Consider the following 576,716-nt stretch of genomic DNA (forward strand, 5'->3'; position numbering starts at 1 on the left):
TGAATAAATGGGTTATGTAATGAGGGAAACTCAGTATTACATTAACACCTCATAAGAAGTTCAGAACCAGAGATGATACTGTTTCTTAGCTCATTTATACTAGATGCCTAAAAGAGTGAAGACATATATTGCTGAGACCACTCTTGCTTTTGGAACCTGACAAGATGAAATAGAAGCCTGAAAATCTGAGTGGCCTCCCCCTGGGAGGTATTTTCGTACAATATGATGGTGGACTGGACAGTTACTAATGACTGAATGAGATTCTAAGACTGTACCAGTATCTTGTTTTTTATGATCGTTTGCTGTAAGGGATCCATGTTCAAAGACCCGGGGGGTTGACAGTGATTCATAAGAAATATACCTGTTTGGTCACTCAGATATTCAGAGAAATATATATTTCTCATGTGTATTTGGTCTTGCTCCATGTTTTCTGGCTCATAGTTTTAAAACCCTTGGAATTTCCCAAGTGATGAGAGCAATAAAGTTGTCTTGTGTTATGTTAATGAGGTGACTTCAGGAACTCACCCAAGGATGGGGGCTGTTTGCCAGGAGGATGGACCATGGGATTAGAGTGTTGGAACTTTCAGTCCCACCCTCAGACCTCCAGGGAGGGGAGAGGGGCTGGAGATGGAGTTCATTCACCAACCGTCAGTGGTTTAATCAGTCAGGCCTATGTAATGAAGCTTCCCTGAAAACCCAAAAGAATGGGTTCAGAGAGCTTCCAAGTTGGTGAACGTGTGGAGGTGCTGGGAGAGTGATGAGCCTGGTGAGGGGACGAAAGCTCTGATCTTGGGTGGCCTCAGCCTGCAGCGGCTTGAAGCAGGATCTCCGTCCCCAACTAGAGATTGACGTCAGGCCGCGGCAGTGAGAGTGCTAAATCCTAGCCACTAGACCACGAGGGCCAGTGACAAGGCTCTGGCTTGTCCGCTTTGTAAAAATAAATTTCAACAAAGAGATGGAAAGTAGTGATACAAGTAAAGTGTTTATTACGAGGAAAAAGGGACGTGTGAATAGGCACACATGGGCAGGCTCCGAGAGAGAGTTGTGCTCACTTATATGGGGCACTTCTCCCGGGTTTCCTTTGGCCAATCATCTTGCTTTGCTTGGCTCTGAGTCCATATTTGGTATAACTCAGGGTCCTCCCCTGTGTGCACGAGAGTCTCTTAGCCAAGATGGATTGTAGCACAGAGACCTGTGGGAAGGTTGACGCCACCTATTATGGGGTGGTGCCTCCTCCCTTTTTGGTTCCCGAGGAGCCTTTCTTAGCATGTGTAGTTGGGAAGGTCTCCTTGACCTCAAGAATGAGAAAGGCGTGGTCTCTTTATCTTTTATCTGGGCAGAGCTCCAGCTCCTCCTGCTATTATCTTATCTTAGAGTGTCTGCCCACAGGGGACAGACTCCAGCTACTCAGCCTGGGGCCCATCTATCTCCTGCCTCAGCTCCATGTCCTTTCCCCATACCTTGCCCTATGCATCTCTTCCATCTGACTGTTCTTGAGTTCCATCCTTTTATAATAAATCGGTAATCTAGTAAGTAAATGTTTCTCTGAGTTCTGTGAGGTGCTCTAGCAAATTGAACCTGAGGAGGCGGTCATGGGAACCCCTGATTTATAGCCAGTCTGGTGACAGCCTGGACTTGCAACTGGCATCTGAAGTTGTGGGGAGGGCAGTCTTTTAGGACTGAACCCTTAACCTGTGGAACCTGATGCTCTCTCCAGGAAGAGAGTGTCCAAATTGAGTAGAATTCTTGAACACCCAGCTGGTATCCGGAGAATTGCTTGTTGGTGGTGTGGTGAAACCTCACCTCTCTCTCCCACCCTGCCCAGTGGAATTGGGTACAGGAATACAAATTATTACCCTTATGGTGGGGGACTCCCCTTCAATGCTCTAGCATTCCCTATCACCATATCCTACTTTATTTTCTCCACAGCAACTTTCACCAACAAGCATATTATATTTCCTTCCTTTTTTAAAAAAAAATTTTATTGGAGTATAGTTGATTTACAATGTTGTTTTCCTTATTTCTTTATTGTCTTTCCCCTCATTAAAATGTATGATCAGTAAGGGCAAGGTTTGGGTTTTTTCTTTCTCACTTCCCACCATTCACAGCCTAGAATGGTGCCTGGCATATAGTAGATTAACAGCTGTTACTGAATGAATGGATAGAGAGATACACACCATATGCCATTGCCTGTGTTCAGCAAGTACCACTTCTCAATCTGCTTGAGGGATGGTTTCAGACACCTCACTAACCAAGTGGTCTTCTCAGACTCATAGTGCTTCACCATATTAGCGAAGCAATCGGGGAACCTTAGAACTGAATGTTTTCACATGGCATCTAGCGTTCTCATTACACCCACCTTTGGATTGACCATTTATGTTAAATTCCCAGTATTTTTACCTCTGGATGGAAAATAGAAGTTTCTTATGTGCTTGTTGTTCTTGGTCTTCTTAGCCAAGTTCTAATAGAGTGTTTCAGAAGATATATAGTGATAATCCAATTGGAGAAACATTTGTTCCATTTTTGTTGCCCAGAGGCCTCTAATGCATATGTTTGGAGATTTTTTTTCCCTACCTACTTTATTAGCTTTGAAAATCAAGGCTGGATATCTAATCAGAAAGACAATTAGCAGTTCTCTGTGCTTCCAAGTTGGTGTTTTGTGTTTTTCTAAGTCCAGATGAGCTGCAAACGTCTTGCTCATTAGCTGGTAAGCACCGACCACTACAGACGGGCTTCTTTCTCCAGCTGCTCTCCCTAATGTTGCAGAAACCTTCCTTGTCAGTTCATTAAATTTAACTCCAGGCAATTACTAAAAGGCAAGATAATTCTTTTTTGTTGTTTCTTTGGCACTTCCAAATTTCAGTCTCACATTAGCAGCAACGAGCCAGAGGGGTTTTTAAAAGGTTTTTTTTTTTGGTAGTTATTTCAGAAGATAGGAACTTAAAAAAAAGATCTATTCCAAATGACAAATATTTAGCATTATTTTCCGTTTTATTTATATTGAACTGTAATCAACTGTAATCATTTTCTAATTTGGCTTTATAAGTACATGATCAGCAGGAAATATTTCTGAGTTTCATTTTGTACCAAAAATCTGGACTCTCAGTTTCCAATCAGTTGTTTGTAAGACTGAAAATAAATGGCTTGAAGGCCATTTTTAGAGCCTAATTAAGAAATAGTTTGTGAATATGTGTGTGCTCTGATTTTTCACTAATTTTTGCCAGTCCCCAGTTCTGAAAAGTTAAAGACAGAAATAAGAGGATCTTATAGATAGGATCTTGGATAGTATTCTGTGTTACGGATGCACCATTATTTATTAAACTTTCCATTATTGATAGCCATTTATGTTGCATCCAGATGTTTGTAATTAACAAATGTGATAATGTCTATACTATACCATTGTTCACAGGCTTTATATCAATTACCTATCTACATACCTATCATCTTTGTCAACAGATGCATGAGCGTGTACCCTGTACCGAGCTGTGTGTGTGTGTGTGTGTGTGTGTGTGTGTGTGTGTGTGTGTGTGTGCACACCCATACCACCCATGTTATCTATTATCTATCTTTCCCTCTTACTCTATCTATTTATCACATCTCTCTCTAGACTTTAGGATCAGTTCCTGGAAATGGAATTGGTAGGTCAAAGGATATGTTTATTTTTAATTAAAAAACAGTGTTCCATTGCCCTTTGTTGACTTGAATTAATATTTTTCCCACTAGTATAAACAAAAATCTTTTTCTTTGCCTCATACTTCATAAGATCATATACTGTCAAACTTTATTTTCTTCATCTATAGGGTCATTGTTTTAACTGGCGCTTCTTCAACTATGAATGTTCATGAGAATCTTTTTCATAAGTTTAAAAGTCACTTACATGTTCTTCTCTGTTCTTCTGACCCTGTTCTTATATCCTACCAGAAAGTAAAACGGAACTTTCAATAAAAGTTTCTGGTCCCCCCTTAGTTTTTTCTTTTTTTTTGAAAAACAAACTTTGTATAATATGCAGGATCTGATAACTGCCAGTGGAAGGTACTGCTCTTAAAAGTTATGGACTGTGTCTATGCATGGTGTTGTAGTCTAAGTAACATATGTACCAATTTACTGCTACATCTGCCTTGGTTTAAATATTTTTGGCTAGGAATTGTTAACTTTTGAAAGCCAATAGGATGCCTATTCTGAAGAGAATTGTATCAAAGTCCTGTTTATTTATTTTTTTAAATTTATTTTTGGCTGCGTTGAGTCTTCGTTGCTGCTTGCGGGCTTTCTCTAGTTGCAGTGAGTGGGACTGCTCTTCCTTGTGGGCTTCTCATTGCGGTGGCTTCTCCTGTTGCTGAGCATAGGCTCTAGGCGCGCAGGCTTTAGCAGTTGTGGCTTGCGGGCTCTAGAGCGCAGGCTCAGTAGTTGTGGCACAGGGTCTCAGTTGCTCCGCAGCACGTGGGATCTTCCCAGACCAGGGCTCAAACGCGTGTCCCCTGCATTAGCACGCAGATTCCTAACCACTGCGCCACCAGGGAAGTCCCATCTTTAGTTTTTATTGCTGAACAAATGTTGCCATAATCTTCTTGGAACATGCATTATACCATGATTACTACTAGACATGGCTTCAGTCCATTTTCTGCTTCATTAATGGAGACATTTTAATTTGATTTAGCTGTGGATTCTTACTTATAGACATTAAAATGAGCATGAGCATACAAAAATTAATTTTCTTGAGATTTTTAAAGATCTTCTAAACAAATATCAGATCAAAATCCTGTCCATTATGACTCCTTCTACAGTTAGGATACTTGCTTCTTGATTTATTTTTATAAATTATTTTTCCCATAAATAGCAAGGTAGTATCATCAGAAGACTTGTAGCCCTTGGGAAAATATAGTAAAAAGTGATAAACACACACACACACACACAAACCTCAGATGAATACTATAAATGAGGGAAACTTTTATAAAGATAAATTGTGAAAGGGTGCAGTTATACATCAGCTGTCAGACTAGCAGCTGGAGGGTCACTGGGGATGTGGTTTGACAGGGTTTTCATCACTAAGAAAGACGAGGACACAGGCCTCTGACTCCCCTTAAGATGTTCACTCTCTCCTCCATTACTACTTTCTAGACTCACCGACTGACTCTGATTTTGAAATTCTTTTCACTCTTCCAGGAAATCAAGGCATGGTATTCTAGAAGGAATGGTTTTTAAATGGTCCATTAATGTATTTAACATGATTGCTGAATGTCCCCCTCTATTGTTCCAAAATGAATAATGGGGAATTGGGGAAACACTTTGAATTGTAATTTTATTCTGTGCTTTCTGTTTTATTTTTGCTTTAAAGCAAGCAAATATTATAGCACTTGACTATTATTGATACCATAAAGTAAATTAATATGGTTTAAGACTTCACAGGATAGTCAGGCTGCTTTTATATCTTGGAACAAGGTTTTTTCTAAGAAATTTGCAATTGCCTTTTTCTTTTTTTTTTTAACATCTTTGTTGGAGTATAATTGCTTTACAGTGGTGTGTTAGTTTCTGCTTTATAACAAAGTGAATCAGCTATACATATACATATATCCCCATATCTCTTCCCTCTTGCATCTCCTCCCTCCCACCCTCCCTGTCCCACCCCTCTAGGTGGTCACAAAGCACCGAGCTGATCCCCCTGTGCTATGCGGCTGCTTCCCACTAGCTATCTATTTTACGTTTGGTAGTGTATATATGTCCATGCCGCTCTCTCACTTTGTCCCAGCTTACCCTTCCCCCTCCCCGTGTCCTCAAGTCCATTCTCTAGTAGGTCTGCATCTTTATTCCCGTCTTGCCCCTAGGTTCTTCATGACCATTATTTTTGGTTTAGATTCCACATATATGTGTTAGCATACGGTATTTGTCTTTCTCTTTCTGACTTACTTCACTCTGTATGACAGACTCTAGGTCCATCCACCTCACTACAAATAACTCAATTGCGTTTCTTTTTGTGGCTGAGTAATATTCTATTGTATATATGTGCCACATCTTCTTTATCCATTCATCTGTCGATGGACACTTAGGTTGCTTCCATGTCCTGGCTATTGTAAATAGTGCTGCAGTGAACATTTTGGTACATGGTAGTTCTATTTTTAGTTTTTTAAGGAACCTCCATGCTGTTCTCCACAGTGGCTGTATCAATTTACATTCCCACCAACAGTGCAAGAGGATTCCCTTTTTTCCACACCCTCTCCAGCATTTATTGTTTGTAGATTTTTTGATGATGGCCGTTCTGACTGGTGTGAGATGATATCTCATTGTAGTTTTGATTTGCATTTCTCTAATGATTAATGATGTTGACCATTGTTTCATGTGTTTGTTAGCAATCTGCATATCTTCTTTGGAGAAATGTCTATTTAGGTCTTCTGCCCATTTTTGGATTGGGTTTTTTTTTGATATTGAGCTGCTTGTAAATTTTGGAGATTAATCCTCTGTCAGTCGCTTCATTTGCAAGTATTTTCTCCTATTCTGAGGGTTGTCTTTTCGTCTTGTTGATGGTTTCCTTTGCTGTGCAAAAGCTTTGAAGTTTCATTAGGTCCCATTTGTTTATTTTTGTTTTTATTTCCATTTTTCTAGGAGGTGGGTCAAAAAGGATCTTGCTGTGATTTATGTCATGGAGTGTTCTGCCTATGTTTTCCTCTAAGAGTTTGATAGTGTCTGGCCTTACATTAGGTCTTTAATCTTTTTTTTTTTTCTTTTTGTGGTACGCGGGCCTCTCACTGCTGTGGCTCTCCCATTGCGGAGCACAGGCTCTGGATGCGCAGGCCCAGTGGCCGTGGCTCACGGGCCCAGCCACTCCGTGGCATGTGGGATCCTCCTGGACCGGGGCACGAACCCGTGTCCCCTGCATCGGCAGGCGGACTCTCAACCACTGTGCCACCAGGGAAGCCCCTTTAATCCATTTTGAGTTTATTTTTGTGTATGGTGTTAGGGAGTGTTCTAATTTCATTCTTTTACATGTAGCTGTCCAGTTTTCCCAGCACCGCTTATTGAAGAGGCTGTCTTTTCTCCACTGTACATTCCTGCCTCCTTTATCAAAGAAAATGTGACCGTATGTGTGTGGGTTTATCTCTGGGCTTTCTGTCCTGTTCCATTGATCTATATTTCTGTTTTTGTGTCAGTACCATACTGTCTTGATTACTGTAGCTTTGTAGTATAGTCTGAAGTCAGGGAGCCTGATTCCTCCAGCTCCATTTTTTTTTTAACATCTTTATTGGGGTATAACTGCTTTACGATGGTGTGTTAATTTCTGCTTTATAACAAAGTGAATCAGTTATACATACACATATGTTCCCATATCTCTTCCCTCTTGCGTCTCCCTCCCTCCCACCCTCCCTATCCCACCCCTCCAGGCGGTCACAAAGCACCGAGCTGATATCCCTGTGCTATGTGGCTGCTTCCCACTAGCTATCTACCTTACGTTTGTTAGTGTATATATGTCCATGCCTCTCTCTCACTTTGTCACACCAGCTCCGTTTTTCTTTCTCAAGATTGCTTTGGCTCTTCGGGGTCTTTTGTGTTTCCATACAAATTGTGAAAATTTTTGTTCTAGTTCTGTGAAAAATGCCATTGGTAGTTTGATAGGGATTGCATTGAATCTGTAGATTGCTTTGGGTAGTATAGTCATTTTCACAATGTTGATTCTTCCAATCCAGGAACATGGTATATCTCTCCATCTATTTGTATCATCTTTAATTTCTTTCATTAGTGTCTTATAATTTTCTGCATACAGGTCTTTTGTCTCCTTAGGTAGGTTTATTCCTCGATATTTTATTCTTTTTGTTGCAATTGCCTTTTTCTTAATCAGCCTCCCTCCTTTATTTCTGGGTATTCCCTGCTCCCTCATGTCTCCCACTGGAGTTTCCCATGCAATGAAATTAAAATTAAGAGAAAGCCATGACAGAATTCTCTTTTATAGACTCCATTCTCAAGACAGTTTTTCAAATCCCATGGCCCACATCTTCCTGGCATGTCCTCAGCTGTCATTCTTCCATGATGCCAGGCTCAGCCATTACTGAGTTTATTTCTTCGAATGCTCTGTTACTATTCTTCCCATGTCACAACATTGTGCTTTCTGAGGAATTTAGGTGAACATACTTGTGGCAAGTGAAATGAATATAAAATGATTCATGATGGAGTACTGACAACTTTAAGCTGTGGATGAATTAGTTGGTCACTTAACCCTAGTGGTCTCTTTATAATTGATCTCCTAATTAACCTTAACTACTCTTTGTCCATAAACCTCACAGTTCACTAATTCTTTTGTTCATGTATTCATCCAACAAGAATTTATTTTTCTTACTATGTGTTGGGCTTCATTCCAGGCAAGGAACAAAACAGATAAAGACCTGGCCTCTCGTGTGTGTGTGTGTGTGTGTGTGTGTGTGTGTGTGTGAGAGAGAGACAGTAAAAACACAACCACCATCCAAAAAGATACATAATAAAAGGTGCCATAAAGAAAACTAAAGAAGAGCAGGAGGATAGAAAAGTGACAGAGGGAGTCAATGCCTGAGGCCTGGCAACTTCTCAGATGAGGTGGCATTTGAGCAGAGACCTGCATGAAGTAAGGGAGCTGCCAGGCCTGTATCAACAGGAAGAGTGGTCCAGGTAGAGATAATAGTAAGAGCAGTGCTCTAAGGAAAGTGTGTGGTTTTAATAGAAGATTGGGTTCCAACTTGATCACCTCCGTGTGACATTGGCCTCAAGGGTTAGCATGAGAGGGGAGGTGAGCATGCTCAGAAATAGCAGAGAGCTGGGGGCAGTGAAGTGGCAGGGGCCCTTGTAATAGCATCTCTGCCTGGGATGGAAAACTAGATTGTGGATAAATAAAATTCAGAAATTTTTCTTTACCAAAAAATTTAAATTTAATTGATGGCCTAAAATTAACCACTTTGTTATCACCAAAATTGCCATTTGAAAATGATATGTAATAGAGGACCAAATCCAATAGCCAACACATACAGGAAAAGATAAAAGTTGCTCAAATTTGCTAGTCAGCAAGGAAATGAAAACAATGAGAGGGACTGATGTTTTGTTTTAGCCTGGACTGAGTGTTTTTCATAACTCAAATTGTGACCAAAGAGCTATGGGATTTGCAATAGGGTTGCCAAGGGGAGGACAAAGGACATTTTAGCGTGTTTGAAACAGTAATAGGAAAAGAAATGAAGCTGTTTTCTTATTGTATCTACCACATTTAGCCCGTTTGTCTCTCTCTCTTCTCCTTTTCTACCCCTGTCCCCATCATATTCAGATTATACGATCAAGGAGAAAAATATGGCCGGATACATATCAGACTGTTGACTTGAGTTACCTTGGCAGGGAGATGCTATGGAGGAATGTGGAAAGGGGGAGGGGGAGTGATCTGAAGAAAAAAAAGAAAAAAAGACTGCAACATCAGAAAGTCTGACTGCATGTAAGCATTTTTGTATGTACATACTGTTTTCAGAGTGATTGACACCGACAAGACCTGTAAATTGTAGTGTGTGTTGGCTTTTCTTTGGAGTATGTTCAGAGTTTAATGAAGGGAATCACTAGGGACTCAGACCAGCAAAATGTAGACCAGTTGTGTTCATATTTGTATTTGCAGGACATAAATTAGAGATGCAAAATAAAAAATGAAGTTAGTAATTGACTATGAATGTCCAGATACATATAAAGAAATATGTGGGTTATTTAAAAAATTTTCATCTAGATTGAGCTGTAATGAACAATACAGAAAATAAGGAGACTGCAGATCACAGGTTTTTCAACAAGCGTTTGAGGCCAGCTGTATATTTTGAGCGGTTCATATACTGTGTTTAACAGGTTCCTTGCTCATTAGTTATACTTTAGCAAACAGCGATTTCAGAAAATGTTTTAGTTGCAAGCTACCCTAGAAGTAATTTAATTTGTGCATCTCTTCCTGAATTTGTTAATGTGTGAATCTTAATTTTGGGAATGAAGGGGATCTTAATTTGTTAATGTGTGAGCTTCTGCCTTGTTTTTTAGGATTTGTCTTTTACTGGTAGACATAGGGAAAATGGACAGGGAGAGGCTCGCCTTCTGACTGAGGGGGAAAGAAGAGCTGCACCGTATTCTAGAGTATCTTATGATCCTCTGCTATTTAGTCTTTTTTAATTTACTGGAAACCAAGAGTTCCTTTGTCCAGGATGATTAATCTGTGGCCGCTGCAGACTTTTATAGTAAAGGTTTGCATCTCTCAAACTTTCTAAATTGGAATTGCTAAAAAAAAAAAAAAGACCCAGGAAAGTGCAGTACAGTAGTAAAAAGATTTGGTTTTCCACTGAAAAAAAAATTTACCCCACAATTTGAGCAGCAAATGGTGCAAATTAAAACACAGATACACATGAGTAGAATGAAAATGATTTCCGTGTTTATGTTTATCACCAACATAGTTATTTACAAATAACCCATATGAAAATGTAAAAAAGCATATTACATCTTCACATGCCATCTATATTAACTGAATAAAGCTTAGTGACATTATTTGCAAATCTGTAGTTAATTGTACATAGACATTTTGTGCGTTAAAAAAGAAATGTACATAATTTAAAATAAATTACATTACACAGTTTACAAAGTAATATTAACAAAAACTTCTTAGACAGCTGCCTCCTTACTTAAAATATTAATACTCAGGTAATTAAATTAACCAAAAAACATATTTAGGGGATTATAATTTATAGAAAGACATTGCAAATTTAATAAAGTTATATTTTACAATGACAGATACTGATCGCTTCAAATCTTTGTACTAGAAATAGGCAGGAAAAAGTATCAGGAAGGAAATCTTAATGTTTCCTTTGAAAAAATAAACATAAATAGAGTCCTGAAAAATAGTTGGGAAAAGCTCACTGAGGGTTCAAGGTAGGTAATCTAGAAACTATTGTTTAAAAAAAAAATCTACAAAACACAAGACTGACACCCAGTGATAGTTTAAATAGACTAGAGGTTTTTGATCACTGGAAACATGACTCTCACAAGCTAAATGTCTTCATATAACTGCCATTTTAAGATCTGCCTTGGTAGAAGCACGAAAACATAAAACTACAAAATTAACTCTATCCATTTAGCATTTGTTTCACTCATTTCATAATGTAGACATAACCATTTCTCAGTTTCCCTGCTAGATACAGAATTATATCACACTGGAAAACATCCTTTTTATAAAGAGTCATGTCTGCTGGGACCACACTCCAGTTTCAGACACCTGAAATCCTGCTCTGCACTCTCAGCCACCTGAGGGCAGGACCAGAAGGGACAGGCAGAAGTTTCAGTTCTCACATCTTAATTAGACCCAGGAAAGATCACTGCCTGACGTGATTCCTCACAGATTTGTTCATGGACTGCTCTCCTTTCAATACCCTCAAGCTTAGAGTGGAAATAGAACAAGAAACATATTTGAATTTGGTAATATTTTTACAATTAGTGAGACCCTGGATCATTTGGGAAGCCTGATTCTTGAAAATCTGTTCAGACCTTGATTCAGCCTAAGAATAGGCTCTTCTTTCTGTAAGTTTTGAAAGGTGCAGGCCTCCCTCGCTGTCTTGTAGACTAGCACGTGAACAAAGGCACGAGGGGAAGATTGGTGGAGGGGGATAGTACTGGGTAGGACTAAATCTAAGGTAGGAATTGACATTTTTACAGAAAACGTCTTTTTTTTTTTTTTTTGGCATGTCCTCCACAGCTTTTCTTTTTTACTCATGTCTTTGACCAGTACATTCTGTTTACATCAACCTGTTCACACTCTAAATGACACTTTGACTCCAATAGGAAAGACATATAGGTATTCACCGCTTTTTTTTCTTATTAAAAATGTAGGCATGTTTAGCAGAAGGTGGTTCTGAGGGAAGCAGACAAGATTAGTTGTAGATAAGAGAGCAGAGTAGACAGAGACCAGGCACTGAACATCATCATAAAGGAGAAGGATATGCAGGGAGTTAGAGGAGGTTAAAATAAAAATTGAGAGGTGTTACTTGCCACTATGACCACTGCCACCTGCCTGAGGGTAGAGGAGCCATATAGCCAAAGCCTGCCAGCATGGCCCGAGACATGGACATTACATAAGGAAAAATACTAACCGTGTTGAACACTACATCAGGAGTGAAGGGTGATGTGTGTGTCATTTTCACTCATTAAGCATTTTTCCTTGTTTTGAATGTCTTAGATATATATGTAAACAAAAGCCATTACTAATATTTTACAGTGCCTAGCAGAGTGTCTTACATGTGATAATTCAATAAATATTTGTCTTGTTATAGGTACTTGTGCTTTGTTATAATTAAAAACATGCTTTTATGCACTCCTTTTTAAATTAGCTTTAAGCTACACCAGAGTCCTCAAAAAGGCTTTGAAATAAGGATTGTGGTCAATTTCCTAGATTAGATATTGATGAATGAGCAAACCACCCTCTTTCAAGAGAGATCAGTTATGCCACTTCTGTGTCATTTAAGTGGAAACAGTCCAACAAAATAGCATAATACTGTGTCAATATTTTTCATTTCTTTTTTTAAAACCAAGCAAACCTTCATACTTACAGAACAGTAATTCTTAATCTTTGTGGGCTCACAGACCATTTTGGTAAGTCAAAAGTGTCAATAGACAAGTTACTACTATATTGCCCTCCTGAATTCTTCAAATGAACAGGAGGAATAAGGTTTTGATGAAATTCCAGTAAAGTACTTAACTCATTATTGACTCATGCCAGGAACAAAAATAAGGCCATTTTCATGTTATAAACATAAATATAGTAACCTTCATTTGTCCAAAATAGTCAGCTATCTACATTCTCCTCTTTGTACCTTTCTAACAAGAGGCCATCCAGTATTTATTTATCCTAATGAGGAACTTCCAGTATGCTCCCTAGTGTTAGATCACATTGAACCTAGCGTCCTTCATATCTGTAAAAGGTAATCAGTTTATGAATAAAATCATCTTGTGTTTTCATGACATTTTATGATGTTGATCTATTCATTTAATTTTAACAGTATAGGTAGGATGATACTGATCTACTTTCTGAATTAATGACTTTTAAATGATCGTAAGTATAGCATTAGTAGCAACAATATTTTATTCTAGTCAACAATTTCAAGGGTATTGGGTATGGCATGCATTTCATAAGCCTGTCAGCGAAACTCTTCAAGTAACTGCAACGGACTGTTTCTCAACCATTTTGGACAAATGGAGTTCATTTTATTCAAAGAGATCAACTTGAGGATTATCTGGAAGACCCCTGAGTACATATATTGACAATCACAGTTTTAGGGTGACAATATTATTTTTGTCTTCCTCTTTAATAAGACAGATGAAATGGAATTGTTTTTATGCTTTTCCTTGTTCAAATCCTTGGTTTAAGGTACAATTCTCATTTTCCTGACATCATGTTTGCTTAGAAATGATTTACATGTTGCTTAATACAGTGAATGTTGAATAAGGAATTAGTGCTTACCACATTTAATGCTTATCGAAATATGTAGAAATCTGTTTATTTGAGGGACGACATTCCAATCTGTCTTTTGTAATCTTTGCAAATACTCTAGCAAACAGTAGGGGCAGTTCAAACTCTAGTATGAAGGTAAGATACCTTCTAGTCCAAACCACTTGTATAGCAACACAGCTATGTTTAAGACAGAATAGCTTGTGATGCTATTTTTTAAAGACCTGAAAACGTAACGTCCTTCCGTCTCCCAAAGGTTGTCACAATAAATGTTGCCTGAAAAATGGTATCGCTTTTTAATGGCACCTTTTGAATTTTCCTTTCATACGAAAGAAACCAGCCGAGTTAGATATCATTTTACTGTGCCATTCCCAGGGCTACATCTGTGAAAAATATAGCTACTTCCAATACAGTGATAAGTTGAATGACCGTTTTTCATTTCTGAAATTAAACACTGATCGCAGTCTGAGGGTAAATGAGTGAAAGCTCAGGATGACACAATGGAGAGTGAGTTAGCACTGAAAAAGCTTCTAGACCAGGGACCAGCCAAACCACAACAAATGTGGTCTGCTCACTTCTTTTAAAGGAAGTTTTATTGGAAAACATCCATGCTCATTCTTTTATGTACTGTACTGTGTATTGTCTATGGCTGCGTTCTCACAACGGCAGAATGGAGAAGTTGCAACATAGACCTGGCTGAAAATCTTTACCATCTGACCTTTTACAGAAAAAGTGTGCCACCCTTGGTCTAGATATTTAATGAAGCCCTGGACAAAATATTTATTCTCTTTTAAAACTTCTAGTTTTTGATATCATACATTAAAAAGACTCGCTTCAAATTTTACTGGTGAGAAAGACAAAACAATGGATTTTGAAATACATTCCATCTGAAACTAGGAAAACAAATCAGGGAGAAAGAAAAAATCAACACACAATTTTGATTTCTTTTAGTTACAAAAATCACAAACACATTTTTTTCCATCTGCTCAAAATTAAAAAGACAACCAGCTCCTTTTTTTCTTTTCTTTTCTTTTTTTAACAAAGATAACAAGTATAAAAATGTAGTCATAAACAGCCTTCAAAGTACAATTAAAAACCAACTAGAGGGATCCATCTTTTGGAGGGTTAGTGAGTTCGGGATTTAAACACTTAAATTACCGCCATGTTGTTGATTTCACAATGGCTGCAGTGATGAGGAAGTGTGCAGCAGATGTAATAGCTAATTCCATTCTGTCGCCATCCCAACTGAACTTTACTCTCTTTAGGACACAAGAACTTGTAAATGTCTCCTTGACACTCTGAGCACAGATGTCTTCATTCCATATGAAAAGAGGCAGTTTCTATGGCAGTACTGGTTAAGTGCCTATCATGCTGCACTAATATAGTGCAAAAATGTGCCTTCCATATAGCAAAAAAGATGCAGGCAACCAGTTTGAAAATTAGAGAAAGTAGAAACATACTGTATTAACACAAGCAAATTAGTTTTCCAGACAATAACCACTATAAAATACTGAACTTGAGGACTCTTCTAAGGTACTAGTACCTGTCCAGCATTTGTAGTTTGGAGAGAGACAAGAATTAAGTCTTATAAAAGGGTCTTTGCCTCTGAAATGCAGGTCAATGAAACTATCATCAATCACCAGGATGCTGAATTTATTCAGTGGGTTTTCTGCTCAGTTTAGAGTTTATTCACTGCTAAAATTGCTTATTAACAAGTACATAATCTGACATAATGTGTATCATCAATTGAGTATACATGTTGTTATGTTTGACTATAGTAGTGTAGAGATCTTGGTATAAACTCTTCATGCGAAAATGTTACTATGGTTAACTGCAGACAGAGGCTTGCATCAGGCATCCTAACTGGCCAATCCCACCACCGTATTTTAGAGATGAAAGTGAATTATCAGTTGGTAGATTTCAGAAAGATCACATGAAACTCTCAGAGTGCAGCATGTATTCAACTAAATCTCCTAGAATTCTCAAGGCTGATGGTTTCTATGTAAGTGGTACTGTCTTGATATCTCCAGTGGCACTGTGATTTTCACTCTTAATGATGATCTTTTAAGAAGTTACAATGTATTTTAATCCATACAGTTTGAATAGCTTTGTGGCCTCTGGATATCTACAGCAAAGGTAGAAAGCTGAGACTGGTTGTTGCAGGATAAGTTATGGTTTACATGTCTGCATCTCCATCGTAGGCTAAGGTTAAAGGTTTCAGTCGGTTGTTTTGCCTTCTTTGGGGTTTCTTTGGCTTTTTGCTGTAAAGAAAAAAAAAATCATTAAAATTGGGAGAAAGAAAATATTCAATTGCAATTTTTATTGTTTTAAATGAAAAAACTGGAAACACTGGTAAACCTTAATTGCCTACACTGCCTAAATTCAGCCTTAAAATTTGATTTTCTGGTTTTTTAATTTCTCTGTTTTATGCTCTGAATAAACTTGAAACAGAACCTTTCAAATATTTTATTATCCTGTAAAAGATGAATTGTTTAAATGGAATTCCTCTAGTACTAACAATGGAAATAATGTTACAGTATAATCATTTATATTTGTCCATAAACTTTTATAAATAACACAATTTATAATTAATAAATGTTTTAAGAGATAGTTGAATTGGGTATTACCATCATATCTTCCTCAGTAGTAATTCAATATAAAAATCTACAGTTCATCATAAGTATACAAAGTAATGTTTGCTTATAGAACCAAGGAGAACACACTTGAGAAGATGACCTGGGGCAGCTCTGGCTCATCTTCAGAAATTAAATGGATCACATTTGGTAGTTTTTAGATTATCTAAGACTAAAGCCATGCTTATTCAGAAATTCAGATGAACACTAATGTGGAATACTTATTTGAGACATTAGATTGCTGTTCTTGGTTATGGCCAGTTGAAAGTGTTTGCTCTGAAATAGAGATCCCCTTAGATTTTGAAATATTTAAACACTCACCAAGCTAGATATATCATGGAGACAATGAAGATGAGTAACACAAATGCCCCAGCTGCTACACCATAAACCCAGGTCTTTAGTCTCCCATCTAAGAAGAATGGATATTAGTCATTAATTTACATTAGTCTGGTATATATATGACAGTCTTTAACCACAACCAGTGACCAGTCACATATGACCAAGTCCTTTCAAAACTCAAAATGAATTATTGCTTAGGCATAATTAATGATTAATGCAAAGCTGCTATAGTGAGTTAGATGGTCCTTCATTAAAGATAAATTATCAATGAAAATTGAATTGAAAAGCAATGAAGTTTGAATTCAAGTTCAGATTTCGAGGTTACAGGTCTACATTTCTGCTGCTTCTTATCTGAATTTTCTTTTAAACCCAATGTATGTGTAATGCTAATATAAACATTTTCTTCTGATTTTCATTCTGTCTTTAGAATGGCAATTGTGAGAAAAGAAGAAAAAATAATGCAATTTCAAGAAAGTCCTACAACTTTGAGTTGATGCTGACAGGTATCTCAATGTAAACTTTGTCATTTACATATTTTTTCCAGATGAATTGATAGTAAATATATTTAACATTTTTGGAATTAATAATCCTTTATCTAGTTTATACTTAGAGTGTGCTTTAAAACTGATTTGACAATATCCTTTGTAAAAACAGCCAAGTTTGATTAACATATAAAAGGATCTCTAAATAAATTTTTTTCTACCTTTTCTATTGTATGGAAGCAGGACAGGAATTTTTCTTTTCTTCCAGTTTTATGATAGGAACTTTTAAAATTTGGTTTTCTGGTCTCATTCACTTTGAACTTCTCAGTTTTACATTCTGAATAAACTTCAAACGAGTGATACTATTAATGACTTTGCCTAACCTAACTTGATCCTCACACCAACATATATTTTCTGTTGCACACATACAGCTAAACATATGATTTTAGAATTAAAATTATAGATTGGGCAAACTGACTCCACAGAGACTCTGGTTTATGCAATATTTGGAAGGCATCAAAAGCAAATTAGTACTATGAATTTTTTTTTTTTTTTTTTTTGCCTAGAGCTGGATCTATTAGGGGTTCACTTGCTGGAAATAAACTAAGTTTATATTCTAAATACCCTTTTTTTTTTTCTCAATTCTAAAGATTTATAAAATTTGAGTCTGGGTTCAAAATCGAAAGAGCTCTATTGGGTTTATTTGCCCTGAGAGAAATTCAACAAATATTTTTGGGTTTTTCATAAACCAAGAGCAAGGTCTAACTGTATGTTCTTAAAACATGTACCTTTTTAATATATTAAAATGTTCACTTTAGGAAAACTATGTATTAAATGAAAAATGACAATAATAATATTCTCTCTTTAAAAATCAGTTTTGATGTGCGGAGATCTGCTTGGATTTTTGGTCAGGGTCAAGACTGCAAATGGCCATTTGCTGGTCCGCTGTCCTGGACACTGAGAGGAAGAGTTTCCCATGCTTACAGAAACAGGTCAGCTTCATATTTAACCACATCATCACAGGGATGATGTGGTTAAATATGAATCACCCAAATATTGAACATACTTAAAAAAAAAATTCTCAGTAGTGATTCACCAGTAAGGGAAAGTGTTTTGACTAAATGCATTAAAAATGTGCTGGCTATGCAAATCGCTTCCTTCCTTTCTCATGTTTCTAACGGAGTCAGGGAGTAGTTTATGCCTGGCTTTGCCTGGAGATTTCCTTTGGTCATGAACTAGTCATCCCTCTAGGGTGTGAGAAAAAGTGTCATGATCTTAGTTACCACATAGCTCTTGCAGCACATTTTTAAGCACCAGCTTAGTTCTAGGGCTAAGCGTATGGTTGAATCAACTGCAGAGAGAAAATGTACAGAGTAAGGATAGCATCTGATGAGGCTTCAAGCTTTTGTCCGTATGGGCTTCAAGTCCATTACTAGATACATTACGAGCTGTCTGTTCAATATGACAGGTGTCTGGTCAGTCTCCAAGTTTAGACTGTCCCATCTAGACAGGAAGGCTCCATCCTTGCCCCCGTTTATCTGGTGCTAGTATAGATTCTGAGTATTTGAGTGTGCCAACTCTAAGGACTGGTAGAAATTGGTCTGGCTGCCAAGTATCTCCTGCATTGCTGATCTTCCTGTTTAAGGTTCAAATATTTAACACTCTGTGGCGAAATGGAAAATTCTTTAATGTCTTTATAGTTTTATTTGTTCGAGTTCTGAATGACAACACTTTTCTCCTAATATTTTCATTGTTAGATTTCTTGGTTCAATGTGAAAATAATTACACTTCTAAATTTAGGACTGAAATTAAATAATATCAATCCTAAAATTTTTCTCAGAAGTACTCATTTTTCTGAATTTTCAGCATGAGTGCTTTTTTCATAATAGTAGAAAATTATAATAATATATGGCAGTATCAACATAAATGACTATACATAAAATAATTAACTCATATGAAAATGCTTGCTCATTTTTTTAATCCTTTGGCATTGGTTAAATATATAGCTAAAGAATTCTACATCAACACTGTCTAGTCACTTCACCTGGCCCAAACGGCTGTAGAAACCAGGTCCTTCCCCGTCCTGCTGGGTTACTGGAGGGTTGGGTTGGATGTACTGCCCGACTGGTTTTCACATCTCCTCTTTTGTCCTCCACAGTGGGTATCACCACCACGGGGATAAGTGTGCACTGCTCAAGTGTACCATTGGAAGACATGACTTCAGTGTACCCTTCTTCACAACTGCACATCCTCGTCTGCAGGAGAACAAGACTTACACTGTACATGCAAGGTGATCTTTATAAGCATAACAGACCTGACTTGAAGAGCAGGCTTTAAAGAAATATTGTTCTGGGAATCTACTTCATGTAATTTCTGTCATAACTACGTAAAAAAGAACACACTTTTTGTCCCTTTACAGATTTATTCTAACAGTAGAGGCAAGTGCATTCAGAATTGTTTATAGTGATAAAAGGAGAGGTCCCAAAATAGAATTTTTATGCCTCAAGACATGCTTTTTTTGGGTTGGGGAATGGATTGTACCAGAGGCAGTGGGGTGACAAATGATGAAGCTGGCTTGCCTACTCTAATGAATTCACACATACCTCGCTACAGTACGAGTGGGGTTGACTACACGGTGGATTACAAGACCTGTCAGCATCAGGCTGGCGCACCACCAAGCAGCCCCCTGCAGAACAGAAAATCATATTTTGACAAGTAGCATCTCTTGCAATGATTAAAAATACATCATTGTTGTAGACTTGTCTTTGAATCCTGAACCACCTTGGGAATCCCACAGACTTTTCTGAGGGCAGCTGACTGAAATATTTGGTTGACCTTGACCACTGTATTTAGGATCTCGAGGCTCTTCTTATTCAGAGGAGACAGCATAGTACCTGCCACTCAGCAGGTGCTCGATAAGCACCTGTTAAATGGATGATTTTATAGTTGCCACTCTGAAAACACTAATTGCCTGCAAGCTATTTATCATAGTTTCTGAGACCAAGTCCAGCACTAAAAAGCAGATTTAATATTCTTTTAAAATTCTTTCTTGGTTATTCAAATAAATAGTTTTCATGTTAAGATGTCCCTTTAATTCATGTGACTATCTTGTATATGTATTTTTTTTTTCTTTTTTTTTTTTTTTTTTGCGGTACGCGGGCCTCTCACTGTTGTGGCCTCTCCCGCTGCGGAGCACAGGGTCCGGACGCCCAGGCCCAGCGGCCATGGCTCATGGGCCCAGCCGCTCCGCGGCATGTGGGATCCTCCCGGACTGGGGCACAAACCCACGTTCCCTGCACCGGCAGGCGGGCTCTCAACCACTGCGCCATTAGGGAAGCCCTGTATATGTATTTTTTATAATACATATTTCTTTTTGAGAAAATCACTAATTCAGGATATTTTTGGGGTATAAGAAAACAAAGGCAGCTATAAGTGTATGTCTGCACTATTGTTTTAACTTGACATTGCAGCTCTCTGTTTAGTCCTCTTCTTTCTTCCTTCAAGTACAGTACCAGGTGTGCTGAAGTTGTTATAATGAAGTTTCAAGACAAGAACAGATGTCATAAAGAAACAGTATTGGTGGCATGGAAAGAACTGATAGTTTCACACCATACTTGTTCAACTTAGAATTTTAGCAAAGCAAGATTTTTCCTTTATTTGTGGAATTGATGATCCTCTTGGAATCTAATCAAAGGTACCTATTAATTCCCTGCCTTATCTCTCTATATTATAAACAAAATATTCACAGAAAAATTGTTATGGAAAAGCAGTTAGTCATTGCAAGGCAGTTGCAGTTACATGGCCATATTGAAGTTATCATCATTAAACATATGAAGACAAAGTAAAGCAGCATCTTGAGTTTCTTATAAGGACAACTATTCATAAAATTAAAGCAATCAATCAAGCCAGATAATATACTTTACATGCTTGTCTATTTCTCATAAAGAATCTCATCTCTCCTAAAAGATGGAAGAAGAATGCATACAGAGTTTATCACAAATCAATCATTTACACATTTTTTGGGGGGGGTATAAAACAGCATTAGAAGGGGATAAATACATGGGATACTTATATAGAAAAGAAGTTGAAAATATGATTTCTACAGGTAAGTCTTTTAAAATTTGACTTACCTTTGCATTGGGGAATAGCCCCAATTTCAGTGTGAAAAGAGCTTTTAACATGTAGAAGAAAAGGCAGACAACTATTATTTGCATCCATATTTGGGAAAAAAAAAACCACTGAAAACTGATAGGATCCTCTGGGGAAGCTGTAAAATACCCTCTGAAGAGTTTAAAGAAGAATGTAGACATTCATTTTCAACAGCTGAGTTGAGTGGACACCTCTATAATGCCTTTGGGTTCAGAAAGCCTATGCTTCTCTTCCCAGAACTCTGTCTCCCCCTGTTGCCTCGGAGAGTGGTGTGCTTGGAACAGATTTTTCTTCCAGAAAATAACAGTGTGAGAGAGCAAAGTGTTTCTTGGTAGGTGTCTTTTCTTTGTTATAGATGTATCCACTTGCTATTATCAAGTGTTTCTTAACACAGATTTCTCATGTCTAAAATCTTACCTTCACAAGAATACAATCTGACATCCTGCTCTAGCTTTCATAAGGAAGAAATTAGGTTTCAATAAATCCAGGTAATTTAAAATTCAATATAAAAGTTTATGCTTTCCAAAAAGCATATCGACCCCTGCTTCTATCATCTTACTGTAGATATTACAGTTAAATTTATAAATGGACATTACTCAGAGGCAACAAAATGCACATTACTTTTTCTCCCTGCCAGAGGGTCAAAACAATGGCAGCAAGTCAGCAGGTCCCCCTGAACAGTTAACTGTCAATACTCAGGCTGCTGCTATGCTATGGAGATTCCTAGATTAGATCTCTACAAATACATTGTTTAAGAAGAGACATTAGATCTTTGGGTACATGGGCCTGAGGCTGAGGTTCTGTTCTGACCCTGGTTTCTTTGTAGAAAATTTGCAGGGTGGTTCACTCCATCTCTGGAGCCAGTTTTCTTCCCTCTTCAAAGGGTCTTTGGGATCCCTTGCATTTACTGGACTCAGATAAGGAAACTTCAGTAACTGTAGATTAGAGTAGATCTTGGGGGGTATATTTGGGTCAAAGGAGATTCAAAAGAAGTTTTCATTTGGATTTCTTCTTTCAATGTACAATGATTTTTGACTTGGGACAGAGTAGGTAGATTGGCTACTCATACGCTCTGGGCTTGAGTTTTACCAATAGGTCTTCTATATTAATTAATAAAAAACTATAAATCATAGATTCCTGAATTTAAGCAAAATATTTGGATTTGTGTCATCATATTCTCTTGGCAATATTTTTGGACTGCATGTATATTGCCTTTAAGGCACAGAAACAGAGTCAACAAAATATTGACTTTCTTAGCATGTAAGAAGTAAGTTATTAATATATAAGATTTCTAGGAAAAACAATCTGAGAATTATTTACTTATAATCATTTATTAGAATTAGACAGTATTTTAAGTAAATTATAGCAGCAATGTCTAAAATGGCTGGGTGAGGGAGAATTTAATTGAAACATTAAACAGTAAAATAATTTGTCATTGGTCATGCGGTGCACAGCTCAGGTGTCGTGAACCCAACCACGTGTGGAATACTCAAAGAATATCTTTGTTTTCTTAATTATTTTCTTTAACCAATTACATGTGTGTTACAGTAAGACTTTCAAAGAACAAAGAAATGGGAGGTTTACCTGTTACATTTATACCATCTGATCTCTGACACCAGACTGTTCGGGAAGAGCCCTTCCAAGCACTAGCCATCCATTTATACTCGTAACACTGTCCATCTGCAGGAACACAATAAACATTAGCAGAGGCATTCTATAGGCCAGTGGAACAATCATGGAGGTAGGGTATTAATAAAATATTTATAAACAATTGGAAAGGAATGAGAAGTCCATCCTGAATGATTCAAATGTCAAGTTATTATCCAGAAGTTGCCATATAAATGTTACAAAATTCCAGATACATACCTAAATTCCAACTAATTTTCTATGTCTGCTGTCATACTATCTAATGTGAACCTGGATTTTCAATTTAATTTTATGTTTATTTGAAGTATTATAAAATATCCAACATACAGACAAGGACAGAGAATAATTTAAAAAATATTCAATTACCCATCATTCAATTTTAACTAATATTACCATTTAGTCATATTTGCTTTATTTTTGGTTGTTGATGAGTAAAAAAAGTAACAAATAAACTTGAAGTTCTATTATATTGCTTCCTGATCTGATCTCCCTCTTTGTTTCTCCAGCAATACCCAGTCTTCTGAAGTAGATACGTGCATTTCTGTGACATGTTTTTAATTCTTTTAATATAAATAGAATGTAAGTATAAATATATACAACCTATAAATTATTTATAGAATTATTTTTAGGTTTTTTTCTTTTGGTCTGTGTTGGGTCTTCGTTGCTGCACGTGGGCTTTCTCTAGTTGTGGTAAACAGGGACTACTCTTCATTACAGTGCGCAGGCTTCTCGTTGCAGAGCACAGGCTCTAGGCATGTGGGCTTCAGTAGTTGCAGAGCGTGGGCTCAGTAGTTGTGGCGCACGGGCTTAGCTGCTCTGCAGCATGTGGGATCTTCCCGAACCCCAGGGGTCGAACCCATATCCCCCGCATTGACAGGCGGATTCTTAACCACCGTGCCACCAGGGAAGTCCTGTAGGCAGTCTTAAAATTTAAAAAGTATCATACTGACACATACATCTTTTTGAAACTTAATAGTCAATGTTATATGTAACATAAAATGTTATAAATGAAATATTTCTATGTGATTTTTTTAATGCAGACATAGTCAATTTATTTTAACTGCTACATAGAATTCCATGGTACTATCTACTACAATTTATTTAGCTATTTCCTCTATGGGTGGACTTTTAGGTTGTTTTCAACTTATGCTATTATAACAGTGCCTCAGTGGTCAGTCTTGTGCAAGTCTCCTGGTGCTTCTTCAAGGTAAATATTTAGAAGGGAAATTTCTGGGTATCATTGTAGGGATAGCTGAAACTTTACTAAATACAGCTTATTCTTTTCTTTAAAAGGTGACAGTTTATATACCCACCAGCACTGAATAAGAGTTACTATTACTCTAAACCCTCACAAACATTTATAAATTCCAGATTTAAATTTCTTGTCAGTCTTGTGGGTGTGGAAAGCGATCCATTTTTAACTTGTAGTTGATTACCAAAGCTATTAAACAGTGAGAAACATGTTTTGGGGCATTTAGATTTCCTCTTGTGAATTGCTTATGTATATCTTTTGGCTCCCCCCACCCCTTTTTTTCTACTGAAATCTATGCCTTTTCATATTGGGTTGTGGAAATTTTTTATTCTAGAATAACAATTCTCAAATTATGGTCCAGGGACCAGGGAAGACTTTGACATTCTTTCAGAGTACGTGTGTGATGATTTTCCCCTTTAACTACACACCTGGGTAAGTAAGGCTGGATTTTCTTCATATACATAAACTAAACTAAGATGGCAATAGACTGAATGCAGAAGCACAGAAAAGAAGCCAGCTGTCTTCTGTTAAGCCAGATGTTAAGCCAGAGATTTGAAAAAGTGTAAAACGAGACAATGACTGTCATTAAAGTTATTTTCTTTTTGTTTTGGAAAATAGTTATTTTTCAGGAAATATTTATGGTAACAAATTGATTTATGATTGTTTTAAATAAATTATCAAATATTTTAAAACATCAGGTGTCATTTTTTAATATGAAAAATTTTGATATATATAACTCACAGAGAAAAGCAGTTTGGGGTACTCAGCAATTTTACAAGTATGAAATTGTCTTGGAATGCTGAAAAGATTTAGGATAGTTGTTCTAGACACTAATTCCTTAAAATTGACTTCACAAATATCTTTTCTAAGTCTGTGGCTTGTCCGGTAACTTTGTTTATGATCTATTTTACAGTGTAGAAGATTCAAATTTTGATTTAAAAGAATTTTTGTTTTCCATTTTTGTTTGTGATTTTGGTGTTATATTGGGGAGATTTTCGTCATCTTTTTTTTCTACCCAACTTTGTTTTATTTCTTAAGATTTCACAATAAATGGGAGTTGTCTGTTTCTTTAAATTTTAATGAAACTCATAATTAAAGCCATTTAGGTTTTAGTGGGTGTGCATGTGTGAGAATATTTGATAGACCTGTGTTTTTAATAGTTGCAGAATCTATGGTTTAGCTTCTCTATTACTCTTGATAACATTCTAAATTGTTGTCAAGTTTTTACATTTATTAGCAAAATTTTTTCATAGAATTATATTTTTAAACACTATCTTACTATTAGTAGTAATTTTGTCCTTGTTTTTTCTTCATTGATTTTGCATGAGGTGGTCTATTTTGTTAGTTTGGTCAAAAAAACAAGCTATTGGCTTTGTTGATTATCTTGTTTATTTGTTTTCTGTCTCATTGAATTTGTATTTATCAGGACTGTATACACTCTATTAGGACTGTATACACTCTATTTCCCTTTTTTTTTTAAAATTGGGTTGAAAGTCTAGCTCTTTTTATTTATTTGTTTATTTTAATTTAATTTAATTTTATTTTTTTGCGGTACGCGGGCCTCTCAGTGTTGTGGCCTCTCCTGTTGCGGAGCACAGGCTTGGGACGCGCAGGCTCAGTGGCCATGGCTCACAGGCCCAGCCGCTCCGCGGCATGTGGGATCTTCCCGGACCGGGGCACGAACCCGTGTCCCCTGCATCAGCAGGCAGACACTCAACCACTGCGCCACCAGGGAAGCCTGAAAGTCTAGCTCTTATTGAAACTTTTCTCCCTCCTATATAAGAATGTAAAGCTTCAAATTACCTTCCAAGTACTTCTGTGCTGCATCCTGCATAACATTTGATATGTAATGCTCTAGAAATGTAGCTTTCGGTTTTCACTTCTGTGTGGGCATGGGGAGAATTTCTTGGCAATTTTTACTGATACCTAATTTTACTTCATTGTCATTTCAGGGTAAACAATTCTTTTTCTTTTCTTGGGAATTATTTCATTTGTTGTAACCTCTGACCTTTCTCTCCTTTACCTACCCAGGAATATGAAATGTTTTATCTGGTTGGTAAATTTGGGAAGACTTTAACTAAGAAGGTAGATAATTCTATAATTTTTGGGTTAAGGCATCTAGCTCAATTGGCTTTCATTCTAAGCACTGTTCTCCATCATTCTAAGCTTTCTTCAACTTTTCAGCAACATAGATGTTATTTTGGCTCCTATTTGCTAATATATGTCATACTCAGTTGCTTCAGAACACAAGCAGGAATGAGAGGGTTGTTTGTTGAGCAAGACATTCTCCACTAGATAACAATTCTTTTTTTTTCATTTAGATTTCTTCCATGTTCCCAAACTAGAACATTTTAATGCTCTGTGGTTCTTGTGAATGTCATCTATTGCTTATATTGGGTGCATGGCTCTCTATGTGTATGTACACATATACACACAGACATATAAAGATGTATTTTTATATATGCTGTATGTCAAATTTAGACTAATCCTTACCACTCCTTAGATTTATCAATTTCTGAGAATATAGTAAAATATCTCATTTTGCTGTTGCTTTGTAATTTTTTTCTCTTTTGATTTAAATAAATTGAGGATATTCTTAACATTCACACATCATCAGGGTTGCTACAGGTGTACAAATAACTTGCTCCTAATCATCTCAGCCTTCTTTAGCTCATAAAACTTGGAAATATTTTTATAATATTTCATTTATGAAGGGTGGCAAGACTTTTGGTCTCTAAATATTTAGAATTCAGAATCATACCCTGAATTCTCAACTTTAAGTGATATCTTAGCAAATTTGCTTATTCAACAGAAAATTTTACATCTTATACTTTTGCTTATCAACACAAAACTAAAATAAATAGATTTTATGAATGGTAGCACTCACCATCACATGATTTATGAATGGTAGCACTCACCATCACATGATTTTGTTTCTAACATCTGCTCTGGGCACAGATGTTGATTCTCTAGCTCTTGTATAATCACTGCTCTGGAACGGACCTGTATTCCACCAAAACCCAGGTCCTCACCATTCACACAGGTCAGCTGACACATGCTCCAGGAAGACCACTCCTTCAAATAACAGTCACCTGCAAAACACAAGTTTGTAGTTTATACCCATACCCATAAAGAATAGCCAGCCAGATTATCATTTTATGTTTAACCTGACTGAGCAGTGTTTTTAGGTATGCCAGTCATTCATGATATTTGTAAGATTTGTATAAGTATTTAATATTTGCAAGTTTGTATGTGGTTTTGTAAGTTTGTATTAATAGTGTTATTTTCTGAGTGGATGTTACTGAGTATAGCATATGTGCTGCTTAATTATCAAAGGTAAACTATGGTTTGAAGGAACTTGTCCATCATGATTTCCCTTAAGTGACAATACTTGATTAAAACCTGCTACTGTCAGTCTTGTCATTATCATCATAAAAGGGTTTATTAAGCACTTGGTACTATTAAAAGAAAATCGAAATATACACAGGACTTGTCTTCTAGGTGTTCAAAATTTCAAAGAGCTTGAAGTCCAAGGCTGAGAAAGCTGGTATTTATGCTTGGTTTCCGTTTCTTACCAAAGTTGTGGAGGTGAGACAGCTAACCAAGCAGCTGCAGTAGTGGCAATAATGCACACAATTTCCTCTCATCTACATCTTCAGTCAACTTCCTCCCTTTTTTTCAATTATGTATTGAAGAGTAATATACATGCAAAATGATGACACATTATAAATGCACAGATAGCTGAATGTTCACAGTCTGATTAAATACCCATGTAACCAACCTCCAAATCAAGCAACAGAGCATTCTCAGAATCTCAGAAACCCGCCTCATGCTATACATGGAATAGAACCGTATGTACCTTTTTAATGTCTGGTTTCTTTCACTCATTTATGTCTTGAGAACTATCACATATTTATGTTGCTCTAACTTGCTCATTTTTACTGCTGTGCTTTATTTATAAACATACCACTATTTACATTTCGGTTCTACTATGGACGGGCATGTGGAGAGTTGTAAATTTTTCCTATTATGAATACTGCTGCTGTGAACATTTCAGTATGAGTCTTTTGGTGAACTTATATATGCATTTATTTTGGGTATATAACTAGAAAATAGTTACAGTTATATAGGAATTGTTGGGCCGTAGTATATCACGTGTTCATCTTCAACCATTTTCAGAACAGGGAAGATTTAATGAAATACACCTTTCTCCTATACTCATTCATTCTTCAGGACTGACTGCTTGGTGATACTGTTCAGAGGATGCAGTACATTTTGATAAACACAAATCCATAAGGGATTCTTATCACTTTAATTATTCCAGCCATATCACATGAATAATTTATATTGCCTTATATTATACTGAAGATATCTAATGTTAGCACAAAGTTACCTGGAGATCTGATTAATGAAAAAACTTCTTGTGCCAGGATTAAGAAATCCTGGAAAGACATGAATTACTGACTAACAGATACATGTATAATACTCAAGTGGAGTGATCTTTGTACACCTTTACTATAGCGTGTCATTATTATTCTGTCTAATGTCATCCTAAAATGAAGAAAATTCTAGTAAATTTTGGAAGTGCTAAGGAAAAAAGAAACTAAGAAGAATTTTTAAGTAGTTAAAGAAAATTTTATAAATATTTATATCCCCTAGGAAATGCTACTTTAGGCTTACTCAGCTTTTAATTATGCAAGAGAAACTATTAAAAATAAGATAGATAGAGAAACTCCTGTCAATATGAATGTAGTGTAACGTCACCTCAGTGACTGCAAACTACATGGAAGTAAAATATACCTTTTTACTAATAGGCTTTATCTCCGTGCTTGTATCACTTGACATAGTGTATTTTGACACAAAACTCAATAAATCTTTTAATGGTAGTCTGTGGATTATATAATTATCACTCCAGAATAATCCATGTCAAGCTTCAAAGATTTAATAACAGCAAAAAGTGTGAGGCACTGACTTGTACTAAATATATTTTTATATTTTGACCATATAAAACATTGTAATAATAGAACTACACTCTGCCTACCAAAGATATTAAGTGTCTGAAATGCATTTCCTACTTCAGTATTCTACTCTTTAAAGCTTATAAGCTCACACGCTACTAGCTTTCAAAAGCCATCATTGGAGAAAACTAGCAAGAGAGGAATGAAAATGAATAGATTGTAATTTACAAGAGAAGACCAGCCTCCTCCTGGATTTGTAATTGCTTTAATTAAAATGGTGAATTGCCTGTTCTATGCTACTATGGGATCTTGCAGTTTTTCTTCACATCGTTTAACACAGATTTCTTTTTTTTAATTTTATTTTATATTGGAGTATAGTTGATAAACACTGATGTGTTAGTTATAGGAATACAGCAAAGTGATTCAGCTGTACCCATACAAGTATCCATTCTTTTGCAAATTTTCTCATTTAGGTTATTACAGAATATTGAGCCAAGTTCCCTATGCTATACAGTAGGTCCTTGTTGGTTATCTACAGCAGTGTGTACATGTCAATCCCAAACTCCCAATCTGTCCCTCCCTGCCTTTCTCCCTGGTAACCATAAGTTTGTTCTCTAAGTCTGTGTTTCTGTCTTGTAAATAAGTTCATTATTATTTTTTTAGATTCTGCATATAAGTGATATCATATGATATTTCTCTTTCTCTGTCTGACTGACTTCACTTAGTATGATAATCTCTAGGTCCATCCATGTTGCTGCAAATGGCATTATTTCATTCTTTTTAATGGCTGAGTAATATTCCATTGTATATATGTACCACATTTTCTTTATCTGTTCTTCTGTCAATGGACATTTAGTTTGCTTCCATGTCTTGGCTGTTGTCAACAGCACTGCAGTGAACATCAGGTGCATGTATCCTTTTGAACCACAGTTTACTCTGGATATACACCCAAGAGTGGGATTGCTGGGTCATATGGTAGCTCTATTCTTAGTTTTTTAAGGAACCTCCATACTGTTCTCCATAGTGGTTGTATCAATTTACAATCCAACCAACAGGAAGGTAGGAGGGTTCCCTTTTCTCCACACCCTCTCCAGCATTTATTGTTTGTAGATTTTTTGATGATGGCCATTCTGACTGGTGTGAGGTGACATCTCACTTTAGTTTTGATTTGCATTTCTGTAATACTTAACAATGTTCAGCATCTTTTCATGTGCCTTCTGCCCATCTGTAGGTCTTCTTTGGAGAAATGTCTATTTAGGTCTTCCACTCATTTTTTGATTCTGTTGCGTGTTTTTTTGATTTTGAGCTCCACGAGCTGTTTTTAAGTTTTGGAGATTAATCCCTTGTCAGTCACATTGTTTGCAAATATTTTCTCCCATTCTGTGGGTTGTCTTTTCCTTTTTTTTGATGGGTTCCTTTGCTGTGCAAAAGCCTCTAAGTTTAATTAGGTCCCATTTGTTTATTTTTGTTTTTATTTCCATTACTCTAGGAGATAGATAGAAAGAGATTTTGCTGTGATTCATGTTAGAGTGTTCTGCTTATGTTTTCCTCTAAGTTTTTAGTATTCTTACATTTAATTTTCTTAATTTTATTACAGAATTAAGAAAATTCTTAATTTTCTTTTTTTCCAATATCTTTGTCTTGTTTTGGTAACAGGCTGATGGTGGCCTTGTAGAATGAGCTTGGGAGTGTTCCTTCCCCTACAAGATTTTGGAAGAGTTTCAGAAGTGTAGGTTTAACTCTTCTCTAAATGTTTGATAGAATTGGCCTGTGAAATCATCTGGTCCTGGATTTTTGTTTGTTGGAAGTTTTTTCATCACAGTTTCAATTTCAGTGCTTGTGACTGGTCTGTTCATATTTTCTGTTTCTTCCTGGTTCCGTCTTGGGAGATTGTACCTTTCTAAGAATTTGTCCATTTCTTCCAGGTTGTCCATTTTATTGACATAGAGTTGCTTGTAGTAGTCTCTTATGATCCTGTATATTTCTTTTCCCTTTTTTTCTTGATGACTCTGGCTAACGGTTTATCAATTTTGTTTATCTTCTCAAAGAACTGGCTTTTAGTTTTATTGATCTTTGCTATTGTTTTCTTTGTTTCTATTTCATTTATTTCTGCTCTGATCTTTGTGATTTCTTTTCTTCTACTAACTTTGGGTTTGTTCTTCTTTCTCTAGTTGCTTTAGGTATAAGGTTAGGTTGTTCATTTGAGATTTTTCTAGTTTCCTGAGGTAAGACTGTATTGCTATAAACTTTCCTCTTAGAACTGCTTTTGCTGTGTCCCATAGGTTTTGGATCATTGTGTTTTTATTGTTATTTGTCTCTAGGTATTTTTTGATTTCTTCTTTGATTTCTTCAGTAATTCATTGGTTATTTAGTAACATACTGTTTAGCCTCCACATGTTTCTGTTTTTTTACAGTTTTTTTACTGTAATTGATTTCTAATCTCATAGCGTGTGGTTGGAAAAATTTCAATTTTCTTAAATTTACTAAGGCTTGATTTGTGACCCAAGATGTGGTCTATCCTGGAGAATGTTTCATGTTCACTTTAGAAGGAAGTGTATTCTGCTGCTTTCGGATGGAATATCCTATAAATACCAATTAAGTCTATCTGGTCTAATGTGTCATTTAAGGCTTGTGTTTCCTTATTAATTTTCTGTCTGGATGATCTGTCCATTGGAGTAACTGGGGTGTTAAAGTCCTCCACTATTATTTTGTTACTGTTGGTTTCCCCTTTTATGGCTGTTAGCATTTGCCTTATGTATTGAGGTGCTCCTATGTTGGGTGCATAAATATTTACAATTGTTATATCTTCTTCTTGGATCGATCCCTTGATCATTATGTAGTGTCCTTCTTTGTCTCTTTTAATAGTCTTTATTTTAAAGTCTATTTTGTCTGATATGAGTATTGTTACTCCAGCTTTCTTTTGATTTCCATTTGCATGGAATATCTTTTTCCATCCCTTCACTTTCAGTCTGTATCTGTCCCTCGGTCTGAAGTGGTTTGGATTAAATGCTGTGACCAAAAGACATAGACGGACCGAATGGATATAAAAACAAGACCCAAATATATGCTGTCTGTAGAGACCCAGCCATAAAAAGAACAAAATAATGCGATTTGCAGTGACATGGACAGACCTAGAGATTCGTCATACTGAGTGAAGTAAGTCAGAGAAAGACGAATATATGATATTGCTTATATGTGGAATCTAAAAAAATGGTACAAATGAACCTATTTACAAAACAGAAATAGAGTCACAGATACACACTACTATATATAAAATAGATAAGTAATACGAACTTACTGTGTAGCACAGTAACTCTACTCAGTGCTCTGTACTGACCTATATGGGAATAGAATCTAAAAGAGAGTGGATATATGTATATGTTTAACTGACTCAGTTTGCTGTACAGCAGAAACTAGCAAAACATTGTAAATCAACTATACTCTAATAAAAATTAAAAAAAAAAAAAAAGAGGAAAAAAAGCCAGTATGGCACTGGCACAAAAACAAAACTATTGATCAATGGAATAGGATAGAAACCCCAGAAATAAACCAACGCACCTATGGTCAACTAAGGTATGACAAAGGAGTCAAGGATATACAATGGAGAAAAGACAGTCTCTTCAATAAGTGGTGCTGGGTAAACCAGACAGCTATGTGTAAATGAATAAAATTAGAACATTCTCAAATACCATACACAAAAATAAACTCAAAATGGATTAAATGTAAGACTAGACACTATAAAACGCTTAGAGGAAAACATAGGCAGAACACTCTATGACATAAATCACAGCAAGATCCTTTCTGACCCACCTCCTAGAGTAATGGAAATAAAAACAAAAATAAACAAATGGGACCTAATGAAACTCCAAAGGTTTTGCACAGCAAAGGAAGCCATCAACAAAACGAAAAGACAACCCACAGAATGGGAGAAAATATTTGCAAACAATGCAACTGACAAGGTCATCTCCAAAATATACAAACAGCTCATGCAGCTCAATATCAAACAAACAAACGAACACCCACCCGCAAAACAACAACAACAGAATTAAAGAATGGGCAGAAGATTTAAATAAGACATTTCTCCAAAGAAGACATAAAGGTGACCAAGAAGCACATGAAAAGATGCTCCACATTGCTAATTATTAGAGAAATGAACTTCAAAACCATTCCTGGGCATATATCCAGAGAAAACCATAATCCGTAAAGATACATGCACCCAAATGTTCATTGCAGCACAAATATCATATGATATCACTTACATGTGGAATCTAAAAAAATGATACAAATGAAGTTATCTACAAAACAGACTCACAGACGTCAAGAACAAATTTATGGTTATCAAAGGAAAAAGATGAGGGGGAGGGATAAATTAGAAGTTTGGGATTAACATATTCATAGTACCATATATAAAATAGATAACAAAGACCTACTGTACAGCACACGGAACTCTACTTATATTTTGTAATAATCTATATGGGAAAAGAATCTGAAAAAGACCATACACACACACACACACACACACACACACACACACACACACACACACACACACACACACACACACACACACACACACACACATCTGAATCACTATGCCGTACACCTGAAACTAACACAATATTGCCAATCAACTACACTCCAATATAAAATGAAAATTTAAAAAGATAGGCAATTCACTTCCAATCTTGTTCTTGTCTAGCCCACCAATACACTGTTGCCCCTATATCTTTCTTAAGGCCACAGGGTCATGCTTGACACTGAGGTTATTTTGACCTTCTATCTACCCTAAAGTCCTCTGCATCAAGCCCAAATTCCTAATCATTAACTTATCACTTCCTGCTGTTTATTTCTAAACTACTTGATATACGTTTGCTTTCTACATTTTCCTGCTTGTACCTCTGTGTCCAACACTGAATCAGAATTTCTTTCATTCAAAATTTTCTTCCATAATACTATTTTTTCTCACTCTTGAATGGTAATTTATCTAGGGGTAGAATTTTAGCTATTATATCTAATAGCTAATATATTTTACCTAATATATCTAGGGGTAGAATTTTCATACTCTCCCTGTCAAGCATGAGCCTAAGGCCTTAATTTTCATTCTTTGCAGAAGTTAAAACTCAAGGGGGGTGAGTGTCAACAGAGGCCACGTAGGAGAACTGGACTTCACCCCCACCTGGCAGTAAGGAGCAGTGCCCCCCTAGCTGTTGGCACAGATATTACTGAATGAGAAGACTGTTGACATCTCTTAACTTAAACTTATACATGCAACCCCTTCTCCACCCTGGTCCTGGTAAGGAATGGCCAAAGTACGAATTCTGTCTTGCTGTTGTTACCTGGGCAAGGCTGGGTGCAGGTTTCCTCAAGAACCACTTTTTTATTACCATCTATAGTGGGTTCGATATCAGTACAGAATTCTTCATCCACTACCTTGCTGAAATCATCAGCTGACCCATCACTCACTACACAAGAAATATTCCTTGTTCTGGTCCCTTCGCCACACTGGGCATCCTGAAATGGAGGAAGAAATAATTAGGAAAAAAAAATAATTCATTGGTTAGCTTATCGCTTACAGTCATCTCTGCACCATTGATTTTGATTTATGAGCAGTTAAAGGAGCATTTGAAACCCTAGGGAAGAAGTCCTATAGGGCAGTAGCTATAAAGCATAGCATGAACAATTTATTTGTTTTCTAGCCAAAGACAGGCAAATAAATTTTCATTAAAATGAATCAGTCTCCAAATGATTTTAAAATACAGGACAGGGAGTGCTTGTTATCGAAACTAATTAAACAGTTATGAAATGGCAAGGTACCTAAAATCTTTAACAGGAAACATGCTATCTGTAAGCTCTGCAAATATTTCTGAAACCAAGTCTCTCCAGATAATGAATACACACTTCCGTACAACTTTTTGAGATTGGTTACCTGCACTTGGCATGCAGACCACTGGCTGTATTGCCACCGATAACAGGGCTTCACTGGGCAAGGCTTAGACTGTTCCATCAGCGCAGGGCATGGTCTTCCATCACCCTGAAAGGGCTGGGTTACTGTTCTTCTTCGGATCATTTTTCCTTTAAGAGATACAAAGTGGTGCAACCTCAGTGATACACTACAATTGTGCAAGCATATATCTTTTTTTTTTTTTTTTTTTTTTTTTTTTTGTGGTATGTGGGCCTCTCACTGCTGTGGCCTCTCCCGCTGCGGAGCACAGGCTCCAGACGTGCAGGCTCAGCGGCCATGGCTCACGGGCCCAGCCGCTCCACAGCATGCGGGATCCTCCCGGACCGGAGCACGAACCCGCATCCCCTGCATCGGCAGGCGGACTCCCAACCACCGCGCCACCAGGGAAGCCCAAGCACATATCTTACTGGGAGAAGGCGTCAAAGACATTTCTTCCGAAATGAGAGGAACAAGTAAGGCTTAGATGTTTTGGAAAGAAAGATACCCTGATTCAACCTTTCTGCAGATTATTTGATATGACTTAAAGCAAGAGGGACATTTTATTTCATATTCCTTGACCATCAGTCTAATGCCAAATAAAGCACAAACAAACCTGTGAGGCCACATGTTTGAGAACACTCTGACCAAGGAGACCAGTCAGAAAGCTGACAGTTCACAGGACATTCCACCATGCAGGACGTGTTCATCTGCCAGTTCTTCTCCAGGCCGAGCTGAAAGGATAGAGGTAGATCTATTTGTACTGACAGGAAGGCATGACCACAGTGCAGTGTTGAAGGAAGGAAGAAGGAAAGGCAAGATTGGAGCGGGGATGAGAGAAGAGGAGAGGAGAGGGAGAATAAGCAATATGCATAATGAAATAAAAAGATGTCTGCAGGACAAAGACCCAAACTGTTAAAAATATAAAGTGGTTCAATCCAGGAGAGTGGGAGCAAAAGGAACAGGATGAATAGAGGAGCCCATTTACTCAATATACTTATATATTGTTGAATTTTTTATATAAAAAGTGAAAAAAGGAAGATTTAATCTCCAAATTAGTTGAATTTCCCTAAAGGAGGAATAAATAGGTGGAAGCACAAATATTTTCTATTAGTTAAAAAGCAAGAATATCATCACTATACAGATATATAATTGTATTTGGGGGATATTATTTATTTTTACATGTGCATGTCAAACTGAAAAAAGAGCAATTGCCACTCAAAACCAAAAATATAATGTACTAAAATAATATAAAATAGTTTTAAAGTAAGCTACCTCTGTCAAAAGGAGGGGTGGGTCACTAGAATTTTTATTATGAATATTTTATATACATTTATTATTTTTTAAAAAAGATCTTCTCTTCCAGAACTGATCTCAGCAGCTAACTGTGGTGTAATTGTTATTTTGGCATTAGTCTCTCATCAGATAATAATGTTGTGCATTTTACTGCATTAAGTAGCATTACTTATTTAAGTATTCTACGCTTAAAATGAAGGATGAGATTTCAAACTCATCCACTGTATATTCAAACATTTAAAAAGTCAAAGGTACAAAGTGGCATTGAAATAGAAAAAATAAGACTTCTTAGGAAAGTGCAATTTTTTAAATTAGTCATCCTTGGGGATTTTCAAGACCTTTTTTATTTCTGCATGAAAGTAAGTTTGTAGTGTCTAATTTACAGAGCAGAAAATGGCAAAAGAAGGTTTTTCTGAAATGTTATGTTGCGGTTCAAGTAGAACTCTTGGCTCTAAGTTATGCACTGAGAGAGGATCAGATCGACGATTTATGTACCAGATCCCTCTGTAAACACTCTCACTATATTCTCCATCAGTAATACTTGACAAAGCTGAGTATTTGGTATGAAAACTTCTACCGTATCACTTAAATTAAAATTAAATTAAATCACTTATAATCACTGGAGATTAGAAGTTTTAAGGTGATACGATAAAAATGATGTGTTAAATTTAAGGTACCTAATAGTTTCATGGAGAAAGGTTTTGAATCACAGAATTCAACTACTACTGGCTTATTTATTTTGCTAGAGGGTTAAAAAGGATGTCTGTTTACAGATACTTTGGGTACCCAGTAGTAAGACATTTCAATTCTGTACTACTTTTTCTCTTAAATTTGTTGTAGCTTCTTTTTCTCTTCTCTCTGTATCTATCTATCTATCTATCTATCTATCTATCTATCTATCTATCTATCTATCTATCCTATCATCTATCTAATCTATCATTTATCTAAACATATATTCAGGGATAAAAGAATAGGAAAGGAGAAACCAGTTATTAGGTATCTAGTGAATTAATGTCTGAAAAACATCAAAGACAAAAGTGCTATATAAATGCTGGATGGATTTAACCCTAATTTTCCTCTTCGTTGGACAGTAATGCCATCTTTCTTTTGGGCTGTTAGAGAAACAGCAAGAGTTAGCTACTGCTGTTACACTCAATTCAGGGTTTGCACATGTATTAGTAGGTAGGCAATCTACTGTTAAAAAAGATAGCCAGCTTTTCTCAGGGCTGTTATTTAAGTCTACTGCTTTTTAGGGTGGATAAAATGGGATATGAGTTGTTTAATCCAATTCCTGTAGAGAGTAGCACTGCTCTCCCTGAATACAGGGTTTACTAAAATGTTATGATTTGAATCCCTGTCATCACAGTATTCAAACATTATAATATTTGTACATAAAAGTAAATTTATCTAGGCTCCTGGATACTTAAAATTATTTCTCAGGTTTTTACCCACATTTCACTTAAGAAATAAAAGGCCCTATTTATATCTTTGTCCTGTAGTCATAAGATATTTAAAAACTGGTCTTGTATGATTTGGGTTTAGCTTTCTAAAAGCTCTCAGAGCTATTAATAGTTATCTCATTCTGACCCAGGAGGACACTTACATGTGCATTTGCAAAAAAAGAGACATATTAACCAAGTAGAGGTAGACCACAGAAAGCTCTCCAGCCTGTATATAACTATAATAACATTCATTAATAATAATGTTATTTTTATAATGGTCACATCACTTCGATGTTATTAGTTTCAAAGCCAGACTGATTCAGGTATAAAAGTTCTGATGAAATCTAAAGCAGTAATTGACTAAGTTATGTTATAAGATGACAGAGCAATTTATTAACTCAACAATTTGTTTTCAGCACACTTGGGAGCTCTGTTCCCATGGACAGAGATACAGATAGTTAAATTAGGTCCACAAGATAATATCAAAGATATCAAATGGATTAAAATACTTCCATCTTGAGTTTTCCCTTAGGAGTTTGAATAATTTACCACGAGCTTATAATAACCCCTAGAATGTGTAGACAGACGTCATGGTCCCAAGTCTACTGAACCCTAATGAGGTTATAAGTTCCTCCTGGGTGTTACAGGTCTGTGGAGGCTGTTGCTTATCTTGGTTCATGTTTAACCCAGTGGCCTCAGATGCAGGAGGAGTCAAAATCTGTCAGGAATGTGAGTGCCCTTTTGGTCTGGAAACCAGACAAAATAATCAAAACCCAAAGTGTAGCTTCATGAATACTACCGAAGGACAACAACTATGTTTTCTCGCGTTTCCTAAGGTCATATTAGAAATGATAACATTACTTTTGTAAATTGGAGAATTAACAGTTACAATTCTCTGTACCTAAAAGACACTAATGGCAGACTCTATTCCTTTGTTTGAACTTCAAGCTCTCTCTTATCCAGACCTGAGTCTTAGACTCTCACAGCTGGGTATTAGATCCTAATATCAAAATCTGCTACCGAACCACATGTGATCGTTTTGCAACAGAGAGAATAAATGATGGCTCTTGGCAGGTGTCCCAGGCAACACAAAATTCGTATGAAATTACAAAAGATGATGAGTAGTCTGATTAAGATTTATTGCCTTTATTCACCTTGATTACTTATTGTTCCCCGAGCATTTCTTTCAGAATAGGCTAATTAGCATACCTTTGGGCTCCAAGCAGAACAAAATACAGGAAATTATGTGTAGAAATCAGTAGTGTTGGACAGTGTCTCTTTTCAAGAGAGTGTTCAGCAGCCTCTGAATAGTGCCGAAAACATCTGCTGGCAACGAGCTGCATAAAGCGCTGGTCAGGTCACTTGGCTCAGCATGAATTGAAATTATTAGGGAAGAATTTACTCGCAAAGACATAACAAAGCATCCCCTCACCTCTTCACAATATTTCAGGTTAACCGACTTGCCATCACTTCGAACACAATCCCGCATCCTCGTTTTCATGCCACTTCCACAAACTGCCTTCTCACTCAGCTGACACGTACTCCAGTCTGGAAGGAAGGGAGCATATCAGAACAGAAGGCTATGCATGAACCGGATTGCAAATGAAACTCGGATGACCTGAATCCCATATTTAATTCACAACTGCTTCCTAAGCCCCGCAATCAGTCATCCCACACGCAGAGCGTATGGGCCCCGGCTTTGAACATATCTGGAGTCAAATGGAAATGCTGGCGTTGCACATCGCTACAGGGACTATTCCTCAGGCAGATGTCTCCCTGACAATCTTGCTAGCTAGCTGTTTGGTGATACTGTAGAAATGGCTGTGGCCTGCCGATCAAATGTCATTTAAAAACTTTTCTCCTAACGAAAGTAGAAATTTACATTTCAACATTTTTGTTTAAGCAAAATAATCATAATTTTAATGGCTCGTACTTTAGGTAGTTATATCCAAATAAAACTGTCTTTCACTTACTGTCCGTACTGTACAATACTGTAAAATGTACGCTTATTTATTTCAAAATCACTTTGGCCATATTTATTTAATTCCCTTTATTATATGTCTTTTGCAAAATAATTCTTTCTTTCCAGGGTAATGTAGCATGCCCCAGAGAACTGTGATTTCATTGTGTCATGAAAGGAAACTGAAGAGAAAAACCGAAAGAAGCAAAAAGTCAATCTGACTGCTGTGTATCACTGTACAGTCTCTGGGGTTTATTTTGGTGTGAAAATTACTTGGGAAAAATTCCAGAGTAAGCTTCAGTGTTGCCCTAAGTCATACAAACCATGAAAGTCTTCTCTCCTAGAGTATATGCCTTGATGGTGTGAGATGAGGGTTTGGGAAAGAAATGGAATTTAGAATAAGCCTTTTTTCTAAAAAAACACTCATCTATCTTTTTTCACCTATACCTTTGATAATATTTATATCTCTGAAATGTTTATATTCTCTTCACGCACTTCTTGGCAAACTTAAGATTGCTGATGTCTTTACAGCAGACTAATCATGCCTGTGAACTGCCCCCACGGAAAGAACTGTTGTCCCAGTATTCACAGTGATTAAACACATTCTGAAGAAGAAAGACATCTTTCAATAAACTGATACCCATGGGAAGATATACCTTTTATGTGCACCTTCTGAAAGTGGGAGGGTGGCTTAAATAGGAACCCTTAGACTATTCTCCGTCTGCCTTAAGACCTAATGTTTGTGTGATCATTTCATTCTCTATTTTGATGTTTATGAAAAATAAGGCAGAAAAGTATTTCTTTCAGTTAATACGGAATTATTTCTGGGAGAGGAAGCAGCATGTCCAAAAGGCATGCAGATGGAGTTGAACAACACTTCCGGAAATGCTGCTGAGCTGACAGACGTGGGATTTGGCCTTTAACTCTATAAGGAGATGACTATTCACATACCTGTTACATTATAATCATAGTGGAAGCAGTTTTTGTTCAGGTTACAGGGTTCCTTCTCAACAGCATCAGGGCAGGCTCTTCCTTCATCAGCGGGTTGTCTGATGGGATCAGCTGACCTTTGCCGGAAACTGCTTTGATTGCAAGGCTGACAGAGAATAATATAACTCCTCAGAAAGGTGAATACTCAGCCACACAAGAGCTAATGTATTAGGGAGAGCACTGGAGCAAGAGCTAGAACCTTTGGGACACTGGCTAACTTAAACAATCTCATAACACCTCGGTTTCTTCATTTATAAAATCAAGGTGTTGGATGAGTTTCTGATGTTCCAGCTAGCTCTAAGATGCTGGGAACAGGGAATGTTGTCTGCCATTCCAGTACACAAAGAATGTTGCCTGCTGTCTCAGTTTTGCAATGATCAAGGCACCAGCCACTGCAGCTGCTGCAGGTGATGTGCCCTGAGCAAAACAGGATGGAGGAAAAGAGGTAGCATTCTGTGCTTTGGATACTGACCCAAGATAGTTAAGATACATGTCTAAGGAATGATTTCAATGAGCCCAGATTCTTGCATCTTCCTATACACAGGAAAGCACTAAAGTCATTAACTAGAGATGTCTGTTTTAGTGATTAGCAGTAATCTTTTGATGTCTGACTGTACGTTCTTTCCCAGGAAAAAACTCCTGTTTATCCTGGCTCCTCCTTTACCTTTTCAGAGCAGTTCCTCAGAGCTATCTAAAAGGTTGTCTCCCAGGCTATAATCCTCAGTAAGATCCCCGAATAAAGCTTAACTCGCAACTTTTAAGCTGTGTGTGTTTCTTCAGTCGACAATACTTAAGAGATGTGTCTAACCTGAAAAGATATCTGCACCCCCTTGTTTATTGCAGCACTATTTACAATAGCCAGGATATGGAAAAAACCGAAGTGTCCATCAATGGATGAATGGCTAAATAAGTTGTAGTATAATTATACAGTGGAATATTATTCAGCCATAAAAAATGAGGATTTCTACAATTTGTGACAACATGGATAGACCCTGAAGGCATTACGCTAAGTGAAATGTCAGACAGAGATAAACAAATACTGTATGATCTCACTTATATGTGCAATCTAAAAAACAAAAGAAAAAACAAAACTCTTAGAAAAAGAGATCAGACTTACAGTTACCAGAAGTGGGGGGAGGAGAGAAGGGAGAATTGGAGGAAAGTGGTCAAAAGGTACACATTTCCAGTTATAAGATAATAAGTAGTAGGAATGTAATGTACAACATGATGAGTGTAGCTAACATTGCTGTATGCTATACAGGAAAGTTGTTAAGAGACTAAATCTTAACAGTTCTCATCACAAGCAGAAAATTCTTTTCCTTTATTCTTTTCTTCTTTCTTTTCATCATACCTGTTTGAGAAGATGGATGCTACTGAACCTACTGTGGTAATCATTTCACAATATATATAGATCAAACCATCATGCTATATGCCTTAAACATACAATGATGTCTGTCAATTATTTCTCAGTAAAACTGGGAGAAGAAGAGCCTATGTGTCGAATATTAATAGATACATCACATCATCCACACAAACACATACATATGGTCATATTAATTACTGTAGAATACTAATAACTAATACTAATAATACTAATACTAATAACTACTAATAACTAATACAGAAATTATAATCTATCTATTTATCTAATATAGTTGACAGGACCTGAAAAATGGTTTTAAGGCTGACCTTTAAATAACTAGTCATAGACAACCTTTATTTTCCTAATGTGCACACATATATGCACACAAACACAACTTAGCACGAATTAAAAAGACTGGTTGCCATTCTCCTACTGGTACAGTCTTGTTTTGAAAACATTTGGTTACTAAGATCAGAAACAGTAACTTCAAATCTGATCCTATGGAATTAAATAGAATTGGAAATCATTTGCATATGCTTGTGAAACAGCTGATTCTTTTTTTTTTTTTTTTTTTCCGGTTCGCGGGCCCCTCACTGTTGTGGCCTCTCCCATTGCAGAGCACAGGCTCCGGACGTGCAGGCTCAGCGGCCATGGCTCACCGGCCCAGCCGCTCCACGGCATGTGGGATCCTCCCGGACCGGGGCACGAACCCTTGTTCCCTGCATCGGCAGGTGGACTCTCAACCACAGCGCCACCAGGGAAGCCCGAAACAGATGATGCTTAATTGCGATTTAACCTGTATCCAAGTCAACTGCCAGCCCTGTTTTGCTCCTGCTATATCAGTTGGCTGCTAATCAGCATCTTTAATAATGTTAACACTGAAATAGAAAATTAATTTCTCCTTGAAAACATGTATCTGTCCCATATTATATTTCAGCAAATTAATTCCACATTAGATGTATCTTTTCCATGATTTGATGCCATTCTGAAGTGTGCAGCTTTACAAAGGTACACAAGGGTAAGCCAAATTTCCCACATCATCAGCCAGTTCTGTTTCAAGTGACTCTCCTCCCAGGGTCCCATGGAAGAGGCCCTACGGGCTGCTGAAATCTAGAAGCTTTGTGTGACTGGAAACTCTCAGCTGGCTTTCCAGGCCCAAAGAGACTCAAGAGTCAGTGTGTGGAAACAGATTCACTGATGCACAGCTTTCTTCTTTCTACTCCCTTTCTTACCAGGATCTTCTGCGTTTTAGTGTCAGTACTCCTGCTGCCATACCCCTACCGTGTGAAAGATTATTCCTACAATTTTAAATGGATTGGGCAAAAAGCAAGGGATGATAATAACCTGACACCATTAAAATATTTTTACTAGATTTTCATTCTTTTTCCCTTTACCTGGAGGGAATCATTATCACCACTGCAGTTTTTAACATGCTGTGAATTCATAAGCAAATGTAAAGGCATTTTGGGACTTCCCTGGTGGTGCAGTGGTTAAGAATCCGCCTGCCAATGTAGGGGACACGGGTTCAATCCCTGGTCTGGGAAGATCCCACATGCCGCGGAGCGTCTAAGCCCTTATGCCACAACTATTGAGCCTGCGCTCCAGATCCCACGAGCCACAACTATTGAAGCCTGTGCTGGGTTTAGGAGGATGGTGGAGGAGCATAAAGCTTGCAAGAGGTTGAGCTGTTTCAGTGTGAGTCCAAACATTGCTGATTTTAAATGGCACAGTCATAAGAATGAAGTAGCCAAAAATACGCCTTGCTTTGGTAACTAATTTAGTAACTAATTTAGTAACCAAGCTATTATTTTCTTAATAATATTTTTAAAGCTTTAGTGGTAAGGAATTAAGCAAATTCTACATTAATAAATGGTTAATTGTCTCACCAAAGTGCATCGGGTCCACGGACCCCATTCAGTTATCACACAATCCTCGGGACATGGTAATTTGCACTCTCTAGAGCCCAGAGGCATCTCTTCTGGGTCACAGAGGTAATCCTCTACATGGTCAGAAGGGCCATCCGCCGTGTTCTGCATGCATCTAGAAGAAAACATACCTATCAGTGAAGGAACTAGGACAACTGAACAATGGCCAACCCGTAAGGTACAAGGTTTTTCATAAGACATCACCATGGAGATGGGGGATGGGAAGCTTTGCATTTAATGAATAAAATTCTCCAAACATAAAGACGTAAAAGGATCTCTGCCTCCCATACCTAGTTGTATAGCTAATGATTTAAAAATCTATGCTTGCATGTATCATAATCTTTTAAAGTTATAGCCACTGTGTATACACTCTGTGTGCATAAACTATGTGTCTTCCTCTTAAAGGAGAGGGTCATTTACACCCATATATGATGCAGAAACTAATGAGTTCACCGAAGATATTCATAGATGGGTTACAATTTTGGAATATAATGCATGTTTTTCTTCTGAGGAAAATGGTGAATTCCATGGAGAAGGCAGATTCATATATGATGGAAGACAAGGCACACTGAAATCTCCTAGGGAGAGATTTCAGTAAGTGGTTTTGAGAAAGTAACTGATGGCATTTATCAAGTTGTTTTGTCATTTCAAAAGTAATTTTCGCTTCCCATCTGCTGATAACCTTAAAAGAAAGGCAGAAGTGAAGAGACAATCATAAGAATAATAGCACAAATTCTCTAAACGTGGTTGTTGGGATCTTCCTATATCTTGACCCTTTTTATTCTTAGTTTTCCTTTTAACAGAACAAATTCAAACATTTTATTACATTTCATTCTATTGTAAGCAGTCATAAAGGGCTCCTTAGTCATCTCTTGGGAATCTAATTAATGTGGCTAGTACCAGACTTAACTTTTACTGTAGTTAATAATCTCTCAAGGCACTTTTCGAATAGAAGAGAAAAACTTTATCCCTCATTTGTAACTCAGAGAAGGTCAACCAAATTAATAGGTTTGGGAAGAGAACTGCACTGCAGGAGATGAAAAGGAAGGCTTGAGCTCTTAAGCCTCTCAAACCCACTGCAATGTTTTAAACTGTTGGTTGCATTACATTACCAATTATATCTGGAATGTCAACTTTTCTCAGGGATTTACAATCCGTAGGGACATTGCATCTTCACAAATTTCTGCAGAATCACGTTTCTATACAGCGCTGCTAATTTTAAGAGAAATGTGGTTTTCCTGTGGAACGCATTCAAAGACTGGAAAACTAAGCTGTTGGTTATGTCTTAACTGGGTTTGTAAGCTGGAAAAATATCCACACAAATACCCACCTCTGCATTTTTTTTGATACTGAATAAATATATAAAAGGTAATCACAAAAATATGCAAATGTAGACAGACATTTATATAGTTTCATTGTTGAAGGAAAAAAATAAATTATAAATTTCTCTGGGAGAATTTTAGTTTCCCAGGAAAAAAGTTCTAGCTTCAGTGGCATTTTAAAAATGTTCTGTTGACAGCAGCTATGAGAGGACGGAGCAGACGGGACAGTTCAATCTCCAAAGTTGGATTTGCTAAGAAAAGATTACATTAATGTGAGGCCCTGACATGATGTACAAGGATTAACTTGCAAAATTACCTACTGATTCAAAGTTAAGGACAGATGTTCAATACTCTATTAAGTAGTTATGTGCATAAAACTTTGTTTTCAAAGGTATTTCTTTTCCTTCGATTTTTACTATACAGGTAATAGATTCATTTTAGGAAAATCACAAGAAATAATACAAATTCACTACATTCTATCAGAGATTACCACTCTTAACAGACTACTATATTTAAACATATATTTTCATTTCATTAAACAGGAGCAAACTTCACCTACTATCTGTACCATTTAGGAAAAACAACAATACATTATAAAAATCTTTTTGTGTTATTAACTGTGTTTCTAAGACATAATTTTTAATGATTACATTTGAATTCCATCTTTTGAATGTGCCACAATTGCTAAAAACCCTTCTTGTTGACATTCAGATTATGTTTTATTTATTTGAGTTAGTATTAATGATACTTTTATCACGGCAGAATAGAATAAATATTTGGATCAAGTCTTGAGTCCAAAGGGAAGCACTTTAAGTTCATTTGCTTTCTTCAAATTCCTGGCCTTTTCTCCTTTCCATAGGAGAAGGGATTATGCTGTGAAAATACTGAACTATTTGAGAAAACAACCACCAAGTTGGAGGCCAAGGGTGGGCCCAGATGCCCACCACAGTTGTAGCAATAAGGGGGTGCATTGCCTGCAGAAAATTCAAAAGCAACAATAGAAATAACCAAATCTGTTTGGTTTTTATTATCATCATGTGCTGGCAATTCTACAAAAATGTTAGTGAAAAAATATTCCTTCCCAGCAGGGCAAACCACTACTATTACTCAGTCTTTGATGTCACACCATCCTAAAAGAGAAAGAATGAGATATTTTGAAACCTGCCCTCTTATAGACTCTTCTGTCCTGAAATGTCACCCAATGCTTGCATCTAACAGGACATTTGACCTTAATTAGCAGAGGGTAAGGTTTGGGAGGTATACTACTGAATAAAGAAAGAAACATTATTACACAATCAGAAATTCCAATCAATACTGATCTTCTATTTTCTCTGTTTGCATTAAAAATGTTTACTGGAAAAATAAGTTGCCTAGAAGAGTTACTGTGTTTAAGATGTGTTTGGAAATGTTGAGAATACCTATTCACAAAGCAAAAAGCAGCAACATATACACAGCCGAAGGGAAAGCCGAAAGAAGTTCATTATTATAATTTTTTTAATAACAAAAAACACAACCTGATCAAATTTTTAATATAAGAAAAATATTTTTATATTTGAAAGAGAAATTTTAAATTTGGCAGAAGATTGGTAGAAAACAGAATCTCTGTCTTTTTCTTCCCTGTTTCCCTATTAACTCATTACCTCCACCCCACCTCATCCACCTTTAAAAGTTACTCCGTAAAATAACTTGAGAGTTCAGATGGGCTTTTGAAAAAAGAGATAGAGACTATTTTTACTGGAAGAAATGTTTTACATAGTGTGCCAAGGTTTTATGATATAAACGTTAACTTGTTCTACTTTCCTACTGAAACAGATTAAGAAATAGGAATCTTAAATTCATGAAAAATTATGAGTGAGAATGGGATTCTTCACAACAGTTGTTGTCAGGTTTTGGATGTTTTTATGTTTTTCTTTACTGTGTGTCACTCAGCAGAGCTAGAAGAAACTGGTTGTAGTTAAAGAGTGACAAGAGACTTGAGTTTGAATGCAACTGTCACTTTACTAGGTGTGTGCTCTCAGCACACTACTTAGTAAGTACTTCTGAATCTACTCTGTAAAGTGGAGATAATAAAGCCTCATATACTTGTTTCCCAGGTTTGAGACCCTTAAGGATCATATGTAGATGGTGTAGGGATAAGTTAATGAGTTAATTTAATTGTATTACAATTATTACAATAATTTAATTGTATTAGGTTTTAGGGAAGTTCTGTGAATATGACAGGGTCTCAGTTTGGAGAAACAGGATTTAATAAAGGGGACAGACATGTAGATGGATCTTTCAAAACAGTGAGGGGTATGTGGGGTATTATAGAACAAGGCTGCTCAGTAGAGCTTTCTATGACAATGTAAATACTGTGCTGTCTCACAGAATTGCCACTAGCCACCTCTGGCTCTCGAGCACTTAGAATGTGTCTAGTGTGACTGAGGAAATGCATTTTATTTAATTTTAATAGATTTAAAGTGAAATAGTCACACGTGGCTAGTGGCTGCCCTACCGGACAGTGTGGTTCAGAAAACAAATGAGAGGCACTAGCCAGCAGGGAGGTTTAGGGAAGGCTTCCTAGAGCAGATGAGAGTATTCAAAAGATAGCCAGTTCGATACAAAGGATAAAGAGTTTACAAAAGATTATCACTAAGATACAGTTAGAAATATATTTGACCTTTAAGGAAGAAGTTACTGGGGTTGGAAAATCTGCACTCATTCACCTCACATTCAATATGCAGCCCTTTCCCTGCAAGAGTACCTTGAAGCAAAGCTTCCTAAAATCAGAAGGCAGAGGATGATACACTGCTGCTGGAAGCAGATCCCTTTAGAGCTTTCTACGAACACAGACTCCATAAAAATAAAATTGAAGACAATTTCATTCAGGAGATTGGGAGGAGGGCAAGCTCATGTTGGCACATGAGAAATCGGGAGGTGGCTGTGCCTTTGCTTCTCTGTGTAACTAGGCTTGGCCTTACCTCACTTTTCGGGTTTGCACGCCCTCTCCACAGTTGTCCCGCATGTTCACAAAGGTCACCTTGCAGATGCTCCATGGCTCTGTAACCCATACGTACTGGCTGCAGTCACTGTGGCAAGGGACGACCTCATACACCTGAAACACACACGGTTCTCAATGACCTCACCTCATGGAACCCCATGAGGTAAGTAGAAACACTTCATATCACAGTTATCATGATATTCTTGTTTAGCTACTCTGAAGCCTTTCCTTTACTGTTCATTATTCTAAAACAGGAATATAGAGGATCTCTTGAGAGTTCTAGCAGTGAAGGGTACGGCTGTGTTGTATTGTGCTGCTCCTCTATCACATTGCAGCTGGAGATTGGACCTCATGGACCACATCAGACACATTCCATACTTTCCTAGACTGACCCTTACCACATAGCATTGTAATTTCCTGGGCCATATGTCCTGTTCACAGTTTCATTTGTCTTCAGTACTTAGCCCAGGATGCTTGCTCATATATCAGGCATTCTATAGAGATTTGTTGAGTAAGATGAATAAATGAATAAAAGAATTAATGAATTAAGTAAGCATATAAAAGTAGCTGTTTTCAAATAAGTTTAATTTGGCCTGTTTTCCAAATAAGTATGTATACCAATAAGAATTTTGTGTGTGTGTTCCATATATGAAACTAAATTAGAAGATAAATAATATGAAATAAAGCTATCTTAAAACTAACTAAACCTTGGAAGCAAGGTCTGAAATTGGTCTCATATTACACAGGTACAAAGCGGTGAGGGCCACATAAAACAAAGCAAATTGTCTCTGCTCTGGTGCCCAGAAAGGCTTGCAGCCCCAGGTCTGGGGTGGTGTGCTTGGCTGTTTCAGGATTTTTAGCACAATGAACCAATTATGCTCTTTTCTCAATGAGAAAGAAGAATGACTAAATAAATGAAAAAAAGGACCATAATCCACTGCAACAGAGCTGACTCAACCATTAAAGAAAAATGTCTCTCTTAAAATCCTTTCAAAGTCTATGATAACTCTTATTTCCTATTTTACATACACACACACACAAACTACATGAATATTTCATATAACTATTTAATTCCAGAAAATATAAATAGTCCTCTGGAGCCATTCTTTCGTGCAAATTTTAGTTTTACTAAACATCCAAGTAAAGTGAATAAAGTGGACCTATTCCACATAGGAATAAAAAGTGTGTACTGTTGGAGTGAGAATCTGTAATTACTGTCATAAGTTATCACCTTCACGTTGGGTGCTGTATTAAAATAGGACTAAATACTATTTTAGTATTTAGTAAAATATTACCCTACAAGTTGTGGAGAAGGGAACAACTGAAGGGAAAATGCCACCTTTCCTAATCCTTTGATGGCTTTCATTTTAATCTACACTGGAGTGAATACAAATCAGTTCAGAGCCACCTCCTGCTACCGCTTTGAGCCCACCTGCACCTCTGCCTCTCCGAGAAGCATGCGACCATTAACAGGAGGGGTCATTGCCTTTTCAAGGGTGGTGAATTATGCTTGCTCTCCACTATCCCTGTACCTTAGGCCCTGATAGTGAAATGAGAAAACACATGTAATATGCTAGGAAAACAAAGGGAATAGCTGCAGAAGAAAAATTTTATGGAAAACATGTTTTCCCCTATAAAAGATAAGAGAAATAGCAGGAAAAGAAATACATTCTCTGATGTCAGGAGTAAAATGAAAACAAACAGCACTCTATTATGAACGATGAGGTTTAAAAGTTCTTACCTGGGCCTGGAGTAGTGTTCACCAGGAATGAAGAAAAGAGAGAGAAACAAAGATAAATTAAACAAAGATAAGTATATTTGATGAGAAGAACTCATGTTCTAAGTTTCAAATATTACCCATATATAAAAGGTGGGGTTTTTTTTGGTAAATGATTAGAACATCTTTCTTAGACCTTAAAAGAGAAAATCCAATTCCTTATTACTGTTTAAAATTAAGATACACAAATGAGTACTGCAAACAGCAAGTTAAGGAAAGGATTTGATGGGCAGGATGAAGAAATCAAACTGAGTAGACATCAAAATACGTATCATGGGGAATCAATATATGACTGCAAATATCTTGTGGTTCAAATTGTGAGTGGACTATCTATAGATTGACTGACTGACTGATATATTGATTTTAACGCAAAGTACGACTTAATTACTGAGGAACGTATAACTGCAGTAAAAATCTATATGATTTACAGTTTTCAACACTTACACAAACCTTTGCATATTCTTTACTTTCCTAACATTTTACTAACAAATAAATCCCTAGAAGTTTCTATTTTTTAATGTAGAACATTTGTGCTCAAAGTCAAAGATTCAGGAATCTATTATTTCTTGTTTTAGCTTTGATTTTTCCATTGTTGATGTCTCAATATACCACCAGTAGGCTGATAACAAATACTCAGATGTCCTTATCATACTCTGCATTAGATTATATCAGAGTGACAGAGAAACGGCTTAGGTTGAAGAGTTTTTAAGCAAGGACAACTTGGTACAACCAATTTGAACTTCTTCAAATTCACTATTTAAAAAATGCTAAGGCAAACATAGCTCATTTTAATTTTAAAATCTGGCTGTTCACGTACACACTAAAGGTATGAAAATGTGTAGAATTTATTTGAATCATGGATAAAAATTTATTAAAATTTAAATTTACTATTGGAAATTCAAGATTTCAAAACTTGCAGAATAATATTCTTTTGTATTATAAACATTACATTTCCATTATTCTGTTTAATCGGGGTCATGCATTTTCTTCTTTGGAAATATTCATTAGGACAGAGAAACTCGATTACCAGTAGATGGCAGCAGTGCAGTATATTATTCACCTTCAGTTGTATTTAAGGGCAAGTTCAGCAATTTTTCTTTGGGGGGAAAAATCAACATTCTTTTGGCGTCCTTTCTATGCAATTTAATTCTCCACTTTCTTGGCCCTTAATCGATTTATTCAAAAGTTATTTTTATTTTCTCTATAATTTACTTTTATTGTGATGAACAAATTTAGATTAATTTGGGAAGGCAAACGTATGGGTAAGCAGTGTGTTTGGGGATTAGAAAATCTATGTGTGTATGAGACATACCTACATATTTCAGGTTAGTTCATACATATGAATTGGTTCATTTGTGACTTAAATTTAAACATACATCTTAATACCTACACATATTGTGTGAAATTCACTCTTTGTTAATTCACATGTAGGCCAAACATGGCAATAACTGTCTGATGAATCTTATATTACATTAAACTAGTCACAATTCTCCCCATTGGACATTTTATTTCCAATGGAACATGAGTAACAGCTATGAACTGCCGCTAACAAGGTGTGTATCCGAAGTCAAAGATCCACATAAGACTGAAAAGGCCAATCACCAAACTGATAGATTAACATACGGTTACTTTGATGCCATTTTTATATTTCTTTTTTCTTTTTTTAAAATGTATTTATTTTATTTATATATGTTTATTTTTGGTTGCGTTGGGTCTTTGTTGCTGTGCGTGGGCTTTCTCTAGCCGCAGTGAGCGGGGGCTACTCTTCGTTGCGGCGCAAGGGCTTCTCATTGCGGTGACTTCTCTTGTTGCAGAGCGTGGAATCTAGGTGCACTGGCTTCAGTAGTTGTGGCATGCGGGCTCAGTAGTTGTGGCTTGCGGACTCTAGAGCATAGGCTCAGTAGTTGTGGCGCATGGGCTTAGTTGCTCCACGGCATGTGGGATCTTCCTGGACCAAGGCTCGAACCCGTGTCCCCTGCATTGGCAGGCGGATTCTTAAGCACTGCGCCACCAGGAAGTCCAGTATATTTCTTTTTTCTTACCATATTTCATATTGATCAAACTTTAGTAAATGTACAGAATATATTTCCCAATTTTAGACCCAAACCCATACACTTTCTTTGATTTTAATTTATGTACTTGGTAACTGAGATGTCTTTTCTGAGAGTCTAGCGGATCTATCAGAAAAAGACAATCTTGCTCTCAGTGCACAAATTATTGTATAATAACAGATTAAATATCTTAACAGTATTTCAAAAGTAGATTTCATTTTTATTTCCATTGAATTATATTAATATGCATATACATATAATACAATGCACTAAATAAATCTCTTGAGAATACAGAGATCATCTATCTGATTTGGGATTTTAATAATTTACTCAGGCATTCTAAAGATAAAGTGGGTCAAATTTCTTATTCAGGGTCTATTATTTATTCTTCTCTATTTTGGATTAAAAAAAGATTATCGTGCACCTAGAAAATATTTTACAATATTCCCAATGGTAGAAAATACCTGGTTGACATGGTCCAGTTTCGGGCATGGTCTTCCTCCATTATAGGGTTTTTCACGCAGCCATTTAGACCGAACCTTCACGCCACTCCCACAGGACTTGCTGCAGCGTGACCAATTGGACCACTCACTGAGCTTGCAGTCTGAGGGGCAGGGGATGATGCAGGCCTCTTCAATGTAACCTGAGTGGAGGAAAATGAGACAAGAGCCATCTCGTCCACATGTCACTTGCCTATTACTACCCACCATTCTAGCTCATTTAGAAGGTCCAAGTTTGACTTGACAGCAACATGCAAATGCAGAGATGTCTCTGTCGTTAGGGACTCAAATTAAATTCTGCAGGAAAATAACACATACATACAGTCACTCTGTTAAAATAACAGCTGAGCAGCTGTCATATGATCTGCTTAGGATTCATGCTCACCATATTTCAACATTTCTGACTTCCTGACAGCTCGTGTTTAATTGACAATAACCTGTCTGCTGCCATATCATTCTCATGTGGCCAGACTGATACATTAAAAAAATTTTAACAGTTTTCTGTAAAATCCTATCTGTTAATGTCACACAAGTTCAAGTGGCTGAGTCCATGCAACATTCTTCCTCAAGAAGAAAGCCAGACCCTCTCAACCAATATTCAGAAGGAACCATTTAACTTAGCACCTTATGGTTCCCCTTCATTGAAAATCAAGTCTGAGGAAGAAAAATGAAGGATGTTAAATAAACAATGCCTCATATTTTTATAGTGCTGTCAATTTCAAAGCACCTTCATACCTTGTATTCATTTGATTCTCTTGCAGATATTATAAACGTATTGGGCATGTACTGATGCTCTACTGGACAGATAAGAAAACAAATACAGAGAGATAACTGACAAGTGCAAGGTCACACAGTAAGAGATAGGGATAGGATTTCTGAGGTCTAGTCTAGTACTCATTCCATCAAATCTCACAATTAACTTAAGAGTCTACAGATTTAGAGAAATGGGAGCATTTTCCTTGACATTTCCTTGACATTGGCATTCCTTGACATTCCTTGACATTGGCATTTCACAGTATCAGTTTATCACTATTGTTCTCAAGGTAAGTAAGTGGAAAGAGCAAAATTCCTCTGGTCAAGAGTCGAATGTTGTCGTCTGTCATACTATGGGGAGTGGTTGTTCTTGAAACAAGAAAACACTCTGCTCTTACCATTTTACATCAACATCGAAGATTCGATTTTGAAAATCATTATAATGTAAACAACTTATACTAGGAACTCTAGGTAGATTTTTTAAAATTTTATTGAGACACAATTTATACACTATAAAAATCAGCTCACGTTCTGGTCTTTAATAGAGTCTGAGTTATGCAACCATGACCACCATCTAGTTTCAGAACATTTTCATTACCACAGAAAGAAACCCTATACCTATTAGCAGTCATTTCCCATTTTCCCCTCCCTGGCAACCACTAATCTACTTTATATCTCTAAGAATTCACCTATTGTTAACAATTTATAAAATGAAATCAAATATTATGTTTTATGATTGGCTTCTTTCATTTAATGTAATGTTTTCTGGATTTTTCTATGGTATAGCATGTGTTAGTACTTCATTCCTTTTTATTGACCAAATAGCATTCCATTGTATAGATATATCATATTTTTTTATCCTTTCATCAGCTGATGGACATTTTAGTTGTTTCCACATTTTGTATATTATGAATAATGCTGTGAATATTTGTGTACAAGTCTCTGTATGGACAAGCTTTCAATTCTCTTGGGTATATATCTTGGAGTGTATTTAACTTTTGGTAGAAGTACCAAACCGTTTTCCAAAGTGACTGTGCCGTTTTACGATTACACTAGCAAGGTATGAGTGTTCCAATTCCTACGCTTGTCAAAACTTATTATGTCTTTTTTATTTTAGTGTCCTTTGAAGAAAAAAAGTTTCAAATGTTAATGAATTCCAATTTATCTATTTTTACTTCGGTTGCTTGTGCTTTGATGTCCTATCTAGGAAACCATTATCTAATCCAAGGACATAAAGATTTACACCCATTTTTTTCTTCTAAGAGTTTTATAGTTTTAGTTCTTATATTTAAGTATATGCTTCATTCTGAGTTATTTTTGTATATGTTAAAACATAGGCAGTCCAATTTCATTCCTTTGTATGTGATTCCCAAGTTACCCCAGGCCCATTTGTGGAAAATACTATTTTTTCTACAGTGAATTGTTTTTGTACCCTTGTTGATAATCAGTTGACTATAAATGTAAGGGTTTATATCTGGTTTCTAACTATCACTCCACTGATCTCTATACCAGCACCACACTGTCTTGATTACTGTCACTTTGTAGTACGTTTTGAAATCAGGAAGTCTGAGTCCTCCTTTGTTCTTTTTCTTCCAAGAAAGTTTTGGGTCCCTTACATTTCCACATATATCTTTGAATCAGCTTGTCAATTTTTGCCCCAAATGGCAGATTTTGATAGGAATTGTGTTGAACAGTTTGATCAATTTGGGAGTATTGCTATCTTAACAATCCAGGTACATGGAATTTCTTTCCATTTATTTAGGTATTCTTTAATTTCTTTCAGTGATGTTTTGTAGTGTTTAGTGTATGTCTTGCACTTCTTTTCTTAAACTTATTCCTAAGTATTTTATTCTTTTTATTCTAGACAGATTTAAAAGAGAGCCAACAAATACTGATTTCTTTTATTACAGTGAAATAAGACCACCTAAAAACCAGTATGACAGATCTAATCTATAAGCTTGTGCCCAAAGTGTCCTGACTTGATACAGTGTTAAAAAGCTAGCCAACTTACTACATAGTATATCCTAGCCTTGCTTTATAAATTACCTGGAACACATGTTAAAAGTACAGGTTTCTGGCAACCCCAGACATTACAATACAGTTCCTTTGGGATAGTGCCTGATTTTTGGAAATTAATATATTTTCTTGTGTTTATTCATCACTCCCTCTCTTTTTAATTGAAAATTTTCTTATTAAGTTAATTGTAGACACATATATTTGTAAGACATAATATAGAAGAGGTCCCCTGCATACTTTCCCCAGTTTCCTACAATGGTAACTAAAGTATAATTTCAACCCAGATACTGAGATTGATACAATCCATTGAGTTTATTCAAGTTTCACCAGTTTTACTTGTACTTATTCGTGTGTGTGTGTGTGTGTGTGTGTGTGTGTGTGTGTGTGTGTACAGGACTGAAATTAAGGAACTCTGTTGTAAGACACAGGAAGAATCAGCAAAATCTGGGTGAGAAGTAGTTTTGTGGTATATTTCTCTCTATATTATCTTCTATATTTTTGTCAAATATACACATCATCTGTTTTAAACTTATTGTAGTCTTGATACACAAAAGTGTATCTTTCAAAAGTATAAAGTTCACTGAACACATGCATGAAACCCACACTACTCCAGAACCCTCTTTTGTGTTGCCTTCCAATCACTACCTCTTCTCACATGGGCAACTACTACCCTGATTTCTTACAATCTAGAACTGTTTTACTTTAAAAAAATTTATGTAAATGGAATCATACAGCACATACCCATGTGTGCTAGCCTTCTTTCACCCTACGTTGTGATGTGAGATTCATCCATAATGTTGCATGCTGTTGAAGATTATTCATTCTAATTAATGTATAGTACTCTACTGTGTGACTATATTATGGTTTTTTAATTCATTCTATTGTTTGTGAGCATTTGGGTATTTTTCAATGGCAAGCTATTATCAACTGTACTGCTATGAACATTCTAGAACATGTCTCTTGGTGAACATACATATGCATTTCTGTTAGGCATATTCCTAGGAGTGAATTTGATGCCTCAGGGGATACGCATATTATATCAGCAAATTGTAAGTATAAAAGAAAACTTTTTAAAAGATGGGATCATGAATTTGGTATGAAGAGCAGGATGCAATGAAAGAATGCTCAAAAGTGGGAATTAGTCTCAGAGAATCTTCAAGGGGGCAGATGTGTCAGCCGGGGCTTTGCCAGCTGTGAGATACTGAAGACAGAAAGAAGATGTTAATGTTGAGTTTTGAATGTACTTCTGATATTGAAGAAGACTTTTGGAGTATTGATAATAATCAGAGGGAAGTCCAACAGAGAACTGAAAAAGTACTTTACAATAGTGTTTACCAAAATTTTGAAAAGCATAACTGTTCTTCAAACAGATTACCATGACCTACTTAAAGCTCAAACTTTGACTTTAAGTATGGTTTGAGGTGGGAAAACAAGCCCAGCTCACTATCTTGAGTTAAAATATGGAGAAAAACATTCTCCTTTTCAATCAACACAGCCAGTAAATAAATCTATAAAGTGTCCGATACTTAAAAATGTAAGTCCTGATAGGGCCAGTAATAATTTGTGTTTCATAGGAATAGTTTAAGAAATAGAATCAAACTGTACAAATGTGTAAAGTCACTTCCCAATGAATGCCATCTGTAACCAGATTATTTAATGTTTGTAAAAGACAATGAATTAAGAAGAAATCCCAACTATTTCCATATATTATCAATAGCTTAGTTAAAGGACACTAGTATTTCGAAGGTAATAAATTATTGAAATATTTCTAGAATTGCATTTTCCACCTTGCTAAAGATCAAAATGACTGCAAAAGTAAACCTCTAACCTTTTTGTTATTCAGTAATTATAGTTGAAAATAGAATCACATGAGTTTTCATGTCACTACTTCAGAGTAACAGATAAATGGAAATTCTTTCTTTCCATTTTATCTGTTGAAGTATTATGGCATTGGTGAAATATGTCATGTCTGACTTTAGTCTGATTCACACTGTATTTTCAAGTAAGCAGATATAAAATTTTTATGTTGGATCTTCCAATAGAGTATTCCAGAGGACGTCTCTCAAATAAAACTAAATCTATTAAATTGTTGAAAGATACAAATTAGGCACTGAGATAAAGACAAAACTGCAAAAGAGTATAATGCTTAGCATTCCATTTTAATCTTCTAGTGTGTAACAACATTCAATAATTGCCTGTCATGTTTATCTAGTACAATTAAAACCCTTAATGCTACTAGTGAACTGCTAGATAAGCATTCCCCTGTCTGCTCTGCTAAGATCATTTGTGAGGGCAATTAACGCCAAACAATCATGGGGGATAGAAGACAGAAGCATTTGAAGCGTTTTAAGGCTAAATAAACTGCTGGCATCATGTAGCAATTTATGGCTCCTGAGGAATGCTGGAATAAAATAAACGACTTCACAATTAGGGTGTTAAAACTTTAGTAGCAGGCTTCCCTGGTGGCGCAGTGGTTGAGAGTCCGCCTGCCGATGCAGGGGATACGGGTTCGTGCCCCGGTCCGGGAGGATCCCACATGCCGCGGAGCGGCTGGGCCCGTGAGCCATGGCCGCTGAGCCTGCGCGTCCGGAGCCTGTGCTCCGCAACAGGAGAGGCCACAACAGTGAGAGGACCGCGTACCGCAAAAAAAAAAAAAAAAAAAAAAAAACCTTTAGTAGCTCAATACTGAACCTGACACATGGAAAAATCAAACTCGTGGCTTCTGATTGTATTTTTTGTATCTATATCTATTCTGATGGCTGCTTTCAGGTTGAAATGAATACAGAACACTAGCAGGCTTTATGTGGCAACCAGAGGACTTACTGCCTTTGACATATATCCAGTCAGCTCATTCATTTGAATTATAAATGTGCAGATAAAGTAGCTTTCAGCAACCCTCACGATTACTATATTGTGCTGTAGAAAGGTGCACTGTTGATAGATTAAAGAATTCATTTTGAAAGCACGTGGAAAATATTGGTTGGTTCTGATTTACAGCTGTGTGAATGAGCAACGCTGGTACTCTATCTGAAACATCTAGATTAATCTCAAGAGAGACCTGAAAAATCTCTCCTACTTAAATGTGTGTTATATGCACATGACTGCAATCGTGAATGGGAACACTTAGCTAGAACTTTATCTACTGTGGTCCCTGTGGATTTGAAAATACTGAAAAATATCATTTAAAAATATTTTCAAAATGAACAGAATATTCTTTTGTATATATATTAAGAACTGATAACTTGAAAAGCTGCTGAAACTAAACTACTCTGTATATATCCAAACTCCTATAATCGACTGTTCTACCCCGATTCTTATATTCAATGTATGAAAAGTTATGAATCAACACTGGGCAATCAAAATTTTCATAGTGAAGTGTTCAGGTAAATTTATGTAACCGCAATGAAATGCTATTTCATTTATATTTATTTGTTTTATATATATATGAAGGCATATCTCTTCATATCTGCGAAATACAGATTTTCTCAGAACATTTCAACATTGTTTTTTTTTAATAATTTTATTTATTTTTTTTACTTTTGGCTGCATTGGGTCTTCATTGCTGCATGCAGGCTTTCTCCAGTTGTGGTGAGCGGGGGCTGTTCTTCAATGTCGTGCATGGGCTTCTCATTGTGGTGGCTTCTCCCACTGCAGAGCACAGGCTCTAGGTGCACAGGCTTCAGTAGTTGTGGCATGAGAGATCGGTAGTTGTGGCTCACAGGCTCTAGAGCGTAGGCTCAGTAGCTGTGGCGCATGGGCTTAGTTGCTCCGTCGCATGTGTGATCTTCTCGGACCAGGGCTCGAACCTGTGTCCCCTGCATTGTCAGGTGGATTCTTAACCACTGCGCCACCAGGGAAGCCCTCAACGTTAGTTTTAATTGCTGTGGGATTTTGTAGCTGTTGCTATTCCAATACTGGGAGATTACCCAATGACTAGGCACCTTCAGATTCAGGTAGCATACCTATGTACGAGTTCACCATCAAGGCCATTTCTTATAGCAAACTCTAAAACTCTCTGCTGTATAACAAAGACTTTGGCTGGTCTGTTTCCCTGATTCCTGGGAGGCAGCCTCGAAGCCCTGAAATTTCCTGAGTGAGAGGAGTATCTTTGTTATTCTTGTTGGGCCTCTTGGACTACATGTGAAATTATGATAAGAAGATGTCTAAGGAAGGGGTATGATTATACCACCAAACCAAAGACCAACCATGTGTTTAAAAGGTTGGGACTTTAAGCCACTTGATATCCTCCCGAACTCTGGGGAGAGGGGATTGAGTTCAACTGTGTGGTCAGTGATTCAACTGATGCCTACATAATATGACCCCCCAGAAAGCTCTGGATACAAAAGCTCAGCCTGGTAAAGCACAACCATGGGCCAAGAGGGTGATGCCTCCTAGCTCCATGGGGAGACAACATGGACGCCTTGTGTTTGGGACCTTCCCAGCCCTCGTCTATGTGTCTCTTCTATCAGCTGGTTCTGATTTTTATCCTTTTGCTATAATAAAACTGCAATTGTAATGGTGCTTTCCTGAGTTCTCTGAATCGTCCCAGTGAATTGTTGAACCTGAGGGGGTAGTGGGAATCCCCAAATCTGTAGCCAGCTGGTCAGAAGTGAGGTTGACGTGGGGACCCTGAAAGTGCACAGCTAGTGTCTGAAGTGAGAGCAGTCTTGTAGAGGACTGAGCCCCCTAACCTGTGAAGTTTGGCCCAAATCCAGGTGGTTAGTGTCAGAATTGCATTCTACTTTCAGATGTATATTTTATTAAAAAAGGAAGTAAACTTATTTATGAAAGAGCCCGTATCTATAGTTTACTTATTCAACCAAATTAAAACTTTGGGAATAATTACATACATTAAGGCATTTATGGACGTTTCACCCCAAATTTAACATTTATAACTTTAACTAATATTAAAATATTAACTAATATTAAAAATCAGAAAAACGTTCTAAGAACCCACTTTGGAAGTAGGGCTTTGTCAGCAATATAAACATCATATTTGATGGAGTGTTCAGATTATGGAATAACGGGAAATAAATTAACTTTGAAATTTAGTAGAGTGATTTTTTTTTTAACTTGATCCAATGCAGGGCACTGTTCTTTCAGTCAACAAGAATCATATACTGACACTGAAGTATTTCCAAAGGATAATCTTTAAACACTAGTTTGCTGGATTCTAGTAAGTGTTAAACATAATTTTTATAAAAAGCATTCTGTGGTCAAATAAGTTGGAAAATTGTTGCGTTAAGCAGGTCTCTTCACCCCGAGCTTTCCTTCTTCTTTTTTTTTTTTTTTTTTCTGATATGAACTGTGAATCTCTAGGAGACTGACTCAGACACTGCAGTCTATGCTTATTAACTTTTTCCTATAGCATCTCACTGGACCAGTGAGAAAAAGATCAACAGATCATCATGATATGTTGTAATTATAATGCATTAAAACTGGATTCATGTTTTGAGCTGTACAGAGTTTTAATGTTTAATCGGGCCTTTTATGTCCATTTCCAGATATGGAAAAAAATGCAAAAGTCAACAAAACCCCCAAACTTAAGAAAGTTTCTTTTTAAATTATTTTATACTTTAAAGTTTTAAAGCATTAAAGGTCAAACCTATGGCAAACGGAGAGGAAACTTATGCAGATAAACTTCCTGACACTTTTTTAATGACTATTTTAAAAGACCATTTTGTTTTCTGTAAATTAACTAAAATCTCCTGTAAGGGCTAAATTGGCCTTCAATGCGACTACGAAAAAATGGGATAAACATGAAGAGTAACTACAAGTACAGATCTTCCTTTCAAATTTAACTTTAAAATGTCCACAGATGTGTTGGTGTGCTCTCAGGTTACTTTTGTTTGTTTGTTTCCTAAATTTTATTTAAGAATTCATACAAAATACTCCAGATAACTGAGTTTAAATCCTCATCGTCCTCCTCTTCTTCATCTTGATTAATCTGGAAGTAACGTAATTCGTAACTTTCTTTGCTGTTAGCAACTACGCGTAACCAATCACGGAGATTCTTCTTCAAATATTTTTTGGTGAGATATTTCAAATACCTTTTGGAAAAAGGCACCTCGGAAGTTACAGTGATCTTGCTTTTGCTTCTTTCGATTGTTACAATACCTCCTCCGAGATTCCCAGCTTTTCCATTCACTTTGATTCTTTCCTGAAGAAACTGCTCAAAATTGGCCGCATCCATGATTCCATCTTCTACAGGATGGGTACAGTCAAGAGTAAGCTTCAGGACCTGCTTCTTTTTTTTGCCCCCCTTCACCACAAGCTTTTTCACTGGCGCCATCGCCGCAGCGGAGGCAGAAAAGGGTCAGGTTACTTTTTGAGCCCATTGATATGGCTTATGTCTAATATATAGTGCCTTCTTCATGCATTTACCAAAGAAAATTCCTTATGCATAAGCTTTACTCACTACATGACCATTCTGATGATGCTTTGAAGTAGAAAAAGACCTATGTTTTAAGACCTATGTTTTAAGAATGAGACTAAACTCAACTAATGGGACAGAGAGCTTTACAATTATTTTGGATTGCAGGACATTAATGTAACAGGAATCTATATGAGGGTCAGTATCTTTATGAATTATGAAACCTTGTAACACAGGTAATGAACAACTCTGTGATTATATCAATAACATTATCATAGATATCAGCAAGATTACCACTCTTAGCCATTTCACTAAAATTATTGTTATCCTTCCTTTAAGGCATTAAGGGGAAAACGGGGTCAGAGACCAACAGAAAGGATGTGGAGTAAAACATAATAGCAGAACTTGTTGATAAAGGCAAAGATAAACAAATTTTTTTGTTGCTGTTGCAAATAATGAATTGTTCTTGGCAGTTAAATTTATTTTAAGCAGTGAAACACTTTCTTCCTAAAAAGCTGGAAACCCAGTAGGTGTATGGGATATTCTGGAGGCTATGTTTGACAGCCTGGCCTGAGGGGCTCCATGGAGCCCAGTTTGAAAACCTTGTAAGTAAGTAACAGATGAGTTGAGGTCTCGGTGACATGGAGCCCACAGAATCAAATGATAACACCAGATGTTTTTCCATCACACACGACACGATGGTAGCTGCAGGAAAATTTCCAAGGAAAGTCTCCCTCATCACCTCTATAGTCCCCCTTCAGGGATCCTGTCAGAAAATAATGCTGGTATCCACACCTTATTTAAATTCGACCCTAGACACCTGCTTTCTTTTTGTACCCACATATCCACAATAGCCCCTTCTTTATTTCCCTGGTTCTTTAAACTTGCAACTGCTACTTCAGGAAAAGTCTGTTCCTCACTCCCTGTCTTTTACATTTGAAAGGAAAAAGATCTCAATTGTGAATGATGACTGCAAAAGCAACACTAGCTTCATCTGTACTATCAAATGAAAGATTTAAATTCTGAAATGAATTAGACATTAAAAAAAAATACCACCAACTGAAAAAGCTTTTCAGAGAAATCAGAACTCCATTTCAGCTTATTTACAAAACTCTATTGCCTTTTCTCCCTGGTTTAATCAAACATGCTCTTCCTCAAATACAAGCATCCACTACGATAGGGCACAATTTCTCACTCAATTTTGTTTCTAATTAACCTCTAATATTAAACTTATATCATCTTCTATAAAATCCCATTACAAAAAGGAATACATTCCAGGTATATTATGGTTGAGTGGTCATGTAGGTTATCCTCAGAATCTACTCTCCTCATATTCATAATTATTTTTATCAGATGTACCCTGAGTTCCACAATGTCTTAAAAGTACATGCTCTTGAACTAAAATCTACTTGTAGACTGAATACTCTCTGAATTTTAAAAAATTCAGTTGGGCACTTGTACCACAAATACACCCAGGATGTATTCCTTTTCTAAGTTTTGTTGATGGTCTTTTTTTGTTCCTGTAAATTCTAATAGAAAAAAAACCCCACACCTGTGGCATGTATACTAGAATTTATGACTGAATATCTGGTATATCTGGTATTTACAGTTCCTTACAACATCAAGGGATATCATTTAAACATGATACCTGCTTTAAAATCATCCACATCATAACTTCGGGAGGCTGGTGAAATAGGATGTAGATCGCTTAGGCTATTAGGCAGTAATGTTAAATGCTGCCATATAAGGGTCAGCTATAGTTATAATATGAAAATATTTTATTAAAAAGCTTTTGTTTCACTTGTAAAATTTGTAGAGCTTTCTTTTTATTGTAATACTTAGTGCTGTAGTGCAAACTACCTATGAAACAACCTGTAAGAAAGACTCTGAGTGCCAGCAAGGGTTTTACAAAATATCAAGTTTTAACGGGCATACTTTGAATCCTACAGATGCTTAGAAAACCAACTGATAAAGCCATTCATTAATGTTCAGAAGGTTCTCTGTAATATCATTCATAAACATACTAGGCAAAGAGAGAAAGCTTGGAAGAATTAATATAAATCATTATATTTAAAACTTAATGTCAAAGGGAAATTAATCTTACACTAATAAGGCATTAGACAAACTATGCTGAACAATTCAATAGTGACTACAGTTAAAAGACAAACTAAAATAATTAAAAGGGTGTAATGTGACCTACAATAAGTAGTACAGCTGCTTAAATGCCGGCATGATGGTCAAATGGCAGTACAAAGTACTGAGAATTTTAGAGTCGTTGGATCATGAATACTGAGTGCACAAAGTCAAATGCACACAACACTTCAATATAATATTGTATTCTGCTTATGAACAGAGCAGTAAATAAACCCAGAGCTCTCTCTTATTTCTCTATCTGAACCAAAAAACTTTCCTCAGGGCAATCATTAACTTGCCAATATCCTTTCCACAGAAGATCCTATAGACTCATTCTGTTTTCAAAATCATACCTACACAGGCATTCACTTTATAAAGACACATCTTTGCAAATTTCAAAAGTTCCCTAATGTTCTCTTGCCCACAACGGGTAAGCAAGTGAACTATCTCCTGTGAGATATTTTGCCTAAGACAGCATCACATTGTGATCCTCTAGGAAATGATCTTCACAGGTCTTTCACACCAAGGTTAATAAAGCTTATGATCCCTACCAAACCCTGTGAGTGTCTGCATGACCCAGAGAAGTAGTCTTAAACTTTAAATGTGTTATAGAACCCCCTGGGGATCTTGTCAGAATGCAGAAGGTCTGCAGTGTAGGTTGAATTTTGCATTTCCAATGGTTTTTCTGTGATGCCTATGCTGCTCTTCTGTAGATGGCTTTCTGAGTAAGAAGGGTTTAAATCCTAGCTGGCAAATGACAGCACAGGCTGACAGCCTGTTTTTGTAAATAAAGTTTTACTGGAACATAATTGTGTAATTCACTCATATATTGTCTATGGCTGCTTTCATTCTATAACTGCAGAATTGGGTAGTTGTTACAGAGACTTTTTAGCCTGCAGAGCCTGAAATATTTGCTATCTGGCCCTTTAGGAAAACATTTGGTAACAAGTCATCTAACCAAATAGCTGATTCTTGAGTTTCCTCATGGATTCTCCAAATTGGTATTTGATAGGTATCAAAGCAACATATTACTTTTAGGCGATAGGAGACCTATGTATATTAAACAGCAGGGGCTCAGGAAGAACAGTCATATCAGATAGGCCTTTCTGCTTACTTGATATTAACAGATGATAAAATATCACAAATAAAATTAAGTTCAATTTTAGAATATCTATTGATAGTACATTATGGCTTAAACTCCCTATAAGGAAGAGCAAAGACAAATTTGCTGAGAGTAAAGACTGAAGAGAAGTGTCTGGAAGGAATTATGTAACTCAAAGAGCTCAAGACTTCAGCATCTGACATTTTTACACTTTATCCAATTTGCCTTCAAAGTGTGCCTTTGAGATAAATCTAATAGAAATGTTATTCCTTATTTTCTCAAGGAAAGATGAGTGGACACAAAGAGAATTAAATGAACATTCCATACTCCCAATTAAAGTTGTAAACACAGGCTGGGAAAAAGCAAGTTGTCACAATTACTAATATAAACCAAGAGATTAAGCTGTTGTCCAAATCTGGTGTTGTACAAAGCAGGCAATTCTGAACAATAAGCTTTAAACTGGAATAAAGAGACTTACCAATATCGATATTACTGGACTAATTCAGTGGAATGGGTGTGTGACTATTATTTCTTCTACCTACCAATTAGTAGGAGGAGAGAAGCATAAATATTTGATGAATATCATATAGAAAGTTTGTGGCATGTATATAGTTTATTCCAAAGATCTTAGTTGTTCTCAATGATCTGTTTGATTATATTCCAGAACTGTGACACAGAGGGAAGGACACCGTCTGGAAAAAAGGAAGTGTCCAAGCCTGATTGTGGATAAAATACAGCTACAAAAATTCTCTCCACCTCTTCACTCATTCATTCATTCTACAAATATTTACCGAGCACCTACTACTGTTCTAGGTGCCTGGGATACATGAGTGAATAAAGTAGTCCAAGATACCCTCATCAATCTACATTTTTGTACAGGATAAAACATAAATAATAAATACAATAAATGAGTAAATTATGTGGTATGTTATAGAGTGATACATGCTTTTGAAATACAAAAAGTAGAGCAGAATAAGGGCTTTTGGGAGATCTGGGTAGGATTGAGGGGCAGCATAATAAAATTCTGTCACTTATGTTTAAATGAAAGTCTTGTATATGTGCACCTTGCATAAGCTAGGTTACCTCTAACATTCTTTAAAATATCAAGATTAAATGATATAATAAAAAAAAGTTCCAGAAATTCTACCTCTTGTTCTGTGAAATTTTAGAAGTGATTAACTTGAGAAGTACCTAGTACTATGTGCCAAGGCAATCAATTTCTAGTGAACCAATTAATTAAGATCTCAGAGTATTCTAGCAGTAAGTAGAAAATGTGTAATTTGGTTTTTTAATGATTTATAATCTGTTGCTAATAGTGACACCATTCAAGATTTCATACCAAAAGTAAATATACATAATTTGTATTTTGATATCAGGATAAATGCCAAAAATGTAGTTATATATCAACATTTATGCAGGAACTATATTTAATACCATATATCAGGATGGATGAACACTTATGTGGCTCCCAAGGTATACTTTAAGATCTGATTTTTGTTGTATCGATATATTGCTTTTCAGTACAGAGTCTATTCTTATGAGAAATTCCAGACATAATAGAATTGTGCCTCGAGTTTCAGACATTAAAAAAAAAAAAAGTGACCACATGGGAAATGACCTAAAATAATATACTTAAGCTGATGAAAGTCAAACTGTTTTATCAGTATAATAACTGATAATATGATCCACAGATGGATAACATAGATTAAGTAGAAATGCCATAAGGCCACTATTGAATAGGGTAGGGGATTAGTGTCTTTGTACTGCATGCATGTGGGGATCAATTTTATGTTTAAACTGAAAGCCGTAAGAGACTTTCTTGAAAGCCACTTTAAACCCCATTCCCACCATTCATCTGGAAGCTGCTTTGGCTGAGCAAGGCAGTGCTCATAGAAACTGCAAGTTAGCGCATGCCTAGGATAGAGCATCAAAGTGACAGCACTCCACTATCACTATCGGCATTGACAGAACAGCAGCAGTAATTCCAAACAAATCAGGCAAGAGACACTCAATTTCCTCAGACTTTGAGTAAAAATGTTAGTAGACGCTAAAATATCCCATTAGACATCCATCTTAGATCAGATTTAAGGAGAAAGGAGTGATGTTGGATAGACACAAAGAACTAAACTGAAACAGTTCACTTAAACATCTTAGATCCTTTCACAAGCTCCATGAAGTTCAGTGCTGCCAGGGACCCATCTTTTTCTCTACATGTGCTTTTCTTCTAGAATACACTACTGAATTCTTCATGCTTTGAATTGACAGTGCTAAGGCAGAAAGTCTACTGCCTTTGGCCAATTTCAGTTTTTCTGTGCTTTTATTTTCTTCAAGGGATCAAACATTTTCGTGAGAGTCACAGGATATTTTTAAAGTTCTTTTTTTTTCCTAAAAATAAGATTGACTCTTAAGTGTCTTACTGAAGCTCTCATGCGTCTAATTAACAGGTCAAGGTAAAAGCGGCAATATATGAGTCATTTTGAAAGCTCAAAGGTTATGTTAAAAACAAATGATTATCTTGGCGATTCACTAAGCATAACAATTTAAAATGTGAGCAAACACTTACATGCTACATTTCAGGAGAAACATTTTTAAAGTGATCTTCACTTTTACATTTTAATGACTAACTATGACCTTCTACGTTATTGTATCAGCTCAGAATGCGAAGTGCATTTACATTTTTCCTGGTATCTAATTAATAGCACCTATGTTATTTGATATAGAGAATAAAAAACTCAATTACTCTTACAGAAGTTTTTCAAGGCTTACTAAACTCTTTTTAGTTATTGTTCTAAATGCATGGAATAATCTTAAACATAGCAATGCATGCATGCTAAATACTTATATCTAGAGCTTCAACATAATGGACTCTTATAATGAGGGCTTATATCACTAGACTTTGATAAAACAGTAATTATGAGATAAGGTAAAAAATAAAAGTCAGGGTTTCTGAAAACTGTTTTGGGGACAGATTTAAGAGATTCCATAAATGTGTCACCATGATACCCCCTAATGGCTTATATATGTGAGATGGTCCTCTTAGTTCATCTTGTTTTCTGAACCATATAGTAAAACTGGAGGAGCACTGTTCCAACAGCAGAAGTTACTTCAGCAAGGTTGGAGGGTAACTACCATATCCCTCTCTCCCAGTAATTTAACTTGTCTTTGTTAGGTCACCTCCATGAAGAGAGGAGAATCACTGTCCAGTGTTTGCAAATATGTGACATCCATGATTCAGGCTGACCCACTGTAAACTGATCTCATTCCATAATAAAAGGACAGATACATTAACATAAAAGAATGAAGAAATATTGCTTAAGGCTGACTATATTATGATGTAGAACGAAAGAGTTCACTGCATACTCTGGTCAAAACCACTCTTTATAAACTTCGGGCAATTCAATTATTGTCACAGTATTTTAGCTTCTTTTTGATTTTTTGTTTGTTTGGAAATCAAAAGTTTCCAAAGTGTATGTACCTTTTTCTATTTCTGTTTGTTTGGGCCAATCTCAGCTTAATGAGGAATAAATGAGATGTTTGAGTTTTCACCAACTGCAGCTTTCAGTCTTTCTCCTCTGCCACTTGATATCTTAGGCACGTCACAAATCTTGCCAGTTCGGTTATTAAAAGTCTGTCTAGTTTAACCCTTTATTCTCAAATTAAATTCAATCTTCTCTTCTCCTCCCTCCTTTTCTGTACACGGACTTGTGGGGATTGCTGAGCCTATTCAGTAGACTCTGGATCTGCCCCAAGGGAGGTTTCTGGCACCATTTTTGCCTACATGTAAGGCTTCCTTATCACCAACGTTGGGACTTAGTTGCCAACTTCTAGACAACAAGACAAGTGCCACCGAATGTCCTGTTACATATAAATGATATAGCAATACATACGTAGCGGTGCCCCTAAGGTTCAATTTAGAACACACTCCTGTAAACTTTCATTTCTCTCCATTCTGATACACTTGCATTTCACCTCCGCCCCCAAAGACAGCAAATGTATAACAGTGAAGAAAAGTTGGATTACCATGGCTGTTACATCTGGATGTCTCCACGAGCCTGCCATTTTGATCGTAGCATGCCATTGCTTGGTAACGATATCCTTGACCACATTCCTTGATGTCTCCTTGTACCTTCATTCCCAGCAACACTTCCACTTTCCCCTCTGGCAAAATGCAGTCTGACCAGTTCCCCACAGGCTGTGCATTATACTTGTCACAGGGACAATACTGCGTCTCAATCAGGGGGTACAAATGAGAATTTTTACATTTTTCCTTCTTTTTACTTTTTCCTGTGGAGAAAATTAAGTTGGAAAATATCATCATTAATATCAAGCATCCCTAAGTTTTCTCCTTTCCTAAACATCCTTTATTTTTAACTGTATTCAACAGTAGCCTATAAATAAATGCTATCTTCCCCCTCTGTAGTGCTTTCTATGTAGGCTTTTGTTAGCTCTGGGTGCTCTGCATAGTGAAATTTCTCTTATTTTCTCACTTAAAAATAGCCCATTTTGAATAAGACACTAACTGTTGTGCTGAATTTTACACTCCTCAAAATGATTAAAATCCTCTCAAATGATCATGTGCTTTCACTGACTGGGGAGTTTGAGGTAACTGCACAATTCTCTCCTTCATAACATGTGCAAAAATATGAAATGGAGAGAGAGAGTCACTGCACTGACCTGTACAGTTAAGTAACTCTTTTTTAAGTCCGAATAGATGGTTTAGTTATACAGGATTACGATTCAGAAAGTGAGGTTTTTGCATTTACTTTTCTGATTGTGATTTTGCATCTTTCAGTATTTCTGAAAAATAATCACTTTGACATACTTGGTGATTAATGTAGGAAATAATAATAATCAAAATTAAGATATTTAATATCACAATAAAAATATTAGAAATGGTTTGTGAATAAATCGAAATAAATTCCCTTTTAAAATAAAAAGACCTTGAGTATAACAGTGATATGTGCCTGAAAAATATCATTATTTTAATTAGATCATAATTTATATTATGTCATATATGTTATATACTTTTAATTATACTGCATGTAACTAATTACATATGTTTTACATATATTTATCTCTAACTTTCATAAGCTGCCTTATATAATTTTCAACAGTTTTCATTATGACAGCTGGATCATTTTACAACTTTAAATTCTGAATACTCTACTAGCACCAATATTTTTAGGTTTCTTTTGCCACTGACAATATTTTTGAGTGCATCAGAGTTTAGTTCAATATGATGGATCCTGTTCCTGCTCGTTATATTACAGCTTTCTGTCATTGTGACTACCTTTTAAAACGTGTTTTCAGGTACAGAATTAATGTCATATTTCTCGTCTAGGATATGAGGGATAATCTGAGGCTGACAGTGAGAATGGCTTAAGAAAGTGAAGTGGCAACCTTTCCCCATGTTCCTAAAAAACTTTTCTCCAAGTACTTCACTGTCTGTAGGTAATCCACCAAAGGTACATGTTTAAACCAAAAATTTATCTACCGCGTATTGTATAGGGAGACAGAGTTCAGTTTTCAAGGCTGCTTTTTCTTTCTACTAAAGGTACATAATGCATCTGTCACTGCCAACTTACATCAAAATACGGCTCTGAATCCATTGCCGTATTATGTGTTAGTATAACAATAATAATGCATATCTGTGCATTTTCCAAATACGTTGTCAGAACTATCTTGGCCTGACTTTTTACTGTGTTTTTCTGCCTTGACAAGTGTTGGCTTTGGCATCCCAATTATTCTTACCAACAATGGTGCGCTTTCTGGTCCTAACTGCACCACAGTCTCCACTGCAAGAAGAAAACTTGGACCAGCTGGTAAACTGACAGTCATCTTGGCAAGGAATCTGGCAGGCTTGGGTGAGGGCTGGCACGGGGCCTGCATACCGGAGACACTCATGGATACCAGCCTGTCCACCATCTTGCTTTCGACAAGTAATGGCTAAAGGAAAAGCGAAAAGCTGTTTATCATGAATCTGAATGTCTGTAACTACTCTGTAATTTAGGAATTAACCTAACATTTCTTACTCAGTCAAAGGAGTCCTCTTTTAATCCTTTATTTGCAGCAGAAATCTGGTAGGAGTGTTTTTAGTAATCACAGTAGTCATTAAATTGATCCTATAGGATTTTTAAAATAACAGATAACCCTCAGACACACACACACACACACACACACACACACACACACACAAACACACAGAAGTTTTTATTAGATGCTATTAAGGATTTCAAGTCACATGTGGAATATACTTAGAAATGAGTTAAGAGACAAATATATAATACATGGGTTCTGATAATAGCTTATGTTGAACTAAACATATTCATGGTGGTGCTGGGAGACACCCCATGCCATTAATAGTTGTTTTCATACCGTTGTCCACTCTGGGATTTCTATACAGAAGGGTCTTAATGGCAGCAAATGGGTTGGAGGGTTTGGGTGGAGAGAGAACACTTACGAAACTTGTGAAGCTCCATTTGCATAGAAAGCATGTTTTTGTTTTTTAAATTACGCTCAAAGTTTGTTGTGATGGCTTTGAAGTGGTTCGTAGTTAATGGGAGGAGGCGGTGTCAAAGTTCCCCACTTCCCTGTACAAATTCTTCACACGCACAAAGAACAACCACGAATTTAAAATGAAGACAAAAACTTTTAGCAATCTTAATCTATCACATCATAATTGACATTTCCAACAATTACATACGGCCTCTCCAAAAATAGTCAAATAATTTTGGTTTATATATATTATTTTCCCCAAGACATTGTTCTACTGAAGTTTTTAAACCAAGTCATAGTTTTATTATGTATTGAACATAAATGTAGAATTGCTTAAAGGTAACAGGTCTTAATGAAAAAGAGCAAGTGATGTTTAAGTTCTGTTTCTCCCTCAGCCATTTCCCACTGTTGGTTTTAGAAATACTTCATTTTTTTATTGAGGAAGCAGATGAAACATTTAGACCTTGGTCCTGAAGTTAAGTCTTCATTGAACTAGCTTAAATGGCCCAGTCAGACTGACTCACATGGGCACTTTCAGGTTTGTGGTCTAGGCTGACACTGCAGCTGGTCTCTGCCCTGCTCAGAATTCTATCATCATGAAACTAAGATGAAGGAGCCTGGCATTTTGATCCTAAACTACAGTTAGTGCACACAGGGCCCCAGGTTGGACAAGACTCTCTGGATCTGTACACTAAAACTTAACACCTAGTAGTATAGGACTGTGTGATGGGGTGTGTACAAAGATTTAACAATTTTAGCAAAGGAAGCCTTTCTCTGTGTGGGTGAACACAACTTGTCGCAACTGCTGTAGGAAAAGTTACATAATTGTGCAAATGTAGGTGAAAACTCACCTATTTCTTAGCTACAGATATCTCTTCATTTAATACGCACAACATTGGAAGAGCCAATTTGTATGACTAGACAGCGGTCCCTGAATTTTACAGATATGAAAACCTGGTTGAGTGGACTGTGGGAGCCTTTAGGAAGCTTATGTGACAGGAAAAATTATTAAGTGCTCCAAAGAGACTCTCACCACTTGGGAGAGGAGTTGTCAGGTGCACTGTGGTTATCAGACCAGTGTAAGGTGCAGATGATAATCACCTGGATAGCTTTTGGAAAAATGTCTATGCCCTTGCTAGACTCCAACCTTCTGATTTAACTGGTTGAGGACAGGGTCCCAGGCATTAACATCTTTTTAAAGTTCCCTGATGATTCAAACACGCAGCAGTAGGTAGTGTATTTCCACTGGCAACTGAAACACCTGGAATGCTGTTAAAGTTGAAGATTCTTAGATTCATTCCAGAGCTCCTGAATGAGATCTCTGTGTGTGAGGTCAAGGAAAATGCATTTATTTTCAAGTTGCTCAGATGATCCTTATGCGCATTCAAGCTTAAGGCTTATGAGCCTGAGTATTCGAGTCACTAGGATATGTTTACCTGAGACTTGTTACTAAAACTGAAGGTCCTTTGGTACCCCAATCTCCCTGGCACTGTGCCAAGCTTTGGGAAACAAAGGCTGAGCGTGTAGGAATGAACTAAGGGGAGCTTAAACTTGGAGTACAAGGAGTGGACCAAAAACAGCATCCATGTAGCTTGGAAGAATGTTATCTGTGGATTGGTATAGGAGGAATCCATAAAATGTAGTATATTAATAAGCTGACGTGATTCTGCAATTCTCTCTACACTTGCTTAAACAGTTTATACATAGTAAGCTCTGAGAGTTTGTGGGCAAAGTTGCCCAAGGATGTTCAAGAGGAAGGATGGGTAAAGAGGAAAATATGAGGCTTTTACTGATCAGAATATGTAGGAACCTCAAGAATGATTAATTTGGAAAATAAGAAATTTGACCATCAGAACTCTAAGCTATGAAGAGGGTCACACTGTTTATAACTGAAAGAAAACTACAAAATTAAATTTATGTTCTTTGAAATAAGCCTACTTTTATCTAAGCATTCCAATTTGGTTCTCTGAAATAGAGACTTGACTATAAATCTTTTAAACTAATGAAATTGCCTTAAGTTCTCCATTAAGGTTTTCTCTCTAAGGTTCTCTTTTATAAATTTCATTTCATAATTGCTCCAACCATCGTCACATTAAGGGACACCAAAAAACCAAAATAAAATAAAGTAAAACCACTATCAATACAATTCCAGAAACTAATTTCTTCTGTGCAAATCTATACCATTTACATAAATCTAAAGCCTATATACCTGCAGTATGTAAAAATCTCAAAAAGTATCTCAAGTAGGTGAAAAGAAACGATGTGTAAAATTCCCAAATCTGTACTCAGAAACCCACTCAGCACGTCACTCCCCTTATCTGAGCATTTAGACAGAGTACCTGGAGTGAATTACTCATGCAGTGTGATCCAAACAAGTAGCAATGGTACCATTTGTACAATATATTGAAGTTTATCACACATCTCAACTTGTTTCTATTCTGACTTGGAGGAAATACAACAATTCAAACACAGGAATGTAATCTGAAATGAACTTCCTGCTATTAGGGTGAAGAAAACATAAATGTTTGGAAAGGAAACCATCTGGTCTCTCAACTTTATAAATCTTAAAAATAATTTTTAAGACACTGAAATCAGGGTGGTTTTAACTGTAGAAAAGATGCGTCATCCTAAGCATGGTTTCCTTGCACACCAGAAAGCTACACATACCCAGACAATTGTAGTTGTATTTACAGGTGCAGGATGCATATCTTGTGTATAATGATTATGCAACTTTTTTTTGGGCTGAGGCCTTGTTAGGAAGAAGGGCCCAAACCCATGTTGCCCTATGGATGAATTACCATGAAAGCTTCTTAGTGAGGTCGGCATATATCAAAATAATTATTTTAAATTAAAATTCCATCTTTGATACTATGCTGATTATATCCATCTGTTTTATTTAAATTTTATTTTATTTATATGAAGCACAGAAGTTAAGGGTCACGGACAGGCTACTTCCAGCAGGCTGAAAACCTAGGAGACATTCATATGACTACTTTGTGGCTTACTTACAAATTAAGCTAGGCAAGCTCAGCCCATCAATACTGAGGGAATGTTGGAAAGATGAGCAAGAAAGGCAGTTTCTTCAACAAATAAATGCTCTGAAAAAGGGAGCTCAAATTGTTAGATTAAAAGTGACTGAAGAAATATTCTAGCCAAATGCAATGTGGAGACGTTTATGAACCCTGATTTGAACAAACTGATTGTAAACAGGCATTTTTGAGACAACGAGGGAAAATTAAACGTGGTATGAATATTAGACATGGTATGAATTATTCAATTTTGTTTAGTGTTATAATAGTACTCTTGCTATGTTTAAAAATATTAGGTATTTATGGATGATGTATACCTTACCTGGGAGTTGCTTTACAGTACTCCAGCAAAATCTCTTTAAGGGTATGAGGAGTGGCAGATGACCAAGAGTGACAATATGTTAAAATCTGTTGAAGCTGTGTGAGTGATGACTACACGACTAGTATTCATTACCACAGTCTCTCTACTTTTGTGTATCTTTGAAACTTCCCATGAATTTAAATAAAAATGATTAATAAGTAGAATAAGTAGAGTCAATTCCAGAATGTTTTCATGTAAGTTGAATTTTGAGCTATGTTTTAAAGAGACTAATAAAGGTTCCTGAAATGAAAGGGAATAGATAACATTGGTTTGAGCTAAAAGAACATGGATATTTGCGTTATGCATATATGAGTATGTAAATGGAAGGCTACCAATGCAGCTCTGAAGTAAATCTAATAGAATTCAGAATGGTCTTGTCGTCTTCATTTTCTTGAAGAGGAATGAAACACCCTTATTATTCAGGATGCACAAAAAGAAGGAGTTCTACTGGTCTGTGGACTGTCCTTCGGCATGCAAGACCATGTTGTCCTTTCGTTTGAATAATCAGAGTGAAATAAATGACGAGATCTAAAATGTGCACACAGAAGTTCATTACAGGAAACAGAATAAGATCAATGCCCGAGTGCAGTGAAAACTGTTGGATTATTTGTAACAAAGAGTTCAAGGAGCTCTGAGACCTTATTTATTAAACTGAGCCATATTAACACGGTTTATCCCACAGCAACAGCATCTGGGTAGCACTGCAGACTGAGTATGTTCACCAGACCTGAGTAATTAGAGGAGTGATTTTTTTCCTATGGTGTTACCAAAAAAAAATGACAATAGTGAGAATGAATCATGTGGAAATAAAAAAGAAAAAGCTTAATGTGAGTGGGAGCTAGTTACCAAGAGACCTAATTGTGCTTAGAAATAAGACCAAACCTATAAATAATGCAAGAGGGCTCCAGTTGTTTACTAGGTGGATTTAATGATCCTGGTCTTTCTCTGTGTGGAAGAGATTTTCACTGACAAGTTTGCCAAATTACACTTCCTAATTACAATTTGTGAATGTAACTCTGGCAGAAGGGAAGGAAATGTACTTTTCTTTCTTATTGATCCTAAATAGTTACCAATGATCTCTAGTCTTATTGATGCTTATAATATATGCAAAAGTCCTTCTCTGGGGACTTACTAGGAAATAATAATCAGCTCCCCATGGAGTAGCTTAGACCAAGGTCAGCTAGATCCTTGATTGCGATCTGGAAAGGGTTAACTGCATCACAACGAACCAACTAACTGGGCATTGAGGAACCATCACAAAGACAGACATCCCGGTGTCAAGCTTATTTTATCAGCTATTTAAAAACTAGCAAATGCTAATCATCATTTTAGGACAGGACTCTCACAGAGAGATAAAACAAAACCAAAATCCCCAAATCAACTAGAATGCTAATAGTCACAGAAAATTAGAGGAAGCCATTTAAAAGTAGAAATAATTCTAGAAGATTTAAATAATAGCTTATATAAATGAAGAGTACAAAAATATTACACGGTAATTAATAAGTATATTAGCCCAAAGAAAAGTTTAAAAATCACGTCTGTGCAAAATTTCTTTAAAGCAAGCTCTTTGACTCTTTTTTACCTAGTTCTTTTTCTACTTCCATTATTTTCGTTCCTATTATATAACAATCTCTGAAAATTAACAGATTAATGTGAGTTACTGAGATAAACTGGCCCAGATATTCTGGGCCTAACTTCAAAAATGCCTCTAAGGTATAATCTTTTAAAAAGAACAAAGTGGACCAGAATTTAAGCAAAAGAGTGATGTGAAAGGTGTCAATATAGTTTAAGCTACTTAATTTAAGCATAAGATTTAAGCATATTTGCTCACAAAAAATAACGGCATAAATTGTAGTTAAATACTTATATTTCACATTCTACAAATTCACGTGGATTTAATTTTGGTGGAGGGAAAATTAGAACTTTCTTTTTTATTCCTAGACTTTCCTTGAATAACCTTTTTAACGAATAAGTGATGTCAGGTGAGGACTCCCAGGACCAGGAGGGTCCCTGCCATGTGCGGCATATAATTAAATTTTTTTTCTTTTTTCTGTGGTCTGGATTTGAGAATACATCTGAATCATGCTGGCTTCCACATAAAGAGATTGATGTCAAATCTTAGTGACAGGTTAACATTACAGTGGACATTCCTTGGCAGGCAAGGATACAGAGCGGGTGGGGGATTACGATAGGTAGGGTTGGCCCTGGGGATTATTAACTCTAGCTCCATCTAATTTATAGAAAGTACACTTGGCAGGAAATAGCATTAAGATCAACACAGAGATTGAGCAAGAGTAAATTTGAAATTATTTTTATAACATCCCAGCATCTAATCGATGATATTTTTTCATCATATTCCTGGTATAAATATGTCACAAAGTAATAAACAGTGGAATTAGTTTTATTTATATTTATATATATACACACACACACACACACACACACACACACACACACACACACATATACACATTTTAAGTAGTAGTGACATTGTCCTTTAGGGCAGTCATAGAGAAAAAATAAGTAAATTGCCCAAAATTGTCATTAATATGGGTCACCTCTTTTATTTTGAATGCAAATGTAATGATAACTCTAGCTATGGCTAGTATGGCTATGTCTCAGTCACTGACCAATCAATAACTTAGCCCCCTAAATGCCATCTGAATTGTAGAAGTGTGAGCAGAGAGAAGAGACAGCAGAGGTTACCGTTCCATTAAAAGTTTATACACAAGTGACTTGAATAGCATGAAGCAAATAGAATCTGTTTATACACTTAAAAATTAAATAGATTGCGGACATAACTTCACGGTATTTTCATTTCTTTTATTGACAATATTATAGGAAAGATGCCTATTTCAAAAGCCCTCTAAAATTTCCCTGTGAGATTCAAGAATGATTTAAGTTTTAAAATTGCAAAATCCTGTTAATTCCATCTTTAAAATACCTTTCTCCTCTCTCTTTTTCATTCTTATACCATTAGATAAAATTTCCTGGAATACACCATCCTTGATATTCAAAGCCTTGCTAAAATTCTTTACTACTTCTAACTTCCTATTGTGTTCTAATGTAAAGCATTTCCACAGAAAGCACTTTCACATAGTTTTGAAATACACAGAATGTAGACTTGGTCAAGACTGCATTTACTTGACTGTAGTAGACTCTTCCTATCTTCTTATGCCTGGGTCATTCTAACTCAGTTGTGGGTAAGGCTGATTCTCAATGATTTGCTTTACACCGAGTGCCAGTGCTGAGATGGTAAGCAGTTACCATTAGTGACTCATTAAAGAGACTCTGGGAACATAACTGCCTCCCAGCTCCTTTGAAATGCATCAGGGATAGTTCCTACACTTGGAGCAATCATGCTATTATTAGTACTAAGAGTAAAAATGAAAGTCTGTCTATAATGACCACTTTTTAACAGGTGGCTAAAAGTAGGTGCAGGTGACTCAAAAGGGAACAACAAGGATGGCTTGCTAGAAGCTGGTAGGTAAGTTTAGAGTTATATTTTTTTCTACTAACAGGGAAGGTTCAAGTCATTTTAGAGAAAACGAATCATAAAAGGTGACCTTGTAAGTGTTCTGCTGAGTGAGGCATAGTATATGAGACATACATTATTTCTTTTCTATGCATACTTAGTAAATTAACTCCTTTTTTGGTTCATATGATATTTTTATTTAACTGAAGAGATCTAAATTATCATTTCAAAATGTAGTCCACATCAGAATGAAAGCCAAGATAAATCCTGTTCTTTCTGAGCCTTGAAATGCAGTGTTTTACAATTACAGCCCATCTCAATTCAAAAGCTAAATTTGATCTGTTTCAAGATTTCATAAGATTTCCAGTTATGAGAAGATTCATACAGAGTATTTCCTAACCTTCTTTAAAACAACAACTCCCTGTGCTATACAAGCTGAAAATACTGGAGTTAAAAATCATATGATCGGGCTTCCCTGGTGGTGCAGTGGTTGAGAATCTGCCTGCCAATGCAGGGGACACGGGTTCGAGGCCTGGTCTGGGAAGATCCCATATGCCGCAGAGCAACTAGTCCCGTGAGCCACAACTACTGAGCCTGCGCGTCTGGAGCCTGTGCTCCACAACAAGAGAGGCCGCGATAGTGAGAGGCCCGCGCACCGTGATGAAGAGTGGCCCCCACTTGCCGCAACTAGAGAAAGCCCTCGCACAGAAGCGAAGACCCCAAACGAAGACCCTAGTCTAAATAAATAAATAAATTAAAAAAAAATCATATGATCATCTTTGACTTACTTAGGTCTACCTCTGCTGCTATTGTCTGCTACTGAGTCCTAAAGTTATTTTCCTCTATTGTATGTGGAAAATCCATTTATTTTTACCCATTCCGACTACAGTGGTTCCAATCTGAGCCCTTATTACTTCAACCTTGCATTGCTACAGCAGCGTCCCGGCTGGCATCCAGACCCATGTGTCTTATCTTTCTAACTTATTCTGTACACGCTGACAGATAAAACACTGCTTTCATCAGGTCCTTGCTCCTACCACTTATTGAACAAGGTCTAAAATACCGATCCTGACATTTATAGTCCTCTACAAAATTACCCCAGGCTCCAGCTCACATCTTCAGAGGTTCAATCTACCCACTTTTCTGTGAACACAGGTAATGTTTTTGTTTTTCTTACCTCAAATGCTTAACTTACAAAATTGCTCTCATTTTGTATTCTTTTCTCTTTTCTACTTATTCTAACATTACGGTACAAGTCAAGTCCCAGCTCATCCTTTAGATCTTTCTTAAGCTCTTTAGCTTCAAATGACTGCTTTTGCAAGGGACTGGTTTCAATTTTTAACTCATACTTGTTGGCTGATGTTACCAGTGATCTCATTTCCCTAAACAAATTAAATTCCCTAGGTTGAACATCTTCATCCCTTCCTGACACTCATGGCTCTTTCTACACAGTCTTCTGAATGCAGTCATAGTTCTGTGAGTGCCTGAAATCAGAAAGTCTGAAGCATTAGAGAGGAAGGGGGTAGCTCCTCCACAGTATTTGCTGACTGATATTAATCCTTACTACACAATAATTTTAGTTATTAAAAAATCGCACAAGTCGGCATTTTTAAAGTCTCTGACTGGATAAGGGCAAAGATGGGACTAGCAGGAGTCTGACAGGTCAATTATGCAGAGTTCTGAAAACAGCCATGACCATCAAAACAAAGAATCTTTTGCCTTTTTGCCATTAGTAAAGATATCTCTACTCTCTTAATTCTCTCCTTTTCATGTTTCCATAGAAATATAGGCTCTAAGAAAAAAATATTTATCAAGGCAACAAAGAAAAAGATTATCTTCATATAGAAGTTAATTAAAGGAGTTCTTCTGAGTATATTTATGCATATATTATTTGTTATAATGCAACTTTCTCTTCCCAGATATCCCATAAGATTGCTGATAGAAAAAGTAGTCTGACAAAAATGGCAAGATGAGGAAGCATTACTTAGGTACAGGCAGAGGAAGAGGCACCAGTAATAGGAAACCAAGAATGGGAACCATCAAAAAGGCAGGAGAAAGTGGCACTGAGTGAGCCGAAGATCCCTGTCACAGTGGAGGTGGGTAGATATTACAAAGTAGTCACCTAGGATGAGGAATAAGCAGAGCTTTTCAGATTTGGAAATGAAAAGATCACTGGTAATCACAGAAAGAAACGTTTTTATATAGATTGTGTCAAAAAACAAAAGACCCGTGTTAATATTGTTGCTTTTATGCCTACAGTGATCTATGCACACATTCACTGAGGCCATGATCTAACAGGAAGGGGAAAGGAATTAACATTTAATGAAGATTTAATACGTGCAAAGCGCTGAGAGGATCTCAATTAAATGTTCTCAGCCTCAGAGGGAGGAAATAAATAAACCAAGGTTGTGCAGTTAAGTAACAGAGTTTGAAACTAAAGCTGTTTTCACACTTGCACAGCTTCCACCACATCTTAGATTTCCTCCAATGGTATATTCTACAAAAATGTGGTTTTCATCTTTTTACCTAACTTCATGTCACACTTTGCTCCCTGGATATCATCTGTGCATAGACAGTAGAATATGAAAATTGGAATAATCCTGAAAGATCATTTGGTCCAGCCCTCTTTTCTTTTTTTCCCCATCTAAATAAACTGATACCCAAAAAGGTAAAGGGATGAATAAAACTCACATTGTATTAGTGAAAGAACTGGGACTAAAACTTATGTTTTTTGATTCCCAAACTCACGCCTGTTTTCATCATAAACTCTATGTAGGGTCCAAACTGTATGCAAATGTATGCTTGATTCAAGGAGGAATTAGCAAGGCATGACAAGAAAGTCTGATATCCCTCAATTTCTCCATGAATGGTTTCAGATGGGGAGAATGACTTTCAATTCTAAATACCTAAGTCTCTATAACTGTAAAGGGAGAGTTATTTTTTAGCAGATGCTGATGGTGGAGGATACATAATGAAAAATAAGCATATAAAATAAAATCCTAAAAATCACTAGATAGTTAATATTAATTGTAAACTAAATGTTGTTTCAAATGAAGATTCCTAAAATGACTATCATAATGGAAGATTTTTTACAAAAAAGAAGCTATTCTTCGCAAATTTTAAAAAAGCAATCTTTTCACTATAAAGAAAAGGGGTCCCGGATCAAATCAGCAAAAACTGGAATCTAATTCTGTGTGTTCAGAGTTCTACAACATCATCCAATACATAACTACAAATGAGGGTGCAAAGCATGTTTTTATGAATTAAAAAAGGTGGTTGTGTATTCAATTACATATTCAGCTACATTTTAGATATGTAGCAAGAATTACATTCTAAAACTCAACGTGAGTAAAAAGAATCATGTACTCTTTACAGATTGAATTTGCTACATGTATAAATAACATGTTCCAAAGCTTGGAATGTAAGTATTATCCATAATATCTAGTAAATAATCATGGCAAGTTGGAAACATTTCCATCACTCATTTCTGCAAGAAACCATGTTATCTAGTAGCGTCGACAGATTGCAATCCACATATGGCCGGTTTAGAGTACATAAATCTGCCATTTAAAAATCAGTACTAAATATGAACAGAATTGGGGGTCGCCATGACAATGACAAGGATGTCGTTACTGAGAATTTCTGGGGAAGTTAACCAATTATATTACATTTCATGCATGCATGTATATAATGCATATGGGCAATGATGTAAGGATCTTATTGATTGTTAAGGTGACAAGCAAAGTGTTGTGGAATCCCATGAGCCAAAAGCTAATTACAAGAACAACAACAACAAAAGCTGCAGTGTACAATCTATGTCATAACGCTTTCAAGAGCTTGGTCTGATCATCTTCTAGATATGAATGAGGGGAAAGTTTAACCAGAGGAGTTAGGAACTAATGTCAAAGAACTAAGGACACAATTTAAAAAGTCAGGTTTCCGTGTTCTGGTGTAAGGTAGAATGGGTGGTAGCAGATTCTTAACTGCTTTGCTCTGTTTGCCTAGCATAGCATCAAAACGACAAGCTCTTCAAGCTAGTGGCTAAGTTACTGCTGTTGGAGAAATGCAAAGCAAATCAACGTGGAATGGGGCCTCCCACCTCTTGCCTGCCGTCCGGGCCCACAGCCCTCCTGCGCTCCAGGGCTGTCCTGTTGCACGCTCCAAGGGACTAACTGGCACCTGCGCCATTTGTGAGTCTTCCACCTACAGGGAAAGAACAGAAGCCTCATAGAGAAGAAGCAAACATACTAGTAAATCACAGAGACACAATGCCAAGGAAGCATGACTTTGACCACTGCAAACAGGAATTTATTTGACAGTGCTGATGAACTTAGTTGCAGGGCAGGAATAAAGATGTAGACATAGAGAATGGACTTGAGGACATGGCGTGGGAGGGAGAAGCTGGGGTGAAGTGAGAGGAGCATCGACATATATATACTACCGAATATAAAATAGTTAGCTACTGGGAAGCAGCAGCGTAGCACAGGGAGATCAGCTGGGTGCTTTGTGACCACCTAGAGGGGTAGGATAGGGAGGATGGAAGGGAGACTCAAGAGGGAGGGGATATGGGGACATATGTATGCATACGGCTGATTCACTTTGGTATACAACAGAAACTAACACAGTATTGTGAAGCAATTATACTCCAATAAAGATCTATTTTAAAAAGTCCTATCTAAATTTAATTTAGATCTTCATCAAGGAATTATAAAAAGCAGCACTAAATATAAAAGTACTTCCTATTGCAGTGGAGACAAGAGTCCATCACTGTCAAGTTCTAAAGGAACGGACTCTACTGATAGCATTTAGCCTTTTTATTTATTTTTATTTCTTTTTTTTTAAGGCTGCACTGTGAGGCACGCGGGATCTTAGCTCCCCAACCAGGGATTGAACCCGTGCCCCCTGCAGTGGAAGCGCAGTCTTAACCACTGGACCGCCAGGGAAGTCCCACATTTAGCCTTTTTAATGATTAGGACTGCCAGCAGATGTATCCAGATAGTACCAGAAGTGATGTGTTCCACTTTAGAAAGGTATATTTATTTTACATTCAAGTTATAAAATTGCATTCAACGCATGAGCCTTTTGTATATATAGTGGTCTTTTGATTAGCATTGTAGGGGTAACTCAGAAGCTGCAATTTATAATACACTTCACAAAAACAAATCCCCCAAGTAAATAAGTTTGGGCTAACAGTTAATGTTCATCATGAAAGCATGCAATTATACTGTTTGTCATCTCAGAATTAAACACAGATAAATTAAGATGACAAATTTGCCATCAATTTCATCTTAAGTTATTATTTTGGGGTCACACATTCCATCAATTGATGCCATAATGTTTCATTTGTTGTCAGGACTGCAATTATTCACCACATCAAGTTTCAATTAGGTACTTTTTTTAACAGTTATGGAAAATTTTTTTTCTAATAATCAAGATGATGACATATAGCTTCAATAACCTTAATTTTCCTTGAGGTGGCCACAAATGTTCAACAAAACAGACATCTTACTAACATCACTGAGACAAAGATGTCATTTCATGACCCAGTATGCCAGCATTTATGAGGAACAGGTGCTCTTTGGAGCCGGGGGAGGAAGGCTTAGGCTATTCCTGTAAGCGAAAAAGAACTGCTTCCAAAAGCATATGTTTCATAATTATTAATCACTTTTCTGCATTTTCTATAAATTATATCAACATAAGAAACTCTTCAAGCTCCTAAAGCTTATAATACAGCTTGGAAGTTTACGCAAGTATTTGTGTCCCTGGAGATGATTTCAGTAGCAAAGCAGCTCTTTAAAACAGGCAGGAGATGGGACCCACAGTCATAAACATCCTCAACTCCCCTGAGTCTGCGGGCAGTGTTGGCTTCCTTTTCTCATTGTCAGAAAAACCATGAACCTGAAGTATTTTGCTTAGTGCATCGCTCAGAAGGCTTTTCCTTCACTCCATTACCTGTAGCTTTGGCACACCTGAGGGGCCTCGCAGGCCTTCTCTTCATAGAGAGGATCCGTGCAGTCCTTGCCTCCGTTGGCTGGCAGCTGAATGATGACCCGGTGCCGAGTCTGCTTCCGGATTCCGGAGTCCCCTGGAATGAGGCAGCTTTTTAACCTCTGTTCTCTGCACTGATGAAAGAATCTCCAAATACCAGCCTGTGTGAAGAAATTACATTGCTTCCAGCTCCACGTGCTTTGACATCCCTGACTGAGAGGCCTCGTCTAGTCATTTCCTAAATTCTCCCGAAGACGCTTATATTGAAAGCCAATCAATGTATATTTAAAAATGTGAAGAATGGAGAAAATAGTTCCATAGTCAGCTAGTCTTCCTAATGCTCACTTACAACGTAATTGCTCTTTTGTATGCTTCTTCCCCCTTGAGAAATATGACGGATCTAATGAATCTGTTTTTCTCTGCCTTAAGTTTATTTTCATGCCGTTTCATATAGCCCTGTTTACCACATGGGACTCATACACATCTAATGAATCTTTCTTAGGAGAATATATTCAATGTTTTAATGTGAAATTCTATTTCTTTGTTATTCACTTAATTTGAAATGTATAACTCGTAAATTATTCTAGTCATTTATTATTCATGTTAAACACTTTAAGATCTTTAATTCAGGTCACATCCTACACATCCGAGCTGTAAGTAGTGAAATGAAAGTCGTTTCCTAGAGGCAGAATTTTTAGAGAAGCATTCAAAATAGCGATAATTACTATAAGTAAGTTACTCCAAATTATGTTACAAAAACAATGGAAATAATTAAGATTTACCTTCGATGAAGATATCAAATTGACAGTATTGCTGATATAAAGATGCTCAGAATTTTTTAGTATGAGAAACAGATGATATACAAGACTTGACAACTTTAATAAAATACATACTTGACAACTTACAATATATACACTTTGAAGATGAATAGCCATATGTCATGAATTGGCTTACAAAAGAATTCCCTAAAGAATTACTTTACTAGAGTTCCCCTGATGCATTTACATGTTTTCTCAAGATCATTAAATATTTGATATGTAGACTACAGAAACAGAGAAATTTAGAAGGGTTAGCAGCCCCTAACAGTGAAAGTTTAATCAGAACTGAAATGAAATATCCTTAAAGTCATTGTGTTCGTAGAAAAATATGATTTGACAAATAGAAGTTTCCAGTAATGGAACATCCTCTGACATGAAGTCAGGGTATCCCTCAACACAGTCTGGCCACTGACTCCTAGCAGCGTGACTTGAAGATTCCTGTATTAAATGGGAGAATGGATCAGATTAGTGATTCCTAAATGTCTGACTACATAGGAGAATTTCTTTGAAAAAATAAAAACCAAAAACCAAAAGCAGATTTCTCGGCATGTACCCAGAACTACTAAATAAGGATCTCTTGGGAGCTGGATGTGGGAATCTGTGGATGTGGGAATCTGATTTTTACAAAGCTTGCCAGGAAACGGTGATAAACAGCTAGGTTGAGATCTACTGGAATGACTGACCATGGATGTCCCAATTTAAGATTCTAGAATTTGCATGTAACTTTTTAGGATTATTCCTATAGTGCGGGAAACCTGTACTGTTAATGACTGCATTAACTATTTTAGTGAATAGCTGGAATACTACAGGTAATGAAGTATGGAACTAGGGGGTGGAGGTAGTGGGTAGCAGAGAGCTGAAGTATTTGGAAATATTGTCCTAGACTTTTAAAAACTGTAGCAGTAATAGTTTGAATGCCAGCTGCAGCTTTTACATATTAAGAATAATTTATCTAAGAAAGATCGAAGAAGTGACAATAGGACTTTTAATAAAATTGGTAATGCTATCTCCATCCATTATATTGTTCAATGACCCTTATTTTAAGGCCCACGTGATCAATTCCTCTAATAATTTAGAGCTAGGAAAAATCTTGTTTCCCTTGACAATCCGTTAAGAATGCACTGTGCTTCTGTTTTTTGCTTTGTTCACCAGAATCTCAGAGCTAATTTTCTTCTCAACTGCAGGAGCTTACCTTAACTTTGATTTTATATTACCATTTTTCTCTTCTTCTCCCCTCCCTCTACCCTATTTACTGACTCCATGCTTTTTTTTACATTATTATCTATTATTTTTCCTTTTGTTTTATATTTATGCTCTTTCATCTTTTTAAAAGACTATACAAACTAAATGAGCATTCTTATCATTTGTTTAGCACTGGGGGAAGACGGGAGGCGTGTGTTTGTTTTTTTAACAGGGAAAAGAGGGAAAGACCAAAGAGGAGCAGGTCTTTGTTTCCCAGGTGGTCGAAGTTCTTAAGAGTCAATAACTCTCCAACCCTTTTTAACCTGCAGATAAAAAATAGACATAGAATTGAGGCCAAGGGATCCACAGACTAGAGGGGACAATGAGAGGAGCATCAGTGGCACCATATAGACTGAAGCTCCTGGTCATTAACTACCTAAATATCACCTGGTATATACCCAGGGCTGTTCAGAAGCAGCAAGCAAATGTTAGTGTTTCAATTCTACTTTGTTTATTGACTTGAAAGCAAAAAAGTCACCTAATATAAAACTCTGAAACATTCTAGTGCCTTCTCATCACAATCTCCACAAGTTTGTACTTGATATATAACACCATGATAACTCTTTTCACTTCCATAATAGATTCCACAATGGGAATCCATTTATTCTTATAAAAAGTTCAAATACCTTAACCTTGCACAGCCCACAGGAGAGAGACTGTGACCTGATTAAAGTGGAACATTCCAAAGCCATAACACCTAGAGAGGAAGTTTAATGGGGTTACACAGGAAGTGTCATGACATCCATGCTTCTACCCACTGGGAGGTTCGTTTCTTCTCAGATCGCAGTTAGCAAATTACGTGTACACTCAAAGAAACAGCACTTTAGAGCTCTACCAGTTACAGAGCCCTCAAATCAGTGTGTAGACAAAGGGAAAGCTACAGTACATGTTAAAAAATAAATTAATAAAAGTGGAAGGCTCCTAACTAATAACTTGAGTTGGCAAGTGTGGAATTTTACAATCTTCAGAGTTTCCCGCCTATATTTACACCCAATTTATTGTATGAGGTGGGGATACGTACATAATTTCCATTTATCTTTGTGTTTTAGCACCTAGAACAGTGGTCACACAGCATAAAGTCTTAATAAATGTTTGCTGAATGAGCAAACACATTTATTTCACTTCTTCTCAACTGGATTATAAATTAGCATTTTCTTTTCCTTTATATCCATTTCCTTAGAGTATTATGCACATGGGTACTAAGTCTGTTCTTTAGTATTAATAAAAAATAAGGTATCATTTTGTTCATTGGAAATAATAAGCATGGGAAAAATAAAGGAATAATCCTATAGTGTTTATACTTGAAAATACCTACCTAGGATAGGTAGAGAAAAAAGGGATTATATATTCAGAAAACATTTATGTGGTAATGGGCCATAGAGACTCAGAGGATATGTAGTCTCTCACTCAGCTACAGCACTTTTCAGATATCTTAAGACATTCAAGATAAATTTCACTGGAGAAGTTCCTTGATGGAAGGATTTAAAGGACAGGCAAAACTAAGATGGGTTAAGCTGGAAGCGAGGCGGATGGCAGGCTGCAGCAGCACAGTGAGGAAATTGAAAGGGAAACGTTTCATGCAAGAAGTCAAATGTAAAGGCAGTTATTGGACCTTTGAGGGGTAATTCTAGCATAGTGCTGTTTGAGGGCATCAAGGTAGAAAAGATGCCTCTGCAATATCCCTGCTAGCCCTCAAGTCAATACATTTAGCAAGAAAAAAAGGAGCAAACACAATTTGAACAGCCAAGTGTATTATTTGATCAAAAGTATTGATTTTTTAAAGATTAGAGTTACAAATAATTTATATGCATAAATATTTTCCATCTTTAATAAAGCCCTTTGTAAAGATTTATGAAAATTTGGAAACATTAACAAGTACACTGGTTTGAGGATTAAATTACTTTCTGTTCAATACTGATGTTTACCAGCATTGATTTTTCAAGGCACATCATGAGAGAGGGCTGAATAATATTTCAAATTACTCTGCTTGTTCTTCCTGGAATCCTAAGCTACTCTGTCCCATTTTCTGCAATACTATACTGTAATTTTACCTATTTCAAGTGACTTAAAAAGGAGGGTAGCTCTACATTTTCGTAAGTTCAAACTCTTACCAAATGTAGATTTTACCTACAGAATTAAGTTTAAAAGAGCCACCTCATTCCTGAATTAATTTTCATTTGCTATCATCTATCCTTGAACATTCAAAATTTTAAGCATTTTTTAATTGCACACAGAAGTCAGTGTAATTTCAATGAAGCTTGCCTTATTTCCATTTCATACCAAATAATGAAAAGCTAACTACACGTCATTGCTTTATTTTCCCTACGACAAAAGGCTAATCTTCTATAACACCACTGTATCCTTATTCTCAGTTACAGCAGTCTACAGGTGAAACAGAAAAGGTTTCTTCCAGCACACAAAGCATCTTGACACTGTGTCCAACAGCAAGCCCCTCTGCCAACCCCCTAGTCTTTCTTTTTTTCCTCAATACGCAACTATAGTTATTCTTTTTAAGTCTGAGTGCCTAGGTTTAAGATTTCTGAAAGCCTTTTGTTCTAGGAGACTCAACACAGAGCTGCCAAATACAACAGGTAGGGCTGATCTGCTGGTGGTGAGATGTGACCTGAGCTTGGCCAAACACAGCTCCTCATCTCAGAACCTCTTGCTCATAGGACAGCAGATTCCTGAGCTGGCATTCTTGCACTCCTTGGCCACTACCACCCAGGAGCTTCAGAGAAGACTAGCATTCTAGTGGCAGCACGCATTTTAATTCACAGCAGTTACCTACCTTTCACCAAGAGACTATCCCAACTGAACCCATTACATCTAACATGCCTGTCGCACCACAAGAAACTAGCACCCTCAATCCCCCCTGCATGTCTTCCATCATACCTGGACCACAGCATACAAGCTGTGCATAACCTTATTCAATTTCTCTTTCTTTTCTATCTTCTAATCTTTCCACCACTGTACCTAAAGGAACACACTGTCTCTCATCTCCAATCTCTTCTTAGAAAGTTTCCTTCACATTCTTTGCCAGTGGAGGCTGGCTCTACCTAGCCATTTCCCAGTCTTTTCTCCTCTCTTTACCTTTAAAAATATCTAACTCCTCTGAAGCTCCTGTCATCAATTTTACCATCAGCTCTCTACTTTGTAGCACTCATCCACCAACATTTCATTATTGAATGACCATAGAACATCCCGCACTGTAATCCTTTCTCTTCCTACCCCTGCAACCCCTTTGGTGGTTTGGGCATCCACATGGTTATTCCATCCAAGGCACTGGACTCTGAATTACTGTACCTCCGATGACCTTTTCCTGCATCTTGTATCAATTACTAGCTCTTCTGTTCATGCCCCTGATGATATCATCATCAATACCTACACATTCTCATCTTCGAACATATTAATTGCTGGTCACTCCTCCTAACCTTCTAGTTCACCTACTTTACTAAAAGTGAAAGCTCATCTTACTAAAAATTATTCAAACTCAATCAAGAGTGCCAATCCACTTTCCCAATCACTTTTTCACTATATCATCCCTTTTATGACCTTCACTTCCATCCCAACCCACCTTAGATTCCATACTTCGTTATTACATAAGCACTCTACTGAAAACACCCTTGACTCTCTGTTTTTCTCTCCCAGCCCTGACCTTAACCAATGCTAATTATTTTCCTACAGCTTTCCTTCACTCAGGCAGCTAAACATGGCTGAAGAAACACTGGCAACTGTGTTGAGCAATTCCTTTTTAAAATGCATGACTAAATGGGTACTCCATGTTGCCTATTACAAATTCTCTTACATATTACTAACTTGCCCACTTTTGTACTCTCCAAAATGATGTCACATCTTCTTCTCTCTCACCCACCCTGCATTGTTCACCTGATCCTTCACATGCATCGAGACATTAGAACAATCATTAAATGCCTTTTCTGTCTCATACCACCAGAAAGTAAGCTTCCTAAACGCAGGAAAATTGTTTTCCTTGTTACTGCTATATCCTTTACATTTAAAATTGTGCCTGGTAAATCGCAGTTACTTGAAAAATCTGTGTAGAATGAAAAAAGTGAATGTTTACTTAAAAAACTATGTATGATGTTTAATGACATAGTGAAGCATGTAAAAACAATTAAAAGCTTTTTAGAAGTTCTTCTCTGCGGGGCCATCAATGTGCTAGTTAAGTACAGTAATCAATAAACTAGAAATGCAATAAGTATTTATGCATATTACAGATGAGTATTAATTTAATAAACACATGTACAGTATTCAAAATCTATTTGTTCCCTCATCTATCTGCTAAAATTTTTTCTTTTTTTTTTTTTTTGGCGGTACGTGGGCCTCTCACTGTTGTGGCCTCTCCCATTGCGGAGCACAGGCTCTGGACGCACAGGCTCAGTGGCCATGGCTCATGGGCCCAGCCGCTCCATGGCATGTGGGATCTTCCCGGACCGGGGCACGAACCCGTGTCCCCTGCATCGGCAGGCAGACTCCCAACCACTGCGCCACCAGGGAAGCCCTGCTAAAAAATTTTTTAAGTGCCTTGTATAAGTTATCACAGTTTGTCACATAAAATTTTCTGTATTTTATAAATAAATGGTCAGAGAAGAGTAAATCAGTCTCTTAGAACTGTAAAAATCATCAGCAGAGATCAAATTAAAAATCATGTTATTTGATGAAATTTCACCCCTATTCATTAACTCATGATCCTCCTTCCCCTTATTTATCTTTCTTCTAGCATTCATCATTGTCTGATTTATGCCCTGGCTTATAGTATCATTGAATCTAGAACTCTTCAAACCTGATATTTTTCATGCCATGCACAGCAACCCAATGGAATGACTTGCTCAAGATCCTACTGTAAGTGAAATCACTGAGACCAGACCCTGGGGTCCCTCATCTGCACCATGGATTCCCCTGCCTCAAGACTTTGACCACTGTGGCTGTCAGTGCTCACTGGCCATTTGGAGAGTGGATCACTGTGGGGGCCCAGATCCCTATATTAGCCCCTAGCAAGTAATTGATGTCCTTTGAGAGAATCAGGAGAAGAAAGCTAAGGAGAGATTGGTTCAAGATGGTGAAGTAGAAGGATGTGCTCTCACTCCCTCTTGCGAGAACATCAGAAACACAGCTAACTGCTGAACAATCATCAAAAGGAAGACACTGGAACTCACCAAAAACAGACACCCCACATCCAAAGACAAAGGAGAAGTCACAATGAGATAGCAGGAGCGGTGCAATCACAATAAAATCAAATCCCATAACTGCTGGGTGGATGGGTCACAAACTGGAGAACACTTATACCACAGAACTCTACGCACTGGAGTGAAGGTTCTGAGCCCCACGGCAGGCTTCCCAACCTGGGGGTCCAGCAACGGGAGGAAGAATTCCTAGAGAATCAGAGTTTGAAGGCTAGCGGGATTTGATTGCAGTACTTCTACAGGACTGGGGGAAACAGAGACTCCACTCTTGGAGGGCACACACAAAGTAGTGTGCCCTTCGGGACCCAGGAGAAGGAGCAGTGATCCCATAGGAGACTGAACCAGACCTACCTGCTACTGTTGGAGGGTCTCCTGTACGGGTTGGGGGTGGCTGTGTCTAACCATGAGGACAAGGACACTGGCAGCAGAAGTTCTGGGAAGTACTCCTCGGCTTGAGCCCTCCCAGAGTCCGCCATTAGCCCCACCAGAGAGCCTGGGTAGGCGCCAGTGTTGGGTCACCTCAGGGCAAACAACCAACAGGGAGGGATCCCAGCACCACCCATCAGCAGACAAGTGGATTAAAGTTTTACTGAGCTCTGCCCACCAGAGCAACAGCCAGCTCTATCCACCACCAGTCCCTCCCATCAGGAAACTTGCACAAGCCTCTTAGATAGCCTCATCCACCAGAGGGCAGAGAGCAGAAGCAAAAAGAACTACAGTCCTGCAGCCTATGGAACAAAAACCACATTCACAGAAAGACAGACAAGATGAAAAGGCAGAGGACTATGTACCAGATGAAGGAACAAGATAAAACCCCAGAAAAACAACTAAATGAAGTGGAAATATGCAACCTTCCAGAAAAAGATTTCAGAATAATGATAGTGAAGAATGATCCAGGACCTCGGAAAAAGAGGCAAAGATCGAGAAGATGCAAGAAATGCTTAACAAAGACCTAGAAGAATTAAAGAACAAACAAACAGAAATGAACAATACAATAACTGATATGAAAACTACACTAGGAGGAATCAATAGCAGAATAACTGAGGCAGAAGAATGGATAAGTGACCGGGAAGACAGAATGGTGGAACTCACTGCTGCAGAACAGACTGAAGAAATAAGAATGAAAAGAAATGAAGACAGCCTAAGAGACCTCTGGAACAACACTAAACGTAACAACATCCACATTATAGGGGTCCCAGAAGGAGAAGGGAGAGAGAAAGGTCTCGAGAAAATATGTGAAGAGATTATACTCGAAAACTTCCCTAACATGGGAAAGGAAATAGTCACCCAAGTCCAGGAAGTGCAGAGAGTCCCATACAGGATAAACCCAAGGAGAAACATGCTGAGACACAAAGTAATCAAATTGGCAAAAATTAAAGACAAAGAGAAATTACTGAAAGCAGCAAGGGAAAAATGACAGATAACATACAAGGGAACTCCCATAAGGTTAACAGCTGATTTCTCAGTAGAAACTCTACAAGCCAGAAAGGAGTGGCATGACATATTTAAAGTTATGAAAGGAAAGAACCTACAACTAAGATTACTCTACCTGGCAAGAATCTCATTCAGATTTGATGGAGAAATCAAAAACTTTACAGACAAGAAAAAGCTAAGAGAATTCACCACCACCAAACCAGCTCTACAACAAATGCTAAAGGAACTTCTCTAAGTGGGAAACACAAGAGAAGAAAAGGACCTACAAAAACAAACCCAAAACAATTAAGAAAATGGTAATAGGAACATACATATCAATAATTACCTTAAACGTGAATGGATTAAGTGCTCCAACCAAAACACACAGGCTTGCTGAATAGATACAAAAACAAGACCCATATATATGCTGTCTATAAGAGACTCACTTCAGACCTAGGGACACATACAAAGTGAAAGTGAGGGGATGGAAAAAGATATTCCATGCAAATGGATATCAAAAGAAAGCTGGTGTAGTAATACTCATATCAGATAAAACAGACCTTAAGTAAAGAATGTTACAAGAGACAAGGAAGGACACTGCATAATGATCAAGGGATTAACCCAAGAAGATATAGCAATTATAAATATATATGCTCCCAACACAGAGCACCTCAATACATAAGGCAACTGCTAACAGCTATAAAATTGACAGTAACACAATAATAGTGGGGGACTTGAACACCTCACTTGCACCAATGGACAGATCATCCAAAAAGAAAATTAATTAAAAAATACAAGCTTTAAATGACACAATAGACCAGATAGATTTAATTGATATCTATAGGTCATTCCAACCAAAAACAGCAGATTACATTTTCTTCTCAAGTGCACATGGAACATTCTCCAGGATAGATCACATCTTGGGTCACAAATCAAACCTCAGTAAATTTAAGAAAATTGAAATCATATCAAGCACCTTTTCTGACCACAATGCTATGAGATTAGAAATCAATTACAGGGAAAAAAACATAAAAAACACAAACACATGGAGGCTAAACAATACATTACTAAATAACCAAGAGATCACTGAAGAAATCAAAGAGGAAATCAAAAAATACGTAGAGACAAATGACAATGAAAACATGATGATCCCAAACCTATGGGATGCAGCAAAAGCAGTTCTAAGAGAATTTTATAGCAATACAAGCCTACCTCAAGAAAAAAAAATATGTCAAATAAACAATCTAACCTTACACCTAAAGGAACTAGAGAAAGAAGAGCAAACAAAACCCAAAGTTAGTAGAAGGAAAGAAATCATAAAGGTCAAAGTAGAAATAAATGAAATAGAAAAAAAGAAAACAATAGCAAAGATCAATAAAACTAAAAGCTGATTCTTGGAGAAGATAAACGAAATTGATAAACCATTAGCCAGACTCACCAAGAAAAAGGGGGAGAGAACTCAAAACAAAAAAAATTAGGAATGAAAAAGAAGTTACAACGACACCGCAGAAGTATAAAGCATCCTAAGAGACTACAACAAGCAACTCTATGCCAATAAAATGGACAACCTGGAAAAAATGGACAAATTCTTAGAAAGGTATATCCTTCCAAGACTGAACCAGGAAGAAACAGAAAATATAAATGGAGCAATCGCAAGTAATGAAGTTTTAACTGTGATTAAAAATCTTCCAACAAACAAAAGTTCAGGACCAGATGGCTTCACAGGTGAATTCTATCAAACATTTAGAGAAGAACTAACACCCATCCTTCTCAAACTCTTCCAAAAAACTGCAGAGGAAGGAACACTCCCAAACTCATTCTATGAGGCCACCATCACCCTGATACAAAAAACAGACAAAGATACTACAAAAAAAGAAAATTACAGACCAATATCACTGATGAATATAGATGCAAATATCCTCAACAAAATACTAGCAAACAGAATCCAACAGCACATTAAAAGGATCATACACCATGATCAAGTGGGATTTATCCCAGGGACGCAAGGATTCTTCAATATATGCAAATCAATCAATGTGACACACCATATTAACAAATGGAAGAATAAAAACCATATGACCATCTTAGTAGATGCAGAAAAAGCTTTTGACAAAATTCAACACCCATTTATGATAAAAACTCTCCAGAAAGTGGGCATAGAGGGAACCTACCTCAATATAATAAGGGCCATATACAACAAACCCACAGCAAACATCATTCTCAATGGTGAAAAACTGAAAGCATTTCCTCTAAGATCAGGAAAAAGACAAGGATATCCACTCTCACCACTATTATTCAACATAGTTTTGGAAGTCCTAGCCAAGACAATCAGAGAAGAAAAAGAAATAAAAGGAATACAAATTGGAAAAGAAGTAAAACTGTTACTGTTTGCAGATGACATGATAATATACATAGAGAATCCTAAAGATGCCACCAATAAACTACTAGAGCTAATCAATGAATTTGGTAAAGTTGCAGGGTACAAAATTAATGCACAGAAATCTCTTGCATTCCTATACACTAATGATGAAAAATGTGAAAGAGAAATTAAGGAAACACTCCCATTTATCACTGCAACAAAAAGAATAAAATACCTAGGAATAAACCTACCTAGGGAGACAAAAGACCTGTATGCAGAAAACTATAAGACACTGATGGAAGAAATTAAAGATGATACAGATGGAGACATATACTATATTCTTGGATTGGAAGAATCAATATTGTGAAAATGAGTATACTACCAAAAGCAATCTACAGATTCAATGCTATCCCTATCAAATTACCAATGGCATTTTTTACATAACTAGAACAAAAAATCTTAAAATTTGTATGGAGACACAAAAGACCCCAAACAGCCAAGCAGTCTTGAGGGAAAAAAACAGAGCTGGAGGAATCAGACTGCCTGACCTCAGACTATACTACAAAACTACAGTAATCAATAGAGTATGGTACTGGCACAAAAACCAGAGATATAGATCAATGGAACACGATAGAAAGTCCAGAGATAAACCCCTGCACCTGTGGTCAACTAATCTATGACAAAAGAGGCAAGTATATGCAATGGAGAAAAGACAGCCTCTTTAATAAGTGGTGCTCGGAAAACTGGACAGCTACATGTAAAAGAATGAAATTAGAACACTCCCTAACACCACACAGAAAAATAAACTCAAACTGGATTAGAGACCTAAATGTAAGACTGGACACTATAAAACTCTTAGAGGAAAACATAGGAATAACACTCTGTGACATAAATCACAGCGAGATCTTTTTTGATCCACCTCCTAGAGTAATGGAAATAAATAACAAAAATAAACAAATGGGACCTACTGAAACTTAAAAGCTTTTGCAAAGCACAGGAAACTACAAACAAGACAAAAAGACAACCCTCAGAATGGGAAAAAATATTTGTAAATGAATCAACAGATAAAGGATTAATCTCCGAAATATATAAACAGCTCATGCAGCTCATTATTAAAAAAACAAACAACCCAATCCAAAAATGGGCAGAAGACCTAAATAGACATTTCTCCAAAGATGTACAGATGGCCAAGAAGCTCATGAAAAGCTGTTCAACATCACTAATATTAGAGAAATGCAAATCAAAACTACAAGGAGGTATCACCTCACACCAATTAGAATAGGCATCATCAGAAAACCTACAAATAACAAATGCTGGAGCGGGTGTGGAGAAAAGGGAACCCTCTTGCTCTCTTGGTGGAAATATAAATTGGTACAGCCACTATGGAGAACAGTATGGAGGTTCCTTAAAACACTAAAAATAGAATTACCATATGACCCAGCAATGCCACTACTGGGCATATACCCAGAGGAAACCATAATTCAAAAAGACACATGCAGCCCAATGTTCATTGCAGCACTATTTACAATAGCCAGGTCATGGAAGCAACCTAAATGCCCAGTGACAGACGAATGAATAAAGAAGTTGTGGTACGTATATACAGTGGAATATTACTTGGCCATAAAAAGGAACGAAATTGGGTCATTTGTAGAGACGTGGATGAATCTAGAGACTGTCATACAGAGTGAAGTAAGTCAGAAAGAGAAAAACAAATATCATATATTAACACATATATGTGGAACCTAGAAAAATGGTACAGATGAACCAGTTTGCAGGGCAGAAACTGAGACACAGATGTAGAGAACAAATGTACGGACACCAAGTGGGGAAAGCGGTGGTGGTGGTGGTGGTGGTGGTGGTGTGATGAATTGGGGGATTGGGGTTGACATATATACACTAATATTTATAAAATGCATAACTAATAAGAAACTGTTGTATAAAAAAGTAGAACAAAATTAAAATAAGATTAATTTTCAATGATAGGTTTTTTTAAATGAGTAAGTTATATCTATTATTCTTCCCTTTCCAGACATATATAATACATAATAAGATAAATTCTTAGACTACTAAATTGGTTCTTAATTCCTGGGCATATTCCAATATCTCAAATTAGTTTCAAATTAGTTTGGGATATTCCAAAATATCTTATTTCTAATGAAATGAGACAATTTTACCTGATTTCTCATTTTGAGGAGCGTCTATCCTAGAATCAATTTAATGAAACCTTTTCTAGTTTATTATTTTATTTTATTTTATTTTCTTGAAATGCTTTAGACCAAAAGAACAGTTATTTTGAAATATTTTACTCAAAATAAGGAAATGCCCAATATAAAGAAAAGGCAATTTTTTTCTACTTTCAAAAATTTTACTTACAAATGTTAAATTTGTGTGAGATTATTAATCATGTCATTATAAATGTAACTGCCTATGTTTTGGAATTATTAGTAAATGGGCTGTCTCATACCAATAGAAAACATCAAGTATAAAACATCCAGCATAAAATTTTCAAGCACGTAAGTTCCATGTAATAAATAAGCTTTTTCATTGTAGCAATGAATAGACAACAATTATCACAGAAATACTACCCTATGAGAAATACTAACCTACAGTCCTACTGCTGATTATGACCAAACTAAAGGATATCATATGTTATTTAGTTTTTAAGAAAGTAAGGGGATAAAAGAAGAAAATCTGGATAAAATTGTCAATGACATTGCTTTATCAATAAGATTAATGCCATTAACATTTTTAAAGAGTTAATGCTAACTCTTTTTGTCCCAAAAGCTTTTAAAATGCCTTAAAAGACTTTTCAAATCAACATTTTCTATTCTTGCGCACTATGTGGTTTAATTTATTTGCTATTTCAAGGGTATTTAAAACAGAAAAAGCATGAAAAGAAACTCACGTTTCAACTATATAAAATAATCACACTGTAAAAACTATCCATTATTAAGTTTATAATCTTATGTAATATCCTCAGGATTTAAAAAAATTCTGGTGATTTAAAACAGTGGTTAAACTAGAAGTTGATTCTTTTTTTTAAATTTTTATTTATTTATTTATATTTTGGGGGGCTGCGTTGGGTTTTCGTTGCTGCGCACTGGCTTTCTCTAGTTGCGGTGAGCGGGCGCTGCTCTTTGTTGCCATGCACAGGCTTCTCATTGTGGTGGCTTCTCCTGTTGCGGAGCACGGGCTTCAGTAGTTGTGGCACTCGGGCTCAGTAGTTGTGGCTCATGGGCTCTAGAGCACAGGCTCAGTAGTTTTGGCACACGGGCTTAGTTGCTCCGCGGCATGTGGGATTTTCTTGGACCAGGGATCAAACCCGTGTCCCCTGCATTGGCAGGCGGATTCTTAACCACTGCGCCACCAGGGAAGCCCTAGAAGTTGATTCTTAAATTGAGTCTCTCTAGTGAGAGTCAAGAAGCATAAGTAAAAGCAAATAAGGAACTGAAGGAAAACTGTCTCTATTTGTCGTGAGAGTAAAATAAAAAATAGGAGACAGTGTCATTTGTGACACTGAGAGACAATGTGATCACTTACTGCATAAGTCACCTGGAGAATGCTCACATCTTTCTCAGCAGCAATGAGAAAGGACCCTATCCTGGAGGGTAAAGAATTAACAAAGTATCTGCCATGATATTAAAGGGTCTTTGTCTGTGAGTAATGAAAGCAAAAACAAACCAAACTGGGAACAAATCCTCGTCTTGTAAATGCCTCATGTCATGTTAAGCGTTGGCAGAGGTACAATTTGATCATTTTTCTCTTTCCTTTATTCCCATCCTTTGGGTCATATAATTGAAACTGTACTGAATCTGGTCCCATGGCTATTTCTTGCCACTAAGTAGGTTGAGAGCCATGAGTACTGAGAAGATCACTCTATATTCTTTTTGAAATACATAAGGCCACTATACATTCTTCTAGAATCAATGTTAAAGGAAACATTATTAATAAAGTTTAGAATCCTTTCACCTTGATCTATAGTATAAAGTTATTTAAGTCAGTTTTGGCATAAAACTTATTTGTTTGGTACACTAAAAGCTGTATTATTTTCTAGAAGGAAGCCAAAATTTTATGGCATTTATGCCAAACCAGGATTACACAGCCAGCCCCATGTAAGAATAAAAACATTGCTCAACCAAAGGAACTTGGAGGTCCCAGTGAGAGGGTTCCTAGGTGAACCTCCTTCAAAACTCTGCAGATAATACCTTCTTTACATGAGGAAGGGCATGATGTCCAGTCACTGTATGGCGTCACGATACAGTCCTTCCTACAAGGAAGCAGGCAGGGCTTCACTGTTTCAGGTCGAAGGCTTTCAGGACACCTGGGAAAAGCAAAGGGAAACTACTAGACCTCTACAGTAATCCAGAAAACCAGGTAATTTAGTATCTTTAGAATTTTTATTGCTGAAATTGCTAAACAGGCATCAATCTGTATTATTTAACTTAACCTCTAGGATCCTTTCTGCTTTTGACAAGGGCTATAAAACCAAAATAATTATTCCAAACTGAAACTCCATAAAGTTTCTCAAGGCAGGAAGTGTAAATTTAATTATAGTAATTGTGCTATGTAGAAGAAAATATAATAATTCTATTTTATCCATTTATAACAATCTCTCCATTAATAAATCTGTATTTTGCAACATGCTTTATAAGAAATTTATGGAAGTTCAAATTACCAATTTAAGGACCCAAAGCTACATCTTTGTATAACTAAATAGGCTTATTGCCAATTATAATCTTCCAGGTTATTCTGTACTTTATTTTTACAAAATATGTTTAGCACAAAATAAATTTATAATGGAGTATATTCTATACATAGTATATGCTCAAAAACCAATATTGTATTTACAGCTAAGTATTTCATAACAAATAAGTAAAAAAATAATAAAAGTGTATAGCTCATTAAGATAAACAATTTTTGCTTTATTCCTGGTTTCATTCACTGTCTCTACTCTTATCTTTTCTTCCATTTTATTCCTAGTTTTAAATTATTGGGTTTTAAATATTTTTATAAATTACAATATTTTTAGAACAAAAAGAGTGAATATAAATAAAACAAAAATAGCCAATAAGTAATTTAAAGAAAAATAAAACACTATGTTCTTGACATAAATTAGAGTAAAATTAATTATTATTTTATAAAAATACACCAAAAATATATTATTAGGAAAACAAGAGAAAAATAATGACAAAACACTGAAATGTCTTACACTATATAAGGTTTTCACTTCCTAAAAGATAATTTTAGGAAGCTGATATATGAGTTTTAAATATACTGTTTTGTTTATTGTATACTTATTACATGGTTTTCAAACTTTCCAATTCTTCTCTGCATCTTCACAATCTGATTCTACTATCATTAGTGGTCAAATGTTGGTCAGGAACACTAGAAGAAGATGTATATTATGACAACAAAATATAATAACATAATTCATGTAACTAAAAGTACTTAATGTTCTGATTCCTAAGAAATTCTCTTTTGAGGTCATATCAATCTCTGACAAGTGAGCTAAGAGGCAGTGAAGAAATAAACCAAACAATCAGTATAACTGTTGCTGGAATAATTTGGCAAATTAGTGAAAAATGGGATTTAAAAATACTCCCCATAGAAGAAGCCAAATTTTTTGTTAAGTCAAGATAAACTCTTTCAACAAGTAAGTTAATCAGGTTTTCAGAACTGAACTATGAGTGAAAAAACCAACATCATTCATTTCCTTCTCATAATTTCTTTACAGTGCTTTGCTGACACTTCATTTTTAATATATCTATAATTTTTTTATCTACATATCCTATCTCATCCAGAAGTATTATGTTCTATTCAGCTATACAGATACATGCCTTTCTCTCTCATTCTGTAACACTAGGGCTTATTTGAAAGTGGATTTTAAAAAAATATATTGGATTCAACATTTCAAAAAGAAATTATCTCCCTGGTTTATGTTGAGTATAGGCTTGGATTTTCCTAATTGCTATGCCTACTCAAGGTCATGGACGGCAAAGAAATTTAGATGAGAATCATAGAAGGCAACGTTTTTTTACAATTGAGTTTATAAATCACTAGAATTATAACTTCACCTACATGCTTAACCAGGAAATATTATATGGCAAAACCCACATATAATCCTGTTAATTCTTTTGAAACTATGGAATTATTGATTAGTAATTATTATTGGAAGCACTCCTCCTCAATGAGGCAGTTTTATAACTTTAACAGTGGGAGAGCATTACTCAATTACATGCTCTTCAAATTTTAGCCCTCAATAAATCAACGGAATTTACGTTATCATTGACAACCTCCAAAATTCTGTTTTATATGGTTTAGAAATTTCCTTAGCAAGATACTTGGTTAACTGTGGAGAAAAAAATTACTAAAAACAAAGCCATTTAATGAACACACAAAGATAAATTATACAGCCTAGATTACATCCAGTAAAATGAATTCAGACTTCCTTTGGTGAGGCAATTGGTTCAGTCAACATGCTTCTTTTCTCCTTTGTACTGTTTGTATTTAGTGTCTGTGGTTTAAATCAAGGAATTGATTTCCCCCCAAATCTTATTCAAGGTCAAATTAAACAGATGTGATAGGAGTTGAAGTTTGTTACTCGGAGGATAGATAAGATCAATAACATTGATTTTACCATTGCACAGTAATCTGTTTTATTAAGAAGAGTTTAAAACAAGGTTTCTATTTGCATTTTTGTTTCAAATGCCTAGTACTGAAAAGCAGTTATTGAATTTAACCTAGTATTTAGGCATAAGGGTAGTAACATTTTCTTTTGAATTCACAGTATTTGCTTAATTTTTTAGAACTTTAAGGGCAAAGTAAACCCATTTGATTTAAGAAATCTATACTTGTATCCAGGTCATTGAATAAAGGCTGCAAGGGTAAAGCACATTTTTAATGGATTATTGTGGTGGTCTGACATGGGGCTTCAGGATACCCTTTCTACTCAATGATTTAATAACATTAATCCACCAGGCTTTTCCACACATAGGCTTGTGCATATGTACATCCACTGCTCAGAAATATATTTTGTAGTTTGCATAAGTGAGGAAAATACCAACAGCAACATCTAAAAAGTGATTAACTGCAAAATAGGAACAGAGTGAGCTTACCCATAGAAGCTCAGCACAACAACCCTCCAATCTGTACCATGACAAGTTAGTCAGGTTATAACCCTCTACACTGAATATTTCTACCTCTCTGCTTGTCCCAGAAAGACCCACAATTCTCCAGTACTTGGGACTTCCGCTTCTGTTGTTACTGCTATTGAATTTTAATACACTGCACATTAATATCCTTTGTTAGATTCATTACAACTTTAGCATTATTTCTATTAAAATATTGGTTTGGGGCTACCTATTAAGCATGTGGAATTGTTTTTCAGTGTGTTCAAGTCTTTTAGCATGTATTTTCTAATATATTTCTTAATTTCAAAGTACATAAACAAATAAAGTATGGGACAAAATACTGCTAATGTCCAGAACCCTGGCCATTAGTAAAAAAACAACTCATAATGGGATTCTTATTTATCCCCTGGAGTTTGTCATATGTCAGTTACATTATTATCCTTTCCCTGAAACACTAAGAACTATCTCAAATTTTTAAGAGAAAATACAATTTCTAAGGTTTATTGAGTGCTTACATTACTACAATTTCTTTTCATTAAATCCTTTCAAAAATTTTTGAAAACTGAAGCCAGAATCTGTTAAGTAGTATGCTTAAGATCACACATGATACCTAAGCACTTAGCCAAGTATTTGGAAATTATGAGGCCATTTTTATATCAATGCAAACTGATGGGTTTTACTTTCCATGTTTCACATGGCTAAGATGATTTGAATTTTAAAAGATTTATGCTGTCTAAATCTCAAAAGGTAAAGAGTTCCTTTTTCCTCTTGGCATATATATATATATAGATATATATATATTTTTTTTTTTTTTTTAAATAAGTTTATTTATTTATTTATTTTTGGCTGTGTTGGGTCTTCCTTGCTGCATGCGGGCTTTCTCTAGTTGCGGAGAGTGGGGACTACTCTTCGCTGGGGTGCGTGGGCTTCTCACTGCGGTGGCTTCTCTTGTTGCAGAGCACGGGCTCTAGGCTTGTGGGCTTTAGTAGCTGCAGCATGCGGGCTCAGTAGTTTTGGCTCGCGGGCTCTAGAGCGCAGGCTCAGTAGTTGCGGCGCACAGACTTAGTTGCTCCGCGGCATGTGGGATCTTCCTGGGCCAGGGCTCGAACCCGTGTCCCCGGCAGTAGCAGGAGGATACTTAACCACTGTACCACCAGGGAAGTCCTTGGCATATATTTTTATAACTGATTAACTTTGTCTAAGAAAGAATTAGCCCAGTTATGCTATGACATGTTTTTGTTTATATTTCTCACAAGGCACATACAATATGCCAATTCTCTAGTTCTTTGCCCTCCCCTCTAGCAAATCGTTTGCCTTGTTGTTACGCTACTGGTAACTACAGTAAGAAACTGATGGTTTTTCTGCTTATTATAACACTCATCCTATCCTAAGGCTCTCTCTTGGGAATAAATGGCTTATTCATTTAACCATTAAAAGATGTAATAATTTGGCCTCAGTATTTTTGATATAGTACTTTCTAGGGGAAATGAAAGGCAGAGCATAGAAGGCTACTGCCCAATTAAACTAGATCGGCAGCCTCCATAGCCTACGGATATAAAGGAGGTCATGGATGACCTCCACTGCTAGGACTTCATATACTGTCATTATTGATCAGCCAGACCAAAAGCAAGCAGTTCTTTCATTGCTTCACTAGCTCAATAAAAGCAGAAACTGCTACTGTAACACTGAAAGTAGATACCACATAGAAAGATTTCTAGAGAATTTATGGATCCCAGGTACAAGACTCTCAAGCTGTTACAACTTTATCAGTGGCTGCATTCAAAACCAAGAAGTCTTACTCTTGAGGCCAGGTATGTATGATAAGAATCAAATGCTTCCTTTCATGAAGCAAGTAAAGCCTAAGCCAATCCCTGCATGGCTGGCCACAGAATTTACTGTTGTCATTCTAAAGCCCTTACTTTTTGGGTCCCACTTGGCCAACATTGACCCGCACACAGATGACTTTTCTTGTCTGCATGCCAACAGAGCAAGAGGCCTCCCCGTTCCAAGTTGTAGTTGTGTTGAAGGATGAAACTGAGGTGTCCTCGATGCACTGGCCCCAGGGACCAGTTTGCCAGTGGTACACAGTACAGGGATGCTCGTTACAGCTGCGCACCTCTTGCAAAGCACTGCTATTTGGACACTGAGCTCCACCTATAAAAATGGACAACATTAGCAGATTAGATATGGTGGCAACAGGAACCTTACCATTCTCTGTTCCTTGTAATTAACAATAACAATGATACCTGCCACTTAGCACATGTGACCAGCGTACTGCTAGGAAGGCAAATTGCATAGTAAACTTGGCATGGTCTGGCTTAAAATTTAAACTATGTGGTATATATGATATTTGGTTTGGGGCACTCAGGAGGACCTCAAAGAGAGAGGCCATTATTCACTAGAGAAGATAAAACTGAGGAACAAATAAAGCCTATGTAATTGCTAACCAGGGGAAACATGGGCATTGAGACTCTGTGGATGGAGAAAACCCAGTGTGTTTTCAAATGCTATCCCTCAAAATGAAAGCCTTAATTACAGGTTTCAAAGTGCTGATTATTTCAATGAATTAGGATTTAGGGTGATTAGAAACAGGGGTTTTAAAATCAACTGATGCTTTCTGACTTTCCATAGCATTATTGGAGAAGCCATGTAGTAATGATAATATCGTATTTCTTCAAATCTAAGATGTGACTGACTGTGGGATAGACCATCATTTTATGTGTCCCAAAGAAAGAGAAATGGCTGCAAATTAAACGACAATACTTTTTATCAGCTCTAATTTTTACTGTATGCTTATTGAAATTGCTTTGTATGACCTACTGACATAATTTAAAAAAATATAACCCTTTTACATACTTTAAAAGGGACAGTATTCCTAAAACTTCTTTACATTCAGAATCCAAATATTTCAAGTAGCTTTTAGACTCACACTCATCAAAGTTTGTGTTCTCCTACACTATCATCTCTGTGGCATCAAACGTGTTCATGATGCAGGATTTCTTCAAGAGTGTTCCCCTGTTGTCTCCAGCGTTTTCTTCCAGGATACTGGTACCTATTTCTAAGTTCTGATGCTGTTGCACTTTTTTTTTAATTTTTTTTTTTTTTTTTTTGCGGTACGTGGGCCTCTCACTGTTGTGGCCTCTCCCGTTGCGGAGCACAGGCTCCGGACGCGCAGGCTCAGCGGCCATGGCTCACGGGCCCAGCCGCTCCGCGGCATGTGGGATCTTCCCGGACCAGGGCACGAGCCTGTGTCCCCTGCATCGGCAGGCGGACTCTCAACCACTGCGCCACCAGGGAAGCCCTTGCTGTTGCATTTTTAATCATACCAGAAGATGTCTATGAATGAGAGGTTTAAGCAAGCAACTGAGGAATGGTTTACTTTCCTTCCTCAAATGGCCCTTAGCTGTTTTTGTTTCTTTGTTTTTGGCAGAAATATCATGAGGTTGCTATTGCTCCCAGGAATAACAATGAAATTCACATGTACTAGCAATGAAAACTGTGTTATAACTGCTGCTTGGCCACAGTGATTTTAAAATGCATCCATTGTGGATAAAGAAGATGTGGTACATATATATATACAATGGAATATTACTCAGTCATAAAAAGAACAAAATAATGCCATTTGCGGCAACATGGATGGACATAAAGATTATCATACGTGTGAAGTAAGTCAGACATAGAAAGACAAATATCATATGATATTGCTTACATGTGGAATCTAAAAAAAAAGCATACAAATGAACTTATTTACAAAACAGAAATAGAGTTATGGATGTAGGAAATAAACATGGTTAGCAGGGGGTAAGGGGGGGAGGGATAAATTGGGAGATTGGGATTGACATATACACACTATATATAAAATACATAATAAGAACCTATTGTATAGCACAGGGAACTCTACTCAATACTCTTTAATGGCCTATATGGGAAAAGCATATATAAAAAAATAAGAATGTATATATGTATATGTATAACTGATTCACTTTGCTGTGCACCTGAAACCCAACACTGTAAATCAACTATACTCCAATAAAAATTAAAAAAAAATACCTCCATTGTAAGATGTAGCAATTACAGAGATGATGAAGGGTAAAACAGATGTGTCCTTTAATCAACAGAATATGGTGTGGAGTTGTCAATATGGAACTTTTTTATGTGCTAGCCCCATTATAAGTACTTTGTAGATGGGACCTCATTTAATATCCACAGCTGCTGTACAAGGTAAAAACTATAAAGTGGATGAGTCCATACAGATTAAATGATGCGGCCACAGTAACAGGAATTTAGGAAGTTTCTTAACACTATGCTATTTATAATGTCAACTATGAAAATACAAAGCTTTATATTGTTAAAAGCAGAGTATTGGAGGAATTTATTGCTTTATTAACAATTTGATCTAGTCAAATTTATGTAGTCTCTGGATTTCATCTTAAGAACAGAAAATAACTGGTTGTTCATGTGGAATGGCAGAAACCTTGGGTGTTCATCACACATATTTGTAATAGTAAATGGAGGAAATATTGAACATAATAAGAGGTGGGTTTTAGATATTAGGAAAGCAAGTCTAAAGAAGTTAAAAAAAATAAGAAAAAGTGATTCAATAGCTAGTGACCCTATTATGGAAGATGGCCTCTAAAGCTTGAGATTTGGGTAAAAGTCATAAAAAAAAACACCCTGAGCTGATCTTTAGGTGTCATTTCATTTGTGAGTAAGGACATCCCGCTATTCAGCACATATAAATCAGTAGGCAGTTTACGTGAGAATTTAACTGCAATTTCTAATCACTTATGCAGTGTTGAACATGGGATCAACATGCGAATAACCTGCATTAAACAGCATTTCATTGCTGTCCCCTGCTTCATGAAGGAGAAAACATCTGTCACAGTTCATATCCTATCTTCCATCACTGGAAGCAATAAGTTTAGGATTTGAATAGGAACGACTCCTAAACCTGCTAATTGGATTGGGGAGAAATAAATGAGCACTCTTATTACCCATTGCCCTGAGGCTCTAGATTTGTTCAGCCTTATTTCTCAGGAAAACACAGGCTAATTGCAGACATTTTACATAACCATTTTAACCATACCTTCATATTAATGGTGAAATTATCCTTCTTCAACAAAATAATGTGTGTCTTTACTTAGCCCATTTTCACTTTGAGTACACGTATGCTATTTAAATTGTGATTTTAAAATTCTGAATTGTTTTTGACATTGGAATTCACTGCTTGGCTTTGAAAAAAATAAGAACTTCTACAACATCAGCATAAGGTGTCCAGGAGCTACAAGATAACTGTTTAAGTTTACAGACATAAAGACTATCTATTTTCTTGCCCCAATCCACGTTAAAGCCACATCAGCAGTTTGGGGCTGATGTTAAGATACTTGCACAGATAAGCCCCAATGTGGTCTTAATTATAATAACAATGTGGCAATTTGGAAAGCATGGCTTGGAGTAATCAGTCACTGCAGCACGGTCATGTTGTTTGGGGAATAATTTCATGGTTGAAAAATTGATAGATACAATACTGAATTTACTTATTATTTATAGGAAGATCTAATTCCAGACATCTGGGAATATTCCCATTTCTGTAGTACTGGGGAGATTATAAAATGTCACCTGTGACAGAATTAGTGATAAGCATATTTTTAAAAAAATCCTCTTATACATAAAAACATACGCTTCATACTAATGTGACTATTTAGATTTTCTATCATTCCAGCAAAAAGAAAGACTTTATAATACTTTGATGAAATCCTGCTATATAAATAAACTTTCATGTCCATAGAAAAATACCAACTATTATGTGAAACTTCTCTCTTAGGAATTAAAAAGTGACTTTTCCTCCCCACATCAAGATCATAAAAAGCTTGATTAGGAAACATTTAACAGAACTATGGTGTTACTGGGTCTGGCATTGAAGTCCTTACAATTTAGACGGCCAATTGAAAAAAAATAACCTTTTCAAAACATTAATTAGAAACCTATGTACTGACTGCAATATGCAATGGTTACCTGCGCTTCAAGGGATAACTAGAGGGGCTGGAAATAATTCTTGCTACTCTCAAGGATCTTATAATGCAGTGGAGAAAAGTAATAGGGGGATAAGTTGAGCAAAAAAATGAGTATAATTCTAGGTAGAATAAAATAATTATGTTAAAAGAGGTATTTTGTATAATTGGGATTCAAAAGTGTAAGATTACATTAGTTTGAGGGGTAGTAAAAATGACTCAGGTTATTGAGATAAGGCATTGATATGAGTTTTGAAGGAGTAGTAGTTTAATAAGCAGAGTTCTGGGAAGGGAGAGAAGGAAGGGAGGATTTTATTTAAGCAGAAGAAAAAATAAATAAAAGCAAAGGTGCTCAGGCAGGCATGACCCTGGGAATTAGTAACATTGATGCAGTCAATTGGAGTAGACAGTCCACACAGGGAAGTAACTGGCAATAAAGAAGTGGACGGGGCTCAGGCTAAGAAGAGGCAGTTACAGTGTACTATGAATTACAGTTTTAAGATACTTGTAACTTTGCCTGCTACTGCAGCCCTAATTACTTTGATAGCAGAACACTGTGGATGAAAAGAACATTGGCAATGGCATGATTTCAGGGAATTTAATTGGAAGAGTGTTAGCCATAGAGAACCTCAAGAGACTCTGCTGCAGCCCCTACCCCTTCCACTTGTTTCCCCTTGTAGTAAAAGGTAGAAGACATCCCAGGGTGGAGTCTGCATAAATCCTGCCTGGTGGTCCTGTAGGAACAGACTGAAGCAGAACTCCTTTTTCAAAGTCAGTAGTAGGAAGATGAGGAAGTGGCAGTATTTGCTTAGAAGTCAGAGTTATGTGTGTATAGACACATAAAATAGATCCTGGGTTCTTCAAATTCCTCTAGGAAATATAAATACTCCCTGATTCTTAGAATTAATATCATTTAACTATAAAAACTAAGCAAGATAAAATAGAAATATTCCTCTCCCCAATGTTTTATACTGCAAAATATAATTTTTGAAGATACTAATTATTTGAGAAAAATTTTGGTCTAATTTTATTCAATTGTCTCCATTCTCTGCATGTACAAAGCAGGTGTAAAGACACACTAACATTTTGCTGAAGTTATAATATCAGTTCATTTTGAACTTTACAAAAATAAATATTCTCTCATTTCTTGCTTTGTAAGGGTAATTGAATCTATAATGAGAACTAACAGAAGTTACTGCTATACTCAGTGGGAAACATTTTGAAAATCATTTTTCCTTTTTAAACCAAGTGTGTTAAGAATCTGTAACACAAGTTAAAAAATGGAGAAGGCCATAAACCTAACATCAGTTTAAAATTTTTCATTAAAATTCAACTTACTACTATTTATATTAAAAACATGCCAGACTTAAATGTTAAAAGACGGCATCCTTTTAGAACTCCTGAAATAATTCTGAAGTAGCTCTTGGAATCCATCCTGTAGTTTTACAAAATACAGGGAAGATTTTTACCTCAAAGTATCAAACAAATCAAAAAGCAAATTACTAATCTTATTTAACTAAAAGTCAATGCTTCGGAAGTAAGATACAAACACATACACACACAATTTTATTTTTTAAGTTGAAAAGAAATATTTTTACTTTCTCCAGTATATTATCTATCTCCAGTTGCTATCATTTGTGATTTGGTTTCCAAATGACAATATTTCAATAAGAGGCATTTTATGACATTTTTGTGTACTGCCGGTACACAAAATAATAGGTTACATAATGTTACTCAAGATGCTATGAAAAGCAATTGTATTCAACTTGTTTTCATTCTATTATTTTTTGTTTAACTTTGAACCAACCTCAATACTATAGGAAAATTAAAAGTATTATCAATAGTTTCTTCCCTTGGATCACTTGGAAGAAGTTATTGAAATGATACCCTATTACCCTAAAAACTTCAATGTGTATTTCCTGCAGTCAAGGGCATTTTCCTACACATAAGCACATTCAATATTTAAGATCAGGAAATTAACACTGATACATTATTTCCATCTAATCCTCAGACCCATTCAAGCTTGCCAACTATCCCAAAATATTCTTTATAGCAAAAGGACCTAGTTCAGAATCAAGTGTTGCATTTAGATGTTACGACTTGTTAAGTCTCCTTTGATCTTCCTCAGTCTTTCCTTAATTTTCATAATTTAGACACTTCTGAAGTTTAAGGGCCAGTTATTTTGTACAATGTCTTTCAGCTAGGGTTTGTCAGATCTTTCCTCATGATTAGATTCTACAATATGTATCTGTGACAGAGATGTTACAGATGTGATGTCATGTTCTCATTGCACCACACCAGGAACACAGGCTTTGCATGTTCCCCATTACTGATGATGTAAACTTTGATCACTGGATTAAGGTGGTGTCTGTCAAACTTCTTCATTTAGGAGGATACTTAAGATTGTAAATATAATGTTCTTCATCAGACTTTCAATTAATACATTTATTTATATCAAATATGGTTTCATGGTTTCCTCTCTTATTTAAAGAGTTATAACCAGCTGTTACCATTATTTTGGCATTCACATTGTTCCTGTATGTGGCCAGTGGGAGACCCTTCAAGCTAGCTTCTGTGACCTTTTGACATTTTCTCCTCTTCCTTCCTTTCTGGCACAAGATCCTCCAGGCGCATCTTGTACTTTTCCTATCTCAGCCTTAGAATCAGCTATTTCTCCAAAAAGCCCTGGTTCCTTTCATTGGAGAACGGCATTACACACCAAGACCTGAGTGCTGAATGCACATATTCTATTGTGGTCCTGCTGCTCTCATGTCATTTCAGTGGACAGAGCTAATACATGTATACATCCATAATATGAATATATATCATACTTACGTTTGTATTTTATTTCTATGCCTAGATTTATAAATTGGACACCATGAATTCACACTGATAACTTCAAGTTCCAATATAATACAATAGGGTTTATCCTAGTTTTCTTTTTTTTTTTTTGGTACGCGGGCCTCTCACCGCCGTGGCCTCTCCCGTTGCGGAGCACAGGCTCCGGACACGCGCAGGCTCAGCGGCCATGGCTCACGGGCCCAGCCGCTCCGCGGCATGTGGGATCTTCCCAGACCGGGGCACGAACCCATGACCCCTGCATCGGCAGGCGGACTCTCAACCACTGCACCACCAGGGGAGCCCTAGTTCTCTTTCTTAACATACTTATAACTCCCTTCTCTAGCAATAAGAAACCCAACTCCTATTATGTTTAATACATGTACCTATTTGGTCACTGCCCCACCCCAGATTATTCCAATCTCTCACTGCCATCTTCATTGCTGTACCCATAGGATATCTTCATCACTGTGCCCATATTCTGACACCCTGCATTCGGCCACCCCACATTACTGAAACCCTCCTCATCCCTGCTTGGCTCCAACACCCCACACTGGGCTGGCCGCTTCAACGCTGGGATTCTCTCTTCACCCTGCTCGTGCTCTGGCATCCCGTCTTGGGTAGCTGCTTTCACCCTCTTATATAATCCATGGTCCTCCCCACCCCGACCCCTTTAGACTTCTCAGTGTCTCTGACACTTCATGCCAGGCCATCCTTTTCCTACGGGGGATGCTCATCTCACTCAGCCTGGGCTCTGACAACCCACCCTGGGCCACTGCAGACCCCCCACCTGCTGGCACAGATGCTCAACTGCTTGGTTCCACTTAATGATTTTGCATATACAATTGTTCAGGAAGAGAGATACAGAGCCTAGAAAGGAAGGGAAGGAAAGCAAAAAGAAAGTATAACATGAGGAAAAGGAAGTGCTATTCTACTATTCTATCATTCTTTTAATAGGAACAAAGAAATAATAAGTCATAACATTTTAACAGTGGAGAGCTTATCTACTGCACTGGGGCCACATGGAATAATCCTCTATCTCACTCACACACACACACACACATATATATGGAAATAGATATACATATAGACATAGAGGTAGACACACACATGCATACAGACATACAAAAAAAAAGACAGGTAAACCAGGGGTAAGACCAGTAGCCAGCACTCCTCTCTTTCTAGCACACAGTAGGACTATATTTCCCCTGCCCCGCTTAAAATTAGGTTCAACTTCAAGTCATGATTATATGATTTGCTTTGATAGTGAAATGTCAGTGGAAATGACACAAATCACTTCTGGATGAAAGAATTTAATTGCTGATGCTTTTAAATCAGCAGAGAGACTCCCCAGCTATCTTCTTCCTCCGGCATGAGGATTGTGAGGTAGGCCTTCATATGCAGGTGCAATGCTGAGACATTTCATGTAGGACAGACTGCCTTGGAGAGTCACCTGTCACTGCAGCAAAATTCCCAAGAGGGAAAAATAATTGTTTTTTTTTAAAGTTACTGAACTTATGGCCTGTTACTGCAGTACAACTTAATGTTTCCTTATTAATACAAAGACGTTATATTACTGAGATAAATAAAAGTACAAATGTATAGGTTGCAGCATTTATTTTGTAAATCCAGATAAATACATTTTTCCTGTAAGTTATTTCATGAGAAAGTTGTATAATTTCATGTCTTACGTTTACTCAATATATAATTTTATTAAGGTGATCTTTTCCCTTAAGGTTATCACATTAATTTTCTGATCCACAGATAATTAAGAACATTTATGACATGTACAAAATACTAATTCTTGGGGAATAATAGAAATACCTGCTTTTGTGTAGAATTATAAAGGGTTAGCTAATTGGCAGGGAAACATATTTTAAAACTTCCTGCAAATGCAGTTCCTAAATCATTTAAAAAATAGCTCAGAATTAAAAAAGGCTTAGTTTGAAGAAAAGAAAATGTGTTTCAGTGTCCAGCAAATAATAGGTATTATATCGTTTTTGAAAGATAAATTCTTCATTAAATATTTCACATAATTATACCAGTTTTTGTAGCTGTTATTAACAGAGACAAATAGCAGCAGATTCCTCATTGCCAGAGTTTCCTCTACAGTTTCCATTTAAAAGTGTGTTTTGAATTCATGCCTTTATGATTAACTATATACACATCTGTAATTTTCCAGCACGGGCTGCTTATGATGCAGCTATTAGCCTTCATTAAAAATTATCGAAGTCCCACACTTTCAAACTAAGTGGATGATACATACCAAACAACAATCATAAATTTTTGCCTTTAAAGCATTCTATGACCTTTCAGTGTGAAGCATCATGTCTATAAAAATAATGATCTGGTGAGTTCTGCAAACATGGCAAAATCTCAGCCATGTGACTCATAGGGCGAAAAGTCACTTATTACTAGTCACACAGCAAGTGTCTGCAGAGTATAATGGATTTATAGGAAGCAGGGTGACCACAGATCTAATTTTAATGAAGCCCAAGACATGATCTGAGCTGATAGAGTGTGAAGTCTGAATATAATCTATACAAGGTTAGAGTTATTGTTTGACAACATAAGGAATATAATTTTGTCTCTAAAAGGTTCTATTTTTCTATTAGGTTCCACAGATACATTTTTCTCTTGGTAGCAAATGATTAAAATTATATTGAGGTGACAAGAAAAAGTTTTTGGACACTTTAAAGAAAATTCTAAATTTTCTCATAGGTTGACTATTTTAAATATGTTAAATTTTCTCCTATGTCTTAAGTCCAAGGTAGTTGTATTTTTGCATAGAATCACATACACAGATAGCAAGTTTGATTAAGTAAGAATACTAGCAGATTTCTATCACTAAAATGCTTCATAAGCAGAAAAATGAAATAGGCAATATGAAAACTCCTCCAAAATTGATTACTTGGAGGTATACATAAAGAAACATGTGCTTACTACAAATAGAAATCATTATTTACCAGTGTTAAATGTGAATGGAGAAGTGTCATTCAGCCTGATAACATTTAAATAACGTACGCCTATATTCTTGAGACAGAACATGCCTTAATGTGACAGAACTTGACTTATTTCTACGTTTTCCTTACTCCTGTGTTATTTTCCAGAATGACAAGATTAAATATGACATTATATCACCCAGTCACACAGAGGCCAAATTAGCATCTGGATACAAGCTTGAAAGACAATTACCAAGAGCCTTGTATTACTCGACAATAAAGCTTGAACAACTGAACTATGAATATATGAAAAACCTGTGCTTTATTCACCCAATAGGGTGAAATGATTTAGGAGCAAAGTATTTTAAAAATGAACACAGTCTACATTCTGGATCTCAGAGCCTATGCTCAGGAACCTGAATGCTAGAAAATCCATGCAATTTTTAGTCAAGCAACAGTCATGCTGGTGATTATTTAAAATAAAGCTTACTATTTATGAGAAGGTAGAATACGATTTCATGGGGAAAATTGACTACTGAAATAGAGAAAAAACAATGAAACCTGACATTTGCAATGTGGAGAGTCATTTTCAAATTTTTTTCACAGGTTTAACACTTTCAAGTAGAAAGAACTTGAATTATTAGGAGGGAGAAAAGGCAAAGTGAGTTCACTTTCCAAAGTCTTTTTTATTAAAGATCTATCTTGAAGGTTAATTTGGGGGAACAGGAGCAAGCTGCCCAATATGTCAACAGATATTAAATCTCCTTGGATTGCTGGATTTCTGGAAGTTGATTTTTGTAGAACATCCATCGTATCCAGGCTACACAAAGAAAATGCACACCAACTTCTGGAAGAAACCTAAGTCCCTTCTGAACCTGGTGACCTTACCTTCCTCTCCTGCATAGGCCAGGATGGACCGTGCTCGTATCTGTTTCCCTTCTGTGGTTTTCCCCGAGCAGGTGTGGGAGCAGGACGACCATGCAGACCACGTGCTGAGCACACAGTCCTTGGGGCACGGGGCATCGCAGGCAACAGGGATGGGGAAGATGGCGTCTCTGCACAGCTGTCTGTCAACTTCTTCTCCTGGGAAAGACATCATCACCAATAGTCTATCATTTTTAAATAATGTAAAATGAGCAACTGAAACCAGGTGGGCACCAACATAAACAAGGTTACTTCCCTCTTGTTCTTGGTTAAAAGCAAAACCAAAAGAGTCACGGCATACTATAGCCAGATGTTAAAAAATTACCAGGAATGAATAGATAGACACATAGATAAGACAGATAGATCGACCAATTGATTCCTAAATGAGGCTTCTTTATTATCAGTGTTTGGGTGTGTAGATCAAGCTCATTGTTACAAGTATTTTATGCTGTGATACCTGCCCAGGAAGTGATTTTTATACTTATATTATTAATCTTTGCAATAAAGAGCATCAAAGAAATATGTCCATCCCCCTTTATTTCATTATTGCAGATGAGCCATCATTCACAAATAATGAGTCCATCCATAGCATGTACCATTGGTTTTCCTGAACCAACTCATATTCTCTTATTTGCAAACTCTCTTGTGTCTCCCAGAGAATTTATTTTTGTACAGTTGGCAACCTTTTTCTTTCATTAAAAAACTAGTCCGGGGCTTCCCTGGTGGTGCAGTGGTTGAGAGTCCGCCTGCCGATGCAGGGGACACGGGTTCGTGCCCCGGTCCGGGAAGATCCCACATGCCATGGAGCAGCTGTGCCCGTGAGCCATGGCCGCTGAGCCTGGGCGTCCGGAGCCTGTGCTCCACAACGGGAGAGGCCACAACAGTGAGAGGCCCGTGTACCACAAAACAAAAAAAACAAAAAAAACCAAAAAAAAACTAGTCCGTTAGTTGGAAATAGCCAGGAAACATAAATAATAGGATGGTAGTATAAAACCACTGGCTACAGTGATCCCATTGGGAAAGGGGCAAAAAACAACAAGGTAAGCTAATGGCAGAAGTAAGACTGTGTCACTCCAGTGCTTAAAACTCTTCAGTACTTTCCTACTGCTCTTAAGATGAAGGCCAGATTTCTCAAAAGTTTATGAGACCTCAAATGATGTGGCTCTTGTTTTCTTTTCTAGCTTCCTCTCAGTCCACTCTTTCTGTTACTCACAGAGATCTAGAGACCGGCACTCATCTAGCGTTTGAGTAAATGAAAGGATATATACAAAAGGTCAGTGAGAAGGAAAATATTGTTGCTGTTAATAAATGCCAAAGAAAACTAGAAGAATTACAAATAAATGACCACAATACAGTATGAAAACGTCTGAACTCTGTGGCTTAGCTGTTAAGTACAGGTGCTAATGAGGTCAATGGAACAGAGTAAAACAATATACAAACAGGCAAAATTAATCTGCTGTTTTGCCACAGAATATATCCATAATTCAGAACGGGTGTGTCAGAAATGTGTGACTTGAGGCATTAGGCATTCAGATGAGAAAGGGTGACGAATCATGCCCTTCTTCATTGCTATAAGCCAACAACTCAAAGCTGTTTGTCACTGATGGAGGGTTAGGAGCATCTTTTGAATGGACAGTCCTTTATTCATGTATTTGAAAAACAAAGACAGAAAATCAGAAGTCAATTGGAAATGCTCTAACATTAATCGCTACTAGTTTGTAGGGCCTTAAATCATTAGGCAAAATCAGAAGTCAATTGGAATGCGTGTTAGTAGCCACTAGTTTGCAAGCCTTTAAATTGTTAGGCTTGCTCACTAGTAAGTAAGACTCACTAAAATGACTGTTGGGTCATCATTATATTATTCATTCTTCTTTAGTTACTCGGATCTGTAAGAAGATCTCCTTTAATTCTGCTTTTACTGGCTTTAGAGTTTGGCTTACATCCCAATAAATGGTATGATATAGATTGTATGGTAGATACAATATAAAAATCATTATACTCCAAAACATGTAATATTCTACAATTTACATAATGACTCTTGTGTGTACTAGACTTTTTTCTTAGTGCAAAGAGGGGCTTGCATATGTCTTATTTCCTTTGTTGCTATCTTTTATTGTTCTATCTACTCTCGTTCACTTTCATTTCCAATATTCTGTGAAAAGTAAGGCAAGTTTGGGGCGTATAGTCAACCAGGAATTATAGTTTTCTGTTTTCTATAATAGTTACTTAATCATTTCTATTCAGAAAAATTTAACTCATCCTGCAACATTAGAGGAGAGTGTGCTACCTGTGTGCAATTACATTAATTTGCATGACATAAATAATACATTCCTGTTTCTTGTAGTGTAAACCTAAGGGATGTACAATTTTAACCTTTCTTGCTTTTTGAGTTGGTCTTTTTTTTTTCCCCCAACCTGTGTCTCATACCTTATGTTAGATCTTTTTCACTTACCTTTTTCTGCTTAATCAGGTGTACTTTCCTGTAAGCTAATTCCTTCTAGAGTCCACCCTAACCCTCTGTGGAGCTGTTAAGAACCACTTTGGATCCAACCTCCAAGGTTTCAGCATTTGACTTCACTTTCCTCCCTGGCAGTCCCCCCTCTACACACATCCCCCCCCCCACGGTCCCACAACTTGGTCAGGTGTGACCTTGCCCCTGTTTGCCACTCTAATCGCTCCTGATTGCCCATCAGGGTCTTGTATCCAAATAATGGCATTATGCCCTAGACACAGTGACTTTTTTTCCTTTCCTCCTACAGACCAATCTCACTGTTGCCTTTGCATTCTCTCTTCCTTTTTCATGAAACTTTCATATCTTCACACAGCAGACTGCTTCTCAACATTCAGGTTTCAGTTCAATTGTCTCCTTGCTAGAGGAGCCTTAACTGACCATACACAATCTCACAGTAAATTCATTTTATTTTCGTGATAGTTTTAACCACCACTAGAAACTATTTTAATTAATTGTTTACATGTTTATTATCTGATCCTACTACTAGAGTACAAGCTCAATAAGGGCATGTTTCTTATCTGTCTTGTTCATTATTTTATACTTAGAACCTAAAACACTGCCTGGCACCTAGTAGACACTAGATAATCTACTATGTGAATAAATGAATTAAGTTTAAGCTGTTGTTCTAGGAAACAGAATGTTGGACTAGACAAATATGGATTTAAGTACAGTATTTCTTAAAATACCATGCATTCAAGTGGTCTAGGACTTTGCTAAAGTGTATTCAGTGGACAGGCAGCACATGCATCATCTGGAGTTTGCTAGAAATACAGTCTCTCAGATCCCACCCATAAATCATAACTTGTATTTTAAAAAGATCCCTGGGTGATCTGTATACAGGTAAAATTTGAAAAGCATTGCTCTAAGATTTTTTTGCCTTTATTCTCTTGTGGTTTGATTAGAACTGAATTGCCTCTTGAAAGGGCAGCTATATAAAACGAATTCATCTGGATTTCCTACCTAACATCATTCACTTCTCTGTGGGACTTCCCTTTATACTTCTCTTTATACCTGGGTGAAAACATTCATTCAATGAATAGTTACTGATTGCTCATCTTTGGTCAGGCACCATGCTATGAATATTGTATACATCATCTCAGCTAATTGTGCCAACAGCCTTCTTTTTTTTGAGGTATAATTGACATATAACATTAGTTTTAGGTGTACAACATAATGATTCAATATTTGTAAATGATCACCACAGTAAGTCTAATTAACATTTGTCCCTGTACATAGTTACCATTTTTCCTTGTGATGAAGATTTTTAAGATGTATTCTCTTATCAACTTTTAAATATGCAATATAGTATTATTAACTATAGTCACCATGCTATACATTATATCTTCATGACTTATTTATTTTACAACTGAAAGTTTATATCTTTCACAGCATATTTCTGACATGGATATTAATATGTATTTTTCACTTTAAAGGAAATTCAAGCTCAATAAGTTTAATTTTACTGTCTCAGATTAGCAGAAGTTTGACTAAAGAAGCAGAGATTTGTACTGAGTTCTAACCAACTCTCCAGTCTACCTTTTTAACTGTTATGGTGGTAGGGAGAACTTGAGATGCCAAAGGAGATAAGAATGGATGAGGCTTTGTCTGCAAAGAAGTCAAGGAACCAGCAGATTTTTTTCTTTAATCTTTCTGAGGTTAATTTCTTGCTATTCTGAATGTGATGCCAACACTTAGAATCCTTCTCATGCTTGACTTTGTGTATTAAATATACTATATTTTTTGGCATGCATTTCCAACATGAAAAGTTTCGAAGGACTGCTTTGCTTTTACGTAACATGCTCACCCCTGACCCCACATCAAGCTCTAGGCATTTTAACCAAATCTTAAAAAAATGCATATTTTACATGAAATATATAACACAGAAGTAAATGAATCACTGTCCACATATTACAATTTACATCTTACTTTGAAGCCTTAACTGAAGCATATCTTATTCAAACTTGTTTGTGAAACACTTTAACAAGAGGTTGAGAAATAAAATGAAAATGCTTGGGTTTATTTATTTTTATGAACTCAAAAACATTTAAATATTTAAGTTGGTGACACCCATTCAACATTTTTCTCCATAAATATAATCTTAAGAATGTTTTTAATAATTTATCATTTTAATCAACTTAAACATGTATTTTGGCACTTTAACTCCCAAATTTCCCCTTTTTGAATCTATTTTTAGGGATACCACCAAACTCTCATGAACTCTTCTAAAATATCTCCTCTCATTCTTTTGCGTTTCCTACTATAGGATAAGAGAATTAAACATCAGCTTGAAGTAATTACACCAACAATTCGTGAAGATTTCCAGAGAAGTAAAACAAAATGAGAACTGGGGTCAGAGGATAGACATTTTCTTTTCTTGGTAAAAGTATATACTGAAAGTTTATTGCATTCATTGTGGTGAAGCTTAAATGTAATATAAAAGATAAACCTTGGTTTATGAAGGTTTTTATAGTTTGAGTTAAGAATATTGATACATTAAAAATATAATGAACTGTATTTTAACGTAAGGTATATGTACCTTTAGTCCTACTCCATAAATGTCCCTGGCATCATCCTGATTTTTTTAAATCATAGAAATGTGGAGACTGCTATGGTTGACTTTTAAAAAAAATTTATTTTATATTGGAGTATAGTTGATTAACAATGTTGTGTTAGTTTCAGCTGTACAGCAAGGTGATTCAGTTATACTATGGTTAATTTTTAACAGTCTCAGTAGCACTATATGCAATGTACCTCCAGAAGCCATTGCAAAATCAAAACTCATCAGTGTAATGAAATTGAGAGGAGGGTAAGCAGAAAGGAGAAATCAAAGTAGAGAGAAACCAGATAAAGAGTCAAGATTTTTTTTAAAAAAGCATACTATTTAGAAAGTCTCTAGTATTCTAACCTTGGGATCAGATTCCTCTTGCCAGACCTGTACAAACTCTACAGTAACCCTAAGAATTATTATTAAGTTGACAATGTCTTTTGTATTCTTCAGAAATTGTCTTAAAAATTCATATTGACTTTTGATAGTGAAAGTCATTATTCATATACTTACTTATATACTGATAACCAATATAAATTCAATAAACAATTGAGATGGGAAAAGAATGGAGGTTCATATTTGCCTAGATCTCCTAGAAAACATTTTCATATAACCACCTTATCTGAACTTTAAAACAACTGTAAGACATGTAAGTCCAGAATCACTCTCAGCTTATTGAAGTAAAAGACTCATGAATTGAATCTTATAACTCTTTCCTCATTCCCTATCTTGAAGAGAAGCTACACATCTCTTCAACTTAAATGGGAAGTTTCCAAATCATTTTTAATGCCTGCACTCCCTCTCCAATCACATCCAGGTAGTGAGTCTGATTTATTCAACGTACTAAGTACTGCCTCACCCCATGTTCTCTTCCACACCATTTCACACTTTCCTCTGGGCTCCTGCTGTGTCCCATTTCTCCTGCAGCCAATCACCCATCCTGAACACAAGGGTGTATTTTTAAAATGCAAATATGAGCATCACAGTCTCCCTGATACCTATCAGCTGAAGGCCAAATTCTTACTAGAGCAGAGAACATTCTCATCCTCCACCATTGCCTCATGTTTTCCCTAAATTCTATCCACTGAAAGTCATTTGCTTTTCCATGAACTGACATGCTGCTTTCTCACTCCTCTATCATTTCCTGTACACTGTTCTCCATGCCTCATTGCCCCATCATCTTGCTAAGTCATCCTTTAGGACTGGATTTCCTTCCTCTGTGAACCTTATCTTTCTCAAACCGCCCAGATGGGGCTGTGCTCTACCCTCTGTGTTCCACAGTGTTGTAGACATAACACTCTTTAAGACTTTTTATCTACCTCCATTAGCCTATGAGAACCTTCTGACCAGAGATATTGTCTTATTCAACATCTTTATATCTGGAGTCCTTGGTTCAGTTATTGTTAAAACTTAAGAGTTTTGCAGTAAATATTTGCTGGATGAGGGGGAAAAAATGAATTGGAAATCCAGAACATATGTTGCTTTCCTGAAAAAGCCACTGTTTATATTGCGTTGGGTTGGCCAAAAAGTTCATTCGGGTTTTCTGTACAATGTTATGGAAACCCGAAGGAACTTTTTGGCCAGCCCAATATATTTCCAATTGATGGTTTACGAGAACCTGACCAAGATGGCCTTACCATTACCCACAGTTTGACTAAACTATAGACAGGTTTCTTCCTGATTCTAGGTCCCTGACCTCCCTTTATTAGAAAATTTATTTTAGAAAAATGCAACTGTAAATTTTCTTTCTGATCCTTTGAAATTTGTGTAAATCTTCTACTAGCCTCTTGCCAGTTTTACAAACCAGGAAATATCTTTCTCAAGAGTTGGGAACCATCTCTATCATGGACGCATCAAAGAAGACAATGTCCTAATCTCCCAGTATGGTAGGTACCTATTTTCTTCACTGGGCACCAATTAGCCTAATCACAGAGAAAACATTTGCAAACTCAGGAGTAACTCAGTATGCTCAACACATCCCACTGATCAATCTCTTCTCTTACATCTTCCAGTGTTTTTCCACTAGCTCACCTCAGGGCTTAAAAAATATCTTTCGTTTCTGCAGAGTTGATTTTAGTTTCTCTCCAGTGTAACAGTCTAAAGTCCTCCTTACTTGTGTAATTTCAGTGCAGTTTTTATTTTGACCAACCAATTTATATCCAATTTATAATATGAATGTTATCTTTAGCTTCACTTTCTCTTTCTTTATATATAGAGAGGAAGAGAATACATAAAAAAATTAAAGATATTATTTATCTCTATAGAAAATATAAATATTTTTTATCTATTGACTTTTAAATATCTTTAAACAATTTAGGGCCTTCATATTATAATTTTTTTTCAGAATTTTCCTACTTTCTCATCATCTTCAAACTATTTCCATCCTCAGTAAGTTTATCTCTTATGTCCCTACTCTGTTCTTTTCCTTGCCACCTTTCTTTGTTTTGTTATCTCAAGTCTCTGTCTGTGTTTTCATTCTCCACAATCTTGGCAAAATTGAAACAGGTGACCCTGAGATTAAAAACTTACCTTCCTTCCTTGTCAGCAGCCACTTTCCAACTCCAGGCCCTAATGTAGTCAATAATACAAGCTTTAACCAGAAAACTACTAGAGCTTATCAATGAATTTGGTAAAGTAGCAGGACACAAAATTAATACACAGAAATCTCTAGCATTTCTATACACTAACAATGAAAGATCAGAAAGAGAAATTAAGGAAACAATCCCATTTACTTCAAATCAAAAAGAATAAAATACTCAGGAATAAACCTACCTAAGGAGGCAAAAAACATGTACTCTGAAAACTATAAGATGCTGATGAAAGAAATTGAAGATGACACAGATGGAAAGATATACCATGCTCTTGGATTGGAAGCATCAATACTGTCAAAATGACTATACTACCCAAAGCAATCTACAGATTCAATGCAATCCCTATCAAATTACCAATTTGAACCCATTTTCACAGGACTAGAACAAAAAATGTTTAAGTTTGTATGGAAACACAAAAGACCCCAAATAGCCAAAGCAATCCTAAGAAAGAAAAACGGAACTGAAGAAATCAGGCTCCCTGACTTCAGACTATACTACAAAGCTACAGTCATCAAAATAGTATGGTCCTGGCACAAAGACAAAGATATAGATCAATGGAACAGGACAGAAAGCCCAGAAATAAACCCATGCACCTATGGTCAATTAATCTATGACAAAGAAAGCAAGAATATACAATGGAGAAAACACAGTCTCATCAATAAGTGGTGCTGGGAAAAGTGGACTGCTACATGTAAAAGAATGAAACTAAAACACTCTCTAACACCATACACAAAAAATAAACTCAAAATGGATTAAAGACTTAAATGTAAGACTGGATACTATAAAACTCTTAGAGGAAAACAGATAGAACACTCTCTGACATAAACTGCAGCAAGATCTTTTTGGATCCACCTCCTAGAGTAATGAAAATAAAACAAAAATAAACAAATGGGACCTACTGAAACGTAAAAGCTTTGCACAGCAAAGGAAACCATAAACAAAATGAAAAGACAACCCACAGAAAGGGAGAAAATATTTGCAAATGATGTAACTGACAGAGGACTGATTTCCAAAATATACAAACAGCTCATGCAGCTCAATATCAAAAAAACAAACAACCCAATCAAAAATGGGCAGAAGATTTAAATAGACATTTCTCCAAAGAAGACATACAGATGTCCAAAAAGAACATGAAAAGAGACTCAATATTGCTAATTATTAGAGAAATGCAAATCAAACCTACAATGAGGTATCACCTCACACCAGTTAGAATGAACATTATCAAAAAGTCTACAAACAATAAATGGTGGAAAGGATGTGGAGAAAAGGGAATCTTCTACACTGTTGGTGGGAATATAAACTGATACAACCACTATAAAGAACAGTATGAAGTTCCTTAAAAATTAAAAATAGAACTACCATATGATCCAGCAATCCCACTCCTGGGCATATATTCAGAACCCATATTTCAAAAACCCATAATTTGGAAAGATACATGTACCCCAGTATTCACTGCAGCACTGTTTACAATAGCCAAGACATGGAAGCAACCTAAGTGTCCTTCAACAGAGGAAACGATAAAGAAGATGTGGCACATATATACAATGGAATATTACTCAGCAATAAAAAAGAATGAAATAATGACATTTGCAGCAACATGGATGGACCTAGAGATTACCATACTAAATGAAGCAAGCCAGACAGACAAAGACACATATCACATCACTTACACGTGGAATCTTAAAAATTGACACAAATGAACTTATTTACAAAATAGAAACAGAGTCACAGACTTCAAAAACAATGGTTACCAAAGGGAAAAGGTGGGGGGGAGGGATAAAATAGGAGTTTGGGATTAACATATATACACTAGTATATATAAAACAGATAATTAACGAAGACCTACTGTATAGCACAGGGAACTCTACTCAATATTCTGTAATAACCTATATGGGAAAATATTCTGAAAAAGAATGGATACATGTGTATGTATAACTGAATCAATTTGCTGTACACCTGAAACTAACACCACTGTGTAAATCAACTATACTCCAATATAAAATAAAATTAAATTTAAAAAGTAATACAAGCTTTAACTTCATTTTTGAGATGAAACCCATTCTAACAAAGCCTAGTAAATACAATGACTTGTTATAAAGAAATGATGAAAATTTTGTGCTAAATCCTTCAATTAAGGCACTTATGGTATAAATTGCCCACTTAGTGAACAGAGCATTAGGTGAACAACTTGTTATTACTACATTAATGATTTCCTCTCCTAATAACTCTAGTTAAGGATTTCACTTGTGGTTAGGCAGAAAAAAAGGGTAAACTGTAAAGGCTGACATCAGCCCCATGACTTCTGCCTCTGTTTAACATCAACTATCATGGCACATTGTTATTTTAATTAATTAATTTAATTTATTTATGGCTGCGTTAGGTCTTTGTTGCTGCACTCAGGGTTTCTCTAGTTGCAGCGAGTGGGGGCTACACTTTTTTTTTTTTTTTTTTTTTTTTGCCGTACGTGGGCCTCTCACTGTTGTGGCCTCTCCCGTTGCGGAGCACAGGCTCTGGACACGCAGGCTCAGCGGCCATGGCTCATGGGCCTAGCTGCTCCGCGGTGTGTGGGATCCTCCCGGACCGGGGCACGAACCCGTGTCCCCTGCATCGGCAGGCGGACTGTCAACCACTGCGCCACCAGGGAAGCCCGGGGGGGCTACTCTTCATTGCAGAGCGCGGGCTTCTTATTGTGGTGGCTTCTCTTGTTGCGGATGAACAAGTGGTGGCTTCTCTTGTTCTCTTGTGCACGGGCTTCAGTAGTTGTGGCTCACGGGCTGTAGAGCACAGGCTCAGTAGTTGTGGCGCACGGGCTTAGTTGCTCTACGGCATGTGGGATCTTCCGAGGCCAGGGCTCGAACCCGTGTCCCCTGCATTGGCAGGGGGATTCTTAACCACTGTACCACCAGGGAAGTCCATGGCACATTTTTAAATGCATATCCTCTATGTGTACAATATGATAGTGGTAAAACTGAAAGTACATGTGTTTTGCAATAAAGGTGTGAGATGTGTTTTCTTAACTGAAATTAATATTTCATTTTTATGCCTTTTCTTATTATCATTTTGTTCATCTGCCTGAACCCAAGATTACCCTGCTTTGTTTAATTTCAACGACTAAACGGTGAATGACTCATCTTTATAAAAGCACTCTGGAAACTCTAGAAAAATCAAACAATAATTTTACCTCTGGCATTATTTAAGATTAAACAAAGCTTTATTCATTCTTAGTTCCACAGATTTTTTTATTTCATATTTTCATTCTTGATTAGTTCTTTCTTCTGACTTCATTCTTCTTAATTGTTTTTGAGTTTGAAATTATCTACACTGTTAATTTCATCTCTTCCAAATGTACTGTTTTAGTTAACTAGAAGTTAAACTGTACTGGTTCAAATACTGGCTCTACCACTTACCAACTATGTGTTCTTGAGCAAATTATTTAGCCGCTGTGAGATTCAGTTTCCTAACCTGCAAAATGGAAGCTAAATAATAGTAATATTTATTTATGGTACTGTTGTGCATATTAAATAAGAAAAATGATTTAATGAGGTCCCTAGCTCAATGTCTGGCACATAGTTTAAAAAGGTTACATATTATAACGGTGCCATGCCTACTTTAATCTCCTTCTGTCAGTGGAGGAGTTGAACATCTCTCCCATACCACTGTGGAAGGATCTGCTCCATTCTAAACACCACTGTGTTTCAATCAAGTTGAGTTAATGTGATTAATAATTTTTTCCTTAGTTCTGCTTATAAGAGGGCTTGTAGAAAGATATTAGCAAATACCATTGCACTAAACTCACAGCATAACCTTCATATTTAGTAATTTTGGGTTTTTCTTTCTGTTAAAGTGTGGGAAATCCTTGGAAAAGCCAATTTATGTAATTATGACTATCAAATTTTACAGTTCATATTCTGCAAATTATTTAGAGTTGTGTTGTAAATATATTTTGGGTCTCAATCTAAAAGTTAAATTTAAGAGTTATACTAGAGAATATTTAGCTCACAGTAATAAGCAGAAGTACCGAGATACGTGGCATCCTATAATGTTCCTTTACTGCTCTATGCAGTAAATAATTGCCACCGACCTTTTTCTTTTTTACCATCTTGAAATTCTTAATAATTCTGTCATTGAACTTGTGATTTGCAAGTTATGTCTGATGTAACAGAAGAGCCTGTATGTGAGCAGATTGGATATGCACAATCTGTGTGCCCTCCTAGTCTTGCTTTTCCATTTGCATAGTGTGGTAATGCCCCATGACAATAGAATTCTGGCAGACCCATGAAGCTTGAGAATTCAGTGAGACTCACAGTGAGTACTATCATGTTACACTTATGACTAGGTAAGCAGAGTCCTTGAAGGGCCACACTTTCCAACTTAACCAGAACTTGCTCAGAAAGAATTGAACTCACAAAGAAGGCAGTTACATTCCAAGAAACACAAATGACCCGGGAATCCTATCAGATCCTTTCTTACTCCTGCTACTTGCCTGTATTAGCCGACCACTAATGCTGAAAATGACTTAGAAAGAAAGAGCAACCTATGTTCCTTTTTCTTCAGTCTTTCCTTACTCATCAGTAACTTGAAGATAGAGTATTGGTAGAATGTGTGCATATAAAGTGAAAAAAAAAAGTTAAATTAGTTTTATGGAGCATTTCTGCAATGTTGGTAAGAATAAAATATATATGCATGTATGAGTTATAAAATGTCAATTATGTCATTTTGATGATTCTGCATATGAGTAAATGCCCTTATATTCACTTTTATTTATTTTTAAATTTTGTTTTATTTTTTTACACAGCAGATTCTTATTAGTTATCCATTTTATACACATTAGTGTATACATGTCAATCTCAATCGCCCAATTCATCACACCACCACCCCCACCTGCCACCGCTTACTGCCTTGGTGTCCATACGTTTGTTCTTTACATCTGTGTCTCAATTTCTGCCCTGTAAACCAGTTCATCTGTATCATTTTTCTAGGTTCCACATATATTCGTTAATATATGATATCTGTTTTTCTCTTTCTGCCTTATTTCACTCTGTATGACAGTCTCTAGATTCATCCATGTCTCTACAAATGACCCAATTTCGTTCCTTTTTTTATGATTGAGTAATATTCCATTGTATATATGTACCACATCTTCTTTATCCATTCATCTGTCGATGGGCATTTAGTTTGCTTCCGTGACCTGGCTATTGTAAATAGTGCTGCAGTGAACATTGGGGTGCATGTGTATATTTGGATTATGGTTTTCACAGGGTATATATCCAGTAGTGGGATTGCTGGATCATATGGTAGTTCTATTTTTACTTTTTTGAGGAACCTCCATACTGTTCTCCATAGTGGCTGTATCAACTTACATTGCCACCAACAGTGCAAGAGGGTTCTCTTTTCTCCACACCCTCTCCAGCATTTATTGTTTGCAGATTTTCTGATAATGCCCATTCTAACTGGTGTGAAGTGATACCTCATTGTAGTTATGATTTGCACTTCCCTAATAATTAGTGATGTTGAGCACCTTTTCATGTGCTCCTTGGCCATCTGTACGTCCTCCCTGGAGAAATGTCTATTTAGGTCTTTGGCCCATTTTTGGATTGGGTTGTTTGTTTTTTTTAATATTGAGCTGCATGAGCTGTTTATATATTTTGGAGATTAATAATTTGTCCATTGATTCATTTGCAAATATTTTCTCCCATTCTGAGGGTTGTCTTTTTGTCTTGTTTGTAGTTTCCTTTGCTTTGCAAAAGCTTTTAAGTTTCATTAGGTCCCATTTGTTTCTTTTTGTTTTTATTTCCATTTCTCTAGGAGGTGGATCAAAAAGGATCCTACTATGATTTATGTCAAAGAGTGTTCTTCCTATGTTTTCCTCTAAGAGTTTTATAGTGTCCAGTCTTACATCTAGGCCTCTAATCCATTTTGAGTTTATTTTTGTGTATGGTGTTAGGGAGTGTTCTAAATTCATTCCTTTACATGTAGCTGTCCAGTTTTCCAGCACCACTTATTGAAGGGACTGTTTTCTCTCCATTGTATATCCTTGTCTCCTTTGTCATAGATTAGTTGACCACAGGTGCATGGGTTTATCTCTGAGCTTTCTATCTTGTTCCATTGATCTATATTTCTGTTTTTGTGCCAGTACCATACTGTCTTGATTACTGTAGCTTTGTAGTATAGTCTGAAGTCAGGAGGTCTGATTCCTCCAGCTCCGCTTTCTTCCCTCAAGACTGCTTTGGCTATTCAGGGTCTTTTGTGTCTCCATACAAATTTTAAGATTTTTTGTTCTAGTTCTGCAAAAAATGCCATTGGTAATTTGATAGGGATAGCATTGAATCTGTAGATTGCTTTGGGTAGTATACTCATTTTCACAATATTGATTCTTCCAATCCAAGAACATGGTATATCTCTCCATCTGTTTGTGTCATCTTTGATTTCTTTCATCAGTGTCTTATAGTTTTCTGCATACAGGTCTTTTGTCTCCCTAGGTAGGTTTATTCCTAGGTATTTTATTCTTTTTGTTGCAATGGTAAATGGGAGTATTTCCTTAATTTCTCTTTCAGATTTTTCATCATTAGTGTATAGGAATCCAAGAGATTTCTGTGCATTAATTTTGTACCCTGCAACTTTACCAAATTCATTGATTAGCTCTAGTAGTTTTCTGGTGGCATCTTTAGCATTCTCTACGTATAGTATCATGTCATCTGCAAACAGTGACAGTTTACTTCTTCTTTTCCAATTTGTATTCCTTTTATTTCTTTTTCTACTCTAATTGCCATGGCTAGGACTTCCAAAACTATGTTGAATAGTAGTGGCAAGAGTGGACATCCTTGTCTTGTTCCTGATCTTAGAGGAAACACTCTCAGTTTTTCACCATTGAGAATGATGTTTGCTGTGGGTTAGTCATATATGGCCTTTATTATATTGAGGTAGGTTCCCTCTCTGCCCACTTTCTGGAGAGTTTTTTATCATAAATCGGTGTTGAATTTTGTCAAAAGCTTTACCTGCATCTACTGAGATGATCTTATCGTTCTATTCTTCAATTTGTTAATATGGTGTATCACATTTATTGATTTGTGTATACTGAAGAATTCTTGCATCCCTGGGATAAATCCCACTTGATCATGGTGTATGATCCTTTTCATGTGTTGTTGGATTCTGTGTGCTAGCATTTTGTTGAGGATTTTTGCATTTATGGTCATCAGTGATACTGGCCTGTAGTTTTCTTTCTTTGTAGTATCTTTGTCTGATTTTGATATCAGGGTGATGGTGGCCTCATAGAATGAGTTTGGGAGTGTTCCTTCCTCTGCAATTTTTGGGAAGAGTTTGAGTAGCTCTTCTCTAAATTTTGATAGAATTCACCTGTGAAGCCATCTGGTCCTGGACTTTTTTTTGTTGGAAGATTTTAAATCACAGTTTCAATTTCATTACTTGTGATTAGTCTGTTCATATGTTCTATTTCTTCCTGGTTCAGTCTTGGAAGGTTATACCTTTCTAAGAATATGTCCATTTCTTCCAGGTTGCCCATTTTATTGGCATAGAGTTGCTTGTAGTAGTCTCTCAGGATGCTTTGTATTTCTGTGGTGTCTGTTGTAACGTCTCCTTTTTCATTTCTAATTTTATTGATTTGAATCCTCTCCCTGTTTTTCTTGATGAGTCTGGCTAATGGTTTATCAATTTTGTTTCTCTTCTTAAAGAACCAGCTTTTAGTTTTATTAATCTTTGCTATTGTTTTCTCTGTTTCTATTTCATTTACTTCTCCTCTGATCTTTATGATTGCTTTCCTTCTGGCAATATAGGGGTTTTGTTTGTTCTTCTTTCTCTAGTTTCTTTAGGTGTAAGGTTAGATTGTTTGAGATTTTTCTTGTTTCTTGAGGTAGGCTTGTATAGCTATAAATTTCCCTCTTACAACTGCTTTTGCTGCATCCCATAGGTTTTGGATTGTCGTGTTTTCATTGTCATTTGTCTCTACGTATTTTTTGATTTCCTCTTTGGTTTCTTCAGTGATCTCTTGGTTATTTAGTAACATATTGTTTAGCCTCCATGTGTTTGTGTTTTTTACGTTTTTTTCCTGTAAGTGATTTCTAATCTCATAGCATTGTGGTCAGGAAAGATGCTTGATATGATTTCAATTTTCTTAAATTTACTGAGGCTTGATCTGTGACCTAAGATATGATCTATCCTGGAGAATGTTCCATGTGCACTTGAGAAGAATGTGTGATCTGCTGTTTTTGGATGGAATGTCCTATAAATATCAATGAAATCTATCTGGTCTACTGTGTCATTTAAAGTTTGTGTTTCCTTATTAATTTTCTGTTTGGATGATCTGTCCATTGGTGTGAGGTGTTAATGTCCCCCACTATTACTGTCGATGTCCTCTTTTATAGCTGTTAGCAGTTGCCTTATATATTGAGGTGCTCCTATGTTGGGTGCATATAAAATTATAATTGTTTTATCTTCTTGGATTGATCCCTTGATCATTATGTAGTGTCCTTCCTTGTCTCTTGTAACATTCTTTATTTTAAAGTCTACTTTATCTGATATTGCTACTCCAGCTTTCTTCTGATTTCCATTTGCATGGAATATCTTTTTTCATCCCCTCACTTTCAGTCTGTGTGTGTCCCTAGGTCTCAAGTGGGTCTCTAGTAGACAGCGTAAAAATGTGTCTTGTTTTTGTATCCATTCAGCAAGCCTGTGTCTTTTGGTTGGAGCACTTAATCCATTCACGTTTAAGGTAATTATCGATATGTATGTTCCTATTAGCATTTTCTTGATTGTTTTGGGTTTGTTTTTGTAGGTCCTTTTCTTCTCTTGTGATTCCCTCTTAGAGAAGTTCCTTTAGCATTTATTGTAGAGCTGGTTTGGTGGTGCTGAATTCTCTTAGCTTTTGTTTGTCTGTAAAGCTTTTGATTTCTCCATTGAATCTGAATGAGATCCTTGCTGGGTAGAGTAATCTTGGTTGTAGGTTCTTACCTTTCATCACTTTAAGTATATCATGCCACTCCCTTCTGGCTTGTAGAGTTTCTGCTGAGGAATCAGCTGTTAACCTTATGGGAGTTCCCTTGTATGTTATTTGTCTTTTTTCCCTTGCTGCTTTCAGTAATTTTTCTTTGTCTTTAATTTTTGCCAATTTGATTACTATGTGTCTCGGTGTGTTTCTCCTTGGGTTTATCCTGTATGGGACTCTCTGCACTTCCTGGACTTGGGTGGCTATTTCCTTTCCCATGTTAGGGAAGTTTTCGAGTATAATCTCTTCAAATATTTTCTCAGGGCCTTTCTCTCTCTCCTCTCCTTCTGGGACCCCTATAATGTGGATGCTGTTGCGTTTAATGTTGTCCCAGAGGTCTCTTAGGCTGTCTTCATTTCTTTTCATTCTTTTTTCTTTATTCTGTTCTGGGGCAGTGAATTCCACCGTTCTGTCTTCTAGGTCACTTATACATTTTTCTGCCTCAATTATTCTGGTATTGATCCCTTCTAGTGTATTGTTCATTTCCGTTACTGTATTGCTCATCTCTGTTTGTTCTATAATTCTTCTAGATCTTTGTTAAACATTTCTTGTATCTTCTCGATCTTTGAATCCATTCTTTTCTCGAGGTCCCGGATCATCTTCACTATCATTATTCTGAATTGTTTTTCTGGAAGGTTTTCCATCTCCATTTCAATTAGTTGTTTTTTCTGGGGTTTTATCTTGTTCCTTCATCTGGTACATAGCCCTCTGCCTTTTCATCTTGTCTACCTTTCTGTGAATGTGGTTTTTGTTCCTAATTGACACCAACTTTTAAAAACTATAAGTTAAATAGCGGTACACAACTACTTTCAGTCATCAAGTCTCTCAGGCATCTTCTGGATAAGAAGAAAAACAGGTTCTTTTGGAAGTGTTGTGATGCAGTTACACTGAACTGTAGTACAGTACTAAATGAGAGAAATTATGTTACAAAATGAAAAAAAGTTATATCTCAGGAACATTTTGAAGTTATCAATACAATCAACAAAATAGTCGTATTTATTTTAATCTACTGGTTTAATTATTTTAACATTAAAAGCTTATGTTTCAAGTATTCATCTGTGATGAAATACAACTCTTGTGTTGATCTCTCCAGCCTCACTCTCTATCCCATTAAGGCATCTTACAGGCTGTATCCCAGTCAGCTCCTCTTGCAACCTTGTAAGGATCTTTGTGGATGAGGGCCCTGGGAGTGGTTTTTCCTTTTGTTTTATTCATTTTTTTCCCTTCTTTCAGGTCTTGGTTACCTCACATTCTTTCTCTGAGCAAGTCTCACATTTCCAATCTGTCCTGCAAATTACCAATCAAATAGTCTGCCAGCCACACTGCTGTGACTGCATTACACCCTCTAAGGACTCCCTGTAGTTCTCCAGATCAAGCATTCATATATGTCTGTTGTGTTTTAAGACATGCAACCATCTGTCCCCACTAGACATACCTTGTCTAGCAAATCCATTTCCCCTGCTCTGGGTATAGTTGCAACAAGATTAGGCTCAGGGGACCACATTGCTTGGAAAAGGATGACTCCAAGCCTTTATCAACCATTTAGGATTAGGTTAAAAACCAACATCAATTTGTAAATCTTCTTGTTTAAAGCAATTTTTACCATCTCTCTTTCTGCACTCCTGCATTTTGGGATCTCTTTCATATTCAGAAAAATAGAAAGAAAGTATAGTTATTCTACAGATAGCTATTACAAGATCACAATGTAGAAACGAGTCTATGGAGTAATGGGAAAATTACAAAAAAAATTTTAAGTAGACCTATATTTGACTTTGGAATCTTGCCAGGATTAAGAAGACCAAATGACTTAGAGATATTATATTTATCACATAAAACATTCATTAATAAACAGTGTAAAATTTGGCTCACCGATAGAGACTGTGCATTGATAGGTGATTAGAGATAACACATTTTTTTAAGGGAGACATTTTGAAGGCAGTGGAATTTGAACAGAGTTTTGAGGGAATGAAAGTTAAGTGATTGGAAATGAGGAAGAGAGAACAGTAAAATAAAGGAGACTTTCTACATGGAAGGCTCTGAAGCAGAAACTAATCCAAATAATTAATCATCACCATTAATCTTTTCCAAGATCTTCCATTTTGTCCTCTGATGACCCTCATGTAGAAACACAGAAAGTTTGGACCATGAAGACCGTACGCTGAGAGCTAAGTTGCAGTCTGTCCCTTTAATTTGCATCACTGTAGTGCAATGTCTGCTAGCAAATCACAGGAAAAGAATCCTAGGGAAAATAAAGTTTCACTGATGGGAGAAATGTTATTCTATTAATTGGTCCAAAAGTTGTTCACTTCCATACTGAAAATCACAAATGTGTTAGGAAATACCAGCCCATTTCATCAAGAGTTAACATTTATAAAAAGTTGTTCAGGACCATCTCAGACTTAATAACAATTGCAAGAGTTTGTAATTAAAAAAAAAAAAGGATAGCTACAGCTGATAGAGAAAGAGCATCATACGCTCAGCAACTGAAATAGAAAGTCTCTGTTAAGATCAAACAAAGCCAAACCATGATTAATGAATATTTCCAGAAAGAAAACCTGAGAGTTCTATAAAACATTAATATCTGCACTGATAAAGAAGGAGTTGATTAGACGGAGATGGGCCAAAATGGAACTCATGAACCAGTCAACATAAGTGAAAATTAAAGGTCAGTGAGAACAAAGATCTGGGAAAAGATAGAAAAATTACCCTAGTTCACTGTTTTCCAAACCTGGCAGAAGGTGGGGAGTGGTGGTGGTTCTAAATAGTCCTACCTTCAGGTCCCATTAGAAGATTACTCAATTGGATCTACAAAGCAAGATCTTAGAAATATTTATTTTAAAAAGATCCCTGACACCTCCATCACATCACATCATTACCATTTCTGTTTTGTGGTGAGAACATTCAGGATCTACTCTCTTAGCAATTTTCACATATATAGCACAGTGTTGTTATCTATAATCACAATGTTGTGTATCAGATCCACAGAACTTATGCAGCTTCTAACTGGAAGTTTGTGCTTTTTGTCCAACACCTCCTCATTACACCCCCACTACCAGTCCCTGGAAATCACAGCTTTTTCAGATTCCACATATAAGTGAGATCACATATAGTATGTGTATTTCTCTGACAGTTCACTTAGCATGATGCTAACACTAAGATGGTAATCATACTGCAATATATGTGTATCAAATAAACACCTTGTACACCTCAAAGTTATACAATGTTATGTGTCAATTACATTTCAATACAGCTGGGGGAAAAAAAGATCCCTAAATGATTCTGATGCATCAGTGTTTGGGAGCTATTCTGTCTACTCATTTCTGAGGGAGGAAGGAAGGAAGGAAGGATTGACAGTTCAAGTAAATTCTCAGTCATATTTGGGACTAGAAATTATATACACTTATTTAATTAAAAGTAAATAACATTGTCCCACTGCATCATCTTAATTTACCTCAAATAACTCTTTTGTTGTTGTTCATCTCAAGCCCAGAGTTGAAGCAATAATTTAGGTATTTTAAGGAGACATAAGTAAATCAGAGTGGGCTCTTTTTTACTTCATCTTCTATAAAGAGACTAAGTAATGAAGTTTTATAGTAGTCATTTCCTAATAAAGACATTTGGGGGTAATAACATTTTGTTTAAATAGCCCACCTAGCATGAGTGCTAGGTGGGCTATTTAATCATAAATCAATAAAATACAATTGCTGCTCTGAAGGAACATACACATTTATATCAATACATACATAATATAATTTGACACCAACTCTAAAAGCAAGTATAGGTATACATTAGTGGGAACTTTGCTCTTACAGGAAAGAGTAAATATTTTATAAAACTGAAATGTAACAGATTAGGCTAAAGATATTATACAATTTTCTCAGGTAAATATGGTGCTAATATTCAGTTGGTGTGTGCTGGCTTATACAGAAAAAAGCACACTGATTTTTAAAAACAGACCAATAGATTAAGGCATCTTTTCAGATTGGTCAGTGTTTGTGTCTTGATCAGTGAATATTTTGTTAAATATTACAAACAACACCCTGAGTGTAATCAACAATTTATTTATAAGTCCTGTTCTCTTAATTCCCAGAGTTCCCATTATAATTTCAAAGGAAAACAAAGTAAAACAAAAAAAATCACGCAGTTGAGCTCAAGAATCTTACATGTCTCTCCGATCTAAATCTACCTACCACAGCAATTCAAGGTAAGTGATCTCTCATGTTTCTTTTCTGCTTAAAAACCTATAATAGCTTCACACTGATTATTATATCCTGAATGAAGGGAAAGGAAATAACACTTTTGAGTACCTACTATGTGCCCAGCAAATGATCATCATGGCAATTCAATAGGTAAATATTTTTCTTAGTCACGTTTTACAACATTTGAAATAGAGAATCAAACAGTTTTTTTTTTTTCCTTTGCTCCAAGTCATCAGCTACTTAGTGCAGAGGCAGGATTTCAAGCCCACATTCCTAGACTCCAAAGCTCATGTTCTCTCTATCGTAACATGCTAAATTCCAGGCATAAGCATTTTGTAGACACTTGATTAAAAACTGGTAATAAATATGAGTTTATACTTTACCCAAATCTATATACTAGTGCATTTTTCAAAATACACTTTTCTTTTTCTTTCAGAGTATAATCTACCCTTAAATTAGACCAATTCTATGTAGCATATTACAACCTGGAAATAATCAACAGTATAACTTTGAGAAATGGAATCACAGTAAAGTCACAACTTTTAATAAACGGATGCTTAATATCTTTGGAGATTTATTCTTCTATTCAGTGTAATTGTTTCTGACATTTCAGTAATGCTTTTATAAGCAACTTGACCTTTGATGCATTTCTTTTTTCAAGCTTGGAGCTTGACAAAATGCCAGAAATAGAGCATTCAGGAGGAGAGTTATAAAAGCAAAACAAAGCAAAACAACTAAAATAACTGGGTTACAAAGCAATGCTTTTTCAGGTAAAATTTTATCTGATTTATAATCTCATCTTTTGATTTATTTTTAATACGCTGCATGTAAATATATGCTATTTTACATTGTACTTTCATAATCTGAAGTTCAGAACATATGCAGTAACTAGGTAAGTAAGCTTTAGGGAGCATTGGCCCTACATGCTTATGAGGATAAATGTTCAAAGTAATAACTGAGTAAACAAATAAAGAAAGAAGAGACATAAACAACAGTTACACTTGAACTCTTTTACAGAAAATCAGCCTGAATACTAAGGAAACCATGATCACATTCACTTGCAAACTGGCAGCGCTTTTATTCCCCAATTCTTTAAGTAGCTGCTGAACAGTATCAATGAAGATAAAATATAATCAACGTTAACTACTTTCTATTGTAAAACTGTATCTTCTAGCATTGTGTGCCAAGACAATGTTCTCCAGAAGGCATTAAAAAAATCAAAACCACTACTGAACTAGAGAAATCTTAAAAAGTGCTTGGCTTATGTGTACATCTGAAAGATGGAATAGAGGCTGCCTATTTGATCAAACAAGGAGAGAAGATGCAGGCAGAATGAGTTCCATAGCTAATGTGCTAAGACTTTTGAAATCTTTACCCTGAGGGTAGGAACAGTGAGCTACTCTGCTTGGGTTTGGATGGACTTACAAAGCCGGGGTGGGGGGGAATGGATGAGATGAAATACACAGAATCAAAATAAGAGGGGATTTGGGGAGTTAAGATTTTTAGACAAGTTAAGTTACTGGAAAGTCAATGCTAAGAATAACAGTAGATACCCAAATAGGAAAATCTTGTTAGTAATATTCTAAGATCATAAATTTTTCAAGTGATAAATTTTATAATGAGTCAGAAGTATAAGTAAATACTATGATCATATGTGAACACTATGCTTCTATTTCCACTCTAAAGGACATGAACATAAAATCACAATCTGGAACTGATAACTGTTGACATTTATGAGTATTGCTATGTGTTAGACACGAAGTGATTTACAGGTTTTAGCTAATGTAATTCTCCAACAATCTTATGAGGTACACATGGTTATTATACCCATATTATAGGCATGCAAGTTGAATAATATGCGATTAATCTCTTATGATTCTCCAGTAAGACTGTTGTGCACACAGAATCAGAAAAGTGTGGAAAGAAAAGATACGGGAGTGATTCAGCTTAAGGATTGGGGGCCCACAGAAAATGAAAGACTTGCCCAAGGTCACCACCACAGGTTAATGATATAGCTGGGTTTCTACTATTCATTCAATGATCATATGAAGCTAGGATTTAGGGATGAAACATCTGTTATTTTCTTACGTATGAGGCCATTACAGAGATTACAGATACTATTTCACAACACTTTGCTCAATTACCTGATGCACCAACAAACACAAATTACACTTCTCCCAAGGGTCAGACACCTGTGCTATATAAATTGCTTACAATAATCTTCAAAAGCAGAAAATATCTTGCTTTTACATGTGAGGAAACTGTATGAATCGAATGCAAAAGCAGTAAATCTCACTCAAGGATGCATGGGATTGAAAACATACAATGCGATTTTCTTGAAACAAAACAAAAGAAACAATGAAGAAATTCAGCCAACCAAGAGTAGAACCAAAGTCCACAACTTAGGAGTAGGAAAGACAAGAGGTTATAGGCCTGATAACAAAAACTGAATGTATGTCAGCAAAGGAACTGAGGCTAAATAATTGTGAGAATTCATTACAGAAGACCACATAGATGCCATGAATCCAGAAATCAAGCTATCCAACATAAATCAATAGGTAATTTTAATGGACATATATCTGCTGACATAAGCAAGATGTTTTGGTACATCTTCCAATAAATGGTACTGACAGAAATTCACCCCATTCCATTTCTTCAGGACACTATAGAAATGAAGTAGTTCCTGAGAAAGCAATTCAAACAAAGCCAATCCCCAATCCAGCATTGTTTCAAAAATAGCATGGAAATCACTGATTATCCTGTTGGCAAACACATGTTACAGTATAATGCACTGTTGATAATCTTTATTACTTAATATCACCTTCCACTCAGAAAAAAGTTACCTTAAGGATAACTGTTCAGGTACATTATTATCTTCATTGTACGTATGAGGCAGAGACTGCAGAGACGCAGGTATGTTTTGGAACTCCTGACTGTCAAACCGTGGCCATCACATTCTCTTTCGATTCAGTGTGCACTTAAATGGATTTGATAGGGTATCAATGCTTAGGAAGAGTTTTCAACTTATTAAGTATCAGAGGATGACAAAATTCAATTCTGCTTTAGTAGAACTGAGTATCCTCAATATCAGATTAAAATACTTTGATAAAAGGAAATAATAATCAAAATTTTGTAGTGCATTTCATCGGTTGTCCTAATTCTTCTCTCTAAAATGTCTTACAAATAAATGGTCACTAATTCCAAACATTCCTTTCCAATATTTGATGTGAGAGTCTAATTCCTTTTGCCTTTTCAACTTCAAGTAGAAATGATTAAGAGTTAATATTTAAAAGAACTCAGCTATAACCTATGCTTCAAAAAATATTACATTGTAAAAGAACTATTTTTTATTTGATAAAGTTGACATGTTACAACTTGTAAATTTAGGGTGTACAGTATGTTACTTTGATACAGTTATATATTGTAATATGATTGCCACTGAAGCAACATTATCACATTACATCATAATAGTACAGTACTATTCGCTATATTCATCATACTGTGCATTAGATCTCCATGGCTTATTTAGTACTCATTACAAGTTTGTACCCTTAAATGCTATCAATCATATCCTGCCTCACTCCCTGGTAACCACCACCCCATTCTGTTTTTTTTTTTTTTTTTAAACAAGTCTGACCTTCTTTTAGATTCTTCATATAAGTGACATCACACAGTACCTGTCTCTCTCTGTCTGACCCATCCTACCTAGCACAATGTGCTCAAGGTCCAATGTAAATGGCAGAATATCTTCTCTTTTCATGACAGAATAACACTTCATTATGTATATATACCATGTCCTTTTTTTATCCATTCATCTGTGGGAATCTTTTTTCTTTTTCTCCTTTTTCTTTTTTTAATTCAAACGATTAGAGTAGAAGACTTAAAAGATAGAAGGCCAAGTATTGGGTGGGCCAAAAAGTGCCTTCGGGTTTTAAGTAAAAATAAAAGACACATTTTTCATTTTCACCAAGAACTTTATTGAACAACATATTCACCTTTCTGTTCCACTACCTTCTGCCATTTTTCAGGCAACTTTGTAATTCCATTTTCCCAAAACTTTTAATCTTTTTGAGCAAAGAACTGTTCCAGGTATCTTTTACAGTCTTCCAGGGTATTGAAATTTTTTCCATTAAGAGAATTTTGTAAAGACCTAAATGAATGGAAATCCGAAGGTGTAACGTCTGGTGAATATGGTGGATGATCAGAACTTCCCAGCCAAGCTGTAACAGGTTTTGCCTGAACATCAAAGAAACATGCGGTCTTGTGTTATCTGGATGGAAGATTATGCATTTTCTTTTGACTAATTCTGGATGCTTTTCATCAAGTGCTGCTTTCAGTTGGTCTAACTGGGAGCAGTACTGTTGGAATTAATCCTTTGGTTTTCTAGAAGGAACTCAAAATAGAGGACTCCCTTCCAATCCCACCAGATACACAACATCACCTTCTTAGATTGAAGACTGGCCTTTGGTGTGGCTGGTGGTGGTGCATTTCGCTTGCCCCAGGATCTCTTCCATTCCACATTATTGTACAGTATCCACTTTTCATCACCCGTCACAATATGTGTTAAAAACGGGACATTTTCATTACGTTTAAGTAGAGAATTGCATGCAGAAATATGGTCAAGAAGGTTTTTTTCGCTTAACTTAACCCAAACATCAAAGCAATGAACATAACCAAGCTGGTGCAAATGATTTTCAACGCTTGATTTGGGTATTTTGAGTATGCCGGCTATCTCCAGCGTGGTATAACGTTGATTGTTCTCACTTAGTGCCTCGATTTGATGGCTAACAACTTCAACTGGTCTACCCAAACTTGGAGCATCGTGCAGCGAGAAATCTCCAGCACGAAACTTGGCAAACCACTTTTTTTTTTTTTTTTTTGCGGTACGCGGGCCTCTCACTGCTGTGGCCTCTCCCGTTGTGGGGCACAGGCTCCGGACGCGCAGGCTCAGCGGCCATGGCTCACGGGCCCAGCCGCTCCGCGGCATGTGGGATCTTCCCGGACCAGGGCACAAACCTGTGTCCCCTGCATCGGCAGGCGGACTCTCAACCACTGCGCTACCAGGGAAGCCCGGCAAACCACTTTTGACACGTTCGATCAGTCACAGCACCTTCTCCATACACTGCGCAAATCTTTTCTTTTTGCATTTCAGTTGCGTTTTTACCTTTCTTGAAATAATAAAGCATAATATGCCAAAAATGTTGCTTTTTTTCTTCCATCTTCAATATTAAAATGGCTACACAAAAATTGATCAGTTTTGTTAAGTCTTTTTTTAAATGCACGCTGATATGGCAGCTGTCACATACAACCTAACAAAATTGTTTCAAATGAAGTTAAAGACAACTATGTGCTACTAGAGTCATCTTACGGAAAAAACTGAACAAATCTTCTGGCCAACCCAATAGTTTTTATAGTAGAATTGGAAATAAAAGTGCTGCCACAGATAGAAACGTCAAAATTAAAAGTAGGTACTTCGAACATACATTTAAGGCAAAAAATTAAATACACGAGTGAATTTACGTAATAAAAACGCTTAGATGGATTCAGGGAGAGAACTTTCCATTAGAGTGAAAAATAGCAATTCATATAGCATTGGCATGGTTAGTGAATAAGGTTATGGGAAATTGTACATGGATAAAGTAAAGGAAGGATTCAGAATAATGAGGAAATGAAGCATACTAGCGGAATGTCATTTGGGCAGTTATTGCATTACTGGGTCATGCATTATGGCTTGAGATTTACATATCTGTGGGGCTCATTACCTAGTTTCTTCTCCTGCTGGTAGTGACTTGGCATGATAAGAATCTGGAATTAAGGGATGGAGAATCTAAGAGTGCTTTACAAAGCGTACCTGTTTTTAAAAGTACTTCTGGAACAAACGAAAGTTTTATGAGAACAATACAGGGATAAAGAGATCCTGGAGCAGCAGCAGGACTCCTAAGGCAGGACTAAAGCACAGGTGCCAGCATGTACAGATAATTTCACCAAGGGACACTGCAAAATACACGTTTTAATGTTTTTAAGTTTTTCTGTCAATTAAATATTTTCTTAGCAAAGAAAACGCATTTCGCTACTAAATATAAGGACTGTCCTTGACGTATATGGCTCTTATTGTACTTGGTTCATTTGTATCCTGATCATTCTCTTACTGATTCGACCACTTTCTAGGTTCCAGCTTCCACTCTTGCTCTTCTCCACTCAGCAGCCAGACAGTCCTTTTAAAAACAATTCTGATCACATCATTCCTCTCCCGAAATCTTCCAGTAGCTTCCCATTAATGTGGAATTATCTCCCAAGTCCTAAAAGGCCCTCTATGATTTGGTCCTTGGTCACATCTACGCTTTTCCAGACACACTGGCCTCTGTGACACTCTGGGAACACTTGAAGCATTCTCCTGTCTGGACTCTTCCTTCTGGCTGTAGTACTTTTCTCTCTGATATTCACTTTATTGGTCCCTCACATCCCGTCTCTGACTTTCTTTTCCTAAGAGAGGCATTGCCCGACCATTCTGTCTAAGATACTCTTCTCCCCACTCATAGCTCTCCATCACAACACCTTTCTTTGTTTCCAGGTATTTTTTCCAATTGTTATTGTAAAATATATACATTAATGTATATATAATATATACATGAATGATGCCTTGTATCTCTCTGTGAGTTTGTTCCGTCTCCTCTCCCTAGAATACAAGTTCTACAAAGTCAGGGATATTGTCTGTTGTTCGTCTCTCACTGCTGTATCCCTATAATGGTTAAAAAAGTACCTGGCACATAATACAAACCTATTAAACATTTTCTGAGTAAATAAATGAATGACACCTAGCGACTTTAGGCAGTCATAATAAGGAATACTTATAACTCAACTGAAAGACAACCCAATTAAAAATAGTCAAAGGATTGAATAAACATTTCTCCAAAGAAGATACACCAATAACCAGCAAGCACATGAAAAGATGCTCAACAGCATTAATCATTAGGAAAATGAAAATAAAATCACAATGAGATACCATTTCACTCTCACTAAAATGGTTATAATAAAAAGAAAAGAAGAACCGGCGTTGTTGAGGACATGGAAAAACTGAAACCGTTACATGTTGCTGGTGGGAATGCAAAATTGTGTAGCCACAGTGGAAAGGTTTGGCAGTTCCTCAAAACATTAAACCAGAACTATCATATGACCCAGCAATTCTAGTCCTTGGCATATACTCAAGAAAACTGAAAAGATATGCCCACACAAACACTTTCTCACAAATGTTCATAGCAGCACTATTCACAACAGTCCCATGGAAACATCCCAAATGTCCATCAACAGGTGAATGGAAAAACAAAATGAGGGCTACGGAACATTACTCAGACATTAAAAAAGAAGGAAGTACTGATACACACCACAATGTGGATAAACCTTGAAAACATCATGCTAAGTGAAAGAAGCCAGGTACAAAAGGTCATATATCATGTGATTCCATTTACAGAAATATCCAGAACAGACAAATCCATAGAGACATAAAGTAGACTGGTGGTTGCCATATATTGGGGGATAAGAAAACAGGGAGTGACTGCTTAGTGGGTACTGGGTATTCTTTTGGGGTGATGAAAAATGTTTTAGAACTAAATAGCAGTGGTGGTTGCACAACACTGTGAAAATACTAAATGCCAGTGAATTGTACGCTTTAAAACACAGTTACTTTCACGTTATATGAATGTCACCTCAATTAAAAAAAGAGAACAAAAAACTGTGATGTGTTTATAACAGTCTATAAAGGCCCTCAGGATCTGGTCCCAGCTACATTCTACTACCCACCTCATCTATCTCTCCTACACACACACACACACACACACACACACACACACACAGTCACACTCAGCTCACACTCCTGGCCTCATGCTCAGCCTCAAACCAGCCAGGTGTGCTCCACCTCAGTCTTTACACTTGTTCTTCCCCTCATCTGGGCACAGATTTCCCACACCTGCCTAAGAGCTTATTCCCTCTTTCCTTTCCGGTTCTGCTTAAACGTTGCACCCCAGAGAGGTCTTCCTTGACCACCTAAAATAAACTAATATACTCTCCAATATCTCTCACCCTGTGTATTTTTCTCCACAGTACTTATCATCATCTGACTCACGATATTTTACTTATTTACTTTTTAATTGTCTGTTCCCTCCCTAGAATGTGAGGTCCATGAAGACAGGTACATTATTTTAATCCTGTTATAACCATTACATGTAAACAGGGCCTGGCACAAAGTAGGCAATCAGTTAATATTTACTAAGTAACTTAAAATCATTTATATGAAGTTCCAGAATAAGTAAACATAAAATGCTTAGGGACACCTTCATATGTTGAAAAACCATGTAATATGCAAAAACAAAACGATGAACAAAAAATTCACTTAGAAAATCACCCTGGAGAAGGGGTGAATAGGAACCAGAGGGATGAGGTCATGAGGGTCCAGGGAGCTCCAATTCTATTAGTAAAGTTCTATTTATTTAATTGGATAATATTTTAATGGATGTTTATCTTTATGCTTTATGACGTGTAATATTGTAAGATCTTTTGTATGCATCAAATATTTCACAACATTTTAAATAGGTTAGCAGTATAATTATTTGGTAACATTTAAAAAATACTAAACATATTTAAACAAATTACTTGCTTCTTTTTTTTCAAGAATATTATTTTACTCTTTAGAAGAACATAGGGACGTTTGGCTAAAACTGCATGGAGGCTCCAAAACTAAGAATGATCAACACTGGGTGGGAACTCAGCCTCAGAAACAGTGACTTCTGTTACTCCATCCCTAACTCATCGGGAAGGAGGTTTTCATCCAGTCCTGAACAGATCACCAGCTGCTTTGTATTTATACTCATTTAAAACTGTTTTCTTTTTGCTTTGAATGGTAAAATAAGTGATAAATGAATTCACAAAAACAGTAGCTACAGAGAAAAAACGTTTACATATAATCAGGAATCACATTAGAAAGCCCTGCTGACATATTTAAGATCATTTATAAATCAAAATGGAATAACTATGGCTCAAGAGCCGGGTGGCCATTGTGCATGTGGTTTCAGACACATTCCTGCATCACTGAGAACTTTTCTCTAAACTGTATCAAACACAAGGACAGCACCAGCAGTTTTCAAAATACTATCTGTAAGCAGCTACTAGCTGCAACCTTGTAATTTCAAAGTCTGCCTCCCCACCCCCTTTGCAACTAGGTAATCAGTTCGAACCCCAACCAATCCTTGCTTACCAAGCACCCTTACTTCTTGCCATCTCCAATCCTGAATCTTGACAATTTATATAACCTTAGGGTTTTTTGCCTTTATAAGCTTCCCCCATTTTGTAGTCCGGCAGAACACAATTCAAGTGCTTCTTGGATCTGTGTCTCCTGGGCTGCAGTCTTAATAAATCCTCCCAAAACACATTTCTGTTTCCTCAACCAGGTTCTTGGAATTCTTGATTAACATTACATTAGAAAATATTAAAATACATGTCTTCAACTGAAAATGGAAAAAAATTGCTATGATTCTGGTTTCTGTTCTAACAATGAAATTTATTTATTGGACTCTGTATTGGCCCTATTGCCCTCAGAACAATACAATCAGTTGCTGGGTATGTAATATTTTAACTTAATACTCACAACTCCAACAAGATTGGCATCAAACAATCATAGGAGATGATGATGGAAAATTGATCCTATTTTTCTATTTGTTGATATACTGGGTTGGCCAGAAAGTTCGTTCAGGTTCTTCCATAAGATCTTATGGAAAAACCCGAATGAACTTTCTGGCCAACCCAATATCTCTGGCTGCCCTCTAACAGTTGTCAACTTGACTTCAACCCATGCACTTCTACCTTTTAGCTGAGAGAAGAGAATTCCTCTCTGATCCTGTAAATATTCAAGACAGGCAATTTAATAATCCAGAGTGCCTTAAATCAGCACAAGTATCAATAATCAAATATAATGTATTTACTTAATATGGAAATTTCACTTACCATCTACTGATCACGAAAACAACTTAATGTCATTGTATTTAGCTGGATTCACTGCCAGATACTGAGTTATCATCATAGAGAATTAAAGCTTCAGAGATTTTGTCCATTTTTTTTAAGAGATGAATAAACTGAGCTGGTGATAGTAGAAAAGATTTGTCCAATGTTTTACAATTAGTGACAGAACTAGGATTAGAATTCATGTCTCTTTATTCATATTTCAGTAGTCTTTCCAGTATACCTCTGGTGATATTTGCATACATAATATCTTGGTTGTACTCTCCAGGTATATAATCTCAAAAGTTGCTGAGAAGAGCAGAGTACTGCTCTGGCTAAATGAGTTGGGATTTCGTAACTGTGACTGGCCAAACCACAGTAAGAGCCTGTCAAAATATTTCAAGTAGCGGGCTTCCCTGGTGGCGCAGTGGTTGAGAGTCCGCCTGCCGATGCAGGGGACGCGGGTTTGTGCCCCGGTCCGGGAGGATCCCACATGCCGCGGAGAGGCTGGGCCCGTGAGCTCCGTGGCATCCGGAGCCTGTGCTCCACAACGGGAGAGGCCACAACAGTGAGAGGCCCGCGTACCGCAAAAAAAAAAAAAAAAATTTCAAGTAGCAGTATCAATCACAATTTAGAATGTACTGTGACTAAGTAGTGAATGAACGTTGTTTATATAAAGATAAGAACTTCTGACTGTGGTCATCCAATTCCCCTTCCTATTAATTAGAGAGTTCTAAGAGCTACTATTTGTATGCAGTTTTATTTTAAGCTGTATTCTAGCTATAAGGAGGTATAATACCTAACTAGTAATTTAATGAACTTACTGAAAATAAATTCTACCCAAAAGATTACATGCATACATGGAATACACTCATAAAATCAGAGACTTTAATACATAGATCCATTTTTTGAAACAGGAAAGGCAGAACGGAAGATAAGTAGGGTTGTTGATTAAGCCTAGCTAATGTCTTTGTACCCTAGGAATGACTCTGAGAACTGATTCATGACTCCAGGTGACCTACTACAGATTTGTTAGCTCTTCCAGAGTAGAAATTATGAAACTGCACGTCATTGATGCAATATAGCCATCCACCTCCACCTTCCTATAAAACAAGGCTTTCACAAGCCAGTCGACCTTGCCTGTGTGCAGAGATGACCTTGTTTGTATACGTACTAAGGTCACTGTCTGGCTTTGGTGTAAAAATGTCATAAATAACATTTTGGTTATAAATTCTTAATTATCTGCAGAACTCTTAATTCTCTTTTTCTGAAGAAAAATGTAATCTATTTACTGATAATAGAAAATTCCACACAACTTCTTTACAGAAGAAATAAGCAAGCAGAATTTAAATTGTACTTTTGAAAGATTAAATATTAATTTTAATTGAAAATCTGGATATACTTAAGTAATTCCTTAGGAGACACCATGTGAGTTTAATAATGAACTTGAATGTGGGGATACAGTGCCAATTATTCTGTAATTTCATTAGGACCTCTATTTGGTAATAGGAGGACATACATATCTTTATTTATATTGCTGTTATCTTTCAGAATTACAGTAGTGGTCATGTAGATAAAGTCTTTACAGGATGCAAGGGGATAAAAGAGAGAAAGCAACAGTATTATTCCCATACCAATAATTGTTTTTAGACGTAAAATGCATTGCCATCTGTCACATTCACAGAGTCAACAGCTTAAACAAAGGAAGGCAGAAATATTTCCATATAATTTTAAAAATCAGAAAACTAAATTTCAAAACCTACTACATACTGAGATAGTAGAAAAAGAAATGTTTTCCTTCCTGAAACACAGCTATGTCATTAAAATGCATTGAGTATAACAAAGTACAAGCTATAAAGTAAAGAATAAGCACAAGGGAGTCAGATAAGAGAAAAGAAGAAAATTCCAACACACAATGTAATATTTTGGTGTGTGCTTTTGATTGCCATTTTACCTCAAGTCCTTTTTTAGGGCCTTCTATTGATCTGAGCTGTCAGAAGACAGCTACACTACTTTAAACACAACTTCATTAAATGTCTTGTAGAGAAAGCACATTTTAAAGATGCATATGATGAGATACATGGAAGAGGATTTTGTAGTAGGCTTATTTTTCTGATATTTTATGAAAACCAACAGACACAGCATCTCTATATGCTAATGTGCTTTCTTCCAATCTAGAAGCAGGTGCTCTTCAGGGAAATTCAACATTTGTAAGTGAAGAACCAACAAACTATTCAGATTTACAACTCTTTCTGGACCACCCCCATGGAGGACACTAGCTCAAAGAGCCACAGAGAGATAAGGCAGACACATTGTTATGGAGGCAGCATGGAAAGGTGAAAAAGGAACTGATTTCAGAGCCACAGGGACCTGGGTACGAAGAACACGTTGCCCCCTTGCTAGATGTGTCACCTTGGTCACGTTTTCTAACTTAGAGCTGAAGTGGCACTCTGCTCAGGGTCTGGAATGCAGAACTTTAGAAAATGTTAGCGTCTGTTTGTTCTCCCCATGCTTTCCTCGCATAATCTACTATCTTACAGCTTAACTCAGAGAGACAGACATGCTCGAATAAGAGTAATACAAGGAGAGCATCATATAAGCCATGATAGGGATACAAAGAAATTGCTACTATCAATAGAATGCAAGGCGAAAGCATTTGGTTCTGAGGGGAAGAGTGAGGGAGACTTGGTGAAAAAGACCTTTCAATTTGGCTCTTAAGGAATAAGTAGCATTTCAATAGAAACATATGGGTAGGAGAGTGTATATTAAGTGGGTGAAAAAGCAGAAATATGGCATATATAACTGAATGGTCTGAGAAGTATCAAGCTTCATCCACGTGTTTGCTGGCACCATTCTAGGTACAGCGCATACATCAGTGAACAAAATATAACAAGCATTCTTTTCCTGACAAAGTGCAGCACCTGACTAACCTAGTAGAAGGAAGAGAGTGTAGGAAAAAAAGATGCACAAGTATGTATCAGATTATTTTTCGCTTGATATTGTATTACACAAGAGATACTTACCATGTACGTGCTATGTGCCTAGAAACAGGTGCTGTGGGTAATTAAAACCCAACTAAATATGACTTGCGGTTTCCAGAATTTTATAATCTAGTCCAGTGGACAAAATGAACTCATGTGAAATAATAAACAATCACATTTTGTGGCACTGACTATAAAAGACATCAGTTAAGAAGAGGAGATAGCCCTCCCTCCTCACCGGGTCTATGGGTCTGTCCGGCAGCTGGGCTGTCTTTGCGGACCCTGCCCTGTGACTGGGAAGGACCCGGCAAGCACAGCGTGTGGTGCAGACGAGGACGCAGCGGGGCAGCTGCCCGCTGGCATCCTCTGCACTGCCCTCTGTTCCCCACTGGGTGTGGGAAGTAATGATCAAACTGAAAGGGACGGAGGCACGGAGGCAGGAGCTGGCAGAGTGATGGGAAGTGCATGAACCAGGGCCGAGACCCGTGTGGCTGACAGGGTCTTGGTGCTCTGGGCAGGTGTCAGGCCTGAGCCTCTGAGGTGGGAGAGACGAGTTCAGGACACTGGACCACCAGAGACATCCCAGGCCCTAATACTATCAATCAGTGAGAGCTCTCCCAGAGATCTCCATCACAACACTAAGACCCAGCTCCACTCAGCGACTAGCAAGCTCCAGTGCTGGACACCCCATGCCACACAATTAGCAAGACAGGAACACAACCCCACCCATTAGCAGAGAGGCTGCCTAAAATCATAATAAGCTAACAGACACCCCAAAACACACCAACAGATGTGGTCTTGCCCACCAGAAAGACAAGATCCAGCCTCATCCACCACAACACAGGCACCAGTCCCCTCCACCAGGAAGCCTATGCAACCCACTGAACCAACCTTACCCACTGAGGGCAGACACCAAAAACAAAGGGAACTACGAACCTGTAGCCTGCAAAAAGGAGACCCCAAACACAGTAAGTTAAGCAAAATGAGAAGACAGTGAAACACACAGCAGATGAAGGAGCAAGGTAAAAACCCACCAGACCAAACAAATGAAGAGGAAATAGGCAGTCCACCTGAAAAAGAATTGAGAGTAATGATAGTAAAGACGATCTAAAATCTCATAAACGGAATGGAGAAAATACAAGAAATGTTTAAGAAGTACCTAGAAGAACTAAAGAGAAAACAATGATGAGCAACACAATAAATGAAATTAAAAATTCTCTGGAAGGAATCAACAGCAGAATAACTGAGGCAGAAGAACGGCTAAGTGACCTAGAACATAAAATAGTGGAAATAACTACCACAGAGCAGAATAAAGAAAAAAGAATGAAAATAATTGAGGACAGTCTTAGAGACCTCTGGGACAACATTAAATGCACCAACATTCAAATTATAGGGGTCCACAGAAAAAGAAAGGGACTGAGAAAATATTTGAAGAGATTATAATTGAAAACTTCCCTAATATGGGAAAAAAAAACAGTCAATAAAGTCCAGGAAGCACAGAGACTCCCATACAAGAAAAAGCCAATGAGAACACACCAAGACACATAATAATCAAAATATCAAAAATTAAATACAAAGAAAAAGTATTAAAAGCAGCAACGGAAAAGCAACAAATAATATACAAGGGAATCCCCATAATGTTAACAGCTGATCTGTCAGCAGAAACTCTGCAAGCCAGAAGGGACCGGCAGGACATATTTAAAGTGATGAAAGGGAAGAACCTACAACCAAGGTTACTCTACCCAGCAAGGATCTCATTCAGATAGGACAGAGAAATTAAAACCTTTACAGACAAGCAAAAGCTAAGAGAATTCAGCACCTCTAAACCAGCTTTACAACAAATGCTAAAGGAACTTCTCTAGGCAGGAAACACCAGAGAAGGAAAAGACCTACAACAACAAACCCAAAACAATTAAGAAAATGGGAATAGGAGCAGACATATTGATAATTACCTTAAATGTAAATGGATTAAATGCTCCAACCAAAAGACACAGACTGGATGAATGGATACAGAAACAAGACCCATACATATGCTGTCTACAAGAGAACCACTTCACAACTAGGGACACATACAGACTGAAAGTGAGGGGGTGGAAAAAGATATTTCATGCAAATGGAAATCAAAAGAAAGCTGGAGTAGCAATTCTCAGACAAAATAGACTTTAAAATAAAGACTGTTACAAGAGACAAAAAAGGACACTACATAATGATCAAGGGATCAATCCAAGAAGAAGATATAACAGTTGTAAATATTTATGCACCCAACATAGGAGCATCTCAATACATAAGGCAAATACTAACAGCCATCAAAGGGGAAATTGACACTAACACAGTAAGAGTAGGGGACTTTAACACCTCATTTTCACCAAAGGACAGATCATCCAAAATGAAAATAAGTAAGGAAACACAAGCTTTAAGTGATACATTAAACAAGATGGACTTCATTGATGTTTATAGGACATTCCATCCAAAAACAACAGAATACACTTTCTTCTCAAGTGCTCATGGAACATTCTCCAGGATAGATCATAACTTGGGTCACAAACCAAGCCTTGGTATATTTAAGAAAACTGAAATTGTGTCAAGTATCTTTTCTGACCACAGCACTATGAGACTAGCTATCAATTACAGGAAATAAAGTATAAAAAATACAAACACATGGAGGCTAAACAATACACTACTAAATAACCAAGGAGTCACTGAAGAAATCAAAGAGGAAATCAAAAAATACCTAGAAACAAATGACAGTAAAGACATGATGACCCAAAACCTATGGGATAAGGCAAAGGCAGTTCTAAGAGGGAAGTTTATAGCAATACATTCCTACCTTAAGAAACAGGAAACATCTAAAATAAAGAACCTAACCTTACACTGAAAGCAATTAGAGAAAGAAGAACAAAAAAACCCCAAAGATAGCAGAAGTAAAGAAATCATAAAGATCAGGTCAGAAATAAATGAAAAAGAAATGAAGGAAACGACAGCAAAGATCAATAAAACTAAAAGCAGGTTCTTTGAGAACATAAACAAAATTGATAAACCATTAGCCAGACTCATCAAGAAAAAAGGGAAAACACTCAGATCAATAGAAATAGAAATGAAAACGGAGAAGTAACAACTGACACTGCAGAAATACAAAGGATCATGAGAGATTAGTACAAGTAACTACAGGCCAATAAAATGGACAACCTGGAAGAAATGGACAAATTCTTAGAAAAGCACAATTTCTCAGACTGAACCAGGAAGAAATAGAAAATATAAAAAGACCAATCACAAGCACTGAAATAGAAACTGTGATTAAAAATCTTCCAACAAACAAAAGCCCAGGAGCAGATGGCTTCACAGGCGAATTCTATCAAACTTTTACAAAAGAGCTAACACCTATCCTTCTCAAACTCTTCCAAAATATAGCAGAGGGAGGAATACTCCCAAACTTATTCTATGAGGCCATCACCCTGATACCAAAACCAGACAAAGACGTCACAAAGAAAGAAAACTATAGGCCAATATCACTGATGAACATAGATGCAAAAATCCTCAACAAAATTCTAGCAAACAGAATCCAACAGCACATTAAAAGGATCATACACATGATCAACTGGGGTTTACCCCCAGGAATGCAAGGATTCTTAAATATATCAATCTGTGTGATAAACCATATTAACAAACTGAAGGAGAAAAACCATATGATCATCTCAATAGATGCAGAAAAAGCTTTTGACAAAATTCAACACCCATTTATGATAGAAACACTCCAGAAAGTAGGCATAGAGGGAACTTTCCTCAACATAATAAAGGCCATGTATGACAAACCCATAGGCAACATTGTTCCCAATGGTGAAGAACTGAAACCATTTCCACTAAGATGAGGAACAAGACAAGGTTGCCCACTCTCACCACTATTATTCAACATAGTTTTGGAAGTTTTAGCCATAGTAATCAGAGAAGAAAAAGAAATAAAAGGAATCCACATAGGAAAAGAAGAAGTAAAGCTGTCACTGTTTGCAGATGACATGATACTATACATAGAGAATCCTAAAGATGCTACCAGAAAACTACTAGAGTGAATCAATGACTTTGGTAAAGTAGTGGGATACAAAATTAATGCACAGAAATCACTTGCATTCCTATACACTAATGATGAAAATACGAAAGAGAAATTAAGGAAACATTCCCATTTACCATTGCAACAAAAAGAATAAAATACCTAGGAATAAACGTACCTAAGGACACAAAAGACCTGTATGCAGAAAACTATAAGACACTGATGAAAGAAATTAAAGATGATACAAACAGATGGAGAGATATACCATGTTTTGGGGTTGGAAGAATCAACATTGTGAAAATAACTATACTACCCAAAGCAATCTACAGATTCAGTGCAATCCCTATCAAACTACCAATGGCATTTTTCACAAAACTAGAACAAAAAAGTGCACAATTTGTATGGAAACACAAAAGACCCCGAAAAGCCAAAGCAATCTTGAGCAAGAAAAACAGAGCTGGAGGAATCAGGCTCCCTGACTTCAGACTACACTATAAAGCTACAGAAATCAAGACAATATGGTACTGGCACAAAAACAGAAGTATCGCTCATTGGAACAGGATAGAAAGCACAGAGATAAATGCACACACATATGGTCATCTTATTTTTGACAAAGGAGGTAAGAATATACAGTGGAGAAAAGACAGCCTTTTCAATAAGTGGTGCTGGGAAAACTGGACAGCTACATGGAAAAGAATGAAATTAGAACACTTCCTAACACCATACACAAAAATAAACTCAAAATGCATTAAAGACCTAAATGTAAGGCCAGACAGTATAAAAGTCTTAAAGGAAAACATAGGCAGAACACTATGACATAAATCAGAGCAAGATCCTTTTTGACCCACCTCCTAGAGAAAGGGAAATAAAAACAAAAATAAACAAATGGGACCTAATGAAACTTAAAAGCTTTTTCACAGCAGAGGAAACCTTAAACAAGATTAAAAAGCAACCCTCAGAATGGGAGAAAATATTTGCAAATGAACCAACTGACAAAGGATTAACCTCCAAATTATACAAGCAGCTCACACAACTCAATATCAAAAAAGCGAACAACCCAATCCAAAAATGGGCAGAAGACCTAAATAGACATTTCTCCAAATAAGATATACAGATTGCCAACAAACACATGAAAGGATGATCAACACCACTAATCATTAGAGAAATGTACATCAAAACTACAATGACAAAAACATAATGACCTCACACCAGTCAGAATGGCCAACATGAAAAAGTCTAAAAACAACAAATGCTAGAGAGGGTGTGAAGAAAAGGCAACCCTCTTGCACTGCTGGTGGGATTGTACATTGATACAGCCACTATGGAGAACAGCATGGAGGTTCCTTAAAAAACTAAAAATACAACTACCATACGACCCAGCAATCTCACTACTGGGCATATACCCTGAGAAAACTGTAATTCTAAAAGAGTCATGTACCACAATGTTCACTGCAGCACTATTTACAATAGCCAGGACATGGAAGCAACCTAAGTGTCCATTGACAGATGAATGGATAAAGAAGATGTGGCACATATATACAATGTAATATTACTCAGCCATAAAAAGAAACGAAATTGAGTTGTTTGTAGTGAGGTGGATGGACCTAGAGTCTGTCATACAGAGTGAAGTAAGTCAGAAAGAAAAAAACAAATACCATAGGCTAACACATATATATGGAGTCTAAAAAAAAAAAAAAAGGTTCTGAAGAACCTAGAGGCAGGACAGGAATAAAGACGCAGATATAGAGAATGGACTTGTGGACACAGGGAGGGGGAAGGGTAAATTGGAATGAAGTGATCGAGTGGCATGGACATATATACACTACCTAATGTAAAATAGATAGCTAGTGGGAAGTAGCCACATAGCAGAGGGAGATCAGCTCGGTGCTTTGTGACCATCTAGAGGGGTGGGATAGGGAGGGTGCGAGGGAGATGCAAGAGGTAGGGGAAATGGGGATATATGTATATGTATAGCTGATTCACTTTTTTATACAGCAGAAACTAACAACCATTGTAAAGCAATTATACTCCAATAAAGATGTTAAAAAAAATAACAGGAGATAATGTAGGAACAGATTTCATTCACACGTCTTTTTTTTAATGTTTCCATTTTCACTGTTCATTGATATAGACTGCCTGACAAATCTGTTCACCAAATTTGAACATGCACCAAAGTTTTACTCCTTGTATCTGTTCTACTGAATGAGGATAAACCATTCATAGGCCTTGAAGTTATTAGGCAGACCTGAATTTGAATCCCTTACTTCCATTTTCTAGCTAGATGACTTTTTTCTTGTTTTTAGTATTTTGGTTTTACTTATATTTTTATTGAAGTATATAGTATGCATATGGCAATGTTCTAAAAAAACATACAGTTCAATAACTGTCACAAAGCGAACACCTGGGTAATCATTCCTCAGCACAAAAGAGAACACTGTCAGCAGCCTTGAGCCCACCGTGCTCCTTCATGACCATTCCAACTATTTCTCCTTCCCTCTTCCCCACAGTAACTATTATTTTGATTTTTAGCTCCGTTGTTTAGTTTTGTCGCCTTTTGAAATTCATAGCAATAAGGTTTTAACATTCTTTATATGGTTTTAGTGCACTTATGCCCACATTTCTCTTTGGTACATACTTAGAAGTGAGTTTCCTAAGTCACTGGAGATGAATATGTTCATTTTTGCTAGGCAACGGCAAACCGTCACTTTTCTGCAGCAGTGTTTGAGAGTTCTCTTCCTCTGCATCCTGACTAACTTTTGGTATTGTCTAACTTTTTAATTTTAGCCATCCTGGTGTGTGTGTAGTGGTATAGCATTTTGGTTTTAATTGGCATTTTTCAGTTACCAATGAGTATGTTTTAATATATTTATTGGTTTACAATGTCTGTTTTGAAAAATCTCTGTTAAGTCTGCTGGAATGACTGTGCTTTTCTTATTGAGTTGTAGCAGTTCTTTATATATCCTGAATACAGAAAATTGTCAGCACATATGTTCCTTCATTCTTTCTTTTGCCTTTCCATGATCTTAATAATGTTTTGTGACAAGTAGAACTTTTTTACTTTAACTTATGAATCTTTTTCCTTCACAAGTTGCTAAAGAAAGTTTTCTCTGTATCAGTTTATAAAGTTAATCCCCTATATTATCTTCTAGATTAGAAAGGTTTATCTTTTATATTTTGATTTACAATCCAGCTCAAATTGATTTTTGTATATTGTTTGAGAGAGGGATCAAACAATATATATTTTTTATTTTTATCCCATTGGCCTAGCACCCTTTATTGAAAAAAAATTTTTTTCTCTATGCATTTACATTTCCAACTTTATCATACATTATGTCTATAAATATGTGGTTCTGTTTCTGGATTGTGTATTCTGCTTAATTGGTATAAATGCATATTTTGCCCCAACACCACTATGTCTTATTAGGTTAATGATAAATCTTGTTCTCCAATACAGAATATTCTTCCATCTTTCTGTTTCCTGAGTGTATTGCTTACTTGTGGCCCTTTGAATTTCCATAAAAATTTTAGAGTAAGTTCTAGATTTCCTATTGAAGAGTGACTGAATAATAAGTATAATAATAAGTATCATTTTTATTACAATCTTATAGTTGTTGGATGTTTAATATACATTGACTTGAGATGATAATTAACTAATTCATATAAGTGGTGATAGTGTATATCCTTCTTTGTTGCTTATATTAGAGGGAAAGCTTTCATATTTCACCACTAAATGTCATATATGGTTTAGTATTTTAATCATATACTTATCAATTTAAAGAAGTTTCCTTGCATTGCTAGATTGCTTCAAGTTTATATCCTGAACAGAGGTTAAATTTTACAAAATATCTTTCCTGAATCTATTGAGAAAAGTATGTTTTCTCCTTTACTTTGTTAGCTAGTTGAATCAACTGTTCGATTTTTGAATGATAAACTGACCTCACACTCCTGGAAAAAACCATAACTAGTTGTTATATATTACCCTTTTTACATATAATTGGGTATAATTTTCTGATTTCTACTTATAATTTTTGCTTCTAATTTTGATATCCAATTTTGACTTTAATTTTGGTATTAATATTATGCTTGGTCTCATTAAATAAGTTGGGAATTAATTCTCATTTTTTATTCTCTCAAAAATTCATATAAGACTCACAGTATTTTTTCCTTAATATTTTTGCAGTACTTGTTAGTGAAGCCATCTGGATTTGTACATTTCTTTATGGGAAGATATTTATTTTGGATTCAATTTTAGTGAACCGTATTTTTCTGGAAATCTGTTCTTTTCAGCTAAATTTTTAAATGTACTGGCATCAAGTGGTTAATCATATCCCTTTACTATTTTTTATGTTTTTATAATCTCTAATGATGTCCCCCTTTTCACTCTGAAATTGGTAATGTGTACTTACTATCATTTCTTTCTCTTCATTTGCTCTCTGTATGCGTTTATAAATGTTAGTCTGTTAAAAAAGAAATGTGTTCATTTATCGTATCTAGTGCATGCTTCCTTTTCTATTCCATACATTTTTTTACTCTTAAATTTTTTCTTCCTATTATTTTATTTGTGTTTATATTTCTAGATTTTTTTAAAGTGCATGTGAGGGATAATTAGCTTGTTGATTTTTTTCAGTATTCCTTTATTTCTAATATATATGTCTTTAAGAATATACATTTCTTTTACATATGGCTTTAGTTGCATCTCATAACTTTTGATATATAATATTTGCACTATAAATCAGTTCAAAATATGTTTTACTTTCCATTTTGATTTTTTCCTCTGATCCATTTACTGCTTGGAAAATTATTTCTTAATTTCCACACATACGAATAATTTATATATATATTTTTAATATTGATGTCAAGCTTAATAGTACTAGGATTAGAAAGCACATTCTGGAAGATTTGAAACCTTTTAAATATACTCATACTTGCTTTATGTCTCACAATATTTAAAGATTTCATATTTATTGAGAATTGGATATTGGACTATTGGATATAGCATTCTTCTAGTTCAAATTTGTTAATTGTGCTTTTCAAATCTTTGTTATCCTTACTGGTTTTTTGGTAACTGTTCTATCAGTTACTGATAGTGGTCTATTAAAACCTCACACAAAATTTATGTACTCGTCTCTTACAATCCTGGGCAACTTAATCCAATATTCATGATTAAAGTGATCTGAAGCTAGCCTTCAGACTTTGCGCATTGGTCTATTTTTTTATTTATTCTTTTGATTTATCGTAGGGTAGAGCTCTTTGAGATCTCACCCTAAAGACTGATGTATTCACTAAGGCCCCCCTTCTTTGGCTAACCCTGAATTCTCATAACCCTGAATTCTAATCCTTGTCTACATAGCACTATGTGGCTATGAAAAGCTCTGCTAACCTTCTCAGCCACACAGCCTCCTGTTCTAGAGTTGCAGTGATCCATAGAGCTGAGACTACTCAAATACCAAACTTGCATTTTTGCCATTTTCCTCTCAGATCTTTGACCTGTAATTCTTCACTAGCCTTGCTAGCTCTCCAGTGTCTTCAAACATTTCTACAAATATATTTTTCCAGCCTTTTAACTTGTCCTTAGAAGTAGAGTTAGTCCTAATTATTACTCTTTCATTATCAGTAGTGGAAATGTTAATAGCTATGACTTTAATAAACTACTTACCCTGAGACTCAGTTCATTCTACTATAAAATAGAAACTAAATTACTACCTTTAAATTTTTCTAGTGCATACTTTGCATATAGTAGTAACTCAGACAAGAATTATACTTGCCTTCAACTATACTTCATTTACTTAGAGATCTGATCTAGTCTGGTGGTTTTACATATCTTTATACATTTGACAAGCCATACTTCATTTCCTGACATCTCTTTTGATGTTCTATCTCATATTCATCATTTGCTGGTTGCTTTCAACTTACTTATGCTGCTAATATCTCATATACAAACTAATTCATCTAAATAACCCTTCTTCTCAAAGTCACTTGCTCCTGTAAATTTAGATAAATCTCTGTGGTAACATTGTTTTTCCAGTTAGCCCCTAAATTTTTAAGGTATGTTTGAATCAACTTTGTACTAATATTTGTTTAATTGCAAAGATGTGATTTGTCCTTAAAAATATCACTAGCCTACACTCTTTTAGTTCCATTGCATGAATCTTGTGAAACTTAGCCTCATATCTTTGGACTAGTTTAAATGTCTCCTAATTCTTCTATTTCAGACACTCAGACTCTATCCTGCAGTTCTGTCAGGTTAATACAGCAGTCTTAATACAGCATTTGATAGTATTATTCTATCCCCCAAAAAGCTTTCAAGGAAATGTGGTACATTCAATAATAAATACCAAGCCATTAGGTGGCATGCACACCCTTCTATAATCTTATGTTATTGACTCTCACTTCAACTTTACCTCCAAACTACTTTCAGATGAAACTCATACCCTGTATTGAAGTTTCAGTATGTTTAATTCTCCAGGACACACGTGCTCCTCCTCCTTTTGTTTTCACTAACCAACTTGTGCCTCTTCCCCTCACCTTAGAACCCCTTCTTCCTCTCTCAACTTTTTTTTTTTTTTTTGGCGGTACACGGGCCGCTCACTGCTGTGGCCTCTCGCATTGCGGAGCACAGACGCGCAGGCTCAGTGGCCATGGCTCACGGGCCCAGCCGCTCCGCGGCATGTGGGATCTTCCCGGACCGGGGCACGAACCCGTGTCCCCTGCATCGGCAGGCGGCCTCTCAACCACTGTGCCACCAGGGAAGCCCCTCTCTCAACTTTTTAAAATCCTTCACACCAAGAAATGCTGAATCAGTCTGCACCAGCTCTGTCAAGTCTTCCTGACAACTATAGCTGGGGGCAATCTCTAAGTTCTGAAAACCTATATATAACATCTGTGGGGATGCAATATAATGCTCTCACAGACTGCAGTCGTTGTCAAAGGGAGCTAAACTTTAAAGTATTTCTTACCTGCACAATCTTGAGTAGGTTACTAGTTCCCTGTCTGCAAAATGGATTTAATACTAGCTCTTTTGAAGGGCTGTTATAAAGATTAGATATGATAGGTATAAAAGCTGAACACAGTATAAGAACCTGGCACATAATAGTTGTTATAATAAGTGATAGATATCACTTCTATCATTAATAGTATGACTCATTTAAATTTAATTGTGGGCTATTTTTATTGTCAATTATGTTTTATGTATATATTCCATATATGCTACAGGGATATAAAGTCCTTTAGAATAAGTACTATGCATATACATACTTTTGCAAATCTTGCAAATAATGAGTGCTTGAAAATGTCTGTTGATTGATATATTTACATATGAGTACATAATATTTTTTAGAAACAGACTTGTTGAATATTTTAGGTTGATAAAAGAGGTTACAGTTGTAAAAATACTTCAAGTTTTGGTATAATCTGACTAGAACCTGAACCATTCCAGCTTTCATTTATGAAGGTAGTCACTGAAAGGTCTGTAAAATCAGTGACCACAAGCATACTGATTGTACTCAATGACGGAAGCCTTCTTCTGTTGAATAATCCAATCAAATGTCATTTTGGCGTAAGAAAAAAAGTAATTTGATGACGAGCAAAGGTCTCCGTGTTGGGGGGACGAATCAATTTTAGTTATGGAAACAACAGGGATCAACATGCACACCACCACTCTACAACTATACTGAAGAGTCTTACAGGAAATCAGTATGCTGACTGGGCTACTTAAAAGAAAACCCTGGTGGTGCAGTGGTTGAGAATCTGCCTGCTAATGCAGGGGACACGGGTTCGAGCCCTGGTCTGGGAAGATCCCACATGCCGCGGAGCAACTAGGCCCGTGAGCCACAACTACTGAGCCTGCGCGTCTGGAGCTTGTGCTCCGCAACAAGAGAGGCCGCGACAGTGAGAGGCCCGCGCAACGCGATAAAGGGTGGCCCCCGCTCGCCGCAACTAGAGAAAGCCCTCGCACAGAAACGAAGACCCAACACAGCCAAAAATAATTATTAATTAATTAAAAAAAAAAGAAAACCCCACACATATTACTTTCCAAAATGTAATCTTTTAAAATTTCTGTGCTTTTATCAGATAATTTTCAAAACATCACCAATAATGATTGGATTATTAGTGATCATTTAAGGAACACAGTGATAATAAACACATACTACATACTCAGACATTTCATACATCAGAATATATGTATATATTCTGCATATGTATACACACACACAAAGATATGAAAAAGAGTGCTAAACTTGAGCTGCCCCATTAGTAGTACTACTTTCCGATTACAAAATGTCATCTAGGTCACCTTCCGTTCTCTTAGACCTTTAAAGAATGAAACATGCCAAGTACATTTACACAGCCTTGCATTTTCAAAGAACTTTATATATAATCACTAATTAAAAAAAAGTATTTGCTAATTGGCGAGTGTTTTCTCTGAGACAGAACTGTCTAGAGACACTGAGTCACAAGCTTAGGGCTCTGAGATAGAGCCACATGGTTAAAGAAAACAAACTTACGGTTACCGGGGGGAAAAGCGGGGAGGGAAGGGATAAATTGGGAGATGGGGATTGACACATACACACTAGTATATATAAAATAGATAATCACCAAGGACCTACGGTATAGCACAGGGAACTCTACTCAATACTCTGTAATGACTTATATGGGAAAAGACTCTAAAAAAGAGTGGATATATGTATATGTATAACTGATTCACTTTGCTGTACAGCAGAAACTAATGCAACATTGAAAATCAACTATACTCCAACAAAAATTAATCTTAAAAAAAGGAGTTTTCATAGCACAATGCTTTCATTGTAAGACTTTTTCCTTCAAAGGACTGATTGGGGAGTGAGAGGGAAAGAGAATTGCTATAGCAGTTACAGGCAGTCACTACCTTCTGATTGGTTGACTCCAAAATTCCAGGCAGATGTCTGGAAATGCGAATTTAATACATTAATTAATTCCTATATAAGCTTGCTTCAAACAAAGTTTTAATGTAGTTTGCAGCACCTAAAAGTTAGCTAACAGTAATGAAAAAGTTGAGTAATAAATTTATTTTAAGAAGTACAGACATTTGAGAAACGAAGTTATTACAAGCGGTTGTGCCACATATTGGTTACAGGTTCCTCATAATCTTAGTTCTCAGCTTTTTAGCTCGCAACATAAAGGGGGATTAAATATAAAATCCATCCAAGAATCGAACTATTTTCAGGAAAGGTAAAATTGTTCTTGATTTAAAAAACCAGTAAATTTCTTCCCACAATTTTCATAAAGGAGACAGTACATAATTTAATGCATAAGTGTTACCACACTTTCACATGCCGTTTGTGATAGTGTCTTCAACATAGGCACATTAAGTAAAACAATGCGGTGAAAAGGCAATTGTACAGAGCAGCTGAGAATATATTTTCGTATGGAAAATACTACACCTGACTATTAATTTCTAAAAAGACTTCATAAACCCTTTCTGATATAGAGTTGAGCTAGATTTCGGAAATCAGTCCTAAAACTTTAGAGTTTCTAAGCTCTTTAGCTCCTAAATCCAAGTAAGGTGCGACCAAAATTAGGGAAAAGAGAATTCGGACCTAATAAAAACTTTGATAGTAGGGACATTCATGACACTGTCAGGGAAAAACTCAACTGTAGGAGAGCGGTAAGGAGGCAGCACTATTTGCCATCATGAGGGAATTCATCATCCCGTTAGTTATTCAGAGGACAGAATTCCTAGATAGAAGCCCAAGAGTCAGAGCCTGCTTCCCCCATTTCCTTTTAAAAAATACATGTTTCCCCACAGGCCACTAGGCAAATGTCCAAATGAAGTAGGTCACTGCCTAAACAGAACTAGTAGAAATCAATATTATTTAAAATGTAAATATTTCATCACATTGATTTATAAGTTTTCTTTCACTCTCATGTTTATGGATATGAGTTAACACTTACCTGCTGTTTTAAAGTATTTTTCTCATTTATCCTTGGGCTTTGTTTTTTGGATTGTTTCTGGGTGCTAGTATAAGAGACAATCTGAGATAAAACCTGTTCTTGATAGTTAAAGAATAATTATTCTTATTAGGGTATCCTGCATCATTATAAATAAATTATTGTAAATAAAAGATAAAATAATGATCAGTTTAATGCTAAAACATTTAATATAGGAACCAGATTATATCAGGGTTGTGGGAACTATAATATTAGAGTTCTTTAAAAGTTTCCATCAGCCCATTGCTTTCACTTCTCTTACAGGAAAATGTTTATTGTGGTAATGTTTGCTCGGTTTCTACTATAATATGAAAGTACTTGGAAAATTAAAATATCAAGGCATAGCACACATTTAATCAAAACTATCAACAGGCACATACGATATTTTTCTTCTGTTAAACATTCCCTGTCCCTTTCAGGATAATCTGCACTAGGTGTTCTGAGGCATTTTAAATATTTCTGTAGAATTTGAATGCCAAAGAAATAAAAGGATTATCATAGTTGACAAACTCAGATCACTCTCTCAATGCCCAAACTACAAAGAAAAGTTACAGGAAAATGGTGCTTTATTAGTAGTAACATGAATTTTAATATAAAAGATACTTTCTTAAGACCTAAGATAGGTGTCACACCATTTTCAGTTCTGTGTTGATTCTGCACTTCGGTGAATGGAAGGTTCACAAAGTTCAATGCATTATACAAAAACTACTTAGAAGCAGAGTCATAAGTAAAAATCAAGCGTTCTGATCCCTCTAAAAATATGGCTAAAGTCTTTACATTAATATATTGACCTTTGCTTTTAGAAAATAATTACTAAACGAGAGACACAGGCACTAGAAAATGAAAGTAATGGCAGTAATCGTATCACTCCATCTCTTTCTCTGAGAGCATCTCTCTTTGACATAAAAAACAATTTTCAAATCTCTACTAAGGAAAATAAAGAAAAACTTGACAGATAATGGAGAAATACTCCAAGCTTTTAGATGGAGAGGTTATACATAATAAAGATGTCAGTTTTGTCTAAATTCATTTAAGATTTGCATAATCCACCTTCCTACACTGTTGGTAGGAATGTAAACTGGTGCAGCCATATGGAGAACAGTATGGAGGTTCCTTAAAAAACTAAAAATAGAGCTACCATATGATGCTGCAATCCCACGCCTGGGCATACATCTGGAGAAAACCATAATTCAAAAGATACATGCAACCCAATGTTCATAGCAGCACTATTTACAATAGCCAAGACATGGAAGCAACCTACGTATCAACAGATGAATGGATAAAGTATATGTGATATACATACACAATGGAATATCACTCAGCTACAAAAAAGAATGAAATAATGCCATCTGCAGCAACATGGATGGGCCTAGAGATTATCATCATAAGTGAAGTAAGTCAGACAGAGAAAGACAAATACCATATGATATCACTTATATGTGGAGTCTAAAAAATGATACAAATGAACTTATTTACCAAACAGATACAGACTCACAGACTCAGAATGAATTTATGGTTACCAAAGAGGGAAGGAGGGGAGGGATAGATTAGGAGTTTGGGATTAAAATATACACACTACTATAATATAAAATAGATAGCACAGGGAACTATACTCAATAAACCATAATGGAAAAGAATCTAAAAAAGAATATATATACATGTATGTATAACTGAATCACTTTGCTGTACACCTAAACTAACACAACATTTTAAATCAACTATATTTCAATAAAAAATTTTAAAAAACTATACCTCAATTTTTTAAAACTGAGATTTGGATTCAGAGTGAGACCCAATATTTGGATTCTGGAGTGGGACCCAAGATTCTGCCTTTCTAACAAGATCCCGGGAGATGCTATGCAGCTGGTATATGGACCACAATCTGAGTAGAGAGAGAAGAGAGAGCAGACAGGAGAGGCAGACAGCCCGCAGAGCCAGCTAGTTCCCAACCCTGTATTCAGATACTTCTCTGACCATGTATTTATCTAGGCACGTATTGCTCATAAATAAACTACTGTATTCTTTAAAAAATTTAAAGGGATTGATAATCACAATGTTCTAATGATATACACAAATAATACATACAGAGAGGTTTTCTCTGTAAGTTATGTGTCCTCCAAACAAACATGCTTTAAGCCATGTGGACATTTATTATTCTCTGTATTTCTGCATAATGACTCTTCTGTCATTTTCATTGATCTATTTTATTCCTTGGTCTTGTACCCACAACCTCTGAAAAAAATGACAAAAATAGGAAGCAGTTCCCTGAAAGATGCAATTTGCCAAAACTCACATAAGAAGAAACAGACAATCTGATTAGGCCTGTATCTATTAGGGAAATGAAGCAATATTTAATAACCTTCTAAAACAGAAAGCATCAGGCCCAGAGGGGTACCCTGGAGAATTCTATCAAACATTTAAGGAAGAAATTATACCAATTCTCTGTGATCTCTTACAGAAGATAGAAGCAGAGGGAATATGTCTAACTTCTTAACCATAAGACCAATATTACACTAATAACAAAACCAGGCAAAGACGTTACAAGAAGAGAAGAATACAGACTAATATCTTTCATGAATACAGATGCAAAAATCTTCAACAAAACAGGAGTAAACCAAATCCAACAATGTATAAAAAGAATTATTCATCGTGACCAAGTGGGATGTATCCCAGGTATATACATCCCAGGATGTATCCCAGGTATAATGCTGGTTCAACATTCAAAAATCAATTAATGTAATCTATCCCATCACCAGACTAAGAAAGAAAAATCACATGATTATTTCAACATATATAGAAAAATTACTTGACAAAATCAAACACCCATTTATGAAAAAAGAAAAAAGGATTTGAATATTCCCAGTCAAAAATTTACCCAAAAAGTCAATTTACAACTTAGAAAAATGACTTACCAGTGAATATTTGAAAGTCTACAAAAGAATAACAGGGAGATCAATAGACCAGAATATATTGTACAGCCCTCCTTCATAGTAATTATTATGACTAATACCTTTTCCTACACAAAGACATTCTCTCTATTCTGTTCTCTTTCTTGCAGTTCCTTTTAGGTCTTCTTTATTGGCTACTCCATTCGTACTGCTTTTAGTATATGCTGCAATTTTTTTTTTTTAAGCATCCACATTTTGGGTACTATCCCTCAGAGTAGCTTACTAGAGGTGGTATAGATGAACATACTTGAGGTTTATAATATATATTGTTTACCTTCTGAAGATCATAATAATTTACAATTCTTCCTCTTTGTGTAACCTGCTTGGCTGGTTCAGCTGTAACAGGTTTAAGACTTGTACCATTTTTACAAAAAGCACGAACCCTACTCATTTACAGTAACACTTTTGAGTGTTTCAGTGAACCTTAAGTTGAAACTAATTGGTCTCAGATGAATAATCTTTTTTATGGATGTAGAAACTTCTTTAGATGAATATTTTAGGTAAATAGAGCAGTGATTTGGTTGTAAAAACGTTTTTAATCTTTATATGTCATACGTACTTAGCCAGGCAGAAACAGAGCATCATATAGTCTGAGTTCGCTAGGGTGCTCTGAATGGCCCCAGTACGCTATTTTCCTCCTCTCATGAATGTGGGCAGTCAAACTAGAATAATGGGACCACGCTACTTCAAAACACATATATATGGAATCTAAGAAAAAACAAAATGTCATGAAGAACCTAGGGGTAAGACAGGAATAAAGACACAGACCTACTAGAGAAGGACTTGAGGATATGGGGAGGGGGAAGGGTAAGCTGTGACAAAGTGAGAGAGTGGCATGGACATATATACACTACCAAACGTAAAATAGATAGCTAGTGGGAAGCAGCCGCATAGCACAGGGAGATCAGCTTGGTGCTCTGTGACCACCTAGAGGGGTAGGATAGGGAGGGTGGGAGGGAGGGAGATGCAAGAGGGAAGAGATATGGGAACAAATGTATATGTATAACTGATTCACTTTGTCATAAAGCAGAAACTAACACACCATTGTAAAGCAATTATACTCCAATAAAGATGTAAAAAAAAAGAATTACTGCCATTCTTCTACGAGAAATAGTAAAGTTGTTAAGAAATCGAGATTTACTTAATTCAGAATGTATGATTAATGCATACCCAAATCCACACAAAGTACAATTTTGTAAAAGAAAAGTTCAAAAAAATAAATTTTTCCCTGAATTTGACTAAATAATTTATGGGATTATTTAAAAAGAAACAGCAGGGAACCAGCCTTGACTTTCTTAATCTTAGCAGGAGATAAACACGTCCATTTTCTGGGGATGAAAGGTACATGCTTCATACACATTATTATGTATTTCACATTTAACATTAACCTTTCTATTTACCAAAGCTACATTTGTAAGTCCATTTTGAAATGCTTTTATCAAATTATAAGAGGAGGATATGATTTTGTGAACAAAGGCAAAGGATTCTTTCAAGACTCAGATGCAACTTTGGTTTGTTTTCCCCTCACTGTAATCAATTGACCATGCCTGAATACAGTCCATCTAAACAGCATAAAGTTATTATTTAATTTAAATCCACACTGCTAAGAAACTTCATTATAAGTGAATGCACCATATAAGTGAAAGTACCATAAAATACATAATATTCTTCATACTAAATTGAAAATATGAAAAAAATCAATTTTTAAACTAAAAGCATAAGAACAATCAACTTTTTAACTTTATTTTTTACACAGCAGGTTCTTATTAGTTATCTATTTTATACATATTAGTGTATATATGTCAATCCCAATCTCCCAACTCATCCCACCACCATCACCCCCCTGCTCCCGCTTTTCCCCATTGGTGTCCATATATTTGTTCTCTACATCTGTGTCTCTATTACTGCCTTGCAAACCAGTTCATTTATACCGTTTTTCTAGATTCCATGTATATGCATTAATATACAATATTTTTCTTTCTGACTTACTTTACTCTGTATGACAGTCTCTAGGTCCATCCATGTCTCTACAAATGACCCAATTCCATTCTATTTTAACGCTGAGTAATGTTCCACTGTATATATGTACCACATCTTCTTTATTCATTTGTCGATGGGCATTTAGGTTGCTTCCATGACCTGGCTATTGTAACTAGTGCTGCAATGAACATTGGGGTGCATGTGTCTTTTTGAACTATGGTTTTCTCTGGGTATATGCCCAGTAGTGGGATTGCTGGGTCATATGGTAATTCTATTTTTAGATTTTTAAGGAACCTCCATACTGTTCTCCATAGCGGCTGTATCAATTAACATTCTCACCAACAGTGCAAGAGGGTTCCCTTTTGTCCACGCCCTCTCCAGCATTTGTTGTTTGTAGATTTTCTGATGATGCCCATTCTAACTGGTATGAGGTGATACCTCATTATAGTTTTGATTTGCATTTCTCTAATAATTAGTGATGTAGAGCACCTTTTCATATGCCTCTTGGCCATCTGTATGTCTTCTTTGGAGAAATGACTAGATCTTCTGCCCACTTTTTGATTGGGTTGTTTATTCTTTTTAATATTGAGTGGCATGAGCTGTTTGTATAATTTGGAGATTAATCCTTTGTCCATTGCTTCACTTGCAAATATTTTCTCCCATTCTGAGGGTTGTCTTTTCATCTTGTTTAAGGTTTCCTTTGCTGCGAAAAAGCTTTTAAGTTTCATTAGGTCCCATTTGTTTATTTTTGTTTTTATTTTCATTTCTCTAGGAGGTGGGTCAAAAAGGAATTTGCTGTGATTTATGTCATAGAGTGTTCTGCCTATATTTTCCTCTAAGAGTTTTATAGTGTCTGGCCTTACATTTAGGTCTTTAACCCATTTTGAGTTTAATTTTCTGTATGGTGTTAGGGAGTGATCTAATTTCATTCTTTTACATGTAGCTGTCTAGTTTTCCCAGGGTCACTTATTGAAGATGCTATCTTTTCTCCATTGTATATTCTTGCCTCTTTTGTCAAAGATAAGGTGACCATATGTGCGTGCGTTTATCTCTGGGCTGTCTATCCTGTTTCACTGAGCTATATTTCTGTTTTGGGGCCAGTACCATACTGTCTTGATTACTGTACCTTTGTAGTATAGTCTGAAGTGAGGGCGCCTGATTCCTCCAGCTCCGTTTGTCTTGCTCAGGAATGCTTTGGCTATTTGGGGTCTTCTGTGTTTCCATATAAATTTTGCAATTTTTTGTTCTAGTTTTGTGAAAAATGTTATTGGTAATTTGATAGGGATTGCATTGAATCTGTAGATTGCTTTGGGTAGTATAGTCATTTTCACAATGTTGATTCTTCCAATCTAAGAACATGGTATATCTCTCCATCTGTTTCTATCATCTTTAATTTCTTTCATCAGTGTCTTATAGTTTTCTACATACAGATGTTCTGTCTCCTTTGGTAGGTTTATTCCTAGGTGTTTTATTCTTTTTGTTGCGATGGTAAATGGGAGTATTTCCCTAATTTCTCTTTCAGATGTTTCATCATTAGTGTATAGGATGCAAGAGATTTCTGTGCATTAATTTTGTATCCTGCAGCTTTACCAAATTCACTGATTAGCACTAGTAGTTTTCTGGTGGCATTTTTAGGATTCTCTATGTATAGTATCCTGTCATCTGTAAACCATGACAGTTTTACTTCTTCTTTTCCAATTTGTATTCCTTTTATTTCTTTTTCTTTTCTGATTGCTGTGGTTAGGACTTCCAAAACTATGTTGAATAATAGTGGTGAGAGTGGATATCCTTGTCTTGTTCCTGATCTTAGATGAAATGCTTTCAGTTTTTCACCATTGAGAATGATGTTTGCTGTGGGTTTGTCATATATGGCTTTTATTATATTGGGGTAGGTTCCCTCTATGCCCACTTTCTGGAGAGTTCTTATCATATATGGGTGTTGAATTTTGTCAAAAGCTTTTTCTGTATCTATTGAGATGATCATATGGTTTTTATTCTTCCATTTGTTAATATGGTGTATCACATTGATTGATTTGCAAATACTGAAGAACCCTTGCATGCCTGGGATAAATCCCACTTGATCATGGTGTATGATCCCTTTATGTGTTGTTGGATTCTGTTTGCTAGTATTTTGTTCAGCATTTTTGCATCCATATTTATCAGTGATATTGGTCTATAATTTTTTTTTTTTGTAGTATCTTTGTCTGGTTTTGGTATGAGGGTGAGGATGGCCTTGTAGAATGAGTTTGGGAGTGTTCCTTCCTCTGCAATTTTCTGGAAGAGTTTGAGAAGGATGGGTGTTAGCTCTTCTCTAAATGTTTGATAGAATTCACCTGTGAAGCCATCTGATCCTGGACTTTTGTTAGCTGGGAGATTTTTAATCACAGTTTCAATTTGATTACTTGTGATTGGTCTGTTCATATTTTCTATTTCTTCCTGGTTCAATCTTGGGAGACAGTACCTTTCTAAGAATTTGTCCATTTCTTCCAGGTTGTCCATTTTACTGGCATAGTGTTGCTTGTAGTAGTCTCTTATGAGGCTTTGTATTTCTATGGCGTCCGTTGTAACTTCTCCTTTTTCATTTCTAATTTTATTGATTTTAGTCCTCTGCCTCTTTTTCTTGATGAGTCTGCTAAAGGTTTGTCAATTTTGTTTATCTTCTCAAAGAACCAGCTTTTAGTTTTAATGATGTTTGCTATTGTTTTCTTCTTTTCTATTTCATTTATTTTTGCTCTGATCTTTATGATTTCTTTCCTTCTACTAACTTTGGGGTTTGTTTTTTTTTGTTTGTTTTTTTTGCGGTATGTGGGCCTCTCACTGTTGTGGCCTCTCCTGTTGCGGAGCACCGGCTCTGGACGCGCAGGCTCAGCAGCCATGGCTCACAGGCCCAGCCACTCTGCGGCACGTGGGACCCTCCCGGACCGGGACACGAACCCGTGTCCCCTGCATTGGCAGGTGGACTCTCAACCACTGCCCCACCAGGGAAGCCCTTACTTTGGATTTTTTTGTTCTTCTTTCTCTAGTTCCTTTAGGTATAAGGTTAGATTATTTGAGATGTTTCTTGTTTCTTGAGGTAGGACTGTATTGCTATAAACTTCCCTCTTACAACTGCTTTTGCTGCAACCCACAGGTTTTGGATCATCGTGTTTTCATTGTCATTTGTCTCTAGGTAATTTTTGATTTCCTCTTTGATTTCTTCAGTGATCTCTTGGTTATTTAGTAGCATACTGTTTAGCATCCATGTGTTTAGATTTTTTACATTTTTTCCCCTGTAATTTATTTCTAATCTCATAGTGCTGTGGTCGGAAAAGATGCTTATTATGATTTCAATTTTCTTAAATTTACCCAGGCTTGATTTGTTGACCCAAGATGTGATCTACCCTGGAGAATGTTCTGTGTGCACTTGAGAAGAAAGTGTAATCTGCTGTTTTTAGATGGAATGTCCTATAAATATCAATTAAATCTATCTGGTCTGTAGTGTCATTTAAAGCTTCTGTTTCCTTAATTTTCTGTCTGGATGATCTGTCCATTAGTGTAAGTGAGGTGTTAAAAGTGCCCCACTATTATTGTGATACTGTTGATTTCCTCTTTTATATCTGTTAGCATTTGCCTTATGCATTGAGGTGCTCCTATGGTGGGTGCATATATAATTGTTATATCTTCTTCTTGGATTGATCCCTTGATCATTATGCAGTGTCCTTCCTTGTCTCTTGTAACATTCTTTATTTAAACTCTATTGCATCTGATATGAGTATTGCTACTCCAGCTTTCTTTTGATTTCCATTTGCACGGAATATCTTTTTCCATCCCCTCACTTTCAGTCTGAATGTGTCCCTAGGTCTGAAGTGGGTCTCTTGTAGACAGCATATATATGGGTCTTCTTGTTGTATCCATTCAACGAGCCTGTGTCTTTTGGTTGGAGCATTTAATCCATTCACATTTAAGGTAATTATCGATATGTATGTTCCTACTACCATTTTCTTAATTGTTTTGGGTTTGTTTTTGTAAGTCCTTTTCTTCTCTTGTGTTTCTCACTTAGAGAAGTTCCTTTAGCATTTGTTGTAGAGCTGGTTTGGTGGTGCTGAATTCTCTTAGCTTTTGCTTGTCTGTAAAGCTTTTGATTTCTCCATCAAATCCAAATGAGATCCTTGCTGGGTAGAGTAATCTTGGTTGTAGGTTTTCCCTTCATCACTTTAAATATATCATGCCACTCCCTCTGTCTTGTATAGTTTCTGCTGAGAAATCAGCTGTTAACTTTATGGGAGTTCCCTTGTATGTTGTCATTTTTCCCTTGCTGCTTTTAATAATTTTTCTTTGTCTTTAATTTTTGTCAATTTGATTACTATATGTCTCGGTGTGTTTCTCCTTGGGTTTATCCTGTATGGGACTCTCTGTGTTTCCTGGACTTGGGTGGCTATTTCCCTTCCCATGTTAGGGAAATTTTTGACTAGAATCTCTTCAAATATTTTCTTGGGTCCTTCCTCTCTCTATTCTCTTTTTGGAACCCCTATAATGCGAATGTTGGTGCGTTTAACGTTGTCCCAGAGGTCTCTTAGGCTGTCTTCATTTCTTTTCATTTTTTTTCCTTTATTCTGTTCTGGGGCAGTGAATTCTACCATTCTGTCTTCCAGGTCAATTATCCGTTCTTCTGCCTCAGTTATTCTGCTACTGATTCCTTCTAGTGTAGTTTTCATTTCAGTTATTGTATTGTTCTCTGTTTGTTTGTTCTTTAATTCTTCTAGGTCTTTGTTAAACATTTCCTGCATCTTCTCCATCTTTGCCTCCATTCTTTTTCTGAGGTCCTGGATCATCTTCACTATCATTATTCTGAATTCTTTTTCTGGAAGGCTGCCTATCTCCACTTTATTTAGTTGTTTTTCTGGGGTTTTATCTTGTTCCTTCATCTGGTACATAATCCTCTGCCGTTTCATTTTGTCTTTCTTTCTGTGAATGTGGTTTTCATTCCACAGGCTGCAGAATTGTAGTTATTCTTGCTTCTGCTGTCTGCCTTCTGGTGGATCTCAACATCTTAATCATTGTTATGATTATGATTTAATCATTGTTATCATATAAATGATTAGATCAATTCCAGGAATACAAAGTTTAAACAACCTACTACTTCTAAGTATTAGAATTAATACAATTATGCTACCATTTTTTTCAAGTATTCCTGGCATATAAAATGTGATATTTAAAAATTACAACTTTCACCCATATTATAATAATCTATCAGTCTTCTATACTTTTATGTAGATGTTAGAGGTGTGTATGTATAACGTTTAGATATGGATTTCTTGAATAAGTATGAAAGACATCCTTACAGCTACATTATCAGGGGCTCTTTAAAAATAAAAATGTTCAGTATAACTTCTTTCTTCATTTACTTGCCAGATCACAATAATTTGGAACATTCCTTCTTTTAATTAGCATTATGACAACCTGTAAAACATCTTTCATATTCTATGAAATATATAAAACATAAATTCTAAGATATGTGGATTTCCCTACTTTCTACATTTAATGTGTCAGGGGAACAAGTGAGCATTAATAACTCTGATCAAACACAAATGCCACTACAATAAAATTCTCAGGATTATTCCTAGATCAAATTTTGTGTTAAAGACAAATATACTTCTTACTTTAGTTTAAAAAAGAATAAGAGCATCTGTCTCAACTCCCTTCCTCTCTGCTATGGTTGGAGTTTTATTTCTAAATGATCTGATTATACCACCTCCACAGCAGAACACTTTTTTTAAAAATTTATTTTTATTTTTAAAAAATATTTCTTATACAATTTTTAAAGGTTGCTTTCCATTTACAGTTATTACAAGATACTAGCTATATTCCCCATGTTGTATAATATATCCTTGAGCCTAGTTTATACCCAATAGTTTGTATCTCCCATTCCCCCACCCTTATATTGTCCCTCCCCACCCCCTCCCCACTGGTACCACTAGTTTGTTCCCTATATCTATGAGTCTGCTTCTCTTTTGCTGTATTCTCTAGTGTGTTGTATTTTTTAGATTCCACATATAAGTGATATCATGTAGCACTTGTCTTTCTCTGTCTGACTTATTTCACTTAGCATAATGCCTTCCAAGTCCATCCATGTTGTTGCAAATGGCAAAATTTTGTTCATTTTTATGGCTGAGTAGTATTCCATTGTGTGAGTTTATGTTTGTATATATGTACCAAAGCTTCTTTATCCATTCAACTGTTGATGGACAATTAGGTTGCTTCCATATCTTGGCAACCGTAAATAATGCTCCTATGAACGCTGGGGTGTATATATCTCTTTGACTTAGTTTTTTTTTTTTTTTTTTCCGGATATATATCCAGGAGTGAGGTTGTTAGGTTATATGGTAGTTCTACTTTAAGTTTTTAGAAGAACCTCCATACTGTTTTCAACAGTGGCTGAACTGATTTACAATCTCACCAATAGAGCAGAAGTGTTCCCTTTTCTTCACATCCTCGCCAACATTTGTTATTTCTTGTCTTTTTGATAATAGCCATCCTAACAGGTGTGAGGTGATATCTCACTGTGGTTTTGATTTGCCTTTCCCTGATGATTAGCGATGGTGAACATCTTTTCATGTGCCTGTTGACCATAGCAGAACATTTTTTAATACCAGTAGAATGGAACAGGGTTTCTTTTACTTGGCTTCTTTCATGGTCTGGTATCACTCACAAAGACTTATCTCCTTCAACTTTCCAAACACAAATTCTGTAGTGACATATCCAAATATTTGCAGCTCCTCAAACATCCCAAGTTCTTTCACACCTCTGTGCTTTTGCATAGCTGTGCATTTAGCCTAAAATAGATGGATCTTCTTAAGAATTTTTATTTATCCTTTGAGTAAACACATAAGTCATCTCCTTTTTTCAGTCACCCTTCGAGGTAGAGAGTAAACTCTACCCACTTTTCCTCTTAGCACCCTGTATTTATTTCTAGTTTAGAAATTACTGCACTATGTTAAAATGATTTGATTACACATTTTCCCATCTCCAACTAGGTGCTTGTTGGGATGGGAGAAGCTATCATTAGTATATCACATTACTAGCACATGCTACAAAATGCCTGAAACAGAGCATTAAATAAACCTTGTGGAATGGATGAATGAATGAGCCTAAGTAGCAGACTCTCACAGATCTAACCAATGTTCAAACCAATTCTAAATGTTGTTTAGAGGGTTCTAGCTCTCTCATGGCATATGGCAATGTTCTGGGTTGTGTATCCTAGAAAAACCCAAACTAAATATTTAGAAGGCTGACTGCACATGTTTTTTATTTAAAAATTCCGATATAGCTCTGAATCAAAGTTGACATTATGTAATTTTAACACTGGGTTGGCCAAAAATTTCATTCAGGTTTTTCTGTAAGATGTTATGGAAAAACCCGAATGAACTTTTTGACCAATCCTCCATTAAAAAGTACCAGGCAGAAATTTTGTGACATCATGTCATTTCTATGATGTCTACAATGATGTCCAGCAATGGAATGTTTCAATGTCAAAGGAGTAGAAGAGAATGGGAAGGATAAAAAGCATCTTGTAACAATTGCGGCAAAAAAAAAAAAAAAAAGATGCCTTGAGGCACTTTAGACACTACACCATTTCTGCTGGCCTACTTCTGCTTTGGTAAGGACAACTGATGTTTTCTTTATCTAACATTAAATGCTCTGAAGATATAAAACAAGTTCTTCTTCTTCCAACCAGACTGTTGCCCTGCATTCTTTTTACTAAGAAATCTTCTGTAGAAATTAGCTTATTCAGAAAAGCCACTTTTGACCCTTCTTTAGCATAAAGGTTTTGCAAATGGTTCATAGACATATTGTTAAGGAATATAGAGATTGAATAATTGCTTAGAGGCGAATTTTGGATACATCTGGGAGTATGAGCCCATGTAGCCACTCATTCAAAGTGGGAACTAACTTCCTAGTCTCTTTCTGTATTAGTTAGATCTATTCTGGGATAGAAATAATGAAGAGACTTTACTGGTTTAAATAATGACCTCAGGTAAGGATTAAAAATGGCTTCAGGTAAGGATAGTATAGATTCAATGGCTCAAATGGTACCAACAAATACTTCCACACCTGTCTTTTATAGTATCAACTTTATATAGTGACTCTGGATAGCTCCAGTATCTCTTTTAATTTCCTCTGCACGAGTTCTTGGGTGTATTCTCTCTTGCTAGCCCAAACTGGGTCATACACTCATCCTTAAAGCAATCACTATGGCAAAGTAGATAGAATACAGCTTTGGCAAGTACAATCCCAGCAAACCTTGTGAATACGTTTGGGGGATGGATGAATTCTTCAAAGAAAAATCAGAGGCACAGTTAATGAGAGAAGAGAATGAATGAATGTTGAGGAGGCAAGTAACACATGATGAACACATATCTTCAAAAATTTTACATCAATTTAGCAATTTTTTTAATCAAGGATTTAAGACTTTAAGATATAAAATCAAAGATTTAAAAATTTTACTTGTTAATTTACTTAAATTCTTTACCCCCTTTTAGCCTGTTGGTAAAGCTGAAAATCAAGAAAATGCACTGTATTAATCTTATAGATTTTCATACCTTATTTCCCATTTCAACACTAGGTGCTCCTGAAATAAGAAACCTCAGATTGAGGGTCACAGCTAAGCCTTACTTCCTAATGTGGATTTTTGGGGAGTATTTTGGGATACCAGTGGTCTTAAAGTTTGAAGATTACTATAGATTTATTTTCTCAGATATTTAATTGCCATTCCACAAAAACATTCCCTGATCTGATATATAAACCAAGTGAAGTCCAGTTTCTGACTAGCTTATTATCTCTCTAAGGAAAGAGAGAAAATTACAATTATCTGTGCATGACACAGTGCAATTCTTACATCATATGACTATAAAATGCATAGTCATAATCTATACTTTAAAAACAGCAATATGTTATGAGAATTAATTTTCAAAATTTGGTCAAATTCAAATAATCTTAGTTCTCTTCAGAAGACATTACTAGCTCAATACTAATTTGAATCACTAGCATGTGTCAAGTGGAAAAAAAGAAACATCAATTCAGACATCTATTTCCTTGTGTAACAGGTGAAAGGATTTTCTATGATGAAATTTTACTATTATATAATACTTATTATATTCTGATCGCTAATAGAACAAAGAAGCAGGCATCATTTCTGTAAGGATATATATATAATATATATCATATATCATATATATACATATGCTTTTGAAAATACACTTATTTTATATTATATATATATATATATACACATATGCTTTTGAAAATACACTTATTTTATGAGAATGTTATGAAAATAAATGAGATCGACTGTAAATCATTTGATCGGTATGGGTAAGTAATAAAATTCTTATCCTTAGCCAAAGAAACAAACAAAAAAGAATGGTTTTTGTGCTTAGTTCCCTTTTTCACTATTGAACTCATCTCAAATGAATGATAGTAACAACAAATACTTAAACAATATTTATTATGTGTCAGGCACAATTCTTAGCACTTAACATATATTAACTCATTTATACTCTACAACAATATTATGAGTAGGTAACTGTACTATCCTAGTTTCACAGATGAGGAAACTTAGTCACAGAGGATTTAAGTAACTTGCCAAAGAAAATGGTAAAGTTAGCATCTGAACCCATACTTAGTGCTTCAGTGACTGGGCTCCAGAAAATTGAATCTCAGCAAAAGTCAGACTAATGATAAAATGCTGTTAGAAGAATCCTTCAGATTATAGGTTTTTATGAACAATCTGTTTATTTTTTCTCTTTACGCAAATGCAGTGGCTGTTTTGCTCTGGTGTACTGGGACTTGAGAGTAATGGAATTTGAAGGCATATTGAGATGGTAATAGAGTGTGCAATTTGGTGTCATGCTTTATCTGACATCTGGGAGGCAAAGTTTGAATTTGCAGTGAGAGCATTAACAAAAGTTTACTTAAGGAGAAATTGAGAGCCATTTCCTGAAAGGATGTGATGTTTAGGAATAAAAGAAAGCAAGAAATTGGTGATGAATCAGAGATTCATTATTGACAATCTGTTATATGGAGCACAGGGCTAGGAAATAGGTATACCAAAATAAATAAGGCATGATTCCTAACCCACAGTAACTAATAGTATAGAGGGGATAATGGGTAATAGTAAAGTGGAAAAAACCAAATTCTATAAAATGTACAATGATGTAATAAACAGAAGGACAGAAAGACAACTGGTAAAAGGACCAGAAGAGATCAGGGGAGACATTCTGTGATTCCCAAATAGCTCTGAACATTATGCAGAAGGCAACAGGAAGCCAGCAAGAGATTTTAAGCAGTTAAATTATATGATCAAGAGAGGATGTTTGGTGGGAGACCTGTGAATCCCCAGATAAGGAAAATCTGATCCCAGGATCCCACTATCTCTATTAACTGCCTTAATTCTTCCTAGACAATCAGTTTAACTCTTTTAACCCCTTCCATTGTTGCAACCCTTATCTAAGGCTCACAACTGTCTCTCACCTGAATTATTGCAATAGCCTCTTCACTGTTTCTTATCTACTCTTTCAAAGTTGATTCTCAACAAAGCAACATGAACGATTCTTTAAAAACAAAAGTCATCTCCCGTTACATGTCTGCTCAAACCCTCCAATAGATTCCAACTTAGTCAGACTGAAAGCCAAAGCCCCTTAGTGGTCTTACTCCTCTATAAACTCCTCTAACCTCATCGCTGATTATTCTGCCCCTAATTCACGCTATGCCAACCACACTGGCCACCTTGTTGTTCCTCAGATTCAAAGCAGTTCCCATCTCAGGGTCTTGCATTTGGTGTTCCTTCTGCCTAGAACATTATCTTCCCAGATTCTCATGGGGCTGGCTTCTCCACCTCCTTTATGTCACTTCACAGTTGTCACTCTATCAGCAGGACTGAGCAAATTGTGGTGCTATCAACTAGGTGAGGAAAACTGGAGGAGAAACCAGTTTTGGAGGAGAGATGATGAGTTTGACTTTGGTACATACTGATTTTGAAATGCCAGTAGGGTTTAGTTGGAGCTTCCAGGTAGAGCTCAAAAGCAGAAGGTTGAAAGGGAATGTTAACATTTAAACAGGAAGCACAGAAAGAGTACAGCATACAGGAAACAGAGGAAGTAGCCTGTGGTAGATTAAATATGTCTACAAATTCTGACAAGAAACTCCCATCAAAAGGTATAATTGAGTCCATTATCCCTTGAATCTGGCCAGCCCTGGGACTGTCTTTGACCCAAAGAAGAAGTAGCCTTATGACTGTTCCAGAACCCAGGCATTACAAGGTCTTTCATCTGTTTTGCCCTTCTGGAACACTGCCCTGGGATCACCTTGAAAAGAAGCTGGTCTAGTCTACAGGGCTATGACAAGATACATGGAGGAAAAATGAAGTACCCTCATTGATATTAGTGAGGCCAACTTGGACATCATCCATGCCAGCCCTCCAGCTCACTGCAGCTGCACCAGTGATCCCAGCAGGAACCAATAGAGGAACTGCCCAGCCAACCAACAGAATTGAGAAAAAAATTTTTTTAAATCATTAAGTTTAGGGTGGTTTGTTACGCAGCATATGTATCTGGTAGAAAACTTGGTACCTAGAAATGGGGTGCTTCTTTACCATAAACCTAAAACATATAGCAATGGCTTTGAGACTTGGGGTAGGTAAAGGTTAAAAAATAGGTGAGAAGATTGTTAATGGAGGATGGAGACAGAAAAGATTGTTAATGGAAGATGTAACATCATCATGTTACATATTGATGGAAAAATTCTCATAACTGTTGCTTATAGAAACTTGCAAGACAGAAAACGTATCTAATGGACCTATAAATCTAGACATTTCCAGAAAAGAGGTTAGAAGTGTCAATTTAATTTTTTTACCCTGAGAATGATGATATAGGGAGAGAAATAAACTAAAAAAGGAATAATCAGTGTGCAGTTGGAATTAAGATGATGCCATGATATACTGAAATGGAAAATAAAATTGTTTCTCAGCCCTGGTTAGCTGGTAAAAGATTTTCAGAGAAATATATGGCCTAAGGTAAAAATCAGCTCAAGGATGTAGCTAAAAATTCTTTGATAAGACCTCAGAAAGATTTAAGTGGTATTTAGAAGACTCCCTGACTTTTAAAAGGCCTCTAAAAATCTTAAAGGTAGTTTCCACAGCAGCCTCATACATGGCCCAAAGTAAAGAGAGGCTTTTTCAAAAACAAATCATCCAAATTACGGCTATGGCTTTGGTGCCACGGAGTGACTTCCAATGAGATTCTTAAGAAACCCAAAACCATTTAAGAGTGTTATATTGATAAAAACACTGTCAGCTTGGTCTCAGAGAAACTGCAATATTTCAAAATGAATAAAAGGACTCCAGGCTCTCCGATTTACATGCGCAGAAGGCAGACTGAGAAAGTTCCTCAGCTATAAATGTGAGCCATTTCTTATGGAAAAGGCAAGACATCTTATGGAAAATCCAAGATCCCAGGGTGAAGAACAAAGAGCCAAGGAGAAAAATGGGCTACGGAACCACTCTCAGAAAACAAAAATAGGCTTAGATCAAGGAATTTTCCCTGCCCCTGGTATAGGGGAGACAGGCTGGGTCTTAGAATTGATGTAGACCAGAAACTGCTGAACGTTTCCTATTTTTCTCATCTTTGAGTGGGAGAGTCTATTCTGATTTTCTGGTCCCTGTTACATCATTGTATGTTGTATGTGTGGAGAAGGTTATCTTGTGTTTTTTTGTTCAAAGCCCTCTGATTCAAGAGTAGCCATACCCTAGAAACCAAAATTTCCGATTTCAATCTGAAATCAGGTCCTTCTGACAAGTAACATAAAACAAGGATTATATGAAGTCATTATCTTAAAGAAAATCATTTTTCATAAATCACTTTGTGAAAAGCACCACACTAGTGTACAGTAAGATCTTGAAGGAATATGTATGTTAGGTGCAGGACAAAAGAGTTTCATTTGGGGGGGAAAGTTAATTATCTGAATGACTCAAATTTTTATTACATCTACAAATTAAAATATCTTTCAATATGAGAGTTATATTTTCCATGTCTTGACACCTTAAATAATTATTCAGACATTCAGCTAAACAGATAGATTCTGTAGGACTGAGTCCTTTCTAAACTCACAGGAAAGGTTTCTGAATACAGGATTTAATTAATAATAAGAAGATTTAAGCACTACAATAAACTCCTTTTTTAAAACTTAGAAAGGAATAACAATATACAAGTTAGGGACAAAAGCGCTTGAAATTTACACGTTTTTAAAATAAGCACTAATCCCATCATCTGAGATAATTTTTTTTGACGTGTGCGTGGTATTATGTGGAAGATACATGGCACAATTCTGTTTAAGAAGTCAAGTTCTATCATTTTAATTTGATCAAATGAGACTCATATTATTTGTACATAATAAGAGCCTATATATTTATTTTTATATTTTCTGATTTTTATTTTTCCCCTCAAAAAAATCTATAATTAATGGAGAGCATTAAATGACTTTGAAATGCACAGGAAAGAATTTGACAAATTGCCTCATGGGGCAAAACAGCTCCTCTGAAAGTAAGAGCTCAAAGCAAATATGTGAAAAAAATACAAATAAGAAAAGAGTAGCCACACCCGAATTGTTGTCCCCGAGATGCCTCATCTATATTTGAACTAGATGCAGAACATGAGATAGTGAACTTTAAGCCTGATGGCATAACTGCATGAGAATTCTGATGGTCTCCAGTGGAAAAGGGGTGTACTTTGCATGTGGGAGGAGTGAAAACAATTGTGACCAGAGGGTGGACTGTAGTGAATTAAATTCTTTGCCACAATTCCTCATAACGTCTCTCATCAAGCGGTAGAGCCTATTTCTCTCCTCATTAAATCTGAGTTGTCATCAGGACTTCCTTTGACCAAAAGAATGTGGCCGAAGTGACACTGTAAAAGTTCAAGAGGCTTGTCAGCTTCTGTTTCTGTCCTTTTAAAAGCAGTGCCCTACAACCACCAGGTAAGGAAGCTGGTCCAGCTTAATGGAGAATGAGAGCCCCTGTGCAGAAGCACCAATGCACCTTAGCAGGCAGTTAGCATCAGATGCAAAATATGTGAGGGAGCCCATCTTGGGTCTTCCTCCAGTCACAGCCAAACCTCTCCGAGTGAGCACAGTAAAACTGGAACAGGAACTCCGCAGAATCATGAGAAATCCTAACTGGTTTTGTTTTCAGCCAGAGAGTTTTGAAGTGGTTTGTTATCCGGCAACAGTTAAATGATACACGGCCTGAGAGGGAGGAAAGACATCAGAGGAATGGAGAATCAATGAAATCAAGGGAAAATGAAGTTTGACAGGGGAGATAAGAGATGAGCAAAGTCACAGAAGCAAAAAAGGGAAGGATAAGGTAAGGGATGAGATGCATCTGTTAGGTTGAAAGATGTGCCTTCTATCGTACTGGCTTTTACTGACCCAGCTATGAGAAAACTGCCTGTGTTAAGGCACTTGACCACTTATAAAGTGAAAGGCTGTTTTCTCTTGCATTTGCCATTTGAAGTGGTAGATAAAACTTAGTGGGAAATTTATATCATCCTATTAAGTCGCAAGCAAACTACTGTTCACTTGACTTTCATCTGAGGTTTCTGCTATAACTAACCTACTTTAAAGAAGAAAATTCCCTATAAAACGCTACTCTTTGCTAAGACATTGCTATGCAAAAGAACGCTGGCTCAATCCTGATGGCTTCCTTACAAACAAAAAAATACTTTTTATTTACAGTATATCAAAAGATATTATAATACACATACCACACACACGCGCACGCGCACACACACACACACACACACACACGCACACACACAGAAGATAGATCAGGGTATCTGATGCCAGATTTTTTAAGGCCAGAATAAAATTGTGATTACTACAAACCAACATTGAAGAATAACCTATTGTCTTAAATGTTCTAAAAGGCTATAATGACTTTCATCTTTACAACAAATTGAATAGAGAATCTCAATGCAATTATAGGAAACAAACTCTTACCAGCAGTGTTAGATGATCCTAATTGTAAAGTAAGGGACCTTAGATTTAAGCATAATATCCAACCTAATTATATTGCAAGTGCATTAAATGGCATAGCCTTCTACAGGAAGGAAACTCCTTTAATGCTTAAATTATGGAAAAACAATTCAGTTATAAGACGTATTCTTGCATTTAAAAGATCAGCTTTTCCACGTAATGACTGTGTAATTTGTGTTAAGAAGCAGATTCCAGTTCCAAAGAGTGATCATGCTTTTGAAATTGTGTTCTCAGCTAGCTCCACAGATATTCCAATTGATTTGAACTTGAGCTCTTGCCAAAGTTTTTGAAGCAAATCCTAGGTTAGTTTCCCTTATAAACTTAAACAAATTTTAACTTAAGTTTTCATCACTCCTCCTTGTGTATTATGATGTTCTTGTCCATCACTGATAAATAATTATGAAAAGATATAGCACAGGAGGTATTATCCTGATGGAAAAAAGCAAAAATATACTTTTTGTCTCCTCTGTCTCACAATTTATCAGTCATTTCTAGGGTGATCTTATTACTTATTCTCCAAACCAGGACAGTTTTGGGGACAAATGGGAGTGCTATCAATAATGACCTCAAGAAAATGGTACTATCCTGATCAAACCCATGAGACCAAATCACCCATTTCATACCAAAGGGTATTTCCAGTTATCTGTGGCCATCCTCAAACTTTTTCTCTTTCTTCCTTAAGATCCTTATTCTCACTTCTCCTCCTAGAACTATCTTTCATTCTCTTTTATCATTCCCAAACTGCTTACCTCTCTCCCCATACTACCAGAAGTAACTTAAAAATTCTCTTATTTTGCAGAACTCAGGTCTTCTCTTATTATCCAGGCAATGTAGAGAGTACTGCAGATTTGTCAACCAAAACTGTCCCAAAGTGTTTCCCTAAACTGGAAACTATACCCTCATGGGGATTCCTCTGTAGTATAGAAGACACTGTTACCAGGTTTTAGGTTTGCTTTAGTATACACACATTTATACTCCTTCCCACCATATTTGGATCTCCCTCCTGTACAGTGTTCTTGCCCAGCTTGGATCCCTGAAGACTCCTTTTACTGGATCTTTGCACCCATCTATCAGATTCTGCTGCTTGTATCTCATTCTTGGCCTTTAGCTGAATGGCCTTGGGCACTAGGGTGGTCTGGCCAATATAGAGAGCTGGAAGTTTCCTGGACCCACCTTCCTCCTCCCAGCCAGCATCTGTGCACCAATCGTGACTGGTGTGAGAGTATAAAATCCCAGCTCCTTTACTTCTAAAGCTAGAAGCTTTAGGGTTTAATTTACACTCCAGAGTGTCTCACCTAATTAGACTGAGACTGCAACTCTGGTGTTCCCTGCAGAAAACAGTTAACTTAGCAGGCCTGAGACTGTTATCCTTAGACACTTGCTCACTAGGCTGGCCTTTGGCTTGCCTCTGGGACCTTGAATTTCTGGAGGGCTCCACATTCTCTAAATGATAAGTGTTGCTCAGTGGGCTTAAAGTATTCAGACGAACAACGTGCCTTATACTGAACATCTGCTTTCCTTCTGGGAGTCTGGAATTTTGGTATGTGTTAGGCAGAGGGTGATTGCATGGCTGAGCCAATATAAACCCTGGACTCCTAGGCTCAGGTGAGTTTCCCAGGTAGACAACACTTCACTGGTGGAAAAATTATGCATAATCAATTTGACTCCGCTGGGAGAGGACTCTTGGAAGCTTGTGCCTGGTTTTCTCTGGACCTTGCCCCATGTGCCTTTTTCTCTTGCTAATTTTGCTTTGTACTCTTTTGATGAAATGAATCATAGCTGTGGGTATGACCATATGCTGAGTTCTGTAAGTTCCCCTAGTTAATTAAAGAACCTGGGGGTGGTCTTGGGAACCCAAGACACACTCTCCTTTCACTATTTTGCTTCTTTATTCCCCCTTCTCTTACTGGCTTCCCCTGGGAGCACATCTTTAATAAACTGTGGGCATCCTAATCCTTGACATGGCCTATGTTTCTAGGAGGGCTTATGAATATTCTCAACCAGACAAAATATTAGTTTCAACTATAAGCTCTGTAGTTTCTCTCTTTCTATTCCTGGAATGATTTGCTCCTTACCCTGTCCTCTTTATTCCACATATCTTTATCCCCCTCCAAACTGTTACTCTTTAATAAATATATATTTGGACAAATTAATTCAGTGTTTATATAATTTGTAAATTGTATACAAATTGTAGTACAAGGCTTAAAATACAGCAGAGCAGTACCTTGCCCCATTTCTCCCCATACTGAGTCCTGTTTTCCAGAGACAAAAATTTTCCATTTTTTTAAGGAGCTTATTCCTGATTTACCTCAAGATATCAGGTGTGCCCTTACATTCCTCTTAATACTGAATACCTGGGGAAAGAAGAGTACAACATAAACTACTTGGGAAATAAATAGCATTCAAGTCTTCCCTTCCATCTACTCATATGTGGATACATATCTCATTCCAGTAGGAAGAAACTGGTGGTAAAAATTCAGAAAGACTAAGCAGTCGCATGACAAGCCCGTGCCTGGGATATTAAGTTCATCTTCAACCATCTTTCACGGTCAGTTCTTTTGGTACTTCTGATGCTATACAGAAATGGTTCCCCCCAAAAAAAGGCAGAAAAAAATTACTTTAAAGGCTTGCTTCAGTATTACTCTCTTAGCGTTCTTAATCATAGGTCTTCTTCAGCGTTACCCAAATCCAGCCAGTATGCTTTGGTGCTGGGAATCTTTGGGTAACAGAATCAGGTCTTAGGTTCCACCAAAACAATCCTTTTGTCATTTTAGTACAGTGATTCACAAACTTCATTGTGTATCAGAACTATCCAGAAAGCTTCATAAAAATGCAGCTTTCTGGGACTTGCCTCCATAGACTGTAATTAAGTCCATAGATAAGACAGGAATCTGACACTCCTTTACAAATACCAATAACAAAACTGTGGTTTTGAAATTCACACAGAAAGGTGTCAATACTCTGATATCTAGCATAGAACACATGGTAATGAAATATAGATGGTATCATTTATCTTCTTTCAACAGAGGGGAGGGAAATATGGAAACAATACTTGGTTTACAGTATCCTTAAGTAATCAATAAGATTATAGATTATTTTTTGACTTTCAGCCTAATAGCCTTGCTTTCTTCTGTCTCTAACCAACCAATTTGGGAAACAAAATACTCTTGCCTCACCAATTTACACCTTTACATAAAACACAAACAAATTTTGCAGAAACTGAAAGAAAGCAGATTTGGGGTTTTCTCATAGGTTTAACATTCTCTAGGATTCCACTCGGCACCCTGACCCATTACCACCAGACCTTTAGAGTAGTTCCTCTATTTGTGCCCACAGGTCTGGGATTGCTTTTCTGACAATCTTTAAATTATGAGTAATATTTTTTTCTGTTACACATAAAATGTTTCTCTCTTCCTGGACAGTCTAGTTGTCTTCTGAGATCTCTTTCACCTTGCATTTTTGTTACACCCCTCTGTCAGACAATCTACATGAAACTCCTCCTGGGTGCTCTCTCAACCCTCTGTCAACCCTGTTCCTGAGAAGATAATTGGAAAATGGACAATCACAGCAGCAGCCAATCCTAATGATCTCAGAAGCCTGGGTAAAGAACACTTCAGAAAAAAAGAGACTTTAAATGCTTTGAGATAGATCATTAACAAAGTGGTGAAATTTGTGAGGAAGGTGGGAGAAAAAACAGTCTTTCTACTATTTGCTAGATTCACTCGAGAATTAGGCTCTAATTCTTCACTTCCCTAGTTGAGCTTTAACTTAATTATAAAACAAAATCTATAGCCACAGCCAGGCCTAGAGGTAGAGTCTGTACAACTAATCAACTTTAATTCCCTGGGCTCGATTTAATTACAAAACGACATTTGGTGCAGCTGCTAAACACTTCCCAGGTGACCACATAATACGGTTGTAGTATTTACAGGTCTCCAGCTTTTGCACTGATTCGCACAGCACAATTATGTTTCAGTTATATATAAATTTGAACAGCCTCTAGGATTTATAATAAAACATTTTCTTGATTTTCTATATTCCTGTAGTTGAGGCAGTTAAAACACTGAATCGCACAATAACTAATATATGTCAGGGAGTAAAATGTGATGACAGAGGAGATGTCCTGATAATGAACAATAATAACAAACTGAATGTTAGCAACACATTTCTGACCTTTTAAAATTAATTCTGTTTGTTAGGTGGACAAAGTGAAACCAGCTTATGTATACTGAGTTATCAATTTGCCTTTTAGGTTATAACATACATTACTTTCCAACATAACTAGACATATCTAACTCATTCTTCTTCTTGTTCTTTAATGTTCCACAAGACAATTTAGGAGGTGATTATATGTGCTACATAGTACTTTTTAGCTGACAGAATTAAAATTAACCACTGTTGTTTTTAAAATAGCCACCTCCTCCAGTACATTTCAAATATACTCAATTTGCACAAACATCCAGGAAGACCACTGCAATACGTGAGACCTGATTTTTCATTTTATAATATTTAGGCAGAGGTTCCATGCACAACTAACTTTTCATCTTAAGAGTTTTTTTCAACTTAGTCCATGCAAATATACTTTTTATAATATCTGGGATCCCAGTTCCTCCCTAGGTCTATAGGAGGATAGGAAAAATTATTTAAATTGAGAAAAAGGAATCAAGAAGCAGTATCATTAAGGAAGTCACTAACGATACTAAAATAAATATGACCCTTACTGTTTCTACAGCAACTCAGAAAGTAATAGAGAGCGCCTTTTCATTCAAATTAGGATTTTAAGCACAACAGAATGCGTTCTCTTTTTCCTAGATGTTAATCTCCTTTTCTTTCCCTTTAGAGTAGAACTGATTAAACGCTAAAGAGAGGATGTATCATAGCTAATTATATCTACAGAGAAAAAAGCGGCATTCATCGTAAAATAGCTGGGGCAATAATCCCCTCTTCACCTTCCAACTTCAAGTGCTGGTTCAGATTTTAGCTGATGCTGTCCTGCATGACTACCTTGGACCCTGGACAAAGACAGCACTGTAGGTTTCAAAGTTGAAAGGCTAATTTCTCAGTACTAGCAGTGTCTGTCAGTCTCTTACCCCAGAGAGTATCTTTCTCTACTGAGCAGTGATTGAGTCACAGGAGGTAACAATTCTGCTTGCTGGAAGAAAATACGATGGAAGGAATCACGACGGCTACCAGATGTTCCAGTGCCCCTGAGGGGGCACCAGAACGTTCCTGCATATGCTGTAAACAGCATCAACTGTCAACCGTGGGACCCTGGGGTGTGGTGCTCATGCTGCTCTGATGTGCAGAGTCTCAGAGTTGGAAGAACCTTGAAGATGCTCTTAGCCAGAGGTTTTACACTACGTCTCGGGGAGTTCTTTGTTTCCTAAGTGTGATTCAGGCATTGCTGAACAATAAGGGGGAATCTCCCTGAAACAGTTGCAGCACTCTTGGAAAGAATGTAAAGATCTTAAGTCAGGGCTGAAAGCAAGACAGGATATTTTATCCAACAAAAATCAGTCGTAAAAGTCCAAGGTAATTCCTATGGTTCAAGGAAAGAACTTTGTGGAAAATCCCTGTCCCAGTGGCTCTATGACATTCCTAGAAGGGAGGCCCTAGAGCTCAGAAGGTTGATTCAGGAACTCTAGGCTGCAATAGGCCTCGTGGCTTGGAAGTCTGGAAATTAAAATATATTACTAGGACACAGTATCAGGGTGGGAGACGAAGGCTTCTAAAGGCAAGTCAACCAATGCTTACAACCCTTCATTATTTACATATCACTTTCCATGGCAAATAGGAAAATAAAACACTTAGAAAAATGTTACCTTTCCTTGTTATTTTAAAATTTGTCAATTTTACACATTGCCTTGATGAAGGTTTCTTATTCTATGATACCTGTTTTCAAAGTAAAGAATACCTTGTGATTGTTCAAGACCCTCTCCACAGCCACCATCACGAAGGAAGAAAGGAAGGAAGGGAGGAAGGAAAGGAGGAAAGGAGGGAGGGAGGGAGGGAGGGAGGGGAGGGAGGGGAGGAAAGGAAGGAAAGGAAGGGGCAGCTATTTCTGTGTTTGTAAATGGAACCAGCTATGATGTGAGAAGACATGAGATTTTAACATAAGGAAAACTGTATCTCCAGGGTCAAACAGACATCCATAAAAACAGGATAGATAATCTTTCTCACCATCACTGTTGATGCACACAACCTCTTGAATTTGAGTGCCTGGACCACACTCCCTTCCATTATCTGGTTCACAGTCTCCTAGCCTCACTGCTTTCCAGTCATAGCAGGATGGCTCCTCACAGGGAATGGCTTCCAGTAAGTGAGGGCAGCTGCCAGCGCCCCCAGAGCCTCCAGTGGGCTCATTGGTAATGTGCCGTTTCCTCAGTTTAAAACCTGAATTGTTGGGGAAGGAAAATATTTACTGTTACCATCATGCGCTGAATACTTCAGAAGGCTGAATGAAACTCCAAGTGAAAGCTGGATGAGGGTAGAGGGTAGAATTCATATCTGCTTTAATCACTAGTGTATCCTCACACTCTAGATTAATATGAGCTCATTAACAATTTATTAAATGAATAAACAGAATGGCCAAAGAGGGACTTTTGGTGTCAGCTTACTACAGTAAAAGTCAAGCAAGAATGGGCTGGAGAGAGATAAAGAGAAAGAGAGACAGAGAGAGAGGTGATTGGTTGATTTGGAAAGTCTGTAGTTGTAAAATGTTCAAAGACACAATAAAATCTCAACCTATTCAGAAATATTCATGACCAGACACAAGTGCTATTACTTTGAATTCCTCAACAGGATCACCTGGTTAAATTTGAAAAGGAACCTCTGAGAAGTTGGATGGTTTCAGGAAACTGTCTCTTGAAGCCTTAGTTGAATTTAGACTCTCCAGAAATTTGAACTCGGGATATAAACCATCTGGGCTCTAACAAGGAGTATTCAAAGTCCTGCTACGTGCTTTAATAACACTTAAGTGTTGCCCTTTCTGACAATGTATAACAAAATTAATAAGTCTGTCTACTGCTATGTGAATATATTGGAATCACTAGAAAACTGTCCTTTGAAACGAAATAGAAAAATGTTTTCAATTACTAGATCATGTGAAAATTACTCTACCAGGCCGAACATGTAGTAAACAATTGCATTTATTCTATTCCTTTTAGATATATTATTTGCATCATAAAAGCAATATTTATTATTAGTTTGTTTACCTTCAAAGTAATAAGTAGTTCTGTTTATTAGGCACTAGCTACAGGTCAGGCAATGAAATAAGTGCTTTATGTTTATCTCATTGAGTCTTTAAAGAAAACTTGGGTACCAGATCATATTACATCCCTTTTACAGGTAAGGGAACAAAGATTTAAATAAGTTAATTAACTTATCTAAACAACAGAGGACAGACTAGGTTTTCCAATCCACGTCAGTCTGACACCACAGCTCATCTTAACCACTGCACCAACTGCGTCAGATGCTCTCCATCTGTTGTCTAAATTAACAAGCATCTTGCCTACGTTCTGCAGTTTTAATCTTCTGGTATCATCACCAGAATAGGTTTATAATTCTTTTGTGCTAAAGATCAATACTCTTTAGCCATTCTGGAAAATACTGCAAACGAATGATCACAGGAACACAGAGCAGCACTTGTTAATAATTCATGGTTTGACCCAATTTGATGGGAGTTTTAAGCATGCCATTTTAATATTACATACCTTTTTTGCCTTGCTGGTCATTACAATTTTCGTAAGTACAAGGTCCCCAAGCTGTCCAGGGTGAAACCTCACATTCAATAGGGCAGGGAATGTGGCACAGCTGTGTCGTATTAGGGATAGGGCCAGCACATGATTTCAAGTCCACTGGTTTTGAGGCTGTTTGGAGAAAAACAGAGGTTCCTAAGAATTAAACAGATTGTTATGGTCAATAATACGGTTTTTCAGAGCAGTTTTGTGTACCGAGAAGGAAAATGCTTCAAGAAGTGCCACCAAGACATTATTCGAATGCTTCTCAGCTCCACCCTGAGAATAAAAGGAGACAGAAGGAGTGGGGGGAAAAGAAGCAGTGTAGTACAGTCAGAGGAAACTGGGCTAGAAGGCTTGCAGACTGTTTGATCACCAGCTTCACCACTAATTGGTCATGCAATTAATAATGCTGAGTCTAACTTTCCTAGTCAGTAAAATAATCCTTACAGTTAATTTTATTTCTAAAATTTTATAGTTAGGTTCTAAAAGAGGAGAATCTAGAGGACTGAACAGAGTAGGAGGGGAACTACAGCTTTAACGTATATGGAAAAAATCTCCACTGAGTGGCTCTGGCAGAGAAGTCCCCCTTCCCTTTTGGTCTGCAGAAAGGTAACTGATGGATATGATGAAGGAAGAGCTCGGGCCACCAAATGGGGCATCTCTATCTCCGACTGCATGACTCACCAGATACTTTCCAGAACTTTAAAGAATATACTATTTGCATATGTGATCCAAAGCTCAGAATTGCTAAGGGGACAAATTTATAATTGTCCACGTATGTTCATGAGTTGACCAATGAACTGTGTATAAATACTGCTAGCCCTTGCTTCTCTTCTGCTATGATGACTGCAGTTTGGCTATTTTGTACAGCACAGGTATTTGATGGTTAACGTCAGAAGGTGTCCACAGTTCTGATTAAAAATGACTGAGTAAGAATGATACTTAAAACTTTATGGACATCACAAGAGAATCAAGTTTACTACTGTCATAAAAATTTTGAGAAGTAAATGTCTTAAAGACACACATTTCCTTTAATAAAAGCTAGCCCCTGTTACTCTCTGATACTTTGAAATGCCCATGCATGTAGCATAGAAGCCTGAAATAATAAGAGGTCTTAGCTAATTCTCATTCTCTTTATGTAAAGGACTATCAAATTCCAATTGCATGGGATTGCATATAGAAGCTCACAGAGAAAATATTTTCAACTATATTATCCTAAGTTTTAAATAAAAGTACTAAATATATATATCTGCTTGTAGTATAAACACTAAAGCAAACTGTAGATACTTGTATATCCCTCAACTTTCTGCACACAGAATCATAAATGCTACCTAAAGACTATTATCTCCTCTTTCTGCCACAGCTTTTCAGTTCTGAAAAATATTCTATAGATTTTGTTTTTTATTTTTTCTTCCTAGGAGTACTTATTTTCATCCCCTCCCACTCTCCGCCCCCATCCCCCACCCCACCCCGGAACACACACACACACACACACACACACACACACACACACACACACACACACACACACACACACACACACACACACACACACACACACTGAAGTGAAAATAAATGACTGGGCATCCCTAATTTGCTTAGCATGAGCACCAAGAGCATTCTCACTTAAGCTTATCAGAATTGTTGCTAATTTGTATCATAACATTAGGCAAAGCCAAAAATGATTCATTGGATTGCTTTCCAACAGTGAAAGTGCTTGGCACACTGATGACAGAAAATACAGGAATAAATGTTTCATTTCTCTGAATATAAAAAAATGACATCAATGATACATATCTCACATAAAACGATTTGTTTTTAATATTTTTACAGGTGTAAGAGTCTTGTGATGGTTAATTTCATGTGTTAACTTGCCTGGGCTAAGGGATGCCCACATAGCTGTTAAAGCACTGTTTCTGGGTGTTTCTGTGAGTGTGTTTCTGGAAGCGATTAGCATTTGAATCAGTAGACTAAGTAAAGCAGATTGCCCTCACCACTGTGGGCGGGGCATCATCCAATCCATTGAGGCCTGAATAGAACGAAAAGGTGAAGGAAGGGTACATTCCTTCTCTTCCTGAGTTGGGATATCCATCTTCTCTTCCCCCTGGACATCAGAGTTCCTGGTTCTGGGAAACTGGGTATTACACCAGTGGCCCACTCCCAGGATCCCAGGAGCTGATTCCTATAATAAATCTCCTCTTACAGACCTGTATATATACTATTGGTTCTGTTTCTCCAGAGAATCTTGACTAATATAAGTCTATAATATGAAGAAAAGCTCCTATAACTGCAAATTAACATAAGCGATTCCTTCACTTGTTGAAAGTCTGAAATCCTTCAGACTATCATTTAAATTAGTGGTTATACATATAATTACCTGAAAAGTCTCCATTTTTTTCCTTTCAATTGACTAAAAGTAATTTTAGTCTTTAGTGTTATTATATAGTGTTGGAAATTACAGTTACTATAAAGGGAAGTCTACTGAGCATGCAATTGTGAGAGCTATGATTACAGCCTGAAGAAATTTATTTTATATATAAGACTGAAAACTGTAGGAGGAAAATACAGTTTTTATTAAGGAAAAAGGTACAAACATTAATTCCTGGCCATTTTTCTAAAGCTTAATGTTAGCTCTTGGTGTATTTTGAATAAATCAAATAGAAAAATCGGTCACAGATTCTTCTTGAGCTATTAAAAGAGAAATGTGATGAATAAAGGCTTAAGGAAGTATTGCTTGAAGCAAAATACTCTTAAAATCTGCTAAGCTGAGCAAATCAACACGGAGATAATACAGTCCTTGAAAAATAGTACCAACTAAAAAGTGGTACTTGCTATCTGCTTCTACAAGGATTAAACCGTAAGCTGCTGACCTTCAACATACCCTGAAAGGAGTGCAGGGTGGAGACCAGGAAGGAGGCACCCTGTGCTCTGGGAAAAACTGGCAAACAGGCCTTCAGATAGATATTTTCAGGAGAAGATTTTATGAGCCCAATTCTCGCGTCTCCCCATATCTGAAATGGCACTAAAATCCTTCATGGTGATGTCTGCTCCTTGTGACTAGCAGCAACCTTCTGCAAAAATGTGTGCTTGACTGCATGTACTCCCCCTTCACCAAAATCACATATACACTGACCTTCCGCCCTTACCTCTTTGGAGCAGTTTCTCAGAGCTATATGAAATGCTGTCTCCCGGACTATAGACCTCAATTTGCCCCAAATAAACTTAACTCACAACTCTCAACATTGTGCATTTTTTTTTCAGTCGACAATAGCCTCAATTTTACAGATAATTTTCTATCTATCTATCTGTCTGTCTATCTTTCATTAATCAAAGAAAGACAGGGGGAGAGTATTTTCTGTATGATTCTATTCCTTTGGTGATTTTCATTATAGGTTTTCTTATCCAGTATATGCTGATTTTTTCTTTTTTTTTGCATTTTCAACTTTTTATTTAAAAAAACACTGTAAATAAACGTTCTCAGCCGGTTTTACAAATATGAATCACACAATTATTGATCTAACTGGTGGGGTTCTATCTTAGACCTTCCCTGGCATACAAAGAGTTGGCAAATGTGAGGCTACCACTTCAAGCCTCATGCCCATAGCACAGATTGACCAGTGGAGGTACCAGGACCAAACTACAGCCAGAAAAAGAGAGGGCCTTGGGTAGTGAGAGCACAGGTTCAACAGAGTCAAATCTGTGCCCATAAACAGTATATATGCTGATTAATGTAAATCACAGATACTAGTTTAACTCCTCAAAAGTGGTCTTTTTTTGGCAATTGCCCAAGATTTATTTGGAATCAGTGTGATTCAATAATGAAGTAAAGAACAGACCCAGGAGATCTTACTGGGTTCTAGTTTAATCTGTGGGATATAATTCCTATAGTTGTGTATTACATAATGTAGTAATTTATTGCTGATCCCTTGTTCTCAAATATTGACAACTAAATTTTCTAAAATGGCCCAGTCATTATTCTTATATAATTTTACTAGAAATTATAAAGAAATTGTTCATCCAGTAGAAGTTCCAAGGAAGTATATATTAGATTTTTTTTGTCTTATTGTTGATCTCTTGAAAATAAAGGAGACCTTTTATTGTTCTCATACGACTTAAAGGGTTTTCAATTATATGTACTTTGTACGCTTCACAGGGTCATAAAAGAATGTCTGAACTTTTCAGGACTTAATAAAACAAACAAAAAAATGAAACTGGTGCATTTTTGTAGGTAGGTCTGAAATATTTTTATATTTGTATATTTAGAGTATTACGATGGAAAAGAAATTCATTATAGGAGGTAAACTTAAATCATCTGTTTCCAGTAATGTGGCCAATGAGGTACTCTGAAAATATACTCACTGTATAATCCCGAAGAACAGTGAATATATAATTTTTTGAATTAAATGTTTTATTCTGAGATAATTGTAGATACACATGAAATTGTAACCTCACAGAGATACCACATACCCTTTACTCAGTTTCCCCCAATAGTCAGATCTCACAAAACTATAGTATAATACCACAGTCAGAATATTGGCATTGATACAGCCAGGGTACATGTACTGGGTTGAATAGTGCTGCCCCCCGCTCAAATGTCTACTAAAAACTCAGAACACGACCTTATTTGGATATAGGGTCATTGCAAATGTAATTAGCTAATGAGGTCCTACTGGATTCAAGTGAGTCCTAAATCCAATGACTGGTGTCCTTATAAAAAGTCCATGTGAAGACACACAGAAAGGAAGGCACTGCAATAATGGAGAGAGATGGAGTGATGAAGCTACAAGGATTGCCTACAGCCACTTTGCTCCTAATCTTAGAGGGAAAGAATTCAGTCTTTCGCCATTAAGCATGATGTTACCTGTAGGTTTTTGCAGATGATCTGTACCAAGTTGAGGATGTTTCTCTCCATTCTTATTTTTCTGAGAGTTTTTATTATGAATGGGTGTTGAATTGTGTCAGATGCTTTTCCTCCATTGTTTGATGTTATCATGTGATTTTTTTTCCTTTAGCCTGTTAATATGGTGGATTATATTAATTGATTTTCCAATATTGAACCAGCCATGCAACCCTGAATACACTGTACTTGGTCCTAGTCTTCAATTCTTATAATGTATTACTGAATTCTAATTGCTAATATTTTTGTTAAGGATTTCTGTATCTGTATTTATGAGAGATTTTGGTCTGTAGTTTTCTTTTTGTTCTAATATCTTGGTCTTTGTTCCCTCTTTTCCTAGTTTCTGGATAGAAATGATCTGTTTCACATTGAGTGAGTTACAGTAGTTTATACTTTTTTAATTTTTATTTTTTAAATTCCTTCTATTTAGTCTAAGGTGTCAAATATATGTTTATAAAGTTGTCTGTGGTATTCCCCTGTTATTTTGCTGTCTGTAAGGTCAATAGTGATAGCCTCTGTTTTATTCCTGATGTTGGTGATTTGTGTCTTCTCCCTTTTTTACTTTAGTAGTCTTGCTAGAGTTTTCAACATTAATAGTCTGTTCAAAGAACCAGCTCTTTGTTTCACTGATTTTCTCTATTGTTTTGGTTTTCAATTTCACTGATTTCTGTTCTTATTTTTATTATTTTCTTCCTTTTGTTGGCTTTCGTCTTATTTTGCTCTCTTTTTTCTTGGTTCTTTAAGTGGAAGTTCATATCACTGATTTGTGTCTTATCCTCTTCTAATGTAAGCATTTAGTGTTATAAATTTCTTTTTCAGCACTGTTTAGCTGTGTCTCACAGATTTTTATATGTTATATTTTCATTTAATTCAGTTCAAGTATTTTGATTTTCTTTGAGAATTCCTCTTTCACACATGGCTTATTTAGAAATGGGTTGTTTAGTTTCCAAGTGTTTGGAGACTGTGATCTTTCTGTGATACAATTGTAATTTGGTTCCCACTGTGCTCAGAGAACACACTGTGTATGATTTAAATTCTTTGAAATTTGCTGAACTTTGTTTTATGGATCAGGGTATGGTCTATCTTAGTATATGTTTCACAGATACCTGAAAAGGAAACATATTCTGTTGTTGGAGTGTTCTACAAATGCTTAATAAATTCTGTTGGTTGATGTTGTTGAGTTCTTCTGTATCCTTGCTGATTTCTGTATGAGGAGTAGAATGTTGTCATCTCCAACTTTAATTGTGGATTTGTGTATTTCTCCTTTCAGTTCTAACAGTTTTTGTTCACATATTTTGTAGTATGTTGTTTAGTGCATATACATGTAAGATTTCATTATCTTCTTGGTGGATTGACCCTTTATCATTATATAATGTCCTTCTCTGTTTCTGGTAATTTTCTTTGCTCTGATGTCTAATTTACCAGATATTAATATAGCCACTCCTGCTTCTCTTTGAATAATATTTTCATGATTTATCATTTTTTATTATTTACTTTCAACCTGGGATATTGCTATATTTGAAGTGAGTTTCTTGTTGAATGTGTATAGTTGGGTCATATTTTTTAATCCACTTTACCAATTTGTGTTTTTTCTCCTTATAAGTCTAATTTTTTATAGGTACAGAATATATTTTAATTTTTATATCGTGTTAGAAGCAAATTAAAACATTGCCTGAATAAGCATCTGTTAGGGTCTTTTAAAATCTGCTCCCACTGGTGTTTATGAGTGGTGGTCTTCTCTCACTACAAGTCTGAGATGTGGGAGGCAAAAGGGAACTGAGCATCTTGTCATTTCTTGAGTCTTAAAATCTCTAGCTTGCCTGCCTCCCTCTCCGACTTTCAGAGTCATCTTAATGGTCTGTTTACTATATAATGTTCAGAATTTTTTTTTAATTTAGTAAGAGAATTAGGAAAAATTACATCTTTTCTATATTCCTGGAAGCAGAAGCCTATATGTTATTTAAAAAATAAAACCTTTCAATTTTATAACTAGGATCACAAGAAAGGAAAATCCTCAAATGATTCCCCAAATCCACAGCATGAATCTGGTATGGTACCAGAGTCCTAAAGCTGGCCTCTCCCTTGACGCAGTACTGATCCCAGGTCATAGAACTTGCATATTCAGAGTTCTTTAATTACCAGGGACAAAGGAAGGCATTTTCAGACAGAAAATGAGAGTTAAGCTATAACAAACCATCATTAAGGAAATTTCTAAAGGATTTATTTCTCATACAAAGGACAGTGAACAGAGAAGCAGGGTCTAAGATGCCAGATGGAATGGTGGCCAAAGAAAATATTAAATGTGAGTAAAAGTAAACGTTGACTGTAAAAGCATAATTATGATGATTAAATAGGGGAGTGTGGTAGGCAGAATAATGGTCCCCCAAAGATCCCATGCTTTAATCCTCTGAATTTGTGAATATGTTATCTTAATGGGAAAAAGGACTTTGCAGCTGTGATTCAGGATTCAAACCCTGAGATGTGGAAACTATCCTGGATTATCTAAATTGGCCTAATCTAACCACATGAGTCCTAAAAAGCAGAAAACCTTTCTCAGCTGGTCAGAAAGGTGAGATGGAAGGAGGAGGAGGAGAGATTCAAAGCATGAGAGGTACCTGATTTGCCATTCTGGCTTTGGAGGAGAGGGGTAAAGACCAAGGAATGTGGCCTCTAGAAGCTGGGGACAGTCCCTAACTAGCAAGGAAATGGAGATCTTACTTTTCCAACTGCAAGAAACTGAATTCTGCCAACAAGCCGAATGGGCAAGGAAACAGATGCTTCTCTAGAGCTTCTAGAAAGGAATGCAGCTCTGCTAAGCCCCCGATTTTAGCCAGGTGAGAACCATGTCAGACTTTCGACCTACAAAACTATAAGATAAAATGTTAAGTTTTTGGTACTTCGTTATGGCAGTGATAGAAAACTAATACAGACAGTTATAAACAGCAGTATAGAACTAAAATACAAGACTACATAATATGTAAGTTAGTGAAAGGTAATCAGAGGTAAAGCAGTTTAAAGCCCTTAGCAAGGTAAATATATTAATTATAGATTGTATTCATTTAGGTCTGAACCTTAATATTTTAAGGTAATCTCTTTATATAAATAGGATAAGGATGTGTAACTTCCAAACCAAGGGAAAAAATGCAACAATAGCAAAACTGTTGCAATAAATTCAAAGGAAGGCAAGAAAGAAGAAACAATGAAACAGAAAAAATGTAACAAAGAGAATAAAATAAGATGGAGGAAATGAATGCAAGAGTATAAATCACTATAACTCAAAGATTATCAGACTTAATAAAAAAATAACATCTGAAATGACATTTTATATCCACTAGTTTATCAGAAAACGTACATGTTTGACAATACCAAGTGCTGGAGAAGATGTGAAGCAGCCAGAGCAGTTAAACACTGCTGGTAGAAATTTAAATTGTTTTACCCATTTTGGGAAATAACTTGGAATTTTCTAGCATGTTTGAAGACAGGCATACTCCCAGGTATACAGTTTGGAAAAAGCTATCAGACATCAGACATTTACCCCAGGAGATATTTATAAGAACTGTCATTGTAGCATTGTTTATAACTGCAAATATCTAGGAGTAACTCAGGTATCCAACAAAAAGGGAATGGATATTAAATTATGGTGTCAATACTATGGTGTCAATACAATGCTATACAGAGGTGGAAATAAATAAACTACAGGACAATCGCTGATATGATGAAACCCACAAATATGTAACAAAGAGTGAAGAAAGCAAGCCAAAGAAGAATATATACTAAATCAGCAGTCCCCAACCTTTTTGGCACCAGGGACCAGTTACCACAGAAACTGGTCCACAGCATGGGGGTTGGGGACTCCTGTACTAAATTATACTATTCATATGAAGTTTTAAAAAGCAAGCATTATCACCATGTTTTGGGATAAATACGTAAGTCTGGAAAAGAGGAGAGTGGCCACCATTGTCTGGGAACTGGCCTGATCTTTTCAGCTAGGCTATGATGGAGTAAGACAAAAAGTAAGACTACTTCATTTGTCTAACTAAAAACAAGGTCACCGTGAGAACAGCCAAAATATCAAATATTCCCATCTCCCAGCTAATATGAGTGAGTTCTGCTTCTTTATCAGTTACAGCTTTAGACTCCCTCTAGTCTTTCCTACTTCCAAAAATAAGGTTTATTAAGATACCTGGTTATAGAATTACTCTTGCTTCCTTACAGCATTCAATCCACAGCAAAGCTCACTTATTTAAAGCCCCCTAAAATAATTACTTAACTGAAGCCCAAATCCTAATATAAGTGCTTTCTGACCCTCTTGCTGAGATGCCCCTGGTTGCCCAGGGTGTGGGCTCTCCCTTGCTGCAAAAAGTAATAAACCCAACTTGTTCAAACACAGGTGTGTAGCTGGTGGTCTTTGGCTGAAGAGCTTGGGCATGTCAAATACATAAAGAAAAGCAAGGAACGTTAAACATAAAATTGAGAACAGGAGTCCCACATCCTGTGATGGAGTGGATGTGAGTTATTTAATAACAAATGCTTACTGGCATTTACAACGTACCAGGCAATGCTATGGTGCTCCAAGTACTTCACAAATATTAATTCATGTAATTCTCTCAAAACCCCACGGGATAGGTATTTCAATTATCCCCATTTGCGGGGGTGGTGGTGGATAATTATTTCCAAATGGGGCAACTGAATATGGAAAGGTTAAGTAACTTTCCCAAAGTCACACAGCTAGGAGATAGTATATTTTGGACTCATATCCAGGCAGTTTGGTTCCATAATCTTCAGTGTGTACTTCTAAGTACTACTCTATGCAATCTTGGAAGGATAAGTGAGGGAGCTTCAATAACATGTAACAATATGTAATGACACACACACACATGCAAATACATTTGAAATAGGTCATAATGTATTGAAGTACAGTTAATGGGGATTATTAATATTGTATATGTATGTCATAATAGTAAAATGAGGCTATCAAGATAATCCTGGGGCTTCCCTGGTGGCGCAGTGGTTGAGAGTCTGCCTGTCGATGCAGGGGACACTGGTTTGCGCCGCGGTCCAGGAAGATCCCACATGCCGCGGAGCGGCTAGGGCCGTGAGCCATGGCCACTGAGCCTGCGCGTCTGGAGCCTGTGCTCCGCAACGGGAGAGGCCACAACAGCGAGAGGCCCGCATACCGCAAAAAAAAAAAAAAAAAAAAAGATAATCCAGCATCAGCCCTGGTGGTCAATCATTGAAAATTATTCTTTCATACAACAGTTGGGAATGGAACTAAATTTTCATTCTACAAGATATCAAGAACTGGCTGTCCAACTAAATTACTATTAAAATGGGATGTTCTACACCTATAATCTTAATAATAATAGTAAATACTTATATTGAATTTAGCAAATAAATTCTTTTAATCCTCACAGCAATCTCATGAAGTAGGTACAAAAGTAGTAATCCCAAATTTGGAGATAAGGAAACTGAGGCACAGAGAGATTAAGTAACTTGCCTAAGGTCACACAGCTAATCAGAGGTAGCTGGTATCTGACTTCAGAGACCATGCTCTTATCCACTTTGCTATATACTATGATATGACAATTAGTAGAAACCACATTCTTCCCCCATTTTTTTACTCCAACTCCTAGAAGTCTATAATAAGAAGGGTGGCCTGAGTAGAAGACATACACATTTTTTTTTTTTTTCCGGTACGAGGGCCTCTCACTGTTGTGGCCTCTCCCGTTGCAGAGCACAGGCTCCGGACGCACAAGCTCAGCGGCCATGGCTCACGGGCCCAGCCGCTCTGCGGCATGTGGGATCTTCCCGAACCGGCATCGGCAGGCGGACTCTCAACCACTGCACCACCAGGGGAGCCCCATACACATTTTTTACACAGTCTATTTGATTACTGTTGTGGGGGTGACAGAAGAAACTGGAAGTGATATTTATCTGGCAAGTGAGTCCTCAGTATTTTAATAAGAAACATTTTAGATTCTCATCTATTTTTAATACTAAATTTTTAAAACTAAGTAATTTTGTTCTAATGCCTAAAAAATACACATGTGTATTTTAAACTTTATCATGAAATTATATATTTGGATTCTTAAAACATTTTAAATGACAGATCTCACACCCAGCCTACTTCAGACCTATTTGTACAACAATATGCCTTTTCTGAGTCATTCAAAAGATATATTAGGGTTCAAAGGTTGAGAAAAGTGCAATAGGTTTAATAATTCATTCATCCATTTAGCAAAATGGCTGAGCATTTTAGGCATTCAAAGTCTCCTGACACTGTATTTATTTTCCACTGTCTTCCCTGAAAATCTATCTTTTTCTTGAAATAGCATTGCTTCTTTAAAGAAGCTTATTTCATTGCTAATTCAAAAGTACAAGGAAATTCTCTTGGATTTAAGTCTTAGTTTCAGTATAGGAACTGACCAAACACTATTATTAAACATAAGGATGCCTGATAACAAAAGAGATTCCAAAGATCTATAAATAAAATCAGTTACAAATGGCTTTCCTTTCCTTTGTTCTTATATTGCTCAATGTGTTAAAATAAATATTAGATGCCTACTCTGTGCAAAGCCCTGCCACTGTGTTAGGAACGTTATGCCTAAGGGTGCTATAGGGTCAATGGCAGTGGCAATGATGGTTTGTTGGTTTTTCTTAATTATTACAAGTATGTGATAGTAATTTAGGGTATATTTAACCAAAGTAGTTTGAATTCCACTAAAGTTCTATTGATGGTTTATTCAACCCTCACTTACCGCTAGATGTAAGAACTGATGTCAAGCAAATAAAGCCTATGTCCTGAAAATTAATCAAATTCTACATGTATCAGTGGTTGCTTAAAGCTTTTTGAAGATGTTCTTGTACTAAACTTTATTCACGGAAGTTTCTTTTATCTTTCACGGGCTGGTATAGTTAATGGGGACATAAAACCCACTTCCTTCTTAATAACAGAGGGCATTGTTTTAAGATAATACACTTATTCTTTAATCAATTTTGCAACCATATTTAAAATGATGGTTGAGAATTATCTCTCGGTATTTAATGTGCTTTGAAGCTTACTGCCAGTCCTTTCTGCCTATGATTAATTCATTATAGAGCTATTTTGGATTAATCATTTCTTATATTAACACAAGACATATAGTTTACTTAGGAAGCATACATGACAGTCTTGAGTGCGTTTTCTACACCATAATTAATGTTTTCAGTATCCGATGGACCATCGCTGCTTCTGCGCAGCTCACCTACTGATAGCCATGATTTTCAGCCCCAGGCCATCCTGTTTGGCCACAGCTTTCTTCCTCTTTGTGCTTGCTTGTGCTTGCTCTTTGGATAACCTCTTGAATTGTGTTGAGGTCACAAATCAAAACATCTGAGGCCACAAAACATTTTTTAATTTTGTTTTTCTTATATTAGACAATTTCAGAGCTAAGGTATTTGAATGGTCCCTATGTTTGAAACTGTGGTATATTTACATTTTTCTGATTTTTCTGTTTGCTTATTCTTTGGGGGTTAAAGACCAGGCTTGCTCTATCTTGGTTTTAATAGTCAAGTGAAAGTTGCACTGGATACATTTCATAAATTTAGGTAAGGTTCTTCTCAAATATCCTAATAATGAATATTTAGGCCCAGATTAAAATAAGAAGAGCTCATTCCTCTTTCTTTTCTTCTCAGCTATATATTCTAGTTTTAACTTTTCAATTATGGGTGTTAAGGAGACTGACGGTGGGGAAGGAGCTAGCCCATGAACACTAACAGTGTTGTAAACTTGACAGACTGGGCAGACTTTTAAGAAGGCCATCTTCTCCCTATAAAGGACTCCACCCACCCTGCGGCTGGTGTGCTTTCAGCAGAGTTAGGAGGGCACCAAGTGATGGGCCTGTTACTTCTTTTGCCTGCAGCCTTCACTCTGCTGTGCTGATGCCAGGGAGAGGACTGTCAGATCCCTTCCTACTTCTCTCAGGAATTCTAGTCAATCTCCCAGGTGCCTCTGTTCCTTCCATCTTACATCAATATCACCCCTAGCAAATAGAAACTCCTTTAAGGGTCTAGCCTCTGGACGGGCTGTCTCCTGGTTTCAAGGACTGACACAGGTTTTTCCTCTATTTGTATATTCCACTGGTCATTTTAGGAAACTACAGAGAGAGGTTCATATGCCTATGCTTACAATGCCAAACTCCCTCGACTATCCTCGTGTCTTGACTCAAATAAAACAGAACTGTGCTATCCTTTTAAGTATTTATAGGGACAAACATATGTCAGGTAATTTCTCTCAGGGACCCTGATTCCTATAAAACAAGAACATTTAAAAATACATGGGACTGTTCAAAATATATACCTTCATAGCAATGTCAATCATATTAGGATTTAAATTTCACAAACTGTATCAACAGCTTGACGAGGACATCACTCTCCTACTACAGGGATGTACCATCTGTCATAACACTGCAGTATGAAGTTGTTTTTTTTTCCTTTTTTTTCTTTCTTTTTTTTTAAAATACAGGACATATTGTCGAATAATCTATATAAAAGTCACACTGAAATCTTCCAACAACACACTATTATTGACTCAAGTTACCATTTACAATGTCCCTAACTTGGAAAATAACATTAATAGATAATGTAAATTAAAAGAAGCAGTTTGGAGCCTGTATGTTATCCACAATATAATGACAGAGAACCTTAGCAGTTAGAATTTCAAAGAACTGCAACTTTCACTTTAAAAAGGGTTATTTAAAAAGTTGGAATATCTAATCAAACAAGGCCTGCAACTAGCTCCAGAGACTTGCTGAGCTCCTCCAAATATAATTGTTCTGATGATCAAGTGTATTAGTCTGTTAGGGCTGCCATAACAAGATAGCACAGACTAGGTGGCTTGAACAACGGAAGTATATTTGCTCACAGTTCTGGAGACTGCAAGTCCAAGATCAAGGTGCCGGCAGGGTTAGTTTCTATGAGGCCTCTCTTCTGGCTGCCTTCTCACTGTCCTCACACAATCTTCTCTGTGCGCTCATCTCTGGCGTCTTCCTCTTCTTCTAAGGACACCAGTCCTATTGGATTAGGGCTCCACCCTTTTGATCTTATTTAAGCTTAGTTACTTCTTTAAAGACCCTATCTCCAAAAAAAGTCACATGGGCGGTTAGGGCCTTAACAAATGAATTTGGGGGGAACACAATTCACTCCATAATACCAAGCTTGATGGGATATTGAAGAAAAAATAATCTGTGATAATGACTTAAGCATAGTCATATTCACTGGCATATTTTATCAACTTTTCCCTGTTTTTCTGGGGGAAAAAAACCGGTGCTAAACTTGTATTCACTCAAGTTTCTCCATAGCAGGTTGCTGCCACTATTACTCTCTACACTTTATTTAGAAGCAAACAGAGGTAAATACCTACAGTATGAGATTTTCTGTTTTTCCTGAAATCTTCCATTCTTTTCTCAAAATCTCCATTTATAGAATTCCAAGTGTAGAGTCCCATTTCCTGATCACTGCACAGATGATGAACTTGATAAAACAGAAATTTTATGGCTTTTCCTTCTAATGTCTTGGTGTTAAAAAATAAAATACAACCTGGAACACTGAGTCAAAGGCCAAAAGCCTGATTTGTGGGCAGCCTTGAACTGTAACCTCAAAACTACTTACCACCTACAAATAAACCATTGTCATGATGTGTTACTTGGATCCAGGCCCACTCTGATTTTCTGACCCACCCAGTTATTTATACATATCTCAGACCTGATTCTTATTCTAATTACTTTTCTCTACTTAAGTCTTTGTAATTACTCCTAAATTTCCCCTTACACTTTGTCAGGATCAATATTTGTGAATATTTACTTAAGAAACTCACTCAACAAATGTCTACTGAACATCTACTAGGTACCAGGCACATACTGGTACACAGAGATGCTCAGGATTTAGTAGAGAACAAAATAGATAAAGGTATCAGCTTTCTTGCAGTGGGAATACTCATTGAGGGAGTGGGGAAACCTAAAAGTAATAAGCTTAATAAACTACTAACTGGTATAGTATGGTATAAGGCAAAAAGGGCTATGAAAAAAGACAAAAGAGTAGAGGAAGGGGTCTGAGAGTGTGTGGGGGAGAGGTGGCAATTTAAAGTAGGGTGATCACATCTAGCCTCTTTGAGAAAGAGACATTTGAGACAAGGATGGAAGGAGGGGATGGGGTTATTAGCCAAGCACAAGTCCGGGGCAAGAACATTCCAGGCAGAAGGTATGGTACGGGAACTGCAAAGGAGGTCCAAGGGATTGCAGAAAAAGGAGCATGAGGCAGAAGCATGGGAGATGGGGTCAGGAGACAAGGGGCAGAAGAGGGAGAAGGGCTTTTACGTGGAGTGAACGGTGGCACAGAGGCAGGGCTTTGAGCACAGGAGTGACACAGCCTATGATTTTGAATGACTGCTCTGCTGCTGTGTTGAGAATGGATTGTGGTGGGACAAGGGACACCTGTCAGGAGGCAAAACATAGTGTTTCAGACCAGGGGTGATAGTGGAGGTGAAGTGGTCAGATAAATACTGAAGGTAGAGCTTGAAGAATTTCCTGAGGAACTGATTGTGAGAATGAAAGAGAGAGAAATCTAGAATGACTCCAAAGATTTTGGTCCAAGCAACTAACATGGAACTTGTGGTTGTCACTGCATCATTTTTCCTTGTTCTTGACTTTTTAGACTGTGATGAGTCTATTTTCTCACACTGCCTTTCAGAAGATCTGCATCCTATGCTGCATACAACATTGCAATTGACAGGAATCCCAATTCCTCCTCCCTGTACCTCTATTTCTGCCCTGTTATGCTCTACCTCCAATTAATCCACCCATTTCTGCAGCTGCCAGCTGTACTGGCAGCTCTGGACTAAACTGCTGGGTTTGACATTCCAACAGTTTCCAAGATGTCTAGATTCCCCCTTTATTAGGCTATAACATGAGGGCTGCTAAGGTTCAGCCCATTCATGGTAAGACACATGAAATCCATGTTAAGACTTCTGGAAAAAAAAAAAAGCACTGAAGTTTCTGGCATTAAACTCTAGTGTGTGTTTCTAAAAAAACCAAATGTCAAAGGTGGCAGAGTCACAACAGCGCTTGTTGGAAAATGTCATCATGTAGCATCAGAGCTTTTTGGAACATGCAAAGTTCCTGATTTCTGGGTCTGGGGAGTAGAATCATGATTTTCAAGATCCATGCTTAACCTAAAAACAGTGACTTTTCAATTTTCAGTTCATGCAACAATTACTGGAAGGTGGGAGTGAGGAGAGGGGTTGTTTTAAAGAAGCAGACTCCTGGGTACCATGACCAGAAGTTTGGATGCGCTACATTTGGATTGAAACCTAAGAATAACCTCAGAATATGGATTTTTAACAAGCACTTCAGCTGATTCTGATGCAAGTAATGGTCAGGCTGCCCTTTGAGAAACACAGCTATGCAGGACTAGAGTTGAAGTTAACCACAGGATGCCATAACGCTGTGGCGCTAAATGCTTATCTTTTAGAAAATGTCATTCATATTCCAGAATAGAGATGCGTGCACTCTTAAAGAATTGCTTGCTATTGTCTTTGGCCATAAGAATATTAAGAATTATTTGTTCAGTGGTATAGTTTTTTCTATTGGTGGTGTATTTCTTCCTGGACATTTTTCTAACCTTAAATCCACCTTTTAATTTATGGTAGCATGTAAACTGAGTTTGAATACTTTCCCCAAGTTTACACTATATTCTTTTAAATAAAACTGCTTGGAAAATGATACTGGAGACTTGAAAACATCTGCCATTGTAGAGCTCAAGCCTCACTAGGAAATGCTTCTGGAGCTTTGATACTAGTGATCTCCTTGACTCACTTTTGTGGGCTGATACAACTGCATCTTAGGGAAAACGGATAAGATTGTGGGAGAAAGGGGGAGATCCCTAAAGCAGATTGGCTTGTATATTTTGGATATTAAACACTTATCGTATAGGTGCTTTGCAAATATTTTCTCCCATTCCATAGGTTGCTTTTTCATTTTGTTGGTGCTTTCCTTTGCTGGGCAGAAGCTTTTTAGTTTGATGTAGCTCCACTACATCATTGTTTATTTTTGCTTTTGCTGCCTTTGCTTTTAGTGTCGAATCTAAAACTCATTGCCAAGGCCAATGGCAAGGAGCTTACCCCCTATGTTTTCTTCTAGGCATTTAATGGTGTCAGGTCTCACATTCAAATCATCAATAAATTTTGAGCTGAAGTTTTATTAATTATTAATGAACCTCTCTTACATTTTATCTCACAGATCTTAAACTTTTTAATCTAAACTTTATTTCTTTCACATTTATGTTTTTCTTGACTTCTAGCCTATATTAACGAAAATCTTACTTTTTTCATTTTTATTTTAATGGTATTTTGAGTATATTATTACCTCATTACTTTTCTTCTAAATCTTTTTGTACAATTTAAAAACTCTACTCCTAACCTCTCCTATTGTTATTATTTTTAAATTCTCTGTACTCATATAGTTCAGATTTTTTTCCTCTGGAAGCAAAAATGAGAGACTCTGCAGCAATGTATATGGAGTGGGGAATTCTCCTTTTACTCTGCTGACCTTCTGATTAACCCCAAAGTGTCTCTGAGTGTTTCCAAGTATCCCTTAAAAAATGGAACGGCCTTGGTTTTTAATATTACACATCATTCAAAGTTTACATGAAGAGCTACATGTTTTAAAATCCATTCAACCTGACACAAAGAATCACTGAATGTGGGGAAAAAAAGAAAATGTCAGCATTACAGCCCAAGGAAGGAGGGACTGTAGGCATTGGGGTGGGGAGAGGCTTTAACCTTCTGGCTTCAACTTGATGAAGGACCAGGTGGCAACCAACCTGAGAAGAACTCTTGGGAGGATATTTAGAAGTGGATCCAAAACTAGGGATCTTGACTTATATGTATTTCACTTGGTTCTTGTGTTCTGTCAAGATGACTTCTGTCTCCAGTCTTGATGAATTCATCAAAGAACCCTCTTGGCTGTGGCGTTTCTCAGCTCCATCCTCAGGTTAGAGGAAAGTTTGCCAATGAGCACAGCAGGATTTAAGCTGGAAGGCCACGTTCATTTGTGAAGACTCGTATTAGACCAGCTGGCACCAAATAAATCTGAGAAACCACAGATATGAGAAGGAAAGCTGATCTTTCCTCAAGACTATGGGTTTTGGTTCCACCAGATAAAGCTCTCTGGAACTGAAGAAATGGTGGAGGTGCCTCAGATCCTTTACCTGTCACCCAAAAAGAAATTAGGGGTGTTATTCTGGGGGAAGGTAGAGAACTGGGGCCTAGAGGCACTTACTCAATTCCCAAGGTCTAAGCTGACATTTTTTTTTCAGCAGAGACACTGCTTTATTATCTCTGATGAGATTTCAACCCTCATTTGTTATCTTTATTCACATGTATATATCATGTGTTTTTTCCTCTGGGTGCTTTGAGAATTTTCTCTTCATCTTCAGTGTTCAGAAATTTGAGTTTATTGTATTTTTGTTGTCGTTTTTGTATTTATCCTGCTTGAGTTTTGCTGAGCTTATTACATATGAAAGTTGATGGTTCCTTTTTCAACAAATTTGAGAATATTTTGGCCTTTATTTCTTCAAGTATCTTTTCTCTCCTATCACTCTCTCTCTTCCCTATAATATCATTAATACATGGATAGTTTGATATTATTTCACCAATCACGGAGTCTCTCTTCACTTTTTTCCCCCTCTATCTTCTTTCTCACTGTTCTTCAGATCTGATCATCTCTATTGATCTGTCTTCAAGATCAATAACCCTTTCTTCTACTCAGATCCAATAATTTCTATTGATCTGTCTTCAAGATCACTTAACCTTTCTTTTGCTAGCACCAAGAATAAAACACAATGATTTTTTTTATTGCAGATCTGTTACATTTCTGAATTTCCATATTCTTATGTCTATTTTTCTCTTTATACTCCCATCTGTTCACTCTCCAAGACAATCTTTTCCTTTAAACCTTTGAAAATATCTATAATAATAGTTCCTTAAAGTCCTTGTCTGCTAACTGTAATATCTGAGTCCTCTAAAAGTATATTTCTACTGACTGCCTTTTCTTGATAACAGATCTCTTTATTGAATTTTGTGGAATAACTTTTTTTTTTTCTTCTGGCCACACCATGTGGCTGCTTGCTGGATCTTACCCAGGGACTGAACCCGGGGACTGAACTAAGTGAGAGCACTGAGTCCTAACCACTGGACTGCCGGGGAATTCCCTGGAGTAACTTTTTATCTTACTTTCTAGACTTTGTGAATGATACGCTGTAGAGAGTCTGGATTATGTCATCTTCCTTTATGAATTTTGTTCTGTCAAACAGTTAAATTGCTAGCAGATCCTTCTGATCTTTTCAAGCTTGGTTTCATTTGGATTAAGGCTTGTCTGGTTCAGATTTGAACTTGGCTGTGACACTGTGGTCCTTACTCCTAAGCCAAGAGGGCTGAGGTGTTCAGTGAGGATTCTCATCCTTGCAGGGCTAGAACTTTGACATCTCCCAGCACTGCACTACCTATTCTATCACCACTCAGCCCTCAGCCTTGCAGCATAGGATCTCTGCTAGACTTCACAGAGTCTCAACCTGCACATGTGCAGCCCAGTCCTGGGACAAGGCCCCATGGGATATCCGCACATAGATGCCTGGACTCCACCCCACTCCCCTCAGTGCAAATGCCCTTTCTCTGTACCCTGTCCTGAAATTTCCAGTCATTTCAGCATCCTGGAAATCAGATTCCTAACTCTTTAGTTCAGCAAGACCTGATGCTCTGCTTGTCTTCATTTTTCCTACTCTGTGTTAGGAGAGGAGACCCTCCAGGAGAAGACTGAGGCGATTGATCACCTCAAAATTGTGGTTACAGTTTTCTGCAGCTTGCTGTTTAATGCCTAAAAGCTGCTGCTTTGTAATTTTTGTCCAATTTTATAGTTATTCTTATTGAGAGGTTCCAGTTACTCAATTATAGTTGGAAGCAGAAGCCTAACAATATGCTTGCTTTTCTGATGATTTAAAATATTTAGTTACCAGGTTTTGTGATATATTTCTAAAGATGCATATCTTATAACTTTCATCTCTCTGGCTATCAAAGTAATAATTTGTTGGAAATCATATATACCGACCCTTGGAGGTCATTACTCAGTCCATTTATTCATTTACTCAACAAATATTTACTAAACAATTATTTTGTGTTGCCTATTCTGTTAGTGATTATTTTCCCCCTAAGTAGCTTCAAGGGATTTATTTTAACACATGTATTAAATAGATCATGGAATTTGTACTATTCAGGTATACTGTACTCCGATATTGTTTTAAAACTTTTATTTATTGTGCCGTTACAAGAGTGTATGGAGGGGAGACAAGCACACTTGAGTGTTATGATTGGAGATGTCAAACAGGAAGATAAATATATGATTTTGTTCTTCAGAAGAGAATTTGTGCTTAGATATATAAATTTGGGAAGCCAAGCAATACCCTAGAGTGCCAAAAATATCATTGCCCAGTCATCCTCTCTCACATCACGCTACTTTGATCCTCCGTATAGTACTTCTTGCTATCTGATAATTTCTTGTTTATCTCTTTGCTGATAGTTTGTCTCTTTCCATAAATATATAAACTCTGTGACAGCAAGAATCTTGTCTGTGCTGTTTACTTCTCTATTTTCAGCATTTTAGAACATTGTCTAGACATAGACAGCATTCAGTAAGTATCAGCTAAATAAATGAAAGAATGAATAACTTCCTGACATAGTAAATGGAAACAGGGACATTATATGTATAATTTTACTGTAATTAAATAGGAATAACCTTAGTAAACCATTCACTCTCAGACATAATTACTTATTTAAAAGAAAGGCACATATTTTAAAAGAAGTATCACTTAGAGGGAAGGTAACTTTTTCTCAACATCAAACTGACTGACAATTAATAACCCTAACTCCATGGCATAGTGGTTAAGAGCACAGGTTCAGGAAGCAGACTTTTTTTTTTTTTTTTTTTGTGGTACACCGGCCTCTCACTGCTGTGGCCTCTCCCGTTGCGGAGCACAGGCTCTGGACGCGCAGGCTCAGCGGCCATGGCTCACGGGCCCAGCTGCTCCGTGGCATGTGGGACCCTCCCGGACCGGGGCACGAACCCATGTCCCCTGCATCGGCGGGCAGACTCTCAACCACTGTGCCATCAGGGAAGCCCAGGAAGCAGACTTTTGATTCACAACCCAGGTTATGATATTTACTAGCCATACACCTTGGTAAAATTATTTAATTTCTCTATACCTCAATATTATATAATAACAGTACTTCTTAGGCTTGTGGTGAAGGTCTAATTAACCACTAAATGTAAAACAGAACAATGTCTCACATGTAATAAGCATCTATCATCTTCTCAATCCTCCTCATCATTATCATTATCACTTCAAGTTAACTCATTTAGGTCCATAGATTTACACTTGCAAATTATTTTATCTTGAAGACGATACCAGAAAGTTAAACTGCTTCTTCTAAGAGATGGCATTAATGTCGAAGCCTGGTCTCCCTTGCACATGTAACAGATTTTTGCTATGGGTTATGTGCTGGAATAGACTTAAGGACCTTTGATATTCCTTTATCTGTGTCTAAACTTTTTCTCTGTCCTACATCTAGTTAGTTCTGAACTCATCTCACTGTTCGAAGTGGATCATATTTTATTCAAGTTGATGTCTTTGTCAAGCCTTTTGATTTTCTTTTAAGGATGCTAATCCTATTCTCACCTAGATGATGGCTGGAAAATGTGTCTCTGCATTTAAGTGCAACTAAACAGAAAGCAGAATAAAAGTACTCCAGATCCCTGTGTCAGGGGATGTGAGGGAACTCTCTGCCTCTCAATATCTATCAAAACTCTGAGGAGGGTTGCCTGAGGGAATAGCTGCACATCTATTCATTTAGATATTCTGAACTCTATCCCTGGGTTATCCTGCTTAGCAGAGACCTATAAATCTGTACCGTATCACATTAATCCCTACTGATTTGCCTTTCCTGAGTTACATTTTCACATTTATGCTAGTGGCCTACATTGAGGAAAACTGCTTAAAGAAAAAGCTTCCTTATAAAATTCATTGTGGTGTTTACACTACAGATGTTAATAAAGTTGTAATGCAATACAGTCGCACTATCCTCTTTAGGAAGCCCTACTGATGAATCTTCTTTCTGACCCTAAAACCAGAAATTGTGCTTTTCCTTTAAAACTGGTTCTACTGTCTAATGGATGCTGTGAATTTCATAATTCACTATTCCTCTTTGCACTGGCTATCAAGCTTAGAGTTAAGATACTCACAGGATCTTACGGCACACATTTCGTACATTATCTTTATTATATTCATCATTGGTTGGATATCCTCTTACTACTAGCATTTTTCCTTTGCCCCACATTCCTCACCCACTTATCCTTAAAATGACTGTATCTCCTTTTATTTTATATATTTACATAAAACAAAGTGGGGCACAGGTAAGTATTAAGAATCACATAATACGGAAGATTTCTAACTGCATCGAATAAAAGCCGCTTGATAAATTCAAGTCACTCTCAAGCCATCAATATAAGTTATCCTCCCATAAATAATATCTACTACAGGGAAATCTACATATTTTTACGGAAGACAATCATTACCCTCTCTAAAGCACACTGCACACAGCACAAATGCATACTGTCCACGTGGAAAGAATGACTACAGTTCATAGCCAATAGCTGCAGGCTTGATTCTGACAGTGGAAAGTCTGGAACAGAGTAGTTCTGTTCCACTAGGTGACTTAACACAATAAAGGTACCTTTTCAGGTGATGTATAGGAAATTGCCACTAATCAACAAACAGCTCTTGACCTACAAAACTAACAATTTCATATGATTCAACACAATACTGGTTCACATGCCCATGGGCAAGACCTCATATTGACCTTATAGAACCATCTCAGGGAATGAATCTCTTAATTGTGTTGAATCGTAAAAGGGAATTAAATTATCCTTAATTTTCTTTCCATTTTCTGTTATAAGAGGCATATCTCCATGGCATTTTTGTTTATTTTTGCAACAGAAATATCATCGGATAATTTAATATACTAGAACTGCTTTCAGTGACTTTGATAAAGTTGTGGGTGGCTACTGTACCCAGTTTTTTATTCTGAAGCAAATTCACAGGGCAGAGGAATAAGACTAGATAGAATTTAGACTTGGAGTCAAAAAATGGCTCAAGTCTGTCCTCTGTCACTTACTGTCTTGGTATGTCTGCGAAAATTTAGTCATGCATTAATAGGAAAACTATCACAACATGTTAGTTTCTTTGCTTACTCCCTTTGTTATGAATTTTTGAAAGACAGTGAGAAATGGATCAACAGCTTTCTTAGTGAAAAACATGATTTTTTATTTTCAAAGTACTTCTGGAAATTCCTAATGGAAGAGGAACTTAACTGATCCCAGCCTTTCTAACCAGACCTAGCTGAGGACATGTAAAACAACAAGACACTTTTGTAGTTTCTTGCATCTGTTTATTAGTATTATTTTGGTCAAAAAAGTTAAGGTCTCCCGGGCATAGTGCTGCCTAACCAATGTGGTTTTAAAAGCCCAGGAATCCTGTGTAACGTTAGGGGCAGATGGACCAGTGTGGCACAGGCTGAGCAATGATGAAAGTGTGCGTTTAGAGCAACCAAAGAATCCCACGGTTATTGCAAGTATTTCCTTCAGGGTCCCTTGGCAACAGAGCGCTGCCTAAACTTCTCAAGGATTCAGCGTCACAAAGTAAGGGAAGCTGTAATTATTGTCTCCCATAAATACAGAAGTAAAATTAGCTCTATTTCTTTTTGCTCTGAAATAATACAAAGGAAGCCTACTTTTTCCAAGAAAGGAGCAATTTCATGGATAATGTAAATACACTAAAGGATTTTGAGACATACTGAAAACAGACTCCATGAATTATACATCCTCCGTTATGTTTCTCAACTAGCAAGGCCAGTATACAATTACGCCTTTATTACATGCAAAATGCTTGGAGTAAAATTATCATTTAAAAAAATTCCTCCCTTTTTCTCAATTTAAGCAGAAAAGTAAACACATAAACAAAAGCAGTTAATACTCATTTGGCATATAATAAGTGCAAGGCCTTATGCTAGGATGTGTTTTACATATGTTATCTCATTAAGCCTTTGCAGAGGAAAGGAAAACAAAGGAGGAAAAGAATGAAGTTAGTGAGGCATACAGATTAATTCAAAATGAAACACTGTAAATTAGATGTCTAGGAAGTAAACATCCTCTCATTGAAGGGCTTTTTAATCTCTCTTTAAGATATTTCTAAATGACACAATTCACAAACTACCCAGACCTCTGGTAAGAATAATGGATCAATTAAAATTTAGGCGGGAAAAAGTGCCATTCCCTCCTCAGAAGCTTAAAATCTTGGGGAGTTGGCATAGTACTCATGAGGCAACTGTAAAAGCACAGAATTCTATGTAATCAAATGGTAACTTGTGTAATACAGTATAAGAAGGGCATAGGCTTTGGATGAAACAAGATAACAGTGTGAAAAAGACAATTTGAAACAGGAGATATGTGGATAGTTGTGACAATGGTTGAAGGCATTTCAAGTCAGATAATAGAGAAGCAGCACAAGAAAAGGAAAAGAAAGGTCACTGGTCTCTGTTGCAACAGGCAGGTGACCCTTGGCTTAGAGAAAGTTCTTGTCTATAGACAGACACAGCACAGCATCTGATGCTGAGAACATGTAGCTTTGCTGAATATTGAAAATATGAAAGTGTAAACTGATACATCAAAATCACATAACTATAATAATATGGATGGCTACTTTAAATTCGTAGGCTGTGTTCAATATACACTTTTTTTTATAAATTAGCTGACCCATAGAGGTATTTTTAGTGGATTCCAGACTAATAATATGGACCCTTGTATTTCAAGTGTATTTTTGTGTACAATAAATGGTGAAACCTTTTCAAGATGAATCTGTTGTCATGGCTTCCTTTTCCCATTGCTATTCTACCCAGTTTATTTCCCTTTTTATTGCCCATTGCTTTTAGAAGGAATAAATATTAATGAGTTCCACAATGTAGTTTGTACTCCTCTGTTAACACTGGTGAGAGTAGCTACTCCCTACTGAGCAATCATCAGCAAGGCAGGGAACAGCCCGCCACAGACCACTTCTTTTACATTCTTAGATTGCAGGAGTGTGCCTCTGAAAAAATGCTATTCATTCGCCAGCGCAGGTCCCTGAGTGTTCATTTCAAAATTCCTTCTGGTGCTATCATTCATCGACAACTGACTCGATGAAATATGTGCTTAAGGGTTACAAAAAGCACACATAGTACAGTCACTCGATAGTGTCAGGTTATGTGACATTTTATCTAATGTTTTTCTTTCATTAATGGAAGGTCCTTTACTAACAGCTATGGCTTCTTTCCATCTTGGGTTACAGATATAAAGTAAGATGAAACAGTATCTCAGTGTAAAGTGTTCTTCCTCACCAATTTCCTAACTTAACTACTAGCAAGGTATAGTGGTTTTCTAAAGATTTGCAGCTCAGGGACCTATAATTAGGGCTCAGTGAACATAACTAAGACCAATATTAGAACTGAAAGTTCTACTTCACTTCAGAACACAAAGAGTGACTTTTCCCAGTCACTCCATTCTTCTCAGTTTTATCTCTAGAACTTTGGGAAACCTGTCTTCAGGACACGAATGCCTGTGTTTCTGTTTCTCATCTTAATGTACTGATTCTCTTTGGCTCAAATAGAGGCCAAAAATCTGTGTTAGAATTTGGGACAGATTCATTAAGAAACCCATGAGGCTTAAGGTCAGGGCGCTTCACATGCACAGGACCCTTCTGAAACCCTGACAGAGATCTTACTGATTTTGTATTTGGAATTTAGCTTTCTTTGTTGTTTTTTTTTTTCAATGCATAAATTACATAAGCCTTGGGCCTCAAAAAGAAAGAAAAACGGATTTCCATTTCCCTATCCCAGTCTCTCCCAAAGCTTTGGAAAGGGGCTTTTAAAAGGACCATCATGAGCTTTTTGGTAAAATCGTCTCCTAATCGTCTCCTAATTATAATCACCACGGTGCTTATAAAACAGAGATTCCTGCACCCATTTCAGACCTACAGAATCACAATCCCAGTGGATAACATCCAGGGATTTTTGCATTTTCTTAAAGCATACAGGTGATTTTTAAACTACATTTTGAAGATATGTGATTTCCAGAAAAATAATATACCCAGTGAATAAGGGTAAAGGTTCTTTGTTAAGGATGGACCATGGTTGTAGTATATTTTCAGATTTTAACTGAAGAGCCCCAAACTGGCATGTCTGTAGAAGTCTCTCCATGTTAGCCTTGTGAAGGGGCAACCCTGAACTTCCAGTAAACAAAACCTTAATACGAGGTTATCTGAGGTTCGGTTATATAAGGTAGGTTATAAGTTCCCTGACAGGGATCAAGTCTGCTTTTTAAAACATTCTATATTCAACATCGTAATCAGTGGTGCAACCTAACAGTTGCTCAGTAAGTATGTACTGAGTGAATGAAGGAATATCAAGTGAGATATCCAAATTTTAACACCTCATTGATAGCTTGTGACTGATGTTCAGAAAAGAAACACGGGAGAACAGACACGGAATGAGTTTAACATTAACCCACTGACACATAAAAAGATGCTCAACATCGCTAATTATTAGAGAAATGCAAATCAAAACTACAATGAGATACCACCTCACACTGGTTAGAAAGGCCATCATCAAAAAGCCTACAAATAACAGATGCTGGAGAGGGTTTAGAAAACAGGAAACCCTTCTACACTGTTGGTAGGCATGTAAATTAGTGCAGCCACTATGGAGAACAGCATGGAGTTTCCTTAAAAAACTAAAATAGTTACCATACGATTCCACAATCCCACTCCTGGACATATATCCTGACAAAACTCTGATTTTAAAAGATGCATGCACCCCAATGTTCACTGCAGCACTATTTACAATAACCGAGACATGGAAGCAACCTAAATGTCCATCAACAGATGAGCGAATAAAGAAGATGTGATACACACACACACACACACACACACACACACACACACAATGGAATATTACTCAGCCATAAAAAAGAACAAAATAATGCCATTTGCAGCAACATGGATGGACCTAGAGATTGTCATACTCAGTGAAGTCAGACAAAGAAAGACAAATATCATATGATACCACTTATGTGTGGAATCTAAAAAACAAAATGATACAAATGAACTTATTTACAAAACAGAAATAGAGTCACAGATGTAGAAAACAAACTTATGGTTACTGGGGGGGAGAGGAGGGATAAACTGGGAGATTGGGATTGACATATACACATTACTATATATAAAATAGATAACTAATAAGGACCCACTGTATAGCACAGGGTACTCTACTCAGTACTCTGTAATGACCTATATGGGAAAAGAATCTAAAAAAGAGTAGATATATGTATAACTGAGTCACTTTAGTGTACACCTGAAACTAACACAGCATTGTAAATCAACTATACTCCCAATAAAAATTTTAAAAAATAGGTAAACAACAAGGTCTTACTGTATAGCCCAGGGAACTATATTCAATATCTTATAATAAGTAATGATGGAAAAGAATCTGAAAAAGAATATATATATAATCATATATATATATATATCATTCAGTTATATACCTATAACTGAGTCACTTTGCTGTACAGCTGAAACTAAAACAACATTGTAAATCAACTCTACTTTAATAAAAAATAATAATATTAAGCAATCGATGCCATCTGTTCCTTCCCATTAAACATTTAATCTTCACAGCAACCAAATAATTAACATAGTGCCTTAAAAAACATAATCAATACTCTCACTGTCATCATATCATCATCATATCATCATCATTATGGTATCATTTCCTTTTAGAGTGGGCATTTGGCTCTTAAGTGTAGGTATTTGTTGTAAGTATTTCGTTAGACTTCATATTGTTGGAGAAATTTCAATGTGTCTAGCCTATTGATATCTTTTTACATCATAAAATTATTATCTAGTATGTTTTATCCTTTCTAGCTTAATATCACTCACATATTTAACAGCACACCATCTATGACTTTGTCAAAGGCACCAACATACATAATGGATTTTATTATCTTCTCTGGGTAATAATTCCTTTGTCATTATTACCTTTGTCTAAGTAATCAAGCCAGTGTCATTCACCTTTCCCATTAGCAAACTGGGAAAAAAATGAGAATGATACAAAGGGAGATAGGTTTGAAATACTCAGGAATTTTCAGATGTTTCCTTCAGTTTTAAAAGTTTAGTCATTCTCATGCTTCACTGAACAATATCAAGTTAGCAACATAATTTTTATTGAGTTTTATGTTTGTGAAGATTATCCTTCACTCTAAAAATACTGGAGAAAATTCTGGGCATTTTTGATTATCCAATAAAATTTTCTATCAAATGCTGTTTAATCAATCCAACCATTAAATCTTCTGGATAGTTTTGACACTGCACACATATATAACTCAAATCAATCTCATGTTATTTCTCATGTTAAAATAAAATTTTCAGCTGCACTTTGTATATAAAGATGGCATTACTGCCTGGGAAATACAACGTGTGATCTGTTTAGGTATTTTCCAGCAGTGGTAAATGTTTGGACTGAGTAATCCACACTCTTAGTTTGATCATGGCAAAAAACTTATAAAACAGTTGGTTGGTCTTATAATAATAACAAAAACAAAATGACTTTCTGTAATAACCTTTAACTCTGACATTTGAAAAGTCATATTTCCAGATTTTTAGTCTTTTTTATTTGGTATTAATTAGATTGTCTCTAAGAAAACAATGATTTTTTTTCTCTTGTTCAGTACTTTTATTGAATTGACTCGTTTTTATTTAATCCCTTTTAGAAAAGTGTGTATATATATAATGTATTTTTATGTTAATAATTATTCTTAATTTTTTAACAGGCATAATAACTTAGTAATATATAAGGGTGCTCAATATCTCTACGCTTTCCCAAACAATACACTCCTTATTATTTCCTCCTATCACATATTATTGTTGGTCATTAACTAATTTACAGTGTTTTAATCATGAAAATTATTGTTGTTGCTTCACACATATTTATACTTATTTAGATTACCCACATGCTTACCAAATTCCTTGCACATCTTGAATTCTTCTCTTTCTGGGTTCAATTGCCTTCTTTCTAAACATCATTTAGCGGTACTTTCAGTAAGGGTTTATTAGTCTTTTCACTTTTGTCTTAATTTTGCCCATAGTTTTCAATGATAGGTAGTTGGATAAATAATTTTAAGTTGACATTTATTTTCCTTTCAGTACTTTCAATATATTATTTTTATTATATTGATCTTCTGTAGCTGTTGAGAATTTCACTGCTAATTTGTTAATTCTTTTGTAATTAATTTTCTCCTCTCTGTTCCTTTCAATATGTCTTTGGAGTTGATGAGTTCAGAATTCACTACATTGTATATGAAGTGTACATATATTATTATCCTGCTTGCAAATTTTCTTGATCCTGTATATCTTGTCTTTCATCAATTCTAGACAATTCTCTCATCTTTTCTCTTGATTGTCTCACTCTGAACCTTCTTGTTTAATTCTTCATGACTGTTATCCTTGCTTTCCATTCTCAACTTCTATTTTCAGTGTTGCACTTTGAATAATTTGCTTACATTTGTCTTTAGTTTACTAATAATTGTTTATCTCAATGTGTATAATCTACCCATTTGTTTATTTCCAGTTAAATTATTTTTCAGTTCCAGAACTTCTGTTTCTTTCCTTTTTCTTTTTTTAAAATCTGGTCTTTTTAATTGTGACTCATTATATTTAATGTTTTAATTTTTCCTTTACATCATAAATAAGTTTAGCATATGTATTTTATAGTTTGTATCTGCTTTTTCTAACATTTCCAAGTCTAATATTTGCAAATCTAATATTTAGTCTAATATTTGCAAGTCTAATTTTACTCTTTGTTAGGCATTCTAAATCCTGCTTACAATGAATTATTTTTCCTCATGTAGTTCACAAATTTGAATGGTGCAGTTTACCTGGGAAAATCCTGCAGCTTAGGTTAAGGTATTCCCAACTTTAGAGTTTTTGCTTTTGCTATGTCAGGCACCTTGCTAATACCACTGCCTGACACCATTTCTTATATTAATTTTCAGCTTTGTGGTCTTTGGACTTATGGAAGTACCATACATTTGAAACTTAAACTCATATGAGTACTGGCCCATAGTTGGAATTTTTAGGAGAGGTTTGTTTTTGCCCTGATTTAAGGCTGAAGCTGATCTGCTTCCTTGTTATCTCCCTCTATAGGTAAGTTGAATTTCTCTGCTCACTCAATCATTGACGCTATAACCCTTTGAGGCTGATGAAGTAATGCAGTATTTCTGCTTGTACTCTCTTTCTCTGAGTACAAGTTTATGTCATGCCCTCAAGTCCCCATAATGTAAACCCTTGTTCTGTACCATCCCTACCCAAGGGCAACCACAGAAAGCATCATCTCAGCCTTCATGGTTTGCTTTGGGAAACTGTTTAGTTAATCAAGACCTCAGTTCTTCTCTTAAAAGTATTTAAAACAATATTGTATCCTGAATGTCTAGGTATTTTTTAAAGGATGATTTTCAGCTATTCTAGTCTGCCACATTGCTGGAAATGTAACATAAGTGCAATTAAATAGCCATTTTTAGGTAAATAAAGTTAAGTAATGTGCATCAAGACATAAGGCCAAGCAGAAATGAAAACCAGATTTCCTGATTATCTGTCTGGGGTTCTCTTGAAAGTAGTCTTAAGATGAAAATTCAAAAGACTTTTAAGCTATCTATATAATTAGAAAAGAGGAAAATAGACATATAAAACTATTCTCTTAAATGAGTGGCCAACCTGACACAAAGTGTATACATTTTGACTCTCATCATTTGATCTAACAACTAGATCATGTGTCCTCTATTCCAAGTCAGAGGTGTGAATAGTTAACTATTCAGGGGTGAAGAATGGTGTCTGTGGATATATCCCCTAGCTGAAATAGAGAATGTTTAAGTGTACCTGAAATGCTGAAGAGACAATTTTCAGACAAATTTAAAAGGAAATTGTACTATTTTACAAAGGGGAGAGTAAACATGTCAAACAACAAATGTTTATTAAACATTGACTAAGTCAAAGGTACTGTAAGCATTGTTATCATGTTTACACAACTTCAGAGCTGCCTCATTATATTTTTCTTTGATTGCCTTTTTGGTTGAATACTTCCTGACATGTCATTAGTAAGCTCTTCCTCTACTAAAAATTGTTAAGTTACCTCTGGCGTAGACCAATGACCAGCTTAATCTAATTCTCAGAATGTAAGTTTTTATTAGCTTCTATCCCAATGGCTGAAACCTCCTGGCATCTCACCTTCCATTTTGTAATCCACTGATCACAGAGAAATTTCCTAGGGAAACAGCGCTTCTCTTCCACAAAATATCCAGAGGACTGATTTCCGAGGAAGGTTTGATTCCTTCAGGGATTTAGGATTTAAAACATAGGAATGTTTTAGTTATTCTACAATTATATCACAGTGCTTTTTACAACCCACTGCACCAGTGTAGGCTATGTTTCCATTATGTGATTTAGTTCCTTCTTCATTTACCATAGGAAGATTAAGAGAGAACAAAGCGGTGTGTTTAAAAATATAATGATAAATTATGAAAAGTGTTTATACCTTCATTAATTTACCACAAAAAAAGTGTTCATAACCAAACTTTATATATGCTTATATAATTATGGTATTATCCTAGTGACATTTTTAAAAATTAATTAATTTAGTTTTTTGGCTGCATTGGGTCTTCATTGCTGCGTGCGGGCTTTCTCTAGTTGTGGTGAGCGGGGGCTACTCTTTGTTGCAGTGTGCAGGCTTCTCATTGCAGTGGCTTCTCTTTGTTGTGGAGCATGGGCTCTGGAGTGCATGGGCTTCAGTAGTTGTAGCACATGGGCTTAGTTGCTCCACAGCCTGTGGGATCTTCCTTGACCAGGGCTCGAACCCGTGTCCCCTGCATTGGCAGGCAGATTCTTAACCACTGCACCACCAGGGAAGTCCCCTAGTGACATTTTAAAGTCAGTAAATTTAAAGATCTTTTTATGTTTTTCTATAATTTATATCTATATAATCATGTTCTAGAAAGACAAGAAACACAAAATCATTTCTATTTCATGGGACAGCTTCTATTTCTAGCAAAATAGAAAGTAAAAGTAAATTACTATCTTTCCTACAGGGTTTAAGAATTATATCAGGGAATGTATAGAGAACCCTGATACACATTTCTGATTGAAATGTTATGCAAAATAGTCTCACGCACCTGTTATTTCAAAAGTGATGGATAGGAAAGATGCAGCACTAGACTTCGATGTACTCTCTGATATTTACTTTCTGAAATAACAGGGAAATAGCACCATAAGCATAGCCTTTTTTTTTTTTTTTTTCAAAATAGTGTTGACTGAAGTGGGCTAGTCTGTGGAAACTGTAGATAAAAGACTACAATTATAAAGAATTTGCATTTCATTTAGGGATGGTGACTATTTTATTCTTATTTCTTTGCAGATGGGAAAATATGAGCTCTTTATTCATCCTTCTGTCTACCCATTCACAGTACAATCATCCTTCCCTCAATCCATCTTTCTACTGATTCTCCAAACCTTTCTGCCGGTTTATCTCATTCTGTGTCATCATATAGGCTCATTATCCAGGCTGTCTATCGTCATAACTTCAAATCCCACGGACCTTCTCCAGATTTCAGTGTGGATTATTTGCTACATTTTCTATAAAGGAATGTTCTAAAATCTCCTATAATATAAATTGCAGTAAGTTTTATGGTGCTTTATAACCCATACCTTTGGTGCCCCTCATTTAAAAACATGTTCGATCTGTATCAAATGGAAGAATTTCTTGAATTACTATAGCTAAAATCTACTTTCAAGTCACTTTGAACTCTTAAAAAAGTCAATTCGCGTTCATGCATCTAATGATCAGCAACATTTTCATCAGCTTTCTAGGACTTATGCTGATAACCTCCCCATGGGCAAGGCCTCGTCCTGTCATATCCTGAGAAGGATAGAGTTCATGCCAGCGTAAGTTGGATATTCTTCAAGCCTACTGGAATTCTGAAGGGCCAGATGACAGAAACTGCCAAAGATTTTACTACTAAGTCTCCTCAGTACAGAACTTGTCAAGCCTTTCTTCTAAAGAAGTGATTATGGAAATTTTGATCACCTGAATATTGTTCTAGAATTGGGAGAATTCCAAGAATAAAATGTGGATACTCTCCAATATCAAGCAGATATATTTTTCCTATTGTCTACAGATGCCATCGCCAACTTAATAAGTATTCTGATAATTCAACTCATTTCAAGTTTTGAATAACATACTTTACACTTTGTGAGAACTTTAATAATAAATATTTCAATTTTCTGCAAATTAAATATATTAGCTCCAAGGAAAAGAATTTTTAGGGCCTTGTGTGGGGTGAGTCAATTAACAGTAGTAAATACGCCAGTGAATAAAGTGATTTAATATGACGCTGCCTTTGGGCTAAGGTGGTCATTATCATTCTTCTGTGTAATATGATGTACGAAGATAATAAAGGAAGTTTATGTGAATTTCATATCACTTGTTTACAGTATTTTTTGCATCAAGAAATTTTATTTTTGAGCTAAAGTATTTTATTTTGAATTAAGTTTTTTTTTGTTTTTTTGGGTTTTTTTGCAGTACGCGGGCCTCTCACTGTTGTGGCCTCTCCCGTTGCGGAGCACAGGCTCTGGACGCGCAGGCTCAGTGGCCATGGCTCACGGGCCCAGCCGCTCCGTGGCATGTGGGATCCTCCCGGACCGGGGCACGAACCCATGTCCCCTGCATCGGCAGGCGGACTCTCAACCACTGTGCCACCAGGGAAGCCCTAAGGTATTTTTAATAGTTTGGTTATGTGTGAAAACGACATTTATAGGACACAAAGTGTGAATCTACAAAAACAAAAGTGTAGTCCTTGTTCTTCAAATTAAGTGCAATATGAATTGTTCTTAGAGTAGGTTGTTCATGGTTACACAGTCAGGATTTCTTGAGATCAGTACCTTCTAACTAGGATTGAATGAGGAAGTTATTTTGAGAGGTTTCCCTGTTTTTATAAAGTAAGCTTTCATTCTTTCTTATTTGTTTAAGAAGACAGACTGTGAACAATCTTCACAGCCCACAGTCTAAGTATTCTCCATTCACACATATTTACAGTCTTTACATGTCACCCTTGGGATGCTGGTATATTAAACAAGTTTCCTATTGGGCAATGTTAAGTACTTCTAGGGGGAACTCAGTCTAAGTTCTAAGAAAAAAAAGCTGCAACTTTTAGCAAGAATCAGCTATTTTTGCAATAAGAGTTTTATTAATATTCTTGGTATTGGACATGAAAGGACACAAATTCCTAAGTTATTCATGTTACATACTTACATGATTAAATATTAATTTTAGGTGAATTGACTACTTCCATGTCTATTAATCTCTGCTTTAGCATTTGCTTTAGTCCAACAGATACATCTTAATAATAATATTCTTTGTGTTTTCCCTTTTTTCTGTGACTTACTTTTGTTGCTCTGCAGTGCTTTGACAGCAGTAGAAGGGGAATTCTATGACAAAATGATTTTTTTAAATGTCCTGTTGCAATTCAGAATTCTGAAGGATCTTTTTGAAAGCAATAACCTACATACAGGATATAACTGACGTTCAGAAACTAAAATCTAATCTACCTCTAGCAGTGAAATTATACTACTCTGAAAGGACTGCTATAATAAATCCACCTAAGAGTGTTAAAAATGTAGCCATTAAAGTGGCCAAGACAATATTAATGTACTAACATTACATGTTTTATGGTATTTCCTTAAAACCTCAAGATACGTTAGTAGTAAAATGTATCCCTAGGCTAGATTCCTAAATGAGCTAACGTGCTGTGTAAAGCTAGTGGATACAAAACAATTAAATTTTTCAAGTTGCAAATGCAAAACTTTAGTCCTTATTTCCCAAGAATTACTGGTCACCAGTGCCACTTCTTTTTTGGGGGAGGCAAAGGAGCCATCTCTTCTTTTGTTTTATGAAATGCCCATTTCATAAAACATGTATGAAGTGTATGTGTCATAACTCAGCTCAAGTTCCACCTCCTTTGTGAAGGTTCCTCCTTCTATGATCTCCCTATGGTTATTCTAAAACTCAATTATAATGCATATCATACTGCATTATAACTATTGGGCTGTTTGTGTGCCCTCAAGATGACCACGAGCATTTTCCTGACATGAAGTTTGTATTGATATTTTCATCCTCACCACCACACAAAATTTCTGGAGCTCTCCTGGCAACTGATCAATATATGTTGAATGTATTAGTGATAGAAGTCCTGCAATCCCTCAGGTAGTGAAATGTAAAAGGGTCTGCTTACAGCATTGCTTGAAAAGTCTCATATTTGTGTGGACTAACGGGCTACTAATTGAATATAAACTTGATCCAATAATGAGTAAAAGTTTAGAGTTGAGACAGGGCAGAAGTTGAGACACAGATGTAGAGAACAAACGTATGGACACCAAGCGGGGAAAGCCGCAGTGGGGTGGTGGTAGTGGTGTGCTGAACTGGGCGATTGGGATTGACATGTATACACTGATGTGTATAAAATTGATGACTAATAAGAACCTGCTGTATAAAACAATAAATAAAATTAAATTAAAAAATTAAAAAAAAAGAAGTCATGCCTTTGGGTTAAAGACTTTTTCCTGTAGTTTTTTTATTTTGTTTTGTTGTTTTGTTTTTGTTTTTTTTCCTGTAGTTTTATTCTGTATTTATTTCTTTTAAATTCAAATTGAAATTTTCACTCAATACCATAATTAACTTATTTTTTTCAACCCCATTATAAACAGCAAAATAAGGTGCTCTTTTTACAAGCACGTTTTACTTCTTCTTATATGAAGAAAAGAAAATTTGGACTTTGGAACACATACTTGCATTCTATATGTATCCTTACGAGATACATCTTTATTCTATTTTTATAATTAATTACTCCTACTAAAGAGAGGTTTGTCAGTGAATCAGAACGGACCAAAGATGGAACTGTATTAATTATTTTTACAACCATAATTTAGACTACTGTTCACCCTAGTCAATATCAGCCATAATGTGAACAGAAATATGACTCTTCCTGCCCCAAACGGCTACATATACACCCCTGCAGGATGATCCCACTCTTGGTCTCCACAGTTGAGTACTTGAGAAGAAAGCAGCTTACCTTCTTTGTCCTTGTGGGAGTTTAAGTGTGAGAGGAGGTCCTCGTTGGCCTGCACGCAGTACACCTCTCGGGTCTGGACCCCTCCTCCGCAGAGGGCCGTCTGGTTGCCCCGCCTCTTGTCCTGCTGACTGAGCAGAGGATCCACACGGCACTCAGTCCACTCTGTAGTCCTCCAGCCATACCTAGATAAAGAAAATGATGGCAGTGGCAACCTGTTTACTGAATAAAACTTTTCTCCACTCCTATTTTTTGTTCCTCAAAAAGATTAATCTGGGGGTTTCCTGGTGGCACAGTGGTTGAGAGTCTGCCTGCCAATGCAGGGGACACGGGTTTGAGCCCTAGTCTGGGAAGATCCCACATGCTGCGGAGCAACTAGGCCCGTGAGCCACAACTACTGAGCCTGCGCGTCTGCAGCTTGTGCTCCGCAACAAGAGGGGCCGCGACAGTGAGAGGTCGCACACCACGATGAAGAGTGGCCCCCGCTTGCCGCAACTAGAGAAAGCCCTCGCACAGAAATGAAGACCCAACACATACAAAAATAAAATAAATAAAATAAAAATTTATTAAAAAAAGATTAATCTGAAAAATACTTGCCTCTTGAATTAATCTTAGACTACATCTAAGGTGCAGGTTCACTTTCAATCCCTTCCTCTACATCCTCATCCTGCTCCATTTAAAGAGGGGTTAAATTTAACATGATCCAGTTTTAATTGCAACTACTGGAAGTTACTTATAAATATTTTATGAAAAGAGAGCATAATGCTGAAAACATGAAATTTTATGTTCAATTAAGCTGAACTCAGGCTTGCCCTTTCTTGATGCTTATAAGCAAAGGAAAGTTGAATCTGAGAATGGAACACATTCTAAATGATGATGAACCCAAACATTTGTTTTGTCTCTAACAGAATGCATGAAAATTGCAGCTTCATACTGGATCAAAATTATAATTGTGTGTTAGTAATAAAAATGTAACATAATTCAGAGTTTTCTCTTTATTGTTGAGAATAAGAGTTTTTTTTTTTTTCCTGTAGCACTGAGCATCCCTGATGAGTGCTGATGAATGATGAAAAGAGCTGACGTTTCTAATCAGTGGAACACAGGAAAGATGATCTGTGATTCTAAACTAAAGCTCCAATAAAGATTATGATGTGAAAAAAATGTCAGGGGATTGTCAGCCCAACACATGCTTTAAGGAGATAGACAGGGAACCATTTCCCGATGCCACTGAAGATAGAAAGTGACGGCATTTCTCCACCTCGAGGAAAATGGATATTCTAAAAGCACAAAGAAAATGGCTCATGTAACACTTGGTTTCACTTTAACCAAGACGCCTCCTTAGTAATCAGATTAACAGCCAACATAGGTACAAATGGGTGTGCTAATGTTCACCTCAGTTAGACAGAAAGGTTAAGTGGGCTCTAGGATGTCTCATCTAGAGGCTTTGCTTTGTCAGTGGTAAAGTTTCATGACAGTAAAGCTGCACTTCATGCTCGTTTTTCAGTTTTTATAAGTGGGGATTCATGGCTTAATAGAGGTGCAGGACTGGGGCATCAAGGAACAACACTCTTGACATACGTTTATAAAGGAAGTGCAGCATTCAGGTCAATTCTAAAAACATGGATACTTGATGCCTTGGGAGGAGAGACAGTGAAGGAAAGTAAAACCAAACAAGTCATTCATTAGGGGAGCTAAAATGAAAATTTTGTTTTTTTTATAGAATGGAGTCCCAGTTTAGGTCATCTTAAGGAGTCCTGTGAGAGGAACAAATTTTTAGTAATGTCAATTGATTGCACATTCTAAAAAAGTGCTATCATCCATAAAGGGTTACAAGAAAGATTCAGAATAGAGATTTTAATTAATAGCTAATGGTGTTTGAATATTTGAGAGGATAAAGAATAAAACACCTAGCTTGAGACAAAAATGGAAGAAACTTGTAGGAGACAAAACACTCTGATTAGAGAACCTGGAAACTTCCTTGAAACTGTTATGTAGAGGGGAACACACAAGTCAGCAGGACAGGCAGAGTAGTTAGGAAGAAAACTCTCTAGAGCATTCCGTCACTTGTTATATCAGAGAAGGGATGATTCCAAAGTGCTGCATAATTGAAGATCTTGTCTGAATCATTACTATTCTTTGTTATTATTATTATTACTGTTAGAAATGGGAGGAGGAACAATAATAGTAGCAATTTTCCGCCTCACTGTGTCATGCAGTTCAAGCTGTACACATGTTCTCTAAATATCTGAAATATTCCAGGGAACCTTTCAATGAAGCTTGTGCATATCCACTGAGAAACTAAGATTCTGTAAGTTGTTTCATAAATATTCTATATTCAGACTAAGCTGAAATATATTTATCACCAAGATAACTCACAGTAATGTCTTGGAGATGATATTTTTTAAGGATAAAAAGAATATAGTTACACTGCCAAATATTTCAAAATTAGTCTTATTTCATCTGAATTCAATGCCCATTGATTGGGCACTTACTGTGTGCCTGGTCCCATGACATGCAAGCAATTAAAAAACAAACAAGCCCCACCCCAAGGTTCATAAGCAGTCTTTGTCCTGAAGGAGCTTAAAGTCTCATTATTTTGATATAGCATTTTACTCTATTCAACACGAATTGTTATATACAGTACTGAATTTTAATGGGACTTGCTCAATAAGCAATAGGAACCTGTATTTTGAAACTTCATTTTACCTTATAGACTAGTTGACAAACTACAGCCAAATCCAACCTGTCCCCTGTTCTTATAAGTAAATTTTATTGGAACATATCCACACTCACTTGTTTACATATTACCTATAGCTCCAATGGCAGAGCTGAAGCGTGACAGAGACGCATGTGGCTTGTAAAGGCTAACATATTCACTGTCTTCTCCTTTATGGAAAAAGCTTGCCAATCCCCATGATAGAAAATACACAAACAGGGAACTGCCGTTAAAAACCTAACTTTCATGGAGACTGGGAAATACAGCTTGTTAAAGACACTTTTACCCTGTAAAACCAGTCATTTTTACAGGATAGTGTTTGTAGAGAGATATTTTTCTACTTAGAATTTGTAAAAGTCTCTATTTCTCAACATACTATCCAGTTGAAATCAAACCGCTAAAGGAACATGCAGTTTGGGCAGACAGGGCAGCAGATGCCACCATCCTTTATTTACTCACATGGCACAGGGGGCAACTCCATCTCCTTGAGACACACAGGGTTCTTTTTCCTCAAGTTCTGGACACTCCTTCTCACTGCCAATAGGAAACTGCCTGATGAGCCGCGTCCTCACACGGGTGCCTTTAGGGGATGCCATATCATGGCACGTTTTTGAGCAGGGGCTCCACTCAGACCACTCTGACACCTGGCACTCTTTGGTGATCACACAGGCCTGGAAGGTCAGCGGCAGCTTCTCTTGTTGGCAAAAGCTGCAAAAGAGCATTAATATTCTCATCACAGACTCACAGGCAGGCATGAACTTTGTCTTCTACACGCCAGAGTGAAATCAGCTTGGACATTTTTATTTCTACTTGGAGGTACAATTCCAATTTCATTAAAAAGATATCAACATTTACGATGTGCAAAAGCTGTTAGACTCAAAGCTAACATTTGCATTTCCTCCTATTTTGTAAGAGTTGTTAAACCACTCATAGGAAATAGAAAATAAAGGGGTTATGCAAAATTAGCTGAAACTAAGTTTACCATATTGTTCATTTTACTCATTCCAGATTTGTCTTTATTTAGAAAATGAGGAACCAAGAACTGTTAACATATGATAATTTCCATTTAGTGATTTAAATAAACATGCCTGGATAACTAATACAATATTGAACAGAAAAAGTGATTTAATTTATGCTTAACATTATTTTTAATACGGTTTGAAACTTTAGCTGTCAATTACAATGTATGCTTATTCAACTACATCAACTTTTCCAGTTCATACTTTAATGTAAGGTATACATATGAGTATATTAATTAAATACATCGTAAGCATTAGAAATATAAATCTATTTAAGCTATATTACTGTAGAGATATCCTCTAAATAGATCTCTAATTCATCGGTAAAGTATTTATGTTCAAATTCGTATCTATCTAATTCTCCTTGAATTAGAGGGATGTTGAATTCTAAATTGTAATGTCTACATACGAAGATGATGTTACAAATGTCATCAACTACGGGCATATGCACTTTGAGGGGTTTTCCTGGCATTGGATGGCCTTGTGTTGATTCTTAGTTGAACTCCTGCCCATTCTCAGTAACTAGTAGCTCACGTTTACAAGACACAGGAGGCATGCTGCCACGATAGGGCATCTGTTCCAGTGGGAGAGTTCACTGATAATTCTGTCTCATCATTCAGCTGCTATATTTAACTATGATAACCAACCATACAGAGAGGCAGGTCCATTTTAATATAACAACTCACATACAATCTTTTTAATTCTACTGGCATGTGTACGAAAATTGCATTCCTAGGAGACAATTAGAGCTCAATATGTCAAAGTCAATTTGTCTGAGCTGAGAGGTCTGGGCAGGAGAATCATCTGAGAGTGGCAGTAAAAGGGCCCTGTAAGTCAGCTCTGTTCTTCTTATAACAACAGAGAGGACCAGAATCCCAGTTTTACTCAAATGTCATATATTGAGCGTTAATGATGCATTAGGTACAACACTAACCTTAGAACAAAACTTTGTCTGTGATGAACAAGTTTTCACTCTAACACTTGTGAGTTTATCCAGGAAAATTAGGCAAGATGATGACCAAATGATGACCTCTATAACTCCTCTTTTCCAAAACTCTCCATGTTAATTTCCTCTTAGATACATTTCTAATCCTTCATGAGATTGTATTCATATACATATATGCATATGTTATCCTCTATGTATTACTTACCAAGTCCATATTCTATGTAGAGGCAGAGAATTAACAATCCCTTTTAATCTTTTGTGGAGAATTTGACCATCAGTTAAATACCTCCAGTTACAGTTACCTGGTAGCCTGATGAAAGCTGAAATATCAGCTATGTTACCAGATAATATTATTTATGATACAATGATCAATTTTGATAAATTCCATTTGCTCTGGAGAAACTAAAACTACCTGGTAGGCAGCCACAACTCTGGGCTTGCCTGAATGTGTCAGCTCTTGGAATAGGGCTTGTTTTTTGTGTGGACTTCGCAGTCTATGACTACGGGATCACTTCAAGAGATATTGGCGCCTGTGGGGCCTGAGACTTGTAAGCCAAGGCAACTCTTGGACTTGCCGGATGTAGAATTATCTTCTTCCATCTGAATTGTGCTGCACTGATTTCTAGAAGAATTACCACCAGATGAGGAACGTCTGTTGTTACAATGATGACAAGTTTTTTATCTTTCTAAGTAGACTGATGCCAGACAGCAGTCTTGTGTGTCTTGTGTATCTGAAAGTCTGCACAGCCTAAGTTTAAAACTTAATTCATATTACCTCATTTAATGCTTCCAATAATTCTTTTATGTGGGTACCATTATCATTTCCATTTTACAGGGAAGGAGTCTCTGAAAGGTTAGGGAATGTGTTTAAGATCATATAGGAATGTGTTAAGTAGGGAACTGAAATTTGAACTTGGATTTTCTAAAATCAGAGCCCATTTCCTTAATCACTTTGCCCTACTGCTTCTCACAGTTTAAACTGACTGTAAATCTCAGTTTGTTAGAGCAACTGCTGTAGCTGAGGCCAGTGCCAAGGTTACTGGCACATTGTGAATCCAATAGTTTCACTATTTCACAGCCCCAGGATTCGTACCACCCTAGCACTTTGCAAATGTGCTACTTGCTCTAAGGAGGACTTAGTAATTATGGAAAAGTCAAAACAAATACATTTTCCTGATACATGTTAACAGTTTTTAATACAGGTCCTACATATGAGAAATCAGCAGCATAAACATGAGAACAGTATTAAGTTATACGATTATACAGTTTTTAATATATGTGATGTATATAACATACCTACCTACTTATCTGTCTATCTATAGTTTGTTTTTCCTTTAATTTTCCAATACCATTATTTCAGCAAATGTGAATCAAGTAACTCTACATATTGGGTTTCAGAAGTACAAAGACAAGATTATAGTAATTAAATTGGAAGCATATAATTCTGCTTGGGGAGGCACAGAAGGCTATATGAAGTAGTACATTACTATGAAGTTTTCATATTGAGTGAAGGTAATCAATGGAAATATGAAATAAAAGTCTTTTCTTTGTTTATTGGTGGGTGGGGGAAATATAGATTTTTCATTGGCCTCAGTGTAAGGAGTTTTTGTTGAGCAGTGGAAATAAGAGTGGAACTGAAGCCTAGGTCAGATCAAGGGCAGTTATGTCGATCCAGAGAAGCACCTCCTGTGAGTGAGAGAACCATTCAAAGTTGTGGAGCATAAAGGACATGATATTTGTATTTTATGTAAATTCCAATAGTAGGGTGCAGGACAGAATAACAGGGTATAAGATCAGAAGCAGGCTAACTACGATGATGATGATGATGATTACGACATTAATATTTATAGTAAATATATACTGAGTGCTTGCTGTGTGCCAGACACTGCGCAAACTGAGTGAGGTATGATTATGAACATGAGATTAATCATCATTGAATGTCTAGTGTGAGCCATGTACTGTATTAAGTTTTACTTAGAGTATCTCATGTAATCCTTAAAACTATTCTGTAAGATGGAGATCCATCTTTTTTTTTTTTTTTTTAAGATAAGGAAATGGAATCTAAATGTCTCACTTAAGTCTAGATAAAGTAGCAGAGCTAGGATTCTAACTAGATCTTTCTGCTTATGAGGCTTATCAAAGTGTGAACAAAGGCAATGGCAGTAGAAATTAAAAGGGGTTACAAACTATAAAAAGGGGAGTTAGAAGCTATACAACCTGATGGATAGTTGAAGGGGGTAAAAGAGAGGAAGGAGTCATTAAATAACTTGGAAGTTTCTAGCTTTGGCAATCTGCTGAGCATCACTGCAATTCTTCGAAATGGAGAACATGGAATAAAAAGCAAGTTCCTGGCAGTTGATAATTGAGTTCAACATTATTATCTTGATTTGATATGGACACATCCAGTACATATCCAACACGCAGAAATGTCTGGTAGACAGATCCAGAATTAGGGATCAGGGTTTAGCTGAAAGTTCTGGATGGCGTGTATACTTTTAAAAGTCATGAGCATAACAGAGTTCAAAGCCAAGGCCACAGGCGTAGCTGAGTGCTCACACACTGGGGCTCATTTTAGGCCTGAATAACTCACACATGGCCTTAGAGTGGACTTTGGTAGGTCCATGAACACTGTGATGCATGTTAATTTCATTTTGTAATTGTTAGTCGGAATAAATGGGATCACCAAATCACCCATGCTTACTAAATTATTCAGCTGCCACCCTCAACCATTTTCTCCTTTATTCTGGCAATGTAAAACGGTGACACTAGAGAGCTCAGGGGAACTATCCATTTTGGTTCATTATGGTTTTCCTGAGAACATGCCCCTTTGGAGGTCAAAGGCATAGGCTACGCTTCTGCAAGGGCAGCCTGGTAGAAGATGTGATGGTCACTGTGACAGTTTCCTTTTCATTTATGTGGTATATTCAGGATAGCCCAGATGGTTAGGACTGATAGAACAAAAGTTTGGCTTTGAGACAAAAGCAGATATTACTTAATCAGCTTGTATCAGACACAGAGGAATCAGACTTAAAAAAAAAAGAAAAAGTGGAGAGCAGGAGCTTCAAGACGGCGGAAAAGTAAGACATAGAGATCACCTTCCTCTCCACAAATACATCAGAAATACATCTACGTGTGGAACAACTCCTACAGAACACCTACTGAACATTGGCAGAAGACCTCAGACCTCCCAAAAGGCAAGAAACTCCCCACGTATCTGGGTAGGGCAAAAGAAAAAACAGAGACAAAAGAATAGGGACGGGACCGGCACCAGTGGGAGGGAGCTGTGAAGGAGGAAAGGTTTCCACACACTAGGAAGCCCCTTTGCGGGAGGAGACTGCAGGTGGCGGAGTGGGGGGAGCTTCAGAGCCACGGAGGAGAGCGCAGCCACCGGGGTGCGGAGGGCAAAGCGAAGAGATTCCCGCACAGAGGATCGGCACACACCAGCCCGAGAGGCTTGTCTGCTCACCTGCCGGGGCGGGCAGGGCTGGGAGTCGAGGCTCGGACTTTGGAGGTCGGATCCCAGGGAGAGGACTGGGGTTGGCTGCGTGAACACAGCCTGAAGGGGTTAGCGGACCCCAGAAACAGGCATGAGACGCTAAGGCTGCTGCTGCCGCCCCCAAGAAGCCTGTGTGCGAGCACAGGTCACCATCCACACCTCCCCTCCCGGGAGCCTGTGCAGCCCGCCACTGCCAGGGTCCCGTGATCCAGGGACAACTTCCCTGGGAGAACACACGGCGTACCTCAGGCTGGTGCAATGTCATGCCAACCTCTGCTGCCACAGGCTCGCCCCGCATCCATACCCCTCCCTCCCCCAGGCCTCAGTGAGCCAGAGCCCCCCAGTCAGCTGCTCCTTTAACCCTGTCCTGTCTGAGCGAACAAAAGACGCCCTCCGGCGACCTACACACAGAGGCAGGGCCAAATCCAAAGCTGAACCCCAGGAGCTGTGCGAACAAAGAAGAGAAAGGGAAGCTTCTCCCAGCAGCCTCAGGAGCAGCAGATGAAATCTCCACAATTAACTTGATGTACCTGCATCTGTGGAATACATGAATAGACAACGAATCATCCCATATTGAGGAGGTGGGCTTTGGGAGCAACAATACATATATATCTTTCCCTTCTTCTCTTTTTGTGAGTGTATGTGTATGCTTCTGTGTGTGATTTTGTCTGTATAGCTTTGCTTTTACCATTTGTCCTAGTGTTCTGTCTGTCTGTTTTTTTCTTTTCTTCTTTTTCTAGTATACTTTTTAGAGCTTGTTATCATTGGTGGATTTGTTTTTCGGTTTGGTTGCTCTCTTCTTTCTTTCATTCTTTTATTACTTAAAATTTTTTTTGATAATTATTTTTTATTTTAATAACTATTTTATCTTTTTCTTTCATTCTTTCTTTTTTTCTCCCTTTTATTCTGCGCCATGTGGATGACAGGCTCTTGATGCTCCAGCCAGGCGTCAGGGCTGTGCCTCTGAGATGGGAGAGCCAGGTGCAGGACATTGGTCCACTAGAGAGCTCTCAGCTCCATGTAATATGAAACGTAATATGAAAATCTCCCAGAGATCTCCATCTCAACGCCAAGACCCAGCTCCACTCAAGAACCAGCAAGCTACAGTGCTGGACACCCTATGCCAAACAACTAGCAAGACAGGAACAAACCCCACCCATTAGCAAAGAGGCTGCCTAAAATCATAATAAGGCCACAGACACCCCAAAACACACCACTAGACATGGACCTGCCCACCAGAAAAACAAGATCCAGCCTCATCCACAAGAACACAGGCACTAGTCCCCTCCACCAGGAAGCCTACACACCCACTGAACCAAACTTAGCCACTGGGGACAGAACCAAAAACAACAGGAACTACGAACCTGCAGCCTGCAAAAAGGAGACCCCAAAAACAGTAAGATAAGAAAAATGAGAAGACAGAAAAACACACAGCAGATGAAGGAGCAAGATAAAAACCCACCAGACCTAACAAATGAAGAGGAAATAGGCAGTCTACCTGAGAAGAATTCAGAATGATAGTGAAGATGATCCAAAATCTTGCAAATAGAATGCAGAAAATACAAGAAATGTTTAATAAGGACCTAGAAGAAATAAAGAGCAAACAAACAATGAGGAACAACACAATAAATGAAATTTAAAATTCTCTAGAAGGGATCAATAGCAGAAGAACTGAGGCAGAAAAACGGATGAGTGACCTGGAAGATAAAATAGTGGAAATAACTACCACAGAGCAGAATAAACAAAAAAGAATGAAAAGAATTGAGGACAGTCTCAGAGACCAAGGCACCAACATTTGAATTACAGGGGTCCCAGAAGAAGAAGAGAAAAAGAAAGGAACTGAGAAAATATTTGAAGAGATTATAGTTGAAAATGTCCCTAATATGGGAAAGAAAATAGTTAATCAAGTCCCAGAAGCACAGAGAGTCCCATACAGGATAAATCCAAGGAGAAACATGCCAAGACACATGTTAATCAAACTATCAAAAATTAAACACAAAGAAAACATATTAAAAGCAGCAAGGGAAAAACAACAAACAACAAACAACACACAAGGGAATCCCCATAAGGTTAACAGCTGATCTTTTAGCAGAAACTCTGCAAGTCAGAAGGGAGTGGCAGGACATATTTAAAGTGATGAAGGAGAAGAACCTACAACCAAGATTACTATACCCAGCAAGGATCTCATTCAGAGTTGATGGAGCATTTAAAACCTTTACAGACAAGCAAAAGCTAAAAGAATTCAGCACCACCAAACCAGCTTTATAACAAATGCTAAAGGAACTTCACTAGGCAGGAAACACAAGAGAAGGAAAAGACCTACAATAACAAACCCAAAACAATTAAGAAAATGGAAATAGGAACATACATAGCGATAATTACCTTAAATGTAAATGGATTAAATGCTCCAACCAAAGACACAGACTGGCTGAATGGATACAAAAACAAGACCCATATATATGCTGTCTACAAGAGACCCACTTCAGACCTAGGGACACATACAGACTGAAAGTGTGTGGATGGAAAAAGATATTCCATGCAAATGGAAATCAAAAGAAAGCTTGAGTAGCAATTCTCATATCAGAGAAAATAGACTTTAAAATAAAGACTGTTACAACAGACAAAAAAGGACACTACATAATGATCAAGGGATCAATCCAAGAAGAAGAGATAACAGTTGTAAATATTTATGCACCAACATAGGAGCACCTCAATACATAAGGCAAATACTAACAGCCCAAAAAGGGGAACTCGACAGTAACACAATCATAGTGGGGGACTTTCACACCCAACTTTCACCAATGGACAGATCATCCAAAATGAAAATAATTAAGGAAACACAAGCTTTATATGATACATTAAACAAGATAGACTTAATTGATATTTATAGGAGATTCCATCCAAAAACAACAGAATACACTTTCTTCTCAAGTGCTCATGACACATTCTCCAGGATAGATCATATCTTGGGTCACAAATCAAACCTTGGTAAATTTAAGAAAACTAAAATCGTATCAAGTATCTTATCCAACCACAACGCTATGAGACTAGATATCAATTACAGGAAAATACCTGTAAAAAATACAAACACATGGAGGCTAAACAATACACTGCTTAATAACGAAGCGATCACTGAAGAAATCAAAGAGGAAATAAAAAAATACCTAGAAACAAATGACAATGAAAATATGACGACCCAAAACCTATGGGATGCAGCAAAATCAGCTCTAAGAGGGAATTTCATAGCAATACAATCCTACCTTAAGAGACAAGAAACATCTCAAATAAACAACCTAACCTTACACCTAAAGCAATAGAGAAAGAAGAACAAAAAACCCCCAAAGTTAGGAGAAGGAAAGAAATCATAAAGATCAGATCAGAAATAAATGAAAAAGAGATGAAGGAAATGATAGCAAAGATCAATAAAACTAAAAGCTGGTTCTTTGAAAAGATAAACAAAATTGATAAACCATTAGCCAGACTCATCAAGAAAAAAATGGAGGAAAAAAAGGGAGAAAACTCAAATCAATAGAATTAGAAATGAAAAAGGAGAAGTAACAACAGACACTGCAGAAATACAAAAGATCATGAGAGATTACTACAAGCAACTCTATGCCAATAAAATGGACAACCTGGAAGAAATGGACAAATTCTTAGAAATGCACAACCTTCCGAGACTGAATCAGGAAGAAATAGAAAATATGAACAGACTAATCACAAGCACTGAAATTGAAACTGTGATTAAAAATCTTCCAACAAACAAAAGCTCAGGACCAGATGGCTTCACAGGCGAATTCTATCAAACATTTAGAGAAGAACTAACACCTATCCTTCTCAAACTCTTTCAAAATATAGCAGAAGGAAGAACACTCCCAATCTCATTCTATGATGCCACCATCACCCTGATACCAAAACCAGACAAAGATGTCACAAAGAAAGAAAACTATAGGCCAATATCACTGATGAACATAGATGCAAAAATCCTCAACAAAATACTAGCAAATAGAATCCAACAGCACATTAAAAGGATCATACACCATGATCAAGTGGGGTTTATCCCAGGAATGCAATGATTCTTCAATATACGCAAATCAATCAATGTCATTAACCATATTAACAAACCAAAGGAGAAAAACCATAGGATCATCTCAATAGATGCAGAGAAAGCTTCTGACAAAATTCAACACCCATTTATGATAAAAACCCTCCAGAAAGCAGGAATAGAGGGAACTTTCCTCAACATAATAAGGGCCATATATGACAAATCCACAGCCAACATTGTCCTCAATGGTGAAAAACTGAAACCATTTCCACTAAGATCAGGAAAAAGACAAGGTTGCCCACTCTCACCACTATTATTCAACATAGTTTTGGAAGTTTTAGCCACAGCAATCAGAGAAGAAAAAGAAATAAAAGGAATCCAAATCAGAAAAGAAGAAGTAAAGCTGTCACTGTTTGCAGATGACATGATGCTATACATAGAGAATCCTACAGATGCCACCAGAAAACTACTAGAGCTAATCAATGAATTTGGTGAAGTTGCAGGATACAAAATTAATGCACAGAAATCTCTTGCATTCCTATACATTAATGATGAAAAATCTGAAAGTGAAATTAAGAAAACACTCTCAGTTACCACTGCAACAAAAAGAATAAAACACCTAGGAATAAACCTACCTAAGGAGAAAAAAGAACTCTATGCAGAAAATTATAAGACACTGATGAAAGAAATTAAAGATGATACAAATAGATGGAGAGATATACCATGTTCTTGGATTGGAAGAATCAACATTGAGAAAATCACAGTATTACCCAAAGCAATCTACAGATTCAATGCAAGCCCTATCAAACCACCACTGGCATTTTTCACAGAAGTAGAACAAAAATTTTCACAATTTGTATGGAAACACAAAAGACCCCGAATAGTCAAAGCAATCTTGAGAAAGAAAAACGGAGCTGGAGGAATCAGGCTCCCTGACTTCAGACTATACTACAAAGCTACAGTAATCAAGACAGTATAGTACTGGCACAAAAACAGAAATATAGATCAATGGAACAGGATGGAAAGCCCAGAGATAAACCCATGCTCATATGGTCACCTTATCTTTGATAAAGGAGGCAAGAACATACAATGGAAAAAAGACAGCCTCTTCAATAAGTGGTGCTGGGAAAACTGGACAGCTACATGTAAAAGAATGAAATTAGAACACTCCTTAACACCATACACAAAAATAAACTCAAAATGCATTAAAGACCTAAATGTAAGGCCAGACACTATCAAACTCTCAGAGGAAAACACAGGCAGAACACTCTGTGACATAAATCACAGCAACCTCCCAGAGAAATGGAAAAAAAACCCCAAAAATAAACAAATGGGACCTAATGAAACGTAAAAGTTTTTGCACAGCAAAGGAAACCGTAAACAAGACGAAAAGACAGAATGGGAGAAAATATTTGCAAATGAAGCAACTGACAAAGGATTAATCTCCAAAATTTACAAGGAGCTCATGTAGCTCAGCATCAGAAAAACAAACAACCCATCCAAAAATGGGCAGAAGACCTAAATAGACATTTCTCCAAAGAAGATATAGAGGATATACAGGTTGCCAACAAACACATGAAAGAATGCTCAACATCATTAATCATTAGAGAAATGTAAATCAAAACTACAATCAGATATCATCTCACACTGGTCAGAATGGCCATCATCAAAAAATCTACAGACAATAAATGCTGGACAGGGTGTGGAGAAAAGGGAACCTCTTGCACTGTTGGTGGGAATGTAAATTGATATAGCCACTATTGAGAATAGTATGGAGGTTACTTAAAAAACTGAAAATAGAACTACCATATGACCCAGCAATCCCACTACTGGGCATATACCCTTAGAAAACCATAATTCAAAAAGAGTCATGTACCACAATGTTCACTGCAGCTCTATTTACAATAGACAGGACATGGAAGCAACCTAAGTGTCCATCAACAGATGATTGGATAAAGAAGATGTGGCACATACATACAATGGAATATTACTCAGTCATAAAAAGAAACGACATTGAGTTATTTGTAGTTAGGTGGATGGATCTAGAGCCTGTCATACAGGGTGAAGTGAGTCAGAAAGAGAAAAACAAATACTGTATGGTAACACATATATATGGAATCTAAAAAAAAAAAAAATGGTCATGAAGTACCTAGGGGCAAGATGGGAATAAAGATGCAGACCTACTAGAGAATGGACTTGATGACACAGGGAGGGGGAAGGGTAAGCTGGGACAAAGTGAGAGAGTGGCATGGACATATATACACTACCAAACGTAATATAGATAGCTAGTGGGAAGCAGCCGCATAGCACAGGGAGATCAGCTCGGTGCTTTGTGACCACCTAGAGTGGTGGGATAGGGAGGGTGGGAGGGAGGGAGACCCAAGAGGGAAGAGATATGGGGACTGTGTATATGTATAACTGATTCACTTTGTTATAAAGCAGAAACTAACACACCATTATAAAGCAATTATACTCCAATAACGATGCTAAAAATAAATAAATAAATAAATAAGTAAAGGAAAGAAAAAAACAAATGGAGAGCAAACTTTAGTATTTGTCTTTAAAGAGACTTCATTTTAAAAGTTGATAGAGCACAAACTTTTGACAGTTACTTTTAAACTCTGATTATCCAATATATTTAACATTTTTTATTTTAGGGCAAGGTTAAAACTGATAAACTATAGATTACATTTTGTTTCTTTTTTGATAATTTAAGTTATACTACACAAAAATCAAGTGCTGTTTCAAATCTTTTTTCCTAAAATTACTTCTGTAGTCCATTTAATAATCATAACACCTGACAAAATATACCTTCCTTCTGAAGGTAGCCTAATTAACCTCCCAAAATACCATTATCATTTTTAGCTTCTTAAATAGAAACTTTCCAGGACTCTCATTTCCTTAAGATCAAATCCAAACTTTCCTTTCTGGTAATTGAAGCTCTCTATAATCTGTCACTGCTTCCACGGCCCTCTCTCTGGTCGTCACTCAGCCAAAATTAATTTTCAGTCTTCCTCCCCAGTAGCCTGCAATTCTGCACAGTCTCCTTACTGTCTCCAGATAACAGTGGCCTGCTTCTATCTACCCACTTTTGTCTACACTATTTGCCATGTGGAATCCCATCTCCCGTCTCTCTTCTGTTTCTCTGTGAAGCAAACTCGCTCAGGACCTAGGTGGTATGGTTGAAGCTCAGGAAAACTCTCAAAATGTGGCCTGAACCATCCCTCCCCAAATAGCACCATCTGACAATTCTTGCTTCTCACGGAAAGCAGATGAAATAGTAGACTGAAAATACAATGTCATAAGTTATTGGCAAGAAATGTGTGTCCCTAGTGTTATGGACATATATACACTACCAAATGTAAAATAGCTAGCTAGTGGGAAGCAGCCGCATAGCACAGGGAGATCAGCTCGGTGTTCTGTGACCACCCAGAGGGGTGGGATAGGGAGGGTGGGAGGGAGACACAAGAGGGAGCAGATACGGCGATATATGTGTATGTATAGCTGATTCACTTTGTTATAAAGCAAAAAGTAACACACCATTGTACAGCAATTATACTCCAAAAAAGATGTTAAAAAAAAATGTGTATCCCTTACAAATAGGTAGGCTGAATATATGCATTGAGGTGGCCCAAAAGTGACATCTGTAAATCCCCCATTTGAAGTCTCTGCTTAGAACCAACTTGTTTAATCCCTTCTTTCTTGTATCTCCTCTTTACTGATAGAGAGATAGATAGATATCGATATATGAAAAAAAAACCTTTCTCTCTTTTTGTTCTAATAAGGCAAAAGAGAAAAAAGAAGTCATAGTAGTTATGCTTGGAAATCACCACAGGCCCACTGTTTCTAATCCAGGGAAAGTAATAAAAAGGATCAGAATAGTTTCTCATCATCTTGCTGAAGCCTAACATCTGTAGTCAGGAGCTCTGGAGGTGGAAGTTATTCCTGAAGGCTTAGTCTGACCTAGAATTTTACTACTAAAAGTTTGGTCTGTGGACCAACGCCATGGCAATTAACTGGGAGCCTGTTAGACGTGCAGAGTCTCAGACCCCCAGGTTACACTACTGAGTCAGAATCTGTATTTTAACTACATTCTCAGGTGATCCATAAGCACACTGAAATTTGAGACCACTCGTGGAGCGCTAACTCCCTCGACTACTCAAAAGATAGAAGCCATCCACTATTTACAGTTGGCTAATCAATCTTTAACAGTATAGCCTTTCTTCCTGCAGAAGACAGAAACTGAGTAGATCACACAAAATGTGATTTATTACCAGATATTAGGTGGCTTATAAAATAACTGGATAGGCTGAAGAAGAAGGCTTCTAAGGACAACTGCAGCCCTCAGAATCACACAGCCATTTCTCTGACCCATACAGCTGCTTTTGCGGCTGCAGGAAGCCACACTTCCGGCACAAACTTCCCTGTGAAATGGGTGCTTTTCTCTCTTCCTCCTGACCTGAGCTCAGAATCTACACCCAGCTCTAGCACACTGTTGGAATCCAAATCACATCCAGAAACCTGGCTGCAAGCGACTTTGGGAAGTATGGTTTAGTTTTCTGCCTTTATAGTATGGGAAAACCCCACTAGAGCAGCAGTAGTCAAAATGTGGTCCATGGAGGAGGGCAACTGATTGTTAGGGGTATGCAATGAGCTAAGCACGGGAATTGAAACTAAGTACTGAGGCACTGTTACAGCAAGTTGAAGTTTGCAGCACCTAAGCACATGATCAGTAGATGCAATCCTGTGAACAGGGCACAGGCCAGTTTTGTTAATGATGAATTCCATGGTGAGAGGCATACAGTGTGAGCTACATGCTAGACTATGTAGGACCGTGTTACTGGATCAGTAGGAAATCGAACAAAAACGAAATTGAAAACCAGCAAGCAAAATCTGATCCTTCCCTGTAGATAGCCTGAGAAGCACTACTCTGCCACCAGAGTGGCATGATTGATGGGCCAGCCAATATGTGGTAACCCTCAATCCCAGCTCAATGCCTAACTCGTTCATGAGGCCTATGGACTGTAATGAGCTCATATGACTTTTCAGAAATATAAGTCATTGTGGCACTTACAACATTTATAAACAAGATCCATAGCAATATATCTTTCTTAGTTCCTTTAGAATTGGCCTACAATAGCACTTATAATATTCTTATTGAATGAAAGGACATGTTTTCTTCCTGTAAAGATGCAAATGAATTCAATAACACTATTCATGTTACAGGAGGATTTTCTACACAAAGGATAATATCTGAAATCTTTTCATAATATTAACAAACACCCCCAAGTTTTGTAATAAGAACGAATGTAATATCGTGTTCAGAGTAGATTAAAATATTAATTTTGTTGGTATAAAGCAAAATATATTTGTAGGCTTGTATACTCTGTTAGGGCAGCATGGTCATGTATTTAATTTGATTACATAATTTGTTCCAAGAATGAAAGTGGTTGTCCCTATCCTGGCCTGCACAATATGAAGCTATGAACAATGTTCACAGCAGCACTATTTACAATAGCCAAGACATGGAAGGGATCTAAGTGTCCACTGACAGATGAACGGATAAAGAAGATGTGGTGTCTATACACAATGGAATGTTACTCAGCCATAAAAAAGTGAAATGATGCCACTTGCAGCAACATGGATGGACGTAGAGATTATCATACTAGGTGAAGTAATCAGACACAAGAAAGACAAATATCATATGATATCATTTATATGAAAAATTAAAAAAAATTGATACAAATGAACTTGTTTACAAAACAGAAATAGACCCACAGACATAGAAAATAAACTTATGGTTACCAAAAGGGGTAGTGGGCAGTGGCGTGAGAGAGAAACTAGGAGTTTGGGATTAACATATACACATTACTGTATATAAAATAAACAATAAGGTCCTGCTATATAGCAGAGGGAACTATATTCAATATCTTGTAATAACCTATAATGGAAAGGAGTCTGATAAAGAATATATATATATATATATATATATATATAAAAACCAAATCACTTTGCTGTACACCTGAAACTAACACATTGTAAATTAACTATACTTCAATTAAAAATATGGTAAAGAAAATATAAGGGTATGAAACTTAAACCATATACAGAGTATTAGTGTAACTCTACTGACTATTTGAGAAAAAAATGACATGCTTTTTGAGGCAGATGCATTTTTCACATTTACAAGATAGCCATCAGCCAACCGACAGTCATGTCTGTAAGTCCCATTTCTTATGTTTACATACAAACGATTTAATTTTAAAATTATATTCAGAGGTTAATATAAGAATATTCAAATGTGTATTTATTTTTCCTCCCGATCTACTGTTTGCTTTTCCAATGGAAAAAAATGAATGGACCAAGAGGATTGCTCAGTTGTCTGAGTCCCCAGTTTGTAACAAGATAGAAATTGATGAATGCTGTACTCATAGTCAAGAGACTCAAGTCATTTCTAAACTGCCACTCTTGAGATGCATGACTCTGATCAGGTAGCAATTCTTCTACCATGTAGCTTTTCCATACGATGAAATTACATTTTCCTAAAAGACCTCTAAAGTCCCTTTCTTCAGTAAAATTGAACTCTTAAGTCTTCATAATCTAACCAATCTAAATTCTTATTGGTTTGTGTTTTCAGATTGAATCTTTAAAAAAATACTTTTCCCACCTCTAACTACATTCAAATTGTATTCCTTTTTTTTTCCCACAATTATATATTGTAAGGACATTTATCACATTTGTAGTTACAAACGTATGGAAGCAACATAAACGGCTATAAATAATGGAAAGTTTAAATAAATAAATTATGGTGTGTACATAACACAGAATACTATGCAAGATCCTATCTATAAGATTGTCTTATTTCTGTCTTGAATTTTTCAGAACTGGGAACTGGCAAAAATTAGTGAAAAATCATAGCACACATACATATTCACAAAATATTTCTTAATTACGCTCTAAAAATGGTCTTCAAACCATTTATTTTAAATGTTACAAACAATTAATTGGAAATTGAGAGTCCAGATGTTTTAAAAATACTTTTCCCACCTTTAGCTATGTTCAAAAGGCATGCCTTTTCTAAGCACAGACTTCAATTTCCTCTAATTTTGCACTTTTTTATCCATTTGAATGAACAGTTTACACATTTTCCAAGCTAATTTCATTTCTAAGTGTGCCCTTTCCTTCACAGAATTCGGCAAGTTAGAAGCAATAATTCTTATGGAAGCAAAACGCATGCACAGTCAAATTACTTTCCTTACAAAGGCAGAGGTCTTTCTGCTCGCTTTGATATTTGAAAACCTTTTGTTGAGCTGCTGGGAACACTGCCAAATGGCGTCACCTGCCAGCTGGAGGGATCATATGCTCCCTATTAAAGCTGAGGGCCAGGCTGCTGGTCAGCAGCTGAATGTGAGGCTATCACCGCTGCAAGTATTTGGTAATGGGGTAAACTGCTATAGCAGTGAGGCCTCCCTGGAAGGGCCAGTGCGCACATTTTCTATCCTTTCGCACAGTGAATGCGTGCATGCAGCTGCTTCCTTATCACCCATACTATTCCAGCCGGCAAACCGCAGTGAACATTCGTGGCACAATCCCAAAGCCACCCCAAGTGAAAACTCCAGATAGCTTTATGAGACAGGGTGAGAACAACCTAACAGACTTCTAAAATGGTGTCACACGGCAATGATTGATTTGGGCAGTTCTTTTCATTAAAGGCATTCTTCAGCATTAAGGAATTTTTGTCTCTGTTTTCAAGCTCAAACTAAAGAAAAAGAGAATGGAAACATAGCCACAAGGATATTTTGGCATTATTTTGGATTCTGCACCCAATTTCGGATGTGTGTGTGTGGCGGGGGAGGGCGTGTGCAGCATCAACGAGCAATTCTTGGACACCAGCTGGGTGTCCGAGGATTCAGCTTAATTCTGACGCTATCTACCCAGAGATAGCGTCAGATTCCTAAGGCTAAGGGTTCAGTCCTACAAGACTGTCCCCATCCTCTCACTTCAGATGCCAGTCACAAATCCAGGTTGTTTCCTGTACTTCTGATGGACTGGCTGTAAACCACAGGTTCCCAAGAACCCCCTCCTCAGGTCTGATTAATTTGCTAGAGGGGCTCACAGAACGCAGAGTAAAAACATTTTACTCACCAGATGAGCCATTTATTATAGAAGGATATAACTCAGGACAAGCCGGACAGAAGACATGCATAGGGAAAGGTATGGGGGAGGGTGTGGAGTTCCATGCCCTTACCAGGCAGGTCACTCCAATCTGTACCTCCACTTGTTCACCAACCCAGAAACACTCCAAACCCGGTCCCTTTGGGTTTTTATGGAGGCATGATTGGTTAAATCATTGGCCATTGGCAACTGGTTCAACCTCCAGCCCTTCTCCTCTTCTGGGAGGCAGCGGGGTGGGATTGGAAGTTCCAAACCTTTAATCACAGGTTGCCTTCACTGACAGCCCCTAGCCTTAGGTGCTTTCCAAAAGTCATCTATTAACAAAGACACCTTTATCACTCTCTACACTGAGGAAATTCCAAGGGTTTGAGAGCTGTGAGCCAGAAACCGTGGATGAACCAAATATACATGAGAAATAAGTTCTGGTCATCTGAATAAACAAATATATTTTTTTCTTATAAATCAGAATAACATGTATCAATTATTTAGAAGGAAAATTACTAAGTATCAATTCAAACAGTGAGTAACTGTCATAATTTTATGATTAACGAAAGGGAGAGAGAATTAGTCTAATATATCCCAGTTAAGGGATAAAAGTTAAAGGCAAGAAAGCTTTGGGGCAGTGATAATGATCGTAAATTCTTTTCTATATAGACACTGGATTCCATCAACATTCACCTGACCTGGCTAACTCCCCACTGCGTGGACAATCTGAAGGTCCCAGTGATTACTCTGTTGAAATTAGTATAGAACCTAACCATAAAATCTAATTCATAATTCATAAAACTGTAAGAAAAACAGAATGCAGTTTTTCTAAAAATACCACTTTTCCTGCTTTTGATCACCGTTTCTAGGATATTTCTCTGGCCTTCTTCTCTTTTCTCTGAACTTTCACTCTCTTAGATGAACACCCATAACCATGCTCAACTAGAATAACTATGGACATATTTCTATTTACCTCAAATAGAACGGCTCTCAAACCGAATTCAACATCTTCCCCTCAAACTGACATGCTGCATGTCTTTCCCAAACCTCCTGATTCTTCACTGTCAACTCTGCCTTACGCTAATGAGCAAAAAGCTATCACAAATCGTTATATGGGACATCTTTTCAGATCATCCTCTGATCTCCATTTCCACTCTTATCGTACTGAGCCAAGTATTCCCTGTCCTGTGTCGGGTAAAAGGATAAACCGCCATTTTTCTTTAATCTGCCCCTGCATACAACGTCCCACAATGCCCTGTCATAATGACCTGACAACTTTATATTTATCCAATTTATCATCTTCTCAAGAACCCACAGTGGCTGGCTTAGAGTCCACTCGATCCAGCTGGAGCCATTTCTCCTGACTTTTCAAGGTTTTCACATGATCCCTGTCATTTTCTCACGGATGTGGAGACACAGCACACTGACTGCATTCTTCCACTTCTTTCTGGCTCCTAGTTCTCTGTGGCTATTTTAATTTTTCAAACACCTACTCAAGCCCATGATATTTTTATTCAGTACTGAATTTAAAAGGCGGAAATTTAAAATATTAATTTAGATTAACAAATGACATACTCAGAATTGAGGAGACTTACTTGAGTAGTAATCCCTGGGACAAAGTAGCAGAGCCGGTCTCTAAGAATAGTGAATCATCAGGATTGACAAAGAGAAATGAACTGGTTCAGAGCAGGTAAAATTTACATGAAGGGAGAAATTCTGCTTCACACAGGGAAGGATTCCTAAATATTACTGCTGCTCAACTCGTAAAGAGCTACCTAGAAGGAGACGAGGTCTGGAAGAGCTGAGGCGGGCTCTAGGTGAACACCCATCAGGATAGCGTGGTGTGGCCTTAGGAAGGGAGGCTAAAAGGACTTTAGTGAGAGGGACTCCTGGATTCTCACCCCCAGTTCATGCAGAGAAGCTTATTTATGTTTTTTGTTTTTTTGTTTTTTTTTTTTAATACTGAAGGCTAAAGTTTAATTTTGTTTAATTAAATGTTCTGGTGCCATTTTTTGTCTTTTTAATGAGTGGCAGAAAAGAAGAGAATTGGCCTGGGGAGAATGAAAGGCCTGCACTCTTGTATTTTCTTTGCAACATGGTCTTCAGAAAATCACTGATCTTTTCTGAGTCTCTAAATTAGGGACAGCAGCATTTGGCTTTTCTATTTTATAACATAGTTGTGAGAATCATGTGAGTAAACTACTTGAAAATGGTGAATTCTTACAAATGTTAGATATGAAGATGATGGCAAAGATGAGATGGATAAACATAAATATTTGAATCAAACTTTCAGTATTAACTTTCTTCTCTGGAAGTTACATAAACTTTCACTTAACCTAAAACTGTTATCTCCTCTGACACAGAAAGAGACATTTGATTATTTACTGTCTCTTGTTCACCTCTAATTTCTGCACGTGTGATACTATTTTCTCCCCTATTGGACTTTATTCTTCCTCAAATATTGTAGCCTTATTTATTCATTTGATTATTTTGCCTCGATACTCAGGATTGAGGCAAAAACCCAGTATTGAGGCAAATACTGAGTATATCTACTCAGTATATAACATAGACTCAATTTATAAACTACATGATGGAAACAACCAAACAAGAAAAAAAATCATTGTCAATGCAGCAGGTGAAGGTAGTAAAGGGTACTTTATACGTGTTAAAACTGGAGACGAGACTTTAAATTGGAAGATACAAAGGCTTCTTGAGAAATGGTACTTTAAAATCTCCCACCCACTACTCAAAAACTCTTTAATAAATTCTTGAAATATGGAGTATGTAGGATGAAGAACACAGTTTGCTTAGTTCTTTCTACACTGAGAAAAATGGGAAAGCTAAATCTTTTAAAAGAAGATAATTCTATTTGCCTTTCCATAATGCATTCTTCAAAAGGCTCAGGAAGAAACCAAGACATTCAGAAATAGGACTTAATAATCAACATCTTTAGGTATATTGCAATAAACAGGAAAAATGAAAAGTCATTATAACTATATGGAACTCCTGCTAGTATATTTGTTCAACTTAATGGAAAAGTACCTATTATTAGCTATATTTTTATCTCATCATTTTTTCGCTATGTTCCAATATATGTATCTCGTAATCTCAAAATTATTTCTCTGTAATGGTAGAAAGTTCTTTTGTTGAATTACAGAGTTTACGTGGAAGAGAATGCTTAAGGGAGATTAATAAAAAGGAGAGGGTAGTTCTCTGTTTAAATACCTATTTGACATGTTATAAGACATAGAGGGTTTTGAGTTATAAATGGAAGTCTGATCTGGACAATAATAACCACAGATGTGAAAGAACCTCATCTTTCAACCTGACTTGTACATATTTGTCAAAACTATGAGAACTTGGAAAGATATTTTTTCAGTTAAAATACAGTTTTCTTTTATTGCAAGTCTATTTCAAGTGTTAGGGAAGATCTATCTAAATCAACATTTAATGAGCAATAAAAGAAATGAATCCAATTTTTATTTTAGTGGATGAAGGTAATGTATTAAATATATGCAGAGGGCACTTTTAAATATATAGATTTTAATGTTAGGAGGAAGAACTGACTACAATATGTTATTTTATCATACTACATATCCTATGATAACTGATTACTAAGGCTATTCTTCATAGTATATTAATTCTAACATTAATGGATAGCAGTGTACTCAGGCAGGAGACCTATTACTTTTCAGAACAGTTACTGTACATTAAATGTTTACACAGTAATAAATATTAATGATCAATTTCATTGATATTAATAATAACCATATCATTGATTTAATGGTTTGCTAGGCATTAAATCTCCTTATTTATTCAGAAAAGCTACTATACACTGTATTTTTAATCATATGTAATACACTGATAGATTTAATAATAGTGTAACATTATTTACTGGGCTTTACACTTCCTGAATCGAAGCAATACATGAAACACAGCAAATGAATGAAAGCAATGAAATGATCACAATGGAATCCACTGGTCTTAACATGTACTCTCATCATCCAGAAGTAACTGGCCCTATGGAAAGATAGAATAGTCAAAAGATATTTCGGTTAAGGTCCCATCTGAGAAAAAATAGCTGGTGAAGTTGGGATATTTTACCTGAACCAGCAGCAAATATACAGTGCTATTTTTTTCAGAGGCAATATACATATTTCTGGGAACCAAAGGGTAGAATAAGTTACATCTAATGATCCACTTGAAAAAATTTTGGTTTGCAGGACTTTGGACATCCTGCTGTGGAGGTTTTAGCTGCCAAATGATGAATGCTTCCACTAGGAGATTATGTCTGGTGATTTGGAAGCTGATGCAAACAACAGGCTGTTTTTGGTTCTTCATGCCACTAAATCAAGCAGCAAAAAAAGGAGGAGTTTCTTAGTTGGTGTGGTGATTCGTCCTGTAATCATTACAGGCAAGTGGAGGTGCTGCTTCACAATGGGGGTGCCTCCTGGTACTGCCATGTTTAGTGTTATGAAGGCAGATCTACCAATCTCAAACCAACAGGGAATGCAAGGTTTGGGTCATTCCACTAGATAAAGGATCCTGAACAGCTGCAATTCTAGGTGAAGGTGAAAGGAAAACTGAATACACACTGAAAGAACTAAGTTACATATCACAGCTATACTCTTGTAACAATTACAGAAACTAGTATTGGGCTAACTTTTCTTTCTTATTCTATTACGTATATATGTTTTCATTTATATTAATCATATTCATTTTTTCTCCCTATTGTCCTTTCTATTTTATATAGGGCATGCTGGTGGTGGATAATATCATGATACAGATTTATCTAAATTCTGACTGTAGTTGGTTTAGAGAAATAAATATCATCAAGGGATGGAATTTAGCGAATATTTAGAATCTGGAGAGAAGGTGAACACATTTTCCTCTGTAAAAGGGCTAGTTCAATTTCAACAGCATGTTGCTGTTACTACTGATATTTGAAATATTAGAATGGAATCAAAGTATTATAAATATTGAGCATCCAAAAAAGGGGATGACCCACCAAGGCAAATAGCACAGACTATCTTACTTCACTCTACTCCAGCATCCTTGGAGCGTGTCTTCGTGTACATCAGAGACTGGAAGGATGAAGACCAGGTATCCTGGCTCCCTTGAAGCTTGGGTTACACATGTGGCCTAGATAAGTAAATGCAACTGTATGCAACTTGGAAAGGATATGAACACTACTTCAGGCAACGTAAGGAATGAGATCATCCTGAGAAGAAGGCAAGCAGTCACAAATGTCTGGCTACTCTTCACCAGCTAGTGTGCAGCTTCTGGCTTTAGGGGTGCTGAATAGGGAGTAGTGAGTAAGACGCGGGACCTCTGCTGGCGCTCTCCCCTGGTGGGACTGGGTAATTCTCCCAGCTGTACTTTTTCTGGCCATGTGGCTTCAAAGCTTGTTTCCCTGGCTCTCTCTGGAATTCTGCACTCTGTGCATTGCCAATAATAAACTCCTTTCTGCTTTTAAACGAGCAGTTATGGAGTCTCTTATTTGCAGATAAGACAACTGACCAGTATACTAGTTTTCTAATAAACTCACTTAAGTCTGTAATTACTGTTTTGGCCAAATACCAAATTATGTATTTTCATTTATAATGTACTCAATTTCTATTATTTATAAGTAGCTTTCAATTTTTTAGCTTCATCCCCTCTTTAGCTGGAGAGTATGTATTTTTCTTCCGGCTATCTTTCAGTTGCCAGTTTCTAAATGTAATGTGCAATTATGGTAAATGTAGTCTGTCTGAAATAAGCAGAAGAGCACTGATTTAATCCAGATTTGTCTGGTCTCACACAGTGTATTTTATCCACCACATTATATAATTTTGACCTCTGTGATTTCCTCCATTATTTTAATTACTTTAATGGAGGAAACCATCCACAAATTAGATAATATTTATTTGTTTTCTTCTCTTTTCCTCCATTATTCAACATTTTAAAAATATCTCACTAGTATTCATTTTATTGTACTGTGTACAGTAAGGTTTTAAATTTTTTTTTAAAAATGATTTTCTGTTGCTAAATTCTTATACATTACTAGTGTCACAGTACTGTTTATTGAATAAATTTTCCTTACTCCACTGATTTGTGATACTTTCTTTGTTATATACAAAAATTTTAAATAGATAAAATTTTTTCAGGTTATATTCCATTATAGGTTATTACAAGATATTGAACATAATTCCCTGTGCTACACAGTAAATCTAGGAAAAATCTTTTAACACTCCACTTTTTTTTTAACATCTTTATTGGAGTATAATTGCTTTACAATGGTGTGTTAGTTTCTGCTTTATAACAAAGTGAATCAGTTATACATATACACATGTTCCCATTTCTCTTCCCTCCTGCATCTCCCTCCCTCCCACCCTCCCTATCCCACCCCTCTAGGTGGTCACAAACCACCTAGCTGATCTCCCTGTGCTAACGCAGCTGCTTCCTACTAGCTATCCACTTTACGTTGGTAGTGTATATATGTCCATGCCACTCTCTCACCTCGTCACAGCCTACCCCTGCCCCTCCCCTAATACTCCACTTTTTATATGTATCTCTGCACCAGTATAAGCAGATTTTCAACATTATTACTAGTCTCCATAACTTTTGACACATTTGCCACTCCCACCTTCATGAAGTTGTCCCACTTCTCAATTTCTCCACTTTTAAAAGGAAAATGCATCATCACAAAACACACCTAGAATTACTTGACTGGTGTTCTGATTTCATCTCTTTCTTCCCACGAAGTTGGACATATAAATTTTATAATTTTATAAGTTTTATTATAAGTCCAGAGGATGTATATGGGAACACCAGTAACAGATTAAAGCACGTGTCCTGTAAACACAATATGGTCTGACAATTTTGATCCAAGGCTAACCTAGAGAGGCAGAAATAAATTTTTGGAGAGCATTGCCTTATCTCATCCAAGTATGATCTTTAAAAAGCAGAGCCAAAGTTGAAATTCAGTCTTTTCTCAATTTCTCTCACACATTAAAAGGAGTCTATAAAATGTGTTTCCCAGCAGCCGTGATTAAATTGCTGGTTTTGTCTTATTCACTTAAATCTCAGGAAGTGGCTCACTGTTAAATTATTTCAACTCTTCCCTCTTGGTTCCAAAGGCTCTATCATTCTCACTTGGGCCATTCCCTCCTTAGCTCTCCCCAAGGTTTCACCGTAGCCCACAGTGCCCTGAAAAGTCTAGTTCTTCTTTTGCTCTAATTGCTTTTTTCAAGATAATACAACCCTGCAACTTCTTTCTTTTTTATCCTAAGAGAAAATAGGCAAAGGGGAAAATATTAAATAGTAAAATGAGCAGAAGGTTGTGAATTCTCACAGATTGATTTTTATTCTCTGACGCCATCATTCATTTAAATGTTTTTTTCGTTTTTTTGTTTTGTTTTGTTTGGTTTTTGCGGTACGCGGGCCTCTCACTGTTGTGGCCTCTCCCGTTGCGGAGCACAGGCTCCGGACGCGCAGGCTCAGCGGCCATGGCTCACGGGCCCAGCCGCTCCGCGGCATGTGGGATCCTCCCAGACCGGGGCACGAACCCGCGTCCCCTGCATCGGCAGGCGGACTCTCAACCACTGCGCCACCAGGGAAGCCCCATTTAAATGTTTTTATTTTTTATTCCCACAACAAGAAAAATGTGATTTAATTCTACAAATTTACAAGCCAAGATAAAATAAAAAGAAAACGTGGAAAACCCCATGAGAATAGCAGTCCGACTAGACTTGAGGTCGCGTCCACGACAGCCCCGTGGCCAGGCCCTGACCGGGATCTGGACCCAGACGCCGCCTCCAGCATCTGCCGCCGTCCCAGCTGGGCCTCGGTGGGCGGCGCTCCACAGAGTGGGTCCAGGGTCGGCTCTGAGCCTCAGAACTAGAGGCTGAAGTCTGGGCCCGGGACCCCGGCCCCCTGGTTCGTGGTCACGAGGTGGAAGCCCGCCTCCTTCAGGTTGTCCTCACCCAGCTGGCAGTAGCCCAGCCTTCCCACTGGGGGCTGGTGCCCTGCTTCACACTTTGCTGTTCCCTCTTGGCGGGCCACGTGGGGAACATGGAGGGGTCTATGGGAAGGGGGGGTCTTGCGGAAATACTCATGCTTGAGGCCGTCCTTTGCGTTGACCCGCCGTCCAGGGAAGCAGGTCAGAAACTTTTTCAAGAGGTCGAAGCCTTGGTCTGAAAGCAGAGCCCCGAAGCGCTTGCGAAGGTTGTTATACGAGTACTCGGTGAAGGTCGTCTACTTGACGTTGGGGATGTCTTTGTAGCGGGCAAGATTTTCTCATTGGGCGTCCCCAGATCGTTGAACACTTTGTTGATCTGATCGATTTCTGACTTCCCAGGGAACAGCGGCTTCTGAGTCAGCAGCTCCCCAAAGATGCAGCCCACCGACTATATGCTCACGGCCATGGAGTACGCCTGGGGGTCAGGAAGCACTCAGGGGGCTGGCGGGTCGGCACGCCCAGGGAGGGCTAAATGTTTTTATTTTTTAAAGGTAATTATCATCTTATTCTTCAAGGAGACTCAGGAAAAAAGTTGCTGAATAGATAACATAAGCAATATTTTTAGAACTGACAGTGACGGTGTATCAGTGCTTTGCAAAATAACTGCAATCAGTTCAAGCAGATATACCCAAGCAAGACATTCTATGGAACCCGAGATTTCCTCTAGCCAAAAGCAACATTCTATCTGGTCCATAGTATCTTGACCCCTCTTGAACTGCTTTATACAACTGTTATATAAACCTGCGCTCCAAAATTCACCAGCAGCTGACAGAGGAAACCAGTAGGCACACAACACACACACGTACACAGACACATATTAAATAAGAATCAGGCTTCATTTCTTTCTACTAGTTGCCCAGGTATATCGATCTAACTTCTGTTTCCAATTGCTATAGCTAACCTACAAACGTGATTTTAAAACTTCATATATCTTCCTTCCCTTCCTCTTTCACTAATTGCATTTACATATGTATATATCATTCATTTGTTAATTCATTTTGCTTTATTATCGTAAACCACCCCCAAATCCTTATTGGAAGTAGACAGATTATAACTACATTTATGAATGCTAAAAGAGACCTGAAATAAATTTCTAACACTTTTATGGTTGGCAAATGACATTAAAAGTTCACACTACTTAGCATTCTATTTATCATAGATTATCAACAATCACCAATTCCTTCGTTGTTACATTAAACTTACCTTTTGTTAGATGTTAATGTCTGGTCTAATTCGGAAGTGAACTAGGATAAAGGTAAATTAACCACAATGTTTTGTTTCAATACTTAACTACTCTTCTTTAAGTAACAGGCTATTTAAGGTCTAGAGTTAATTGAAAACCGCCATTATCAAGAGTCTCTTCAATTAGCAATCAGAGAGGTAGAACACATATTACTGTATTTGAAGACCATAAGTCTCACTGCCAGCTCCGGGCTCCAGTGGGAATTACTGGAACATAAACTCTAACTAGTAACACTGTGCACTTCCTTAGACAGGATTCAATTTACATAGACTGTGTAACACAGTCAATGTTACAAGGCTTTTCATCTCTAATTGTTTTTATTATAGTGTACTAATTTCAATCTAAAGCACAGAATAAATTTGAGGTTTCCTATTTGCAGAACTTCTGAAGATAAGAGAACTGAAATACCATATAACTAGTTAATGCCTTGATTTAGTTCACATATTTTCTTCTTCTGTACTAATAATTAAAAATAATTATTTCAGTGAACTTAAATAAAGCCCCCAGGGAACAAATCATTATTGATCACTGTTACAGTTGAAACTGCTTTGTTCACCCAAGCAAAAACATCATGCAAATGAAATAATTGACATAAACACTGGAAAAGATGAGAGAGAAATTTCTTTTGTTAATGCTACCACTGTGTACTATGAAAACATAAGAGACTCTAATAAAACATTTTTGGAATTAAAAAGAGAATTGGCAATGTGGATGGATATAAGTTAAAGACATAAAAGTCAACAGCTTTACCCTTGTAATAAGCACCTAGACATGGAAATATTTTAAAAATTCTATTTATATTTGCAAGAGGAAAAATCACCTATAAAAGATTTAGGAATAAAAACAGCCAGAAATATTCAAAATTGATATAAAAATTATAATGTATTATTTTAAAAGACGATACACAATACAAGAGCAGAAGATACAGAAAACCATAATACAGTCTTGCTGGTAGTTTATAATTATATTCAAATATAAATTATTCCAGTTAAAATTACAACATGGTTTGTCCTGTAATTAGATATAAAGACCTCAGTGTTAGAATTAGCTAGAAAATCATTAAAAAGAAGTAGGAAGGAGCACCCTTGCCATTCCAAATATGGGAAAATACATTATATATTCCCTAGAGAAAAATGTACATGCTATTGAACAGGAGAAGAAAAAGAGATCAGTCGTATAGTATAGAGAATCCAGAATTAGAATCTGAAAAATCTGAGGTATTGATAGGTCAAGTAAATGAGGAAGACAGGACCTTTTAAAATGGTGCCAGCAAAGCCAGATGTCCAGAGGAAAGAAAATTTAAAAAAGGAAGCCCTATCTTGCACGTACATACACAAAATAAAGTCCAGAGAGAAACAGTGTAAATTTAAAACAACACAATATGTCTTACAAGAAAATCTAGGAGACTAAATTTGTAACCTATAAGTAGGAAGGCCACCTTAACCTCAACTGAAAATGTAGAAGCTGTAAAAGAAAAAAATACATATCTGATGTTTTAAAAATTTAAACTTTGTGCTAGTCAGCAGATTTGTGAATTTGAAAAAAATTTAATGAACATTATGGAGACTTAGTTACCATAAAATAACATGAGTTACTCTAAACTGATAACAAAACACATAAAAGAGAAAAAATACGTGTCTTTTGTTTACTATATACACAGATGCACAGAAGAGGAAACTCAAAAGTCCATAAATACGAATGATAAAATGCTCAGGTTTGCTACCCAGGGATATGAAAATTCAAATAATAATGCTATGTCACTTGATAGGCATGAGACTGGCAATAATTCAGAGCTTTTGATTAGAGGAATGAGAGGAAAAGAGTAATCTCAAACACTGGGAATGCAAATGTTAGATGTTACCACCTTTTCAGAAAGCATCTAGAAATATCTTTTAAAATAAAATTTGACCCAGCAATACTACACCTGGGAATATGCCCTATATAAATAAAAATACCAATTCGCATGGAAATTTATATGAGGATGTTTAATGCAGGCTGGTTCCTGGTAGTCGTAAACCAGAAACAAAGTTAACCCCATCAACAGGGAGCTTAAGAATTTAAAAACAATGGATTAGAACTATTCTGTATCAGTTGGAAGGGTTTCTGTGAGGTTTTATTTAGCAAAAAATAGGACACAGAAAAATGTGTACAGTATGATCTATTTTTAAAAAAGGAGCAAAATAAGTTAGCTGTGCATTTGCATGCATATGTATAATCAATATGTGCAGGTTCATATGAATATAGCTTGTTAACATAACACTTCATGGGGGAATGGGATGTGTTTGATGTGTTAATATGATTCAAGAAGGGGAATAACAATAAATTTATGTAAAATTACCTGATACACTACAGATACATAATGTGACGCATAGGCACCAGAACACTAACGGTGGTTATTTCAGGGTGGTTAGATCCTAGGTGGCTTTTACTTTTTCTTTATATTTTAATACATTGTTTTCAGTTTAAAGATAACATTATTTACATAAACAGAGAAATAAGTTTGTTTCCACTGTGTATGAAAAGTAATAAAACTAATTTTTTAAAAAATAATTGTATCATGTAATATTTATGAGCTAGAGGGCACACAGCAAGGAAACATGGTAAGCAAATAAGAAACAAAAAGAAACTGGTTCCATTTACTGTTACTGAAATGTACTGGACTTTCAAAGCTTTGAGATGTAAATTTCAATGTAATTTTATAATATTGACAACTGCAGCAAATGCTCATAAGTGATTAAACTATGATTTTTGCCACCATATCTAGGCATTAACAACTAAGTTTCAAAGATAAATTTTGATATGATTTGTGTGCTTTATCTAGACTTTTAAATTAAAATAGCCATACGAGTAGAGAACAATTTTATTCTTTACAATCTTTGTACTTTCAAGGCCGTAGGGGATATGGAGAAAGGCACAAGGACACATGAGTATCAAGTGATCCTAATTTGTGAGCCAGTTTAAATATTTATGAATTTCTGATTGTATAATTAATATTTAACTCTGTTCTCTTCCTAGAATGTGACAACTTTATAATACTCTATTTGTGCCAAAATCACATCATTTCCACCTTTGTATAAGTGAAAATTGCTGACACTGCACACCCCTATCAGGTAGTACTCACCTCTAATCTAGAGCGAAGTTCTAGTCTGGTGCAACACTTTCTGAACATCCGGTTTACTTCTCTCTCAAATCCAGAGAGTAAGTTGGTAAAAGCAAACCATGGGGTTGACAAACATATGATCAGTTACGTGATGATTCTTCTCAATAAAAACTAGTTATCTAAGTAATTAACAATTCTATTTTTCTTCATACCTTTCTTCTACACATACCTTAAAGTTGTAATTCCAATAAGTGCTCAACAATCATTTTCTTTTATCGAAGTATGTTGTACTATTAGCATTTTTTTCTTTAGCATTTTTTAGAAGTCTACAATTTTCTTTTTACCCATCTTCCCTTTTAAAAAGTTTCTGGACAAAATTCACCAGAATTTTTTTTTTTTAAATCAATGATATACCTATGGTATTAAGGTTACTGTCCTAGATTAATGTATTTAATTTACATATAGAAGTACTATCATGCATTTGTATACTAATGAAATAATAAATGCAATGCATATAAGGAGATTACAGGTATAAGACATATCTGAAATTCTAACTTTTATAAGTGACGTTGCCAACGTGGTCATTTCTAATAGAGACGATCCATGCAGAACAATATATGCAGTTTCAGGGGTTGCATTTACTAGGTGTTAATGATTACACCCCCTCATCCTTTGGCAGCTGTCAAGCACTGAGCACCTCCTCAAAGTCCTCTCACAGTAGAGGGATAGGGAACAAGAATCAAAAGACAGTCTCAAGTAGTTCACATTCTACTTGACAAAATACTGCATACGAATGATATAAAACATGTTCTTATTATCAAAAGCAAATTAATCTAGCACAACTGAGGCACTTCATTTAGGCTCAAGAAGATAGAACTAGACCTCTTTCATCATTACTGTTCATTCAACCTGTACTTTTCCATCACCCATTCTCAGCAAATGTCCCTGGCAAGCAATAAACGCTCGCTATGGATTATACAGCTCTGACCATACCAACGAAACAGAACCTACTCCCAACCCCTGCCCCTACTTCCAACCTATTCTCAGCTTCACTTGCTCCTCTGGCTCCCCTGGGCTCTAGACTGTCAGCTTCATAATGAAAGTATGAGAGAGAATGAAGCTATGCAAAAGTATGTCACCAGGGTACTCTTACCAAGAAACTCCACAAATCACATTAGGGAATATTTTCTTTTCAAATTGATTTCTTTCACAACACTCTGCTTTGGTTGTTCTAATGCAAACAGTTCCAGAAACCAAATTTGCAATTCTAAAATTAAGATGCCACAGCAGAGCATATGCATCATTCATGATGATTTCACAGTGTTTCCTAGTCTGATTTACAGTTTTCAAAATTAACATTACATGACATGATCCATTATGTGTTTCACTCAACAGTGTATCATCCAAATTATGATAAATTCAATTAAAACTAGCTTCGATTCACTTCAACCCTTCCATTGATTCCTTTTTGCTCTTTATTACCCCTTCCTTTCTTTCTGCCAAGATATCAACTTTATATGATTCTAATTATGACATCCCTTTAGTAACAATTTCTTCACAATTTCCAACACAATCCTCATTTTCATATTTTAATTATTTAATTGCAGATTTGTTTTATCTTACTTTTCTTTCCTTGATTTACCTGTATTGTGTAGAAAACCCCACATTGTTCTGAACTAAGTCACAGAATTCTGTCTCTATGGAGGGGTTGCTGTAGACATTAACCCCTGACATTTAACGATACAAATATATAAATGAAGTCTCTTTACATCTAGCTTTATGTTGAATGTACTGTCTTATAAGCTAGGAAACAATTAAGGATGAAATAGTTAAGAAATGTTAAGTCAATAAATGATTTTTCAGAGGAAATCTGTGATGCAGTAGTTCTTCAGGGAAATCTCTGATTTATTTGAATATCAAAATAGTCAATGACATTAGCTATCACAGATTTATATAACATTTGTTGAATATCACAAGTCATATAGAAATTACCTTTAAATATCCTTTATAGTATAACTGTCCATAATAGTATAACTTTTACAAAAATAGTTTTAGTTTATGCTTAGTGGGATGCAGCTAAAGATCATATCTTACTAATGATATTCTGGATCCTTCTAGAACTTAAAATAGTTCTGTATTGTGTGAGTGGAACCCAAGATTCTGTGAGCTTAGCAGAAAAACATATTCATAGTAAAATGTGTATACTTACGAAGTAAATATTACCATATTAATATTGGTCTTATCCTATCATATTAAAGATACAAAGATGTGAAAAAGGTGTTTATTTTACTTTGCAAAATCGTTAGACATCGATTTCTGTCCTCTTATGTAATGCAACTCTGCCCTTTTGAAAGGGATTTCATGAACCTAAGAAGGAAAGGGCTGTGTTCTTTCTTTGTTTTCAATGATCTTTACCATCTAATTATTTTAAAGCCATACTTTACTATTAATAAAAATTCACATTTTTCTCAGCCACATCAATTTACACAGCAATTATACACATGTAGTTTTTTTTTTTTTATATCCTCACAAAAATCCTAACACATATATAATGCAGGAATGTTATCCCCATTTTGGAATTAAAAAATAAACGGTAGGATTCTGACTTAAATCCAGACAGTCTAAGTTTGATGCTGGTGTTCTGTCAATTACATCAGTTGCATAAAATGATTTCTTTTTTTTCCATGAAACTATTCCTTGAGTGTCTAATACGAGTTAAGTTTCTAAGCACCTAGCAGATGGGGACACTACATCCTCTTCTCAAACTAACCAAAAGAGAAAGGTGCTACCTTTAAAAGGGTCACCAAAGACTCATGTATCTTAACTTCTCTCTATTAGTCTGTCTGAACGCCTAACATTGTTCCCCTCATTATTCCTTTCTAATAACAAAGTGAAGAGTCATGTATTATTATGAATACATTATATGAGTTTGTTAGGTTAAATAACCAGTAACCATAGAGGAATAATATAAAAGCCAGATGGAATTTAGACTGAGTAGCGAAAGTCTCCAAAATGCCATTGCATGGGTACTGCTTAGAAAGGCTTTAGATAATACATCTACTTAAATACAGAAGAGAATAAAGGCACAAATGAAAAATAGAGGCAAAGGGACTTTCACAGAGGGAGACACTTCGGCTCAAAGAAAAAGTAATTCATAATTTTACACCTGTTCAAACTTCACAGTTCCTTGCACCTCCCTAAAATACTGACAGATTCTTGGAATGCCTAAGTTAGAAGGTAGAGACAATCAAGGTCAGTGCTATAAAAACTTATTTTTCAAATAAAAGGTTAAACATACAATATGGACTTATATAGATGCAGATGATGAACAGCCTTTGGAAGACAGGACATGTGAGTCCTCAGACCATCGGCCAACTCACTGCTCTTCTGACCCAGGGTGAGGCTACGTCAGGCTAAGAGCCTATGGAGCAAAACTGAAGGAGGCACTGGCAGGCCCCGGGGAGTGAGTGAATCCTTAAGTTTTGTGCCTTGGGAGCCTCTCTTGCCTCCTGCTAGTTGGGCCCTATTCCCATCCCCCCACTAATCTACTATGCCTTGATTAGGAGTCCTCCTTCCTTATTCATAATCTAGAAGAAAAAAGCTAAGCCACACCCCTTCGCAGACTTCGGCAGACTTCGTGGTGGGGAGTGGGTAGAATGAAGCGATTATTAAAAAGAAACCTCTTTCACATCCCTTTCTTTTCTTTTTTGAAAGGGTAAAGCCTGGGGAGTGTAGAGTTTGGCTAGCACACATAATTATAAGGCTCAAAAGTGATATACGTGGACATGTTTAACAAAGAGTAGAAGAAAACTTTAGTTATCATCATTATGAAAATTTATCCACGGGGACAGTCAGGGATCAGCTTCAGTGCTTTGGCATCATCCCACAGCATCCTTGGCTATGATCTATTATGTAAGTGGGACCCCAAATAAAATGGCCAGTTTAAAGTCTATATATTATTTGAGGAGCATGAAATAGCTGACCACCAAAATAGGAAAGGCAACTTCTTTTCTTTCTGTTTCTACTACTTGCCAGTGTTCCATTTTAGCTAACCCAACTATCCTAGCGTTTTGTCATTGATTGGTCACAGTTGCGGAAACTAGAGGCTCATAGCAAGCAGAGATCAAAGATACAGTCAAACTTTTCAATGGAAATTGCCAAGATTGAATTTCCTCCTATTGTCTGCTTGACCTCAATATTCCCAGCACTGATACCTTGATCCAGGTATTCCTCACCCCATTCTTAGATTATAAATATGACCTAAGCTCTGGCTGCCCATACTCTAAAATCTGGGCCCTCCAATTCATTCTGCATGCCATTCCTGTTTGTTAACATAAGTCCATCCCTGCTTACTGGAAAAACCTTCAAATTTCTTTGCCTTACTATCTGTTTGACTTGGAATGCTCACTTTCCCCATCACACCACACGTAGGTAAATACAATCCATTTTGGGGAACTTGGTCAAATTCTGTTGCCTTATCAAATTATTCTAGTCAATACAGATGCATCTTGAAAAGTTTTTCCAAGTTTTTCTCTTGAAAACTTTAGTCATTTTATCTTAGATTTATCTTTCCATCAAGTATTTTTACCAACTATGAACTATATATATTATACAACTCATAAAGGACAAAAACTTTCTGCGTCTACATGGAGTTAGAGTAATTTAAAGTGATTTTACTTCTTTTTCTCCTTGTTTCTCATGCATAGAATTAAAGATATCGAGGGCAGGAACAATGCTTTCCACAGAGCTGAAACTATACAATGTCTACCATAATTTAATTCACCTATTTCTTTTTAAATTTTATTATACAGGATCCCTGATAGACATGAACCTGCCAGAGAACTGCATTTTTGATAAACTTTGTGAAACCCTATATAAAATCCAAAATGTATCAGTCAAAATTTATTTTTTTGATCAAAAACATGCTTTGTTTGTTCCAGCTCTCTACACTGTACATGACTGTACCAACATTCCAAGATCTTCCAAGTACAATGGCTTCTTGTATTAAGCACAGCACAGTTATTTTGTTCATTTACAATTCAACTGCTATCCTGGTAAATACTACCCAAACAAATTTTCACATTCTTTTAAAATGTAGTAGCAATAATCACATATCTATACTAAATAGAGAAAAAAATATCTGTCAAAAAAACTTTGGAGAAAAAAACTGGATAATCGACCTATAATAAAATGATACAAAATTAGAACAATAAAGAACACAGTAAGGTGAAAGTGTGAGAAGAGGCCTAAAATAATGCCCAATATATAAGTAACAATTTTAAGGAAGAAATAAGACAAAACACCTGAAGTTACTAACACAATGTATTAGTAGATTCTAAGAGTGAGCATATTCTTAATTAGGTTATACAAATAAAGCATTAATGATTTATTAAAATCCTTATCCCACGTAGATTTTTTTTTCCTTTTGAAAGTATTTCCTCCCATTGAAATTCTTCTTGTTATGTTCCAGTCAGACAGAGATTCAGTACTACCCATATAAAGCTGGTAGAATTCCAGCAAATAAAAGAGAACAATGGATGAAATCAAATTTGCTGCCAAGGAGATGCAAGGTCACTGCCCAGTCAGTGGCCAGGCTGCTTAAGGAAGTGTCCGCTCAAGGAAGTTTCTCAAGGAAACATGCTCTCACACCAGCTCAAGGAAAAAAGCTAAACTTAGAACAGTCAAATGGGAGATATTAATAAAGCTCTGAGGAAAAAATGAGGCAGTTGGAATGGACTTTAAAGTTAATGGGAAGGAACATTAGGCCTTGGTATCTACACTGTGGCTTAAGGTGAGCCCCGGCCCTAAATGCTTTCCTGTAAGTTAAACATATTTTAAAAGCTACCTAAGAACTTCCTTTTAATTGTCCCATGATAGGATCATCATCTAAACCAAAAATACTCCTGGGAGGCAACAGAGACAGATGTAGGAGAGGTGAAGATATCCTAGGTATGATAAGACAGTGGTACCTTAGGATGGGGGAAGTGACTCTGAGGGTCACACTGATATTTTTGAATTTGATGTAAGTTTATAGGTGGATATTGACAATATTAGCCTTTTAGTTTGCTGTCATCAACACCAATTAATTGATAGTTATGACTAAGTAGCTTAGTGGCTTCAAGATGTAAAAACAGAAATAATATGCTTACAGTATAACTAAAAATGCTAATAAATGGACTAAAGATTAAGCTAAATCAGCTAACGCTCAGAAACTATTGGAATACGTTTACAGTATTAGGAATGGTACATTTTCTATGTTCTATAGAATATATATTTTATCTAATTATGCAACAGCAATTGTTTGGTGTTAACCAGGCACAATAATATTGAAATATATTCTAAGTGATGTCACCTGAATGGTCTAATATCTATATTCTACATTCTATATATTCTATATTCTCTTAGTTGAATATGACTTATCTCTCTTGAGTTATTTACATATTCTGGTTACTTTCTTCAGAATCTACAGAAATTTCCATTTTCCCATTGGCCTTACTTGACTCCATATTATTCACTAAAAGGCTCAAGTTCCAAGACCAAACACTCTCTTAAATTTTAAGCCTTTGACAAACATTTACTGGAGGCTAGGCACTGTCTTAGTTGAATGGGGGTAAGTAAAGACTAAGTTAATAAGTAAACCAGCAATGACACAGTAGTAGTTCTCTGGCTCTAATATTGTACTCTAGTATACGTCAAGGTCAGCAGAAAACATAAAATTACAAACTCACATGGGTTAATTCAGAAGAGTTTAATAAAAGGATTATTAACAACAGCAACAGCAAGGGCAGTGTTATATCGCCAAGGGATGGTGAAGAACTCTGGGGCTAGCAACTATGGGAAATTTATCACCCCAAGGTGACAAAGGGACCAAAAAAAGGATTTTAGCAGCACTGAGCTAGATGCAGAGCAGTCGGAGAGGGCTGCTGGGCAGGGCTGAAGCCTTTTGTTAGAGGAACTCAGGCACTGCTGACCCCGGAAGACACAATGAATACCCCAACACCCCTCTCTTCCCACCTTCTGATAGACTGCTGCTGCCTCCCATGGGTAGAGCCCAACCAGGAGGAAGAGAACTGGGAAGGCTTATTAATGTGCTGCTCACAGATCAGCCTCCGGGCACATACGCAGGATCTGGAAGGTCTGCGAGTGACTCTCTAAGGGTAAATATAATATATTCCCAGTTAGTTCTACATTTTGAGAAAAGTAAAGGTTTTCTGGCTAGCCATATATGATCTACAAAAGAATGTGGACATATTAACTACTTCTTTAGTCAGATGTGGCCAGAAAGCAGCTGAGGCAAGCTCCTGAGAAATGCTGGTGCGTATCTGGCAGGCAAGTCGACACTGGGGATATTACAGAAAGTTTTTAATCTAAAAGCCTGCTATTTATGCATGAGAAGTAGTAATTTTATAAATGGATTCTGAATAACCTAAAACTAGTCAATATTACTTTAAGAAGTAGGCAATTTACTCCCTTCTTTTTGGTAAGGTCAGGATAAGATTTGCAGTTTCACTGATTCACAGTCATATCCTGGGAACGGGCCCTCAGGAACCATGCAGCACATCAACTGAGGAAAAATCTTGCAGTTACTTTCAAGACCAGGAGAGTGGTCTTATTCTACAGACACTGCATATACATTCATTTCCATGTTTCACAATGAACTGATTTGTGGAACACGTTGAAAATTAACTTTCTGCCGAGAAAAATATATATGACTTTTTATATATGTGACAATTTCAGGTATGGTTTTGGTTCAAGGTTCATTGGGATCACAAAACTTGGAAGGTCTTTAGAGAATTTTTAAGATCCCTCCTTCTTTCGCTCATCACTTCCCATTGCCATACACACATATGGTTTATGAGTGAAAAAAAACTGAGTCCCAGAAAGTTTAAATGACTTGTTCAATGTTGTGGAGCCATGAGTGCACAGGTTTCCCTATTCTTACTGAGTACTTATTTCTCATAATTATCCATTACTTAAATTCCCCTCTTGTTGACTGAGCGAAATTTTCAGACTGTTGTGAAGCCAGTAGCTTTATATTGAACTTTTATATGACCATTCTAGAGGGCAAGCCGAAAAGAGAAGGATGGAGTATTCAACAACAAGTATCCTAGAGTAAAATAGGAATCAGGCATAAAGAGAGAGACTGTGTTGAGAAGAAATACAATTTCCTATTCAACAGATTTAAGTCTGAAGTTTACAGGGTATGTCAAAAAAGCATGAGTTTAGGAAAAAAAATCAGAAAGTCACTTGAGCATGATTCATTACTATTTGAAATGCTAAGGATGAATTTACATAGAGACTAAAAAAAGAAAAAGAAAATTGATAACAAAATGAGAGAAAAGTACTCCAACTTGTCAGTATTTCTAGCAGTTACTAGATTATTTTCCTCTTCATGTATGACCCAGTTTTTCAAAAAGATTATTTATTTTAGAGCAGTTTTAGTTTTACAACAAAATTGAGAGGAAGGCACAGAGATTTTCCATGTACTCCCTGCCCTCACACGTGCACAGCTTCCCCCATTACCAACATTACTCACTAGAAAGGTACATTTTTTACCAAGGATGAACCTACTTTGACACATCATAATCACTCAAAGTCCATAGTTTACATTACGGTTCACTCTTGGGGTTGTGCATTCTGAGTTTGAATGAAAGTACAACGGCATTTATCCATCAGTATGATATCATACACAGTACTTTCACTGCCCTAAAAACCTTCCCTGTTCATCTCTTCCCCCTATCTAATCCCTGGCAACACTGATCTTTTTATTGTCTCCACAGTTTTGCCTTTTCCAGAATATCACATATGTAGTTGGAATCACACAGTATGCAGCCTTTTCAGATTGGCTTCTTTCACTTTGTAATATGCATTTAAGCTTCCTCCATGTGTTTTCATGGCTTGATAGCTTATTTCTTTTTAGCACTGAATAATATTTCATTGTCTGAATGTAAACACAGTTTCTTTATCCATTCACCTACTGAAGGACATCTTGGTTGCTGGAGGCTGAGTTAATTTTTGTGGAGAATGTAAGGTCTATGTCTAGATTCTTTTTTTTGCACGTGGATATTCAGTTGTTCCAGCACCATTTGTTGAAGAGACTATCATTGCTCCATTGTATGGCTTTTGCTTCTTTGTCAAAGATGAGTTGACTATGTTTATGGACCCAGTTATTTTTTATCCTTACATATTTGTGCCTAAAATGTCTGATTCATGGAGTTATCTGGAAGCTGGATAAAGCTACTTTTTTTTCGTCTTAGCCAACAGAAATCTGTTTTAAATTCTAATTCTTATTCCCTCAGGAATTTACTGGGCTGAATTTTCCACACTTCTTGGCAATGCTTCCATTGATTTATAGTTACAACTAACTGCATTTGTCAGACAATACAACAAAACAGTGCGTGTTCAAAAGGAAGGTATTTTCAAAAGTAGGCTCTATTTCCACTAAATACTTCTTGTATTATATATAGCAGATTTCATAGTTATTCCTGAAACATGTGCCTTTGAAATGCATAGTCAGGTCTTTATTTCAGGAATTGGTGAGCTGGGACAGCTAAAAGCTTTCCAGATGTGAGGGCGGCTTACAGCAAACCCTTAGATCTTACAAAGCTATGCTTGCTGCAATGTAGAAATGTCTGCCTCCTATATCCCCTTCTTCTCCACTTCACTTTTGACGACTTAACTCAGCCAAGAGATGAGGGGAGTTATGTTCTGTTCCTCCAGCTATACTTCCCCTGTGGTTCTAGGGTGAGGAACTGGATCCTAAGGGAGGAACTTTTCCCATCACCTCTGTGGATGATCCATGCCCACCTCCCAAGACTGAGATATTCCAAGGAAAAGATTCTTGAACGGATCTTCCTGGATTGGGCCCTAATTACTTTAAAGGAATCTCCCCACCTCAAGTCCTAGATTCCTCCATCCTTTAGACCTGGATTTTTCACGTGGATACTTTCTTTTTTTTTTTTTCTTTTTTTTTTTTTTTACCGTAAATAGAAGTGATTATTTTCTTTATTGGTGTGTCTGGCTAATTTCAAGGCAGTGAATTAAAATAAAACTACCTTTACTCCCTTATGTTTAATTAGAAGTCACATACTGCAATGGACTGAATGTTTGTGTGCCCCCAAAATTCGTACGTTGAAAACCTTAACTCTCGGTGTGATGCTATTAGGAGGTGGGACCTTTCAGAGGTAATCATGAGGGTAGAGTTCTCATGAATGGGATTCGTGCACTTACAAAGGAACCCTAGAGAGAGCTCTCTTCCCCTCTTTCTGCCATGAGAAGATACAGTGAGAAGTGAGCAGTCTGCAACCTGGAAGAGGGCCCTTACCAGACACCAGGTTTGCTGATGCCTTGATTTTGGACTTCTCAGTCTCCAGAACTGTGAGGAAAAAAATTTTTCCTGTTGTTCATAAGCCACCTAGTCTATGATACTCTGTTATAGCAGCCTGCATTGATTGAGATACGTATCTCATTTGGTAATAACTACGTGGCATTCCACACGTGGAAGCACCATGATTTAAGTAGTCCTTTATTGGTTGGATTTAGATTGTTTTTCTGTAACAAATCATGCTACAATAAGAGATGTACACATATTTACACAAATATATTTTAGAAAACATTTCCAGGAATAAAATCACTGCCAAAGGAACGTGTATTTTTAATTTTGACACATATTATAACATTATTTTTCAGATATTTGTACCTATTTCTGCCCCCACCAAAACTGTATAAGAGCAACTCTTTCCCCAATTTCTTTAATATTAAATACTATTGTTGATAAAATAGCAAGCAAGTCTCAGACTTCTATCCATACAAGGTCTGTTTGCAGGACTGGCCTTTGGCTGGCATCTGGGAACTTACCTGGTGAACAGTTCCCTACATTGATATAAAATTTTCTCTAAATGATAAAGTGGCTCTCTGTGCCTAATTTGTTTGTCTAAACAATGTGAATTATGGTGAATAGCTGCCTTCCCTCTGGGAGTTTGGAATTTTTGTACATGCCAGGTTGAGGGTGCCTATGTGATCAACTACCAATAAAAGATTGGGGGCACTGAGTCTCTAGTGAGCTTTCCCAAGTAGACAATGCCTTGCCCGTGTTGTTGCAGTTCTTTGCTGGAGGAGTTAAGCGTAGGCTGCGAAACTCCTCAGGGAGAGGACCCTGGAAGCTTGCTTCTGGTTTCCTCTCATCTTTTCTCCATGCACGTTTTCCCTGGCTGATTTTGCTTTGCATCCTTTCACTGTAATAAATCTTACCTATGAATGCAACTATATGCTGATTCCTCTGAGTCCTTTTAGTGAATCACCAAACCTGGAGGCTGTAAACCCTGATACACTATCAAACATTTTTATTTGCTAATTTGACAGGTGAAAATGAGATTTTAAATGTTTTACATTTCTTAATTATGATTGAAGATTAGCATATTTTCTCTGACCTGATCCTGTCCTTTGCTGATTTTAATAGACTTTATTTTTTAGGGCAGTTTTAAGTTCACAGCAAAATTGAGTTGAAAATATAAACAGTTCCCATATACCCTCTGCCTCGACACATGCATAGCCTCACCCATTACCAGCATCCCCCAGAGTGGTACATTTGTTACAACTGATGAACCAACACTGACACATCATTATCACCCAAAGCCCACAGTTTATATTATGACTCACGCTTGGTGTTGTACATTCTATGGGTTTGGACATATATCAACCGTCATAGTATTATATGGAGTAGTTTCACTGCACTAAAAATCCTCTGTGCCCTGCCTATTCATCCTTCCCTTCCATCTAACCCCTGGCAACACAGATCTACTTATTGTCTCCATAGTTTTGCCATTTCCACAATGCCATATATTATAGTTGGAATCATGCAGTATGCAGTCTTTTCAGATTGGCTTCTTTCACTTAGTAATATGCATTTAAGTTTCCTCCATGTGTTTTCATGGCTTGATAGCTCATTTCTTTTTAAGCAATGAATAATATTCTATTGTCTGAATGTAACACGGTTTCTTGATCCATTCGCCTACTGAAGGACATCTTGGTTGCCTCTAAGTTTTGGCAATTATGAATAAAGCTGTTATAAACATTCATGTGTAGATTCTTGTGTGGACATAAGTTTTCAGCTCCTTTGGGTAAATTCTTGGTGAAGCATGATTGCTGGATCACATGGTAAGAGTATGTTTAGCTTTGTAAGAAACTGCCATACTGTCTTCCAAAGTGGCTGCACCATTCTGCATTCCCACCAGCAATGTAGGAGAGTCCCTGTTGCTCTACATCGTCACCAGCTTTTGGTGTTGTCGTTATTTTGGATTTTGGCCATTCTAATAGGTGTGTAGTGGTATCATATTGTTGTTTTAATTTGCATCTACTTGATGACATATGATGTGGAGCATCTTTTCATATGCTTAGTCTACCTTCTGTGTATCTTCTTTGGCGAGGTATTTGTTAAGGTTTCTAGTCCAGTTTTTAATCCAGTAGTTTGTTTTCTTACTGTTGAGTTTTAAGAGTTCTTTGTGTGTTTTGGATAATAGCCCTTTATCAAATGTGTCTTGCAAATGTTTTCCCCAGTGTGGCTTGTCTTTTCATTCTCTTAAACTTATGCTGATTTTTATATTAGATTTTGGACTTTTTCCCTAATGATTTGTAGGAGCTTTTTATGCATTAAGAAAACTAGCTCTTTGTCAATTTTACATATCACAAATATTTTTTCTTCATTTGCTACTTGGATTTTAATTGGTTAACATTGTTCCTGAGAAAAATTTTCTTTATTCAAATAAATATAATCGTATAGATGAATCTTTTCCTGTATGTTTTCTGCATTCTGTGGCCTAATAGGTCACATAAGGATACCTTCCTTATTTTGAGACTTCAACTTTCTAGCCTTTCTTCTAGTATTTAAAAAGAAAACATTTTTAAGTACTCAATGAACCTGGACTTTGTTTGGGTATACAATTGAAAAAGGGATACAATTCTTTTTTCCCCTTCCTTCTTCCTCTTCTTCTTTACGTGGCAAAGCAACTGCCCTCCAAACAAAACCAAATTGATTAAATTATATCTTTTCTCCCAACTTGGAAATGCTCCTTCACCATTGGCGCCATACTGCAGGGTTTTGGGGAGCTTTTTTCTAGACCCTTTTCTGATCTGATTATTCATGTGCTAACATAAAATTATTATTATTCAAAGAATAAAATGCATTTAATTATCTTGTGACACTAGTCTTTTCTCTCTACTTTTATTTTTCAGAATTTTCCTGGCTTTTACTTATTTTTCTCTTGTTAATTTTATAGTGACAACGTAGGGACAATTGATATATTTATTAGATGTTCTAGATAGGCACACATTTACTTTTGTACTTTCAAAGTCTGGTATTATGTGCAGAAATTTTATAATTAGGTTTATTAACAGAATTTTTACTATTGTAAATGGGATATTTTAATTTTTTGTGCCCATCATGTTTAGCTAATTGTTGTTTGCATCTAGGGAATATATTGATTTTGAGATATTATCTTTGTGTCCATCCACCCTATTGAGGTATTTTATTGTTTATAATATATTTTCAATTGAATATCTTGAGTTTTCTATAACATCTGGAAAAATCTTAATATTCCCACCTGTTTTCCAATTTTAATTTCTTTCTCCTTTCAACTACATTGACTAATACTTACAGATCAATGTTAACAGTGAAGATAATGTGCAGTCCTGTCTCATTTTTGACTATAAAGGAAATGCTTCTAGTGTTTCAGAACTGGGTACTAACCTGGTCTTTGGTTTGGTGTCTCTTTGTCTCTCTTTATAAAACTGTTCTATATCAGGTCTTCCATGAGGACATTATTTCAGCCTCCTCTACCAGAATATTGGCCCTGTACAATTTCAATCTGTGGATTAAAGTCTTCCAACTTCAGGAAAGTCTTCTATTATATTTTGGGGGTTTTGTTTTATCTTGTTTTTTCTTTTTTCTGTTCTTTTTCTGGTCCTATCTTTAGGAATCCCAGAATGTTATATAGTGATCTCCTTTCCAGACCCATCATCTTTTTAAAAATTGGAGTTGATGTTCTTAAACTGTTCTCCATCTCACTGACTCCTCTTACCACCGAAAATTTTCCAATTACCGTTGCATGTAATGTGAATTTATTGACTTGTTTTATAATTCTCTTCCTTTTCGGAGCTCTGTCAAATCACTTTTAAAATTCTATTTTCTTGACTCTTCTTTGAATACTAAAATTACTTCTGGTTTTGATTCAGAAGACCATATTTTCTTTAATATGTTTGGTTTCTTGAAGAGCTGTCTGTTGAAACTTTCAAAACAACTCTTCACCTGGGGTAAGACTCTATTCAAGCCTGGCTGAAAATCACTGGTTCACAGGGAAGCCCCCTGTGTCATGGTGTGTGTAATGATTTAGAATTCTCTTCCACTGGTCATCAAAACTTTAATCCCCCAGTCCATCAAACTAATAGTCTTTTCTTGGCAATAATGGCATAGTGAGTTCCCCTCAGTGTTATTATGCCATTCTGTTTTCAAACAGAACACAAGAAGGCTTCAGCAGCCCTTTCACTAACACAGACCATGCCATCATAAAACATGCCATTAATCTGGCCCCTCAGAAGTTTCAGGCTACTCTTAGAGATTTTAAGTGCTCATGAAAGCTATAAAGACATAATGCCCCTTTAACTTTCCTCCTCAGTTAGAGCTATTTAATTTATAGATTGAAAATTAATCTATAATCTTCTCTATCAATTGTGGTTTGGGACTGTGATTGTTTCCTATTGTCATAAAAGATGGACTTGCATTCATGTTTTTCATTCTTACTGATTTTAGTCTGTTTGAAAGCAGAAAGCATGGGAAATCTATCATCTTTAGCTTTGCAGTTCTAGCAGCAATTCTACTAAACTTATTTTTATTTGCCCTATGAATTGCTTCCCCAAGATTCTTAGGTTTATTTAGATAAATTCATTTAGTTATTGTAATAGGACTGTTTTAGCCTTACTAAATGACTTTTTTATCCTCTTACACAATAAAATTGTTTCTGAATTTGATATAAGATGAAGCACTTTAATCATCAAGTCTTTCACCTGTGGTCCTGTTCTTTGTTGGCGTTATCCATCCATTCTTCACTTTAAAAAGCTTCACTGTTATGGTGTAATGTTTGAGAAAAATGTAGGCAAAATACCTAATTGTTGTATCTTCTTTACTAAAACTAACTTTCTTAATCATACATATTTATTCATATTATTCTTATATATAATTGTAAAATAAGAGAAATATTAAGAAGCAATTTGTTTAACATAGTATTTAATTTATACCCTAGTAAGTTATAACATACATGCAACTACCATTTTATTGGAATCGATACGGTATTTCTAATGGAATATAAGCACCCGGCAGAGGATCTACAGATTTTTATATCTATTTGCTTACAAATAACTGGATGGAAATATCAGGCTCTATGCAGTAGTAGCTACTACTCTAATTATACTTTTAATTGAGTAGTCAACATGAAACTAAACGTCTACAGCATATTAACCTAGCGACAGCAGGAGACAACTCAAGTTGCCTTGGAGGCTTATTCAATTACATGGTGGGAGCCAAGTAACTAATATAACTGTGATACTTCAGGAAAAGAGATCAGAAAATCACCAGGAAAAGGACAGTGAGAAAAGAATTAAACAGGGATTGAAATTAAAATGTCCATGACACAGAATCAGAGGTGAACACACACACACACACACACACACACACAAACACACACACACACACACTTCCTCTCCCTCTCCCTCTCCCTCTCCCTCTCCCCCTCCCCCTCCCTCTCCCCCTCCCCCTCCCCCTCCCCCTCCCCCTCTCCCTCTCCCTCTCTCTCTCAAGGAGTCACAGGGAATGAACGCAGGAGAAGCAGCCTTTAGCAAGACCAGGCAAAGAGTTGGATTGATAACCTCAGAACAGAGAGAGAGCAAATTACTGTACGGCTGAAAGAAAATCCAATTGTGTATGTACAAAGAGGGAGTAGCAAATATCCTAAAAATAGCGACCAGAACAATGGTATGATGAGAGAAACTGTCTTAGGCAGATACATCAATTGTTTGTTTACTCACTTATTGAAACTATATCCTGCTCCAAAAAGGCTTTCAGTCAGCTTTCAAAATCCATAGATAGCAAAATCATTAGACAAGAATGAATGAAAGAAAATAATGAGGGTGAGAAGAACATGAAGCCGGTGGCGGGTATTAGTAAACAACACGCATGCTACACAGTCCTACTTATGTTCCCAAGGTAAACAGGAAAACGTGATCTATTACAAGATATCCAGGGGCCATAAGGAAAACGATCCAGATGCTCACCAGAAGCACATGGGTTGAGACTTCAGTGAAATTTATCTTATGTGTTTTTAATCAAGAGAACAGACTGTGTAACGGAGTAGATGACACTTCCAGTGTCATTTCTACAATAAATATGATATAAAATTCTGAGTGATGTTGCCATAATTTCTCTCAGTTCAGTCCAAATCATAGCTGCATAAATATTACAGAAGCAGCAATTATGCAAATGATCCAAATAAGCCCCTCCCAGATGGTCTGGCTTATCCAAGAGCAAAATTTAGAATATCCAGAAAACATAATACCCTTTAGATAATCCTCAATGAATATTTTCACAAGAAATAAATCATGCATGAGAAGTCTTTCATAATATAGTCATTATTTACCCAGAGATAATTAGACAAATAATTTCTGTCTAGACAATGCAGTCAATTAATTACATGTTTTCTAAAGTAAGCTACTCATGATTAAATAACCTTTACTTACCTTATTTTCTGCTGGTTTCCCTCTTCTTCTGGGGAGAGTTATTCCATTTTATAAAATGTAAAAGGAACTATTCTTAGGTATAGCTCCCTGGGTGGTTGTTTATAGATTTTGTTTATAGGGTAATTCTGAACATGTTATAAACTTGGGGAGATTATAAGTGTGCCTTATTCTTACTAAAATAAGTATCTGAAATGAAAATTCCCAAACTCCAGCTCACTATGGGTTTTCTTCCCCCATTATAGGTGAAAACAGCACTGCTGATCTAAAGAAGCAATATCATCTCATGGAGAATCTCTCATGTTTTAGATTTTGACAGGAAAATTTAAATTACCTCTAGTGGTATAGTGCCTAAACATGTACAAAACAGAGGTAACTTCAGGAAAACCACAAAAGTTTAAATGTCTCCAAGTGGAAAATGTCCCACTTGGGGGTAGCTCATCCTAGGTGTACACATATGAATTCCAGGACTTAGTACAGAAGGTCTTAAGTACTCTCTAGCCCATGGTCTTGACAGAGAGACACGCTTATTTAATGGTAATAAAATGTTACCTTAAATCAGCAGCTTTCCCCGTCTTGTTAGTACACATAACTTCTCTGGTCTGGTATCCAATCTGGATGTCCCAATATTTGTTCTCTTGTCGGTTCTGTCTGTTTCTATTTCTCTTTTTCTTGATCAGTTCACGGGCCTCCGGATCCTTCACTCCTTTCCCTCGGTCCTTGCCCCGTTCTTTATTCTTCCCGCGTCTCCTTGCTTGTCTTACTTGCCTCGAGTGGGGTATCGAGCACGTGCTCCAGGGCCCCACCTGCAAGCTGTACATGCTCTGTTCAGCGCCACAGGCACTGGGCTGGCACACCTGGAACTCAGTCAGATTTGGACAGCCTGAGCCTCCAAACTGGGGGGGCGCCACCACATGACGTGTCCGGTGCTGGAGCCCACTGCCACAAGTCTTGGAGCATTCTGACCAGGCAGAAAACTCAGACACAATGCAATCTTGCTGGCAGGGGATGAGGCAGGCCTGTTCCAGAAGAGGCTTGGGCTCAAAGTACTCACAAATGATATCCTCCGCAGGGATGTCTTTCTCTTTCTGGATGCACATGATCTCTCGCACCTGAATGCCTTCTTCCCCTTTAACGCACTCAAGGGGTTTCTCTAGGCTTTTTGAAATCACAGGCTGACAGTGATTCCAGGGTCCCAGCCTCCAGTCGTATAACTCTTTGTGCCAGTCACAAACTTTGAAACAATTTTGCTGGTTACTGGGTCTCTCAGCCTGCTTGCAGTTTGTATGCAACGTTGTCCATCCTTCCACATGAGCACACCACACAGCCCGGGTCTGAATGCCTCCTGGACCACATTCGTCTCCCATGCATCGGCCCCATGGACCTAAAAACGACACAAGAGTTAACAGTGCTACTAGATGAAAACTACAAATTACTTCACGTTCCAGAAAGGCACTTCAAGATCTAGTACATGAACTTCCCTGAAGTGTTATAAAGTAGGTCTCTGTACATGACTGTTGGAAAGTGACGATCTACACTCAGTATTTTTGCAGAAGGGGAACTGTGTCACAGAGTCTATATAAGGTAATTGCTGGGACAAGTTCATTTTGAGTCCTTTTGGGATTACTGAAAACTTGCTTTTATTCATTTTCTTAATTTTAAGTAGGTAGAGAACCCTCGGCTCATTAAGAACCCTTGCTTAATTTTAGGTAGGTAGAGAACCCTAGCTCACATTAGAAACTAGTCACAGTGAAAACCCATTACTCCTGCCTCATAACCATCAAATTCATTTCACTAACTGGCAAAGAAAACGGCTGCTTGTGAAGAACTTAGTCTCCTGCAGACTTTTCTTTTCCTGGGGCGATTAACTATTTTGTAGGATATGCTCTCTTCCCTCTCATTTTCTGTTGTTGTACATACTATGATTGAAAGAATCTATTAGTTGCATACGTGTGTGCTGACAGAAGTGTTTACTTTCTTGTAACCAAAGCTGGGAAGTGAAAAATTCATTCTATCACATTCTGCCCTTAAATTTACAAAAAAAAAATTTTTTTTCTCATCTCCACAGTGAAATAGAAAGATGGGTAAGAGAATTAAAATTTGACTAAAAGATTTTTGGAATTTTCTGCATGTTAAAGTGTTACTTTGAGTTTTATCAATTTATTCATTTCCTAAATATGAACTACTTGGTATTATGGAGCAATTTTATGGAATACTTAAGTCAGTGGCTTTAAAATGAAATGTGGGCTTTTTACCTTAGAATCCTTCTTATCATAGATTGAAACCTACTTATATTTGCATATATCATTTCTTTTTTTAAGGTAGATAATAGGATTCTCAAGACTTTAATAGACAAATAGCAATTTATGTAATAGAGATTACATTATTTTGGAATTTTAAAGAAATGTAATAATCATATAATTACATGATTTTCAAAACGTGGCCCCTGGCATTTGAGGAATTATTTGATGTGGACTAGAGCCATCTTCAATAGGCTGTGTGGGAAGTGGGCAAGCAGCATACAGGGTCCGGCTCTAGGGTCACTCAGCCCCACCCCACTCCCTTCCTCCCTCATTGCTGCTTCCCTAAGAAAAGCTCCATTATTATTAGTTATTTTTATGTATGTTGATATTATACATAGATTTTGTCTGAGAAGAGGCTTCTGTCGCTGAAAAGTAAAAACCACTAAACTACGCCAAGAGATTCACTCTATGAATGAGGAAAACAAGTGACAAGGAGGGGAGGTGACTTGCCAAGTTCACATTTTAAATGAATAAAAAAACCATCCTGGATTTTAGACTCCAGTTCTGACTTTTAGTTTTATTATTTATCCTAGATTTCAGAGCTTGAGACTTAGATACTCCTATACAAAACAATTAATCTACAACGAATGAAATATGAAGAATGTGATTATATTTAAACATTTAATTTTGTTTAACTAGGAAGATGTTTACAACTGGAAGATGTTAACTTCATTACAAATGGAATGATGGAGTGGTAAATAGAAAACAGATTGACTGAAAATACTGTGCTAACTAACCACAGTTGCGTGAAAATTTGGCATACCTATATCATTACTTTATGAAGTTCATATGCATATGTAGAGAATTACAAGTGGCTTAAAATACATTCAGGGAAACAGCCTTCCCAGAGTGCTGATGTCAAAACTTTATGAGCTAAGAAAGTCAGTGAGTGTATTACATCTGTATACATGGAATACCTGATAATATTTTAATTTTATTTTTAATTTGTCAAAGAAAAATATATATTCATAAATCTGTTGATGCTGTCTTAGAGATTTCCTAAATATCCAGTTTGGGAATCAGAACGTGGGACCCTTCTCAAGGGAACAGAGTAAAATGTATGAAATTTTAGCTAATTCCATAAATCTTTGCTATTTATTCATTTTCCCCTTCATACTCAAACAATAGTAATCTTTATTTCTCATCCTAAATATAGCATATAAAGATACGTTTATGTTGGACCATCAAGTTAGGAGTAAGCTATATGCCATTAAGTCTAAATTTCAAAATATAAGTGTCTTGCATTAACTCAAAGTGTAAAACCCAGGTGTAATTCAGGAGAACTTCTTGATATTTTGTCTTCCAATCTTTGATATTAATTATGAAATTAGACTGAAGAATCAGACTAGGACTATTAAGAAGTTAGTCTTTTATCGTCCAAGTAAAAACAAAAAAAATTTATAGGAAAGTTATAGATTTGGCACTTAAAAATATTTAATTGTACTCTTTAGGTAGGTTGTACTACTATTAATGGGTGTGTTTCAACTGATGAAAATTAATATTTTATTACCAAAACCTGAGTATACAAAATGTGGATTGACTTTAAGTCTGTGTGTTATTACTGAGTGAGGAAAACACACATACTAAAAAACAAACCCTCTAAAACTATGAAGCAGAACTATACAACACTAGTTAACTATTACGTTTGAAATTTACCTTAGACAAAATAAGGATGGGTGAAGATATTACTCTTATAAACCAAATTTTATCAGAAAACTCCAGCCTTTCTTATAAGTTTCCTCAAAAATAAAAGTGAATGATGGTTACTTCGAAAATGATCCATAGCTTACTAACATCAAATTAGGGAGAGATCCTTTCTTACACATTCTTAGAACACTCCACATGTCTCTCACATCATGTTTACCACAATTTCAATTAGTTTATTAAATAATAGTTTGCCAATATCTGTTTATCACATCAGACTGACTCAGTGGCTCCTTAAGAACAGAACTTTGCTATCTTCTGCAACATTTGGTTTGATCATGTCTTTTACACGGCTGGCTTTTGAATGAATTTCCTCAATTATTTTGTTCAGAAAAGAGAGAATTTAGTTTGCAGATTTTATAATCCAAGGCATTACGTGGTTGATATCAATGCCAACAGAAAGAAACTGAGTTCGAGAAAAACTCTACACTATTTCGTATACATTGATAATGAATAAGCATTTCGAAAGTTGACTTAGATAACTAGAAAAAGCATACATTCTCTATACAAATTCAATTCAATTTCCATTCCAAAAATAATATAGATTCTATTAACCAGCTAGTAATAGATAACATTGTTGGGTTTATTTTATTCCAAGTATATTTACATTGAGAACCAGAAGATAGGTATCCCAAGAAAATTCTAGAGATATATAAAAATACTAGGCTAAAGAGGGCAAAAAAAAAAACGCATGAAGGCACCAGTGAAAGTAGACATGGCAATATAATCACAATTGAACCTAAAGAAAACTCATTCACTTTGCAGGGTACCTTATCTGCTATCATAACTTTTCATTAAATCATGGGTATTGTACTTGTGTCCAATTAACAGACCTATTGAAAAATCAGATCTTCACCACTGCACACCTGATGAAGGGCTGTCTAGTTCTGTCCTCCAAGTAGTTTTAAAATCATCACATACTGAACAGAAAGAGGACCACATCTAAAGTTGCTCCTGGCAGCTAAGAATTGTCCGCCCAATTAGCTACCACGTTTCAAGAAGTACAAATGTTTTAAAGTGCAATTTGAAAAGCACAATATGCAAACTCTATCAAGGAAAGCATGAAGTCGTCTCCCAAGCACAGTATGAGAATATGATATTTAATTCATAGGTCTCTGCACAAATATTAAATTGTAGCCCCACATCTCATATTACTAAGAGTGGGAAATGGTGGTGTTGGAAAGGTTGTGTGTGTCTGCGTGAGCGTATGTGTGTGTGTATCAGGATGTTTGTATTTTTAACAAGAATAGAAAGAATTTCCATTGGTTTGAAACGTGCTTCCTTTATTACTCTTGTTCATGATTATATACAGAGAACTTGGAATCTAATTGTGCAAAACAAAAGATAGGCACCTTTCTACTTCAGAGCTTGGTAATGTCCCTTTATGGATGGAAATGTATTCCTGCATACAGATTTGTAGGATTGTGTTCATTCAGTATCATGAAAGCACTTCTAGGGTGTAGGTTAATAAATACATGTAGAACACTTAGCTTGACAGATTTTATGTAAATTGAGAAAAATATACTGGATATCTTATTCCACTAAAAGGAAGTTAAAACAAATGATTGCATATACAAAATATTTATGTAATTGCTGGACTCACAATACAAATATTTTCACTTGGAACTGATGCAATATTATGCAAAATTGTTACAACAACTTTAAATGAATGCTACTTGGCTTCGTTTTCCACTGACTAGTGCTTTAAATATAATTCTTAACTCAATTTCCAAAAATGTTGATAAAATAATCAATTTATTTTTATTCCCCCTAAGGAAGATTTCATAACATGCCTAATCTCTTCACATCATTCAAAACTCTCTCTTTATGTCAGTCTACAAAAGACAGTCTTTTAAATTTAAAATTAGTATGTTGCCCACCCTATTCAACACTGACTCCTTCTAAGGTTGTTTTTCTGTATGTCAAGGGCATGAGAACAAGAAAAGGTTGAGTCTATAAAAGGCCACATTATTGACAGGTGGCTAGCAACTGTTCCAAAGAGCCTTATAAAAGATAAACACTATAAAAGGAGCATGAGAAAATTATGCAAACTACTTTCTGTCCTTGTTTGCTATAAAACTCTCAGATGAGCCAGCTTCTTGTTGGACTAAATATGTCTGCATCCTTCAAACGAGATGATGCATTTTCCCTCCTGGATTTGCTTATGGAACAGCACGTCCTAGTTTACCATGATCAAGGAATGCACAAACAACTTAGTAGTATATTAAATTCTGTCTCATGAATGCTGCACAGTATCCTATTTTGAAATACACAAGTCACAGATTTTTTTTAAATATCTTTATTGGAGTATAATTGCTTTACAAAGTTGTGTTAGTTGCTGCTGTATAACAAAGTAAACCAGCTATACGTATACATATATACCGATATCCCCTCCCTCTTGTGCCTCCCTCCCACCTTCCCTATCCCCCCCCTCTAGGTGGTCACAAAGCACCGAGCTGATCTCCCTGTGCTATGTAGCTGCTTCCCACTAGCTATCTATTTTACATTTGGTGATGTATATATGTCCATGCCACTCTCTCACTGCGTCCCAGCTTACCCTTCCCGCTCCCTGTGCCCTCAAGTCCATTCTCTACGTCTGCGTCTTGATTCCTGTCCTGCTCCTAGGTTCTTCAGAACAATTTTTTTTTAAGATTCCATATATATGTGTTAGCATACGGTATTTGTTTTTCTCTTTCTGACTTACTTCACCCTGTATGACAGACTCTAGGTCCATCCACCTCACTACGAATAACTCAATTTCGTTTCTTTTTATGGCTGAGTAATATTCCATTGTATATATGTGCCACATCTTCTTTATCCGTTCATCTGTTGATGGACACTTAGGTTGCTCCCATGTCCTGGCTATTGTAAATAGAGCTGCAGTGAACACTGTAGTACATGTCTCTTTTCGAATTATGGTTTTCTCAGGGTATATGCCCAGTAGTGGGAATGCTGGGTCATAGGGTAGTTCTATTTTTAGTTTTTTAAAGAACCTCCACACTGTTCTCCATAGTGGCTGTATCAATTTACATTCCCACCAGCAGTGCAGGAGGGTTCCCTTTTCTCCACACCCTCTCCAGCATTTATTGTTTGTAGATGCTTTGATGATGGCCATTCTGACCGCTGTGAGGTGATACCTCATTGTGGGTTTGATTTGCATTTCTCTAGTGATAGTGATGTTGAGCATTCTTTCATGTGTTTGCTGGCAATCTGTATATCTTCTTTGGAGAAATGTCTATTTAGGTCTTCTGCCCATTTTTGGATTGGGTTGTTGTTTTTTTGATATTGAGCTGCATGAGCTGCTTGTATATTTTGGAGATTAATCCTTTGTCAGTTGCTTCATTTGCAAATATTTTCTCCCATTCTGAGGGTTGTCTTTTCGTCTTGGTGGTGGTTTCCTTTGCTGTGCAAAAGCTTTGAAGTTTCATTAGGTCCCATTCATTTATTTTTGTTTTTATTTCCATTTCTCTAGGGGGTGGATCAAAAAGGATCTTGCTGTGATTTATGTCATAGAGTGTTCTGCCTATGTTTTCCTCTAAGAGTTTGATAGTGTCTGGCCTTACATTTAGGTCTTTAATCCATTTTGAGTTCATTTTTGTGTATGGTGTTAGGAAGTGTTCTAATTTCATTCTTTTTACGTGTAGTTGTCCAGTTTTCCCAGCACCACTTATTGAAGAGGCTGTCCTTTCTCCACTGTACACTCCTGCCTCCTTTATCAAAGATAAGGTGACCATATGTGTGTGGGTTTATCTCTGGGCTTTCTCTCCTGTTCCATTGATCTATATTTCTGGTTTTGTGCCAGTACCATACTGTCTTGATTAAGTCACAGAATTTTTAAAAAATTCTCTTCGTTTTTACTTGAGCAAATCACTGTAGGAAAAAAACCCTAGAAATTACTGCTAATTATCAGGAAAGAAAATTTTTCATAAATCCCATGAACTAAAGGTAACTAGTCTTCATATTTTGCTGTCATCCTATTAGGCAATTAAAAATATATTTAAATAAATTTAAGGTCATCCTATAAGTTGTTTTATAATTTTCTAACTACACAGTATGCTATAAAAATAACTCTGTTTCAATAAATGTTGGGGGGCTCAGGTACACACACAAACACACACACACACACACACACACAAAGACTGACCCTACTAGACAGTTAATCTCATATGTTCTTCATGTATGCACAATTAGATCTATACTATGGTTGAATGGCATGTTGTATCAATTTACCATGATTTACCTAATTGATATTCTATCTGTGGAAATTTAGGTCTTATAAAAAATTTTTTCCAACACTATACAGAATGTTACAATAAACATCGATTGTTATATATTGGTCAGGTAATTTAGCCAAGAGTTTTGCAACTTTTCAAGCTTTTGATACATCTGTTATTGCAAATGTGTCCACCCAAATGTACCAGTTTGCCCTCCAAACAGCCATTTTTTTCCCTGATATCTACAGACTGCTAGTTTTCCAAATTTGGGCTCCTATTGGGGGAATCTGATGTGCTTATTATTTCCTCAGAGGGTCCATCTTTTGACTATTTTAACTACACAGATAGTCTTTATTCCCTTAAATCCAATCCCTTGTGTACTGTGGTCTACATAAGACCTCAAACCTTCTGGAGGATTGCTGGTATCCTCCCTTTTTCCAACACTGAAAAATAAGTTTTTAAATTTTGCATTCATTTTGGTCATTTCAAAGCATTTTTGCTGTGTGTAGAAGCAAACATGTGATCTTAGATGTCTTTCTTGAAATAATCCCACAGATTGGTAAACTGAATGCCTGGCATACTGTACCATTCTATATTATACTAATTGATTTAATTATAAGTATGCACTCTCTCTAGGAGACCCCCTTGTGTAGATTTATCAACATAAAAACAATTAAATTTTTAATATTCACTGACCTAAAATGGATTAAATTTTCTTTTTAAAGGAAAAAAAAGGAGTGCTCATAACTTTTTTGACTTGAGTTTTAATTTAATTTCACTTTAATTTAAAATATAACTCTCAAATGACAAATCAGTTTGGTGGATAAGGAGAGATCACTGTGAAGTCAAGCTGAGCTTTCATCTTCAATAAGTAATTAAACTTTAATAAGAAATTATATAAGAGTATCAAATTAAATGTATAAAAATTAGAACAAGCTCTTTAAATTTGATGAGACAATGAATGATGAATCAGTGACTAGGATAGCTGATTTCACAGTTGCCAAATATAGTAATCTATTTTCAGGCCCTATCAACTTGATCTCTCTTACAAAAATTACTTAACCTCTTTAAATCTTGATTTCTCCCATATGTAAAACATAATATAATACGTACCATATCATTAACTTCCATAGTCTCATAATACTATCGGAACCGTAAGCTATGTATCAATATTATGAGGAATATTTGTGATAAAGTTGTGAAATGCTTTTTTCTCACACAAAAAGATTTCATTTTTATGTGACTTAATCTTTTAAACTCTGTATGCATCAGTGGTGATGTCTTTAGGCTAGACTCCATGCAAGTCTGTTGACCCATGATCTCCTTGGAAGCAGATCCTTCAGCACCAGTCAACATCCAGGTAACTGCAGGCCTGGCCAGTCTTGACCACAGCCTCATAACAGACCCTGAGTCAGAACCACCCAGCTAAGTTGCTTCCAAATTTCTGACACATGGGAACTGAGATAATAAATTTTACTGGCTGTAATCAGCTAAATTTTGAGGTAATTCGTTATGTAGCAATAGATACCTAACACAGACTATGGTCCTTGAAGACGTATGCTGCTGTAACCAAAAATTTAAAATATGGGAGTGGCATACTGGAACCAGGCAGTGGGCAGAGCTGCAAGGACAATGAGGAAAGTGTTAGTCAAAGCCAAAGGTACTTTTTAAAAAAAAGACTGTTAGAAAAAGGCTAATGGTAGCTGCCAGTAAGAACTTAAAAAGAAGTGAGATCTCCAAAGAAGACATACAGATGGCCAAGATGCACATGAAAAGATGCTCAACATCACTAATTATTAGAGAAATGAAAATCAAAACCACAATGAGGTATCACCTCACAGCAGTCAGAATGGCCATCATCAAAAAATCTACAAACAATAAATGCTGGAGAGGGTGTGGAGAAAAGGGAACCCTCCTGCACTGCTGGTGGGAATGTAAATTGATACAGCCACTATGGAGAACAGTATGGAAGTTCCTTAAAAATCTAAAAATAGACCTACCATATGACCCAGCAATCCCACTACTGGGCATATATCTGGAGAAAACCATAATTCACAAAGATACATGCACCCCAATGTTCACTGCAGCACTATTTACAACAGCCAAGCCATGGAAGCAACCTAACTGTTCATGAACAAGATGAATGAAGAAGATGTGGTACATATATACAATGGAATATTACTCAGCCTTAAAAAGGAATGAAATAATGCCATTTGCAGTGACATGGATGGACCTAGAGATTGTCATACTGAGTGAAAGAAGTCAGAGAAAGAGAAATATCATATGATATCACTTATATGTGGAATCTTTAAAAAATGGTACAAATGAACTTATTTACAAAACAGAAATACAGTCACAGATGTAGACAACAAACTTATGGTTACCAAGGGGGAAGGGAAGGAGGGATAAATTGGGAGATTGGGATTGATACATGCACACTAATATATATATAACAGATAACTAATAAGGACCTACTGTATAGCACAGGGTACTCTGCTCAAAACTCTGTAATGACCTATATGAGAAAAGAATCTAAAAAAGACTAGATATATGTATACGTATACCTGATTCACTTTGCTGTCCAGCAGAAACTAACACAACAATGAAATCAACTATACTCCAATAAAAATTAATTTAAAAAGAAGTGAGGAGAATGTTACAGAAATTTGAGGAAAGGAGATTCTTATATCATGACAGAGAGTTTAAGCAATACTGTCACCTACAGTCATGTAAAGTGGAAAATACACCTTATGAACTGGGTGATCTAACTAAGATTTCCAGTCAGAGTGTTGAGGGTGCCCCTGGTTTTTTTTTATTAGAATATCTCTAATAAATAATCCCTTCCTAGTCACCAAATCCATGTCATGTCACGAATATAGTGGACTAGTGTGATGTGCTTTTTGACAAAAGGCAGAAGTGTTAACTGTCCCCAGGGTAAGGGAGTGATTGCATCTGTTATATAGTTTCAAGTAAAAGCAAAGAGCTTTTGATCCTTTTTACTAATGAGAATTGAGGAAAACACCTTTGCCAGATCAGCATCTGCATACCAAGGGTCTAACACTGTGTTGATTTGTTGTAGTTTAAATACCACATCTTTCATATCGGCTGCAATTGGGCCTAACACATGGTTAAGTTTACAGCAGCTTGCTATCATCTTCTATGATCCATCCCGTTTTGTTTTACCTTTTTTAGAAACAACACAGGTCAATTAGACAGGAATATGATGTGGACCATGTCTCCTGTATCATTTGAATGTCTGATGTGGCACTAATTTCTGTAATTCCTCCAAGGATGTTATGTTGGACCCTAACACAAAATGCCTCACTTCCTACCTACAATTCATCTCAATCTATCATCTCCATCTATCAAAAAGTCAGTCTTAGTAATTCTCAGTAGTAAGCTACTGTATGTCAGCCTAGCAGGTGATATTGCAAAGCATTTATCCTCTTGCCCCTATTCCCCACTGGTCAAGAATGGTCCCATGGTCATTAACTCCCTCACAATTTCAAGCTGTACGTGAGTGAGTGCTAAGTGGATTTCTGCAGGCGTCTTGCACTACAGTGTCAGAGAAGCTCTAGGAAAGTAGACTGCTCAGCCTATGATAAGTTGCAGTCAGTTTTCATCTACATGAACCTAGTGAAACCTGTGCAAAATTGGATGTCACAGGAGTGACTGGAGGTGGAGGTGAAGCCATGTGGATTGGAGATGGCACATAAGTGACATTTCATGCTTAGCAAATGATGGTTTTTGTTTTTTGTTTTTCCTCTAAAAATGTCAAACCAAAGTCATCTATCTTTTTATGAACAGTATACCTTCAGGACAAAATTGCTAAAGGCTGAAGATGCCTGAATTTTTATCATGTTTATTTATTCATTTAACAGACATTTAGTGTGGGCTTACAATGTGCTAGGTGCTGTGATAGGAAAGAAAATAGATATATATTGAGATAAGAAAGCACTACAAAAGGTGGAAACATCAAAAGATGGAAGAATAAACAAAATATGGTATATACATAAAGTTGAATATTATTCATCCTTAAAAAAGAATGAAATTCTGATACATGCTACAAGATGCATGAGCCTTGAAAACTTAGGCTAAGTGAGATAAGCCAGACACAAAAGGACAAATATTGTATGATCTCACTTATATGAGGTACCTGGAATGGCCAAATTCATAGAAACAGAGGCAGAATGTTACCAGGGGCTAAAGGAAGGAGAGATGTGGGCAGAGTGTGATGTGGGCAGAGTTTCCGTTTGGGATGATGAAAATGTTCTGGAGATGGTTACTGGTAATATGGTTGCACAACAATACGAATATACTTAGCGTCACCGAATTGTTCAATTAAAATGATAAAAAGGCAAATTTTATATTATATACATTTTATCACAATAAAAAAACATATAATGCTACAACAAACTTTAGCCAACAATTTTTATATTCAATCTATAATCTTATGAAACTTCGCGAATTTTCTGGATATAGCAACATGGTGCCAAGGTTCTAGGAAGTTACTGCCAAGTTCAAAGCCTTGGGGAATTCTTAAATTCCTTAGGCCTAGAAGCAATTTATTTGAAACCTTCAAGCAAAAAGGGAAGAGCCAATTATAGATATAATAGACCCTCCTTGTCTTATTAAATACTGAAAAAAAGACAGCTCAGAAATGCCACCATTATCATCTTAGGTCTAGTGCCTAGCATATTAAATACATAGTTATTATAAATAATAGATTCCAAGTTCTTCTGATGATGTTACACTGTGAACTGCATACCTCTATAATTACAATATATTTTTAGTCAGTAATGTGAGATTATGGATATGATCTTCACAAAATGGAAAATCAAAATGAATGGAAGTAACCTTTTGACATCTGTGCTGTTTTAATAACCCAACTAAAATATATTTTATTCTTTGATTATTTAGGACATTTTTTTGCACATACTTTGGTTAATAAATATGTACATGTCTTTTACTTTTGTGTGAAGCTCATTTTAGGTATATATTACGATTTAATACTCCCCTGCATATAATAAACCACTCTAGTAAAACAGAACCAAAGTAGATTCTCCCCCTAATGTGATGTTACAATTAATAAGGCTAACACACAAAAAAATGTTAATTTCTTCCTTTCACGCACTGGGGTAAGACTGCATTACAGGCAATTATTAAGGATAACAATAAATTCCGTTTTTATCTTCTTACTTCAAAGGACTACAGTTATACATTTAGGAAACTGAGAAGTATGACTTCTTTACAAGAGACTATAAAGCCTTCCTTCATGGTTACCTTAGTCAATGCCCTTATGCATCACTGTATATTTTCATAATCTCCATATAATTGATATTGCACTAAATGCTGTAATTATATAGAGTTAAAAGTAAGCAATTCAAATACCTGAAACATTTAATTTTCAACACACTAAGCGGTATGTATATGAATGTAACTGTAAATTATCTGTAAATATACTTTTTAAATACAAATGATTTTTGCTAGCAAAATACTTCATCTGAAGCCAAGTTAATCTTTCCAAACTCCACGTGTCAAAGGAACTTGAGTGTACAGTTTAGGGCGGTAATTTGCAACATCAGTGACTTGGAAATGTCTACTAGAGCTTAGATTATTGTTTCCATAATGGGTAAAGTCAAGTGTAAAGCTCTTATAAAGTTAAGCATGAGCTCAAAATTATACCATGCTGTGAAAAATAATCAGTAGTTAATTTAAGATTTGAATGTATATGTTTCAGTTTCCCAGAAAGTGAATTGAAGACTATCTTAATTTTTTAGGAGGCTCTTCCCAACTTTGATAAAATATAACCCATAAACATGCACAAATTTCTTAAGAATTAGATTATTTGATCAGTATTTTTCATGTAATAATTTTACCTTGGAAAATATGGCATATGTAAGATAGCCCCAAATTAAGTTATAAAATGTAGAGCCATAACTGGATTTGATCAATGTTGAGTATTTCTAACTCATGTCCTTTCTTAATAAAATCAGATATTCAGTTTTATCTTCAAAGAAATGTCACCAATAAAGCAGTGCTGAAGATGCATACAGTTCTGTTAGTTGTTTCTTAATAACTGTGGACAGTATATCTTTAACGAGGGAAAGTTTCTTTTAGCCTAAAACATTAAGATCTTATTAAAAATTAGGGAGTCAGAAATAAGCATCCATTTTCTGATTTTTGTTTCTATGTACCTTTCTGTGTTTGGATATACATTTCTCCTTGATTATTAAATTTCCATGGCTGACAAATTTCATAAGTATTAAACAGCTATAATTTAAAAATCATATTATATTAATACCAGTGTATTAGGCTAATCTATACTTTAAGGCCCATCATTACTCTTTTTGAAGACACATGTAGATGCAATATAATACTTCTTTTGCCTGATTTAAAATCACAGTAAGGATGCATTTAAAAAACATAATATATATCAACTGAAATTAACGCAGGGCATTAATACACATGGCTTCACTGAGTAATTGGTTCCAAGAATACGACAGAGAATCAACTAAGGCAGATGGTTAAATGAGGAATAGGGGAGCTGACAGTTGCACATTCACAGAAACTGTAAAATTTAAAACTGAAGGACACCATAGTGATAAACAGTGCAAGATCTTCAGACCATCAGAAGTTAAGTGCAGCTTACAAAGTCATTATCCAAGCCTGGGTCAGAACCCAGATGTTCTGACTTCCCAGCTCACGTTCTCTGACTTCCCACTCTCACATTCTACCATAGGAGACTTTAGTTAAGATAAAATAGCTCACACGGGAACTCTATTTCTCAAACTCTACTTAGTAAATTATCCAAGTAGCCTCTGGCTCCAAAAATAATTCACTCATTTACCATTATCTTGGAATCTGTGATTTGGAAGTGTCCACAGAGATCCTGTAATATTTATAAACTTTCTTCAATCTTTCTTAGGTTCTTTTAGCCTCAGATAGAATACCTCTGGTGACAAGAGTTCATTGTTTAGCAAAGTTGCCCATTCTGGTGACTGTCAGCTTTATTATTAGAGATTTCTTTGCAACATTCCTATAAAATCTTCCACTCTAAGAATTCTAATCTAAACACTTCCTTATAGCTTTCCAAATATTTTAACACTCCAAACTAAATACTAATCTTCTTATTTTTTCTTATTCCTAAGAAGACTTCTGGTCTGATCATTAGGCTTGTTGCTTTCTGTGGCATTGTTAGATTGTGCAATAATACAACAGAGCAATCTGGAAACTAGTAAATAAAATGGACTAGACAGATAAATAAAACACCTGACCACATCCACATATCTTTTATTCTAATTGAGATAAAAAAAGGTAATAACCTCATATCCATTTCAACACAGTGAGTCTCACCCAAGCTTCTTACGTTAACTCTGTTAACTCATCTCACACACATTCTGTCGAGATTTAGACTTTTTTGATTCATACTATGCTATGTAATGAACTTACTCACTATGGCCATTCTTTTGGTAACTGCTTGGCTAACTCAGCCCCGTAAGGACAAAGGCACATATTGAAAATCCTGTCCCTGAATATCTATTTCTTCAATGAATCCTTATCCAGAGGCCAACTCAAGGAACTAGAGGTACGTTTCACTTCTGAGCTCTTCCAGATTCCTTAATCAGCAACACTCTCTGACCCAGGTTCTTGAGGTGCCATGCATTCAGTTATCACTCCCCAAACCTTTTCTCTCAGAGCACTGTAATTCCACTGTATAGTCCAGAATTGATAACTTTTAGGTTATATTTGAAGATAAATGTTTATAATATATGTTTACATGCTTTGATATAGTGTTCATATAATGCCACGAAAAATTAGGCTAATTACAAAGCAAATGCTTTACACATCTATCTGCATTAATTTAGTATTCTTTTGGTGGAAAGGAATGAGAATTATTTAAATCAAAATTACACTCATAAATTAAATTCTCATTATAGGAAGCAATTCTAGTGCTAAAAATGTTCTGAGCATTCTATACTGAATGCTCATTATTTGCTGGAGTACAAAGGTCATAGGGGCTCACAGTTCACAGATGGTCTCCGGGCTAAATAGGACACAGCAGAGGGACAGAGGAAACTTGCATTTAGATTACCTAGACTGTGTTCCTTACCAGAATTTAATCCTAATTTTTAAAAATTTTGGTTTTTTGTGGTAAGAACACTTAGCATGAGATCTACTCTCAACAAATTTTTAAGTGTACAATAAATTATTGACTATAGGTATACTGCTGTACAGCAGATCTCTAGAACTTATTGAAACTTTATGCCCATTGATTAATAGCTCCCCACTTCCCCTCCCCCAGCCTCTGGAAACCACCATTTTTACTCTCTGCTTCTATGAGTTTTACTATTTTAGATAAGTCCATTGTGTATCACATTCTCTCTTCTTTTTTAAAAAAAATTAATTAATTTATTTTTGGCTGCGTTGGTTCTTTGTTGCTGCGTGCAGGCTTTCTCTAGTTGCAGCGGGCGGGGGCTACTCTTCGTTGCGGTGCGCGGGCTTCTCATTGCAGTGGCTTCTCTTTGTTGCAGAGCATGGGCTCTAAGGCACACGGGCTTCAGTAGTTGTGGCACCTGGGCTCAATAGTTGTGGCTTGCAGGCTCTAGAGCACGGGCTCAGTAGTTGTGGCGAATGGGCTTAGCTGCTCTGCAGCGTGTGGGATCTTCCCAGATCAGGGCTCAAACCCGTGTCCCTGCACTGGCAGGCGGATTCTTAACCACTGCGCCACCAGGGAAGCCCTGTACCACATTTTCTTTATCCATTTATCTGTTAATGGATATTCAGTTTGTTTCCGCATCTTGGCTATTGTGACAGTGCTGCCATTCCTCCAAAGAAGACATACAAATGGCCAAGAGGTATAAGAAAAGATGCCCAATATCACTAATCATCAGGCAAGTGCAAATAAAACCAAAATGAGATATCACCTCACACCTGTCAGGATATTATCTAAAAAACAAAAGGCAACAAATACTGATAAGGATGTGGAGAAATTGGACCACTGTTCATGGGAATGTAAACTGGTTCAGTCATTATGGAAAACAGCATAGTGGTTCCTGAAAAAAAATTAAACATAGAACTACCATATAATCCAGCAATCCCACTTTTGGGTATTTATCCAAAAGAACTGATGTTGAAGGGATATCAGCAGAATTTATTTTGTCTTTTTGAGGTATCCACTTCAGCTGTGGGCATCAATTTAGATCACCTGTTTTTCTTAACATGAGAGTTCTAACTAATTATTTAATACCTATGTCCCTGTTCATAATAATACTGTACCTTGTTAACTGAACAATTCCATTTGATTTAATAAATATTATGAATACCTAGAATTTTAAGCATCCACATCTCTTTGCTAATCCAAGGAATCAGAATTATTTCTCTCAATTACCCATGAACTTCTTGAGTTAAAAAAATACTTGAAATCAGAGGTTGGTGAAATTTTCTTTCACATTATTGAAAACTCATTACTGGAAGATTCCAAATAGTTTTTAATGTAGAAAAACATAAATGAGCATTGTTATCTTCTTTTTAACTATTGATTATTAACAACAAGTTCTGAGGTAGGTTCAATGTGACCCAATTGTTAAAACTGCCATGTAGTAAATTTCATATAATGTTCTTTTGGCCATATTTTGAAGAGTGGAGATGAGAAGACATACACTTTAGCAAAGTAGCCTTAATGACATACTTTAAATCATAGCTCCTTGTCATATACCACAAGGTAACACTCAATACTTTTAAATAGTAGAATGAATTTTGTGTATTCCAGTCAGAGAGGAAAAATAGGTTCACTGGAAGCCTAAAGAAGGAGGATATTATATTCCTACTGGGGAACTCAAAGCTTGATGGAAATAATGAGATCTGAGTTGGAGAGGCAGAAATGGAATCACGGGACATAAGGTTGACAGCTGCTAGTGTGGGCGTAGAGAGTGCCAGGAACAGGGGACAACATGGACAAAACCAGAAAATGAAGACTGTATAAATAAGTAAGCACGTGGAACATAGATCTGAAAAGGAAAGGGAGCTTGGGATGAGGTTGGGGAGGCACTGGAAACTTTTCTGTAGGTGAATCCTAGCTTAATATATTTTATAATACCTTACTCTAAGTAAATCCTAACTTCCTTTCAACAATCTGCTTTAATTGTGCTCATTCATTCTCTTCTCACGCTATGTATGTTTAAGAGAATTTCTCACATTATCTGTGCTACATATTCTGACCTCTTGTTATAGTGTCCTATTTTGTTTACCAAGTATTTTGCATATGCAAACCTATTTCTCCAGTAAGATTTTAAACCACTCAAGGACAGGAGCTTTGACATGTTCCTTTTGTAATTCCCACTATAATGCTAGACTGCCAATGAAAATTCATATGAAAGTTCTTTCCAGAGTACATTTAAGATATAATTAGGATTGCTCCTTAGTATATACTTGGTGAGCTGTAAGAGCTATCAGAAGATGGCTGTTTCTAGGAATCCTTGAAGGAAAAGATCTGAATTAAAACAAACAGCTTGACACCCTGTATGAATTAGCAAGAGGCTAGAAAATAGAGTAGCCTAGCTATGGAGGTCTAGGTTATAGTACACTCAGAAAGTGACAGTAATGAAAGTCAAGCACCAGATAGGATGGCCACCCTGCCAGCATCAATAGGGGACCAGCAGTCTGTGAGTTCAGCACCAAAAACTCATTAATTGCAGGGCTAATAGGTGAGAAAAATAAACCATAGCTTAAGAAAATTTGTGCCTGAAAGCTAATTCAAGCCTTAAGGACGTTAGGCAATTAAATGGTAAAACATGACTATTTCTTTTCAAGAAAGAGCCACCCATGATTGTTGAAAATTTAACAATAAATCTAACAATATTAAATAATTAAATTAAATAATTAAATAATTAAAATTTAACAATATTTAATTTAGTAAACTTTAACATTATTAACCTTCTGGTTAATAATGTTTTCTTTTCTATTTTTTGTTTTTAATGTTTAATATTAAAATTTAATGTTTCATATTTAATGTTTTCTTTTCTATTTTCTTTTCTTTTCTATTTTTTTCCTGAGGTTGTCATCAGAAGGATTCATGTTTATCATGTGTATTTTACTTTAGACTTGTTAGTCATTTGTTAATATGCTTGTGAAGATGACTGCAAGAAGTGATGGAATTCAAATTATTTTCCCCACATAGGCCTTCTTTCACCCTGATGGTGTTAATAGTTGACTCGTTATTTCAATGGCATTTTCTTCAATGTCACGGTGTTTCTCTCAGGATGTGTTACATTTACATAATTGCTATCTTCCCAAGCATTCTGGTTTCTCAATGTGACAAACACTACACCTAAGATTTGAGATTCACAGCTCTCACAGGAAATCTCCATCTCTTAGAGGGTTTTTAAACTCATTTTGCCAACGGCTGAATTTTTTTTATCTGTGGATAAGCAGTTTTTCAGAATTTTATGCCATAAAAAAATTCCAGTCTTACGTTATTTTGATATCTTGCAGTTTTCATGACATAAGGAATTATAAAGCAGAGCCTACTGGTCAGGGAACTTTTATCTCTGACCTCCCTGTAGGTCCTAGAAAACATGGTAAGTTTTGCTTGTCTTGAAAAGAAAATGAGCACACGTAAGATGCACTGGAAAGTATTTTAAGATTCTTAGCAAAACTCAGTAGAATGCTATATGCCTAAGAGGATGAGTGAAAAAACCCAAATAATTTTATCCAGTAAGGGCATATTTCTTAGGACTTAAACTGCACTCTTTGGAGGTATTTCCAAAGGACAAATATTTGACATATTTTGGGTTTTGAACTTATTCAAATTAAAAAACAAACAACAACAACCGAAAACGTCTTTCATTTACCTCCAGCTCTTTTGGTTATTACCCATCTGTCACTGATTTCCTTACTGTGTAAATGACTGGTCATGAGTAACTTAGATCCCATTTATTACAGTAGCTATCCATTAGAGTAGAGGAGCTTATTAATGTGCTTAAAGACACTAGAGCAACCTATACCCACACCTGGAATTCTAAACACGCTAGCCATGCAAGTCCACTTTGGCCCACCTCTCACTGTTCTCTGCACTGAGCAGCCAGCGGGAGCTTTTCGACACGCAAATCTGTTCGTCTCACCCTGTTGCATAGAACTCTTTGATACCTTTCCTTTGCTCTTAGGTTAAACCAAAGCTTGTTAGCACCATCTAGAAATTCCACCAGGATCTGACCTGAACCTCCCTCTCCAAATCTGTCTTGTATTTTGCGCCCTCTCAACACTGTGCTTTAGCCATGTTCACTTCTACACCATTTTCCCACAAACAGATCTCCGTTATAGCACTTACTGTGCTGCAATTATTTGTTTATTTCTTTCTTCCCTACAGGTCATTACTACCTTAAAGGCAGATACTGTCTTGTTATTTTTCTATCCCCAATGCTTAGGATAATGCATATCACATATTAACTGCTGCTACATAAATACTTGTTTAATGAATACATTTTAATGAATAAAATTTCAGATGCCTAATTAGAAAAATTTATCACTGCTTTACATTAGTGAGGACAAACCTCTCCCAATAAGCACAATACCTTAATGCAGTTAAAATATACATTTCCACATAAGTCCTATCTGAGAACCTAGACCCTTTCTACCCAGAGTGTGATCCAGGGAACAGGAACATCAATAATGCCTGGTAGCTTATTAGAAATTCAGAACCTGCAAACCCTAGCCCAAACCTACTGAATCAGAGTCTACATTTTTAGAAGATGCCTAGATAATTTGTATGTGTATTAAGGTTTGAAAAGTACAGATCACAAATTACTTTATACCAATTTATAAAAGATACCTTTATATCAGCCAAGGTAGAGAGGCATGTGCTCCTAGATGTGAAGAATTAAAACAGACAAAAGTCAGTTTTTTCAATAATAATTCATAAATTCATTTATGCTTTCAACAAAGAGATAATGAGTAGCAACCATCTGTTAAGTAGTGTGCTAGACTTGGACACACCATGATGTTTAAAAGTAATACGGCTACTGCCCTCACGCAGCGTTCCACCTATTCAGAAGATTAGCTTATATAAAGCATAAAAAAACTATCATTCACTTAAAATTAGAGCAAAGGCTAAAAGAAAATTCAGCTTAATATAAATAAAAAATTTGAATAAGACAATTTTGAAAGAGAAAATGATTCCAAACTTCATCTTTTGTTACAATCAACTGTATCTAAGATAAACATTATGAATTCAAGCAATGCTATTGGGATTTGCCTGCTTTTATATTAAGCCACAATTTGGTGTCAAAAAAAAAATGACAGTCAAGTAAGAACTGAACAATAGTTCAGCAGAATACAATATTCAGAAGCATATATATGCGAGTAACATATAATGAAGTGGCATTTTAATATGCAAGGAAAATATAATGAAGTGGCGTTTTACATTAATAATAAATAATAAAATATACGAATAAAAAATAATAAAACACTGAACTCTTGACTAACTCTTTGACAAAAGCACTTAATCTCTACCTGGTAATATACAACAAAATAAATTACATATGTATAGAAGTGTTAAATATTGAGAAAAATGTTAAATATTGAGAAAAACATGCAAATTTTTAAAACACAGAAAGACATCTTCTGTCACTGACTCTTATACTTGCTTGTGCCTGACCAATCTTTCCTATGAGATCAATTAGAAAAGCTAAATTTAACAAAACCTGAAGTCATCAGAGAAATATGAATGCAGCAAGAACTTGGAGAACTAATACCCCAGACAAAGATGAAGTGCATAATAAGTAGTCTGAGATTTGTCTCAACTTGGACCCTTGAGGCATTTTCCATTTCTTAAACTATGGGCAAGAGGTGAAAAAGATGAGCAGAACTTTTAGCAGTTTTATGGACCCGAGAAGAAAATATTATGTCCAGGGTGGACCAGGAAGAAGAAAACCAACTCAGTTATCAGTTATAATTTCCAAAGGCTACACTTGTGGATAAAGGAAAAAGAAAAAAAGATAAGCTTTTAAGATTAAATTCAGCTGATTAGAAGCTGAATTTCAGCCTAGATTAAGATGACATTTCCACAGCCTAACACCAGACACACACAAAAATCCTATCTGAAAGATTATGTCAATTATACAGAGTCCCCACGCCCACAAAAAAAAAAAAAAAAAAAATTAAAAAAAAAAATCGGAACAGCTGGCATTCAGCCAAAAATTGCTTTGAATACCAAAATGTAGGAGATCCATATTATCAGGGTTATCAGACCTTCATGTTTAAGTAACTGTGATGGATGTTTTCCAGAAAGTGGAAAACACGACAAAGGATATCAGCAGAGAGCAGAAATCTATTTTTAAAACAGTCAAATGCAAAATCCACAGGTGAAAAATACAATAACCCAATTAAGAACTTAACAGAGATTTAGCAGCAAGAGGGCCAGTGAGATAGAAGATAATTCAATTAACCCAGCAATCTCACTACTGGGCATATACCCAGAGAAAACCATAATGCAAAAAGACACATGCACGGCAATGTTCACTGCAGCACTATTTACAATAGCCAGGTCATGGAAGCAACCTAAATGCCCACTGACAGACGAATGGATAAAGAAGATGTGGTACATATATACAATGGAATATTACTCAGCCACAAAAAGGAATGAAATTGGGTCATTTGTAGAGGCGTGGACGGACCTAGAGACTGTCATACAGAGTGAAGTAAATCAGAAAGAGAAAAACAAATACCATACATTAATGCATTTATGTGGAATCTAGAAAAATGGTACAGATGAACCAGTGTGCCAGCCAGAAATAGAGACACAGATGCAGAGAACAAACGTATGGATGGGGGGGACGTGGTAGGTGGCGGCGGCGGTGGTGGTGTGATGAATTGGGAGATTGGGATTGACATGTATACACCAATATGTATAAAATGGATAACTAATAAGAACCTGCTGTGTAATAAATAAATAAATAAAACAAAATTCAAAAAAAGAAGAAAATTCAATTAAAATATCTAACATGATGCAAAGACTGAAAGAAAGAACATATGGGACATGGAAGACATCTTTACAATTCAAACAAGATAACAGGAGAAAAAAAATCCAAGAAGAAATCATTCAGGAAGTAATAAAGACTGGAAAGCTAAATCCAGGTGAATATTGAATGTATGAAACAATGATAATATGCCTAGTGAGATTTACATTTATACAGACTAGAAATACATACCACTAAGAGTGTTAACAATAGAAGATGGGATAAACAGAGGCAAAGAGTTTTAAGGTCATTGAATTTTCTGGGATGAGATAGAATTACTAATTTAGAGTTGACTTTAATGAATATAAGTGTACCAGTGAAAGATTATCCAAACAATGTATAATTAATGAGCTATCAGAGGAGAAACAGTGATAATAAAAATAATTAATGAAAGAAGAGAAAAATACATTGGAAAAACAGAAAACAGTAAGATGGTATATACATTTAAACCAAAATGCACGAATTTACATCAGATGTAAAATAAATAAATATCCCAGGTAAAAGACAAAGGTGGTCAGATTGGATGTAAAACTGAAACCCAATTCTTGCTGTTTATGAGAACAATGCCTTAGATAAAAGGAAATTGGGTTATAGTCAAAAGATGAAGCAAATTATAGCATGCACATACTAAACAAAAGAAAGCTGGTAAAGATATATTAATATCAAAGTATATTTTAAGAAAATATGCAAATATAGACATTTAATAATAAAAGTATCAATCCACCACTATAATATGTAAAATTTTCCACATACCTAATAACATTTGGGCCCAAAACATATAAAGCTAAAATTGATAGAACTAGGAGAAATACACAGATTTATAATTATAATAAAAGACCCTAAGACACTTCTCTTATTAACTGATACCACTAGCAATTTAGAAGATTTGAACAACATATTAACAAAATCAACATAATTGACATATATATAACCTTGCATCCAGAGCTACACAATAAATACTCTTTCTTTTGAATACACACAAAACATTAGTCAAGATTGATTATATGCAAACGCTAAAGCAAATCTCAACAAATCTCAAAGGACAGATATCAGACACAGTATATTCTCTGACCACAGTGGAATTAAGCTACAAATCAGTAACAACAAGATAAATAGACTTTCCTTGAGTGCTTGAAAATTAACAATATGCATTTAAATGATACACAGGTCAACTAAGGAATCACAATGGATATTAAAAACTATTTTGTGGTAAATGAGACTAAAAACGTGATATCAAAATTTGTGAGATAAAGCTAAACTGATTCTTAGAAAAAAGTTTACAGTTTTAAGTGCTTAAATTACAAGTACTTAAAAAAATTGTAAAAACCATGATCTAAGTATTCACCTGTAGAAATAAGAAAAGAATAATAAACTCAAAGAAGTAGAAAGAAGGAAATAATAAGGGTAAGAGCAGACATTAATGAAATGAAAATCAAATATTGCATAGAGAAAGCCATTTAAAAAATATACTGATAATACTGATAGACCTCAAGACTGAGAAATTTTTAAAAGAGAACAGTTACAAATGACTAATATTAGAAAAAGACAGGAGACATCCTTAGAAACTTTGTGGATATTACAAAGTAAAAGGGTATTATGACAAATCTTAAGCCAAAAAAATTGAAAGTTAAATGAAATAAATTTCTAGAAAAACACAAAAATTATCAAAACAGACATTGAGATTTAAAAAAATTTAAATACATATTGTTCTATCTATTCAATTCATAGTAAAAACATCCCCACAAAGAAAATTCTTGGCCCTTGATGGCTTTATTGGTGAATTCATTCAAACATCCAAGAAAAAAAAAACCAAAAAACTTTGTGATAAGCTGATTCCTAAAATATTCCAGAACACAGAGGAAAGGGTAATCATTACCAGCTCATTTTACAGAGTCAGAATAACCGTGATCTCAACAGCTGACAAGGACATTAGAAGAGAGGAAAATTACAGACCAATCTATCTCATAAACACATGTAAGAAAATGCTTTCACAAAGCCAATCCAACAATACATCAAAAGAATAATACGTCATAACCAACTGGAAATTCCTCCAAAAATACAAGACTGGTTTTAATGTTTGAAAATCAAACAATGTAATGAAATGAGAATTCTCAATATGTATTGTTAAGTCAAAGTATAATATATTAGACTAAATATAAAAGAATCTCAATTTTGTTGGACAAAAACACAACTGGAATGACATTTGCAAAATGCTAATAGTGATTTTTTTCTGCCTCATAAGATAATGGATTTTAATCTTACTCTCCATTTTATTTTTCCCTTGATTTTAAATAATGAATTATGATAAATTTCCTTAAAAAAAGAAATGTAACACATTACAGTAAAAAACTAAAGTCATCCTACATTCTGGGCTTTTTACTTCTACTGCCTTTTTATCCACCCCTGGTGCTCTCTGGACTCACCCCTATTATAAAATCTTGTTATTCACCTTTTATTTCTTTCAGTCTCTATAATCCATAGTTTTTTATGAAAGATTTTTAAAAGTTTCTAATATAAGGTATTTCAAAAAGGCAAAGAAATTAGCTCTTAAAACAATAAATAGGGTTTCTGAAGTAAATACCTCAAAGCATATGTATACTATCCCCATTTATAACAAAATACAATCTATGGCAGTCAGAAGAACAGAGTGCTAATAGTATACTTGGTATCAGATTAATTTGGGTTTGTGTAGATGCTTGTCTTTTATTATACTTCTTTATATTACTTAACCTCTGTAAGCATCTATTTCCTCATTTTTATATAAAGGATGATAACAGAACACAGTTCCTAGGGATGTTCTGAGTATTAAATAGATCACACACTTAGCATAATTATTACTGAAAGGGAAAAACCTGGAGATCAGAAATCATATTTGCCTAAGGTTCAGAGACATATTTTGACATTTTAGTTACTCAGCAACGAGTAGCAAATAGCCACTGAATCTGATGCCAGGTTGTATATGGCTATCAACTCTAACATTTTAAACAGACTTGCACATAGCAACATAAAAGATAAGAGATACATGCTTTCTAAAGCACTTAAATTACTACCAAGGATAGAGCAGCAGAACAGATTCTCAACTACATGATGGTAACCTTAAACTGCTTTTTCTAACCTCTGAATACTGTCCCCTTAACAGCATTTACTGGGACCGCAGTTTTCCTTGGGAACAAACCTTCCCTTTAGACTCTATCCATGGATCACCTTGACAGCCTCTTATCTCTGTTACATTTTTGTTTTTCTTATCTTCTCTTTCAAGGGTTGAATGGAATCAATAAGAGAGTGTCACTTTCTAATAAGATGGATGCAAATCAAGGAAAAGGGTGACTTAAGTATTAAATTGACCGTTCTGTTACTTGTAGGAGAATTTCACAATTCAGGAGCCATCAATACCAATCTACAGGTAAAGTAGCATCAAAGGCTTTCTCTGTGATGTCAAGCAGAGTTTACTTGGCTGCTTCTTCATGGCATAGGCACATTTAGATTCCAAATAAAAGGAAGGAAAAATCCCCGGTTGTCTCTGCATATGTAAGGTCATGCAACAAAGCTTATTTCTAAGGAGGAAATGTGAATGTTGGAAGAACCAACCTTCTGTACTAGTTATTATGCCATGACGCCAATTTCCACTGAAATTGTTCCTGCCCATTAATGTTAATTACGAATAATTTTCAGACCCTGCCAGCTAGAACAGCTTTGCAGGCATATAAATTCAATAAATACGGTATGACTAGAACTAATAAGTACTAAGGTTAAGACCTAAAACCCCAGAGGAAAATAAGGCAAATGTGAGTTGGGTTTCTATTGTGTCCTCAACTGACCTTTCTTGATCTTTCGGCCACATACATCCCACATTCAAAAGCTGTTCTCATCCCTTCTCAAGAAAACCTTCTGTAGTGTGACAATTATAAACCCCCAAAATACTGGGATATAAGGGGTTTGGAGTACTCAGCTCCTTTTGTAATCTCTAGATGTCTGCAGATAAAAACTCCCTTTGTATAGGGAATTTTACTTTACTAGACGGAGAGGTCTCTAAGACTGTGGGGCACAATGAAAAAAAGCAGTCTTGTGAGACTTAAAGATGAGCCACCCACTTCGGACACTTTTAGCTGCAGGAACAGATCCAGGTTGTGGGAGATCTGAAGCTTGTACAGTTTGGGAGCCCTCTCTAAGGAAAAAGAATACAAAATTACAGATACAACATTACAGATACAAAATTAATTACAGATACAAAATTACAGATACAAAATTAGATCCAAGAGTGAATTTTTACACAGAATGAGCAAACAGACACATACTGCAAGTTTTTAAAAGACAAACAAATATAAAAAATATTTGACTGCTCAGAGCTTTAGAAGGTCTTTTGCAACCAAGAGGCTTTATTCTCTTCAAAGTAAACCATCCTCTAATTAGCCAGGTAAAGGTAATCAGGTTATTTACCTCACTGATTCTCAATTAATTATTTGGACCTCAAAAGGCCATAAGGAGTAAAAAAATAATACATTTAGAAATTATCCTGGGCAGTTCCTGTGGGTGTTCAAATGGATGGCAGGTAATAATTAATATTATTATGAATTACATTCTGCCTATTACATACTGCCTATCACAGCAACTAGCATATATTGGAGACCACCCAGCATTTTATTGAATAATATCTTTTATGAATTTATTATCAAGGAACACATAGTACATTTGACTGTCCAGTGGTGAGGAAACTTTTTTATTCCTTTAAATATTATTCTAATCTGTAGTGCAACAATCTGTTAAAAATTAAAGATATGTTTTATAAAGTATATCAAAAAGAATGTAAAACAAAGTTTTCAAAAATATGAAGGATGACACTCCATTTTATAGGAGCAATGAGTTAATAATTTAAGAAAAGGAGGAATTAAAACATTTGAAATTCATTACTGGTTGCTTCATTTAAAAATGGTTTCTAATTTAATACAAGCATATTAAGTCAGAAAAACTAAAATGTCAACTCATATACTGTAGAATCTAGACAGTAATGTCATTTAAAAAAACAGGTTTTATACTAAGTGCTGTCTGAACTGATATAGGTCTAGTCATTGAACAATATAGGAGGTATTCTCAGCTTTGTTAACAATTCTCTTTACATTTTCCTACAAAATCAATATTCTTTTTTTTTTTTTTTTTTTGGACGCACAGGCTCAGTGGCCATGGCTCACAGGCCCAGCTGCTCTGCAGTATGTGGGATCTTCCCGGACCGGGGCACGAACCCGTGTCCCCTGCATCGGCAGGCGGACTCTCAACCACTGCGCCACCAGGGAAGCCCCAAAATCAATATTGCTTCAACCTACAAGCATAAACATTTGTACTCTTTTTTATGCTTCCTCTTTCTTCTTAATAGTCGTTATTAATCATGGACCGTTTTCTATCAAAAACTTAGCTTCCGAATAGCAATATTTAAAATAAGTTTTAAATTAATATTAAGAGTAGGGCAAAATGGAGAGAAGAAAAGCATCTTTTCTCTCCAATGTACTTGCAGTGGTCATAGATTACAGCCACACTAGAATAAACATACTCCTGAAAAAGATGATGTTCCCTCTGGGCCCACAGTCTAAATGCCAATAAATATCAATGATTAAACAAGTATTTTGTTATCAGTAACCCATTCATAAATCAATTTATGAAACTGAGAGTAATCTATGACTACCATGATTTTTTGATAATCCCTGTGATTTACTGTAATTAAATTATTTAAAACAACCTTGAAAAAATCTGAAATGAACTGCTCATTTGCTTTATTAAAAGCACTTAGAAAAACCCCAAGCCATACATTAAATAAAAGTATGTGAATCAGGAGAAAACAACATGCACAACTTTAATATTAATAGTTAAACAAATGTATACTTTTTTAAAGTTAGAAGAGGCTTCAGAGACCACTGAACTCAAATGTTTCATTTTGTGTACATTGAAACTAGAATGCTGAAATGATATTTCCAAGGTCAAGGTGGGAATCATGATAGCAAACTGGACCAAGAACTACCGGTCTCTGAAGTCGGTGCAGTGCTCTACTCTGGATGTGAAATCTACTTTTCCCCATAAGATGTGGAAGTATTGTGGTTTTTAAGCGCACAATACATCAGCACAATTAAACAAGAATAATGAATACAACAAACAGTAAACACTTATAAGACACAACTAAGAGTTAAAGGGCTGCCCTAGGGAGATTCACAATTTTATGATGTCAGTAAATGGAAGTCCTAAAATAGAGATATGGATGGAGGAAAGTGCAACACAGAGGAAAACACATTTGATCTAGCCTTCTATCTTGAAAGAAATTATTTCATTAAGATAAAAATTTACATGCAGTCAAATAACGAGCCTGGGCATAACTGGTTAAGATATACATGGTGTAAGTATACAGATTTTCCCCACTCTTCCGAATTCTCCACCTAAATTAAAGCCAAGTTCCAAAAAAGGTGGGCTGGAATAGTATTTTTAGATGAGTGGCTCTTGGCTATATCTTTGGCATAACTCTCATCATTTCCCCTAGAATCAGTGTTTGACATGTTCCCCAGTTCAAGCTATTTCTCACTTAATATTTCTATTTCACTAATCCACATGCCATTATGTATATAGAGGGTCTCTGTTACAGAAATGTCCCACATGGAATATGAAAGAACAGAATAAAATATCAATTCATTGATTTATAACTTAAATAATTAATTCTGCAGTTAATATGCACAGAAAACCTACCTCACAAGAGAAGAAAGACCTTTATCTCTGACCACCCCCAACAGGAAATATTTCTTAGTGTGATAGAAATACAACACTTAAAAGACAGTTTTCAAAAATCAGTATTTTAAGTTATTAAAGACTTCTTTTTCTTTCAGTTACTATATCATGTGTACAGATACAAAAAGTAAGATGCTTGGCCAACCAGTGTGAGAGAACTCTTTGAAACACACACTCTGCAAGTTGAAGAATGCTGTAACTTAAGAATGTACAAAGTATCAAGTGACCCCCCCCAAATAAATGAATAACCATAATTGTTCAGGAACTAACAGGAAAGATCAGGCCACCTTATTTTTTGGTTGTAGTCTCCCTAATTCTAGATAAATTATTAGCACTTAAAAAGAGTAAAACTTTTGGTTTTTAAAAAGTCTTATTACGTCTAGAAATTTATGAATATAAATTAATGTAAATAAACAAGTCATAACCAGAATCTATGATCTCCCTTTAGAGACACAATACGTCTACATTTATCTATTATCAGTATAGTTCCACAGAAATTAGGAAATAGACATTGCCTCATCCAACCAAGTATAATCCTCCATCTAAGAATCTACCATTCCTAAATACTCCTTTTCAGTCTTCCAGACCTTTGTTACCTTATTGGAAAATATGAGCCATTTTCATTCCCAGTGACAACTCTCCCAAACTTTTCATGTCGAGGTAGTGCTATATTTATGTGTGTGTGTACCTGTGTGTTACAAATATCAGTACCATAAGTTGTAATGTGTAGTATTCCTCAGGCATGCAACAACAACAAAAAAAGCTGGGGGGGAAGGTTTTTTGGATTAACATATCACTGAGGAGTTTAGTTTGGCTACAAGGTAGAATATAAGGAGAGAGACACAGATTGAAAACGTTGTTTTCACCAGATTCTGGACAGCACTGACGGTTGAGGTAAGGAGTTTATGCTTGAACCTTCAGGGGACTCTTAAACGAGTAGGCAGAGGCTAGAATTTAAGGGTCTGTGGCTATAAAATGGAAGGGGGAACAGATGCTCCAGGCATTCAGCAGGGCACAACCTGGTTGGAGCCTGAGTTCCGAATTTTCATATACATGAAGGAGAATATCTGTATTCAAGAGTTTGCCTTAGGGCTCTCCTAGGTAGCTAAATAAACTGATAAACAAATATAACCCTATATTAATGGGTGATAATAGTGGATCTTTTTTCTGATGCTGTATGAGCATGTATCTAACATAGCCCTGCTGAAAACAAACCGACTTTTACCAAAGACATCATAGCTAAGCTGCACATTTCTGGGATTCTGATAGTTTAATAAAGTGATCCACTGGGGCAGAGGGGCCTCATATTAAAGCACTATAGACAGTATTAACTTATTCAGCAAAAGCACAAGACATATATTTCAAAGTCCTTTGTACAAATCTACTATTCACAGAGATTCGATCCTATCTTTTTGAAGATGATTTCAGAATACCTTAAGCTAAGAAAACTGGATCCCAATACTCAAACTGCTCCCCAATATTTCTACCTCTTTACTGCTATGATGTTAAATTAATACCTCTTGTTAAATGCTCACATTTTCTTAATAGTCCAGCAGCTAGCACAGTAACTGGCCTTAGATGGTGAGACTCCCTGACTTATGTAAAATAATGCTATTTTTCATAAGATTTAACAAGTTTCATAAGATGTGTCAAATTTCATAGAAATCTTTTCACGTGTGCAGTTCTGTAGGCTAACAGCAGATAATGAAGAGCTCTCCTGTCCTGTCTATGTAATATATGAAGGCTACAAAGGAACATTAATGGACCTTCAATGGTAAACAGTGGGAAAGGAAAGTAGCAAATGCTTTTAGTTGCTTTTCTGATGCTCCCAGCACTAGTGAAATCAGTCTTCAAAATGGGAGGGAAATCTAATGGTCAGCTCCACTGACAGTCTCTGGTTGTGCCCCTAGCACTAAATGGTTTTATTTATAAGACATTACAAACTCCTAGGATAAATCAGTTTACTTTTCTATTCCAGATGCAATTAAGAGCTATAAACTGTTTATTAGTAATAATCAAATACCTCATTATTTAAATTGTAGAAATAACAGCAAAATGATTTTATAGGAATGAGTATTTTGAAGTCTAGAAGACATTCCTCTTGCTGAGAAACATCCCATAGAGCCGAACTTTCGTTCATTGATTATTCATCATAATTTCCAATTTGCTGAATAGCCGTGAAACCCATTTACAGCTTTACACACCCTTTTAAAAGACGATCACATAAAATCTTTTTTTGTTGTTTTAAATTTTCTAATTTGCGATGCTTAGCTTTATAGGTAGATGACTAGAAATATACAATGCATGTAATGTATTAAAAAACAGATAAACAGAAGGTTCAATTAAGAACATATTTGGGGTTATCATGAAATCTTACTAGGGCAATGAAACACAATATACCCATTTCATCTGTAATACATGTAATCCAAATAAGGGTGATTAAAATTTTCCATAGCAATTTCCATTTTTTCATTCTGTGGTTGTCTATTTAACAGATTCCTAAAGGGAGTAGGAGAATTTATAATCAGTAGTATGTTGAACTTCTGATGATTAGTGGTATTAAGAAAATAATGTTTACTGTTTTTTCTCTTTGCTCTCTTTGCTTTATTCTTTTTTTCCTCTCATTTTCTTAAAGAAAATAGGCCAATTATTATGAAGAATGGAATATAGTCCAATTGGGGAAATTTCAATTCCTAACTTTTATAAAATTTTTCTTGTTAGAGCTTATAAAATATTCCAGAACTTCTGGCATACTTGATATCATAACTTTGATGGTCTGCTCATTTCCTCACTGTCAGTATTTCTAATTAGAGAATCATTACACTTCCTTCTTTCTTTCAGGTATTCCCATGGGGGAAACATTAAAATCCTCAAAAAGATTTTTTTAAACCCAGGATTATTTCTGATTTGATTTTTTGCTTAAAATATTTTTTCGGCTCTTATTGTTTGCCATCAGAGAACAGCAAGTACAACTGCTATTTAAAATGTACTGCATTAAAAAATATTTGGTCAAGCTGGTATCTAGCCAGTAAACTCGCCTTCCATATTGATACTATCTTAGATTAAGTTGAGGTGTTAATACTACAATTATGAATCATTATATTACCCTTCCATTTTGAACAAATGTTGCATATTTATGCTTGTACCATGTTATGTTACATTTCAAAGGACATAAATGTTAAACCTTCATTATCAATACAGAACAATCATCTTTGTCTCACTTTTAACTTTTGCCAACAATTTTAATTTGGTTTAATAGTGTGACACATTTACCTTTGGTGGGCAGTCATTATGTGTGTCACAATGCTGTGTGAAGTAGCCATGGTGGAGGCAAAAGGAAATCTGTGAACTCTGGCTGTAATGGAAGCAAATTCATCAAATTTTTTTTTTTCCAAAATCTACTTCTTTGCCTATCTCACTTTGAATTGAGAAAATTGCCATGTTTGACAATTTCTCTTGACCAAGAGACAACCTAAAATAATTTTAGCTTCAGCTGAATTAAAATTATAATAATTTTGTGCCAAATATTTAGCATAAATATCATTTAAACATTTTTTCATCAACTATAATGCTCTAAAAAAATTACCCATTAGAAAAACATCAAAACATGTATCTAGAGGTGCACATTTTTCCTTTTGCCTCAGACTGTGATATGGTTCAGCATAGCAGTAATCTTTATTTACAATTTTGATATTTTCTTCATGATGGATTTTTTTGCATTAATTTGCATTTCTAAAAATATTACATTAAAATGTTACTATTTTGATTACTGAGTGGAACTCCCTCACTTAAATTTTGCACTGAGAAAAATACTTCACTTGTCTCACTCCAGTTCTGGCTCTCATTGTATAAAGAAATCACCAGGTGTGAAAAAGTGTGCACTAAAATACAGATAACATTTAAAAACTAAAATGAATTTTGCTAATAAGCAGTTAAGTCGAATAACAAGTTTATGTATTTAAAATTTAATTATTTTGACTGTAGTAAGTTGGAATGACTGTCCTATGGTAAGGATACTGGTTTATGGCTTGAGTGATTTATGGATAGATTCTCAAAAGTAAGAAAAATGAAATATACATACACACATATACACACACACGGCTCATGGTCATATTTTGTGGCAGACATTCTTAAAATGTTCTTCTCAGTAAAAAAAACTGAAGGAAAATATTTTCTTTACATCACTGGAAGGGGAAAACAGGATTATTTTTTACTCTGAAGCTCAGAAGCACTCTATACTTGCAAGCATCTTTTTCATTTCAACTTTTAGACTAGACTTTGAGAATACTTCTATCATCTCCAAGGAATATTTTGACAAAGAAAACTAGAATGCCAGTGATAAGCCAGACATTAATTCAAACATTCATATCCCATAGTTGGTCCTAATGGGTCTCATACCTAGCAAGCCCTGTGCTAGTGGTCAATGAAGCCGACTGGTGCTTTCCTGCAGCTCAGGGCAGAGCTCCTTAACTCTGCTGAGTTAGAATCATCTGGGGAACTTTGAAACAATACTGATACCTGGACCTTACCCAAGGCCAATTACTGGAAATTTCTAGCAGATGGAGCCCAAGCACCAGTACTGTTTTCCAAGCTTCCCAGATAGTTTAAAGTGCAGCCTGTTTTGAAACTCACTGGCATATAGTCTAATGGCAAGAACACAAGCACTGCGTACGATCACTCACCCCATACCTTCAAAATGACAAGATGCCATGGGAGAACAAAAGGATACTGCTTTAGTAAAGAAGGGGACCACCTCACAGGATGCACAGACAGACTTTCCTGAGAGGTAAAACCTCAACACAGACTGCATGATGAGGCAGTAGCCACACAGCGGGCAAGCATAGGACATTTCAGGCAGAGAGAGAGACATGAGCAAATGTTCTGAAGAGGAAAAGAAGGAGTGAGCGTGTAGGACTGTAGAGCAGTGACGGGAGAGTAACAAGAGGGAAAGATGGGTAGGAATGAAATGGGGGTGGTGGAGAAGGAAACTGACCAAGAAATAAGAGTTTTGGGTGGCTACCCCTCATCAAGTCAACTACTCTGAACTCGTCTTGCATTACCGCAGTTAATTCACATAGCAACCCTTTGATGTCCGTGGTAAGTGAAATGTAATGGTTCAGCTACAAAGATAAATATAATACAGACAGACTTCACTGGAATTCATGTAGCTAGAAAGTAATTTTTTAAAAAAGCATAGTATCCCTCTGTCTCTGTCTTTCCTCTCTTTGTTCTCTCAAGTAGGAATAAGCTTTTGTAGGCTTTCCTTCTTTTTAAGATTAAAATGTGGATAAGAATTAATTTCTATATGATACAGAAAAAACATTGAAGATATGACAATGTAAGCTCTAGCCATGATAGGGCTATGTCATAAAGGGTTAAGCTACAGAGTCTGAACAGAGGAATTCTTTACTTGACAAACTATTGGCCAGTAATTATAACCAAACTGGTTAAAGCTGCTAAAATGATAACTATTATGTCAGCTCAAAGCACTTGCTGGTTCAACGACTGCTTTCGATATCACGGTGTGCAATAAAACGCTTTTCTCTTAACTGTCCCTTTCCCTAATTTGATGGGCATAAAGAAGTAACTCTTACTGGAAGAGGGTTATGACTGAATAACTGACAGTGCAGCGAGTAGACTTGACTTCTGTGACCTTGGCCTTGTCACATCCTACTGAGAAAAGGTTTTGAGGATCTTTCTGAAAAACAGAATCCATGCTTTTTTTTTTTTTTTTTGGTCAATTGAACATGAAATCATGGCTTTTTTTTTCCTTTTACCAACTTAGGTAAATGATGTTATCCTCTTAAGAGCCATAGGTTAATGTCATGGGTCATTTTAGTTCTTCTTCTATGGTCATATTACTTTAGAAAATGGAAATGTCATTCCCAGGTGCCATTCTCCTTGAGGCAAGAAGGTTAACCCACAATTTCGAAAAATACGAGGTCAAGCCTTTAGAAATCAATAGTAAGTGGAGTGAAGATAGCTTTTTATGTACGGAACCTACTCCAATTAAGAAAGCTCTCACCCAGTTGGAGTGAATAAAGAAAAAAGGTTAGCACTGGACAAAGACCACTGAGCATTCCCGGCAAGCTGGGCTCCAGAGGTTTCTTATCTGCCTGCATTAAATTGAAAGCTTTGGCCGTTAATAAAATGTTGCCAAATTATAAATTTCATTTTATTTCCAGAAGGATATTATGAGGCTTGTTTAGCTTCTGGCAAATAAAGAATTCATAGTAAGTACCAAATATGAACCTAAATAGTCAACATTACCACGTATTCTTCTTAGAGTGAAGGAAAAAACAGCATTTCATAGTCTCCTGAAATTCTCAGAGTAATTTCCTGTCATGAAATTTGTGCTGAGGCTGATGTCTGTGCTTTCTCTTCAGCTCTGTTCTTTAAGGAAGTTGCCCCAGTATTTCAGAAGATGGAAGTTTGAGACTTCCAAATTTCATTTACTGAGGACTCTTGCTGCACGATACACAGGCTGATCCACCCTGAGAGTCCTTTAGGGAGATGTTAGCACCCTGAAGGCTAATTTTTGCCACTCCCCAAACAACTCATGCTTTCCTCAAATCTTCTCCATGGGGAAAACAAGGCAACAGTTTCCCTATAAGAATCGTTTTTACATATGTGTGTGTGTACATATGTCTGTATATTCATACATATACAGACATATATATATATATATATATATATATATATATATATAGGGGAGGGGGAGAGAAAGAAAGACTACAACTATACACATTTTTGTGCTGATACTCCTAACCTCCCTCCTTAGCTGAAATATTCCCTTTTAAAATGTTAGCTGAGGGCTTCCCTGGTGGCGCAGTGGTTGAGAGTCCGCCTGCCGATGCAGGGGACATGGGTTCGTGCCCTGGTCCGGGAAGATCCCACATGCTGCGGAGCGGCTGGGCCCGTGAGCCATGGCCACTGAGCCTGCGCGTCCGGAGCCTGTGCCCCGCAACGGGAGAGGCCACAACACTGAGAGGCCTGTGTACCGCAAAAAAAAAAAAAAAAAAGCTGAGTTGAACACAAGTGTTCATGTAGTGGGATACCTGGATGATACTTCCTTTACCAATCTTTAGTTTCCCTTTAAATTCTTAGTGGTATTTTCTAAGTAACAAAATGTTACCTAAAGTAGATAGGTATCAGTGATAAATTTAAGTGAAACACTGAAGTAATACAATCATAAAATTTATGCAAGTCCTCACTTTTCTTTTTTAAAAAAAAGGGTGACATTTTTATATTTTGGGAAGAAATTATTTACCTATGAATAAAATGTCCATAATGTGTTAGGTTTTCATATCCTTTAAAGTCTGGGGTGAACGTAATTCCAAATGAAGGAAATAATTCACATCCATGCATTTATTCAAATTTCTTCAACACTTATTTTTTGAGCCTGGTAGGTCCAGCATTATGGTAGACACTGATGATGATGAACAAGAAGATTGATTCTCTTGGCCCTCAAGGAACTCACAGTCCAATAGGGAGGCACACATTAATCAAATGCTCATAGTAAAATGCATGGAAAATTGCAATTATAATAAATACTACCAAAGAGAAGTACATGGTAATAAGAGAGTACAACAGAGGTATTTAACCTGGACCAGGGGGTCAGTGGAGGCTTCCTAATGGAATGAGAGGGTAAGCTGCCATAAAGGCTGAAGAGAGGATAATTTGGCAGAAAGAGATCTACCTTCCTATCAGGATACAGCTGCCTTTGAAACTCTTCCAAAGCTCATATTCTACAGATCCTTTTGCAAGAGTGATGTATAAATGTTATAATTCCCTACATATAGCTTCTTGTGGGATGTTATACAAATATATAAAGGACATTAAAAGAGAAAACATTCATATTTCTCCTAAGCCTAGAGGTAACCATGAAACAGGAAATACTATTCTCAAAATATATAATATTCAGATATAAAATAATAATTTAACAAATAAGTGAATATTTAAACATCACACATAGCATTACAGAAATATTCGGTCAATTAGAGGGCAGAGAAACTCCAAAAAAATTTCTACATTAACAAAACTCAATCACAAAAAGCCCGTGTGGATGATTAAGTCACCAGTGTCGAATGGAGTAACATGTAAAGCTATGAGAGACTTGGGTAGGGCAAAATGGATCCAAAGGTTCTAGCTCAATAAAAGATGATGGGATCGGGAATGACAACCAAAATCTGTGGGAGGAAGAAAGTCAAGAGTAGAAATGATGGTTACAAAATTTGAAATCTGGAAATAACGCATACTTGGATTGGGCATAATTATAGGTCTTGTGCAATGGCTTCACGTAGTTCCTACAGAAGTGTGTGCTTACAGTGCTTCTGATATACTTAAATAAGAAGATAATAATTTATGTAAATAAAATGGATAAGGTGATCGATCCGCGTGGCTATATGACGGGTGTATTATTTCAGGAGCAATTCTCTATCTCCCATGGGAAAACAGGACAGCTTTACTTTAGGCCATTGGTTTTACAATTCTGCTCTTCAGCTTTAGTAGCTGAATATTTTTTAAAAAGGCTAAAATATTAGGCAGATGCTCAGCGTAATAACTAATAAGGATAAAGCTGGACTGGTTTGAAGAGCATGCTGTTATTTAGTTAGCTCCATCACTCTCATCTCCCCCCTCCATCCTCCCATCCCACCCAAGTACCTCAAGTATTCTTACAAAACAGTTTAACTATGACTGCTTTAAATCAATTTAAAGAAAACAACTTTCCTTAAAATAACAAGAACACTGTAGGGAATGTTCTTCAGGTGAATCTTGGAACATGTGAAATGTGTACCTTGGAATTAACTTTTCAATATGAATTTCTAGACCTAAATATTGAACTCTGAAAACAAAGGATCCTGTGAGATGTGTAACATCTTACTAAAAATAATATAATTTAAGCCTAATAGTTGAAATCCTTCAGGAAAAGATTCTATGATCATGTCTATGGCTCCCCAGACAGCCCTTAAGCCTTTGTTTGAGTCACTTCCTCAGATACTAACTTGTATCTTGCAACTACAGGGAATCTCAAGCTACAACAATTTTTCTAAGAGAATATGCTGTTGAAATATTAAATGTATTCCTCATGATTCTTAGCGTCTATGCTTAAGCCTAAACTAGTGAACTTTCAATACTATAAACTTGTCAAAATTTGTACGAAACATCTTAAAGAGAATTCAAAGTAGGAAAAACAGAATTGTACTTTGATTATGTAGACATACGTTTAAATTTGTAAAATAAGAAACATTTCTAACAAAGGATATATACAGTCTTGTGAAATGTGAAATCTTGAAAATATGTGCATATTATAATCTAGTAAACTTATTGATCTAGAACACTATCAAAAACAAGTATACCATTTGACAGTTCACAGGGTACATTTACATACTAACTAGATGGAGCCTCAAAACCTAGTAAAGGGCTTCCCTGGTGGCGCAGTGGTTGAGAGTCCGCCTGCCGACGCAGGGGACACAGGTTCGTGTCCCGGTCCAGGAAGATCCCACATGCCGCGGAGCGGCTGGGCCCGTGAGCCATGGCCACTGAGCCTGCACATCCGGAGCCTGTGCTCCGCAACGGGAGAGGCCACAGCAGTGAGAGGCCCGTGTACCGCAAAAAAAAAAAATAGTAGTACCTTTGCTACTGACTAGCTTTATTCTCTGTTCCCCTTATCTTGAAGACAAGGATAATAATACTTCCAGGGTAATAGTTGGAGCAAATTAGAAAATACATGTGCACAGAACCTGCCATGTATTGGGTTCATGTACCATGATAAACGGTAGCTGTTGATATGGTTCACATTATTTTCATTGCCTGTATATTTTTGAAAATTTTTCTATAAGATTGATAACTAATTAAGGCATCTATTTTACTTCTCTCATGAAAGCTCAATAAATATTTTTGGAGTAATTTATCTCATAAAACTCAGAGGAATAATTTCACGTATTTTTCTCAACATCTCAGTAATTAGGTTTGTAAGGGTACTCAAAGAGGTTTTGCGTTGGGATTTTAAATATGCAGGTGTGTAAAGGTATAAGTGAGTGTAGCTAAGTTTTGCCACTCTTAAGTACTTACTTCATCTCCCATTGATTCCCATGTTCTCATTTTGCTGTACCTCTTGGCTATCTTTCTAAGCCTGACTCCAGATGATTAGTGACTCCATTTTGGACTTTTTATAGTGTCACTCTAGATATGTCACTTTCAGTTATTGCTATTACGTCCATACATTTTAAGCAAGGACAAAAAGTAGACCAGCTCTATGCTCTTCCCAAGCCACCAGAAACTACAGCTGGACCAATATCCATTGGTAAAGAACAGGATTCAGAAACACTACACTACATTTGTATGTCTGTTCCAAGCCAGCCACTAAAATTCAAGCTCTACTCTATCTCCATCATAGCGCTTTCCAGTAACGCTGAATACTGAGAGTATTCAGATACAGGGTAGAATACCAATGAAAGTGCTGAAATGACAGATGCTGCTTTGTAGAGAGAGCAGCTGACGGTGATCCCAACAATTGAATATGAGGTAGTAAAGCTTTCATAAGTGTGGAGATTGTTCATCACACTGCTCACGAAGCTTGTTAAATACAGTCCACAGCAACCAGAAAAGAGACAAGTGGGTTTCTATTTGAGCAACGTTACTCTGAACATAGGCACAATATTTGAATTGAAGTATGCAATAGGCTTCCTATTCCAATTTTTCAACCTATATGTATTAAACTGTATTTTTCCATTTCTCAGAAATATAAATCCATTGATATATCTATCAAAAGAGTGGGAGTTCAAAGTCTAACTCTGGAGGACTATTTGACAAAAATTTTAGCATAAGCGTTATGTACTGCAGTGATGTGATGAGTTCCAGAATATAAACCTAATGTAAAGAAATGAATTTTTTTTCTTTTACAAAGTAACATCTACTTTTTCTAAGAGGTGACCACACTTAACAATGGTGGGTATCTTTTAATTTTATTTACCTGCACGGTAACAAGTATATAATATTAATGAGCTCAGACTACATTTAGTTAATACTTTTGGCTGTAGACAGCACAACAGACTCAGTCTAGTTTTTTAAACAGATTTTGCCAATGGTTGTACAACTGTGAGGATACTAAAAACACTGAATTGTATATTTTGCTTTTACCTTTTGACTTCCTTCACCCCTTTTTCCTACCCCCCACATCTCCTACCTCTGGCAACCACCAATCTGTTCTCTGTATCTGTAAGGTCTTTTTATTTCTTTCTTTTTTTTTTTTTTTTAAGAGTCCACATGTAAGAGAGATCATATGATATTTGTCTTTCCCTGTCTGCCTTATTTCAGTAAGTATAATGCCCTAGAGGTCCATGAATGCTGTTGCAAATGGCAAGATTTCATTCATTTTTATGGCTGAATAATATTCCATTGGGTATATACACACACCACAATTTCAGTATCTATTACTCATCAATAGAGACTTAGGTTGTTTCAGGGTCTTAGCTATTATGGATAATGTTGCAATGAATATGGGAGTGTGGATATCTCTTGAATATCTTGTTTTCATTTCCTTTAGCTATATACCCAGAAGTGGGATTAATGGATCATATGGTAGCTGTATTTTTAAATTTTGAGGAGCTTCCTTACTGTTTTCCACAGTGGCTACACCAATTTATAGAGTCCCACCAACAGCGCTCAAAGGCTTCCTTTTCTCCACATCCTCACCAACACTTGTGATCTTCTGTTTTATTGATAATAGCCATTCTAACAGGTGATGTCTCATTGTGGTTTCGGCTTGCATTTCCCTGACAATTCATGATTTTTAGCACCTTTTCATGTACCTGTTGGCCATCTTTATGTCTTCTTTGAAAAAATGTCTATTTAGATCTTCTGCTCATTTTTAAATTATGCTGTATTTTTGCTACTGAATTGTCTGAGTTCTTTATATATTTTAGATATTAACCCCTTATTAGATATGATTTGAAAATTTTTCTCCAATTTTCAGTAGGTTGTCTTATTTTGTTGATTGTTTCCATTGCTGTACAGAAGCTTTTTAGTTTGATGCAGTCCTGCTTGTTTATTTTTGCTTTTGTTGCTTTCACTTTTGGTGTCAGATTTTTAAAAATCATCACCAAGACCTGTCAAGGAGCTTACTGCCTATATTTTCTTCTAGGAGTTTTATGGTTTCAGGCCTTATGTTCATATCTTTAATCCACTTTAAGCTAACTTTTGTGTATGGTGGAATACAGTTGTCCAGTTTTATTACTTTGCATGTGGCTGGTAAGTTCCCAACACTATTTATTGAAGAGATAGTCCTTTCCCCATTTTATATTCTTGAATCCTTTGTGGTAAATTAATTGACCATATATTTGTAAGTTGATTTCTGGGCTCTCTACTCTGTTCCATTGATCTATGCATTTGTTTTCATGCCAATACCATACTGTTTAGGTTATTATAGCTTTGTAATACAGTATGAAATCAGGGAGTGTGATGCCTCCAACTATGTTCTTTCTCAAGATTGCTTTGGTTATTCGGGGTCTTTTGTGATTCCATACAAATTTTAGGATTGTTTGTTCTATTTCTGTGAAAAATACCACTGGAATTTTGATAGGGATTGCATTAATCTGTATATTGCTTTGGGTAGTAGACAATTTAACATATTAATTCTTCCAATTCCATGAGCATGGAATATCTTTCATTTATGTCTTCTTCAATTTCTTTCCTTAATGTCTTGTAGTTTTCAGTATATAGGCCTTTTACCTTGTCAAATTTATTCCTAGGTATTTTATTTCTTTGATTCAATAGTAAATGAGACTGTTTTCTTAACTTCTCTGATAGCTCATTATTAGCACATAGGAGTGTGACAGATTTTTGTGTATTGATTTTGTACCCTGTAACATTACTCAATTAGTATATTAGTTCTAACAGTTTTTTGATGTAGTCTTTACAGTTTTCCATATATAATATCATTTCATCTGCAAATAGTGACAGTTTTACTTCTTCCTTTCCAATTTGGATCCCCCCCTTTTTTTTTCTTGCCTAACTGCTCTGGCTAGGACTTCCAATACTATGGGGTTTTATTTATTTATTTATTTTTAAAGTTTATTTATTTTTGGCTGCCTTGGGTCTCCACTGCTGCGCAGGGCTCTCTCTAGTTGTGGTGAAAGGGGACTACTCTTTGTTGCGGTGTGCGGGCTTCTCATTGCAGTGGCTTCTCTTGTTGCAGAGCACAGGCTCTAGGTACGTGGGCTTCAGTAGTTGTGGCGCATGGGCTCAGTAGTTGTGGCACATGGGCTTAGGTGCTCTGCAGCATGTGGGATCTTCCCGGACCAGGGATCAAACCTGTGTCCCCTGCACTGACAGGCCGATTCTTAACCACTGCAACACCAGGGAAGTCCTCCAATACTATGCTGAATAAAAGTGGTGAGAGTGAGCATCCTTGTCGTGTTCCTGATCTTAGAGGACAAACTTTCAGCTTTTCACCACTGAGTATGACATTAACCACAGACTTGTCATATGTGGCCTTTATAATGTTGAGGTATGTTCCCTCTGTACCCATTCTGTTCAGAGTTTTTATGATAAATAGGTGTTAAATTTTGTCAAATGTTTTTTCTGCATCTTTTGAGATGATCATATGATTTTTATCCTTTTTTTTTGTTAATATGGCCCATGACACCGACTGATGTGTAAATGTTGCAACAGGCTTACATCCCTGGAATATTCAATTTGACTGGGATTATATTAACTTGCTGAATGTCAGAATCCTTCCCTAGACAGTATCATTTAATCTCAGCAATAACCCTGTGATCAGATACTATTATTCATATTTTATGGATAAGGAAACCAAAACCCAGTGAGGTGAATAAATTTCCCATAATCACACAGGTAGCATCTGAATGAAATATTAAACCAAGTATATTTGACTTTAAAGTTCACAGATCTTTCATCACAGAATTATGTCTTCCTGTTCGTCTCTTCCTGATCATAATATACCTTAATTAAAGGAGAGTACTGGCAAAACAGAGAGTATATCAAGAACAGTCAGGATAATGAAGTGTCTTAGAAAATATGACAACCTAAAGATTATTAACCTATAAGTAGTCACTGATTCATTTATCCAATTAACATTTAATGAGTGCCAAATGTGAGCCAATCTCTTTGCTAGATGCCAGAGTTCCAGGAAATTATCAAGGTATCTGTATCATCAATAGCATACTTAGTATTAGAGAGAGAGAGAAAAGAAAATACGGATTTCCATGCAGTGCTAGTTGTATGCATAAGTTACTATGGAAAAATAAAACTGAGTACCTAATCTGTCTCAAATGGGGTAGAGCAGAATTGCCTGACCAGGGAGGCTTTAACAGGATCCACAAGAGTCACGCTGTCAAATGAGACAGAAAGGATATTGGGAAAGGAGTTAGTTGATAGATAATATGGAAAACTAAATGTTGGTGTGACACTATATTAGAACATAGTAGTAACTAATTCTGAAAAGCAAGCTAATAGTTTGAACTTCATTTTGAATATGGTGGTACTCCAATGACTTTTTTTTAAATTAGGGGAATAACCACAAAAATCCACATTTCAGAGAGACTTTATGGCATCAGTATAAAGACTACACTGAAGGTGAGCATAATTTAGGACAAGGGGACTAGGAGGCTATTGCCATGGTCCGCAGCAATGATGAAAGAATGAAATAAATTTCAGTGCATGTGGTACGTGCTGAATAGATATGGATGTGAAGTAAAGCAAGGAGTTTAGGAAGACTGTGGTTTCTAGACTGAGTCATTTGATGAATGCTGAGGTCAGTTACTAAGCTAGGGAATACAGAAGTAGAACCTGGTTTGGTGGGGAAGACGGTGAGTTTAGCCTCAATTCACACATGTTGTGTTCAAAGTTCTGTGTGACACAAAGACCTAGAAGTGTGTTCAGTAGGCAGTGGAAAATAATGATTTGGCGACATGGTTGGTAACTAAATCCATAAATAACGATGAACTTGTCAAGAAATAATATATTATTTTAAAGGTTTACCATAGGAAAAAATATTAGACTTCTTATGTGATTCCATTAATCATATTTAAGACAAATATCTGGAAGATACTAGGAAGAAAATTTTAATTCAGTATAAGGAAGAATTTCTAAAACATGTTCTGAAACATGACAGGGCTACCTCAGAAGGAAGGGTTTTGGTAGTGTTCAAAGAGAGGGGAGTATAAACTGTTAGGAATGTCAAACAGGGAGTTCCTGATCTAGTAGATGAGGATTTGCAAACTCACATACCTACAGGCACTAGTTAAGAAGCATTAATAATTGAAGAATCAGCAGTAATATAATATGGAGAGAATGTCCAATCTATACTAGAACATGAATTCTATTCTGATGATGCTGATAAGAGAATATGGACTCATCACTACAGTTTTAATCAGAAGTTCAAGAATATTGGAAATACAAATTCATTACCAAGCTTTTAAATACCTGAAATGAATTCAATATCTTTAAATTTGGTGAGGCTAAATTTACTGCCATCTCTGTGGATTAACAATGGACTTTGATGACATTTCCCACTGTGAGATATATGGTTTCTTTTAACCTATGCTCTCCAAATAAATATTGTAATTTCCAATATTTTAATATATAATAGTTTAATGTTTTCCTATATTTGCGTCTAATTGTATTATTTGTCATTGGCCAAACTATCTTTTGCCTTGAATCTTCCAAAACTTTAATGTATTACAATCCCTATGCTTAGAATAACGTCCTGAGGCCGGAGGGGAAGATGGAAGAGTAAGACGCGGAGATCACCTTCCTCCCCACAGATACACCAGAAATACATCTACACGTGGAACAACTCCTACAGAACACCTACTGAATGCTGGCAGAAGACCTGAGACCTCCCAAAAGGCAAGAAACTCCCCACGTATCTGGGTAGGGCAAAAGAAAAAAGAAAAAACAGAGACAAAAGGATAGGACGGGACCTGCACCAGTGGGAGGGAGCTGTGAAGGAGGAAAGATTTCCACACACTAGGAAGCCACTTCGTGGGCGGAGACTGCGGGTGGCGGAGGGGGAAAGCTTCGGAGCCGCGGAGGAGAGCACAGCAACAGGTGTGCGGAGGGCAAAACGGAGAGATTCCCGCACAGAGGATCAGGGCCGCCTGGCACTCACCAGTCCGAGAGGCTTGTCTGCTCACCCGCCGGGGAGGGCGGGGCCTGGAGTTGAGGCTCGGGCTTCGGTCGGATCCCAGGGAGAGGACTGGGGTTGGCAGCGTGAACACAGCCTGCAGGGGGTTAGTGCACCACAGCTGCCGGGAGGGAGTCCGGGGAAAAGGTCTGGAGCTGCCGAGGAGGCAAGAGACTTGTTCTTCCCTCTCTGTTTCCTGGTGCATGAGGAGAGGGGATTACGAGCGCTGCTTAAAGGAGCTCCAGAGACGGGCGCGAGCCGCGGCTAAAAGCGCAGACCCCAGAGGCGGGCATGAGACGCTAAGGCGGCTACTGCCGCCCCCAAGAAGCCTGTGTGCGAGCACAGGTCACTATCCACACCCCCTTTCCGGGAAGCCTGTGCAGCCCGCCACTGCCAGGGTCCTGGGATCCAGGGACAACTTCCCCGGGAGAACACACGGCGCGCCTCAGGCTCGTGCAACGTCACACCGCCTCTGACGCTGCAGGCCCGCCCCGCACTCCGTGCCCCTCCCACCCCCACCCCCCCAGGCCTGAGTGAGCCAGAACACACGAATCAACTGCTCCTTTAACCCCGTCCTGTCTGAGCGAAGAAGAGACGCCCTCCTGCGACCTACACGCAGAGGCGGGGCCAAATCCAAAGCTGAAACCCGGGAGCTGTGCGAACAAAGAAGAGAAAGGGAAATCTCTCCCAGCAGCCTCAGGAGCAGCGGATTAAATCTCCACAATCAACTTGATGTAACCTGTATCTGTGGAATACCTGAAGAGACAACGAATCATCCCAAAATCGAGGCGGTGGACTTTCAGAGCAAGATTTATTATTTTTTCCTCTTTTCCTCTTTTTGTTAGTGTGTATGTGTATGCTTCTGTGTGAGATATTTTTCTGTATAGCTTTGCTTCCACCATTTGTCCTAGGGTTCTATCCGTCCTTTTTTTTGTTTTTATTTTTTTTCTTAATAATTAATATTAATTATTTTATTTTACTTTATCTTCTTTCTCTCTTTCTTTCTTTCCTTTCTTCCCTCCTTTAGACAACGAATCATCCCAAAATTGAGGAGGTGGACTTTGAGAGCAACATTTATGATTTTTTCCCCTTTTCCTCTTTCTGTGAGTGTGTATGTGTATGCTTCTGTGTGAGTTTTGTCTGTATAGCTTTGCTTCCATCATCTGTCCTAAGGTTCTATCCATCCATTTTTTTCTTAATAATTATTTTTTAATTTAATAACTTTATTATATTTTACATTATTTTATTTTACTTTATCTTCTTTCTTTCTTTTTTCCTTCCTTCCTTCCTTCCTCCCACCATCCCTCCCTCCCTCCCTCCCTCCTTTCTTTTTCTTTCCTTCTTTCCTTTTCTTCTTTCTTTCTTTCTTTCTTTCCTCCTTCCTTCCTTCCCTCCTTTCTTTCTCTCTCTCTCTTTCTTTTTTTCTTTCTTTCAATTCTCTCTACTTTTTCTCCCTTACTGAGCCATGTGGATGAAAGACTCTTGGTGCTGCAGCCAGGAGTCAGTGCTGTGCCTCTGAGGTGGGAGAGCCAACTTCAGGACACTGGTCAACAAGAGACCTCCCAGCTCCACATAATATCAAACAGCAAAAATCTCCCAGAGATCTCCATCTCAACACCAGCACCCAGCTTCACTCAATGACCAGCAAGCTACAGTGCTGGACACCCTATGCCAAACAACTAGCAAAACAGGAACAAAACCCCACCCATTAGCAGAGAGGCTGCCTAAAATCTTAAGTCCACAGACACCCCAAAAAACACCACCAAACATGGACTTGCCCACCAGAAAGACAAGATCCAACCTAATCCACCAGAACACAGGCACTAGTCCCCTCCACCAGGAAGCCTACACAACCCACTGAACCAACCTTAGCTACTGGGGACAGACATCAAAAACAACGGGAACTACAAACCTGCAGCCTGCAAAAAGGGGACCCCAAACACAGTAAGATAAGCAAAATGTGAAGACAGAAAAACACACAGCAGATGAAGGAGCAAGATAAAAACGCACCAGACCTAACAAATGAAGAGGAAATAGGCAGTCTACCTGAAAAAGAATTCAGAATATGATAGTAAAGATGATCCAAAATCTTGGAAATAGAATAGACAAAATGCAAGAAACATTTATCAAGGACCTAGAGAACTAAAGATGAAACAAACAATGATGAACAACACAATAAATGAAATGAAAAATACTCTAGATGGGATCAATAGCAGAATAACTGAGGCAGAAGAACGGATAAGTGACCTGGAAGATAAAATAGTGGAAATAACTCCTGCAGAGCAGAATAAAGAAAAAAGAATGAAAAGAAATGAGGACAGTCTCAGAGACCTCTGGGACAACACTAAATGCACCAATATTCAAATTATAGGGGTTCCAGAAGAAGAAGAGAAAAAGAAAGGGACTGAGAAAATATTTGAAGAGATTATAGTTGAAAACTTCCCTAATATGGGAAAGGAAATAGTTAATCAAGTCCAGGAAGCACAGAGAGTGACATACAGGATAAATCCAAGGAGAAATACGCCAAGACACATATTAATCAAACTGTCAAAAATTAAATACAAAGAAAGCATATTAAAAGCAGCAAGGGAAAAACAACAAATAACACACAAGGGAATCCCCATAAGGTTAACAGTTGATCTCTCAGCAGAAACTCTGCAAGCCAGAAGGGAGTGGCAGGACATACTGAAAGTGATGAAGGAGAAAAACCTGCAACCAAGATTACTCTACCCAGCAAGGATCTCAGTCAGTATTGACAGAGAAATTAAAACCTTTACAGACAAGCAAAAGCTGAGACAGTTCAGCACCACCAAACCAGCTTTACAACAACTGCTAAAGGAACTTCTCTAGGCAAGAAACGCAAGAGAAGGAAAAGACCTACAATAAAGAGCCCAAAACAATTTAGAAAATGGAAATAGGAACATACAGATCGATAATTACCTTAAATGTAAATGGACTAATGCTCCCACCAAAAGACACAGACTGGCTGAATGGATACAAAAACAAGACCCATATATATGCTGTCTACAAGAGACCCACTTCAGACCTAGAGACACCTACAGACTGAAAGTAAGGGGATGGAAAAAGATATTTCATGCAAATGGAAACCAAAAGAAAGCTGGAGTACCAATTCTCATATCAGACAAAATAGACTTTAAAATAAAGACTATTAGAAGAGACAAAGAAGGACACTACATAATGATCAAGGGATCGATCCAAGAAGAAGATATAACAATTGTAAATATTTATGCACCCAACATAGGAGCACCTCAATACATAAGGCAAATACTAACAGCCATAAAAGGGGAAATCGACAGTAACACATTCATAGTAGGGGACTTTAACACCCCATTTTCACCAATGGACAGATCATCCAAAATGAAAATAAATAAGGAAACACAAGCTTTAAGTGATACATTAAACAAGATGGACTTAATTGATATTTATAGTACACTCCATCCAAAAACAACAGAATACACATTTTTCTCAAGTGCTCATGGAACATTCTACAGGATAGATCATATCTTGGGTCACAAATCAAGCCTTGGTAAATTTAAGACAATTGTAATTGTATCAAGTATCTTTTCTGACCACAACACCATGAGACTAGATATCAATTACAGGAAAATATCTGTAAAAAATACAAACACATGGAGGCTAAACAATACACTACTTAATAACGAAATGATCACTGAAGAAATCAAAGAGGAAATAAAAAAATACCTAGAAACAAATGACAATGGGGAAACGATGACCCAAAACCTATGGGATGAAGCAAAACCAGTTCTAAGAGGGAAGTTTATAGCAATACAAGCCCACCTTAAGAAACAGGAAACATCTCAAATAAACAACCTAACCTTGCACCTAAAGCAATTAGAAAAAGAGGAACAAAAAAACCCCAAAGCTAGCAGAAGGAAAGAAATCATAAAAATCAGATCAGAAATAAATGAAAAAGAAATGAAGGAAACAATAGCAAAGATCAATAAAACCAAAAGCTGGTTCTTTGAGAAGATAAACAAAATAGATAAACCATTAGCCAGACTCATCAGGAAAAAAAGGGAAAAGACTCAAATCAATAGAATTAGAAATGAAAAAGGAGAAGTAACAAGTGACACTGCAGAAATACAAAAGATCATGAGAGATTACTACAAGCAACTCTATGCCAATAAAATGGACAACCTGGAAGAAATGGACAAATTCTTAGAAAGCACAACCTGCCAAGACTGAATCAGGAAGAAAAAGAAAATATAAACAGACCAATCACAAGCAGTGAAATTAAAAATGTGATTAAAAATCTTCCAACAAACAAAAGCCCAGGACCAGATGGCTTCACAGGCGAATTCTATCAAACATTTAGAGAAGAGCTAACATCTATCCTTCTCAAACTCTTGCAAAATAGAGCAGATGGAGGAACACTCCCAAACTCATTCTACAAGGCCACCATCACCCTGATACCAAAACCAGACAAGGATGTCACAAAGAAAGAAAACTACAGGCCAATATCACTGATGAACATAGATGCAAAAATCCTCAACAAAATACTAGCAAACAGAATCCAACAGCACATTAAACGGATCATACACCATGATCAAGTGGGGTTTATTCCAGGAATGCAAGGATTCTTCAATACATGCAAATCAATCAATGTGATAAACCATACTAACAAATTGAAGAAGAAAAACCATATGATCATCTCAATAGATGCAGAGAAAGCTTTTGACAAAATTCAACACCCATTTAGGATAAAAACCCTGCAGAAAGTAGGCATAGAGAGAACTTTCCTCAACATAATAAAGGCCATATATGACAAAGCCACAGCCAACATCATCCTCAATGGTGGAAAACTGAAAGTATTTCCACTAAGATCAGGAACAAGACAAGGTTGCCCACTCTCACCACTCTTATTCAATATAGTTTTGGATGTTTTAGCCACAGCAATCAGAGAAGAAGAGGAAATAAAAGGAATCCAAATCGGAAAAGAAGAAGTAAAGCTGTCACTGTTTGCAGATGACATGATACTATACATAGAGAATCCTAAAGATGCTACCAGAAAACTACTAGAGCTAATCAATGAATCTGGTGAAGTTGCAGGATACAAAATTAATGCACAGAAATCTCTGGCATTCCTATACACTAATGATGAAAAATCTGAAAGTGAAATTAAGAAAACACTCCCATTTACCATTGCAACAAAAAGAATAAAATATCTAGGAATAAACCTACCTAAGGAGACAGAAGACCTGTATGCAGAAAATTATAAGACACTGATGAGAGAAATTAAAGATGATACAAATAGATGAAGAGATATACCATGTTCTTGGATTGGAAGAATCAACATTGTGAAAATGACGCTACTACCCAAAGCAATCTACAGATTCAATGCAATCCCTATCAAACTACCACTGGCATTTTTCACAGAACTAGAACAAAAAATTTCACAATTTGTATGGAAACACAAAAGACCCCGAATAGCCAAAGCAATCTTGAGACTGAAAAACAGCTGGAGGAATCACACTCCCTGACTTCAGACTATACTACAGAGCTACAGTAATCAAGACAGTATGGTACTGGCACAAAAACAGAAAGATCAATAGAACAGGATAGAAAGCCCAGAGATAAACACATGCACATACGGTCACCTTATCTTTGATAAAGGAGGCAAAAATGTACAGTGGAGAAAGGACAGCCTCTTCAATAAATGGTGTTGGGAAAACTGGACAGGTACATGTAAAAGTATGAGATTAGATCACTCCCTAACACCATACACAAAAATAAGCTCAAAATGGATTAAAGACCTAAATATAAGGCCAGAAACTATCAAACTCTTAGAGGAAAACATAGGCAGAACACTCTATGACATAAATCACAGCAAGATCCTTTCTAACCCACCTCCTAGAGAAATGGAAATAAAAACAAAAATAAACAAATGGGACCTAATGAAACTTCAAAGCTTTCGCACAGCAAAGGAAACCATCAACAAGACGAAAAGACAATCCTCAGAATGGGAGAAAATATTTGCAAATGAAGCAACTGACAAAGGATTAATCTCCAAAACTTACAAGCAGCTCATGCAGCTCAATAACAAAAAAACAAACAACCCAATCCAAAAATGGGCAGAAGATCTAAACAGATATTTCTCCAAAGAAGATATACAGACTGCCAACAAACACATGAAAGAATGCTCAACGTCATTAATCATTAGAGAAATGCAAATCAAAACTACAATGAGATATCATCTCTCACCAGTCAGAATGGCCATCATCAAAAAATCTAGAAACAATAAATGCTGGAGAGGGTGTGGAGAAAAGGGAACACTCCTGCACTGCTGGTGGGAATGTTAATTGGTACAGCCACTATGGAGAACAGTATGGAGGTTCCTTAAAAAGCTACAAATAGAACTACCATATGACCCAGCAATCCCACTACTGGGCATATACCATGAGAAAACCATAATTCAGAAAGAGTCATGTACCAAAATGTTCACTGAAGCTCTATTTACAATAGCCCGGAGATGGAAACAACCTAAGTGCCCATCATCGGATGAATGGATAAAGAAGATGTGGCACATATATACAATGGAATATTACTCAGCCATAAAAAGAAACGAAATTGAGCTATTTGTAATGAGGTGGATAGACCTAGAGTCTGTCATACAGAGTGAAGTAAGTCAGAAAGCGAAAGAGAAATACCGTATGGTAACATATATATGGAATTTAAGGGGGAAAAAAGTGTCATGAAGAACCTAGGGGTAAGACAGGAATAAAGACACAGATCTACTGGAGAACGGACTTGAGGATATGGGGAGGGGGAAGGGTGAGCTGTGACGAAGCAAGAGAGAGGCATGGACATATATACACTACCAAACGTAAGGTAGGTAGCTAGTGGGAAGCAGCCGCATAGCACAGGGATATCCGCTTGGTGCTTTGTGACCGCCTGGAGGGGTGGGCTAGGGAGGGTGGGAGGGAGCGAGATGCAAGAGGGAAGAGATATGGGAACATATTTATATGTATAAGTGATTCGCTTTGTTATAAAGCAGAAACTAACACACCATTGTAAAGCAATTATACTCCAATAAAGATGTTAAAAAAAATTTAAAAAAAGAATAACGTCCCCACTTGACTCAGACTGTTGACTGTTTATTAACTCTTTAAGGCCAACTTACATCCAAAAGTCCTCACAGATTCCCTCTGGAAGAACAGAATTTTATTTTTCCATAATTCAGCTAACAGTTTTTTTTTTCATGTTTGTTATATGCTACCATATTTGTGGACAGCAAACTCCTTCAGGATACTTATGACTGACAATTTTATGGCTCATGTGGTATTCTGCATAAATTTAATGTGTAGGAAATATTTCTTTCATGAACATCAAGGCAAATCTTGAGATTATGCAATGAGATAAATATTTTATGTGAACACGCAAGCAAGAGGCATGCACAATCCTTGTTCTTCAGCTGCTTATTGAGCTCCAAGAGGTAATAATAATCATTATTGATCCTTTACAGTTTATAAGTTGCTTTCAAATGTCTTCTTGTTAACCTTCACAAGAACTCTTCAAGATGAGAGAGAAAGCTATTTTTATTAACCGGCTACCCTAAAGATATCTGTGTAGAAATGCAGGAACATGTACAGTAAGAAGACCAAACTGAAGGTCACTTAGTTTCTACACTTAGGAGCCTTCCCAGGAATTGAAAATCATAAAGTTCTTCCACTAAAACTAACACCAATTAAATGCATGTTAATAAGCACTACACATTGCCATCTTCTAGTAAACTACTGCTGATACCTGGTGTTTCAACTCTATATATTATACAACTGCCCCCACTTGATTTGGAAGCTGTTGACTGTTTTTACTGTATAATCATATTAAATTAACCTTTGATGAATTCTGACACTTAATGTTGTAGGCCTGCTGGCATGTCTGATTCCACATAACTTTTTTTTCCAAAAATGGAAATTTGTTGACTGTATGTATCTAAATATGATTTAATGATTATTTCTCTGTAAAATATTTTCATAAAAATTACAAACCAGAAAAAAACACAACCTTCCTAGAAAACACTGGGCTGATTTGGGGAACAAAAGTTGTGATCCTGACAGATAGGAGCTTCTGGCTGTAGAGGATTTACACAGTGAATCTAAGAAATGATTTTTTTTTCTTTCAAATTTCATGCTTTGGCAAATCAACAATACTGTATTTCATTTCAGCTCTCATATAATTTATTCACTGCTGCAAAGAGACAAGGCCCCCTAGGGAACTTCCCAAATCTATGTAATGTTACCTCTTACTATATTTTCCATTTAGCTACAGCTGACAGATGTGACAAAATTGCAAGTAGCCAGGCAATTCCCCCAATCGGGCCTACAGAAGCAATTCCCACAGCTGCACAGAAGAAAGACTGCAAATTATTCCACACTCAGGTTAAATTATTTCAAGTTAATTTGCACTTGAAGTTCTCTCTCCAAAGACACCTTTATTTCTCAATGTATCATAGAGCTGTTCTGGGCTGATTTTATTTAGGTTCAAAACAACACTTCAAATTGGAAATCATCCAACACAGAAAGGAAGTACAAAGATAACGGAAATTGCTGATTTCAGAAATGGTAATGTGAAGAGAGAGCAACGTTAATTATAGAAACTAACAGTTCTAATCATTTTAAATAGGTACCTAAAATTGGAGAATCAGATCAGGTTTTGAGTCAGCTATGTAGCTCAAGTTTATTTCTTATTTTATAGGAAGTGACTTAAAAAATAAGCATATGTGTATGTAGGTGCCTTGAAATGTTACTGATTGTTTTGCTTTTGCATTTACAATGTCAATATACCTTAACATTGCTAAGAGGCAGATAACTAATTAAGAGCCAGAAAAACCCAATTCTGCAAATTTGCATCAAGAAAATAAATCAACTTCTGTCATACTAATAAGACAGCGTGACTCCTGTGTTCAGGTTAGTTCGAGGCTGACCTTGAGGCATGGAATTCCACATTCTAGCTAAGCACTGCAGCCTCACTCTTCTTTTTAAATTTAATTTTTATTTTACATTAGAGTATAGTTGATCTACAACATTGTGTTAGTTTCAGGTGTACAGCAAAGTGATTCAGTTATACATATATCCATTCTTTTTCAGATTCTTTTCCCATATAGGTTATTACAGAATATTAAGCAGAGTTCCCTGTGCTATATAGTAGGTCCTTGTTGACTATTTTACATATAGTAGTGTATATATGTTAATCCCAAACTCCTAATTTATTCCTTCCCCCATCTTTCCCCTTTGGTAACTATACGTTTGTTTTCTATGTTTGTGAGACTGTTTCTGAATTAAGTTCATTTGTATCATTTTTTTTAGATTACACACATAAGCGATATCATATGATATTTGTCTTTTTCTGATTTACTTCACTTAGTATGATAATCTCTAGGTCCATCCATGTTGCTGCAAATGGCATTATTTCATTCTTTCTTTACGCAACCTCACTCTTTAAAACACATCTTTTTTTTTTAAATCATGTCCTTTAGCCATAGAGAAGAGAAAATGAAGTACATGAATATACTTTAAAATAAAATTAAACCCATATTGTACTAATATTGGTCTACTTTGATGATGCTTTTTAATGTCTTCTCCCTGAAGAAAACCCACTAGAAATGTCTTCCTAGTAAAAAGTACTAATGTAAGCTCTGCATCTTTCAGATGCCCCAACTATTTGTTATCACTGGTTGTTAATTTTCTCATCAGTTTAAGTTTTCTGATTTTATGACTATAATTCCTGAGCTCAACTCACAAAGTATACATAAAAGTAATGTATAAAGTATAAGTAAATCATGCACAAGGCAGAAAGAATCCTTAAAAATTGAGCAAGTGTGTTACCTTCAAAGTTAGTTATGATGATGAAAATGTATTCTAAATAAATAAATGTTGCACGTAACATTTTAAAAATTCCCCTTCAAACTCACACTTAATTTCAGAACACACTAGTTTTGCTGCTTGATGACAGCACTTCTCCACGGTGACATCTTCAACTTTCCATCTGTGTAACTGAAGTGTAACAGTTATCACATAACTTATTTCTTGGATCTCATGTAAATAGAGTGTGTTTTATAACACACTTTGATTATAATTTTATAATTTTATAATCACACTGTGATTATAATTTGTATTAATGGAAATGTCAAAAAAGGGCACTGAAGGTATACACATACATGGTTGCTTTGTCCCAATACATCTTGTGCTGCTCTAAACGAAATCTTAAACAAAATTTTTATACATGGCTCTGAAGCTGAATCAGAACAGTGTGTAAGAAGAATGTTCTTAAAACTGTATGGAAATAGTATTTATTAGTTGAAAATTTTATGAGGTTATATTTATTTTAATTGTTTGTAATTATTGAAGGTTCACTATTTTCAAAATTACTTTCTGAAAACGACAAGCCATACAACGTGCTAAAAGATGTGGAATGTATTTTACAGAAGGTCTTCTGATTGTAGATCAGGTTAAATGGATATCACTTGTTGGATCAATTTCTGGCAGACCTCCAACTCATGGGATAACGAAAGGGAAATTGATTAAATAATGTACTCTCTTTTTCTACAATAGTGCAAAACATAATAAAGGGCATTCATTTTGAATACAAACCAACCACATGATATTGGAAATGTCTTACAACTTTTAGAAAGTAGTTGGGTTTTATATAATTCTATTTTTCCCTACTGAAAAATCCACTTAATAAGAAAAAAATTCAAGTCTAACACAAAGATTACTAATTCAAATAAACAATTAATACATATATTGGCTTCAGTAGAAAAAGTTAACAGTTCAATGTACAACCAAATGGCAGGAACTTCACAGGTAAAGCCTTTACTAAAAATTATCTTATTGCCAAAACAGAGTGAAGTAAGTCAGAAAGAGAAAGACAAATACCGTATGCTAACACATATATATGGAATTTAAGAAAAAAAAAATGTCATGAAGAACCTAGGGGTAAGACAGGAATAAAAAGACACAGACCTACTAGAGAATGGACTTGAGGATATGGGGAGGGGGAAGGGTAAGCTGTGACAAAGTGAGAGAGTGGCATGGACATACACTACCAAACGTAAAATAGATAGCTAGTGGGAAGCATCCGCATAGCACAGGGAGATCAGCTCGGTGCTTTGTGACCACCTAGAGGGGTGGGATAGGGAGGGTGGGAGGAAGGGAGACACAAGAGGGAAGAGATATGGGAACATATGTATAACTGATTCACTTTGTTATAAAGCAGTAACTAACACACCATTGTAAAGAAATTATACTCCAATAAAGATGTAAAAAAAAACAAAAACAAAAACAAAAAACTGTAGTTGGAGTGTTTTCATGTTGTGTCTCTTTACCTATAGCCCTTCCCGAAAGTAGGTGAAAGACTAAATTATCTCTCATAAACATTTCTAAAAATTATAATAATTTATTTTGATCTTAATGGCAATCTCCTGTCAGGATTGTTGTGCCCTGGATTTCATGCCTGTTTGCTCTCACTGCCTTATCTCTCTAATAAAGTATTCCTGTATTCATGATTGCTTCATAGCCCAAGGAAAAAGAACAAACTTCATCTACTAGTAACTCCAGCTTCACACTGGAAAAAATGACAATTTTAAATAACTGTATGTAAATTTATATGCCTAGGTTGTTTGCTTTGTCAATTTATATGCCTAGGTTTTTGCACTGTCCTCTTTAAAACAATGAAATCTTTGATTATTAATTTTATTCTACAAGAACATGAAAAACAACCTCCCTTTCATATACTGATTTTTAAAAATTCTTTTTGTAATTCTTATTACTTTAAAAAAGGATTTGTATGATTTAAAATAGTGATATTTGCTTTAAAATGTGAACATGCAATAAAATTTCTTAGGGCTCTAGTCGCTGGTTTCAACATGTGCACACCACTCAAACTGTTAAAAAAATACAATGTGTGGGTTCTTTTCTTTATGTGGGATGCTGCATACCCAGATAAATAAGACAATGCAAGCAGTATGTAGTAAATATATTATCACGGTTTCATATACAATTCATACAGATTGTTAACATGCGGATCGTTATTTAAAGACGTATATAAATCATTTGACGATTCATGGACGTGAGTTACTTTCTTTCTTAGCTCTGCAATCCATTTGTTTCATCCTTTGAATTTTCTGAACAGTTTTTCTAAGCCATATAGATCACTACAATTTACTAGAAGGATACTAAAACATAAAAAATGAAGATTCAAATTCTATTAAGATCTTTTTCCTCAGCTATACTCTACTTGGCAACTGACAGAAATGTAATACAGAAACTGTTGGTTTCTTCTTTTTTCCTAGGGCAGTGCTTCAAAAACTTTACTGTGCAAATAAATTATCCAGTATCGTGTCAAAATGCAGATTCTGACTTACTACGTCTAGGGCAGGAACTGATATTCAGCATTTCTAACAAGCTTCCAGGTGATGTTGGTCCTCAAGCCACATTTTGAGTTGCAAGGCTCTAGGTGACATACTAATGCTCCTTCTGTCCACTTTCCAAACACCTTCAGACCAGGCTACACTTCCTAAGGCTGACTCATGTGATACTAAGTGGGCTACAGAGGGATCCAACTTCTGACCCAATCAGTGTCTGCCTCTGTCTCTCAGATAGAGTAGATAGCTACATAGCTAGACAGACAGAGAGTAGATAGATATCTTCCTATCTCTCTCTCCCATGACCTGGGCACACCTGAGATCACCTTCTCCCCTGGAGATGATTTTTCATGCTGAGCTATTGGCTGCACCACGTCACCTCCAAGTCTTAACTCTGTCTGCAGGCTATGTGTATTTCCTGGGTCTGAGGTCTGTTTTGTGTCTCAGTCTATCTTCTACTTCTAAAGAGCTTAGCAGGTTAAGAACATGTGCACTCAGTTTGTTTGTTTATTATTTTGGCCACGCCACTCAGCATGTGGGACCTTAATTCTCCAACCAGGGATCAAAACCACGCCTCCTGCACTGGAAGAGTGGAGTCTTAACCACTGGACTGCCAGGGAAGTTCCCACTCAGTATATTTATGACAGTACTAGTTTTCTAATACTGTCACCATAAACAGAGCAGCTTAAAATAACACTTATTTATTTGATCAAACTTCAGTAAGCCACAAATCCAGTATGGTACCGCGGGGCTCTCTGCTCAGGGTATCATGAGACTAAAGCCACATGTCAGCTAGACTGGGTGGTTGCCTGTAGGTCTGGGGAAAAACCCACTACCAGGCTGATTCGGTTGTTGATGGAATAAAGGTCTTTGCTGCTGCAAGACTGTGGTCCCTGTTTTCTGGCCAGCTATCACTAGGGGTCACTCTCAGGTCTTTTCCAGTCTTTCTCTACATCATTAAACAAGTCAGGGGACCTCAAATCCTTCTTGCTTGAATCTCTGACTTCTGCCACCGGCTTGAAAAAACTTTCTGCTTTTAAAGGGCTCGTGTGCTTTTGTCAGTCAGGTCCACCTAGATAAATCTCCATACCTTAACATCAGTTGAATTTGAATTTGAATTACATCTGCAAAATCTCTTCACAGCAGTACCAAGATTAGTGTTTGACTGAATATCCAGGAGCTGGGAGTCATGGGGAGTCATCTAAAAATTCTGCCTGAGCAAATTAAATAATTCTTTGTGCTTCAGTTCCTTCATTTGTAAATGAGGGTAATATGAATACCTATCTCATAAGATCTTTTTGGCAATTGAATATTAAAGTATATATGAAGCATTTAGAACACTGTCTGGATCAGGCTAGGTATTCAGTACCTATTAGCTGCAATTATTATTATCAATATTATGGTGACATCTTTTCTTTTCTTCAAACTTATTTCTACCTCTGGGACTATACTAGCTCAGTGTAATTCTTCTTAGCTTCTCTAGATAGAAAACTACAATCATGTCTGCTCAGCCCTCTGGAAACTCTCCAAAGAAGACGCTCAATTAAACAACTCTTTGAACATACAAATGGCCAAGAGGCACGTGAAAAGATGCTCAACATCGCTAATTATTAGAGAAATGCAAATCAAAACTACAATGAGGTATCACCTCATACCAGTCAGAACGGCTATCATGAAAAAGTCTACTAACAATAAATGCTGGAGAGGGTGTGGAAAAAAAGGAACCCTCCTGAACTGTTGGTGGGAATGTAAATTGGTGCAGCCACTATGGAGAACGGTATGGAGGTTCCCTAAAAATCTAAAAATAGAGTTGCCATATGATCCAGTGATCCCATTCCTGGGCATATACACAGAGAAAACTCTAATTTGAAAAGATACATGCACCCCAATGTTCACAGCAGCACTATTTACAACAGCCAAGATATAGGAGCAACCTCAATGTCCACTGACAGATGAATGGATAAAGAAGATGTGGTATATATGTATATGTGTGTGTGTATATACATACACACACACACAAACACTGGAATATTAGTCATGAAAAAGAATGAAATAATGCCATTTGCAACAGCATGGATGGACCTAGAGATTATCATACTAAGTGAAGTAAGCTGGAGAAAAACTAGTATCATATGTTATCACTTACATCTTTTTTACATCTAAGAAAAGATACAAATGAACTTATTTACAAAACAGAAATAGATTCCCAGACACAGAAAACAAACTTATGGGTACCAAAGGGGAAGGTAGGGGGAGGGATAAATTAGGAGTTTGGGATTAACATATACACACTACTATATATAAAATAAGTAAGGACCTACTGTATAGCACAGGGAACTCTACTCAGCGTCTTGAAATAACCTATAATGGAAAAGAATCTGAAAAAAGAATATATATACACACACACACACATATATAAATGAATCAGTTTGCTGTACACCTGAACCTAACACAACATTATAAATCAACTATACTTCATTAAAAAAGAATCTAAAACAAACAAGCAAACAACTCTTTGAAGGGACATGCTCAAAGCTGAGAAGTTCTGCTCAGGGAAAACATGCACAGCACTCCTGATGAGTGCCTTTCTCTAGGTAAGATCAGCTCTCTGAATGGCCCTCGCATTGGTTTCACTCCTCCCAACCAAGCTAACATGTGTACTGTTGCACATACATTAAAACTTTCTGGCAGTGTTCAAACTCTGGTGTCGAAAAGCCTTTCCCAACTTGTGTTAAATTGCTAATTACAGACACAGGAGCTCATCTGCAAACAATGAAAAAATCTTCAAATTCACACACACACACACCTGTGCTTATTGTTTATTATTCCTGCTTTGCAGTTCAGAAATATTAGGATCAAAGAGATTTTATTTCAGAATGAATATAATTTATTTTCCTAAATAAAAGTAATTTCACCACACCCAATAAGGGGCAGCACCACGATTAAAACTGTGCTCGCTCTCTCATTAATCATGGTTGAGAAGTTGGTATTCTGGAATTAATATTTGCCATTACTGAAGATATCTGTACTTCTTAAATGTTTGCAAAAATTTACTACTATGTACTAGCAAAGTGCCAGGCATGATATCTTATATGAAGTCTGCACTTAAAAAATTTTTGTTCAGATAATATTAAAATTAAATACAGCAGCGTCTGACTATATTTGACCTTCTCTGTCCCTTTGATTTCACCTATACCTATTATATCTTCCTAATGCTCTAATCAAATAGACTCTGATGGACAACAGGACTTACTGAAATGCACTGAACATGCTTCATAGAGCATATCTTTTTTGAAAGAGGAGCAAAGCCATTAAGATTAGAGAAGCTTCAGTTAAAGGCATCCCCTCTAGAGCAGTGGAGAAAAAAACTGCTCACATTGAAACTGGAGTTAATTGGGGTATAATTGGCAACAAACAGACTTGAATTGGAAACACAACAGGTTTCAGAATACATTAGATCGTCACTTAATTAGTGGCATCTTTGAACCATAAACCAATTTTTACACTAATTCGATACACAGAACAAGCATTTAATTGCAAGGAACAAAGCACTGGAAACCCTCATTAGGGTCCCCTAATACAAGTGGGAAAAAGACAGTTTCTACCTACAAGTTATTTGAACTTTTAGTCAAATTTTAAAGCAAAATTGAAAGCAATGAATCATGGTACACCATTACTCCTAATTACACAAGGCTGCCTGAAATCCAAAATCCTCAGCATTTTCAAATTAAACATAAGGATAAATAAGAAATACAATATTTTTAAGACATAGTAAGTAATAGTAGATAGATAACAGCATACCTTGGTATACCCAAATATGTCTTGCTGCTAATAGAATTACAAGGTTTTCTTCCCAAATCATGCACAAGATATAATTTAAGTGACTTAACCTTGTGGGGAATAGGGATATGCGTAGAATATCCCCCTAAACTGTTTTGGTACAGTTTCTCCCTCACTGAATTTCTCTGATGGACAAGGAGAAGCAGCAGGAGAGGAGACAGAGACACTTGGGCGTCTCACTGGTATTTGAATACTCAAAAGGTCACACAAGGGTGGTTCCATCTCTAGTCTCCTTAGTGTACTTTTCTCACCCTCCACACCTGTGCCAATTTTGCTTGAAAGCAGTTGAGCTATACTTTTGTCGTGTGCATCTAAAAGAATTCCATCTCTATTATCGAATTACCCCAAGTCGCATCCTGGAGTAGAAGACCAATGCTCATACAAAATCACCAATTCTAGATTATGCTTTCTGAATATGATTTCTTTATCTTCCAGCTGGATTGTTCAACTATTCCCCCTACAACATTTTCTTCAACTTCACTGGAATCGTGAGTATATTACTTCTTTGATTTTCTCACATTTTCCCTTATTAATCTCTGACACAGTACCCTATAATTTCATTAGTGGTCCTGCCAATATTCTAATGCCTTTTCGTTGTATGCTTTCTCCATACCTACACTGAAGTCTCCCAGAATTGCTGGGAAAAAAATCTACTCAGAAGCCACATTATCATTATTTTCGTTATAAATTCATGATCATTATCCTCGTATAAATTCTGCAAATCATATTTTCCCTGGTCAATTCTGAGACACATATTCCACCAAAAAAGGAAAAGCATTTTAAATATTCTGAAATCAAACTTACCCCTTAGTTCCCGGATGTAAACCTGTCTCATACTTCAGATCAGAAAGAACATCACTGCATGAGTTTCAACTTTCTGCTACCAAACCTACAAAGCTGTCATTGTTTTAAATATTTCATAGTGATTAAGTTCCTGGGCTTTAGAGCTGGGCTCTTCCACTTATTAATAGTGGCATTAGCCTGTTAGTTATTTTCTATAAGACTCAGTTCCTTCATCTGCAAAACTGGAATAGTCTCTATTTTATTGAGTTGTTGCAAGGATCAAATTAAATTATGCATGTAAAGTGCTTAATATAGAGCCTGGCACATGATAAGCTTAGATAAATAATAACCATTACTGTATTATGGTTGTTATTATTATTGTTATTATTATTTTGTGGAACTTTCTCTACCTTACTTTTCTGTTTCAACAGACAAAATTCTCCCCTACCAAAGGCCAAAGTTTTCACACATCTTTTGAATCCTTTCCAGCTTCCTTCTCCTTTTGTTAACAGTGCTCAGTGTCAAGCAGTAGTTATGGAAGGGCTTCATAAATAGCAGTTTCTACAACACTTTGGAAACATTTATACCAATCGTGCTTCCCAGGGTGGGGTTTGTAACCTGAGGCTAGCCTGGGGTCCATGAATTATATGTGAATTCATGGATGTGCTGTTTCTCTCACTTGCTTCCTAGGGAGAAGGTCCTTAGCTTACATTCTATTCGTGGTTCACGACCAAGAAAAGGTTAAGAAACAATTGCTCTATAGCTTCTGAGACCTTTGGGGGCATAATAGGCCACATTGAGTGGTGGTTTGGGAACTATATTATGAGGCCCTATAAAGAAAATCAAGTAAGTTAACATGCTTCATTTAAAATAGCTCTCCAAGCAATTATGCTGCAATAAAGATGTTAAAAAATAAAGTAAAATAAGATAGCTCTCCAAAGAAAAAAACATACTGTCAGTGGGTGCTTCACCCAAGATAAGTTTAATGGCTGCACCATATCTGAAATGCTAATCATCAATTGACATTTCAGAACTAAGTGACTTTAAAAGATACATTCGAAGTACTATGACCGATTTAAGGAAGTGACTAATTGCCCGTGCAGAGAGGGGAAGAATAAAAGCAATGTTGGGTTACTGCACGTAAAAGTATTTGTCACTATTACACTGCCAATTTGAGATACTATTATCAAATAATGGGAAATTGACTCAAACTTATAGGTATGGTGTAGTAAGTAAAATAAAAAGCCTCATCATGATTATATTTGTTTAATAAGAGTCACAGAAACAGTTAAATATCCTAAAAACATGTTTAAGCTACTGAGCTGAGGAAGTATCATATACAAAGCTTAAAAGTACCTATGACACATTTCAGTAATCTAATATAAAAGTATTAGCAAATTTAAATGAGCCAGGCCTAGGTATGTCTTTTACTTCCGAAAGATGACCCAGTGATATTCACTTTGATTTGGTGTTACAGCGATTCCAGGAATCCTATTTTCTTTTCAGAGGCACATGGGACTTTGATTTCCTCTTACTTCCCTTTCAATCAGACTATTGCACCTGTGTTTACACTGTATCCCCACTTTCTTTTATCTCTTCCTCAAAAAAGGACTGGAGGAGATATGCCTTTAAATTGGGAATTGAGGGATGCAGGAGGATTTTTAACTTTTACATATTTATTAGGTTTTATAATAAGATTTGTACTGTATTTTAGGTACATTTCATCTAACTTGGTTTAGTGGGCAAGGGGTTCCTTTATTCTATGGGAGAATGTTTTTGGAATACCACAACCCATTACAAATTAATTTCTACAAATTAATCCCTGAGTCTATCAGAGATTACCAAAATAATTATCTTTCATGGTTCAAAAACCTCATCTTCTGTATTCCAATCTTACTGTTATTCAGTGTCTCTAAGAACACCTATCACATAGTAAGTCCTCCAGTTGGCCCATAATATAGGCTGTTTGAATAAAATGAGTGAGCACATAATATGTTATAACATATAAATGCACATAATTATCAAGAATAACATTTCTATTATTACAGTCTCCATGTTACACAAATGATTCATGTTATACTTTTTACCAATATACTCTGAAGCCATATTGATCTGGTTCTTACAAAATGTCTCAGAATTACTGTAATTTTTACACTTGAAAATTGATCTAATGTTTGCTATTCCATGTAGATAATACCTAAATGTAGTATTGTCAGCCACTACATTTACATTAAAATGTGCTAAAAAGGTACCACTTTGCAATTTGTACACATACTTCTTTTTGTTATAGTTACTACATGTGTATTGCTCCAGTGTCAAACTAAATGCTATGGTCTTGAGTATGAATACACACTAAATATTTATCAAACTAAGCGTTACTTCTATTGAGATGCAAATGACTTTTCGAAGCAGGGATTGCACATTAAATTTGCAAGTGGGAAAGCACACAATGAGATTTCAGAGGCTACAATTCCTCAGAAAGTAAAGAAACTGCCATTAGTTTGCAAAAATATCCTTTATATTTTGGCAGCTACACAATCTACTTTTATTCACAAGGCGGGTCTATTAAGACAGGACACGTGTGTTTCGCTTGTGTTCAGTAGTCTATTAGCGTCCACTTAAACCCTATATATTTAGGTTAATCTTCCTTTTTAAAAGTTTCTATCACGTGGGTTTTGAAAATAGTCTAAAGATTTTGAAAGGATACCATTTAAAAACAAAAATATCAACTGCTTGGCAGGAACACATTTGCTTCTTAAAACAAACTATATCTATAAACCAGGTAAAGTAACACAAAACAGAAGAAATGTGTTCTAATCACTTTCAAAGATTAAGCCCATGCTTAACAGAAAATCATTAATATACATTTATCAGAGTCTAAAGAACCAATGACTTATTGGTAAATGGGTGATCAGTCATCTTCTTGTCATTATCTGAATAGAGCAGATACCAAGCAATCTACTCAGCTCTGATTCAGGGTTTTTCACCTTGTTCTTTGTACCTAAGAAGAGTTTCTCATTGATGTCATTTTCATTTCTTTATTTTTTAAAACATGAACTGAAGAGGTAGACTAAAGTGCAGTCTAGAGAAAACTGTTCGTAAAACATACAACTGGCTTAAATATAAAATGGAATGAATTTCCAAAATGATTGAACCATTGAACTAAGGGGGGTCACACTGAGTTTAGGAAATGAGATAGTCCTTTCTGCCCCTGATGCAAAACCACCACTTTGAAACAGACCTCTGGATTCTCATCTCTAGCCATGACACCATTAATATTTCTGATTCCTTCCACTGCTTTTCCTTGAATTCATGCCCAATTAGCTGTAAATCACAGTGAAGCCACAGTGGGAAGTAAGCACAGCATTTGTCTTTGCAAGAGTTCTTTGGCCTCCTGGTTTGAATGCTGCCTCTCAGTTATGGAGCTATTAATTTTTTACAGACCTTCTGTTTACCACCACGCCGTCTCACATGCCAAGTGTGTTAGCTGCTTGATGAACCAGTATATATAATTCTGTTGGGTTTAGGAATCATGGAAAATTCTGGGCATTTATTACTAAGGGGCGCCCCAACTGACTTTTGTTTCACCATTTGTTAGCTAAAATCAATACATTCTATCATTCTAATCTCTGCAAAACCTCCGATATGTGTGCCTGGCAGGCAAAACTGTCAGAGAGACTAAGGTCTTCCCCAGCTGTGGAGAAATCTTATTTTTATTTTTCATTAATATAAAATGCACATTGAAACCAGAGGCTGAAAGACCCAAAGGAATCTGTTCTAAAGCCTTCGGCAGTGTGTGGTACACCCTTGTTTCCTTGTCTGCATTTTTCAACGCTTATTTGATACGCCTTTGAAATTCATTTGGCTTGGGCCAAAATAACTCTTGAAAGTGAAAGAAGCTCATACAAATAAAATATTTTATTCAAGGATCTTAATGTTTTCTCATTTTTTTTCCTAACAGTCTGTCATAACTTTGAATATGCATATTTTATCTCTTTCCCTCTCCATGATTTCTTAAACCTAAAATAATAGCATGTAGCTGAATCAGACTGAGGAATGCCAAGGGGTTACTCAAATATTCCTTGCAGTTTTCCCCACTTTAAACTCTTTTTCACCCCAGTTCTCTAACCTGGAAGTGAATTCCAGCTTCTCTGCCTAATCACGATTTATTAATCTTCAAAATGCCTGGCTTAAAGCCTAGAGTTAAAGCTAGTTAAACAGATACTTTATATATTGTAAGGATAATGTAGGACAATGCTATAATTTAGTACTCAGTGTTAAACATTTACGCATGTTGAAATATTTATCATAAATTATCAATACTTCATAATCATAGGTACTATTAAAACATAGTTTTTAAAAAATCAAATGGATTTTGCTCATGTTTTCCATAGGTTTGAGAATAGGTTTCCATAGGTTTAAAAAAAATAAAATAACCAATAATGAACAGAACTCATAAATGTTTACTGTTTGCTTTCTAATATATATTTGCCTATAGCTGTACTATGTTCTATTGAGGGTACACAAAACTTCTAATAAAATCAATCAAAGATCAACAACTCGAGATGACAGAGTACAAATCAACATAAAACCATATGACCTTTAAAATAAGTCATTTACTCTTTCAGGAACTAGGTCCTCTCAGCTGTAACACGGAGACTTTTGAGTAGATTACCTTTAAATTCCATCTTAGCTCCAAACTGTTGTACCATTAAAGTTTTCTCCTCTTACTCTAGCCCAGAGATTTATGTTTACTCTGAATTCAAAAGTTTTGGACCACTCACTCAGCTGGAAGTGTTATATGATGTGTCATCTCTTGAATCATGGTCCAATACACTGTACTCCAATATGCTATTTCCACAATCATGAACAAATAGCCACTGTGGATCAACTAAGCATAATCCTTAGGAGTTTAGGCATATGGAGTATCATCTAATGGGACTGACAGATTCCTAGACATTGTACATTGGCAAATAAAACATATCAACATAGGAAACATAATGGAAATCTAAGCAATGTATGATGGATGCTACATGAGTGGTTTAGAAAATTATAAGAAAAATTCAGAAAAGGAAGAAATGGAATAACCTTGATTTATTTTGAAATGACTATGCACTAAACTCTGTATTAAGCCCTGGAAAAATAAAAAAGGTAAGACCCCTGCTCTCATGGAAATCACTAGTAAAAGCCTAAGCTAGTCTACGAAGACGACAAGGCTGTAGGGCTTTTGAATCGTTTATCCAGAATATTTAAGTCCCTGCTTTTTGTAAGCTCTCTGCTCAAGCTGCACAGGTTCAATGCGACATGTATCTTTATATTCCCCATAGTGCCTTGTGCACGGTAGGCACACCCAATGATACCTCGTAAATGACTGATTTTCTTAACCCATGAATTTATACTCACAAATACCCTACTACAGCCAGATCAGCCTGAGATAATAAAAATCTGCTGACATGATTTAATGCCACCTGAGTGTCAGGACTGCTGTGCTTTCTGACTTATCAATCTCATGATTTGGCCTGGTAAATGAGTTATGGACAGTTGAATCACCTGTGATTCAGATTTGATTTTATGGCCATAACTCATAGCTGGGATGGAAGGAACCAGGAGTGTCTTCTCTACCCATCTTCAATTGCTGTCTCTTTTGGTCTATATTTCAGTCTGTATCTGACGTATTATTTAAAAAAGATAATAAGGCCTTTACAGATGCCTAAGAAGTAGTTTAACTTAGCTTTGATAATGTTATATTAAAGCCCTGGAAGGAACCAGTACTTGGAGGTTACAGAAAATGGTTCTTTAACAACAGGGAAATAAAAGATTTTTTAGAAGGTAAATCATGACTGGGAGGTCACTGAAGGAATAGCAAGTTTGTCAGGAAATGTAGTATTTCCTGCTAGTTAAAGCCTGCTACCTTCCCATGTGAGATAGAAGCTGAAGGTACTCTGGCTTCTGAACAGGATCAATGCAAACAGGCTTTCCTACCTGGACACAACTTGGTGTAGCCAGTCTTGCTGACTGCTAACTCTCAAAAGGGCAGGTAAAATACATGTGTGATCTATAAACTTCTTTAATGCCACTGTACTTAAGAACCTTGTGAATATTCAGTCAAACTAAATGTTTTACAATGTGACTGTATTGAAAACACAAATAACTGAATAAGCACAGAAAATTGAGGGATCCACTGTATGCATTAAAGTGGTAGTTTCAAAGCCTTAACAAGCATCAGAATCCCATGGAAGCTTATTAAAACATAAATTGCAAGGCCCCACCCCAAGAGTTTCTGACTCAGTAGGTCTGGGGTGAGGCCCAAGAATATGCATTTCTTACAGGTTTGCAGATAGTGCTGATGCCAGTGGACCATGGAGCAAGGCTTGAGAACCAGTGCATTAAACTTAATTAAATGTATTTTACACACACACACACAAACACACACACACACGAAGAAAGAAAAGAAAACTTTGACAGCTATCGCTCAGTGACTTTCCTAATTTCAAAAACATGTACTTCCTGTAACTCATATTTCTTTCAAGTCACTTGGGGAACCTGAACTAGATTCTCAGTAATTCTGATTCTGTTTCATTGACCCATCAAGGCTAAGTCTCAGAGATGAAATACAATAACGGGTAGTGTAAGTTTTCACCTAAAAAAACATGCAGCAAAAATTTACCCTAGAAGTCCCAAGGTAGTGGAGGCTAGAATTATTTGAAGGTAGCCATGAAATGCAGGGTAGATATCCCCTGCTCAATTCTTGCATACAGAATTAAAAAGTACTTCTTGAGTTCTAATGCAGAGAGCATTTGTATGCTCACCTACTTCTCAAGAAAGCACGATTAAGTTTGCAAAATGCTCTGCGGAGGAGAAGTGCTTTATTATTTCACCCAAGATGCCAAAAAATATGTTTGCAGTGTTAAATTTCTAGTTGTTACAAGCCCCTATTTACAGACTATCATCTACTTCAGATCATCACGGTATTATGCAGGTTACATCAAAAATGAGAACAGAACAATATATAGTTGAATGTAAGTTTTAGGATCTAACAGCCTCATATTTGCTACTCAAATGATAATTGTGATTGTTACCTAATACGATAATATAATGTATTTATCAAATGGTTTGAAGAGAGCCAATAAGACAATATTTGCTTTAATAAGGTATTAAATGGCCTAAAGATGTATCTGCTAAATAATGTGTGTATTAAAGAGTTTTAATTCAGCAAACAAAGAATCTTCAGTTTACTTCCCTTGTAGAAAAAAGCTTTAGCAATATTCCTAATACTGTCTTATTTATTTTCCAAGGACTGCTAAAAAGTCTTAGAAAGTTGAAGGAATAGAAATCAGATAAGCAACTGTGCTCTAAGTATTTAGCTGAACACACAGGCAAGGAACTTTTGATGATTTTGTGCCTCAGTCGTTTCCAACCATGGGTTTTGTCCTCCACTCCATGTGCTATAAGTGAAGGATTTTATAGAAGAGCAGAAACTTCCTACTCTTGAGCCACACAGCCCAGACTTTTTCAAATCTGTGTCCTACAGATTTGAATGTTGTGTCAATTCCTCCAGGTGAATGTGACGTTCCTGGACCGAAATGAAGGTTTTGAAATACCACTTCAATCTTAAACCTGACATTTATTTCTTATAAAACCAATGAATCTCTCTATTCCTCTCTATACAGATTCACACTTACACTTCCGTGCTTTAACATCCTCAATTTCCTCATCAGGCAAGTGGCATTCTAATTAGCTACCAGACGAGACTGTTACTAGGATTACGTGAAATAATAAATGTGAAGCTATAAGACAGAGCACAATGTAGGTACTAAACATGGTCATCTTCGTAAGGAAAAAAGTGCTAACTGGTTATATCCCAGTGAGAACTGATAGAAGTCTGTGATTCCAATGACAATAGGCAACTCAGCTGTGCTCCAATTTCATCTTTTGGGAAAGCACACTGAACAAGAGAAATGTGGTCAAAGGTGAATTGATAGAGGAATATCCTAGTTGAGATAAGAACTGGTTATTTATCACCTTTGTATTCATATCAACAAAAGCCTTAGGACTATCTTTAAGTTGCTCACTTATTTGGATTTCTCTTTTTGTCCCCAGAAACAAACAAAATACTCAGCTAAAACCTTCTTTCCAGTTAACACATGAAGAGAAATGTTCAAAAGAAACCCTCTTGCAAGAAATCACGTAATATGAATGGGAAAAACTACAAAACTTATGTCTATGGTGTATGTTTCCAGCTTATCTTGCAGTTATTTACTGGGGCTACTACGTGGTGAATTTACCTAAAAGAATGATGACAGCATCATACAAAATGACAGGTCCGTCTACTCCTGGGTGATGAGCTGATCCTATGTATTAAACCCTAATATTACTGTCCACAGTCTACTACAGTAGCTAAAGATTATTCATTACTGGTTTGTGCTTGGGCTTATTAAGCCATAAATAAGTAATCATAAACCAGTGAAAGGAACAGATAACTTTTCCTCTTGCCACATAAAATGCCATTTTGCTTTGGAGTTTACAGATCATACACGTCACCTAACCTTTACTGTAATCATTCACTTCTGGAAAAGGTCAACATTTTGATACAGTACAAATACACTCATTAATCTAGGTAGCAGATTTTAGGTATTCCCCTCACTTCCAAATATCGGCAGTTATTTTCATTTCCTATGCACACAGCTACTGGCCAGATCTCAGGTATCCATGACCCAGGTGAACCTCATGCCACAGCGGCCCAAGTAGAACATCAGATTTGTTGCCACAAACTTAGACTCTGCATTTATTTACTTACAAGACACTTCTCTTTAATCCTAACATCAAGTCTCATATCCAAGGGTAAGGTAATAAATAAGTGGCTGACTGTAAGTTATTACAGGAATCAAACTTTTTTGTTTCCCATTTAGAAATCATAAATTTCCTAACAAGGTTTCTTAAACTGTAAGTCAAAGCAAAGGGCACAATTCATAACACAGAGCAGACAGTAATTTTAGAACTAGACGAACTTAAGTCCCTTCCAATGTGAACATTCTAAGCCCAGAAATAAGTGTCAAATTTCCCCTTCCTTTGAACTTCCACAGTATTACATCTCTACTTGCCCCTAATCAATTATTCACCTCAGTGTGTCCATGCATATGTAAAGACTGACTGAGTAGACAGACAATCTTCTTAATTCTTCCACACACAGGATGCGGTGATCTACCTATAGCTCTAAAGCTATGGCGCATCAATTAACAGTTCTGCATAGCACATTGTTGCTGAACCAGTTAGCCAACTAAGTCATGCAAAACTCAACTCCTGAGACTGACATCTTGTGTTTCACTTCCATTCCTCAAAAGGGGGAAGGACTAGAGGAAACTACAAAATAGGCCAAAAAAAGAAAAAAAAAACCAGATGATCCTACTTTACAGGGTTCAAGTTTATTTTTATAATCCTACTTTACAGCGTTCAAGTTTATTTTTATAATCCTTTCCTCTCTAAATGCCTGTTTCAGCTTGGCTAAAACATGCCACGTTACAGCAGTGAGCAGCAGTTTAAAAACACATGAATTGATCGATCATCTCTTTATCATAAATAAGACTCTCTGCTCATTCATGCTCTGAGAATGAGGTCTGAATTTACTGTCACTCTGCCCCTTTAGCAGATTACTCATGTAGGCCTAAACAAGTCTATGAAGAATAGAGGGAAACTTCCTGGACAGAGTAATTTATAGAAGCTTATTATATATATCAAGAAGCAATTTTAAGCATATCTTGAGCATGAGAATCTTTTTTTAAGGATTAAGAAAAAAATATACCTCAAACTATATTACAGAGGTCAGATGATCATTATTTCTCAGTCTAGTGACAAATCTCTACAAATTCAACAGGTACACTGAAGCCAGATATTCCCATGTCACCTGAACTTTGTAACTCTTATCAGTAGGTTCTGAACACTTAATATGACTCAGATTTTATTAAATGTAATGCTGGTAACATAGTCTTTCTTGAAATAGTGACAACCAATAGGCGGATCAAGATCAGCCCTTTTAAAAAAGTGAATAGAACAGAATAGAGTAGAAGATAATAGGGAAGTTAAAAAAAAATGAAAAATATCACAGTGCATCACACATAACAGGGTTTTATTTCTTGAAACTTTTAAGTTGTATATGTGTGTGTATACTGAGTCCCAATTTTAAAATTTTTAATGAGGGTCACAGTAAAAAAAAAAAGTTTGAAAAGTACAGATGTAATAAATCCTGCAGTACTGAAATAGCCAAATGTGTTAATAAAATAATTGTCTAACAATATTTCAAAGTGTGCGCTCTGTGCCAGGCGACTTTCACAGTGATTTATCTGCATTTTCTCAGTTAGTCCTTGCATTAATCCTGGAAGGTGGGTATTTTTATCTTCCACTTTGTACAGACTGCACTACTGGGACATTTATCTGAGGCTCCTCTAATAACATTTTGGTTGAATTAGTATCAAATAATGCATGTTTTCATAAGTTACATGAAAGTATTTCCTTAAAAGTGCCACAGAAAAAAACAGCAGTTTGTCCAGAATTATAATCTAACCAATGGAGTATCTGGAGCCAATAAAGACCATTTGACTAAATTTGCCAGAAAACCGTGTACACAGAGCATTCTGCATCATTATTCTTTCTCTTTGATGCCCCTCTGCCTACATGGATCTTCTCAGTCAGGCTTAAAGAATTCCAAGCTTGCAAACTACAGCAGATTGTTTAGCATGGCCATTGCAAGAGGAGTATCCATGTTAGCTGAGCAAATCCAGGAATAATCATATGAAGAAGGGGACCCAGGCAAGCACACTATTCTCATTTTTCCTCCTGTGAGGCTATGCAAATCTGGCCAAGTGGCTTCTATGGTTCTCCCATTCCTTTTTTTTTAAAATTTATTTATTTATTTATTTATTGGCTGCATCGGGTCTTTGTTGCTGCACACGGCCTTTCTCTAGCAGCCTTGCTGCTCCCCCAGTCTCTGGTTTCTGGGCTTTGGGATCTTGGAATTTAACTATGACCCTGTAAAACTTCCATCACTAAGCTCTTCAACAAAAACAAAATCACACAACCCAATAGATTATTCAGTAGGTATCTTGTAACTCATTATATGCCTCATATTATTCCATTATTCTTGTTCTCATTGCCACTAATCATATTTATGCTTACATCACTGTTGCCTACAGTATTCTCCAAATTGGTTTTTAAATCTGACAGTCAATTTTATGCATCAGCTTGACTGGGCCATGGGGTTCTCAGGTTAAACAGTATTTCTGGGTGGGAATGTAAGGGTTTATCATGATGAGTCTAGCCTTTTAATTGGAGGACTTAGTAAAGGAGACTGCCTTCTCCAACATGGGTGGGCATTATTCAATCTGTTGAGGACCTGAGTAGAAAAAATAGCAGAGGAAGGGAGGTTTGTTCCCTCTCTTCCTGCATGCTGAGCTGGTACATCAGTCTTCTCCTACCCTTGGATTGGAATTTACACCATCAGCAACCCTGGTTCTCAGGCACTTGGACTCATCTGTAATTTACACCACCGGCTTGCTTTCCAGGGTCTTAGGCTTGCAGACGGCAGATCATGGGACTTCTCAGCCAATCACACGAGTGATATATAATTGGTTTTATTTCTCTGGAGAACCTTAATAGAATATCTCTTTTTTTCCCTCATTCCAATACATTTTATGTACATGGCTGCCCTATTTGTCTTTCTGAACGAAAAGTCTTATCATACTGCTCCTATAATAAGGATAACAACAACAAAAATAACAATGTATTACAAACACAAAACACATAAACACAAAACGCAGAAAGCAAACAAAAAACCTCAGTAGCAATAAAGAACCTTCGTGAATTGGAATCATTTCTCACCTTACATTCTACTATTCTTATCATTAACTCTTCAAATCTCTTCCTTGCAAAAACAGCACACTTCCCCATGCCCACCATTTGCTCGTAATTTTTCTTATAAATGAAAGAGGGTAGAAGGTAACACTTATTAAAAATTTATCATTTGCAAGTATAGTGCTAACTGTCCTAACATATTAAAACCTAAACTTGACTTGATTCAAGGGTCTGATTGCAAGAATGACATGAAAGCAAAGAAGGTGATCTCTCTCAGTCAGAAGTAGGTGTATAAAAGGTGGCCTATATACTATTCTGTCCTTTTAAATATCCACATGACCAGGGTTCTCCCTTAAGCCATCTTTGTTGCTTACATTTGTAAGGAACCTCCTGCACTCTTTTTTTTTTTTTTGCGGTACGCGGGCCTCTAACTGCTGGGGCCTCTCACTGCTGTGGCCTCTCCCGTTTTGGAGCACCCGCTCCGGACGCGCAGGCTCAGCGGCCATGGCTCATGGGCCCAGCCGCTCTGCGGAATGTGGGATCTTCCCAGACCGGGGCATGAACCCGTGTCCCCTGCATCGGCAGGCGGACTCTCAACCACTGTGCCACCAGGGAAGCCCACCTCCTCCACTCTTGTTACAGCAAGCCCTGCCTCCACGTGGAGGTACTTCTACTGTAATCACATTCCTGCCTCTTCTCACTCCTTCCACCACCTCGCCCTTTATTTACTCTTCTCCATGGAGGGAAGAGAATTAAAGCACAAGAATTGTACAACGCCTGCCAAGCACCTTTCTCTCATTCTTTCTTGGACCAACTTTTCCGTAGGATGGCAAATTCTGATCTGTTCTCTGACATTTGGGCTGCCTCTATGGAGAAGTCTATCTACTGTCCACTTGTGAGTGTTACTAGGAGGATATGTCTGTCTAATTCCACAGCAAAGTACCAGGGAACCCATTGTGACAATATTTCCCTCGATCCATGAATCTGTTATTTCTATCTCCATCTGTGCCTGACTCTTGTCTCTTATTTGGTTCCAAACTAAGATGTGGATATAAAGTGTTATTTGTTGGTCTCCTAGCTGCTCCAATCTCTGACGTCTTTAACTAGCACTTTTGTGCCTATAGTCCCAGATACATATCTTCATATGGTTCCTATGATATTTAGTTTGTGAAGAGCTTGCAGAGTACCTTCTAGATAATCTTTTCTAGGACCTTTGCCCATCTGCACCTTCCGAAATCAAAAGTTTCTCTCTATGAAATTCAAGACAACTAACTTCTCAAAACTTTATTCTCTATGTATTGTCAAAGATTACCAACAATATGTTTGCAATCATTACTGAACTAATCTACATAAAAGGAAATGTAATTTCCTTTGGACCAGAGCCTAAACACAAGTTTGTAAAGAGGACTCTGTGTTCTCACTTGAGAGTACTTTAATTTTCTTTGATATACAGCATAGCAAATGCAAAACTATGCAAGGATTAGCAAGCTCGTGTTTTGCAACACAAGTTGTATGTCTCTTTGTATGAGGGCTTTTTTGATCGTAGGAAGGCTTTAAACAACTTTATATATTTAAACTGTATTCTTTCCATCAAACTGCTTAACCTACCTAAGTATATATGTATATACAATTTGAACTATGGTTTTGTTTACTATGTCTAATCTGATAAAATATTCAAAATAGCCTCACATTTATATTGACCTATTAAAATATCTGCATTTTGAATACTGGCGCATTCTATAGGTTTTATGAATAATTAAAAAGCTTGTGTTAAGTGGAACTAGCTGGGTCTACCAGGAAGCAATGTATACAATTGTGATAATTATCCACATTCTTTCCCTTTAAATAAATCATTAATCTGTGCCTAAATTGCTCTAACCAATAGGTCCTAATATAGCATTAGTCTACTGAGTGCATTCACTGAAGATAAGGAATTGACTGAAGAATTAGCTGATAAGAAATCTTTACCTAAAACACAGGCAGAACACTCTTTGGCATAAATCGTAGCAATATCTTTTTGGATCCACCTCCTAGAGTACTGAAAATAAAAACAAAAATAAACAAATGAGATCTAATTAAACTTAAAAGCTTTTGCACAGCAAAGAAAACAATAAACACAACAAAGAAAACCCACAGAATGGGAGAAAATATTTGCAAAGGAAGAAACTGACAAGTGATTAATCTCCAAAATATACAAACAGCTCATGTAGCTCAATAATAATAATAAAAAAAACAATCAAAAAATGGGCAGAGGATCTAAATAGACATTTCTCCAAATAAGACATACAGATTGCCAAAAGCAAATGAAAAGATGCTCAACATTGCTAATTATTAGAGAAATGCAAATCAAAACTACAATGAGGTATCACCTCATACCAGTCAGAATGGCCATCATCAGAAAGTCTACAAACAATAAATGCTGGAGAGGGTGTGGAGAAAAGGGAACCCTCCTACACTGTTGATGGGAATGTAAATTGGTACAACCACTGTGGAGAACAGTATGGAGGTCCCTTAAAAAACTAAAAATAGAACTACCATATGACCCAGCAATCCCTCTCCTGGGCATATATCTGGAGAAAACCATAATTCAAAAACATACATGCACTCCAATGTTCATAGCAGCACTATTTACAATAGCCAAAACATGGAAGCAACCTAAATTGCCACTGACAGAGGAATGGATAAAGAAGATGTGGTACATATGTACAATGTAATATTATTCAGCTACAAAAAAGAATGAAATAATGCCATTTGAAGCAACATGGATGGACCTAAAGATTATCATACTAAGTGAACTAAGACAGAGAAAGACAAATATCACATGATATCCCTTATATGTGGAATCTAAAAAGGTGATAGAAATGAGGTTATTTACAAAACAGAAACACACTCACAGCCTTCGAAAACAAACTTATGGTTACCAAAGGGGAAAAGTGTGGGGAGGGATAAATTAGGAGTTTGGGATTAACATATACACACTACTATATGTAAAATAGATAATCAACAAGGACCTACTGAATAGCACAGGGAAATCTACTCAATATTCTGCAATAACCTAAATGGGAAAAAATTCTGAAAAAGAATGGATATATATATACATATAACTGAATCACTTTGCTGTACACCTGAAACACATTGTAAATCAACTATACCCCAATATAAAATAAAAATTAAATTTAAAAAAATACAGAAAACTGAAGAAGTTGTCACATAATCCACAATCCTTTTAAAGATTACAAAATACACAACACAATACAATATAACTTAGAGGCATATTTGGGTCCTAATTTTGTTCAAATAATTTAAGATAAAGTAAAATTTGGGCATCTAAAACTCTGAATTTCATTGAAAATTTCCTTTTTTGTCTCAACAGGTTTTAAAGATAGATACCAATGTTGAAATGGGTAAATTATTGAAAGCAAAAAGGATGTCAAAGAAAGCATCAGATAAATTTATTACTTTATAGTTATTGAGGAATTTTGTACCTATTATTGCCAAAAGAAGAGCTGGACTTTATCTTTTCTGTACAAACATATTATCTTTGTGTGAGTGTGTATGTGTTCTTTTTAAAGTCTACATAAGGCCAAGTGTCACATCTTTCATTTTCTAGAAAAGGTAAGCCTTTTGGTCACCTATATAAAACCTGGATTAGCAAACTTTCCTACTCCTTCGATAAATTCTTTTCTAGGTTCCTTCCATCTTCCTGCCTTAGCTGAAACCAGGGTTTTCACTGTCAACTCCATTTTCTGCAAAGTGCCTTCTAATATATAAGAATGATCCCTCTTATTTTCTGCATTCCATCTCTGCTTTCTTGGGGATCTAGGTCTTTAATTATCATCATTCCCTTATCCTTAATAATCTCCTTCTACTGGCTCATTTCCATCAGCCTTGAAATGTGCTCAAGATTCTCTCAATTTAATGAAGCAAAACAAAACAATAACACCCCCCTCCCCTTAATCCTACATTGCATTTCAGTTTCTGCCTTTCTCTAACCTACTTCTTGTAGCTTAACTCATCCAAAGTGGCTATTTCCATTTCTTCACTCCTCTACCTATAAGCAACCTACCACCAACTGGTTCCCACCTCCATCACTCCTGAAACTGCCAGCATCATGGTCACCTCAGACATCTACACTGATAAATCCAGTGGATCCTCCTCAGTCCCTATTTACTTGGATGTTCAGAAGCAGTTGACATTCTTGACAACTTTCCCTTCTTTAAACATTACTTTCCCTTGTGTTTCAGAGTCCTACTTTTAGCTTACAACTCTTGATTCCTCCTTCTTCCTCTCCTTTGCTAGGTCCTTCTACCCTGTCTATCCCCTGATGGGACTCCTTAGGGCCCATTCAGGCCCTCCTCCATTCCTGCTCTGTATCCTGAGTGATGACATCTAATCTCACGCTTTCAATTACCAAGCATATGCTTATGAATCGCAAATCATTTTCTCAAGGCAAGACATTTATCTTAGGCTTCTGATATATGAAATTGTTAGAAAACTCCACTTTCTACTTCTACAATCAACATGTACAAAACAAAACTAATCTTATCCCCCAAATCTGCTTTTTCCTCAAATAGTCCTAAGAATCCTGAATTAGGCCACGTCCCTCCATTCCCACTGCACTCCCCTAAAGTGGCCACAGGCATCTCTCACCTGGATTACTGAGACAGCCTGAAAACTCTTCCTTATACCAAGTCTTCTTCCTCTTTAATTCATTCTTCAAGTTACCGCCCCAGTGATCTTTCTTAACTGGAAAACTGATTTTTACATTTCTATTTTAAACCCTTCAATCATTCCCCAAGGGTCTTTGGTAAAAATGCAGAATTCATATGCTATTCCAGGCCTTCCGGTATCTTGCCCCACTCTACCACTTCAACCTCATTTGGAGTCTCTCTTTTGCTCTCTATGCTCCATATATACTGAACTCTTATTACTTTTTTGCCCCTAAGATCTTTTAATATGTTCTTTCCTGCTTCAAAACTATCCCATCATCTTTGCCTGGTTAGTCTGTACTCTTATTTACACTAGTGGCTCAAACTACATCTTGTTCCAGAAAGCCTTATTTGTCCCTCACAACCCAGTTAGGTCCTCCCCCTGAGGGCACTATGGCACCATATATTCTCATCATACCATTGATCAGGTTTATTTACACACTTTTTTCTTTCATACTATTTTGTTTGTCTTCTTACTCAAACTGTAAACTCACTGAAGTCAGATAACATGCCTGTCTTCATAGATTTTCTTCACGACCCTCAGTTCATACGCAACAGAAATTCAATAAACGTTTTTTCTTTGATAAACTAGTGTGTGAAGTGGTAATACCTTCTGTGTGTATGCACAGGCTTTAAACAAGAACACATGTATATTCCATATACATTTATGAAATATCTTTGAGCTATTAGGGAACCAAGAATTAATCTATTTCAACACTTTCACTTTTAAAATGTGAAAAGATTTGATGCAAAAAGGTCAGTAATTTGCCCAAGGTCATAGAATTAATCTATTTGTTTTCTTGCTAATTTACATTTCCAAGTAGTCTACCTCTCTTTCCTTATTTTCTTTCTTTTTTTTCCTTAAATAAGTTTATTTATTTTTGGCTGTGTTGGGTCTTCAGTGCTGCGCGCAGGCTTTCTCCAGTTGTGGCAAGCGGGGGCTTCTCTTCGTTGCAGTGCGTGGGCTTCTCATTGTGGTGGCTTCTCTTGTGGAACACGGATTCTAGGCGTGCAGGCTTCAGTAGTTGTAGCACGCGGGCTCAGTTGTTGTGGCGCACGGGCTTAGCTGCTCCGCGGCATGTGGGATCTTCCCAGACCAGGGCTGGAACCCATGTCCCCTGCATTGGCAGGCGGATTCTTAACCACTGCGCCACCAGGGAAGTCTGCTTCCTTTATTTCTTTATGTCAATCATGTAGATGTGCCTTCTTCATAAGACTTTGAAAACTTGAAGCTGTTATTCATTAGGTATTTATATACACAAATAATTTGAATTTAAAATACTGGTCCAGAGAAACAAATGTCTTTAAAATGTTTTACATATGCCAAAACTCACTTCTAATATCCATACAATTATTTTTATCACCTCTCCAAAACACTGTGGTAACATTTTTGATTATGTACAAAAACAAATGCAGCAATAAAGCCTGTATATTTTCCATCCCTGAGAACTATCTTCTTGAAATAAATTCATTCATTCATTCAACAAATACTGACTAATTGCCTGCTAGGTTTCAGGCACTGTTCAAAGTGTGCTGCATATGGCAATGAAGGAAAGAAAAAAGTCCCTGACCTCTCAGAACTTGGCTCTAGTTGAGGGGATAGAAAAATAAACCAATAAATAAGTAACTTAAATGGTAAGTTAGATAATAATAAGTATTTACTAAGAAGATAAATAAAGCAGATAAAGCAAACTTCTCTGTTATTTGTTTGTTGGTTGGTTGATTGGCTTTGTAGTTTTATCTGGAGCTATGACCAGAGGTTCTCACTTGAGTGAAGATGAAGGAAGATAAGAGAACTGGCCATGTACCTATGAGGGAAAAGAGCATTTCAGCAGAGACAAGAGCAAGTTCAAAGGATCTGAGGTATAAGCATGACCGGTGTGTTTTGATCATAACAAGGAGGTCAGTAGGGCTGGAGCAGAATGAGCAAGGAAAAGATTAGTGGAATATTTTCAGACAGGAGGTAATTGAACCAGACCATATAGGACATTGAAGGACATTGTAAGAACTTCGGTTTTACTCTGAGTGAAATGGAAAGCTCTTGGAGGGTTGTGTGTACTCTAGCTGCGGAACTGAAAATAGACCCAAAAGTAGCAAGGGTAGAATCAAAAGACTAGTTAGGAAGCTATTACAATAACCTGGGCAAGAGATGATGGTGGCTTGAATCAAGAGTAGGAGCAAAAGTGGTGATGAGCTGCGGAATTGGGATATATTCTCAAAACTGAGCCCATAAATCTTGCTAATGGGTTGAATGTGTGGTATGAGTGTAAGAGAGGGGTCATGGATGACACCAAGGTTTTTTGCCTAAGTATACAGAACGAAGTTGCCATCTATCAACCAGATGTGTTATTATTCAGAATATTAGAGTAAATAGTGTTCTGGAGGTACACTATAATAATTTCTAGTACAGCATTCAATACAGTGCACAGTCTTCCTGCAGTGAAGCCAGCATAGCTCCATTTTTGGAATATGCAGCAGAAGCATCTCTTTATTAAGCATTTTCAAGTAACACTCCTCTGATCTTACTCTGTGGTATTGTCAGCAGCACTCTATACTGATTTTATTGCTTTATAAAGTGTCATATGGAATATTACTGTGGATCAAAACCTAGGCAATTTAATTAAGGAAAAAGAAAATAGGTGTGTTTACTATATATACATATATGTATGTATATATATTTTCCCTACCATAACAATGTATTATTTAAGCCTAAATTTTGATATTTGGTGGATTAAGAGTAGTTTCCAACTTATTTTCAACATGTTGTGGACATTTAAGGAAGCTGAGTTTTTAAAAAGGAAAAAGAATTTTTATGTTACTGAAAAATAGTTCTTTTCTTTCTTATATACCATCATATATATCTGAGTACCCAAATCAGTGCATGAACATAAGGAGATACATATGCATAAGTACATGAAACAGCTAAAAACTACTGATCAAGCCTGCTGTGTAAGCTGTAAGTACAGTAATCAAACAAGTAAACATTGAGATGTTTCTCCCAGATCAAACCAGGGGAACACACTTTTAAAAAATCCCTAAATACAACCCTTTAGTGTAAGACCTATGATAAGGACGATGCCTAAATTAAAGACACTCCTCAAAATTAAGATCAGGGCTTCCCTGGTGCTGCAGTGGTTGAGAATCTGCCTGCCAATGCAGGGGACACGGATTCGAGCCCTGGTCTGGGAAGATCCCACGTGCCGCGGAGCAACTAGCCCCGTGAGCCACAATTACTGAGCCTGCGCCTCTGGAGCCTGTGCTCTGCAACAAGAGGCCGCGACAGTGAGAGGCCCGCGCACCGCGATGAAGAGGGGCCCCCACTTGCCGCAACTAGAGAAAGCCCTCGCACAGAAACGAAGAGCCATACACAGCCATAAATAAATAAATAAATAAATATATATATATATTTTTTTTAAAAGGCAAAATTGGGCTTCCCTGGTGGCGCAGTGGGACGCGGGTTCGTGTCCCGGTCCGGGAAGATCCCACATGCCACGTAGCGGCTGGACCCGTGAGCCATGGCTGCTGAGCCTGCGCGTCCGGAGCCTGTGCTCCGCAACGGGAGAGGCCACAGCAATGAGAGGCCCGCGTACCGGAAAAAAAAAAAAAAAAGGCAAAATTCCTTAAAAAAAAAATTAAGATCAAAGAAATAGCAGAAAAGCCATTTAACTGATCAACATTTTCTTTTGTAAAATATAAAATCCTACGCAAACATGAATCATTGAAAAATAACATACTTTTAAATTTCAGTTTTGATGTCAATCCTTTGCACTTTTAAAACAAAATGCTCAACTTTTAACATACAGAAGCATTAATTCAATATAAGTCCCACTTTCTAATTCCCAGGGATGCCTGATGACACTTGTTAACTTGATTACACATGTAGTGAAATAGGATTAACAGGATTAAGTTTATATTCTTAAACCTGAGATGTTCTTACCAGAAACTGTATATAGGGACTGAACTTGCTTAAGCACTGCACACAGTTTCTATGATAAATATTTGTACCAAACATTTTCAGATACATTGTTTTTTGGAATATTTTTGTTGTTAAAGTTATGAAAGACTTAGCTTGTTTGGCTTTGAATGGCAGTGGATTTACTAAGACTCACTACTTTCTCCTTCCGTAATTTTACATTAATTTAGAACCCAGATTGGAAAGTGAAATGTCAATAGGGTCATTAAAAAATGGAAAATTATTTGTATTTTTTATGATTGAATTTTATGAAGTTAGTTTGAAAATAATCTACTTTATATATTTGAAATAGACTTCTATTGTGTATGCTGTGATGTTCATGTTATTTTTCCATGTTTATATATGTGCATGAAATAGATCTGAATATCCATATCATATTTACTTAAACATCTAAGAGTATCTGTGTGACTTTTAGTGCAAATCTCTTGCTTTCTCTAGGCCTTAATTATCAAGAGTGCTAGGTTTAGAGAAACAATTTGGTTCAAACTGTAGGTTCAGTAATTATTTGCTGCAAGTCCTAATGAATTATTTTATTCTGTGTGAGTCTTTTTTTTCATCTATAAAAAAGAGATAATTTAACAGTGTTGCAATATTAAATTTTACAATACATTTACAGTAAAAATAGACCGAAACAGACATAAAATCTTAATGCTTCAACAGAAACAATTTCAATTAGAAACACTAATTTGCATTGCTCTTCTTTTATTGTGGTTATCACACTGTGGTTTGATCACACTTTAACATTATTTAGAAAAAAAATAGCGCTGTATAGAGAAACACAATGATGTGAAGCATTTTTCATAAGAACTACAGGAAAACAGAATTTAATATATGTACTGCCAAATGTCCTACATCGTCTGGCAAAGTTGTGCAGTCTTGAATGATACAGTCCATTTGGGCAGCTGAATCAGAGCTCAAAAGGGAGATGTGAATAAAATACCATATTTTATATTTCTAATATAAAATGAACCTTTCTATTAATACTTTGACAATGACAATCCATCATGCCTCACCTAATCTAAAGCTTCTGCCCACATTATAGTTTTAGGTTTTAGAAATAATGATTAGGTGCAGCTGTAAAACACAGTGATTCAAAATGAAAGGTTCATTAGTCACATAACAGGAGTAGCACCAAAGAACTGCACGATGAAATCTGGGATTTCCCTTTTGCCTATCTTTTGGTACTCAATCTGTTTTGGCCTGAGGTCTGCATGCAGACAGCTGCCCAGAATTGATTTTTTGTGTGTGTGCCCTAATGATTCCCTTTCCCCTCTTTGCATTAAATTGATTGAGGTGTACAATGACTATGCTGATATTCTAAATGGATTGTGAGTCCCGCATGGCATAACTGAATCAAGGAGAAATACAATTTGAACCGATATTTTTTCCAGGTTGGCTACTTTATCTGTGAGTACCACACAAATTCTGACCAGTGTATGAGTAGTGCTGAAATTAACTTATTTTCCCCTTATATCGTCTCCCATAGTCTGAAGAAACAACACTGACTTGGGAATCATAAAACATAAATACCTCATGCCTAGTGGGTCTCATGTTTTCTAGATTACCTTCTCAGTCACTGAAGAATAATTTCTCATATCCACCCCAGTCTCTCTCATAATGAAAACCAGAGGTTTGGGGCATAGCTCTTGACAAGGCTGCTGGAGTTCTGGTAAGAGCTACATGACACACCAAACACTGGTTGGACGGCAGGGGTTCTGAGGTTCTCCTCAGGCATCCAGATATTTTTGAATTTAATCTTGAGACCCCAGTACTAATACTATATCACATTATAGGTGGCATCTTTCTAATGAAAATGTAGGCTGCGACTGACAATATTCTGCCATTGTACCAGGAATGCAGCAGGCAATGGATACATATTTGTGAAGTTGAGTCATTGAGATTGTTACCAATATCACCAGATATCCATTTTCAACTCTCTTGAACTCCTCATTCATTTCTTCCCTACTGCCTCCTTGCCTTTTCTTTCACTGACCTTCTTTTTTTCTAGGCCATCATACTTTCCTTCTAATTGCAGCAGTCCCCTTCCTGTTCTACAACAGGAAGTGTTATACAATCTAGAGTAGCATAAATCAATTTTCCCAAAATAAATATATGGCATGAAAGTGTGAACATGAATTGAAGATTGGACAAAGTATGCAAACACAAGTGAACAAGAAACTGGCAAAGCAGATTCTTCTATTCCTACTACAAACCCTTTTTCAGTCACTTGGTGGGGGAGGGTTGGGAACAATGACAATCTAGTCATATCTGATAAGAAACTGACCAGTAAAATTATTGAGATTATTTGAATTATGATACACAAGAGCTATTACTAACTAACATAAGTGTACTTTGTACTTTGAGGTTTGCATTGATCAAAACCTAAACTTCCCTCAAAATATTACAAGAACTGAGTAGACTGAGAGAGGTTGCCAGTATCAATAAGTACACTAAATATTAGTAACACTTAATCCGTTTATTTTCTAGTACCTTCAGGCTTCAGGGTGAACAAGACATTTTAAAACTAAAGATTTTGTTAATAATGACAAACCTCTTTCTCTTTTCCAGCAACATTAAGAGTTATGATACACCATCACTTAACAGAAATGTCCTAAATTAAATAATATTTTGAAATATCTTTTTAATTTCTAACTTAACAATGAAATAATTTAATGAAATTGTACCATTAGACGAATATAGCTTTCTTCTGCCCTGGTCAAAGAAAATGACTGAAATAATATATGGTAAACAATATGATAACAACTTAAACAAAATCCTTTGTCAGCAAACTTTTGGGGAGAATCACACAGAAAACACTGCTGATGAGTTAGCTGAAAGAAGAGGTATGTCAAATTATGTAATTTGGGGAGGTTGCTCATAGTGAGACTCAATTATAAAAGTTTCTGTTCTGTCTTAGCTCATGAAAAGTTTAGTTTGGGGCAGTAAATAAGAATATGTATGGAGAAAGGTATGTTATGAGTGGTGGATAACATTTAACGAAAGTAGTGTTCTATGCGGAGGGACCACTGTCTATAAGGGTAACCACTGATGAAATAGATTCTAGAGCAAGGTTACTAAAAGATAACACTACATGTGAATTTCTTTCACTGCATCCTTCCAGGACAGTGCAATGAGAGGAAGAAGTTGAAGCATGAAAGGCCAAAAATGCTATACTATGTTTTAGAAGCAAGCAGGCAAGGAAGCAAGCAAACAAAAACCCAAGATCTACAGTAAATTCTTAACAATAATCTGTAATGATATATGGGCAGTGATCGTGAACATCATTTATACTACAGAATGCTCTGCTGGTTTGCTCATGTAAAATGCTTTAAAAAGAATCAGATTTGGGCTTCCCTGGTGGCACAGTGGTTCAGAATCTGCCTGCCAATGCTGGGGACACGGGTTCGAGCCCTGGTCTGGGAAGATCCCACATGCCGTGGAGTAACTGGGCCCGTGAGCCACAATTACTGAGTCTGCGCATCCGGAGCCTGTGCTCGGCAACAAGAGAGGCCGCGATAGCGAGAGGCCCGTGTACCGCGATGAAGAGTGACCCCCGCTTGCCACAACTAGAGAAAGCCTTCGCACGAAGAAACGAAGACCCAACACATCCATAAATAAATTAATTTAAAAAAATTTCTTTTTTAAAAAAAATCAGATTTAAAGGTACACTGAACAGTTTTCTCTTATTAAAAAAAGAAATCCAAATTTACTGACTTCTAGAAGAATGCTGCCTACTATATTGTTTGGAAAAAAGTATAAACATATTTAATCTGTCTTTTCAAGGTAGTATTTTAAGCAAATGAAGTCCCCATGGACATTATACACACTTATATTTGGAGTCGAAATTTGCTCACTTGTTTAAATGTTTGAAATAAAGATTTTCAGTAGATTTGAGACCTATTTGTTGAATATATAGGAAAAGTCTTCCAACTAGTTTGCCAAACAACTGATTAACATTAGCGAAGACAGAGATACAACCAGCTAATAATGAAGGCGGAAATATTCAACATCAACATCAGCATACTTTCTGTCATTGGTGAGTGGATTTGAAATGACCATCATGATTTAGTAAGCATGAACGATGATATATTCTTTCCTTTTGGATTCACCTATTTTGTTGCAGAATCATTTTGCACCTAGACACACTGCATCTTAACTGAGCTCAGAACCAGAGCTTGAAACTTTGTATTCAACATGTTTAATAGAAATTATAAAAAAGAGGTGAAGCATTTTAAAAAGAAAATTAATACTATTTAAATTAGTTATTAGCTAAATTGAGTAACGTTCTTTTAATTTCTCTGTTTATCGTATATAAAGTATATAAAATAAAAACAAATGGAGCTTCTGGAGGAGATAAAATGTACTCTAAATTCTTTAATCTTATTTTTCCCTCTTTTTAATTTATATTTTTGTCTTATAAAAATTAATGTTTTAAAATACAAAGTGTTATTTTATATAATGCATTACAATATACTTTATTGTGAAATTAGTACTCTAAACTTACTGTTTGGATATTACATTTTTATTTTCCTCACCTTTGGTTCAAAATAAGAGCCAAATACAAGATATTTCTGTCTACAACTTACCCTCCTCACCCAAACATTTCAGCTAATTAAATGTTTATTAGCTTATCCTCCTGTATGCTGGTCAGTAGTTATAACTCATGTTCAGTTCCTTTATCTTTGGATTAATACTACTCATCTCCTGCAGCCTGCTGGCCACCTATTTTTGAGTCCTATCTTTCACTGAATATCCCTTTTATATTTTCTTTTCTCTCTCCTGAGATTTTCTCAATCCCCTGAGAGCTCCTCAGCTGTTTATCTGGCAGTGGACCCATTTACCCTCCACAGGGCAATCTCAGTTGACCTTTTCATCCATATTTCTTTCTCCTACACCAGCTCTGTACTCCAGTTAAAACAGCCTCTCCATCTTCCCCAGGACATACCATGTATATACATGGTCTCACTTTGCAATTTGCTTTGACCATTATATTCTTAAAAATGCTCTTTTTGGCCTCTCTGCAACCTAATTAGTTCCCTTCAAGACAGTTCATATTTAACTTTGTCCCTTTTCAATAAACTGAATCCATTTTTTTTCTCCTGAAATCCTATATTTATTCCCTATGCAGATAATGTGCCTTGTGCTATATACACTGTCATATTGTATTGCTGTTCCGTAATACACAGTGATGTATTTTCCCATTTAATTATTTTGTTACTTTTCAGAAAAATAAGCTTTGAATCTATGAAGTTTGAACTTCCTTGAGGGAAGATAACTTCTGATTATTGTGCATTCCCAAGAGTGCCTACCATGCTGTTGACAGAGAATAGATGCTTCTTAATACAGTCAATAATTTAGGAAAGATTCATCAACTGTGTATAACACATATGTTTAACTCATACAATTAAGAGTTCTAACTACTTCCATTATGCCTCAGAGTTATTAATAGAAATTACATGTTTACAGTGAATTCTTAAAGTCAAGTTAACCCAAGTTTGCATGGGTTAAAAAATTGGTCTATTTCTGTTATCTCAAGATCATTTCTTCTTTGACTATTTCATCATAGTCTACTTTATTTCACTTGTGGAGTTAGAGTAAGTTCAACTGCCTAATCTAAATAAATAATACAAGCAATGAGCCACACAGAAATCAATCCACCTGTAAAACAGAAATGTAATGTGGTTGAAATGACAAAGGAAATCTAACTATAGACTAAATCTCAGACAACCTTTGCAAAAGAATCTAATTTGTGCCTCATGGAAACAGACAAATTTTGTTGATAGAAGAAGTATTATGACACATGGCCTTCCATTCCTCTCCTTCAAAAATGCTATTAAAAAGCCTTATATACTTAATCACCCTAACCACTATCACAAGTAATGGCACTCTAAGTCCTGCTTATTTTAGTGTTACACTAAAATTTAAACAAATACACTGAAGTTTATGTATGTTTTGCTATGCATTTCAGGCATTTTAACAATACTAATAAGTGAATATTCACACAATTACATGTAAATTTAGAACAATTCCATTCATTATTTAAGGATTTTTAAGAGTGTCTCTCTGGAAAAAAGTCCTCATGGCAGAGATATGATTTTATCTGCAAAAAATGAGAGGGTGTTTTTATTGAGCATCAAATACATGGGTACATATTTGATCTTTCAAAACATGAGCACATATTTTTATTTTAATAGAGATTCACATGACATCCTTTGGTAATATCTTTACAGTAAGATTTTGAAAAATTGACCATGTATTGCTTCAAGTATGATAATGCTTCAAGTATGCTTCAAGTATGTATTGCTTCAAGTATGATAATGCGTAATCATTAACTAGATAAGCCACGATTCACAAATGTAAAATAAAACTGTTGCAGTCATCCAGGTGGTATACTGCAGAACACAGAATGCAAAGTGAGTGAAACCATGTTAAACGTGAAATTAATTCTTATTCGTGAGCTTAACCCTACAGGGATTACTCTTCCAAGCTTACATATCAATGTGCTTTTACCTTTCAAAATATTTTCAGCACATTTTAAAGTCAAAGATATTTTACACTGTACCTATAGTATACAGCGTATGTATAAAACACAAAACAACACATTTACTCGTGTAGTGAAGACCTTTCAACTATTTATAAAGCAACAAAACAACAACAACAACAGTAAATGTGCTTTCAACTCCATCTACAGAACACTGCCTAACCTTGGATCCAGAGTTAATTATCTTTATGGCTTTGAAAGTACATGTAAAAGGCCTATGGCAGTGACCTTACTGTAAGATTATCAAATGGAAGTGAGGGCATACGAACCACGGTTGAAAGCCTATTTCCTCAGATGAATCATTTTCAAAGTTTGTAACCTATACACCTCACACAGATTTTCTTTAAATGTCTTCAAAGAATGTAATTTCAAAGGCACATATATATTGGATTTGACCCTGAACATATTTAGTGACATCGAACTACCTCTTATAACTATGAACTTGTAGTAAACATAGCCCTTGGAACATAAATATCCAAACAGTATTCACTAGTGTTAATTACCCAGAACTGTAACTAAATATACTTGTATGAGAAAAATGACTGACAATTTTTGATGACAGTTCTATCGTCACCAACTAACAAACCAATCCCATCTCATGTTCTCAATAAGACAATTTCTTTCCATGCTGGGTTTTGTCCTCTAAAAAAACCCCTCAGGAAATTGGCGTTTCCTATGGGACTAATGCATACAGGATTAACAGAAAAGCAGAAATGACATATCCACACACTATAGGTGTGAGTTCCTCCACTTCGTATTACGTCAGTGTCACCCAAGTTATCTCCATTGCTGAAATTTGATTGATAGCTCCAAAAGTCAGAAACTATATCTTGACTTATACACAGTGACATCTTCATGTTGATGTTCCTTAAATGACATTTAATGATTAAAAAACCAGGATATATGTGTTCAAAAATAATGCAATTCTAAGAGCCTTTGATCTCTTTATCTGCTCCTGTATCACTTTAAAAAAATTGTTTATTTTATATTGGGGTACAGTTGATTAACAATATTGTGTTAGTTTCAGGTGTACAGCAAAGTGATTCAGTTATACATACACATGTATCTATTCTTTTTCAAGTTCTTTTTCCATTTAGCTTATTACAGAATATTGAGCAGAGTTCCCTGTGCTATATAGTGGCTCCTTGCTGGTTATGTGTTTTTTGTTTTTTGTTTTTTTGGGGGGGGGTTGTTTTTTTTTGCGGTACGCGGGCCTCTCACTGATGTGGCCTCTCCCGTTGTGGAGTACAGGCTCCGGACGTGCAGGCTCAGCGGCCATGGCTCACGGGCCCAGCCGCTCTGCAGCATGCAGGATCTTCCTGGACCGGGGCACGAACCCACGTCCCCTGCATCGGCAGGTGGACTCTCAACCACTGCACCACCAGGGAAGCCCTATGTGTTTTAAATATAGCAGTGTGTACATGTCAATCCCAAACTCCCAATCTATCCTCCCCCTGACCCTTCCCCGCTGTAACTATAAGTTCATTCTCTAAGTCTGTGAGTCCTGTATCACTTTTACGTAGCTGTTAGAGACAGAGAAAACTACTGATGGCTTGATCTGGCTGAAGTAATGTTGAATGTAACTGAGGAGGAAAACTGCCTCATCAAAGAGGCAGTTTTTAAACACAGTGTGGGGAGTTGAGGTCTGAAGTGAGACTTTTACAAAGTCAATGCTGAGAGGTCAACATGATTAAGAAAGATATATGATCTGAATAAGAACAATTAAAAACAGAGAGCTGTACATAAGCTGGAAACTAAGGATCTCTTCCTTTTAGATCTCCTTGTATTACCTCTTTGACCCCTCTCTTGAACACCTGTAATACTGTTTTGGTTTCTCTTAAAGCACTGATAACGACCTTTCTTACGTTACTACTGTTTATGTCCATATTATTTTCTTTTCTAGAATGTAAACTTCCTTAGGAAGCAAATTGCTCCAAAGGATAGGAATTTCAATTTAATAAAAATTTTACTCCACACAGGGGATAACAGAGTACCTCATCGTGTTTCCTGAAAAATATGTGACTGTGGAGAAAGAGAGAAAGTAATTGAATAAACTTCCCTTTTTTTCAACAAAGCATCTTTTCCCTAATTTTATAGTCATTTTAAAATTTTTCCTGTCAATGATTTTTATTGTTTAGAGGACTAAATCTAATTATCTTATTTTTATCAGAGGCTATACTTGCTGGAATTTCCCACCTTTATAAGTTACAACACTTTTCTGTAAGAACCCTCTGCTTCTTCAAATAGGTCTTCTTACACATTCAAGTTCCCTCTGTGAAATGCTTCCCGTTCTCTAGTTGTTTATGGCATACACATTTCCAGCTCAAATTCTTAGTACTCTACTGGAGTGTTAAGCATATATTAGTTGGTGAGAGTTTTTGAAGTATCTATAATGTCACAGTAACAGAACTATGTTTCTGTATATTAAAGAGAGGCAGGGAATGATGTATTATAATTAATTGACTCTCAAGCACAATTTTATGGATTAGTCTCAAAATTACTTTTTGTTTCATCTGAATCTGTAAGAAACAAAAGTTGACATAGTGTAACATGATGCTAAAATTGTTAGTATTCGTTCCTGGATAGATACTGACACTTTTGAATCATGGGACAGCAAAGCCAAGTGTTTCGTTTATAAATATAAATATCCTGTTTTTACATTCTTAGCTATGGATGTAAAATGGACATATACATAAAAATATTCTGTATTAAAATGAAAAATGTATGACCAGAAAAATGGAACCAATATAAGCTGGTTTCTTATACTCAAATGGCAGTATATTATTTCAAGTGTTATAGTAAACATACTTAAATATATTAAGTTTTAAACATTCACATGGTAAATACATAGTACTTAAAGTTCAGCAATGCTTTTTCTAACATACTTAATTTACAACTAAATTTTCAGGTTAATATCTAGGCAAAGAAGCAGCAAATACAGTGTTTATAGACATTGAGTGAATTCTTTTCTAAAGATGAATACTTAGAGTAAATAGAGATATCATAGATGCATCTAAGATGTTCTGAATAATAATCATTAATAATAATAAACTTGTCCACATAATAGGAGTCAGAGCAAATTTCTTCATCTTTTGTAACATTCTAGGGCTGTTCAAAGCTTTTTTAAGGCTGCAAAAAGAAAGCTCTAGATATTGTTTTTATTCTTCTGGAACCAAAATCATAAAGGAAAGCCACCATTTTTCTTGATACTCAAAAGAAAGGGTTAAGTATACCTACAATAGTCATTTATACAAATGGAAAACTAAGAAGAACTAAATGATAAAAAAGGCATTCTTGACCTTCAAAGGAGGATATAACATTTACTTCATTCTGTTGACGTAATGAGAAGGGTATTTTATATGCCAGGGGAAACTCAGATCAGACTGAGGGGAGTGTCTGCTTCTGAAGACAGAAGTTGTTTTATGTGTGATGGTGGTAGGGAACAGAATTAGAGACACTTCTTTTGGACTAACACCAAATTTGCCATTTTCTCAGAGGAACAGGTCTCCTAGGAATATTTGCGCCAGATAAATATTACCATTTCATCCTTTTCCATGTATAAATTAAAACCTAAGATTAAAAAGAAAAGGTTTGAGGGAGATTGATCAAGATAGTGGAATAAGAGGACATGGATCTAACTTTCCCCCACAAACACATCAAAAATACATCTACATGTGGAACAATTCTCACTGAAAACAAATCGGAAACTGGCAGAAGGACCCTGGAACAACAAAGGCTGTGAGAAAGATCCACACATAATTGGATGGGAAGGAAAGAAAGGTGATCAGATTGGGACCATGCCCCTGGGAGGAGACTCAGAGGAAGAGGGAGAATACACGGGTGGACAACTACTCTGAGGAGAGAGTGGTGAGAGCCACAGATTGGGCACCCTAGTCTTGGAGTCCTACATGGGAGACATGAGCACCCTTGACTCGCTGGAGGACCACTGGGACTAACAGGAGGGCTGTGGGAAGCCTGGACTCAGCTTGAGAGGAGTGTGTGTGCTGGCTTGACCCCACGGCAGGGCAGAGAGGGTGGAGAGAAGACTCATTTAGTGGCTGCTAGGTTTCCTGTGACCACCTTGATGCACGCCACGGTCCTAGTCAAGCAAATGTTCAGGCCCAGCTCACTCTACGTCACAGCATGGCACTGGATCTGGGATGGCCACAACGGGGGAGAAGACCTGGCCAACAGATGTAGAGGTGACCCTATCCTAGGGTAGAGCCTGGGTGTAGCAGTGGTGGCCATTATTGGCACTTACTCAAGCAGCACATCAGAAGCAGCCCACAACTCTGGCAGCAGCTGCTCTATCAGGGCTCATGCCCCAGTGTAGGCAGAGAGTCCGTGTAGGCCCTGCCTGCCCTGTACTATGGACCCACAATAGGGGGAGGGTGGCAGCAGCAGGGAGCAGTGACCCACTGAAAGTGACGAAGGGGACTTGCACCCAAAGCTGCATCTGAGCAGAGTGAGAGAAACAATTCTAAGTGTGTGCACAGGCAGTGCATCAGAGACAGCGTGGACACCTCTCTGTGGCTTACACAAGCCAAGAGCCCACACAGGCCCCCCTGTGCTTCAGCATTCCACACTCTAGGTCATGGGTCCCAGTGTGGGGAGAGAAGAAAACACACTCCTCAAGGGAGCAGAGCCAGAACCCCCAGGGCTTCTGCTCCAGCAGCCTGGGAACAGATCTCACACCTGATAGGGCATTGATGGCCACTGAGTAGAGGGAAACTCCCAACTCAAAGCTGGCTCCAGCTCTAGACCCTCCATCTTCAGTCCCACCCCCTACCAAAGTAGTAACTGCCGGCATACCCTGAGGAAAGACATGCCTTGCATCCACGTCAAATCCAGCTTTCCCACCAAAGGCACTAGGCACACACAGTCTGTATAAGGATGCTCCCGCATAAGAACACCCCTTTGAGATCTCAAGAGGTAAGTGTTTAACCTAAATTCATAAAGGCAGATAAAGTTAAGCAAAATGAAAAGGCAGAGGAACTGCTCTCAATGGAAAGAGCAAAAGCAAATCCTTGAAGAAAAAAAAAAAAAACAGAAACAATTTATCAGATACAGAATTCAAAGCATTGGTAATAAAAACGTTAACTGAATTAGGGCAAAGAATAAATGAGCACCGTGAAAATTTTAACAAGGAACTAGGAAACATAAAGAAGACCCAATCAGAAATGAAGTATTCAATACCTGAAATAAAAAACACGTTAGAAGGAATGAAGAGCAGATTAAGTGATACAGAAGAACACACAGGTGATTTGGAATATAGGATAATGGAAACCACCCAATCATAAAAGCAAAAAGAAAAACAAATTTTAAAAAATTAGCACAGTTTAAAACATCTCTGAGGTAATATTAGGCACAGCGACATTCACCTTATATGTGTCCCAGAAGGAGAAGAGAGAAAGAAGGGGATTGAAAATGTATTTGAGGAAATTATGGCTGAAAACTTTCCAAACCCAAAGAAGGAAACAGATATTCAGGTATGGAAAATGCAGAGGGACTCAAACAAGATGAACCCAAACAGACCCACACTAAAACATATCGTAATCAAAATGGCAAAAGTCTAAGATACAGAGAGAATTCTTAAGACAGCAAGAGAAAAATAGTCATATACAAAGGAATCTCCATAAGAAAGACTGATTTCTCTGCATAAACTTTGAAGGTCAGAAGGGGGTGGCATGATATATTCAAAGTGCTGAAAGGGAAAACTCTGCAATCTAGAATACTCTACCCAGAAAGATTATCATTTAGAATAGAAGGAGAGATAAAGAACTTCTCAGACAAGCAAAAACTAAAAGAATTCATCAGTACTAAACCTATCCTAAAGAAATGTTGAAGGGTCTTCTCTAAATGGAAAAGAAGAACCTTTAGGAGAGAGAAAATCCCACTTGGAAAGACAGACAAATAACAAGGACTGAAGATTACTTAAATAAGCCAGTATATAGATTAGAAGACAAAAAATTATAAAAAACCACTGTAACTACTATAATAAACTGTTAAGGGATAAGCACAAAGACATAAAACATGACATCAAAAACACCAAATGCAGGGGAGAGGATTAAAAAATCAGGATCTTTTAGAATGTGTTTCAACTTAAATGTCCACCAGTTTAAAGCAAGTAGATATGATTATGGGTAAACATATATGAACCTCACAGTAACCACAAATAGAAAACCTGCAGTAGATAAGCAAAAACCAAAAAGAAAAGAACTCAAGCATACTACTAAAGAAAATCATCAAAGCATAAGGGAAGAAACAAAAAGACTAAGAAATGAACATAGAACTACAAAATAACTGGAAAACAGGTAATAAAATGGCAGATAAGTACACAGCTATCAATAATTACTGAAATGTCAATGGACTAAATGCCTTGATCAAAAGACAAAGCGTGGCTGATTGAATAAAAAAAACCAAGACGCTTCAATATACTGCCTACAAGAGACTCAATTCAGGGCTAAAGACACACACAGATAAAGTCAGGGGATGGAAAAAGATATTTCATACAAACAGTAACAACAAAAAAGCAGGGGTAGCAATACTCATATCAGACAAAATGGGCTTTAAAACAAAGGCTGTAACAAAAGACAAAGAAGGGTATTACATAATGATAAAGGGATAAATACAAGAAGAGGACATTATACTTGTTAATATATACACACCCAATATAGGAGCACCTAAATATATACAGCAAATACTAACAGACATAAAGGGAGAAATTGGCAACAATACAATAATAGTAGGAGACATTAACACACCATTTACATCAATGGACAGATCATCCAGACAGAAAATCAATAAGGCAACAGTGGTTTTAAGTTACACAATAGACCAGTGGACTTAGTAGATATCTACAGGACATTACATTCAAAAACAGCAGAATGTACATTCTTTTCAAGTGCACATGGAATATTCACCAGGATAGAGCACATAATAGGCCACAAAATAAGCCTCAAAAATTTAAGAGGACAGAAATTCTATAAAGCATTTTTTCCAACCACAATGGTATGAAACTTGAAATCAATTACAGAAAGAAAAATGGGAAAACAAACACATGGAAAAATCAATGGGTCAATGATGAAATCAAAGAGGAAATTAGAAAATACCTTCAGACAAATGAAAATGGAAACAGAACTTTCTGAAATCAGTGGGATGCAGTAAGAGGAGTTCTAAGAGGGAAGTTTACAGTGATAGAGGCCTTCCTCAAGGAACAAGAAAAGTCTCAAATAAACAATCTAACATAACCACCTAAAAGAATTAGGAAAAGTAAAACAAAGCCCAAAGTCAGCAGAAGGAAGGAAATAATAAAGATCAGAGAGGACATAAATAAGATAGAGATCAAGAAAACAACAGAAATGATCAATGAAACCAAGAGCTGTTTTTTTTTAAAAGATAAACAAAATTGATTAAAAAAAAAGATATGAAAGAGGAGAAAGGAGAAATAAAAACTGATACCACAGAGATAAAAAAAATAAAACTATAAGGGAATACTATGAACAGTTACATGCCAACAAATTGTACAACCTAGGAAAAAATGGAGAAATTTCTAAAAACATAAAACCTGCCAAGACTGAATCAAGAAGAAACAGACAATTTGAACAGACTGATCACTAATAGTGAAACTGAATTTGTAATAAAAAAAATCTCAGCAAACAAAAGTCCAGTACCAGATGGTTTCACAGGGGAATTCTATCAAACATATAAAGAAGAGCTATCCTTCTCAAACTATTCAAAAGAATCGAAGAACATGGACCATTCCCCAATTCATTCTACAAAGCCACCATTACCTTGATACCAAAACCAGACAAAGACACAACAAAAAAAGTAAATAACAGGGCAATATCTTTGATGAATACAGATGCAAAAGTCCTCAACAAAACATTAGCAAATCAAGTCCAGTGATATATTAAAAGGACTAAATACATGATCAAGTGGGATTTATTCCAGGGACACAATGACTGTTCAATATTCACACATCAATCAGTGTGATATACCACATTAACAAAAGGAAGGATAAAAATCACATGATCAGCTCAAGAGACACAGAAAAAGCATTTGACAAAATTCAACATTCATTGATGATAAAAAGTCTTATATAGTGGATACACAGGGTACATATCTCAACATAATAAAGGCCATTTATGACAAACCCATAGCTAACATCACACTCAACAGTGAAAAACTGAAAAGCTTTCCTCTAAATTCAAGAACAAGACAAGACTGCACACTCTTCTCACTTCTATTTAACATAGTATTGGAAGGCCTAGCCACAGCAATCAAAGAAAAAAGAAAGAAATAAAAGACACCCAAATTAGAAGGGAAGACGTAAAACTCTATTTGCAGATGACATAATACTTTATAAAGGAAACCCTAAAGTCTCCACCCCAAAACTATTAGAACTAATAAATGAACTCAATAAAGTTGCAGGATACAAGATTAATATACAGATATCTGCTTTTTTATTCACTAATAAAAAACTATTAGAAAAAGTAAAAAAAAATCCCATTTAAATCATACCTCCCCCCCAAAAAAAATACCTAAAATAAACTTAAGCAGGTGAAAGACCTATATCCAGAAAACTATAAAACAATGATGAAGGAAATTAAAGATGATACACAGAAATAGAAAGATATCCTGTGCTTCTGGAATGGAAGAATTAATATTTTTAAGGTGACCATACTACCCAAAGCAATCTACAGATTTAATGCAATCCTATCAAAATAGCCTTGACATTTTTCACAGAACTAGAACAAACAATCCTAAAATTTATATGGAACCACAAAAGACCCCAAATTGCCAAAGCAATCTTGAGAAAAAAGAACAAAGCTGGAGGTATCACCCTCTCAGACTTCAGACTATACTACAAAGTTACAGTAATCAAAACAGCATGGTACTGGCACAAAAACAGATACAGAGACCAATGGAACAGAATACAGAGCTTAGAAATAAACCCATGTACCTATGATCAATTTATTATGACAAAGGAGGCAATAATAAACAATGGAGAAAAGACATTCTCTTCAGTAAGTGGTTCTGGAAAAACTGGACAAGCTACGTGTAAAACACCACATACAAAAATAAACTCAAGGGCTTCCCTGGTGGTGCAGTGGTTGAGAGTCTGCCTGCCGACGCAGGAGACACGGGTTCATGCCCCAGTCCAGGAAGATCCCACATGCCGCGGAGCGGCTAGGCCCGTGAGTCATGGCCGCTGAGCCTGCGCGTCCGGAGCCTGTGCTCCACAATGGGAGAGGCCACAACAGTGAGAGGCCCACATACCACAAAAAAATAAATAAATAAAAATAAATTTAAAAATAAAAATAAATTCAAAATGGATTAAAGACCCAAGTGTTAAGACCTGAAACCATAAAACTAGAAAAGAACATAGGCAGAACACCCTTTGACATAAATCATATCAATATTTTTTGATATGTTTCCTAAGGCAAAAGAAATAAAAGCAAAAACAAACAAATGGAACCTAATTAAACTTAAAAGCTCTTGCATAGCAAAAGAAACCATCTCCAAACAAAAAGAAAGCCTACAGAATGGGAGAAAATATTTCCAAATGACATGACTGACAAGGGATTAATATCCAAAATATATAAGCAGCTCATACAACTCAATATCAAAAAAAAAAAAAAAATGAACAAACCAATCAAAAATGGGCAGACGACCTGAAGAGACATTTCTCCAAAGAGGACATGCAGAGGGCCAATAGGCACATGAAATGATGTTCAACATCATTAATCATAAGGGAAATGCAAATCAAAACCACAATGAGATACCACCTCACATCTGTCAGAATGACTACCACCAAAAAAAATAAATAAATAACAAATGTTGGCAAGGATGTGGAGAAAAGAGAACCCTTGTACACTGCTGGTAGGAATGTAAATTGGGGTAGCTCCTATGGATAATAGTATGGAGGTTCCTCGAAACACTAAAAATAGAACTACCATATGACACAGCAATCCCACCCCTGGGTGTATCGGGAAAAAAATGAAAATACTAATTTGAAAAGATACATGCACCCCAATATTCACAGCAGCACTATTTACAAAAGCCAAGATAGGGAAGCAACCAAAGTGTCCATCAACAGATGAATAGATAAAGAAGATATGGTGTACATACACATACAGAGCTGTTAAAGAGAATGAAATTCTGCCATTTGCAGCCATGTGGATGGACCAAGAGAATATTATACTTAGTGAAATGACTCAGACAGGGAAAGACAAATACTGCATGATGTTGTTTATATGTGGAATCTAAAAAATAAAACAAACAAATGTACCTAGCAAAACAGAAACAGACTCACAGATATAGAAAACAAAATAGTGGTTACCAGTGGGGAGAGGGAAGAGGAGTGTGGCACGATAAGAGTATAGAATTAAGAAAGACAAACAACTATGTATAAAATAGATAAGCAACAAGGATATACTGTATAACACAAGAATAGTATGATTTGTTATGTTTCATCTCCTTTGTTAGATTCCCAGTTCCTTGCCTGCTGGATCAAAGTTCAATTAACATCACATCCGTAACAGCACTTAGCATATTATTTTCAGATATATGTAACAAAATAGCATCTCACCAAACATTTGTTAACGCAATATGATCTAAACATAAAATAGTACTAGCAATGCCTTTCTCTTCTTTAGCGATGGCAGTATGACTTAGTGGTTAAGCATGCAGGTTTTGGAGCTCATGGGTACTTACTAGCTTCGTGGTCTTTGACAAGTTCCTGAACTTCTTTGTGCCTCAGAATCCTCACTGTAAAATGGTGAGGATGTTTGTGGTAGGCAGAACATTGGTCCCCTGAAGATGTCCCTGCTCCACTTCCCAGAACCTGTGACTATCTTATGTTGCATGGCAAGGGGGAATTAAGGTTCTAATCAGTTCATCTTAAAATACGGAAATTGCCCTGGAATATCTATGTGGGCTTGATGTAATGACAAGCATATTTAAAGTGGAGATGGGAAACAGAAGAGGTAAGTCGGAGTGAGAAAGATTTGAAGATATTACTTTGAAAAAGGAAGGGGCCATGAGCTAAGGAATGCAAGTGGCCTCTAGAAGCTGGAAAAAGCAAAGAAATGTATTTTTCCCTAGAGCCTCAAGAATGAACAAAGTCTTGCTGTCATCTTGATTGTAAGATCATAAATTTGTGTTGTTTTAAGCCACAGATTTTCCGGTAATTTGCTACAGCAGCAACAGGTAAGTAATATACTACTAATGGGTACATCACAGGAATTCTGAGAGGAATAATATGTAAAAGCACACAGATCAGTGTTGGATCCACTATTATTATTATTGGGTGGCCCAGGATAAAAATGATATATGCTTCATGAAGGAAGTGAATCTTGTTGGACTGACACAATTTGGCTACAGAGAAGGTAATAAGGAAAATCCTAGGAATATGAACATACTTTGAGCAGTAAGGAGATTATAATGTTTCAGGAAATATTATAAATTTGGATAACTTTAATGAGGCCAATGAATGGAAGAGCTTGAAACACAAACAAAAAAATTAAAATTTAATATGGTGATAAACTGAAGGACAAAGGTTTTTGAGTACTGGAATGACATAGAAAAATGAAAAAGTTGTTGGAGGAGAGAAAAGAGATCAAAATAAAACCATTTACAAGACCATTTCACTCTTGCAGGTAAACCCCCCCCCCCAAAAAAAAAAAACCAGGTAGGTAATATGCTGATGAAGAAAGAGGAAATAGAAAAGTATATATTTAATTAAATCACATTCTTGATTACCAGACATTAGCAAACACTACATTCCAAGCCACCAGCATCTCTTCACTGGACTACTTTAATATCTTCCCAACTAGTCTTTCTACTTCTCATCTTCCTATCTTAGTTTGGTTTCCCTAGAAAGTAGAGGAAGGGCAAAAGTTTATATGTTTCTCTTGTGTTAGGAAGTGCAATCCCAAAAGAAACAAAAGGGAGGAATGGTAGGTCAGGCAGAGAAGAAAAAGCCAATAACAGAGTGCATTATAATGCTAGCCATGGATTGATACCAAGCACAATGGATTGCTCCCTCTTTCAAGACAGACATTTAAGAGATCACATGAGCTACTCTATCTCAAGACAATCTGTTTTGAGGAAGAGAGAGAGAAAAATCTGTCCATATGCTCTCTTCTCCTAATGGTCAAAGACTCAGCCTGGAGTATTAATTCCCCTACAACTCCAGATTGTGCTTGCATGGACACTAATAAAATCTCATGCATCTCACACCTCAATGGCTTCAGTGAGGCCCTAGAATGGAAGGTGAGAAGCATGAGACACAAGCATGAAGAGAAGCAATCTCAGGTGTTGCCCACATTAATTTGGAAGCCATGGTGACTGGGTGAAACTAGTCAATGGCCTCAGAGATAGGTGCAGCTGCCAGTACCTGATGAGGTGCATTTGAGGAGTGTGATACACCTCTGTGCGGTCTTTTCTTCACATAGCATGTGGTATGATCATTTTAGAAGCTAAATTCAGATTGTGTCCACCTCCAATAGCTCCCCAGCACATTTAGAAGACAACTCAGACTCTGCCATGACACTCAACCTCCCTCCAACCCCATCCCTTCTTTGCACACTTTGCACCAGTTGTGCTGGTCTTCTTGCTGCTAATCAAATATGCTAAGTTTCTTTTCCATCTCAGTGGCTGAACACTTAGGAAAGGTGTTCCCTGTCCTGGAAATATACTTCTTTAAGATATTTAAATGGCACTCTCCCTCAGGTCATTTGATGTTTTCCCAAGTGTCATTTTTTGAAAGATGCCTTCTCTATCTCAATGTACCTTCCTCATCCCACAACATTTTATTTTCAATTACCTATCTTCAGCTTATGTTACAGTACTTGTCAGTCCCTAAAAGTATATTATGTATGCATTTATTTACCACTCTAGAGTCTGCTTTTCTGATAAAACATACACTCCCTAAGGTCAGGAAGTTTGCTTGTCTTGTTCCCTATGATTTTACCAGCACCTGGAACAGAGTAAGCACTCAAATATTTGCTGAATGAATGAATAAATAACTTTAGTTTTACCATAATACTGTTTCTGTACATAATTCTGGTAGAAGAAAAAAAAATTGTCATTTATTAAACGGTGACCATATAAATTATTATTTAAACTGGGACACTGAAGAGAATGTTAACATTTGCTGAGTACCTATTATGTAAATGATTACGTAATTCATTGTCCAAACTGGGAGAGTGCAAGGGGTGCTATTAATAATTACACCAGAATAGCAGGCATGGTTATCCTTGTGTCCTAGGTACTCTGGTAGGTATTTAAATGTATCGTGGCTTTTCCTCCTGATGTATAAGATGTTTGGCTCTCAGTAAGATTACCCTGCTTTGTGCTCTTGACTTAGGAAAGACTTTTTAAAATTGAAGTATAGTTGATTTATATTAGTTTCAGGTGTACAACATAGTGATTCAATATTTTTATAGGAAAGATTTTTTTTTTTGGCCGTGTTGGGTCTTCGTTGCTGCACGCGGGCTTTCTCTAGTCGTGGTGAGCTGGGGCTGCTCTTCGTTGGGGTGCGTGGGCTTCTCATTGCAGTGGCTTCTCTTGTTGTAGAGCACGGGTTCTAGGCGCGCAGGCTTCAGTAGTTGTGGCACACAGGCTCTAGAGCGCAGGCCAGTAGTTGCGGCGCGTGGCCTTAGTTGCTCCGTGGCATATGGGATCTTTCCAGACCAGGGCTCAAACCCATGTCCCCTGCATTGGCAGGCGGATTCCTAACCACTGAGCCACCAGGGAAGCCCAGGAAAGACTATTTTAATTAACCTCTGGCAGGAAAGTTAGTCCCTGCTTAAGAGATACAAAGGGAACACAGACCTCTCTTCATCTAAAACATTCATGCCATGCCAAGTTCTGAGTGAACGTTTATTCATTATCCTGTGGCCATCCTCTCCCCCATCAGTAAAACACTGAATACACTTAATAATTAATTTTGCAGGAATATAGATGCTACATATATATACTGAAAAGATGAACACTGAAATAAGCTCATGAGCAATTTTTCAGTCAAGTTGTCTAGTGTTATATTATCTTTATAATAGATAAAATACTGGATAGATAAGTGGAAATAAAATATTGGTTTCATTAAATTTATAATCTCTGTGTATTCATTGGTTAAAGTAAATCTGAGATAATATTTTTAAATTATACAGCTAACACCTCTGGGAAGGTAAAAGGAAAGTGAAATGTAAAGTAAGATATATAGTATCTATATAAATCAATTTTTTAATAACTATGTTGATTACAGAAACAAAGAAAATAGTTGAAGTTCTCATATTACCTCCAAACTTTATATAAATTTACTATTTCCAAAACTAAGGTGCATACATTGTTTAATATGGTACTCACCCCCAAAATACTAATGTTAGATAATGCTGGCATGGTAATTTTTATTTTATAGATGTGAGGGCTAAATCTCAAGGATAAGTAACGTGTCCAAAGTCACACAAGGCTTAATCTGGAACTTAAACCCAGGCTTCCTAAATTCATACTCTTTCTATTCCTTCAAGCAAGTCTTTTACTTTTAACTTTGGGAGTACTGAAAATTTGTAAAATCAAAATTGAGCCTCACTGCTTCTTGCTTATCATCTGGTTATGGTTTTCAGAAGAAGCTGTCAAACTCAGAGGCAGTACAAGAACAACTGAACTTAAGATAACTGGAAAAAATAATTTAAAAAGAAATGATCAGATTCAATTGTCTTTGTAACAGTTAGAGTGGGGGAGGGGAAATAACTAAATCCAGTTCCTGTTTTAAGTTGTCATTTAAAAATTTGATTCCTCTTTCAAGTGATTAAATTAGTAAAATCCAGATCCTTTGCTCATTGCTTCAATTTTATTTTCATTAAAGAGAAATAAATTGAATAGTGGTTATTTTGCTTCAAGAATATACCTACTCTAATAATATAAAATTCTCAATTCAAATCGTTGTGATAGTGGCTTGATGTGTTCATAGAACACATTCTAAGGACTCCTACACTGTCTAGTAGATGAAGTGCTCAGATGCACAGCCAAGAAATTCCGTACCCACTTCTAACAAATTCTCATAGAAAATTCACATCTTTTCAGCTGAAAGGAAAACCTTTGTGCGTGTCACTTGCACTCACAGTGATTGCCAGAAGTCTTGGATGTTTCTATTAATAAGGATCCCTGCTGTGGCTGCACTTCGTGATTTATCACCTTCACATCTAAGTGGGAGGAGGTCAGATCAGACAGAGGAAGCTATTCATTCAAAGGTGGCATTTCTCCTTCCACAGCCAGCGCTTTAAAACATAGTAACTCATACCCAATTAATGGCTGTCTTTTGTGTCATTATGATTTTCTTCATTGTGATTCATAATACGAACTGCTACTTTCTAATATAATTCTTCAAAAATATTACCATTAAGGTTAAGAGTGTGCCTCTGCAATCAGGAGCTCTGACTCCTTTCCCTTACTGAAGAAATCAGCTACATCACGGTAGGCTTATCATTCAAAGGGTAAAGATCAAAAATTTTTCTGATTTAAAATACTGTGCTACACATTACTGCCTTTCCAAACTCTAATTTATAGTCAATGACATTTGTTTACCTATTCTCTTTCATTAACATTTATGGAAGCACACAAATATTTCATAGCCCTAAAAGATGAAATACGTAGCAATGCTTTATTGACTTTTGTTATCTTTACAAGGTAGCTCAATAATAAAGAGTTAAGGTGTTTAGAATGTAACACTGAACCTAGTTTTACTGGTACTATATTTCCTTATCTCTTAGACCTGAAATTTACAGCAATTGGAAATAAATTTATCCTCCACTGGGAATATTCGTCTAGATCTCAGAGTTCAAATTTATAGTCTGCATGTTCTTTAAGTATCTCATCAATTTTTGGATGAGTTCAATGGAGAACAGTATTTCTGTGAGAATATTAAATAATTAAGGATAAACATTACACTCCCTTCTATAATCTAATTCTATCCATTCTCGTTTCAGATTTTATTTTATTTTCAGTTACTACATTTTAATATATTCCTTTTAGTATGTAATGTGTTTTCTCAGGGATACAGTTCCTCTTGGAAACTGTCATTTCACTCTAGAGACAAACTACAACATGAAGTCACATGAAGACTAAGTACAAACTAATGCGAAAACTCACTTATTTGTATAGAAAACTCTAATATCACTGGACTTACATTAACACATGTCAACAGTAAATAAAAAGTAAAAATAAAAATATTTTTATTACCGTCAAAAAACTCACTTATTTTTATTATCTTCTATAAACACTCAGAGCTGTATTAATAGATAGAGATCTGTCTGTCCAATCCTATGCTATGGTCACCAACCAATACCTCTACATTACACTTAGGGATCTCTTCAAAAAGCACTTCTTGCCTATATTATGTGATATTCAAGCTGTCTATAAAGAATTACAAGCTGTCTATAAAGACATTCAAACTGTCTATAAAGAATTACAAGGGTCTTGATTTTTTAAAAATTCATGTTTTAGGTAAAATTAATGAATGGTAGAATATCCCATCATTAAATAAACTTTGCCCATGTTGTTAACTTTTGATGGCACCTATGAATTCTTCCCAACACAACCACCTGGAAAGTAAACCAGTTGTCAGACATTTTATACAGACTAGATTGACACGGCCTGACATGATATAGCACTTTGGAGGGTCTTACACTTTCCTTCTGGAGATGCCCTGATTTTTAAGGAACCCAAAACTAATCCACAGCTTTCACAGAAATTTAACATCTCATGACTTCTCACATACCAGGTTGAGTATTGCACATAAACGTCTTTAATACAATAACTGTCCTGTTAATAATGGTCTAGAAGGAGATCTTTTTTTGACCTTAATGTAACTGCCTTACTGGATTAAAATTAAGCCCTACATTCATACTGACTAATGTACGAAAATACGTGGCAATAAACTTGTAGAGCAAGCCTCTTCCTGGCATCAAAAGATTGATTAATGAATGTACATTTGTTTTCAATTCAAATGATTAATATGTATTTACATAAATATTTATGATACCATGTTTAATTGACCTTTAACTGGAAACTGTATTTACTTCTTGGTATTTTCAATTATTGCATTCATCCTTATAGTCTGTATATGAACACTTATCTTGGAATAATTACAGAAAAGCCACAGAGTGTATAAAGAGTTCCAATATAATCTTTACAATTTCCCCAATGTTAACATCTTATACACCATAGCAGATTTGTCAAAACTAAGAAACAAACATTGGTAAATTGCTATTAACTGAATTCTAGACTTTATGTAAATTTCATCTTTTTTTTCCTCTAATATCTTTTTACTGCATCAAGATCCAATTTAAGATTCCCTCACTGAATTCAGTTGTCATGTCTCCTTAGGATACTCTATACTATGACAGCTCTTCAGATTTTCTTTATGACCTTGACAGTTTTGAGTAGTACTAGTCACATATTTTGTAGAATGTTCCATAATTTAGGTTTGTCTGATGCTTTTCTTCTAATAAGCTTGTGGTTATTGGTTTTATGAACAAATACCTCAGAGACAGAGTGCCTTTCTCATCCCAATATGTAAGGGATGCATCATTTCAACTTGACATCATTAGGGATGTTAACATTGATCATTTGGCTAAGGTAGTGTTTGCCAGGATTCTCTACCATAAATATCTTTCCTTATCCATACTTAATCAAATTGTTAAATGGGTACAATTACACTTACATTGTAATCTAATTAGTTTTATCAATTTAGCTTCTTGGGTTTATTCACTGATTCTTTCATTCCATAAGTTTTAAGTCTAGCACACGTCAAGCCCTGTGCTAGGTGCTGGAGATGCAGAAAGAGAAGACACTCTCTACCTGTAAGAAAATGATTACCTAGTATGGATAGATAGATATAAGTAAATGAACAATAATTCTACAGTGAATATGTTGCTGCTGTAAAGATGGAAAAGGGGATCTTGTGAGGCACAAAGCCAGGAGAGTTTAATTTCTCTGGCAGGCCATGGAAAGCATCTTGGACAAAGTGACATATAGTCTTGAGTCTTAAGGAGAGCATTAACCAACAGAACAATGGAAAAGTAGAGATTTTTGGCAGTGACAAAAGTATGTAGGAAGGCACAATGGTATTCACAGAACAGGCCACTTTCAGGGAAATACAAACAGTTTTTGCATGTCAGAATGTATATGGAGATTGCAAACAAGAGGGCTGAAGCCATTTGCCAAATCATGAATGGACCTATGCCATGCGAAGGAATTTGTGCTTTAATTCAAAAGCTAGGGAACTCTAAATAGGGGAGCTGTATACTATATGATTTTTACTTTTTTTGTTTACATTTTTAATTGAAGTACAGTTGATTTACAATGCTGTGTTAATTTCTGCTGTACAGCAAGGTGATTCAGTTATACATATATATATATATATATATATATACACATTCTTTTTTTTTACTTTTAAGAGCAGTCTGGCACAGTGTCAAGACAGAGAGGCCAGGTAGAATGCGACTGAAGTACAGAGGGCCTGATTATAGCAGTGGAAATGGAGGGAAACAAGTCATTTGCTAAATTGTTTAGAAGACAGAACTGATAAGACTTGGTGAACTGATTAAATTTCAGGAGTGAAGAACAGGTTTCTTTCTGGGAAAAGCCTGGATAGGAGGAGAATGAAATAAAGGTTGTTTCCGATAATGGAGCTGACTGTCAAACTTGTTCATGAATATAACTCGTAGATGACTGGAGATGAAGCTGTTTCCCAACTTATGAAAGGTATTTTGTTCTTGAAAACACTTTTAAGGCAAAGTATAGGAAGAAATTTTAAAAGTATTTGCCATTTAAATTGTTAGCTCACAGACAGTTGAACACTTAAGAAAAGCAAACATGTATTCTTGATATTTCTGTAATCTTTAATCCTCTCCCAAACAAAACTCAGAACAAAGCCAAGAGAAATCATCTAAAGGCATGCAAATGATGTAAAAGATTATTAAAAGTATAAATTTCCAAACTATGTACACCCTTGGAGTTAAGGAGTAACACATAATTTGCCGGGTCCAGTGCAAACTGAAAATGCAGGACCCTTTTTCAAAAGACAAGAAGTAAGTGCTAACAAATATCAGAAATGAAACAGGGGACATCACCTCATGGCCCATAAAAATTAAAAGGATAATAAAGGAATACTATGAACAACTCTGTGCCCGCGTATTTTATAACTTAGATTAAATGGACCAATTCTTTGAAAAACATCATCTTCTAAAACACACACAAGAAGAAATAAGACAATCTAAATAGGCCTATATCTACAAAAGAAATTGAATCAATAATTAATAACCTTTCACACAGAAATTACCAGGCCCAGATGAGTTCACTGGTGAATTCTACCAAACATTTAAGGAAGGAGTTATGCCAATTTTCTACAAACTCTCTCAAAAGACAGAAGCAGAAGTAATACTTCATTATATGAGGCTAACATTAATACCAATACCAGATAAAGACATTACAAGAAAACTACAAACCAGTATTGCTCACGAACACAGATGCAAAAATGTTCAACAAATGTTAGCAAATTAGATCCAAAAAAAGTATAGAAAGATATACCACAACCAAGCAAGATTTATCCCAAGTATGCAAGGCTGGTTCAACACTGGAAAATCAATTAATGTAATCCATCAAATCAACCACTATAAAAAAATCACATGGGCTTCCCTGGTACCGCAGTGGTTGAGAGTCCGCCTGCTGATGTGGGGGACGCAGGTTCGTGCCCCGGTCCGGGAAGATCCCACATGCCGTGGAGCAGCTGGGCCCGTGAGCCATGGCTGCTGAGCCTGCGCGTCCGGAGCCTGTGCTCCACAGCGGGAGGGGCCACAACAGTGAGAAGACCGCATACCGCAAAAAAAAAAAAAAAATCACATGACCAAATCAATAGGCTGATAGAAATATCTGACAAAACCCAAATACCCATTCATGATAAAAACTCTGTAAACTAGGTATAATGGGAATGCTCTTAATAAACACTACAAAAATCCTATAGCTAATTTCATACATAGTGATGAGAAACTGGTGTCCCCTCTGAGATCAGACAGAAGGCAAGGATGTTCCCTAACATCACTTCTTTTCAACATTGTACTGGAAGTCCTTGCTAATGTAATAAGGAAAGAAAAGATATACAGATCAGGAAGTAAGACATAAAACTATCTTTGTTTGCAAATGACATGCTCATCTATGTAGGCAATTTGAAAGAATCTCCTGGAACAAAAATCTCCTGGAACTAATGAGCAATTACAGCAAGGTTGCAGGATACAAGGTTGCAATATAAAAAAATCAACTGCTTTCCAATATAACAATAATGAGAAAGTAGAATTTGAAATTAAAAACACACTACCATTTACATAAGCACCCCAAAATGAAATACTTAGCTATAAATCTAACAAAATATGTAAAAGATCTATATGAGGAAAACTACCAAACTGTAGTGAATGATAAAGAAGAACTACATAAATGCAGAGATATTCCATGTTCATGGATCGGAGACTCAATTTTATCAAGATATCAGTTCTTGCCCACTTGATCTATGGATTTAATTCACCAATGCAGCAAAAACAGTCTCTTCAACAAACGATGCTATCTTTGTCTGGCTTACTTCACTCAGTATGATAATCTCTAGGTCCATCCATGTTGCTAAAAATGGCATTAGTTCATTCCTTTTTTATGACTAACATTCCATTGTATATATATACACCATATGAACTTATTTATAAAACAGAAATAGACTCACAGCCGTAGTAAACAAACTTCTGGTTACCAAAGGGGAGGGGAAGAAAGATAAATTAGGAGTTTGGGATTAAAATATATACACTACTGTATGAAAAACAGATAACCAACAGGACCTACTGTATAACACAAGTAACTGTACTCAATCTTGTCATGACCTATAATGGAAGAGAATGTGAAAAAAGAATATATATATATAAATGAATCACTTGGCTGTATGCCTGAAACTAACAGAACATTGTAAATCAACTATATTTCAAAGAAGACTTTAAAAATTAAAATAAATAAAAAAACAAGTGGTGCTGGAACAACTGGACATCCACGTGCAAAAAAATGAATCTACACACAGATCTTAAACCTTACCCAAATATTAACTCAAAATGGATCAAAGACCTACATGTAAAATGCAAAACTATAATACTCCTAGAAGAAAACCTGTGAGGAAACCTACAAGACCTTGTGTATGGTGATGCCATTTTAAATACAACAAATGTACAATCTATGAATGAAATAATTGATAAGCTATACTTAATCAAAAACTTTTGCTCTGAGACAATGTCAAGAGAATGAGAAGACAAAACATAGACTGGGAAAAACATTTGTAAAAGACACATCTGATGAAAGACTGTTATCTAAAATATAAAAAGAACCCTTAAAATTCAACAATAAGAAAACAAACAAACAAAACCTTGGACACCTCACCAAGGAAGACATACAGATGGCAAATAAGCATACGAAAAGATGTCCCACATCATACGACATCAGGAAAATGCAAATTAAAAGGACAATGAGATACCACTATACACCTATTAGAATGGCCAAAATCTGAATCACTGACAACACCAAATGCAGGTGTGGATGTGGAGCAACAGTAACTCTTATGCACTGCTGACAGGAATGCAAAATGGTACAGCCACTGTGGAAGACAGTTTGGTGGTTTCTTATAAAATTAAACATATTCTTACTATATGATCTAGTAGTCATTCTCCTAGGTATTTATCCAAAGGAGGTGAAAACTTATGTCCACACAAAAACCTGTACATGGATGTTTATAGCAGTTTTATTCATAATTGTCTAAACTTGGAGGCAACCAAAATATCCTTCAGTATGTGAATGGGTAAAAAAAAACAAAAAACAAAACTGCGGTACCTGAAGACAGTGAAATATTATTCAGAACTAAAAAGAGATGTAAAGACAAGCCATGTAAAGACACGGAGGGACTTTAAATGCATACTGGAAGTAAAAGAAACCAATCTGAAAAGGCTACATACTGTGTGACTCTAACTATTTGACATTCTGGAAAAGGCAAAACTATGGAGACAATAAAAAGATCAGTGATTGCTAGAGGTTGGGTCAGGGGAGAGATGTATAATAGGCAAAGCACAGAGTATTTTAGGGCAGTGAAAATACTCTGTATGATACCATAATGATGTGTATATATATATATATCATTATACATTTGTCCAAATCCATAGAATGTACGGCATCAAGAGTGAACCCTAAACTATGGACTTTGGTTGATTATGATATGTCAAAGTAGGTTCAACCTTGGTAAAAAATGGTAACATCACTCTTGTGAATTACATTCATAATGGAGGTGCGGGGACCTCTCCCAGGGCAGGGAATATATGGATATATGAGAAATCTCTGTACCTTCATCTCAATTTTGTTATGAACCTAGAAACTACTCTAAAAAATGGTCTTCTGGTAGAAGTGCTGTTAAAGATACTAAAACATAAAGCCTTCTCTTTTAGAAATAGTTTACTTATAAAAAGTAACTGGGGCAATAGTGATACATGAATAATAATGTAACTACAAATTACAAAAAATATTTTGATGCTACTATTTTATATAATTTGATAAATAATAATACATTGTTAATACATGTGATATCTTTATTGATCATGAGATTTTTGTGCTTATATTTTTGCAAATTCATTTATTAGGTCATCACAATGTATACTTTCATACTTTATTATTCTTTAATAAAACTGAAAACAATGTCAGTCCCTCTTGGACAATACAGGATCACAAGTAATTTTTGATAATTTTGAATTTTGAGAACTGTCTTCCTGCTGATAAAACTGTTAGTGGAGCTGTTAAGAGTACTCTATAAAGTTCAAAATAAGGATAAATTCTGAGTTATGATTTTGAAATATAAATTTTAGAACATCTAGAGGTGATAATTCAATATACAAAAACTTTCTAAAAAGATTTAACTCTATATAAATCAGTACTGTGTAAGTTTTAATTTAACTTTAAGGGTAAATTTATACAACAGAATTTTAATGTCTCCTTGGGCATTTCCTATAACTTACGGAGGTTATACAAGAAACTAGATTGGATTTAAGATTTATACATAATTCAAAATACCCATTTATGTCATCTATCACTGTATCTTCAATTACAAGAAAATATGATGATCTTTAATTTTAATTTGTATTTCTAAACCTGTGTATATTGGTTCTGCAATATTACATTAGAGATTCTAAACTTTTTTAAGAATTTCAATACCTCCCCGATAAGCTTAATTGCGATGTCCACTTATACACTATTACAAAGTAAACTTTGTAATAATTTATTCACAAAGTTTACCTTCCAACCCCCTCTTCCAGCTCTCAGGCAGATGGCTAATATCTGTATAGATGTTGGTAGATATGAAATTGAGGAACGAAAAGGCAAGCTGGCCTCCCATTGTGGGTCTCAGCACCGCCTGCACATGGAGTCCTTTCTCTCTCATGGCTGCAGTCGGTGCCACCATCACTGTGTCTGCCACAGCTGCCACTGTCACCACTGTTAATCTGGGCCCAGTTTCCAGATTAAGGAGGGACCTACCTTGGGGTCCCGCTGCATTCTGAACTGTGCTGAGATCAGAGATCACACACATGGGGAAAACACTCAAGAAAGTTCTCTTTGAAAAGATTAATATGCTTATAAACTCCTAGCAAAACTGATAATAGGGAAGGATGAGAGGGAGAGAGAGAAACAGAACATGAATTCCCAGTATCAAGAACAAAAAGCGGCATTAGTATAGACTTTTAAATAATTAGATCCAAGCTTTATAGAATTAGTTCATGAATTTCCTTCAACAAATATAGAGCAATATGAGTAACAACAGCAGCAACAAACAGAGAGGGAGGAGTACAATTTTCAGAGTTGCCACATTAAATTTCCACTTTTTAACAAAAATAATCGTAAGACACAAAAAGAAACTGGAAAGTTTGATCCATTTATAGATAAAAACGATCAGCAGAATCTATCCTCAAGGAAGGCCTAATGTTTGACTTAGTACACAACGATTTAAATCAAATATTATAAATATGTTCAAAGAAATAAAGGAAATTGTGACTTAAAAAACTAAAGGAAAACATGAGAATGATGTTTCACAAACTAGAGAATATCAATAGAAAGACTGAAATTATAAAATATAGGGAATAACTGGGAGTATAGGTAAGGAGATGTGGCACAAAGATCATGGGTCTAGCAGTCTGCACTACAATGGAGAGAAGACACACTGAAGTCACATGATGAGGCCACACACAGGATTCAGATAGCAACTGACAGAATAAGGGGAATAAAACAGAGGAAATACGTAGTTTTCGCCTTAGGGAGTATGACTATCGTAGAAGTTACATATATCTACTGCACCACTACCAGTATGGACCTTTCTTCTGATTCTGCCAAGACAGTCTCCTTGGAAACGGCTTTCTTTTATGTGATTTTATTTCTGCTTTTGTGATTTAGGTCATGCAATTAATCCTGCCTAGAAGGTAAGCAAATCATTGTCACTCCTCAAAATCTGTCTCAGTGCCATCTCCTAAAAACCTTTCTTAATATTTCAGCTGTAATGACCATATCTTATTTCCTAGGGCATAATTGATTCTACCACATATTGTATTTCTACAACTGGGAACAATTTTGCCTATGAAAGGCCGTTGGCAATGTGTGGAGACATCTGACAATGTCTTCAGAATGGAAGACAGTGCTACTGGCAGCTAGTGGGTAAGAGGGGCCACAGATGCTGTTGAACTTCATACAATGCATAAGACAGCCTGTCAAAACAAAGAATTATCCAAATATTTTATTAGTGGTGATGTTGACAAAACCTAGTTTAGGTACATACTATAAAATAGGTGGACACTTCATACAAATCTTGAATAAAGTATTTTTCACAATATTAAGCATCCACAATGAGTTATTATAATTCCAACTAAAAATATAAATATGAAAACTATGAGGTCATGGGCAAAATCCTAAATTCAAGAACACTGTAGCATAGGTGTGACAGTTTATGTCCTCTGTGAAGCAAATGCCAAGATACGATCGGACAGACAAGATATTTACAGAGAAAAATGCTAATTAAGACTAAAAGGGAAGGGGCAGAAGTAATGAGGAGCCTTTCAGTCCTTGATGGAGTCCTCTTACCTATGACAGAGATAGGGAAGAAAGGACGGGGTAGACAAAGCCTCAGACTGAGGCATAATTCTGGGAAGTCTCAGTCAGGCTGATGGGAAGTGTTTGGACCAAAAATACAAATTAGGAGAATCTCTTGTTGAGCAGGATGCCTTAGCTCTAGTACCCCTGCTGTGGGCACTCAATGGCTGGGAAGAGCCCAGGGGAAGCATGGTCCTGGCATCGACCACTACCCACTAATGGATCCAAAGGTGTGGCAGCTGTAGGCTGTCAGTGGAGCATGCTTCCAGAACCAAATTTTCTCACATAGATATCTGAGCAATATACCTCCATGACCACCACCATAGTTATTTGAAATCATTCAGTATGAAATCATTTTTTTCCTTGTCTACTACCTTCAATAACACAGTTAAAGGAATATCATCTGATAGCAAAATAAAAAGAGGTTGTTATATTTATGAAACCAGCGGTGTCATTCACTTTGGGGCTTGAAGGTTCAATGTAATCATATTTCTAAGTTAACAAATGGACGTATTCAAGGCATATGAGTTCTGCAGTTCACCTGTTATAAAAATAAGTTAGACTTTTTCATATGTTTATGTTTCAAAGAAATACTCCTTGGAAACACAGCTAGGTGTTTTCAGTTAAATAACTTAAAGTAAAAAAGAATTTGTGTAATTGTGTATTTACAACAACTTTTAGATAAATAAAAGTAAAAATATGCCAAATACATTTTAAAAGCAGTCTAGAAAAGACTATGTTCAAAATAAAATTTTGCCTATACACCTACATTTTTATGTTTCAGCTAAAATCTAAACAATGTTTAAAGATACTTTACTCAACCTATCTCAAAGCAACTTCATCACTGTATATGATTTTAAACAGCCCTATATTCTAGTTTCTTTATTTACATAGTCAATGCACCAGGTTATTCATTCAGGCTCCTTTGATTCCTCCCTTTTTCTCTCCCCCATATTCAGTATGTTACTGAAACCTAAAGATCCCACCTCTTAAATGCTCATAAAGCCATTTCTTCCTTTCTTTTCCTCTTGTCCCTATTCTTGTCCAGGACTTCTTTACCTTTTCTACTTATTTAGCATAAAATATTACTTTCCCACTTCAAGTAGTTTCTTCTACATTTCTTTCATTCTTTGCAAATAATCTTCTGAAAGCATATCCCATCCAAGTACCCTTCAGAGAATCCTTTGCTGTCCTACAGCCATTAGCCAGCCCTATGTGGATGAATTCCAAATTGATATCTCCAGTTCCATCCTTTTCCCTTAATTTCTGAATCATATATCCACTACCTACTCAGAATCTCTATCTTGATATCTCACACACATCCTTAACTTCACATGTCCTAAATAAACCCCTTATTTCCCCCATAAACCTGTTCCTCTCCCAGTCTTCTCTCTCTTTCATAAATGAAAACTTCATCCTTTAAATTACTGACTTCTTTCTTCTCATTTTATCATATCCAGTCCATAAGCAAATGCTGTTGAATTTGCCTTCAAAATATATCAATTTTATGCATTCAAAAAATATGTATTAAGCCACTAATATGCAGTAGGTACTGTTTTAAGTGTATGGAAAACTGTCAGAAGTCCCTGTCCTCCTGCAGCTTACATTAGACTCGGAGGAAAAGTCCACAGAGAGAGCAATGCAAACACAACTTTGAAAGTACTTGTTATCCCTCAAACTAATGGCACAGCTTCTTCCCTACTTGCCAACCCCCATCCCTGTCTAGGACACCCAGCCCCAGGTTCCATCACTTTGATATTAGAGGCTAAAGGTTATTGATTGCTCATGGAAGTTTCAGAAGTTTAGACTTATCCTGATACACACTGAGTATCTAGATCTCCCTCATGAGCCCAGAAAAAACCATGAGGGGCAGAGAAAGGCTGCTATTAGGCTAAGTTGTTGGGTAATAGTCAATGGTGAAATTCAAAATCATGTTTCTAGAGAAAAGAACATAGTTGAAATAATATGAATATTAAGCATCAGATTGAAAGGTGAGAAAAGACTTTAAACCGAAGTTACGAATAAGAAGAGTGTGGTGCAATGGAAAGGGCAAAATTTTATGTTGCAGTCTGTATTAGTCTGGGTTTGAATCCATCTTTTATTCAAATAATAGTAATTGAACCCTTTTTATATGCCAAGAACTTGCCCAGGCACTTGGTATATCATAATGAACAAGTACACTCTCCTTAATCTCATGAAACTTATATTTTAGTAGGGAGAGAAAGACATTAAAACCATTATCAAATAAACAATAATATAATAACAGATGTGGGGAAGAGGAAGAAATACAAAGCACAGTCATAGGGTAGACAGTGATGGGTGAAGGTGCTACTTTAAGTAGGATGGGCAGTGACCTTTCTGATAGGATAACATTAAGTTGACCAAAACAGAGGGTATAGGAGGTGCAAACACACTGAGATGGACACAACCTTGGTTTAGCAAGGAATAGCAAGAAAGCAGTTGTGACTGGAGATTATAAAATACATAGGAAAATGGCAGATGAGAACAGAGACTTAAATCATTCAGGTCAAATGATGCAGGGCTTACATAATCATGGTAAAGAATACGGATTTTACTCTTAGAGAGATGGGAAGCCACTGGAAGTTCTTGAGGATAATTTAATTATACTTTAAAGGAACCACACTTGTTTCTCTGTTGATAACAGACTTCGGGGCAGAAGCAAGAGTGGTGTTACAGAAATCTAAACTCTTACTTCCTTCACTTTTCTTTTGCTCTAAATAATTACAACATAAAACTTCCCAGAATGAGAAGACTGAGATTAGAGGTACTTTTTTGTTATTGACAGATTAGAAGCTGACTCCTTTGATTCTCCAGAATGTTAATATTCTTATTCCTTTTGTCCACTGCAACATTTCTTATCACTTAGAGTAAATATCTTTTATGGGCTTTCATAAAGTACATGTAATATAGTGAATATCTGATACTCATTCTCTTACCCCCAGAGGCTGGTAAAGTGCTAACTACTAATTTTTACATTCTAGAATAAATGATTTAAGGATAGGCTTAATTATTTGTAGAATAGGCCAATACAGTAGTAGTAGTAATTATATTAATAATAACTATATATCATTTTTGCTAACCACCTACAATTGCTGGGCAAGATGCTAACACTATATATACTTATGTATTTATATTTATACAAGGTTTCATTTTTATTGTCACAAAGTCTCTAAGAAATAGGTGCATTTATTATTATCGTTTTACTGAGATGAAATAGGGGTTTAATGGTGCTTCCATAACTAGCCCAAGGCCACATGTAGAGAAAGTGGTGGACAATTAACTGTGTTCAGCAGTCTGAATCTAAAGCCAGTAGGTTTTAGCTATCCCTGGCTTGAAAGAAGAAGCATGGCTTGAGATCATTCCTAAAATAGGTTATGCTCCATATCTGGTAATATGGTGGAACTTGTGTCTAGAGAAACCCTCTTAGTGTAGAGCACCTAAAAATTCTAGGTAAAACATAACATGCATATTTTAAAAATGCATAGCTGATCAAATAGAAAAGGGAAATTCTCAGATGCAGAAATGATGAGAAAACATTAATTCAGTGAGCCAAGAAGATGCTAAAATCTGTATTTGCCAGAGGTACATTTTCATTCACCTTTGATGGTATAGGATATGGCTTTAAAGGTTAAAGATACACTGGACATATGACAAAGTCTTAAAGCAGCTCAAAATGGGAAGTCAAATTAAAGGCTAATACAGGACTTCAGGACTCCAACCAGGTGAATCCACTGATACACTAAAGACAGAGGGTTAAGGTCATTTCCTGTCACATCACTGTCTCTGTTTGGAAGGGAATAAGAAAAAAAGTTTCCTATGCGAATTCATAACCACAAATCTGCCTTTAAAGAGTTGGGATAGGAATTCATACTACCTCTATGGTTTAATAACACCATAGTTGACAAAGTTTTTCTGCAAATGGCCAGATAGTAAATACCTAACAGGTTGTGAACTATATGGTCTTCGTTGGAGCCACTCAATTCTGCCATTGTAGTAGAAAAAGCAGCCAAGAATAAAACATAATTGTGGCTGTATTCCAATAAAACTTTATTCATAAAAGCAGGCAGCAGGCTGAATCTGTTCTGAAGGCTGTAGTTTGCTGATCCCTGGTCAAAAGTACTTTAAGTAAAAAATCAGTTTTAAGTGGCCCCATGCTGGTAATGATACAGGGACCTGGCAGAAGAAAACACAAAACACTTTTGGAGAAAATACTTCAAACCCAGGTTTCAAAGAATTCCCATAAATAATGTTCCAAGGAACAGGAGTTCAACAGGAAAAGAACAACCAGGAGCATAAGTCAACAAAAACCAACACATTACAGTTAATATGTGCAAAAAGGGCAAGTAATGGAATTATAATCTAAGAATGTTTACTTATTTAAAAGAGTAACAGCATATAATAAAAGTATGCTGAAATAAAGAGGCTATGAAAATGACCAAGTAGTTTGAAAAACAAGCAATAAAATAATCACAAATAAAAGATATGCTTCAGGGACCTCCCTGGAAGTCCAGTGGTTAAGACTCTGTGCTCCCAATGCAGGAGTGTGGGTTCAATCCCTGGTCAGGAAACTAAGATCCCACATGCCGTGTGGGGCAGCCAAAAAAAATAAATAAATAAAGATATGCTGCAAATTAGAAATTCAGTGAGAATGTTAAACAGCTGATTAGATACAGCAGAAGAGAGAACTAATGAATTGAAGTACTGATCTGTACAAATCATCCACAGTGTGACAGACATGAATACATGACAAGGAGAAAAAGAACGAGAAGTTCTAATATCTCTAATCAGTATTCTGAGGATGAGGGAAAGCAGTTTCAGAAGAGGAATGACTAAAAATTTTTCACTATTCATAAAAGATACCAGGTCTCAGATTCCGAAAGTCAAGTGAATTTTCAGAAGCAGAATTTTTTCAAAAATCACATCTAGAAGCATAACACCAAAAACAAAGGAATATATTAAATTTTCTCATAGTGCTAAGATAAAATATCTGTCATCCTAGAACTGTACACTGTGAAAACCATTATTTCATAATAATGGTGAACTAAGGACATTTGAAGATACCCACAATTTGAGACAGCTGACCAACTACATACTCTCATTAAGAGAACTTCTAAAGAACATACTTCATAAAGAAGTTACTGAGCCCAAAAATCTGCGAAGCAGTATATATATGTGTATGGATTTAAGCCATTATTGACTGTACAGGCATACCTCTCAGTTTATTGTGCTTTGCTGCACTTCACAGATACTGAATTTTTTTTTTTCCTACAAACTGAAGATCTGTGGCAGCCCTGCATTGAGCAAGTCCATTGGCACCATTTTTCCGACCCCGTTACTTTTTGTTTTTTGGGGTTTTTTTTTTTTTTGGCTGCATTGCATCTTCATTGCTGTGTGCAGGCTTTCTCTAGCTGCAGCGAGCAGGGGCTACTCTTCGCCGCGGTGCACTGACTTCTCATTGCGGCGGTTCCTCTTGTTGCAGAGCATGGGCTCTAGGCGTGTGGGCTTCAGTAGTTGCAATGTGCGGGCTCAGTAGTTGTGGCACGCAGGCCCTAGAGGGCTCAGCCTTCAGTAGTCGTAGCGTGTGGGCTCAGTAGTTGCAGCATGCAGGCTCTAGGGCACGCAGGCTTCGGTAGCAGTGGTGCGTGGGCGTATTAGTTGTGGCTCGTGGGTTCTAGAGCACAGGCTCAGTAGTTGTGGCGCACAGGCTTAGTTGCTCCACAACATGTGGGATCTTGCCGGACCAGGGATCGAACCCACGTCCCCTGCATTGGTAGGCATATTCTTAACCACTGTGCCACCAGGGAAGTCCCCCAACAGCATTACTTTTTAATTAAGGCATGTACATTGTTTCTTTAGACATAACACTGTTGCACACTTCAAACTACAGTGTAATATAAACATAACTTTTATATGCACTGCGAAACCAAAAAATTCTTGTGACTTGTTTTATTTCAATATTTGCTTTATTTTGGTAATCTGGAACTGAACTTGCAATATCACCAGAGGTATGCCTCTCTAAAGAATTAATAAAAATATCTAATATTTAGGGAATAAAAATCTAAAAATTAAATATAAATAATATCAAATAAGTTGGGAAGGTGTGATTTGATTTAAAACAGTCTAAGGCACTTGTATTTTGCGGAAGGAAGCAACAGTAATTAACTTTAGAATTTGTAAATTTAAATATTTCTGATAAAATATCTATTATAACCACTAAGTAGCTAAGAAGTATAAAACTACCAAACTAGAAGATCAAAAAAATTAACTGAATGAAATTTGGGGAGATTTAGAGGATTACAAGTAAAGTACATTTACATAAAGGCAGGAATAAACGTGTCAAAAATAAGAACACCCAGTAATATTCACTGGATAGTCATTTCAGAAATATCAATGTAGCTGAATCTCTACTAGATAAAAAAGAAACTAGATGTAATTTTGCATTTCATGTCCAAAGAATAGTGATACAAGCTTGAATTGCTGTTCATCATTATGTGGACTTTGCTAACTCAAAAGTATCAGTCAACAAACGTAAATGTTGTGAAATCCAATCTTCTAATTCACTGAGCTTCCAGGAAGGATTGCAGAACTCCAGCCTCACAGGAGGCCAATTATAGCAATGTAGCCTCCAGGCTCACATAATCACAACATCCGTACAAGTCCCCTTCATGGATGGTTTACAGTAGATTTTATTATAGCTTTCATGTTGTACCAGAGGTTTTAGCAAATATTGTGCTAATAGTATCAGCAAACAACCAATTAAAAACCAGATAATCAAAATTACTACTTTTACCTGGAAATAATTTATGAAGTTTAACTTGTTCTAACCTGATACTAATCATTTATTTTTTAAAGTACTTAAAAGCTAATTATCCACTAACTTTACATATCTTGGAACACAAAAATCACTCAATTACAGTATTCTAATTTATTATTCTAATACAAACTTGTCATACTGTTAAGATAGTGATAAGATAGAAACATGTCTAACACAAAATTACAAACATGTCAAACAAACAAAACATCTGGTGGCAGACCTTAAAGGTTTAATTGCTGTTTGTGAAACCCGAGGAAAAATTCAATCACATCAAACACTGTTTAAGACTTTTATACTCAATTTTTTAAAAGTAAACCCATTTCTAAATACAACAGTTGCCCTGCGTGTTCATTAATGAAATGTATTTCATTATTGGTTAAACAAGATATTAAAAAAACAGTATTTTTTCATGGAAAAGGGAAATCCAAAATCTGCTAATCTAAAGTTGAAAAAGATATAATGCCTTTGAACATTACAGTTTTGGTCAATATATCACATACTTGCAGATGGAATGACTTATATAGAAACACTTTCTTAGAGCTTATTTCACAAAGATGCTTTTAGCATGGATTTTTTTTTATAAGGGGCATTTATCTCATTGTATATAAAAAGTGTGTCCTTGAGAAGACTATATTAACAGGTGCATGAAAGAGTTGCAAAATGACAAATTTAAAAGCCTCTTATTCTTGTTACAACAGCCTTCAAACTTTTCCCTCTTTTGATATCACAATTGTATTTCTAACTAAATTGGTTTGTATTTCATCCCAACCCCTTGTTCAAAATTCTTTATTGTGTCCCTATCATCGACCAAAAAAAAAAAATCAAAAAGAAAGTTTTGTATGACAGATAAGGCCATTCTGAATTGTTTTAACACTTTCCTATACAACTATTTTTTTCAAAACAAACTATGCTCCTACCCTACTGGCAACCAAATCATCTCACAGCCAGGCATACACTCATGCTGCTCTCTCTGCCTCAGATGCCTTCTCCCATCTCTGTCCTCATCTACCTTACAGACTCTATTCAACTTTCAGGTCTCAGATAAAATGGCACTTCTTGGGGTAATTTTTGGCTGCCTGTATCTCCATTAGATTGAGTTAGATGCTTCCTCCTTTGTGCGCATAGAAATTAAAAATATTTTTACAATGCATTGTTGGGTGTGTATGTGTATATACATATGTATGTACAGTATATACATAATACATGCGCACGTGTACCTGTATATACACATATATACACAGATATCTATATAGTGTATGTGTACATATACTTTTTATATAAATAAAAGCTAACATATAGCATAGTGTCTGAAAACAGTTACTCAAAAAGTCAAATAGATAGATTAATAAAGCTTGTTGGCTCTTCCAATTTAGTTTATCAATAAACCATCAGTTTTTACCACCTTGACTTATGTGTAGAACATAATTTCCCTTAATGATTATAGCAATATTTGTGGCTGGTCATTAAATATTGTTCCTGCCTTTCCAGAAGAAAAGATATTTCAATAACTGCTTTAGTTTTTTTCACAGCTCTTCTTTACTGCTCATTTTATCAGGATTTAAAGATGATATATTTTATAAAAACATGTCAGTTGGAAAGATAACACAAAATTTGCTTTGTGGAGTAGTTACAATAAGACTATGATTAGTAAAAGAGGAGATCAGTCAGATTTTGCAAAACTCTTAAAAGAATTTAAACTGTATGATCAGTTAGTTATTCATTATATTGCTAAATATCTTCCTCCCTTTACTATTTTAATTCCTTCCAATCAGAAAAATATAGATAAATCCTGCAATTCTTCCTTTCAAATACATAAGTACTAATTTATTGTTCTAAGAGATTTATCAATAATTCACTACAACAGGATTATTCAATCCTAACTTAAATCTCAGAAGTTGAATGATTCACATTAAGGCAGAAAGTTTATGTCAGTATTTGACAACATGGTTGTCTCTTATTAAATAGCAATGGGGGACTTCCCTGGTGGCTGCAGTGGTTCAGAATCCGCCTGCCAATGCAGGGGACACGAGTTCAAGTCCTGGTCCGGGAAGACTGCACACGCTGCAGAGCATCTAAGCCCGTGCTACATAACTGCTGAACCTGTGCTCTAGAGTCCGTGAGCCACAACTACTGAAGCCTGCGGGCCCAGAGCCCATGCTCCGCAACAAAAGAAGCCACCGCAATGAGAAGCCTGCGCACCACAATGAAGACTAGCCCCCGCTCACGGGAACTAGAGAAAACCCGCATGCAGCAACGAAGACCCAACTCAGACAAAAATAAATAAATAAGTAAATTTATTTTAAAAATAGCAATGGAAGTTAAATAAATAATATTTACAAATAATCCCTGCTATACAAATGGATAAATACGAAAAGGGAATGAAATTATAATGATCTTAGGCAGACTGTCATGTGAAGATCAGAAAGAGAATCAGATCAATATGCTGAATTATTAAAATCTAAATCTTGATTTCATTATAATTTTGAGTAACTATGGGTGAACAAATATAGTAAACTAATAGATCATAATACTTAGAAGAAACTTTAAGATGTCAATTTTCTCTACTTCAGCCTTCTGGCAAATGTGTTATTTCTAATGAAGCAACTAAATTTCAGAAAATTTAAGTAAATTTCCCCGGTTATATAGTTCACTAACTCTTAAGGTAGGAAAAACTATAAAAATAGGCCAAGGATTTCAAGAGATTAATATGTCACACCCTAACACAGGGAGAAATGGTTTGAAAGTATATAACAGTATGAAAACTCTAAGACTTGCCCAGCCTTGGCATGTGTTAGTGAGACCTACCAGTCAACAGCAATGTGAATAGCACTTTTCATCAGTCCCAAAGGTAACCAGCTACCTAAGAAGAACTGCAAATTATACTAGCTCAGAGCTAACGAATGCTTTCACTACTTAAAAGTTGCTTAGGCTAATGGAAAATTTAAATATATATGGTTTGTATAATCATTTCTAGAGAAAGAACTTCAGCTATTGCCAACTTAACTTTTGTTTTTCAACTATGTTTTTTTGGTTTATTTTATTAACACATCCTGTCACTAAGTGAGAATACTACATATTTCACCTGCTTCAAGTCTCCTGAAGAAAGACTGGTTCCCTTGAGTAGTTTCATACAAGTACATAGCAACAGTCTTCCATTTTATCCCCAAACTGGTTATGACTCTATAGTCTGTCCCTTCTAACCTATATACCCCAAACATGTATGACACTATAAGGAAATAAATCCCATCTTCCTTACAAAGAGGCCAGAACCTGAGCAACTTAACTGAATAATGATAATCATCTGAGCTTGAGTTCCCATCTTGAAGAATAAACAGATTACTTTTTATCCTAGACAGAAATCTAAACAGTTTGACTTTGCAATGATCTAGCAAAACGTATTCTAACCACTGGGTGTGCACAGTGTCTATTCAGTGATACTAGACCCTGAATAAATAGTTAAAAGTTAAAAAAAATACAACTACTTATATGTGGAAGGACAATGAATTTTAAAAGAAGGTTTATGCAGTCCCATGCCTCTTGACCTTCTCTTATTACTACTGCCCGGCGAACCTTTTCAAGATGAATGGTGTATATCTTTATCTATGACAGTCCATTCAGCAATCACAATATTTCCTTTAAGTTAGATAAATTGTCCAGTCACTTAACAAGACGAAAGGCCAACATCAACTGCAGCAAAGGTCACTCAATCTAGTTTTGTTCTACATTAAATTGTCATCAGATCTGAACAGCAATTTCATCAAAAGCACATCTAACTAGAATGTTCCAAAACTTAGAAATCAACTGCCTGCCACAATGGGAAAAACAAAGTAGGTAAATAAGACGCAACTTTCCAAGGCAAACTCAAGGGTATTGAACCCAAGATCATTCTCTCGCCAAGAGTCTCATTTATCATTTAAAATGAATATGACTTTTAGAAATAACTCTATTGGTTCAATGTTTGTCCTTCTAGAGATTACACAAGTGAATGTCATGTGAACTTTTTATGATTGACTTACTCTGCCAAACTAGCCAAGCAACGAATATATGAAAGAAGCAAAGTATATTATATTATGACCTGAATCTAATAATGAGGAGCCTGTTAAACAGATCTAGAATGAGGGTGATCTATGGGACAAGTGACCTGAACTCTTCCAGAGATTAACTGCCATGAAAAACAGAGGGAGGGAGAAGGACTCAGAATGGAGAAGAATAAAGAACTCAGACAATGCAATGAATTGGTCTTGGCTTATCCAGGATTAAAAAACAACCAGGTAGTGAAAAGGATGTTTAAGAGAAACTGGGTAAATTTTAAAATGTGGAAAATTTGAAACTATTATTCACTGTATTAAGTATGATAATGTTGATGTAGCTCTGTAGGTGCAGGTCTTTGTTTCTGGGAAACGCATACTGAAACATTTAGGGGAAGTGTCATGTTTGTAGACAGCTTTTGATAACTTGGCAAAGTGGAAGAGTGTGTGTGTGGCTGTGTGTGTAGATGCAGCAACTGTGGGAAGAGATAAAGAGTTCCATGAATATAGGAAAAGAGTGTACAGAGGTACATTGCATATTATTTCAACTTTTCCATGGGTTTAAGACATTTTAACTTTTTAAAATCAGATGTTATTCATCTGCTCAGAAATCTGTACCGGTATGCCATTTTATTTGGAATTAGGCCATTCTTCAGAGGGGCCTACAAAGCCCAATATGATCTAATTCCGCATAATCTCTCTGATCTCTTTGTTCATAATTCTCCCCATTTTGTTCATTCATTTCAGCCACTCTGGCATTTTTGTTGCTTCTCAAACATATCAGGCGTGCCTTTGTACTGGCCTGTTCCCTCAGCCTGAAACAGTTCCTCCAGACATATTAATTCCTTAAAGGCACTTCAATGAGACCTAGTCTAACCAACTTATTTAAAATTGTAACTCAGCTGCAACACACTGTTAACCTGTATATTTTCTTTTTTATATCACTTCTCAAATTATTACATATTTCATTACATAGTATTTTCACTTTTACTGTATGCATTATCCCAAAGTAAGCTCCAAGATGGATGGACTTTAGGGTTTTATGTTCATTGAAAAAGCTAGGAGAGTTCCTGGCACATAAAAGATTCTTCATTAATTCTTGTTCAAAGTTTGATGAAAGAAGAAAAGCTTTATTGCTTTCTGTTTAGTTAGACAATTAAAGATTTTAGTGCAATTTTGTGGTGCAACACAACGGGTTGGGGAACATAAAAGCACAAGGAGGAAACAGCTCAGCACAGAGACATAGAAGTTTGGGAGGAGATCTAAGGAATAAAGACTTGGAATGAGAGATGACCTCAAGATATCCTAGATATCTGCTCACTTTTACAATATGAATGAGGAGCTGAAAAGGGAGTGAAATGAATATATTGTCTATCCTCTAAATATTTTGTAATGTGAGAAAGATCATTAACAATGGGCTACTAACAATGCTTGTTGTCCTATAATATATTAAGGACATTGGCAAATGGAACCATATGCTTGTCATGAGGCAAAACCACCTACTAAGTTTTCCATATTTCAAATACTAACATCACCAGCGCAATCATAAACCAGCTTAACACCACAGGAAACAAACAAACAATGGCATGTAATTCATATTTGTGGCAACATGGAATCATTTAAAGTGTCTGAGAGTGGAGAGGTGAAAAGGAATCTTCAGGTCGGAAGGCATGACACTCAAAGCTTCTTTTCAGTATATGCATTACATTGTCACTTTTCTCTTTCTGGATACTTAGGTGGGACTTATTTAGGAAATTAGTGATGGGTATGATCAAATGTGATCTCCAACTCTATCTTAGAGATTCTGAGCATAGAAATAGACTTCTTGAACAAGGACACTGAGACCACGGTTTTATTTCAAAAGTGTTGGGAGATTTTCCATGTGTTTAATGTACATCTTAGGTTTTTAAAAGAAAAGATGAAATTAACGACAACTTATTATGCATCATTAACTTATAGAATAATTTGCCTTTGAAGCCTTATTTAAAAACGTAATATCTAAATGAAAAATATACTTTGAATTACAATCACTTGGCTTACAAATTTTCTGGAACACAATCAACCTCAACATCCCAAGCATCACAATCCTTTATGCTTTCAAACACATGGCCTATTGTAATACATTTAATAGATTTTAAGATAATCATTTGCAAAGCAAGCTATTCCATAAAATTCATTCCAAATATATTTGTAACCAAACAAGAGTTAATTATTAAACAATCAATTGTGGTGGTCCTTTGGTTGAGACTTAAGAAAGTGAGTCCATAAGGTTATCACTGCATTGCCATTTAACATTAGCGTGTGATGATAAATGAGTTTAACTGGACATATATCTTTCTTGTTCAGGATCTATTCCCCAAGAAATGGTCAGCAGGGAAACACTTTTATAAGTAAAATTCTTTTGAGTATGTTTAGCTAGAAACACTTCTGGTATTTACATCTAAGGCATTTACCACTCCACATGTAATCCTGTCTCACCTGTTTTATTAATTTTGGCAAATAGTTCTTGAATCCCTACTACTTATAAAGTATTACATGTAGTTTTCTATTTATTTATGTAAAGTAAATATTTCTATTTATTTATATCCAGTTGATTTACTTATACCCAATAAATAGTTGCAAATTTAGTTTTGTTCACCAGGTGTTTAATTCTTAATGAGAAATATTTCAATGAGTCCTCCTAACTTTAATCTAAAAGCACTTTTATGATTACTTGCAATATACAGCAATTATTAATTTCAAGCATCTTAAAAGTTAAATAATGTAAACAAGCAACATTTTTGAAAACTGGATTTCATTTATATTATTCTAATCTTAATCTGTAATTCCTTGTCACTATTGCATTTTATGCTAATACGAAATACTGAGATATGTTTAAAGACGTATGTTAGAAGTTGACTGTCAACTGTTGTGACTGAAACATTCATACCACTATTCCACTAAACAAACATGTGTTTGTTCTTCTTTCACATATTGAACTGACAATTCTGTGATCTTTATGTATATTTAAAAGACTTAAAAAATACTTGAAGAAAAAAATAACATCAAATTGTTATAATGAATACTTTAATAAAATTATTTTATAATCAGTCACTTATTTGAATTATATTTTATTATTCCCAAGGGATCAAAGTTAGATCACAGTTAATTTTAAGTGATTGCTATTTTAATAATTAATGTTACACTCAGAGCCAAATCAAATATTTATTTTGCTAACATGAATAATAACATTTCAAGAATTGTAGTTTAACTGCAATTTCAATAATCTGGTTTAATCTTAGGTTTGCTCAATATTTAATGTTAATGAAATTATTACTTACAAGAAACTACAGAGTATGTTTTCTGTTTTTCTAGAATCAAAAGCATACTTTAGGGGATTCCCTGGTGGCGCAGTGGTTGAGAGTCCGCCTGCCGATGCAGGGGACACGGGTTCATGCCCCGGTCCGGGAAGATCCCACATGCCGCGCAGCGGCTGGGCCCGTGAGCCATGGCCGCTGAGCCTGCACGTCCGGAGCCTGTGCTCCACAATGGGTGAGGCCACAACAGTGAGAGGCCCGCATACCGCCAAAAAAAAAAAGCATACTTTAAACAGCAAGGTCAGTCCTGGTAGTGAGCCACATTTTACCAATGTTCTGCAGGAAGGGACTAATATTATCAATTGGAAATTGACAAATGTAGTTTCAATCTGACGTGTGAATTTTATCATTACTCAAATCTTCCTAAAACCCCCTCTATTCCACACCAAGGGCTAAATGCATTGTGAGAAATGCATCTTAAATAGGGTTATCACAGATAATTCTCGATTGTGTGGTTTAAATGATTTGTTATAAGCTTTCAGTAGTTTGAGAAAAATACACATGACATCACTTCCATTTTAAAAAACAGTCACTATTTATTTACACTTCGCAAAGTAATAATACTAAAGCAAGGACAATATTTATGGGTTAATAGTCTATCTCCAAATCCACTGAATATACTAAGCTTTTGGCTAAATAAAATTATTTATGGTACAGTAAAAGACAGCATTTTTTGTAATATATTCTATTTTTTAAATCAAACATAATAGTTATATGTGAAAGGAAGAAATGTATTAATATCTATAAGTTTACCTAATAAATATAAGAACAGTTAAAAATGTCTGCAGGTTTTTTTTGAAATTTAAAAGACTAAAAAAAAAAAAAAAGACAAAAAGGACAATTTCTTCATACAAGTGTCCCATAACACCTTTCCTTTCTAATTTTTCCCTCACAGGCTAATTTGTCAAAGCTCAAAAAGATACATATAATAACACTGACTATTAAAAGATTTGTGGTCTTCCCTGGTGGCGCAGTGGTTGAGAGTCTACCTGCCGATGCAGGGGACACGGGTTCGTGCCCCGGTCCGCGAGGAGCCCACATGCCGCGGAGCGGCTGGGCCCGTGAGCCATGGCCGCTGAGCCTGCGTGTCCGGAGCCTGTGCTCCGCAACGGGAGAGGCCACGGCAGTGAGAGGCCCGCGTACCGCAAAAAAAAAAAAAACAAAAAAAACAAAAACAAAAAAAAGATTTGTTATCACAATTAATATTATGAAACAGATTTACAATTTAAAAGCCCATAAATATATTTATAACCATTTCTCCACAATTATAAAAATCAACAGTGGCATTTTTTCAACCTGGTAAAATTTGCATACTAACTGCATTCTAGTCACTTCTAATAATAAAGATGAATAAATGGCCACAACAACTAGTTTTAATTTAATGTTCATTAGAAAAGTAAAAATAAAACCAAGACAGAATATGAAGCTACTGAAATGTTATAAATACAGAGAGAAAAAAGTCTGGCATGTGAAAAAATAAGTGTACATTTATAATTCAATACAAAAATAAAAAATAGAAAGTAAATACAGCCAATGCAAAAAAGCTCATTTAAAACACTGATAAATGAAGTGACAGTCATCAAATTTCAATCTATATTGAATTGATATAACAAAAGCAGTTATTATCAGATTACTATACGCAATTCCAAGCAAAATTCTAGTGATATTTTTTCCTAGAGTGTGGAAATGTGACCCTAAAATTCACTTCGAAGAACAGAAGTCCAACAACAGCCAAACAATTTGAAGAAATGTAGCAATGAGGCCAAATTGCATTTTAAAAGAAGTATTTTTTTTAAATTACAATAATTAACACTGATACTTATGCAGGAATCAACAATAAAATTAGTTAAATAGATGGAAGAGTCTACATAAGACCCAGCATACCCAAGAATTTGATATATAATAAAGGCACTATCACGTTTGTCGAGAATGAAGGGATGACTATTTTTGCAACATTAAAAAACACTCTCTTAGAGTCCATGGTAACGCACAATAAATTCCACATAAATATAACAATTAAATGTAAGATCAATACTAAACAATAACAGCATTATAAGAAATATTTAGCAACCATCATAGACAGTGAGTAATGACCTAAATGTGAAAGCGATGAAATTTACAAAAAGGGGGTAAATCAAACACATTTGAATTCATAACACTTTGAATTTTCTTTCTTTTTTTTAAGGAACGGAATGACATGAATTTATTCTGACTCAAAAAGGGTAAATGATGCCTATTTTTTCAATTTCCAATGTGTGTTAAAATTAAGTATAATCCTAACTATAAACCTAAAATTATGATAGACAACCACTTTCTAATAATAACACTAACGTCTCCCCAGAATCCTGGTAGTTATATTACCAAAGAATAACTAGAGACCAAGCATTGGCAGAATTTTGTTATTCTGTATAAACAAAAACAAATAAACAAAGAAAAGGCCATCAAACCCCCCAACATTTCCATGATAAAATAAATCTGAAGAACGTTTAGTTAAGTAAAATAGATTTCCTTACTGTAAGAAAATAAAAATTCTTAGAACATCTCATGGAACTGGATTTTAGCAAAACGCTGTGCTTTATTCCTGAATCCAAATAAATTTTTTACTTCATCTAAAAGGATTAAAATGTTCATGTATGGAACATCTCTATACTAAAGATAACTTGACATTGTCCTATTCTGAATTTTGTTCTAAACTTCAGGATAATTCCTAGAGTTCCACCTGATTACCTGGTTAGAACAACGAAAGGCAACTAGAAAATGGGCCACAGCTACTGTGACAAACTCAATACCCAAATTCTATTGCTAAGACTTTGAATTTCTACATGGCAAAATTATAAAAAGGTATTAAGAATAAAAATTGCATGTAAGGTATACAATAAAAATTTTATTACTAATCAGAAAAAAAAAAAAACAACTAACCCACACAGAAAAATGAACAAATGCCATGAAGAGACCATTCACAAAAATGTGCAGACAGAAACAGGTAGCCAGAGATGATAAGTAATACAAGTTTACCTAATAATAATCACAAATCACAATAATAATGGGTTTCATATTATTGAAAACCCATTTCAATAATGGTTTCAATAATGGTTTCAATAATGGTTTTCATATTATTGAAAACCCATTTCAATAATGGGTTTCATGCTGATGAAAGAAACTGAAGACGACACAAACAGACGGAAAGATATACCATCTGGATTGGAAGAATCAATATTGTTAAAATGACCATATTGCCCAAGACATTCTACAGATTCAATACAATCCCTATCAAATTAGCAATGGCATTTTTCACAGAACAGGAACAACAAATTTTAAAATTTGTATGGAAACAATAAAGACTCTGAATAGCCAAAACAATCTTAAGAAAGAAGAATGGAGCTGGAGAAATCAGGCTCCCTGACTTCAGACTATACTACAAAGCTACAGTAATCAAAAGGAGTATGGTATTGGCACAAAACCAGACACACAGATCAATGGAACAGGATAGAAAGCCCAGAAATAAACCCACACATTTATGGTCAATTAATCTATGACAAAGGAAACAAGAATATACAACGGAGAAAAGACAGTCTCTACAGTAAGTGGTTCTGGGAAAACTGAACAGCTACACCTCAAAGAATGGAATGGAACATTCTCTAATGCCATATATAAAAATAAACTCAAGGGCTTCCCTGGTGGCACAGTGGTTGAGAGTCCGCCTGCTGATGCGGGGATGCGGGTTCATGCTTCGGTCCTGGAGGATCGCGCATGCTGCGGAGTGGCTGGGCCCACGCGTCTGAAGCCTGTGCTCCACAGCGGGAGAGGCCGCAGCAGTGAGAGGCCCGCGTAATGCCAAAAAAAAAAAAAAAAAAACTCAAAATGGATTAAAGACCTAAATGTAAGACTGGATTCTATAAAACTCCTAGAGGAAAACATAGGCAGGACACTCTAGGATATAAATTGCAGCAATATCTTTTTGGATTCATTTCCTAAAATAATGGAAATAAAAATAAACAAATGGGACCTAGTTAAATTTAAAAGCTTTTGCATAACAAAGGAAACCATAAACAAAATGAAAAGACAACCTATGGGCTGGGAGAAAATATTTGCAAACTATGTGAGAAACAAGGTATTAAGTTCCAAAATACACAAACAGATCACGCAGCTCGATATCAAAAAAACATACAACCCATTCAAAAAATGGGCAGAAGACCTAAATTGACATTTCTCCCAAGAAGACACACAGATGATCAATAAACACATGCAAAGATGCTCCACATCACTAATTGTCCGAGAAATACAAATCACAACTACGAGGTGTCACCTCACACAGGTAAGAATGGCCATCATTAAAAAGTCTACAAATAGGAGGAGCTTCAAGATGGCAGAAGAGTAAGACGTGGAGATCACTCACCTTCCCACAAATACAACAGAAATACATCTACATGTAGAACAACTCCTACAGAACACCTACTGAATGCTGGAAGAAGACCTCAGACCTCCCAAAAGGCAAGAAACTACCCACATACCCTTTTGCCCTGCGTAGGGCAAAAGAAAAAAGAAAAAACAGTGACAAAAGAATAGGGACGGGACCTGTACCAGTGGGAGGGAGCTGTGAAGGAGGAAAGGTTTCCACACACTAGGGAAGCCCCTTCGCGGGCGGAGACTGCGGGTGGTGAAGGGGGGTAAGCTTCGGGGCCACCGAGGAGAGCGCAGCAACAGGGGTGCGGAGGGCAAAGCGGAGAGATTCCCGCACAGAGGATCGGTACCGACCAGCACTCACCAGCCCGAGAGGCTTGTCTGCTCACCTGCAGGGGCGGGCGGGGGCTGGGAGCTGAGGCTCGGGCTTCGGAGGTCCGATCCCAGGGAGACGACTAGGGTTGGCGGCGTGAACACAGCGGAAAAAGTCTGGACCTACCTAAGAGGCAAGAGACTTTTTCTTGCCTCTTTGTTTCCTAGTGTGCAAGGAGAGGGATTAAGAACGCCTCTTAAAGGAGCTCCAGAGACGGGCGTTAGCCGCGGCTAAAAGCGCGGACCCCAGAGACGGGCATGGGACGCTAAGGCTGCTGCTGCTGCCACCAAGAAGCCTGTGTGCGAGCACAGGTCACTCTCCACACCTCCCCTCCCGGGAGCCTGTGCAGCCCGCCACTGCCAGGGTCCCGTGATCCAGGGACAACTTCCCCAGGAGAACGCACAGCTCACCTCAGGCTGTTGCAACGTCACGCAGGCCTCTGCCACCACAGGCTCGCCCCGCATTCCGTACCCCTCTCTTCCCCGACCTGAGGGAGCCAGAGAGCCACGAATCAGCTGCTCCTTTAACCCCATCATGTCTGAGCAAACAACAGACGCCCTCAGGCAACCTACATGCAGAATCGGGTCCAAATCCAAAGCTGAACCCTAGGAGCTGTGCGAACAAAGAGAGAGGGAAATTTCTCCCAGCAGCCTCAGGAGCAGTGGATTAAATCTCCATAATCAACTTGATGTACCCTGCATCTGTGGAATACCTGAATAGACAGGGAATCATCCCAAATTGAGGAGGTAGGCCTTGGGAGCAAGAATATTTTTTTTTCCCTTTTTCTTTTTTTGTCAGTGTGTATGTGTATGCTTCTGTGTGTGATTTTGTCTGTATAGCTTTGCTTTAACCATTTAACCAGACAGTCCTAGGGTTCTGACAGTTTTTTTTTTCTTTTTAAAAATTCTTTCTTAATAATTATTTTTTATTTTAATAACTTTGTTTTACTTTATTTTATTTTATCTCCTTCCTTCCTTCCTTCCTTCCTTTCTTTTCTCCCTTTTATTCTGAGCCGTGTGGATGAAAGGCTCTTGGTGCTCCAGCCAGGCATCAGGGCTGTGCCTCTGATGTGGGAGAGCCAAGTTCAGCACACTGGTGCACAAGAAACCTCTCAGCTCCATGTAATATTAAATGGCGAAAATCTCCCACAGACCTCCACCTGAACGCCAAGACCCAGCTTCACTCAACGACCAGCAAGCTACAGTGCTGGGCACCCTATGCCAAACAACTACCAAGACAGGAACACAACCCCACCCATTAGCAGAGACCCTGCCTAAAATCATAATAAGGCCACAGACACCCCAAAACACACCACCAGAAGTGGACCTACCCACCAGAAAGACAATATCCAGTCACATCCACCAGAACACAGGCACCAGTCCCCTACACCAGGAAGCCTACACAACCCACTGCAGCAACCTTAGCCACTGGGGACAGACACCAAAAAAATGGAAACTATGAACCTGCAGCCTACAAACCCCAAACACAGTAAGTTAAGCAAAATGAGAAGACAGAAAAACACAAAGCAGATGAAGGAGCAAGATAAAAACCCACCAGACCTAATAAATGAAGAGGAAATAGGCAGTCTACCTGACAAAGAATTCAGAATAATGATAATAAAGATGATCCACAATCTTGGAAATAGAATAGAGAAAATAAAAGAAACGTTTAACAAGGACCTAGACGAACTAAAGAGCAAACAAACAATGAGGAACAACACAATAAATGAAATTTAAAATTCTCTAGAAGGGATCAATAGCAGAATAACTGAGACAGAAGAACGGATAAGTGACCTGGAAGATAAAACAGTGGAAATAACTACTGCAGAGCAGAATAAAGAAAAAAGAATGAAAAGAATTGAAGACAGTCTCAGAGACCTCTGGGACAACATTAAACGCACGAACATTCGAATTATAGGGGTCACAGAAGTAGAAGAGAAAAAGAAAGCGACTGAGAAAGTATTTGTAGATATTATAGTTGAAAACTTCCCTAATATGGGAAAGGAAATAGTTAACGAAGTCCAGGAAGCACAGAGTCCTATATAGGATAAATCCAAGGAGAAACACATCAAGACACATATTAATCAAATTATCAAAAATTAAATACAAAGAAAAAATATTAAAAGCAGCAAGGGGAAAACAACACACAAGGGAATCCCCATAAGGTTAACAACAGCTGATCTTTCAGCAGAAACTCTGCAAGCCAGAAGGGAGGGGCAGGACATATTTAAAGTGATGAAAGGGGAAAACCTACAACCAAGATTACTCTACCCAGCAAGGATCTCATTCAGATTTGAGGGAGAAATTAAAAGCTTTACAGGGCTTCCCTGGTGGCGCAGTGGTTGAGAGTCCGCCTGCCGATGCAGGGGACATGGGTTTGTGCCCCAGTCTGGGAAGATCTCACATGCCGCAGAGCGGCTGGGCCCATGAGCCATGGCCGCTGAGCCTGCGCGTCCAGAGCCTGTACTCCGCAATGGGAGAGGCCACAACAGTGAGAGGCCAAAGAAAGGTTTACAAACAAGCAAAAGCTAAGAGAATTCAGTACCACCAAACCAGCTTTACAACAAATGCTAAAGGATCTTCTCTAGGCAGAAAACACAAGAGAAGGAAAAAACCTACAATAACAAACCCAAAACAATTAAGAAAATGGTAATAGGAACAGAACACACATATCAATAATTACCCTAAATGTAAGTTAATTAAATGCTCCAACCAAAAGACAGAGATTGGCTGAATGGATACAAAAACAAGACCCGTATATATGCTGTCTACAAGAGACCCACTTCAGATCTAGGGACACATACAGACTGGAAGTGTGGGGATGGAAAGAGATATTCCATGCAAATGGAAATCAAAAGAAAGCTGGAGTAGCAATTCTTATATTAGACAAAACAGACTTTAAAATACAGACTATTACAACAGACAAAGAAGGACATTACATAATGATCAAGGGATTGATCCAACAAGAAGATATAACAACTGTAAATATTTATGCACCCATCATAGGAGCACCTCAACACATAAGGCAAATACTAACAGCCATAAAAGGGGAAATCGACAGTAACACAGTCATAGTAGGGGACTTTAACATCCCACTTTCACCAATGGACAGATATCCAAAATGAAAATAAATAAGGAAACACAAGCTTTAAATCATGCATTAAACAATATGGACTTAATTGATATTTATAGGACATTCCATTCAAAAACAGCAGAATACACTTTCTTCTCAAGTGCTCTTGGAACAGTCTCCAGGGTAGATCATATCTTGGGTCACAAACCAAGCCTTGGTAAATTTAAGAAAACTGAAATTGTATCAAGTATATTTTCCAACCACAAAGCTATGAGACTACATATCAATTACAGGAAAAAATATGTAAAAAATACAAACACATGGAGGCTAAACAATACACTACTAAATAACCATGAGATCACTGAAGAAATCAAAGAAGAAATCAAAATAATAACTAGAAAGAAAGGACAATGAAAATATGACAATCCAACACCTATGCAATGCAGCAAAAGCAGTTCTAAGAGGGAAGTTTATAGCAATACAGTGCTACCCCAAGAAACAAGAAACACCTCAAATAAACAACCTAACCTTACACCTAAAGAAGTTAGAGAAAGAAGAACGAAAAAAACCCAAAGTTAGCAGAAGGAAAGAAATCATAAAGATCAGATCAGAAATAAATGAAAAAGAAATAAAGAAAACAATAGCAATGATCAATAAAACTACAGCTGGTTCTTTGAGTAGATAAAATTGATAAACCATTACCCAGACTCACCAAGAAAAAAAGGGAGAAGACTCAAATCAATAGAATTAGAAATGAAAAAGGAGAAGTAACAACAGACACTGCAGAAATACAAAAGATCGTGAGAGATTACTACAAGCAACTATATGCCAATAAAATGGACAACTTGGAAGAAATGGACAAATTCTTAGAAATGCACAACCTACCAAGGCTGAATCAGGAAGAAACAGAAAATATGAACAGACCAATCACAAGCACTGAAATTGAAACTGTGATTAAAAATCTTCCAACAAACAGAAGCCCAGGACCAGATGGCTTCACAGGCAAATTCTATCAATCATTTAGAGAAGAGGTAACACCTGTCCTTCTCAAACTCTTCCAAAATATTGCAGAGGGAGGAACACTCCCAAACTCATTCTACGAGGCCACCATCACCCTGATAACAAAACCACACAAGGATGTCACAAAGAAAGAAAACTACAGGCCAATATCACTGATGAACATAGATGCGAAAATCCTCACCAAAATACTAGCAAACAGAATCCAACAGCACATTAAAAGGATCATAAACCCCATGATCAAGTGGGGTTTATCCCAGGAATGCAAGGATTCTTCAATATATGCAAATCAATCAACATGACACACCATATTAAAAAACTGAAGGAGAAAAACCATATGATCATCTCAATAGATGCAGAAAGAGCTTTCAACAAAATTCAACACCCATTTAGGATAAAAACCCTGCAGAAAGTAGGCATAGAGGGAACTTTCCTCAACATAATAGAGGCCATATATGACAAACCCACAGCCAATATCGGCCTCAATGGTGAAAACTGAAAGCATTTCCACTAAGATCAGGAACAAGACAAGGTTGCCAACTCTCACCACTCTTATTCAATAGTTTTGGAAGTTTTAGCCACAGCAATCAGAGAAGAAAAGGAAAAAAAAGGAATCCAAATCGGAAAAGAAGAAGTAAAGCTGTCACTGTTTGCAGATGACATGATACTATACATAGAGAATCCTAAAGATGCTACCAGAAAACTACTAGAGCTAATCAATGAATTTGGTAAAGTAGCAGGATACAAAATTTATGCACAGAAATCTCTGGCATTTCTATACACTAATGATGAAAAATCTGAAAGTGAAATCAAGAAAACACTCCCATTTACCATTGCAACAAAAAGAATAAAATATCTAGGAATAAACCTACCTAAGGAGACAAAAGACCTGTATGCAGAAAATTATAAGACACTGATGAAAGAAATTAAAGATGATACAAATAGATGGAGAGATATACCATGTTCTTGCATTGGAAGAATCAACATTGTGAAAATGACTCTACTACCGAAAGCAATCTACAGATTCAATGCAATCCCTATCAAACTACCACTGGCATTTTTCACAGAACAAAAAATTTCACAAGTTGTATGGAAACACAAAAGACCCTGAATAGCTGAAGCAACCTTGAGAAGGTTAAACGGAGCTGGAGGAATCAGGCTCCCTGACTTCAGACTATACTACAAAGCCACAGTAATCAAGACAGTATGGTACTGGCACAAAAACAGAAATACAGATCAATGGAACAGGATAGAAAGCCCAGAGATAAACCCACACACATATGGTCACCTTATCTTTGATAAAGGAGGCAGAATGTACAGTGGAGAAAGGACAGCCTCTTCAATAACTGGTGCTGGGAAAACTGGATAGGTGCATGTAAAAATATGAGATTAGATCACTCCCTAACACCATACACAAAAATAAGCTCAAAATGGATTAAAGACCTAAATGTAAGGCCAGAAACTATCAAACTCTTAGAGGAAAACATAGGCAGAACACTCTATGACATAAATCACAGCAAGATCCTTTTTGACCCACCTCCTAGATAAATGGAAATAAAAACAAAAATAAACAAATGGGACCTAATGAAACGTCAAAGCTTTTGCACAGCAACGGAAACCATAAACAGGACCAAAAGACAACCCTCAGAATGGGAGAAAATATTTGCAAATGAAGCAACTGACAAAGGATTAATCTCCAAAACTTACAAGCAGCTCATGCAGCTCAATAACAAAAAAACAAACAACCCAATCCAAAAATGGGCAGAAGACCTAAACAGACGTTTCTCCAAAGAAGATATACAGACTGCCAACAAACACATGAAAGAATGCTCAATATCATTAATCATTAGAGAAATGCAAATCAAAACTACAATGAGGTATCACCTCACACCAGTCGGAATGGCCATCATCAAAAAATCTAGAAACAATAAATGCTGGAGAGGGTGTGGAGAAAAGCGAACACTCTTGCACTGCTGGTGGAAATGTGAACTGGTACAGCCACTTTGGAGAACAGTATGGAGGTTCCTTAAAAAACTACAAATAGAACTACCATATGACCCAGCAATCCCACTACTGGGCATATACCCTGAGAAAACCATAATTCAAAAAGAGTCATGTACCAAAATGTTCATTGCAGCTCTCTTTACAATAGCCTGGAGATGGAAACAACCTAACTGTCCATCATAGGATGAATGGATAAAGAAGAGTGGCACATATATAGAATGGAATATTACTCAGTCATTAAAAGAAACAAAATTGAGCTATTTGTAATGAGGTGGATAGACCTAGAGTCTGTCATACAGAGTGAAGTCAGAAAGAGAAAGACAAATACCGTATGCTAACACATATATATGGAATTTAAGGGGGAAAAAAGTGTCATGAAGAACCTAGGGGTAAGACAGGAATAAAGACACAGACCTACTAGAGAATGGACTTGAGGATATGGGGAGGGGGAAGGGTAAGCTGTGACAAAGCAAGAGAGTGGCATGGACATATATACACTACCAAACGTAAAACAGATAGCTAGTGGGAAGCAGCCGCATAGAACAGGGAGATCAGCTCGGTGCTCTGTGACCACCTAGAGGTGTGGGATAGGGAGGGTGGGAGGGAGGGAGACGCAAGAGGGAAGAGATATGGGAACATATGTATATGTATAACTGATTCACTTTGTTATAAAGCAGAAACTAACACACTATTGTAAAGCAATTATACTCCAATAAAGATGTAAAAATATATATATATATATTTAAGTAAAAGACTTTAATGCACTATTACCTTTAACAAAAAATGGGAATCAACACACCCATTAGAATAGCTTTTAGTTAAAAGAAAACAAACAGAAAATAACAAGTATTATACAAATATGTGAAAAATTGGAACCCATGTGTACTGTTTTTTTTAACTTGAAACATATGCTTTATTACTACTCTAGATTTAGCATCATCTTTTTAGAAATGATAACTTGTTTTACTATGATTTTTTTATATTTCCATTTAATATTTGGAAACACAGAAGTATTACATGAAACATTGCCAAATATTACACAAAACATTTGGATCACTCATTATATGTGTATTTATCTGTGTGTATGTGCTTCCCACCCTTTCACTTTTCAAAGGTTTTGGCTTTTTTTTTTTATTTTAAATTTTATATTGGAGTACAGTTGATTAATAATGTTGTGTTAGTTTCAGGTGTACAGCAAAGTGATTCAGTTATACATATACATGTATTTATTCTTTTTCAAATTCTTTTCCCACTTAGGTTATTACAGAATATTGAGCATAGTTCCCTGTGCTACACAGTAGGTCTTGTTGGTTGTCTATTTTAAATATAACAGTGGGAACATGTCAATCCCAAACTCCCATTCTATCCCCGGCCCCCAGACTTTCCCCTGTAACCATAAGTTCATTCTCCAAGTCTGTGAGTCTGTTTCTGTTTTGTAAATAAGTTCATTTGTTTGTTTTTTTTTTTAGATTCTGCATATAAGCAGTATCATATGATATTTGTCTTTCTCTGTCTGACTTACTTCACTTAGTATGGTAATCTCCAGGTCCATCCATGGAACCCTTGTGTACTGTTGACAGAATGTAAAATGGTACAGTTGCTGTGAGATACAGTATGGTGGTTCCTTAAAAATCTAAAAATAGAATTGCCATATGATCAGCGATTCTAGTTGGGTATATACCTCAAAGAAATGAAAGTAAATAAGTTCATTTGTTTACACATTACTATATATAAAATAGGTAACTAATAAGGACCTACTGTACACCACAGGGAACTCTGCTCAATACTCTGTAGTGGTCTATGTGGGAACAGAACCTAAAAAGAGTGGATATATGTATATGTATAACTGATTCACTTTGCTGTACATCTGAAACTAACACAACATTGTAAATCAACGATACTCCAATAAAAATTAAAAAAATAAAAAGAAATGAAAGTAGATCCTTGAAGAGACAGCTGTATGCTCATGTTCTCAGCAGGATTATTCACAATAGCCAAAAAAGTAGAAGCAACCTAAGTGTCCACTGATTGATGAGTGAATAAATAAAATGTGCTATATACCTAGAACAGAATGTTATTCAACTTTAAAAAAGAAGGCCATTTTGACACATGATACAACATGGACAAACCTTGAAGACATTATGCTAAGTGAAATAAGCTAGCCAGAAAAGGACAAATACTGCGTGATTTGACTTACATGAAGTACCTGCAGTAGTCAAGTTCATAGAGACAGAAAGTAGAATGGTAGCTTCCAGGGCCTGGCAGGGAGGAGGTAATGAGGAGCTATTCTTTAACGGGTACAGTGTTTCAGCGTTACAAGATGAAAAATGTTCTGGAGATGGAGGATAGTACTGGTTACACAACAACGTGAAAATAATGCCACAGAAAGGTACACTTGAAAATGGTAAATTTTGTTATGTATATTTTACAACAATTTAAAAAAAGCAAAAAAGAATCAAATTAAGTGTTCCATAAATTAATAAAAATAACTATGAACATTCAAATAATGAAATATTTACGTATTTTCTATATATTCCCCCAAAATGTCCTCACTACTGTAATTATAAATATACATTTGGTAAGTAAAATAAATGAGACCCGAAATTCTTTTAAAAGGTAAGATAAGTGGAGTAGGCTTCCTTTGTAGACCTCTTCTGATGGTGAAGCAGATGTTTCCTAAGGCATGACTGGCTCAAGGGAACTGCAATTTCAATGAAGCAAACTGAAAATGATTCTCTGGATAGGTTCTATGGGGGGGTGGGCGGAAACTGCCTCTTTGTAGACGAGCAAAGATCTGAAACATGACCGTTAGGGCATATGTTTCATTTTCTCCCCCAGGGCAGCTAACAAATTTGTAGAAGAAGCTGTTCTAACCTCATGTATGTAATTCTGCCCCTGAGACTGAATCTGCATATGAAAAATCAGTCGCAATAATGAAACACATCAAGCTGCTGAGACTACAATGCCTGTAAGGAAAACGGTGAAGGTTTTATAACTTTTCAGAATTCCCTAGAGAGAAAAAGAAAATTTAAAAAAAACTTCCCTTTATTATCTGGTCACTATTCACAACCTTATTTGCTAATAGAGTGGGTGGTCCATTATAATCAGATCTCATTTTCTGTTTTATGACTTTATATAGAACCTACTTTGAATTCATATTATGCTGGGTGAAGAACTACATCATGTTTGTCTCTTTTGGATTCTTCTGTTTTAATGTTTGCTTATGTTTCATAAAACATGGGGTTTTATTATTCCATTCTTCACACCCAATTTGTAAAATTTTTAAACATCAGCTTCTGAAAACGTAGACATTATATCTATTGAATGGACTGATGAAACATTATAGAAGTGTTCTAAAAGAGCCAAAGACACATCCTAACAACTAATACAATTGTTTTCATTTAAAAGTCCTAACACTGGAGAGTTTGAAAGTATTCCATAGCTAAAAACAAACAAACAAAAAAATTGTGAAACTCCAATTATTAGTGGTTCTCTCCCATCAGGCCCAGTTTAAATTTAAGGCATTTCAGCCATCAGTGGCAACGACTATTACCTTTGAAACATTACTATAGATGCTGCAGTTGATTTAACATCAAGAAGTCTAACCGTCCTACATTTGTTCATTTAGGCATTCATTCTGTATATATTAGTTGTTATAAAAGCATTAAAAGATATACTTTATCATTTTCAAGAACAGAATGGAAAGCAATGCTCATTTTGCATGACAGCAAATCATAAGAGATCACATGCAAAGAGAGAAATACAAAAAGTAACATACATTGCTCAACTCAGTTTCTGAAAAGCCCATTTCCTTGAGAGGATGCCAAGTTACAGCTGTCTCTACCAGCAGAAGGGGACATTTTGTGCCATTTAATATTTTCAAGAATTCATTACACTTTTTTTCCACCAGGAGACCAAAATTCAGTAAAGATAAACCTCACAGTTGCCAAAACACAGAGAATATTAAAGCCAACAGACCCAATAAACTCACAGGAAAGACCATCATTGTGCCATAATGGTACAACAAAAGCTGTTACAGATGTAAATTAATACACACACAAACACTTTAACTTGTAGCCTTAAGCCAGCTGTGGCCAGCATCTATGATGTAGTGTATTCTAATATGATTCAAAGTCTACCAACATGGGTAGATCATCCCCCTTACTGAGGACTCAGAGTAGGGAATGGAGAAGATGATTCCTAGATCTTACCAATTTGTGTGTCTTCTAAATTTCCCATGTTCATCTTGGGTAAACAGTCCTATAGAATCCCCTACCACTTAAAGTTCATGGATGCAAGGAAGGCATTACTGAAGTCGAATTCAGCAAATCTATATTAAATTAATAATATTTAATAGGAATGAAATAACTGGTATGGGAACTGTGGCTTGGTTTCCTTTTGAACCTGATATATTTTTTCTATTATCATTCTGAATATATTACACAATGGAAGCTGTTAAAATTGCATCTGCTCCTACAACAAAAAAAACCCTTCTCTGTGCAGTAGATACATTAACAGACTTCAGGTGTCAGTTTCTAGATGGGGCTTTGGAAAAGATAAACCACTAAATAGATTCCTAGGAGTCCCTAAAAGACAAAAGCATCTTCATCATACATTTTAACACTTGATTCAAACATAAAGCCGTTCATTATTACTCACTAGATAATGCTTTAGTTATGACTAACCAAGCTGTAACACTTATTTGATGGGTAGTTATAGTTTCACATCTATTTTTAATGATTTGTATGTGGTTAACAGTGCCAACAAAAATAAAGCTCAATATAACCAAGTCCCTATTTTTGAGGAGATCAAAATAAATGGACAGTGCCTTTAAAAACTAATTAAATACTTTTAAAATTATAAAGAATGGTATTCATATTCAGAGATCACAATTGGAGCCTTATGCTTAGAGACGATTAAAAGAGAATAACTGCATATCGATTTTTTAGAAACTACTCTCATGTGAACAGAAACTGTCACATTGAAATCATACACTGAGAAATATAAATATACCCAATGATTCTACCAACTATATACACAAACAAAATATATAATATCCTTATTAATTTTTAGACATCATGCAGATTCTGCATTAATCAAAATTTATAAAGCAGTTTTACATACATTATCTTATTTTGTTTGTATACCAATCCTATGAAGAATATTAATATTCACATAAAACAAATGTAAACATCATAAGTGTCATTAACTTTTTGACCTAGATGTACTATAGAGATTTCCTAAGTGTCTAATAGATGTGAAATGTAAGGATAAGAGAAATTGAATGATTTGCCAAAGATCCATCTGCTAGTTAATACCAGAGATAGGTTTGACACAACGTGATGTCCTTTTCACTATACCAAGTTACTTTAACTGGAAAATAGTGTTTACTCCATCAATTCTATAACGTACTACCAAGAAGTATTTCATCCAACTTTAAGAAATATCCACTTCTGCTCCATGCTAATGTTCCACCCCACACACACCCCTCTCAACTTTATCCATGTTAACTATACCTATTTAGCAGTTAATTCCCAGACAAGATCTCTTATTAGGTGCCCTCTCCCATATAACAGATCCAAGTTTCCAACTCCTTCCTGGATATTTTTATGTGAATTTCTTTTTGACATATCAAGGCCAAGAAGATCAAAACTAGGTTGATTACCTAAAAGTACTCTTTACCTGGGTGTTTTGCTATCTTACTTAAGGTCATGTTCTATCTACAAGAAGAGGTAAAAATTCTCAGAATCATCTGCAGTATATGCCTCTAATTGACATCCAAAGTTTATGCACTCATCCTCACATTTCCCCATTCTTTTCCCACTCTATGTTTATTTCTGCTTCCACAAGCCTACCCCTCATCCTCCTTTGAATGAATCATTATATTAACTTGCTTATTGATTTCTCTACTTCTAGTCTTTTTCCTTTTCAAGTCATCAATCAATGGGCTGCAGAATTAATATAAAACACAACTAAATAATTCATGAACATACTCTGTTACATACAGAAGTAAAAACTTTGGCTAATTATAGTAAAATATTTTATTGAGTATATCAAAAGTGTGGAAACCAGAATCACAGGTGCCCCCAGTGGTTTGTACCCCCTGGGTTCTCTGTCTTATACAGTTTCCTCCCATAGTGAATAAGGCTGATCTTTGTAAGCAATCAGATATTGTGGAAATGATAGTGTATGACTTTTGTGACTAGGTCATAAAAAATATTCTGGCTTCTGCCTTGCTTTCTCTTGGATCACTAGTTTTGGAGGAAGGCAGCTGCCATGTTTTGAGGATATTCTAGCAGCCCTATACAGAGGTCCATGTGGTAAGAAACTGAGGTCTCCAGCCAACAGCCAGCTCTAACACGCTGGGCATGCAAGTGAGCCACCTGAGAAGTGGATTCTCTTGCACCAGTCAAGCCTTCAGATGGCTGTAGCTCTACAAACATCTTGACTTCAATCTTAAGGAGATCCTGTTCCAGAAGCATCCAGTTAACCCATTCCCCGAATTTTTGACCTGACAGAAACTGTGAAATAATAAATGTTTATTGTTTTAAGCCACTAGGTGAGGTGGTTTAGTATTTTTTTTAGACAGCAATGGATAATTCATACAATGAGAGTTTTAATTTCCTGGGGAACATTATGTAGCAATAAGATATCCTGGATAGAGAATCAAAACATGGGTGCTAGGTAAGAGACAGTAGAAGCAGATGCTGTATAAAGCACTCTACAGTAAGATAAAGAAAAAGAAGGTCATTCTGCAACCTGCATTCCCATGTAAAAATCCACTTTAACAGCCTTTTCCCAGAGTCCATTTTATTCCATACATGGTTAATGTGTATGCTACAAGTGAAATAGATATTGTCAAAACCTTGGTTGATCCTAAATAAGAAAGACCTGCCAAGTCACATGTTACTCTTACTTGTGTATTTATTGAACATCTGTTTGAGATACTAACAAATAAACAACAAAATGATTTGGCTCTACGATGAAAACAAGACAATTCCTCTTCTCTGTTTGGAAATCCAGTTGCTAAAGCATTCTATCTCTAAAAATTTACAGCGAAAATAATATTTGAATATCTTAAGTAGCTGTAAATTAAAATAAACATGTGCAAATTATCCTAACATACAGACCAGGGTTTCCCAAGTTCTACTCTACACATTCTTTGTTGCAGGTGGCTTGCCCCCGTACTGTAGGATGCTTAGCATACCTCTCGGCCTCAATTCACCAGATGCCAGTAGGACCATTCTCTCTACTGCTCCAAGTCATGATAATAAAAAATGTTTGCAGACATCATCGACAAGCGTTCCTGGGAGGGCAAAATCACCCTTGGCTAAGGACCACAGTTAGAGATTCCAGGATGTAATGTAATTTATAAGCATTTACTGGAGAAAAAAATTTTTTTTCCAGCAAGTAGGAATGTTCCCATCTGTTCTGTAGCACTTCATACTTTAGGAGAAGATTTAAAGAAAATCCAGAACCTTCAGTTTGGATTTTCTTATTAAAAAGTCTGAGGCCATCTGCCATAGTTATAATCATCTGCCAGATTGTCACAACAAATGATCAGCCCAATGTTAGGAATCAACATGAAAAAATATTTTTAGAGATGGGTGTTTGATGTCTTTATTGCAGAAGATAAAGAAAGCTCTTAATTAAACACACACACATATACACACAGGTACGCTGGAAAAAAGCAGTCATTCCTTTTCTGTACTTCTAGTAGTTTCCCAAATGAACTGTAAATATTATTTAGGAAAGAAGAAAAGTAATGACCTTTAAGCAACAGGGATAAGAGAAATCACTATCCAGGTCTGTTTTGTTGAAACTTTCAAACTTGACTGAGCAATATTCATCACCTAAATTAACCAAAGGTCTTAAATAAATTTGAGGCCAGAAACTGCTTTAATAATGGCCTTAAAAAGGCCTTAAGGGCTTCCCTGGTGGCGCAGTGGTTGAGAGTCCACCTGCCGATGCAGGGGACGCGGGTTTGTGCCCCGGCCCCGGGGGATCCCACATGCCGCGGAGTGGCTGGGCCTGTGAGCCATGGCCACTAAGCCTGCGCGTCCGGAGCCTGTGCTCCGCAACGGGAGAGGCCACAACAGTGAGAGGCCCGCATACTGCAAAAAAAAAAAAGAAAAGAAAAAGAAAAGGAGAGGGAATGATTTCTGCAGTAAGAGGGACTTCTTTGAAATATTACAAGGTATTTGAGATACTTTTCCATAATGAATGATTAAATTATATAAGTTTTTCCACTTTAATGACTGGGGAACATCTATTTCATTGAAATCTTGATTATGAAAATTTTTAAAAAATAAGCTACTTTTGTTTTAGTTATGGTTCCTGCATAATCAAACTGTAACATAATGATTTGAGTGTTCATAATTTATTTCCTCGTAAAGGAAACATTAGTAGAGGGATGGGAAAATGAGACACAGAATGGGGGGGGGTAGCTAATAAAGGACACATGGTTAAACTAGCTGTCACACAAAGCAACTGAAGCTTAAACTCACTAGGGAAACTCAGAGAGCCAACACAGAATTACCGGTTCACTGTCATCTGCTGAGGGGCAGCTGCAGTATTTGTACACCAGCCCTCACTGACTGTTGTTTGAGGGCTACTGCAAGAACAGTAAGCATGTTTGACCTCCTCCACAGGCAGAGAAAGCAGACTTCAGTGGCCAGAGGCGGCCCTCAGACAAATAAATACAGAACTGGGCAGTTAGAAGTAAAACAGCTAGTGAGTTAGAGAAGACAGACAGGTGGGGAACTAGCTGCATCTGCTGATTTGTCATGGCTATTATACAATAAATACCATAGTCAAGCAATGTCAAGGCAATATTGCCTTCTTAATTAGATATACCTGTATATTTGCAAAGAGGAAATGTCTATCTTTCCATATTGAAGATGCAATAAAAATATCCCTTTAGGAGAATCCAAATGAACTAAAACATGCAAAAAACAATTCCCCCTTCGGTTTATCAGTTAATTAATATAGGCCGTAACTACCCATTTGTTATCTGTTCTTTTTTTTATAAAGTATATAATTTTTTTAAAGATAAAGAAGTTTTAAAAATCCCTGTTGACTGAAAATTACAGCATTAACAAATTTAAATTGCACAGAAAGTTACAAAATAAAAGTCAATACCTCCTCCTCTGAAACCAAGCTCTCTCCCTAATCTTGCTAAAGAAAGCTTTTGTTAATATTTGCTTGTGATTCCTTCCAGAAACCCATATATATGTATTTATTCTATTCTGACTGGGGTTCTTTAGTGCTTCCTGAATCTTAGGAGATACGTCTTTCATCAATTCTGGAAAATTCCCAACCAATATTTCTTCAAATACTGCCATATGAAATTCCAATTAGATATAGGTTAGATCAACTCTTTTTTCCTTCCAATGTACCTTAACCTCTTCCATAATTTCCAACTCTTTTTGCTCCATTAAATTTAATTTCTTCGCCTTCTTCCAGTTAACTAATTCTTTATTCATCCATACCTAATCTGCTCTTAATTAATCCACTGAATTCTTAATTTCAATTATTACTATTTTTGTTTGTTTGTTTCTAGGTTTACCTCCTTCCCTTTCAAATATCCCTTTTCTTCTTGGATAGTAACTGTTTCTGTTTTCAGAAGTTTTCACTCCATATCGCATTTTTCAATCATTCTAAACATACTTTTATAGATCGGGGCCAATAATTTCACGTAGTGAATAATAACGTCTGTAGTGTCTCTTGAGCCTTAGTCAATTTTTATGTGTATATTGCAAACAGAATATTGTGAGCAAATATTCAGACTATAGGAATACTGTAAATTCTGGGTTTGTGGTGACTTTTGCCAAGTACTTCAAGGAACTCAAAAGAGACCGCTATAAATTAACTTCTCACATTATTTAGGTAGTACAATTTTGAATTTTAAATATATGAAATAGAGACCTATGATTATACCCCTCTTTTTGCAAGGGTTTATAGCTCTTCGCATGTCTGAACTTTATGTGGGAAGTCTCAATTCCAATTGCCTACCCCTTCTATTTCCATTGCCTTTTCTCCTGTCCTCAGCTTCTTACAAAAATCCAAGTTCCCTGATTATTAAGTTTGTATACTACCCTTCACTGTAGGGTTCACGACTCTGGATGGCAGTATCATTTTATTTCTGGCCCTTCAAATTTCCTTTTCATTCTTGTGAGCTCACCCCTACTTTCAATGTTAGACTACATTTTATTGAGCATTTACATTTTGCATAAGGAGGTCTTTCATGATATGCAGTATTTCACAGTGTGTGAAATATTATCTCTGATTCCATCTACTCATTCCCACTTTCACCTGCTCTTTTTCTTCACTGTTTTAATCCTGTCCCTCAAATATCTCCTATTCCTTTGGCACATTATGTGCCCCTAATTGCTTTTATTTCTTCCATATTCATGATTATTAAAATAATGTTCTAATAAGTACTTTAAATTCACTCACCTAGTTTCTATATTTTATATCATATCCCAAACATTTAATATATCCTACCCTCAACTGAACTTCACATACAGTTGCTATCAGTTTTCCAAGCCTTAATGAAGAAAGTAATTCGCTCTACAAAACAAAACAAAGAAGAAACAGCAAGCACAAAAAACCTCTCTCAAAATTCAAATGGGTTAATTTGTAATCTTTAATTAATTCAACTTTCACTAAACCTTGGAGACGTTTTTTCTGCTTTCCCCTCAATGTCATTCCAATTTCAATCTGAAGTAATTTCCTTTAAAGAGGTTTATCCATGATGGAGTATCTCTGCATATTAATTCATTTATTTCTCTCTTCTCAAAAAATAACTTGTTTTACTTATTATTTCCTTTTATTTTGAATGTTCAATTGTTCCTTCCCCAACAGATCCTTCATCACATTGTAGAATGTTTTGTTTATTATTTATATTCACGCTTCTCCCACCTCTACACTGTGACAGACACTGGACCAACCATACAAAAGCCATCATTAACCCTACTCTTTCTTACCCTCCACTATAATAGAGACAAGCAAACCAAATTACTCCACTGTGTATTCTCCCTTGCAGACATGAATAGCCATGCTACAGGGCTGTGGCCAAATATAGCTAGAAAATCCTGAAGGAAAGATTCCCTCATTAAAAAGAAAGGCAGGGGACTTCCCTGGTGGTGCAGTGGTTAAGAATCCGCCTGCGAATGCAGGGGACACGGATTCGATCCCTGGTCTGGGAGGATCCCACATGCCGCGGAGCAACTGGGCCCGTGTGCCACAACTACTGAGCCTGCGCTCTAAAGCCCACAAGCCACAACTACTGATCCTGCACACCCTTGAGCCCGTGTGCTGCAACTCCTGAGCCCACGCGCCACCACTACTGAAGCCTGCACGCTCTAGGGCCTGCGTGCTGCAACTACTGAGCCCGCGTGCTGCAACTACTGAAGCCCACGTAGAGCCTGTGCTCTGCAACAAGAGAAGCCACCGCAATGAGAAGCCCGCACACCGCAAAGAACAGTAGTCCCCACTCACAGCAACTAGAGAAAGCCCACGCACGGCAACAAAGACCCAACGCAGCCAAAAGAAAAGAAAGGCGAAACCTTGCAAGGAGAAGTAAGTTTTCTTTCTTTGTCCCTCCCACTTTCTGCCTGGAACGTGGTTGTTCAGTCTAGAGGTGCAGCAGCTAGCTGTCTTGCAATTGCAGTGACCTTACAAAAAAATGCTAAGAACGGTAAAGTAAAAAAGCAAAAGGCACCTGAAACCTTAATATATTTTTTCAGCCACAGAACCCTCTGGATGCTAGAGAATACTCATTAAAAAACAAACAAACAAAAACTACTGTAGTCTGACTTTTGTTACTTGCAAACCAATATGATATGAAATACCTTTCTTTGGTATCTCCCTCCCTCCACACCCAGCTGACAAAAATTAAAACATTAAACAAACTAATCTTTATCTTGCTAATCTTTATTTTGTCACCAACCATCCACACAATGCAATGGCTACAAACTGGTGGCCCTCAGGGCATGTTAGTGCCAAGAGTTACCTGCTTGGCTCTAAACAGTTTATATAAATTTTAAATTAATCACCAACACTTAAGCATTAGAAAATGTTAAATTTTAAATTTCTGGGTTCATCAAAACATAAAAAGAGTAGGGAACACTGGACTGACCCATGCTTCCTGAGAGCAACACAGTTGAAGTTGTATAACGGCTGCTTTTGAAACTGAAGCAAACAATACAATGGAGAAAAGACAGTCTTTTCAACAAATGTTGCTGGGATATTCACATAAAAAAAAAAGAATCTAGACACAGACCTTACACCCTTCCCTAAAATGAACTCAAAATGGATCACAGATATAAATGCAAAACACAAAACTATAAAACTCCTAGAACATAACATAGGAGAAAATGTAGATGACCTTGGGTGTAGTGATAATTTTTTAGATACAACATCAAAGGCACAATCCATGAATGAAATAATTGATAAGCTGAACTGCATTAAAATAAAAAATGTCTGCTCTGTGAAAGACAATGTGAAGAAAATAATACAAGTCACAGACAGGGAGCAAATATTTTCAAAAGACACTGTTGATAAAGAACTATTATCCAAAATACACAAATACCTCTTAAAGTTCAACATTAAGAATTAAAAACCTGATTAATAAATGAGCCAAAGACCTCACCAAAGACACAGATGGCAAATAAGCATATGAAAAGATGCTCCACATCACAAGTCCTTAGGAAATTACAAATTGAAATAACAACCGAATACCGCTACACACCTATTTGAATGGCTAAAATCCAAAACACCGACAATGACAATGCTAATTTCTAGTGAGAATGTGGAAGGAGAGTAACTCTTACTCATTGTTGATGGGAATGAAAAACGATTCATTTACTTTGAATGACAGTTTGCCTGTTTCTTAAAAAACTAAACAAACTCTTAGCATATAATCCAGTAATCAACTCCTTAGTATTTTTACCCAAAGGGGTTGAAAACTTAGGTTCACACAAAAACCCACAGACGGATGTTTATGGCATCTTTATTCATAATTGCCAAAATCTGGACACAACAAAAATGTCCTTCATAAATAAAATGTGGTACATCCAGACAATGGAATATTACTCACTGTTAAAAAGAAATGAGCTATTAAGCCATGAAAAGACGCGGAGAAGATTTAAATTCACATTACTTAACGAAAGAAGCCAATGTGAAAAGGGTACATACTGTATGATTGCAACCATATGACATTCTAGAAAAGGCAAAATTATGGAGACAGTAAAAAGATCGGTGGTTGCCACAGGTTAGGACAGGAGGAACACAAGATATTTAGGGCAGTGAAAATACTCTGTGTGATACTATAAAGATAGATGCATATCATTACACATTTATCAAAACACAGAATTTACAAAAAGAATGAATCCTAACGTAGCCCTAAATGAACTATATGGACTTTGGGTGATTATGACGTGTCAATGTAGGTTCATCAATGGTAACGAATGTACCACTCCTGGTGGGCAATGTTGATAGTGGGGGTGACTGTGCGTTTGTGAGGGTGACGGGGTATGTGGGAACTCCTCGCACTTTCCACTCAATTTTGCTATGAACCTGAACATGCTCAAAAAAACAGTCTGAAAACAATTGAAGTGAGCGCTATCCTCCAGGTCATTACCATCCTTACCTAGTCAGCTCTGTCCACTTGCATCACATGCCTGCCCTCCATGGGCATTTACCACTTGCAGTCTGGATTCTGTCTTCACTGATCAACTAATCTCAATAGCCTTTTCTTAGTCCTTAATCTCTTCAGTTTCTTTGGGAACACTGTCACTTCTGAGCACCCCTTCTTCTGTTGTGTACGTTCTCCTCCTCAGTCTCCCCTAATGCTGTATTCTCTTCCTTGGTTTCTGTTCCTGCTCTTGCTCCAAAGATGTTGCCCTAGGATCTTTCATCTTCTTTTCTGTCTCTATACATTCTCAGTCTGCTGTACTAGAGAATCATTCAGAGTGGAACAGTGTTTCCACACTCGTAACTTCCATTCTCACTACTCATGAGCACTCTGAAGCACCAGTTCCAGACTGCCAGTGCCTTTTGGAATATCCAGTTGAACATCCTGCAGTCACTGCAAAGTCCATACATCCAAAACCAAGTTCATTATCTTCCCTACAGAGTAGGTTTCTTTCTCTGTTTCCCCTCTTTTTTAATGACACCACCATCCTACAAGTTTTTATTTGACCTATGAACAATCTTTTGCATCTAATCCTTCCCAATGATTTCTATAAGCCCACTGTATTTGTCATCAATATCTCTTGCCTGTATTACTGCAGTCATGATGCAGCCACCTTTAGTATTCTACTGTTCTTTCTTGATGATTCTGCCATGTTAATCTTAAAACAGAAATTTGATAGTTACTCTCCTACTGAAATACCTCAACTGTTTTTCAACTGCTTAATTTTATCTGGCATGTGTCATTCTGTAGTCTGGCCCAAATCTACTTACTAGATTTCTATTTCTAAGGTATTCAATATTCCCTGTACATTCCCCCGATTTTTTTTTACTGAGAGCCTCTTGGTATTATTCACTGCTGGGAAAATGTCTTCCCTTCAGCTTCTACACCAGCCATGTATGCCCACACATACTATTCAAGGCCTAGCGTGTCTTTTTAAACTTTTAACAATTATTCGAGTGCAGACAATGGGACATGCTCTTTCTTAGACATTGATAAAGAAGACAGTGTGGAGACTAGAGTGTGTCACAGAGCTGTGGGTAAATTCACAGGCTCTGGAGTCAAGCTGCCTTTATTCACACCTTAATTCTATCACTCACTTGGAGTTTTTAAGCCTTTTGTGACTGGGTTTCATTACCTGTAAAATTCAGATAATAATATAATGAACCACTGTTGCTCTGAAGACTAAATGAGTTAATACTTAGCACTGAGTAGTAACAGACTAAGTACCGAAAATAATAAGTTGTCAATAAATGTTAGCTGTTGTTATTGCTATAGTCTAGTGAGGTAAATCATACAAGAAGCAAGAAGTTATATAGCAATAAGTGCAATGAAAAACATTAAATTGAGTGATTTACCAAATATCAATAGTAATTGAGGTGGGGAGTAATTGGGTGAGGAGACAGATTGGATGGTCAGGGAAAGGCTCTTTGAACAGGTGACAGTGGAGCACTGACCTGAATTACCAAATGCACCCAATTCCCCATAGATCCAAAGGCAGGCTTTCTAGGCCGAGGGAATAACAAAGTGCAAAGGCCTGAAGTGATGTGTTTGAACAACATAAAGGCCAGTGTGCCCGGAACTTCGTTGAGCAACATAGAAAGAGATAAGAGATTACATCAGAAAGATGGATGATTAACCAATCGTGTAGGGCACTGCAGTCCACTGTAAATGGTTATGCTTTTAGTCTACAGGAAAAGGGAAGCCCTTGGAGTATTTTAAGCAAGAGCATGCATGATCACTGGGACTGCTATACGGAGGGCAAAAATGGAAGAGGGAAGACCAGTTAGGAGGCCACTGTAGTCCACCAGAAAAGAGAGGATGATACCTCCAAATCCTCTTTTCCGAGTAGATAAATCTTTGTCTTTTAAGAACCAACCCCAAAAATACCTTTGTTTTAAAAACTCTCCTGATCTTGCTTTAAACTGCCATTTATCTGTACTTCCCTTACGGCACTTGGTGTAAAATTACTCATTTGAGTGCACTTCTTCCTAAGTATCCTCTAAGCTCCTTATGAGCAGGATTTAAGTGATATGAACTTCTGGGTGTCCAATTTTGCGTCATAAATATTTGCTGGAGAAAGTAAATTTGTATATGTAATTTTGCATCTCTAGAATCAATACTAAAATACTATAAAATATTAATAACAAAATCTTTGTTCTGCATTGATATTTTTCTTCCAATAATTATTTGAAAATTAAATCTTTGGAGATACAATGAGAGGAGGCAAGGAGATACAAAAAGTGTACTGAAATAGAGATTATAAGGAAGTAAAGATACTTTTGGAAGTCTAAAAGGGGAAAATTAAATATTTATTGACTTCCTAATCAGAGTCAAAATAAAAGCAGACTGACTCAGCTAAAACTGCTTAGTGTTTTATAATGAGGGCAACCAAACTGTTGGGGGTTGAAAATCAAATTAAACAGCTCAAATACTGCTATACTGTACAAAAAATAAAAATAAAACAAGAAAGGACTGGTGCTTACTGTGGTATATGATAACCAATATTGTTGAGACAATACAATAATTACACACTGTAAGGGAAGTGAGTTGTAACATATCTTAAGAGTGGCAACATTTACACAGAAGGAACAGTAAGAGCAATTGTATAAAGATTTGAAGGAGCTTCAGAAAAGAACAGTTCCTTAGTTTGCAATAGAATGGCTTCATACTCAGCCCTTCAAATTGTTATATGTTGGTGCATTTCCTGTTTTAGCACAACAACAACAAAAAATTAAAGTTATAAAGTAAGACCTTCCTAATGAGGGATAAAAGGAGCATTTCTGCATGAGGAAATTAAAAATTACATTGTTTCCACTTAAAATTCTCCTAATATTGTAAAAACTTTGAAGAATATTAGGCTGACAAATACTGATAAAAATATGATAATTTAATGTCTAGAAAAGCTTTTACCAAATGATTTTTAAGATTTTTAGATTCAGTTACACATATATATGTATATACATATAAATGCCAAAAATATATATTATTACAAACTTATAAAAATAAAATACATATAAAGACTGGTAGACAATAGTCATTCTGACAAGTCAGTAAGACAATAAGTACTTTTTTTAATTTCTGTAATTTTTTATTCAAGAAATAAAATTTTAAATAAACATTTTTCCACTGGGTTGAGTACTCACAAATCTCACTGCTGTCACCATTTCTTTAAAGCACAAAACCCATTCTACATATCCCCTTGTATTCTACTGTAACATGCAATCCTGCTTCTAATACTGTGAAGAATGAAAAATAGTGAGGAAGGTTGAAAATCAAGCCATGTATAATTTTCTTACCTACTATAAATTTACAAAATCAAAATAAAACTATATTTGAACGTTTTATTTCTGCAGACAACTTTAATAATACGTATTTAATTAACCTGGTAGGACACAGACCAGTCAATACTAATAAACATAGTATAAATAAATATATAGTAATATAGAAGAAAAACAAATTATAAATATAATAAATAATATATAAACAAATATAGTTTGAGATTACAGCCTAAAACCCTGAAGTCTGCATGACTCAGCAGCTTGTTCTGATTATCACTGAGAGTCCTCCATCCATTTCACCTGGCAACTGGTATTTGTTATCTCTTATTATAGAGAGCCATGGCAATTTTGTTGGACTGCTCTCCTACCAATAAATACATTATTCTCCCCTCCCCATTATCTCCTTTTCTTACAAAATTGTAGAGGATAGGCAGTTAGATCAGATATGTTTACCTTCTATTAAGGATTGGGGAAAAATTGTAGTTTCCCGAAGCTAAGTTGATTGTGACAGTTGAGGAGTTTTTGTAAAGTATGTTTCATGGTGAATCTTTATCAGCTCACAGGAACAAAAGTTTCATAAAGAAAATTCCTTAGTACATGATGGCAGCCTAGGTATTTACTGTTGTCTCCCTTTTAAGAAAATATTTAGACATAAAGAGCACATAACCTATAAAGTCTAGTTCTTTAAATTTCAAATATTGGTACTAATGGCTATTTGTTCTTTCAGATAAGCAATGAAAAATAATTTATACATTGTAAACTCACAGATGGACTGCATGCAATGAGTGACGTACGTAAAGTAATGAGGCATTGCATCATGTCTTTTCTGTGGACGCTTCATCTTGTTCCTGTCTGCTTCCTCCTCCTCCTTGCCTACCTCTTTCTTTGGGGGCATTTCCTGGTACTATCCTCAGAAGGTTTTTCTTAATTTTACTCTTGTTTACTGGTGGTCTATTCATTTTATAACTTCACCTATATTTTCCAGGGACACCTTCAACTTCATATGCCTAAAAAGTAAACCATTAGTTCCTACCACTCTTCCCTGTGCATTTCCTACCATAAACACAGTCACCCAGACTAGAACCTTTAGAACTGTCTTTCCCACCCCCTCCATTTCACTTTTTCCATCTTATCTGCCATTGCTTTTACTCTCTAAACATCATTCTATTACCTCTTCATCATTACTGCTTGACTAAAGTTTCTTACCCTTTCTGGCTTAGATTATTCTGCGTCATAACGGATCATTCTGCTGGGAATGGAAAAGCTCTTCAACTTTACAACAGAGCTTTTCCACAGCAGCAGAGTGATCTGCTTGCCCTAAAGCATAAATCGGAATGCCATTCTCCCGTTGAAAAGTTCCTGATGGCTGCCCATTGCAAACTACTATTCATGGTATATGTGTCCGTAATAAAATGACTCCTAACTCCAAGCTCTGTCTTCCTGAGTTTATTACCAATTCTTCTCTCCCCCAATATATCTGTAGCAAGCCTTAGAGTGGGGACAATTTAATCAGAGCTTCACTACAAAATGCAATCTACTCAAATACAAATTACAGGAGAAGTACATCTGAATAAACTAACCAAGGTTATTTGTTCAGCATGCAGTAAACGCAAGAGCTCCCAACTGTATCCAATGAAGAAGCTGTTATTCCAATAAAAAATAGAGAGGGGAAATGCATGGGTAGCCAAAAGCAAACATAACAAAACACAATTTTTTTTTTTTTTTTCCAGTACGCGGGCCTCTCACTGTTGTAGCCTCTCCCGTTGCGGAGCACAGGCTCCAGACGCACAGGTTCAGCGGCCATGGCTCACAGGCCCAGCCGCTCCACGGCATGTGGGATCTTCCCGGACCGGGGCACGAACCCGCGTCCCCTGCATCGGCAGGCGGACTCTCAACCACTGCGCCACCAGGGAAGCCCCAAAACACAATTTTAAAAAAATTTCCTCTATTTCATAGGTCAGCAAACATTTTCTGTAAAGGGCCAGAGAGTAAATATACAAATATAATATCCATATAGTCTTTGTCACGACTATTCACCTCTCCACTGTAGCACAGAGGCAGCCATAGACAATGTGGAAAGGGATGGACATGGCTGTGTGCCATTAAATCTTATTTTCAAAAGCAGATTTGGGGCAAGATTTGGCCTGTGGGTTGTAGTTCTTCAATCTCTGCAATGTATCATAGCACCATGATTTCAAAGTAAGACACCCATGGATCAATTAAAATTTTGTTGTCTGTGTTCGATGACTTATTACTGGAAATGAAAAAATTACATTAAACTGTTTGGTATCTCCAAATGAATAAAAGAATTATACAGTCTCTGCGCAAGAGAAAGGGACAACCACAGAAGAAATTAAGCTAACACGATGAAATGGTTAAGACAATAAGAAGGTTAAAAGGAGAGACTAAGGAGGTAAGAAGTATTTCAAGTCATCAGAATGGAATGGCACATTTTAATATCTACTTTTTAAGCAATAAAACATAATTACCAATACCAAAAAATTCTTCCAGTATGTAATGGAAAAACATAAAGCAATGACAAAGAGAGCTAAGACAGACAGAAACTGAAAAGTGAACTTCAAAAAAGTTTCTGCCTCTGAGGAAGAAATCAGAAGTTTTCCACAGAAATAAAATTTAGACTTAAAAAAAGAAGCAAAAACTGAAGAATCTGGAAATCATGGTAATACAATGTACTGTATTTTTTCCTTCTAGAAATATAAACTAAGGAAATAGTCTGAGATGAAAAATTAAAAAAGATATATTGTTTCAATGTCAAAAGTGGAGAAACCTAAACATAAAAAATTAACAAAAATAGGGCTTCCCTGGTGGCGCAGTGGTTGAGAGTCCGCCTGCCGATGCAGGGGACGTGGGTTCACACCCCGGTCCGGGGGGATCTCACGTGCCGCAGAGCGGCTGGGCCCGTGGGCCATGGCCACTGGGCCTGCGCGTCCAGAGCCTGTGCTCTGCGACGGGAGAGGCCACAGCAGTGAGAGGCCCCCATACCGCAAAAAAAAAAAAAAAAAAATTACAAAAATAATCAAAAAGGAATATTATGCAGTCATTACATAAGATATTGATGCTTTCTGAAAGTCCTGTGGAAATGCTATACTTTACTTTTCAAGTAAAAAAAAATATCAGATATAAAAATTTATAAACAGCTAATTTCAAACTTCTTTTTTAAATAACTGAATAAAACAAAATGAGAAGACTCATGTGTAATGTTAACAATGCTGCCTTGGACTTCTAATATAATGTTTTTCTGCCTCCTGTGTATTCCTTTTCTTTTTCAAAAATTTTTAGGAAGAACAAGTAAAAAAACAGAAATAAATAAAAACTAAATGTGCAAAGGTTTTTTCAATCTGGCGATCAGATTATCCAATGTAAAGTGATATAAAATTTTGGAAAGTTTAGGAAGACACACAGAATGAACCTTAGATTCTATTTTCAAAAATGAATGTAATATAATGAGGAAAAGAGAAGAAGTGGAAGAACAGGAGTTTTCAAGTGCATAAAGAGTTTCTAAGTTACATTTTCATTTACTGAATTATATTCTAATATATTTTACTTCCATTAAACTCAGTAAAACACAGAGGGTAAAAGATAAAGAAGTTTGTGAGGTCAAGATACATGTGTTATACCTCCTACCACTTTTTTCTTCAATATAAAAATAAAGGATATACTACACAGAAACATAAAAAATAATTTTACTCAGAACCTGAAAAATTATAGTCATTACTTCAGAGGTTATCTAGTCACTTGTCTAGTCTGCATAATTAAACTGAGAATCTCTTATTAAGTCAAGCTGAATAGCATCTCCCTGGCCTAGAATCATATCCATATCAAACTTATGCTCAGGAATTAATGATCATTAGTGATGTCCTTCAGACCAGATATAAAGGAAAATGGAAATCTCTTCTCTTCTGCACATCTAGTTACTTCTCTCCCCTCTGCTTCTTTTCTAACAGGCAATGCGATATAAGGATTTAATTCAGGTCAATCTCTTACTAATCCACAGCATGAACGAAAAAGCAGCATAGCTGAGGGGTCTGTACCAGCATTAAGCTTCCTAAATTTTCCAGTAAGCTTTAATATTATCACCTAAGACCTAAGAATCAATAATGAGGAGCTCATCTTCATAATGTCACTTAAAACATAAGTCTCTTGCCAGTGAGACGTTTTTCAACATCCCTCCCACCCACTCTACTATCATACAAAAGCACACATACCATTTTGGTTTCTTCAAAATAGAACTAAATTCTTTATGTCAGAGCACTGTGCACCAGAGAGTTTACTTTTTTAAACTGTGCTATATATAGGGACAATAAGATACCAATGGAATAGAAACAGGATTTAATTTTTCCAAGTATCAAGAACAATGAAATAAATTATTTACCTAATAAATACTACCATCGGCCTTGGAATACTTTGTGCTCGAGAACAGTTTCAAACATGTATAACGTAAGTTGAATGTTTTTATATCTAGAAGTTAGAGAATTTAGTAGTGTGATTTTTTAAAATAGATTATACTTTGACTCTTGCGGGGGGGGGGGTTCTTTTTATTTTTACAGCACTAGTACCCAACTTTGGACTTTGCAGAAAATTAGAGAGATATTCATTTTAAGGAATTACAGCATTCTCAAGAAAATTAGCTACACTTTAGCTAAACTTTAAAAATACATGTGGGGCTTCCCTGGTGTTGCAGTGGTTGAGAGTCCGCCTGCCGATGCAGGGGACATGGGTTCGTGCCCCAGTCCGGGAGGATCCCACATGCCGCTGAGCGGCTGGGCCCGTGAGCCATAGCCACTAAGCCTGCACGTCCGGAGCCTGTGCTCCGCAATGGGAGAGGCCACAACAGTGAAAGGCCCGTGAACCGCAAAAAAAATAATAATAAAAATAAAAATATATGTGAACTATGAAACACTGATGAAAGAAATCAAAGATGACATAAACAGATGGAGAAATATACCATGCTCTTGGATTAGAAGAATCAATATTGTGAAAATGACTATACTACCCAAAGCAATCTACAGATTCAATGCAATCCCTATCAAACTACCAATGGCATTCTTCACAGAATTAGAACAAAAAAATTTTACAATTCATATGGAAACACAAAAGACCCCAAATAGCCAAAGCAATCTTGAGAAAGAAAAACGGAGTTGGAGGAATCAGGCTCCCCGACTTCAAACTATACTACAAAGCTACAGTAATCAAGACAGTATGGTACTGGAACAAAAACAGAAATATAGATCAATGGAACAGGATAGAAAGCCCAGAGATAAACCCATGCACATATGGGTACCTAATTTACAACAAAGGAGGCAAGAACATATAATGGAGAAAAGACAGCCTCTTCAATAAGTGATGCTGGGAAAACCGGACAGCTTCATGTAAAAGAATGAAATTAGAACATTACCTAACACCATACACAAAAATAAACTCCAAATGGATTAAAGACTTAAATGTAAGGCAAGACACTATAAAACTCTTAGAGGAAAACATAGGAAAAACACTCTTTGACATAAACCACAGCAAGATCTTTTTTGACCCACCTCCTAGAGTAACAGAAATAAAAACAAAAATAAACAAATGGGACTTAATTAAACTGAAAAGCTTTTGCACAGCAAAGGAAACCATAAACAGATGAAAAGACAACCCTCAGAATGGGAGAAAATATTTGCAAATGAAACAACAGAAAAAGGATTAATCTCCAAAATATACAAACAGCTCATGGAGCTCAATTTCAAAAAAACAAGCAATCCAGTTAAAAAAAAATGAGCAGAAGACCTAAATAGACATTTCACCAAGGAAGATGGTGAAGAGGCACATGAAAAGATGCTCAACATCACTAATTATTAGAGAAATGCAAATCAAAATACAATGAGGTATCACCTCATGCCAGTCAGAGTGGCCATTATCAAAAAATCTAGAAACAATAAATGCTGGAAGGGCTGTGGTGAAAAGGGAACCCTCCTGCACTGTTGGTAGGAACATAAATTGATACAACCACTATGGAAAACAGTATGGAGGTTCCTTTAAAAACTAAAAATAGAACCACCATATGACCCAGCAATCCCACTACTGGGCATATACCCTGAGACAACCATAATTCAAAAAGAGACATGTACCACAATGTTCATTGCAGCAGTATTTACAATACCCAGGACATGGAACCAACCTAAATGTCCCTCAACAGATGAATGAATAAAGAAGATGCGGCACATATATACAATGGAATATTACTCAGGCATAAAGAAACAAAACTGAGTTATTTGTAGTGAGGTGGTTTGACCTAGAATCCGTCATAAAGAGTGAAGTAGGGCTTCCCTGGTGGTGCAGTGGTTGAGTGTCCGCCTGCCGATGCAGGGGACACGGGTTCGTGCCCTGGTCCGGGAAGATCCCACATGCCGCGGAGCGGCTAGGCCCGTGAGCCATGGCCGCTGAGCCTGCGCATCCGGAGCCTGTGCTCCGCAATGGGAGAGGCCACAACAGTGAGAGGCCTGCGTACCGCGAAAAAAAAAAAAAAAAAGAGTGAAGTAAGTCAGAAAGAGAAAAACAAATACCGTATGCTAATGCATACACATTGAATCCAAAAAAAAAAAAAAAAAAAACAGGTACTGATGTACCTAGTTGTAGGGCAGGAATAAAGATGTAGACATAGAGGACACGGGGTGGGAGGGGGAAACTGGGGCAAAGCGAGAGTAGCATCGACATATATACACTACCGAATGTAAAATAGTTAGCTAGTGGGAAGCAGCAGCATAGCACAGGGAGATCAGCTCGGTGCTTTGAGATGACCTAGAGGGGTGGGATAGGGAGGATGGAAGGGAGGCTCAAGAGGGAGGGGATATGGGGACATATGTATGCATATGGTTGATTCACTTTGGTGTACAACAGAAACTAACACAGTATTGTGAAGCAATTACACTCCAATAAAGATCTATTAAAAATATATACATATATGTGAATACACACACACACACAGGCACACGCAAACACACACACAAGCATACACAGAACTCCTGTCTTCTTAGGGAGGAAAGACAAAATGATATTAAAAACTCAAGTCACATAATATTCTAATAATCCTAAACTAAGCCCCCAGTAGCATTTACAAGCCATTTATGATTTGTCAGAAAATGATGCTATCTATACATAGGAAATCACAGTTGAATTCAAGCTTTATAAATAGCAGATGGCATTCAATTACTTTTCTGGTAATGGCCTGATTAAAAAAAAAAGTTTTAATTCTAACACAATTTGTAGGCTCCAGTCATTATAATCCATTTTATTAGTCCATAGGTTTAAGTTTTAGAATATTTGATTGAAATAAGGATATTTACTTATAATTCAAATATATATCATATTATTCAGAAGAACTTGTACATAATTTATAAATAAACACACACATTTGTTGGATTGTTCTCTGAACCCCTTTCCTTCTGTTTCCTGACCAGGATGGAGACCAAAAAATTTGGAACCAATGAATCTGGGTATGCAATGAACTGTTAGAGTGAGAAGCCCTAAGAAATATGGAAGATATTTGAGAAGAAGAGAAAGGAGTAAAAAAATATGGGCTCAAGGAAGACCCAAAAGAAGAGTCAGCAAACAGCTAAGGAATACTTCATCTAGTTCAAAATTTTACCTAAGGTCAACCCATCAACTACTTGCAAATAAAATTTTGATCATTATAAATTGTAACACTTCTAATTATGCTTCGACTGTTTCCTAGAACTGTGTTAAGACAAGTATGTTTGGTACTTTCTGAATTTAAATCCAGCATAACGTTTCTTAAAACCATAATGACACCTAAATGTAAACAGTTAGCAAGCATGGATTAGGTTTTATAATCATCTTCAAGATAACTCTGCACAGGTCTCTACAAGAATCCACTGGTATTGTGATCACAAGTGCATCATACTTATATATTGATTTGGAAGTTATCTTCATTTTTATGATATTGTTTTCCATCTAGAATACGGCATACTTTGCTATTTACTGAAGCCTTGCTTTATGGCTTTCAATGGAATGTAATCATTTTCTTCACTTAGGTGTTGCTTTTCTCCTGTTAAATTTCTTTCTTTATATTTTATGTATTTGCCACTGTTATTTTTTATAATGAAAAACGTGCCTTTCTCTCTTTTGTTTGCTTAGTTACTTTTAAAATAAATATAATCTTTATATATTCATCTTGCATCCAGCCACTTAGCAAACTTTCCCATTAGTGGTAATATTTTGCTATACTATTTTAGATTTCGTAGGTATACAGTCACAGCATGTGTAATATGGTTTATAATGTATGCATACTAAAATAACATTGCTGAGTTATATCATTCAAGATGCTACTCAAATGTGAGTAAAAAATTGTGTGACAGAGAGTCTTTTTTAATTTTTGTTTTCACTTCTAAGTCTGAAAAAAACTCTCTAAAAGAAGCCACTAATAGATAAAATTATTTGAGGCAAATTCTAGTTAGACTCCACAGACAATCTGGAAAAATTCTCAGAAACTCTGTGCCAATCAAAATGACTCTGATTAAATATATATACATTATATACTTTTTAATGCATATTTTATTACCTTTTTTCCTCCAGTAGAAATAAAAAAAAATTTGCTTTTAGATTTAACTGATTCATATTTCAGAATACTGATGTTATTTAAGGATAATACATTTAAGTCGATGTTATTTGTGGCAATTTAACTTCTACATCGCTCATTTGCTTTCTCAATTTTACTCTTCTCAGAGTAGATGCTTGGGAATTTCACTTTCACATGCTAAATTACTTTGTAAATAAAAGTAGGACATCATCTCAATAGATAATCAAGCAGGTGTTACTCCTTTGAATGACCTCAAAAATAGTTATTCAATTTACTTGTATTTAATTTAGAATACTGCCTCAGAAACTAGTAACATTTAAAATAATTTACCAGAGAAAATTTAACTCAGCCACCTAGACCTTCATCTTAAAATAAAATATACAAAATTCAGACATTGTGAGCAACATGCAGGCAGAGGCAAAGACAGAAGTATCAATCAGAACTAATGCACAATTATGATAAAAAGTTTGCATAGGATTCATCTAACCATCTGTGTCCTATTAACATGAACAGAGGGGGTATAATTATTCACACTATCTTCTTACTACTATAATAGAATTATGTTCCTTTTTTCTTACTTTTGTAGAAATAAAACATGCATACGAATGCATGCTATGCTCTTAACAAAACTTTTTAGTCTCCAACCGCGATAATTTGTTTTCAAAACGCTGAAATTTCCTATTTTTAGAGTAGAGGAATCTTCTTGACCGTATCACGTTCTTACTCTATGCCTAAGTGGCCCTACACAATCTGTTTCTTTCCCCAAATCCGAGTTCCTCCGGCTTAAGTTCCTCCAACATTGATATAGACATGGCACCTGCATTATCATCACCTGGAGATGTACGTTGAATTAAAAATCTTGTAGTGGGAAAGGAGTGTGGGCACTGTGACCATTTTCTCCTGTGCTTCTGATGCAAACAAAAGTTTAAGAAACGGCAACTTTGTGTTAGAGGCCTTGAGGCTATTGAATCTGAGACTGTGAATGTGTGATCACTACCTTGTGGGAGAAGCCCCTAAGCGGAACACTGAAAAAGGTCTCTGGATCCTGTGCTTGTGCCAACACTGGGACAGCTTATTTGCATTTATGAGTAAACAGAATAAATAAAAGGGAAGGATGGCGAAAGGATGAGTTACGAGTGGGGTGGGAAATAAGTTACTTTTTCCAGTTCTGTTCTTTCCCATCTTTATATCACTGGGTAAGTTAGTCAACATTTCTATGATTAAATTGAGGATATAAAAGTACCTAATAGATTTTTGTGTATATATGTGTTAAATTATTTGATGTACAATGTCAGACACTTATTAAATGTTCATTAAATATTTCCGCTACTATATATTCATCCATCCATCCATCCATCCAACTACCATCTGCCTCCTAAAATGTGTCAAGCTCTGTTATCAAAAAACAAAGATGAGAAAATCTAGACGTGGCAAAATCTTTCCCATTAGGAAGCTTAAAGTATCATGAGAATACATATATTAATCAAAGTCACTCAGATATTAAATAACATCTGTAATAAATATAGAAAAGGAGAAAGACATAGAGCAAAGGGAATATACAATAAGATAACGTAAATGTTCTCTTGAGAAACCTGAAGGAAGAGCAGAAGAGAAGACAGTAGGGACAGCTGGTACCTTTTAGGCAGAGAACAGCACGTGCTGGCCCTTGGGGCTGCTATAAATGCCTCAGTTTGGGTGACTATACTTGGCTGGGGATTTTATCTGAAATCATTACAATTCTTTACATTAGGAATTTCAATCAATATTTTTTAGTTGAGAAAAGTGAAGCTTAGAAAGAGTCATTACTTAAGCAAAGTCACATGAAATGTAACAAGTAATAGACCTAAGAGTGGAAATTCTGATCAGTTCAAAGTCTATGATTTCTTACTCTATTGGGGTACAAATGTATTTCAAAGTGTAAATGATGTTAAAGGCGTCTCCAGAATTAACAGAAGAGTCAGATATCAGGAAGGAGCTAGGTCTGTAACAGTGGGAGAGAGGAGACAGGGAGAAGGAATGGTAAAGAGGAATTTGTCTCCTAAGTATCAATGCTGAAAGGACGACAAGTTCAGTCTAGAGACACTGCACGTAGAGTAATTGTGGGATAATTGAATGATCTTGTCCAGAAGGCAACTGAATGCTATTAAAATTATTTTGGTTTACATTTTCTATTTCAGAAATCTAAATGAATATTTAACAATTTTTTACAACCTATCATTTACTCTGCCACTAAAGACAATCCCATTATTAAATAGAATTTATCTGTAATTAATTATCATTCATTTTTATTCCAAATTAGTAAAATTAGGTTTTAGAAACATATGATTAGGTATTCTTTCCTTCTAAGCAAGATATTTATGCACAATATTGATTAAACGATTAAAGTTCTCCTTTTGTGGATTCTTGGATTTAAATACTGTGTATTAAGAGAAAGATTTCTTAACTATTTTCCAGAAAACATATGTTCAGCTAGATTCGTTAAGATGTTTCAAAATTATTAGTTTCCTATAAAAAAATGACATGAAGAACAGATTTCTTGACATACATAGATGTAAAAATAAGCAAAAATACCCCAGACCTACATATCAACTTCAAACTCAACACAACTGAAATACAAGTTACTTAAAATACTTTTGGAGATTTGTTAAATGTGCTACACAGAATGCTATACATAGTGTTCCAGTCTGCATGGATTAAGTTGGCCAAGACAATGGTTATGGCTGATAAATCATATTTTTATGATATCAACGTGACCTTCAATTCCTAGCTAATGGTTAAGGCTAATATCTCTTTCTCAAAGGAAATGGAAACCAGGCTTGTAACACCTTTAATGCTTTAAATATTGTGACTGAATTTTAAACACTTCCATTGTTTGTTTAATGAGCTGCCTGGTAGTGCTCAGTCCCCACACCTGGGGCCTCAGAGGCCCCATCTGCAGGCTGAGCCCACCCACCATTTGACTGAGACTGTGGAAAAGTAACAGGGGATTTACACACATTTGGTGACTCCATGAAGAAAAAACATTAATTCTGGTAATTTGGGGAATTAAGTCTGATGATAAATATTTTTTTCTTGTTCACTATCCTCAAGTCCTCAGATTTCCTCCCAGTTCTGGGAATTGAGTAAAAACTTGAATCCCTGCACTGGTTCCCTGCCAAAGGCTGTAATTCTGCCAGAACCCACCTCTTGGTCATTACGTCTTAGCCTACTACCTGCCTACACTTCTATTCATGTCAAGCCTCTTAACCTTTAGCCCATAGACCCAGACTTGCTCCTCTTGTTTACTACTCAAGACTTCCCCATTCACGTTCCCACTGCAATAATATACTTGTGTTTATTCTCATTCCAAAAGGAATTTGGAGGAAATGGAGACTGTCTCTTTTCTATATTGCAATGATTGATCCCACACCATCAAAATATTAATTGAAACATTATGTTGTATTTATTATTGTTAGCACTTATAGAAGCACCATAATGTGATAATATAATATTACCTTTGTTTACTGAATAAAAGTATATGCACTTCCTATTTCACTTGTGGCCACGGTCCTATATCTTATTAATGCAACGTTTTAGGACAAATATGTGTATATTTGTTTATATACATATATATATATGTATATAAACAAAAATCTCCAGATTTCTAATGGTCCCTGATAATATTCTAATCATGGAAATCTTTTAACACCTCTCTAAAGCTTCTTTAGAGAACATAATTCCCTTATATCATGCACAGATGAAAAGATTTGATGATAACTTTTATTGACTCACATCTGATTAAATGGCTTGGAAATGTCAACTAATAATATAATGTAAAATAAATCATAGTGATTTCAACTTTAAGACAAATTTATAATCATATGCAATTTTAAACATTTGAAATATCAAAATCCACAATAATTTTATTCAGAAATGGTGATAATATGCTTACATTCAACACCATTTATGAATCACTATCTTAAAAATATAAAATAGATAATCAACAAGGACCTACTGTATAGCATGGGCAACTCTACTCAATATTCTGTAATAACCTATGGGAAAAGAATCTGAAAAAGAATGGATTTATGTATAAGTGAATCACTTTGCAGTACACCTGAAACTAACACAACATTGTAAATCAATTATACTCCAATATAAAATAAAATTTTTACAAAATGTTTAAATAAAAAATGAAAATATAGTGAAGTTACAACATACATAGGTCTCAGAATTTCACTTGTTTTGACTGTCACTCTTTTGCAAAAGAATACAAATTATGTTTGTCTTATTGGTTGACTGCAGATGTTTTCAAGGGCAAAATGGAAAACTATTCAGTGATTGATGCTTTATTTTTATTCTGATCTTCATTCAAAAATCACAAACAGGGATTTCCCTGGCCGTCCAGTGGTTAGGACTCTGCATTTTCACTGCCGTGGGCCCACCTTCAGTCCCTGGTCCGGGAATAAGATCCCACAACCGGGAGGCACAGCCAAAAAAAAAAAAAAAAATCGAAAGCAGTTCTAATTGTCATACTTTTCTGACCTACAACACATTATTTCGAGTTATCCCTGTGATAGATGGAGCACATTTAATTTTTTGTAAGCAAAAGAGAATCTATTTAACGCCCTATGATCAGCTGAATATTCACACAGTTCTTCCTCACAAGGCTAACCAGTGCTCTTCAGGTCAGGAAATGTAGCTCCACTTCACGTTCTTAAAAACACTTATTTTTAGTTATGTTCAAACTTCAACCTCTGCAATAAAGTCCAGAAATACATTTTTTCTATTTCAGGAATTTTTTTTTTAAATAGAAATAGAAATAACTCCATAAATAAATTTCAAAAGGTAAACCTAAATATAACATTTTATTAAAAGTTAAGTCACCAGGAATTCAAACACTCAATGTGCAAAACATAGAGCTTTTGGAACGTGGACTTATAAACAGTACATCTTCCCAAATAAATGGTAGAAAGGAAATATATTAGAATTTATAAATAGGAGACTTCAACGTTAGTCCAGAGTTTAGAAACAGTTGTTGGTATACAATCATTTGTTAATAAATAAATACAAAGGCCGATGTGTGGGACTTCTTGCGTGAACAATAGTCCTGTGTTCAATCAGACTGATGCTCTGCCCCAGTAGTTCTTAGATGATCAATTTACTATTGGTGATTTAAGATAAGCAGAGCACTGCTCAGAACCTGGAGTAAGCAAGCAGGAAAGGCCCATGGGGAGTAGGTAGCGAGCGGAGAGCTGGTGGAGCAGAGGTGTCCACCATGCAGCTAGGAGAATGCAGGTGCCAGCCCCCAGGCAGTCTCCTCTCTGCTGCACAACTGTGTCTTAAGCTTCCTACGTTTCCCATCCAATATCATGTCTCCCCTCCACTGCTAATCTAAGACCTCCAGCATAATTCCTGCACCTGCATTGAAATATTCAATGCAGCATCATTATTTTTATGGATTGAAATCACTTAATCCTCCTCCTTTTCTTCCCCCAACACTCGCCTCTCTCTCTTGCTCTCATTCTCTCATTGTTTCTCTCTTGAACACACACACAAACCTATCTCCTTCTAGGGGCCTCTGATTTGCCTTAAAGTTTTAGGTTGACATGACACAGATCCAAGTCACCAATACTAAATGGCTTCTCATTTTTTTCTAAGAAAGATGTTTAGAATCTGTCTGCTATACCCTCAGGCCTTCTAAATTACATGTGGCTATGGCCAGCAGATGCTAAAGGCCGGTACTAAGATCTGTGAGGACGTGGGCCTGGGAACAATGGAAGCAGGAACTTATTTGCACGAATATTTTGAAATATTTCATAAATATGTCTGATCAAGGTAACAACCTGAAATAAGTGTCTGAGAGAAAGGTATTCCCACATACTACTTACTTTGGGTATCAAGAAGGATCAAAATTATTTACTATAAAGTCTGCTTTCTTAAATATACAGATGATATGGGAAGAAAATATAAAAGGCGGCAAAAATATAAAGCACATTATTGGTTTTATCATCGTTTTCATTTGAAGGCTTATATAACTATAAATGAAATTGGAATAATATTAAACACTGCAAGTTTAGCCCCACCTAAACTCAAACTTATTTTGAATAAACCATTTTAAATGTGACAAATTATTCACAGTAGTAATTTATGACTGAAATTAATACAGTATGTTTTTATTTTTTAAGAAAAGATTGATCACACCTAAAGCTTGGTCTGAGCAGTTCACTCTCTGTAAAAGATCACCTGACATGAGTTTTAAATCAATGAATATTTCACTACAACTATAATACACAAGACTGAATTCTATTTTTTTTTTGCCAAAAAAAAATAAGATTTGTCTCTTGCAAAGCTAACATTTTAAGCCTATCTTCCAGATCTCAACTAGGATTAATAATTCTAAATTAATACCAAAGTGAATGATAACCAATAAACAATACACTGTCAGAACAATATTGATACCCACCCCCAAACCCATCTTCTAAATGCCTCATTGCTCTCCTATCCTAAGTGCCCCGGAAGGCCTCTCACTGCCCCTCACCTATCTACCTGCCTATCCATACACAGCTCCCCAGAACCCTCCTTCTGTCTTGTGAGAGGTTCTGATTATGCCAGGCTGGAACACCTCCGGGCCCAGCTCCAACCACTTCAGGATAGTTCAGAAAGAAACCAAAATAAATAAACAAAACCAACCAAAATAATTATACATCAAAATGGAAAAATATAGTATATTTTAACATATTTAAAAGTTATCAATTAAAAAATAATGATAATACTGAGATAGATGACTTGCGATTTGTCATACTGGCAAAAGTTCGTAAACTTTTATGCCCAGTTTTAGTCATGTGACATAGGCACCATCGACTCCCTACTAGTAGTTATAATGATTTGACAATCTGTACCAAGAATCTTAAAAGAGTTCATCCTTTTAACTGAATAACTTTCTTTCTAAGACTGCATTATAAAGAAATACTCAGAGATGTGCAAAAGAGATGTATTTACAAAAATATAATTCACAACATCTTTTCCATAATAAAAGAAAACAACCTATATGGCCAATATTATATAATAGAAAATATACTCCACTAAAAGGTATCAATTTTTCTAAGGTTATTTAATAAAATAAGACAATTGTCCATGAATGTTATGAAGTAAAACAAAAGTAATATAAAAATTATGTGATCTAAAATAAGGTGCTGTAATTTATTCATTCATTAACCATATACTGACATCTAGTATGTGATAGTAACAAAGTAACAAAGATGATTAAGATAACCCCTGACTAAAGATGTTCACATATCAACAGTAAGAGACCTATAAAATATCAGAAAGAAAGTTACAGGTACTTCAGTGGAGGCACATACTGTAATACACACACAGGGTTCAAAGAAAAGGAAATCAAGTATCGTCTGTTAAAGTGCTACCACAAATCAGGAAGAAAGATCACAAAAGACTTCACGAGGAAATGGTGTCTGAGCTGAGTCTTCACAGGAGAGCAATTTTTGGAAGCCATAATCTTCTACTCGTAGAGTTATAGCTATCTGTTGCTTATGTACCAAGAACTTCAAATAAGATATTACATTTTACTACACACAACTATCCTTCCCTTTCTGTGTGGTTGCCTATGAGGGTAAAGAAAAATCACAGCTCACTTACTGTAGGAGGATTTTCACAGCCTTATCATCACAGCCTTACAAATGCATCAAATTACATTTTACATGAAGGGGAGCTCTAAGAGTTAACCACACTGAATATCAGAGTAAGCACCAATATATCATCAAGTAAGACAGAGCTAAGACATTCTTTAAACACAAATGAGTTACTTTATGTAAATCTGGAACTTGCTCACTTGCTTAATTCCTGGGTCTAATGGAGATACAACTTACTTCCTGACACAAATTTTCATTGGTTTTCCCACTAAAGCCCCAAAGAACGTTCATACGTACCAAAGCATAATGGTGTAACACATGGTTCAAGGTAAATATGGCTGGGAGTTGGAGCTAATAACCAATGACAGTTATTTGATATTTCTGGGTTCATGTCGAAGTTGGGGTTTGTGGAACAGTGGGCTGGACAAGGAAGGTGAACTAAACTGACCATTTGTTTAAACTATGAAACCGAAGAACATGGAAAAGTAACTGGTTAGGATTAAGGTCAGAATTTGGAATTCAAGTAGACATTATAAGAGGCCAAACAAGGAATTAGAAACCAGGTAGAAAGTGCAGCTGTTGCATAAAGCTGGCAGGTTGATGAAGGAAGAAACAGAACTGACAGGAATCACTGAGGTTACTGAGGATACCAACAGGGAATTACTGTAGTTTTCACAGGCAGGGAAAGAGCTATTCACAATATAAAATCCATTTAGATGGTTAATTTACACTTTTGTGACTCTACCATTCATGCTATCCCATCATTTCGTCTCTCAACTCTCAGATATTTACTCATCCTTTCAAGCCCAGCTTAACTGTAAATCCTCCATTAGGCCTTTCCCTCCTGGTCCTTGCCCTTCTCCAGCCCAGATGAACTGATCACTCCCTCTTCGGTGTCCTTAGAACACTTCAAACATGCCTCCTCGATAGCCCCACTTACACTGATTTATGGCTGTTGCGTTTCTGCATCTCTTTAAAAGATATGAGCTCATCACTGACCAAGGGACCGGTCCTGTGTGTCTATATTTCCCCACTGCTAGAAGAGGATCTAGACCAGAGTTGAAAATGTTCGTGCAGTAAATAATGGGGCTCAAAGGGGACCACACCTACTGCTGATATCACTAATATGTTTGTAATAGATTAAAACAGGGAAGGGGGGAGAATAGCTTTGCTTGGAAGATGAAATAACAACACTTTGTCTACCGCTTAAATTTATCTGTCCATCCTAGATGCATTAATATGATGCAACACATAATAAAAGAAATATTACACACATGTACATGTAGGCACAATCATTGAAGATGTTAGCACAGCCCTAGAATGGTTTAATTTCAACTCTCAAAGGTGTGGATGTGAGTAGAATGATATAGGTTTCTGTAAATTTTTGAATGCAGACGATCATTTAGAAAAATACTGCCACTTTTAAATGTCTTAAAAGTACACAATTAGGGGCTTCCCTGGTGGCGCAGTGGTTGAGAGCCCGCCTGCCGATGCAGGGCACACGGGTTCGTGCCCCGGTCCGGGAAGATCCCACATGCGGCGGAGCGGCTGGGCCCGTGAGCCATGGCCGCTGAGCCTGCGCGTCCGGAGCCTGTGCTCCGCAACGGGAGAGGCCACAGCGGTGAGAGGCCTGCGTACCGCAAAAAAAAAAAGTACACAATTAAATGAGAAAGACTAAAAGACTCCTTAAATATGGCTTAATTCAGCATCCTACCAATGAAAAATTTCTTGCAGAACTTCTTCATAATTCTAATCAGCAATAAATTTTTGTTCACAATGAAGACTGGTACACTTCAGCCTTCTGAAGACGTTTATGCATCACTATAAACTACAGATTAAATTATGCGCAGTATGATGTTATTGTTAAGTACAGCTTATTGGATTACAATATTTTAAAACTTGGTGATTTGTGTGTAATGTCTCTTCTGTCCATTAAGCAGACTTTAAGACACCAAATTTCCTGTGCACATTAACCAAGAGAATTATCAAATACACACACACACACATACACACACACACAAAACAACTTAAAACAAGGACATGTACTGTACAGAAGTTAGTAAAGACCTTCAAAATAGAAAGAATAGTCCACATTTTCCTCCAAGTAAAATTGCTATCTGGTTGTATACTTTATACTTAAGGAGTTAAATGCTTCTACAATGTACTCATGACACATTCAGGAACTAATCATCTACTTTGTCAAAAGAGATTTTTGATACTGGTCCAATATTTAGGAAGAGATAAGCTTAGGTCTGAATTCAAGTTAAAAATCCTATCACACTGGTGATAGGAGGAACCTACCACATAAAGTCCCTGAACACTTTAGGGGTAAAAATCCCTAATTTTTATCTCCTTCATCGCATGTCCTAAGATATATAGTGTCTTCAGAAAAGTCATTTTCAAAGTACAAGAGACAGAATGAGAATGTTCCAAAGCCTATTTACTGTAATGTTTGCGAAGAATTTCATTTGAATAAATTTACACTAGTTCTTTTACTTTCAATAATAAATTATAGCTCGTTTCACAGCTGTATCCCATACAGTAGTCCACACTGAATATATCATAGTTTAGCTGCCTAGAGACAAATATAATGATGCTGCAGGTTTTCACTTCGTCTCTTTCTAGGAAGAAAAGAAAAGGAAAACTACAGCTGGAATGCAAGTCTCCCTGTGCAGCACACTGCAAGTCAGCATTTCTATTGTCAATAATGTCCCTATTCAAGAAATTACTTCAGTTAATATACTTGGAAAATGATTCCCTGAAATTAAAGGTGGAGTGCAATATTGTACCGAAGCACAACACAGATGGTCAGTCCAATTTTTTTCAGTGTAATACTTTATTTTCTATTGTATCAAACTAAGGCCAACAAAAATGAAGTTAAATTTAAAGGCAAATCTTTACTCCTTAAGGAAAAAATACAAACTGTGATACTTTTATAATAGGTCATTATATTGATAGTTTACATAATATAAACCAAATCACTGATGTATCTATATGCTTGGTTTCCTTAAGCTACAAGGAACCACAGAATGCGTGGAAAGCAATGGGAGAGAAGGGATAGGAAGAGCCTAGGAGTAAAGAGAACTTTAAAGAGAGAGTGAAAGAAACTTGAGACTACTTAGGAGAGGGAAAGGAGATTATGTGTAAGTGTGTGCGCACGTGTGCGTGCGTGCGTGTGTGTGTGTGTGTGTGACAGAGAGTTCTGTGGGGTATTTGGGGAGATGTAAAGAAGATTTGGGATGTTTCATTGTATGGTGTTCAGTATAAACTCCTGTGTGATGCTGTCAACAAAATCTACAGTCTAAATCCATATAACACTCTAAAATAAAAAGAGGAATAAAAAAGGGCAACATCAATATACTGAAATTAAATATTGAGTTATGACTTCAAGCAGTAGTTCATACTTTTCAATGTTAAGATTCACTGCATCACGGAACAATATGAGAATATGCTTACATTTGATTACGGGGCAATCAATTGTTTAGAAAAAACATGTCATTATTTTATATCACAATAACTGAAAACTATGAGAGTAAATGCTGAAATCTCAAGGACATTGTCAAACGCTCAATAAAGATACCAAATAGTCAAAATAGTTACTAAAATACAAATCTGTAATCATTTACTGTATCTCCCGATACTTGTTTTAAAGTGTTAAAACTAAATTTCTGTTATTGCCTAGTAATTATACCACATAATGCTAATTTAAATATTTGAAGCTTACTCTTCACAGAACCCAAGAAAATTTTCCCTATCACCTCTTCAATTAAAATATTAGGCATATATTTTAAAGTGTTCTGTATAAAATTTTTATTTTTGTGTATGTCATAGCATAAAAGACAATAAGATATTTGTCCTGGCTACTAGTGTTATACAAAGAGTGTGGCTTGGGTCAAATTGCTTGACCTCAGGTACCTTGGTTTACTCTTTCAATAAAAGAGAAGGGCATTACTTCTTGCCCTACATTAATGAAGAAACCGTGAGAATTCAGTAAAAGAACACGTGAGTATGAGTGCTTAGAGAACTGCAGAGTACCATGAAAATACAAGCAGGTATTGTTATTACATACACTAACTTGTAGAAACCAAATGGGCAACTTCTAAAATGCATTAACATTTAAATTTTTCATTAGCATCACGTAGGTTTTTCTGTGCATTTTAAATACATGTGATTAAGTAATCCACTCATTCTTTAAGTCATCACACCTCTCCCATCCCAACTACTTTTTTTCTTTACTGAAGCTTCACTATATGATCAGATTAAAAACCCAAAAGAAGCTTCTTCTAGGCATCCTATCAAGTGTATTCAAGATCTTCCTCCTAAATGTGCTTTTATTCTTATGAAATAGGTTCCCTACAGCACTTTGCTATATTTCACAACTACTTACCTTCTAATTACACAAGATATTTTTATTGGAATTTTAATGTATTTTCTCAAATGATAATTATCTCATAATTGAAGTTCCCGGAAAACACTGAGTTCAAAAAACTATGGCTCAAACAGTCTGGCAGTTCCTCAGATGATTAAACATAGTTCTCATAAGACCCAGCTATTCAACTCCTAAGTATATATTCAAGAGAAATGGAAATACATGTCCACACCAAAACCTGTACATGAATGTTCATAGCATTATAGCCCAAAAGTGGACACAACCCAAATATCTATCAACTGATGAATGGATTTTAAAAATGTGGTATATCCATACAAATGGAATATTATTCAGCATAAAAAGAAATGAAGCACTGCTACATGCTATAACATGAATGAACCATGAAAATATGCTAAGTAAAAGAACCCAGTCTCAGAAGACCACGTAAGGCATGATTCTATTTATATGAAGTGTCCAGAAGAGGCAAATCTATAGAGATGGAAAGTAGACTAGTACTTGCCTAGGGCTGGGCCTGACAGAAAAGCATGGAGTTTGAGAGCAATGGCTAAGGGGTACAGGGTTTCTTTTTGGAGCAATGAAAATGTTCTAAACTGATTGTAGTGATGGATACACAACTCTGTGAATATACTGAATTGTACACATTAAAAGGGTGAATTGCATGGTATCTGAATTATGTCCAGTAAAGCTGTTAAAAATGGCTGTGACAGCAATTCTACTACTCAGCATATGGCCAGTAAAGGTGATTCATCTTGCCTGTAAAGACACAGTATGAGAATCACTCTTCCCTCTATTTTTCCTATCTTTCATTAAATAATCAAATTGATTTAGCTTGTGGATGATTCTATCAAGAGAGAAAATTACTTCAAGAAGAATGATCTTGAAAGCTCTGAAAACTTTCCTCACGATTTGGGACATCATGATGCCCATGCTGCTGCAGCGCTTGACCAACGACGGTTCAAAGACCACCTTGTCTGCTCTGCAATATTTATTCTCTTCCTGTGGAATTTTCACAGCTGAAGCAGTTCAAAGCCAGTTCTCATATAAAACAAGCCAAGGGAACTGAAGAAGTTATTAAACCTTGCAGTAAGAGAGAGGGTGAGAAATGTATCTTAGTGGCACTCAAAGCTTTCCTTATGAATTATGCGATTCCATAAATCCAAATCCAGTCTGATGACTCTCCCATTAGTGGTGTGTAGTCACCACTGCGAACTGTCAGAAGAAGCTGTTTTATAGAGTGATTGAACCCTATGATCTTCACTGCATTTCTGTGATTATACACATCAGCTCAATCCAGCAGATGCCTTGCTCCAACTAGCTCCTCTCATGCCATAGGGCCTGTTAACTAATGAGAACAAATAAACCACAGCATCTAGTGTGGAGGGAAATACTGATGCTGGCTGGAAGTGGGACTGTTCAGATACCTTGATTTTGGAGTTTCATATATTCTCATGTAAGTCATTCTCTCAAACTCAAAAAAGTATTTTTAAATTATCTTTTCCATCCTATATTTAAGCTTCAGATTTTTAAAGACCTGATATGATGGTCAAGCAAAGGTTGTGAGCTACTACCCCATAATCCAACTCTGGCTCACTAGACACTGTATTTGGCAGACAATGTTGTCCCTTATGAGATTTTTTTTTTTTTAGAAGTTGGGGGTAGGAGTTTGTTTATTTATTTATTTTTGCTGTGTTGGGTCTTCGTTTCTGTGCGAAGGCTTTCTCTAGTTGTGGCAAGCGGGGGCCACTCTTCATCGCAGTGCACGGGCCTCTCACTATCATGACCTCTCTTGTTGCGGAGCACAGGCTCCAGACGCACAGGCTCAGTAATTGTGGCTCACGAGCCTAGTTGCTCCGCGGCATGTGGGATCCTCCCAGACCAGGGCTCAAACCCGTGTCCCCTGCATCAGCAGGCAGATTCTCAACCACTGCGCCACCAGGGAAGCCCTGAGAGGTTTTTTTTAATGGAACCCCATCTCTAAATTATGGCAAATAACACACGCTCAGCAGGGTGAGGAGTGGCACAGCTTCTTTAATTAACCAAGTCCCCATAGAGAAGAGTGAGTTCAACCAGCCTTTACCCTATGGCTGGTCCACTTCACTCATTTATATTCTCTGTCACTGACCCCACCAGAGAAATAGTACATAGATTTCAGGTTTACTCATTTCAACATTGGTCTAATCAGAAGTGTAGAGGAAAAAATATCAAATCACCCTTATATATAAACCTGAAAGGGTCTCCACTCTTGAAATAACTGTCTTTAATCAGCATTACTTAAAGACAGCATTGCTCATAGAAAGTTTGCAAGGAGAACAGTTTACTTAACGATTTACTTATACAATCAACAATCTGCTAAAATTCATAAATTCACATATGGCTTCATATTTGCAAATATATTCTTTTATTCTTAGTAATATTTTATCCATCCAAATAGAGTTAGGCTCCTAGATTCCTTAAGTCAAACAACAGTTAACAAAGGCTAAGCTCCGTAGGATGGCCTGCTCACGCTAGTCCACACACGCCCTTCTCCAGACACACCCAGCTCACTCCCTGCTTGCTCCTCCTGCCTCAGAACTTCTCGCTGCCCCTGGACATGCATGTCATTTAATTTCTTCACAACTGTTCCTCTGTGCCTGGAATTCTGTCTCTCTAGAGGCTTTGTCCCTTTTGTAAATGGTTTATTTTTCAAACTTGTGTATTATGAAATCTTCCCTTCCCTGTCTCCTTCTGCAAGATAATCACCCCCTTCTCATTCTACATCTATCTATATAGGCTTCTGTTTTTGTAATAAGTTCACTAACCAATAATTACTTATTTACCCATGATAGGGGACTTCAGAAGGGATGGGTCCATGTGCTGGTTATGTTTGCCCCCAGCACCTAGCTTGGCATGAAACAGGCATTAAGCACTTGCCAGTTTTACTTAATTGAAACTGATCGATACAAACTGATGAAGAAAAAGGTTACCCAATTTTTTTTTTTTTTTTTTTTACTGTGACTGGAGTCCCTGAAGTTGCGTGATGTAGTGGCTCTGAGTAAACTATATTTCCCATAGAAAAAAATACATTAGATATAACGTATACATTATATACACACACATACAGAATAAAGCAATAGTTAATCCAGATCATTCCACCTGGGTCTGTTATCTGTACTGCCTTAATGATATCACAATCAATGTAAACTATTTACAAGTTAATATTTTATATAAATGATGTTCTCGGACATGCTGGCAGGCAGTGATATTAGAAGAGAAGTACTTCTTGGAAATTTGTGCAGGGACTGCAGTTTGAAGACTGTTCAGGCACCAGAGGATCAAACACAGAAAGATGGTTAGACATAAAAAGGATCTTAAAATAAAAGCTATAAGTTAGTGGGAGGTAATGCAAGGACTTGTATAATAAGATCTTTTATATGACTAGGCTCTTGATGAATGCTGTGTTGGCATAAAATTTTCTAAAATAAAATTTTAACATAAATTTTGTATAATTAATATTTTAGTGAAAAGTATTAGTAATTGCACACATTTTTAAAACTCACCTCTATAAATACCAGGTATAAAACACATGTGAGGAGGTATAAAAATTTCCACAATACCAGATAAATTGTGAAGTTCTGCGTAGTCATTTAACCATAAATAACTGCGCTATTTGCATGTGTATGTATGTTGTATGCATTTATGTATCTAGGTGTGTATGCATGTATATGTATGCTTGCAATGGTGTCTTATATTGTTATTGTAATTCTACCATAATTTTATAAATGCTAGAAAATTTTAGAGAATATACAGATAAATGAGTTGTAATGGGCATTAAAATGTTGAATAATCATCTCTCCTCCAAGTTAAGAAACATTTTAATTTCCTTCAGAAGACTCTGAACCACATATATTGAGGTGTGTAAGTAGGATATTTATATATATGAGATGTGCATGTACATATACGGAGCATATACATGACATGTGCACGTTCATTTACATACAGAGGGAGGGAGGGAGAGAGAGAAATAGAAAACATACTATAGGAGAGGAAAGAGGACTTTGAGAGAGGAAGACTCAGTATTCACTGTACATTCCCTACACCCTTTCACTCAGCATCACAGACCAGGAAAATCTTGCCAAGAACATTCTTAGGTGTTTCCACACAAAGGAATTTTGGAACACATCGTCCCACTTAAAGAGTCACACCTCCAGCATTCCTTGCATGGCAAAGATATGCACCATCACAAGTAAGAATGAAACACTAAGGCAGAATGTCTCTGTTTTAAAACTACTTTGAACAACTCTGCAAACAGCAAAGCTAAGGGCTTTGCAACTATGCTGGTGGATCTGACAGCAGGTAGAAAGCAGAGCAACGTCAGTTGCAGAGAAGCTTGAGATGCAAATGCAGATCCAAGAAGAAAGAAGAATCAAAACGAAGGAAAGGATCCAGACAGATCCAGGAAACAAACTCCATCCCAGAAAGAAGGCATTCACAGCTCACACCAGGATCACACCAAGTAAGAGAGGACATTTACGAGCACTGATGTGTGCCAGGCATCATCTAAGTACTTTACAGGTTTCTCTCAAGTTATCTTTAAAATAACCTGAAGAGGTAGATACTAACATCTTACCTATGGTATGTCTAAGGAACATGAGACACAGAGAGATTAGAGATCACATTCTTAAAAAATTATAAAATTAGGTCAAGATTCATGTTTGGCTCAAAAGTCTCTTCTTGAACATTGCCTTTTATTTATTACATACACACGCAAATGCATACAAATATATATTTATTTAACTCCTGAGCAATCAGTGCCTCTTTCATTTCAAGCTATAAGTTCAATTCTCTGCACGCACTCTCACTGTGAAGGGGAAGTACCGGAATACAGTGGGTCCCACTGACATTTACAGTTGCACTCTCTGATTTTGGTAGAGAAGACCAAAATTATATTTAAATATGGAACCCAAAGAGGCACTATCTGTACTCTGATGCCATTCTCTAGCAGGCACATTATAGAACATACTTGCAAACATATCCGTCTACAATACTCAGAATATTCTATTACTGCTATAATAATCCAAGGGATAACTTTTTATCCAGACTGTGTGGCACAATTAGAAAGCCTTGCATTGGCCATATACCATAAGTTAAATTATTGCACCCACATAATCCATGCCTGTGCCTGATACATTTGCTAGGGAAAACTAATCTTCTATCAAGCTCTCTCAATAGAGCAACATCGTGTGCTATATTTCTACCCCCATGCACACAAACTATCCACGTCTAAGTCATTGTCTTACTACCCCCATTTTGGGGGTACTCAGCACTTTGTGTTCATAGCAAGTTCTGTGGGAGCAATCTGAATAGCAGGCTGCCTTGACAACCTGGTTCCCAGGTCAATTTACCAGAGGTTCAGGATAGTGGACCTCCACTGTTTCCCAGAAGTTCAGAAGGATATTGCACCTTGACTTTCTGCCAGCCCATGGCTTCCTCCATGCAAGAACAAGGAAAAGTGAATATGTAGCTATGTACGTGATTTATTAACCAGACCAGAGGCAGCTAGAGATACAGCACATTCATAGTGTACTTGAAAATCTCACAAGCTTGCAGGTCCAATTTAACCTTCAATATATCAGTTCATTTTCTTCCCTTTCAAGGTACTGTTCATCACTTCCAAACTCTCTCCCAAGGGTTTTCCCTCAAGGTAAAACAAACTAGACCGAGTTTACACCCATCTCCATTTATTCTTTACTTAATTCCCATGTGTGTTTTCTCTTTATATAAACAAATGTACTTAGTGTGGGTCACATCATCAGAACAACAAGAGGTGGAGTATGTGCAGCACAGGCTGAATTGAGACTTTGAACTCTGTCACAAAAGAGTTCTACTGGCTCTTACTACTCTTATTTATATGATGAAAAGGATGCAGATCCCCTACCAGAGAAGGCATACAGATGACAAATACGCAGATGAAAAGGTGATGCTCAATATCGTATGTCACTAGGGAATAGCAAATTAAAACAACAAAATAAAACTGCATGCCTATTAAAACAGCTAAAATTCAAAACACGACAACACTAGCAAGGATGCAGAGCTATAGGAATTTTCACTCATTGCTGGCAGGAACACAAAATGGTACAGTTTGCAAGACGGTTTGGCAGTTCCTTACAAACTAAACATATTCTTACCATATGATCCAGAGATCACACTCCTTGGCATTTATCCAAAAGAGCTGAAAACATAGGTCCACACGAAAACCTGCACATGAATGTTTACAGCAGCTTTATTCACAATTGCCAAAACTTGGAAGCAACCAGACGTCCTTCAATAGGTAAGTGGATAAACTGTGCTACATTCATACAATGGAATATTATTCAGTGATAAAAATAAATGAGCTATCAAGCCATGAAAATACATGGAGGAACTTAAATGCACATTACTGAGTGAGAACGAAGCCAATGTGAAAAGACTACATATTGTATGATTCCAACTGTATGACATTCTCAAAAAAGCACAAGTATGGAGACAATAAAAAGATTAGTGGTTACCAGAGATTTGGGGGGAGAAAGGGAGAGATGGGGATGAACAGATGAAGCACAGAGGATTTTTAGGGCAGTGAAACTACTTTGTATGACACTGTAATGGTCGACACATGTATTGGTGGATATATGTCACTATGTATTTGTCCAAAACCACCCAATGTACATTAGAGTGAACCCTAATATAAACTGAACCTTAATATAAACTACGGACTTTAATTAATAATAATGTATCAATACTGGCTCATCAGTTGTAATAAATGTACCACACTAATATAAGACGTTAATAATAGGGAGAACTGGGGAGAGAATGAGGCGGTACATGGGAACTCTGTACTTTTTGCTTAATTTTTTATAAACCTAAAATTGCTCAAAAATAAAGCCTATTAAAAATAATTTTTAAAGGAATGCAGATGATATGCCCATTTTTTTCTCTCCTTGTTTTGTTGCCCCCTCTTATAATGTCTTCCTTTCTTGTCTTACTTTCTTTTCAAGTTTTAGCAGTCATGCATAGCTTCTCCTGAATTTACTGATGTCACTCTATGTGGACCATCTCTCTCTGATGGCTCCTGGAACACAAGCCCCACTGAACTTTATTACATGTGCCATTTGAAAATTACTGTCCTTATAAAGGAGTGTATTTGTGATTTTTCCCCATCTGCCCCTATTTCATTTCTTTTCTCATAGTGTAACTTTGATACAATAATACAGAATCAGTAAAAATGATATCCCAAATATTATGATTTCACATGGTAAATTATGCAAAACACCAATTAGCTCACTAGTTCTTCTGGAAGATGAGAGGACATCCTTTTGGTTAGGTCCAATGACATACTGGAAGCAATAATTACTTTTGGCATCTACTGTTTTAATTACTACCAGGTTCCCCCCACTCTTTCCTTATTGGGTTGTTTTTAATTGTGTCTCTTCCTCCAAATAGAAGTACTTTTCTTGCTGCTTCGGTACCTGGGGATTAAATGCAAATGCCTGTATTTTTTTCACCATTTTAATGCATTCTAAAGTGTCAAGTGTAAAGTTCTGATGAAGGAAATCAGAAAAAATCTCTACCTTATGACCCACTGGAACCTCTAACTCACACTCTATGATGTTCTTGTGATAGGAAAGATATGTTTTCCTGGATGCCACTTCCCCAGGGCTTCTGTCATTAAGGGCCACTCTAATGTGCCTTCATATTAGGAAGCCTAGAAGCTTCCACTCTCCGCTTCCCAGAGAGATCCACTGTCCAGTGTCACCATTCGAACTTAAATCAGAGGCTAAGAGGCTTCATTTCCTCCTAAAAGGATCCAAAGCATATCACACTTCTCCAATAACCTAATCAGAACGTCAGCATCTCATCCCACCACCAGTTCTTTATATAACAATAATAGGTAGGAAGAGACCTGGGTATGTGTTGCTCTACAGCACTCTTAATGCCAGTCCTGACTGGGGCCTTCATTATTTTGCAAACCAGGCAGCTACCTATAATTTGCATAAGGAGTGATCCCTGTTACCAGAGTCCACTGAGCTATTAAAGCTTCATAAAACCACCTGAGAACTTGACTTTTTGGACCAAATAACCAATAAGCTCTTAATGAATTCTGAGTACTAACTGTGCTATGTATGCTAAGAAAGAAGGGTAGGAAAACAAGACATAAACTGTAGTTTGTTTGTTTATTTATTTAAATAATCACCTAAGATGCTAAACAAATCATAAACCACAAACAATTCTACTGTGAAAATATTTAATTTGGAAGGCACTGGTGACAATGTTAACTGCAAGAATGTGAAATTTCAGGTTCCCGAGAAATCCCGAGACACTAAACAAAATGAAGTACAAAAATATCTATTTATATAATTCACCCTGAATTTGTGCTCAAAATATTTTGATGGTCTGTGATCCATGCTGTCTACATATAAGTGCCAAACTAATAAGAAAAGACAAGCCTACAGTAAAATAACATCTCTTTCTAGACTTGTTTTATTTGTTTGTCCTGGTGTCCCTTAGTTGGAGAAAACAGATAAATGTGTTGGATCATTAAAATTCCTTCAAGATATGTCATTTTTAGGAGAGGAAAAGGTAAAGAATGGGAAGAGAACTAATTTTTTTTAATGTTTACTATATTTAGGGTACTGTGCTAGACGCTTTCTGTTTACTACCTGTTAAAACTTCACAAATACCCTCTCACTTCAGAACTTCTGTCACCATTCTAAGGTGAGAAAACAAAGTCAGAGAGTTTAAGTAACTTGACCAGTCAGGTAGAGGCAAAATTTAAATAGTGATCCCCAAGTCCATGTTCCTTCCATTCCACAATGCTGCCTCCCTTATAACTTGTGGGAATATCTAGCCCTGTAACTAGATCAATTTGTAATTTCTACTGCATTTACAAGAAAAGATGCTTAAGAGAAAGCTGAAGTTACTAGCCTTGTTCCAGGTCATAAAATTAAGTAACCATTCTATTATATAAGAGAATAATAGCAATAATATAACCTACCATTTATTGAACTCCTAATACGTTCAAGCACTCTACTAATATATACATATGTTACCATATTTAATCCTCAGAAAACCCCTATAGAATACATAATATATATCCATACTGGAGATGAAAGAAAAAGATTCAGGGAGATGAAATAATTTCATAGGTCCCATGGATAAAATATTTCAATCCATGTTCCAGATTAATTGACATTGACGCCCACGTTCTGTCCATCCCTATCTCTGCTCCATCTCTATTCTTCATTTAATGAGCAACCTGTGTCACATTCCAAATTACGACAAATTGTAAGCACAACTGAAATGCAAAACACTTTTTTAAGGATAATGCCACCCTTATGTTACTACTACCTGGTACAACACCCCTCTCTCCTTTGTTATTTAATGAATGGCAGGATTAGGATGGACATGTTTCCATGTACATTGCAGAATATTTTATATTAGTATAAGTACATGAAAGAAAAAGAAAACACTTGTTTTTATTTTAAACTGAGGAAACAAAGTATTATTTTATGTGCAAGTAACTATGTAAAGGACACAGTGACTGTCAACAGCACTGTCTTGCAATGCATGAACCCTGGTCAAAAGTGTTTAATGTGAGAAGTAGTTTCCTTAAGACAAAACTCAACTGTAAATACCCTCATCACCTGATGCTGAAAAAATGGCTACTGTGTATCTTTCTTGGATTTTAGTGTAATTTCATTATTATAAAAATAAATTCAACTACTTCAGTAAGACCTTTTGAAAATATATCTCTATGGCATAAGTTGATAAAAGTTGGTTGTATTCACTATCTTCTGTCTGACTCATGCTGCAATCACATTTTGTTCAATGCACTTCATTTGGAATTGCCAGGTGAATATAATTAGCCATAATTATTATTGAAACAATTCCATATTCAAGAATATTAAAAAGAGGAAAACTGTCTAACACTCACCAGTAACAGTAATTATTCATCTTCCAATAATATAAGTGCTTTATCTCTGCAGGTATGAAATATATTTTTCAAGTATTCAAACAAAGTTACCTTTCAAATGACTATGGCACAAAACTGTTGAAACATTAACTTTTATATTTTAATATCTTATATTTTGGTTTTTTCTCTGTTGAAAAACAACAGTGTAGTAGAAGGACTTAAATACCACTTGCTTATTCACTTTATCAATACTATAACTTCTCCACTATCTGGTTTATTATTCAACTAAGTTTCTAGCTCTATCACTCTACTGAAAATGTCTTTTCCCAAAACAGTGTTAATTATCTTACCAGTTCCTCCTCTTACTTGATCTTTTCTGAACTATTTCATAACCCCTTTCCAGACTCTTGGAAATGTTTTATACTTTTTGCCCCCATCCCCTTCATAAGATATCTTCTTCATTTAGCACTACTGGCATTTTCTCTGGACCTGTTCTGACCATACTTTCTCAGGCTCTTTCACTACTTTCTCTCCCATACTGACTGTTAAATCTCAATATTCTCTGTGAAGTATCCTGGCCCCTCTTTTCAATATTTTTGTTGTTTTAATGATCCCTCCCACTACCATGCCTTGACATATTATATATGTATTGAGTTCCAAGCCTATACCTTCAGCCTAACACTTTCACCTAAACTGCTCACCCATTCACTAATTCCTCTATTAGCTGACTGAATTACTGCTACCTCAAGTTCAGTATATCTGATACTGAGAATTAAACTGGTATTCTTTCTTCCCCAACCACAAGAACACTGTTCTTCCTTCTTTCATATCCTCTGTCTCCATCAAGTAACTGTGTGCAGACATGATGCAGATAGCATTACTTCCACCTCTCCTTGGCAGACACTGTGTCCCCTGCACTCCAAACCTGAGCTAACACTTCTGCCATGTGCCCCCAGCCCTCCTCTACTCATCCTTCACTATAGGTGGTTTGTTCCCCTTTGTCTCTCAGTCCCTCTCCTCACTGACCTCCCGGCCTCTTAATTCACCTTTCTCCCTTCTGGGTGAAGAATATATCAATCCTCTGCTCTAAGGTTATAATGGCTTCCACCTGCTTATAGGTTACACTCTAACATCTTTACCATAGTGTGAAGGTTTTCTTACAATCTGGCCCAACTCATCTCATTAGCACTACATCCATTCATTCCCACCACATATTCTGGACTTGAGCTGCAGTACTTCTAAGACCTAGGAATATTGTCATGCCTTGTCTTTTTATTTTTTCTCTCTATCAGCTACACAACTTCTCTGCTCTCACGGTGTTTTGTTCATGAGTATGGTATACCATGTTGTAATTGTTGTGTATTGTTCAACTGTAACTTTCTTGGGGGCAGGGACAAAAAAACCCTAGCCAGCCTCTACCACAATGACTTCAAATAATTCACACATTGAGTCCTCAACAACTCTTTGTTGTGACTGACTTAATAAAACATTCATACAATATACCTTACGCATTAAACGTTCCTATATATTATGTACATATATATGTATATATACGTTAATATACTATGTATGTGTATAGATGCATACATGTACGTTTATGGTGTATGTGTGTGCATATGTGCACATACTTTAGGGCTGCAAAGGCCTTTAAATACCATCTTTTCTAATCAATGAATATCACAAAATAGGAAACCAAGAACTAAAGTAGTTAAATGACCTAGCTAACATTCTAAAGCTCATTAGTGACAAACACAGTTACAGTTCCTCCCTTAGCTCCTCATCCAGTGTACCTTTCACTACATCACTTTAACTCAATGATCTCACCAATAATGTGATTCCAAATAATCTGCTCTACCAAGACCAAGCTTATCCCACTAGAATCTTGGACTGTTTCACCTCATTTTCTCTCTCAAATCACTGCCTGACTCTTTATTTTCATCAAATAAGGAACACTTATGATTCTGTCATCCCTATATCTTCATTTCCAGTGTATTCCTCTCCTTAAATATTCCCTATTTCCTCCAATAACTATTCTCAGTTCCATTATAGATATGGTGAAGTCTCCTTTCCCTCTGGAAAAAAATAAAGAGGTCATTACTTTGCTCTCCTAATTCACCATTTTTTTCATCAAACCAAGGTTCACCATCAAAGAGATTACATTATTCTCATCATACTACCTTATATTTGTACATGCACGTAACTTTGAAGTTTACAGATTACTTTCTCATCACTCACTCATTTGATCTTCATAATACTACGAATAGTCAGGAGAACGTCCCATTTACAGGCAGCTGAATAAACTGGGGGTCAAAAGTTAAGCGACATGCCAACATTCCTAGAGCTAGCAAGAGGTGGAACTGGCACTGGAACCGAGGTCTCCATATCCTTGCTCCTGAGAGCTTTCCACTATCTTAAACTGTTTATTGGCTTAAGTTGCCACCATGACATTTATATTGGCGTGTATTGGCACCTCAGATGCTGCACAGTGAATGTTGCCTAGCCTCTTCTTTGATCTGAATTACTGCTTGGCTCTTGTTACTTTAACAGTACAAATTTCAACGGGGCAAGTACTGTTTTGTCCAACACTTACTTACTTGAGAAGCTCTTACCGAGCATCCAAATAACACCATTTAATGGTAAATTATAGTTTGACTAGTGTTTGTTATGACTGAGCTTCTGAAAATTAAAACCATGGCTTCCGCTAAATTAGAGATCTTCTTTATTTTAAATTGAAAAAATCGAATTGATTTCATCTGCATCCCCTAATCAACTGATCTTTAAACTGCGAGTGGTAACAAGAATGGCTAACACTAACCTCCAAATGGCTTTTCTAAACGTGTGTTTATGTGTGTTATTTCATGCAAGATTCTGAGGCAAATTCTGTACTCTGGCTTTAAATAAGTTTCTATTCAATCTCCTCACTAAGTTGTTAGATAGATGCAACTTCTTTAAAAATTCAGGGTATCAGTGTAATTGTAGAGTAGACTGATCTGTCTCTGCATGGGGGACTACAGACAGCTGAAGCCAGGAAACAGACACACTCACTGTAACTTGTTTGTGATCCCATGACCAATATATACTTTCCCTCCTGTCTACTGCATCCTTCTCGTAATGTCTAGTCATTGCCAAGAAACTCTTAATTCATTCCTAGCACTAAGCAGTAAGAATAATGTTTCCCACTTTCTTCTTATAAACCCGAAGTTTCAGGTCTGCTGAAGAATTCTCAGTGTCCTTTAGAGGAGAAAGGAGCCTCAGGAGAGGGAGTGGTAATTCCTCATTTGGTATTGTTTTCCTGCCTGTCACTGCCTCACACCAGGACCTCTAGTCAGCACTTTGCTGGGAGATTCTGAGGGACAATTAGTTGCTTTTGTTGGCTGGTTGAAAACAAAGCAAAAACTTTTTCAAGGCAGGAGAAGTTAAAACCTAAACATCCTAACAATTGCACACTTTAAAAATCCCTCAATTCGCTCATTAAGAATCGAGATTCACAAGGTCTCAGTCAGCTCACTGCAGCCCCATTTGCCTTCAACTGTCAGAACTGCCCTCACTTGGCTTGTTTCCACGTGTCCCACATAAGCTGTACCTTAAATGTAACTCTATATCCATATATATCATGGCACAGAGTGAACTGTTTGCCTAAACACAGAATAAAGACCGGAGTTAAAATGTTTGCTTGCTCTTTGCTAGAAATATATTTAAGAAAGTCCTAGTAGAATGAGAACGCAGAGATAAAAAATATTGCACGTAATTACGAAAGCGCAACGTTGGTTGCCCTCATTAACTACGGGGCTGTGAAAGAAATAGTCCAGTGACTCACTAATGCTTTTTAGGTGTTAGGTTTTTCTTTCTAACAGCATCGGCCATGACCTAATTTGCTTCCTAAGAATTGTACTTTTTTACCTTAGGGTCCCAGTACCCCCCAGTCATCAGAAGCACAGGGGTCCCTCCTGAAGCCCAGCAGTTTCGTAATGTGGACCCAGATGGGAAGATGGGAAGCAGGGGCAACTCCGTCCCACTTACCGGTCTTCCACAGATAGAGGGTGGGTGCCTCCGCCGCGCCCGGCGCCGCAGCCCCACAGGCGCCCAGGCACAGCAGCAGCGGCAGCAGCAGCGGCACGACGGCCGGGCGCGGGCCCGCAGCGTCGGGGCTCCGGGACGTCGTGCGCCTCGCTTGCAGCCCCATGCCGCCCGCAGCCGCTCCAGGGTCCAGGTCCGGGACGCGGTTGGCAGGGAATGTTCCTTTGCCCTCGGAATGTCTTCCCAAGTACAGAACGCAAAGCTCTCCCCGCTATTGTTCTTGTCAGATGAAAAGGAGGGAAAGCGCGTTTAACACCAGGGAACAATAGCTTCTGCGGTGGCCGTGGCTGCCGCCGCCACCGCCACTGGCGGGGATGCTGCTGCCGCTGCCATTCCGCGCAGAGTGGCAGGTCCTACAGGCGAGGGAGGCAGCCGTCCGCAGGGGGCCCCAGCTGACGGAGCAGGTCCCGAGTCCGGGAGGCAGCGCAGCCCCCGCCGCTGCCAGCTGGAGAGAGAGGAGGGGGGCGTGAGCCGACAGGAGCACCGAGGGAGCCGCAGGCAGGGGGAGGCGAGAGAGCCAGGGCAAGAAAGAAGGCGAGCGAACGGGAGCGGGGGCACCCACAGCCAGCACACCCGCCAGAGAACTCCAGTGCACATGGCGCGGTGAAATATGTTTGGACGGATACACCACTAAAAAGAATCATCACCCGACAGGCTTCCGCATGACAAATAACAGGCTCTGAAATTCATCGTCACCCAAGGAGTCAAATGCTAGCTCTAGTGGCATGTTCTTCTTAGCATATATTTATTTACGCAAAGCATCAGTGTTTATCATTTATTTTTAAGCCGTGGCTTCTGAATTACTTTATGTGGGGAGCAGTATTTATGATCAGATGTGAAAAACGTAGGAAAACTGCAGAGATGTTTACTTGCTGTTGAAAGGCACTTAAACTCTTTTTTAAATCTTTCCTTTTTAACTTAAAGGAATCTATTCCCAATAAAAATATAAGCAGTATTGATCTACGGTTACAAATCAAAGTACACTGTCTTTTAACAGCCTTTAAAACTGAATTAGTATTAATAAGTATCCACAATGATATCTAATTAGACGGATAACATTTTACAAAAACTAATCATGAAATTATATTTCACCTATGAAGTTAATAAAAGTGCTATCCCTTTATCTACGCTCTGTCAAAAATATGCTACCTTTAAGGATCCACACAGTTCTGAGTAAAATTAAAGAACAAAGTGAGTTTCCTTTATTTGTGTATCTCCAAATTATTTACTTAAAAATCCTTGACACTAATGTCTCTTAACAGATACTGTAGAAAAATGCCTTTATAATCTATATAATCTAATGTGCTTGGGCCTTTTGTTCTTTGTGTTTTCACTTTCTTAAACCAGTAGTAATAAAGGAATGTGTGTGAAGTCAGACAATGCTTTGCCCTTTCTCTTTCTTCTCCCCAATACTAACCCTTTACTAATTCATTTCCTAGTAAAACTAAAATGATATCAAGGCATTTAGCCAATTAAAAACTGGGCAAAAAGAAAGCCAAAGAAAACTATTTACATCCGGTCAGCAATATCTGGCCAAATAAAACAAAATTTAAAAAGCAGGAAAACTACTCTTTATGAATTTGCTCCATCAGCACAGCCAACCCAAGAGTTTAAAATGAGGAACCTACTGTTTCTGAAAGAGGAAACCTTCCATAAAGCTCTCTTGGGACTCCTGTCGTTTTGCAGATCATTCCAGACACAGCCCTGCTGCATGCATTAGATTAAAAGCAGGTTTTGATCAAATAATTCCCAGTTCCTGCCTATTTAAGTATTCTGACATCAGAGGAAATTAGCAATGTTGAAGGTTGCAAATTTGGTCCTTATTTACTTTCCACTCTGTTAGGCCTCTAAGAGGGAATTAACAGCTCAGAAAGCCCTAGCTCTGTGAGTCTGTGATTAGGAGAGAAAAACTAGCGTGGATTACTGTTTCTTCACTGGTGAAAAACAGGCAACAATCAAAAGATTATAGGTTGATAAGGGATACAAAAAAGCCTGATTCCAACTTATGTGTGGCTCCCTGAAGGAGCACTTGTTTCAACAGTTACACCGAGGAAGAAAATAGAAAATAGGAATTGTATGGCTTCCTTGGGTCTGTCTTCTTAGGGAACACGCTGTAATACCACTCTACAATGGCAGTGTTTTCCTATCCTGTTTGTTTTTATTTCTCAGCTACTGTTAGGGTGCTAAACCCTAAAACCATCTAATTCGGGCACAGAGAGCATTTAAAATGAAGTACTCTGTTAATCAGCCCATTCTAAGCATTCTTGGGAAGTCCCAGATCAATCCACCAAGTAGAAACTCGTTAAATAACAGAAGACAGAGAATCTAAGGAGTCAAGCTAGTACAATCTGATGTGCAGGATAATTACTTAGTCCTTTGAAAAGCCATCAGATGCTATACCTAATAGCTTAATATCAAAAGAAAATTTAAGATTCTGATTTTTATATTTATCCATAGTTGTGTAATAATTACTCAACTGGTCAAGAGTTTAAACATCATAGCTAGAACTTCAAGCATTATATAAAACAACCAGGGACCATTTCACAACTAGGGTTACTGTTCTGCTGTAGTGTTTGAAACTAGCCAACAATTGGTTTCCTTCTTTTACTTTCAATTTATACAATGCTTAAAGATCACTCCAAATAATATTACTCAGCCATAAAATCAAATGAAATAATGCCATTTGCAGCAACATGGATGGACCTAGAGATTATCATACTAAGTGAAGTCAGACAAAGACAAATAAGATACCACTTATATGTGGAATCTAAAAAAATGATACAAATGAACTTATTTATAAAACAGAAACAGACTCACAGACACAGAAACTTATGGTTACCAAAGGGGAAAGGTGGAGAGGGATAAATTAGGAATTTGGGATTAACAGATACATAATACTTTATATAAAATAGATAAACAAGGGCTGACTATACAGTAATGGGAACTATATTCAATATCTTGTAATAACCTATATTGGAAAAGAATTTGAAAAATAGATATATACATATGTGTATGACTGATTCACTTTGCTGTACACCCAAAACAGTGTAAATCAACTATATTTCAATTTAAAAGTTTTTAAAAATTTTTAAAAGAGTTAATAAAAAAATCACTCTAGATACATACACATGTACAATTAGTAATAAAGATACCACTGGACAAGGTTACAGAAACTAAGTCATAAACATTTGTCTCCGCCAATGCCACACATCTGTTCTATAACAATGTCATTATTGCACTTGAGGACAAAAATGAATGGGTCTCTGAGGACACAGAAATGATATATATTTTCAGATACATGTTCCTTTGTGAAAGCTATAGTGTCCAGTCAGATAAATCCTATCAATAAAACTGATAGATTACAAGAGATAGCAAGACATAGCAGTCTTTGTTTTCTAGCATATGACATAAATAACACACAAATGTTTAACGACATGATGTCAAAATTTAGTCATGAGAAGTCTCAAAGATGCAGATTAAATTGACCATCTGTACAGCCTGCCATGAAGTAAATCGTTCATCATTTTTCATAAATAACTGTTCAAGTATTAATGAACCAGGGATATATAAAAGTTTCCAAACCAATGGATGAAAAATGCAAAGCATGTATGTTTTTTAATATTTAGAAATAAGATAATTCTGAACCTATCGCTTCTCATGTGTTGTCCTTTTATCTGCCTTTATTATTTTTGCTATAGTTTCCAACTCCAGAGAGGGTGGGTGTGTACAGATCTACACATGTGTTATCTCTTTTATTAGAACATAAGCATATAACCGTACTCGAAGACCCAAAAGCCATACAGACAGTGACTTGTAGGGATTAGTACCAGCATTTAAAGTCAATCATCAAAAATTCATTTACTTGACAGAGAGGGAAACTTTTAATATCATCAGTTTTTATGAAGAAAAACAATGAGTAAATGAAGGAATATATACAAAGTTATTCACAGCTACACAGGGAAGTATCTAAGAATATCCACTTTGAAATAACAACTTTAAATAAATTTCTCTACCTAAATGCATCTTGCCTTATAAAAAAAAAAATCACCCAAAGGAATTCTGTTTGTATGGCCTCTAGGTGTCATACTTGACCAACATTTGGGGTAGAAAAAATTAATTTCGGGCTTTTCTATTCCCCCCCTTCTTGCCACACCCACGAGATTATTAAAAGATGAAACATTTCCCTTTTTATCTTTGTAATAAGTAGCCACAAATTTTACTTTCCCAATTCTGACTCTAATATTCACCATTTATTTTCTTTCCAATTCCTTTTTCTTTATAACTACTTTGTTTGTTGGTTGGTTGATTAGTTTGCTGGTTTGTAGGTATATGCAGTGAGGGGAGGGGAGATTCTAAATTTCAAATAGTTTTACAGAAAGAAAATAAACCCCATGGTTTCTCCATTTTACTCAAAACTAAACCTGTTTGGAAACAATAATGATCTGCTATGAATAATCAGATTCCTTGTTTTGAGTGTCGGGTAAAAAGGTACAGCATTTGGGGGCTTCCCTGGTGGCGCAGCGGTTAAGAGTCCGCCTGCCGATGCAGGGAACGTGGGTTTGTGCCCCGGTCGGGGAGGATCCCACGTGCCACGGAGCGGCTGGGCCCATGAGCCATGGCCGCTGAGCCTGCGCGTCCAGAGCCTGTGCTCCTCAACGGGAGAGGCCACAGCAGTGAGAGGCCCACGTACCGCAAAAAAAAAAAAAAAAAAAAAAAAAATGCTTAAAAAAGGTACAGTATTTTGGTTCAGATCCTTCTAGGTTTGGGGAATGGACCACTTACTGTAAGCCTTACAATAAGGATCCCAATCTCGGTGGTAGGTGAGGCATCAATAGTCCCTGACACGATGCAGTACCCCAATCGTTACATTTCACCAGGGGTTCACTTGGGAGAATGCTTCCATACAGAACACCCAGGCCAATGCAATGATTCAGGTATTTGAAAGTGCAGAGCAATAATGTATACAAAGGCAATAGCATTGATTAGCTATCACTAGTTGTGTTGGTCCTACAGATGGATAATGAAAAGGTACCGACCTTTAACAAGCAATTGAAAACTAAATATGAAGGAAAGGAGCCCTTAAAAAGAGACCCTTGTCTCCTGCAGTGGCAGAGTTAAAAAAAAAAAAAAAGCTGAAGATCAAATTAAAACTTAATAGTTAAGAGTTGACAACTGCAAAGATAACTGAATGATCAACTGAGGCAAGTTTGTTACGAAAAGATCAGGGTCTGCTTAGGAAAACCTGGAACCTGATACACGGACAAGTTTCTCTGGGTCAATGCGCACATGTCTTTGGTTCCCTGGGCTCCTCTGAACTCTCAAAGCCTTCGAAGGCAGCCCACCTCTCCCTGTTAAGTACTGGCATATCACCTTTCCTAGTTTTCAGACTGCTAGCTAGGATTAAGTTGCAGCGTTAAGTCAGTCTAGTCATGTTGGGTCTGTTAAGAGTAAAAGGACTACACAGCAAAGGAGCTGCCAGAATTAGCTAGCAGCTGACTACTGGTAGGAGACAGAAGACTATTCAGGAGGCTTGATTTTGAGAGTGTTTGATTAGGGGCCACAACATACAGGGATAGAGAGTTTATTATCTTGGAGAAATACTCTATGGGTATAGAATTTAACACTGTGCCAAGGACTGAAAGGGATGGTGCAAACTGGTGGTTCCTAGAAGCCTGGAGAAACACTGATGGAAAGTGAAATGTCAGGGAAGGAAGACAGGGAAGGAAGGGACATGCTGGAGTAGATACATTACGTAAGGAAAAGGAAGACCAAGACAGGATTATGCTCCTCCAAGGGGACACACAGAGACCACACCAATCACCAAGGCCTTCAGAAATGTACTGGTGAGAATGACACCAGCATCACTGAGTTCCATGGTGGCTCTTTGCACGCCACCAGTAGGAGAGGTGGTCACACAGGTTTAAGTCTCTGATCCATCTGAGTTAATTTTTACGCAGGGTATGAAGTAAAGTTCTAAACTCATTATTTGGCACAAGGATACTCAACTGTCCCAGCACCATTTAAAAGAGTGTTATTTTTCTCATAGAATAGTCTCAGCACTTTGTAATAAAAAATCAACTGACCATTAAGGGAATGGTCTACTTTTGTTCCACTCCAAGGCATAGCTCAGAGATATTGCGGGTTCAAGTTTCAGACCATCATAATAAAGCAAAAATCACAATAAAGGGAGTCACAGGATTTTTTTTGCTTTCCCAGTGCATAAGAGTCATCTTACCCTATACTGTAGTATATTAAATGTGAAATAGCATTGTGTCTTTAAAACAGTGTACATACCTTAATTAAAAATACTTTATTGCTAAAAAATGCCAACCATCATCTAAGTCTTCAGCAAGTTGTGATCTTTTTATCATAGTAACATCTAAGATCACTGATCACAGGTCACCATAACAAATATAATAGTGAAAAAGTCTGAAGTATTACAAAAGCTCTCAAAATGTGACACAGAGGGCTTCCCTAGTGGCGCAGTGGTTGAGAGTCCACCTGCCAATGCAAGGGACGTGGGTTCGTGCCCCGGTCCAGGAAGATCCCAGATGCCGCAGAGCGGCTGGGCCCGTGAGCCATGGCCACTGAGCCTGCGCGTCCGGAGCCTGTGCTCCGCAATGGGAGAGGCCACAACAGTGAGAGGCCCGCGTACTGCAAAAACAAAACAAAACCAAAAAAAACCAACCAAACAAAAAAAATGTGACACAGACATGCAAAGTGAGCAAATGCTACTGGAAAAATGTCACTGGTTAAGACTTGCTCCACGGAGAATGGTAATTTGTAAAAAATGCAGTATCTTCAAAGCACAATGAACCACAGAGCACTAAAATGAGGTATGCCTGTATTCCCATCTTTATGCTCATACCACACAACCTTGATTTCTTTAGCTTATACTAAGTTTTGAAATTCAATAATGTAAGACCTTCAACTTTTTTCTTTCTCAAAAAGGTTTTTGCTATTCAAGGTCCTTTGCGTTGCCATATCTATTTTAGGATCAGCTTCTCAATTTCTACAAATTGCCTACTACAATTTAGATAGAGGTTGCAATGAATCCACAGATCAATTTGAGGTGATCAGCCATCTTAACAATACTGAGTTTTCCCATTCATAAACAGGAATGTCTCTCCATTTATTTAGATCTTCATAAATTATTTTCGTAACTATTTTATACTTTTCAGTGCAGAATGCACTTATTTTGTTAAATTATACCTGTTTCATTGTTTCTGACATTCTTGTGAATAGAATTTACTGAATTTCACTTTGAATTGTTTATTGCTAAAATACAGAAATCAAACTGATTTTTGCATATTGATTCTGTATCCTGCAATCTTGCTTAACTCACCTATTACTCTAATAGATATTTTCCAAACTTGAGATTTTTCAACATATAAATCTGCCATCAGCAGACAGACATCTCTACTCCTCATTTTTCAATCTGAAAGCCTTCATTTTTATTATTATTACAATTACTGTTATTGTAATTGTTATTTTGCCTGTTACACCAGCTAAAGCTTCCAGCACAAGGTTAAACAGAAGTGGAGAGAGCTCATATCCTGGCTTGGTACCTGATCTGAGTGAGAAAATATTCAGTCTTTCTCCATTAACTATGATGTCAGCTATAGATTTTCACAGATGCCATTTCCATTCCTAGATTGAGAAAGTTCCATTAAATTTTTAGATTGTTGAAAGTTTTTATCAAAAATGGGTGTTGGATTTCGTCAAATGATTTTTGTACATCCTTTAACTGTCTTATATCCTTTAATTGATCAATACATTCTATTAACTGATTTGATTTTCAGATGTTAACTCACCCTTGCATTCCTGGGACAAACTGCACTTAGCCATGGTATATAATCTTTTATGTATGTTATTAAATTTGATTTTCAAATTTGGTTTAGGTTTTTCCTTCTATATTCATTAGGAATATTGGTCTTGAGTTTGTTTAGTTTTTCTTCTTGCTGTTACTTGTGATATCTTTTTTTATTTATATATACAGCAGGTTCTTATTATCGATTTTATACATATTAGTGTATATATATCAATCCCAGTCTCCCAATCCATCCCACCACCATCACCCTGCCCCCACTTCCCCCCTTTGGTGTCCATATGTTCGTTCTCTACATCTGTGTCTCTATTTCTGCCTTGCAAACTTGTTCGTCTGTACCATTTTTCTAGATTCCACATGTATGTGTTAATATATGATATCTGTTTTTCTCTTTCTGACTTAAATTCACTCTGTATGACAGTCTCTAGATCCATCCACGTCTCAACAAATGACTCAATTTCGTTCCTTTTTATGGCTCAGTAATATTCCATTGTATATATGTACCACAACTTCTTTATCCATTCGTCTGTCGATGGGCATTTAGGTTGCTTCCATGACCTGGCTATTGTAAATAGTGCTGCAATGAACATTGTGGTGCATGTGTCGTTTTGAATTATGGTTTTCTCTGGATATATACCCAGTAGTGGGATTGTTGGGTCACATGGTAGTTCTATTTTTAGTTTTTTAAGGAACCTCCATACTATTCTCCATAGTGGCTGTATCAATTTACATTCCCACCAACATGCAAGAGAATTCCCTTTTCTCCACACCCTCTCCAGCATTTGTTGTTTGTAGATTTTCTGACGATGCCCATTCTAACTGGTGTGAGGTGATACCTCAATGCAGTTTTGATTTGCATTTCTCTAATGATTAGTGATGTTGAGCAGCCTACTTGTGATGTCTTTATATGGCTTTGGTATCAGGATAATTCAGGCTTCATAGAATGCATTGGAATGTGTTCCTTTCTCTCTTATTTTTCAAAGTTTGTGAAGGACTGTATGAGTTCTCCTTTGAATGCTTAGAATTCACTACTGCCACCATCTGAGCCTAGACATTTCCTTCATGGAATGATTTTTAATTACTATTTCAGTTTCTTTACTTGTTATAGATCTACCCAGGTTTTCAACTTCTTCTTCCATAAGTTCTGGTAACTGTGTTCTAGGAATTTACCTGTATCATGTAAGTTGCCAAATTTGTTAGCAAAAGTTTGTTCATAATAACCACACAAAATCGTTACATTTATATAAGGTTGCCTTCTCTTTTAGGAGATCATAATTAGAGGGGAGAGAGAGAGAGATGACCAAGTATCTTGGTATGGGCTGAACTGTGTTCCCCCAAATTCATAAGTTGAAGCCCTCACCCCCAGTACCTCGGAATGTGACTGTATCTGAAGAAGAGTATTTAAAGAGATAATTAAGGTTAGATGAGGTCATTGGCGTGGGCTGTAATTCAATATGACTAGTGTCTTTATAAGAAGAGGGGAATAGGACACAGACATGCAGGGAGGAAAGACCATGTGAAGACAAAGGGAAAAGACAGTCATCAACAAACCAAGGAAAAATGCCTCAGAATGAAATCAACCCTGTGGACTTCTTCATCTTGGACTTTTAGCCTCCAGAACTGTAAGGAAATAAATTTCTATTGTTTAAGCCAAAAAAAAAATTTTTTATATAAGGTTGGTACTGATTTCTCCTCATTCCTGATTTTGGTGATTCATGTCTATTTTCTTTTTTCTTAATCGACCTAGTTAAAGGTATGTCTTTTTTTTTCTATCTTTTCATAAAACTTCTGGTTTCTTCGATTTTTCTCTATTGATTTTCTTTCAATTCATCGCTTTACACTCTAATTTTATAATTTCCTTTCCTTTGTCTTAGGCTTAATTGCTCTTTTTTTCTCATTTCTTAAGGTGAAAACTTAGATTACTGAGGCCTTAGGTTACTTAGGTACTTAATTAGGTTACTTACTGAAGTTATGTAGGCCTTTCTTACTTTTTTTTAAAGATTTTTTTTTTGATGTGGACCATTTTTTTAAGGTCTTTATTGAATTTGTTACAATATTACTTCTGTTTTATGTTTTGGTTTTTTGGCTGCGAGGCATGTGGGATCTTAGCTCCCCAACCTGGGATCAAACCCACACCCCCTGCATTGGAAGGAGAAGTCTTAACCACTGGACCACCAAGGAATTCCCAACCTGTCTTATTTTTTGACATACACTTAAAGCCAAAAAAATTTCCTCCTAAGCACTGCTTATCTGCATTACATTCAGTTTGATATGATGTGTTCCATTTCACTCAGTTCAAAATATATTTTTAATTTCCCTTATGATTTATTCCTTGTTCTGTGACTATTTTTTTGTGACTTATTTTTAAATGTATTTTTTTTATTTCCAAATATTTGAGGGTTTTCGAGATCTATTTCTGTTGTGCAAGTCTAATTTACTGGTGTTAAGAATAAACTTTACATGATTTCAAGTTTTTTACATTTACTGAACCTTGTTTTGTGATCCAGCTTGTGGTCTATACTGAAGAATGTTTCATGCACACTTAAAAGAAAATGTATTCTTCAGACATTGGGTGAAATGTTCTATAAAGTTCAAGCTAGTTGATGTCACTGCTCAAATGTTCTATATCCTGGCTGATTCTCTGTCTAGTTGTTTTATTGTTTTATCAACTATTGAGAGCACATAACTGAAAGCTCCTGATATTATTGTTGATTTGTTTTATTTTCCTTTTAATTCTGTCAGTTTTTTAATGTCATATATTTGGGAGCTCTGCTATTAGGCATGCACACATACATTGTTTTATTTTCCTGATGTACTGACCTCCCTCATTAGAACATGTCCTTTAATGTCTCTATCAATTTTCCCTTGTTGTGAAGTCTATTTTTCCTGATAATATTGTTAGCCCAGCTCTATTATGGTTGCTGCTTGCATGGAGAATATTTTTTCTAGCCTTTAACTTTCAACCAACTTGTGTACGCAGATCTAAGGTATATTCTTGTAGATCACATATGGTTGAGTTTGTTTTTTATTCAGTGAAATATCTTTGCCTTTTGATTGGTTTTTGGTTTATTTGCACTTAATGTAATTATTTATATGGTTATATTTACATCTGTTATTTTGCTATTTATTTTCTACTTGTCATATCTTTTTTAAATTATAGTTTTAAGACATAATTCACATATCATAAACGCACCCATTTAAATACAATTCACTGGTTTATTCACACAGTTGGGCAACTATCACCACCATGTAATTTCACAACATCTTCCTAAAGCTAAAAAAAAAAAAAATCCCAAACCCATTATCAGTTACTCTTCTTCCCCCAAACTCTGGCAACCACTAACTTTCTGTATCTATGGATTTACCCATTCTTGAAATTTTGCATAAATGGAATCATACAATATGTGGCCTTTCGTGAATGGCTTCTTTCACTTAGCATACACTTTCAAGGTTCATTCTTGGTATATCATGAATCAGTACTTCATTTTTTTTCTGGTTGGGTAATATTTCATTATATGAATATACTACATTTTCTTTATCCTTTAATCAGTTGATAGACATTTGTGTTGTTTCCACTTTTTGGCTATTATAAATAATGTTGCTACGGACATTTACATACATCTTATATCTTTTTTTTCCCTCTGTTCCCCTTTTATGCCTTCTTTTGTGTTTTTGTCATACTATTCTAACCACCCAGGGTTTTTAAAAATAATTTTCTGAGTTACGCTAAAGACAATATTTACCTATGCCAGCTTTTCACTACATACTGTTGAATATTAACTTAATTCCCAGGAAATATAGCACCTTTTTTCTAACATGTCCCCCTTTTCTCCCCTATGTTATGTGATCTATACATGGTAAAAAACCAACAGAACAGTTTTATTAAAACTTCCGTATAAAATCTTATATATTTTAGAAAGGTTAGGAGAAAATATGAATAAATATATTTACAGGCTCTTTCATATTTAATAACATGTTTACCATTTCTGACACCCCTCATTTCTTCAAGTAGGTTAGGGTTACTCTCTGGTTTCATTTTCTTTCAGACTGATGGACTTCCATTATTAATTCTTGGAAGGCAGGTCTGTTGGTAATTAATCCTCTCAGACTTTGTTTAGCTGGTAATGTGCTTACTGCATCTTCATTTTTTTTTTTGGTTTTTTTTTTTTTGGCGGTACGTGGGCCTCTCACTGTTGTGGCCTCTCCCATTGCGGAGCACAGGCTCCACACGCGCAGGCTCAGTGGCCACGGCTCACGGGCCTAGCCGCTCTGCGGCATGTGGGATCTTCCCGGACCGGGGCACGAACCCGTGTCCCCTGCATCGGCAGGCGGACTCTCAACCACTGCGCGACCAGGGAAGCCCTGCATCTTCATTCTTAAAGGATGCTTTTGTTGAATAAAGGTTTCTTGCTTTACAGTTTTTGTTTTCTCTCAACTCTTTGAACATAAGATTCTGATGTCTTCGGGAAACCATTGCTCCTGATGAGAAGTTAGCTGTTAGTCTTACAGTGATATTGAACCAGGTTCATTTTGCCCAATGCACAGCAAGGCAAAATGCTGAGATGCCAAGGTTTGCAGCATAGAGAGTTTATTCTCAAGGCAGCCAAGAGAGGAGATGGGAGAACAAATCTCACATCCACCTCCCCAAAGGCAAGAAGCTCCAGGTATTTATGGGATAATGAGTAATGAAGCAGGGTGGTTTGAGGCATGGGGAGCATGGGGAAAGGTGATTGGGAAAAGGTGCTGTAATCGTTATTCTGCAGAGGTGTTACTAAGCTTCAGACCTATGCATGTTCAAAAGGTCACTGAGAGGATACTCAGGCTTGCTCAGTTGAAGGATCAGTGGTCTTATCCAATCTTAACCAGCTCCACTGGAACTAAAGCAGTTGACTCCAAGTTCCTAGAAAACAACTCAGGCAAACAGACTATAGTTTAGGCTACATACTGCTTGGAGGACATGCAAGTCTTAAAATGACTTTGATTAGTGAAGGAAGATGAAATGGATTTAACCCATGGTTTCAATTGTGGTTCCTTTGCACTTCATGAGTCTTTTTTCTCTTAATGTTTTATGATAAATTCTTATTGTATTTGATGTAGATCTCTTATTTTATCTGGGCTTTGTTGAGGTTCTTAGGTGCTTAGGTAAATGTTTCTCATCAAATTTGGTAAGTTTTGAGGGCTATTTCTTCAAATATATTTCTTTCTATTCACTTCTCCCTCCTTTCATTCTGGGATTTCCATGACCTATTTGTTGGCATGCTTGATGCTGGTTCACAGATCTGTGAGGCACCGCTCATGTAATCTTTTTCTTTCTCTCTATTCATCAAATTAGATCATTTATACAGATCTGTGTTCAAGTTTACTGATTCAATGGTTCTACTTTCCAGGAACCTAGGGTACTTCCATCTTTTGACTCAGGAATTCGACATGTATCCTACATGTTTGCCTCTGAAGGAAAGCAGAGGGCAAGAGAGTGCTACAGTTCTATGAGATGTCTACATTATTTCTCTCTACATATCACTGGACAAAATGATACCATATAGCCACAACCTAATTGCAAGGGAAGCTGGGAAATGTGTGTCCCAGTATGCCCAAGATGAAGAAAATGGAATAAATTTAATAAATACATAGCAATATCTCTACCATAGATTCCTACATTCAGGCAACTGTGTCACCCAAAAGACTTTATTATTTTTCTTTGTCTGATTACCTAGATGTCATAACCCTCTACATGTTTTCAGGTCAAACTGTTTGAGCACATAGGTAGACAGCAGATTAATAATCATTGAAATGTAGAAATTGGAGTCTAATCTCTAGAGAGCTGGCAGTGATTAAGATGGCAATGGTAGACCTCTTTCAGGGTTTAACTTGACCAAATAAGAAAGAAAATTCACAATGAAGGCAGGCTGGGAGTGATTACTTCATAAAAGGTAAAATGATAAATTGAACATAAGAGTTCTCTCTGCTTCATCCTCAAACCCCACTAAAACATGAACAGCAGAATTTTAAAAGTATAAAACACATAAGGCTGAAGAGAACAGTAGAGGGAAAAAAACCTGCATCTTTAATAAAAGAGGTAAATAGATAGTGGTTTCCTATGCTGCATTACTCCTTTAACTCTATATTTGAACAGGTTTTTGTGACAGGTTATCAGGCTTCACTTCATAATCCCTCACATATCATTCATATAAGCTACAATGTGAATGGCTCTCTCTGTGTTGTACAACGTAACAGCCCTTCCTTACTCCACCTTTGGAGTGGATATGCCTCTGATTTCTGACCCTTCCTGAGTACGAGATGCCTCTGATTTCTGACCCTTCCTGATAAATATATTTGCTTTACTCTTTGACACATATAGGATCTCAGCTTCCCCTAGTCTACTGAGTCATTTTAAAAGTTTCTCCTGATTGAATTTTCAATCTTTTTCTAAAATTTTTTGACAACACTATTTTGTACTATCTCCTCTCCATTCTATTTGGCCTTACGTATTTATACATTTTAAACTCTGCTATTGACGTTTAGTGGGGTTTGGGGATGAATCAGGCAGTATCCTTATGTTCAACCCATACGTTTAACTGGGAGTCAATTAAACTCCAAATGAGTCAGTTCATTTTCTATTTTTATTTTTCTTTTATATTTTTTAACCAACTATGAAAACAAACTTTAATATTTAATTGATGCTCATTACTTTCATATGTTAAATGTCGGCTAAACCTTTCACATCAGAAGAAATAAGTGGGCAAGGTATCATTATGTGACAATAGAAAAAAATAACAGTTTAACAACTTTCCCATGTACTTAGTGATAAGTTTAAAAGTAGGAGGATACCGGACTTCCCTGGTGGTCCAGTGGTTAAGACTCTGTGCTTCCACTGCAAGGGGTACAGGCTGGATCCCTTGTCGGGGAAGACCCTCATGCCACGAGGTGAGACCCAAAAAAAAAGTAGTAGGATACCATAATCTCCCTATACATTGTGTTGCCCAAATTAGAGATAGCTTTCTGAAAATCAGTGGTTTTGTAGAGAACATCTGCACTAAAAATATAATAGACACAAATATTTGTCTAATTTGAATTTATTTAGAGTAGTAGAAGGTCCACAAAATAAATGCATGAAAAGTTCTTATGAAAAAAAAGTACTTATGAGAAACTGGAAAACAATTTAAATAATTCACCTGACTAAAATTTAAAGGAACTTTGATTTTTTTAGTAATTAGAGAGAAACAACCATACCCAAGTGTTCTAGAACCAAATGTGCAGAACGAATGCAAGTATAATACTTCCCTAAGAAAAAAATGAATCTTGGCATATATGATTATCCGTAATAGAACTAAAAAACTCAAGCATGTCCTTGAGATAAAATTTGTTATATAAAAGTTACATTTGGTTTTTTTTTAATGACAATTTTTGACAGTCTTGCTACCGATATTTTAAGTTGACACATCTTTCTTTGCTAACAGAGTGGCCTTTCTTTATACTTCTGCTTAGTAGGTGATGAAAAGAGACCAGCTATTCAGGCTTCCCTGGTGGCGCCGTGGTTAAGAATCCACCTGTCAATGCAGGGGACACGAGTTCAAGCCCTGGTCCAGGAAAATCTCACATGCCACGGAGCAACTAAGCCCGTGTGCCACAACTAACGAGCCTGTGCTCTAGATCCCGCAAGCCACAACTACTGAGCCTGCGTGCCACAACTTCTGAAGCCCGTGTGCCTAGAGACCGTGCTCCACAACAAGAGAAGCCACTGTGATAAGAAGACCGCGCACCACAATGAAGAGTAGCCCCCACTCTCTGCAACTAGAGAAAGCCCAAGCACAGCAATGAAGACCCAATGCAGCCAAAAATAAATCAAATAAATTAAAAAAAAAAGAGAGACCAGCTATTCAACACATGTTGGCATTCACAGATGTAAGATGCATTCATTTTTATAGAGTAAGATATGCTTACATCTTATATACCGTGCATTATAATGCAATAAAAATACCTATAGTTATGCTGAATTCATCATTTGGCAATGAAAATCAAGCTCAATGTAAGATGAAGATATAGGACACTTTAAGAAAAAAGCAAATGTCAGTAAATTAACTCCATCCATTGTACTACCCTGTGGCGACAGCAGACGTCACTACCAATTTTCTCAAGCTGCTAGTACACGTCTATAGCTGAAAACAGTATGAAAAGCTTTCTAATTAATTGCTACTGGCAGATCTGCTACTTCCAAAAGTTTTTCCCTTGAGATACAGATGCTAACCTGTCTTACTATATGACAATTGCATCCTTTTGCAATTTACAAAGAAAATAATTTTGCTTTCATTTGCTAATCGGTGGCACAGAAAATGTTCCAGATCCTAGAAGGTGATAAAGGGGACAAAAAGGGATTTAAAATTTGTTTTCCTTTCTAAGTTGAATAATGGGCTGAGGACTGCCAAGTTTTGGCTGAACAATAGCTCACCATCCAATTTTACTTTACTCAACTGAAAAGAGATGAACATAAGCAGCTTAACTGGGATGTGAATAAAAGCAGTACTTCAAAACTATACTAGCAAACATGACTCTTTAATCTACAACATGTCTCATTTACCACATTTTTGTAAGGTCTCAATGTAAGAGGGTTGAGAGTGTGGACAAAATGCCCTTATAAACACATGTGTCTCTAAATGAAAAGTGATAGAAACTACATTTTGCAGCTGTTTGAATATTCTGAAATTTTTACATTTTTAGTCCAAAATAAAAATAAGAAAATAACACTGAAAAGAGCAACACTATCAACATCATGCAAGCCAAATATCAGGATCTAGGCTCTTCCCAGGGCTTTTTAAGTGATGACCCAAATGTGGCTGTGAAAGTCCATTTTATCACAGTTTTTATGGGATCTCCATTATGTCCTCCAAATCAAACCTTTGTTGAAAATTGACCCATTCATTTAACCAATGGGAAAATGTTTACTGAGTGCCTACTATGTGCCAAGCACTGTGTCAAGCTCTGGAGATACAGTGACTCACATATACATCATGCAACACTCACTGAGCCTTCATGTATGCATGGTACTGAGCTTGGAACTGTACAGGCTAGCCAAACTGCCATGTCCCTCGACCACAGGACAACATAATACATATGATAGCATTACGTACACAAAGATAAAATGTAAAATGAATCAAGAGAAAAGCCCATTAATATATCAACACCCAGGGTACTGTTAGGCACGTAAATAACTAACAGTGGGCTTTATCCGCAATCGATACTTTGCAGAGTAACCTGCTCCAGACAGGCAGCCCCCATAGCATGTAATGAGCAGAAACTTCAGGCTCTCTGTGTTGTCATTGCACATGTTTGGATCCTGCTGTTTTCACATTCTGCGTGGCTGAGATGACTGTACTTTCTTGGCAGCCAAAAGGGAAGCTTGCCCCGGTTTCTCCCATAACAAGCTAAGGACAAAACCTAGAATCCATCTTATTTTTACCCCATGTGACTGAAAAGCAGTGTTGGTGGGGGCAGGAAACATCACTGACAATGGCTAGTGTGGAAGAAAAACACCAAAACAAACTATAAAAGGGTATTAACTCAATGGGTTTAAATTACAAGAGGTTTCTCTTTCGTAAAATGCAACAGACTCACACCCAACTGTGTTTCACTATCTCATTATGCAATTATGGGGGCTACTAATGGTTTATATACTCTTAGAAAAAAAATAAGTTTCACAGAAAAAAAGAGAGTAGTAGAGATTTTTAAATGGGTAATATGTTGTTGACATTATCACAGATGTTATTTTTAATGAATAAGAGTACTAATGTATTTCACTCTTCCAGATCACACAAGTACAAAGGAGCACCACTGTTAGCCTATTTTTAATAACTATTTTCTTAATATATTCTCATGAAATTCCTACAAGTGTATATGTTTATCCCTGACATAATATGGACTACTTCATTAGTTTTCCATGAAATTTAAAAACCTCCTGCATTATACTGCTTCATATTGGACTGATAGCCACCATATGCTTCAGTCATTAAAAAGAACAGTCTGCACCACACCATAAGTAAAGCTAATGCTTACCTCTAAGCAATAAATAATTAAAATGAATACTAAACATTTGCTTTACAGCATATTTTTCTTCTCTAAATTATGATTTTTGCAACATTTTTAATGGCTTTCATTTTTATTGCATTGCAAAAGTGAGATCATATTCTTCGTATGTACTTCATTATCTCATCTGATTGGGTTTTAATTCCTGCAACATACAGCAAAGGTTGATGTGCCTTTTGCAATTTGAAAACTGTGGTTGCATGCTGAGAATAATTAGCTTCACTAAGGCAGAACAAATGATTTCTTTGCAAAACACCAAGTCTGTGTTTCAACAGATAATTGTAGAATACCCAAGTTATCTTGGGACTTACAGTATAGTGGTTACTTTGAGTTTAATTAATATTTTTGTAATCTTAATTCCCTAATAACTATGTGACCCAGAGATTATCATAAAGAGTGTTGTTTTTGAAATCTGGAGTTGAGGAGACTTTCTCAAATTGGTTCATTTGATTTGTCAGTTTTCATTAAAATACTTATGAAAAATATTAATATTATTTATATCTAGTCATAATTTATGCAAAATTTCACTATTGGCTGTGGCTATCAGAATGGTAGTAGGCTATCTTTCCTGCCCAATTCACCCTGAAATGTTGAAGATCTTTTATGAACCCAATAGAGAAACACTTAAAAGTAACCAGATTAGTTGAATTTTCTACTTAATTTTACTGAGATAATATAAATGTAGTAATTAAATCCCACAAGTCAATTTAAACTAAAGAGAACTCATTTAGTAAAAGCAACAACAGAGAAATCTATAATTTCTTGTAATTAAGAGGTTAATCTTCTTTAAACCAGTAAAATCTGCACTGAAAGCTTCATTCAATTGTTTATATTTTAGTTAAGATTCTTATTGAGTTAAAGATTACTGCAGCACCTTAAGTGGAAACATTAAACAGAGTTCACTACACAGCAAAAAGGTCATGAATGCATACTGCTCTGAAATTAAACCTTACTTTCATTCCCTACATGGCTGCAGGAAACTTAAGCTGCTGCTGAATTACAGAGCCATCTAGTATCTTATAGTTCCAGTTATCAATGGCCTGACAAGTCTAATTCCAAGCAAGACTCCTTCAACTACTCCAACCTCACTACAATTAGATTCACTACAATTTAGATTCATCCTCTAAAATGTCTCTGGAATAAGCAGGTAGATACAAGCTTTAAATGTTTTAAACTTTATAGTCTAGATTGACTTCTATGGCATCGTTGGCAGATAGACAATGAAACTATTATCAAATTAAGTTTCATTCTATATCTATAACTTTAATCCTAAATATTAACAAGCTTGTTATTTATTTGATTGACACAGAAGGTGCTTGTAAAACCTAAGAAATTATTCTCCTTTCCTTGCTTTGAGACTACTGAATCACAAAAAAGTTTAGTACCTTTTGTAAAGTGAGTTTTATATTCAAAATTGTAACTCTGACTACAATTTTGAAATGCAAACAGACTGTGTTATATAGATGCTCTTAATATATCTACAAGTTGTTAATGTGCACACCAGCCCAGTTAGCAAATACAATAAAAGGAATGAAAATTACTTGAAGATTACTGAAACAACAGTGAGGGAAAAAAAAAAAAAGGATTCAGCAAAACAAACTTGAATTCAAAGACTATGAAATTCAAGGAGTATTAAACAGTTTGCCAAAGAACACTGCTTTATTTTTATTCAACTTTTTAGAGACTGTTTATCTGATAACGTGTTCTTTACATGCCCAAGCACCACACCACTGAGGTTTCCAAATTAATTTTTGCAGTAAATTATTTTGATTAGAATCAAGGTATTATATCTTGGAATATTTAAAATATTCATATTTCACTTAGATTGAGAGACACAAAACTATAAAACTCACTTTCTCCTAGTAATAGCTTTCAAGTAAAGTCCTTTTCCTTTTTGTTTGGCAAGCATGTAACTTTGATATTGCTTTTTTTCCCTTCTCTCACTCAATTCCATCTCTGCCTTGTACTGGTTAGATCAGGTTCAAAATTATATTTATTTCATTTAATAAATATGAATTCAAAAGAGGGTTAAAAATAGGAATGTTCACTGAAATACTGTACCATTACAGTAAAAGTTAATTTTTGCTGCAAATCAAGTTTAGTTACCTTAGCAACCCTTTTATTTTATTTTTTATTTTTTAACCCTTTATTTTAAAAGTTCAAAGTCAACAAACTATTAAGAGAATATAATTGGAAAACCATGGCAATTTACTACTAAAAATATCATGATGCTGAAATAATTTAATCATGTGTTTAGAACTGGTGATGCCACTGACAAATTATTAAGGTTTCATATAAAAAGTTGATGGTTACTGCTCAGAAGTACTTAAGTGACAGTAAAAGTGGGACTGTGTTTTTTCATATGTGGTAAGAGAAGACTGATCTCGTTGTAAACCAGTGAAAGGATATAGTAAGAAATATTATTTTATCCCCTATAAAGTAGTAAATATCACCAAAATCCTTCCCTTTTTATGTACTAGTTGGGGTATCCAATCTTTCTACCATTCAAAATCAAATATTAACCAATATTTAAGTATACAAATTACACCCTTCCCACTCTTGCTTCCACCTGATTCACAGAAATATATTTTATTTTAAATAAAACAATGCAGACAAATCATACTAATGGAGAAAAACAGCCTGATATGAAGCTGGATGGAGGAGCAGAGTCTTGTGACAAGACATATTCTTTCACCAATTTCCCTAAATTCACTTACAATTTAATGTAATTAACATATGGAGTTATTAATATATCATTTGGATTTGCATGATTTTCCTTGTTTCATTTGAAGCCAGCACAATACAAAGATATAACAGTAATAATTAAGATTTCACTTTTTCCTCAGGATTGCTTTGGGAATTCTGGGTCTTTCGTGATTCCATATAAATGTTAGGATTATTTGCTCTAGTTCTGTGAAAAATCTCATGGGTAATTTGGTAGGAATCACATTAAATCCATAGATTGCTTTGGGTAGTATGGCCATTTTAACTATATTAATTCTTCCAATCCAAGAGCATAGAATATTTTTCCATTTCTTTGAATCATCTTCAGTTTTCTTTATCAGTGTTTCATAGTTCTCAGCATATAAGTCTTCCACCTTCTTGGTCAGGCTTTTTCCTAAGTATTTTATTTACTCTCTCTTTCTGATATTTAATTGTTAGTGTAAAGAAATGCAACCGATTTCTGTATGTTAATCTTGTATCCTGCTACCTTGCTGAATTTATCAGTTCTAATAGTTTTTGTGTGAAGTCTTTAGCATTTTCCATATAGAGTATCATGTCATCTGCATATAATGACAATTTTACCTCTTCTCTTTCAATTTGTATACTTTTTTATTTCTTTTTCTTGTCTGATTGCTGTGACTAGGACTTCCAATACTATGTTGAATAAAGTGGTGAGAGTCGGCATCCTTGTCTTGTTCCAGATTTTAGCAGAAAGGCTTTCAGCTTTTCACCACTGAGTATTATGCTGGCTGTGGGTTTGTCACAAATGGCTGTTATTATGCTAAGATATTCCCTCTATACCCAGTTTGGGGAGAGTTTTTATCATGAAGGGATATTGAATATTATATCAAATCTCTTCTCTGCATCTACTGAAGTGATCATGTGGTCTGTTCTTTTTTTTCATTGATGTGGTGTATCACATTGATTTGAGTATGTTGAGCCATCCTTGTGACCCTGGGATGAATCCAACTTGATCATGGTGAATGATCCTTTTTATGTGATGTTGGATTCATTTTGCTAATATTTTGTTGAGGATTTCTGCATTCATATTCATAAAGGATACTAGCCTGTAACTTTTTTGGTAGTGTCTTTGTCTCGTTTTGGTATCAGGGTAACAGTGGCTTCATAGAATAACTTTGGGAGTGTTCCCTTCTCTTCAGTCTTCTGGAAGAGTTTGAGAAGGATCAGTATAAGTTCTTCTTATACCAGAACAAAGTTGGAGGCATAGTCCTCCCAGACTTCAGACAATACTACAAAGCTACAGCAATTTAAAAAGTGTGGTATTGGCACAAAAACAGACATGGATCAACAGAACAGAAAGCCCAGAAATAAATACACATCCTACGGTCAATTAATCTTTGACAAAGGAGGCAAGAATATACAATGGAGAAAAGACAGCCTCTTCCACAAGTGGTGCTGGGAAAGCTGAAGAGCTGCATGTAACTCAATGAACTTAGAACTCTCCCTCACACCATACACAAAAATACACTCAAAATGGCTTAAGACTTAAATATAAGACATGACACCATAAAACTCCTGCAAGAGAACATAGGCAAAAGATTCTCTGGCATAAATCGTAGAAATGTTTTTTTAAGTCAGTCTCTCAAAGCAAAAGAAATAAAGCAAAAACAAACAAATGGGACCTAATTAAACTTAAAAGCTCTTGCACAGCAAAGGAAACAATAAACAAAATGAAAAGGCAACCTACTGACTGGGAGAAAGTATTTGCAAATGATGTGACACACAAGGAATTAATTTCCAAAATATACAAATGGCACATACAACTCAATATCAAGAAAACAAACAACCCAATCAAAAAATGGGCAGAAGATCTAAATAGACATTTCTCCAAAGAATACATACAGATGGCCAACAGGCACATGAAAAAATGCTCAATATCACTAATTAGTAAAGAAATGTAAAACAAAACTACGAGGTATCACCTCACACTGGTCATCATCAAAAAGTCTACAAAAAAAAAAATGTCTACAAATAAATGCTGGACAGTGTAAAGGGAACCCTCCTACACTGTTGGTGGGAATGTAAATTGGTGTAGCCACTATGGAGAACAGCATGGAGTTTCCTTAAAAGCACTAAGAATAGAGGCAACATATGATCCAGCAATCCCACTCCTGGGCATATATCCAGAGAAAACTAATTTGAAATGATACATGCACCTTAATCACTATTTACAATAGCCAAGATATGGGGAGCAACCTAAATGTCCATCAACAGATGAACAGATAAAGAAGATAAAGAAGCCACAGAAAAGAATGAAATAATGCCATCTGCAGCAACATGGATGGACCTAGACATTATCATACTAAGTAAAATAAGTCAGACAGAGAAAGACAAATGCAATATGATATCACTTATATGTGGAATCTAATAAAAAAAGATACAAATGAACTTCTTTACAAAATAGAAACAGACACACAGGGGAAAGTGGCAGGGGGGATAAATTAGAAGCCTGGGATTAACAGATACACCCTACTATATATGAAAGAGATAAACAGCAAGGTCTTACTGCATAGCACAGGGAACTATAGTCAATACCTTGTAATAACCTAAAATGGAAAAGAATCTGAAAAAGTGTGTTGTGTGTGTATATATATATATATGTATTATATATATACATAAAACTGAATTACTTCGCTGTACACCAGAAGCTAACACAACATTATGAATCAACTATACTTCAATTTTAAAAAAAAGGTTTCACTAGAAATGTAGATGCAAAATTTTGAAATAAAATATTGGCAAATTCAGTTACTTGGTAGAGCAATAAAATACCACAATAATATTATTTAGAGTCATGCCCAGAATGCAAAGATGGTTGAATACTAGAACTTATATATAAGGACTTATATATTTTCCCATATTCCTAGGTAAAGAGAGACACATTCTGAGATCATAATATACCGAAAAGAAATTTGATAAAGTTTCTTATGAAAAACTTGATCCATATTTTCATAATGATAAAAGATACATATCACAAAGGAGATAAAAGACTCCTACCACAAAGCAATTATATTCTTCAGAAAACATTTAAATATATTCTCACTAAATGAGTGAACAAGATACAAATGCCACTGTTGCCACTGAAGTTTTATATTATTCTAAAAGTACAAGAAAATATAACTAAGAAAAAAGAAAATAAATGACTATTAGAGTGAAAATTATCAGTAACTAAAATTTATAATATTATATATCTAAGAAATCCAAAGATATCAATAGAAAAGCCTTTTAAGTGAATGAGAAGTCAAAAAATTAAATCTTTAATGTATAAAATGATCATTAATTTTCTAAAACTAAGAATAATCAGTTAGAAAACATGATTAAAGGGATTCCTGTGTATAACTGATAAATGAGGTAAGCTAAAAACAAAAGAACTTGGGAATTAACAAGAGTTGTATAAGACAGAAAGAAAAAGCCAATTTGAATTTTTCTAAGGAGACTTTCCTAAATAAAGAAAAAAACTACCTATTTGAATGTAAGTAGAAAACTTTTCCCTAAGTCACTTTACATGCTCATTAATCCACTTTACACACATATTTTCCTTGCATTACTCCATATGATTAAGGGATAGTAAAATATGCAATAGGACATTCCTAAACCAGATAAGTGGATTCTAGCACTTAAATGGAAATATACAGCCTTGAAAACAGTCCTTGTAATAAAAAAGGAATCTGGTTATACAAGATAAACTTACATTTTAAAAACAACATGGGAGTGGCACAACTGGAGGTGTGCAAAACTGTGGGCCTGCACACAAATCACTGTATAGAAATTTTAAACAAAAATTTATTTGATAGCTTAGAATAGGACAAAAGGGACATTTCAAATCAGCAAAGAAGCAATGAAGAAAACAGGAAATGTTTGGACAAACTTCCAGCCATTTGGAAGTGAGGAATAATGAATCTCTCCTCAAACTTTAAAATAAATTACGGATGAATCAAAGACATAATCATGAATAAAAACAAAACTGTACAAGTACTGAAATAAAATGTGGGAGGATATTTTTATAAATTTCGTAAAAAGGCCTACGAAAGTCAGAAACTCAGAAGTCATAAAGAAGATATGTGGCTTCACCATAATTAATTATCCAAATAGCAAATAAAATAAAATAATCCACCAAAAATAAGATCACACAACAAAGAAAAACTGGAAGAAGCTTTTTCTATACTTGCCTTCATTTTTTTTTAACATATAAAAGAGAAAATGTTTAACAATACTATAAGAAAGCGGATAAAGTTTGTTGATAAGCAGTTCACTGAAAGTGATATACAAATTTGCCAGGAGACAGGAAAAAATGTTCAACCATATAACTTAAAATTGAAAATAGCAATAAGAAGCCAATTGTTTACCTATTATATTAGCCAAGATTCATATGTTTAATAACATTTAGTAGATGACTACCTATTATGTACCTAGCAATCCTTCTGGCGAAGAAGCACCATCCTCCCATCCTATAGCAATTCTGTCTATTCCATATTCTCCATGAGATAGTTAACTGCCCCATTATCCCCCGGTTCCAGGAGCAGCTACAGGCTGCTGTAACTGATACTGTGGATAAGCCTGCTCTCTCACACTCTATAGTAAGACCCTGTTTAGGTACAACCTCTTAGCAGTTTGGCAATATTCATTAAAATTAAAGGGGCAATATGTCCTTTAATCAGTTGAACTTTTTAGAAATTTATCCTAAATATATAAGATATAAAAGATGTAAGATACAGGAGACATTTTTTATTTTTGTCCTTTGAATTTTGTTTCAAAATAAGCAAGTACTATTTGTATGATTAAAAAAATCTATTTAAAAAAGAAAAACATGTAAAATTAAATCAGTAACAAGAGAATTAAAAATATAAGTAAAAAGAGCAATAACCAGAAATATAAATGCACAAAATAAAATTAGTGGTATTGGGGACAAATGATAGAAACATACAGAGGATACCACAAGAAAGGTCCTAACTGACACATAATGACCAAAGTGATGATAAGTAAGGTATCTCAATGGCATAGAGCCCATATAGCTCTTGAGGAGGAAACAGAGATGACTAGAACAAAATAAGTAGTTACATTTAGAAGAAAAGGGGGAAAAATCTCCTAAAATTGAAAAAAGGAGTCTCCATTTTGAAAGTCTTAAAATTTCTCCACAATAATTAGTGAAATGAAGATTCACTCAAAGAAATAACATACTCTAAGATTAAGAAGAAAGAAAAGCAAAACCTCTCAGCCTTTGACCATTGAATTAAAGAAAAATTTACTTGAACATATATTTGAATAACAAGATTTAAAGTGTAGACTTATTAACCACATATTGAACTTCCTACCCTAAATGCAGAAAATGTTTTGGATTTCCAGAAATATATTACTGTATTACTGCTATTACTCTTCTACTCTACAGGACACTGGAAGTTATTTTTAGGAGAAGTTAAACCAGCAAGATGGGGGGACACCAGAAGAAGTTGAGTATGGAAGTGAGGAGCTATTGAAATGGGAAAGACAAATAGATAGCTATATACTGAACTGGAAGACCTTCAATCCCCTCCCTTCATGCAACTCTGAAAACACTAGAAACAGGGTATGTACTCACTCTCCAAGGAGACTTGAGGATACCTCTATGAGGAATGCCAATCCCAAAGCAAAGAACAATAGATACAGCTGTCTTCAATAAACAACACCTACAGAGTACCTACAGAGTGCCCAATTTGACTTTTAGTACTTCATTTCTTAAATGTCAACAGATAATTCATAGAGGAGCTTCTAAAATGAAAGACATACACTAAAACACACACACATAATTTTAAAAAAGAAGGAAAAAGATAAAATGAAGAGAACAAAAGATAAAATCAATAATATTCAGAGAGAAGAAATGACATCAGGAAACAGAAACAAGAGGCTACAAAACAGAAAGAATCAACAGAGAAATAACACTTCAAACTTAAGAATATGGTAGTATAGTTTTTTTTAATTAAAGTTTTACCAGGTTAAGAAATCTCCCAAAAAGAAGTAGTAAAATGAAGCTGAAAAACTTATTTTCTAATTGGCACTTTACTAAGTAGGACAGTCCTTAAAGAATAAGAAATTATGAATAGTTTTACCAAGTACAAAAGTCTTCAAAACTCTTAAAGTGATGAAGAATTCAAGAAAACAGAATTTTTGAATGTTTGTCTTATTTTCCCGGTTTTATTGAGATATAATTACTTATATCATTGTATTATTTTGAGGTGTACAACATGATGATTTGATATATGTATTTAGAAAACACAATTTCTGAAAAGAGAGGATGGAAATTATGAGGATGATGAACTATGAAGGCATCAAATTTTGTAGGACATTTTTCTCCTTCAAAGAAAATAACAAATATTGTAAAAATTGAACTTTACTTTTGATGGAAAATTTTAATGAGGGATCATACAATTTCTCCTCAATAAATTTTAAAGAAAATTTAGCCTTTCCTGTGACAAGATTCTGTAACTGTCTAGGTGCTTTGTTATTCATTCACAGCAGCCAAAGCTGTCTTCTCCTCTAAACTTTCTTCTTCAAGTAATGGGTGTTATTTGGCTCAAAAACTTTTGACAAGATAAACTCCACACTTTATAATAGGTACTTCCACTTAAAACCCACGTGAGAACACACAAACAGAACATGAAGTCTGAGTATCTATCTATTTAGAGATTATCTATGCATACTTTCTAATACTTTGGCAACTTTAAATCATGTGCTGTGAGCCTATCAAAAAGTAGAAGAAACTAAGCTTTTACAGTTGACAAACATTAATCATCTCTTGATCATGGTTTCCATACTAAAGACTCTGAGGCAAAGGAGTGCATGTTAGACAAACACAGCAGTTTGTGTTTCAGAATTCTTAGCAGTAGCTAACTAGGTAAAGCTCACACAATAAGAAACTGAAGAATGTTGACACAAACATAGTTTTAGAAGCAAAATCTAGAACATACTGGCCTTACATACTGCCTAAGGCAAACGCTGGATCAGTAGTAAGTCTGGGTTTAGAATTTGGTCCTTTAATTTTGCAAGACTATCCTGTCTAGGATTGAAGCAAACCAACCGGTGAATTTTTAGACCTGCAAATTATATACAGCAACAAAAAAATGTTATATGCCCTGTGGACTTCCAAAATTTTATTTTGCCATACTTTATTTTTGGACAGTAGCTTTAAATGTACTACATTTTTACAACTCTTAAAAATACTCCTGGTGTTGGTATCACAAAGGACTTTTCATTCTCAAAGACGACAAATTGTATTTCTTCACATTACAATTATGTTAGGAAGAGAAGACAAGTTTCTTTTTCAATCAATGTTTCTTGAGTTTAGTTCAAATAATATTTTCTGTGAAGTATAGTTATCTGCATAATTTTAAGCATTTCCATCTTTTGCCTTTTCATTTTGGTTTTATCAGCTCTTATTCCCTTCAAAAGAACAAATAAAACACACACTTTATTACTCACACTTTATTACTCACCAAATACTGTTAACAGCCTTTGTTTACTAGGAAAGTAGCTATTTGTAAGGCTGATAAAATTCAGTTCATGCTGCTTAGACAACACAGCATGAACTGGTTCATGGGAAGTAAGTCTTTGCCTAAGGGTTTGCTAAAGAGGTTTCATGGGCTATTGAGCTATTTCTGGTTATATTTTGGAATGTGGCTAAGCCCCACGGTTCACTCATTTCCCAACATGTTTCTTAACATTCAGAGGGAATGTTTGGTAGTATCATTACCTTTTTAATCATAGCAGTAAAGGGAAGAAGATTCATACCTTATTGTTCTTTGGCAGGTCTACAGAAAGATTGAGATTTATTATCTTTACAACTGCATCTAAGATGATTTTCTCAAAATAATAAAAAATGGACAACTCATCTACACAGACTTACTGTCATCTATATAGAGCGTTATCAAGACTCTCAAGTGACTGGCTTCTTAAATTATCTGCAATCTTCATTATTCACATCCACTGGAGGATTCCTCTAATTATCCCAGACCTTACCTCTTTAGATGCCAGTATTATATACTAAGGTCAATTAAGATGGACATTACATTTCTTGCCCAGCCAATGCCAAAGTACATCAGACAAATATGAGACAACTATGTTGAATGCCTATAGAGATCCGACTTTGTCAACTAGAATCTATAATTAATTAATTCTGGCACTTGTTTTATAAACTTCCTCCAAGATTCTGTGTAAGTTTCCTGGTAAACAAAATTTTATGATACCTGATCTCAAGGAGTTCATAATATGTATCTGTATTCTCAAACATTCAGTGTGTGCTGCCTAATAAGACCAGGTGGTTTCTTCATTATACTTTATTTTGAGGTTTTTTTTTTTTTGGGAAACTATTTTTAAAATGCCATCCCAAACATCTGTGCACCCACACCAAAACTGAAAATCAATAACATTTTGTCATATTTACTTAGTAAAGACATATTTTTACTTAGTAAAGAAAGAAGATCATACAAATGGAATTTGTTTTGCAGACCCAATTCCATTCCTTTCCCTCCTACTAATCCCCACCAACAAGCACAGTCATCAGTTTGGTGGGGACCAGGGTCTCACTGTATCCCCCAGGCACTTGCCATGGCCCTGACTCAGAACTGCCAGCAGTTGCATCTCTTTGCCTACTGTTATCTTTGACCACTAGAGCCCACCCATCCCGGTACATCAGGCCATAAGTACCAAGAAATAAGCCCCTCTCCTCCCCTGCAGCAGCCCTTAACAAGCAACTGATCAATGCTGATATCCCTGGTCCCTTAAGTGAGCCTGTTCACACAGTCTACCAGAGTTCTCCAGCAGGACTGTACTTATCCCAGTTATTCACAGTTGTCAGTCACTTGATAACACATACTTTACTGTCTTTCTTCTCTTTCCTGTTTCATTTCTCCACCCCGCATTGGTATTCGCTGAGATCTTCTCCCCAAAAAACTATCTGCATTTAAAGCCTTGTCTCAGGGTATGCCTCTGTGCAATCCAAATTATTATATTTCCCAGTCTATGTTAACACAGATGATGACTCATGTTTGTTCACTTTAAAATCTATTGCATAAACATACCGTATTTTATGTATGCATTTTGGTTTTGCTGGTCATTTAGATTGGTATTAAATACAAGGCTGCCTTCAATACCTTTGTATACTATCCTTGGGCACACAGGCAAGTTTCTCTCCATTAAACACCCTTATGTGATATTACTGCTTCATCACAAGCATGCATATCTTCACTTTATCAGATGTTGCCAAATTATACTCCAAAACATTTAATAAAATTTTATTCCAGCAACAACTGATTTCATAAGATTTAAAAATTTTGTCAATCTCATTTTTTCTACATATTTCTTCAAAGAATCAACAAATCAGAATTAATCATTTGTTCCCCTAGAGAAAGTGGAAAAAAATAGAGAATTCTGTGTGTCCAAGAAACAAGTTGAAAATTAGTACTCACATGAATTAAATTAGAAACAACTCAATAGACATAAATGTATATGAGAAAATATGTATATATAAAATTACATGTGCTTATACTATAATTAAGTACCATTATATGTTCTATAACTAGGCAATATAAATGTATAAATATATTTGTATATCTATAAATCAATGTAGCTATAAAATTTACATATCTTCATCATCAATAATGTACACCAAATACGCTCCTTATGTGCAATCAGCAAGTATAGAATATGATGTGAAATTGCCATTTTCCTAAAATAGTTTCCTTTAAAGGCCCAAATAGCTTCAAATAGTGATTGTTTACACAAAGACTTCTGTTAAGTCCTCTCATTACCTAGGAGAAAAGAAGTGCAAATAGAAAGGAACTAAAACTGAGGAACTTGAGGATAGATAGGTCATAGCAGGAATCACTACAAAACCAAGAATTATGGAAGTCATGGTTACAAAACATTGGTGAATGTTCTCAAACAACAAAATGTGTGCATCTGTCCAGGGTCAATTACTTCTAAATAATAGTACTGGTGGTGTATTCTTGCATTTCACCTTTTTCTTTTCTGGAAAGCTTTTTCAAATTATGAAACTGCTTTACCAGAATCAAAAACACTTTTAGGTTATTTATTTTATTCAGTTATCCTTCATGTATCATACACAAAGGTAATTTAAAATAAACCATACTTATACTCCATACACTCTTAACATTCACATATTCCAGTGCAATTCTAAATAAAAATAAATTTGGCAAAAGAGTAATTGAAATGATATGATTTCAATTTTCTTAAATGTACTGAGGCTTATTTTGTGGCCTACCATGTGATCTATCCTGGATAATGTTCCATGTGCATTTGAAAAGGATGTGTATTATGCTGTTTTCAGATGGAATGCTCTATAAATATGAATTAAGTCCACTTGGTCTAGTGTGTTATTTAAGGCCTGTGTGTCCTTATTATTTTCTGTCTTGATGATCTGCCCACTGGTGTAAGTGAGGTGGTAAATTTCCCTACTATTACTGTGTTACTGTCAATTTCTCCTTTTATGTCTGTTAAAATTTGCCTTATATATTGGGATGCTCCTATGTTGGCTGTGTGTGTACATATACATACATATATATATATATGAACAATTGTTATAGCTTCTTCTTGGATTGATCCCTTGATAATTATGTAGCGTTCTTCTTTGTCTCTTGTAACAGTCTTTATTTATTTATTTTTTTCAGTCTTTATTTTAAAGTTTATTTGTTGTCTGAAATAAGTATTGTTACTCTGGCTTTCTTTTGATTTCCATTTGTGTGGAATACCTTTTTCTATCCCCTCACTTTCAGTATGTATGTGAGTCTCTTACAGGCAGCATATACACGGGTCTTGTTTTTGTAACCACTCAGCTGTCTTTTGGTTGGAGAATTTAATCCGTTAACATTTAAGGTAATTATTGATAAGTATGTTATTACTGCCATTTTGTTAATTGTTTCTTGCCACTTTTATTCCACATAGTTTTGGAAGTCCTATCCACAGCAATCAGAGAAGAAAAAGAAATAAAAGGAATCTAAATTGGAAAAGAAGAAGTAAAACTGTCACTGTTTGTAAATGACATAATACTAAACATAAAAAATCCTAATGATGCCACCAGAAAACTACTAGAGCTCATCAATGAATTTGGTAAAGTTGCAGGATACAGAATTAATATACAGAAATTGAATACATGATTCAATTTCTATACACTAACAACAAAGTATCAGAGAAATTAAGGAAACAATACCATTTACTATCATGTCAAAAAGAATAAAATACCTAGCAATAAACCTACCTAAGGTCTTTAGCAATAAACCTAGCTAAAGACCTGTACTCCGGAAAACTATATGATGCTGATGAAAGAAACTGAGGATGACACAAACAGATGGAAAAGATAAACCGTGTTTTTGGATTGGAAGAATCAATATTGTTAAAATGGCCATACTACCCAAGATAATCTACAGATTCAATGCAATCTCTATCAAATTCACAATGGCATTTTTCACAGAAATAGAACAAAAAATTTTTAGATTTGTATAGAAACAATAAATACCCCAAATAGACAAAGCAATCTTGAGAAAGAAGAACAGAGCTGGAGGTATCACACCCCCCTGACTTCAGACTATACTACAAAGCTAGAGTAATTAAAACAGTATGGTACTGGTACAGAAACAGACACATAGATCAATGGAACAGGATAGAAAGCCCCAAAATAAACCTACACACTTATGGTCAATCTATGACAAAGGAGGTAACAATATACAATGGAGAAAAGACAGTCTCTTCAGTAAATGGTGCTGGGAAAACTGGACAGCTACATGTAAAACAATGAAATTAGAACATTCTCAACACCATATACAAAAATAAAATCAAAATGCATTAAAGACCTAAATGTAACACTGTATAATATAAAACTCAGAGGAAAAAACATAGGCAGAACACCCTCTGACCTAAATTGCAGCAGTATTTTTTTTGGATCTGTCTCTTAGAGTATTGGAAACAAGAGCAAAAATAAACAAGTGGGACCTAATTAAACTTATAAACTTTTGCACAGCAAAGGAAACCATAATCAAAAGAAAGACAACATACTCACTGGGAGAAAATATTTGCAAAAGTTGTGACCAGTAAGTGCTTAATTTCTAAAACACACAAACAGTTCACATAGCTCAATATTAAAAAAAAAAAAAAGAAAGAAAGAAAGAACTGAATACAAAAACTGGGCAGAAGACCTAAATAATTATTTCTCCAAAGAAGACACATAGATGGCCAACAGGCACATGAAAAGATGTTCAACACTGCTAATTAGTAGAGAAACGCAAATCAAAACTACGAGGTATCACCTCACACTGGTCAGAATGGCCATCATCAAAAAATTTACAAATAATAAATGCTAGAGAGGGTGTGGAGAAAAGGGAACCCTCTTACACTGTTGGTGGGAATGTAAATTAGTGCAGCCACTAAGAGAACAGTATGGAGGTTCCTTAAAAAAATAAAACTAGAGTTTCTTATATGATCCAGCAATCCCACTCCTGGGCATGTATCTGGAAAAGACAAAACCTCTAATTCGAAAAGATACATGCACCCTAATGTTCACATCAGCACTATCTACAATAGCCAAGACACAGAAGCAACTAAGTGTCCATCAACATACGAATGTATAAAGAAAATGTGGTATATATATATATATATATATATATATATATATTCTCCAATGGAATATTACTCAGCCCTGAAAAAGAATGAAATAATGCCATCTGCAGCAACATGGATGGACCTAGACATTATCATACTAAGTGAAGTAAGTCAGACAGAGAGAGACAAATATCATATGATATCACTTACATGTGGAATCTAAAGAAATGATACAAATGAACTTATTTACAAAATAGAAACAGACTCAGAGACATGGAAAACAAACTTATGGTTGTGTAAGGTGAAGGGGGGAGGATAAATTAGAGATTGAAAGATACACACTACTCTATATAAAATAAACAACAAGAATCTACTGTAGAGCAGAGGCAAGTATATTCAGTATCTTGTAAATAACCTATAATGGAAAAGAATGGACATGATAAGAATACTTCTATGACATTTGGATAAAACATAGAATCCTCTATACACAAATATAATAGAAGTGCATCTGACATTATAAAAACAGGAACACTGCCAACTTTTTTTTTTTTTTTTTTTTTTTTTTTTGTGTACGTGGGCCTCTCACTGTTGTGGCCTCGCCCGTTGCGGAGCACAGGCTCCGGACGCGCAGGCTCAGCGGCCATGGCTCACGGGCCCAGCCGCTCCGCGGCATATGGGATCTTCCCGGACCGGGGCACAAACCCGCGTACCCTGCATCGGCAGGCGGACTCTCAACCACTGCGCCACCAGGGAAGACCCTGCCAATTTTTTAAAACACTAACAGGGCATAAAGCTATTGCTGACTTATTAACACTTTGGATTTTATTAACAAAAATATCTAAGGCTGATTTTTATTAAGAGCACCTAGAGTTGAGGGGTTTGATTTGGAATGTTTAACTCTTGATAATGAGGTGGTTATCCAACACAACTAACGCCGTCCACATTATATTCATTTTACCTAAATCTATAAATGTGTTAAGGTAATCAACCATGAGAAGATTTCAAAGTTCTTGAGCTACAATTTTAATTCCACTGAAGAAAATTAAAATAAACCTAACATATGTGTAAATATAAACATTTAAGCAAATTCTATTGTTGAGTCAACTTGGTATTTGTCAAATGGTGGATTATTTGCAAAATTTAGTTACAGCATACACCTATAAATAAAGAGACCAAAAAAAATTGAGTAAGAATTTGAACTTAAAAAAATAAAATGTAGGGCTTCCCTGGTGGCGCAGTGGTTTAAGGTCCGCCTGCTGGTGCAGGGGACGCGGGTTCGTGCCCCGGTCCGGGAGGACCCCGCATGCCGCGGAGCAGCTGGGCCCGTGAGCCATGGCCGCTGGGCCTGCGCGTCCGGAGCCTGTGCTCCGCAGCGGGAGAGGCCACAGTGGTGGGAGGCCCACGTACCGCAAAAAATAAAAAATAAAAAATATTAAAGAAAATAATAAAATGTAGGATAACAAATAGCCCCATAAAATACAGTTTATTCTTTTTCATTAAATATTTCAGATATTTCCTTAAAGATGAATGGAATAGAGAACATAGCTTATTAATATGTAAAGGTAATTTCATTTAGAACTCAAAGTTTCAAATATTTATCACACTCTGAAACATCAACTAGCAGAAAAATATTAGTGAAAGAAAAAAGCACAATGTGGACATCGGGTAGAAAGATTTTGAAAAATGTACCAAAATAATATTACATGTAAAGCAAGTAATTATCAAAAGAAGAAGGTGAAAATTTTTGTTGTAAATCTCTAAGAAATTGAAATAAAAATACAGTATAAATACATCAATATTTATACATAATCATCTATACACACATATATGTAGATACACAGAAAAAGACACATGCATACATAAAGACTCTTGAATGTGGACGTTAAAAACTCACTATTGGGATCACTTGCAGGCTTTTCCAGGCTGACTGATGCTCAAGGAAGAGAGACTAGGGAAACCCATTTGGCCTGATCCAATTTAGATATGCAAATTTTATCTTGTGTGCTTGAAAGGAACATTATGGCACAGCACAATTTGCATTTTCAGCTGTAAGACAAAGTATTTTTAATCTAATAAAAACATCCCTCTATCGTCCACTTTAACACTCACCACATTTTATCTGATCCACTGTTCGCTTTCACTTTTAAACTATACTTTCTTATTTTAAACTATCAAATTAGTTTATCAGGAAAAGACAAATATATTATGGAAGTCACTCTTTCTACAAAAGGGGGAAAATCTTAAGTGGTATTTAACTGGTAACATATGACATATTTTAGAAGAACACACAAAAAGAGTCCTTGGAAGAAAAGAAAGAATTACATTATTGTACGTCAAATATATTTTTTAATTAATTTTTATTGGAGTATAGTTTTACAATTTTTTTTTTTTTTTTGCGATACGCGGGCCTCTCACTGTTGTGGCCTCTCCCGTTGCGGAGCACAGGCTCTGGACGCGCAGGCTCAGCGGCCATGGCTCACGGGCCCAGCCGCTCTGCTGCATGTGGGATCTTCCCGGACCGGGGCACGAACCCACGTCCCCTGCATTGGCAGGCGGACTCTCAACCACTGCGCCACCAGGGAAGCCCAAATTAGAATTATTTTAAGCATTATCACTTAAATACAAATCATGACAAAACACAAAATCCAAGTCCATTTTCAGAAATTTTGCAAAATATAATACTTAAAAGTCTTTAATATTCTACCCAGCCATCCAATTTAAAAAATGTAATGCCAGCAGCTCAAAAAATTGATGCTCCAGGATAAACACTATGCAACAGCATGAAGAAGAAAGCTAGTTATGTCATTTCTCAAGCAATCATTTTAAAAATAATGTTTTTCATGAAATTTAGAATCATACTATACAAATTTCTGGTAATCCATTTTCTCCATTACATTAGCACATGGACTTTTCACTATTCTACTTCAATATGTTCCTATAATATACTTTTTGATTGCTGCACAGTATAATCACACTGTAATTCACAGAACCTGTATCATATATTTGGTTATTTTATTTCTAATTTTTCATTTTTAAAATCAACATTTCTATATACCTTTAAATAATTTTAAGGTAAATTCCTACAAGTGAATCACTGATTAAAAATCTATAAGTTGTTGAAAAGACTTTATTTTTTAGAACACTTTTTAGATTTGCAGAAAAAGTTAGCAGATAGTACCAAGCGTTATCATATATCCCAAACCCAGTTTCCCCTATTAACATTTTACACTAGCATGGTATATATGTTAGAGTTAACCAGTATTAATAAATTATTATTAACTGAAGTCCATAATTTACTGGATTTCCTTAATTTTTCCCTAATGCATTTTTTTTTGTATCCAATGGACTTTGCCCTGATCCAATGTATTTCTTCTGTATCCACCAGGTATTTTGTAGGCTGCCTCACTATTGAAATTTGTTGAATATTTTTCTCATGGTAACAGTGGGGTTACAAGTTTCCGGGAGGAAGAACACAGAGGTAAAATGCCATTTTGATTATGTCCTATCAAGGGTACCTATCATCCACATCATTTAAAAATGTTGACGTTGCCCTCGATCACCTGGCTGCGGTAGTGTCTGTCAGGTTCCAGCATAAAGTTAGTTTTTATTTATTTTTCCTCCTTTTTCACTCTTTGAAGGAAATCAGTTCGTGAAGCATGCTCACAGGGACTGGGGAATTACGCTCGTTCGCCTTTTTTTTTTTTCCTTGCGGCACACGGGCCTCTCACCGCTGCGGCCCCTCCCGTTGCGGAGCACAGGCTCTGGACGCGCAGGCTCAGTGGCCATGGCTCACGGGCCCAGCCGCTCCGCGGCTTGTGGGATCCTCGCGGATCAGGGCACGAACCCGCGTCCCCTGCGTCGGCAAGTGGACTCCCAGCCACTGCGCCACCAGGGAAGCCCCAGCTCCTTCTCCTTTAGAATGGAGTATCTATATAAATTATTTGCAATTTGTCTTCATGGAATATTTGCCTCTTTTCCCTCATTTATCAATTTAACCATTTATTTCTATCAATAGTACTTTATACCAGCACTTTATTTTTGTTGCTCATATTGTTCTGGCTCTGATCAGTGGGGCCTCTTTCAGCTGGCTCCTATGCTCCTTGCTGAAGTCTGGAGCTTTTATTCAATATTTTGTTATAGAAACTTTAAGGACCCAGAAAAGTTGAACAAATTAAAGAATTACTTCTCTATATCCGCCACCTAGATTCAATTCAGCAATTTTTGGCATTCTACCATATCTGCTTATTTCTCTCAATATGTTTTTTTTTTTTCTGTTGAACTACTCTATAGTAAGTTGCAGGCATTTCATCCTTAAATACTTAAGCATACTAAAAATAAGGACATTCTTCTACATAACCACATAAGATTTCACAGTTTAGAAAATTAACAGTCATTCTGATATAATTACCAATTCATACTCAAATTTTATCAACTGTACCAACACTTTAGTGGTTTTTTTCTTTTTTTAAACTTGGATCCATCCAAGCCTCATCATGCTTCTTTAGTCTCTGCAACAATCCCCCACTCCCTACCCTTTTAAGGTAGTCTCCTTCAGAACCAACACATCTTTTCATAGGTAAGGGTTTTTTTTTTTTCTTTTTTCTCCTATTAACTCACTGAGAAAGAATCCTAACTCTCAATGATCACAGTCCTGGAAGAATGCCAACGGTTCCTTTTTTTTCTTTTGAGAATACAGATACAGTATAGTAGCATGTCTGTGCCTGTGCTCCTGACTTTATTTTGCCATTATTTTATTTTTATTGAAGCAGAGTTGGTTTATAATATTGTATTAGTTTCAGGTATATAACATAGTAATTCAGTATTTTTGCAGTTTATATTTCATTATAGGCTATTACAAGATAATGGGTATAATTCCCTGTGCCATATAGTATAACCTGTTGCTTATCTATTTTATATATAGTAGTTTGTATCTTTTAATTCCATACTATCTCCACTTCCCTCTCTCCTTTGGTAACCACAAGTTTGTTTTCTGTATCTGTAAGTCTGTTTCTGTTTCACCTACACATTCCTTTGTATTTTTTTTAGATTATACATATAAGTGATATTATACAGTATTTGTTTTTCTCTGACTTATTTCACTAAACATAATATTCTCTCGCTTCATCCACAGTGCTGCAAACGGCAGTATTTCATTCTTTTTATGGCTGGGTAATATTCCATTGTAAACATATATACCTCATCTTCTTAATCCAATCATCTGTTGATGGCACGTTGCTTCCATGTCTTGGATATTGTAAATAACGCTGCTATGAACACTGGGGTGTGTTTATCTTTTCAGATTAGTGTATTATTTTTTTTTCCAGAGAACTACGATATGATCTTGCCAAGATTATTTTAGTTCCCCTTAACAGTTTCCTCAGCATTACAAACAAGGCTAAAACTAAGACAGGACTTAATCCAGAGACAATCAACAGACTACATGAGAAATGGCAAGTTCTCACAAGCTTAAATAGAGGAATTAAAGAGTTAATGTGATCCTTAATCCTTTTACAGTGTTAGTATGTAGTCTGTCCCACTCACTCCCATCAGAAAAAGAGCATCATATTATGTTGGCAGAGGCACTGCCAAGGGCAGATTAGTTCGAATGCTAATAAAAAAGTCACCTCAAAAAAAAAAAAAAGTCACCTCGTTCCAAAAACTCATCTTAAAGAGTCTTTAAGCTATTTAAGTCCACATGGATAAACTAGATGGGCATTAACAGTTTGGAATTAAAGCAGTGGGCAGAGGGAAAACAAAAACAAAAATCAAAGTCACCTTACCAATATCTAAAATAACATCTATCCCCAGACAAATAACTGGGCACATTACCTGAAGACTCTAATGAAAAACACAGATAAATGTAATGGCATATATGCAATTGTGACTCTCCAAGAGAACCTAGGATTCATGGCTGACACAGTAATATCACGTTAGAATAAAGACTGCTTCTCAAATTCATGGAAATAAAGACAATCCAAATAGTGTTTCAATCACCTTATATCAATACTACATTTGAAAATATTCCACCCTTCCCTAAGTTTTTGTTTGTTTACATTTTGAAGCTCTTGTTTTCCACAGACCAATCTTTAAAGTAAATTGGTTTTATACACACCCTGAGTTATATATTTTTTCCTAATCCATGCCATCCTCAGCAGGAATGCATGAAGCTACCAAAGAGGTATGGCAAGGGAATTTACAGGTGATTACGTTAAGCTAGGCTTAAGGATGTGCAGGAATATTAGAAAAGCCTCCAACAGCCGCCATACAGTTTCCCTTCCCACCCCTCCCCAAAATATCCCAGGGGCTTCATTCTGTAGTCAACACCAGTAATCTCAGGGGCTTACCACACCACATGCTGTTTCCTTTGGAAGTGGCATAAAAGCCTCCCTGCTCCCATGATTATCTCATCCCTCAAGGCCCTAACAGAGTGTCCCTGGACCTTAATTACATGGTCTCTTTTTTCTTTCCCTGTGAAGAATCTTTGTAAAATAGCTATTATACCTCTATTATTCTGCAATGTACTTTAAATAAATGGCTAGAGTGTAAGAACAGATTATTAACACAAATTAACCTGACTTGTTCTTATTGATTTAGCACATTGATTGCTGTATGTGCCACAAAGTTGTAGTAATTGGTTCTTACATTTTACTCAAGATATGCCCATTATATGGACTTTCAACATGGCGTTTAGATCCCTCTATAGATAAAGAAACAGGATAATTAAATATTTAGCCTATGTCTCACAGGCCTCCTAGAGCAGTTTGTATGCTTTTACATTTATTCTCATTTAATCTTTGAATCTTCCACCCACACTGATTAGTTCCCAGACACTGTGGGTTTCATCATAAGTCACGAGGCTCTTTACCTTTTCAAGTACAAAGTTTCTTTACCTTTGTGATGATTTTAGAGTTTATTCCAACAACTGTTTCCCAACACTGATTTTTATCTTAATGAGTTCTTATGAAAATAAACTTCTCCCTACAGAATTCATTTTACTCATCATCACTGATAAATGTTTTTACATATGAATTATTGTTACAGCCTTTTGTTTCATCATATGGGTTTTCCTACAGGATTCACTTACATAGCTGGTTTGTGTTTGAGGCTGTGCATTTTCAAAACAGCCAAAAATTGGCTGAAGAAAGAAGCAAACTCAATAAAATGACAAACAAATCAGGGCCTAAATTTTCCCCTGTAAACGTTCTCACCAGGAAATTTTAAAATATTAAATAAAGCAATGTCTACTTGGGGAGAAGGAGCTTATCTGTGAGATAGGTTTTTATTAATTAGATATGGTGTATGTTATGTGCATTTGAAATGAATATTCTGTTCATCAATCAAGTAAAGTATCATCAATAAAACTGTGACATCCCTTGTCCTAATATTTGAATTCATTTTATTCTGTTTTTCTGCCCTTTGAACAGAATTGTCTATGTCCTGCTTTCCCATGGGAAAAACCTCAATGAACTTTTGTGTAGCCATATTTCTTTTAAACCTAAGCATGCAATTATATATAGTTAATAGATAATATTAAGTCTGTTTTTACAGTTTTTACATATTATGCCATAAATGAAAGCATTTTTCTATTTAATGGCCAACAAGCAAAATCACTGTAACACATAGTATTTTTCTGGGGGTTGTTCCTTATTAAATTCAGAATTACAAAACTCCTTGCCTTGCAAACCTCGACTGAATTATCCAGACCCAGCTGTAAAGAGAAGTGCAGATCAAGTAAATATTTGCCATCCATTATATTTGGTGATTAAGAGTCCATAAAGAGATTTTAAGCAAAGCTGTGGTTTCATCTTATGCAGGCTTTACATCTAGGATGTCACACTGCAGCTGCCTGTTTTAGTAGGATGTCAACGGTGCAGCCACAATTTCTGAACCATCACAGAGAATTTTTTAAAACCCTGAGGAATTGCAAGCCCATTTAGTCCATCTGTGGTACAAGGCGGGGTAAACAGGAGCAAGGGTATATGAGACTTCAGTTACTGAATATGATTGTTCCAGGCATCAAGGGCTAACAAAACACACGTTAGCATGCACTACAGGGGGTTTAGCATTTTCCCCAAAGTGAGGGAGATGGGCTTTTTATCACTAAACCCAAATTGCCTAGAAAACACATCTATTCTTAAGTTATTTTCAAAGCCTCTAATATCTTTTTATGACTATTTATTCAGAGAATTCAAATTAATTGACATTTTAAAATCTTGATGGATTTATTTTCTGTAACTAGGAGCCTCAGCTCCATAATTTTAAAATATGCCTTTACAAAAAAATGAATTCACATATATAGTGAGAGTAGAATCTATCAGGCTACATGTTTGTACCATCAAACAATTACACTAGAAAACAACAGAAAACAGCAAAGGAAACAGTGCTATTTTCCCAGATTAGACATAGATCCCTTTTTAGATACTGATTTGTTCAAGCAGTGCAATAATTATGTGACAGTCATTTGACTGAGGATCCACATCTAGGATCCAAATGGTGTTCAGGCTTAACTACTTATTTAGCAGGTCTATCCTGAGCAGGGCATTTGAAATGTAAACAAACAAACAAAGAAAGCAAGCGTCTCCTGAATTACAGAACATCTGGACAGCTATCACTGACTGAAGTAGAAATAGAAAAGCATTGAAGAATTTTCAGATTTGAGGCATATTAGGAATTTGTTTACTGTTAATTCTACTTATCCATTTCACTGTTTAAGAGTGACTTGCCTATTAAAGACAATAGAATGAATGGCTAAATCAAATCCAAGTTCACAGTTCTTAAAAACTATGTTATCAAATTCTTTCTTTGTCCTCTTTCCTTCTAATGCTCCTATCCAAGCTATTGGCATGTAGGCACTTGTACCTTCACTTGGCTTTTTCTATGTACAAGGAAGCTCTTAGTAAATGGTCTCAGAACCCTAACAAAATTAATTCAGTCAAATCTGTCTATCTATCTATTATCTACCCATCTATTCAATTCCCTCATATTCCAAGAATAACTTGACATATATCAAAGTTGTATATACAGTAAGGGTAATAGGATTCCTTTTAAAGGGATGATTGAGTAAACTGAGGCAAAATGAAAACAAGGATAAGAAACTTAGATGAACTAAGGCATCACTTCCTGCCTTGTGACCTAGTCACACATCACGTTTATAAGAACGCTGAGCATCCTAACTGCCCAAACACGCAAAGAAAGAAACATGATCAGAAACAGGTATACAATTTTACAGTGTCTGCAACATTCTACAGTGTATAATATGTCCTGAAAATATGAAAATGTATTTCAGCTTTAGGGTTCCAAAATCCCACTTTCCAAGAGTATCTGAAGCAGATGGGGCTAAAATTATTTACATTTTACAGATCATTTGTGCCCCATATTTTTTTCATTTGCAATTTAATGTAAGCAATTTGGTGTACTTTCATAAGGGAGATAATTTGATACTGAACACTCTAGAAGATGAACCAAACAGGTCAATCTTAGTCGGGAGGCGATAATAAATTACAGGCATACCTCCTTTTATGGAACTTATGTTTACTGCACCTTGCAGAGACAGCGTTTCTTACAAATTGAAGGTCTGTGCCAACCCTGCGTGGAGCACGTCTAACAGTACCATTTTTCCAACAGCTCATTTCATGTCTCTGTGTCACATTTTGGTAATTCTTGCAATATTTCAAAATTTTTATTATTATTACATTTGTTATGGTGATCTGTGATCTTTGATGTTGCTACTGCAAAAAGTTACAACTTGTTGAAGGCTCAGATGATGGTTAGAATTTTTTAGCCATAAAGTATTTTTAAATTAAGGTACGCACATTGGTTTTTTTAAGACATATGCTATTGCACACTTAACAAACTACAGTATAAACATAACTTCTATATGCACTGGGAAAACAAACAATTCGTGTAACTTGCTTTACTGCGATATTCACTTTATTGCAGTGGTCTGGAACTAAACCTGCACTATCTCTGAGGTATGCCTGAAATAAGGATATGGTTTGTGGACATTTAAAAGAGCAAGCAATGGTCACTACAAGCAGCATGAATTCATTAATAATATCCTAGACAACTCTCATTTTCTTTGTAAAGTTTTTAGTCTTATAAATTAAGAAAAGCTGGAATATATAGTGTATTATGGAAAAGTGGAATATAAAAAGTATTAAATCTTGAGCAAAGTAGGTTACACTGCCCCTCAACCTGTTAAGAAAAATACGGTAAAGTATAAATTGGGAACAGTGACAATTAAAGATATTAGTGATTGTAATAGGAGAGCTGACAACCTCAAGTAAGTACTCAAGACAAACTACACATCTATTCTTTTTAATATATTTCATTAAAATTTTGGATGAATACACCAGACAGATGTTCATCACACTGATAAAACTAAACTGCAGGGATATTAAATACATATTACAGATGAAAATATATGCAAATATATGGAAAGACATAAATGATAAGCTGTATGTAATAAGAGATACTTAACGGGGAAAATGTGAAATTTTTTGATAGATTAAAAAAAATCAGGTCTACTTCTGAGTGTGAAGGCAAATTTCATTGAACATGTCCAACTCTTTCCCCTTTCCCTAATTTTCACCTGAAGGGATGAATGAAATTACCAGTCACTTAATTTTTGGCGTGAGTCCAGGAAACTAGAGACAGATGATATGGACACACTTGAAACTTTCAGCATACTGAAACAAAATATAAATATTTATGAAAATCTTTTTGTGAAATGGGCATTTATTTCTAAGTATAATACATAAGGAAAGTATTAAGGTAAAATATTGGTAGATTTGACTTAAATTTTTTGTTTCTTAAAAACTACCTTATGTAATAGAAGGTTTTAATTATGTTGCAAAATTTCTAATCCAGCATGTCTGGCCTGACTGAGACAAAGCATCTTTCCAATAAATCACATTGCTTGATTCAAGGATGGGCTCAGGAAGAAAGCCAGAAGAGTAAGATCCAGCACTAGGACTACTACTAATACTATTAAAAAAAAAAAGAGTCATTTTCTTTTCAATGGCATTGTTAATTATAAGGATCAAATAAATTTGGAGCTCACAAGAGACTGATTAACAATAAGGTCAACCCAGAAGATAACCAGTGAATTAAGCAATGGATAAAAAGATAACGTTCCTCTGGTATCTGTAACTAACCCATGCTGCAAATCTGTGGATGGTGCCATAAGCCTATACATTTCCTTTATCTTCCTTTCTTTTTTTAAAAAAATGAATTGTAAGTTGCATGCTTGACACTTGAGAGGAAAATATTACTAGAGGGGAATTATTGTTTTATTAAGAAAGCAAGATATGCTCATTTAAATGGTTCAAATGGTAAATCAAGCATACTAATTTGAAATTGTTGTCTATAACTGTTAACTGCTTGGATAGTATCCTTCTAGATTTTACTTATATAAAAATGTACATATGTATATACTTTTTAAAAACAAATGCAATGACATTAGAGATATCATTTACTACTTGTATTTTCACTTAACAGGAATTCAAGACACTCTTCTATGCCTATAAATCTGGATTGTCCATATTTTTTAATAGCTACATAATATTCCAGTAAAAAAATAATGGGAAAACTGGACAGCTACATGTAAAAGAATGAAAAGGAATGAAATTAGAACACTCCCTAACACCATACACAAAAATAAACTCAAAATGGATTGAAGACCTAAATGTAAGGCCAGACACCATAAAACTCTTAGAAGAAAACATGGGCAGAACACTCTATGACATAAATCATGGCAAGATCCTTTTTGTCCCCCCTCCTAGAGAAATGGAAATAAAAACAAAAATAAACAAATGGGACCTAATGAAACTTAAAAGCTTTTGCACAGCAAAGGAAACCGTAAAGAGGACCAAAAGACAACCCTCAGAATGGGAGAAAATATTTGCAAATGAAGCAACTGACAAAGGATTAATCTCCAAAATACACAAGCAGCTCATGCAGCTCAATATCAAAAAAAGAAACCCAATCCAAAAATGGGCAGAAGACCTAAACAGACATTTCTCCAAAGAAGCTATACAGATTGCCAACAAACACATGAAAGGACGCTCAACATCACTAATCATTAGAGAAATGCAAATCAAAACTACAATGAGGTATCACCTCACACCAGTCAGAATAGCCATCATCAAAACATCTACAAACAATAAATGCTGGAGAGGGTGTGGAGAAAAGGGAACCCTCTTGCACTGCTGGTGGGAATGTAAATTGATACAGCCACTATGGAGAACAGCATGGAGCTTCCTTACAAAACTAAAAATTTTTTAGTTTTTAGTTTAGCAATCCCACTAATGGGCATATACCCTGAGAAAACCATAACTCAAAAGGAGTGATTTACCACAATGTTCATTGCAGCTCTATTTACAATAGCCAGGACATGGGAGCAACCTAAGTGTCCATCAACAGATGAATGGATAAAGAAGATATGGCACATATATACAATGGAATATTACTCAGCCATAAAAAGAAACGAAATTGAGTTATTTGTACTGAGGTGGATGGACCTAGAGACTGTCATACAGAGTGAAGTAAGCCAGAAAGAGAAAAACAAATACCGTATGTTAACATATATATATGGAATCTTAAAAAAAAAAGTGTTTCTGAAGAACCTAGGTGCGGGACAGGAGTAGAGATGCAGACATAGAGAATGGACTTGAGGACACACAGAGGGGGAAGGGTAAGCTGGGACGAAGTGAGAGAGTGGCATGGACATGTATACACTACCAAATGTAAAACAGATAGCTAGTGGGAAGCAGCTGCATAGCACAGGGAGTTCAGCTCAGTGCTTTGTGACCACCTAGAGGGGTGGGATAGGGAGGGTGGGAGGGAGACACAAGAGGGAGGAGATATGGGTATATATGTATACATATAGCTGATTCACTTTGTTATATAGCAGCAACTAACACAACAATGTAAAGCATTTATACTCCAATAAAGATGTTAAAAAAAATAAAAACAACAATGACAAACAAAAAAATAAAACAAATAAAACATAAATGCAATGATATTATAGATATTATTCACTACTTATATTTTCACATAACAGGAGTTCAGGACACTCTTCTATGCCTCTAAGTCTGGATTGTCCATATTCTTTTTAATAGCTACCTAATATTGCATTAAACAAATAATGATTTACTCAATCTTCTATTCTGAGGCATTTATGTTATTTTTAAAACAAATAATATTTAGTAGACATCTCTGTATTTACATATTTGCACAAGTGTACAAATACACTGAATAATGAATTCCTATCTCAAATTGTCTGGTATGTCGGTGGGGGAGTGCAAAACACAGAAAACAAGATTTGTGTTGAAATTCATTACAGAAATAAATTTCATCTTGAAACAATGAGTATAAAATGAAATTGGAATGATATCTTTGCCTGCCTGAGAGGAAAATATTCTTGATGAAAAAAAGCTATTATGTTTCATTGTCCTGGCCCTGGTTTACCCTTCCTTCCAGACCATCACAATCACTTTGCTTCCTAATTCTCTTCATTATGGCCTCAGTCACATACCAAGTTGTGTGTCTTTTGTGGACTTATTAAGTACAGTATGTAGGTTGCTGATTTTCAAATAATCAAATAATAAATGTTCTTCAATCCTGTCAGGTAACTAGGTATCCTGGGGGCACAATAAACAGTAGTAACTATGAATAACTAACATCTGTTGAGTGCTTATTCTATTTTTTATAGAAGAGCTATTTCCAAAAGACCTTTGCATAGATTATCTCATTCAATCTTTACCTAACCCCTATGAGGAAAGTACAAATTACATCACAACTTTATATAAGGAAAATGAAGCATGGAAAGTTTAAATAGCTTTCCCACAGTCACACAGCTCAGAAATGGCATAACCATGACTGTAAGCCATGGTAGCTGCCTACAAAGGGTTTACAATACAACTGGGATATATAATATACTGTGAACAAAGGCATAGAGATTTGTGTATTGAAGACTGAGAAAGAACTAATAAGGCTAAGAAAGAAAAAGAATTAGAGGTACAGGAAACAGCATGGAAAATGATGTATAAATATTATAAACATGATATGGTGCATTTTGGAACCATGATTTGCTCCTTGTGGCTAGAATGTAATTTGAATGAGGATTTGCTCCTTGTGGCTAGAATGTAATTTGAATGAGGAGGTGGCAAATGAGGAAGCTGGATAAATGAGCTGGAGATGGGGGTGGGGATACAGGCAAAATCAAGAGGGTCAATGAAGACTCAAACTGCGTTACCAGCATGGCTCACCAATGTGGCTACAAAAGTAGAACACATTTTCACAAAGGGGACACAGTACACATTCTGGTGTGTCTCCTTCGATAGCACCAAGACTGACAACTGGAGCAGCTACATTATGAACTGTGTAGGAAGCCCTGTGTACAGTGAGAACGTCAGAGCCAGCATTCTAGCTTGGGTCCCTGGATAACTCAGTGGAGCAGAACTTGCCTACCCAGGATTGTATGTGAGAAAGAAAGAAGCTTTTCTCTTTGTAAGCTATCATATTTGTGGTGTCTTTGATAGCAAGCAGCTCCTTGGCCCACTCTCATTTATTCAAGGATTAATCATGTTTCTTTAAATACCTTCATGTGTGAGTTTCATTTTGAGACTAAAATTCAATTTAAACATGTCAATACAAAAGCTGTTATCCGTTACATTTACATGTATAAATAAACAAAGCATTATCATAAGTTTCAGAATGATAAGTATGGAAAAAGTGTTGAGAATACTTATAGAGGAAAACTTAAATGGAATGTTTTAAATACACATGGTTATCAAGAGTAGCCTTTATTCCTAACATATGTTCATTCTACTTTCAAGGAAATTTAAGGAGGTTAGAAGCTTAAAAGCAATGCAAATAAACTGATATATGGATAAATTACATCACAGGCCACCTAAGAAAGTAAAAGGACCACGAGATGTATATTTCAAGATGGTGTTAAAACTAGGCACTGAATTTATCGCTATATTTTCTTGCAGCTAAGATAGACAAGAAGGTCATATATTCTATTTTATTTTTTAATATGCCTCAAAATACTTTTTTGAAACAGAAAACAATAATGTAAACTTTTTACTTAAGGTCTCACATTTTGGACATCTACAAATATGACTTTTTAAGAAAACATTTCAATCAAATGCAAAGTCCCAAGGCATTCTCCTAAAATGTGGAATCTAATCAAAATGAGAAGAGTTAAATCTTATGACTGCATAACCATTTAATACATGGTTATTTGGTTATGTATGGTTTAGGAATTATAGACAAGTTGAAGAAAATCAATAAGTTAGCTAATTTTCTCCCTGTATCATGTACACTGATTTACAACAAGTCACAGAGTGCTCACATTTCTACAGTATTAGCATCAAACAGATAGTATTAATCATCATAACATGCTCCTCACTCATGTCAAACTAGTCAAAACTCATAATTAAAGTAGTCTTCATCAAGTCAAAAGTAGAAAAAAAAAAGGTACATGCATTTAGTGAAAGGAATTAAGGTTGATATTATCCCTTCATTTATTTGAAAGGAAAATGACTACCTAAGAAGGAGGAAAATTCCTGGTCTATAATATAGTCCATGTTTCTAAGATTCTGATTTTGAATGATGACCTGCCCCAATTTCGTACTGATCATGAAATCAGCCATAGAAATTAACAGATAAAAATTCCTAGCCCCACTCAATTTTTTTTTCATGTTGGGAACCCTAATTTCAACACAGCAATTCACTTTTCCTTCAAACACATTCAGTAGTAGCTGTTTTTACCCACCTAGTACCAAGAGCATATGAAGATTAAAAGCGGAAATTTTATGCTAAAAAAAATGTTTAAACAATCAGAAAAGATGATCTCAAATGAGCCAATTTTATCAGGAGGACACTGGATTTTTAAAATATCATATAAAGAATCGAAACACAAAAGCCACCTTCAGTTTTAGGAAGAAATCAAGTTACACCAGTAACTATTCTTCCAGCAAGTTTCCAAAAAAGGAAATGTTTTACAAGATTTTTTTTTTCAGTTAATTACATATTTGCTAGGATGGCTCATAATTCTGAAAGAAATCTGGCAATTTTACGGGCATGGGAACATGAGATACAACAGTTTCCAGACTCAACATAGAATATATTCTCCTCTAAAAGCACAAGGGTGACATTATTTACTACCTTAGCCTTTCCATGGATGTTTTACTGTACTCTAGGAAGTAAACAATGGAACTATTTGATTTCAAAATTTCATTTCTCCTGTTACTTTCATTTCAGGATTTCTGTTTAATGGAAAGATTAAAATAATTATGGGGATTCAGAAAAGTACACTAAGAATAAATAGGGATTGATAAAGTAATCTCAATGGAATTAAAATAGGTATGCTTTACTGAGTAAAGACTAAGTCAAAATTAAAGTGTGACAATTGTCTGAAAATATCTGGATGGTTTCCAGAGAAAGTTAAGTTCTTTTGCTTGTTGCAAGCAAATCTATCTGTGAACAATAACAAAATAGAACAGGAAATTATGCTAACAAATACTAAAATATTTAAAGATGTGATATCATAATAATTTGAAAGAAATGAAATCTGGTTAAAAATTAAATTTATGCTAGATGAAGAGTTAACTGATAAATATATTCATTTACCTATGATGATAATTTTAGTGTAAACCTCATCATTTGAATACGAATCTAATACAAAAATCTTTTTATAATGAAGAAAGCTTTGTAAATTCGGAAGACTTCTGCTGCATTAAAGAGATAAACCAAAGCAATTTTAAATTAACATATCCCATAGAAAAGTGTTTTTATTTTTGAAAACAAATCCAATTTTGACACTAAGGCCCATTCATTACTGATGATAAATGAATAAAAATTTAGTGAACTGAGTGACCTCTCTAAGTCACCTAGAATATAACAATCATTTTTTTATTCTCAAGAAAAATTAAATTTCAAAAGAATACATGGAAGTCTATACATCTGAATGACTTCCTTTTTTTAGAAATGTTACAATATAGAGTTCATGTGGGCTGGAGAATAATAATGGTGACCATGACCTACCATATGCTAGGCTCTGATCCTGAGCACTTTACAGAGGTAACTTGGTGTTCTCAGCAACCTTAAAAGACACCTATTTGTTACTATAATTTCACAGATGAGCAACACTGAGGTAGAGGAAAGTTAAGTAACTTCCCCAAAGATGTAAAAAGAGGCAGAGCTGGAATTTGTATCTGGGCTACTGGGTTCTGGATCCTATGATGCTCAACCCACTAGACTAAACTATCTCCCACTAGGATAATTTAAACCAAATTAAACTTGGATTACCATCAAAACTGAATTGCCATTTATATAATTCATTAAAGAACTTCCTGTGTAAAAATGGTGGTATGATACTGGCATGACCCTTTGTCTTTCTGAAAATCAACTCATAGCCAATTAAAGAATATACAGAAATGTGAATAATAGCTTTGATAACCATAAACCACAAAATAGATAAAAGGGCAAAAATCAAACCATGATGCAAAATCAAAACCAAGTCTTCAGCAGCAGTAATGGGATGCGTAGGCTGAGGATGAGAGCACATAAGCAAACTATATTCGAAAACATTATTCTGCCCCTATGGCATCAGCGAAAAGGACATCTTTTATTATGTGCAAAACTACAACTGCCTATCTCCACTGGCTTGGAATACAGATAAACAAGTATAAACACAAACCCCTAGGTCATGCACAAAAATCTGTTTGGTTGGAAAATTCCCCTGGTCCTTGATGGTTGAAAAAGAAAAAAACACCACCTCTAAGGGACTGATCCAGTACAGAGCCCTATAACAAGCACACAATAATGCTGTAAGACAAGATTAAAAAAAAAGAAAACAGTGGCAGACGAAAACTCACTACAAAAAGCTTGCCAATTATATTAGCTTCCTAATAACAAGTTATCAGAAAGTGGTTGGCTTAACAGAGCAGAAATTTATTCTCTCCTAGATCTAGAAGCTCAAAGTCCAAAATCAAGGTGTGAGCATGGCCATGTTCTCTCTGAAGGCTCTAAAGAAGAATCCTTCCTCCCTAACTTCTGATGGTTTCCAGCTATATTTTGCACTCCCTACTGCAACTTCTTCCTCCACTGTCACATGGATCTTCCCAGCATGTCTCTCTCTGTCTTCACATGGCCTTCTTACAAGGACATCAATCACTGGATTTAGGGACCACCCTAACTCCTTATGACTTCATCTTAACAAATAACATATGCAAAGACACTATTTCCAAATATCCACCTTCAGAGGTTCTGAGTGGACGTGAATTTGGAGGGGACACTATTCAACTCAGTATACCATGAAATACATGAAAATTTTGTCCAAAAACTTCTCTATAAATTTACAAAATGAATTTCGTCAATCAAGAATAACAAACAAGAATATAGAAATTTAGGGAAGAGATGGTGAGAAAACAGAAAGATATGATGGAAACTGAAAGAGCTTAGAGAACATGTGACATTAAAATTAAAACATCGCAGAAATTAAGGCAAAATTAGAATGAGCCTGACAGAAAAAAACTAAAGAACATGAAAACAGGACATTATTAAGGAAGAAAATAAATGGTAGAACAAAATTAATAGTTACAGATATACAAATAAGTAAAATCTTAAAATATAAGTACATTTGAATCTACACTTTGACAGAAATATTTAATACTACTGGGAAAAAATGTCCAGAACAGACAACATGCAAACACATCCTACTGAAGTTATCACTAACTGAAACCAAAGAAACCATCATGGGGCTTCCTTGGTGGTGCAGTGGTTAAGAATCCGCCTGCCAATGCAGAGGATATGGGCTCGACACCTGGTCTGGGAAGATCCCACATGCCACAGAGCAACTAAGCCTGTACGCCACAACTACTGAGCCTGCGCTCTACAACCTGCAAGCCACAACTACCGAGGTCACATGCCACAACTACTGAAGGCCACATGCCACAACTACTGAAGGCCACGGGCCTAGATCCCATGCTCTGCAACGAGAAGCCACCGCAATGAGAAGCCTGCGCACCGCAACAAGGAGTAGTCCCCACTCGCCAAAACTAGAGAAAGCCTGTGCACAGCAACAAAGATGCAACAAGTCAAAAATAAATGAATAACTCAATTAAAAAAAAAAAGAAGAAAGAAACCATCAACTGTGAAGCTAGATAAAAGATGAAAACATATATGGGGAAATTTTTGGAACAGCCCCAGAATCTTTTGTATCTACCTTTAATGTCCAAAGACCGTGGTCAATTTCCACAAATTCCTAAGTGAAACCAAGTATGACCCCAAAATTTGATCCCAGATAACATGCAAGAGTTTTACACATGTAAAAGCATTGGGAATGATGGTCCCATAAACTCTTCCTGAACAATCAATTTGTGTCAACTAAGATATGACTGGGAAAATTAAAGGAGTAAGACTATTGGTGAATGCTAAACTTTTATAACAATATTATGTTCTCAAAATATACCTGAAGTAAATGTGTGTATTAAAATGACAGGAAAAAAATGAAATAGAACATATCAAATTAGAAACACCTAAAAAGGGAAGAATGTAAAAAGATGGACATAATGCAAGTACAGTAGTTTCACCTCTTATATGTAGTCAAATTATATCAATAGGTATATTTTAAAGCCTAAAACTCAAGAATGGTAAAACAAGCTTACTAAATACTATATAAGTAAATTCTAAGAAAAAATATAATTGACTAAAGGGGGACATAGGCAAAAGGAAGTGGGGAAGGAAGGAAAAAGATATTTCATCATTAGTCTTAGGAGAGCATTTGAACACTCTATAAAAGAAACAGGATTTTTAACTTATCATTTTGACTTCCTAGGATAAAATAATATAACAGAGATGAATATCTGTACATAGAGAACAATATGATGACAACATTCATAAATCAAAAGCTTTAAGTGATGTAAGACAAAATATATTGAAAAATTCAGTAATAAAAAGCTGATTAACACCTCTCATTAATTTTCAGATAAACTGAACAAAATAATTATGAATATAGAAAGCCTAGAAACAATTCATAAAGAAAACAGAATACATCTTTCCAAGCAAAAGTCATAAAAATGATTAGTATGATTCTATAAAGAAAGATTATATTCTCTACAGGAATGTAGCATCTTTCAAAAATAAGCAATGTAAAGCAGATACATCATAGGTTTTCTGTCTTATAATTTACTATTAGTGATTACTAATGTTATTTTTTTTCTGAGTCATGTGATTGTCTATTATGCTACATTTCTAAAACAATTATCTTTGATAGGATGTGTTTAGGACAACAGTATTAAAATAAGACACAATATTCCTATTTGACCCTCATGTAATAATTAGGAGCTTCCTCAGTTTTATTTCTTTTGCAAACATTTTCCAAGGCATTTTCACTTGTGCAAAATACTGACAGTGTATTACCTATGCATAACAATTTACAAAAGATGTGGATGTGGAATTAAATATTTATTAAATTCATTCCATTTATTACTTGACCTGCCAAGGCAAACATGATTATACCAACTTTGAAAATAACAATGACCCCCATAAGGTTAACAGCTGATCTTTCAGCAGAAACTCTGCAAGCCAGAAGGGAGTGGCAGGACACATTTAAAGTGCTGAAGGAGAAAAACCTACAACCAAGATTACTCTACCCAGCAAGGATCTCATTCAGATTTGATGGAGAAATTAAACCCATTACAGACAAGCAAAAGCTAAGAGAATTCAGCACCACCAAACCAGTTTTACAACAAATCATAAAGGAACTTCTCTGGCAGGAAACACAAGACAAGAAAGAGACCTACAATAACAAACACAAAACAATTAAGAAAATGGGAATAGGAAAATACATATCGATAATTACCTTAAATGTAAATGGATTAAATGCTCCAAGCAAAAGACATAGACAGGCTGAATGGATACAAAAAGAAAACCCGTATAGATGCTGTCTACAAGAGACCCACTTCAGACCTAGGGACACATACAGACTAAAGTGAGGGGATGGAAAGAGATACTCCATTCAAATGGAAATCAAAAGAAAGCTGGAGTAGCAATTCTCATATCAGACAAAAGAGACTTTACAATAAAGACTATTACAACAGACAAAGAAGGACACTACATAATGATCAAGGGATCGATCCAAGAAGAAGATATAACAATTGTAAATATTTATGCACCCAACATAGGAGCACCTAAATACATAAGGCAAACACTAAAAGCCATAAAAGGGGAAACCAACAGTAACACATTCATAGTAGGGGACTTTAACACCCCACTTTCACCAATGGACAGATCATCCAAAATAAAAATAAATAAGGAAACACAAGCTTTAAATGATACATTAAACAAGATGGACTTAATTAATATTAATAGGACATTCCATCCAAAAACAACAGAATACACATTTTTCTCAACTGCTCATGGAACATTCTCCAGGATAGATCATACCTTGGGTCACAAATCAAGCCTTGGTAAATTTAAGAAAATTGAAATCTAATCAAGTGTCTTTTCCAATCAAAACACTATGAGACTAGATATCAATTACAAGAAAAAATCTGTAAAAAATACAAACACATGGAGGATAAACAATACACTTACTTAATAACCAAGAGACCACTGAAGAAATCAAAGAAGAAATAAAAAAATACCAGGAAACAAATGACAATGAAAACAGGACGACCCAAAACCTATGGGATGCAGCAAAGGCAGTTCTAAGAGGGAAGTTTATAGGAATACAATCCTACCTTAAGATACAAGAAACATCTCAAATAAACAACCTAATGTTACACCTAAAGCAATTAGAGAAAGAAGAACAAAAAAACCCCAAAAGTTAGCAGAAGGAAAGAAATCATAAAGATCAGATCAGAAATAAATGAAAAAGAAAGGAAAGAAACGATAGCAAAGATCATTAAAACTAAAAGCTGGTTCTTTGAGAAGATAAACAAAACTGCATCTCAATAGATGCAGGAATAGCTTTTGACAAAATTCAATGCCCATATATTCTAAAAACTCTCCAGAAAGTGGGCACAGATGGAACTTACCTCAACATAATAAAGGCCACATACAACAAACTCACAGCAATCATCATTCTCAATGGTGAAAAACTGAAAGCATTTCCTCCAAGATCAAGAATGAGACAAGGATGTCCACTCTCACCACTATTATTCAACATGGTTTTGGAAGTCCTAGCCACAGCAATCAGAGAAGAAAAAGAAATAAAAGGAACCCAAATTGGAAAAGAAGAAGTAAAACTGTCACTGTTTGCAGATGACATGATACTATACATAGAGAATCCTAAAAATGCCACCAGAAGACTACTAGAGCTAATCAATGAATTTGGTAAAGTTGCAGGATACAAAATTAATGCACAGAAATCTCTTGCATTCCAACACACTAGTGATGAAAAATCTGAAAGTGAAATTAAGAAAACACTCCCATTTACCATTTCAACAAAAAGAATAAAATATCTAGGAATAAACCTACCTAGGGAAACAAAAGACCTGTATGCAGAAAACTATAAGACACTGATGAAAGAAATTAAAGATACCAACAGATGGAGAGATAAACCACGTTCTTGGATTGGAAGAATCAATATTGTGAAAATGACTATACTAACCAAAGCAATCTACAAATTCAATGCAATCGTTATCAAATTACCAATGGCATTTTTTACGGAACTAGAACAAATCATCTTAAAATCTGTATGGAGACACAAAAGACCCCGAACAGCCAAAGCAATCTTGAGGGAAAAAAATGGAGCTGGAGGAAACAGACTCCCTGACTTCAGACTATACTACAAAGCTACAGTAATGAAGACAATATGGTACTGGCACAGAAACAGAAACATAGATCAGTGTAACAAGATACAGAGCCCAGAGATAAACCCACACACCTATGGTCAACTAATCTATGAAAAAGGAGGCAAAGATATACAGTGGAGAAAAGACAGTCTCTTCAATAAGCGGTGCTGGGCAAACTGGACAGCTACATGTAAAAGAAAGAAGTTAGAACACTCCCTGACACCATACACAAAAATAAAATGGATGCAAGACCTGAATGTAAGACTGGACACTATAAAACTCTTAGAGCAAAACATAGGAAGAACACTCTTTGACATAAATCACAGCAAGATCTTTTTTGATACACCTCCTAGAGTAATGGAAATAAAAACAAAAATAAACAAATGGGACCTAATGAAACTTCAAAGCTTTTGCACAACAAAGGAAACCATAAACAACACGAAAAGACAACCCTCAGAATAGGAGAAAATATTCTCAAGTGAATCAACGGACAAGAGATTAATCTCCAAAATATATAAACAGCTCATGCAGCTCAACATTAAAGAAACAAACAACCCAATCCAAAAATGGCCAGAAGACCTAAATAGACATTTCTCCAAAGAAGACATACAGATGGCCAAGAGGCACATGAAAACCTGCTCCACATCACTAATTATTAGAGAAATGCAAATCAAAACTACAATGAGGTATCACCTCACACCAGTTAGAATGGGCATCATCAGAAAATCTATAAACAACAAATGCTGGAGAGGGTGTGGAGAAAAGGGAACCCTCTTGCATTGTTGGTGGGAATGTAAATTGATACAGCCACTATGGAGAACAGTATGGAGGTTCCTTAAAAAACTAAAAATTAGGGCTTCCCTGGTGGCGCAGTGGTCGAGAGTCCGCCTGCCGATGCAGGGGACACAGGTTCGTGCCCCGGTCCGGGAAGATCCCATATGCCGCAGAGAAGCTGCGCCCGTGAGCCACAGCCGCTGATCCTGCGCATCCGGAGCCTGTTGCTCCGCAACGGGAGAGGCCACAACAGTGAGAGACCCGTGTACCGCAAAAACAACAACAACAAAAAAAAAAAACCTAAAAATTAAATTACCATATGATCCAGCAATCCCACTACTGGGCATATACCCAGATGAAACCATAATTCAAAAAGACACATGCACCCCAATGTTCACTGCAGCACTATTTACAATAGCCAGGTCATGGAAGCAACCTAAATGCCCATCGACAGATGAATGGACAAAGAAGTTGTGGTATGTATATACAATGGAATATTATTCAGCCATAAAATGGAACGAAATTGAGTCATTTGTTGAGACGTGGATGGATCTAGAGACTGTCATACAGAGTGAAGTAAGTCAGAAAGAGAAAAACAAATATTGTATATTAACACGTGTATGTGGAACCTAGAAAAATGGTACAGATGAACCGGTTTGCATGCCAGAATTTGAGACACAGATGTAGAGAACGAACGTATGGACACCAAGGGGAGAAAACCGCGGTGGGGTGGAGATGGTGGTGTGATGAATTGGGCGATTGGGATTGACATGTATACACTGATGTGTATAAAACTGATGACTAATAAGCACCTGCTGTATAAAAAAAAAACAAAAAAAACAACTAATACTAAACTTTCTTTGGGTTATTTGTATGGAAATATGTTAACATAAATGTTTCAGACATTACATGAAATTTCTAAAAATCCTATATGTTCTGGTATAATGGTATAGGTCATAATTCTAGTTATTACTTTAAAATGTATATCTCAGAAATAACTAAAATTCCTTGCCAATTGCATTATTATGAACTTTCATCAAATCTTTAACTGTGGTCATTTTTAAGTCTTTTGTCATTTACAGACAATTCTGGGTGTACTCTGATGCCTTCACAAAAATCTTCCTATAAAAGGGTTTCATCTTCAAGGAATTCATGTAAAAGACTCTGACAAGTACAGGTTTCTGGTAACTGACTATACTGTTGAACTGAATAAATAAGCATTTTCAGAACTCTAATGGAAATCTGATGAATTCATAAAAGTGCTAACAAAAGATCAAGATGAAAAAAAATTAATTACATGGGATTGAGTGAACTGATGAGGATGATTATAGCTTTTGTTACTTTCTGTTTGAATAAAAAAAAAAAATCCTCGGCTTCCCTGGTGGCGCAGTGGTTAAGAGTCCGCCTGCCGATGCAGGGGACACGGGCTCGTGCCCCGGTCCGGGAAGATCCCAGATACCTCGGAGTGGCTGGGCCCGTGAGCCATGGCCGCTAAGCCTGCGCATCTGGAGCCTGTGCTACGCAATGGGAGAGGCCACAACAGTGAGAGGCCCGCGTACCCCACACACACACAAAAAAATCCCATAGGGACTCAGAGGTAAAAAATATACAAATCAGTTTTCACTGCAAAGTAAAGGACCTGTTACAGTGGAGGACTGCTGGACTGAATGTCAATATTGTGACATAGTATGAGTGTGTTTCGTGTTTGGTAATTGCAATCATTGTTGCTTTTGTTGTGGTCACTCATTTACAATGCTTGGTGTCAGTTTATTTATCTCTTGTAAAAATAAAATACAGTGTGTGTGAAAAAACAAAACAAAACAAAACCCTGATGACATTGCCAGTCCTGAATATAAAACAAAAATGAAACTTCTAACACTTAACCCAAAATATGCAGGGGAATGAAGAAATTCCTCTAGATTTATAGAAATCCATAAGAAGATTAGCAGTCATTTTAATAAGCCAAAAGACCCAAAGAAATGCTATGCGTGATATTCAGAGAATAAAAGATCTCATTTATTTCCTTCAACAAATACTTATAAAGCACCTTTACGTATTAGGCATTGTTGTGGGTCTGGGTGAATACAAGCTGATAAAATCCCTTCCCTTGGCACTTACAGTTTAATGAAGGAAGAAAAACCAAGAAAAAACATACAGAGAAAACATTTTGGAAGCCGTGTGGGAAGTAGGGTATTGGGAAATGAACTAGAAAGAAGACAGAATGCGCTGGAATGGGGATTCAATTTAAACAGTGATTAATGAGGGCTCACTGGGAAGAGGATATTTGAGCCAAGATCATAAGAAGGTGAGGGAGTGAACTCTGTAGGTATCTGGGGGAAATGTGTTATAGGTAGAAGGAATAACAAAACCAAATGTCCTGACACAGCGGAGTGTCTGGTGAGTGAGAGACCCAATAAAGAGGCCAGTGTGGTTGGAGAAGAGCAAGCAAGAGAGAGAAAAATAGAAGAGACTGGAAGGGTCATGCGGAGTTCGGTTGTGTAAGGCCGGCTGAGATATTTTAAAGGCTTATACTTCCACTCCAAGCAAAACAGAAAGCCCTGGCAGGGCTTTACGCGAAGGAACGACATGATCTTACACGTGTTTTAAAGGCATGGCTCTGATGCTCTGCTGAGAATTTAAAAGAAAAAACTAAACCAATAATTCTCCTTTGCCTTGAAAACAAGGAGTCCATAGAAGTAGTATCTACCAATCGAAAAAAGAAATGCCTTGTCCTTTCGACAAAGATGTGGCTCCTTCGTTTGGGCATCTGGCAGAAAAATGGTAAAGTTGGAGCTGATGCATCCACCCTGTCTAACCCTGTCACGCTCCTGCCCAGTGCACACAGAGGAGCCAGCTGGCCAGGATTAGGTGCTTCCTCCCACACAGGGAATGAAGGAAGGCGTGGGCCTTGGGAGCTTATCACTGGCAACTGCTAAATGAACGACTTCTCTCTCTCCTCCTGTTCCTACTAAGATGAAAATCAGCTTAATCTCAAGAACAAATAAACAGCATTTTTATTGATTAAAAAAAAAAATCTTCCAGTAAACAAAAGCCCAGGACCACATGGCTTCACAGGCGAATTCTATCAAACATTTAGATAAGACCTAACACCTATCCTTCTCAAACTCTTCCAAAATATAGCAGAGGAAGGAACATTCCTAAACTCATTCTACGAGGCCACCATCACCCTAATACCAAAACCAGACAAAGATGTCACAAAGAAAGAAAACTACAGGCCAGTATCACTGATGAACACAGTTAAAAAAATCCTCAACAAAATATTAGCAAACAGAATCCAACAGCACATTAAAAGGATCATACACCATGATCAAGTGGGGTTTATCCCAGGAATGCAAGGATTCTTCAATATATGCAAATCAATCAATGTGATACACCACATGAACAAATTGAAGGAGAAAAACCATATGACCATCTCAATAGATGCAGAAAAAGCTTTTGACAAAATTCAACACCCATTTATGATAAAAACCTCCAGAAAGTAGGAATAGAGGGAACTTTCCTCAACAAAATAAAGGCCATATATGACAAACCCACAGCCAACATCGTCCTCAATGGCGAAAAACTGAAACCATTTCCACTAAGATCAGGAACAAAACAAGGTTGCCCACTCTCACCACTCTTATTCAACATGGTTTTGGAAGTTTTAGCCAAAGCAATCAGAGAAGAAAAAGAAATAAAAGGAACTCAAATTGGAAAAGAAGAAGTAAAGCTGTCACTGTTTGCAGATGACATGATACTACACATAAAGAATCCTAAAGATGGTACCAGAAAACTACTAGAGCTAATCAATGAATTTGGTAAAGTAGCAGGATACAAAATTAATGCACAGAAATCTCTAGCATTCCTATACACTAATGATGAAAAATCTGAAAGTGAAATCAAGAAAACACTCCCATTTACCACTGCAACAAAAAGAATAATATATCTAGGAATAAAACTACCTAAGGAGACAAAAGACGTATATGCAGAAAATTATAAGAAACTGATGAAAGAAATTAAAAATGATACAGATAGATGGAGAGATATACCATGTTCTTGGATTGGAATAATCAACATTGTGAAAATCACTCTACTACCCAAAGCAATCTACAGATTCAACGCAATCCCTATCAAACTACCAATGGCATTTTTCACAGAACTAGAACAAAAAGTTTCACAATTTGTATGGAAACACAAAAGACCCCGAATACCCAAAGCAATCTTGAGAAAGAAAAATGGAGCTGGAGGAATCGGGCTCCCTGACTTCAGACTATACTACAAAGCTACAGTAATCAAGACAGTATGGTACTGGCACAAAAACAGATAGATCAATGGAACAGGATAGAAAGCCCAGAGATAAACCCACGCACATATGGTCCCCTTATCTTTGATAAAGGAGGCAGGAATGTACAGTGGAGAAAGGACAGCCTCTTCAATAAGTTGTGCTGGGAAAACTGGACAGGTACATGTAAAAGTATGAGATTAGGTCACTCCTTAACACCATACACAAAAATAAGCTCAAAATGGATTAAAGACCTAAATGTAAGGCCAGAAACTATCAAACTCTTAGAGGAAAACATAGGCAGAACACTCTATGACATAAATCACTGCAAGACCCTTTTTGACCCACCTCCTAGAGAAATGGAAATAAAAACAAAAATTAATGGGACCTAATGAAACTTAAATGCTTTTGCACAGCAAAGGAAACCATAAACAAGACCAAAAGACAACCCTTAGAATGGGAGAAAATATTTGCAAATGAGGCAACTGACAAAGGATTAATCTCCAAAATTTACAAGCAGCTCATGTATCTCAATAACAAAAAAACAAACAACCCAATCCAAAAATGGGCAGAAGATCTAAACAGACATTTCTCCAAAGAAGATATACAGACTGCCAACAAACACATGAAAGAATGCTCAACATCATTAATCATTAGAGAAATGTAAATCAAAACTACAATGAGATATCATCTCACACCAGTCAGAATGGCCATCATTAAAAAATCTAGAAACAATAAATGCTGGAGAGGGTGTGGAGAAAAGGGAACATTCTTGCACTGCTGGTGGGAATGTGAATTGGTTCAGCCACTATGGAGAACAGCATGGAGGATCCTTAAAAAACTAAAAATAGAACTACCATATGACCCAGCAATCCCACTACTGGGCATATACCCTGAGAACACCATAATTCAAAAAGAGTCACGTACCAAAATGTTCACTGCAGCTCTATTTACAATAGCCAAGACCTGGAAGCAACTAACTGCCCTTCGACAGATGAATGGATAAAGATGTGGTATATATATATATACAATGGAATATTACTCAGCCATAAAAAGAAATGAAATTGAGCTATTTGTAATGAGGTGGATGGTCCTAGAGTCTGTCATACACAGTGAAGTAAGTCAGAAAGAGAAAGACAAATACCCTATGCTAACACATATATATGGAATTTAAGAAAAAAAATGTCATGAAGAACCTAGGGGTAAGACAGGAATAAAGACACAGACCTACTAGAGAATGGACTTGAGGATATGGGGAGGGGGAAGGGTAAGCTATGGCAAAGCGAGAGAGTGGCATGGACATATATACACTACCAAACATAAAATAGATAGCTAGTGGGAAACAGCCGCATAGCACAGGGAGATCAGCTCAGTGCTCTGTGACCACCTAAGGGGTGGGATAGGGAGGGTGGAAGGGAGATGCAAGAGGGAGGGAATATGGAGATATATGTGTATGTATAACTGATTCACTTTGTTATAAAGAAGCAACTTACACACCATTGTAAAGCAATTATACTCCAATAAAGATGTAAAATAAATAAATAAAATGGCAAAGTTAAAGACAAAAAGAACATTAAAGGCAGCAAGAGAAAACCAACAAGTGACATACAAAGGAACTCCCAAAAGGCTCTCAGCTGACTTTTCAGCAGAAACTCTTCAGCCAAGAAGGGAGTGGCATGATACATTTACAGTGATGAAAGGGAAAAAACTACAACCAAAAATGCACTACCCAGCAAGGCTTTCATTCAGATATGAAGGAGAGTCAAATGTTTTACAGACAAGCAAAAGCTAAAAGAGTTTATCACCACCAAACCAGCTTTATAATAAATGTTAAAGGAACTTCTTTATGCAAAAAAGAAAAGACCACAGCTAGAAATAGGAAAATTGAGAAAGAAGAAGTCTCATTGGTAAAGGTAAATATACAGTAAAGGTAGTAAATCAACCAAGTATAAAGCTAGAGCAAGGTTAAAAGACAAAAACAGTAAAATCATCCATACCCACAGTAAGTAGTTAAAGGATACACAAAACAAAAAAGATGTAAAATATAATGTTAACAACGGTAAACGTTGGTGGGGGGTGGGCAAAAATACAAGGTTGTTAAAATGCATTTGAACTTAAGAAATCAGCAACCTAAAATGATCATATATATATATATATAGATAGATTGCTGTATACAAACCTCATGGTAACCACAAACCAAAAATCTAAAGGTAGTCACAAAAATCACAAGGAAAGCGAACAAAACAAAAAGCAAGGAACAAAAGAGAACTACAAAAACAACATTAAAACAATTAACAAAATGACCTATCAATTAACCTATCAATAATGGACTAAATGCTCCAATCAAAAAATAGAGTGGCTGAACAGGTACAAGACCCACATACACGTTACCTATAAGAGACTCACTTCAGATCCAAAGACACACACAGACTGAAAGCGAGGGAGTGGAAAAACGTATTCCTCACAAATGAAAATGAAAAGAAATACTTTTGGTAGCAATTTCGTATCAGATAAAATAGACTTTAAAACAAAGACTAACAAGAGACAAAGAATAACACTGCATAATGATCAAGGGATCAACCCAAGAAGAAGATACAACTATTATAAATATATATGCACCCAACATAGGAGCACCTATATACAAAAAGCAAATATTAACAAACATAAAGGGAGAAACTGACAAACACAATAATAGTAGGGGACTTTAACACCTCACTTACATCAGTAGACAGATTGTCCAGAAAGGAAATCAATAAAGAAACACAGGTCTTCAATAACACATTCGAACAAATGGACTTCATAGATATATAAAACGTTCCGTGCAAAGCAGCAGAATGCACATTCTTTTGAAGTGCACATGCAACATTCTCCAAGATAGATCACATGCTAGTCCACAAAACAAGTCTCAATAACTTTCAGAAAACTGAAATCATATCAAACATCTTTTCTGACCACAAGGCTATGAAACTAAAAATCAACTATAAGAAGAAAACTTCAAAAAACCACAAACACATGGAGGCTAAACAACATGCTACTAAACAACCAACTGATCACTGAAGAAATCAAAGAAATTTAAAAACACCTGGAGACAAATGAAAATGAAAACACAGTGATCCAAAATCTACAGGACGCAGCAAAAGCAGTTCTAAGAGGCAAGTTTATAGTGATACCAGCCTACCTCAGGAAACAAGAAAAATCTCAAGTAAACAACCTAATGTTACAATTAAAGGAACTAGGAAAAAAAAGAATCAAAACCCAAAGTGAGTAGAAGAAATCATAAAGATCTAAGTGGAAATAAATAAAACAGAGACTAAAAAAATAATAAAAAGACCAATGAAATTAAGAACCGGTTCTTTGAAAAGATAAACAAAATTGATAAACCTTCAGCCAGATTTATCAAGAAAAGAGAGGGCCAAAATCAATAAAGTCAAATATGAAACAGGAGAAGTTACAACCAATACCACAGATATACAAAGGATCATAAGAGATTACTCTGAAAAATGATACACCAGTAAAATGGACACCCTAAAAGTGATGGACAAATTCCAAAAATGTACCATCTCCCAAGACTGAACCAGGAAGAAATGGAAATATGAACATTCTTTCTGACAACACTTATCAAACCACATTAACCATCATTGGCTTTTGAAAGGTGGATCACAAAGCAAAGCAGGTATGCCTCGTATGTCTCACCTCTTGCTTCATTGCTTGTTCTACATTGGGGAAACATTACCTAGTGTCTGTTTTTCACCTAAAATACAAGGTATATAAAGAGAAGAGAGAGAGACCATCCATTTATGTCTTTATATCACTAATGCACAATACAATGACTGGAATACAAAAGCTATTCAACAAAACTGTGATGAATACATAAATAAAAAACCAGAATACAGTTGAGGATACATCATCATAAATATTTCTAAGAATACTGTAGAATTAATGTTTAATTTTAGAAAGAATTGTAGCAATGAACTTTAAACTTCATAATATATAGTTAACCTTAAGATGATTCAGAGATTTAAAAGCATTTAGGTAATTAAAAATATCAAAGGTAATGGATTTTAAAAGTAGACCAATACATTAATAGTCAAGTAAAACATGAAATCCATGTTAGCTAAAAATTCAATAAAACTATGATAACAGACATAAAAATACTGATAAACATGTCTCAGTTCAGTAACCTAAATGAAAAAATGTGGCTGAAAGATCAGATTTACCAAAAAGAAAAAGAAATCATACTAGGATGAACTAAATCACACTAAATATGATTTAAAGAAGGGACAAGAACATGGAGACCAAGTTGCCCAGCTTTCTTCCAGCTTAGATTTAAAATGAATCAAAATATTTGACAAAATGTTTTTACTATTTTGATGAGAAATACAGAAAATTGAAATGAAAATCATAATAAAATTGGTTCATAAATAAAAGGTAATTTCTACACAGTAATTTGCTAAATTTTATACGGAAGTTAGTAAGAAAGGCCTTAAACATAATATCCTTTGTACTCACTTATTTGAATAGGCAACTAGAGCAATGTTTTAACTTAGAGTCATCAAATGTTTAACACAAAACTGTCTTGGGTAATAATAAAATGAAGAAATGTATTTCCTAAGGGTGTTTAAATACGTTTAATTTTTAAGTCTTATTAACAACACAGAAATAAGATAATGTATAAGACTTGAAACAAGTAATCACTAATTATGAGATATGCCAAAGCAATTAATAATTATCCATAGACCTCTTTGCCACATAATTCACTTGTCAGAAAAATTATTCAGATAGGTAAAATGTTTTTAATTATGCAAGTATTAACCATAAAATAAACTTTGCCCATTAAAGAGCGATATCATTGTATTACCTCTATACCTAGAATCCAGTAATTCAGTAAAAACTTGTGTGTGAATACTGATGATTAAAGTCTTTGCTCTAGGACAGACTATTTTCATTTAACAATGCATTTAAAATCTGTAGTTAAGTCTTCAACTATTTGAGGTATCCATGCATGGAAACAGCAAAACAAAGCCAAAGTACATAGTCAATGGACCTGAAACAATGTGGAAGTCAGGAAGGTAAGGGAAAAAACAGTCCCTAACAATGATTTCCACATAACATAAAAAATTTAACATAAAATAATTGGGGCTAACTACGAATCACATTTCAAAGATTTCATATTTAGATTATAATTCTTTTCCAAATGTGGGATGCAATTTAAGTTAATCAACGCTCTCTGGCCCAGGGCTTCACAAACTATCTGTGATGAAGGACTGATTTTTTTTCTATCCATTACAGATAGACAAATAAAGAGATAGACAGATAGACAAATAGACAGATTGATACACAGACAGACAGACAGATACGTAGATAGATAGGAAAAAAACAGAAACAAAGAATAAGCTTGGTTTGAAATGGAAATGCAATGATTAAAGAAATGCTCATATGAAACCAAAATTAATGACTACAGCATTGTTGTAATGCCATAAAAATATTAGAAATGCTAAACCTAGAATGAGATAATAATATTACAATTAGTTTCTGAACCATGTTTACGATACGAGGACTAGCAAAGGAATGGGCCCACATTTGGGGCAAATAATACAATGCAGGTTTGACACATTGGCAGCTCCCACCCAAGACCCTGATAGACACTGCTAATTGATTATGCCACTTTTTAACCAGTAAGTAGAGAAGCAGCTTCTCAGTCTTTTGCCATACAGCACAGCAGACAGTCACTTGTAATTGATTGGTATTGACATAAGACCAGTATGTCACATAGAAAAATGAAAAACTACGACAAGAATAAAAAGACCTATTCAACTCTATTTTTTCCTGTCTTTATAATTAAACACATGTACATGACAGCATATAACAAACTTGCGTAAGTGAAAATGTGTAATGGAATAACCACGCTATTATGAATGAACACACAAGCTCCAAGCCAAACAAATCATATTCCAGGATGCTGTAATAATGCAGAAATATGATTATGAATACATGAAAACCAACCTGAGACTGGAGCAGGCAGGGAAGGTTAAGCACAGTATGGACCTGGAGGCCCTATTTAAATAGACTGAAAAGAGCTACGTATTTCATATATGTCACAAAGCAATAAGAGGATATAAAGAGAGAAAGAAAAAGAACTTTCAGGAAGATTTTGAGCAAACCAGTATGCAGCAAAAGATATAAATAGGAAAGTTCTTGGGATGAAAAGCCAAAATGCAGGTTAGGGTCTGGTTCTGAGAATCTTCCTTGTTCCCTAGTTCTTTTGAGGCCTAAACCCTATAATGAACAAATTTTACACATTCTTTCCTATTTTTTGAAACATTTTCTCACTGGCGTAAGGGACCTTAATGTGACTTTTTTCAATTATGAAAAGCCAAGGACACGGGGACACAGTTTACCAATTTGCTTTATATTGAATTTCTCTTAAAATTTACTCACGTATTTTCTCATATATTGATACATGTTTTAAGAACTTAAATAAGAAGTTCTAAATAGAGATTATACACACTGGATCCTATATATATTATGAAGTTATACTTTATATATATACACTATATACATACTTCATATATATATATAAAATATATATTACACACACACACACACACACACACACACACCGTGTTTACTAATAGAAAGGCTTGATATTGTTAAATTGTAAGTTCTCCCGAAATGGATTTGTAGCTTCAAGACAATCCTATCCAAAAATGCAGCAGGCTTTTATTTTTAGAAATTGTCAGGCTTATTCTAAAATACATAAGGAAATACTAAGTATCTACAAGAGATAAACCAAATCTTAAATAAAAAAAAAAAGACAGCGGTCTTAACACTACTTGATTGCAAAAATTTATATAAATCTACAGTAATCTTCACTGCCTGGGACTGACAAAAGGCTAATAAGTTCAGTGACACCAAATAGAGAGTCCAGAAATGAACCCACGTATGCATGGCCATTTGACTGTCAAAAGAGGTACCAAAGCAATTCAGTGGGAGAAATGACAGCCTTTTCAACAAGTGGTGCTAGAACTGGTTATCCCATAAGGGAAAATATAAACATTGAACCTTAGTTTTATCATATCTAAAAGTTAACTCAGCATGAATTATAGAACTAAATGTAAAAGTTAAAATTATACAAATTCCCAAGGAAAACAGATGTATTCGCCACCCTGGAGTAGGCAAAGATTTCTAAGATAGGTTATAAGAAGTACACACTAAAAACACATAAGGTGAAAAACTGGATATCAAAATTTAAAACTCTTCTCTTTGAAAGACTATTTAGAAAATAAGGCATATCACACATAACAGAAAATATTCTTCATATACTTCCTGCCAAAGAACAGGTAGACAAATAATGAACTGAGAATTCAATAGTAAAAAGTAAACCCAAATCAAAATAGACAAACTATTTGACCAGACCTTCCACAATAGACAAAAATGACAAATAAGCACATGAAAGTTAGCTCAATATCACTGGTCAACAGAGAAATGCAAATTAAACCCCAAATGAGATTCCATTACATAACCGTTAGAATGGCTAAAATTTAAAGGACTCAAAAATTCCTTGTAACTTTTTACCTCAGCTGGGCAGCAATATAATGAAATAAACTTCTTAAGCTAACTTGATAAAGTCAAAACCAATGCACGTTTTTTTGAGGCTTATATTATTGAACTGGTTGTTCTCCACAACCTAGTGGAAAGCTCAGACAAAAATGCAAAATGACAGACACAACGCTGAGGAAAAAGGAAGTAAGTCAACAAATATGTATAAGCCGTAAAAAGTTAGGTTCCATCCGAATTAAACTCTTTTGTCTTTATTACAAAGAAACAGTTCAAAGTAAAATCACCTGAGCTCCTTGCACATGACTCACTTTACTCATTTTATACTACTTAGCGGTCAGAAGATGCTTCTTCTAGCAAACAGTATCTTCCCTACCCGCTTCACTCCAATATAATAGTGGTCTTGGTTTTTCATACCTTTAAGCTACTCAAACTGTTATGAGAATTAAATGAGATGTACATGAAAGCATTAGGTAAACCACCAAACGTTACTGCAGGGTCATCACTTACCATTAGTTGTGCCACCACCATCTTCTCACTGAGCTGTAGCTGAGTCTGCAAGAAAAGCTCTGATAATTTTCTGGACCTGCCTGAAATAAAAATAAATAAATAAATCTATCAGATGTTACAAACACAACTTCTATAGAACATGGAAAATGCTATCTTCTCACTTTTTATGTTAACATAATGTAATCCAGCCCTTAATGGTTGTTTAATTTAAATTTTCTCCTAACTATCCATCCAACATTCCCTCACTTAGAGTCACCCAAACATAAGAGGTAAGTATTTCTTTGAAGCAAAAACTGAAGAAGTTCAAATGGACACTCAAAATAACCACCTTTCAGGTGGGTACTGTTTTGTACCACTGCAATTTTCCTAGAAACTAAATGCTTTTGAATAGCCTTAAAATTACATGACCTACTTTTTATATTTATTAAACATTAAAAAAAATTATATGGTCCTTGGGAATAACATTACTCAGATATTTCTCTGCAAACTTCAGGAGTCCAGTCTACACTGATAACAGTAACAGTGTGAAGCAAAGCTACTTCTAGGAAATATCAGATAAGCAGATTAGAAATACAGTGGAAAAAGAGGGACTAAACAGTGAATTGGGACATGATTAAAGAAAATAATTTATTGATCACAATATGTTCTGCTTCAGCAGCTTAAGATAAAAATGTCCAAATTTTTAAACTTATTTTGTGACAATTTTAGACCCACATTTAAAAGTTTTAAAAACAGTAGTTTACACCCCAAGAAGATCCTTTCACTCAGCTTCTCCTTATGTTAACATTTTAACCATAGGATATTTATCGAAACTAAGAAATTAACCTTGATATACTATTTTAACTAATATTTTGAACATATTGAGACTTTATTAATTTTTCCTCTAACATTATGTTTATGTTTCAGGATTCCACACATTTCGTTGGCAGGTTTCATTAGTCTCCTCCTGTGATTTCTTCAGCCCTCCCCTGTCTCTCATGACACTTTTGAAGATTACTGATCAGTTACTTTTTTAGAATGTCCTCCAATTTAGAGTGTCTGATGTTTTCTCATGATTAGGCTAAGATTTTGCATTCCTGGGAGAAATCATACAGAGACACTATGTCCTTCTCAGTGCATTATAATAGCAAGTATATGAGGCCAGTATGTATTACTGGGATGTTGACCTCGACAACCTGGTTAAAGTGGTGCTTGCCAGGACTCTGCGCTCTATAGCTACTATCTTCCTTATTTAATTACTAAATAAATGTGTAGGAGGAGGACACTGGAGATGATGCAGATATTTCGGGCCTGTTTATTTTATACCTACTAGTTCTCACATCCATCTGCGGATGTGAGAACTAGTTTAGGTTTTCCTCTAATTGCACAATTCTATTTAGGTTTTCCTCTAATTGCACAATTTAGGTTTTCCTCTAATTGCACAATTCTATTTCCCTCTCCATTGTTGCTCCTCTGACAACTGTCCCAGTGAGGTATAGAGGGACACCTCATTACACCCTGGTGAGAATGGAAGTCCAAGCTCTTTAAGTGGTCTCCACTGACATAATGGGGGTCTTAGTTACTGGCTTCTGGAGATGAAAAGTCCTGGCTCCCTACTTGACCTACAGTGACACCACTCAAGTGGGAGGATTGGGGCATCCTGTTACAGAATAGTGAGAGCAGAAGAGGGGAAGGAGGGGACCACTAAAAAAGAAACCTAAACATAAACAAAACTAGTTTTTTTAGGTGACAAATAAAAACTAGATAAAACATAACATCATAGGAAAACAAAACCTGTTAGGATGCATACCTGAAAGTACACTGTGCTTTAAATAAAACTGAAAATAAATCATGAGTGCTTATTTGATGCACCATAACAGAGACACTAAGTAAATTTAAAATAGTGCAAAAACACACTCTGGTTCATGAATTCATCATGTTCATGATAACAGTTCTCCCAAACGCCAAGAAAACTATTCTCAGTATGTAAATGCAGCATTTATGCCAAAACAGCAGAAGCCCATCAGTGCCAAAACAATAGCAGCAGGGGCATTTGCAGCCTTCCAGGCTGACAATGGAACTGAGTTACCAGGAAAGGAAACATGCTTCAATGATGTAAGGAAGCTAGCCTAAGGACAGAATCTGAGAAACAATGCACCAGAAGAAGAATCCTACACAATCTGGGCCATCAGGAACTGGCACCTTTGATGTAAAAGGCACAGGAGAGGCAATAAGTCACAGTTTTCTGTTCTTTCACATTGATTTGCAAGAGATAAGGAATTATTAGAAAATTATCTCGTAGTACTTATTCTTCAAATTAGAAATTGTAAACCAGTAAGGAGTTTTAAAACACCAAACAGATGGCATAAAATCAGGTACAAGATGATTGCTACATAGAGAAATACTAATTAAAATGATAAAATTAATTTCACTTTTTTGTTTAATAGGCCATTTAAAGATTTAGGTTGCTTGTACACTTCACATGAAAGTGCTTTCCATTTTATTTGTGTATCTTAATAAAATCTGGGTCTAGAAAACAAAATATAATTTCTAATAAAGCTGATATAATATATCCATCAGTAAATCAGATAAAATATACATTAGTATCTTAAATTTTCTTTATACTTTGTAAGTACCATCATTAGTTGAATGATTATAACATTACCTTTTACTACACCATTCTTTTCTATTGGGTTGGCCAAAAAGTGCTGTTTGTTTTTAAGTAAAAATAAAAGACAAATTTTTCATTTTCACCAAGAACTTTACTGTACAACGTATTTATGCTTCTGTTCCACTACCTTCTGCCATTTTTCAGGCAACTTCATAATTCCATCTTCCCAAAACTTTTTATCTTTTTGAGCAAAGAACTGTTCCAGGTGCTTTAAACAGTCTTCCAGGGAACTGAAATTTCTTCCATTAAGAGAATTTTGTAAAGACCTAAATAAATGGAAATCCAAAGGTGCAATGTCTGGTGAATACGGCAGATGAATCAGAACTTCCCAGCCAAGCTGTAATACTTTTTGCCTGGTCATCAAAGAAACATGCGGTCTTGCGTTATCCTGATGGAAGATTATGCGTTTTCTGTTGACTAATTCTGGATGCTTTTCGCTGAGTGCTGCTTCAGTGGGTCTAACTGGGAGCAGTACTTGTTGGAATTAATCGTCTGATTTTCCGGGAGGAGCTCATAATAGAGGACTCCCTTCCAATCTCACCATATACAACATCACCTTCTTTGGATGAAGACTGGCCTTTAGTTTCGTTGGTGGTGGTTCATTTCACTTGCCCCATGATCTCTTCCATTACACGTTATTTTACAGTATCCACTTTTCATCACCCATCACAATGTTAAAAAAATGGAACATTTTTGTTATGTTTAAGTAGAGAGTCGCATGTGGAAATACGGTCAAGGTTTTTTTTGCTTAACTTATGTGGAACTCAAACATCAAAGCGATTCACATAACCAAGCTGGGGCAAATGATTTTCAGCACTTGATCTGGATATTTTGAGTACGTCTGCTATCTCCCATGCGGTATAACATTGATTGTTCTCAATGTCTTGATTTGATCGCTATCAACTTCGACTGGTCTACCTGACCGTGGAGCATCATCCAGCGAGAAATCTCCAGCACAAAACTTCACAAACCACTTTTGACACATTCGATCAGTCAGAGCACCTTCTCCATACACTGCACAAATCGTTTTTTGCATTTCGGTTGTGTTTTTACCTTTCTTGAAATAATAAAGCATAATATGCCAAAAAGTTTGCTTTTTTTCTTCCATCTTCAATATTAAAATGGCTACACAAAAATTCACCAATTTTGATAGGTCTTTTTTTTAAATTCACGCTGATATGACGGCTGTCACATACAATCTAACAAAACTGTTTCAAATGAAGTTAAAGACAACTAAGTGCTACTAGAGCCATCTTACGGAAAAAACAGAATGAACCTTTTGGCCAATCCAATACATATGTTACCTAACTGAACTAAAGACACAGAGTACTAAAAGAGATCATTTAAAAGGGTGTAATTCATCCTAGCATTCCTAGCCCCAAATAAGATTAGTCCTGAAGACTGAAAAATAAAATTGTAAAAGCCATATAAATATATAAAGCCAAAGGCTTTGGTGGGGGAGGGGGAGAAAAGAAATTTTTATCTTCTGCTATTTTAATGCCCTTCCCATTTAAATTCTTAATTTTACATCAATGCTCAATAATAAACTCATTCAGTTAGCAAATACAGATATTGGAAAACCAATAAAAGAGAAATGTGGAAAACAGCTAATGGGTATTCAAGAGTGGCTAAACGTTAGTTTCTTAGCCGCTCCTATTGCTGTAAGTCCAACTCTCTTTAAGACCTTACTAGTTTGCATTTAAGATTTATCAGTAATAATGGAAGTTCAAATGGACAGTAGGGAATTCCCAGGGAACAGATAAAAATAAATATCTGCCACCTTTTCCAGCTATTCTACCAAATAAGGATTTTTTTTCTCTAAAATATATTTACTAAGGCTTTTCCAAGCCTGAAGTATAATATGGTTTCTCCTCCTTGCCTTGGAAGAATTCCAAAACAAAACACTTTATAAAATGATATTCATGCTAAGTAACGTTTAGAAAAACAATATCATGATCAAAGTATTTATTATTAAAGGAGAATATATTTAATTCCAAAACATGTTTTTAATTTTCTTAACAAAAATCGTAATAAGAGGAAAAAAATTTAACAAAAGGGTAAAAGTCCCAAGACCCTTGATATTCACTTCAATATTGTATTTTTTTCACGAATATTTAAAAGATATGACAAAAGTCTAGGTTTCATAAATACAATGAGCTGAGATTATAGCATCAGTGAAAATATTATATCATAATAAATCATCTATTGGAATGGGTAGTAACCAAATAAGAAAATCCAGTATCTGAATATTGAGGCTTTTAGGCTATTAATAAATTTCACCAAAACATTTTGTGATAACACCACTGTTTGTTTTAAACTGAAGAATCTGTGAAATTAAACAATTTCAGTATTTTATTTTCAAAGGTTATTAAGCTCAAGAGTGCTAAGAAAAGCCAGGAAGCCTCTCTCCAAATATGCCAAATGGCACCAATGCTCAAGCTATGAGTCAAACCAGAAATTCCCATTGTTAATTTCTACCTTAAATTCTGAAGAATTGATTTTTGATTAAATCATGTTCATTATAAAACTTTAAGCTGCAGCTGACAGACCTTCTATTATTGAATGTACAAAATAAAACATTAGCCATCTGTTAAAATCATCTTTCTACCTTTTAATGAAAAACTTTTATTAGTTGGTAGAATTTCTCTATTTTCCAGGAATAAAGGACACAAGAAACTTCCATTGTTCAAGCTGACAGGGCTGCCAGACAGAAGCCTCATCAGTCACTGAATTGCCCTTGAGCAGAACAGTTTTATGATATTTCTAAAGAGTCTGTTTGGACCTGAAAATGTTCTTCCACTTAAACACACTCTGGAAGTAGACACATTTTCTTTCTATTCTATTCTCAGGCAAAAAAAAAAGGTATTTTTCTTTACTGCCTTTCTTTGTTTTCCACACGCACATTCAATAAACTGTTCTGTCAAGAGAAAGAGCAAAGGGCTCAATTCAATAAAAAATTGCAGTGATTATGCTATGCAATTTCGCTCCTGCTACTTTATCACTATTTGCCATTCAAGTGGACACTGCTGTGCTCCCGGCTTTAGAGGGGGGGAAAGTCCATCAGGTGCTGCAAGGTCATTTTATACCAGAAAGACACAAGTCCAATTTGAGAGTGTGCCTATGTCAGATTGTCAGCAGTCCTTGTATCATACGCCAAAATCATGACTTCATGCGACACAAAGCAACCAGAATGGATCATTATCAAATAACGCTTATTTACCTAACAACTCTCAGGGTCTGAGTTAATCGCTGTTACATAAGAAGCTGCACAGTTCAGGCCTCAAAGGCATGACTTAACTAGTTAACTGCTCTTTATTACTGTTCCACCTCAAGGCCATTAAGGAGTGTGAAAAACTAGAAATGAGCTCAAACTTGGGAAGATGATTCGGTTGGTTTGTTGTGTACATAGACTTGAAAAGGAAAAAAAATTAAAAGTCTCTACGGTCCAGATGATCCAGGTCTCCTTTCAATTAGGGTATTTTTCTGGAAACTCTGTGACTTCAGAATTGATTTAATATTAACACAGTAAAGATTTCTGCAGACATTTTTGTATGCGTGCTAAAAGCTGCGGCATGCTTGTAGCTTTTATGGTTCAGTATAAGAGAACATTAAGGTATTTTACATGTTTTTAATTCATAGTAAGTCATGAATATCTGGTATGCATTTTACACTTACAGCACATCACTTCAGACTAATCATAGTTCAACCGCTCAACAGCCCCATTTGGCTAACTGCTACTACAGGAGACACACTGCTGTAGAGTCTTACAGGTAAAGACAGACATGTATAAAAATATATCAGACATATGCCAATATCTCTAAGGTGCTCATAGAACTCAAAAAAGGCAGAAAGTTTCTATCTGGACTGTCAAGGACAGTTCATGACTTCATTTGCTCTACTGTGATTAGCATCTATCTAGTCATGGTTTTAACAGCAAAGTATGTAAGAAACTGTATTTATTAGGGGCTTGACTTTGAGATTGGAAAATAAAGTGTATATGAGGAAGATAATGTATTTTTGGTGTGCTTGGAGGTGACTTTAAGAGGACAATCAGTTATATAGAAGCTGGCTTGAATGCTTTTATTCCTTAATAAGTGAAACGTAATGACGAATTGAACAGCAGTGACAGCGTCTGGGAAAAAAATTGAGTACAGGGAAAAAAGCAGCATTGAACCTACAGAATTAGCAGGTCTTTGGAGCCTAAGCAATAGTTCCATACCAAGGTGATTCTGATATATCAACCCTGTAAAAGCAGGAAAATGAGATCACCAAAAAGGTTAGAAATGGCAAATTTCTAAAAGAAATTTAATGAAAGAAAAATTAATAAGCCAAAAATAATAGAATTAGAGTTCAGATATATTTAGTTGAGAAACAGGAAAACAAATAAGTGGATGTGATCTTCAACAAGACATTTCAGAATAGATATCATGACTAGATTGCAGAACTGAGAATTGTGCAGAAAGAAGTAGATGTTAGAAATATGAAAGTTGAGATAAATGAGAGATAAGATGTTGAGGGAAAAAAACCCAGCAGAACCATGAAGAATTTCACATGCAAATGTCTACAAGGTTAGAAGAGAGGCAGAGACAAAGCAGAGAGATAAAGATCAAAATGCAGTTTATCTTGGAAGCTGTACTACTATGATGCCTCAGAGGTTATTCACAAAATCTAGTTTGGAGACTTGCAAAGACCGTGGTAAGGTAAGTGACCCGCACTGCTACACACCATCATAACATCATGAAGATATTCAATTAAATATTTTAAAAATTTCATATTGGAAAATATACAAAAATGCTTCATACTGTTACACTCTGAATCAGGTTTTATGATTTGAAAAACAAAACATTGAAGAATGCCATTTACTACGTGAAAGAGGTTGGGCCATATAAAATGAATTTTGGTAGAATTAAACTCTAGAAATTGTTTTTGCACGTATTCCATTACCTAACTTACTCCCCAAAAAATACAGATTGAGGCTGGAGGAGCAACGGATAAGAAATATGATTTTAGTTGAGAAGGTATAGACCAAGGAGAATCTTATTTAAAGCTAGAATGTGACTGAGAGCTGTGTAAATTAAGCTGATCCCCACTGTGTAGCTGAGAAGATCTGACCTGCACAAAAGTAGGCTTGAAATTGGAAGACAGTGTCAATTAACCACACTTTCTGAGAAACACGGTGTCTGCACAGTTCTTCCCTCATAGATGATGATAAAGCTATCGAAAAATGCAAATGAAAACCCTGCAATACTTGCAGAATAAAGGCATCAAGAATAGTATCTGGAAGATCCAGAATACACGTAATATTTGACACGGACATTTCAGGAATGCGGAAAAGAAATGTTGGAGACACAATAAAAATATTAAGCTGAGAAAAGTGGTAAATACCTAAGTAAATCTAAATCACTTTTTGTTTTATGGGACAATGATAATACTGAGCAAGAGCATTTGTGTCAGAAGAGTGACCAGTGTTACCACACTCTGTAGAACTTGGATTCTTTGGGAAACAGGAAAGATACTGACTGAATATAAACCTGCATTAGTAACACGTTTCAATAGTAACCTCTAAAAGAACAAAAATAAAGTGTGTACCTTCAAAGTTAGTTGAGGAAAAAACTGGAATGGATGGGAAAGTATATTCAATAAATAAAAAGCAAAGACTGGGTAAAATACAAAAAAAACCCTCCAAGATATCCAGTGATGTTGGGACAAAATGCCATCTTATACTTCTTGTGCGGCCATTAATTGTTTAAAACTTTGTTCGTATACCCAAGTAGTGAAATTGGGAGTTCTGATTTTTATATTATGTTTAGGTGAACTTCTACTCTTGAGATACTTTAAAACTTTTTATACACAACATATATTTGTTTACTAAATGAATTATAAAAGTGTACAATAATCTGTAGCTATTGCTAAGAGGATTAACAGGTGCAAAATTTCTGGTGAGTACATCAACAGTAAGTATCAATATCACTTGAAATGGATGTTCCCTTTGTTCTTTACAGCAATGTTTAATTAGGATTTTATCATGGGATGAGAAAGATTCATTTTTTTAAATGTTCCTCCTGACTTACTTATAATAGCAAATGTCTATCACCAATATTCTTCATTACAGTCTCTATTCTGCTGACCCCCTTCTAACATAAAGAACACAACAGAAGAGATGGTGTGTTCAACATATACGGATGTTCAAATATAGGGACTGGTTAAATAAACTGTGGATCATCTTTACGAATGAATAGTATGAATGCTTTAAAAATAATAATATCACAGAATGTTATCAGTGGCATGGGAAATGTTTAATATATGTTAAATGAAAATTTTCTTAAGAGTATATACTACATGATACCTTACTAAGGACACATACACCACAACGCAAAAAGTGACTCTTTATATGTTGTTTAAGAATTCTCTATTTTCCAAATGTTCTACAATAATCATGTACTGTAACTATGTAATGAGATAATTACAAAATAGAGTAATCCATAATTTGACTATACAATATTATATGTCATCACACAAACAATACTGATATTGATAAATAAAATTGCTCATTTTTGCATATAATAAAAAATCCACGGTTTAAAAAACATCAGCACTCACATAATACGGTACTCACTGTAATGAAATAACCCATAATGTGGTGTTGTGATCCACACAAATCAGCCACCAAAGTGATTGTTTCAGAATCTAAGCTCAGCTAATTAAAAATGTAAGTGAACGTGTCACAAATACGCAGGCATTTATATAGCACACTATACTGAAAGACTTCTCAAGCACTCTTTGTGTGGTATTTAAGTCTTTTTTCATCCTCTGTATTTCAGTGAACATCCTGAAAAAATACACAGGATAAATATGTACATAATCCACTTTAATATCAGTTTGGGTTTTTTGTTGTTTTTTTTAAACTAAAATGCTTGGAAACCTTTTTTTTTTCTTAACATCTTTATTGGGGTATAATTGCTTTACAATGGTGTGTTAGTTTCTGCTTTATAACAAAGAGAATCAGTTATACATATACATATGTTCCCGTATCTCTTTAACAGTATCTGCCTCGTACCTTTATAACAGTAACAAAGACAAACAATATCATCACTTTAGGAAGAAAAATATATTCAGTTTTTTAAATATTTTGTTCTCTAATTCTTGAAATTTTAGGATTTAAAAGTAATTCAGTTTTTGATAAAATTTGTAGGAACCAATTAGAAGATAAATCTTCTTTAGAGCTTACCTGTTAAAATTTTGCTTGCCACTAGGCCATGCATAGTCTATATGTATCAATTTTACTGTTTGACCCACTCATAAGTACTTGTATAAATAAAAATACAGTTTTTTTAATATTTAAGTTGGATACATTAATAAGTGCCTTCCAGAACATAAAATAATGCCATCCCTTTCCTTTATCCAATGTATCCTTTTCCTTTATTTAAGGGGTGGATGCCACTGTTTCAGAGATTTCTTACTGTTATTATTTTAATTACCCAGGTCCTGTTCATACAAACTTGTGTATATAGAAAATCAATAAGCAAAAAAGGAAAATACAAAATAAAAAAATCATACATTGATGCTTTTAGAGGAAGAATTTTTTACAAACTTACAAATCAACCAGCTGTTCAAATAAATAATGTATGCTGCAGCTGGCTCTTACATGGGCCTGAGTGTCCAAGAGGAGCAGATGTCCCAGTTCTATAAATGTGCTAGTAGAAGGTGGTCCTAAATTGAGATGGAAACAAATGGTGATGAAAACCTACAAGTGAGCATTTGACTGTAGAAATGATTCAATATATATTTTTCTAAAATTTTCTATAAACATTAAAGTGCTTTTCAGCTAAAAGCTATAAAAATATCCTATAGCCTCCAAAAGAGCGAATTGATCTCGACATTGATTTTCTGTTTGTTTTAGATAAGCTCTTTCTCCCCTATACTATGCAAGTGAATGTGTTTTTTTTTTTAATTTAGAAAAGTGTTTAGAACCTAAAATGACAGTAATTCAGACAATTAACACGGATCTCTCTACAGTGACACTTACTTAGTGATTTAAAAGAGGACCTGTAGAGCCCATACCTGCTCATAAGTAAATGCCAAGATGAAAAATCTCAAACCAAATAATGAAAATGTTAAAATATAATAGAAGTCCTGTTCTCAAGAATATCCACCTAACGGGGAAAAGAGATTTGAACAAATAACAGTATTTCAACTCCAATGAGTGAAGGGTGCATACGAAACAATAGTAGCACAGATGAGTAATGCCATGATGAGCACGACAGGAGGCCAGAGACAGTTCTCATAAAGAAGAGGACTATTAAATTGGTTTCAATTCTTTATAGACACGCCCTGAGTAAGCAACATAATGGAAGGGAAAGTATTCTAGGCAAAAGGTATAACATGTACAAGATCAGGTATATGTGAATGAGCATAGTAAATAGGTTTGGAATGACTGAAATACAAAGTAGAAAGTGGAAGCAAGAGTCTGGGAAGGAAGAAAGGGGAGGTCATGAATGATCTTTTAGGCGATACTCAGAGTTTAGCTTTTATCCTATAAGCAATGGAAATCTACTTAAATTTTCTTGAGATAAAACAACATATATTGGATTTTTCACAATACGAAGGTAAAATTCCTCATTTCACTAGTTAGAATAAAGAGTGAATACACTGGAGGTGTAGATGGGATGACACTGAAGCCATCCATATGAGAAAAGATGATACTTGGAGCTAATGCAGTGAAGATGGAGGCCATTTCCTAGTCAAAGACAAAGTATCCTTCCTTAGTGACCTGAAATAAGATCCAAACTCTTGGTCTGAGCATTAACTTTCTCATAAATTTGAACCAATCTTCCATTTTAGCCTATTAGCCTATCCCCAACCATATTCCCATACCAACTCCATTTCACTACACTGGATCAATGTTCCAAACTAAGACCTAGTCTTCCCCACCCATGTATCTCCTAAACTCATCTTTATCCAGCAAAGTTAATTACAGCTCTTTGATGCCTTTCAAATCACTTTGGTTTTATCCCCTGTAATACCGAGAAAAATATCTTCCACATGGTAGAGTTTCAATAAATGTTTGGAGAATTTAACTGACTCTCTTGCCTCTCAGAAGAGTTGACTTCTTTATCCAATATAAAACTGCTAGCTCAGGGCTTCCCTAGTGGCACAGTGGTTGAGAGTCCGCCTGCCGATGCAAGGGACATGGGTTCGTGCCCCGGTCCCGGAAGATCCCACATGCCACGGAGCGGCCGGGCCCGTGAGTCATGGCCGGTGAGCCTGCGCTCTGCAACGGGAGAGGCCACAACAGTGAGAGGCCCGCGTACCGCAAAAACAAACAAACAAAAAACTTCTAGTTCATGGCAAAGTCAGGGGTATATTTTAATCTAAGACTTTGAGTTGTCAGCCTACTTCTTTCTTGACCATACCATAAGACTTGTAACAGTCAAACTGCCTCTACCTAGGTGTTCCTCTAGCATTATAAACTCAACAGTCTTATCCAAATTAACTGACTTCAACTATTTCCTATCTTCCAGCTCTTGCCAATATCTGTTTATTAAATCATCAATGGCACAGTAATCTAGATTTAACACTTCAAAGTCAGCTGAAATTCATCCACCCACAACAGGACTTCAACTACTCCCCAAGTTCTGTCAATTTCATGTCTGCGGTGCTTCTTTGCTCCATTTCACTCTATGCTGGACTTTGAAATAAGATCCTAACTTCACTCTATGCTGGACTTTGAAATAAGATCCTAACTTCACTCTATGCTGAACTTTGAAATAAGATCCTAACTGTTCTCCCCACTGCCATTAAACCCCTTCTTCATCCAATTTATTCTATAGATCAAAACAAATTAATCTTCATAAAGTACAATGTTGACCATGCCACTGCAATGATAAAACAAAGTTTTAATACTACTGAACACTATTTTAAAGTGTTTAGCTAATACAATTAGCAAAGAAAACTAATTGAAAATGAAGAACATATATTTTCTTTGGAGATGATATTGAAAAAAATATCCTATTCTCAATAGTAATAATTTTTTAAATTATAAAATACCTAAAATTATAATATAAAAATGTCTTTATACTGAAAATAAACTTAATAAAAATAAACTACATAAAATTATACAATAATGTTGGAAAATCAAAATAAGAATAAAAAGGCTTAAGTGGAGATAAACTCCCTTTTTTGAAATTAATATAATTCCATATGATTGATAATTAATATATAGTACAATTTTAATGTTTCCTATTTTTTTTTTATTGTTTTTGTTTTGGGAACCAGAAAATAATTAAAAAATGAACACAGAAGAACATCCGTCCCAAAAAGCTGAGAAGTGTTAGGAAAAAAGTCAGTAGTATAGATAAAACATTCTACAGGTGTAGTAATTTACTATTGTTGTGTTTCAAATTACCACAACATAAGGTGCTCAAGACAATGTCCATTTATTACATCTCTTTAGGTCAGAAGTTCAGCACCACATAGGTGGGTTCTCTGCTTGGGGTGTAACACAACTAAAATTAAAGGGTCAGCTGGCTGCATTCTCATCTGAAACTTGGGGCCTTTTGGATGATGGTGTAGGAAATAATGTATGCCGCTACTTCTCACTGAGAAACACTTCACCCTGGCTCTTCTAACAAGGCTAGATATGGAATTGAACATCTAGCACAGGCAGAAGTAAAATCTAGCAAAGGGAAGCATGTCTGTTGCCAGGGCCCAGGCCACTGCATGATGGTAAAGTAAGTAAGCACATAAAAGGTAGCCACACCATTACCTTGTTTATATGTTTCATATCCTTACTTTAACTCTTTAACTATGTTTATAATTTTAACAACCCTCATGTCACCTTGGTTCAGGGCAACAATATTAAAACATCTCCTTTTGGGCCTATTGACAAAGAAAGACACTGCCACCTCTGTAGTCCCACCCATTGTGAAGGTAGCACTGGGTTTAGAATACATTATTCTAAACATACAATTTTCCTCATCACACATTTTTTTCACGTAATCCAACGCATTTTCTGAAAAAGTGTTATTTGTCTAAAAATATTTTAGGGTCAGCTACATGTAGTACCTACATTTTTCTCTAAAAAGAACAGCATAATATGTATATATTCCAAATATATCTTAAAATAAATGCAGTTATGCTTACACAATATTAACAACATATTGTAAAATTTGGTGCTGGTGGACAGCAACATTTGAAAAAGCAACTCTAATTCCATGGTTTTTAATATGAAAAGCAATCATACATAAGACCTAGAGAAAAACTCACTAAGGCTGTTAAAATAAGGATGGGTCATTATTACAGCTATTTATCTAAAAGACAAATAATCGATTAACAACTTATCATCTGTAAATTATGGTATGAGATAATTTTATTACCAAATTATTAGCTGATGTTATTTCTAATCATGTTCAACCAGTGATTGGTCCTCTCCTCCCCAAATGGTCAAATCATCTCAGGGGCAACTATGAGTATATGGGGATTCCTTTGCAATTGTGATTCTACTTAAAGTGAATTTATCCCATGAATACATTTATGCTGCAGGGTATTTCCATCTAATCCTCTCCTTCTTCTAATCCACACCCTTGGAATTAAAATGAGAAGCTTTTGCACTTTAATGAATGCACAAAAACAGTATCAATATTTACTCAACAATATTGTTTAAATTTCCCAGTGCAAAAAGAAAATGGCCAAACTCATTTCCACTGACAATTACTCAGCATGGACTCAACTGGCTCCCACCAATGCTTTCATATCCTTGATAAACACAATAGTTTGGATGAGTCCATGTCTCTGCATACACATATTTTTTTCCTAATGCTCTGAAAAGAAATAATGTGTTAAATTTGCTATTTAAAAAAAATCAGCCAGCTTGAAACCAGAAAATTCCTAAGATGATAGGAACAAAAAATACAACTTTGTAAAAGGGATAGATCCTTGTTATGTGTGTCAAAATAGTTTTCTGAATGTCACCAGGTAAGAGAAAACTATGCGTACTTAAAATGACAGTTAAATGACTATCTGCATATGTTTTTGTGATTGGAATTATTAAATAGAATTTTATTAAAAGATTAATACATTTCTTTATGTCTTTTTCTTTAAAATAGCTGGAAAAGGTACACAAATGCAATAAGTTTCTGGTTTTTGGCTTTGTGTATTTTTTGTTTGTTTGCTTACCTGCAAAAATAGCTAAAATGCTTCTCTTCTGTTCTACAGGATATTATTCTACTTGTATAAAGAAAATCATATTAAATCTTCTAGTCTATTCATCGGGACCATACCCTAAGTCTATTTCAATTTAAAAAAAAAAAAGTAAAAATTTAGGTGTTTTTTTTTTTTAAATAAACGCAAAACACTGAAGAAGTGCCAATTGTAATAGCTAATCCCTGATGTTTCTTGTCTGTTTTCCTGACTGAAGGAGCCTTTTTTATAATAAAGAGAAACATATCGCATGTCAAAGCCAAGCAAGGTATCTTCAAGGTTTACTGAGCCTAATACTTGCTTTATTTAATATTCTGAGTGAATATACATCTATGGACACAGAAGAAAAAAACTATTTTATAACTAATATGTCTGAAGTAAAAGCAGAAATTTACAATCAGTAGATTGTAATTTGGAGGTTTAGAGATAACTAGCATTATTTTTGGTAAGTCCACCTCCCCTCTAGGTTTTAGTTAAAGAATAAATCAAATCCTTAATAAATTTTAAAGTACTGAAATCATATCAAGCATCTTTTCCAACCATGACAGGATGAAACTAGAAAATAATTACACAAAATAACTGGAAAATTCACAAAATGTGGAGATTAAAAACATGTTAATGAACAAACAAGAGATCAAAGAAGAAATAAAAAAAGAAATCAAAAAATACCTTGTGACAAACAAAAATAAAAATATACCAAACTTTGCGATACAGAAAAAGCAGTTCTAAGAGGGAAGTTCATAGCAATAAATGCCTACCTCAAGGAACAAGTCTCATATAAACAACCTAACTTTACACCTCAAGGAACTAGGAAAAGTAGAACAAACAAAACCCAAAGTTAGAAGGAAGGAAATAAAGATTAGAGCAGAAATAAATGAAATAAAGACGAAAGAGAACATCAATAAAACTAAGAGCTGGTTCTTTGAAAAGATAAACAAAATTGACAAGCCCCTAGCTAGACTCAGCAAAGGTAAGAGGGAATGCAAATAAATAAAATCAGAAATAAAAGAGGAGATATTAAAATTGATACCACAGAAATATAAAGGATCATAAGCGACTACTGTGAACAAGTATATGCCAACAAACTGGACAACATAGGAAAAAAATGAATAAATTCCTAGAAACCCAACCTACCAAGACTTAATTAGGGAGAAACAGAAAGTATTTATTAGCAGATCAATTACTAGTAAGGAGATTTATTCAGTAATCAAAAACCTCCCAACAAACAAAAATTCAGGACCAGATGGCTTCACTAATGAACTCGACCAAATCTCCAAAGAATTAATAGCAATCCTTCTCAAATGCTTCCAAAAAAACAGAAGAGGAGGGAATTCTTCCAAACTCAAGTTAAGAGGCCAGCACTACCCTGATACCAAAACCAAACAAGAACACTGTAAGAAAATAAAATTACAGGCCAATATCCCTAATGAATATAGATGCAAAAATCCTCAACAAAATATTAGCAAAGTGAATTCAAGAATACATTAAAAAGATAACAGACCATGATCAAGTGGGATTTATTCCAGGCATGAAAAGACGATTCAACATCCACAAATCATACAATGTGATACACATCATTAACAAAATGAAAAATAAATATTATATGATCATCTCAACAGATGCAGAAAAAGTGACAAAATTCAAATCCATTTATGATAAAAACTCCCAACAAAGTGGGTATAGTGAGAATGTTCCTCAACATAATAAAAGCCGTATATGACAAGCCCACAGCTAATCTCATACTCAATGGTGAAAAGCTAAAAGTTTTTCCTTTAAGATCAGGAATAAAACAAGGACGTCCACTATCAACACCTTTATTCAACATAGTATTGGAAGTCCTAGCTAGAGAGCAATTAGGCAAGAAAAAGAAAAGGCATCCAAATTATAAAGGAAGAAGTAAAACTATCACGGTTTCCAGGTGACATTATATATAGAAAGCCATAAAGACTCCACCAAAAAACCACCACCAAAAAAACAGAATAAATAATTCAGCAAAGTTGTGGGATACAAAATCAATATATTAAATTCTGCTGTATTTCTATACATCAATAATGAACTATCAGGAAGAGAAATCAAGAAAACAATCCCATTACAACTGCATCAGAAAGAATAAAATACCTGGGAATAAACTTAACCAGGCAGATGAAAGACCTGTACACCGAAAACTATAAAACACCGATGAAGGAAACTGAAGACGACACAAATAAAGGGAAAGATATTCTGTGCTCATAGATTGGAAGAAACAATATTGTTAAAATGTTCATACTACCCAAGGCAAATTACAGATTTAATGCAATCCCTATCAAGATTCCAATGTGTTTTTCACAGAACTAGAAAAAATAATTCTGAAGTTTGTGTGGAAACACAAAAGACCCTGAATAGACAAAGCAATCCAGAGAAAGAAAAACAAAGCTGGAGGCACTGTGCTCCCTCATTTCAAACTACATTGCAAAGCCATAGTATTAAAACAGCACAGTATTGGTATAAAAACAGACACAGATTAATGAAACAGAATACAGTGCTGAAGCAAACCCACACATATAGGTCAATTAATTTATGACAAAGGAGCCAAGAATATACAATGGGGAAAGAACAATCTCTTCAATAAATGCTGTTAGGAAAACTGGACAGACACACGAAAGGAATAAAACTCAGCCACTGTCTTACAACACACAAAAATCAAATCAAAATGGATTAAACCCTTGAACATAAGATCTGAAACCACAAAACTCCTAGAAGAAAACAGACGGTAAGCTCTTTGACATAGATTCTTTGAAATATGACCTTCATCACCAAGACCTGACATCAAAAAGCGAAAGCAACAATAGCAAAAATAAACAAATGGGACTACGTCAAACTAAAAAGCTTCCACACAGCAAAGGAAACCATCAACAAAATGAAAAGGCAACCTATTGAATAGGAGTAAATACCTGCAAATCATATATCTGATAAGGAGCTAATATCAAAAATATATAACTCATACAACTCAATAGCAAAAATAAAACCTAATTTTAAAATATGCTGAAGATCTAAATACACATTTTCCCGAAGAAGATATATAGATGGTCAATAAGGACATGAAAAGATGCTCAAGATTACTAAACATCAGTGAAATGTAAATGAAAACCATAATGAGTTATCACTTCACACCTGCCAGAATGACTAGTATCCAAAAGATTAGAAAGAACAAGTATTGGTGAGGATGTGGAGAAAAGAGAACCCTGGTGCACTGTTGTTAGAAATGTAAATTGGTTCAGTGACAATGGAAAACAGTATAGAGAATCCTCAAAAAATTAAAAATACAACTACCATATGATCCAGCATTCCACTTCTCGGTATTTATCCAAAGAAAATTAAAACGCTAACCAGAAAAGATATATGAGCCTCCATGTTCATTGCAGCATTATTTCCAAGAGCTAAGAAATGGAAGCAACCTCAGTATCCACCAATGGATGAGTGGATGAGGAAACTGTGGTATATATATGTACAATGAAATATCATTCAGCCATAAAAAAGAAGCAAATCTTGCCATGTGCCACAACACGGATGGATCTTGACGGCATTATGCTGAGTGAAATAAGTCAGACAAAGAAAGACAAATACAGTATTTTGTCTCTTACATGTGAAATCTAAAAGAAAAACAAATAAACCAAGTTCATACATAAAAAGAATAGATTGGGAGTTGCCAGAGGATGGAGTTGCGGTGGAAGAAAAGGATGAAGGGGATCAAAAGGGAAAAAGAAAAAAAATTAAAAACAAACTTCTGGGGAAAAAGAGACACAGAAAATAGATATATAGAAGGATCATTGAGATAACATGAGGGCCAGATGGAAAAAAAAATTTAATAAAAGAGTTACTCCTCTTCAGTCTTGCTTTTTCCTTTTCTAAAAAAATTCCATAAGTTAGTGGAATGCCTAGTGAATTTCCAATAAAGTCTGTAATTTAATAATAGTATAGCAATGTTAGTGTCCTAAACAAACATCAATGATAACAAAAACAAAAAAAAGATTGTACCCTGTGATCTCTTCCAACAGAAACATTATATAAACTTATACTAAGCTACTGATGACAGTCATTTAATAAATACCTATTAAATCAATGGTTGAAAGAAAAATTAATGACTGAATCATGTAATTAGATCATTGCTGCTTCTAGTATCTTCCACATTTCCCGCACTCAGGAGCATTTCATCAGAATCACTCTGAGAAAGGGGATGTTACTAGTCAGCAACTTACGTTCCACTTCAGCAAGATCCACTAAAGTAGAATATCTGCAGATTGGCTTTCCAAATCCGCCTTTTTAAAAGCTCCTGAGGAGACTTATTTGAAAACATATGAGATTTTTGTACTTAAGATACAAAAAAATATTAATCCCATAAAATTTCCTTTCCCACCATGTTTCACTGAAGCAAAAGATATTATAAATGAGATGGACATTTGGCAGTCCATTTTAAAGAAAGGACAGTAACAAATGACTTTGCCTGGAGTTTTATGCTATTTTTTAATTAGCTGTTTCTCTGTGTATTCCAAAGAAAAATCAGTATAGTTGACATCATCCTTCAGTAGCTAACACACATGAAAGAAAATGAAACACGTTTACAAATGTTAATATGATAAAATTGACTTTACAATATCAATATGTATTATAAACTGCAATAAAACTCACTTATCACTTATCTATTGCCATCTGGTAAAGTGTTAAGTAGTCTGTGTTACATTTGGAAAAATGAATTCCCTATGTTTAGAGCTCAGTACCCTTGATGGTTATAACTGCCGGTTAATGCTGTCGTCACTCAGGGTACTACTGGGCTTTGACCTGCCCTATTGTGAGAATAGCTTGGATTTTCTAAAATCCAGTTAAGGGCATTTGGGAAATGAAAGGAAGCAATTATACAACAGAGTCCTTATTTATCTTCATATCACTTCAAGAAAAAAAGTACCATGGCAATGTGGATCACATCAGCCTATAAAAACTGGGCAAAACATCTTGATATGTTGCCCAGACGTTTACAGTATACGTTCAAAACTGATGTTGTATTCTACAAATATGAGTTTACTTCCCTGAATGGAATAAATGTATTTAATGCCAATCATGGCTCTTTGGTTAATAGGTCTCTAAGGTTTAAATTGTATTTTATACTAAAAGCCAGTTGCAGGACTTCCCTCGTGGTGCAGCAGTTAATAATCTGCCTGCCAATGCAGGGGACACGGGTTCAATCTCTGGTCCAAGAAGATCTCACATTCCACAGAGCCACTAAGCCCACGTGCCACAACTACTGAGCCTGCACTCTAGAGCCCGCAAGCCACAACTACTGAAGCCCGCGCCCTAGAGCCTGTGCTCCGCAGCAAGAGAAGCTACCACAGTGAGAAGGCCGCGCACCGCAGCGAAAAGTAGCCCCCGCTCGCCACAACTAGAGAAAGCCCACGGGCAACAACACCCAACACAGCCAAAAATAAAATAAAAATTTAAAAATAAAAAAAATAAAAGCCAGCTGCTACACATATATCAATCACAACGAGTAGTGTAACTCAAAAAATAAACCATGCTGTCTAAACCCTGTTCTTTCTCCTTGCTCTGATATATGTTCATCCTATAAAGTTAATGGCAAGTACACAGTTTAGAATTTGGGCTTATATATTATTTAGAGTCATTAGCATGTGGCACTGGGAGAGGAGCTATGAGTGTCACCAGGGGTTTTACCAAACAGAGCGTAAACTCTCCACAGAATGACATGGAGACATTTGCAGGAGCTCTCTAGAGAAAGTACAGGGCATCTTTCTTTAAAAGTCAGTTTTTCCAGTCTAGCTAATTGTTACTAAAAAATGTATATGTTTCTATTCCCAAAATCACATTTTCCTCATGCATTTCCTGAGTTACAGCATCTTCAAATCAAAAGAGATTCTGTATTATTCACTCAATGTCCTCATACGTCCCCCTCATAGGTTCTCCTAATGCCTAAACCATTAGCTTACTTATATGTATTTCAGGAGGTCTTCTGCTTATTAAGCAGGTAAAAATAGTTGTTACAGTTAGAAGACTTTATTTAGCAAGTGACATGGCCTTGTCCTGACACCAGTGTCTTCTGAGGTACACACTAAAGTCTGTGGGCAGTTTTCCCTTAAAAAAAAAAATTCTTCAATAAATGTTCATTAATTTAAAATAGGGGAGAAAACAGGCTGTAACTTTTTCGAATGTATGCTCTAGACTCTGTGCCATTAGCAAAAAGGCTGTAAAGAAAGAAATTATACCAAAGAACATGGTATTCACATTAATATTACTTTTCCATAATATTCTTCTTCTAACCATCAAATAAAACTTATTTTAGACAACTAGAGGAGACAAAACCTAGAGGGGTGGGTTAGGGAGGGTGGGAGATGCAAGAGGTAGGAGATATGGGGATATATGTATATGTATAGCTGATTCACATTGTTATAAAGCAGAAACTAACACACCACTGTAAAGCAATTATACTCCAATAAAGATGTTAAAAAAAAAAAAAACTACATGCCCTTCTGTTTTATTTTTCCCCATGATCCCAAGATGGCTCTTATAATTCATTTAGTTCAAGTTCTTAATTTCACAGATTAAGATGAGACATAACATTCAAAGTAATGTTTTATCTAACTGAATTGGTTACACCTCTTCAAAATAACTTTTCCAATGCAAAAATGCCTTAGCTTATGAAATACATACATATTTAACTTTTCTCTAATTTATTATAGCATACACTGATTTAAGACCTGGTTTAGTATAAAATAGCAAGAGAAAACAGTTACTTTAACAACAGACTTGTGATTATGAACTATTTAAAATTGTTAGCAGCATGGATCAGCTGATTCTTATTTTCATTTAACAGAACCAACAAGATTATATTGTTAAACAATTTGGAATTTAAATAGAGCTAAGAGTGATATTATGTTTGAAAGGTAAATCATTTTTGAAGCACTGTTCTCTGGCTGCAACTGTGATTATTATATTTTTCCAGATTTGGATAAATTTTTGATGAACACGGATGCCATAAGACTTCACCAACCGTAAAGATTTTTGAGTTTCACTTATCACTCTTCAATAACTCAATGAGTAAAGATTACAAATTTCTGGACAAACCTTATTTAGCCAGGACCTGATACTCATTTATCAGTGAATTGAAGTATTGCAGAGAGTAGTCTGTAAAAGCCTGATTACCTGCTATACCCACAACCACAGGTGAGTGCTTACTTAGTGATTGGTCGTGACCTGCTCCCCCTGCTATAAATGGTAGGCTAGAGATCGGCATTCAACCACTGAGATGGTCTGGTTTAAAAAAAAAAATAAATTGAACATTGATAAATAGAAGTATTTGATCCAGTGTGTTGATTTTTTCAACAAACAATCTTTTCTCTTGGATAAATTGAATTTGAGACCTTTATAAAGGAAAAATGAGTAATAATTAGTAAGGTTTATTATCCAACGATTGAAACAAATTCCAAATATACTACCAAAATGTTCAGTTATCATTTAACATCCCTAGAATGGCAGGTGCCCTTGGCCCTTTGCCTTCGATAAAATTTTTGAAATGGGCTGTACTTCTGAGTCAAAAGGGAAAGGGATGGAGATATGTTTTGGTTTCAACTTTAATTCAATAGGTTACCAGTATTAGAAAACCAGGAAGACTTTGTGTTAGTGTGATAGGATTGCCACAACCAAGTATCACAAACTGGGTGATTTAAACAACAGAAATTGATTGTCACAAAAAAGGCTGGAAGTCCAAAATCAAGGAGTTGGCAGGGTTGGTTCCATCTGAAGCCTGTGAGGGAAGGATTTGGTCCAGGCCTCTCTCCTTGGCTTACAGTTGACCTCTCCGTCCTATGTCTTTTCACATCATTTTCCCTGTGGGTCTCTGTGCCTAGATTTCCAGCTTATAAGGACACCAATCATATTCCATTAGGGTCCAATCTAATTTTAACTTGATTTTCTCTGTAAAGACCCTAATTCTAAATAAGGTCACATTCTGAGGTACTGGCTATAAGGATTCAACATATGAATTTTAAGTTGGGGTGGGGAGAACACAACTCAACCCATTAACACTCTGTAACAATAAATTCCAGATTTTTAGCTTTAATTGAAAGAAATAAATCACACGACTTGGCAACTGTGAGCTTGCATTCCTGCAAAGCCTCCATCAGCATGAGCTAAGCTGTGGTTGCTCTCTCCTGTATGCCATGCTCTCGCTTTTTCTGTTGTCCTAATCTCTTAATTCCTTAATCTCTGGTTTAATGCTTGTCATCTGTAAATTTATGAATACCAAGAACTATTTTAAGCCTTTCTGTTCTTGGAATAATACACGAACATTTAACTTCCTGTTCTACTAGTGTCAACTGCACTGAATCTAGTCTTTCACGACTGCCGTGAGTACAGCCATCTTTCTTTTATGTATAAGTAATTATTGGACCAACCATGTGATAGGTTCAGACTGAACTATTAAGTGGCCAAAAGCCATTATCAGCAGCTACTCAAAATAATAAAATGAATCTAAAGAAACTGGTTGAATTAAAAGAGTTACGAACTATGGGCCTAATCTCCATGTTTCTCTTTTGACCACATGGCAGACATGCAACAACCAAGCAGCAGTAAAAGAAAAAAAAGACATTCTAGAAAAATTTATGATTGTCTGTCAAGCCCACAAATCAGATTTCATTTTCCCTTGGTGGGAACAATATTCAAATCATAAAGTGTCCTTTTTTTTAAAAAATACTCACTATCCTCTTGTTTAAATGGAAGTGTTTCAGGTTGGAAACTTTGATTTTGACTTCCTCTAAAAAGGAAAAGCCAAAAAATAAAAAAATAAAAATAAAATGTTTTTAAAGTAAGTAAATAAAAAGGAAAAGCCAATCCAATACACATGTTTTGGAGGAGAGGAAATGTGTCAAACCGTCAAACTACACCCCAATTCCACAGCATTGGGGAAGTATGTCTATCTTCTTGATTAGAGATTCCTTTAGAAGCTGCCAATGTTAGCAATTTAAAAACAAACCAAAAAAACTGCCAAACACACACAAACATTAAGAAGTAAGCAAAATCTACGTGGAGTAGAAGTCACAACACTGATCAGAAAATAGAGAGAAGGCGGCAAAGCAGGAGGAAGCAGGTAGGACAGGAGAGTGCAGGAGGGAGCCATATCAGGACAGAAGTAAAATTCCCATTGGGTCACCAGAGCTGTTGACAGACTATAAGAGCTACTGATTTACCCCTGACAAGGATAAACAAAGTTTTAGCTCCTCTGGGCTCCCTTGGTCCCCAAGGTATCCTTAAAATAAAGCCCCGTCAAGTGGCGGGGTGGGGGGTTAAGCGTGTCTGAGTTCCATAACACTAAAAAGAAACTAACACAGATAAACTACAAACACCTCTTCTGAATGAAATTTATATCATGAATAAGGTGATCTTGTGATAAATGAAAATGATGAAAATGTTGCCTTTTTTTCTAGCATTTACCAATTAGACTAATACTACCTTCTCTCTTCAAGACAAGAAATGAGTTTAATTCATCTCATTTCCATCTAATGATTAGTTGTTCACATACAACTGCAATAAAAATGCAACTACATAATTTATTTAGTTCTTTACCAATTACATCTACCAAGAAACTATATAACACAGAGGAATAAAAAATTAAGCCCTAGATATTAAAATTACTGTGTCCCAATAAAAACTCTGAACACAGCAAAAAATATATATACAATGCACACATGCATCCATGCACACCACACAGCATAACTGGTGGTAGGTTTGGAATTAATTTTTTAAAAAGCTTTAGTCAGGCTCATTGGACCATGAATTTGATACTCTCATTTATAATAAGTTACAGAGCGTGCATTTGCAAACTATGGCCTGTGGGCTCTTGCCTGGTTTTATATCAGTGGTGGGATTAAAATGTTTTTTCACATTTTTATATGATCACATTTTAAGTGATGATATAAGAACCTATATAATATTCTCAGTTTTGCCTTTTGGCATACAAAGCTTAAACTGTTTATTATCTGACTATTTACAGTAAGTTTCTCCTGGTATTGAGTATACTGCACCCATTAATAAACTGAAATGTTGTTATAAATTAATTATCCTATTTTGAGCTAGGCTCTTAATAGTTCAAAAAGCAACCAACCTTCACCAAGTTATCAGTCGCCCTGTCCTCAGGTTAATTTTTTAAGCTTTACTCATCTGGCTACATCTCACTCCCTGGCCATCATTCAGAGAGAAGATATAAAGTCAGGTAAAAATACAACAAGATTTTGTAAAATATTATATATTGTTTTATTCAACAAAATTTATTAGGCACTTCCTTTGTATTTGAAAAAATAAATTAATGAATCTGCTCTAGGTCAATGCCCAAGTTATTGGCTTGGCCAGCTGTGTGGAGAGGTGTGCACTCATCCAGTAAACGGACATTGAAAAGCTGCAAAGTGAACTTCCAAATAAATTAAAGTTCTGAAATGCTTATGAGGCATAAAGTGGAGATACAGGAAAGAAGCTGAAATATGGCCTAGCAACTCAAGAGGAGTATGGCCTGAAGAATATTTCAGAGCCATAAGCATGTATTTGGGAGTTGAAATATTTTGAAATCAACCAAATAGAGATGTATAGGTAAAGAATGGAAGAGGGATACATGGGGATTACCAACAGTTATGGCAAAAGAACTGCCAAATCAGGAACAATCCTGGGAAAGGTCAAAGAGGTTCAATATAATTTTAAGAAAAAAGTCATAGTTATCACTAAAGAACAGTCTTAGAGATGTCAATTAATGAAAGGTTTTTAAAAAGTGAGTATTCATTACGAGAAAACTTGTGATCTTAGTGGAAGAAGATAAGAAGAGGAGTGTTTGGGGAATAAAGATTGTACTGATCAAAGCAAAAACTGTACTGGACAAAGTTAAAAAGGAAGACTTTATTCATGGCTATTGCAAGATGGAAGAAAGGCCAGACTCAGCCTGAGATCAACTCCACTGAAACAAAGGGCTGGAGAGTTTTAAGAGATGGAGTGGGGGCATTTTAGGCCATCTGTGTTTGCTAACTGGCTTTATCTGGGGACAAAGTAAACTTTCTCCTATCTTCATGACAGGTGGTAGTTTTAAAACTTGGAGCAAGGTGTCTCCCAAAGGTAGGTTTCCCACTCTTTCACAGAAACTGGCAGCTAGGGGCCCTATCTTCCTTGATGATTAAGGGAGGGCTCCCAGGTCTTTGAAAAAGACATTCTTTGGTTGTACCAATGAAACTGGGAAGAGGCCTTTTTAAAGATTTGCATTTCAAAGGGGAGAGAAAGAATGGAAAATCACATTTTTTCTAAAGTAAATGCTCTAAGAAAAGGAAAGTTAGGGGCCTAGAATTAGGAGGAAGCTTTTCTAAAGTTTAGTCAAGATGAGGGGATCTTTGAGGCTGTCTTGGTGATCTAATTTGAAGAGTGAACTGAGAGAAAAAATTGGAGACAGAGGTAATAAATTACCTCTTCAAGGAACTTAGGTATGGAGAGATGAAGACAGCTTGAAACTAGAGAGACTACAGGATTAGAGACTAAATATAAATTTTTATGACAGAAAAGCATTTTATAATCTGAAGGAAAATGAGAGGGATATGATATACAGATTGTGGGAATAACCATGGAAACAAAGTCCTGGAGCACAAGTCACGAGTATTGGGTACAGAGTACATTATTAACGGTAGACAATGAGAGTTTCTCCTCCACTGAGACTGTAAGGACAGAGGAATCATAAATATTTTTGTAGTACGGCTTAGCAAAAAAATATAGAGAGAAGTTAATTAAAGTTAATTTCCCCCAGAACAGAGGGCTTATATCAATAGGAACAGGCTTTTTTACAACTTCATATTAAAGTGTTTTGAACTAAAATTCTGTTAATATCATCATCTTGTTGACAACTCACATTTTACTACATGACTTTCAGGTATTCTAGAAAAACACCCACAACTGATGACCTTAGAAATTACAAGAACTCTCTCATTGTCCAGGTGACCCTACTATTTTTGGAGGAGTGACAAGCTGTTTATAAGCAATAGCTGTTTAGACTGAAAGTAGGATTCTAAACTGAAGTTAAATGCAATCTTCTTTCCAGTCTGCAAGAAAAGTGATGTCATAATCTTGGGTTTTTATAGGGACGACTGAATGCTGGAATATTTCATGTGACAAAATAAAAATATACCTAAATATGAATGGGCTCCGGTAAATAACTACACCCCTAAATCATACACAAAATTCTGTATACCGGGCTTCCCTGGTGGCGCAGTGGTTGAGAGTCCGACTGCCGATGCAGGGGATACGGGTTCGTGCCCCGGTGTGGGAGGATCCCGCGTGCCGCGGAGCGGCTGGGCCCGTGAGCCATGGCCGCTGAGCCTGCGCGTCCGGAGCCTGTGCTCCGCAACGGGAGAGGCCACAACAGTGAGAGGCCCGCGTGCAGCAAAAAAAAAAAAAAAAAATTCTGTATACCATCTAGAGTAGCAGCTTTTACATTTTGTGGAGTCGTGATACTCTTTGTGAGGCTGATGAAATCCATGGACACATAAATTTCCTCCAGTACAGGTGGAATTCATTGCCTGTGCTCTCAGTTGGAAATGTTATACTGGGATAAAACAGAGAGCACATCATAATATTTAAGGAGAAATGGAAAGAATATTAAAATGGTCTATTCTCATAAATTGAAATGGAGTTTCAGGTAAAAAAAAAGTGTTACTTTCTGTCAGTTATCCATATTTCAATATTATATAATTCTATAAACTTACTTCAGTAATATTTCTGTGGAAGACAGAATACTAAATTTAGGCTCTAATTTGAAATTTGAGAAAACTTTTAAATATCTTCCTATGTGGATCATACTGTACTACTTTGACATAAAATGAAAATATTCATACTTCAAATGTTTCTCAGTAAATTAAAAAGTTTACAAATAAAAATTCATCACTAGTATTAGGAGATAACCATAAGAAACATTTTTCCTGGAAAAATTACTAGAGAAGCATCAACATCCTAGCATTCAATAAAAGGAGATCTTTTAAAGAAATACGCAATTTTACACTTAAAATTTTATATCTAACATAAAAAGCTAGTTTGCATAATAATGCTGAGTATTACTGATCTTTGAACCAATATAATTAGAAAAACTATGTCATTTAACTTACCGAAAGTTGTTTTAATCTAGATCTTACAGGTACAATAAGTAATACATAACATATAGTAGTATTAAAATAAAATAGAGACCAAGCTTAAAAATCTCCCAAGCAGACAAAAAATCATTTAAGCCACATAAGCAAAACTAAGTCTAGTTTATTTTATGGATATAATTGAAACTTACTTCAGGTCATTTCTTATAAATGCCTCTGATAATCATAAAAGAAACTTAAGTCATCTTCCAAGATACTCACTTTTACCCAATCCCCTGCTGTCTGGAAATACCCACAGTAATAATTAATCCTTGTAAAGGTTAAACAACTTCCTGATTTTCACTTTATAAGTCATCCTGTAACATTATGGCCCTGAGTGTCAGGCCAGTTTGAGGTTTGAAGTATCTCTGCTCTCGAATAGTTTGTTTCTCACTCAATAAAATATTCATATCAGGTAAAGCTCTCTGAATTGTCTTTTAACAGTAGAGAGCTGACAAAAATTTGAGACCGATTTTGTTTTAAAGTTTTCAAATTGATTAAGAAGGATTTTTTTTATACTGGTAAGATATCTAGAAAATAAGATTTTTTCTTCCCTAATAAAGTGCTTCAAAGGAATATTAAGAGGGGGAAAAATCATGACACACAAAACAAGATGCAGGGCATGTTAACATATGCCACATAAAACATAGAGTAAACACTCAGAAGTGGTTCCCTTTATGCAGTAGAGGGATAATGAGATTCTAAATCTACCTATAACTGAGACCAATGGTTACTACAGAATAGGAACTACTTTCAACTCCAAACTCACTCTCAACCTCAGTGAATGAAGAAATATGATTTAATACCTACTGCATCAGACCACAGTAGGGAAATCTAGAGACTGATTCTCACAAATGAAGTCTGTATCTCTAGAGAAGAACAGAGGTATTAGAACATTGGATGGCAATAATTACCAATGTGGTCTCCAGACTAATTATTTTAAACCTAAGTAGTAATATTTACGATCTATTAGTTGTCAAGTTATTAATTAACTATGAAAATGTATTTACAATAGAATATAGCCAGTAAATTTGATAGAAATCAAACTCCATGAATTGTTTTACTAAGGTGCATATTACCATCAATACCACAAACAGCTTGTGTGGACAGCTATTATAATAATGCTGCCTGGTAGTCTCACCAAAGGATAAGTAAACAAGCAGCAATGCCAACTATAAAAATCACCCATTATTAATATTTACTGAAGGGGAAACGCCCAGCACAGTACTTTTTTTTTTTTTTTTTTTTTTTTTTTTTGCGGTACGTGGGCCTCTCACTTCTGTGGCCTCTCCCATTGCGGAGCACAGGCTCCGGACACGCAGGCTCAGCGGCCATGGCTCACGGGTCTAACCGCTCTGCGGCATGTGGGATCTTCCCGGACTGGGGCACGAACCGGTTTCCCCTGCATAGGCAGGTGGACTCTCATCTACTGCGCCACCAGGGAAGCCCCACAGTACAACTTTTCGTTGCACTGTTCATAACTTTTTGTTCTCTTTGATGTACCAGGAAAATACACAGCAGCTCTTCGCCCAAATAGCTTTAAGGTAGTGAAATGAAGTATATCAACCACACACATGAAGGCATGAATAATAGAAAAAGACAGGTAATTAGATACATGTAGGTACATGTTTAGAGATATTAATCTATATCCATTTAGATACATGAAATATATGACAGTCTCAAAAGTCATAGAGCATTTAATTAAGCTTTAGATGCTCTGAAAATCAGATCCAAATACTGAAGCAATACGTCAGCTCACTAGCAAACAGTAGCAACTGATGACCAAACTGTACACCCAGAATCTATCCATATTTTTCTTCCTTGCTCCCTCCCTTCTCTTTCTTGTTGTCTCCTTTCTTAGTTGCTTTCTTCCAACGCTCAGGTTGTGCACCTTCTCTGTGCTATGTACCACTCAATATGCCAGGATACAGTGTTTTAAAAAAGCTATTAAATGCTCTACTATGTCATGACTCCCTTCCAGTGGGGAAAGAGACCAAAAAAATTCAAAACAATAGATCTAAAAGTATGTATGATGCCAGATAACGATAAATGCTATGAGTAAGATAAAGGAGAGTAAAAGAATAGAGAGGAAAGTAAGTGGGTTGGGAGGGGAAATTTTTGACTGAATGGCAAAGGAAGACTTCTCCAAAGAGGTGGCATTTTTGTAGAGCTGTAAATGAGGTGAAAAGCAAGTCATGAGGCAATGTGGCAGAATACTCTAAGATGGGAAAATTCCAACTAAAAACTTTCTGAGATGGGAATGATCTTGTTGTGAAAAACTGGAAAGCCCGTGTGATGTACATGGAGTGGTTAGTAGACTGACAAAAAATGAGTGTGGAGAGATGGGCACAGAGCTTGTGGGCCATGGCGTGAGAGTTGGGTTTTCTCCATTTAGTATGGCTATAATGCAGAGAAGCATGTGATAAGCAACTGTTTTTTTCAGTCAAACTACAGGTTCAGAGGCAGTTTTTAAATGGAGACAACTAATCATTCCATAAATCGCATTTGGATACAGATTTTTAAAAGTACGGTATGCTTTTTAGCACTGATACATAGTCCATTGTCTGGTTGCACCAAAGGTTATTTACCTATTCCATTACTAAAGGACATCTTGGTTGCTTCCAAGTTTGGGCAATTACGAAGAAAGTAGCTATAAACATTCATCTGCAGGTTTTTGTATGGACACAAGGTTTCAACTGCTTTGAATAAATACCAAGCAGCATGATTACTATTCATATGGTAAAAGTATGTTTAGTTTTGTAAGAGACTGCCAAACTGTCTTCCAAAGTGGCTGTACCATCTTGTACTCCCAGAAGCCGTGAAAGAGAGTTCCTGTTGCCCCACATCCTCGCCAGCATTCGGTGTTCTCAGTGTCCTGGTTTTGGGCATTCTAATAGGTGTGTAGTGGTATCTCACTGTGGTTTTAATTTGCATATCGCTGATAACATATGATGTGAAACATCTTTTCATATCCTCATTTGCCATCTGTATATCTCCTTTGGTGAGGCATCTCTTAAGATCTTTGGCTCACTTTTAAATCAGGTTGTTTTCTTGAATTTTTTTTTTAATTTAATTATAGTTGATTTACAATGTTGTAATTTCAGGGGTACAGAAAAGTGATTCAGTTGCACATACATATATACCTATTTTTTTCAGATTCTTTTCCTTTATAGGTTATTACAAAATATTGAGCACAGTAAAGAAATGAGCTATTAAGCCATGAGAAGACGTGGAAGAAATTTAAATGCATATGACTAAGTGAAAGAAGCCAGTCTGAAAAGGCTACTACATACTGTACTATTTCTAAGGTGTGACCTTCTGGAAAAGGCAAAACTATGGAGACAGAGGTTGTCAGGGCTTAGGGGATAGGGAGGGATGAACAGGCAGAGCACAGATGATTTTTTAGGGCAGGAAATATACTGTGCATGATACCATAATGATGGATACATATCCTTATATTGATACATTTGTACTAACCCGTAGAATGTACAAAGCCAAGAGTGAACCCTAATGTAATCTGTGGACCTTGCGTGATAAGATGTTTCACTGTAGGTTCATCAGTCATAACAAATGTACCACTCTGGTGGAGGATGTCAAAAATGGGGGAGGCTGTGCATCTGTGGGGGCCAGGGAGCATATGGGAAACCTCTGTACCTTCCCCTCAATTTTGCTGTGAACTAAAAGTGCTCTAAAAAGATAAAGTCTTAATAAAAATACATAAGTAAGTGAAAAAAAAGTCTAAGGTATGCTCTACTTAAATCCTTTCAGCTATACATGGACACATACATAATTACTGTTACTTAACACATTAATGATACCTTTCAGCTTATAAAATACTTTTATTACATTATCTCATTTCACACTCACAACCTTTCATAGTACACAGAGATATTTTAATCCTCATTTTACATATGAATCAATGAAAACTTAAAAGTCCAAAGTGAATTAACCAGTCAAGATACTAAAAGGAGTCCTGACTTTTTAATCAAATCACATACGATTACGTAGATATGAATCATCAGTAGTAAAATCCACCAAAATATGAATAATGGAATATGGTATATATAAAATAAGGAGAAAAACTCCTTTCAACTTTCTCTCAGTTAATCTTCTCCATGGTCTCCTCTGCTCCATGCAATGGGAAAGCCTTTCTCAGGCAGACCTCTTCGCCTTCATCTAAAATCAGTTTCTTTAGAACTGCGAATATTCACTGAACCCCCATGGGCTTTTCCTCACAGCAGTGTCTAACTCCCTTTGGTTAAGCACTAAGGTGACACATTATTGCACTAACTGCTACATTTTAAAGAAAACACAACAATCTCAGTGACTAACTTAGACAAATAATGATTGCCACACTTTGAAAAGGAAGTACAGATATTATATTCTCCCTCACTTCATTATTTTATTATGCCTAGGGACCAGTGTAAAGATCTACTAATAACATTAGGAAATATTATCAATATTTAGTGACAGTATTCTGCAAGCTGATTTTAATTCTACCCAGTTTCACAATTCCAGGCCACACAAAGGTTAAAAATATGTTATAGACAAATTATGTTTATAAACTATGGAAATGCGGAAATTAAGAAGAGTATTCAGGCCCAGTCACAACCATAAGCTAGAATGACCTTTAAGTTATTACACATGAGTACCATATAGGTACATTTGGAACATGTTCAATTCCTGATCTCATCAGTAAGTACACTCTGGATTGTGGGATCAAGCAAGCTGTTTTGGCTCAATATATTTCTTCCCCCTTCCCCACCGCCCCCTCCCCCAATCCTGGCATGAGGACATCAGAACTCTTTCCATGAGACATATATGTCACTGTCAAGGTTGTAATACCCTTTCTTTGGAATATCATAAGAGTAGCCATCATAAACTCATAGGTGTGTAACTCTAAAGTACTTCAAAACTTTTGTTTTAATGTCTAAAACATTTTTTTAAATTTAAACAAACATCACATGTTCAATGACTCAAATTCAACGAACTTCAGAAAAATTAGCCATTTTAGATACTGTATTATTCTCCTTAGCTAAAATGAACTGTCAAGGAGGCATGACTGTTTATACATATCAGACACCGAAGAGAAAGCGTGGCATAAAAACTACATGACCAGGGCTTCCCTGGTGGCGCAGTGGTTGAGAGTCCGCCTGCCGATTCAGGGGACACGGGTTCGTGCCCCGGTCCGGGAAGATCCCACATGCCGCGGAGCGGCTAGGCCCGTGAGCCATGGCCGCTGAGCCTGCGCATCCGGAGCCTGTGCTCCGCAATGGGAGAGGCCCGCGTCCCGCAAAAAAAAAAAAAAAAAAACAACATAAAAACCTACATGACCATCTGCAACCTCAAGACAAAACTGACTTAATACAGTACTTCATAGAAGTGTCATTGTTCCTGTGGTTTACTGTTCTTATAGTCAAGAGAAAGCTATGGCTCATTACTTTTGTTTTTATTCCTTTACAACTCTTAAATTAGGTGGTATGGGTTTTTTTCCAGCTTTATAGAAGTACAACTGACAAATAAAAAGAGTATATATTTCAGATGTACAACATGATTTAATACATGTATATATTTTTAAATGATTAATTAACAGAACCACTACCTCACATAGTTACCACGTGTGCTTGCTGAGAACACTTAAGATCTATTCTTCTTTTTTTCTTTTTCTGGCCATGCTGCACAGCTTTTGGGATCTCAGTGTCCCAACCAGGGATCAAACTCTGGCCACAGCAGTGAAAGCAACAAATCCTAACCATTAGACCACCAGGGAACTCCCAAGATCTGTTCTCTTAGCAAATTTCAATTACACAAAGCAGCATTATTATCTACAGTCAGCATGCTATATGTTAAATCCTCCAAACTAGTTCATCTTATAACTGGAAGTTTTTACCCTTTGACCAATATCTCCCCATTTACCACACCCTCCGGCCCCCAGCAACAAAAACTCTACTTTCTACATTTTTGAGTTTCATATTTTTAGATTCCACATATAAGTGAGATCAAATAATACTTGTATCTTCTTGTGTCTGATTTATTTCACCTAACACAATGTTCTCCAGGTTTATTCATATTGTTGCAAATGGCAGGATTTCTTTTTAAGGCTGAGTAACATTCATACATATAAATATATGAATATATTTTCTTCATTCATGCCTGGACAAACACTTAGGTTGTTTCCATATCTTGGCTATTACAAATAATGCTGCAGTGAACATGGGAGTACAGATATCTCTTCGGGAGAATGATTCAACTTCCTTTGGATATATACCCAGAGTGGGATTGCTGGATCATACGGCAGCTCTATACTTAATTTTCTGAGGAGCATTCATACTGTTTTCCATAATGACTGTACCAATTTACATGTCCATGAACAGGGTACAAGGGTTCCCTTTTCTCTACACCCTTACCAACACTTGCTACCTTTGGTCTTTTCCGTTAATAGCCATTCTAACAAACGCGAGGTGATATCTCACTGTAGTTTTAAAATATTTGCTTTTACATGACAATTAGCAACAGAATATCTTTTCATATGCCTCTTGGCAATTTGTATATCTTCTTTGGAAAAATGTCTATTCAGTTTCGTTCACCGTTTTTTAATTGGATTACTTGTTTTTCTGGTATTCAGTTGTATGAGTTCCTTATAAATTTTGCATATTAACCCTTTTTCAGATATAGGGTTTGCAAATACTGTCTTCCACTGCATAGGTTGCCTCTTCATTTTGTTGACTGTTCCTTTTGCTGTGCAAAAGCTTTTTAGTTTGATGTAGTTCCACTTGTTTATTTTTGCTTTTGATGTTTGTGCTCTTGGTATCATATCCAAAAAATAATTCTTCCAATCAATGAATACAGGATATTGGTACACTTATTTATGTCATTAATTTCTTTCATCATTGTATTAGTTTTCAGTGTACAGATATTTCACCTCCTTGATTAAATTCAGTCTTAAATATTTTATTCTTTTTGAGAAAATAATAAATGGAATCGTTCTTTCTTTTTGAGATAGTTCATTGTTAGTGTATAGAATTGCAATTGATTTTTCTATGTTGAATTTGTATGCTGCAAGTTTACTGAATTCATTTATTATTTTTAACAGTTTTTTTGTGGAATCTTAGCATTTTCTATATATAAGATTGTGTCTTCAACTGCAAATAATTTTACTTCTACCTTTCAGATTTGGATGCTTTTTTTTCCCTTTTTCTTGCCTAATTGCTCAGGCTAGGATTTCCAGTATTTTGTTGAATAGAAGAAGTGAGAGCAGACACCCTTGTCTTGTTCCTGATCTTAAAAGAAAAGCTTTGTGCTTTTACCATTGAATGTGATGTTAGTTGTCGGCTTCTCATACATGGTCTTCATTTTATTGAAGTACACTCCTTCTCTACCTAATTTTTTGAGAGATTTTATGTTGAATTTTGTCAAATTCTTCTTCTGTGTATATTGAGATAATTATATGATTTTTATCCTTCACTGTGTTAATGTGGTGTATCACTTTATTGATCTGTGGTATAATAAATCATCTTTGCATGCCAGAAATAAATCCCACTTGATCATGATATATGATTCTTTTAATGTGCTGTTAAATTCTGTTTCCTAGTATTTTTTCAAGATTTTTACATCTATGTTCATCAGGGATATTGGCTTATAATTTTTTCTTTTTTTGGTGGTGCCCTCATCTGGCTTTGGCATAAGGGTAATGCTGGACCCATAAAGTGAGTGTCAAAGAGTTCCCTTCTGTTCAATTTTTTTGAAAGACTTTGAGAAGGATTGGCATTAATTCTTTAAATGTTTGGTAGAATTCACCTGTGAGCTATCTAGTCCTGAACTTTTGTTTGTTGGGAGATTTTTTTATTACGGATTCAACCTCCTTTCTCTTTAATGGTCTGTTCAGATTTTATCTCCATATTGAGTCTTGTAGGTTGTATGTTTCTAGGAATTTATTTCTAGGTTATCCTGTTTGCTGATACATAATTGTTCACAGTGGTCTCTTACAATCCTCTGTATTTCTGTGGTAGCAGTTGTAACATCTCCTCTTTCATTTATAGTTTTATTTACTTGAGTCCTCTCTTTTCTTCTTGGTTAGTCTAGCAAAACATCTGTCAAATATTTTTATCATTTCACAAAACCAGCTCTTAGTTTTGATGATTTGTTTCTATGGTTTTTCTAGTGTTTGTTTCACTTATTTCTGCTCATATCTTTGTTATTTGCATCCTTCTATTAAATTTTAACTTACTTTCTTCTTTTTCTAGTTCCTTGAGGTTTAAAGTTAGGTTGTTTGTGATCTTTGTTCTGGATACAGACACTTACTGCTAATGAATTTTCTTCTTAGAACTACTTCTGTATGACAACAAGATGGCAATATAGAAATTTCTAGCACTCGTCCCCTCCCAGAAACATCAATTTGAGCAACTATCCATACACAAAATACCTTCACAAGAGTTCAAGATTCCAGGTGAGGGTTTACGGCACTTGGGTGAAGAAAATAAATAATAAAAGGCACACTGAAGAAGATAAGGAAGGACAGTTTCACATTATCTTCCTCAAGCATGGTCAGGCCAGTGTAGAGAGATATACGCTCCCCATGTGGAAAAGAGAATGAAGCAAACACCCAAATTCACCACGGACCCCAGCACTGGCCCTCACTTGCATCAGGGTGGCTCCAATGGACCTGTCTCCTGTCCCACTCCAGTTCTAGGCTGTGCCACCCATCCCATAGACCCTGACTGCAAACTGGTTCCTGCTCAACCACAGAACCAGACACCAAACCCACCCCCATGACTCCAGGAAGGTTCTCTCAGACCCAGGCTTCTAGCCCACCCCAGCACAAGGCTGGCCTCAACAGACCTAGCCCCTCCTGGGAACCCAGGCTCCTGGCCTTCCCCAGCACCAGGCCAGCCCCCATGGACCTAGTCTACAGGCCAGTTCCCATGGGCCAAAGCTTCCAGCCTTCCCCAAGATCAGGCCAGCCCCCACAACCTTTGGCTCCAGAAGAAATCCAGGAAACCCAGGCTTCTGGACCATCCCAGCATGAGGCTGGACCCTGTGGACCTTGTGTGCCTCTAGACCAGCGCCTATGGACCCAAGTACCAAGCCTGCCCACCATCTGACCCAGGCACCAGACCTGCCAGCCCAAGGACTCCAGTTAAGTTGTTATTAGCTTAAAATAGTGTTATGTCTATAAGAGATATTATACAAGCCTCATGGCAACCATCAAGAAAAAATCTATAGTAGATACACAAAAGAGAAAGAGAAGGGAATCAAAACCTAGCACTATGGAAAATTAACAATCCATAAAAGAAAACAGCAAGAGAGGAAGTAAGCAACAAGGGACTCCAAAACAGCCAGAAATCCATTATTATGAAGGCAATGGTAAGTCCTCACCTATCGATAATGACTTTAAATACAAATAAATTAAATACTTGAATCAAAAGACACAGAGTGGCTGTATGGATAAAAAAACAAGACCCAACAATATGCTGCCTACAAGAGATTCGCTTTAGCTTTAGGGACACACATAGGCTGAATGTGAAGAGATGGAAAATGGTACTCCATGCAAATGTAAACCAGCAGAGAGCAGAGCTGCTATCCTTACATCAGACAAAGTAGACTTTAAGTCTAAAAGTGTAAAAATAGTTAGGACGTAATCAAATAATAAAGGGATCGATTCATCAAGAGGATATAACAACTGTAAGTACACATGCACCCACATCAGCACACCTAAATTTACTAAGCAAATACTAACAGATCTGAAAGGAGAAATAGACAATACAAAAGAAATAGGGGAGCTCAATACTTTCAACAGATAGATAATCTCAAAAGAATACCCATAAGAGAACATTGGACTTAAGCTATACTTTAGACCAAATGCACTTAACAGACACATATATGACATTTCACCCAACAGGAACCAAATACACACTATTTTCAAACACACACAAAATATTCTCCAGGATAGATCATATATGAGGTCACAAAACAAGTCTTAGTAAATTTAAGAAGATTAACATCATACCAAGTTTCTTTTCCAAACACAATGGTATGAAACTAGAAGTCAGTAACAGAAGGAAAAATGGAAAATTCACGAATATGTGGTAAAAAGTATATTGGAAGAAATGAAATAGAAACTTGGGGGATGGTGCTGGTGGGAGGACCGAATCCAAATGGGGTTGTAGTTGAGTCCACGAGGTGACAGGGCTGTGTCAGGCTGGTAACTGGGACCATGGTCAGCAAGCCTACCACCAGGATGCACCCTGCTTTCTGAAAATGACCCTTCTCAATCTTGGGCTCCACTAGGGTTTCACAGCCTCCTATCTGGATCCCAGTGGATCCCAAAGCAGCCACAAAGGCACTTCTGTCCACAGATGGCTGCCAAATTATTGCTGCTATGGGGGAATACAAGTGGGGGACCTCTTATTTCAGCACCTTGCTGACATCACATCACCCAATTGCTATGGGTTTTTAAGTGAAGAATGAACTAGTCTATATTAACTTAAGCTTTTCTTTTCTTGAAAATCTACTAACTCTGTCATTTTAAAATTGCTCTGCAACCCCAAATTTTATGACAAATAAACAAGGAATCTGATTTTGTAAGTAAATATCTTGTACAATCTCTGTCAACTACTACAGTTAAACAAATTAATGTCGTTTCTACTCTAGGTAAAGAACAGGCACTAGCCCTATAGAATGGATGGGTTACCTGGAAGAGTTTGTCATTAATAAGCCTACTTCTTAAAACAAATGCACAAGCAATATAAGTGAGAATATTTTGTAAATTTACTATATTATACAAGTTTTTTGAATTATTACCACTAACAGTAGTATTAATAGTAATTAATAACATCATTAGTAATAATTCTTATGATTACCATGAGGGGTGGGCAATCATTTACCATAGTCCAAGGTGGAATAGGAATAAGCAATACACAAGCAACACTATTTAGCTGTGTAGTCCACCTAAACCTTTTCTCTGGTCTTTTCATGGAATAATACCTTGGTAAGTTTCTTGTATTTCTAAGTATTTTCTCAGTCCTAAACTGTGGTTGTTTTTGAATGGTATTTTCAAGAAA

General features: G+C 36.2%; 2 protein-coding genes across 2 annotated transcripts; both read right to left on the reverse strand.

The window, feature by feature from the left end:
* Nucleotides 1-13,187: 13,187 nt before the first annotated feature.
* Nucleotides 13,188-468,567, reverse strand: THSD7A (thrombospondin type 1 domain containing 7A). Its single transcript, XM_060157103.1, has 28 exons — nucleotides 468,405-468,567; nucleotides 276,895-277,726; nucleotides 230,018-230,266; nucleotides 226,846-227,027; nucleotides 190,585-190,740; nucleotides 189,053-189,265; nucleotides 115,025-115,219; nucleotides 104,265-104,499; nucleotides 99,421-99,536; nucleotides 84,147-84,279; nucleotides 82,294-82,397; nucleotides 70,586-70,780; nucleotides 68,855-69,118; nucleotides 52,422-52,600; nucleotides 49,871-49,876; nucleotides 48,110-48,243; nucleotides 43,789-43,942; nucleotides 40,501-40,645; nucleotides 39,022-39,137; nucleotides 35,468-35,585; nucleotides 34,840-34,985; nucleotides 34,250-34,424; nucleotides 26,874-27,047; nucleotides 22,641-22,736; nucleotides 19,511-19,593; nucleotides 18,952-19,162; nucleotides 16,408-16,495; nucleotides 13,188-15,714 (listed from the first exon to the last, which is right to left on the reverse strand). Exons 1-28 carry the CDS (start codon nucleotides 468,565-468,567, stop codon nucleotides 15,630-15,632), a joined length of 4,947 nt encoding a protein of 1,648 aa, XP_060013086.1. The 3' UTR covers nucleotides 13,188-15,629.
* On the reverse strand, nucleotides 61,076-61,535 carry LOC132524266 (large ribosomal subunit protein eL22-like). The gene has a single exon (XM_060156119.1). The coding sequence runs from the start codon at nucleotides 61,516-61,518 to the stop codon at nucleotides 61,087-61,089; it is 432 nt and encodes a 143-aa protein (XP_060012102.1). The 5' UTR covers nucleotides 61,519-61,535; the 3' UTR covers nucleotides 61,076-61,086.
* Nucleotides 468,568-576,716: the final 108,149 nt, after the last annotated feature.

This window comes from Lagenorhynchus albirostris, chromosome 8 (assembly GCF_949774975.1).
Source record: "Lagenorhynchus albirostris chromosome 8, mLagAlb1.1, whole genome shotgun sequence".
Classification (NCBI taxonomy): domain Eukaryota; kingdom Metazoa; phylum Chordata; class Mammalia; order Artiodactyla; family Delphinidae; genus Lagenorhynchus; species Lagenorhynchus albirostris.

Bases quoted from the DNA above. Each gene is read 5' to 3' on its own strand.
- LOC132524266 (XM_060156119.1), bottom strand. From the start codon at position 61,518: ATGGCGCCAGTGAAAAAGCTTGTGGTGAAGGGGGGCAAAAAAAAGAAG.
- THSD7A (XM_060157103.1), bottom strand. From the start codon at position 468,567: ATGGGGCTGCAAGCGAGGCGCACGACGTCCCGGAGCCCCGACGCTGCG. The intron at 82,398-84,146 runs GTAATGGAGTGA...CTTTCCCTGTAG, and splicing joins CAGGTGTGCCAAAGCTACAG to GTGGAAGACTCACAAATGGC. The intron at 22,737-26,873 runs GTGAGTGCTACC...GTGTTCCTGCAG, and splicing joins AGAAACAAAATCATGTGATG to ATGGACAGTGTTACGAGTAT.